This window comes from Columba livia, chromosome 1, assembly GCF_036013475.1.
Source record: "Columba livia isolate bColLiv1 breed racing homer chromosome 1, bColLiv1.pat.W.v2, whole genome shotgun sequence".
Taxonomy (NCBI): domain Eukaryota; kingdom Metazoa; phylum Chordata; class Aves; order Columbiformes; family Columbidae; genus Columba; species Columba livia.
The window spans coordinates 55,301,822-55,878,119 of record NC_088602.1 but is presented as its reverse complement, the minus strand read 5'-3'; the positions used below and the strand labels follow the sequence as shown (position 1 = coordinate 55,878,119).

General features: G+C 40.0%; 5 protein-coding genes across 6 annotated transcripts; 3 read left to right on the top strand and 2 right to left on the bottom strand.

Annotated features, from left to right (window-relative positions):
- The first annotated feature begins 67,505 nt into the window (after nucleotides 1–67,505).
- On the top strand, nucleotides 67,506–77,805 carry LOC102090353 (2-oxoglutarate receptor 1). The gene is made up of 2 exons (XM_065057136.1): nucleotides 67,506–67,925; nucleotides 70,966–77,805. Exon 2 carries the CDS (start codon nucleotides 70,981–70,983, stop codon nucleotides 71,932–71,934), a length of 954 nt encoding a protein of 317 aa, XP_064913208.1. The 5' UTR covers nucleotides 67,506–67,925; nucleotides 70,966–70,980; the 3' UTR covers nucleotides 71,935–77,805.
- Nucleotides 77,806–90,911: 13,106 nt separating this feature from the next.
- LOC102090720 (2-oxoglutarate receptor 1) lies at nucleotides 90,912–93,460 on the top strand. The gene has a single exon (XM_005505857.2). It carries the CDS (start codon nucleotides 92,414–92,416, stop codon nucleotides 93,386–93,388), a length of 975 nt encoding a protein of 324 aa, XP_005505914.1. The 5' UTR covers nucleotides 90,912–92,413; the 3' UTR covers nucleotides 93,389–93,460.
- Nucleotides 93,461–137,570: 44,110 nt separating this feature from the next.
- HS6ST3 (heparan sulfate 6-O-sulfotransferase 3) lies at nucleotides 137,571–433,787 on the bottom strand. Its single transcript, XM_065057130.1, has 2 exons — nucleotides 433,037–433,787; nucleotides 137,571–138,549 (listed from the first exon to the last, which is right to left on the bottom strand). The coding sequence occupies exons 1-2, from the start codon at nucleotides 433,570–433,572 to the stop codon at nucleotides 137,844–137,846; spliced, it is 1,242 nt and encodes a 413-aa protein (XP_064913202.1). The 5' UTR covers nucleotides 433,573–433,787; the 3' UTR covers nucleotides 137,571–137,843.
- Nucleotides 433,788–448,932: 15,145 nt separating this feature from the next.
- Nucleotides 448,933–532,716, top strand: UGGT2 (UDP-glucose glycoprotein glucosyltransferase 2). 2 transcript variants are annotated; one of them, XM_065057097.1, is made up of 39 exons: nucleotides 448,934–449,186; nucleotides 450,554–450,636; nucleotides 457,151–457,281; nucleotides 458,417–458,529; nucleotides 459,866–460,040; nucleotides 462,263–462,359; nucleotides 463,409–463,493; nucleotides 466,044–466,144; nucleotides 469,246–469,345; nucleotides 473,686–473,746; nucleotides 478,984–479,075; nucleotides 480,510–480,660; nucleotides 481,695–481,814; nucleotides 483,607–483,692; nucleotides 485,000–485,135; nucleotides 486,342–486,473; nucleotides 487,880–488,044; nucleotides 488,486–488,609; nucleotides 488,700–488,798; nucleotides 490,679–490,773; nucleotides 493,895–494,101; nucleotides 495,421–495,552; nucleotides 497,302–497,429; nucleotides 499,014–499,109; nucleotides 500,562–500,664; nucleotides 505,621–505,700; nucleotides 507,367–507,556; nucleotides 508,409–508,567; nucleotides 509,729–509,814; nucleotides 514,852–514,936; nucleotides 516,607–516,692; nucleotides 519,627–519,725; nucleotides 520,810–520,894; nucleotides 521,317–521,499; nucleotides 522,708–522,868; nucleotides 523,175–523,289; nucleotides 527,124–527,240; nucleotides 529,303–529,447; nucleotides 530,328–532,716. In XM_065057097.1, exons 1-39 carry the CDS (start codon nucleotides 449,041–449,043, stop codon nucleotides 530,348–530,350), a joined length of 4,572 nt encoding a protein of 1,523 aa, XP_064913169.1. In that variant the 5' UTR covers nucleotides 448,934–449,040; the 3' UTR covers nucleotides 530,351–532,716. The 2 variants fall into 2 exon arrangements, with proteins under 2 accessions (XP_064913180.1, XP_064913169.1); XM_065057108.1 differs by lacking the exons at nucleotides 522,708–522,868; nucleotides 523,175–523,289; nucleotides 527,124–527,240; nucleotides 529,303–529,447; nucleotides 530,328–532,716 and having other exon boundaries at nucleotides 448,933–449,186; nucleotides 520,794–520,894.
- A 1,588-nt stretch (nucleotides 532,717–534,304) lies between these two features.
- On the bottom strand, nucleotides 534,305–572,225 carry DNAJC3 (DnaJ heat shock protein family (Hsp40) member C3). Its single transcript, XM_065057119.1, has 12 exons — nucleotides 571,961–572,225; nucleotides 565,146–565,256; nucleotides 561,889–562,013; nucleotides 560,723–560,797; nucleotides 551,342–551,494; nucleotides 549,758–549,939; nucleotides 547,633–547,752; nucleotides 545,778–545,883; nucleotides 545,557–545,677; nucleotides 539,700–539,832; nucleotides 538,735–538,883; nucleotides 534,305–537,987 (listed from the first exon to the last, which is right to left on the bottom strand). The coding sequence occupies exons 1-12, from the start codon at nucleotides 572,040–572,042 to the stop codon at nucleotides 537,830–537,832; spliced, it is 1,515 nt and encodes a 504-aa protein (XP_064913191.1). The 5' UTR covers nucleotides 572,043–572,225; the 3' UTR covers nucleotides 534,305–537,829.
- Between the last annotated feature and the right edge of the window lie 4,073 nt (nucleotides 572,226–576,298).

Genomic DNA, 576,298 nt, shown 5'->3' with positions numbered 1-576,298 from the left:
GGCCAGGAGTGGATCTGAACTGCTTCAGCATCACATTGGGGTAGGGGGGGGAGCATCAGGAAGCATCTGCACTTCAGTTTCGACTAAATTCTGTCCCTGAGGTCTTTTGCAAGAATCAGTAACTGAACTTTCAGATTTCTGCTACTGCAAAATATGTTAGTTTTGAGAAAGAAAGTGAACCTTTCAACTTAGCCACCTCCTTTGGCAACTAGAGGCTGAAAAAGAAACACAAAGAAAACACGTTTTTCTCCTTTTCTTTTCTTTCCTTCTTTTCTTTTCTTTTCTTTTCTTTTCTTTTCTTTTCTTTTCTTTTCTTTTCTTTTCTTTTCTTTTCTTTTCTTTTCTTTTCTTTTCTTTTCTTTTCTCTTCTCTTCTCTTCTCTTCTCTTCTCTTCTCTTCTCTTCTCTTCTCTTCTCTTCTCTTCTCTTCTCTTCTCTTCTCTTCTCTTCTCTTCTCTTCTCTTCTCTTCTCTTCTCTTCTCTTCTCTTCTCTTCTCTTCTCTTCTCTTCTCTTCTCTTCTCTCCTCTCCTCTCCTCTCCTCTCCTCTCCTCTCCTCTCCTCTCCTCTCCTCTCCTCTCCTCTCCTCTCCTCTCCTCTCCTCTCCTCTCCTCTCCTCTCCTCTCCTCTCCTCTCCTCTCCTTTCTCTCTTCTTTTTCTTCTTTTTCCTTTCTTTTCCTTCCTTTTCCTTTCTTTTTTCTTTCTTTTTTCTTTCTTTTTTTTTTCTTTCTTTCTTTCTTTTTCTTTCTTTTCATTTTCTTTTCTTTTCTATTTTAAAGAAATGAGCAGAGTGATGAATTAATATTTCAAGGCTAATTGGAAACCGGTTCTAACCAGTCTGTTCAAGGCAACCCCATGGATAAAGGTGTTTGAATATAACAAGTGAGAAAAGGTATGTTAATATTGCTTTACTTTGAAAGGGAAATATAATAAATGGAATAAATACAAAGCCCAGCCAGAGCCCAGCTGAGTCTGCCACCAGGTACAATGAACACCCTCCCTCAGTTGGTAGGAGAACGGCTTTGAAAAGTCCAGCTTGACCTACTGCTGAAGACAGTGCTCCCCAGGTGACCACATGCAGCAAGAGCGACATCTCTGTCCATTCTTTCCCTCCATGTATAAGAGTTTGGTCTTGGTGAATGGCAGTTCTATGAAGGAAAACAAGCAAGATCATAAGAAATTTTCCTGACACATTGTTTTTTAATCTTCATTAAATGAGAGAAGGTAGAACTGAACAAGGTGTTGTTAAATATGCAAAAAACCTCAACTTCCACCAATAAGACTTTAGTACACAGCTGATACTGTAAAATGCAGGATCTCCTGAGGCCTTCTATTAGGCATCTTCCCATAGTGAAGCAGGATTAAATATATTTCAGGCCAAATCCAACACGTTTCTTTTACCCTGCTTCTAAAAACATCGAGTGAAGTGCCTATTTTCTTCAGGCAATTTGTTGTGTCCATTAACTGTTTTTGCATAAGCCCCTTTTTCTGCAAATTAACCCAATTAAATGTTGGTTTCCTCTTGTGATTTTGGAGGACAACTGTATTATTCTATTATGACAATCTTTTACATATATGTCTAAAGCTATAATGAGGTATATTTTCCTTTCAGACTTCTCTTTTTGATTCAAATTGTCCCATTTTCCCAAACTTGTATCATTCGTTTTGCTCTCCTCTAGATACTTGAATGTGATGTCCACAACAGGACACTGTGGAACAGCAGAGCCTCGACTGTAATGAAGAAAGTAGAATAATTAATGGTGACTTACATATAGTGTATTTGCCAATAAATTGCTTAATGAGATTTGTTCTTGTTGCAATTGCAACTTCGCATTGACTCGAGTAGGGGGTCAGTGCGAACAGTACCCTTTCTTCACCACATATTCCCTGCATGAATTTCATGCCTTCCTAAGTGTCTACCCATCACTTGTCCTCATTTCACTCATTTTGGATACTCTCCACCAATTGAGAGTATCGTTTAATAGCAATAGTTCATTAATTAACTGTCTGAAGTAGCTTATTGGTATTAAAAAATGGATCATTAATTTTGCATTTTTCTTTTAAACATAATTTCTAAATCAGCTTAATGAGGCTTGGTCAATATTATCCTGCTTTGAAAGGTGTAGCCTAGAAAACTCATGACAAAGAAAGTTAAATACCATTAACTCTTTCATATTTGTGAGATTTTTTGTCTTATTTGTATTATTAGTTTTTACCAAGAACATACCACAAAGGCTGAAAATATCTTACTATTCAAACAAGATGTACCAATAAGGCCATTCATATTTTACAAGATGATGACATGATATTCAGAAATTTTGCATGCGCTTAAAGATGACCTGTCGATTCTTTTCAGAGAGCATAAGGCCCATTCTCCTGGCCTCCCCTGCTGCACCACCTGCTTGCCCTAAGGCCACCAGCCACCTCCCCTGCCTGGACTCTAGGAGCATCATCCCAGCCAGCCTGCAGAAAGTGCTGATAGACATCAATTTTTGCATTAGCAAACCAACACCCACCCAGTGGTGCCCTCATGTGTCTCCACATGTGAATTTCAAATACTGGGATGCCATGAATGTATTAGACTTTTACGTGACACAAGAAATGTGGCATATGCAATCCGTACACCGCACAGCCCCTTTCTCTGAAGCCTCAAATCAATTTGGGAATTTCATACAAGGGAAGGTGCACAGAATGAAATAACTTGAGCTGTGCTTTTAGCTGAATTATAGTATGTACCAAGAAAATCCAACAACCTGTTTTGGATCATGGCAAAATCCTAAGTTTAGACATAAATTTTATTTGCCTCTTAATTTTCAAGTCTACCAATAAAAAGAAACTTTACAAAAGACCCTTTTTATTATCTATATATTCACCTGCTGCAGCTAGGGAATGTTGGCGTGCTTTCACTGAAGTTTGCTTGTCTACACAAGTGGAGATTAAATTGTAGTTTCAAAACAGTCAAGTCAGTTCAACTCATTTTTTTAATTAATCTCATTTTTTGTAAAGAACGGGTTAATCCAGCTGAATATGATGTTTTCCTATATGTGGGCACCTATATGTACATACAGAGGCCATTAAGATCATAGCCAGTGCTATAACTAATTCTTTTTGTTCCTTTTCTTTTTTTTTATGGTGAGGAGAGAACACATGAAACTTAACCTATGAACTCATGCAAATTAACAGCACTTATTGCTTATTACTTAACACTGGAGCATCCGATTTCCGAAAACAATTCACCCAGAGTTTGTGCAATGCAATCATCCAAGGAAACCAAGTCTGCAATCTGCTTCTTCTGTACAAGTTTTGCAATGTCTTTTTTTCATGTATGCAGCATTGAATTTGTCACACGATGATTGGGGCATCTGCCCCATCTGTTCAGGATGATTTCTTAAAATATTGCTTCACAATACATCTGTTAGGAAGTTTGAGAGACCTTCATTGTTTCAGCACTTAAGGCCATGGTGGATCAATAGATTCAGACACTGTATGCCATGTACTATTAAGTTTTCCCGAGACACAGCCACAGAGAACCATCCCCATGACTTTGTTGCTCATCTTCAGAAGTCACAGCAGAAGCCATCTCATTCTACAGCAGACTGAGCTGTGCGTGCCATGCTCAAAGAAAAGGAGAAACTAAGGTTCACCAAGGGCTTGGTAGGGGCTGGTTTATTCTTTAATCTGGAGTGGTGCTGTATACCCAGATGATCCCAAGAGAAACCACATGCTCCAGAGGAAGGTATGATCCCCCTGACTTGGAAGCAAATTCTTTCCTATTTATACATATATTGAATGCTTTGGTAGTTTGTTTGCTATGTGAAAAAGCAGTAACAGACAAGCATCTGAGAAGGAAGGTTCTCCGTACGATCTCAGAAAACAAGTGCTTTCCCACCGATGTTCCAGCTCTAGGAGAGACTCATTTCCAGCCTGCCAGAGGGAGATAACCCTCTACCCACAAAATACAATCGGGCTATTGTGCATCATAGAGGATCCTTTCCTTACTGTGACAGCCAACCAGCTGAAGTCCAGACATACAGGATTTTAATACATTCATTGTCTTAATGAAGAGCTGCAAATGTAATGAACGTGCTCAGGGCAGCACAGCACTCATCTCCTCCAGCAGGACTGCAGAAGAGTTATTTCCTGCACTCAGGGGATGGTGGTGTCTGTTTGCAAGTTCAGTATTGTCTGAAAGCATGTTGGTTGTTGTGTAACTATACTGTGTGTTAGGCAGTCATTTAACATTATGGACTGATGCAAATGGCCAACGCTGAGCCCGTATCCTTGCCCTGTGCATTTTTCTTGTATACATGTAACCTCACAGAGTCCTCAACCAAAAGAAACACACAGCACTGTGACTACCCATCCTGAAACAGGCTACATTGTACATGTGAAGAAGAATTCTGATTAGGTTTTCACTCACTTAGTGTGAGTCCTCCACCCTCCCCACTAACCTATTCCCACCGTTATGTTTGCTGCTAGCCTGCCATCTCTCATTTCAGCTTTGTTTTTAGCCAGCTTCAAATTTCCAGCCACCAAATAACGTTGTACCTTTGACGTCCAGGTTGCAGAGCCAGCTATGAGCCCTCTCCTTTGCATGTTGCTATACTTAGTGGTCAGTTTAATTCTCTTCAGTCTTTGATAAACCACACACACCGCATTTCTCAAGCCTCACACTCTGTAGATACAGCCAGCATTGTCATGTCCCGTGTGTAATACATTGTATTTGGCCCTTTTAATTTGTCTTTGTGTTGGATTGTGATGCTTGACAGGATGATTCAGCCCCACTGGCAAAAATAGTACATGCTTTCCAGTATCTACTATCATCTGCAAACTTTACCATAAAAGCAATCACTGAGAAAAAAACAGTCTCTGGGAAAAAACTCCTCATCACAATGATTTTCTTTGTTTATGTCTCTTCATTAACAATGACATCTAAAGATCAACCAGTGAGTCAGTTTTTAATCCATGTAATGTTAATTTCATATAATGGAAGCTCTTTTAAATCAAAGTGTTATTATGGTATTGACTAAAAAGCTTTGAAGAAATCAATGGCTGTTATGTGAACACAGTCGTCTTCGGCACTCAGAATTACACCCTTTTCAAAGCAAGTGAAAAAGCACAGGCACATCCTCCAGCAGAAGAACAGTAGTAAGATCTGCCTTCTGGGATGCCATGTTGACTGATCTTAATTATATTTTAAACTCTATTTTTTCTTAGTAAGACCCCAAATTAGCAATCTCTTTGCTAGGGTTTAGGAACAACATCATTAATTATTCAATAGGTCCTTTCAAGCTTACCAAAACTGTTGCAATTTTGACAATACACTCCTGGAATTACCCATGACCTAGGGAAACATCTTATTAGCAGCTGAAGACAGGTACTCGTCTAACTCTGTTAGGACTGAGTTTAATTTGAACGGATCATGTCCTGCTTGCTTTCTGACAGGTGATAGTTTTTTCTTGTTCTTCTTCGTCACGTGGCTACGTAAACCCTGTGCTTCAAATACCAAAAAGAAATCTCTTGTACTGTTTACCTACCTTACTTCACATATACTTGATGTAGGATTCTTCTTTTCTTTTCCTCCTCATGCTTATTTAAAGTGCTCTTTAATTGCATTTAATCCAGTTGCCCACTGGTACTCTAACAAGTAACTTTTAAAAATTTTGTTACTTTTAAACCCTGACATTAATTTCTTTGTTTCCCACCTGAGTCTTTACAAATTGATTTTCTCTTTTCATATTTCCTCATTTAATTTTTTAACCATGGTGGCTTTCTGCCCAGTAAAAGCTTTACATGCTAATGAAATCATGGCTATCTACATATTCAGCTGGTTACCTTTGAACAAATGGCAGCTTCTCTTAACACTTCCTACTTCAAAGCCGTGTTCTCTGTCCATTATGCTGACAATTAGTCTAAGCTTTGGGTAATTAGCTCTTTTAGAGATTCATAGATGAATATTAGTGCTACTGTTACATGTTTACGCAAATGGAGTGTAATCAGATTCTAATCAGAAATACATAAACAGAAGAGTAATTTTTAGAGTGACAATTAACTATTCTTTGTCAAGAGGAGGTCTGATAATGAGTCATTCCCTTTGGGAGCAGTGCATACTGCATTAAGAAGCTTTAAAAAGAAAATAACACTTCCTCTTGAAGTTTGTAATTTTTTTTTTTTCCATACAAACTATCCAGCAAATATTCCCTAGGTCGAATTAACCAGTGGCATGTATTTTTCATCTTGATGTTTTATATGTAGTTTATTAACTTTAGCATAAAACAATGTCATTAAGTAAGATCTAAATGTCTTCACAACTCATGTATAGAACATATTTCACATGTTTTACCCTATAGCTTTTTAAGGCTAGTAGAGACCACAGCAATAATCCAATCAGACCCGCATTAAAACAGGACCTACATCCAGGCCGTAGCCCCCTAAACTCATCGCATCAAGAGGTCAGATGTTGCACTAGTTATTCCTACTGCCATGGCATTGTCTACATCAGGAGAGAATTTAGTGCTGCAGGCGTTCATCTGCCAGGGAACTTGTATTTTTTACATAATATTATTTTTGTTTTTATAGAAAACTCCATCATGTATCTGTTTCTGCATATGCTTTTTAAAATATCATTTTTATTATCTAAATGTAACTAGGCTGTGTAACACTGTTAAATGATAGCACACATGTTTTTAAGTATTGTTAGTTCCCTTCCAGAGAAGTTTTCTCAGACTTACTAGTAACTAGAACTTCATACTTTACAGTTTCACCTACATCTATTTAATAATTTGTGAGGTGGGAATTGCATCACCGAACTCTGTTTCAACAAAGCACTTAACTTTAAGCACTTTTTTAAAGTTTCTCACTATTTATTGGGCCACGTAAGTAAGTCTTGAAGTTCCAGTGGAGCCTCGGTATGTTTAAATGGTTTGCTGAATAGAGATGAATTTAAGTACATGTTTGGTTTGGGTTTTTTTTTTGGTTGTTGTTTATTTGTTTGTTTCTTTGTTTTCTGAAATAGAGACTTATTCTGCAATTCGATACACAGTTTCAGTGTTTCTCCTGCCAAATGTCTAAGAATTATAGCTATTTAAGAACTTTGATTTTAAAATTATGTAGGAAAAATATGCAAATATTTTTTTCTAATTTATCCTTTGAAATACAGAACAAAGCATTGAAATATCCAGTGGCTTATAAACTATAGTAATTTTTTTAAATGTGCAAATCACCCTTATAGGGATGTACTCAATGAATACTTAAAAGAGCCCTAAAGCTACTGGCACAACTTCACAGAAGTTATGTCACAGTTTTATACCTATGCAGCACTGATGCAAATGGGTGAAGTTTAAATAATTAATTCTGTTCTACATGCAATGCACTGACAAGCCTAGGTGCTCTCTGAGCTACCTGAGCCTCAGTTATGGTGTGAAAAAAACAGCTGAGAGTTTCTGGAAGCACAAAGGTGCAAAAGTGACATGTGACAGGTGCGGTCATTTGAATTCTGACATGAAATATGAGTGTTGAATGCAAGAGGGGCATAATCCATGTAAATTTTTAAAAATCTCTTTACAGTAAAAAAAAATAAAGTAATATAATATAATATAATATAATATAATATAATATAATGTAATGTAACGTAACGTAACGTAACGTAACGTAACGTAACGTAACGTAACGTAACGTAACGTAACGTAACGTAACATAATATAATATAATATAATATAATATAATATAACTACTACTAAACAACTGTACAGTATAATTGTCCCAGCTGCAACAAAGCAGGTTCACAGTATCACAGTATGTTTGGGATTCAAAGGGATCTCAAAAGATCATCTAGTCCAATCCCCCTGCTGGAGCAGGAACGCCTAAGTGAGGTCGCACAGGAACATGTCCAGGCGGGTTTTGAATGTCTCCAGAGAAGGAGACTCCACAACCTCCCTGGGCAGCCTGTTCCAGTGCTCTGGCACCCTCACTGAGAAAAAGTTTTTTCTCAAATTTAAGTGGAACCTCTTGTGTTCCAGCTTGATCCCATTACCCCTTGTCCTGTCATTGTTTGCCACCGAGAAGAGCCTGGCTCCATCCTCATGGCACTCACCCTTTATATATTTATAAACATTAATAAGGTCACCCCTCAGTCTCCTCTTCTCCAAACTAAAGAGCCCCAGCTCCCTCAGCCTTTCTTCATAAGGGAGATGCTCCACTCCCTTAATCATCTTCGTTGCCCTACGCTGGACCCTCTCCAGCAGTTCCCTGTCCTTCTTGAACTGAGGGGCCCAGAACTGGACACAATATTCCAGATGTGGTCTCACCAGGGCGAAGTAGAGGGGAAGGAGAACCTCTCTCAACCTACTAACAACCCCCCTTTTAATACACCCCAGGATGCCATTGGCCTTCCTGGCCATAAGGGCACGGTGCTGGCTCGTGGTCATCCTGTTGTCCACCAGGACCCCCAGGTCCCCTTCCCCTACACTGCTCTCTAATATGTAATTTCCCAACCTATACTGGAACCTGGGGTTGTTCCTGCCCAGATGCGGGACTCTACACTTTCCCTTGTTAAATTTCATCAGGCTATTCCCCTCTCAACTCTCCAGCCTGTCCAGGTCTCGCTGGATGACAGCACAGCCTTCTATTCCCTCATCTAACCCTCGTCTAACCCTCACAACCAAGTAACACTGAGTGCTCCAGCTCCATCTGAGGTGGGTATTGCCACACACTCAGTGCAATCAGGGAGCAAAGGCTGGGACAGGCCAGCCAGGAGCTGCCGATGAGACAGCAAAGTTGGCCGACCCTGGCAGAACGTGGAACTGGAACTGAGCAAACTGATCGGAGCAAAACCTGAAGGGTTTTTATTTCCAGGTCAGTAGAGAGAGCAATGCAAAGCGAAGGTGCAGACGGGAAAATGACACATACTTTCACACCTACATCGTCCACCACTAACGTATGATTCATATAAAAGCTTTCTTGTGGATAAATCCAACGCTACACTGTGAAGAAGCGACATACCTGTAGGTCAACTAATAGGGTATTTGGCACTGAACCTGGAAATCTTGTACTTGATTTTACATCTTGTACTGATGTTATGTATGGAATAAAACTCTGATTTGACCAATTTAGAGCATGTAAGGTATGAATTATGTCTTAAGTATGTTGAATGTATGCTTTTTACACTTAGATGGCTGTCTATACTGTGTTTTACAAACCTGAAGAGGCACATATGTTGGGTATAATCCCCATTATTTTGTCTTGGGCTTTTCTCTCCTATGATTTATTGAGTGCCTTATTTTATTTTATTTTATTTTTTTAACTAACATAACTTCAAAGAACTGGACAGTGAAAGTCCTCTGCCTACCCAGGTTAGAGTCTTCTTTATTTTAAAAAGTTAAATAGAGCTTCCTTTGGGAAAAAGAAAAACCACAAAACTTTAAAAAAAAATGAAACTATGAAACCTGTTTCACCTGGAAGCATTAGGAAACATTGGACTTCACCTGTGAAAATTCAGTTGTGGTTTGTGATGCTAGAAGATGTTAGATGGTATATAAATATACACTATTAATTCATTTTATGCAATCTTCTGGATAAAACACCCATCTTTAAAAGTAAGGTTATTTTGCAGCAACACATCTTAAGGAAGCTTCGTAGACTTGACATTGCATGAGGCTGTTTCCATTCCTTTTTGATGGATTTTAAACTGGATTGTGAGACCAGCTGCAGGTAAAAATTGCAGCCATATGAATTCCTAGATAATTACAAATGTTAGCAGGATATAGCCCTTCTTATTCTGTTATTTTACCTACATTTAAAAGTACTATTGCTGGGACACTTAAGTTCTCCACAAAGAAAATTCAATTCAGTGGAACTACAGTACAAAGTAAGAGTGGCACTACAGGAAAAGTAAGTCAGACAAAATGGGTATGAAATCTCTGGATAATAAAAAAGTGTGCTATGGATAAACTGGGGGGGGGGGGGTGTTGTTGCAGAAGTATTTCTGTTACCAATCTTTCTGATAAATTTGGAAACAAGGAGATTACACAGAATAATTAACTCAGTGGACATCTCAGTTTTGGGCTTCAATTTCCCCAGGCCAAGAACAAGAGCTGGGAGTCTGATACAATCTTTTCTGTCCCCGAGTAAAACTACCACAGTCTTTTTAAATACTCAATAACATCTTTTTCTGCATGATCAATACTTCATAGCACTTTACCTCTTCAAAGTACAACGTAAGTGCTACAAATTCAATATAATGTTAGACTAAATAGGCTAAGGATAATATTCACTTAAGGGAATGCTATCAAGTCAGAAATTACATTAAAGTAAGTCCTCTTATTTGTGATATCGATTAGAAGTATCTATGTTTTCTTCTAAGACTCAGTCCTATGCCCACCTATATGCATCTTGTCTATTTTAACACAAGACTAACACCAATCCTAAACCACCTGATTTGTTTTATTCTTTCACTGTCTGGGCTGTCATTCATATGCCTCATACCAGTACCACAATATAAACAAATTCCCTGTACATTTAAAGAGGCAAAGACTCGCACCTTAAACATCTGCATGGACCTTAATACTTTTTATGGAATATACATTAACAGACTGTCTGTCACAGCATCCTTTCATCCTTTTTTTTTTTTTTCCTTATTATCTTTTAATTATGGGTATATCTCTCTATATTAGAGGATTTTCCTACCTGCTCCTGTTGTGCCTGCAATAAGTACAGTAGAGGTTAGTGGTAAATTTTACTGGTTTCAATCTATGTCTTCTGTATAGGTTTCCTGAGATGATGCCTCATATGTCAGGGAGAAAAGGCAGCAATGGCACATTTCCCTTTAGGACAAGACATAAAGGCTGCCTGGATGGTGGCCAAACAGCCTTGGTGCACACACCACAGGTACATCTTCCCAGTGCATCAGGCTGCCTGGGCTCCAAAGCACCTAAGCAAAAGGAAGACTTTCTTTCTAGGCCCTGCAACAGAACTAACAAGCAGTGTACTAATCCAGAGCCAGAGAGCCAGGAGAAAATGATGGTTTTGAGAAAACATGGCTTCTTCAGGGGGAAAATGAATGTGTGCAACAGAGGCTCTGGAAAGAAAACAGACATCCAGATCCCAAAACACTCCGGGCTGTCTTAAGGATGGAAACTGGATCTGTTCTTTTCCTGTATCTGAAAAGGGCCACTCCAGTAATTAGATAAGATGAAAATGTGTGTAGGCTGTTTGCAGAAATTAAAAAAAAATATCTAAGCAGCACATAGCTCAATTTGCTAATAATTTTCAACTTGCTTTCAGAAGGTTTTTTTTTCTCATCCCTATCATGACTGCCATGACAGTGGGAGGTTGTCCCAGGAGACAGAGAACCATCTGATTGCAGCCAAATGGGAGGAATGCTATGGAATTCCACACCTACCCATGAAAGGGACTTAGACCTAGTGTTTAAAAGTGCACACTCATTTACTCTTCCAAATCACACACCACTGCTTTACTCATTTTATAAAATCATTGCATGCCACGTGGAATTAAAATAGCATCTGGGAATTGGCTCAGAATTCCAAGTTTCCATATAATCCTCAGCCATATCTCTCCTATTCAGAGATATACCTTTGATATCTCCTGAATTATTTATAATGTCTACTTTCTAGATGATGAAAAAGGATATCTGTGTGGTTCTCAGGAATTTTGTGGCCTGCTGTATTTTTTATTCTAACACAACTTTGGAAGGTTATGTCCCTTTTTACATCTAGCAGTCTGTAGAAGACCATCATTACCACTTCATCTTTGTATTTAAATCCCCAGCTAAAAGATTTTCTGTGATAATCTTATTACTAGTACAGAAAACAGCACCCGTATGTCTGTGTTTCCACTCTTGCAGATAAGGCTGAAGACCCTCGCATGCGTTCTGCAGCTGGGTACCAGCACTGCAGTGCTTCCAGCAGATCCTTCAATGCTCAGCACACACACACGTAGAGACAGTCTTATTAATATTCTCGATCCTTTATAATGATGTTTTTTGGACAAACAGAAAAGTGGATATTTACAACCGTTTCAGCTTTCCAAAGAGACATGTAAATCAAGCCTGAATGGACAGAGTCTATCTGGATCAGACAGATCCAGAGAGAAACAACAGAGAAAGGGATAGATTTGGACATATTGTTTTATTATGCAGGAATTCCTAACAAGAGGAACTGTGATACCACAGTCTTCTTCAAATTGTCTTCTGCAGCATGTGAAATGGCAATAAGCAGTGACTGATATTACACTTGCATTATTTACAACTCTTTAAAAGGCAGATTTAAAATATTCTTTTAGTTACTATGGTAATCTAGAAGACCTTTGCAGCCTCCAGCTTTTCTGAGTGAGGAATGAACTGTTGCTTCAAAGCACTTTCAGTATTGCTGCAGAAGATTATTTATGATTTTTTTTTAATCTTTTCCTTTTATATTCATTTGCCTGGTAACACATTAGATTGCTCTCATCTGGAGTGGTGACTTCAATATAGTAATTTTGGCACTAGGTCTGTAGACAGCATGGGTTAAAGATGCTCAGACTTTTATCCTCATGTGTAATGATGTAAACCTCGATTTCCTCCATATCAGATCATAAAGGTACTCCTGATTAAGAAAATATGAGGTAAAACATTTGGATTTTTTTTTAATAATGTTACATAGAATTTTTCATTATTTTTTTAATATCTTCAATGGAGGATTTACATTGGAGGTAAGATTTAAGTTACAGATGCTCTTTCTCTGTTGAGACTTATGAGAAGCGTTTGTAACTACTATCTCTGAACTTCACCAAAAAGTACCAAACATTGGTAAAATGCTTTAAAATATTACTCTATTACTCAAGTTTAGTGCAACCTGGATGCAAATAAATAGATGTTTTAAAAGAATTACGTGTCTGCAAAAGGTGACAGACTGGGAAAGCCCCAAGATCTTAACTCACAGACAAGGTGCAACAATGAAGTGTGGTGGAATATTTTGTGATATACCCACCAGTTTTCGTGAAAATCAGCCTGACATCACCTCAACTGTTTGAGGGAATGGTCATCCTGATGATAACAACTTTCAGTCATTACTGAACTGGATTTGATTTGAATTAGAAATCAAAGAATTAGCTTTAAACTTGATTTATAGTTGTTTTTTTCTTGTTTGAATGCCAGTGAATGCAATTTGTATTCTTTTCATTCTGATTAGAAATTATAATATGCATTTTTAAATTATCTTCTGCTGCATTTTTCCCAAGTTTGCAAAAGTGTAGGCTCTTAAGCATTCGAGGCATTTAGTTAGGCTTTGTATTCAAAACACTTTATTTGTGCCATTTCCTGTATACACTGCATGAAAAATTTCACAAAGATGTAACATAACTTGTAAGTTTGTGTAAACAATCGTGTTGTGTTGGTAGCTACCATCTCAGAACTTGTGATAGCTTACCTTGTTTCTCTGGCGTTTAAATCCATTATCTGAGCAGCATCACAATGTAAGTAAAATTCATATTGTTAAAATTCATGCTGTTTTCCAGAGGAAGCCATTGAAATAAAACAATTTGATTTTTCCACGTCAATATAGCCCATTCTTCAATTTCAAGCTACTTTTACCTGCTCTTTCAAAAGAATGCATATGGAATGACACTGTGTTTAAGTTACATGAATTGTATGCATCTTGCTGATCTCAAGGAAACACTGAATCAAGTGGCCAAATATGATTAGAAAATTAATTCAGCTGTGTCTGTGTTGACACTGTGTCTTGGACCCTTAAAACAGTTCTGAATCAAATTCCCTGGTGGTTCACTTACTGCACATTGTTGCTTAAAAGGAATGGGATTTGTATATACAAACTAGATTTCTTTCAAATAAACTAAATCTCAAGCCCCACATCAGGTGTTCCCCAAATGTGCTCCACCCCCATGAGGGGGTCCAAACCACAATGTCCAAACCAAACTTTGGACAGTTTCTAACTGCATGTGTGCCAGAGACATTCAGCCCAGAACACCAGAGACCTACTCTGACTCAAAACCTCAGAGTGCATTAATTGAAGATGTAGAAGGCTCAGCATCTGACAGAAGATCTATTGATCTACTCCTAATGGATCACGTTACATGCACATAGCCTCCATTTCCTCTGCACCTGTAGGCCTGGTGCAGCTAGAATCATACAATAATTTGGTTGGAAGACACCCTCAAGATCTTTGAGTTCAACCATTAACCTAACACTGTCAGTAAACCACATCCCTAAGAACCTCATCTACCATCTTTTTTTAACAAGCTAGAAGGAGGGATGTGCCTGCATGCTTTTTTTTATGAACCAACATGCAACCCATCGCTGTGGTCAACTGAATCACATCTACTAAACCTTGCTATGAGATGCGCCAACCATCGCTTCAACATTGCAACTTGGCTTATGTGCGGCCCATCATGCAGGTCAGCTCATGCCTGCCCACTGAAGGCTGTGTGCCCACCCTCAGGGCACTGCTGCATGTCTGGTGGATGTGATTCTGCACGGAGCTTCCTTAAGAGCAGGAAGATCACCCAAAAGACATTGCTCCCAGGCTTGGGGCTTGTTCCGGTACCCCTTGAAGGAATGTTCTAATGATGGCATGTGAAATTATACAATGCTATCAGATTTCAGCCAGATTGGGACCATAGGTCACGTACAACACAGGGATGTCTGGAAAACAGATGCTCCTCATAGCTCTGGTCATCTAAATGTATGTTGTTGATTGTCTTTCTCACGGTAATTAATAAAAATCACGGGAAGCCTTCAGATAAGAGATTAAAATAATCGTGACTGCAGTGGGTCCAAGAGGTCCAAAGATGTGTTGCAAACACACTTAAAAATGCAACAGCTCTGAAACTACAATGAATACTTCACACAAAGAGTCATCTCTGTCAATATGCATAATGTCCCCCTTATTGTTGTTGAGGAGATATTCAGAATAAATTTCTGAGGCTTATTTTTAAGCCTATTTGTGGATTAATTCCAGCAAGTTGGTTTTACAGAACCGTCCTAACAAAAAGCACACGGTGTGGCTCATTATAGCAATTTATTTCCTATTCCTCTTTTTTTTATAGATACTTTGTAGTCCACCCATCTTATAACGTAAAAGGAAAAACACTTTCATTACTGACAACTGGCTTTCATATGAAATAGCATAACTCAATACTTTTCTGCTAGGAGAAAAATGAATCCTCCCTTGTTTAAAAAAAAATAAATCTGTTTTCATTTCACTCTTTTCTCTTTATCAGCCAAAGTAAAGATGAACAAACTTCAAACATATGTTCAGTATTTCTGCTAAAAATCCACCAATGTATTTGAAAAAGCCAAACTTCAAACAGGGCAGAAGACTGTTTCTCTCTTGTGACACAACTTTGAAGGTCACTTACCAGAAGACCCACTTACTTGGCCAGAAAATCTTTTAGTAACCAGAAATGACAGTTCGAGCATACATTTAAGTCCTAAATTCTAATGCCCAGCATTAAATGCTCATCCATGTCTATAGCCACCGCTCAAAAGAGCTTCGCTTTCTCTTTTTTCTGTCCTTCAGTTAGTTCAGCTCTTTGCCTGTACTCATCTCTTCCTTTCTTATCAGACATAGAGACATTGTAAGATTAATATTTGTAACAGCCTTATTACTGCAGGGTACAGAGGACTGGATGGCCAAGCAGCAAATTTTGCTGCTGTGAGATTTATTTATATGAATGAGGGACAAGTCAAGAAATTATTTATTGCCCTTAAAAGACAAATTCTGAATGCAACCTTGAAATGCTTTCTAGCGTTTCACAGACACAGAATTTCATTTTCATTAAATTGATCTTACTGCTTAAAACATGAAGCAAAAGAAAGAGAAAATGATAGAAAAGCTCAGCTTAGTAATTCCTAACTGCCCTAGACCAAGACAAGTCATCCTTATTGTTCTAGAGGTACTCACCAAACAGTTGTCACTTAGCCAGAGATTCAAAGTCATCATATGGCTCAAGGCATTTTAAGGAGATGTACAGAAGCACGAGGTAGTTGCTCTAGTGCAACTCAACAGTGAGAAAAGGGTGAGCTGTGTGTAAAAAAAAGGGCCTCTTGCCCTCAGCAATTCTTCAAACACCCTTGCTGCACAAATGTAAGCACTTTTTTTGCTGCTTTTGAGATTGAGTCTTAAATCAGCCAACATAGTCCTGTTGGATTCAAGTAAAATTTAATACCACCTAGTCCTAATGTGACCTCAGCTGGCCTCCTGTGGGCTGCTCTGCCCACCCATGGTTAAGAAAGAGGAGCTGAAATTCCAGTGATATTCAGATAATCCAGGGAGGGTAGAGCTTGTTTGACAAGAGGAAACTAAAAGGCTTTGGATTGCTTAGTCTAGCAAAACGGGTGACTGGGGGTGGAATATGACTCCTGTCATGTGCTTGGGCTTGTTCCAAGCCCTGCAGATCCCAACCAGCAGGTCAGTACACACGTGCTAGATGGCTAACAGGCAAACTGAACTGATCAATGTTGTCCTGGAGCCTTTCCAAACGCAGCCTGCCAATGTGGCTGCCTACCTAGCAAAACTTCTAGCTCCTTAAAGCTCATGAAAACTTAATACTGGAACTTTTAAGCCCCCTGACAAATGCAGCTGAACCTGAGCTGTGGCTTCAAAAGATACTGAGGCTAGAGCAGACTGAAACGGACTGACTGACAGGCAAAGAGACAGAATCGATAGTTTCTTAGGAAAGCAGCTGTGGATAACTTATTAAAAATGTATAGAGACAGTAAACATGTCTTAAACAAGGAAACAATGGTGAGACAGAGAGGTGTGGGAAGAGCAAGAGATACTTGCACACGTTGAACAAACCAAGAGAGAAGAGAGCTTTTCTGTGACTTTGATCAGCAGGAGCATTTTGAGCTTCCCCATTAAACAAATATAGACTGCAAGTAGGAACAACTGCATAAAAGATACAATAAACAGTGCACTAAGTTATTGTTTCAGATTACAACAATCATAGTTTAAGAAAATTCACTGAGGGGAAAAAATCAGCAATGTGGTTAGTAAGTATGGTTGCAACAGTCTAACTACTATAGGTGCTACATTTTAGCATTTAAACACTTATTTTAAGAGGACTGGTTCACCAAGATACCAATACAAAGAAAGAGATTGGTGTCTCTGAAGAACTCTACACCTGCAATTCTTAAAGAACTTAGGCCCCTACTTCGGGAACGGTGATTCAACAGGCATCTAAAATTGAGATACAAGTCAAATATCCAAGATACATGGACTGAACATGATCCTGACAGTGAAGTGTGGTCTCAAATCCTATTTTTTTTTTTAATCAATACCTTACCTATGGCAAAAAAACACTTACTTTCATTATTTTTTACCTGTACACTGTGAACAACACTCTTTCTTGGTTCCCAGCATTATAAAGTGTAGATCCCTCCCACATGCATTTAGCATTTCAACATCCCACTGAAGCATTTCAATCTACTTAAGGAGTTGACTTGGAAGGCTGATAGAATGATCAAACATTTAATTTTCAGCTGCTGTCATTCATGAGTTTCCATAAGAGAATGTTGTTTTTTCCTCCCTTTCATGTTTTGAGGGAATTCAATTATTTTTCAGTCACATTTATTTACAGGAAGCAAGTCAAAAGTTAAGGACCCCATAGACCTCTGAACTGGAAGGAACTGTTGTCAAGAATTAAATTATTTTTGAAATACTCAAACATTGTTGTCTTGTACTTAGAGCTTATAATCAACAAGACCCATTGGTGGAATTTTCTGCTAGTGGCCAGGGCTTAATTAGCACTGGGTGTTGATTGTAAGAGGTTGTCAGTGATGTGCAGAAAGATTTTCTCAGGGCAACAAGAAATGGTGAAAGAAGATTTTATGAGTAGTGGGGGAGGTCCACATACCACCTGCAATGGGAGGACTCCCAGGAGGGGTGGCTTCTGCGTCATTTGTGTGGAGTGGTATGGCTTCTGAGACACACGCAGCAGAGAACTGGGGAAAAAAAAAGGGAAAGAAAAAAAAAAAGAAAGAAAAAGAAAAAAGAAGAAAAAAAAGATGCGTGCAGGGGTTTCCTTGTCACTCGTGGTCAACTACAAGGAGGAGTGCCACATCACGTCAGTCAGAAGGGTGATACACACAGCATTCCCGGCAGCTAGGAGATTGGACTGAAATCCAGATGTTGGGAGCTCTCTAGTGGCCCTTGTCTTCTGGATTTCTACCAGATAACACAAGACAATAACAGTGAACATGCTATGTTTGTCTAGCAAACATATCCCCATGAAAACAAAAAAAAAAAAAACAACAAAACAAACTCAGAATTGCAGCTTGACAGAGTTTTTACAGAGTTGGGGACTTCTTTTCCACAAAATCTTAACTCCTTTAAAAAAAAAAAAAAAAGAGAGAGAGAAAGACAAAAAGAAACAAACAAGCTGGCCTCCTCTCCTCTCCTCTCCTCTCCTCTCCTCTCCTCTCCTCTCCTCTCCTCTCCTCTCCTCTCCTCTCCTCTCCTCTCCTCTCCTCTCCTCTCCTCTCCTCTCCTCTCCTCTCCTCTCCTCTCCTCTCCTCTCCTCTCCTCTCCTCTCCTCTCCTCTCCTCTCCCCTCCTCTTTCTTTCTTTCTTCTCTCTGTATTCACCCACTGGTATAGATATGAGCCTGCCTTTTTATACTGTGCTGGTCTGCAGTCCAGTTCTCCACCACTGCCTCAGGGCAACCCCAGGCCCGTGACTGACTGGAGCTGAGCAGGAAGACCAGAGTGTTGCTATAAAGCCCCACCAAATGAGACCACCTTTCAAGGTCAGGTCTACCTAGCACCATAATTATGAAACAGTGTTTCAAGTGAACATGATGTATTTCAAGGAATGTACTGTATTTAAGACTTATGGTATCCTAGCACTTGCATGAGACATTAGAGAGTGTAAAGCACAGTCTTGCCAGATGGACTAGATGGTCCAACATAATGAAAACCTTTCATTTCTAACATCTGTAACAATGCCTCAATTTCAGGCATTTGTGACAATGATCTTTACTTGCTGTATTTTGGATTAGTTGTCCAAGTGATATCCTTTCCAAGTATCAGCAGACAGAATAATAATAGCTCATCGTTGCAGATGGCAGCAGACATATACAGTAGGAGACATTAATTATCACCCTTTCGGTTTACAGCAGCAGAAACCACCATTAAAAGAAAAAGAAAAAACCCTAAGTACAAGATAACTCTTAATTACCAAAGCTTCGTTTCCTACCAAAAGGTGACCTAAAAAGGAAAATAAAGTTGAGGTTATGCCATATTTGTCTTTTTCTAATGAAGTACAGAGGTAATCTGGAAAAATATTTTTGATCTTCTCATTTGGTATATTTGAAACTCTGACGTGTAATATGCAGAACATAAGAGTGGTGGTGATCTAAGACATACCAGTGGAAAGTGAGCAGAAGAAGGAAATTACTTACTCAGATAAAGTGTTTGCCTATCTGTTAGTAGTGACAAGTCCAGAGTAAACTGGGACAAAAGGGTAGATGGCGCAAAGCATGAAATATGGCTTCCACCTCTGTTGAAACACTCCAAAAAAGTAGCTACATTCTCTTTCTCTTGGTATGTCAGCAGGCTGGTATCAAATCTTCTTTGCCTTAATTGCATCTTCTCATTTTCATTATTATATTAGTAAATGTGCTTTTTATGCTACAAATATTTTGGGCATGATTGCAGCAAAGACTTTCATAAGTGCAGTGATTTTTTAGTATCAAGTCAATTCATAGCAGTTGAAGTATCGTTCCAATCATTAAAAGTGTAAGGTTCTCTATCTGCATCACACTTCCCAACTTTATTACTATTTCTGTGAGGAGACAATTTTCATCAAGGTTTTAGAAAAGGTAATAAGAAGATCATGTTAGCTCTGAAGTCTCCCTCAGAAAGATATGGATTAGGGAATCTTCTCTCAGAAGGAAATGTGATTAAAGCTGAGATTATAAGAATATACTAGCAACATTTAAAAATGATTGCGATAGAATTGATCTTAAATCATGTAATGCGACTTTACTCTGGAGGTCTTTCAATGCCAAATCTCCATCTTGAAATAATCCTGCAATAATTCTGTTTTAGCAGTTTCATATATTTTAGATTTTCTACTTGTAATCCTGGAGTTGACCAGGTGTTTGATATAAAGGCTGCATAGAAGCTGTTCAGGAAAGAGCATGCATTAAAAGCAAAATCTTTATCCCACACAAGATCTGTCACTGATCCAATTGACTCGTCACAGTATAAACAAATGGCTGCTATACCACTTCAGCTTTTCCAAAACTGACCTGTGTGATTTATTGGATTGTATGTTTGTGATCTCTTCCTCTAGGTTTTCAAGGCTAGTGATTCTTCATATGCCTGTTGTTGGAAATTTCTAATAGCCTCTGCTATGTATCTGACATTTGATATATATCAACCGATTCAATTTGATTTTTAATGCAGCACCCACACTCCACTTTTCAACAATATCTAATATCAACATTTGGATGAAAGTTCTTTACATCACCCTTCTGATGGCACTGTAGGAGAATTCTGGGGCATGGAGAGGCACACATAGCAACCCCCCCTGTGGTGCTGGGCTTCAGGTGAAGTGCTGAGCTCAGTAGTCATCAGCCTGTTCATTGACAACAGATACTTCTGCACAAAGTTTATTCCAACAAAACCATAATTTGCCCTTCTTAAAAAACACTGTAAGTCCAAGAGTGTCTAGCAGTTTAAAACAGAACTGCTGCTGAAAGAAGGGGACCCCAGTCTCTTCCACTCTCTGCAGCTCATTCCCACCTCCGCATTCCTGCCACCCTTTTGTGGACACAGCTGCTCCCACAGTGACATGCTCCATCGGATGGGAGAGCGGGTCAGCCCTGTGTCAGCTTTCAGCTTGTGGCATAACCACGCAAACATGTGTGACTCCATAAAGCAGGGAGCGAGCAGCTGGGGACTAGTGAAAGCTTATTCTGGCTTTAAGAGTTCCTCAAATTACAGACTTGGCTATGAATCATATGCAGTGATGGCTACTCAGGCTGGTGAAGTCCTGAAAAGACCCGCAGAACACCAGAGGAACTTACCCTGGTGAGGTAAACAAACAACACACTATCAGACTAAGCTCAATGTTGCTAGAGAATCCACATGTGAAGGGAAACTTGGAATTATTTGTGATTCTTATTCAGGAAGGACATCTGCTTACACCAGAGACAGCTCAAGTGAAAGCCTTTCTTCAGCCCGCAACTATATTCAGAAAAAAAAAAAAAAAAGGCATTAGATTGCCTGAGAACAGCACTGAGAAAAACACCAATAAATACTACACACCCATTATATGAAAAGAAAACAGGTTGCAGAAGTGATTGCACCATCTGCCAACAGAACACGGTACAAAGCAGAGGTTGTGGGTATTGAGAGGAAGGTAACAGGAATGATTGGGAGGACAGAAAATCCATGCACAAATTGAAATGATTGGGATTGTTCATTTCACAAAGCAGACATTTAAAAGAGAACACAATAATAGTACTTAAAGTAAGGAATGGTACAAGCAGGGTAGAAAAAAACCTTTGTTGAGACAATTTTGTTCCCTGGCTCAACACAAGACTAGGAAGACATTTAGTGAAATTGTAAGGTAGCAAAGAAAAAACTGATAAAAAGTAACACGTTTTAGTACAACATGTAATTGGAGGACCTGCTGCTGACACCGGCAGTGGGGTGTATGGGGTAATTTGAGGTTTCTTACCCCTCAGTGGAAGAGTAAGCTGTTTAGCATGCAGGGTAAGGTAAAAAAGCGTGAAGATATGCAGTCACTATAGAGCAACACTGATTGCCATTAGCTACTGACCTACACCGGGCTTGCTCTCTGTCCCGAATTGTAACCATCCACCTCTTGTCTTGCTGGGGGGATTGTAAATCAACAAACAGCAAGACTCCTGTCTTCTGAGTAATGTGAGAGGTGGGTATCCAAAGAAAGCAAAAAACATTGACTTTATGGCATTGAATGTATGCAAACACAGAATCATGTAGAAGGGGATTTCCTGAAAAAGAATGGCCTACAAAGGGACCTGCACTGCATACAAAGGGATACATCACCACAGAACATGTCTGGTCCGTTTCAGAAGAGAGAAACTGTGGTGTCTAAAGATTTAGGTGAATTTGATGCACCTGGACACTCAGTACAGAGCTGAGGTGACAACTCCTGTTTTCCCACTGTTGGGCAAGCAGCAAAAACTAACATATGCAATCATCAAAATAAATCACTTTGGAAACAAGATCTAAAGCTGTATTTGTCAGAATTAAATAAAAATGTGTGCATAAAACACTTTATGGAGAAGAAAAACCCAACAAACACAACATTTCAAAGCAGACTGCTGACAAGTGACATTATCCTGTCACCTGCTGATGACAAATGACTCGCTGCACACAGCCATGCTGGATGCAGCTATATTTCACCTGTGGTTTTTTTTTTCTGGCTCCTGTGGTCTCTCGCTATCAAAATGTGGGCCCGTGGGACTGTGACTTAGCCTCACAACACCAGGCTTTCCAGAAGGCAGGGTTTGCTGCTTGCCAGTCCCCAGCCCATGTCACAGGGGGGAAGATGATGGCCACCAAACCCCGCACCGTGGTGGCTGCAGAGCTGGGTGCTGGGAGGAGGCCCTATCCTTTATGGACGCTGCTCCTGGGCTTCTTCCCTCACTAGGGGAGTCCATCTGCCGGCCGCATATTCTGCCAGCCCTGCTCCTTCTGCTCCCTTTCCCCTTCTGCGGTGCCTCTCCCATGGCGCGGGGTGTCTGGCGACTCTGGCCCCGCTGTGCTCAGGCCACAGGTGGTGGGGCTCCTTGCTCCAGGGTTTTATAGGCAACAGGGATGGTGTCATCTTGGCTGCCCTCGGGGCTGCACCATGAGGGCAGGAAGGTGCTGGCATCCTCACCAAGGAGTGTGACCTCCACTCCATGGAAGCGCAGTCATTCAGGACTGGTGTCGAGGAATCCTGCAGAAGGTGTCAGGAAGATCAAAGAATCATGCAATGTCCTGAGTTGGAAGGAACCCACAAGGATTATTGAGTCCAACTCCTGTCCCCACACAGGGCAACCCCACAGTTCACACCATGTGTCTGAGGGCTTGTCCAGTCTCTTCTTGAACACTGTCAGGCTTGGGGCCGTGACACCTCCCTGGGGAGCCTGTTCCAGTGCTGCACCACCCTCTGGGGGAAGAACCTTTTCCTCATGTCCAACCTAAACCTCCCCTGGCACATCTTCCCGCTATTCCCTCTGCTTCTGTCGTTGGTCACCAGAGAGGAGAGATCAGCGCCTGCCCCTCCTCCTCCCCTGTGAGGAAGCTGTAGCCGCCATGAGGTCTCCCCTCAGTCTCCTCCAGTATGAACAAACCAAGTGACTTCACCCGCTTCTCATATGGTTTCCCTTCCAAATCCTTCACCAGCCTCGTGGCTCTTCTATGTCAGTGACAATGCTGTGTGTGGTTTTCAAATATAAGATGTATTGGGCCCATCAACCCTAAATAAAATTGTGATGCTGCACTTACAGTACAGGTGCAGAAAAGAAAGCTGCATGACCAGGTGGGTTCCAACATAAAAATAAGGGATCGTTTTATTTCAGTTTCTTGGAGCTAGCAGCGCCTTTGAAATAAATGCTATAATTTAAGTCACAAATTTACTTTTTTAGTGAGAAACACTAACAACTGTATAGATTTCTCCCATGTTAAGGTTTTTTTCTGTCTTGTCAACTCCACCTGCTTGTTCTCTAAAACTGTTTTCCTCTTTGATGAGCTGGCTCTACTAGACCAGCCATTCTGCCCCTCCTCAGTCACCTCCACTGATCCATCCTGCAGCCATGGAGGTCGATCTTCCCCCTACCTTATCCAAAATCAAGTTGTGATAGCAGCTCCTTTGCTTCATTTTGGAATTGCTGGCTGCTGTCTCTTTATGCAGCACAGCCTTGTGTACTCTCTTATTTTCTCTCTTCCTTAGCCCAATTTTTCATCCTTAATAACGTTTAGGTTTTATTCTGTCGTGTTGTTCTGTGTTTGGTGATTTTTCTTAGGAAGGAGCAGAGTTTCTCAGTCTAGTTATGGTCAGATTTTTGTCTTACTGTGATACAATTTTGAATATATATTTTCTGTCTTCTCTCCCCCCTGTTCATGAAAGATACAGCAGCTCTGTAGTAACATATGTATATGATATGCAAGGTGGACCTTCACTTTTGTAAGTATCTAAGCACCTTTGTTTTTAACAGGGCTTCAATAGGGCTGAAAACACTTGAGGATCTCGACTTGATTATCAGCATAGTCACAGCCAGATTATTTTACTTTAGTTTGGTAGCAGTTAGTTGACACTCTGTGAGAACACAAGCAGAAGACAAGACAATAATTTAGCCAAAGTCCTTGCAATTTGATAAAGAGCACAGCAACTGTCCGCAGAAGGTTGGGACCTATTTGTTGAAGAGCTCACCAAATCGTTTTTTACTAGCAAGGTCAAAAACTCTAGGAAATGGACCAGAAAACAATCTAAACTGACAAGGACATTTTTCAATGGAGATCTGGGGAGCTGTTTGTACAGAACAAACATCTGCCTGGAAGGCTGGAGAAGACTGGAAGAGTATGTTCTGGGGGTTTTATGATGGCAAAGCTTTGCCAAACTAGGTACCTGCATAGCCCTTATAGTGCTTGGGGAATGGCAAATCCTTCTAAATTATTCTTTGCCTTGACTGTTAAAATTTGCTTTAATCTCTGAACGATATTTTGATGAAACGATCTTGTGTTCACAGACTACTAAGGGGAAGAGCTACATCCAGACTGCCAGTATGTTTGCAACACAAGGTGATAGAAGAATTGCAGAATTGGTGCCCCGAACTTGTCAGACATCACACTTGTGACATACCCAGACAGGAGAGGAGACGGCTCACTTGGTACTAATGACTCCTGTGCCAAGAACTATTAAGTTGTCTCAAGTTTGTGGAAATGTTGGCAGTAGCACGGAACAGTACCTCTATATTTGCTGATTGAAGACACAAGAGGGAGAGCAAGACAGTAGTAAATCCAAATGACCTATTTGTAAATGTAGAGGTCATCACATTCATTCTGTAATAGCTTTTGTTAAGTAATATTAGCTATATAAAAGTGCTCAAAATTGATGTTATTCTGGGCATGTTTTTCTCTGAGGAAAGCTGAAGAGCATTTTGGCTCCTAACCTCAATGGATGTCATGTCACTGTTTTGAAAGAGAGCTACAATAAGCTAGTGAAGTCAATCAGAAAATACTGAGCATAAATGAGAAAGGTAAAAGGAAATCCAGTGTCTCTCCACGTAGCTAAAGCAGACCAATGCTCTTTGCTAGTTAAAAAAAAAAGCTGCATGTTATGTCAGCAGAAGCACAAGGTTCAGAGTTTACAAAGAGAACTAAAGCAGAGGTAAATGTTAAACTGCCTAACTTTTTAATGTCAACACAACTTACATTCAATAATTAAGTATGAGACTGACCTAATGAGACAGGCGATAAACATACTTCAGGTTCAGTGGTTCTCAGTAACAGCACTGGAAGAATACAACTGAGACTGGAGACAACAAGGTTGTTTTTAGAAGCACTAATATTAGGGCAGTGACTAGAAATAAGGATGTTTTTCTCAGGTAATGAGTATCTTAACCAACAGTATAATTCACAACATTTTGAGACAGGACTATGTGCAAGAAGTTAGGACCAAAAACTTATATCGGAGCATACCTCTACTAAGCAAGAAGCAAAGACTAACTGCTTTCCTGCTTGAGGAAAGATAAAAAGGCATGTCTACTATGAGGTTTTCTGTAGGGTAATTAAGAAGCAGCTCTCTTCTCCTTTAGACAGGGACGAAAAGAAAGAGGGGAGCCCAAGAAGCAGACTAGAAAACTCAGGACATAAAAAGGACCAGCACTGGCAATTAAATGGGGGATGAGGAGAGAGATCACTAGGGCCATGGCCAGCCAGTGTCTAGAGAATGTAGAAAGTTCTTGACACAGCTCTTTACTCCCAATCAGGTCTGCAAGACCAGGGAAACAAGTCCATGGCATCAGCAATCCAGTAGCCCATTGTGCAAGCCTCACCTTACAATTAAGCCAAAGGATGCAGCTGTGGCTGGTGGCATAACATGGTGAAGCTCCACATGTGATTGAGATTCCAACCTTGAGACCACTTTTTGTGCAAAGAAAACACTGCTTATGGGTTTTATTTGAAGGAAAATGAACGCAGAAAAATACAGCCACCCTAAACCTCAAAAAGAAAACCTATGGAATGAAAGTTTACTTCTTTGTGGCATTTTCCTCTGAACTCTAAGTGGTTGTACAGAGGTTTTGATCTCACTGGAGACTTTGTAAAAACCAACAAAGCAATGATCAATATTTTTTAAGATACATTAAAATTGTCTTGATGTGTCTGGTATCCTTGGTTTATTGAACTTAAGATGAGGTTTAAACTAATCCATCGATATTTTGTGCCGTTCACAGCTATTAAACCTTTATGTACATTAATGGTGACTAGTACTGCTAAAAACTGGGTATTGTAATGGGGTTACATGTAACAAATAAATTCTCTTCACTCCAATAAATATAAAATATTGCTGGGTTTTCAGTAATACCCAGTGGGATCCAGAAAAGCAGTCCTGCTGTTATGCTAAACTGTTCTGAGATCAATAAAAACTGTATGAGAACATGTGACCGGATAAATAAAACTGTCCATATAGTTAATGTATTCTCCTCTCCCTGAGTATTGTATTGCTTTTCTGTACCTCTGAACTTCTGTGTTATCACTACATGGCTGTAGCCGTTTCACATTTTTATTGTCTGCTCTTTTGTTATTCACATTTTTATTTGTCTGCTCTTCTCCCATGTCATTGTTTTGTAGTGTGTCAGGGACAGAGAAGGAGGGAAATAATGTTGTGGTTTTGTCAAAAGGACACAACTGGGGGTGGGGGTAAAAGCCCAAACCCACTAACCAAAACAAATATACTAGCTCTTATCAATGACCCGTTGTCAGAGCAATAGAATGGGAAGGACACCTTGAGCTACCAACAGACTGGTATTCTCTGCAGTTAATGCTTGCTCCAGCTGTGCAGCTCATTAAAATCCAAAGCACTTCTGATACAAAATCCTAGGTCTGCCAAAAACCCATACGATGCAAAATGACACTTGTCAACCAAAATGTTCAAGCATCTTCCCTTTTGCTTTGCTTTTCCACTGACACTCCTTTACCAGTCATGTTCTCATGTATGGGCTAATGAGTGAGTGAATGAGAGTCACACGACCACTTGGCATGTCTACTCCAAAAAACAATGCCCTTTAATGACATTTTACTTTGGGGCTTTTAAATAATTGAATTTGGTGAAAAATCACAGAGTATCAGACTTGTGTCATCTCCAAAACTGCTGATTTCTAGTGGCCAGGTAGAAATGGCCATGCTTTAACAGAGGTGAAATGGCCAAGTCCAATTACATCATTGGTGCTCATGGATGTAATAGCCCCTCCATCTTATCTGAACACATTCAGTAAATCTCATTGCCTATAAATTAACATAATTATTAGTGTAAGTTGTACTGTGGCACAGATTGGCATCATTTTGGCCCACTGGGGAGCAACGATAGCTGGTGACTCTGCAAATAGCATGCAGTAGCTTTGTGGGAAAGAATGTGTTGAAGAAAATCCTCTACAAATAGTGCAGATAAAGTTGGTTTTGTTTCTACATGCCAAAGACTACCAGGGTGTTTTTTCAGCATCTGCCATGCAGAGATAAGGCCTCTCTCCAGAAAGGGAGGACTGGAAAGGTGCAGCAGGGGCCAGCTGCTCTCTAGGATCAGGGTCATCAAGTGGGGAGGGCTCTCTGGGCTGGGGGACACTGGGGCAGGACCCATCAGCCAGAGCCCATCTCACCACCTCAAGGAGGAGCAAGACAGCTGGGTAAACTGGGGGCAGCCCTCGCCCCAGGTATTAGGCACTTCCCTGGGGACAGGCCAAGGCTGTGATAGGACCTCAGCACTGGCTCAAGGTGGAGATGGCTGAGGAAAAATCCAAACATTAGGGTGTTCAACCAAAGCTAGAGTACACAGGCTGCCAGCCCTGGAGGCAGTACTAGGTTTTTCAGACTTTGGTACTGAGAATTCTTATGATTTCAGAAACATCCTACAATAAACACATTACTTAAAGTCCATTTAAAGCAGCTATTTTGAAAACTGTCTCAGGCTAGACGTGACGAAGGATTTTTTTCAATGAGGGTGGTGAAGCACTGTCCCAGGTTGCCCAGAGAGGTGGTAGATGCCCCATCCCTAGAGACATTCCAGGCCAGGCTGGACGGGGCTCTGAGCAACCTGATCTAGTTGAAGATGTCCCTGCTCACTGCAGGGGCTTGGACTAGATGACCTTTGAAGGTCCCTTCCATCCCAAAATATTCTGTGATTCTGTATCTCTAAATGAGTCTGTATCCTGCATTTAATGTGAAAGTATTTGCTAGCCTCTGAAACAAAGTCCACTAAAGAGCTGAAAATACAGTTAATTTGCTGCCGAAAGTAGTTTGTCTGCTCCTAGTACAAGAACTTCAAAGGTTAAACAGCTATATTTAAAGTAATTTGAACAGATTCATGATTGCTGTGAGTGTTCTGGAAACCCTGGGCATGGTGAGAGCTGAAATGTTGCCTTCTTAGTCTTAGAGAGTGAGAGACATCTGAATTCAGTCATTACTTATCTACGTATTTATTTTTATAATTATGGTATCACAGAAATAGATTCTGGGATGGGAGAGCTGCTCTTTTGAAAAGATCTGTGTCTTTGGCCAATGGGGAGCCAGGGTGTGGACAAGGGAAGTTCCTGTTAGGTGGGTTCAAACTATTAGGGTCAACTGAATGCATGACACAAAACTATAACTACCCAAGTATTGTAAATTAGACAGTATATTATACAGTTCCTTTATCCAGTGTCCCCTGAAATGAAAAAAAGCAAACACTGTTCAGGTGTTGCTTCTGAACCACTATGCTCACTGAGCAGAAATGTTGATCCACTTTTCCTGTAGGAACAAGAGACAGTGGTGGTATATGCACCTGTGTGTGCAGTGTGTACACAACTATGCAAACAATTTCCACCTCCTTCTCCATGGGCACGTTCTCTCCAGGTTTTTCTCTTCTGCTGAATGTGCAGCGTGGTAGTTTTTGCATGAGATCTGAAGAGCAAAAGATTTTGAACTAGACAGTTCCACATCAGATATTAATTTGCTCCAATGTAGAGCAAAAATACATTTCTCTATCACTTATGATAGGCAATTGGTGAAGGAAGCTTCATCCTTTCCTCTGTTTGAAGACTCAACTTTGTTTTACTGGAAGAGAGCAGAAGTTTGTCCTAGATCTTCTCCAAATTCTAGTTCAACATCTAAGTCACTTCTTTCACATACCAAACTTAGAAGTTCACACCATCTAGTTGAAAGCATCTAAGTGAGTCACCTCGATTGAAAGCTTAGTCACCCTGTGGGGAAAGTGGATGGAGACAGCCCTCTAGAGGTGTCTATTTTGCCCTGCTGAGATGGGAATTCCTTTCTGGAGATATCACTATAGGAAACATTAAGAATCTGCATTCTCATTTCAGTATTTCACTTAAGTAGCTAAAATGAGAGAACATGAATTTTTCCCAAAACTGTCAAACAGAAATTCCCTCCCTAGGGTTTCTGGTATCCGGGTCTTTGAATTATTGCTGCAAGATGTATTTAGTAATTGCCCAGGCTCCTTATAGAATTTATTGCAGATGGAGGACTTACACACACCTTTCTCAGCATTCATCATCATCTGCAACTTCAGGACTTCCTGAAGTGACCGCAATGAGGAAGCCTTTGTGCCCAGGAGAGGGTAATGTGTGAACAAAGGTGCTGTTAAGCAACCAACAAGGCTCCTTATGGGATTTTCCAGGGCAAAGAGAGGGAAAGAGTGGTATTAAAATGTATATTGTTCTGGAATGCTTTTGTGTATTCCATGTTCTCTATGACCAGATCCTCGAAGGCTCACAGATGATACTGAAGTGCCTTAACTTCTGTAAAAACCTAACTTAGAGTCAGGAGCCTGGTTGCCTCTGTATGTTGCGGCCCATGGACGCTACATTCAGGGACATGAACAGCAGATGATCTATTTACAAAAGGCCTTGTTTACAGGCATGTAAATGATGCAGATAAATTTTGTCAATCCTGAAAATAAATTTTAGTTCTGTTTCCTATATTAACAGTAAATGGTAGCTGTTTGATATTCCTTGTGTAAACAGTGGATTCCACAGAGTAAGACAGATAATTGAAAGGCCAGATTTAGTTGAGGTTCATCTTCCACTGATGGAGTGGTACAAAATGGTTAGACTGTGACTTATGTACACAAAAAGACTGAAAAGAAAAACAGGAATCATAATACTTGTAAATCATACCTCAACAGCACAGTGAGTTTTTTCATTCTGCATCAGCCTGATTTGAAAGTCCAAATGACTATTAATGAAAGTTAGGCTGCAAGGTGCATTTGGAGCCTCGAAAAATGTAACCTATGATAAAGTAAAAAAAGCCTTTACAGAAATGTACAAGTGCAAAACATTGCCAGACGGCTGCTTAGTCTAGCAAGGAAATCGTGATTCAGGGTAACCCTGGGGCCTGACTACTGGTAGGTGCTTGTTTTAGTGCAGAACACTGTAGAAGGGTGCTGGGGACTGATGCAGCCCTAACTCAAGACAAACATTCCACTGTCTCCAGTGAAAGCCAGACTGAGGCCTTGATTCTGAGATAAGAGGATGGTCTTTCTCACCCATGGTAAAAAGGCAGGCTGAGTTGTAGTCAACTTGACTTTAGTTTTTCTTTTTGTGTTTTTTCACTTCGTAGATGCCCTTGCAGGCTCTTATCTATTCTAGGAGTCCCATGAGACAAGAACATTCATGCTTTTTTCATGGAATGGACTGAGAAGTTTCAAGAGGCTCTTTGAGAAGCACTTTAAGCTGCTGGCTAAAATCTAAAACACAAATCTACGAGAGAATAAGGAATTAGGCTAAGAAAAGGAAAAAAAAAGGATTAAACAAGAGACAAAAAGCATGGCAACAGCAACAAAAATACATTTCTCCCTGAAGACATGGACTATTTTATTCTCTGTAGAGAGAGGAAAGAATTAGAATTCTACTTAAGTATCTTCAATAGAAAGGGATGCAAGTAGGGGATTGGAAACAGATATTGATGGCTCTAAATAATCACTTTTCTAGAAAGGGAATAGAAAGTTTATCATGTAATGCACTCAGAAAACTGCTTACCCAAAGTCAACATCATTTTAAGAGGAACCTCATTACGTGTTTGTTACTTGAGAAAGAAGTCCCACATATACAAAGCTGAAACAAAAAGAAAGGGCAAATACAGATACTGTTTTCTATCCATCCAGTCATTTCTGAAGGTGTCCATCACAGCAACATCTGCACACCCACGGATCCCAGCCAGAACTTCAGAACATCCACAGAACATGGGAGACTTTCTCTTATTTACTCTTAATAGATGTTATTATTTCCTATCACAAGTCATTTCAGTCTGGAATTTAACTTCTTCTCCATATTTTTTTTTTTACTTTCCACTGGTTTATATGAACTGTATTTGTATTTGGAGAGTACAATGGAAGGAAAAGTAGTAGGATACAAATGAATGGTGTTTATTTTTCTTTGATTAGATCAAACAGCAAACAGTGTGAATTTGGGTAGACAAAGGAGCCTGTTATTCCATTTTTGGGTGAGGTTAACTGCTAAGTAACACTAAAGCTTGCACAGTGGTCTAGAAAACTGCTTTCAGACTAAAAGGATAACAAAATGTTTTGGACAGAAATCCAAACAATAGTGAATAATGAATATCTAGCGATCTGTAATTCCGACAAAGTCTTTTCTTTGAGGCTATGTGTTAGAATTACATGCACATACACATGCTCTAAATACTGCAGTACTCAGCATGATTTGTGTACTTGATAAAATGCCTCATAGTAGCACAAAAATAGAATTACACCAGGTGCACAAGAAACAGACATACTACTTTTAAAAAACTCTTCTTCAACCTTCTTCAGTCACAACTACCTAAACTAAGTCATGGTAGTCCCAGACTGAGTAATCTCGGTCATGGCTCTGTTATCAGGTGAAAGTAAGTGTAATTTTTTTACTTGGACCAACTTTCTAATTTCTCACGACTACCATAATTTTCTTTCTCCGTCCATGGTCAGATAAACCTGGGGCTTCCTAAAGCCATGACCTAAGTTCATATTACTTGATGTCTAAATTAAAACACAAAGAAGTCCACATATCCTGGCTTAGTAGCCCCAAGTTTTAGGGACACAAGAAAACGAGCCAGTGACCCAAAGAAGAGAGTTGATACAAAGTCCAAGGGAAGGGGACACACCAATTGCTTTGGTGGAGCTGAAGAACAAATACGACTGCTCCTGCCAGTATAGTGGCATCTTTGAAAGACGTAGACTGTAACTCTGAATTAAAACTGGGCATTCATTCTCAATAATTGTTGCTAAGCAAAGAAAAGTACCTTGGAATATTGGGATTCAAATTCCAGATTTTGATGTGAATATTCAAGAAATTGATGCCAAGATTGAGGAATTTCAAATTATCAGAGGGAAGGAATTTTACAGATTTTTTTTTTTTTTTTTTTTTTAAACAGTCTGGGTGGCAAGAAAAGTCATCAGTATAATATCAAAATGTGGTACAAAATAGGGGAACAGGGTAAGCATATTTCTGGTGAGAAATAACGATTTCCCAGAATCTAATTCTAGCATCAGAATAACTAAGAGTCAGGAAAGAGGAACTTCTGCTAATGTCAAGTTATCACTACCAAAAAGTTTTAAGGGACATAAGTGTGCTGCCTGTCAGCTGTAAGGACAACATACTGCTTGGTCAATTTGATATCTTGATATCCATAAATTCAGAATTTATGGACGGTGAAAGTATTTGCTGATAAACAACTTAGGTGACTGTGGAGGCACTTTGGAGTGAACACAAATAACTGCATAGGACAGGATTGGAGAGGGAAGTCAGACAAGGAGAGAAAATACAAAACCAAACAAGCAGATCTGGAAGTGACACAGAAAAAGCAGTATTCAAAGGGTTTGTGCAAGCAGAGAAAAAAGTTTGGGGACTGCGATAGGTAGGTGAACTCCTGGAACTGGACAGCAGCAGAGGCGGCTCTCATAGAAGTACCTTAACCATGGTACAGTGATTTCACCTCGAAAACAAGTTGAGGGTGTTGGGAGAGAAGTTTAGGAAACCAGAGGGAAATCCAGAGGACTTGAACAAAATGGGCAGAGACCTATAGGTACAGTGAGACTGGCCATTCACAAAGTGCATGTCGTTCATAGACTTTGCAAGAAAGCTGTTGATGGGGATGTCAGTCAATGTGTTGGTTATGGGAGAGGTATCAAAATGGAGACCCATTTAATTATATAGATCTCTCCTGGCACTGTGATAGCATGCTTTTGTCGATTAGCATTTTAATGAGTCATAATAAAATATAATATGTGGATGTAATCTGTGCACAAATGCTAGAGGAAATGAAAGACTGACTAACAACCATTGCATAATTTCAGCATGTAGAAGTTATTGCCCAATTCAGATGTCAAAACCATGCAAATAGAGATGCCTTGGTCCTACTAGGTTAATGTTCAATTTGTTCTATTATCTTTTCAAACATCAAAAAACACGGGCAATAATATTTGTGATTTGGATATTTAACCTTTATTTCAGTAATTTCTCTTCTGGATGAAATGAAGCCTAGAGCTAAAGCACTCTAATTGAGAATAAGGATCTTCACCAATTTCTGTGATTAGGCAAGGGCCTTCATATAAAAAAAACGGCAATATTTTCCCTTAAATCAATATTTCCAGGACTAAAAGGTCTGTTCTGTAGATCTTCATTTCCTAACTTGTTGAACATAGCCATTCTCAAATCCTGAATTCCTTTAGAACAACAGGTATAAAGTTGAGAATAATGTTTTGCCTTTTAAAATACTATTTTTTATCACGATATTTGGTTTGTATGCTTTATCAGAGTAGAAATGGATTTTGAAATCAGTTTACCATACAGATGGCAAAGGTTTTTTTCCTAAATGACTTTTCTTGCGCAATGACATTTAACATTCCCAATAATAGCGTGAAGAAAAAAGAATACAAAGTATCAAATCAGGAAACAGCTAGTTGGGTAAACAGGGAATTTAAGACAAGGAGCTGTTAAGTACACTCCTCTTACTTCAGGAGTAAGTCCTTTTCAAGGACAAGGGAAAAACAAAATGTACAATTCAGCTCCATGGCAGTAGGTGTAACATTTTAATAGCTGGCACGCTGCCTGTATCTGATGCACTCGTTCAAAAAGGCAGATGCTGGTTTGGATAAATGGAAGGGCATGTAAGGACACAGAGTCTAGCTCCTTGCTGCATTTATTATCACAATATCTCTCTGGCTGCAGAATGTGGGAAGAACGTTCCCTGGATGTTAAAAGAGGCTTTATACAGACAACCTGAGGTGGAGGCTTTTGTTGTGATTAAGGGAAACTGAAGTCATAGAACAACCAAAGCTATTCTATGTCCAACTCGACTACCACTTTTAACATTTACCAGTGGAAAAGCCTCTCTCCCCCAAATATCAACTCAAACTTAACTCACATGATTTATATTCTCACATGGGTAATCTTAGACTACCAAACTTTTAAGTGTGCATATTTTTGGTTTTATACAAAAATCAAATCTTTTGGACTGGGTGTGATGGATGGCAAGTCTGATTAGAGACCCCAGGTCTGTCTTTCCATGCTCCATGTTACCCTGTAGGACACAGCTGGTAAAGTGATGACAAGAAAGTTCACCATTTTAGACCGGAAAGGTGTCAGGTTTTCCTTTTTGTTTGTTATGTTTTAGGGTTGACAATGACTTTCCTCTCACCCAAGCCGCTAGAGATGTGTTCACCCTTAAAAAAACAAAAAAAGGCCCTTTATGTCTCTGGATATTATTTCTCGGACAAATTTGTGTGCATTTGAAAAGGAAAGCTGATTTTTCACACGTGTATTCTTCTGGTCTTTGATGGTGGCACACCACACAATTTATGTACGTAGGATGTTATTGTTACTAAAAAATGCCTCAGGAGAAAAGTTCTAGCCATATCACCAGGTTTCTAAGAAAAGATGCTCAGAGTTGCAGAGCACCTACTTGCGCTGGGTGCATTACAGTCGCAGAGGGTGCGATCCCAGTCACCTAGGTATGAAAATCAGCTTCTTAGAAAGTATATCCTCAAATATCTGTTGCTGCCATGAGCAACGTCACAGGTGTCCATGAGTCAGCACTGCAGTCCATCCTATTTTAATGCAGAGACCGAACCAAAAACTTCCGCAAGAAAATAATGCAGCGCTCTACCACGGCTGTAATGTGTACAGGGATCCTCCTGCCAGCTCGCAGAATGAATTTAAAAAGAAAGATAATGTTTATTTGCCTGTGCAGCCCTGGTTTTTGAGTTGTTTTCGGTTGGGTAATGACTGCTACTTGATAGCCGAGGCTGGCAGCGCTATGGCAACCGGGCTGCGGGGAGGGCGGAGAGGAAAAGTCGCTTAGCAACTGGAAGCTTTAGCCAGGCAAGGCTCGCTTAAAGCACAGCGGTTAAAAAAATAAAAAATAATTAAAAAAAAAAAAAAGCAACAAAAATCCCTCCCTCAAACAAACCCACAGTTGCTACCATCAGAAAAGATGAGATGATTGAAATATAGGACATAAGAATTGAATATTTATAAGAAAATAAGAAAAAGGCGTGACAAAGCCAATTAAGAAAAAAATAAAAATGAGAGAACAGCTTAGGGGAAAAAAAAACACAGATATTTTATACTGATCGTCCTAGATGCAAGCTTCACCAACACAAATAATAGCCCTACACCAGCCCAGACTATTCCCTGTCAGATCCAAATACTGTTCCACAAAGCAGAACTCCGTAGGCATTATCTCCTTGGCCACAAGCCCAAAGGGGATGGGTTGGTGCAGCCCTGAGCCTCCCCAGACCCTGGACAAGGCTCCCATGGGCTGCTGGCACCCAGAGCCCACCAGCACTGGGACCACCACTCTGTGGGGAGGTGTAAGGAGCAGCGCCTGCGTAGTCCTGCTCCTGTTCATTATTATTTATAGCCTTCCTCCAGCATGATAAGGGCTCTACAGGCAAGTAAAAAAAAAATAAAAATAAATAAAATATGAAAGGTTGTCCAATACACCAATTCAGATTTTTAGTAATAATTTTCCAGAGATGTTTTTCCAGTGCTCCAGGCACCCTAACAGTTCATTAATAATGCGGTAAAATCCCAGCAACATTACATTAATCACTCCGGTGGGAACCCAGCCAGTCAGGCACCTCTTTTTCAGTCCTCCATCCTCAGCCTGCTCTAAGCACTGTCTCAAACAGGCGTCTTTCACTGCATGCTTGGAAAGTTGCCCAATTTGAGCTATTTTGGACTAACAAAGGGACAATTTCATCCAGAGACACAGAACCCCCACAGAGCTGCTGCCCTCCCCCTCCCTGGTGCCATGGGGGTTGGGTGTTTCTGCTGACCATAGCCCAGGCAGGAAAACGGGAAAGGAGAGACCAAGTTGGTCTAAACTCCCTTTTTAAAGTCTGCCTAGAGACTGATGGGGAGGTAACTTGCATCTGCAGGTACGAGGAGCCACAGACTCCTTGGAGCGTGGGATGCAGTGACTGAGCTGCTGCATTCTGTACATACCACAGGGTTTGGTTTGGGTAGTGTTTTGCTTTGTTTTGCTTTTTGATGCAGAGAAATCAGTTTACTATTGGAAAAGCCTGATCAAGCAAAAAGGAAAAAAAAAAAAAAAGAAAAGAAAATAGATGCTGGGAATGTGTCAGTCTGGTCAAATATCAGCATAGTCAAGTCGCGGGCAGATTGGCAGGCAGATCTGGATGGCATGGTTGTTTTTCCAGCCAAGTAACCCAACCGGCAGCCAGAACGAAGATGCTGCCCAAACTCCCGGCTGTCCTTGCGCCCTGGCCAGCCCTGGCAGCCAGTCTGTCCTGCCTGCTGGCCTGCTCACTCCCTTCAACACCATGGCACCCAGCCTGTCCCGCCTGGTGGCCTGCCCGCTCCCTCCAACGCCATGGCAGCCAGCCTGTCCTGCCTGCCTGCTGCCTCCAACCAGGCAGGCCCCAGGCACTGATGGGCTGCCACCTCCCAAACGTCCAGGCCTCCTAGCCAAACCATTGTTTTTAGGACTTCTAATGCTCCCGGATTTTGTGTGTGTGTTCACGTTTACCAGCAGCATTGTCTGCCCAGTAGATAGTGCTGACTAAATTGATACTTTACAAAGGCACAAAGGAGTCAGCTTGTGACTGATACACAATGCTGGTGAGCAAGGCGCAGACAATAGTGGTATTAGTGGGAGGAAAGAAAAGCTCAACTTTCTGTCAGTCATAGGTTCATTAGAAAGTAAAAAGTTGTTAGCAGGCAGAAAAGCTTTTTACATGCATGAAAATGGTACAAATTCTGAAAAAAAAAAGGAAAAAAAAAAAAAAAAGGAAAAATTAATCTTGCCTTAATGCTGGTGGAACTAACTCAAACTGTGTTCCCGTAAGTAGTCTTTTCTAATAGAATTCTGAAACGTGTACATTGAAAGAACAAGATCTATGAAAGCCCCATTTTCATTCATTAAAAATGACCTCAACGCATCTTACATATGCATTCGCCAGAGATAGATACTGTCAACCTGAAGCTTCTTGAGGAATGTTGTAGATTATTGTAACACTAATAACCAACAAAAGTTTCTTGAATTGTAAGAAATAAATAACATGAAAGGTATGTTACCTTTTCCTTTTGTCTCTTCTGATGTTTTTCTAGAGTTCAGGGAGGTCTTACAGTCAGAGGAGATGAGAAGGAGGTATATAAAACACATTAAATCCTCCAGTCACATGCAGAGAAATTGTCAGGAGAGGCTAATCATTCCAGACAGTCTGCAAATTTTTCTTCCGAAAGAGTTCAGTGATTATTGGATTTAAAAGTCCGAGAAACATACTAGCATGCCCTAATATCTAGGTGTTTATTTCATCTCTCTTTTCTTTCAGACAGCTTTGTGCTCATCGGATGAGCTGTCAGAGCCTCCAGCACAGCCTGGGAGTCCTGCTTCTTTATTGCTGTACAGCATTTTTGGCTGACAAGTTGTACAAACCTATTGCAATTCTGTTTATCTTGAGGAGAAATGGCAAAATGTAACCTGCCTCACTCACATGGTCTTACAACTCAAATAGCTGTAGATTTTAATTGCCCACAAAATAAGGTACCATACTCAGTCTAGGATACAGGAATCCAAATTCAATTGTGAATATGTAAGTTCACTCATGTCTCTACTTTCTCACTCCCCCCTCCACTTGCAAGAAGTCCCAAAAGTAGAAAAGTTCAGGTATTAAAAACATTAATGAATATATCATGAATATGAACATGAATATGGCAAAGTCCATGGTCACTACAATTTACTGGGCTGCTGGCTGCTGGTAACACAAATAAGCTATTGAATTAAGCTATATGAGCTATAAGGGTTAGTTTTGCCCTTCTTTGGATGCCATATATAGCAGCAAATAATCTATGCCTTTGTAAGGACAGTCAAATTAATTAATATTTTGTTAAATAGTAACTTTGGGGAATAGATAGTGGTAGGATCTAATTTTCGCATAATTCTTACTGTTTGTTTCCTTTCTCAGTATTTGACTTTATGTATACCCTTAGAGCACAAATAAAAATTAAAATATGGAAAAGTGAGTGGATATAGGCAACTGAAAATTGTTGTAACAGATGCAGAAGCAAACTATACTTGCTCAGGACACCTGTTTTCTTTGCTAAATTTTGAGTACTTCACCTTGAAAGTTTAACTGTCTTCACTAGAAGCTTCTTGCACCCCAAAAAGCCTGACCATCTCTTGCTTCTATATGCAGAGTCACTTTGTTATTATTATCGTTGCTGGGAAAGTCTGTGAAGACCAATGTGTTGCCCTAGTACCATCTAGTGGAGGGAACTCTGGAGAGAGATTTAAATGAACGTGCCCGACCCACCACCTCTCCTGAGGCTTTCATGGCCTCCATCCCTCCCCTGCTTTGCTGGTGCCCTCTCTGCTGCTGCAGTCATACCTACTGTCAAGTACTCACTCCAGAAGCAACTATAGAATTTGCAGAAAGGAGAATACATTATTTGAGGTGGGATTCAAGCCCATTAGGGCAGTGTTGGGTCTTTGAGGAAAGAAGATGCAAACCTGATAAATAGTTGTTTTGAAGCTGCGCAGAGACTTCTTCAAAGCTCTCTCCCCCTGAGCTCCATAGACATTAGTAAACTACCTAGACTGAAATGCCTTTTAATAATACAGACCACCAAGCTGAAGAACATTTTGAAATTTTACTCCTTTTTCTGAAGAAATTTATAGGAAAACCTTGTGTCAGTGATGCCACCTGTTTCTTAATTGACAGCAACCATCTGGACAGCAAACACGCTAAAGCCAAGAAAGTCATTGCAGACTTCAAGGCAAGATAGAGAGCTACAATTTAAATGCCCTAATGTCAACCACAATATGAAGAATTATATGTGGCCCAAGGGAGGGATGCATAAAATGGGAAGCATGCTTGTAACATTGAGACTTGCATTAGAGGAACCAATAACTAAGCATGTAATGTATGGACTTGAATGGCCTCGTACTCATGCTCTTTCCAATGACCACTAGACAACACAGAAAACTTTTCCAAAGACTAAACTGACTTGGAAGTGGAGCAAGCAAAGCAAAAGTGTTGAAAAGTCGAGTGGACACATCTCATGACCTCATTCTTTCACACCCCCCAGACAGCAGTGAAGTAAACAACCTGTGCATGCAGCTCAAATTCAGCTGACTTCTGGCCTCTGGCTGCTAATCGGCCTCTCTCCTTACCCTGATCATCCTCAGTGTCCTGTCAGTCTTGTGTTTACCTTCTCTTCCTTATTTCCTTCTGTCCATCTATTTGGTTCCTAAAGATTAAACTAAAATTAAAACTAAACAAACCACAATGGCAAAACTAAACCAGACAAACAAAAGCAGGAAAACAAACAAGAAAACAGAAAGCATACTAGGAGGGTTAAGTCCTATATCTCACTGTAGCAGGGCAGTGCTCTGCACAGGTAACAATAAAAATCAATTGAGAATATGGGGCAAGACTAGGGAAAGCACTGGAGATTGAAGTGTATAATTTGCTTTTAGAAGGTGGAGTACTGAGCCAGGCAGAGTAAAAAAGGGAAGATTTTTAACGCTGCTTGACTCACTGGCAATCCTCCCATTTTCAGACTGAGTGCTAATTTTTAAACCATGCAAAGTGCCTCCTGGGACCACAGAGCGTATCTGGAAATCGGACCCAGGGGACAGAGAGCAGACTTCAGTGATGGAGCAGTGCCCCAAGGTAGCAGTGAGGCAACCAACCAACCCTTTGTTTGCATTCTCTATGTTCTTTATAATAGTAGCAGCCACATGGCAGTGATCAAGAAAAGCATTAGCAGTGACAAAAAGAGGAGGGAATTACTATGAGATAGGGTAACAGTGTTCACTATAGTCTTAAGCCATAGCTGAGCATATGTTAGTTATGATTAGCATGATAGACCCAAGATATTTTGGAATCAAACTTGAGTATCTGATACTTCCATCAGGATATGGAGTAGGTGGTCTTTCCCATGTAATTTTCTAGACATAGGTATCGTTAGTATGAGACGCCTGTCTCCATCCTGCTGAGACAGGCAGTCTGTCATACCTGACACCTGCAGCAGTTCCTCAGAAGACTAACTAGTCCTCCACCTCCTTTAGCACCAAGGGGGAGTATGCTTTTGGTGGCTACCTCCACACTGGGGGACAAGCCCAAGCCATTATCTCCAGTACTTGGTAGTGTGTGGAGATGACTAAAAACCTAGTACAGTTATCTAGACCAAAATTCTTGCTGCACATACACCTCACACCTAAAGTATGTGACTTTGTAAGAGAACGTTCAGCTAGACTGGTGTTTCTGCAAACCATACCCCAAGAGTTGCTGAGAGAAAAGGTCTAGAGCAGGTGATATGGCAACTCCTGAGGCCATGGGCCTAGAGGAAACAGCATGGTCATGGGTATCAATGCTACTGACTGGACCCAGGCAATATCCCTAAGGCTCAGTCTTCAAGACAATGGGAGGAGGCTGTTTGAGTAAACACAGGGAAAGAGAATGGAGGTAAAGATCAGGAAGAGCCCATCTGTCTCTGCCATGTGATGAGTTCCATGGTACTTTCCTGCTGTGTCTGTAGGCTGCACTGCCAAGCGAGTGGAGAGCCTTATGCTATTTCCAGTGGCTTGCTGGGAAAAGGAGGCGACATTGGAGATCAATAATAGAGTTTTGGCTAGGTTTACTGAGCGGCTGCTGGCATGTGCTGTGCTGCTCATCGGCAAGATCTGGGAATGCTACCAAAAGCCCTCTGCTCCCTGGGAATTGCCTTTGTTGGTCTGGAAATGGCTGCAGAGTGCCCTGCATGAGAAGTTTGCTTCCCTCTCCTAACACGAGTGCCTGTGTGTGGTGGGGGGAAAACATAATATTCCTGCAGGAGCCTGAAATTTTGGTGGGCTCTGCCCAGAGTTGGTATAAAAGGTTTCTCCAGTCTTGGTGTTTTCCCTGCCTCTGTTCCTCTGTCCTGAGATGGGAGCAGTGCCTCTTTTGTCCCAGACTACATGCAAGAGTCTCCTGAGTTTCTTCAGTATCCTGTCCTGCAGTTTCCTGAGGATCCTGTCCTGCAGGTGCCAGCTTGAAAGTGAAATATTGCATATTACTCAATGTCTTCTTCCTGCCTGACACAGATTATGGTGTATTTAACGTAGTCCAAACAGTGCTCTCAGCTCATCAGAATTTGAAATACTGGGCTTCAGGTTTGGAAAAAGGCAGTGGTAGGAATGTGGACAATGTTTTGCAGCTTGTTAAGCTACTTGGACAGGAAAACAGACACTAAGTCTCAGGCTGAACTGTGGAGAGTTGTACAGCACAGTAAGTTGTATTGTATCCCCAGTTCAGGTCAATGGGGGATGGTCAATGGCTCCTGGCTCTCACCAGTGCCCAGGCTCACTTGTGTGAGCTAATTCACTCCAGAACAGCAGGGACAAGATTGCACCAAGTGCAACTCCTTTCATTCCACAATATTTTCTAATGCAATCCTGATATGTTTTATACCCTCAGATGTGCCGTACACATATGCAGCTTCATGTTACAAAGCCACCACTCTGGAGCTGCAGCACAGGTTATACATTACTTCAGACACCTTGAACTGGGAAAAAATACATGAAAAGAAGCATTTTGCCTTGGATCACCTGGGCACCACGTGGGATAAGGCAAGTTGCAGGGACAAGACCTGTGCAGCATGGATCTGCCTGTGCTTACCACTTAGCCTGAGTGATGAGGATTAGCTCCTGGCTCTCTTCTATTTAGCAGCGTAACCACAGAGTCCAAGTAACCTCCTCCAGCCCTATCACAGCTAGAAGTGTAATAGCATAATCCTATTATTCTTCATAAAGCTCAAACTTGGAAAATAGTTGCCAAATACAGCAATATTCCATAGGCACACCATCAGACTCCTTGAAGAATAAGGTTCAGCATTTCTGAAGAATTATTTAGTGTTGGTTTAGATCCATATCCTGCATCAATAAATACATTCTAGGCCAAAGAACACATGTATAGAGGTGTGGTTCTTATTTCTTCCAGTTTCTTTTATATTTGAGGAGACTGCAGGTTGTTTTTTTTCTTTTTCTGTCAAGAAAAAGTATAATGTGGCAGGCATATGGCTATGATATAGATGCTGTATTTGGAATTACCAGAAAGATCAAATTTACTAGGCATTTCAAGAGCTCTTCAACTGAAATAATAAATCAAATATCATGGGCCCCACAGTCTTCTCTTTGTATTGCAGCAGCCAGAGTGAAATTTATTCATAAAAGCAGAGCCAGAAGGATTTAGCCAAACACCTATTTACCTTAAGGAAGAGTTAAAAAAAAAAATTAATAGTGCTTCAGGAAGATGTCAGATTGATGGCATGAAATACCCATAACCAATAGTAAAAATCTTCTCAGTTAAATGGATGCCATCTGTGTATTCTGGCATTTGGTAACATAAACAGCCTTTTATATATTTGGACTCAAAAGCAGAACTAGAACCAGTAAAGCTCACAGAAATCACAAAAGCAAATAAAGGAGTATGAATTCACACGTTTCAGCAACTCGTATTTCACGTTGGTAACTCAAACTTTGTTCCATGACTTTATGACAGAAACAAGAAGAGGCACTACAGTTACAGCAGCCAGAAAATATCTTTGTCATTGACAAGGATGAAGGAAAGAAACAGGAGGAAATGGCTGTAAGAGGCCCAGTGCCAGAACATATCTGACAGACAGGGAAGATATGGACACAGCCTGTTATGGGGCTTGCCTGTGTCTGGGTCATCTCTATGATGAGAGGACAGTAGCATTGTAACATAAACACCATTTCTTTCATCGTAGTTGTTTGCATTTGAAATGTGATGTTCTAGTGACTTGATTCACCCATGAGCCAAATGTAAGTTGGTCATGTGTATCTTATGGGACCACTAGTCTAACTTATGTGTTAAATCTCTGTGCTTACCTTACCTGAGGTTGGATAAATTGGCTTTCATTACGTCTTCTATAATTCCTTCTGCTAAATGGAAACACAGAAAAACTCCATTTTGAGGCAGATCCATTTGGAAAAAGATAATGAACCATTGGTGTGAAGTATCGTTTCTGGAAGGAAGCTCACACTGGAAGATGATGCTATTTACAGCATTAGCTAATTCCAAATGCTGTCCTGAAGGTTACCAAAGTGCAATTGACTGGTTTTCAAAGGAAGACTGGTCAGTATTTATACAAATCTAGCAAAAATATGTAGTAGTTTTTACACTCAGCAGAGAGCCAAGGAAATGCCACTGGTATTCGAAACTGCAGCAGTAATATGCCTATTGCCTTTCTCAACTGAATTTGATACAGGACACTGAAGTTAAAACAGCTACTCTGTCAGGAAAATTAAAAAAAAAAAAAAAAAAAAAAAAAAAAAAAAAAAAAGCAGCAGCTTTGAACTAAAGAGAAGTCAGAAATTTGAATTTCCTTGTTCTCCAGCTGACTGGTTCCCAAGAGCACCGTACCTTTTCCCAAATGCACACGAGGGACCTGAAAACTGGCAGTGCCTGTAACCCGCCTGCATCGCGGTGCTGCATGAATCATAAGGCACTTCTTTGCTTTGGGTTGGTAGGGGCTGTCGTGGTGATGGATGGTGGTGGACCCAGCTATAATCAAGTGTGAGCCACAGAGCAATGGAGGTTGGATTGCAGAAAGTGATGAAAGTAGAAGTAGGTCTATCTCAAACAGGTACCTAGATATAGTACGGGGTATATTTCATTCACAGGTGTTTTTTTAAACCACAAACTAATTGATTTTATTCAAAGCACTGTAGAAAACATTTTATAAAAACAATACAATGCTGATTTCCAGTGTTTTCTGAGGAAGAGAGAAATTACTAGATCTGCAGAGAAAATTAGGCACTAGAGTGCTCTGTTTTCCACTGAATACCTAACATAAAACACTTTAACGTTCATTGCAGATGAACAGGGATCCAGGCTGCTATTACACCATGTAATTGCCAAGGAAGCAACCGCCTTTAGTTTCCAAGCACTGAGTGCAAGTTGTATCATGATAAATGACGCACCAAAAGAGCCAGCAATGAAAGCCTGATTTATGGCAAGTCGGTGTCAATGGCAAAAATGATCTTTCTACTTGGAATTGAACTAGGTTGGAAAGTCCTAAGCAAGATGGACAATACATCCAAAAGTCTGCAAGTATCAGATGTTTTAGGAAGCAAATTATAAAAAGGATTTTACAAGGTATTTGGGGAAAATATTGGCAGTCCTAAATCTCTTCAAATACCCAATGCTGTGTACCTGTGCTGAATAAACCACATAGTCATTTATGAACTTTGCACTTAAGTTGTAAATGTAAGTATTGACATAGTAGCTGTGCTGTACTTCATACATGATAATGAAACATTAATCTTGGGAAAAACAGTCCTTCAAAGCTGCAAGCCTTGGTCCCAGGTGCTTTTCATTTTTTCCTGTTGAATTTGCTAAAACGTCGGTTAGACACTGAAGGCAGAGGAACGGACATTGTAATATCCCTTCTGGCAGCTGAAAGGATTTTATGGGGACACTGGAAATATGAAGCTCTTTGTTGAATAGTTGGCACTAATGTCTGTTTTAGGAGCATAGAGGCAGTTACTTTTCATGCTGTCTGGAGAACTTTTGTCAAAGAAGAATTTCATAAACAACTGCCATGCGCACGATTTAGTATGTTGAATGCTTTTTAAGAAGTTAATTTAAATGTGAGGTAGTTCCCTACACACTCAAAAGGGTTGTTTTCTTTCTTACCCTCTGGTTTCCGAAACAGATCTTTGTCAAAATGTAGTTTATAATGTATCATGGAACATATTTTAATAGAATAGCTGAGATTTGTTATTCCTCATCTAAAAATTAAAGGGCCCCACCAACATCATCATAAATGTTGCACTGCCTTCGAGGTTGGGCAGGCTTTTAAGGTCACCTCTCTTTAAATTTGAAAATGCTTGCTCACATTCAAGTCTTCCTGCCAGGAGGACTCAATTCATTAACTTGCACTTATATGGATGGCTATTCTACTGTTTCTTTAACTGAACTTTTATGCTGGCTGCCTGCTGTGTCCTGAGTGCTCCGAGCATTTCAGAAAGTAGGTGCATGCTGTGAAGGCAGCCCTCTCTGTAAATAATGTTCCAATTAATAAGACAATTATACAGCACTGTAGTACTTTATTGGTGTTCTCTGTTACTGCAGTGCTGGTCAGAGCACAATAGTTAAGAGAGCATCAACATTTTCTTATAAGCCCTTTTCTCCAGAAGCTTAGACTTAAAAATTCCTACCACTCTGAAAATTCAATACCGAAGAAGCAGAAAGGTATGCATTTTACAAGCGTTTCTATATAAAACTGTTTATAGATTATTTGAGTAAAATGAAAATGAGAAGAGGGGATTTGGTTTAGTGTCTTTTTATATGAAATGTTTTCTACTTTATGGGTTGCAAGAGTAAAAACAGCATGGAAGTGTATCTTCTGTGACATTTTAAAATGTTTACTATAACCCTCCAAAGGCATTTAAACTGAAATTTTACAGGTCATTAGTCTGTTATATGAACGGGTCCTGGAATGACTGGAGATTGAAATTTCTAAGGTCCAGACACAACCTGTAAAGACCTGGGTAGAATTTAGCTGCCCAGCACAAAAGATCCTGCATCCCCCTGCTGAGCTGCTGTGTAACCCTGGGGACACCCGTGGTCTACAGCTGCTTTACCCATTTAGTTTAAGTTGCCCAAATGCCCAGGTTTGTACTTTGGATACAGAAATAATTTCTGTCTAAACTGTTTGGTACCTATGCCATGTCTCAAAAGAGATGAAAGAAATATTTTTTATTTTTTCCTCCAGGCCTCAAAATTGTAGGGGGCCTCAGACTATCCCCTTCCAGGTAAGGTCACCCTTACGGGCTACCCAAGTCCCACTACCGCTTTCTTTTAAAATACATGAGAAGATTTTCTCTTTTTTGCCATATGACAGCTTTCTCACCAAATAGTCAGAGAACTCATGGAAGGAGGGTGTTCAGGGTGAGGCCAAGAAATAATTGAAAAAAAAAAGATAGCAGAAAAGCAGAAAGATTAGACCTTACAGCCCAATGGTGAGAACAAGTGCATGGGAGGTGACAGACCTGTGTCTCTGCATAAAATACAGATACAGTCTTCCATCATATTCACCTGTGAGTACATTTCTATATATGCATATGTAAATGCATATACATAAATACACATTCATTTTTAATCAGTTGAAACATTATGAGAATCCTATAAAGTATATTTCAGATGTAATCAACATTAAAATTATTACTTTAAATAATATCAGCATCATTCTTCCATGCCTCCGTTGCAGTTTATCCAGCCATCATGAACATTTAAATTCAATAAGATGTATAATGTCTCTGTTGTGTATTTGTGCAAATTGCAGAGCAATGCAGGTCCGATACTTAGTTGGGATCCATCAGGTCTGTGATAATATTTAATAAGTATTGAATTCGCTTGCCTTGTGCACACATGTGGTTATACATTTTTCAGATTATCAGTTTGGACATCCTACTCCTTCTCTGCCCTTATCAGCTCTCGTGGCACTATTTCATGTTATTTACCATGCCTTAGATTTTACAGTATAAAATGCAGAATAAAATTTCAAAGGCTTTTCTAATGCACTTGATGTAAAATCCACTGGAGAAACACCTGCCTTCAGCACCATCCACCTGACAGGGTGAAGCTGTTCTTTTAGCTGACCATCAGCCAAACCACATGAATTTGCATGATTGTTGTCAAAGGATGGGGAAAAAAAATAGCTGTTCATGTGCCTGCATTCACTTTTCAGGAGCACTCCAAGGTCAGCTACTGAAATCAAGCTTAAACTTCCCTCCAAGTTCATTTGGCCTCAGTTTAGGTGCCTGTGGTGATGGGATCCACAGCTGAGCTGGGTATCTCATCTCCCATTATACCCAAAACTGTCCTTGCCAGTAAATCACTGGTGTTTTAAGAACAGTGCTCACTATAGGGTGAAGTGTCTGCACCCTATACACCGCTGACTGTATTGTCCAGCTTTCCATCCCCTATGAAGACAACACAGATAGTTTGTTTAGCTGTTTTGAGATGAAGTCACTCCTGACTTCAGCATTCCTGCTGACTGCAGAGCATCAGTTTATAGTTATGCAGTTTCGTTTGGGTTTTTTTGAGTGGAAAAAAGAGAGCTCTGTATTCCTGCAGGTACAAGAAACCAGGCAAGAAGAAATAAAATTAGCAAATTCAAAAAATCCAGCTACTGACAACAGCTCTTACAGGGCTAATATAGCAAGCCAGGTCCAGAAAAGTGAAAACCACAAAGCTGGTCATTCCTCATGTAGCACAGAAGATTTTTCCAATCAGCCACACTGAATGCTGCTGAAGCTCATAATGTTCAGCACCTGGATGCCCAGCTCAGGATATCTGTGCTACAATGCATACAGGCTGCAGTTTGCTTACCTGCAACTTCATACCAATAGTTCAGTCTGAAAAGTGAATTTATATCACTCGTGTGTTTTAGAGATGCTACCACATGATCCTGGCACAGCATGGAGAAGAATATAAGCAAAAATAGAAGCCACTTTCATCGTCTGGGCAGAAGGGGAATGCTACGCACGACACAGCTCATCTGCTCACAGGGTACTTCACCTGCTCCCTTTTGTCCCCGTCCTCTGGCAGGGCTGTTGTCACAGTGCAGCGCAGAGACCTCTGATAGCATTTACATCCTAGCTCATTGTAATCAGGCTGACTCAAGTGCTGAATACTGTCACATTTGAGAACACAAATTATATTACATGAAAAATTACTTTGTGAGGCTACACATGAAGGTGTTTCAACAGACCATGGGATCCACTAGCGTGAGACTAAGATAAAATATGGGCCACTTACAGATTGTTGTAGATGAGTTTAGTCTACCCATGCCTGCAAAATATAAATAAAGGTTTTATTAGGCTTTCTGGGGGTGCAGATGTTCCCCTTGTTGGGTGCCCAACTGTACAAAGGAGATCCACTGGTTTCAGTAGGGCCTGAACCAGAGGGAAGGCAATTGCGGAGAGGAGAAATTAAGGAAGCATGGTGCTGCAGGAGATACAAACAGACCTCAGTACTGTGATCTTTCTCCACTGGAAACATTTATCCTCTTAATACATCACCTCTTCTCATTGCTGTTGGTGCAAAGGTAGGAAATGAAAGCTGCTGGAGGAAGGCAGGTTTTCCCTTCATGGGGGCTATGGGAAGGCATGGAGGCACCTGGAGCAGGAGTATTTCTGCATGTATATGGCCATGGGGAAGAGGGCAATGCGGGGGGACATGTGGCCAGAAACCAGGCTGTCCTGCAGGCCGTCAGGAGAGATGAATGTCCTTACTCCAGGATTTAGGTGAAAAGATGTTATGATAGTTAGAGAAGGCTGGCAAAGGATGGATGAGTGTGGCAGCTTCCACCCCTGACCTCCTCTCCACCAGGAAACAGTGGGGAGCAACGATGACTCTGTCCTTGTCACACCAAAACCCCGCTGTCCTGCAGACAGAGTACTAATGACTAGTGAGGTTAATCCCTGACAGCCAGGGCTCACACACTATTTTGGGTGCCAACCATCGCATCATGCAGTAATTTTATGGAGGGGTGTCACATACAGATCCCAATGCCTGTTATGGAGATTGATGTGGCTGGAAGTGCTGAGCAGAATGGCTATTTTTGTGCTGTTCCTGTTACACAGCTGAACAGCTGGCTCTGCGCTCTGACAGCCACCGAGGAAAGTCCAGAATGGCTTAAGAGCGAGACAGCAGTGAACAAGAGAAATGCTGCATGGGTTATTGTGATGCCCCCATCAGGCTGTGAATATGCATGGATTTCTGTTGGTAGTGTATAAGAGAAGCAACAAAAGCAGAAAAAAGAGTAAAAGAATCATGTCTACTTTATAAGCATACACATATGCATTTTAAATACCTTATTGTTACGTTTCTTCAGACACCTTGCTTTGGGTTTGTTGGTGACATTACTTTTTCATTTCAGTATTATATATTATTCTTGAAGCACTGACTGTGAAATCTATAAATTCATACAAGCTTTTTTAAAGAAATACCGGTCTTCTGATGACCTTTGTGGAGAAAGACTGTTATATTAGGTCACTTGTGTTATTACTCTCCAGTGCTTTATTTTGCAGGACCTTTACTGTAAGCTGGGGACTTTGCCAAGAAAGCAGGCTGAAATGAAGACTGATTATAACAAAATTATTTATAATGGCCATAAAATTAAGTCTTATCAAGTGACAGCATTATTCTGTGGTAATAGACAAATAACTCTTTGTTCAGAAATTCTAATTTGTATATAAAAAAATCCAGGCTGAGAACTGAAGCATGATGGTTGATATGTGCAAACTGAGCATTTATTGCAGCTCTGAAAGCTCAGATGAACTGTTTGCAAGCTCAACCAGTGGCCCAAGATGTAAAATGTTTGCAAACCTCATAATGTTTTCAGCAGCTCCATTTCAGACTGTTGAAAACATTAGTAATGCACCACAATAACTGGTTAAAAGAAAAACATACTGTTCAAACAAATCTCCATTAAACTGTCATCTTTATTTTTATATTTCTTTTATTGTTATTATGGGGATTTGTCCGTTTTTTTCTCTGTTTTCTCTGTCTCTCCATTAGCAAGAGTTAAAAAGAGACTGCCTAAATGGACTTTTTTCGTGGTTCAAAGTGTACACAAGTTGAGCACTGTGCACAGAGCACGGAAATAACACATAGCCGTGCTGCTTTTGTTCGCAATTAAGCGGTGCAGAGTTCAGCTACAGCTCCTGCAAATATCACAATGATATCTTCTGTCTGCTTCTTGCTCACGGGCAAATAACCTTCACCTGGGCCAAATAAACCAGTGACTCTGGCCTCTGCATTAACAGCAAATAAATGTCAAGGTGGAAGAGTAGGAAGTTTATTGGATTGAGATGCAAATAATGAATGGCATCACAATGAAGCTTGTAGTATTTAAAACCTAAATGAAAACAAAATGACAGGAAAATGCTGTAAAGGAGCCCTTCCCTGCCTTCCCTGTGGTGATAGCCTCCCTGGGGTGCCCTCTATCTCCTCCCTATAGGACAAGGAGTGAGATGTTAGGGCTTCCCCACCGTAAAAAACATCAAGACCCCACAGAAAGGATATAGGGGTGGTAGGGGGCAGTTGGGCTGTGCCCCAAGGAGGGGAGGCAGAGTTTGGCAGGCAACAAAGGGACGAAATCCAACCCTTTTCCCTGGTGCCCAGCAAAGGACAAGGGGTGACACAGTGACTGGTGGCAGGAAGGAAAATGCCAGTTGGACAAAAGGAACAAAAAATTCCCCATGGAGGAGGTTAAGCATTGAAGTAGTTTACCCAGAGAGGTGGTGGATCCTTGAAGAAGCCCAAAATTAGACGGGTGTTCATTATTCAGGTTTTCTGTACAAAGTGAGGGACAGTGGCAGCACTGCAGTCTTTTGCTCTGCACTTGCATTTAACCGCATTATTATAGAGATGTTGTTTAAAAATACTGTGCCCTGCAGCAGCATGACACTGGCAAATATTTCTGGGGTCGAGCTGGCCTTAGCCATGCGTGCCTCTGCAGTGCCTACGGACGAGTCAGGGTATGAAGGTCAGAATATCCTATAAACTGCATAGGATCTGTGATGCCTTTTAGCTCCTGCCAAGTCGCTTGCTCGTGACTGCAGGGGGAAACAAATGCATGCCCTTGGCAGCTGAGCACCTTTTGCTATGCTACAGTATTTAATCACATGCTAGGCGTAGCATCAGATACAGCAAGCTTTTCTTGCCCCACTCCGTTTTCTTAGTAGCTCTTTCGCAGTTCTTTTCCCAGCCTTAACACTCATTTCAGTGCTTATCTCAGTTCAGGAAATCTTTAGTGTACCACTAACTCTACCTTTTCATTTTCCTCTGTGAAACTTCAGACTCAATAGACAAATTATTGGTGTAATAATAGCAGCTCCAAATTACTTTTTTAGTACTTCATTATTAACAGAAGAAAAAGATCTAGGCTGCACCAGGACAGTTTTCTAGCATAACCCCCTGGTGAAAATCTTTCTGTGCTTTCTGTGTAGGCTAGAGTTTGGTGGACAAGATTAGTGACTAAAACCAGCTGAGAATATCTTCCTGGAAAACACTCTACCTTGAAAATATTACAGTATAAACAGCACACTGAGAAGTATTTTAAACCATGATACATAAAGTTCACACAGTGTAAGGAAGGCATGAAACTATAATATTGAGAATGTCAGTTGCCATTGAAGGATATGGAGCCAGTCAAAAATTCAATCAGTGATGTGAAAATGCTGATTTAAAATATCCCATTTTCAGCATTAAAAGATCATATACTTCTTAAAAGACAGCAAATGACCAAAGAGCATTTCAGCTACAGTTAATTACATTCTAGCTGCATGTGTGCAACATTTTATTGACTTCTGTAACATTTTCTTGACTTTCATTGAAAATTCCAGTCTTGATCGGTGCTGAAAGGCAAGCTGTTTCTGAAGTGGAAACAGAAATGTTAGATGAGCTTTGAGCAGGGAGAATACTGGAAAAACACCTTGTCTGTCACAAACAGACACAAACAGACACATATATATGGATGTACATGCCTTATTGATTTTTCTAAGCAACTATTTAGGCAAAGTGATTGGTAAAAGATACTGAAATTTGGTCAGAATGTAGCCAAAGAAAGGGGACTCCTGGCATTCCAGTGGATATTGTCTTACTTAACAGTGATGATCCTCGAAAACAAAACAATACAAACCCCAACATAACATACATGTTTTTCTTTTTTTCAATACAATACAAATTTTGCTCTGTGTAGTCCAGCCATGCATTGACCCTAAGGCACAACACATATGTGCCTGTGGCTGACTGTTTAGCTGACTTTTTCAGCTGTCACACAGTCAGCAAGGTTTGGAGCAGATGTTTGTAGGTGACAGCAAGTAAGACAAAGCTACTTGCAAACATAAGAGTTAGTTCTTGCTTTCCTATCTGTAGGAGAACAAACATTTGCAAAGAAAGAGAAATAAAAAGCCCTTTCCAGTAATGATTTTAACGTCCATGTTTACTTTTTCAGAAATTTTCCCTTTGAGCTCTTAGCAATGAATGATGATATTGTGGGAATTGTTTTTATTAGATTTAGGTAACATTTTTTGAGAAAACAGTTAACATGGCAGGTGGGTTTGTTTTTCCCCATAGCGATGCCATTTTTGCCCTGTTGTTTGGTCTGGAGTCTGGGCTGGCGTGGAATGGGGAGCTATGGTCACAAGTGTCGCAGCTAAGTTTCTGACACTCCCTGACTGGGTGGCCGACAAGCTGCAGCACTGCCTTGGGAAGTGAGGAAACTGGGTTTAGCTTCTGGTACTGTCACCAGGGTTTGAAACCCAAGTATCTTACTTCACAGGAGCATGCTGTACTCTCCTTGTCATAAGACACAGAAGATGGAGTGGGGAAAGCACTCCCAAACCCATTTGTTGATGACACAAAACCTTGAGTAACTGGGCATCCAGCAGAGCAAAGAGGAAAGGTGATCACCCCATCTCCAAGTGAGCAGCCAGCCCTCCCAAGCAAACAACTACACTTCTCCTTCCTTCCTTTCCCAAAGTGTTCCTGGGTCCTGCGCTCCGGTCACAACAACCCCATGCAATGCTGCAAGCTTGGGGAAGAGTGACTGAAAAGCTGCACGGTGGTAAAGGACCTGGGGGTGTTGGTCGACAGACGGCTGAATATGAGCCAGCAGTGTGCCCAGGTGGCCAGGAAGCTTGTATTAGGAATAGTGTGGCCAGCAGGACTGGGGAAGTGATCATCCCCTTGCACTCAGTATGGGTGAGGTCACACCTTGAATCCTGTGTTCAGTTTTGGGCCCCTCACTACAAGAAAGACATTGAGGTGCTGGAGAGAGTTCAGAGAAGGGCAACAGAGCTGGTGAGGGGTCTGGAACACAAGTCTGATGAGGAGCAGCTGAGGGAACTGGGGCTGTTCAGCCTGGAGAAAAGGAGGCGGAGGGGAGACCTCATCAGTGTCTGCAACTACCTGAACGGAGGTTGTAGCATGGAGGGGGTTGGTCTCTTCTCCCATGTAACAAGTGATAGGACAAGAGGAAATGGCCTCAAGTTGTGCCAGGGGAGGTTCAGATTGGATATTAGGAAACATTTCTTCACAGAAAGGGTTGTCAGGCATTGGAACAGGCTGCCCAGGGAAGTGGTTAAGTCACCATCCCTGGAGGTGTTTAAAATATGTGTAGACGTGGCACTTAGGGACACAGTGTAATGATGGACTTGGCAGTGTTAATGGTTGGTCTTGATGATCTTGAAAGTTTTTTCCAACCTAAATGATTCTATGATTCTATGACTTTTTAACAACATGCAGCTGTACTGCAGGAGAGACTGGCAACCAGTCAGCCTCAGAAATATGGTTCAAGTAGCTGGGGCAGGTGAAAATAACTCTTCCTTAGGACAGGCAATTGTGGTCTCCTTGAGCCGTTGGGTAAAAGCTAGGAGAGGCAGGTCAGCTTTTGGGAGGCTTTTGGTAATATAGTAGAGCATTTTATTTCTTTTGCTTGTGTTGATGATAAAAAAATTAGTTTAATGTTTTATATTACATCGTGTTTCACTTTTTTTCATTTACTTGTTGAGTGTAAACCGTGAAAAGGGTAAGAGGATTAATATATGTTTCAGAATCTTTTTGTTTCTCTTTATTTTGAAACAAAAACACAGTTTGACACTGGAAGGAAAGCCCTCACAATTATTGCCAGAAGTATAGTCCATTAAGTATTCATATAGCACAATAGACACCACTGTGCTGCCTGAACACTGCCCGAAAGGCTGTAAGTGGCCTGGAGACCATTTGCTACATACCAATTTCTTTAATTTTTCTGTCCAAGGTAATTACCTTGTTATGAAGTTTCTAAAATGCATTTTATTAGTGTTTTGTTGTTGTTTTTTGGCTTTGTGTTTGTCTGTGATGCTTAATCAGTTTTATGTACTCACAGCTGAAGTCAAAGTGAAGAGCAAAGTGCCTTACTGGGATGGAGCTGGTGACACTGGCATTGATGATAGCCAGGGCAACGAGGGTCTTCAGCAAGTCAATCCTAGGGCCTTTTTGGAGCCTGCAGGAACCCTCCTCCAGGGGTGAGGTTGATCTTCGTCATGGAGTGCTCACAGTGTCCCGTCTCCTCTCAGGACAGGTCATGATCCTTACCTTAGCACTTCAGCTGCCCAGCACCTGAGGATGAGCTTCACTGAAGCATCATGAAGGTAAGGACAGACACTCTCATCATGAGCTGCTGCTGAGTGGAAAATCATTGTAACTGAGAGATGGCACAGCCAAGCTGTTTGCAATGGTCTTTGCTTCTGAGAAGGTGTTTTATGCTCTGTATTAATATCCTAAAATTGAGCACACAGAACTCAAAACTATTGACCTTCAGCATGGTAAATGTGTGTATAGCTAATGTATGGCGTTTATAAAGGCATTATGGCCTGGTATAATAGTTCTGTTTCAAGAAATAATAAAAAACCACACTCCTTTGTGTGATGTTTTATAATCACATATTAGATCCAAAATATGTCTAAAAAGCCCGATTTCCTGTCCTACCCAACTTCTGCTTGCAGTAAAGAAAAGTGCGAGGCCAGCATAAGTCTCCCACATCTTTTGTTTGTCTGACAGGCATGTGGCTGTGCAGTGAGCTGATAATCAAAGGCTTTACTTCAGAGCAGCCATAATTTTTCTGATTCCTCCATAAAAACACATAAACCTTTCAGAAATAATTCATGCTTGAGTCTATACCTCCAAAAGAGGGTTGTGTGAGTTCTGGGTTTTTTTAAGGATGAAGACATTACCACCTAGTGACAATGCTTCAGACTGACCATAGCAAACCTGGTGTCGAATCTTGGATTGAAAATTAGGTATCCTCAGTTTCTGTGCTTTAGATGTCAGGCATAATTAAAAAGGAGAGGAGAGGAGAGGAGAGGAGAGGAGAGGAGAGGAGAGGAGAGGAGAGGAGAGGAGAGGAGAGGAGAGGAGAGGAGAGGAGAGGAGAGGAGAGGAGAGGAGAGGAGAGGAGAGGAGAGGAGAGGAGAGGAGAGGAGAGGAGAGGAGAGGGAAAGGAGAGGGAAAGGAAAGAAAGGAAAGGAAAGGAAAGGAAAGGAAAGGAAAGGAAAGGAAAGGAAAGGAAAGGAAAGGAAAGGAAAGGAAAGGAAAGGAAAGGAAAGGAAAGGAAAGGAAAGGAAAGGAAAGGAAAGGAAAGGAAAGGAAAGGAAAGGAAAGGAAAGGAAAGGAAAGGAAAGGAAAGGAAAGGAAAGGAAAGGAAAGGAAAGGAAAGGAAAGGAAAGGAAAGGAAAAAAAAAAACCCACAAACAACCAAGAACAAACAAACAAAAAAATATTGTGAATGTAAAGAAGCAGCAGAAAACTGGATGTAAATGTCAGGGTGGGTGTCTTTCTGAAACTGAACTTCTGAATTCTCAAGCCGAAGCCTGCTGCTTTCCAGCTGCAACCAGTATGTTGTAAATTTTCATCCCGCCTGAACTGAACAAACATTGTACATCCTAAATCTTCCAGTTAATAAATAGACATGAGACAAACCCTGCAGTTAGGAGGCTGGTCACATGTTTTCTTCTCCACACAGACTTTTAGACTGGGAAAATTAGGCTTAGGGTGCAGGAAAGAAGAGCTGGTGCCAAAGAGAGGGCTTCCCAAAATGAACTGGTTGACTCAGAAAGAAGTGGGGAGCCTGAAAAAAAGAAAGCAAAGATCTTGCCTGAGGAAATAACCCAGCAGTGGGGGAAGATGCAGGAGACCAGACAGCTCATGGTTTGTAATGCCTGAGACTGTTAATGAAGATCGGCAAAGCACAAATCAACCTGACCTTCTGCTTGACTATCTTGGGCCAGCAGCAAAGTCCTTGCTGAGATGGATAGTGAGACCTTGTGACTGTGGTGCTGGGAACAGCAAGGAAGTACTCTCAAAAAATAGGGTAGAACTCTTATATTACTGTTTCTTAAATAAACCCCAGTTGTCTAGAGTCACCGCAGGCTGTTGTTCAGTTTCTTGCCCATGACAGCATCCTATTTCCAAATAATCCTATTGAGCCAAATACAATTCACAAATCATGCATATGGCTGGATCTATGAGGTTTCCCTTGATGTTACCTAAATCCCTTAGTTTAATTAGACTGGTACAGTTGCCAACAATTTATTTTCTCCTGACACACTACCATTCTCTTGTACAATCTCCTGGGTGGATGTGACTTGCTGCTATGAAAGAAGATGTACATTGACTTCCTCTGGAGAAATTAAAGAACTGCCAGACTGACATACATCCCTGTCACTGTCTTCACTAGGGTTATTAATAAGACTGCTAATTTGATAAATCTTAGATTTTTTTCCAATATTATTCTAAAAACAAACATTTAATGCTTGAGTGATATCTCTGTTGGGGTGGGTATAGGGTGGAATTCAGAAAGAGAGGAGTCTGTGGCAGATGTGTATTACTCAAATGTCTCGCCTTCAGCATCTCTCGCAAGTGATGTCCCAGTTGTGTAATTCCTTCATTCTGCCTCACTCTTGAAATTGCATATCCTCAGCAGACATTAATAATAAAGACAATTGGTGTCTCTTCTTGTAAACACCTTCTGGTCCTGTAGAGTAAAATCCAGCTTCTAGGGATCTAGAGATAACTAGAAGCATTTATGTAGTTGATATATCGAAATGGTGGAATTTTTTCTTGAAGGAAAATTATCATATGTGAAGTCTTTAAAATGATCACTATTTGGGAGAGCACCTGATTTTGATAGGAGACCAGTACTCAGAATCCCAGCAGAAATCAGAAATGGCTGTGATTTCGATGCATCTCTAAACCATGAAGTTTATCACGATGTATGTCAGGAATTGTCTCTCCTGTGAGAGTATCTAATACTTCTGTTCAGGGATCTTGGTTCAAACAAATGGCACAGATGCTCATACAGGTTGCAGCTTTGTAGGTCTGGGCAGTGGTGTGGTCTCCCAACATACTCAAGGAGACACTGAACAATCTATTAATAATAACTGAGGCACAGTGACACACACAATTGTGGTATGAATTTCTCTGCAACCTTTTGAAAGCTGCAGTCCTCAGTGCTAGGGGGATAACAGCAAGGAGGTGGTTGCACAGCTGCCAGAGAGATGTAGAGCCGCGAGGAATGTAACAATGTGCTTGCGTCACCCAGGCTGGCATCTTTTGTTGCCAGACATTACACTGTCACAGATACTGGAGTGGATTTGGTTCGTTCTTCACACATAACACGGTTGGCCAATAAATTCTCCTTCAGTCCCTCAGTGTCCAAATTTACTGTTAAGTTTCCACTGGTTTATGTATCAAAACAGCAAGGTTTTTATGAGATGGGCACTTCGGCATAGTTCAGGAGGCTCCAACACACATTTCAAAGACTGAGCTAAAAAAAGCCCAAAACTGTATCAAGAAAAAGCCTGGAAATATACCTTTTATTAAAGATTCAATATACCTTCCATTAAGGATTCAATATACCTTGAGGGATTCAGAACCAGGTGTGGGTACAACATCTTGCATAGTAAAGACAAGGCTCTGAGGATATGTTTTTGTGGCCTTTTGATACTTAAAGAGGGCTTATAAGAAAGATTATGAGACACTTTTTACCAGAGCCTACTGTGGTAGGACAAGAGGTAAGAGTTTTAAACTGAAAGTGGGTAGATTCAGATTGGACATAAAAAAGAAATTCTTTGTGATGAGGGTGGTGAGGCACTGGAACAGGCTGCCCAGAGAAGTCGTGGATGCCCCATCCCTTGGGAGTGTTCCAGGTCAGGTTGGATGAGGCTTCGAGCAACCTGGTCTAGTGAAAGTTGTTCCTGCTGTGGCAGGGGTGGTGGTCCCTTCCAACCCAAACCATTCCGTGTTTCTATAAAACTATGGATTTGTATATAGACGTCTTTTCATCTGGAAATGAAGTTTTCCCTCAGTAGCAATCATGACCAGCAGTCACTCCCCCACCCCCCATACACACTTATAGAGGCTCCATCCCTTCAGTAACGAAACCAAGCTCTATCGTTAGGCAAGAGTGACATCTACTGTCTGTCACAGCCAGCTGTCGCACCGCTGTCCCGCTGGCCACCCCACAGCCTCCGCGGGTTAGAAAGACACTGCGCATTTCTGCCCCCAGGTCTTCAGTCTGCATTGTCAATTAAAGTTCATGAGAGTCACTATGTTAATAAACATTAGTAAATCGCCAAAACTTCTGGTTGATTAAAATAAATGAAATTTGGAGTTGTGAGTACCAAAGCATGAACAAAGTGGTACTACCAGCAACTCAAAACCAAGGAATCAAGAAGGTGGGAGCTCTCAAGAATTAGGGGTACACAACCAGAGAGCCAGATCCTTTTTCAGTTTGAAGAGGAGTCTACAGGGGATGACAATCCAGGCTGTGAAATCGAACTTGAATCAAACACGTAATTCCTGGGAGTGTTCCAGGTCAGGCTGGATGGGGCTTTGAGCAACCTGGTCTAGTGGAAGCTGTCCCTGCCCATGGCAGGGGAGTTGGACTAGATGATCTTTAAGGTCCCTTCCAACCCAAACCATCCTATGATTCTATGATTTGAACGCTGAAGCATTTTGATACTAAAACCAGCTTCCAACCTAATCTGTGAACACATACCTCAAAGCTTTCCTGCCAGGACTTTGGTGCACTCCTAGCCTTGTTCTACAATTAAATACCACAGCGCAGGCCTGCAAGATAGGATTCTTGCTAAACAGCTTGACAATTTGTTTATCAGAAATTAGCTTGAACAATAGAAATATTTTTCAGACCACAATTCCAGTCAAATGACTACATTCAAGATACAAATTTCTGTTTAAATCCAGGCTGCTTTTTTGCATGTGAATGCTGGGGGTAACCAAGCATGCACATATGCACACAGACATATGCACACAGAAAATTAAGCTATTTCAGATAACGACTTCAGTTTTGCAGCCTTCAAGACTGCTGAGAAACAGGGATCAGACAGACAAGCCAGGCTCATGAAAAGGACTCTCCAGTTGTAGAAAGAATTGGATGAGCTCTAGGGTAGTTTTGCTATATCACGATTTGTCTTTCCTTAAGCAGGAAACATACTTCTTTCTCTTGAAATGGTAGCTCTTTGATCTTACCCTTGACCTTTACAGCTTGCAGACTTCAGAGAAACATAGGATCCTGGAATCAAACAGGTTGGAAGGGACATCAGGAGGCCTCCAGTGCAATTCCCTGCTCAGAGCAGGGTTGGCACTCATGTCAGACTGGGTTTCTCAGAGCTGTGTCCAGCTGGGACTTGAAACTCTCCAGGCATGGCACCTGCACAGCCTCTCTGGGTGACCCGTTCTACTGCCCAGCTGTCTTGATGGAGAAAAGGTTTCTCTTACCGTGCTCTCCAAATTCTTCTTCCCACAAAATCTGACTGGATGGCATTTTCAATTTTTAACCACAAAAAGGCAGCAACAGAGGGAAATAAGGGAAAACACAGTCTTTTATGAACACCAGCTGGCCCATGCAATGAGAAGAATATACAAATATCAGCAGACTGGCTCAGGCACTGCTTAGGACAAATAAACGTTTGACAAGAGGTGACCATGACACCTAGACCTTAACTGTCATCTGCTCTTCCACAGCACATGCTCAGTGTTTGGTAATTGGTGTCTGTGCAGGACAAGGATGTCATATGCAAAAGTTTATTCTTGCCTTCCAGTGAAAGGACGTAAGAACAAAGGTGATCCATGGCAATGCTTGCCTTTTGCCTGAGCTAGTTTCCAGGGGCTTCCTGAGCTTCATCTTCCTCCCTTCCCAGCCAGCTTCATGTTTCACTTCCCTGACTCTCTGTTGGGCACCACTCTCTCCTTCTTGCCTTTCTGCATTCATGCTGCTCTTGTTTTGCCTAAACAAGACTTCTGCAGGTAAAGAAAAGCAGCAGGGTTTGTCCTTAACTGTTAAGAACTGGGCTTCTAACTCATGCTGCAAACCCAGTAAAAGGAAGGGGAATGAGGAAATGACTTTGGAGAACTTAGCTGAGCTGCAAAAAGATCAATCGGTAACACCCACCCTTGGCAGAACATGTACCCTGAAAGATAAGAGAAATCCTCAGCAGGGTGTAGCACAAACAAGGAAGGAGAAGGAGTTTCTCAATGCCATACAGCTAGAAAAAAATGTCAAACTCTTGAAAGCTGAAGTGAAAGCAGAAAATAAAATTAAGAAGCATGAACTTCTAGATAAGACACAGAGAGTGAGCCCCCAAGTGTGATATATGATAACCCATCCCTGAAATATGTGCTCTGTAGTGGTTACCTAATGTGCCATATCACCACAATCCCATTGAATTTAAAGAAAAAGTGCCACAAATAAAACATAGCAAAGACTAATGTAGCAGTTACATATGTTGGGTACTTTCAGGTTTTTGGTTTGGTATTGTTTTGAGTTTTGGTGGTTTTGTTTGTTCGATTATTTGTTTGGTTTTGTTTGTTGGTTGGCTTGGTTTTGGTTTTGGTTTTCACTACAACAAACAATTACAAAACGTGTGGAAAAATAAATTAGGAACAAATATACATACTTGGGATATATACTTCTGACTTGCAGAGCTGCCATGCACAGGAAGGGTGTGCATCCACCTGGCATGCGTCCATCTACCCTGCTAGGTCCTGCAGGCACACCAATACACCCCTGGGGGCAAAGATGTTGTATCAAGAGCAAAACCAGAGGTATTAGCATCATGTTTTAGCAGTCCGAGTTTCCCACTGAATGCAGGAAGGAAGCACTGAGTGCAGGAAGGGGCAAAGAATGGCCAGAAGAACCTGTGGTGTAGGCATTTCAGTGGCAAAAATCACCAAGCAGCCACCTCTCATGCGGCAGCTACACCCTAGGAATCTTATGCTGAATCAAAGGAAAAAGAATATTTTTCCCAAATGAAAAATTGTGGGTGTAAATAAAAATATATGCACGTGTTGTGCAAGTTTTAAATCACCTTGATTACGATCAGTGAACACATTTCAACGGCAGGCCCTTAAAATGTCTTAATTGCAAGTATAAAAACTCTCTGTTGGGAAAAGAGTGGAGCAACATGGGAGGAGGGAAGCAAGTGGCCAATGAAGTCAGAGGAAGATATTTATTAGAGGAATCAAGGGCAATTAGTATCCAACCCCTACTGATGCCCATAATGCCTTTGAAAATCTACTGCCAGTCAGCATGAAATCTGTTAAAGATAACATCTTTGAAGTCTTCAGTTATAAAGGAACTGAAAAAATCATGGCAAATCCAGAGCAATTTTAAAGAAAAATATTCTTCGCACAAGATGAAAATGGTTCAAAACTGTGCATAGGGAGATTACACAATCGATCACACGGAATTTGTTTAAGAACACATGCTAAAGAACATCCTAATTTGAGCAAAAAATCCAAGCTAACTAAATTATTTAAGAAAAACTATTTCCAAGGAGAAAAAGCCCCAAAACTATTAGGTTTTACTGGAGAGACAGCAGTGAAAGCACATTTATTTTCTGACAGAAGGAGGCAGTCTCGGACAACTGGATCACCTCAAGGTATTACACCAGGATGCATATTTTGGAATCAAGCTGAAGACAATATAGCACAGCATAGTCAGGCCTGAAAAGCAAGAGAGAGACACTGACAAAACCTATGTCACTGAGGCTTATGTTGCTGATGTTGCATGACAGAGCTTGCATTGGTAGAACTGGGCAGAATAATTCATTCCTTGCTGTTGCTGGTGCAGCAGCAGAATGATTTTTTTGTGATCCTTTGACTCTGCCTTTCTCACCCTGGGTGATGGTTTCCTAGCACAGAGTATCTCTTTACATTCCTGTCTTTCCACCATGGTGGTGGAGAAGATTTTCTCTATTTCTAGATTTTTCAAGAGGGCAAGGATATAATGATCTTCACAGAATCACAGAATCACAGAACGTTAGGGATTGGAAGTGACCTCAAAAGATCACCTAGTGCAATCCCCCTGCCGGAGCAGGAACACCTAGATGAGGTTACACAGGAAGGCGTCCAGGTGGGTTTTGAATGTTTCAGAGTAGGAGACTCCACAACCCCTCTGGGCAGCCTGTTCCAGTGTTCTGATACTCTTACTGAGAGGAAGTTTCTTCTCAAATTTAAGTGGAACCTCTTGTGTTCCAGCTTGAACCCATTACCCCTTGTCCTACTGTTGGTTGTCACCAGGAAGAGCCTGGCTCCATCCTCGTGATACTCACCCTTTATATATTTGTAAACATTAATAAGGTCACCCCTTAGTTTCCTCTTCTCAAGCTAAAGAGACCCAGCTCCCTCAGCCTTTCCTCATAAGGGAGATGTTCCACTCCCTTAATCATCTTTGTTGCCCTGTGCTGGACTCTCTCCAGCAGTTCTCTGTCCTTCTTGAACTGAGGGGCCCAGAACTGGACACAATATTCCAGATGTGATCTCACCAGGGCAGAGTAGAGAGGAAGGAGAACCTCTCTCAACCTACTAACCATTCACTTTCTAATACACCCCAGGATGCCTTTGGCCTTCTCTGCTTTCCTCCTCCCCTGCCAGGAGAGAATGCCCGCAATCATCACGTGATACTCCAGCCAGGGTAAGAGGGAATACCTATGCCACCAGTGGATGGAGGGACAGAGAGCCCCCAGAGCAGGAAGGAATCCTCAATTGTTTCAGGAGAATATTAGGCCTCAGGAGGGTCAAGCATGCACAACAGGCCACCTTTGACGCCCCTCAGCAGTATCCTACAGGGGAGCTTGGGCAGAGCTGACCAGTGTATGCGCAATGTGGATGCCTGGGATAATATTCTGATGTATGTTTTTAGGAGAAAGAGTGTATTTTCTGGAAAGACTAGTTGATATAATTGTTAAATTATCTTCTTTTTTGCATGTTATATAAGACTTTCATTTTCTGTAGGCACAAACCTTATATCTCTATTCACTGTTCTCAGTTCACTGAAATCAGTGGTGCCCAACGACAGGATAAGGGGCAATGGACACAGAATGAAGCACAGGAGGTTCCATCTCAACATGAGGAGAAACTTCTTCTCAGTGAGGGTGCCAGAGCACTGGAACAGGCTGCACAGAGATGTTGTGGAGTCTCCTTCTCTGGAGACATTCAAAACCCACCTGGACACATTCCTGTGTGATCTGCTCTGGGTGAACCTGCTTTAGCAGGTGGGTTGGACTAGATGATGTCCAGACGTCCCTTCTGACCCCAACCATTCTGTGATCTGCAAGTCTGGTAGCACAGGCGGAGACATGGCTCCAGCCATGTTGCCCAAAATGCAGAAACCCAGGATGGAGGTGGAAGAACCTTGTTTTCTGCCTAAAAAAGCCAATGGGAGGAAAAAGGATAGGCTGGAGAAGCCCAGATACTATTGTAGGATGCCCTATGCTACCAACCTAATCAGGAAGAAGTATGAAAGGTGATTTGATGATAATGTTTAAATACTTCCACAAAACCAGAAAAGCCATTGCTTAAATGTGTTTCTCTCTCCTTATAGCAGAGACACATATGAAGAAGTTGAAAGGCTGGAAGCACAAACTAGAGAATTGTGTTAAAGTTAAGGACATGATTTCAACTGTGGGCATGATTCACCTTTAGAACAAGCTGTCAAAGGAATAAGAGGATTCTTCCTCTCTCTTCAAATCAAGATTGTCCTCCTATTAAAAAAAAAAAAAAAAAAATGGCAAAAATACAAGTTATTGTGAATTCTGAGCTAAATCCTATGGCCTTGGGTATATATAGCCTTGGGCACACAATACTTTAGACTGGGTTTTCTAGAGGTCCTTCTAGTCTTTAAAACCTATATCTCTCCTGTGAAGTTGCACAACAATATAATCTCATGGTGCTCTGCAACCAACATTTATGCAAAAGATAGGCAATGTTGGTTTAAAAATTCCGAAGTCTAAGAATCTACCATATTACTAACACAATTGGTTTTAGTAGCTATCCAGCATCACCAAGAAATATTTGTGCTTCACTGCCAGCCTGGACTGGCATAGCTTCAGCTATGCTGACACCAGGAGTCTCTTCCCATGGATATGACCATGGCTATCACGCCTTCCCATTTAAATCTGTTCTTGAGTAAACTAGCCAGAGAGAATTCCTAGAGCCTCAAAAGTCTCTCAAGGCAGGACACAACATCTCCCAGTACTCCGTCCATTCCCAAACCTCTTTTCCAGCTCCTCACAATTTTTTAAATTCTTTTCCTGAACTACAAACACTAAGTCTGAGATGAAATATCCCGTATTTGTGTATAAATAATGTAATTTGAATCATAATGCCAGAACAACATCCATTCTTACTCAAAATTATCATACCAAAGCAGACAAATATAAACCAATTAATTTTAAAAAACCCAAACAAACAACCACAAAACTGTGGAGGGGTTTTTATAGATAAAGATTTGTTGCTGAATTAGTCAGGCTCAAAGGAATCTCAAGGCCGCTTCGAGAAGCTGAGAACAGAATCTACTGTGAGAAAGAGGGGCGTTCCTCAATCAGCGGGGTCCTGGCGTGGCGTGAATCATCGGACGCATCATCAGTGAGACTCCAGCGCATGGACAGCCCATGATACTCATTTAGCGAATCCATGCTTGGAGCGTGGACGCGTGATTAGAATATAGTTGCATATATAAGGAGGCTTGTTTCTGTAATAAATGGCTTTGCGTGATTCACATTGAATCAGAATGCTGAGTCCTTTATCGTTCCAACACAAATCAACAACAACACCACAAAACAAGAACAACAAAAAACACACCGAAAAAACCCATGGAGCAATGAACTTGATATCCTTTATACAGGAACTTATAAATAAAATGCAGAAAATTCTTAATCTATGTGTGTAGAGATAAACTGGGACTACTGAGAAGACACAGCATCATGCCCTTGGTATCTCCATGGCTCCTCATATGCCCTTTGCAAAGGGTCTTTTTGCATTTTGCAGAATATGCAGTTTCCTGACGTAGAGTACTGAAATTGCTATTAACTGGTAGCTAGTCACACAGTCAAAAGTGGTTTCAACTCTTTCTATAAACAAAGGTGGCTCATATCAGTGGTTGCTCAGGGATATGTTGACAACTGTCAGTCTATTTCTGAATATTTGTATTTAGGAGTCCAAAATTAACGTTCACGTTTAAGGTTGATGTGCCCAAAGTATACACCAGGAAGAGTTAAGGAGAACAGATTACATACGACCAATAAACTGAAAGTCATTCATATGAAGATGACAAATACTGAAAGCATCGGGTAAAGAAACACGACAGTTGTGCAATCATTTTAAAAGTCATATTTACTAAATAATTCAAGCCTGATTCACCATTACATTATGCAGTACATAATTGCTCATGTTTCCAGGTTCACACCTCTTATCATCATGAGAAAGTAAATAACAGCTTCAAACAAGATATGAAATTATGTTCAGTGTTGGAAAACATTCAAGTTCTTTTCAGCCTCATCTAAACATTTCCCTCTCAAGATGATAACTTTCCTACCTGTTCACAGAAGTTTGCAAATATTTAATTCAAAATCAAATCTGGAATGCTTATGCATTTGAAAGTATTTTCTTCTTTGTGAGGGAAAAAAAAAAGCCTGAAACTGGTGTAAGGAACACTGCTTTGAAACAAGATGACAGTCAATGGAGCACAGTTATCCCAAGAATCAAAACCTGTTGAAAAGAAAGGTGGAGATCACGCAAAATATGCAAATATTGGTTCTATAGGAAATCTCCACAATGTCTTAGTCTCAGCTGGTACCACAGACCGAAAAGCTAAGTCATCCCATAAAATCGTTAACATCCACACCTTAATTACCCTGGCACCTCCAGGTAGGCTTGTGCTCCTTGCAGTTCACATGCAAAGGAAGTAAAACCTCTGTTGTAGGCACCAGAAGGTGCCTGTGCCCTTCTTCCCTCTCCAAAGGGAGAAGAGATTTCTGCTAGCCCCCTCTTGAGGGTTGTCCAACACATTCAAGGAAGTGCTAATCTTGATTCTGCTTTATTGCCTGGATATTTGAGGACTGTAAAACACTCCAGATCACACAACAAGCTGAGTATTTTTTCAAATCATGTGCAGAGGGAGTACATAGTTTGACTTCCTTTCTAGGCTTCTTTATTTCTCTGACCTCTAGACAAGTCATGCCAGCAGAAAAGCTGCTTACACATATAATATGGTCAGGATAGTTGTCTGGCAGTCACGCAATGCCTTTCTCTAGCAAAGCCCTCCTGCAGCCAGGTTACCTTCACAAGCACATGGCCTTGGATATCTCTGCCAGTCACAAGACCCTGCTTGTTTCCTGGTGGTGCAATCCCAGCTCATCTCGGACCCAGGTCCTTCCCTGCAGGAAGGGTAGCTTGTCCCACCAAGCTCCCAGTTTGGACAGCATGGGTATCTTCATTCTCCTTCAGAGCATCCACCAAACTCCCTGTGAAGCAACTAACTCCTGCCAGTTCATAGACTCATAGAATGGTTTGGGTTGGAAGAGACCTTCAAAGGTCATCTAGTCCAACCCCCTGCAATGAGTAGGGACATCTTCAACTAGATCAGGTTGCTCAGAGCCCCGTCCAGCCTGGCCTTGAATGTCTCCCGGAATGGGGCATCTACCACAACTCCGGGCAACCTGGGCCAGTGTTTCCTCACCCTTATTATAAAGTTTGAAACCCTGCTTTTCCCACAGCTCTCCCCCTGTCTCCCACCTCTCCTATTCTATGCACCGGGACCCAGGGAGCAGATATTCCTTCAGGTAGGCACTGTGGTGATGCTGCTTCTCCCTGCTTGAATGCTGCTTGCCTGACTCCTTCTCCAAGGGCTGGAAGTGCCCATAACAAACCGCTCCAGGCCAACCAGGCAGGTTACAGGCAGTCTCAACCAATTTTGTGAGCAATACAGGGCAGGTCTCCACATCTCACGCAGGCAGCAGAGGACAGACAGGAGGACACCTGACACCAGGACAGCCCCACCACCACTATCAGCATGACAGCCAGCCTGCAGGAAGGTGAGAGGAGTCAGAGCAGCTACTGCTCAGCACCGGGAAGCCCACAGTGCCTTTGCCCTTCAGAGAGCTGGGAATAGAGGCAGAGCATTCCTGCAACCTGCCCAATAGCCTGAAGGGGTTGCCACAGCTTTCCCAGAAAGCTTTCTCACTGCACAGGCCCAGGGGATTTAAAAGAAAACTGTGCCAGCTGGAGTAGGGTATTCGAGGAAGGAGCTATGAAGAGGAGAGAAGACAGCACTGAGGATTTACAGGTAAAATGCATATTTTGATTTACAGGTGTGAATATAGAGGCAGGGTGAAGTGGAACAAGATGAGCAAAGGGTTAAAGGATGATAGAAGTGTGGAACAAATTTAATTTATCTAGGATGCATCCAGTGCTCACATTAAACCCACACACTCTTTCTGCATGGAGATAGCTCCCTGAATTAAAAAGGGCGAGGGAAGGAGGGCTCATGTCTTTGTCCTTAAATATGTCACTTGCATCTCTCGACTCTGAGCCAGTAAAAGAGTCAAACACTGCAAGTCAAATCCTATTTAATTTATTCAGCAACATATCTGTGTGAAATATAGTCCAATTAAAGGCATTAGGTTACTTTACCATGGCTGCAGCCATTTGGCTTTTATTTCCAGTAGGCTCTAATTAAATTATCACAATGCAGGAGCAGACAAGTTTCCCTTATACGTGACTGCAATTAAAGACATGCAATCACAACATTTTTTAAAGTGACTCAAATCAATTGGTTACAGTAAAGAATACATTGTAATGCAGCAGTGACTCCACTGTTAAGACTGAAAGAGGGCTTCTATTTCAATAATTTAGTTCCCTTTTATTACGAGTTCTGTTCTTGGATAATTTATTTAAAGTTCATTATGTGTCTACAGCATATATCATTTGCCCTCAGCTTGGGCTGTAGAAGTCCCATTATGGCCAATTACTTAGTGTGATAAAATCTCCCATGGTACAAACTGTTCCTTAATTAGATTTAAGTTTTGTCTAAATTCTATTTGTAATTCAGACAGCAAAATAACAAGGCCGACAGCAAAGACTTGCTGTCTCCTTTCTTTGGTCCCTGTGGTAACCTGTTAGGTTGGATATAATCTGAGGGCAGTTCAGAACCAAGACCCTCCACACCCCTGTGCTTTTCTTGTAATACTTGCCCCACCTCAGATTCCTGTAACCAGCACTGGGCTTGGGGATGGCCTGGCCTGTGAGGGAGACCCATGTTCCCCAACCCAAATCCAGCCCTATCAAATACCTCACCAATAGCAAAGGAGATGGCTCTGAAAGCACCTGAGAGAATGCAGCTGTCAGATTGCAGAGACTGAGTGCCGCTGGCACGCTCTTCGTCAATCATAGGTTATTTGCTCTCGGTCCCGTATATGTTTGCAGCGCGCTGGTTGGTGGAAAAGAAGCTGCTGACAAAACGATAGTCCTACAAAACCACAAAGAAAGTGGTGTGGGGACCAGCACCCAGCCATGTCCTTCGGCTCATTTAATAATTGTGCACTGTAAACACCACAGTGTGCACAGCCCACATGGTTCCAGCAGCAGACAGCATGCTGCAACCTGCTGCAGGGTGTAGCCTTTACTGTTAACCTGGTTAACCATTAGCCGCAGAATGGTAGAATCTGTGAATCTAAACTCATAGAATGGTTTGGGATGGAAGGGACCTTCAAAGGTCATCTAGTCCAACCCCCGTGCCATGAGCAGGGACATCTTCAACTAGATCAGGTTGCTCAGAGCCCTGTCCAGCCTGGCCTGGAATGTCTCCAGGGATGGAGCATCTACCACCTCTCTGGGCAACCTGGGACGGTGTTTTACCCTCATTGTAAAAAAAATTTTTCATCATGTCTAGCCTGAATCTCCCATCCTTTAGTTTAAAATCATTACTTCTTGTCCTATTGTAACAGGCCCTGCTAAAAAATCTGTCTCCATACCAGTGCCTTCCAGTTCGTTTGAGGATGATGGTATTGCTGCATTACTTCTTAACTGAATTTGAGCCACTGATTTTTCCAAACCATCCCCTGCACCATCCTCAGCCATGAGAAGAGGTTTGAAGCTGTTTTGCTCTTTAGAAACAAATGCAAGTGTTTGGCATGTGTCTCCTCAAGTCCCAGCTTCAGTTTGAAAAGTGTTTTAAATATGTTTGAACCAAATGTTCTACACAAACTTGAATTCAAATACTGCAACCTGTCTCTGTGAAATCTCATGACTGAGGGTAGAAACTACACAAAGAAAATTCAAGGGTGGAACCAGAAATGGAAGTGGTGTTTCAGTAGGATCCATTTTAACAGATCCAGGCCACAGTAATTCGAGGACAGGAATCATCCTGTAAGATGTTGAATTCTTCCAGAAAAATTGTGGTAGAGGTTTATTCATTTTTTCCATCAAAACATCTACTCCACTTTGAAAGGAAGAAGGCATTCACACAAACACACTTACTGGATGCAAGGTTAGCAGTTATAATATTTGCCATGTGCTTCAGTGGCTCTGTATTTTCTGTTGCAGAGAGCAGTGGGCTATCTTCCTTTGAATCCTGCTGAAGTCTCATATTGCTGCTTTTCAGAGTTGAATGAATTTATTCTGGTGTTTCAGAAAACTTCTATCTAAGATTAATGTCTGCAAAAACACCATTTACAGGAAGCAAATTTACATAGCAACTAATGACAAGCCTAAAAATAACATATTTCTTTGCAACATCAATCTTGTTAGTGAACTAAAAAAATGAAATATTCCTTTATCAGTTGTTTCCAAGGAGTGGGGAAAAAATGTTAACCAACTCCAGTATCAAAAAGAATATGAAAACATTTCAACATCTGCCCTGTTTTCCACTTAATTTACAAGGATGCAAACAGCATTTATGGAGCAGTTACATTTTGGACATTCGTCTCTATACTTTTGATCAGTAGCACAACGTGACTAGTCTGTCCTGCTCCACTTGAGCCTCAATTGACATCAGAAAGTGAACTTCATATACCAGGGGACACACATCACACTGTGGTGTCAGGAATCCCTTACTTAACAGTTTCATTGTGCCTGTCCAGACCCTTCCATGAAAATACGTATTTTAAAATATAATAATATATTTCTCTATATAGATATGAGAAAAGGCCTCTAGATCAGCATGAATTCTTATCAAAACACCAAAGTCTTTCCTTATTTGATAAAGGCATCTTGATAGAGGCACTGATGTGAAGCCGAAAAGAAATACGTAATTATTAGTTGTTTTTAACAGGCTATGGGAAGGTCTTATCTGTCAGTAAACACTAAGCATTTCTCTCCTCCTTAAGCGCTAAGAAACAAACATGAATAGAACTGACGACTTAGCCAACCCCACCACCTGGCAAGACACTGAAGGTGATTTTCCCAATTGCACTGATGTGGAAGTCAGCCTGAAGACTTTGTACCTCCCTGTTATGTACAGCATCGTCTTCCTGGTAGGCTTCCCAGGAAACGTCATTGCAATTTGTGTTTACAGCTTCAAGATGAGGCCTTGGAAGAGCAGCACTATCATCATGATGAACCTGGCACTCACAGACCTGCTCTACCTCACCAGCCTTCCCTTCCTGATACACTACTACGCCAGTGGGGAGCACTGGATCTTTGGTGAATTCATGTGCAAGTTCATCCGCTTTGGCTTCCATTTCAACTTGTACAGCAGCATCCTCTTCCTCACCTGCTTCAGTGCCTTGCGCTACGTGGTGATTGTCCATCCTATGAGGTTCTTCCACACCCAGAGGAAGCTGTGGACAGTGGTAGCTTGTGCAGCAGTTTGGGTGATCTCACTGGCAGCTGTCAGCCCCATCAACTTCTTGATCTCCTCAAAAGAGGAGGAAAACAGATCCTTATGCCTAGACCTTACCAGCTCTGAAAACCTGAGCACAATCAGGTGGTATAACTGGCTACTCACCACGTTTGCCTTCTTCTTGCCTTTGCTGATGGTGACTCTGTGCTATGCGCTCATTATTTACACCTTGGCTACTGGGCCCCAGACGCAGGCTTGCTACAAACAAAAAGCTCGCAGACTCGCCATCGTCCTCTTGGTGGTCTTCTACGTGTGTTTCCTCCCCTTCCATGTTTTTCGGGTGGCTCGGGTTGAACTACGTCTGTGTCCTGTCAGCTGTCATGTGGAGAAGCAAATCCACTCCATCTATATAATCTCTCGGCCACTGGCTGCACTCAACACATGTGGCAACCTGCTGCTTTATGTCGTGATTGGAGGTAACTTCCAGCAGGCCATCCTCTCTCTTTCAAGGTGAAAGTGGAGCAAATACGTCCAGCAGCCTGGGAGCAACAATTATGTGACCAAGTCACAAATCACATTAAAGTTATGAAGGAATACCAGCAATCCCAAGGTGGCTTTGGTGCTACAAGCTCCTGCAAAGGCAGCTGTGTTGATATGTTAGCAAGAATTGCAACTGGTTTCTCCCTCTCCCTGCAGTAGAGCACTTGTCAAAAAGCTGTCTTGGGAGCAAACAAAGAACGGGGAGACAAAAGAAAATATTGTGAGCCACCATGAAGGTGGAAAATAAAACTACTGGACTGGGCTGTTTCCAAAAACATTTGGGGAGCGCAGTGTTCTCTTGCTCTGGGCTTGGCCACTGATTACAGAAACATGGAGAGCTTAGTTTGAACATGAGAACAATCTCCATTGGTTTCAGGGTTGCTACTGAGGTAGTGTTCTGTTTGTTATAACCCAAGCAAACAACAGCAGATATTGTCATGGTTGTTGAAATCTCTGAATGACGTACTTAGAAAGCACCTAGATAAATCAGATGTTTTTAAATGAAATGGAGCGGATGAAATTCAGCACAGGGCATTGAGGAACTGAATGGTGAAATCTTGGAGCTGGCCAAGTGAAGGATGGGATGAGTACCAGAGGAGGCCACATATGGTGAATACAAGGAGATATATATATCTATATGTAGATATATACAAGGAGATAGAGATATATATAAGGATATACATATATGGAAAAAATGAAGAAACAAGGAATTAACAGTCATGTTAATGTCCATCTCAGAAAAATACTGACACAAACTATCAGATTATAAGTCTACAGAAGATGAATCCAGGTGAGTACTAGCCAGTATGGATCTATCAGCTATGTACAGTCCTAGACCATTCTCATTTCCCACTACAACAAATCAACAGGCTCATACGTGAAGAAAAAGATGTCATGTATCTTGACACCAGAAGGAATTTTGACACTGTCTGAGATGACACTCTTGTGTATAAGCTAAGGAAACGATCTGGAGGAAATTTTTTGCTAGTTACAGAGTTTCACTCAGAGTGGAGAAGCTAGTGATTTACTATCAGTAGGGGAAGCCACTGAGTGGGGATTTGACCAGTCTGTCCAGGGTTTAGGGATATTTAGTGTTTTCATTAACAAATTGGGTGATTAAATGAAGTCTGGTTATTATATTTGCAGATGACATGAAGCCGAGAGGACAAAATTCTGTTGACAAATTGCAAGTATGGTTAGAAAATGCACAGGATGCTATTAGACAGTGACAGGTGCAAAGTACCATGTTTAAGCAGAAATAATGAAGTGTGCAAAGACAAAAGGAGAAAAAAAATAAGTAACAGTTTGGGAGAGAACGATCTGTGGTCACTGTGAATCACAGGCCGGGCAGAAGCTGACAGCTTCAGTGGGCTGACAGTGTCTGCTGTAGGGAAAAAAAAGGCAGGTGCCATGATGCTGGGATGTATAAATAAGAATATAATGTACAAGATGTGCAAAGCAGCCCTTCTATCCTTAGCAGTGTTGTTACCCACCTGGCTGGAGCACCGTGTCCAGCCTTGGAGGCTTCCTTTCAGGTAAGGCACAGGTAAGAGAGTAGTGAGAGCTCACACGTAGTGAGAGTGAGAGCACTCAGAGAAACTACTAGAGGGAAAGTAATCGGACAGAAAACCAAATGGTCTCAAAACTCCTCAAGGGCAGTCAGCAGGAAGGACCTTCTGTCAGGATGGGTGATGAAGGGCAGGAAAGAACAGGAGAAGTCTCCACCCATGGGTGTGCTTAGGAGTGGGCTAGCCAGGTGCTTAGCAAGAGGGACACAAGCCTGCCTGGCCTCTGGATGTCCCTTTTGGCCATGAGGCTTTGCAATCAGGCATATGTTACTGGCAACAATGGCACTAGTGAAGCAAGCAATGCCCAGGAGCATCCCCAGTGCCGGAGCACATCCCACCACACTACCATGGCTTGGGTACGACACCTACGATGGCAACATAGTGTTTTAATTTGTGGAATTTGACAGAATTAATTTGGCACAGGCGCAGCCATTAGGTACACATTTTTGAAGCAATGTCACAGGCCTTTTGATGTTTTTTATTTTAGTTTGTCCTCTTCTGTCAAAGCGTGAATTTTACAGGTTGCCACTAGATGGTGATCACCCATGGACAAGCTACCTGTTTTCACATATGCCTGTTGGATTCAAATCCGCAAGTTACACAAATACACAAGAAAATTCACATGAAATAAACATTTTCTGATCTAGGTTCATAACATCCCAGCTCCCCAACATGAGCAAAAAGTACAAACACACTGCATAAATTTTCTTACTCTTCCATATAAGTGAAAGCACAAGATGTGTCTGCCACTTACACATTCACAACTGAAAGAGTGGATTAAAAAATATCTTTTTTCCTCTCTCAGAGCATTTTTAATTCTTGTTCTCAGAAGCTCTTCCTCCTCAAGCCCAAGCCCAGCTTATCACACACCAACAGAAGCTCTTAAAATACAGCTACACATACAATATAAAACGGAGCGGCTAAAGGTAAAAAGTGTGAAATGGAAGTATTGAACGCTTTCCATCACTGACAGCAGGAGTGGCAGTCCCACAGTTTCAGTGACCTGGAGAGGGGCTAGCTTTTTGCCTCCTACTCCTTTCTTTCCTTAACATAGCTGTTGTTTGGTTGCCTTCTTCCTGTCTCTCACCTGCTCATCCACCATTTCTCTTCTGTTAGTTTGGGCTAAACTAGCTGACTGTACAGTGCCCAAGTAGGTAAGGGAATGCTCCATAGTTTGCTGGTGGGGCAAGAACCTCCAGGAGAAGGGACATCACGTCTTCCAGTAGCACGGCTGGATCTGGAAAAGGACAAAAGCTCAGCAGCAAATTTTTAAAGCTTTCAAGGACTGCTCAGGTGTTCTGCAGGACTGAGAGATCTTTACCTCATCTGACTCATTCTTTTTGTTTACTGTGGAGGGTGACATCTCGACAGCTTCTATTTTTAGCAGCTGTTTAGTGCTGAAACAAGGATAAGTGTTTCAATTGCGGCAAAAAGGAGGCACTTTCCAAGCTCTGTACACAATGTGACAACACAGCTACATAAATTACTACACTACTGCAGGCTAATTCACAGCATAGGAATGTTCCAGTAACCAGGATCCTGTCAAAAGCCTTTGTTATGTTTGTCTGCAAAGACTGTCATGTCAACTCAAGTACCTACCAGTGAGCTGCTCTCTGCCTGGGACTACAGAGGGATAAAGAGAATAACTTTGTCAGGGAAATGGGATTCACACCACTCCTGGGTGATGTCAGCTCTGATGATACTGAAGACGAAATTTTGGAATTATCAACTGCTTCTGTAGACATGTCGAACCGTATTTCTAATCTGGCTGCATCTATCTGCCTTTCAAGCAATTCTACGTCATACTGAACACCTGAGAAGACTGCGTGTAGGGTCAAAATTAATAGAATGGTGAACAGTTAGTAGAGAGAAAGGCTAAAATAGCTTGAGAACAGTCTACTTCAACCAGGTCTGTGTTGGATAATGATGTGAGACAAGGCTGCAGTTTTAACTCAATGTAATGGTACATGCCGTTGGGATGCTGCTGCCTTTGCTGTATGATATAACTGTGGGGTAGGGATCTACCATGTAAAGTGAAGATTAGTGCCAGGCTCACCACTGAGTCACTTAGGCCTCAGATAGATGTTGTCATTTTGCTGATAAGGCTAAGCTAGTGGAGTAAACGTTGAGTGACTGTTTCCATCTGTCAATATTTTGCACTCTGAAAATCTAGGTTGAGCAAACCTAAACTTTAAAGTAGCAAACAACAAGTGAACACATTGCTACTCAACTCCCACAAGCCCCAAACTGTACTTGCCTTTCCCTGCCAGCAGAAAAGGAGAAGAGATGTAAAGAAAAATACTTTGTGTGTGCTCTTAAAGCTCCCTTATGTTTTGTGACAGTAGAGGCATCCAATGGTGCCAGCTGACACCACTTCAATGTAAAGGCCACATAACCAAGTCTCGGAGGGGGAGAAAAGTTTGTCCTAAAGAAAGTGTATTTCAAGGCCTGTTTTCTGAATAACTACTGAAAAAGAGCAGTATTTTTTACCAAGGTGTCTTGCTGGCTTGGTGCCTGAGCTTACTGAGTGCAGCAGTGCAGAGCAGAGCAAGTTGGACATCTTCAAAAGCAGAAGAAAAAAAGAAGTTCCTGCTTTTAGTCAGAGGTGGACTCTGGGGCCAGAATGACAATAAGTAAAGCTGGTAAAAAAGTTGTCTTTCTAAAACAAAATTTAAAGCTGAAATGCTGATTTTTTTAAAACACACAGAGGCAACATGATTTTTCAAGGCTGCTGCAGGCAACTATAATGCAGAGTTTGTTTGATTCACGATTGCTAGAACCTTAGAAGGTATTTTATCTTCTAAGATCTCTCCTCAGTTTCTTTGCTCCCAAAATTGTTGATATAACTGATTTCTAAACCAAAAGAGAAGTGGTTGCCTGGAAGCTGTAGTACTAGTGATGCTCTCCACTATTACAAGGAGAACAAAATTCTGAGCTTCCTTTTTTTTTTTAACTGAGGAAGTACGTTTTCCAAATTACTTTATGGATTTCCTTTTACTTTGTGAAACAGTTAAAGAAGATAAGACAAAGAAGAAAGACATACAACTTTGTGAACAGACGATGCCACACTGAATCCTATCCAAGTGATGTAGACCGTATACTTCCTGGAGACATCTTCCTTCATCTGTTTTCATTAAATATGGTTGTATAACCAGCACACTTCCTGCTACCAAAGCTAACAAACATGATACTAGGTTACTCAGTCCTTCTCTCTCCCTTCAACACATCCAGTCTGTTGCTCAAGACCCATTAGCTTTCTGGAAAAAATGTTTAGGAAATAAATTTTGTCCTTTCTAATGGTTCTGCTAAAATCTCTGTGGTTTCCGTTTGCCTCTGATTGGTATGGGCTAGTTGCCTGCATCTCAGGGTGCTTTCAAGAATTGTCATGCATCTGGCAGAATCTGTATTTTGTGGGTGGATCTGTAAAAAGGTATTTTGGTATTATCGCAAGAGCACCCTGTGAAATTCTTATCACTGACCTCCAATTTTCAAGGACTTTCATGGTGCCAGCCACCTTGCAAAGTGACACCCTGGACCTGCAACTAGAAAATGCCTTCTCTGAGGGTGCCTGAAAGGGCATCTGAGGCAAAGCCTCCTGTCCCGTTCTTGTTACAGATCTGTTAAGTTGGGCAAAAAGGAGGTGACTTGGCACAAAGCAGGGAAGAGTTACGGGGGGATTTATTTCCAGCCCCAAATGATCCCAAAGGGGCAATTTTCCACTGAGTGAGCCAGGCTGGCCCAATCACTTATGGCTTCAGCAGTGACAAAGAAGACCTATCAGACAGTGACATACAAATGCACTGTGCAATAATTTCAAGCAACACATCCTTTTGAAAATTGCCTTTTCCCTTGATGTTTTTTATTAACAGGAAGTTATCTTCTTAGCAGGCAAGGCAGCAGCACCTGCCCACAGGACTTTCTTCATATTTACCTTTCTGCTAGAAAGTTGCTCTGAGATATTTATATATTGCCCCTATTTTACAGGTGCTGAAACTAAGGCACAGTGGAGTTAAGTGACTTGCCTCCGGTCAGAAAGCAATTTAGCAGCCAAGCAGGGAAGAGATCCGTTGCCAGCCCAGAGCTTTTACAAAGTACATTTTAGGCTTAGGGTGAGATTTTCAAGGGAGTCTTGATTGCTCGGTTGTGTTATTTCAGTAATAAAAGTTGAGTTAGAGCAGTTTCTGTGCTATTCGAGCCCTGGTTCCCCCTCAATGTCATATTCTGCATTTGTGGAAGGAGCACTTCTGTTTTCCTTCAGAGAAGGTGTGGGACCAAGTTGTTTCACAGAATCACAGAACAGCTGGGGTTGGAAGGGACCTCTGGAGATCATCCAGTCCAGCCCACCTGCTAAAGCAGGTTCACCCAGAGATCTCACAGGAATGTGTCCAGGTGGGTTTTGAATGCCTCCAGAGAAGGAGACTCCACAACCTCTCTGGGCAGCCTGTTCCAGTGCTCTGGCACTCTCACAGTAACAAAGTTTCTCCTCATATTCAGATAGAACCTCCTGTGCTTCAGCATGTGCCCATTGCCCTTCATCCTGTCACTGGGCACCACTGAAAAGAGTCTGGTCCCATCCTTTTGACACCCACCCTTGAGATATTTATAAACATTGATGTGATCCTCTCTCAGCCTTCTCTTCTCCAGGCTGTTTGGTTACCACTGCATTTGATCTCAAACAAGAGCCAGCAATTTGCTGTATTCATCCCATTTACAGGTTTTTGTCAAATATTTCTTAATTTGCAGGTTAACACAAAATACTAGCAGCATATAGGGAAAAGTTCCAGGCTGAAATGTGTACATCTTACTGCAGGTCAAGAAGTTATTCTCCGTGGGATTCAAAGATCAGAAATATGTTCAATAAGTAGTAAGCTGCCTTCACCTAAGGGGCAGAGTACCATCTCTCAACACGTGCGTATGTCAATGCTGGGAGAGCATACGAGTTCAGCTAACTCGCCTCAGTGCTGGGGACAGCCTCTTCCCAGCACATCCTAGTTCAGGTCCAGCAGCCCATGTTCTGCCTTCAAATATGAATGTCAGCACTTTTCTTCTACTGGCAGAAGGGTAAATGAGGTTAAGATACAGACTGATCATACATCTTCTAGATTTCCAACCTCGTTTCGACTCAACATGATTAATACAGCTAAACTTACTTATCAGAACTATATATCTGGCCAGCTAACACCAGTGAAAATCTAAATCTATCCCTCTACCAGGAAAAAGTCCTAGCAAACATAGCACCCATCCTTTTTTTCCCCAAATGCAAACCTGAATCTTGGGGGTTGGGAGGTGTGAGAAGGACAGCAATGGGGCATCGTGTTTGCTGGACACACCATGAAGATTGGTCCGGCAGTAATTCCAGGCTGTGCCCAAGGGGCTCCAGGCTGACCGAGCTCCCGCAGCGCAGCTCTGCAGGTGCTATAATTGAAATTCCCACTAGAGGGTAGACAAACCTCTTCCATTAACAGGATCACTCTGGAAAAGCGTCACTATGAGGGGGAACTGATTCGGAAAAGGAGTTCTGCGCTGGAGAAGCAGCAGAGAGTAGTAAAAGGAAGAACAAAATGGTGTTCATACCACCTGCGAGAGCAAGGTGGGAGCATTAGTCCAACTTTAAACAAACACAATCTCTGGCTTATACTTCTAAATCAAATACAGCTAGAGTGGCTATGTGGTTATAAACATGTAAAGCATAAATCAAATACAGCTGATCTTGCCCCTACTGATGTTATCTTACAGTGATAGAAGCCAGTTAAGTACATAAAACAGTTTGAAAGGATAAATATAAGGAATTAGTTTATCCAGTTTGGGGCAACAGGGAATTCAGCCCCTCCTGACTGCCTAACCAAAAATAGTGGATTTATCTCTCTCTTTTATTACAACCACTCTGCTGTTGCAGGAAATAATGTCTCACTTTTTCTCCTTGCACATTTCTCCACTGCAGAAGTGCAGACAGATTTATCTGAATCTTGCTGCAGGAGTGGAAAGTATAGCTGCAGGCATCAACACATCTTCCTCTTCTTGCTCTCCCTGAAAGGGCAGCTCATCTCCAGGTGAGCCTGACTGTCTCAGGGGGCTTCCTGCATTGCAGACAAGGGCACTGGGAACAGGTTTTCTCACCACACACCTTACTTCTCCAAAGCAGGCTTTCAAACTGATTCAACAAGCCCAATGTTAGCGAAGGCAAAACAATTCAGAGTTTATTTTCTAGTTTAGTCCCAGATCTACAAAGACGGCCTAAGTCCCAGAAGCATCACTTATATGAGCTAAATGCCATTTTTGAATGCTAACTAAGGATTTGATTCAATCTTCTTAAATGTCACTTGTTTATGCTGACAGAAGTAAGAACCAAAGAAGGTCCATCAAAGGAGGTCTCAGAGGCATTTCTGCAGCCCAGACACCTCACACAACTAGCGTAATTAAAGGCTGAATTAACTGTACATTGAAGAGAGGCATGGCAATGTTTGCTACCACAGGTGCTGCATTATCTTCCCCCTAAATAGATGTGGGTTTTTGAAAAAGCACATTGCCCCTCTGTTCTAGATGAGTCCCACCTGCTGGTCCCACATAGACTTGTGGGTGGCAATGACTCTTCAGTCAAGTGAGCTGATGAAACTGAGACGTGGCACTACAGACACAGTGTCCCATCAAAGGCTAAATAGGAGGTGCACCTGGAAAAGGGTGACATTTGTGACCCTGACGACCAAAAGAGAGGAGCCCTTCAGGCAGCAGCGTGTATTTTCACTGCCTTAGGGCACATGAATCCATTACAAAGAGATTTTTACAGCACAATATTGGAGTGAAGGAAGAAACATTAATCCTGAAATACAGCCATGCCAAATTACCTTAACTTATATATTCCCTATCTGATTTGTACTGTAAGGTGTGAATGATAGCTCTGCTGGATGCCAATATGGGCTGAGGAAAGGTATCTGGAATTTAACACAAGGCTACATTTGATGTCTACTAGACTGTTTCAAGAGATCACATTTCTCTACTCTGTGATTATCGATACCTCTACCACCTGTCTTTGCCACGATAATTGGGAGAACTACTTTCAGCAATATAGATGGCATGCAAAAATCTTCTATCTTCATCACTCTGAAAAAGTAATATTTTCTTGAAGAAAGAGTTGTTGTTATACATAAATCTGTGACAGCAGGTGAAATGTAGGAAACCTCTCTTGCAGGGAGTCAAAAAGCTGGATTTGGTAGGGAACAGATGGATCTTGGCAGCTGTGCTCTTTTACCAAGTAGTTGCCTCAGGGGAGCAGTTGATGTTAAATCTTGTGCAAAAATTCCTTTTCTTGCATGAAATAAAAATATTGAAATACAAAGAGATGACCTTTGTTCTGGAACCCTCTTGCATATTCACTTTTGAGGCCATTAGACAAATTCAAGGCTGTTCCATTGGTTTAACAAAGCTTAAACCACACACCTAGCTTCAGCTGTAGATTAAGTCCTCCTTGTTGCTGTCTTTCTGAGGTCCACAAAATTTGTCATCTAATCAATACAAGTTTCCACCCTCAACTTTTCTTCTCCAAGGTGGATAATAGAGGCTTTCATATTAGCACCCCTACATTGTGAGATGGAGATACTGGAGGGTGACATATCAGCTTCCCAATCAGATCTTCAAATAACAAACTATATCACTGCTGAACCCCTCTTTCTGTTGCTTTCGCATTCCTCTCTAGTAGACGATTTATTGTCCTCCACCCTGGCATGCCAAGGCAACATGGATACTTTACTGTCACTTAACAAAGAGATCAGCAATTCACCCTTGCTGTCCAGGCAACTTCAGCTCAATCCAGCTGCTGTCATGTTAGTGCTGAGCATTATCTGTGTACACCCAACACTGAGGGAGGCAATTAGGAAAAATTCCCCTGCCTGAGAGAAAAGAGATTCGGTCACTAGCTAAATTAGGGCTGACTTTTCTGTACTTGCTTTATTTGGGAAGAAGTTGGATATGCTGATTAAAGCTATTAAAAAAAAAAAAAAAAATCGGACAGAATGATTTTCCCTTGCAAACTGCTGAATTGACGGAATTGAAATTCTTCATGTGAATAGCTTGAATCTATTAATAATCTTGATATAAGCCAGGTAGGGAGCATCCAGGGTAGCTACCCAGCTAGTCAAGCAGTCCCAGACGGAAAAAGGAGGAGTTGGTGATGATGAGATGGAGAGGGCTGCTGTATCATCCATCAGAGTGGTCCAACATCATTCAGCTCTTTTCTTCAGATGGAGCAGGTTTATCTCTGAGGTGGTCTGGAAGGGGGACACAGGAGATACAAAACTTGATATTTTCCTTTTTCTCTCAGACTTTGCACGAAAGCCAGTGCTGCTGGGAGTTGTGGCTGAGCTGCTACTCCAGGTACAGATAATACTGATGGGAATATCTAGGAGAGAAATGGAAGGCCCAGCTCTAGGATGTTTACGTTGACAAAATTTCCCATCCAAGTCTAGACTACACAGTGAGCTCACCTTTATTATATTCATTAGTGATATGGACAATGGAGTAGAAGGTATACCCTTTAAGCATGGAGATGACCAGTGAGAGGACTGTGAGAATGCTGGCAGACAGCATTAGATTCAAAGCAATTTACAGAAATTGCAAGATCCTGCACCTGAGTCAGGACAACCTCTGGTATCCCTACAGGCTGGGGGATGAAGGGATTGGGAGCAGCTCTGCAGAGAAGGAGTTCAGGGTACTGGTGGATGAAAAGCTGGACATGAGCTGACAACGTGTGCTGGGCTGCATCAAAAGGAACGTAGCCAGCAGGTCAAGGGAGGTGATTCTGCCCCTCTGCTCCGCTCTGGTGAGACCACATCTGGAGTCCTGTGTCCAGCTCTGGAGCCCTCAGCACAGGAAAGACATGGACCTGTTGGAGAGGGGCCAGAGGAGGCCACAGAAATGATCAGAGGACTGGAACACCTCTCCTGTGGGGAAAGTCTGGGAGATTCAGGGTTGTTCAGCCTGCAGAAGGCTCTGAGGAGACCTTATTGTGGCCTCTCAAACTATAAAGGGGAAGATGGGGACAGACTTGTTAGCAGGGCCTGTTGAGATAGGACAAGAGGTAACGGTTTTAAACTAAAGGAGGGTAGTTTTATACGAGATATATGGAAGCAATTTTCTACAGTGAGGGTGGTGAAACACTGTCCCAGGTTGCCCAGAGAGGTGGTAGATGCCCCATCCCTGGAGACATTCCAGGCCAGGCTGGACGGGGCTCTGACCAACCTGATCTAGTTGAAGATGTCCCTGCTCATTGCAGGAGGGGTGGGCTGAACGATCTTTAAAGATCCCTTCCAACCCAAACTATTCTATGATTCTGTGAAAAAAATGGATGCAATTCAATGAGGAAAAATGCAAAAATTTATGTTTGTAGGAAATAACTAAAACTGCACAATTCTGGACTATCTGTGTAGGCAGCATTACTGCAGTAAAGAATCAAAGGCCTACACAAGTCACAAGCTCAACATCAGTCAACTATGTTGTGCTGTTCTGAAAATGACAAACAGCAGGATGGGACATAGAAATAAGAGCACAGACTGCCAAGCTGGACAAGTAAACCTTTGTTTTGGTGACATGTCTCCTGAGGTGGCATGCCTAGTCTGACACCATGCTTCAAGAAGGATGGCATACCACTGCACAGGGAGCAGAACAGATGTTCAAAAAGATCTAATTCAAAAATCTGTCCAATCTAGTAGAAGCAGCACTGAAGGAAAGATGATGGTGACCTTCACATGTGTGACCTGTACCTAGAAAGCAGAATGGCCCTGATTTGTACTAGCTTGGGAAGATGTCAGAGATGAGATTACATGTCCTGTGGGTGCAGAGAATCAGGGGAGTAGTTTGGTAGAGAATTTTTAGAAGAGGTTGGAAAAGCATCTGCTAGAACAGCCAAGGATGTGGCACTGTCTGGGGCAGCAGATGGACAGCATGTCCTGAGGAATTTCCTTCTACCCCACCTCTTGCAATGTTGTGGGCAAAACCCCTCTGAATCAGGACAGAAGATTTCAGGATGAGACAAACACCTCCGCTACACACACCAGGATAATCCCTCAGAGATGGGAGGTGTCTGCACTGGCTTGTCGTAGTGACTGTGCCACAAAAAAAATGTGATTAGATACTCTGCTGGGGTGGATTGACTTGGTTCCAAGGCCAGTGGCAATGCGCTAGTTTATACCTCCTTAGAATATGATGTGGAAAATCTGATGCAGAAGCCTGGTTAGCAATTTCCTTCTCAGGTTCCAGTAGGCCATCAATCACATCAATATGCAGCAGGAGATTTGCATGTTGGCAGAATGCAGAGTAGTGGCTAAAATACCTTGCCTGACCCCACACAGCCTGAACGTGCAGGGCATTGTATTTTTTTATATCCTTTATAACATCATATAATTTACTTTTATCACCAACTGTTAAACAGTTCTCTTTTAAAAAACAAAAAGTCAAGATCAAGCACACAGAGCTTCTTCTAATTGTCTTTTCTTGAGAAGTGTAATTTAGTCTCCTGTGGTAATGTGATTTCTTCCCTGTTTCCCTACTATTGCAAACTTTGATAGATACTCTCACAGTATTTAGAGTAGGCAGCACCAGCTTGGAGGGCAATGACAAAAATACACTGCATAATTACTCTGTACCGCTGGGTTTACAGAGCACTTGCTTGTGAAGGCAGCCAGGTCAACTGCTTTCTGCTTACTCTGCTTGGGTAGACGTAGTGAAATGCACACTCTCACCTCTTGCTTTACTAAGTATTTAGTTTTGAAGAAATTGCTCCAGCAGAAGCCAGTTCCACTGCAGAGAGTGGAAAAATATTACTTTCTGCATTATGTGACTCTGATTTTCCAGTGCTCCACGATTTTTGCATTTGGACTATATAAAGCAATGCAGTCAGTCCATTGAAGTCTTCAAACTGACAGAACAGCACTCGTGTTTAACAAACTGCTGGTGTTTTAGCTAAAACTTGTGCCCTGATGAACACAAATAGGATATATCAGCTTATCACAGAGATCCCCAGCTGATCCAAGCATGGCGGGTAAGCCTGATGCTGTGTTGGTTCAAGTCCTGCAAAGCTCAGAAAGAGGAGATCTGACCAAAGCCCAGGAATGGCCCTGAAGTTCTCAGTGAGGGATAGCATAGAAAGGCAAAGCAAGAGAAAGCATTTGCAGAGAAGAGCACCTTCCTTTCATGTATTTGATTTAGATGAGCACAAAATAGCCAGAGAAAAAAGGTTAGATTAAAACCAAACAAACAAAAGTACTAATTTCACAGGGTCAGCTTGCATGAATTATCTCTTTGAAGGCTGTTTCAGTAGCCCACAGCTCCACCCTGTTTGAATAGTTGGAGAGCCATTTAATTGTCTGAGGATAATATTACTTAGCATTCAAGCATCATTTAAAGAGCACTGGATGCTTGCAAATGCAGGCAACCTGCATGACTCCTGGGGCAAGGCCAGGCAAATGGCAGAACAGAGGGAGCTGCCTTCAGCTCCCATGCTGGTAGAGGGGTTTATTTGCCAGAAGGGATGGAATGGGAAAAGTTTGGAATGAGGAGCCTGAATACCTTCCCTGTTTGCACAGCTCTGTCCCTAAAAGCAAGGGAGATTGCTCCTAAAAATACAAGACCTTTGACTCTGCAGCCAAGTGATGATTTTTGGGGCATTTCCTTGTAGGATTCTAGTTGTCTGTTTTGTCACTGTGGTCAAGCAACCTAATAATTTCACTTTGACTGAGAATTATTTCTGCTTGTTGCTTTATGATAGTAAAATTCTACCTGATAATTACCTTACCTTATCAGAAACATGCTCTAATAATGCAAACAAGTAATTTACCAGTTTTTAACTTCAGTGGTTGTGTGAAGAAAATAATTAAAAGAGATAAGCTCGGAAGGGATATGATGCTTTTAAAATACCAAGAGTATCCTACATGGCTGGTCTCCCTTCTCTGTCCTCCTTGTGCTCGTCTTGGCACCAGTCCTGCTGGGAAAGGCTCATTTCCGAGGTGTGGGAGGAATTTTGGTGAGTGGGAGCTGGGCCCGGAGGGATCTGGGTGCGAGTGGGAGCAAGCCGGGGGATGGTGGTAGCAGGATTGCAGAGACCAGCACCAATAACGAAGCAACACAGGGTCCTTCTGCCAAGAGGCAAGGGCTTGTGTTAGCTGAGGGAATGGAAAGGCTCATCTTTGGCTGTGTATATTAAATTCCTGCGCAGAGGGCTGTGACAGTACAAATCACTTTCTGAAGACAAAGCTTTGAGTGGCCTAAGGCAAAGGGCAGACTTTCTTTCACGTGGCACAGCACCCTGTAAACAAATTACAAGACCTTAGCAGAATATATCTTCAATGACTGAAAACTTGTCTGTACACTGGATGCCACATTAACAGAACCCTTTGCTGAATCCTGTACTGACACAGTGCAGGAAACCAAAGACGTACATCTCAACTCATAAGAGTTTAGAGGCTGCTTTCTCTTGGAATTTATAGATACAATAATAATAATTTTAAAAACAAAAAAGCAATAAACAAAAAAACAAGGCAGCAAATTGGTCCTCTCTGTTTTCAGACCAGCTAAACTGGGTCATTTTCAGAAAATGCCTCATTACCTAAAACAATTACGACTGTTGTCACATCTCCGATGAGTTTAGTTTGGTGTTTGGTTTTTAGTGTCTGCTGGGAAAACTTTAACGGGCGCAGCTGCTGTGTTTAAGGCCACTTCATAGCTCAGTGCTCCTGAGGCGTTTTTTATTCACTGGTTTATTGTCTTGCCGGTGCTGTACCAAGGTACCTGAGCACACACTGGCTTTGAGCAGGCAAATTGTCCCATTGTCTTCCTCTCCCCACTCCCCTTGGGGCAAATCACCTTTTGGAAGTTCAGCGCTCATCTGCAGGCTGCAGTAGATTTCATCTTCTATGTCCTGTAGTTCATGAGCATTAATTCACTTCAAGGACTAATATTAGCCATAAAATAGAGCCTCAGATACACACAGGCTATTTTTGGAACTGTATTGAACAACTACTCCTCAACTGATGTGGCAGCAGTGCTGCTTATATTCCAGATTATATATGCAGTTTTCCTAAGGTAAAATATTACTTTTCAGAAGTTTTCATTAACAGTCTCTATTACCTACATAATTGGATGGCAGCATTTAACCGTGATTAATTTAGAATTACCATGCATTTAAGGATTAAAAAAATACTGCCCTTACCAGTCTGTCTCAGGGGAGAAATACAAAGGGAGAGCAGGAGCGAATTTTCCCACGTGAGGAAGACGCACCGTATCATTCTCAACAGAACTGAGCATCTCCCAACTGTGGTCTGATAACAACTGTAATTAGGTATTTAATCACACAGAGGGTAAGATCAGCCAAACAAACGTATGTCTGCTAAGGAAAATAGCCCATGGAAAGATTGTGTGTTTGCTGAACCAAAAGTAAAATGCATAATGAAAGCTCTTAACACTCTGGAGCCTAGCCCTTGCCCAACAAACTGCCTATTTTCCTACATAGTTATTATTCAGAGCTATCCTTGCCATTTCTACTGTGCTGCACCGGATGCTGTCATGTCCAGAAGTCTGACTCTGAAAGGAGTCTTCCTTTCCTGCCCATGGATTTTAGATCTGGTTTGATGAGATGAGAATGGCCCCTGCACTGGATGACACTCATGCCTATGAGTCCTAACTATAGTCAAGATCAGAGGTGATGCTGAGACACCACAAAAAGCCCTGCTGTGACCTCTTCCACCCTAATGCCCAGAAATGCTAACTGCCAGGCCCTTCAGAGGAAAGAGACATTGTTTGCAACCAGCCACAAAGCAAAATATAAGCATTAGACTTTCTTATCCACTTCCGTATTTTAGACTGGAAGATTTTTGTGTTCCAGGTATGCAAACTCATCTGTCATCCTGTGCACTCTGTTCATCCTGCTGCCACAGAAGGAAAAATACGATATGAAAAGATGATCATATTTGCATCATGCACTCTGTGATAACTGACTCAGCCTATAGCATGAAGCTTTAAGAGGAAATATTGAATTAATAATGTGCCACCCAGTAATTCCAGCTTCCTTTCTACACAGTGATTAAAGGTGACATTTATATACACACACTAACTCTGTAGGATTTTATTGTGGTTGTTTCAGGAAAGGTGCAAATAGCTAGCTTTTTTGCTGTTGGATTACCAATCTTTGCAATTCTTACCAATACTCATCAAATTAGGGAAAATGACAGCTCAGCTGACAAATCAATGCAGACTGTTGAAACAAGAGATGAGTGCTGTCTGTGAGGGGGGCATTGCTGGAGAGCAGCTTCAGATGAGGATGGCTGGTTGGCAGTCATGGTGAGAGAAACACCATCCCACAGCAGGAAGCCACTGTGCAGCTTTGCTGCTAGTGCAAGCTGGTCTGCCTCTGCTGTCCTTGCCCCTGGTCAGTCCCCAAAAGCCCTGAAGCCCATTGTGAGGATCTACAGCCCCTCCTCCAAGTGCCAGAAAGCTAACCTGAGAGTAATAAAACTGACTTGTTTTCCATCAGGTCGCTTATCCAACACATCCCATGACTGCACCAGCACCAGGGCTGCTGAAAACATGTGGTTTAGGATGAGGGGAGGGAGGTGGTGCTGCCAACTCTTTTGACAGCATTCTGCAATTAGAGTCACTTAAACTGACTGTGAAACTGCAGGGAATTTTGATTTCCCTCCAATGCTTGTAGAGGGCAGCCCGGGTGAGGACAGCTTTATAGCAAAAAAAAAAAGGGGGCGGGCCATATTTTTGGTAAGGATGGTATAAATCTACCTATGGGCAGACTTAAAAGGTCCATGGACATGAGGTGGAACAACTACTGGTAAAAAGGCCTACAGACTAAAGAGTTGAAAGTCATGCTGCAGGATCAGCCTTTATTCATAGAGATGCTACACAATGCCAGGCAAGCCATTTCAATCAGATATTTGCAATTGGCCCTTGCTAGTTCATCCATAATTTCCCAAATGCCTGACATGAGCCTCTGGGCCAGTCACATGGCTGCAATCAAAGCCAACGTTTTTGAAGGTCCATGTGCAAAGAGGAGCTGCTGGAACCCTGGTGAAGGGTGCAGGGTGAACAGGGGGAGGCAGGAGCCACACAGTCTCTACAGCTGATGATGAGACAAGGTTTCAGGTAAGCTAAGGAGCATAGCCTGGTGTCCATGCAGAGCAACTCTGCATGAATTACCTTCTGTTAGTCACTCTCTCTTGAAACTGTCTGAAAATGTGTGTTTTACTTTCTTTTCCTGCCCAGAGTCAGATGCGCAAAGGTGACCCGAGTGCCTGCTCGAGACACCGGTACCCCAAATACCTGGCAGTTCTGGACCATAATGCCAGGAAAGCCCCTTTTGCTTCACATTAGGTGCTGCCACTGCCAAGGATAAATATCACCCACTGCTGCACAGGTTTTCTATTGCTCAGGGGTATAATGGATTAAGTAATGGATGCATTAAATGATCCCTAACTATAATTAGCTCCCTCTGTGCTTATAAAACTACAGCCTCATACAAATGGTTTCTAATGGCACATGCAGTGTCTAGGAACAGGGTAATAGCTATTTAAACAGTTGCTGATCCCTGAGCTGTACACAACGGTGTATTTCACAATTATTGAGAATTTTTGGACGTTTTTTTAAAGTGTTCTGGCCATTGACCTAGAAAAAAACTTGGTCAGATGAGAACAGAGATTATGCTCTTCCCCTAATGCTAACAAATAGGTAATGTGCTACCTGTCAGACATTACTGCTGACCCAGTCTTGATTGACCATGTTACCACTCTTTACCTGAAGATAAGCAAAACAGATAGTCTTGTCCCACCTTATACCTACAGTACAGGCCCTCTAGGAGAGTCCAGACAAGCCTTCTAAGAGTGTTCTTGTGTGTGTGGTTTTCAGTAACTACACTAATGTACATAATGTTCAGAAACGAAAGCTTGCTCATGTAGTACTGGATCATAAGACTCATAGGTGAGTAGAACTTACAAAATGCACTGAGGCCAAAAGGCTGTCGGCCACACTGGGCAGCTGGAACCTCTATGCAAGGACCAGGCTGTCACCTCAGGGATTGAAGCTTGCAGTTTCAAAATTCAAGATACTATGCTCTTTTTCTTTTTAAGTAATAATCTGTTTTGGTCTTGTTCCTCGAGCTAAGGATGATAATAGAGATTTTTATTCAAGAACAGTCTTTTGATTCAAGAAGCACAGAAAATAGCAGCTTTTGTGAATCATGAAGCCCAGAAAAATAAAGTCTCAGAAGAAAACAAGCTTGCAAATTCAGCTACCCCAGCAATAACCAACCAGTGTTAATTGTAGATATTTTATTCCCCAAAAATAAACAGAGTTTGCTACAGTTCCTGAAAAGCACATGAAGCCAAAAGAAACCTTCATTTCTTACATGAGATGAAAATTGTACTTTGTTAGAAAGTTGTTTTTAATGAAGACAGTATGTCATAACATTTTTCACCTGACCTTGAAATGGCAACACGCCGTATTCTCTTCAGCGATCAGTTTTCACTTCACAGGAAATGGAGAATAAATTTAATTTTCTCTTTTATAAACACAAACACGCACACATACACACTAATTTAAATGTGACCTGCTGCTATTTGAATACTACAGGTCTGCCTCAGCACACAGAATTGCTGCCAGCAGAGCATGATTTGCCCACTGAAGGCAAGACAGCATGAATGACAGAGGGCAAAAGAGACTTCACAGAGCCACCCAGATCTAAGAGCTGATACCCGAGCTGGCAACTGAGGTTTTCTACCAGCCTCTTAATTTGCAGCCACATGGAGTCCCAGTCTGCCAGGGAGTGATTGCATATGGTTGCAAAGCTGTACTAAAACCTGCTTCCCTGTAAGGAAGACATAAATACACTTCGTTTGTAGTGCTCTCTACTCAAAGCAATACCAAAGGGAGAAGTAGAATTGCAAGTTTTCAGGTAAGCAAAATTTTTCCATTTTCAATTTGAAGGGTTCACGATTGCAGTGAAGAACAAATCAGCAGTGCAGGAAATTTAAACTGGGAGTGAATCTAATATTCTAGAAAATTTCATCCAACTGTACTTGAAATACATCAGTGAGAGACACAAATGTGGGTGACAGTGATAGCACTGAGCAGCAGAAAAGAGAGAAAACGTCCACCCCTGACTTTTCTCTGAATATAAATCTGGATTTGTTTAAAACAAGCTTCACGGCCTTTACCTAATGCATCTCTGATGGCAAAGTTGCTATACCAGAGCTAACATTCATGTTGAAAAGCATTAACATTTTAACTAAATTATGGGAAGACTGTTCAAATTTTTCTCAGAAGTGCTCCTGAGTAATGAAGTGATACCCATATTTCTGACTGGTTATGATCAAATAATTCCTATTGTGTCCTAGCTTTAATGACTGGCTTTGTCAGAGAAAATTTGTCATGTTCTGCCAGTTTTTGGGATAATTCAGAAACATCTATCCAGGCAACATGCTAAATGCTATCAACTGAGTCACATCAAAAACTAATTCTACACACAGGATTTCCACACACTTCCATCTTATTTTTTTTTAATCTTTTTAATGCGATGACTTCATTCTGGATGTTCAATGTAACATTGATTTACTTTAAAGACTGTGTTTATGGGAAAAGAGAGGAATTTGGGTTTGGTAGTACCCTGTCTAGCACTTTATGAAGTCCCTTGACAATATTTTCTCAGATGGACTAAGTTAGGATCTGGAGGAGTGGTGCTCACCTGAGATGCTGAAGACCCACATTGGCATGCCTCTTGCCTCACTTGAGACACCTAAAGGTTAGACATCCAGGTCCGAACTAGTCACCTTGGGCTGCCTTTGTCATTAATGGAAAGAAATAGGTATGCCAGAAGAGTAAGCCATTTATCTTAGAAACCTCTCTTCTAGGAAGACACATTATGTTCTGGAGGAACCTACATCTCTCCCTTGGTGATAAAGAGGGGCTTAAGATAACGGACTCCAGTTTAAACAACTAACTTTTTTGATATCTGAAGTTAGACAAAATTATTTTCATTCTTGGTTACCATTCTTTCAGGTTAAAATGCTACCAAGAAAGGTTGTCTTGGATTCACTGTGGAGAGATACAAATTGGCCATGGCACACAAGAAACCTTTTCAGAGACAAGTTTGTTTAGTTCAAATTCACACAAAAGGGGAAGTAAGATCAGTGCCTTCACTCAGTATCTGTGCTTTCCACCTTTCTTTCGAGAAACAGTCTTTAATCATTTAATTCAGTTTTAAGCCACTATGAAGGTTGATTAAAATAATAAGCTTTCATACAAGTTTTATACTTGGATGACTCAAAGGGAATAAGATCATACTCAGGGAACAAGCTATGATTGTCAGGTTATTGGAGGTTCAGATCCTGAGGTCTTTATCTAAGTCTAACATCTTTTGGTTTTCATGAAGCCAGAACAGCATCTCTGGTTTCATGAGCACAAACCACTTATTAGCTCAGATTAATAAAGAGAAAATATGGGTACAGTTCTAGTTTATAAAGAGCTAAGACTAATTCACAGAAATCTAAGCTCAAACTCTCTCTAGCTCTCTAAGTGTGTGCTTCCGACTTCTGATGGGTTGCAGATAAGCAGTAATTGTCTTCTTCAGTGTGGGAGGTTAAACAAAGCAAGAGTAAAATTAATCATTATCAAAATTAAACATAAAGGAGGGAGAAGGCTCAAATGTGAGCATTTGAGTGGGGTTGTCTAGTTTAGAGCTGGGTACGTTTGCAAATCCCTGTTCCCTCCCTCTACTATGCCTTGTCAAATATATAACATTTGCTCCAGCAACAAAATATTTAAGTGAATGCGTTTGTCCCAACAAATCAATTAAAACTAAACATCTGATTTTTGTAAAGCTTTAGGAAGATTTCTGCAAACATGGCATCTGAACGCACCAACAATTTTACTGCTCTGCCAGGCCATGCAGACCCTTTGACAAGCTGCAAGGATGAAGATTTCTTACAAGTAAAATTCTACCTTTGTGTCATTTATGGCCTGATCTTCCTGGTGTGCTTCCCAGGGAACATTGCGACAATTTCTGTTTACTTTTTCAAGATGAGGCCCTGGAAAAGCAGCACCATCTTTATGTTAAATGTGGCTATTACTGACTTATTATATATAGCCACACTTCCTTTCTTTATACACTACTCTGTTAATGGAAATAACTGGGTATTTGGAGACTTAATGTGCAAGTTTATTCACTTTTGTTTCTACTTCAACATGTACAGTGGTATTATCTTCCTCAGCTCCTTCAGCCTCTTCCGCTTTTTTGTAGTTGTCTATCCAATTAAATGCCTTTGTGTTCAAAACCGGAGATGGGCAGTGGTGACTTGCATAGTAATTTGGATTATTTCCCTGGTGGCCATCAGCCCCTTGTGCATCTTGGTTGCCACGAGGGATACACAGAATAGGACGATATGCCCAGACCTGGCTACTGCTGAGGACCTTGACACTAGTCAGTTGTATAACTGGCTGCTGACCACATTTGCCTTCTTCTTGCCCATGCTGATGGTCACTTTTTGCTACGTGTTTATTATTTACACCTTGTCAACTGGGCCCCAGACACAGGCTTCCTACAAACAAAAGGCCCGCAGACTCGCCATCGTCCTCTTGGTGGTCTTCTATGTGTGCTTCCTCCCCTTGCACATCTTTCGAGAGCTTCAGCTGGATCTGCGAGTACGACCAGTCAGCTGCCACTTGAAGAACAAGATCCTTCTTATGTTTACTATAGCTAAACCTTTAGCAGCATTAAATACTTTTGGAAATTTACTGCTCTATGTAGTGACGGGAGACAACTTCCAGCAGGCAATCCTCTCACTCCTCAAGTTTCGGACAAACAAGAGCCTGAAGTAGAAGAGATTGATGCTATCAAAGAGTTATGGAAGAAGGGTCCAAACTCACCTTCAAACAGCCAGGCACAACCTCCCTGCCATCAGAGTACTCAGGTTAACCCTGTTAATGCCAAAGGACAGTTAATCTGTTCTGTGTTTTGGAGCTATAAATTGATCATCAGATGAGAAAACCTATAGTTTAAAACAAAAAGCTTTAAATAAAATGCTAAAAAAGTAAACATGGAACTTCTCAGAAATTTCTCTGTGTTTGCTTCCAGGATCCTTGATACCTCTTTTGGAGAATGGCCAATAGTTCCAGAAAAAAAAAATAGTTGCTTGTTAGTGAGAGATACAGATTCAGGGTGGGAATAATTTAATTTAATTTTAGTAACTTAGAAGTTAAGTGCCTAGTCTAAGCTAGGTGCCTGCCTTTGACTTGTTTCCGAAACAATGGAGGGGGATAAGAGCCTCCATAGGGCAATTTATCACACCTGTCTTAGGCCTGGAGGAGGTTCATCTCACCTCCCTGGAGACACTGACAGAGCAGGTGTACGCATATCAGCTAATCACCTTGTCCTTCCTTTATAATTTCCCATCCTAGTGGAGAGAAATAAGCAGGATTAGAGTGTGATTCACCTAATTATTCTTGATGCCTACATTTGGACAAGATGAATCATGACCTAGAAGTGCCTGTTTCTCTCCATTGGTTGTAAAGGTAAGTAGATCAGACACAGACCCAAATGTTCATTCCTACATCTACACAGCTGAGGCCCAGCTCTAGCACAGAGTGGGATGGATTGCCCTCCAGAGGTGGCCAAAAGGGGAGCTTACACAATAAAACCCTGTTCAGTGCTTTCAGTGATCACCTGAATATTAATGATGCAATAATACAAGACTGCTCCTATAAAGGTTTTCCACACTACTAACTGGGATTTCTGGACTAAATTTAGTCCAGAGGTGAGAAGTGAATGGATGCATTAAAGTGCCAAATCAATAGATTCATAGAATGGTTTGGATCGGAAGGGACCTTTAAAGGTCATTTAGTCCAAACCGTCTGTAATGAGCAGGGACATCTTCAACTAGATCAGGTTGCTCAAAGCCAGGTCCAGCCTGGCCTCGAATGTCTCCAGGGATGGGGCATCTACAACATTTCCAGGCAACCTTATCCAGTGTTTCACCATGCTCACTGTAAAAAGTTTCTTCCATATATCTAGTCTCAATCTGCCCTCTTTTAGTTTAAAGCCATTAACCCTTGTCCTGTTGCAACAGGCCCTGCTAAAAAGTCTGTCTGCATCTTTCTTACAGTCCCCTTGTAAGTACTGAAAGGCCACAACAATGTCTCCCTGGAGCCTTCTCTTCTCCAGGCTGAACAACCCCAACTCTCTCAGCCTGTCCTCACAGCAGAGCTGTTCCAGCCCTCTGATCATTTCTGTGGCCTCCTCTGGCCCCTCTCCAACAGGTCCATGTCTTTCCTGTGCTGAGGGCTCCAGACCTGGATGCAGGACTCCAGGTGGGGTCTCACCAGAGTGGAGCAGAGGGGCAGAATCACCTCCCTCAACCTGCTGGCCATGCTCATTTTGATGCGTCCCAGGATACAATTGGCCTTCTGGGCTGCAAGAGCACATTGCTGGCTCATGTACAATCTTTCATCCACCCATACCCCCAAGTTCTTCTCCATAACCCAAAGACAATACAAAGTCATTTTTGTCCATTTCTTTACTCAGTGAAGCAGGTCACACACATACAACTAAGTGTGACCTGCACATACCTTACCTTATTTAATCCTTAACTGCTTGGTCACACCAGGTAGGGAACAGCCTTGGGCACATCTGATAGGCAATAAGGGTTGTCTCACAGGAAAAAAAAATAGACTTACAGTAAAATGTGAACCAAATACTTGCAGATACCATCTCCAGAGGTCCCAGGACCAGCTGAGGTACCCCAGCCAACAGCAATACAAAACTATTAGCAACATACTCTTCAGAGCCCAAAAGTATGACCACAGAGTGAATCCTCCAATACGTTTTTATAACAGCCTTATTTCATGTTTCATTACTTTTGCTCTCCGCTCCAAAACGTCCATTAATCAATGGTGACACATGCTGCCACAAGGCTATCATGTGATCCTTCTCCTTACACAATCCGTCTATGTCTTCAAGTGACCACCAGACCAAGACCATCAGACCACCATTCCCATTAAGCACACGCGTGAGTCACTGGCAGGTAATCTGTGACTCCTCTGTGGCATGGGGAGCCCATTCACTGCCTCTCTTGGGGCTGGCCTGGGGAGAACAAGAGGAAAGAGCAAGAAACAGACATGTCAAGGGAGTGAGAGGAGATAAGAAACCATCACTGGCACAGGAAGAAGTGAGATGGTCAAAGCAAGAACAGCGTTTGTTTGGGATAGGGTTGAAGATGGGCTGTGAAGGAAAAATTCTGGCAGAAAGCAAAGGAAGAAGCCATTTTCTTGCAGAAAGAGCCCTTTTGATTTTAATCCGCCCCTAGGTATTCATCAAGGTAACTTTTAAAACTTCTGCACAGTGCAGCATGATCTCCCTTGCGACCACTATCCATCCTCAAATTGTGGGTGACCTCTTTAGGTGGAGAGGGAAGCTCACCTAATGCAGGCCTGGAGAACTGTTACATAAGATGAACATTCAAAAGATGTATAGAAAATAACCTCCCACCCCACATTGGTTTTGCCAGTCTCCTTCTCTACCACACTTACAGTGCTGCTCAGAACCTCTTGCTCCTGAGACACCAGAGGCAGCTGACCCACTGTGAGAAGGCAGTGCGGTACATGGCATCTTAGCTGGTTTTGTTTGTGGGGTGTTGTGGGTTTTGTTTGTTTGCTTGTTTTTGTGTTTTTTTTTTTTGTTTGTTTTTCAGTTTAGGGTATCCTATCAACAAATCACCAAATTGGTGGGGCTTTTTGTTTTGTCTTGGGTTTTTTTTGAGCAAACCCAGGCTGATATATTATCTTTTAAGCCCCTACTGCATATAGACACAAGAGTTCTGGTAACTTCAGTTGAGTCCTACCCTAACATCTACATTGTAGAGTCTAGTTTTTCTGGTGTTTGATACAGAAAAGGAACTGCCTCTGTTTTTGCAACAATATAGGACCAGTTTTTGCTTTCAACTATAAAAGAAATTCTGCATTAGTTCACTTTCAGCTCTACTAGATATTTTCTGGATAAATTACTCAGCACACTCATCTGTTCTTACATTCAGTCTACGTATTCTTTTTAAAATATAAGATGCCTGGAACATCTTCAGTATAGCATCACTGCCTGGAATGATCTATGAAGATATCATCCTGAGTTGGCAAGAGGGTGAACCAGATCTTGGTCTCTCAGATTTTTGTACAAACTGTGACGAACAAACATATAAGCTACTTTATTAGGAATGGTGCATTTACAATTACAATAGAAGTCATTAAAAAGAGAGAAAAAGAGATCTATACAAGAGTCCTGCCTGCTCCCCATCCCCCTGATCAGTTCTGGCTTCCAGCTCTCATACTGTTCCATGGAGCAATAACCTGCTCTCTTTGCGTGTCCTCTGTGCATATGTACTCGCATTTTTCTCCTGCCTTCAACTCCTACTGCTCTTCTGCATTTCTACCAAGTTGATCGCTGTGAGGCCATAACTGTTGGCAGGTTCATCCCTAACTTGGCATCCTGTGGGGTGACATTAGCCAACCAAAGGCAGTAATCAAGGTTGTTGGGGAGTTGTCAGCATTCAGTCAGCTCTCCCTTCATCCCACTACAATTCTTCGTCAGCTGAACTAGGGGAAAAAGGGTGAAGAATATAAAAAGGTTATCAAGAAGGTACTGCCAGCTGACATGACAGTCAGGTCTAACAGCAGAACATGATCCTTGTATTTTAAGATTTACATCACCACAGATAGGGAGGACAGTTCACTCATATTCATATTTCAGTAACTTTTTATTTGGCCTTTCTAAGAGATTCTTTTTAGCTTTAATTTTAAATGTTCTAGTAATTTTTTCAGAACTGCTGCAATGCAAAGGCTTGATATTCCTTCCAACAACCTCTAATAGGTTTGCCTTAAGGAGAAAGAAACTAATCATGTTCAAGGTGTAAAAGACAGGCTTTTACACTCAATCCACTATGGGGCAGGGCACGAATCCTTAAATAAGTATCATACTATGACCATTCACTGCTTATGTCTGTAATCTTCTCACAAGACTAGAGCATTATGGGATCCACATAGAAGCCACAGAGACATAAAGTCAAAATGTCACACAGAAATACTGTTCCCAGAGAAGGCCCAGATCTACACATCTAACCTCAGCACCTGCTGAGGAGCAGGAGATATGTGTCCACATGCGTGGCACAGCTGTGGAGAAGGAAGGCACTGCAACACAAAGACTTTGTACGGCAACCCACAAAACCAAGTCAGCTGGTTACATTTGGTTTAGAAGTGTAACCACACGACAATGGACATACAAAATGCTTGTTGGCCTTGCAGCAGTGGTGGAGGAGAAGCAGCTTCTTCTCTCTCATAGTTTATCAACTATGTCCATTTCCAAGGAATAAACCCAAGACTCAGTTAAACATGTTATTTAAGTACTGCATTTAAAAGCCATGACTGTCAATAGCCCATCTTTCTGTATATGTACAAATACAATGCAAATAGCCACCTAGAATATCCCCACATATCCATCAGCAGATTTCCACTTTATAAAACCACCTACCGAAACATTAGCCTCAGTGGCTGCTCGTGGGTTTGCATATGCAAAACTCGAGGAACGGAGACAAGGGTGACTTAACTTGCAAGAAAGCACACACACCAGGCTGAGAGCATGAAACAGGGGTCAGGCATCAGCCACAAATTATGTGGAAATTGTGAATCTGTTACATAAAGCCTTTCCAGACTACTGTGACCTCTTGAGCCAGCATCACAGAGATGGTGGAAACATTGAAGTAAATCATGGTTTCGTACAGCAGAAGGAAGTGAGAGTGTTAGGGGTGTCTGCATTTTACCCAAATCCACCAATGGAGGGACAGTGGACAATCACATCAGTTTGCAGCTTTTATTCTCATTACTGTGTGACACAACCATGACAGAAAGTATTGTTCCTACTGCTATTCAAAAGTAACTTGAGCAGGCATAAGAAAACAGTCCATTTAACTCTCTGTCCTGATCACTTGGGCAATTCCTCACCAGCGATACAGAAACATGGGAGCAGCAGAAAAAGCCAAACAGCTGCATTTGTACCACCATGTTTCTCCTCTGTTACTCACAGGGGGGCTGAACTGAGTAGATCAGCAGCAGTGGTCTGGCTAATCCCCAAACCATCAGAGCTGACTGTATATACAAATGCAGAGGTAGAAAACTTCTGCAAGAGTCACCAGTGCAAACCAAACCTCCTACTTCTGAGCAAACACAGCTGCCTGATTTTCAGGCTGGTTCTGGCATCTTGGCTCCAGAGAGAGCTGGGGGCTCGGGGTTGTTCTGGTGCCTCACTTTTCCTGTCACCTCATTCAAAGCAACCTCCCTCCACCCCTGCCCAGCTACGTTGAAGATGAGGGCCTGGACTTTAGACATGGAGATACTGATGTCTTGGGAGAGCGTTTTGGAGGCTGACACACAGAGGTGTGTCATGTGGGGGATGTGCCAGAACTCACCACCCCTTGGGGGTTCACAGCTGAGAGTGATGTCCCCTTGAGCACAGACATAGGGCTTCAAGATCTTCCCTTACTTTTATGTGTGATGGAGAAACAAGCCTGTAGAAGGGAAAGACTTTATTTCACCCTCATGCCTCAAAAGGAAGGGCAACAACAGCAAAAATTTTTCATTACCTGAGTCTCAGGTGTGATTCCTAGAAAGCGTGCATGCGGAATGCCAGGGCTGAATTATGCTATGGGAGGGCTTCTCTGGGAGGGGACAATATCACCATGCAGCTCTCCTGAGGTCACAGAGGTCCTAGCACCCACCAGCACAAGGGGTAGGGGCAACCTGGCCATGAGTTCAGTATAAAGCTGCGTTGAAGCTGCTGATTTACCAATAAATCAGTGCTGGGAAAGTACAAATGTTTGTTCTGGTCCTGGAACTGATTGACCCTCTCATCGAACCAGAGAGAGTCACTTTATCTCCCCCTAATTATTTCACCTGACACATTTTATCCTCTTAGAATTACAAGCTGTTTGGGGCAGATGTCTTAGTAAGTATTTGCTTATCAGGACCTGAATCCAAAATGGGCCCTCCTGGCATTATGAAAATTCTACCAAGAGCTTCAGCTGTAAAAAATGTAAACGACATAGCTACTTGCCATTTGTGCATATAGAGACACATAAACACACACATGCAGATGCACATGCACAGGGAAGCAGCAACTAATGCAAAAATATAACTCTTTAAAAACAACAGCACTATGTTGTGTTTAAGCCCTTTCCTTTGGATGTCAGTATACATTTCACTTGTGCCTTTTCTCTCCTGTAGAATAAAAATAATGTGACAGTGGGGACAGAATTTGGCTGAAGAGAAATCATTTTTCAGTACAAAAAAGCAACTGCCATGAAAGCAGTTGCAGCAATGAGCAAAATCTTCTGAAGCAGTTTTCAAAAGTTTGTGGTGACACAGCGGCTTAAATAAACATATTTTTTCAGATATAATTTTCTGCTATATATAAATTAATAAAGTTTGACTACTGCTTCAAAGACTGGTGTCTCAGTATTCTGTTTTATCTATATTTAATATCTGTAGCACCTGGCTATTTAGGTTTTTGTTTGGTTGGTTGTTTGGTTTTTTTGTGCCATGAAAACAAGCTGTATTTGCCTGTGTGATAAATGATAATGTTCTGTACTAAAACGGATTTGGATGTGTATTCAGGGGTAGGCTATTCACCTCTGGGGTATTTGCTTGTGTAAATTTGTATGTAAATTTTGCTGTTAAGATGTTGATATTTCAAGACAATCGCATGGCTCGTTTCTGAACTGCAAAATTGAGGGTCTCACCATCCGAAGGTTTCGAGCTTATTTATGTTCTTAAAATAAAAGGACCATTCTCATCTGACCTGTTTTAAATATACATCCTACATTGCCTTGAGCTGTATCACCCTCTTAAGATGACTATTTTTGCCCCACTTACTATAAAGGAACTGATTTTTTCTCCTCTGAAAAAAATAAAATTGTCTCTTTGTCACCCCTTTTTGTTTATTTTTTTTCTAAGCAGTCATTCTGGGTAGATTTTCCTCAGCTAACTTCAGCTAACATATAGGCCTACCTCTGAGATAGCTGTCTAGGGTGTTTTTATAGTCGGCAAGGAGGAATGAGAGCTTGCAGAGTCCAGTTAATTCCCTCTAAGGTGGTTCAGGTGAATTGTGCACTAAAAGGGCCTGCATAGGCAGTGAGCAGTGTCCACACTTCTGGCTTCAGCACCCAGGCTTTGGTGTGATGGACCTGATCCACTGTGTCTCATCTGTAGGTTGATTGTTATTTCTATATGAAAAGTTTGGCAAGAAAGAAGTGTAGGTTTTGATTTTATGACAGATCTTTTCAAGTGTATCTCCAGGGCATTTTAGTGAATTTTTACGGCGTCCACTGAATCATCATTATCTTCATGTAGCTTAAGAAATGTGGATTATATTAATGTGCCTTGCTAAATGAGAGGCTACCATTATGCAGAGAAGTAGAATACAAAATGTACTGTATGTCTGCTCTATATGTAGTCTCTATATATTGAGAGAAAATTGGAACTGTGAAGAAATAAAAATAAGTCAAAAAACCTTTAAGCACAAGACCCAGCTCAAATACGTGGTACATGAGAGTTGGGGTCCCCCAGGCTCTGTCTCTGTCCCCCATCCCCAGTCCTCAGGGAGCATCCCACCCTCCCTGCATGCACCCTTTGGGGAAAACACCCCATCTGAGGGGCTGACTCACTTGTGCGAGCCAGCTACTGATGGGACCCCACTGCGTGGGGGAGTGCAGGTGAGGCCAAGGGAGGGGGCTGGCTACCGTGCAAATTTGTGCCAGGACTTGGCTTTGTGCAAAGAGTATAGAACCATAGAATCACAGAATAGTTTGGGTTGGAAGGGGCCTTCAAAGGCCATTTAGTCCGACACCCCTGCAATGAGCAGGGACATCTTCAACTAGATCGGGTTGCTCAGAGCCCTGTCCAGCCTGGACTGGAATGTCTCCAGGGATGGGGCATCTACCACCTCTCTGGGCAACCTGGGACAGTGTTTCACCACCCTCAAATTTCTTCCTCATGTCTAGCCTGAATCTCCCCTCTTTTATTTTAAAGCCATTATCCCTTGTCCTATTACAACAAGCCCTGCTAAAAAGTCTGTCCCCATCTTTCTTACAGGCCCCTTTTAAGTACTGAAAGGCTGCAATAAGGTCTCTCTGAAGCTTTCTCTTGTCCAGGCTGAACAACCCCAACTCCCTCAGCCTGTCCTCACAGCAGAGCTGTTCCATCCTCTGATCATTTCTGTGGCCTCCTCTGGCCCCTCTCCAACAGGTCCATGTCTTTCTTGTGCTGAGGGCTCCAGAGCTGGACACAGGACTCCAAGGTGGGTCTCACCAGAGTGGAGCAGAGGGGCAGAATCACCTCCCTTGACCTGCTGGCCACGCTCACTTTGATGCAGCCCAGGATAAGATTGGCCTCTTGTGCTGCAAGTGCACATTGCCGATTCATGTCCAAAGTAGCAAGAAGGGAACTGGGAAGGATGACAACAACCCTTTCTAGAACTAAAAAGAAAGAGCCTGTTGAATTACAAGAAAACAAAAATGAAATTAAAAACAACTGAGCTTACAGGATTCAAAAAAGGTATGAAAAGTTATAAGCAAAAAATAAATAAAAGAAACGGGGGCATCACAGAGGAAGAAGAGAAATACTCCAGTGTGTCAACATAGGTGAAAGTACACACGGAGTTAAGAGCTGGAGAAGCTGTTGAGAGGGGTTGCTTATGCCCAAGTCCTGTTAGTGCACATTTGAAGGGTCACTGCTCTGTATCTCTCCAAACTTTCTGAGTTTGCTGGAGAACTTTTCCGAATAGCTTTTAGAGGAGCTTGTTAAAAAAGGATTTTTCATTAGACCTCTTTAATTTGCCATAGCTCTGAGATGGAACATGCTGTGACTGATGTTCTAAATGCAGTATTAAAAAAATATTATGGAAATTCAGAAGTACAATTTACAGGACATTCCTTCCTGTAATGTAACCAAACTATTAAATTTTTTCATGAAACTTCTGAAGAACATAATTTACAGCAGGGAAATTGAGGGAATGCCAAGTGCCTGAGAAATATAGGTGACGGGGAGATTAAAATGAGTGGCAGTCCGCAGGATGACAGCTGCTGGAGAGATATCTTCACCACCTGTGGAACCTGCTCCTGAACTGACAAGCATTAATGCTCATTCCTAATATTTAGTAATCTCTAAACTACATGTGTAGCTAAAAAGTGACACAGCTTGGAACACCTCCAGGGATGGGGCATCCACAGCTTCTCTGGGTAGCCTGTTCCAGTGTATTATACATACAGGGAAGCTGAGCTGAAGGTGACTACATCACCCTCAAAACATACTGAAAAGCCCAGACCTTGGCTCCCTCTGGTGAGACCAAGGGCACTTCAGCCTGAGTATCTCTTGCAAACAGGCATAGCTCACAGTCCATGCAGGGGGACAGGGTCTGCAGTGTCACCCTGCCATTCCCACCTGCTTTGACACCCACCAGCCAGCTACCTATCAGCCTCTTCAGCTCTCCTTCCAAAAGTCATGCACCAGGAACCTCTTCTTTTTCCCTGGAGCCCTTTGTTTTCAGGTTTACCTTCACTGTTCTCTTGCATACCCATGTGATCGCCTTAACTTCTATTTCAAGATGAAGATTTACTTCTTATTCAGCTTTCATTCCTGAAGCAGTGGCAATTTGTCATGAAGTACGTATATTTATATATATTACCACGTGGTTCTCACCCCCACTTTTCCGGTAGAGGGTTTTCTGACACAGATTGATCATGCTGGGGCTCACTGGGTCCACCACTGCCAGCTCTTGCTCTACCACTGAGACAGCGTATTTAAGTATAACTACTGACTGGGTGGCAAGATCAATGGAAAAATGACCAAAGCAGTGACAAATATGATCCAGGACAGGACCCAGCTAGTGCCAACCTCTTCTTTCACCCTTTTAAAAAGCTTGACTGGGACTTGTTCCTCGTGCATGCTTTGCAAGCACCAGTGGCACAGGTTATCAGAACATGTGCTTCTTAGGCATGTGCAAAATACCACGCCAGAAGTACCCCTTGAAGCAGGAGAGTTTATTTACCTTATTCCAGGCAGATAAATGTTTTGTTAAATCTGGCTGCAGCTGCCACAGGATAATTAATGTACATATCTTCTATCCATGACTATTATTTGAATAAGCACCTGCATCTGCCCCCAAAATTGCACATCAGTCACATAGATTTGTCATCAAGAGATAAACGACTGCTATCTTCAAACTCATGATTCATGTGCTACCCTAGAAAACCAAATACTGAGTTTAATTAGCTCCTGGGCTAATTGCTTGATTTTATTAAAAAGGTACTAATGAGCCACCAGCAGAAGACAAAGTCAACAGCAGACCCATCGCCTGGGCATGCAGCCTCTATCCAGCACAACAACAGAGAACCACAGTCAGGTTTAGTTACACTTACTTACTGCAACAAGGAGATCAGATGGTTTTTTCTTTGGTAAGAAATTGCGTTTGGGGGCTGACCAAAAAGGTCACAATAAACACATTAGAACAAATTGCTATTGGGTTCATTGGCATAGACTCAAACAGTCAGGTAAATATGAGTGAACAGAACAATACTGACCAAACAAGAAAATCTGTAGTCTAAACAGAGGCTGAAACTACACTGATGTAAGTATGGAAGAGAGCTCATATTTAAACCTGGTTTTAGTTCCACCGTCAGTGAGATTTATTTAATTGCTTTACAGAATTGGGATTTAGGTAATTACCACCATGTATATTACATAGATAAGAATTTAAACATGGATCTTTTTCAGCCAGTAATGTTTTTCAGATTGATAATTCTGATAAACAATACTAAATAATGACTAAACAATAAAGACAGTACATTTATTGAATGCTTTTACATATCAACTCAAACAGGACCTAAGAGTTGTCAGGGCTTAGGGAGCCTGAACATTTAAGTAGTCCAAAGAAAAAAGGAGGCCAGAATCAAATCTGCATAAGATCTTAGTATACTGGAAGAACTAACATTTACCATATTTATCTGGTTTTGTTGTTATTATTGATGGTGGTTTGGGCTTGTTTGTTTGTTTTTTGTTTGGCTGGGGTGTTTGTTTGTGTTTTTGTTTTTTTTTTTTAATTAGTTGTAATTTTAGTCGGTATTTCAGTGCTCTGCAAACTCACAAAATCGGGTTGTGTTCACTGTAGCTTTTTTTGAGGTTTTTGGGCACCTCTGGTGACAGCTAAGGATTTTCTCCCACCTGACCTGAATCTTTGGGCTGAAACATGAGCTGTGGCTTTCTCTGCAGTGACTAGAAGGCAACCCTCTACAACCCATCAAAATTCACCTGATTCCAGGAGCTGGGACTGAGAAGCAACCAACTAACCTCCAGTTCCAGGGATCCCCTCCCAAGTCTAGAGAGTGTGTCAGTGCAGAGGTGATGGATGATGTCTATGTTTGACAATACCAGAGCAAGACACCACACCAATGGGCTGCAGAAAAGCAGAAAACATCCTCCAGTAGTGCTGTGAAATAACCTGGCCCTAAGATAAAATCACCACCTATGCAATGCTTGAAGTAAGCTGCCATTTATAGACCTAATTATCAACCAACTCCTATAGGGCTTGCAGAGACATTGCCCGCAGAGATGTGCAAAGCCTCAGAGCAAGACAGGGAGCATAATAGTTCTCAGTGGTGTATTTCTTGCAGTCTGTAACACATCAACAGATAAGGAGAGTCAAGGAATTCATGTATCCACTGCAGAAGCCTGGTCTCACTCTTAGCTTGTTTTACTGGGAGCACTTCTTGTCAAGTAATAAACATCTCTCTAATTAAAGACTATGGCCCCAGTCCTGAGTCCCTGTGCACCCCAACAGTAATGAGGGCTGCAAAGTTGCACATGCAGTCACCAGGTAGGTGTTTATTTGCCACATAATGCATAGTCGGACAACCTGTGCATCTGTCTGAAAACCCTAATATTGAAAACAGAAAAGTCAGTTCAAGATCCCTTTCAAAAGCAAGCAGGACAACAAAGAAAAGCAGAGAAAAAAAGCAAAGCCACCGTGTGCCACATTGTGTCCAAGGAGCCCCGAACCTGCACAGTGCAAGAGCTGGAGCATTTTTATCCCATGGGATGTTCAGCTACGGACTGGTCTCTGTCAATTGTGAACAGTCGTTACCTCTCAGCAGTTCAGGCCTGGGGAAATTATTTTTCTGGCACATAATCCAGAGTCAGGAGACTTTAGCAGAAGGTGCAGTCCTTGTCTGAAAGATAGGGAATATCCTCGAGAAATTACTGAAATAATTAAGAAACAAACAATAAAATATCTTCTGCTCCTTCTGCCAGTCTCTTCCTCACTATCATTCCCATCCTCTCCTCATGCTCTTCCTTCTCATGTCACAAATACTTCGAGCATTTATTTAGCCCCAAAACTGGAGAATTGGAGCATAACAACATGAACAGGAACACCACTATTTTTCTGGTCAGTAATTCAGTTCCTTGGATTGTCAGGATAATTATGTGGCCTTGGAGAGTATTCATCCACTTGGGAATTGTATTACAACCTCATAAAACAGCACGGTGATCCTATTGTCACCTAAATAAAGCTGCCACCATTCTGGAACAAATAGGTGGAAGTAGTCAGTCACGCAGTATCCCCAGCTGAAGTGAAGAATAATAAACCGACATCCAGTTCTTAAGAAATTCTTCACAAGGAGGCAGATTTAATGCCCTGAAAGCTAGGCTTTTACACACACAAAAACACATACTCATCTTTTTTATCACTGTCTTATCTAAAGCACTGAGGGCTCAGTAAAGATAGGATCCAGGTGCAACACTTTCTGAATAGCTGATGATGACAATGACAATGCATCCACAGTATTATTCTCTCTCGCAAGAGGATGCCTGAGAAGTTTCTCAGCATTTATAAGCTAGAAAAGGAGATGGTTTTGTTGCAGCTGCCCAAGATTGTACCTGGCTCAATACAAAATCCTGGCTGATTAAAAAAATCTCGCTGCAGGTTTCTGTAGCTTGTGGTGAAAAAACAAGCTGTTGAAAGGTAAGTTCCTTCACAATGTCAGCTTGACCCTGTTCTGACTCCACTGTTGAGCCACCGTGAGCATTGAGCAACTCAGTTTAATTTTACATATGTAAAAGGGACAGGCTTATCTTTGCAAAAATTTTTGGGCAAGTTTCTATAGATGGTGATTTTTAAGTGTGATGTACTGTCACTATTTTTTCTCACCTGGGTATGGAGAGAGAACTGTTCACCCCACAGTTGCCACGGAGGATCAGGCATTTGCAAAATAAGGATACACAACCTATTTAAAAGGGCTTTTAGCTAAAAGACATGATCCTTTTCTTTTCTAGAAACAGAGCTGTTTCACAAGGATCATTAGGCAAGACTTATCTTCAGGGCCGCATCACCGTAGAAAACTAGTATCACTTAAGGCCAAGCATGACTGCTCCCAAGCTCATATCTCCAGCATCTCTGGGCTTGGGAAGAGGCAGGCTTCCTTCATAAGGACCAGCTTGGTCCCTGCACAGGCACCAAGAGGGGACATATCTGCTTCTGCCTCCACCAGCCCTTTGTGCCTGCTGCTTGCCTTGTGCTAGGGAGCGACAGACCCTCTGTGAGCCACTTTCCCTCACATAATTGCAGAAAACTACCTCAGAAAAAAATGTAGTTTTCTGCTATTGGAGAAAATTGAAGTAGATCACCCACAAGTCTGAATAAGAGCCAAGTCTGCACGAGCTGGTAGGGAGTATAGGGAAAGGAGTGGAGACAAGCAGTGGAGAAGGAAAAGGGTTAAAGCCTCCATCCATCAGGATCATAAAGCAATGAGGAGCCATGACATCAGCTCCTCTGCCTGCAGGGAAGGATGTGAGCAAGCTTAGACAGTCCCTGGGTAAAGGACAGGGCTTTCTGCTGCACAGAAGAAGGTGGTGTCACTCCTGCAAGCACCGTTGTTGGGACCAGTACCCATTAGCAGTGTCCATGCTACAAATGGATGTTAAATGCAGATTTCAAAATGCAATTACAGGAGAAAACATACAGAGAACCCCCTGATGTTCAACCTATTTGGCTTAACAAAGAAGGGGCTACATTGGGTTAGCCCATCCTAGGTGTAGCTTCATGAAGAAAATACTGTCAACAGAAAATTATTTAATCCAGCAAACAAATGTTTAACAAGCACAGCCTGGACAGGAAACAGACTGGATGTCTTTTTAAAGGCAATGTCACAGCTCGACAAGAAGTTACAGGCTTGAGGGAGCAATCTCTTGAGGCAGTTTTATGGATTGTAATACACAGCCCCTTCTTACCTTTAAAATTGCTGCAGGACCAAAATCCACAACAAAAGGTGATTCCTGTTGTCACACTGGTACATCCCCACAGTGCGCTGGGCTCCTACAAGCCAGCTGTGCTTGCACCAGTGTGTGCCCAGCTCTGCTCCTCAGCACGGTGTGGGAATTATGTACTCTAAAATGGTAAATCTAAGGAGCTGCCTGGACAGCTGTACATGCTGGTGCTGCTGCTGTGATGGGAAACATAAGTTCAGCCAGGGCCAGACCTGGCTGCCCTAGTCTTGTCAGGCATCATATACCCCTGTAGCAGTGTCCTGCTTCTCTCTTTTTCAACATTCTTACCTCTTGTTGGCTTTGCTGTCCCGGCTTAGGGCCTTCTTGGTTTTCAGCTATGGAAGAAATCACTGCTCAGAGTCTGAACTTCTGAGGTTTGCCCCATGAGGCACACACTGCCGGCCTGTATGCAATGTGCAGCTGGGACTCTGTGTGTTTGTGACACATGGGGGCAGAAAAGAACCGGTGGGAGAAAGGCCAGTGCTGCCAAAGCATGAGGGGTAGGAGACGGAAAGCATGCTGGCCAGCCTTCTCCAAAGGTGCACACAATGAGCATCACCAGCAGGAACAACAAGCCTCTCTCTGTTTCCCTGCATATACAAACACTCATACGCAAACTTAGCAAGTGATAGGACAAGAGGAAATGGCCTCAACTTGTGCCAGGCAAGGTTTAGATTGGATATTAGGAACAATTTCTTCACAGAAAGTGTTGTGAAGCATTTGAACAGACTGCCCAAGGAAATGGTTGAGTCACCATCCCTGAAGGTGTTTAAAAGATGCGTAGATGCGGTTCTTCGGGACATGGTTTAGTGCCAGAGTTAGGTTATAGAATCATAGAATCATTTTGTTTAGAAGAGACCCTCAAGATCATCAAGTCCAACAGTAAGTGTTAGGTTATACTAGAGTTATGATTTCCATACCTCAGCCAGGATGGTCACTGTTCTTCAGTGCTTTGCAGTCCTTTCAGGTCTCTCCTGTTGACACATGTGAGGTTTGAATCTACTCCTCTCAACGTTAAATACTACTTCATATTTGAGGTGTTTGAGCAAGCAGATGTGGTTGGCAGGACTGCTACATGCTATAAAGTACAAATTACTGGCCAGCAGTCCCCAGCTGCTGAAGGGGATAAGAGAAAGATGGAGCAGCCTTGAAGTGCAGGTATGAGACCCTGATAAGGAGCCCCATTCTACACACACTTCCTTCTCCCTGCAGCAAAGTGGGGGGCAATAGCAGGCACCTTCCAGCCTGCAGGCCACCCTACCCTCCTCATCCTCACTGTCCATCTCAACAAAGCCCAAATTGATAGTGTGTGTTTGTTTGTTTGTTTTCCCCCAGACCTCTAGTCACACTTCTCTGTACTTATCCCCATCCTACTTTAAGACAAATCCCTGCAAAGAGCTCAGCTTACCCCTCCAGCTTTAAAACAGCCATAAGAAGCTCTGGCAGCATGATGTCCTTTTAAAATCACACTTGCTCCTGCTGCCTGACAGATGAGGCTGTGGCAGCACCGTGGGATATTATGACATCCAGTGGTCACTCGGGTAAATCACCACATTTTCCAAAATCCCTCTCCCCAGTTTAAGGCCCCAAAATTCACAGGGGTGACCACGTCCTCCTTTGTGCTGGAGCAGGGTGAGTGCATGGCTGCCTCCCAGCAATAACACTGTACTCCAAGACAGCAGACTTCAGCTCATTCCCAAAATGACTTGTTTGTAAACATGTCTACAGTTTCCTCACCAGGGAAGAGGAGGGACAGGCGCCGATCTCTTCTCTCTGGTGACCAATGGCAAAACCTGAGGGAATGGCAGGAAGATATGCCAGGGGAGGTTTAGGTTGGACATGAGGAAAAGGTTCTTCCCCCAACGGGTGGCGAAGCACTGGAACAGGCTCCCCAGGGAGGTGTCACGGCCTCAAGCCTGACAGTGTTCAAGAAGAGACTGGACAACACCCTCAGACACATGGTGTGAACTGTGGGGTTGTCCTGTGCAGGGACAGGACTTGGACCCGATGATCCTTATTGGGTCCCTTCCAACTCAGGACATTCTATTTCATGATTCTATGCTTAGCCAGTGAGGCAATAACTTGTTAAAGTAAACAGCTATCTGCTAATCATGCCATGGGAGACAGAGGTGCTATCTGAGAGCACCAACAGAAGTAGACTGATGAGCCCTGTGAATGCACAGACTTTGCAAGGTTTCTCTCTTTTCTCTCTCTGTCCAGCTCCAGCGGAAGCACAGAGACAGAGGAAACAGGGTGCTAACAGGGCTTAGCAGCACCAGTGAGTAGGACACAGTGCAGTTCCTTGCTGGAGCAACTGGAGTGACCAGCCTCCTTGATTTCCACAGTTAATTCTGGGGAAGGCACCAGTACATTACTGAGCATAAATGCAGAAAGTGCAGTTAAAGAGCAAACTTAGGAGCAATGATATCAGGATCTGGATATATTTAGTTTTCTCCAAGGACAGGCAGTGATATAACCAGAATTATTACTTACTGTTTCACAGATGAACTGTTCTTTCAGAGCCTGCGAGGTGGCGGTTGCTTTCTTGAGTGTTGAATTCACTCCACTCCCACTCATGTCAGCAGCTTGGCTCGCAGCTGATTTGTAGTCTTTTAGCCAAAATTGCCTTTTTCTCCCCTTGCGAGTGCTCTCACTGGGGAGCCTCCCTGAAAAGCACAGCAACAACTAGATTGCTCAGGTTTAAAACAAATTGGGAGAAAATGGAGTAGGAGAAACAAGGCAGCTGCTCCCCATCGAACATTGCAGTAAGGACCTGCCTGCCAAGGAGACTTGAGTTTCTCAGCTCCTTGAGGATGATAAGCACTTCAAAAGCCTCTTCCTGGAACTGAATAATAATTCTGCAGCCATCAGCCTTAGCATACAGTCTTTGGATTTTACGTGTGTTTCATTAAAAGACGGATACTGAAGAACAATGTAATTTAAAAAAAAAAAAAAAGGAAAAAAAAAATAAAGCTTTAATTTAAACGGAAGTCCTAAACTCTAGTAGAAAGCTACTATTCCTCTATACTCCAAGGACAGTGCTATAAAGTTCTCTGTGTTCATATATCACTTGTCTATATGGCACTCACTGATCTCAAACTATTGCTTTTCTTTCATCTGACCACTGTCTGTGTGATTACTGCTTCATGTTCAGGCTGTGCCAACTCTTAGCACATGGCTTGAAATCCTCATGGAACCTGAGAGAGAAACTGGAGAGAAAAAACTTAAGTGGAGAGCTTGGGAATGCAAGCTATTATTGGGAAAGCGACCCAACGTTGGAGCTAGCACACCTTGCACACAGGCCTGAAGGGAAAGATGTGGTGCCCTAAGCATCTCCATTGCCAGCAGAGGAAGAATTGGGCTGCTGTAAACACATCCAGAGGTAGATCCAGTCCAAGTAAGAGGAAATATTAGGAACACCTATTCTCTTATGATCTCTTTTGCCTATGCATTTTTAAGCAGAGGTAGCTAATGCAGCAGGGTCACCTTCTTTAGATGACAGATATCAGGGACAGTTAGGTAACTATAACTTTTCCAAAAGGGTGGGAGGGGAAGCTGGACTCTCTTAGCTTAAAAAATGCCGGCAGCTAGGACATGTCCTGTCTCCTTGGCCCTGGGGTGTTTTGAAGAGACGGACACCCTCCACATGTCCCACAGAAGCTGGATGCTGCTCATCCTGAGAGCAGCCTGTGCATCCAGGAGGGGTGGCTGCTGGGGTATTTGGCACCAGATCCCCATTCAGTCAGAGATGGATCCAGCAGGAGGGCCCAGCACCTGGGATGAGTGAGCACTGGCTCGCTTCTGCTTCTGTTCTTTTTGGTCGGTTTCCCTTCAGCCTGGCGCACCAGGTTGCAGGTGACCGTGCTGCTTCCTGCCTCAGCAGCAGCCACCTTTGATAAGCCAGAGAACAAGGTGAAAGGCTGGAGGGGTGGGAAGAAGCTTCTTCTGTCCAATTTTAATCTGCAATTGCAAGGCTGTCATCTTCCAATCCCAATTTAGGCAGACTGGCTCCCACCTTTAATAAGAGGAGGTGAGGAACAGCCTCATAAACTGCCTCTTATCTATGTCTGGCTGTGAGCATTTTTAGCCCATTGCACTGCAAAGTCAGATGTTAATGGTGATTTATGCTAACATCTTGGATATTGCATGGAGAAAGCCTGGGATCAACATCTGGATACCTACCACAGAAAGCCAAGGGGCTTAAGGAGCTGTCCCTGTTCAGGTGTGAAGTTCCTCCTTCTTCCTGTCAGGGTAAATGCTCGCCTTCTGTTTCAGCACAACAACAACAAAACATGTTCATTTAAACTCCATGAGTGCAGCCAGGAGAGGAGCCTTTGCACAATTAGGCACAGCTCAGGAAAGGTTTAAGTGCTTTAGTGCCTCTTTGTCATTAGTGGCTGCCTCCCAGCTGAGACGAAGGGTCTGGCTGTCTGTTAATTTGGATACAGCAATTAGAAGCTGAGAGCTCTGCTGGGCCAGATCTCAGCCCCAATGTGCAATGTAGATATAGATATAGCTGTGTTTCTGTCATCTATGGTGAAAAAAACAGACATTTTCCATTGAAACCACCACATTGTATTTCATCCACTTTATTTTTTCCATCGAGATTCTCTTGGTAATGGATAACATTTGCCCGGATCAGAGTCCTTGGCACTTCTCCAAATGTGAGGAGACCTGCATTTGAGCTGAAATTAAAAGCTGGTGACTTCAATGGCTGTGTCACTTTTGAAAGAATAATTAAAACCAAAACAAAATGAACAGTGTTAGAAGAACTGCTGGAACTTGGGACAAAATGTCATGATATGAAAAGTACATTAAGATACTGAAAAGGTCACCCTGGTCACCTTAAACAAGAGAATGGTTTGGGGACTTGTCCCCTCAGCATCAAGCTGGCCGCACATCAGTGAGGTGTGGGCACAAGCCTGACTTCCAGGAGGGGGAATGCAAAGGAGGAAGGCCCACTGTGCCATTTTGCTGGGCAAAAATCTGTGGGCGAAGCCCCATGTGTGGGCGCAGCCCCATGTGTGGCCGGGCTCAGCAGCAGCACGCTGCTGGGATAGGCAGGGGATGGGGAAGCAGTGACCTCCAGGTTCCCTCAGCACAGGCAACTGCATCCCCTCTACAGGCAGCCCACGGGTGTCCTTAGAAGATACCTCCTAGGCTAATTTTCTACTGACATATTATCTTCCTCTGTGATGTTGTGTCTGTTTATCAAAAGCACAGACTGTTTTCTAAATCCTTCCTAGCTCACTGCAAACAGCTTCCCCTGATGTCTCACCCTTTCTCCCACCAGCTGCATGTGATTTTTCCCTTTCCAGCTTCTAGCTAGCCCCTGAGGATATAAGGGCTTGTTGTTGGGCTTTTTCTTTTTCACTTAAGCAAGCTTTTGCTAAGAAGAGGTATCTATCTGAGGCATGCATAGACTGTTCTTAAATCCTTTAACTCCCACACTTCCCTCTTTTCTTAAACCAAGCTGTTAATAAGAATGCAGATTACTGTAGTCAGAATTTACAGCAATAATTTGCAGTAGCCAAATGTAAATTTTAAAAAGTGGCAGCAGCATGATCAAATCACAGCACCGTTCATCAACATTTCTATAGTGTATGTTTACCACAGTTTACCTATCACAACTTATAGCCATAGATACAGCTTTAAATGAGTAGGCCTGTTTTTAAGGATTTTCTGAGTTATAACTGACAGCATTTCATATCTCAGTGTATTTAAATTTACACTAACTGTGAGGTCCCAACGTGATTATTACATGTAAATGGAAAAAAAAAAAAAAGGGAAAAAAAATAAAGAAGTGAATTACCCCTCAAGTCCTACTGAAAATGGAGAATGCAAGTTCATATCTGTATAGCTGCAGTTTGGGAAGGAATTGAGCAACTGGGTGTCCCCCAGAAATGGAAAGTATATGGAAAGGAAGATAAAAGTGTTTTCTTCCTCTTTGTCAAGAAGAAATGTTTGATCTAGGTTTGAAAGACATGCTCTTGTTGCCCTTGCCTGCTTTGGGGTGTCACAGCCCTCCAGCTTCTCCCTCGTGGCATGGGGTGGGACACCAGGGAGCAGCGAGCTGCCTGAGGAGCAGACAGTGGGTGCAGAAATGGGGACAGCCCTGTGCGTGCACACAGGCATAGGCACTGAGTGCTGTGCAACATGAACCCACACCAGGTTTAGGACATAGAGTTAGTATCAGAGCAACCCAGGCTGGAGTTAGATTGTTTTGCAAACCCCCAGTCACCTATTTGCGCCTTCATTTGCTCACATGTCTTTTACGCCTGTTCTGGTAGAATTATGGAATAGTTTTGTTTGGAAGGGACCTTCAAAGGCCATCTAGTCCAACACCCCTGCAATGAGCAGGGACATCTTCAACTAGATCAGGTTGCTCAGACCCCTGTCCAGCCTGGCCTGGAATGTCTCCAGGGATGCGGCATCTACCATGTCTCTGGGCAACCTGGGACAGTGTTTCACCACCCTCATTGTAAAAAATTTCTTCCTCATGTCTAGCCTGAATCACCCCTCCATTAGTTTAAAACCATTACATCTTGTCCTACTGCAACAGGCCCTGCTAAAAAGTCTGTCACTATCTTTTTTTATAGGCAACTTTTAAGTACTGAAAGGCCACAGTAAGGTCTCCTCAGAGCCTTCTCTTCTCCAGGCTGAACAACCCCAGCTCCCTCAGCCTGTACTCACAGCAGAGCTGTTCCAGCGCTCTGATCATTACTGTGGCCTCCTCTCCACCCTCTGCAGCACGTCCATGTCTTTCTTGTACTGAGAGCTCCAGAGTTTTCATCACCCTTTTCCTGCTCAGACTCATGGTGGCACAAGCCCTACTGATGGTGAGGGTCAGACCAGTGCCCAGGATGCTCCCAGGGCTCTGCGGACCCCGAATTGCCCTGCTGGGAGTGATATCTGGAGACAGCTGCAGAGACTCAGAGCTCGGTTGAGGGAAAGCTCCACCATGGCCACCATGTCTCTGTCAGAGGATCCCATTACATCCCTCACACCCCTCTTGGTGCATGAGGTGCAGCACAGTGGGAAACCTGCCACTTCAGCTGGCACTGACCCCCCAGGGTAGGAGTTTCTGCACAGATCCACTGTGCATGCACAACAATCCTCTTGTACAGAAGCCTCATCCAGGATTGCTTCATCTCAGCTTTCCCTCCTTAACTCCACCATGAGTGGGAGCCAAGAACACATTCACACCTTCCCCAAGAGCAACTGCACAGCTTGGCCAGATGGGACCATCCTGTAGTTTGGTTTTATTTTAATGTAAAATAGCACAGAAAGCATATTTCAGTGGTAATTTACCAGAGTTACATTTCCAAAGGTATCTTCCTGAGTCAGCAGCTTACACATGTGTGACTTAAGTCCTGACCTACCTCTTCTCCCTTTGACCTACCCCCCTGCCAGCTGCTGGCTGCTGGTTTTGAGCAGCTGCTGTTGGATCCCTGCACTGCTCAGCCCCAGGGGCACATCCCTGCCTTTGCTTGTATGAAGATGTACTGAAGGTTTGTAGGCATTTTTCTTTGTAATTTTTCTGCCATTTGAACCCAGCATAAAGACTTACAATTAGACACATTTTAAAGGAGTAGCTTAGCCTAAGTACATTAGCCTCAGCTGAGTGCAGTGCAACTTATTGAAAAAGCAGTAACCCATGACCAAATAAGGCTTCTCCATTAGTAGCACTTATGCTACTTGTGCATATTTAATACAAAATTGCCAGTGAGTAAAATGGCCCTTGCACCTTGCAATTAAACTGACATACACAGGTTATGCAGATCTCATATCACCTTCATACCCTCTCTCATATCACCTTCATACCCTCATTCACAGCTTACTAGAAACCTTCACAACACAAAGCTTTTCCTGGTGGCTTTCCCTGCAAGGGACAACAGGGAAGGACACTCCAACACCCCATGACTCCTACATCATTAGGCACGTGTGCCCCTGTTTAGACTGGGAAAGCCACAGCCGAGGCAAGTGATATCAAATAAAAGTAAAAACTTACTAGCCATGTTTCTGAGAGTTGGTGAGTTTGGTATTGTTGCAGTCTTCACAATTCATAGCTAAAAAAGCACAAGATGTGACACTGCATTTATTATTTAAAGATCTGTTTCAGTCAGAGGATGAAAATGCTTGTAAAGGCAAGGAAGATAAAGCACATTACATTTTTTGAGTTCACTGCTAGGAGCACAGACCACAATGACACTAAAAATCGACAGCCCGCCTATGGCTTTCTGCCGTACCTCCCTGTCTCTCTGGATGGGTGATGAGTCTCAGCAGGGAGGTTCTGGGTCTCAGACAGGGTGCAGACAGCAGAGTGAGCTTCTGGGGAGCAGAGGAGCAAATGGAGAGTGTGCCCAATGAGAAGAGAACAGCTATGCTGAGGGACTTGCAACCACAGACACTTCTCAGCTTTGCTGCTTTGTCACCTGCTCTAAGGAAATCTGAACTCCTGAAAGACAGCAAGCCTGCTATGCTTCAGTCAAACTCATTTTGCTGCCAGTCAGACAGATGCCTGGCAGCTGTAGGACACTGGCTTTGCCCTCTCCTTATCAAACTTTTAAAATCAGGTTCTGACCCAGACTCAACCATAGCCGTTCTTTGTACCTGTTGCTAAGCTGTAACTGCAGAAGCTCCAGGAAGGAGTGGAAATCTTTGCCCTCAAACACTGTCCTCTTCAGAACAAGCACCTGTTTGGCGGGCTGAACAGACGTAACTTTTGGGTTTCTTTTGCCCAAGTTACTTACTCTTCCACCAGCTTTTCAAGGTCTCGGGCAAACACATCTGGTGTCTCTCAGCCTGCTGTTTGTCAGACCACACTGGCTCACACTGTGGGAGTATATGAGTCATTTTCTGCAGGGAAATCCTAGAATACCAGGTTGGAAGGGATCATGAGTGCTCCGAAGTGGGCCAGGGCCAAACCAAGGTGCTGTTGCCTTGTTAACATGCTCCCCAGGACAGATCTGACCTGGTTTTCTCCCAGACATTGCTTGGGGGTAGTTTAGGGTCTGGCACAGTCCAGGGCTGGCTCCTCAGGAGTTGCACAGGAAAGTCAGCCTGGTTTGGGAGGAAGGAACAGCATCTGACTGTGTGGACATGATCTGGGCAACCCAGTCTCCCACTGGGCAAAAGTGCAAGCCAGGGCACAGGTGTTATTTGTGCAACCCCTGCACACTTGTCCTTCTCTCGTGCCATGGTCTCACATCCTGCTGCAATGGTGCTTCAACCCTGTGACCTGGTACCTTCCCTTACAAAACTACACTTGCCATAACCTGTGTTTGGTGGTTGTGGCAATTCCTGTTCACAGGATAAATTAAGATGCCTGCCAGGACTTTGCAGGACCATTTCAAGGCACTCCCACAAAGTGGCTGCTGCAGACCCAGGAACTGAATCATCCCCAAAATGACATTTTATTGTAGCATTCTGGACAGCTTGTAATGCCATGCATGTGAGGCACATTCAAGATCTGGATCCAGAGAAAGATCTATGAGTAACAACGAGTAGATAACTGCTGTGCAAATGAAAACAGTAATAGCCCATTTCTATACCTCGGACATGCTAAACTACCTCTTAGTCAAAGTGCTTTCATCAGATCAACTGTACATCAAGCCCTGAGCCCTGAGTTTGAAGCGTGGGTAAGTAGAGAAAGGAGAGCAAATTCCCTCTCACCTTGTCAGAAACAATCAGCAGAAAATGCCACAATGATCATTTACTATCACTTGAGCAGTGGGCTAAAAAACTGAACAGCTAGGCCAGGCATCACCACAGGGCTCTGGCAATAGGAAAGGCCTTTTTAGCTCCTGGATGATGTATATTCAAAAACAGTACAGCCTGTGTGTGTTTGTGTTGACCAATGTGTTGACCACCTAAGGACATCGTATATTCTAACTTGTAGTTCTGTTGCTGTCTCCAGCAACAAAGGGCTTTTCTGTCTCCAGACTTCTGCTCCCTAAAAGCATGATGTTTATTAGTTCTTAAGACAGGCCATATCAATTACAGTAGCTAAAGAATTTAAACTTGCCATAGTTTTCCTGGAAATCTCCTTGACAGTCATTACCTGCTTGGCAGATTGCATGAATTTGGATACTGATTTACAGAACAGAACTTAAAACCAGTGTGATATACCTAGTCAGTTGGAGAACAGGACACAGGATTCCATTTCTAGTTTTATTGAAAGGAAACATTAAATTCTCTGTTTTATTACAGCAGTTCTGATAATGGCCATGCTGTGCTAAATAACAGCTTCTGTATTAGCCCAAGCAGAGGTTTGGGAGGTCCTAAACCTAATGTTGCTTCCACTTCTAACGAAACAGAAACTATGTAGATTGAAAAAGAGAAAAACTACATCTTTACCATCCTGTACTCACCCCCACAATCTGACAGTCAGACTCCAAATCCCATTATTTTCTCTCCACATGGTCCTCCACTCAAGCATTCTGTCAGCAGATTCATTAGATGCTAGGCGTCTCCAAGCTCTTTACCCTTCTCAGTGCCAATGATGGATTCATGTTCTCCTTCAAAACCATTATTATTAACATTATTAACTCTGCCCTCAGCTGAAGGGGTGGCCAAGCCGGGATCTTGGGAAGGGAGACCAGGAGGTTCAAACTTGCTTGGGCTAGAAGGACTTACAACCAAAATTTCTACATTTTAATGTCACTTCCTCTACCCATCACGGTTGCAAAGAAGAGAGAAGCAGGGCATCCAACCCTACATGCACAAGGCTGGCACCAGAGCACAGGGAATGACGTGCCCTGGTTTTGCAGAGATGCCCCACTGCACCTAGGTAGGTGCTAGATGCTGAGGTGGTGGGAAGGCAGAGGCTCTGGGCACTGCCCTTTCTTTGGTATTTCAGACCAGCTGTTTTGGGGCTCAATGTGGTGGGTCCCACTGGAGCCCCCTGTGCTCCCCACCAGCCCCTCAGCACTGTAAGTGGCACTCCAGGAGCTGAGTGACAATTTTTAGGTATTTCACTGTGAATATAAAAAAACCCTGCTGTGTCAGTGGCTTGCAGTTACAGAAATATTCAGCATTTGACCTAGATTACTGCTTGGGCATTGGCCTTTCTACCAGAGGTCTACTTCTCTATACTTAGGGTACAGAAGTCTACAGAGACAATAGTGACACATTCCAGTCACACAACCATGGCCATTAAAAATCCTACAATTGAAATACTGATTTTTTATCTCCCTTACAGATGAGATTTCATTTAAAAACAAGGTAAAAGAAATTCTGCCACAACACCTGCCTAAAGAAAGCCTGCAAAGCTTATGTGACTGAAGGCATCTTGCAAATGCTTTAGCTTGTTTCATTTGTCTCAAATAATCCATCAGGCACAGGACCCCTTGGAGGAACATATCCACCTCTCAGAGGCAGGAGAAGGAATAACCAGGATTAAGGGAGTGAAGCATCTCCCTTATGAGGAAAGGCTGAGGGAGCTGGGTCTCTTTAGCTTGGAGAAGAGGAGACTGAGGGGTGACCTCATTAGTGTTTACAGATATATAAAGGGTGAGTGTCACAAGAATGGAGCCAGGCTCTTCTCGGTGACAACCAATGATAGGACAAGGGGTAATGGGTACAAACTGGAACACAAGAGGTTCCACTTAAATTTGAGAAGAAACTTCTTCTCAGTGAGGGTGCCAGAGCACTGGAACAGGCTGCCCAGGGAGGTTGTGGAGTGTCCTGCTCTGGAGACATTCAAAACCTGCCTGGACACATTCCTGTGTAACCTCATCTAGGTGTTCCTGCTCCAGCAGGGGGATTTGACTAGATGAACTCTCAAGGTCCCTTCCAATCCCTAATATTCTGTGATTCTGTGATTCTGTGAACCTTGTGTCAGTAAGAAGTCTGGAAAGCTTAGGCAAACAGAGCAGTGAGCTTCTTCCCTCACCTCCAGCTGCTCACAGCTGGTGCTGCTGTCACCTACACAGTTGGTGCTGCTGCCACCTGCACAGCTGGCACCCGGTCAGCAGCAGCTGCAGAAGGAGTGATCTACCCAGGTTTGCAGCAGCTCTCCTGGCCTGCCCTCTGCTCTTCCCCCTGCAAATGCAAGATGTCCTTCCCCAGATGGCCCCAGAATGGGTCAGCAACCACAACCAACCTCTCCTCCTGCTTGCAACAGGAGAAAAGCACAACATGAGCAAATAAAAAGAAAGCAGCCTTGTCCGAGTTGCTTTTGTGGGTAGCCCCTGGCCTGTGCCTGGGCACTGCGCGGGAGAGTGCTGAGTGGTATGGGCATGGCATGCAGGAGGCCAACAAGGACATGCCCATGGGCTGAACCACAGCTCTGGTCTGTAGCTCAGCAGCAGATATAGAATCATAGACTCATAGATTCATAGAATAGTTTGGGTTGGAAGGCACCTTCAAAGGTCATCCAGTCCGACCTCCCTGCAAAGATCAGGGACGTCTTCAACTAGATCAGGTTGCTCAGAGCCCTGTCCAGCCTGGCCTTGAATGTCTCCAGTGATGTGCCATCTATCACCTCTTTGGGTAAACCTGTGCCAGTGTTCTACCACTCTCATTATAAAAAACTTCTTCCTCATGTCTAGGAGGCCCACACTGCTCAATTATACAGGCTCTACCAGATCATCAAGAAAAAAAATCCAACAACCTCAACCCCCCAAACCTTAGGCTTTGTCTACAAGGGACCATATGTCTGGTATGAGTTTTCCCATGACCTTGTGTTGGTGTGGTCACAATGACACCCAGACATCTTTCTCTGTGCCACGTTAATTTGTCTTTTGCATGAGATATTGTGGCCATTAGCCACCCAAAGTGCTGTAACTGTTCCTGAGGGGGTGACGTCCCACATGCAATGTCCCACCAGCCCACTGCAGGGCTGAGAGTCTCCTCTGTCTACACAACTGCAAAACATTAGCACTACCCAAAAAGGAAAGATAAGCTTTGGGAGTTTGCCAAAGACTTAAACAATTAATAAGCTAAATTTATTTTCCTCCTCGCTGAGATCCAAGTGTTGTCAGAAGGGCATCAAGGATTTCTTTTTGTTTATTGCAATTAATTTACTTCTTCCCCCAAACGACAACTGTAACTTGGCTAAAGCAGTCAGTCTCACACTAATTTATTTGTTCAGTGAGCACCATTCAGCTCCCCACAGAAGTTACTGAATTAAAAATTGTCAGCTTCTGTAATGGCCTGACCTTTTCAAGCTGAAAAAGTTCAATGTCTGGCCCACCGGGTCTGAAAGGAAAGCTGCCAAGAGCAGCTGCCAACTCTGGAGCATCAATGCAAATGTTCCAACAGGTAAATAGTCACCTGGAGAGCTTGGGAAAATATCTTGCAGGCTGAGCAAGAATATGAGGCGTCACGTGTAGAGTGAATTAAAAACGAAATACTATTTTAGTGATATAACCTAGGGAAAAGACAGAGCTCAGGTACCCATCTAATCAAACCCAGGCACTGGAAGTTAATATATTTCCATACTCTGAATTTTAAAAAGCGGAATAACCAAGAATCCAAGTTTTCCTTAAGAGAAGTTATTAACCCTCTCTTGCCTGCTTTTACTTTTTAATCAGTGTCCTTATTCACCAGCTATCTTTAGAAAACTTAGGCTTTGGTTGCACTCAGAGACGTCATGCTAGGGTCAATACAAATGCCACTTTGGAGACCAGCAGGGTTAGTGCTTGCTGTGGTCTCACTGCAAGATGCTGCTGGAAGAGACACCCCCAGTCTTCCCCTTCCCCCTGTTCCCTGGTGCCAGGTACTTGAGCACCCACAGAGGAAGTTAGGGGGAGTGTCATCTTGAGCCCCTTTTTCACATTTTCCAGTGTTTGCCATCTACTTGGTGGCCATACGATCACTGGTTTGGGTGTGGTGGGGGTGGCTGTGGGTCAGGGCACACAGGCAAGGGAGAGCAAACCTCACCTCCCCCCTGTTAGAGGAGATGAAGCATAATATGAAAATACACCCCGATGCTCCGATTCTATTTCACCTGATGTGTGAACAATCATACACAGTGCAAGGGCCAGGTCACGCAGCCGCTTACACAGGGGCAGGATTAGGGCTGGGCTTTAGCCAGGCACAGAGGCAGTAAATTAATGCAGGGAAGGATGGGGACCAGCTAAAGCAGCATGTTAGGATGCAGACTTTGGGCTGTTTGCTGCCACTTGGTCTAAGGCGGATTTGCTGGAAGGGTCCGGGATTTCGTTTCACTGTTTGTTCACAATCCATGGAAGTGCCGTGTGGGACTTCTGCAACTCCCACAAACAGATGACTTCTGATGTAAACTTACTGACACATTGCAGCGTATAATTTGTTAATGATCTTCCCACTAATGATGCAGATTAAAAGCAACAGCTGACAAATCCTTATCCAGAGGAAAGGTTACAGCTCTCTCAAGCCGGTAGGGCACAGAAAGCAAATCTGAGGGATGAATTTGTGCAACCATTCCTGTTTTCCATAGAGCTGCAGTAACGATAATGCTATTTCATATGGCTCCTTGGGATTTATTTCACAACTTTGATGAGCAGAGAGAAAGAGATGGTGTCTCTCTTGCCTTCTTAAGTGTCTGATAAGTTTCTCAGGGACTAAAGATTTTCTTCTGGCCTCCTGGCATGACAGTTACCACAGAGTTTAAATAGTAATTGCTCCACAGGATGCTCTCTGCATCCACAGAGAACAGCTTTGGTCCCTTGGATTTTATTTTTTTAATCGGAGATTCAGCCATTTTACTACTAACTTAGCAGCAAAGTTGAAAGCTTCATGATCGTGATCTCTAATTACACTATTTCTGATAACAGTGGGGATCTTCACAGGTTTAAGTATTTGAACAAAGATTTTAAGGGTTTTAACATTTTTTGCTAGAAAAGAGAGGGCACTGAGAAGAGAGAATCAGCAGAGAGCTTACTGACTAATTACAGCCTAGAAAATACCAATCCTGGTCCCTAAGATTGCTCTGTTTTGATTACTGCACTTCAAGACCACATCACTGGCTCTACACAACTCTCAGAAAACATTTTTCCAGTGGAATTAGGAAGTCAATAATTGATGTCACCAGCCCCCCAACAATTCCTGCTGTCTGCCTGTTTTTTTTTTCTCCACAAGTTTGAAAGTACTGAGTACAGTTAGCTTTTACTCACTGCGAATGCTTCCTTGGTGCAGAATCTGATTTTTGTCTGCCTCCTGCATGTTGGACCTGGTGTCCCACAAGCCCCTCTTGGCTTCCCTCCTCCCTGCCTTGTGTCCTGGGACTATCTCCACAAAAGCGGGTCCACAGCCCTTCTGTTCCCTCCTCTGGGCCTGTTTGGCTGTGATGAACTATAAAGTCATACTTGCAGGGAAGGGCCATAATAATTTCATGCATGTGAATGACACATGGGCTAAACAAGTTTTTAGTGTGCAAGGAAGAGCATGGAAAAACATCTCTTCCCATCAGTGAAGCCGCATATAGGCAGGCATTGTCTTGGGAAGTTTTCTTTTAGTTCTGAGTTTTGGGTGATATATTGGGGTTTACTTCAAAACCTCTAAGGGACTCCCTTGATGGGTGCTGTATCCCTCACTTGCTGTACCAAGTCCTCCCCGGTGAGGGGTGAGAAGATACTCGGGGTTTCAGGCAGGTTGTCTTGCTCACTGCTAATTAACAGTCTTGAATTAATTCTCCACTGAGAAGCCAAGTCAGATATGTTGTTGCAGATCTTACATCTATCAGCTTGAGGTTCCTTACCTGTGATTTTGGTACAAACCGAAGCAGTGCACTAGATGCATGAAGTGACTAGAACCCAAAATTCCCACTGGGCAGAAGAATCCCCCCTTGACCTGCCAACCCCGCTACAGAGTCACCCCATGCTTGTGGGCACACAGGTTTTCCTGCCTGCTTTAAGACAGAGTGTATCAATATTCACTACATATTTACAGCCTTAGCATGGAAATGCATCTCCGTTTAGTACTGCATTATTTATAGGCTGGGCCAAACACCGGGATATTGAAGTGAGGCTATGAGACATTTTCAGTTTCAGAAGCAGCTCATAAATAAGAAGTTAAGTCTTATATTTTAAGAAGAAACGTTGAAGTTCTCGTCCTTGAGCCTTACAGGGAAAAGCTGAAGAAAATACACTCCACAATACTGCCAAAATCTATTAACTTGATTCTGGGGTTGTCCTACCAGCAGAGGGGAACCAGGCGGCTGCTGCCTCTGCAGCAAAAAGGGCAAAATGAGAGGGAAGGTTTCTCCCCAAAAGTCATCTAACTCCTTATTATTTACCTTAAAATGGCTTTGGTATCCTTGAGCACCAACCCTGGGTTTTTTGCATGCTCCTGGAGAAAAAGCACCACAGACAGAGACTGGACAAGTAGCAAAGTATCTCAGCTGATCCCGCTTTTTATGGCTTCTAGAGTGGGTGTCTCCTCACTCATATCTCCCTACTGCAGACATCCAGAGAGGCAAATGAGCCTGAATCCTTGCATGGTATAGAAATATAAGCATTAAATCATTTTAATTATACCTTTCTGGCAGTTGCTAGGGTGGCAAGTTTGATTTTTGATTTTCCAAACCAAAACACAATTAATGAGATTTTTGCAGAACTAAAAGTACGCCCCCTTCTTCTTGATGATCTCTGAGTGCAGCCCAGCCTTGCTTCTTACTGCGTGTAAACAATAATGTGGCTAACAACGCATTTTTGCTATAATTTCTAAACGCAGCTGTAGCAAATTAAATCAGAAAAGGAAGTTTGTAGCACTTCACATTCTTCCATGTATGGTTTCATGCTGTGTTATACAGTGTTCATCACATTCACTGTACCTTATTTGCTGTGAGACATCTGAAATTCTTTGTCTTATCTGATCTGTGATTTAAGATTCTGACCTTTTCAGCTTTCTGTAATTTCACTGCCAGCTCACTCAATATGCCTTTGTTTATAGCCTTACAGCAGAGAGACCAAGGGAAGACAGGAGCTGCTTATGCGCTGGAAAGACAGAAATTTCTATTTGTCAAAATTTGTGTGTGAAAGAGAGAGGCAGTGATAAAATTTCAAAAGTTTTTAAAGAACCTGAGAATACAGATGAGAAAGGGGATTAAACACCCTTTCAGTATGACTTTCTGCTAAAAGAATGAGCCAAAAAGCAATACCTCTCTGTTTATGGCCACCTGTGTGAAAAGCAATTTCAACACTAATAAAAACTGATTTTTCAGCTTCACGTGGAGAGCAGCAGAATGGCAGCATACATCTCAGCACTTTCATCAAAATGGTTGGGAAGGCAAATGAAGCCTTTATATCTGCTACTGGGATATGATGTCAGCTCGCCTCAAGTTCTGCTCACCCACTGCCTAGGCAGGTTGCAGAATGAGCTCTGGGGACACGAATCTGTGCTGGAGAATAGCTGCTAAATTATTCAGAGTACTAAAGACGACGGCTGAGTGTGAATTGCAGAAGACCCTGATGACATGGAGTGACGGCAATAAAATGACAGTTGAAATTCAACTTAGATAAATTTGAAGTGAGGCACATGGCGGGGTGGGGGGAAGCCAATCTAAACTTTTTGTATGCTGTGTTGAGTTTTGAATTGACTGTTGCTACTTGGAAATGAGATCTTGCCATTATATTAATAATAGAGAATTTAATGGAAATGTTGGATACGTGCTCAGAACTGGTCAGAAAAATCCCAAACTGAATTCTGCCAAATATTATGAAAGGAATAGTAAACAGCGTGGAAAATACCACTCGTATTCACTATACAAATCCCTGGTGCGCTTGTGTATTGAGTACTGTGGGACACCTCAGTCCTCCCATCTCCAAAGAAAGATGTAGCAGAATGAGAAACGCTGCAGGCAAGCTCAGCCAGGATAATTGAAGCCATGGACACTTACTAAACAGTCTTCCACTCTTTCACCTCCTGTAGACACATATAAGCCTATAGAGGGCTTATGATAGAGGAGCATGAAATCAGGAGTTGCATGAAGATGAGCGGGGACCTGTTCAGTATCTCTTCCAGTGTAAGAACTAAGCATGCTTACAGCAAACTACAAGGTGTCAAGACTCGAAAAAATCAAAAGCGGTGGTTTTCTGTTGTGCTGATGAAACTTCCATCATAGTTAAGCTAAAAGACTCTTTGCTAAAGGTACTAGAAGTTTACTTAAGTTCAAGAAGCAACTGGGTAAATTAAAGGATAAAAAGGCCCATGAAAAGCTCTGTTGAATTCAGGGATGCTAAATTTGGTCAAGAAGTCCTTGACTTGAAAATGGCTGGCAGCTAGGAGACAACTGATCATATGTACATATATATATGCTTTCCTGCTCCTACAAGCCACTTGAGCTGCTATCAGAGAGAGGATGCAGGTCTAGCTGTCCCTAGTTCAGCTCTTCCAAAAGGTGTATTTAATGTAAATTTTTATAGTGTTGTTCATAGGATGCTGTTGGCAGAGGGAGATGAACCAGATTTCTCAGTTACATTAAAGAGGCAAGCTTGAAATACATGGGGTTCATCCAGTGGGAATGACATCAAAGCAGATAAATTAGAGTCTACAAGTACTATTCATCTGCTTTAGATTTCTTCAGTTTACCTCCCTTTGTACTGCACAGAAATAAAAAGGCAGATTACTATTACCTGGGTTAGGTAAGTGTTTCAGGAGATGACTCACCCTCTTCTAGTGCCTACATTTCCCAAGCCTGGGACCATTATGACTCAAAAAAATAGTGTATTTTGCCCAGGAGTAGCAAAACCCCATATTTCCTGCATATTCATTCCTTTGGATATTTATTCCATTTTGTGATTTATTTAAATAGGTTTAAATGTGGCATAAACACTGTTGACTGATAAATTCTGCTTGGAGTTTATAAATAAAGATGCTTCTTTAAAGAAAAATCTGGCAAAGACAAGCCTGGCTCAGACCCAGCAGAAAAAGTTTAAATTCAGCCCCTAATCTGCTGAGCTGGCTGCCCAACTGATCCAAATAGAAGACAAAACATCCTATGATTTTTTATTTAAACCTTTCATAAACTGCAACTCTTTTAGTTGCCATTTAATTCTCACAAACATACGGCTGAGTAAATCTATATTTGTGCAAATTATACAGCCAGTGCCGAGGTCACATCCTGAAGTCTTGGTCACCACACTACTTACTACAACTGGAGTGGCTGTAGCTCCCATTTAACCCATTTGTTCTTGTTTCCTTTGCATGGAAAGCAGGATGCTTGGAGGGGGCAAGGGTATCCCTGTGCCTCTGCAGAACCGAGCTGAGAAGCTGAGATCTCCCAGTCTGTGGATAGCCAGTGCTTGTGAGCATATCAGAAGTCAAAGTGACTCACAAAGAGAGGGAGAGAGCAAGGAAGATCCAAAGAAGCTAGCTGGAAATAGGGACTTGCTCCATGGTTCATAAAAGAATCTGGATGCAGAGGAAGGGATTTGTTTTAAGAAGCATTAGTTCCCAAGCAGGTATTGACGCAAACCCTACAACATGCTCAAGAATGATAGGGGACTGGGGAAGGGGTTTATCCAGTATTGCGTATTCTACCTTCACCTCTGAGATGAGTATTGTTTTAGAAAAGTTCTGGAAACCCATTTGCTGCAACCAAGAAGCATTTTAAAGGAGTAGAAAGATCAGAAATCTCATGAGGCTACATCTCGTGGATGACATACTCAAGCTAGCAAGCGATTGCTGAGCTTTTGGTGATACTCCTGAAAGTGAGAAAAACTTCTGCTCTCAGCAGTTTGTGCTGGATGGAAGACCATTTCTCCATATCTAGTCCTGACATAAAAACATCTCCCAAAACAAAGCTAGATGTATGGCTGGGCTCTCTCTGACTGGCAATCCAAAGCATATGTGTTTAGTGTGTAGGAATCAATCCAAACTGTATGCAAGTGGTTGGCAGCACCATTTTGACAGACACATTATGCACGTGCACAGCTGGGCATGCAAGACATGCACATCCACACACACATATTAACCTTCAGTCACTCATGAGGAGAAACACCACTGCTCCCCTGGACCATACCTGGAGCTGTGCAGCACTAAAGTCTTCCATTGTTCATGTTTCCTTGACAGTGTTCATTTCCATAGAATCACAGAATCACAGAATGATTGGGGTTGGAAGGGACCTCTGGAGATCATCCAGTCCAACCCACCTGCTAAAGCAGGTTCACCCAGAGCAGATCACACAGGAATGTGTCCAGGTGGGTTTTGAATGTCTGCAGAGGAGGAGACTCCACACCCTCTCTGGGCAGCCTGTTCCAGTGCTCTGGCTCCCTCACTAAGAAGAAGTTTCTCCTCGTGTTTACATGGAACCTCCTGTGCTTCAGTCTGTGCCCATTGCCCCTTATCTTGTCATTGGGCACCACTGAAAGGAGTCTGGTCCCATCCTCTTGACATCCGCCCTTGAGATATTTATAAGCATTGGTAAGATCCCCTCTCCACCTTATCTTCTCCAGGCTGAACAGACCCAGCTCTCTCAGTCTTTCCTCATACGAAAGATGCTCCAGCTCCCTAATCATCTTTGTAGCCCACTGCTAATATGATATCTCTGTTGAAATCCTGACCTGACCAGAACATCAGGCATCTATAGGCCAGTCAGGCTGCAATGTTAATTATAGTAATGATAAAGTTTTATTAAGGTTTGTTGCTAATAGATTTCACCTAAGGTTGTTTTGTTTTTCCTGTTTAACATCCAACGATTTATTAGCATGCACATTCCTGCATTCTGTTAGTCAGAAACATTTTCAGTTCTGTAGCTGTGACACTGTCATCACTGCTTATCATAAGGCATCACCAGCCCCAGATTCCAAATCTCAGAGCTGAAGCAGCAAACTTAACTCTAAACTTGTCAGGGACAAAGGGACACATCACTTGGTCTGTGTGTATCTGTGCAGCAACAGAGGGCTGCTTGTTCCTCACTTGGATGTCACACCATGGAAGTGAAATCCCAGAGAGACTGCTGGGCGACTTTACCTGCTTTTGGCAGAGCACAAGTGGTTTCATTTCATCCCTCAGACCCTGCCTCAAGACGCTGGGCCTGAGAATACATTAAATACTTAATATAAAGATTTTTGAATAAGACAGAAATCCACCAAAATCAACTGCCAATTATTTTCCTTGAAATTTGCATAGCTAAGCAGATTTTTTTCAGGAGATCTTCACAGCCACACTTGCCTTTTGCAGTGGGTGTCTCTTCGTCTTTCTGATGCTTGCATGCCTCCTCACTATTTTTTTGCTACCTCACTCATTACAGTGGTTTCAATCATCATCTCTGCACAGAGGGTCCCCAGATTAGCTCTCTTGGTCGTTAATTCTCCCCCTCTGGTCTTTGTTGCATCTTCAGATGTCTCTTGACCTAGGCACTTGGAAGCTTCACTTCCATTTCAGGTGCAGTCTTTCCAAAAGTGAAGTGCTGCCCCCATGTCCTCTTTCACGTCTGAGGCTTTACCTCCTCTAAAGTACATTTGGGATTTTTTCCCCCTGTTTACAAACAGAGCAAGCAAGGAGACATTTCTGGGATGAGCTGCTTCTTACACCATTGTAAATGTCTGAAGCAGGCCAGATGCTCATGCCCTGCAAGTGCATTTGCCTCCACCGCCTGTAAGGAGGTCCACAGGGTCTGGATGAGGAGGTTGTTTGCAGCTGATCTCTACTTATGTGAGAGGCATCTCACTCAATATATTTCACGGAGAAGTGGTGAGTGGACAAACTCCGGCAGTAGCCCTCTCGTCTGTGCATGGCAGGCCTTATTTATTCTCACCGTTAAATGTTTTTAGCACCCTGTGCTTTTACGGGACAGTAGAATTTATAAGTCATTGATTTACCTCCATATCATCTAATCTTACTTGTTCATGTTTGGAATTTTAGGGGCATACTCATAAATTCCTTAGCAAATGCTGAAAGGTGTCACACCTTGTACAGCCTCTGCAGCTCAAATAGAAATGAATGTGAATGAAATCTTAAAAATCAAAGCCTTTCTCCAACAGTATGTAATACAGTCCAGCAATGCTGACTCTCACTCTTGCTTTTAACTGTGCCATAACCTGCACATTACAGTACAATTCTCTAATGTGCTTCTTAAAATGTAACCATGTATGTACGTGGAAAAAAAAAGTTATCTGTCTTCTGATGGCAAAATCCATTTCTCCTTTTGCCATATAGTAATATTTATCTGAAATACTGACACTCATTTCATTTACAGTCTTGCTGCCACTGGTTCATAACTGCTTTCACCAGAGTGCTGGATCCAGAAATGTAACAACTTTCGTTTTGCTCCTCCATCACTCACACTGCCCTGCAGTACACCTAATTTTGTGCTCACCAGTGATGATGATGGACTCTCAGCTCAGAGATTATCTCAAGTGATGCCCCTAAATGTTACAAACACTGTGGGAGATATTTGGGTTCCTAAGTCTCTCCGAGAGTGTTGTTTGGAGATCTACAGGTATCTGAGACATCTGCACAGGGTTTATGGATATGACAAAGCATCTATTCTGAGACCTGCATCCTTCTGGAGCAGGAGCTGGAGGTCAGGTGCGCAATTTCAGGGCACCATAAACAGCACTGGATGCTTCTGTTTCACAGCCTGAATTGCCTCCCAGTAGGATGAACTTCCCATGCCATCTGGCCTTCACTGGCAGGTTCCAGCCTTCATGTCCACTCAGCCATGAGCTTCTAGGTATTTGGTTTCAAACGACAGCATGAGTTTCCAGAGGCTGACATCTGTCTTCTGGGGATTAAGTTTGTTTCACAGCAGCAACCGAGGAAGCAATGAGATACTACCACCACAGTCTGCAGAAATCTGGAGATTACAAAGTCCTCCAACCTTTTTGCTTCCCCACAATGTTATATCCTAACATAGGTACAGGTGGTATGCAAATATAAACTTGCAGTGGGGATTTCATTAATAGCACCAATGAGGGCTACAAAAGGTTATTCAACACAGTGCTCTTGCAAGGTATACATATAATTGTACCTAGTTCTTCATGATTATTAACCTGGTCATAAGGTTCCCCGATATGTTAATAATCCAGATGCATATACATACATAAACACAAAGACTTCAAGAGCAGACCAGCAGTACAGACAAATTCAGTGTTGAAGTGAATGGAGCTAGAGAAATAAAAAAAAAGGGAGACCAATAGGAAAATAAATTCTAGAGAGGAACTGATTACTATAGGCTCAAATAGCCCCTCCTTACAATGGTGTTTCTTAAACAGTAGCTGTTTGGGGTCTAAGGCACTGTGAAGAACTATCAAGAAAACAAAAGTAAGCAGAACCTTTGAGAGCTTCCTTTCTTCTGCTGCCTTCATCAAATGTTGTCTTTGTTGTGTCCCAAGAGTAATTTATCATGCAAACTATATACATTTATAGATATATACATATATATATATATATATTTACCATTAATACAACTTTCCATAGCACTTAGAGGTCAGCAGCCTGTGATCAAAAAGGTGAGTCATGGTCACTCCATCCTAATTTGCCACAGCATAGCCTTCTCTTTTAACCAGACTCACCTCCAGGGATGTGGTGTGTCAGTAAGTCTTATTGTGGAAAAACTGAGAAATATGAAGTTTTGGTCTGATAAAACAGAACAGGGTTGTGCACTACTCTTGGAAGTGGCAGACCTAACAGAGGACCTCAAATACTCTGTACAAGAGAGGTCAGTGCTTCGTACTTACTCAAGTCTGTCCATGCTCCTCTGTGTTCCCATCCCTGTCCTAGCTCCCTGTATTCATGCACTTACACAAACTAGTATGGCTGAATAAGCAATCAGCTTCTCCCAAGGTTTACAAGCCCTCAGAAGATGTAAGGACATGCAGACGAGGCCAACAGTGTGGCAAGAGACTGCAGCTTCTCATCCTGCCCCACAGCAGCTCAGGAAATCATCCTGACAGTTTGGACTGGTCCTCCGTGCCACTGGAGTAGAAATGAAGTCCAATGAATTCAGACTGAAGCACAGGAGATTCCATCTAAACATGAGGAGAAACTACTTTTCAGTGAGGGTGCCAGAGCACTGGAACAGGCTGCCCAGAGAGGCTGTGGAGTCTCCTTCTCTGGAGACATTCAAAACCCACCTGGACACATTCCTGTGTGATCTGCTCTGGGTGAACCTGCTATAGCAGGGGGGTTGGACTGGATGATCTCCAGAGGTCTCTTCCAATCCCAACCATTCCGTAATTCTGTGAATTCACTACCTCTACTTGCACACTTAAGTTTTAATTCAATCCAAGTATGGAAATTCTGACACTGTGCTGCTGACTGTTCAAGTCTCAAGCCTTCTGTCTTAATTCAATCTGAGATAAAGCCCAACAAAATCAAATGGAATAAAAATATTTGGTTTGGGGCCTAAAAATAATTAAATAGTAAGTTATATCAACATGCTTTTCCTCCGTGTACATTTTGTAAAAAAAAAAAACATAAATATGGTCACGGTGGATCTTTAGTAATGCTTGAAACCAGCATGACAAAAGCATTTTTAGTCATTTTTATGGCTCTGTAGATAAGATGGAACCTTTAGTGTTTCAAAAATGCAAACAATGTTTATTTGTTGCTCATAAGTAATTCATGGACCCAATAATATTCAACAAAACTTCTTCATTTTTAACAGATTTCTTAATCAGCATCATTTTACAGAAAACCACCAACAAATAAATATATGAAAACAATTGCTTTTGACATCACAATGGTTAAACACATTAAATAATTCATTAAATTGTGCTTTACATCAATGAAAATCCCTAGGTCTACAAACTATCTTGTAAATAGGAATAAAAGTAGATATGGTTACTCACAATACAATCTCTTAGTAGCAGAGTTCACACACATTATTGCACAGAAACAGAAGGAAAACTCCTAAAGAATAATTTACAGCCTATTATTTTACCCTTTCATCTTAAAAATGGCAACTGATGGGAACTCTTGATTTTTTTCTTTTTCACTTCCAACATTTATTTGAAATCACAGAGCTAGTGATACAGCCAAGAAGAATGCCAAGGACATCGTTGGCTATGGAACCCATTTCCCTCCACAAAATATCAACAAAGACAGTATTACAAGAACCAAACAGAAAGAAGTGTTTCAGTGCAAACTGGCTACCTTTGCCGAGTATGCTTTTGCCACATGTAGAGAGGATACAGCAATCTGCTCCAGCAGAACGGCTTTATTGTGACTGTTCATCTCACACAGAGTAGTCTGCACCAGCCCAGAAACACAATATTCCCCATCCCAGACCAAAAAAGAATAATTCCACATCTATCAGATAACAAGTTCTATAACATCAGTGCTCACCAGTGATACGAGACTTTTGGTGGGAAACGAGAAGCCCCTGGTGCAGAAGGAAGCATGTGTTAATGAGATGGCCAGCTTGAGAAACTTCCTGCAATCTGAAAGGTCTCCAGATGCAAAGGTGATGTGACCTGCCATTTGGTTTGGTTGAACGAATGTGCTGCAATTAGGAAGTTTGGCTCTGAGTCTGAATTCCATCACTTTTTTGCTCTGTACTTCTGTTTTTAGTGAACTGCAAATAACTACCACATACTGGGTCGAAGCCCTGGCAAGGCTATTGCAGCCTCACTGATTAACACAACAGCGGTGAAGAACACACAATATCAGAAACTGTGGTTATTTTTCTGTCCCTATGGTGATAAAGCTTTGTGTTTTTAGCACTGACAAGTGGGGAAGAAAGGACAAACTTTAATTCCTTAATCAAGTATGGCCCATAGGCAACAGGCTGAGTTCTTGGACAAGACATCAAATTGCCAGCAACAAGTTTTAACAACACAGCACGTTTCTCTGTCTGCTCCAAGCCTACAGTGAATTATAACTGGAAAAGGCAACCAGTGCTGAGGACCTGATGGGAGATTAGCAAGTACATCTCCATTACAAAAGAATGAGATTTGTTTCAGCACCACAGTAGCAGAAGCCAAATTGCCTTGTTTAAGCAACAAAATAATGCCAGGAAGATGGACAGAAATCCTATAGTGCTGCTACTCACAAAGGTTTTGAAACGAACACAACTGCACTCCGATCCTATACGAGCCAGTGTAATTAAAGTGAAGTCCGTGCTGTCAGAGCAACGAAAACCTGGAATAACAGAGATATGAGCCAGGGCCTTTTTTCACTTTTGCGTCACATTATTTTAGGCGCAGGGCCCAAGAAGAAAAAAAGCTGCAAGCCTGTGTCTTAGAAGTCAGCTGGAAAGTATTTCCAAACTGCTTTGTTTTTCATGCACCAGAAAATTCTGTGAAGAAAAACAGTATTGTTGGCACAGCGAGTTTGCTGGAGCTGGGGAAGGGGCTGCTGTGTCCTTCAATTCCAGGAGTTCTGGGCAAGATCTCAGCTGCTGGCTGCCCCCCCGGTCAACTGCTCCTGCACAACCAAGGCTACCTGCTGCACAGGCTCCAGGAAACAAACAAACAAACCCAACAAAACAACAAACCAACTTCAATTTTAACTAAATCCCAAGTGTTAAGGCAAATCCCATTAACATGGATGCTACAGCACATTACCAGCTCTTCAGGACCCTAATCTTGTCTCCTGGGAAATGACTGATAGAAAAGGTTAGGCATCCATTAAGGTACTGCAAACTATTAAAGCTAATGTAAACTGCCCAAAGACTGCTTCCATTTTCCTCATTAGGCTTTGTTTTGTGTCAGGCAGAAGGAATAGTCTGGAGAATGGCTGGTGTGGTTAGACAGCTGAAAATGATACTTACAGTCGCTGGTGAGGCTGCAGGGAATGATTTCTGAGCTCTCTCCTCTGAAAAGATAACACTACATTTTCTAAATGAAAAATGAGGCCTCCATTTCTCTGAGTGGCAGGGAGAGGTGGCCTGCTGGGGAAACAGGGAGGGACGTGAGGAAGGGGACCCTCTTTTTGTGCTTGGGAGGAAAAAGAAGGGATGTTTTACAACCAAAGACGGGCTGGGAATGATTCCACTTCCTCGCTTATCTCCCTCCTTAATGTGAATTTGGTCCTTGCATCTTTCCTCCCACGTGGCTGACTTCTCTCCCACGCGCCCTGGTGGGATGAATCCTGTGACTGGCGTGCCATGATGGATGGTTACAGGCTCTTCAGAAGGGATGGGCAGGGTAGGAGAGGTTGGGATGGGTGGGTGGCACTGTATGTAGCGGAGGAGCTGGGGTGCATGCAGCTGGCAGTTGGGGATGGCAAAGTTGAGAGCCTCTGGGTAAGGACTAAGGATCAGACAAACAAACTGGATGTTGTCGTGGGTGTCTACTACAGGCCACCCAGCCAGGATGACGACACTGATGAGTTATTCTTTAAGGAACTAAGTGAAGCCTCCAAGTCATCTACCCTTGACCTTATGGGGGACTTCAACTTGCCAGATGTCAACTGGGAATACCAGACAGCTGGCACCAACAGGTCCAGAAGATTCCTAAAACATCTGGATGATGGTACAGGTACTAAGGGAATCCACCAGGAAAGGTGCCTTCCTAGATTTGCTGATCCCTGCATCACTGCCCACCCCACTGCTGCCTCTGAAAGGGGCCGTTTGGGGTCCCTCCAGTACCCACAGCCCCCTGCACTTATAGGAACAGACCACACCTGCAAACCCTGGATGTGGTGTATCAGGTGCCAAAGGCACCTTTCCCCGCTCTCGTTTTGGGTCCTGCAGCAAGATGTAGCAACAGGCTCAGGCATGGGGAGATGCAGCAGCTCCCCATCGTCCTTGCGCCACCAGCCAGAAACCTCCTTCCCTCCACAGGGCCAGCCCAGCCTGAAGCCCCGGTGCCAGCGGGTAAAGACAGCAGCTCAAGGTGGATTACCTGCACTGCACTAAAGGTGCCATAATACCAGTCAATAAAGGTGCAATAATACCAGTCAGGCTTAGCTCTTCATGGCCTCGCCATCCTGCAGCCAGGACAACACAGAGCGAGCTTCAGTCCTAGACTGTAAACATTTCAATTTAAATTTCTGAAGGTAGGTGTCCATCTGTGACCGAGGTGTCTGAGCATCTCTAACAGGTGATGGGGATCCAAGCAGTACCAGCTGGGAAGTTCAGAGAGCTTCCTGCTCTTCTCCAAGGCAGATGTCCCATGCTTTGCCAGGAGAATAACGATCTGCAGTCCTACGTTCTCCCTTCTGAATGTGGAGGTGGGAGGAGATGCACATGATCCATCAGTGGAACAGGTACCAGAGACCAAAAAACACAGCTACTCACCCCAAATGTAGCATACTGACAATCAGGTGTAAAGCAGCATATTGCTCACAAACTACATCAATAACGAGGCATCATTCTGGTAGCCCTCTTCACTTCTTAATAGCAGTTATGATATTCCATGCTTAATGTACTATTGTATGCATTAACTCCCAACAAGATCATTAGATCATATTTTTGATATTGTGCATAGATAAGAAGCAATAGTACAGTCAGAAGAAAAGAAGATACAGCATGCATGAAAAAGAAAAGACTTGGAAATGAAGGGACAAATTTTCGAATTCAGTTTCTTTTTTCTGTAAGACATTATTTTTTTACTGACCAGATAAAACCCTTGAATTTTTAAAATAAATGAGAAATGTGCATCCACATCAGGTACTCCAGTACCTCTGATTAGCAAATCTCTAAGGTAAAAGCCATTCATGCATGCAATAATATACTTTCAGCATCTCGATTTAGCAGCCATGTTGAGGCACTTAAGAGAAATTTCCTCCTAATGCTTTACATTTATGCTAGAAGAAGAAGAAGGAAAAAAACTCTCTCAAAAGGTCTATGGTGCACAGGACCCTCTTTAAAAAATTTCACTATTATGAATGGAACAACATAAAGTCTTGGAATAAATAGATGCAGTTTAGCCACAAGAAAGTAACACGTGGAGGAAAAACCCATTGAATCTTTTTCTAGACAAGAAAGAAAAACAAACACAGATCTCTCATAATGAAAATAATAAATTTACAAAGAATCTTCATACAGAGTAATAAATATCAAGACTTTCCACTTATACATTATGTATCCTATAAAACCAAGAGCTGATTTTTTTCCTAGCCGCTACCATAGTTAGAGAGAAAACCAATTTAAATTGTATTCACTTGGCTTCAATGAATTTTAACAGACAATATCATAAACCTGCCTACCTTCACAGACAATATATCTCCCAGGCTTTTCCAGTAAATTTGGAAAATGTCATACTAATATTTATACTTTTCCTGCTCTCTCTTTCCTCTCCCGTGTAGTTTGCTTGGCCCCTCTTCACCTTTCATGAATGTGAAGGCTGATTTCATTGCCTCTAGTCAGACAATCTCTGCGACATGTGCCTGGCTGCCACCTGGACCTCATTTCTCAAGGCCTTCCCTTTGCCACACACACTCAGAATGTCAGCTGCTACCTGGCTGGGTTTGGTACCCACAACATCTGCAGAGAAATAAGCCAATTCCTCCATCACTTCACTTACACATCATCTCTGATTACTGACTAACAGAACGAGAGATGCCCCAGTCCCACATTTCCTAGGTCTTTTTTAATCACCATAGCAAATTCTTCCCTTAATCAAAACACAGCACGTAGACGTTTGAAGGGCAATACGTTTCTCTCCGTTTCTTTTACAACTACAGTTGCAAAGGACAGTATGAAATGAACCAGATCTCATGCCACAGAGGAACCAAACCAGATTTTTTTTTTCAATTTTTCATCCATGTCTGCACAAGTTTCGGTAACTCAGATTGTATAGGGTACATCTCTTAATGCAAAGGATATAGCTCTCTCTTCAACCCATCCTCATAGCTTAGGGCTTTGAAGGAAGTCTTTTTGGACACGAGCCTATTCTACTGCCATTTAATAACACTAATCAGTGCCTATTGAGAAAAAAATACATTCTCCTCACTGGCAGAAACCAAGAAAAACTGAGACAAGGAGGGGTGGTTGCCAGATGCAGTCTCATTTACCAAAGTGGTAGGCCTTCCTTGGCCAGCTCCCAAGTAGCCAAGTTGCACAAGCTCTCTGTTCCTCTCACGGGTTAGTCAAGATGGAGGAATGTCACCACCTTGCTACCTGACTATTATAATCTTCAGTAACAGCTGCTTCTGCTGCCTCTTCCCTTGGCCACTGGTGACCTCTTTGCTCCCGCAGCAGCCGCCGCTCCTCTCGCCTCTTTAGCCGGTTCTTCTGATGCTCCTCTTGCTTGGAATACTGGAAGCGCTGCAGGAACAGGTCCTTGGCGTATTCGTAAAGCTGCACGTCCAAGAAATTCAGCTCCTCTATCCGCTGCCGCACATCCTCACCAATGTCCACATTGGAGGCCCGCGTAACGTTGAACTGGGTGAACGGAGAAATGAATTTCAGGTTGAATGTCCTCTCAAAGAGATACTGCGTTTTCCTCTGAAATTCTGTGAGCCCAAAGAAGGCCATGTTTTTCAGATTGTTCTTGGCGCTTAGGAGAAGAATCATATTTCTTTCGCTCTCATTCATGAAAGTCAAGTTGTAGCACCCCACCAGGCTGAGGTCTGCCAGCATGCGCACCTGGCGGTTGTTGGCCAGGTTGTAGCTACAATCCATGAATTCCTGTAAACTGACTCCAGACCAGTCATCTCCTTCGTAACAGGTAGGCAGCTCATCTGGTGTTGGGCTTCTTCCATCGCACATATGAAGAGAAGTTTTCCACGTCGCACCCCTCTGGACATGCTTCCATTCACTCAAGTACCGTGACACCGGATCCCTCAGCATGGTGATGTAATAGAAGTTCCTGAAAAATATCATTAAACATAGTTTTATGATTCAGTGGATTTCACCTTTTTTAATTCTCCAATAAAATGATCACCAGCCACTGTCACCACCCCCTTCACTTTTTCCAGTGCAATGCAGGCACTTTGAGTGACTACTTCTGATACAGTAAACAGCTTAAAGCGTTATAAATACTGCGAATAAAATCAAGGTAAATTTGGAGAAAGAGAGACAGATGAAAGGAAATAAGCAGCTATCAGAGAAATGGAATTACTTTGACTTATCAACCGCTCCGTGGTAGTTACTTTATGTAGAAGCCAATTAACTGAAATGTACTCCCCTCTACTGTGAAATACTAACTCTCAGTAATATCAGAAACAGTGGGAAAAGCGATTTATATAATCTTGTCACTTCTCTTCTGGACTGAAACATGCATGTGCAAGACGGTAATCCATACAACGCTTGGTCAGAATACAAAAGACGCATGAGCAATTTCATGTGGATGCTGCAAGTGCTAAAAATAACACCATATAGAATACTGGCATGAGCCGCCCACTTAAGAAGAACCATATTATTAAATGGGTTGAAGACAATGAGGGGCCCAAAATCCATTAATATGACTTAATTTTAGACAAGTGCTTGACTGAAATAAGTTATAATTGTGTAGTACAAAAGCGTTTGTTGATATAAAGATTATCATTATCCAGCCTCACCTGACAAGAATATGAAAGAGACACCAAGAAATATTGATTTGAAATAGAGCAAATAACTGCAGAACTCACATTGTCAGTGCATCTTTTAGCTATTGAATTCAGTTTGTACATCTATTTATGGCAATCTGAAATGGACTGCAATTGAGTATGCTTCAGGCAGGCTTTCACAGATTGAGTTTTTTACTGAGAAATGTTTTATTCAGTAACAACTCACCTGAGTAACAGGATGATATCATAAAAACAAAGCAAAACCAAAATACTTATGATCTCTGCCAGCTAGAATAACCAGCAGAAGATTAATGACTAAAATTAACACACAGTCTGGTACAAAAATAGGCTTGTGAGTTTGTGACTCATGTGACTGCAAATAATACATTAATAAATCATGAGCCCTAAAATTTCCTAAGAAAAGCCTGATCTCAGTCCTCTATCTTGAGCCTAGAGAAGGATGAAGCAATTAAGCATGAGGCAAATTTGCTGCAGACAAGTTACCCTGTAAACAAACCAACACTTTGTGAGGGCCATCTCATACAGGACCTAACTCCAGTTAGACGAAAAGTCTCAAAACTGCTAACAATCTCCAAGACGATTACCTTTCTTTTTCAGGTATCACCCATTTTCTGCCACTAAAGATTCCCCATAGCTTCTCCACAAACCTCAGGTTTGTCATATAAACAGATATTTCCCCATGTATTCCTAAAAAGGCAGATATTTTCCTCGGTGCAAATAAAGCACAAGTAAACAGGGCTGAATACTTCGTCCTTATTCATTCTGAGTTCTCTGCCTACAGGATATACAGTATATTTTCTGGAATAAGGCTATGAGACCAAACTACAGACTTTGTTCTGCTGGAGGGTTATTTCTTGATACATTATCTGATGGAAACAGCTCCATAAAGAATTACCTCAAAGCAGAAAGGTTACAGGTAGAAGGATATAAACAAGGGAGTGCCATGGATGTATTTACATTATCAGTTGCATTGGAAGCCATGATTTGTGTCAGCATCAGGTAATACTCTGAAGGACGGTATTTCCAAAATCATTTGAAGCTTGGGTTTTCTGGCTGCTGCTCACACATGACCAAACTGCACTTCAGCTGTTTTGACTCACTTCAGTTACTCACACAGCCCACATCGACAGCGAACCCGAGGATCACACAACCATCCATGGACAGGAATTTCTAAAATCCTTCTTCACTACTCCTGCGGAGTAGGAAGGACCAGAAATCCTCTTGTGCTCTGCAGTGTAGCTCCACTGTGAAAACCTCTGTCTTTAAGCACTTCAAGTACAGCTTTCGCTTCTCAATTTGGATGCTCACCTTCCCAAATTGGATGCTCACCTCATCTTGGCTCTACCTTGCATGTATGAGTGCACATTACAAATTGTTTTCCAACTAACAGGACAAAAAGTGGACACATTTCCCTGGTTTTGTGCAGACAAAGCAGCCCAACTCTCAAACACCCATCAGCTCTAAGCATAAGACACAATTGTTGCAACATCCAGCAGGCACTGATAGAGTTGTGACAGAAAATGATTGAAGCTCCAAGGAAGCAGAAATTTAAAAAACTGGACAAAGATTGCGAGGCAGTTGTCAGCATCTACATCAACAGAGATGTGACACTGGCTTAGTCCTTGTATTGCTGCCCCTCCCCTCTTTGGATAATTTTGGATGTTGATATGTGGTAACAGATGGGTTTAAAAGTTGTTCTTGACAATTATTTGTACCTCTAATAATAGTTCCGTCTTTCCTCACCCATCTCCATCAGTCCCAGTCAGGCATGACTCAGAGCAACAACAATTAACAAAAATACCTCCTTTGCATCAATCATTTCCATTTCATTCCTGGATATGTAAATGTGTTCCATGTGCAATAAACAGGAATACGAAGCAAATGCAGGGAAATGAGAACAGTGTGTCTTTGTACAACATCCGCAGCTCCCCTTATGCAAGAAACTTTTGCCCGTCTGTTGCTGCTCCTCCTTATGACTACTGAACTTCTGCCTCTGTTTCCACTATCCTGATTTATTTGCTTCTGGTTTGTGCATCTTTCAGAGTGTTGCCCTCTTGTGTTACCAGCTGAATGGCTTCTTCATCTGGTAGTTAACCTTTAACAGCAGCCTGATACACATTTAGTTTCCGAGACACTAATAACCAAGGGTGCAGCCATTCCTGACACATTCACAGTTTACAACCTTCTGTTTAACCTTCTCTTCACGACTCTCTGTCACCCTTTTAACCAATCTGAGGTTGGAAGACCTTAAGATTTCCTCCACCTGATCCTGGATACTGTCCAGATGACACTGTTACAACACTACACAGACTGGGGGATGCTGCACAGCAATCATGGCACAGATTTTTCTTTCAGGGAGAAGGATGCCATGTCTCTAGAATAATGACATAAGTAAAAATACATAGGGCCTGCACATTTGTTTCAGTTGGAAAATTATAAAAATTATTTCAGGAAATTGTTTTCAAATGTTGACATTTATGGATTAAATATAGCAGCGTTTCAGAGCTGTCAGTGCCTAATCCACAGTGATCAAGGAGTCAGCTCATAATACAGACAAGAAGCAGTTCATAAAAATATGAAGCTGGGGATGGCCTTCAGTTTCCCCTTTCCTCACTGTTCAGTAAAACAGCATCAAGTCAGCTCTATACTGAACACGCCTGAGCCACTCTGAACACAGACATGCACTTGTTCTTGTCGGTGTAAATGACCCCCTTGTGTCACCTGTGCTCCTGCTTATGAGGTTGTGTTAAACTCCGCAGATACTCATTGTGGGAAATACTCATCAAAGAATAAAGTAATAACTTATATTACCCTGTCTGACAAAGCAAACTCAGCACAGACTTACTGGCTTCATTTCAATGGACTTCCATCACTGATTACTCAAACTGCTGTCACAGACAGCTTCGGTGCTTAAAGGCTAGCCAAGCAGAATACACTGGCATGTCAGTGACAAGATGTTTTACACAAAGCATTACAAATGAATTAAAACCCGTACAAACTTTACCTATCACTATCTGTACCTACCAGTGTGTGCGTGCATATGTGTGTGTAAAAATTTACATGGGAATCTGGCCATAAGCTGCAGTCGTCAATGAAAGAAAAATCACAGTAAATGCATAGCGTGTATGTGCCAATGTACCGTGTGACTGTCTATATAAACACGTAGACATGTACAAACACTTCAGATCACATTTCAAACACCAGCCCACTAGCCGTGACATTAGCTCCTTCTGAAAGGAAACATCATACAATTTCCCCATGCAAGGGCCCCAGCAAGCAGCGGTGTGAAGCGTGGGCTGCACACCACTGTTTACAGCAGAATTAAGGAGCACTTGGGAATTCAGAAGGCTCTAGTCCCACTCCCATGAAATCAAGTCTGTTCATTAGCATTAGGCAAAGAAAACCTTTAATTGATAGAACAGCTAAAACGAGCTTCTAGTTATAACCTAAGAACATGTATTTCTTTCACATTTTAAGGTATTTCAATATAAATACTCTAATCTTACATTAATCCTTCAATAGTATTGCTCTGGTTTAGAAATTAATTTCAGAGGAGCAGACTCTGCTGCTAGGGGAGGTGATCCCAAACCAGCGCATTTTGCCTCTTCTATCGCCATGGAACAGACGTCCCAGCTGAGGGAGATTTACTAAACACTTGAAGGATCACCATAAATCGAGAACAAAAACATCCTGTAGAGCCTCCTGGGGAAGAAGGATAAATGGCATCTTCTCTGTCACTCCTGCTCTCATAAGGAGCAGCCGGCACAGGGAGAACTCACACAGCATTCTTGGGGGCTCAGAGAAGGGAAAAAACACAATATTCCCTCTTTTTTCAAATCAAAGGCAGGACTTTAGGTGCAGAAAGTTATGAGCTTCATAAAAGGAGAAGAGTGTACTCAGAGCCGCTGACGCAGAGAGGGAAGAATACTTGAGGCAGAGAAAAAAAGTCACTGGAGAATATTTTGGAAGACACTAACAGACAGAAGAAAGAAGAACCAAAACGACCGAAAAACCCAGGTGCATCATAAAACCATCCACATCCTGGTTCTTCCTGGTAGCAGGGAAAATAAATGCCCTGGTCAAGTTTATGACCCAAGTTAAGACAAGAAGTTAGTAGCTTTAATCATGGAAGTGAGCGTGCTCCCAAGGAAAGGTCTGAAAACACCCCACACAACCAACCTGGCAGTGTGCTTCTGATAACAACAGAGGTCGTGGCAGGATGAGGCATTACGAAAGATCTGCTCTGTGTGAACAAAAGCCTTATGCTTCCCAGTTTTATCCAGCAGCCCACATTCTCAGAGGTGATAACAGAGTTAACCAGTGATCAGCAACCTCTCTTCAGGCAAAGTATCGTCAGTTTGGGTAACGGTGAAGAGAAGAAGGTAAACAGGTGAAATAACAATACGGATAATTTCAGTACTTAAAAGGGGCCTATAAGAAAGATGGGGACAGACTTTTTAGCAGGGCCCATTATGACAGAACAAGAGGTAATGGTTTTAAACTAAAGGAGGGGAGATTCAGACTAGACATGAGGAATAGATTTTTTACAATGAGGGTGGTAAAACACTGTCCCAGGTTGCCCAGAGAGGTGGTAGATGCCCCATCCCTGGAGACATTCCAGACCAGGCTGGATGGGGCTCTGAGCAACCTGATCTAGTTGAAGATGCTCATTGCAGGGGGGTTGGATTAGATGGCCTTTGAAGGTCCCTTCCAACCTAAACTTGTCCATGATCACTCTCCACACCAGACACACACTGCTGCTTGTGTTAAGCAGCTCCCTGATGGCTTCAGAGGTTGCTTAGACATGTAGCTGGTATGTAGACCATTTAGATATCTTACCATGGAAGTCAGACAGTTATGTTTCTGATTATATTTCTGATTCTGGAAAGTGAAAGTGCTCAGGAAGTTACATGTGATGACACAGTGTGTTACAGTGAAAAGAAATGTGGTGTTTGGGCCCTGGCAAGCGCTCAGGAAATGGGAAACCTCACATTTCATTGCACATTAGCAAGGATACTCCCTGTCACCAACTTCAGTTTCTTTTACATTAATCTGTTGCTTTAGGATTTATTATAATGTCACGATTTTTCTGTTTAGAAATTGCAAGACTTTTAAAAACGTAAATATCCTCTGAAATATCAAATTAAATTCTGTACCCATGCTATCAGAAAAGCCTCAGGAAAGCTTTACAGCACTATTTTATTTTTTTGCATGGCTGTTGACCAGAAGATTAGTGTCCCACACTTGATTAAAGAATGACAGATGAGAAAGGCTGTCTTTAGAGATCACTCACTTGATGACATCAAACAACTTTTAACAGCAGTGATTTAGGGTAATCCAGAAGGGCAGAAGAAAGAGTGAACCTGTGGCAACACAAATGCTTCATGTACAACATTAGGAATTCTTCCACCTAAAGTCTAATTTTCCTTGAAGTGAAGCTAAGACAAATTCAATAATGGCATAGAGCTATGTGAGACTATGAGAAGAGTGAGATACTAGGTAAGCTATAGCTTAGCACTGTTTCAGATTTATATTATACAGAAAAAAGATGACACAGCATTACATCTGCGCTGGAAACAATGGTAAACAACATATTTGTGGAGACTCTATTTTTTTTTCTTAAATACTTTAGGAATAAAGACAACTGGCTTGGGACTATGCAAACTGACAACTTTCTTTTAAAACACTGTAGGCTTTTGGAGTTAGGACTTGTGATTTTGCACTTTTTAAAAGTAATGATTAACCATTAAAATAATAATCGCATATTCTACCTATCTCATTGTCATACGCCTTTCAAAACCATTAGTGAAAATGCATCTCAGGACCTACTGCTGCAAAAGGCAACTGGGAGTGCTGAGACTTTTTTCCTTGACATAGGAGAATATAAATTTGTGAGGATGCTGATTTTCATGAAGTATTTCAAAGACGTGTATAAGACGTTAGGTGGGGACCAAAAAGCAGCCTTCCACTACCTAAGAGGTCAGTGAGAAGACGAAACCAGGCTCCTCACTGATGTGCATGGTGGAATAATGAGAGACAACAGTCACAAATTGAAAAAGGAGAGGATATATGCAAAATAATTTTCACTATAGGAATAACTAAGCATTGGGAAAGCTTTGCCCGAAGAAGCTGTGCGCCCTCCACCCTTGGGGGTTTTGAAGACCCAACTGGACAGAGGCCCAAGCAACCCCATCCTGTGCTCAGTGCTGACCCTGCTCTGAGCAGAGGGTTGGACTAGAGATCTCCTGAGGTCCCTTCCCACCCCAGGGTTCTGCAGTTCTGTGTGATAGCGTGCAGTCTTCTGTCACCAAATGTACAGTCCTGTCAAAGGACAAAGCAAACCAGAAACAACTGACCAACTAGATCCTACCTGTTCTCCCTTGTTCTTTTCTGGCTAATCGAGGCAGAGTACAGGGAATATGCTTTGTTTTTTATCAGATTGTGGGGGGGGTTGTATATGATTTTAACTAGGGCTATAACACTCTCAGTCAGCATACTCTGAATTATTAAGCAAGTTCATGAATATTTATTTCAACGATGAGTTGTTCAATATAGAGTCTCCAGAAATTGGAGAGGACAGTCCAGCAACTACATGTCCCTGAAGAAATTAATTCTGTTCACAGGTATCAAGTGTGGATTTTGAACAGCTCCTAGACTAATGAAATTATGTATCTACTCATGGTTTTAATCCCAGTATTTTAGAAAATGAACGTGAATAGCATATGAATATGTGTGAACTTTCTGAACTAATATATGCTTTTCCTGTGTGTTGTCTTTAGGATTTAGGCGTACGTTTTCAAATACAGAGCATAAAGTTAGGCACCTAAATCTATATTGAAAATATAGATAAACTCAGCCTCAACGCCAGTGAAGAAAATATACGCTAGTAGGAGCTAAGGATGCTCAGTTACCCAGAAAACATGGTTTGATGATTTATTTAGTAAAAGGAGGCTCCCAGAGCCATGAGAATGCCTTTCACTGCCAGCACAGATAACAGCAATCCATTATCCCCTTCATAAAACACCCCAGTTCCTACTGAAATATCCTTTTCATGCCACTGCTCCTGTTGGAAAGATCTTGTGAAGGTTGCTCCTCATGCTTAGGTGCACTAGCCTCCTTCTCAGAATAGACCTGTTCCCGGTCTAGGGTGGGTGTCAAGAGGATGGGACCAGACTCCTTTCAGTGATGCTAATGATAGGATGAGGAACAACGGGCACAGACTGAAGCAAAGGAGGTTCCATCTAAACATGAGGAGAAACTTCTTTACTGTGAGGGTCCCAGATCACTGGAACAGGCTGCCCAGAGAGCTTGTGGAGTCTCCTTCTCTGGAGACATTCAAAACCCATCTGGACACATTCCTGTGTGATCTGCTCTGGGTGAACCTGCTTTAGCAGGTGGGTTGGACTGGATGATCTCCAGAGGTCCCTTCCAACCCCAACCATTCTGTGACTGGTCTACTTACATTTAGCTGTTCTTGGGTTAACACAGCAAATACATCAAGAGGATTTATAAAGGTAGCATCAGAGAAGAAGAAATGGCATTTAAGTTGGAGATCAGAGAGCAATTACATTTGTTTTCATTTTACAAAGCTGAACTCGTTGTTATTGTGTTTTTTGACAAGACAAGCAAGAAGTGACCACACTGCCCTCCCCCAAACCTCTTTTGGTCACGCTTAGATCGCTTCACCCAGAGATGCCCACTGAGTTTTCCAATATCTCAGCCTTCCATGCTTGCTTATGATAGGAGGCTCATAAAAGTAAGACGTACTGGAAGCTCCTGAAATAGTTTCTGTTTTTTTTAACATCCAAGCAGTCTTTCCTAGCATTTGACCTTGCATGACTTCACACTTCACTATACATGGTTGGAATTGGCAAATTTCACATGAAGCCTCACAGGTGTCCTGTACAACAAATAATTCCTTATCTCCACTGGCAATGTAAGCTCTGATACATCCTCACATTGCATTCAATTTTTGTGTGGCTGTGTAACTCTGGCAACTCATACTCACTATGTCACTGGTGAATATATAGAAATGTTTCTGCTCAGCCCACTTCAGCTAAGCACTCAGCTGAAAGAGGAAATCCATTTCTACTGGCCTCAAATGCATGATCTCACACTTTGTGCTACCAAACTTCATTCCACTTCTTCTACTGAAATCCTGAAGGTCATTAAGCAAATTCTATTAACATACTTCAGCTTTTTGTGCCAACTTCATTAATGAAAACATGAAATACGATCAGGGCTAAGACGAGCCCTGAGGAAATTCATTAATAACTTCCTTTTCACCAGAAAGTTCCTCTTTCAGCACATCCTGTTTTGTTACCAGCTTCTTGTCTACAAGAAAGTTCTTATGCCCAGCCTCATGTTTTCTGCCTTGTATAATAACATTGCAGATGCTGCTTTATCAAATACTTTACTGAAGATAAATTCCCCTTCCCCTATCAGAGACAGATGTTGGGTATTTACATGTCTCAGCCCAAAGGCCGAGAATGGCAGCCCCAGCTTTACCGTGCATAAGAACACAGAGAATAGTTAAGATGGGGAAATTACAATTTATTTGAGAGCAAAGTGGTCTGGAATAGAAATGTACAGATTAGGCAATTTGATGGAAAAACAAATTTGCCACTTTCCGTCAAATAACCTTGATCCAAATTGTAAATCATTTCTTGATGAGACACAAATCTGACTAAGTTCCCTCCAGAGATTTTTGTTCTTTGCCTAAATTATATCAGGCTCAGTTGTTCTTAGTGTTCTTTAAATTGCTGAAATGAGTGAAGTAGCAAGAGCCTCACTGAAAGAAATATAAAATGCAATAATAAATCACGTAATAAGAATATGGTTGTTCTATCAAGCACACACAGAATAAAAACCTTGTACCTTGTAAGAAACAGTGTGTGAGCACACGTAGGAGGAAATACTGTTCAAAAGCAATAGATATACATAGTGTCTCATAAGATTCTTTAAAGATACTTTATGCAAGATCATGCATACCTTTGTGTCAGAGAAGATAATAAATCCTTTGTGTCCAGGGCTGGCAAAGGAGGAATCCATTGCTCACATCGCCCCCATTCTATCTCATCCCTATTGTGCACGGATCATTGTTGGATCTCAAAAGAACCGTGAAAATTTGGGGCACGTGTGACACCTTTTACTCAAAAATGTTGTTTCTCCTACTTCTGCTGTTTCTATGACAATGCACAGAAGGAAACATGAAATAAGGATGTATTTGCACTACTGTACTACCTGCCTTCTCCCCGAGCTGCCTCCAGCCCCAGCTTGGGGAGGAGCCTGGACCTGCCTTTCTCAGAGAGATGTTGTGAATGCAGGTGAGACAAGCTCAGGGGATGACCTGCAGCATCAGGCAGCAGCAGAAAACAAGAGCTGGCCAGAGAAAAGAAAGGTGATGACAGGTGAGGGACAAGAGAAGAGCAAACCTGGAGACAGTGCAGCATGAGGGACCTGCAGTTTGAGCTTGTTTTGCCAACTTGGCCTCCAAGGTTTACAGAAACCAGGCTGCAAAGGGACCTTCCTGATCGAGTCTGATGCCTATAATCACGGCTAACAGTTTAGCACAATAGGATTTATAAAATATCCCTTACGCACACAGGACAAGCCACAAAACCTTCCTCACCATCAGGTCACAGCCTCTGAGCAGCTGCCAGCAAGCTTAGAGCATGTCCCTGTTTCAGGAGGAGTCTCCCCAAAGCAGGTCACTGCCTGGGTGACTGAGCACTCCTTCAGGTCCAACACACAGATATGGGGATGCACAACTCCTGCCTATTCAGTAACTTAAACAACATAAGGCCTTTTGTAATGGTTATAAAGAAAAAAAACCCTACATACTTTCATGCAGAATTATGAGAGATCTATTATAACACAACTCCTGGCTGCCTGCAAGAATACATCCAATTGGTAAAATTCATCTTCAAAGAGCCCCTGAAGAGACAAACAAAATGTAGCCAGGCCCTTAAATCTTCTGACATTTATATTTCTTCAGTCAGATTTTGTTAGGTCTGAAACAGAGCAAAAATATTCATGTTAAATTCACCGATAATGTTTACTTTCATACTCTTCCTAGCATTTGAAGGAGCTGTTGCTATCCCATTTTATCCTCTGGCTAGGTAAGACAAGCAGCCCAGGCATCACCAGTGCTCCTCTATAGCTGGCTGCATTGAAAACCAGTTTGTGCTGCAAGTGGCACATACCAAGGCTCCCTCTCTAACTGAGCTGTCTCTGATTTCCAATTAATAGCTCAGTTGCAGATGCTCTCTTCCAAATCTGGGATGCTCAGATGAAAGTTCTGTGAGATTTTTTCACTGCAATGCATTTTGAATCAGAGCAGTAATTCTGCCCAATTAATAAAGTAATTAACAATAAAACAGCCCAGTAATTGAAATCCCTTTGAAAGTACATCAATTTATTCTCTCTAAGCTTTGCCTCAAGTTTTTATTAACTCTGACATCAAGCATAATGACCATAAATTATAAATGATCATCACAAAATCCAGGCATCACAATGATTTTCTTGTCCTACATGCTGAGTTTCTAAAACACCAAGGTTTGGTCATAACTTTCGAGATTTGCCTCCCATAAGGTAAACAATATGACAACATTAATATTAAAGAATTTCAGGTGATTCTACTAATGAAAAGAATTGTAAGAGTAGTCTTTCCTATTAATTCACTGAAACAATTCACAAAAACTAAGGGAATTCCTCTTCTGTAAGACAAAAATGCTAACTTTGTTTCTTCTAACACTTCTCTTCTTGCAATATAACTGTACAGTTTTTCCTGTAAGACATTAAGCAAGCAGACGACGGGTATTTCAATTTAATACTTATAAGACAGACCAGCAACTTCCCATACTACAGCACACTTTATATTTTCACTAAAATACCAATCAAACCCAGAAATATTTGCTATGAATAATACAACTCAAAGCTATAAGCAAAGTTGACATCTTCCCCCTCCACTGACCTCCAAACAACTTTCTTTCCATGTAAGTTTAGAATATATGGGCTGTGTGTATGTATATTACACATACATAATTTCATATATACTTTATATATAATCTCCACAAGAGGGCCCTCTTATCTTCCCCAAATCTTAGCAAAAGCTTAACTTGCTTTCCAAAATTTTATGTCATAAAGCTTTTGTCTTCAGATACTATGGCATCTTAGAAAAAAGTTTTTACCAACTAGAATTGAGTTTATGACAGAATTTTATACAACAAAAACTGTGATTTGAAAGGGAATCGGCTTTTATGTACAATTTCCACTATACACCTGGTATGCAAAGAACTTTGATCCTTTTCAAGTTCACTACTTGCAATAACCAGCCAAAATTAGACCTTTTTTACATACAAACACACACACAGGGTATCAGCTCACACTGCCATGGCAAGGCAGCCTCCAAGATGCAGGCTGATTCTGTGTTATACTGTAATTTGTAGGGTAAGCCCAAAACAAAGGCTATTAGTGATTTCATCTCTGTGTGAGTGCATCCCCTAGGCACAACAGTTCAAGAACAAAAGGTATTAAAGTTATTTGCACTGTCCTCTCAACTCCCAGCAGATACCGAAAACAAATCTTGTTTGGGATACCTTGTTATTTGCTTTAATATTCTGAATGCTTTACGGACACAATGTTATATGTCCTCATTTTCTTAACTCAATTGTAGCTCTGTGAGGTTTTTGTTATGTACCATCCCTCTGACCTTGGAATATCTAACAGAAATCGGAGCATCTCCTTTTTCTGACCTCAAATCTTAACAAACCGAGGTGCACTGATGTACCACTACTGGCTGTGGCTGGTATGCTCTGAGAAAGAAGGTAAAGATGAAATAAAGAAGCCTAGGCTTCTAACCTCCAACTTTTATAAGAGATTACCTACTTTTCAAGAACACTAGCAAGCGATGATGTGAGTTCAGCCTTGCTGTTACAGCACAAACCAATCTGCCAACTCATTTGAGTAAATCTCTGCACCTTGATCTGCAGTGCAAACTTTCAGCCAAGTTTTCACGATCGCTCAGGATTATGGCCATATGATACAGTCATGTTTAACCAATGTCGATGACAGAGTTCATGTTGCTGCAATAATTGTGCATTCAGGTAAAGTAAAATACCCAAGGTGCTGATGGGACTCCATGTGAGTTATTGTCAAGTCATTGGGGATGCCTTTAGCTCTGCAATCCTCCTTCGGAATGAACAAATCCTAATCAATGAAGCACATCTGTACAGTGGAGGAAAAGCACTTCCCAATCCCTTCAGGCCATGAACTGACTACTTGAAGCATGACATTTGATTAGCCTTATTATCTCAACTCATTTATATATAAATGTTGTTAGGGGTCATGAAGTCTCTGCCCTGATGTTCCCACTCTTCTTCCTTTTTGTCTGTAAAAACAAGGAAGAATTTTTTTTTTTTTTTGAACTGTGGGTAACCACTGCAATTTTTTAATTGTAAAATAACATTCTCCTCTTACATTAGTGCAGCAGATTGTTGCTGTACCCCCTCACACATGCAAATAGGTCAGGCTTTCCAGTTTTTCCCCACAGAGATATATGACATTGAGACTCAACATGATCTGGCATCTCTCTGAACTAAAGGCCAGGGGAATAGTGTGAAGGACTTTATTTTCAAATGTATCGCTCACAGAAATTAATGAACATCTGTGCAGATGCTGAACGTGAATTCAGGCAGCAAAACTATAACCCATCTGAAACTGAGCTTAAAGTCTAGGAATATCTAACGGTAAGGATCTTCATCTTGGAAAGCTGAGGATTTCTCCCCTTCCCTTTGAAAAGCCAGCATGCTTTTCAGGTCAAAAGCTTCTCTTGCTCTAAAGGAAACAGGGTAAGTTTGAAAGGTATTTCTGCATCAACAAGGACCAAAGTTGCTGACGTGTATCCTAAGTAACAGAAAGATTTTAATATGAAGCATTCAATAGATTCCTTTACGGACTCCACAAATCGCTTTCTGTTTCATACAGATTATTACTGTCAATACAATACAGCAGTGATGTAAACGGGAAAGCAAAATTCAGGTTAAAATACCATAATATCACAAACATTTTTCTACAGTTGCAATGATTTCAATGGTCATATCTTTTATCTAACAGAGTAGATTACTTATTTTTGATAGACATACTGAATATTACATAATTTTACATAAATTAATACCTGTGAATTTAGAAAAGAAATCTCATCATAGTTTCCTGAGCAACTGGAGATAAGCTACCTACCTAGTAAAAAATAGCCAAAACCCCAAAAGGTTTCAAACTAATCTCATGTTGCTTTTTTGCTTTTAATATGTTATTTTTCAATGGTCTTTTTCTAAGGCAAATTTTTTGTTTATAATTGTATCATTTTTCCTGTATGATGAAACTATACATCCCAATAGTCTCACCAAGTACTGTTTAGCACTTTTATCTTCACTCTCCATCTTGAAATGGCAGCTGCTGTATGTTCAGACCAAACTATGGCTCTGCCTAGATGGAAAGGAAGTTTGTATACACACAGACCTTTGTTCATGACACTTTAATTTGCTCCACGGCCTTAAAAAATATAGCAGCATTATGCACACTCTTGCAGATCAGGGCCTTAAAAATAACTCACTCATATTTTTCCACGTTGCTTCCAGTAACACCACTCTTACTGCTAGGAACAATCATTAGCACGGGCAGGGATTTAGCAGCAAAAAATCACACTTTGCTCTAAACTAATTGCTTTTTTCATTTCGTCCCAGTATTCCCAACAGAACAGGAAGAAATACCTACAACAAACGCTGTGCAGATGGTAACAGACCAGGCAATGAGAGAAGAATATGCATGTTTCTTGCAAGTTCTTCAGTATTAAATGAAATTTTCTTATCTGGTGCCAAGACACACCTGAATTTATTGTAAAAAAGGCCAGTCAACTGAATATGTAGAACAAACCAGTGGCCTGCATGCACACATAACTCAGAAACTGAACCCTGAATTAAAAAAAAATAAACCCAACACCTGATTTTAATGAAAACTCCGTGCTAAATGCCTTGGAGTAAAGTATCTGGGGACAAAAATTCTTAGATTGGTGAGCCCTGAGCACAACCTCAACACTCAAACTGGCAAGGCAACGTTTTGATCCCTCAGAGCTACAAAACCTGCTGTGTTTCTCACTTAACTACATGGGGGTTTTTCTGCTTTTTCTCCCAGTTTATCTCTCATTCTTTGGCATAGCTTCCCACCCCCACCCCCCCGCCCCCCTTCTCTATTTCTTTTCACAGTATCACAGTATGTTTGGGATTGGAAGGGACCTCAAAAGATCATCTAGTCCAATCCCCCTGCTGGAACAGGAATGCCTAAGTGTGGTCGCACAGGAATATGTCCAGGCGGGTTTTGAATGTCTTTTCCCCTCTTTATTTGTGTTCTCTCACAGCATCAACATAACTTTATGCCTGGAGGAGCTGCAGAGGAAACAGAGCCCTTTCCATGCGGGATACAGAAGAAAACCGACTTGTTCCTAGCTAGGGTTAAGCCCTTTTGCTCCAAGTTTCTCTGCTCGCTGAGCTGGCTGCAGAGAAAACCTGCGTGGGAGCGGGAAGGTGTCACTCAGACGCCTCGCCAGCCGCAGGGCTCTGCCTGCAGCTCTCCGGGGTGCAGGGAGCGGGGGCCATGCAGCCAAATCCCGAACCTGGCTGAGGGCAGGCGCGTGGGGACCAGGCCCCACCAAGAGACGTGTTGGTTTGGACACGTGGCTGCTGCCCCACAGGCCAGTTTCACAGCTCTGCCCTCGTTCGTGCTTCTCCCTCTACAAGCTACTGGGATAGGGATTTTAGTTTAATTGGGATTTTTTGAATTTTGGCTCATTGAAACTGGATCCACCCAATTTTTGCATCCCAGATACGCAGACTCTCCAAGGGCTCAGTTTAGATCTCTTTGCATTAGGTACATGACTGTCAGTTCAGGTTTTCATAAGAAATCTGAGAGCCAGAAATTATTTTGAAAACCTCAGTGTAACTCGCAATGCTGGGCATCCTATAACAGTTATATTATAGTATTGAAACAGGACTTTGTTCTTTCTAAAATAGCCTGAACTTGGCTTTGGCTTTCCAAAAAACTAGTTCACATGGAACATAAACCCATCAAGAGCTACTAAACATAGCGATATCTCCACTCCACAAGAAATTCTCAATCCCTGAATGTTTAGGCTATGGGAGTATATTCAGGGGTATCATCTATTACATGCTTGCCCTGTTCTTGTCCTCCTTGGACATCAGTTGTTGGCCACTATTGGAGATAAGATATTAGGCTAGATGGACCTTCGATCTGACTCGGCTTAGACATTTCTCTGCTACTTCAAGGCACCCACACAGTCATACTTTTTTTTATTAACATACTTTTTTTTATTAACATGCTTTTGTTATTAACAAGGAAGAGAGAAGTATCTCACATGTTGATGAGTTCATTTAAAAAAAAAAAAAGAAAGACAAAAGATCTGTACAGTTTTAGTCATAAGTGTAAAGAAGAATTTGGATGCCATGCTTCCCATAGAAAATGTTCTCTCACCTTCAATAAGAAATCTGTTTTCTGCTTTCTTAAAAATGGATCTCGCAATGTGGGTGTTACAAACAGCAGTTCTTTCCCTACTGCTTGTAAAAAATGAACACTTTCCATTCATTTACAAAAAGACTATCAGAAAATATATTATTACCAAGGGTTGGTAGGAGGCAACATCAAACAGCATGTCAGCTCTGAAAGAGAAATGAACCATGGAAACAGGCTGAGTGCAGGAACCGACCACCGAGGTTCCTCATGCAGAGGAGGAGCATCCCATGGAGGCCACAGTGCAGAAAGGGCAGCTGAGGAGATCTTCATGGGGGCTGGGAGATGGCTCACCCCCCTCCTGACAACTCCACTGCTACCCAGTGCCAGGTCTGTGTGTAGGTAGGTGGCCTAGAAATGCAAATATGACCCACAGCAGACATGGGCAACACGAATTAGCCAGAATACCCAATACGGTGCCTACACTGGTTGTGCATGTCCATGTATGCCAGAAGTGAGAGGACAGATGATATCCAAATGTTGAGCCAAACCACCGATTCTGGCACAAAATCAATTTATCTACTTCTCCTGAACACCCTGAAGTTACACAGTGCAAGAGTTGTGCTGGAGTTGTGCTTTGCATAATTTGTTCACCCTGCTTTTGAGCAAGTACTAAGAGGTCTAAAGCCAGTTGGACTGTATTGCCAAACTATGTCTTCTGTACCTAACCTGTTACAATTGCGCAGGAGTTAATTTGGATCTATGAACGTGCAACCACATCAGGGTGATCTGCTTACTTTTGCTGCCTGGCCCACTTCTTTCATATGTGTCCTAGCTTACTGAGCCTCCGCTGTTCTTTCCACATAATATACATTTCCTCACTCCAGTGTATTAAAACTACATAAACGAGAAGGAAGTAAATGACACAACTGAAATATTAAATTCCTTAAATGTTGAATATCAAACATAAAATTTAAAGGAGTACAACATATTTAATAACAATACCATGTCAATTCCATGAGAAAATAAATGTATAAAAACCCCTATTACAAGATGAAATATTGTCCTCAGAGTTAAAAAATGTCAGAAATAATACTATTTGTGCAGCTTTATTTTGCTATTATGATACCATATTTATTTGCAATAAAAATTATTATTTTTCCACAGGATGCCTACTTTGTTCAGTGCACAGAACAGGCAGTCCTCAGCAAGTGAGATGCCTGTTAGATATTTCTTTTTCTCATCATCTGAAAGCACATAGTTCAATGTTTTATTTACAGCATGTCACACAGACTCTGCTCAGGGTATAGAATGTCACATCTCCTCATCACTTTTACTATCACAATCATCCTTATAGCCATATCCTTGCACTTTTGCCCACTGAATCTTGATTTCTTTTGAGTCAAAATGAAACAGCACCAAAGACTGGGGACGAATTCCTTCCTTGAGGCAGGAGGCAGAGACCTGCGATGGTCTCGTGGGCAAAGGGAGAGGCAAGTCTGAATCCTCAGGCAGTGGAAGAAAATGAAGAAACATCTCTCATTTGCTACAAAAGGAGCCCTCGCTACTATTTGGTGTGGCACTTGCTCACATCCACAGGTGCTATGTGTGCCACACAGCTCCTGAAGTGAGGTGTTTCCCCCTAGTGCTCCCTGAGAGGGACTGGCAGGGCTTCTCAGACCCCCCAAAGTAGGCAGCTATACTGCACATAGAATCACAGAACCATGGACAAGTTTGGGTTGGAAGGGACCTTCAAAGGCCATCTAGACCAACCCCCCTGCAATGAGCAGGGACACCTTCAACTAGATCAGGTTGCTCAGAGCCCTGTCCAGCTTGGCATGGAATGTCTCCAGGGATGGGGCATCTGCCACCTCTCTGGGCAACTAGATAGAGAAGAGGTTTCCACAGAAACAAAACTGGAGACTCCTAAGAAACTTTACTAATCACAACTAAAGCTTCCCATGACGGCGGAATTGGGCAAGGTTTTGAGTATGAGACTCCCAGCCTTGGTATTCACTCTTCATGGCTTGGAGTCTCAGACCACTTCATTAAATACTGACATCTTCGAAAATCCGGCCACCCCTTTTCAATTCCAGCTGGAATCCTGAACTTGAGCAACAATATTTTAGAGTATCAGTGTCTTGAAGATCTAGTAATTTATCCACTTTACAGTCTTGCTGTGTGCACTGACTGCATGGGCCAAAAGAAATATTTGATACACCCACAAATAATACAAACCTTTTTTTTTTTTTTTTTAATCTAGGACACGTATGGATGCAATATATTGTCAGCCAAACAAGCAACATTAACATTCTTTAAAAAGAAGTAGTTCTAGGCTACATAGAAAACTTCATTTTAAAATCAGCCTACCACTTCATACTCGTTAATAAGCACAACTTCACAAGCAAAGGTACTTGGAAGAGAAAAATAACAGTTCAATTAGACGGTACGAGGGACCAGTTGGCAAACTTGTTGCCACTACTGCCTTGTCCAAAGTTAAAGATGGGCCTGTGCACTTTGCTGAATAAAGACAGGCTTTAACTGCCCTGCTGAACCAGGACTTCAATTATTTTTGGACTTTTAAAAAAGTTATTATCTAATTCATTATGCAGAGAGACAGTTGTGAGCACAGTAAATTAGCTGGATGATAGGTGGACTGTACATGCTCTGAATTAAACATGCTTTTATTTTCTCCAACAGGGATTTATTCAGTCAAAGCACAAATAAATGATGTAAATATGGGTGAGCAAATAACTATCGCGGTATTGCTTCAGTTCTGGAGAGGTTTTGCATCTGTAGTGTGTTTGAAACCTGACTGCTTCAGACTTCAAGAGCCTGTGGGAAGGAGACAGCACAGCTGATAGAACACAGAAGCAAAGGCTCCTGAAGATCCATGTCTGCCCAAACGCCAGTGAGAGCCCAGGCTGGAGCGCAGAGGTGCAAGGCTGGGTAAACCCAGCGAGACCCCGTCTCCCTGGCTCACCCAGCAGCACCACCCGCAAGGGGAAACCAGGAGAGGGCAAACCAGAATGCTCTAAAGGAGACAAGAGTCCTTGCTTTTATTTTTCAGATAAAATGGATGTTTCCTATCTTTGAAATATACCCAGAAACAAATCATATGACTCTGTGGCATACAGTATCAATGATTATGAACAAGATTATATCTGATATTTGATTTCCTCTTTTTTTTAATCGGTGACTGGAGATATCTTTTCTGAGAGAGCGAAAACTTCAGAGATTTATTTGGAGCAAATAATTCCACAAAATCTGTAGGACACTACCGAATCTCTCTTTTTTTCTTGAACCTTTAGTAAAATGAAATACTGATTTTTTATTTTTTTTTGTGAGATCTCTTCTAAATAACCATTGTCCTGATCTATAGAGACTCAGTTGGCCATATTTCACTCTTCCCAGTCATGACCTGAGAATTGCCATTCATGTGTTTTTTTTGCTGAGAAGCACCAAAATAACTGGTCTCTGTAAACAGTTTTTGGCTTAAATGTCGTCCCTCTGGAAGCCTTGGGAGTGCACTTTGCCAATGCCCTATGGTGTAGCAAAGGTCTCCATGGTTTGAGAACAGCTGTGTCTGGTCTCCCTTACCCTTTTGACATTTTATTTTAATTTAATTATGTTGATAAAACCCTTACTCTGGGAAATTTGGCTCTGGGAATGGAAACATTTATCTAAAAGAGAGAAAACATGTAACTTACAGGTGTTCAAACACAGATTTTCTTCTGGGCTATCTCATAATTATTAGTCTTCCCCTTTCTAATCTGTCTTTTAGGATGAAAATGGTTAGTGTAAACACATTCAAGTTATCTTCAGCTTAACATACTGCCTTTTGACCTGCTGATACCTACCTCCTCTCACAGGACTTCTAGGGTAAGACCTGTTTAGCAGGTCTTTTACTGACTGTCAGTCAGTGCTAAATATCTAGTCTCAATCAGGCATCTCAGTTACCTCTGCAGTCAACCAAGAAAGGTGGGTATCTCCAGAGATGGTTTATCTCCTCCTAAGACAGCTGTTTGCAAGATATAGAACCATAGAATAGTTTAGGTTGGAAAGAACTTTCAAAGGTCATCTAGTCCAACCCCACTGCAATGAGCAGGGTCATCTGCAACTAGATCAGGTTGCTCAGAGCCCTGTCCAGCCTGGCCTGGAATGTCTCCAGGGATGGGGCATCTACCACCTCTCTGGGAAACCTGGGACAGTGTTTCTCCACCCTCATTGTAAAAAATTTCTTCCTCATGTCTAGCCTGAATCTCCCCTCCTTTAGTTTAAAACCATTACACCTTGTCCTACTGCAACAGGCCCTGCTAAAAAGTCTGTGACTATCTTTTTTTACAGGCAATTTTTAAGTACTGAAAGGCCACAATAAGGTCTCCCTGGAACCTGCTCCAGGCTGAACAACCCCAGCTCCCTCAGCCTGTCCTCACAGCAGAGCTGTTCCAGCGCTCTGATCATTACTGTGGCCTCCTCTCCACCCTCTGCAGCAGGTCCATGTCTCTTCTACACTGAGGACCTCGGTACATGGAAGGAGTTCATGTCTGAAGGTGTGCTCCAGCTGAGCTCTATGCAGTTATATTCACTTTTGCTTGCAACCCCCTGCCACAGCCACCATCACTATCACCCCATTCTTGATGTCAATGAGGTTATATCACATGCAACTCAATGACTGACAGTCATCACACTACTTAACTGCCTGCACTTAGTAGATGCTCTTTTCTTTTCAGCAAATGGTAAGCAACATGACAAATCAGTCATAGTCTTTGATGACCAGCTGGCAAAGACATTTTCCCAGCTGATGTGCACTACATTACTAAAAAAATTACCTGGTTGCATACTTCCTTTTACAAAATGATGACTTTTAAAAGATGGTAACCTGTTTGGCATCTAAAAGTTGAGTGCTACTTGTCCTGTTTCACTGCTGTGCTGAGTTCTCCAGCTTTGTGAGTGGCTGCTCAGTGATCCATTCAGTCATTGGCTTATTGCCACATCATTCAAAATAGATGATGGTTCAATCCATTTTTCAAACTTATTTTGCGTCGGAGCTTTTGCCAAGACCTGTTCATTGCTGTCCCTTGGCAGAGGACATTACGATGCTGTTTCGTGTGTGCATGGTAAGTGTGGGGTTGTTTTGTCCCTTCTGATAAGAACCAATAACATAGATTTCACTGAGAAATGCAGTCATGGGTTGCCTGAGCCGAGAACTTGATAAGTGACAGCAATTTTACCCATAAATTGTAAGCTCAGACACCGAGAGTTTTAGAAACAGGGGATGGAAATCAGGCTTTTAGGTGTGTATCCTCATACCAGCAGAAGGTGGCTGACTTCTTGCGTAGCATGAACTTGCAGGGATTTCAATCACCACAGTGCAGGTGTTAGAGGTGCGCAATCAATGTATACGACCTGCTGTAAAATCTAATATGGTCCCATAAATCCATGACAAAAATGCTAACATTTCTCAGCGGTTGACATGGTCATACAGACTGGTTATTAAATGATGGAGAAAATATAGAAATTAACATCAAGTCTGGAAATACTGCAAGGCAGAATTTATAAGGGGTGCTACTTTGGTCAGTGTTATTGGATGCAAAGTTATCTAGTGTAGTATATGATGTTTAAATGCTTTAAGAGAAAAGATACCAAGTGCACTAATTAATTGTGACAATGACACTAAGTTGGAAGATGCCAATTAATTGCATGAAAACAATACAAAGATAGGTAGAGAATTTAGTAAAAAAAAAAAAATAGAAAATTGTATGGAAACACATGAAGAAAAATATAATCTGAAATAAGCATTTTATGAGATGGAAACAACTTAGGACTCAGAAATATGGAATAATACAGGAAGTGCTTCTCTGTTTCCCCAAAAGTAAAATTTACCCCAAAAATAACCCTAGCATGATTTTTCAGGATTTTTGCGGATGCTTGAAATATAAGGCCTACTCCAAAAATAAACCCTAGTTACAGTTCATTAAAAAGTCAATTCAAATAGTAAGTAGTAAGTTCTGGAGCCAAAATGAATACAAGATCCTGCCTTATTTTGGGGGAAACAAGGTTTTTACACATATGTATTGGGGAAAAAAAGAAGGAATTTTGTCAGTTCACATTCAGAAGTATCCCATAGTTTGGTATGACTTTGCTGACTTAAGCGTATAAATGTCTGAATTACTGATAATGTTTTGGGATAAGAAAAACTACTAACAAGCTGGAAGGAATGGCAGCAAAGTGTTGACAGGACAGGATTAAATCTATGAAGCTGGGCTATACTAACTCTTGCTTCTTGAGCCCTGAAGACAGTGGAAGTCAACTCCAGCAGCTTGCTCAGGACCATATCCAGATGGCTTTTGAAGATCTTCAAGGATGGAGACTCCATAACCTCACTGGGCAACCTGTGCCAGTGCTCAGTCACCCTCACAGTGAAAAAGTGTTTTCTAATGTTCAGAGGGAACCTCCTGTGTTTCAGTTTGTGTCCATTGCCTCTGGTCCTGTCCCTGGGCACCACTGAGCAGAGCCTGGCTCCGTCTTCTTTGCACCCTCCATTCAGGTATTTATATATGTTGATGAGAACCCCTTGAGCCTTCTCTGCTCCAGGCTGAACTGTCCCAGATCTCTCAACCTGTCCTTATGTATGTCCAGTGCCCCAGACCTTTAACCATGTTAGTGACTCTTCACTGAACTTGCTCCACTATGCCCAAGTCTTATATTGAGGACCCCAGAACTGGACACAACACTCCAGGTGGTGGTCTTGCCAGATGTGGTCCCACCAGCACTGAGCAGAGGAGAAGAATCACCTCCCTTAATGTCAATGATTGTAGGACGGGGTCCCTTAAGAATGACGTAAGTTAAAACTTTATAATGTAAAGCGTGCAAACAAAGCAGGGAAACAAATAGATTAGGGAAAAGCAAATGGCTAAACAGTAAGGAAAGATAGGACAACAATTTAAAAGCCCTGTAAATTAAAAAGAAGAAAAGATCCCTGGATGGTGAAGGTGCTATTTTCTCTGAGAAATGATGGCAACTGTACTAACTTAAGTTACTTGGAGTTGTGCTAAGCAGAGCCAGACCTAAGGTGTGGGAATAAACACTGGCACTAGCAGAGGGAAAAACAATGTTAGAAAACGCAAGATGTCTCTTCCATTTTTAACTTCTAGGAACATGTGTTGCTTCTTTCTTGAATGCTAGCAGATGTCGGTGCCCTGCAGACTGGTTTCTCAGTGGAGGAGAAACCAGAGTGGATATTCTCTAAAGGCAAATTGAGTAATTTACATTTAGACACTCATCCTGGAGCAAAGATTGTCATAAACAACACACAGGCGATCCCTTCTTTCAAGACATTCAGCCAAACCCCAATGCTCTGTTCGCAGGGAGCAACTTCAATCAAAGATACCAGCTGAAAGTAAAGTCTCATGCCTCTCATGCAGCGATGCCCTCATCAGAAAGGTGTATTAAAATGTCAGCGGGAAAGAGATGCCAATCTCTGCACTTCCTAGCGCACAATGACATTTTGAAAGCAGTGCCACCTGGTGACACCTGCCAAACAACACTCCACTGCTCAGCAGAGCGTATACTACCTAAGAAATACCTCCAAGGAGGATACAGAATTGAATGAAACCAAAGAAAAGAAAAAAAAGGTTAAAAAGTGGAATTTTTTTGTTCTGTATTTCCTTTTATAATTCTTTGTGAAGTTTTCACATGCAAAATCTTGGGGGTTTGTTTGTGGTTTTGTTGTTGTTTTGTTTGGTTGTTTTTTTTTTTCTGAATAGTGGTGAGAGCAGGCGATGGGCTTAATCACTGGCATCAGTTCATGCCTGCTGGCACCGTAATTTATCTCAGCAGAGCGCAGCCCTACCCTGTGATAAGCTGCTGTGCTACCGTGAGTTATGAATCCGCTTGCTAACAGCGAGACTGACCCATAACCAACAGTGTCCATGTTTGGTGCAAAGCAAGTTTTGAAGCACAGTCAAGCTGACACAGGAGTGATCACACAGCCTCTCAGTGCTGCAAACACCCAAAGACTGTCTGGAGCAGCATCTCCTCCTCACGGGGCCAACACAACAGTTTTGTGACACTGGCCACCACGAGAGTGAGCCTTCTGCCATCAGGAATGGACCCTTGTCAAACCCCTGCATCGGGGTTTTGTTTTGAGGAGGTCAGTCAGCTCTTCTGTTTCAGATCCTACTCTGACAGAGAAAATACCATCCTTATTCACTGGTATTCATCCCTCTCTCTAAAACAGCTTTTTTTTTTCCCCCTTTTTTTTTTTTTTTTTTTTTAGATTCAGTTCCACATCAGACTATAAACTGTAAGGATAAGGGAGCCAAGAACCTGCAGGCTGAGAGGCAAGCCAAAGCAATACCTTCTCCATAAGCATCTCCAGTATGGCAGGGCTGTTACACAAAGCAAAAAGCTACTGCTTTAAGCTGCCATATCCTTCAGCTGCTGTAAAAGTAGTCTTTTATCTGTCCTCTGGATCTATTTTTACCTGCCTATTCCCAAGTATCAACATTCAGCCAGCAGAGAGAAATCTGTTGCTGCTGAAGGTCTGTGCAACTGAAATTCCCCTTAGGTCCTGTGTATGCCACCCGCTCTGTCCACTGAATGATTGACATTAATTACTTTAATCACAGCATGGACACCAGCTTTAGTGAAAGGGGAAGTGATTAAAGCAGGATCAAATGGAGGAAATGTTCTGTGGGAGGATGCAACACCTCCAGACTCAACAGCAGCTTCTGCTGGTGCACTGCATGCTGCTAAAATTGACCTCCATGCTTAGACCTATCTGGCTATTTGTACGCACCCAGCCATCACTGTGTTTTAAGCCCAAGGAACAGATGTGTCATCTCATCCAAGTAGGAACATATTATCCCCCTTGCCTTTAGCAAGAGGGATTAAGTAATCTCGGAGTCACACAAGGAGCCCACAAGAGAGTGAAAACCTGTGTCCAGCTTCCTTATGTCAATGGTCACTCCTGATCCATCAACACATCTTTCCAAAATCAAACCATCAACGACTTACGGATAAATAAGCCGCTTTCACTTCACGATTTCCTGACTAAAGAAGAGATGGTAGGTGAGTGAATACTGAATGTTCATACCCACCGTATTTTCCTTGCAGCGTTCATAGGCTGGCATGAAGTCAAAGTGGGCGGCATCCCCCCACCTCTTCATGTTCATACCTATCACATCTGATACACCGACGTGTCAAGTTGGAAACACAGAAGAAAATATAACTCACCTAACCTACTTCTCACTGCCCTTTAAAGACAAAACTGTAGAAAAGAAGCTTGCTAGATGTTTCAGGACCACTGGTTATTTTCCTCTATCTTTGCAAATCAAAAGACTTGATCAGATTAAGATCAGTCTCTGAAAAACAGAACACCCAGTACACACACAAATAATAGAAACATCAGAAAAGTCACTTGTGAAATTTCCCTTTAGACATCTGGGTGGAATTTTCTGAGAAACAAATGTTCATTGAATTGGAACTTGGAGGTGTTTTTGATATATGTCACTATCTAGCTCCTCATGATGAGGGTAAACCAAGAGAAGACAGAGTACCACCATCAGAAGTTCCAAGCTCTTTACCCATCTTCTTCTTTCTCCTTAAAATGGAGATTTTTCTTCCTATTTAAAGAGCTATTAAAATCAAGAGACAGCTAGTGTCAATCCATGCTCTGGATCTAAGTATTTTAAAATGCAAGCAATAACACTGAAAATATCTAAATGCATATATTCCACCATGAGTCATTATATTTTAATATTACGGTGTCTGGCAAATCACTGAGTGCATCACTATCTACCCTGTGAGATAATTAAGTTTAGAAGTCATAAAAAATGTAAAATAACACATAATGAAACAATCCAAAAGCTATGCATTCACATTTTCCTTGGAATATTTTCTGATTACCCTCTTGCAAATTGCCAGCTACCCAGTGACAGTAAAATTGTCTGAATAATTTTAAGAGAAAAATCAAACACATTAACTTTTAATAATATTTTATGAGACTCATAATTCTTTAGGATATAATAACCTCTTATCCTACTGCGATTAGTCACTTGGATCCATCACGTTGGTCCCCTGGTATTCAAGACAATCTGAATTTTGAGTAATACTATAAAAGGTAATAAAGATCCAAAATTAACACAGTCCTTTTTGCTTGTAATGTTATCCCTAGTGGAAGCTTTAAAAAAAAAAAAAATTAAAACCGAACAAGGGAACAAATTGTGAAGAGCCAAAAAATTACATAATTTACAGGATACAATGCTGTGATGGGACCCTGGTACAAGGATTTAATTATTATCTTGAATAATCACTGTTCTAATGATAGTAATGATAGTTGTCTGAAACGACACTAGACACTGAAACTCCCTACTGCCAAGGCCAGCAGAAAGAGGCAGTAAATCCCTTTTCAACTTGATGGAGCGTGGGGAAATCCCACATGAAAATCAGCAGCCCACATGTCCCCAGGGCCACCATCCCAGGCTGGAGGAGGCATTCTATATCTCACAGAAGACCACCATACGTCTCATGCATTCTTGTCATCAGCACTCTTCGCAGTCACATTTATCAATTTAATACCTTGGCTAATTTCACCCCAGAATAACATTTGTTTACACAAATCCTTTCTCCCTGGTAAAATAGCTGTTGCTTGCGTATTTCAAACGTAACCCTATTAATGGCAGACAGGATGGTGAGAGCAGACGTCCTATAGAAAATTACCGCACACTCCGATTGCCTGTGTTAGGCCTGCCTGTCGGTAAGCGGTGATTAACACCCCGCTGGCTGCAGCTGTACTTCTCAATATAGCTTCTCTGAGTAGGAGGATGCACAGAGAGTACCTCATTACTATGTCTTTAAAGCTGTAAAGCAAGGAATAAGGCAAAATAAATCCTTTAAACTAAAGGTCATAGACCAGAATATGTTGGCATGAACACCTGCTCGCACTTTCTTTCCTGATAAAATCACAAAGGTAAGTGATTTATCTGCTTTTATTTCGTTCCCTTTCATTGCAGGTATGCAGAGGCCACCCAACTGGATGTCAATAATTCCCAGTCATTGCAGTATGTTTTTTATGTAATGCCAGAAGAAAAGCCTAAGGAGCTTAGCTAACAGGCTGCTTTGCTGGCTGAGACAGCAGAGCTGGCATTAGCGCTATTTCCCCTCCTTGCCCCGAGCTTTTTAATCACCGCAGACTGAGGGAGAACAGATCAGCCATCTTGTTCCCTCCGCATTTCCAACACTGAAAAGTTTGCTCCAGTTCAAGCCCTTTTTTGTGTGTACATTTAATGTGTAAACTGACAGGAGAAAATCTGGCTGTATTGCTAAGCTATAAAACCCAAGAAACCTAGACTTATATGAGAAATAATTATTGCCTGACAAGGCAAAGAAGTCCACATGGTCACCACCTCAACAGATTTTGGTCTCCTTGTGGATAATGCTTCTGACCAGGGAGGGCGTTGGTGGCTACTCTCAATCTCTATCTCTTGCTGTCTCTCACATAAGCTCAGAAGACTTGCAGTGTTACACAGACAAGGGCAGCCACCAACACAGGTAAAAACTAGCAGTGTCGTGATGTGGTCCCATCAACTCCCTTTCTAGCTGGAGATGACTAACCTTCAGCCTTTGGTCAGACATGGCCCTACCCTGAGCCCCCGGACACCGCTGGGTGCTTCAGGAGACCAGCCCCAGCATGTGGGGCTCAGCCATGTCTGGCTAAGAGCAGGCATGTGGTTCTTTTCCAAAGGATGTAGCACCTCTTGGAAAATCTAGTCTCAAATGTGAGCAGTGAATACACCTAAAATACATCCATAAATGATCAAGGTACAGTCTTGTTGCCCTACTGCCTGCCTGGAATAGCTGGAACTTCCACCACTTCATCTGCCACAGAGATGAAAGTCAGTCTTGGGCAGACATTGGCCATGAAAAATAAAAATAAAAAGAGAAAGAAAACCAAACTGTTGAAACTGGTGAAAGAAGTACAGGCTGATTCAGAAGTACTTGGACATTAAAGATCTTTACTCAACTGAGTCACTGCAAAGCAAAGCAAAGCGATCACATCTCCCGCTGCTGCAGGAACTGAGCACAGCACCCCTCCCGATCTCAAACACCTTGTAAGACAGACATGCAGACTGAGTTGTGCCCAGAAGACACCACCTCTCACTGCGCAGAATTATCCTCCCAGAAACAGGGTTCACCCACATCCAGTCTGGTTGAGCAGCCTGTCGAGAACCCTGCCAGGAGGAAAATCAGGAAAACATCCACCTCATATTTTGGTGACTAAAAGAAACAGTACAGTGGAGACTGAGCAACAGCTCTGAGAGCTCTGCAGAGCTGCAAGGTGTTTTTTTAAGTCCTGGCTGGAGTGTCACAATATTTAGGAGCTAAGGGCAGATTTCCTGCAGTTCCCTGGTTCTCTCACTGCCCAACCAAAAAGATGCCAATGATACTAGCTCTGACAGGCTCTGTGATCAACCAACATCTACCTTCTACCTTGAAACACTTTGTAGTGTGATTGTAACTTCAGAAATTACTGTGTTTCTATAACATTCACAAAACACTGCTGAACATATAACCTGTGCCTTCTGTTTGTTTCTGAAGTGGCTTGTTCAGAAAGTGGGTACAGGGTGTCCTGTTGGGACTAGGCATTATTCTCTGTCAGCTCTTGGGCTGAAGACTTCCACTGAGATGAAAGACCTTTTCATAGTGAAGGAAAATACATGCTGCTGGGCCTCTGAAAGACTGGCTCTTCTGCCATCTCCCAAAGTGCCATTGGTGCTGCATGAAGGGAAGCCAGCAAAAGCCAAGTTCTATACCGAGATATGGGCTGAAAGAAAACAAATAGACAGCGCTCTCAAGAATTCAGAACTCTGTGAAGTTGTGAAGCCACCTGGAGGACACCACTCCTTAATTCACTAGGTTTAGTGGCAGATCCTGGGACTCTTGAGGAGCCACAGAAACCAAGGGCACCAATTATCCCCTGGAGACTGGCAGACAACTCTCCACTGCCCACCCAGCCTCTTGGACCTCCCCATGTGTGCTGCCTCTACACAAGGTCAATACACGTCTTCTGTAGATAAGAAGCTCTGCTTTCCCCTTATGTGAAACCAGGCAGCCTGGAGAATCATCACAGAATGGTTGGGGTTGGAATGGACCTCTGGAGATCATCTAGTCCAATCCACCTGCTAAAGCAGGTTCACCTAGAGCAGGTTGCACAGGATTGTGTCTGGATAGCTTTATAATATCTCCTAAGAAGGAGACTCCACACCTTCCCTGGGCAGTAGGATATGATGGAACCAACACTTAGGCATGTATTCTGGCCTGGCAAGCCATTCGTGATTCAGCTTTCTGAACGGACATTTAATATTTGCATTTTCCCCTAAAGCACACGGGATTATGCCTGGATACCTGACAAGCCACCCTGCACTCTATAATCACAACTGCCCGTTAGGATAATTAAACTGTCACTTAACAGGGGGAAGCTTACGAGTGCAGGGGGCAAACCTGATGTAAGAGCCAAACCCAGACTACTGAACATTTTATTTATCTACTTACTTATTTTGTCAGAGATAAGAATAGTCATGAAACATGTGCCAAGCTGCAAAAATTCAGCACAGCTTTTCCCCAACCTGTCATTTACAGACAGAAGCACAGAAAAATTAATAATTGCAAGAACTCATCACATCTACAGAATTAAAAGAAATATAATATTTTTGCTTTTAAATACTCGGGAGACACTCAGATAGTCTGCTTATGTCTGAAGACTTCAGATTAGATTGATAATGCAAATATGTCAAACTTGCCCACCTAGAGGGATGCAGTACAACTAAGATTAATAAACATGTCACCAGAAAGAGCTTCTGTACCAGAGGCTGCTGATTTGCAGCTTGAATTGTTGATGCATTCTTGGGAAAAAAAGTTCTTACAGAAATAAAACGTGAGATAAGTTCAGAAGAGAGAGTCCTGACTGCAGCAGTCCTTATTTACACTCAGAAAGCATTTTGGGAAGTTTCCCAGCATTGTTTTAAATCCAGAGATACCAAGTAGGCCTCTGGGCTGTTCCCAGGCAACTTGAGTTTACCTTCACCAAAAATCTCTGTCCACTGAAATGCAGAAATCCAAAGGAAAATCTGAAATACATACATGTTTTGCATGTGTTTTGGCTGAAATGCTGAATAGAGAAAATGCTCGGGCAGTAGAAAACTCCTTCCTCCCATAAAAGCTGCACAGCATGAAGGCAGAACAGGCCCATGCTACCACCAAAGTCCAAGGCCATTAGAGGGTCCCAAAGAGAACTTCTCGCCATGCAAGACAATGGGAAGAGCATCACAGCAACCTGTCACTGATCAAGGCAATCCCCTCCAAAGCCTCCCTGGCTGTATCACTGTATTATGGGCCTGTCTTGCCTTTGCCGCGTCAGAAACTGGCTCATCTCTAAGCCAAGGTTCATGGTGAGGAGGGATGCCAGTCCTGCCTGTGCCCAGATGAAGTTGTGATGACCAACAGCAGACAAGGTAGCCACATTCGTCAATGTCAAATGCCCTTGTTGAGGCAGCATCAGATCAGGCTGGCAAGCTTCGGGACAGACAAATGAAAAGAGAAGGATGCCACCACGCTCATCCCTTTGAATTTTTTAAATCTGGTTGGAAGTACGTGTCAAGAGCCCCCACCAGCCAACTTCAGGTCCCTTCTTCCATGGCTCTTCTCACCGGGTTCAACAGTCAGATAAAACCCCTTTTGTGTTGCCATCACTGAATTCGAGACTCAACCACTCACCATTAGGTTAATCCTGTAGGGTAAGCAGAGCTGGTGAGGAACCTGCACTGAGGAGGTGCCACTCCATCCCCAGCCATGCTGGCACAGACTGTGTAGAGATTCTGTTACATGTGCTCAATCTATAAGTGTAACGTCTTCGATCACACAGAGAATGATTATGCCTTATTGCATTAAAGGCACAGTTTGCCATGAGCCACCAAAAGTCTTTAGGGAGATTACTCCTCACCTGAAGATGAACCAAAACACTTAAATCACACCTGGACCATGGCATAATTGCTGCTTTTCTCAACGATGAGAAAAATGCTTAATCTTATGTTTTTTTAATTTTTAAATCAATTAACCAAGTGAATTTAACGTTTTTTTTAAAAAAATAAGGCTTATGGGTTTTTTCTTAAGTTCTACGATCACATTTTTTAATTAAAAAAAGGGAAAAGTGTACAACTTTTTGAGCACTTCCATAATTTCACTTAAATCCCAAAATAACTAACCAATGACAATGCAGTAAGTTATTCTGGAGTATGAATATAGACTGCCCAAAACAGTTTAACACTTTTCAAGTCTTCTTGCTACTTTCATAGTCATTAACCATAAGTCAATAGAACACTCCTGGGAGCTCCACACCTAACTACCTTTCATAGGTAAGAGAACTTTTATTTAAGTATTCATACTACGTGCATTCTCTCATGAAAAAGTATGTCTCAAAGCTACAGTAATGCAAAATATGTTCAAACAAATGCATCTGTGTAATTCACGGTGGTTTATTGATGTATGAGAATGAAAAATACAAAAATTAAAAAAACAATCTGGCATTTTTCTTAAAAAGAGGTAACTCCACAATACATGAATAGTTCATATTGTCCATATGCACAGCACTCAGCTAAAAGATTTTCAGAAACAGTCTCACTCTATGTTACAGCAATAAACAATATAAAACATATTGGTTATCGAACTGCTGGCATGAATTTTTACTGTGTATAAAGAAGCATTAAATTGTAGTGTGTGAGTTACCCAGCTGCTTTAACAAGACAAAGCACATATGATCACATTGTTTTAATTCTGCAATATGGATTCTTCATGAAGCCATTCTGCACAATGTTTATTTATTCATGCCATATGAAACAAAAAACTTTCCCTGATAGAAGGAAAGGTCTGTTCAGAAATAACTATGATTCACAAAGTTTGAAGTATCCTTTAATCGGATTTTATTTAAACATACTAAATTTTAAAACAGATGGCTACAATCTGACATATTTTGTATAGTACCTAGAACTGTATGCTGTTCTTGCTTGGGATTGCCTGAGTAACAGCCTCACCACCTTCTCACCACAAGAGGAATGATTAGCATGATGTAGGGGAGCAGGCCTGATCAATCCAGGTGACTGATACAGCTGTAATCCTAATGGTTATTTTGCAACATGTCCTGCCTATGTGAGAACAAATACAAACTGGAAACAAAACTTCCAAGCAATTAATTGTATAGAATGGGCAAGCCACTACTACTTTCTAACTAAATTTCATAGAATCATAGAATTATTTTAGTTGGAAGAGACCCTTACTATCATCAAGTGCAGCCATTAACCTCACTCTGGCACTAAACCGTGTCCTAAGAACCTCATCTATGTGTCTTTCAAATGCCCCCAGGGATGGTGGCTTAACCACTTCCCTGGGCAGCCTGTTCCAATGCCTGACAACCCTTTCTGTGAAGAAATGTTCCCTAATATCCCATCTGAACCTCCCCTGGCACAACTTGAGGCCATTTCCTCTCATCCCATCACTTGTTATTTGAGAGAAGAGACCAACCCCCTCCATGCTACAACCTCCTTTCATGTAGTTGTAGACAGTTTTAAGGTCTCCCCTCAGCCTCCTTTTCTCCAGGCTAAACAGCCCCAGTTCCCTCAGCTGCTCCTCATCAGACTTGTGTTCTAGACCCCTCACCAGCTTCATCGCCCTTCTCTACACTCTCTCCAGCACCTCAATGTCTTTCTTGTAATGAGGGACCCAAAACTGAACACAGTATTTGAGGTGCGGCCTCACCAGTGTTGAGTACAGGGGTACATCAGTTCCCTAGTCCTGCTGGCCACACTATTCTTGATACAATCCAGGATGCTGTTGGCCTCTTTAGCCACACTGCTGGCTTTTTCAGAGGGTTTACTCAGTCACCACACCACAAACCAACCAGTCCTACCAGAGGTAGAAGAAAACAAAGAGAAGCTGTGTGCAAGTGAAGTTCAGCAGGAATCTGCTGCCAGGCCAGTGCAGCAAGCACGCTTTTGGTGAGGAGCTTGAAGGGAAAGGGATGTGCTCTGTAGCAGCTTGGTGCTGTCTAATTTATCACCGCACAGCCACAAGCTACGACGTGTGGTGCTCTCAGTGAAGCATCTGAAGGCGGCTTGGTAGGGCACTATGAAGATCAATGATACACCAAAGAATACCATTAAAAGACACATTCATCTTTCCCTAATCAATAACAGCTTTAAAATGATCCCTGTGACACATTGTTCTTAGAGGTGTTACTGCTGGGCTTCTTCAGCTCACTTGTTGACCTCTGGCTCAAGTCTTATTACTGGCAACTACCTCACATGTTCCCTTTAGTGGAGGAATTTGGCTTCCCCTGAAATTTAACAGACAGAACAAGCAAATGTAGAAGTGGCATCAAGTTCAATGAAGATACTGAAGCGTGTTCAGCCTCTTCAATAAACTCTGATACCATGCTCTGTGTGGCAAGTGATTTTTTTTGTCTTTTATCAGGCAAAAACAATCTAGTCTTACACACCAATCATAGATTTTTAGCAAGCCATTCCCAAAGCTATTCAGAATTAATGAAAAGCATAATCAGACCAAAATTAAAAAGCAATTAAAGAGAAAGAAGCAGCAGATGAAAAATGCAAAGCTTGATTTATCTTTATGGACAGGGAAAGTATTACATGACTTTGTTTTCCCTCCATTGACAGGGATTCTTCCCTTCTGGGATGAGCTTTATCCTCTGCATGGAAAGTCGAGGGCTGGCCCCAGATACAGGGATGTACTAAATCAGCATCTCAAGGGTGCCAGAGTTCCATATGTTTCTTGATCAGCCTGGCAGTGTCCAAGCTCCTGCATGAATGAGAACTGTTGGTGGCCTGTCTCCTTGCAGCTCAGCTGCCCTCAGGATTCTTGCTGGTGAGCACTCTACAACCTCCTGAACCACAACACAAAAGGTTTCTCTGTGGTCAGAGGAGCAGAGAACGGCAACACTTGCTCTCAGACCCTCCTGACTTTTTGGAAATGTAGACAGGCAATTCCTTCTTCCACACATGGATACCGCTGAGGCAGAGAGGAAGCCTGTGAGTCCTCAACCCTCCCACCAGAAAATGACTTTTTTTAGTAAATGCAGTATTCATTCACTGAAAATAACAAATACTATGGTTTTGCTTTGGCTGACACAAAACAGATGCTCCTGTTAGCAGGGGCAAGGGGGCTAACACGTGCGTTAACATATCCTAGAAAAATCTCTTATATTTTTGTTGATCCTTCTATGTTGGCTTGACCAAGCTGCTAAGCCAAGATATCTTGAGAACTAATTTCAGATTGACATTACTCCTCTGCCTTCTAATGTGCTTGGTTAGCATTGTTGAGCAGAGCTTACCATCACAGTCTTGAGGGCAGTACTCAAAAGCCACAATCCTAGTCCACTGATAACTCTTAGAAATGTCCGCCACATATGACACGCAATTGTCCATAAGTTCACCACATCTGATTTACTGTTCTTCAGTGCTGCATTGAGCATGGATATAAAGTCTTCTGCTTTACTACCTAGCTTGAGTTTAGTTCTGCTTCATTAAAAACATCGCTCTAGCTAAACGAATGAGATTTCATTAGGATCTCAGAATCATAGAATCATTGAATCCTTTCAGTTGGAAGAGGCCCTCAGGATCATCGAGTCCAACCATAACCTAACTCTGGCACTAAACCATGTCCCTAAGAACCTCGTCTAAATGTCTTTTAAACATCTCCAGGGATGGTGACTCAACCACTTCCCTGGGCAGCCTGTTCCAATGCCTGACAACCCTTTCCGTGAAGAATTTTTTCCTAATATCCGATCTAAATCTCCCCTGGTGCAACTTGAGGCCACATCTTGATAGATATTCATTTGGTAGAGGTCACAACCATGATACCACATAACTATTTTTCCTGTACCTAAAGCATAGTTCCACCCAAGCTACAAAGTTCAGATCTGAACACATTGTGCTGGGAAATCCAAATCCCATGCATAATTCAAAATTATGCTTCAGAAAAGTACTGTTACAGACCGAGCTGAGAGGCTACACCCCACAGCATCCAGAATTGGCAACAAGCATCCAGCTTTGCAAGTGAGCCTTTGCTCAAGACGATTCTCCCATCTGACACTGAAACGTGGAACTGTGGAAAGGTTTATCTATACTTACAAAACAATTACAGCTAGTGATGCAGAAATAATTCCCATGCCAAAAATACTTCTGAAATTAGGAGAAAATATAACTCAATTTTGATTATGATTAGGTTTCCTGTGGTTAGTTAAATGTTTTCTCATTTACCCTTTCGTTCTACCAGTGTAATCAGTCACCTGGTTCTTTATGAACTATGCATCACTGTGTACACACAAAACTGGCTGGAGATAGTCTCAGGACTGGCTTCTGCAAATGTGATGCCCCAGTGGCATGGGGCACATACATATTAAGAAAAATAATAATAATAATAGTAATTAAAGAACAAAGCTTAGCTCCACTTTATTGCTTAAAACTAATGTAGTTATTATACCAAGCAACAGGACTTTAATTTCTAATTACTACATTTATTTTTCGAAACAGATTTCAAAGTTGTTGCAAAAACCTGGATAATTGTTTCACATGAGCAATTAAATATTAAGACTAAATAAACAATATTCATTGGATAATTATGCTGAACTACATAATTATTTAGGGAAACAAAAATGAATCAACAGTTTAAATTTTCTAGTCTTTGGGGAAGAAACCATTTTTTGAGTTTCTTATTGAAAGTGGAAGGATTTTTCATATCTTGTAGAATTCAGACTCGAGCTAGTTCAGAGAGCTGCTTGCAAAGGGGCTCTGTATTTGCAACAAACATAAAACACTCTGAAGAACAATTTTCACTGCTTAAAACAAACTGTTTGAGTATAGACTCCTCAGTGAGATTTTCGTTTTCTTTAAAGGGAAAGGAAAGGTTGGCAGGGAAGCTGAAACAGAGTATAACAATAAAAAGAACTTCTCTAAATCTTTCTGCATTTGGTTCCATTCCTTTCCAGCTTCTCTGCTTTCCAGGATGAGTCAATAAAACATATTCATACCTTCAAAGGAACATAGAAACAGAGCAGTTCCAGCAAGTATCCCATTTACTACTGGTAGGTAAATTAAGATGGGTCTTCATGATTAGGTTCTCACTGAAGCTCACCAGCAATTCATTAGCCCTGCTCTAATTCCAAGATCACTCTCAGCATCCCCCCTTAAAGAGTGTATTTCACCTGTACTGAAAATAAAGTGCAATATGTGCTTTGGGTTTTGCTGTGGATTTTTTTCTGCTGGCAGCTGCACTGAGCAGGTAGGATAGTCCCATTGCTGCTATGGTTAACATTTTAAAGTATTCTCTCGTGCTGTTCTTAACTTCAAGCATCGCAATAGCATTTTAACCTGTAGTGTTCCTAGATCACAACATTGATCCTTCATTGTGTTTTATCACTTTGAGACTGGAAACAAATGAAACCATTTCTTTAACCTTTAATTGTTAGCTGGCATGAGAGTAGCATCATAAAATCATGCCAACAGTTCCCTAGATAATTGTATGTATTTCTGCATCCACATGTGTTCATTTCAATATATTATCAGTATTAACCAGCTGTTCTCTTTACTAAGTACAGGAAATACAAGCAATACTCTAACTGTTGCTGTTGTCACATCTAATTGACCAAAATAAACCTGACAATGTTGTAGAGAAATGCACTGCAGCTATCACTGCATATGCTCCCTGAGGGATGTCTAGTGAACAGAGCTTGGAATGGCAGAAAACACCAATGTTCCCACCTAGGTTTTAAATACCACGGACTTGAGCAAAACTAGGGATTGCAAAATTTTGAGCTTATAGATTTTCCTCCTTCTTGGCTGCATGTGGAGTTGTGGCTCCATATGAGCACAGCTGAGCAACTGGCCTGGTATTTGCCCTTATTTTTCATGAGTTAAAAAAATGTCAAGCAATGCCATAACTTATAGAAAGGGAAAATTTTATTTGGGAGGTGGACGTGACAAAGCCACTCATCCCCTAGAAATCCAGACGTGTTTTACAACCAACAGTTTTGTAAAAAGGAGGCAAATTTCAGAGACAGAAACCCATGAGCACAAACAGTCCCAGCCAATTTATAATTCTGTATCATAAAGAGCTTGTCCATAATTCATTGACGAAGAGTTAATGAGAATATTTGTAACTAATACCCACAAGAAAGATAAGGGTTGGTATAATGTGGATTATACTTTCCTACAACACTTTTCAAGGACAGCAGGGAAAGCTTCCTGACAGCAAAAAGCAACAAGAAATATTGCAATGACCAACCCATTTCCTACATTCCCATCAAAGTAATCCATGTGTAGAGACATTAAAGAACAATTTGTCCCAACTGACAGTTTCCAAATAACTAGATGCCTTTAATTGCTGGCATCATTAACCTTAATAGTATAATTGTGTAGCTCCAAATAATAATAATAATAGTAATATGATTTCCTCTCACTTTCAAATTGTTCAGCAAAACTGGAAAAAAGATGATGCACAAAATAAATTCTAAGAAGGAGAAGAAAGGAGGAAAAGTTCCTAACGGAGAAAAACAGAAACTTTATCAGTTTTATCTGCCACCACTCACAACCTTTAAGGAGTAAGTATCTGCATGTAAACTTCTTTAGACAAGCCATAAATATGAATAATTGCCAACTGCCTACAGGTTTTAAGTGACCTTTTCAAACAACATGTCAGGTCTCCCCATTCCGAGGATGCACTGTGGAGCATCGTATAAAAGCAGCATTGTCTTGAATGATTCATTCCTGTGCACACCCAGACTCCAGCAGCGCTACCTGCCTGAGTCTCCTCCAATTAAGACATGTTGATGTACTCTTTTATCGATAAGTTTAATCATGCATACAAAAAAAAAGGAGATGTTTTTTGCTTCTTCAGGCTAAAAGGAATATAAAAGATCATATGTTCTCTCTCCCTAAATAGCCAAAAATGCCTTTCCCATTTAGTCTGGAGTTCCTGAGACACACAAGGTTGGTTACTGGTCACTGCATGTTGCTTCTCCATTCAAGAGGGAGGGAAAGACTTCTCTAAAAGGCAATTTAGAGTCAATGATCTCAACTGCCCTCTGGGAGAAGCAGTTGATTTAGTCTGTATCTAGTTGGTGATGAGATGCATTTGGATTAGAAACATCTATTGTGTTTTAAACAGAATACCACGTGTGAAGGGAAAGGAAAATTCATTTTTGTCAGGCAAGTATGACTCAATAACCGTCATTGGTATAAAAAACCAAACTATTCTATTGTTTTTGCCGTAGTCATCTCCATGGAAAGGGAAGAACCCAATGGATCATTTTGCTCTGCATTAGGGAGTGCAATGTAGCAAAAGTCTGATTCAGCACTTAAACATCTGAGTAAAGAACACCGGCCTTCAAGGGGAGATAGTTGCTTGGCGTTTAAATACATCATAAATGCTGTATTAAATATAAACCCCATGCTATGCAGTTCTCTATGACAGTGAAAACAACAGAAGTAAATTATATAACCTGAATACTAATCTTTGGGAGAAAACCTCATTAGAATGAAAGGACTGAGGAAGAATAGCCTCCTGGATAATAGATGAGGCTGTTCCTTGGCTCTTTTCCTATTTGGGCCATGATTATACTCTTCCAGTTGCCCTTTACCAGTCTCTTCATCTCTTGACTCTTTCCTCACTCACAGAACAGCAATAACAATTCTTAGCTCCTTTAGGTAGTGCTTTGAGACCCGTTGATATAAAGCTCATCACTGCAATGAGGTTTTCTACAGTAATTATAATTGCCCTGAAAGACAAAAAGGTACACAAAGAAGATAGTCCTTAAGTTTTGAACTGTAATGTATGCTTCGCAAAAATAATTATTTAATGAAAGTGTCATTTCCTAAATGTTAAAAATTCAACAAAGCAGGAAGTTTACAAAATTTTTGATTCTCATACCTTTGATTCTGCATTAGGTACACTGATTTTTCAGTGAGGAGCTGCATTCAACGGCAATGAAGACCTTCTTTTGAATCTTTATTCTCTAATGAGCAATACTATACTGTTTCCTGCAAATGTATTTCCAGGGAAGAGTCCAAGTTTATTTTGCTTGAATCGATTCCTATAATATCCTTATACTGCTGGTTTCAAGTTTGGTCTGACCCATGCTGGGGCTCTGTGTCTAACCCGTTCCGCTGCACCACGGCAGGCAGTAGCTGCTCTCCACCTTTCTGCCCTGAAGTAGGGTATAATGCGACCGGTAAAAACTAGATAGGCACTGGTGTACCTTCAAATACACTATTTTAATTCTTGGGACAAAGGCACTAAGCTTTGAAGTTAGACACAGACACAATTAATGCCCCAACTAGAAAAGTTACAGAGGTCTGAGAACAATTGTATGCACTATCTCAAGTGTTTTGGAATTTAGCACTTTTGCTGAATACTGCATTTTCCGCCCCACTCTGTGCTCAGAATTGATGCTTACAGAGGAATATTGTATTGTGGGACAGATCTATCCAAAATCAAGAGGATTTTGTTCTTTGCCATGGTTTATACACATATATACTTTGATTCTAAACAAAACAAAACCATAATTTGAGTAACAGATGTTTCCATAAAGGCTCATCTCTAGCAAAGCTATCTCCAGCGTACTATGAATATTCTTGTTAAAAGGGACATTTTAACACTGTGGTTCTCTAGAGCTGCCTTGTTGAGATCTATGTAGCAGAACTATTAGGCATGAAACTCCCAGCAGAAAAGTTGAAAGCTTGAGACATCCCATAGACAACCAGCAGCAATCATTTCATCAATCATCTCCAGATTTTATCCAATCCACTCTCATAAACTGTTATTTAATAGAACTTTGTCTGGAGAGAGCTCCTAGGAGAGTTCCTGCTTCCAAACAGGGAAAGAAAAAAAAAGATCTGTTGTTAATCTTTCATGCTAAGAAAACAAGATTGAACTAATAAAATACAATTAGCAAATCTGTTCAGTGCACTGAAAGCCAGCCAAGCCTGCTGCTTTAAAACTTTCTGCGTTTTTGTTAATGCCATTTTTCGTCTTTCTTTTGCATTTCTGCAAATTCCAAATTATTCTCTTAAGTGGCATTGTTTAGGTATTCTATTAGAATAACTGGGCATGGGCATTGAGGCATAAATGTTACTCTGTGAAAAACTCTGGAAAGGTGGAGCAGATTGCGTTTTTGTTTTGCCATTAAAACACTCTTTTGTTGTAATCTTCTCTATAGACACCCTTAGTGCTATAAGAAGAATATCATAGAAAAGAAACACGCAGCTTGTTTCTTATAAAATGCTGCTATCAGCAGTGCACAGACTTTTTTCAGGGTGCTAGGTCATCTTGTCTAGACCCTGCTTCTTCTAAGAATGGTTGGACCAGATGATCCTTGAGGTCCCTTCCAAGCTGGTATTCTGTGATGCTACAATTTTTGTACATGGAGGTGGTATTTTCATCCATTAATACCTCAATCAAGTACTATTGCATTTTGTCACCTATAAAAATTCTGTCTTCATTTTAGGTTGTGGACTAGCAGTTGCATATTGGGAGATTGCTGTATAAACTGTATTTGCTACATGCTGCAGAGTGGAAGAGTTGACATTTCTTGGGACCAGGTCACCACAAACAGCAATTCGTTACATTTGATACCCAGAGATGTTGTTCATGAGGTTGTGACAGCTGTTGTCAAGTTTTGCTTTAGAATGCACTGTAAGAGTAAAAGCATACCAAGATCAAAGGTAAACTTCATAAAGAATTACTGCTATAGAAGAGTTAGAAGAAAAAAAGTTGGCTACTGAAGTCACATAAGACTCCAAGACCAGATAACTGAATCTCACCTTAAACAAGCTCATCTCCCCTGACATGAATTAGAAAATGGACTTTTTGGGACCTCTAAACTGAAAAAGATTCTTAATTCTGTGAGTGATGATACAAATAGAACTCTGCAGGTTATCATCATAATAAAAAATACCTGCTCTGTGTAAATGAAGGTGATACCATGACTAGCATTACTTAAAAATTCTTTCTGACAGTACAGTGACCAATGAGCAATTCTGCTATCGGTGTGCTTTAAGAAGCTAGTAAGACTAAGACTCTAAAAGAGAGGTTACAAACAGGATTAAACATTATACACTTCCAGGAGCTCTTGCTTGATTTGATAAAAGCTCAGGAACATTTTTTTCTTCAGGTTGCAGCAACAGATTATTTGATTGGGGCAAGAGTAATCCTGAGAGTCATGTCTCCTGCCTTTGGATCTTCTGTTTGCTCATTAAAGCTTGGAAGGGTTATTCCAGATAATACTTCAGATAGGCCTAAATAATTGTGCCTTTCTGTAAAGCTCTTACAAGGAAACAACTGCGATTTATGAGACAAAGTCAGAGAGTTTAATCGGTGTGATTCTGACTGATACTTTTCTTGACTTTTGCAAGTATAACTAGATTTTTCCAACTTCTTTTCTCCTTTGGCACATGGCTGTTATATATTGGTTTACATATACATACGTATTTAAACGCCTGTGGACAAGTACAGTTTACATTTTGATGCTTAACAGACCAAAGCCTGCTTCAAGCACAAGGCAGATGTGTTGCAGGTTTCTCTACTTAAGCTGACCAGATGGCCACCTTATCCATCTTGCTGAATTGTGACACAGAAAGAGAAGATGGCTAAAATTGCCATATAGTAAATGATAATGGAAGAGGAGTTAAAGACAAGAAAAAAAGGGGTTACTGCTTCAAGTTGTGGCCAAGAGAAGGAATTAAGTCGAGTTACTGCAGTGACTTAGAGTGCTAAACTGCAGAGCTGTGAGGTGGCTTGCTAGTCTTATTCTCAGCCAACATCCCTGTGTTGACTGGAACTTCATCAGGGAAGTTCCCCATCCAAGCTAGTGGGCCAGTAAACAGCAAACAGCTCACATTCCCAAAAGGAAGGCCCTCAGTTTTGAAAGCAGCATCTCTATTCCTATGGAAATACCAGAAAATGATTCCCCCAATGACACATTAACCAATTATGTTCAGCCTACTGTATGCAGCTAAGACCTTATTATATTCAGCTCACAGGTCCTTCTCCCCCTTTCAACAAAATCTGCTTACTTCCCCTAAGGTGTTTCAAAAATAACAAGCTGTTTGCAACAAAAAACAATGTCCCTTCAAACTAATCCCCATCAAAAGAGCAGTCAGATCTCAAAATCACTCAAGGTCAATCAAATGCAAGTTAGCACTGAGGAATCTCAGTGGTCTTCAATGACGTTATGAGAGGTTTCTTTCTTCTACGAAGCAGACGGCACTAACATGATAAACTCTACAGCTGAACAAGGATGAATTGCACTGGAAATTGTGGCTCAAATAGCAGTCTTAAGAAAAACTCAGGAGCCCTAACAGCACACATGAAATGCTGTTTATCCAACCTACAAAGGATTTCTCTAAAAACACCTGTCAACCCTTGGAGCTTGGATCATGTAGAGAAATAATGTATGGATAATTAAGTGGACTTCCTCTTTTAAAATTCAGTTTACATATTCACTCCAATCTTTTGCTCCTGCTTCCTATGTTGTTTTTTTTTTTCCCATGCTAGGAAATATAACTAAGTTAAAAGGGAAAATTCACTTTTATGGGCCAGTGTGACTCGGTTTGGTTTAAAAGCTTCTGATCTGTAAAAAGCATAGTAACAAAATACACAATGTGGTTCCTGTTTACTTAATGCATTATTTCCCCAGGAATTCTGGTACTGTCATAAATACAATTTCTTGCTTTTATTGCTTTGGAAATATTTCCCTTTTTCAATAATTCTAACAGAACTAAATTGTTTACATAAATTTTGCCTTCTTTCCACTAGCGTTAACAATCAAGCCTATATGAGAGTAAGCAGTGTCAACATTTTTATGAACATTGCTCCTCCAATAACTCAGCCTAGGCAGCACTTTGGTCCTCTGAAATATGCCAAAAATTACACTCTTCTGGGAAGAAATATCTGGCACTTATATGTATCAGGCATAAACACTCCTCCTGTTTTTTATGGCTGCTGTCAGCCTGATGGATGGAGCAGAGCTCCAGCCAGCTCCTGTGCAACTCTTCCCACTGTGGGGGTCCACAGGTTACTGAGCTGCAGTGGTAGGGATGGGACTTGCTGGGGGTGCACAGATGAGACACTGCACCTTTCGGAGCAGTTGGGCCAAATCCATTTTTGAGATCTACTGCTCCTTGTGAAGCTGGCTCAGGGAGGGACGCGTCTCCACCTGGCCTCCTGTTAGATGTGAATCTTAATCAGGAAGCCTCTATAGCTCCTGGATTACCCTGTCTACTGCCCTTCTGGAGGTAACCTTGTCTCAGGTGGCCCAAGGCCTGACCATAAGTGCCAGCCTACACCTAAACTCTCCAATAGCACCTTGAACTTGATTTTTCTGACCACTCAGTGGAAAAGGACTAAGCACTACCGTTTCCCCAGGGGTGGAGCATGTCAAAAGGATCATGTCTGCAGAAGAGAAGGCTGAGAGGGGATCTTCTTTATGCTTATAAATATCTAAAGGGTGGTGTCAAGAGGATGGGACCAGACTCCTTTCAGTGGAGTCCAATGATAGGATGAGGGGCAACGGGCACAGACTGAAGCACAGGTGGTTCCATCTAAACATGAAGAGAAACTTCTTTACTGTGAGGGTCCCAGAGCACTGGAACAGGCTGCCCAGAGAGGTTGTGGAGTCTCCTTCTCTGCAGACATTCAAAACCTGCCCGGACACATTCCTGTGTGATTTGCTCTGGGTGAACCCGCTTTAGTAGGGGCTTGGACTAGATCATCTCCAGAGGTCACTCCCAACCCCAACCATTTTGTGAAGTCCAACTAGAAGGGGAAGCGGCTACAGTTCAAGAGTGCACTACCAGGATGTTGGCACCATCTGAGTTAGGGCTGGCTTGGCAACAGCTCTTAGGTGGATGCCGGACTCTCACCACCACAAAGGAGCAAAAGAAGGTTGAATGAAAGCAGCATGGCAATGACAGAGCTTAGCACCACTGATGAGCCACCATTAAAACTCTTGGGAGGCAATCTAGGTAGACCCAACTGAAATTTAGTAAGTAGCATCATCACAACACCACTTTGATTTTTCATTCGGAGAGCGAAGAAGAGAGGAAGAAATAACAGCAATGAGCAACAACAGTGTATCTTTTTCAGTCCTTCCAGAGGTCACACTGCTGCTACATTTGCTGTTCCTAACTTTTAAACAAAGTATTGTATCAAATCTGAGACCTGCATGAGAATTCCTGTTTACTTGGATGAAAATCTCAAAATGAAGTTCTTACTGTATGGCACTTGCAATTTTTTATTCACCTTTTTCCAGAGAGGAAAATATTTGTTTATATTTCTCCAAGATATTTATATAGCTTTCCACCTTTCTCTCATAGGCAAAATGCCTAAACTCTTGTGTCAGTGTGCACAAACCTAGGCACGCTTAAGGTTTACCCAATGCTATATATACAGTGTCTTATCTAAGCAGTTTGCTTCTTAGTAGTAGATACACTCCTTACAATAGGTCTTTTCTAAGACTTAATCCTAACCAATATTTTTGGTAGCAGTTCAGACACTTGGCATTGATCATGAAGCCACAGATTCATGCTTCTTTCTGTGACTTCTTAAGTTCCAAAAAAAACCGTGTAAATGAAGATCCTACTGTGGATGGGGCAGAGGGGAACTGGAGACAAAGGATGTTCCAAAAGAGTTTAATGGCCCCAAACAGAACATGTGGAGAAATGTCTTCTCCTTCAGCTCACAAGTTGAAATATTACCACCACTGTGGTGTGAACACAGAGCTTGAAATTCTCATTTAGCTCCCTACATGAAGTCTCCTTTATCCTTAACTTGAGAAGAGCAAGATGAATTTTACTGATGGAGAATTTCAGGACAGTGCTTGATACATACTGGCTTTATAATTAAAAATACACAACTGAAGAAAAGATGGTCATAAAACGTTGCCCGGGGCTATATCTAATACATGATGTTGTTTTAGTTTCCTCCTTACATTACATTTTTACAATCAAGCCACAGAGTTCATTAAATCTGTAAAGCTGTTGGAAGTTATCTGACAGCGGATTGTATCACTGGAGAGAACTATTGATCCAGGCTACTCGATCCCATTACAACACAGCTCCACAAAGCCTGCAAGAGGCAGCAATCTGTTGCTTCTGCACTGACTATGGTTATTTTTCATGGATGGAATAATGAAATGTTTTCTGATGTATAATCATGAGAGATTTTAAGTGGCATGAGTGAAACAAGTGAAAGTCAGTCATAAAATATAGCATTGCAGGAATCAAAGGAAACAAACTCCTCTGCTCTTCCATCAGGCTGACAAATAACTAATACATTGTGCAGCTCATTGTATATAACATTAAACCTCAATCAGTTGTTTTCCTACTGTGAGATTAAAATTGAATTATTTGTCTGGAATATCAAAAAGGGCACTGTATCATAAACTCTAAACTTCTTATTGTGATGCCGCATCTTTCCCAATAAAGACTAAACAATGTCAAATGGACTGCCTCATCACTGCAGATGTGATATATGAAACCTTCACCAGGGTAGAGAACTTGAATCTTAAAACCAATTATTAAACAGGGCTCACGTCATGCGTAATTCTTATAACTGGAATTCACTGGACTGATACTCAGGAGGAGAAACTCAAGTTAAGCAAATGTGTAATATGAAGGACTCAGAGGAACTCCTTCAGCAGGTTTTACATAACGTAACACCAAATTATATGTACCAGTTTATGTTACTATATTGACAACTGGCAGAATTATATTCCACTAAATCAGTGCCATTTGATAATTTCAGTACTCACAATTTAATCAAATTTGAATATTTGGAGCTGAGACTTTCAAAGATTTGTACATGCACAAAATCGTATTTTTCTCCTAAAGAGTTAGTGAAAAAAAATCTCTGCTCTCTCTTCTATCCAGTTCACATGTAAGACTTGAGAATTCACTTTACCAAAAGGCCTCAGCACGACCACGCTTTGGAGCAACAAAATGCAGCCTAGCTGCTCCCCTCATGTCAGGAGCGCAAGCACGTTGGGGCGTTATCCAAATTTGGTGACGTTACAACACTTCTTTAAAACAGTTCATACATGCTGATACATGCAGGACCAACTGCCCTGGGGAGGGAAGGGCAACTGCAGGAAAAGGAGGTCAAGGAAAGACTGGGTGCACACTTCCACACAGAATTTAAAATTTAGGGACCTCTCAGCAATGCTCTGGTGACTGGAGAGAGACGTGGGTCAGTGAGAACCTCACCATCCAGTATCCACTGGGCCACTCACCAGCAAAGAGACACCTGCTGCCTCCCAAACTGAAAAGATCTGGTCCCTGCTGTGGATGCAAAGGAGTCTCCTGCACACGATTTGTATGAGACAGTTTGTATCGAGCGCTGTATTTTGGCATCTAGAACCACTTTCTCACTGCCCCCTACCCAGTACACTTCTTAATATTTAAAAATGCTGAGACAGCACAGTACAACCGGTGAATGAAGAATTCTGTATGAAACAGCTCATCCACCCCGTGACACAGATATAGTCTTTGTGTACTATCTCACTATAATCACAAAATAAGCCAGTGCGTAATAGCACCTGTCAGTCTTACATCTGGATTGTAAGTCATACACATGAAAGAACTAAATTAAAACAGCATGAAACAGCCTTACCTCTGGCATTTCTTGACTTCCATGTGCTTTGTTTGACACTGTAACACTCTTCGGAAAGCCGTTCTTTTTTTTCTGTGTGCATGCATATTTGTCTCTTATACTAACACAAAATACATGGTACTTTCATTGCATTCTATCAATGTCTGTTCAGTATTGGAGTACTCCTTAGAAAGCAGTATGACAAAATGCAATTTAATTTGGAAAAGGATGCCCTATAGATGCACTGTATGAAAGGAATGAAAATGCAGCAGAAGATGCCCCATGTGAGCTTGTGGCCTCAACAAGCAAGAAGGAACAGAAGTTGTGCATTTGGGCTAAGGCTTCAGCTCTGGCCGCATCTATTTCTCACGGTTAGAACAAACAAAACCTTTCCCCTGCTCTTTGCTGGGGGAAACCACATTACAGACCTTCCAAGCAGAGCTTTGCCACCCAGATACTTCACTTTATGAAAGGCATAGGGATAATAATCTGACACCTTTCCACCCCTACCAATTTTTTCCAGCAGGTTCATGGAGGAAAAGCAGGCAAACATGGTACAATCACATAACCTGGAAATGACTTTGATATAGTATTGTTCAGAGCCCAACAGAGGCAGCAATCAATAACCCAAATGCTACAATTTGACAGGCAAATTTGACATGAAATACAGTTGGCTGCAGAGACTTGACACATATGTTGTACAGCTTGTCACTTCCATAACTAGAGAAGTGTAGAAACCTCCTTTATAAAGGTGTCCTTAGACGTCACCAAATAATTTCACAAATGGCTTCTTGATACTTTTGCACGGGGTAGTTTCAGAGTTTAAATCACCTTGTCAGAGCTTTATTTAGAATCATAGAATGGCTTGGGTTGGAAGGAACCTTAAAGATCATCTCATTCCAAGTCCCTTGCCATGGGCAGGGACAGCTTCCACTAGACCAGGTTGCTCAGAGCTCCATCCAACCTGGCCTGGGACACTCCCAGGGGTGGAGCATCCACATCTGCTCTGTGCAGCCTGTTCCAGTGTCTCACCACCCTCACGGGGAAGAAAACTTGATCTCAAACTCAATGGCTGCTCCCCACTGGGTTTAAGAATTAGTTGAAGTTGAAGCACAAATAATTCTAGCAGGTCTCCTTCTGGCAATAAAGCAAAAGCACATAACACAGTAAATCTTTTCTTGCCATTGAAAGCGCCCATTCCTTCCATAATCTCTGAACTGCCACATTTAATTTTTATTTTCTTCTTTGAAATGTCATTTCTTTTTTAATTAGAGACCATATAAAAGATAGGAAAATAAAGAGGAACCCTTCCCCTCTCCAAAAATTAATGATATAGTGTCACCTATCTCTCAAAAATGGAAAAAAAGTTGGACTGAGTGAAGATGCGACAGAGACAATTCAGCAAAGATATCGAATGTAACCCTGGGTTGGATAAATGGAGCAACAAGTAGAAGAAAGATGATAACTTTATCTCTCAGTATCACATCGATGGGAGCAATACTAGAACATCACATAGCATTCTGTCATTTTCCTTTTACAAGGATAAAATAAAACTGGGGAACCTACATAACGCTTAACTCAGAGTTGGGAAAAGGTGTTATAGTGAGGGATTTAAGAAGTTAAAACTGGCTTTCCAAAATTTGAGCAAGAAGAGATTTGATTTCAGCAGAGCTGTACCTTTTCAGGGAGAAAATGCCAATATTAAAGGCCTATTTAATCTAATCAAGAATGACATAACAAGAACCAATGACTGGAAGCTGAAGCTAGATAAATTTAAATGAGAATTAATGCCTTTATTTCTAGCAGAGAGGGTGATTAACCTTTGAAATAAACTACCGTGAGAAGTGCTAGATACTCCATTTATTGAAATTTTGCATTAAGACTGCATGACTTTCTGGAAAATATCCTTTAGCCAAACAGGTCTGTGGGCTCCAGACTTAAGAGCAGAATTTACTTCAGCACTTGAATGACAGCACAACAGCTTTACACGTGAATACCTTCGCTTTTATAAAACCGTAGCTCCCGCCAAAGTAAGAAAAGCTTCAGTGCATTTTATAAAGAAATTAAAGAACCCAAGACTAAACTGCTCCTCTCCCCTTCTCTCTCCACATGAAATGTGAGGCAGGATAAGCTCCCATTTAGCATTTTCACTTGGAGGGCACATTACTGGACTCCCAACAAAAAGACCACATGTTCTTGGTGGATCCCACACTGCTCTTCGATCCCAGCCCCATTCAGCCACACACCTTACTCAAGGATAACTAAGCTCTCCTTACAACAGATGCAAAGCTACTCAGTGGTGTCAGTCACACAAACTGCCCTGTTGCCTAAACTCCTGGTCATGCCTCTAAACACGCCCTCTGCTCCATGAGGAAGGGTCTGCGGGTGGTTTTGGAACAATGACGACGTTCATTTAACAAGGTACAGAGAGTTTCACTCTTGAATTACCACTGTATCACGCAGCATGAAATTGCAATAAATTTATGCATGTTTCTTAACAGGATGATGAGCTGATTTTCTCTATCAGAAAAAGGTGGCATCTTAATTTAGGTGCAAATTACATTACACTGCCACCATGACATTAGTGAGAATAAAGTCTCTACATTTTGTCAGGTAATACATATGCAAACCAGGTAGAAAAACTGACAGTTGTCACACTCAAGTCATAGCCACCTTTCCATCTGACCCATCCTTTTGTCTTCTCATGCCCCAGAGCCCAGAAAAACTTTCTTCTCTTCTTTATACTGCTGTTTTCTGCCCCAAAGCCATCCTGTCCTTGCCTGCGGAGGCTTGCCCTACTCATGTGAGAGAAAGAAAACCATCGGGTGACATAGTGCTGTCTGTCCTTGCTATCTGCTGCTTACTGGGGTGACTTTTACAGTAAATGGGTGCAAGACCAGCAATGGAGATTTCACAACCAGGCACATCTCTCCTCTCCTACAACTGTGGTGAGCCAGCTCAAGTGTATTTATTCCAGAGATGTTCACTGATTGCCTGACTTTCTACTGCTGGCTGTGTTTCATTTTAAAAGTCCATCCCATTCATGAGCTATTATATTTCTGACTGCAATGATATTCTCTATACTTAAAAAGAGGTGGAATTGTCATTCCACAAACCATACAAAATATTTTTGTATTCCTCACTGCAAAATGGCAAGTCCAGAGGTTTCTATGATCCCTATAAAATATGCTTAAGTTTCTCTTTGTTTTATGCCCATTTTAGTGCAGTGTGCTTCCCTCTACCAGGGCTCAGGCTTTTCAAGTTAACCGTGGCTTGCAGTTCTACCAGGGTTAAAAAAACACCTACCCGATCTGTCACAGGCAGTCTTAAAGATAGACGGGATAATTTTGTGTAAGTAGTACCTCCCCACAAATATTTAAATAGCAAGTAATGAATATGAGATAATAAAAAACTGCCTGATTCTGGCAGCTCCAAAGTCTGCCATGTAAAGAGTATAACTGATAGAAAGAAAATGCTGATAATCAGGCCAAAATGTTCTGCAGTTCCAGCATCAAACGAGTGCACATACATGACTCCCATAACCCACAAACAGAAATATAAACAAGGGAACCTGTGTTACAAAGGAAGTTAGACCCTTGTAACACAGGTGACGCATTGTCTCTCTAAAAATCAAATCACAATGTAAGTCCTACCAGGTTTGACTGAGTTTTCGAGGTGTTGCATTTAGAAAGCCTTTACATATCCTTTGAGGTATTTTTGACCGCAGTGATATTTCCTGCACATATAAAAGCAGGTATTGCTGGGAGGAAAACTTAAATGGAATATTTAAGTGTATTCATTTACAAAGTCTCCTTCAGCTCAGCTGAAAAAAAATCAAAATGCTGCTTGCCTTGTCAAAACTAGTTTCTTTCAAACTTCTTGAGTATAATAAAAGAATAGGTGAAAAGTACACCTCTCTTAAAACACCAGGAACTCTGACTGGTGAGTAAGGGACAGTTCACCAAACCAGCTCCTTTCTGAGCCATGCACCCAACTTGAAGCACACCCAAAAACACATTTCTTTGTGATCTCACCACCTCCTTCAAAACCATGGCTTGAGCAGGCAGTTCACTGAACACTCTCCAAAGGAAGAATTACACTCAAAGATTCCAGCATCAAAATTTCAAATGGTTTTGTGAAGCTGACAATTTTAATGAGGCTCCTGAAGGAAACGTGAGACTCCCTATTCTGCTGAATTCTTTTATCGAGCTGCCCCATGGTCCCAGATGACTACTCCTACATATGCATGGTTCTTCACTATACATTATCTTAAATTACCTACAAAACATCACCTAAGTATCTCACCTGCATTCAGAAGATGTCCTGAATGACCATTTCTGCATCTGGAGGAATAGTTCCCACTGATTACGGACAAGTGTCTTGTCTAGGCACGATCTGGTCAATTGGGCAAAAGGAACTACTTGGGAGAGTCTTCTATGACCAGGTTTTCCATCCAGGATGTTAATCAAAGGTGGAGGCACAAAAAGAGTGCCTACCAATGGGTGCAGACATGGCAGGAGCTGCCTGGGTGAATTTATAGTTCTGAAATTCCCACCTGGAGAGCTCCTGCACAGATTAGTCAAACACTCTGCTGTGAAGGTGGCTCAGAATTGAGTCAATTGCCTTGTCTCAAGTTAGTCCGTTGTCTCAAGCCAATCCATTGTCTCAAATATATATGTGACCAACTGGGGAGCTCCTGCACCACACAGGAAATTATTAATTTGGGTGCACGCACAGATACAGTCCTGATACCCAGCTACACCATGATTATAACTATAGGACATGCTTGAATTTCATCCTTATAGCTCTTTTGTAACTTATACTTCATATCTCTGGCCACAGTGGTAATCTCCCCAAAACACAACACTTTTCATCTAATGGAATTGGAATAGTAAATTATATATTTAGCTTTTACAGAGCATGTTTCACCAACAGAAATCAAAAGATTAATGTTATTATTAGCATTTTAGAAAGCGAGTTCACAGGTAACTGTAAAAGGGCAAAGAGACTTCCCCAAAAAATTCTTCAGCCCAGCACTGACAGAGAGGGTAGGGTAGCAGGCTTAATTGCTGTCCTCTCAAACCTTTCATCAAAATGATGCAAAAATGCCTACCTGCAAGGTTGGTACCATCACCACAACAAGGGGACAAGCCCAGGAGATGTCCAGGAATCTAACAAGGAAACTTGTAGCTGAGTCACATTGACCCACATTTCTACTGACTCCGCATTACATTCTTTTATTCATTAAGCATTTTTCCTATATATACTATCAGAAAATAGATTAAGGATATAAAAAAATACATTCTGTCTGTGTGAGTATGGGACAGACCAGAAACAAGCTTCTCAGATTTATAATCTTGCCATCACTGAAACAAAGGAACCTGAAGACAGAATACACACAGAAAGAATCACAGTTTTCCTTAAAGCAAAAAACACCTCCTCAGCTTCAAAACACACCCTTTAGGATGCTCCTCTCCTTTTTAATCACAAAAGCCCAGGAACAAAACCCATCATGATCTAGAGAAACCACTGATAAATAAATTATAATTTGGCACTACAATTTTTAGGATGCATGGTTCTTTTATTAAAATCAGCCTTTGAGCACTAAGATGAGAAATCACAGGAAATTAGACCTGTGTTCCTGCTGCACGGCAATGGCTCTGAAAATACAGAGCACTTGCTGATTTACAACCCCAACATTGCCGAATCCACCGAGTGATGAGTACCTACAGGCTTTGCTGTGGGTTTGAAACAGTGCTGAACTTTAGCCAGTGCAGGAGTTTGATTAAGGAGGCAATCTCTTCTTGTCCTGTTCATTATGCTGATAGAATAGCAGCTAGTGCTTCACATTAGGCACAACTTCTACTTTAATTACAGGATTTTTACTAAACCTTGTCTTTTGGTGACAATTCAGGAAATGTGGAGCCTGCATGTGTAATGCAAAAACAGCTAATTGATTCTGTATCACTGTGCCTGCACTAGTACTTGCAATAGATTATGGTTCCTGGTATTTAAAGTGTGGTGAAGTAATACAGTGATATCCACTTGCTACCTAAGTAAATATTCTGTACGAAGAAAGCCTTTTTCCTGGATGGTAATGCAAGCATATAACTACGTTCTTTCACTGTATCAGATACAATTTTATATTAAATACACAAAAGTTTGATTTGAAGAATATTTAGAAAAATGGTTATCATACATGGTGGCAGATTCCTCAAGTCTCAAAATGTTGAATTTAGTCAATAAGTGAGCGCGATGGCAAAGTCAGATTAATGAACACTATTCAGAGCAAACCTGCTAGAAATAAGAGACAATTCCTATCTGGGAACAAGCAGTACCTCACATGAATGCTGATCTTCCCAGCTTTATCAGTGATCAGAAAGAAATTCAGGTAGTAGTAGCAAAGCACTGCAGTAACTCCTCTCATGGACCACTGCGTTCCTGAAAGTCTTAAAGTCACAGGCTATGGGATGTTACGAATATATCCAAATTATGTGATTTTTGTTTTCTTTTCAGGAGACTTTTTCAGGAATGAGTTTTAGTTTCCCACATCTGGCCCTCAAGGGGTCACCTGGCCTACTTAGCACATCTGCAGGTGCATCCACCAATAGCCAAAGAAGTTGCTGTTACAGAAACCGGCACTTTAGGGTCATCTGACCATTTTAGATACCTAAAGTCGTACTTTTAGGATGCAATGAATCATGCCCTAAAAGTGAATATTTCTCTCCATAGACTACAAGAAGAGCCCAAACAAGTAACTCTGATGCAGGTATCTACAATTAGTCAGGCAAACCCAAACCTTAATATCACTGCAGAGACCCAAGCCCAGCAACTTGGATGCACACCTCTCATACAAAGAGGGTCAATATTTTCAGGTATAACCACAGAACTTCTTTCCCAATCCCACTGTTTCCAGTGTAACACAGGTAATAAGCGACTCGCCACAGCAAAATATGCTTCACAGCCAGGAGCTGCCTTCAGGTAACAGAGATATCATCTTTCGCTTCTGGTGAGAGGGTGTAAATGATCTACAGTGAACAGCAACTTGAGCTCCTTTACCCCTGGGTTGTACAGTATCATCTTCTTACTGCCTTGCTGGCAGTGCGACATAGAAAACCTGGGATATCCCTATTTGCACTATCCTAATTCCAAACTTGTTGATGGATTTAATTCAGCCACCAATCCCCACTCCAAGAGGGATCGTGATCGCCTCACCCAACATTTCCAGTAGGAAAACCCAGTCTATTCCAGAAAATTACTGATCTAAGCATACTTTCCATAAATTAACAGTTCTGTTTTCAAAGTGACCTGCAAGCCAGAACTTAAATACAGGTACCAAACGCCACGACATTGATAGCAACACTCAGCACCAGATTATAAATAAGTGAGGTGTGATTCAGTCCTCCCTCGTGTAAGTGTGGCCCAGGTCTGCCCGGTTGCCACCATGAGTAAAGCTCCAATTGCCCAAGAAACCTTATGCAGAATGGGTTGTTTGCTGAGAGAGGCTATTAAATGGCCATTGAAAGAAAAAGAAATGGAGGGGGTGGGACACAAACAAAACCACAAACAAACAACCTCCCACCCCCCCCCAAAAAAAACATAAAACAAACAATTGATAATGCCTATTTTTGCAAATTTTTCTGAAAAAAAATGCATTAAATGGTGAAAGACAATATACAGACTTAAGAGCAGCACTTCCCTTGCCTTCCCCCTGCCTCCCCAGCTTGTCCCACGCTTCAGTGGGCTCAGTGGTGGCTGCTGCACCACCAGCACGCTGGATCATCACTCGAATGGGAGCCAGCCAGCCATGGCAAGGATAGACTCACGGGCATTAAACAGAAAAGAAGTCAATTTTGAGGTAATTATGTGTTGAATGCCCTTCTTAACCTGCAGCTGTTGGGGGCATTCAGCACATATGGTTAAGGTTGATGAAATTTTTAAAGTCACTGAAATTTATAAGGTTACCTTGGCAGGTCACACAGCTTGAATTTGTTTTTTTTCTTGCTAGATTAGAGAAACAGCTGAGAGTGAGACTACACTGTTTACTGACTGCCAAAAGGGAATGCAGTCACGCTGCAGCAGGAACTGCTCAAGGACCAAAACTGAACCAAAACTCCTCAGTGCTCCAGGGCAAATGATTGAGGGAGAAGGAGAAGAAAGACAGGAACAATTATGCATTGCCTCCTTTAACGTGGCGCATCCCTGTCCTGGCTCTACCCATCCCTTTCCCCCAGCCTCAAAAGAGAGGAAAGCATATGAAGAGATGCTGCTTCCCTTTCTGGTTGCTACGTGCCTTTGGATGTGGGTAGCTCCTGCAGTGAGCACGGGAACTCCTTGTGGCCCTCAGGCTAATTTTTAGCTCTGTGAGGAAGTTTGACAATATTTTTCTAGATGGAAAATTCCTTGAGAAAGATCACCTTTCTTTATTTTTTCAAAGAAACACACGGACTGGTTCACAGAGTCTTGATCACTTGCCATTCACTTTAGATTTCTGTCACACATCTCAAGACACCAACTGCACAGCTGCAACTACATCTGAAGTGAGTAGACTTAGAAAGTCATTATTATCTGAAACAGACTGAAGTCGGTTGGGGTTCCTATTTCTAGGCAGCTCTCTGCGCCATTCCCCACCTGAACTCTTGGCTTTAGGAGAAGTCAAGCACTGAAGAGCTGTCAAGACCCAATAAACCTTTGTAGCCTTGGCAGTGCCAAGACAATTCCCTTCCCTCACTTACCAAGCTCTCTTCTGCTCTCCTCTGACAACTGAGGGGCCTAAACCACAACATGCAATTAAAGTAGTCATGACCCTGCTCTAAAAGGTTCACTCACAAAAGAGAAAATACATTCTACAAATTTTCCTGCTCTTTATTTTCCAATTCAGTCTTTAAAACTGTATCTGTTGCGTGCCTACAAACAGGTCTTGCAAACCGACTTGTGTAACATTATTATGAAGCAATAAGACACCAGCTGAACTGCGAGTAAAGCACAAAGTGAGAAGTCATCTAACTTTAAGGATCTGAAAAGATCTTCCCCAACAAAAGAATGTGGCTCCTTTGCATTCATCACTCCATAGGAGAGCTCCAGTCTTCAGGCCTGTACAACACAAGCCAAGCATTATAACATTACAGAGTACCTACATGCAAATCAATGTAGAACTGTGTTGGCATTTTCAGAGAACTCATGATGATAAATGTGTTACAAACTTCTTTACAGCTTTTTAATGAGTAAAAATGTAGAGCTGGGTGATTCATAGAAGATGCAAGCTATGGATGTTCAATGTCTTTGTTACAAGAAATCATAATAGTAGCACAACTTTCCTGAGTTCCTGCCACTTATATTCCTTCATGACCTGATACAATAAGAAGTAAATAGACCTGCTCTTTGGAAATCTTAATCTTTTTGTATTGAAATTAGTTGTGAATCCTTGATTAAGTACAGTCATGAAGTACAACGATGTAAACAGTGAATAACAGCAGTCTACACTTAGAAGATCTGGTTAAAGTACATAAAAATCTTCAGTAGAAGCCAGGATTATTGAGGGAGTTCAAGGCAAAAAGAGGCAATGCATATGCATGGCACTAATATTGAGGAGTACTTACAGAAGACTCAAATGCATTCATCTTTACATGCAGCTGATCCCATTGAATAGTCTTAGGGCATTGCAGACACTTAAACAGCTACATACTGGTCTGATTAGGTAGTAAAGTAAAAGTAAACTGATATGTATGCATACTGTAATCTTAGCAATCTGTGTATTTTGACATAACATCGAACTTGCAAGAATTAAGCGAAGCTTTAAACATAGCAGGTGAAAAATTACCTATGTAATTGTCACTTTTGGAAAACCAGTCTAATTTATGGTGCTGATCAATCTTGCCACAGAGGAAGAACAACAGCCAGCCATAATGGGCAAAGGCAGTCAAGTCTCTCAGCCATCTGAAAACAGTTAAAAAGATCTTCAGCATTAGGGACAGAGATTCAGTTAGGAATTCTGCACAAGGAAAACTTTAAACTATGATAAGTGTAGGCCATCTGCATGGGCTAACAAGCTGAGTCACGAAGTTTTAACCAGAAAGTGAGCTGGCGTCACCTTACGTTAATACTTTCAATGTAGACATTGTTAGAAGTCCCTCAGCCCATATCCTCACTGTCAAGAAAGGAGGCTAAAATAAGCAATATTGAAAAGAAAGCCAGGCTCCAGATGCATAAACTGACCGATGGAGGTTAACTGTTCTGGTTATTCTGCCATAGACAGCTTTATTGCAGGTCTATACACTTAAGAAAGAAAGGAATGACAAGCCACTGCTGAGACAAAAAGTCACACAGTGGTTTCAAGAGACTTTCCCAAGTGTTAAAGCACTTTCTTCCACAACAGCTTGAAGTATAGTAGAGGACTTTACATTACTATCCAAGAGTAATGATGTGTTCACCAGCCATGTGCCTTAACACCACATCTTGATACACTCTGAGGTATAAATCGGTCTGCACTATAAGAATAGTCTAGCGGGGCTACTGGAAATAATTAGAGAGTACAGTACTACCAACTGAGGTGTTATTACTGCATATGAATAAGAGCATCTAAAAATTCAACCAACTGTATATTCAAGCTTAATTCAGGTAAAACAAAAGGATTTCCTTACTCAAATGCTACAAATAGCTATGAGGGACCTGCACCAGCCTCTGAAGCCAGTGCAGGTATCCTTACTGGAAGAGCTAGGAGACATGCTTGTTATTCCAATCCCTATGAATGAATTTGGGATTTATGTTGCCATGACTTGCTGACCCAAAAGATAGGAAGGAAATGAGCCTTTCCTATTCTGCAACCTTCAGGAGAGCACTTTCTTCTTTTGTGCAATGCCTTTTGGTATCTCTGACTTTGGAGGTGGAAGGAAGAAAGGAGCTGGCAGAGAGGAATGACTTGTCCATGCAAGGAAAAAAATAACCTAAATAACTTAGCAAAGTGTGGTCTCTTCCTGGAAAATGAACAATCCCATGAAATGGGAGAAGATGAGAGAACTTTTCCCAAGTCAGTCTTGAAACTTGAGGGAGCTGAGTGTTCACCAGAGAAAGAGTCACTGCTGAAGATGGAGGAAGACTGCAGAATCAGCGAGTGGGCAGCAGGATTGGAAGAAGTCAGCCAAGAATTTGTCTGAGAGGGTCCAACTTGGGAAGATCAGAGACAGAATTGCTAGAAACTGGAAAGAATTTCAACCAGACAAACTGCAGCCTAGAGAGGAATGGAGGGAGTAAGCTTCGTGGTTCAAATCTATGTGACTTCTGTAATGCCATCACTGAGTGCCAAGGTATTGTGCACACTTGGCCTAAGTGCCGTGTCCACCATTCAGCGTTCTCCTTACACACAGAAAAGTCAGCCTGCAGTGATCACTGATTTCTGCAAAGGAAACAGTTAACACTGAAGCAAACCTAGTTCTAGTTAAAGTTCTCTTCCTGCCTACATGAGCTAATTGCAATCACAGGCTTCTTCCTTTCCCAAAGCACTAGCAATAGGTAATGGAAACATTAGTCATAATTATCCCTTCTGAAGAAGCGCAAATCAAATAAAATCACCACAACACTAGCTGTCTTGAAAAGGTATCAAGATGATCTATTTATAAATGTTGATATATAGCTAGAGACTAAAATGAAACTTTGCCTGCTCCCACAATATAGTCCTATTCACTAACCACACTGGGACACCATCGGCACCTTCTCCTTTGAAAAACTGAGCAGGAGGAAACCAGAGAAAAAAGGAAGGCTGAAAACCCTTCCCTGCAATGATCTTATGTAGGGGCACTGTAATTGAGTCCTGTTTGAGGCACTTCAGCAGACCCATATGTTGTTACTTGTCCTCTACAAACACCCTTTGAGTGTTCAAACTTCACCGCTGGTATAGGAAGTGTTTGACAGATGCACAATTATTATTTCCAATAATGATACAAATGAATGACATTCTATTCAAACAGTTTAGACAACGGTGACAAAAATTAAAAAGCACACTACAAAAGAAAGGGGAATGTGTGTGTCAAAAATCTACCTGTAGCTTGAATGATGCAGGAATAATTTAAAGGGTGCTACTAGAGCAGCAGAATTTAAATGAATGTCAGGCAAGTATGAGGCTAACATGCTCATAATTCCTTTGATCACAATGTTTTGCAGTATTTAGCATGTGATGGAGAGCTTTCACTTATTTATGTAAGAAAAGTAGGGTACAAATTATTAATAGCTCAGCTCATTCACCAAGTGTTAAGAAATAGCAGGAGGTAGGGAACAGCGAGTAGTGTGATGGCTGTTGAGAAACTTTCCTTAGAAAGTTTCAAAGGAAGATCATATACAGGCCAAGCTGCCAAAATATTTTTACAGGTAATACAGGTTAGTGATGTCACTTGAGGGCAATCTCCTAGAAATCCTCAACTGATGCAGAAAGAATGAAGTCGGCATCCCAGCCAGCACTTTGCCATGTCAGTGGTTGTCAGTAGCATCCCAGGTTTCCAACTGTCGAGGGTTTTGATTGTGGGGTGACAATAAAACCCTGGCAGATGTATTGTTAACCTCCTCTCCCCGCCCCGCTTCCCCCTTTTGCCCATCCCTCTCCCCCTTCTCACTAAGGACAGGCGATCGGGAGGAAAAGGACAGAAAGAAGAGAGTTGGGAAAATTAACCATGTTTTACTAATGCTACTAATAAGAATAGAGAAAATAATACAAAATATACAAAACCAATCTTGAAAGTCTCAGCAACTGCGGAGCTGGCACCCAAAGTCCTGGATTAGACTCTGCAGCCAAGCGGAGCTGGATTCAGTCTGTCACTAGGCCTCAGTTCACAGGGACAACTGGCAAGATCCTCTCCTAATGTCGGCCATAAGCAAAAGGGAAAAAAGAGATGAGATTCTGGTGATCTCCCACTTTTATATGAAGTAGTCACGTGAATGGGATGTTACACACAGTTCATCGGTCTCTTGGTCACTTGTTTCTCATTGCCCCTCTCGTGAGATGTCCATCCATGCTTATCAATAACTTTGCATTCCATTGCTATGTTTACCAAAACATGTATCTGGTTCTCCAGCAAAATGCAGCTAATACGAAGGCTTTAGCTGACAGGCAAATTCACTAAAAGAGAAACTTGTTTTTTAACAAAACCAGGACACCAACCCAACAAAAACGAGTTCTCAAATTTGACTCCCACTGTAAACCAACAGGAGGAATTATCTGCTTTTGCTGGACCAGAGTAGGAATCTTCAAACAGCCTGAAAACTATCAAAGATGTGACACTGGCAGAAAAGATGAACCAACTGGGAAATGAAAAACACAAACCAACCCAACCAAAGAAAACAAAAATTAAAGCAAGGCAAAACTTGCTGTCTCTGTAACATCCATATCCTACGTGTTCCCTGGGAAGCGAAACACAGGAGTGGAAAAAACACATGTATTTCCTCTGTGGCTGCCCAGACCCGGGGTCTCAAATTCCATGATTGTAAGTCTCAAGAATGAGGCCAACACCGACCATCCGTCTGCCACAGGAGCTGCTGATTGGAAAACCTGTCAGGTTAGGAATTGGATGTGAGTGCTGCTGGAGATACCTTGGGCAGTCATTCACTGCACCCTCCCATAATTACAATGTTCCAGACAGATGTTTGTCCAACCTACTCCCAAAGAGCTGCACGAGCTCCATCTATTTCTTCATTATCCCTACAGTTGCAAAATTTGCCTAATATCACCTGCAGCTGGCACAAAATACCAATTCCTTCCATGGAAAAGAGACTAGGCTTGTTGAAAACCTCCACAGGTACACTTAGATGTCTGTGTTTACTTGTATTTTTAGAAGCACACCTACTGCTAAGCGTGTATAAACTAAAATGAGCAATACGTTAACCATGACTTACATTTTAAGAGTCTCTAAATAACAACTTGGACTGCCAAAGAACCTCAAGTTGCACTTTAACTAACTACCTAGGAAAATCACTTCATCCACAAGCAATAAGTAGACACCACTGGGATGAAACGCACCATCTGCTTAACAGAACTCCATGACACTACACAACAGTTTAAGATAAAAGTGAGACGCCAGGAGGAAAGCAAACTGATTTAAAAATTTTCTAAATCTATTACTCAACAGTTCTTCTCCCTGTGTGTAATTCCAGTAACACCTGCTTTCCTCAGTGTCTAGCATCTCCTTCTCCTCCTTCTAGTTCTGCCTAACTAAGAGAGTTATGACAGAAAAAGCTCCAGGTCTGGTCAGGACATCATCAATGTAATTGTCAATTAAAATTGCAAGGTCAGATTGAACCCTCATAGTTCCAACATAATGAAGTACATAATGTTTGGAACCTGAGAAAACTGGAAAAATAAAAAACTTTATTTCTCCTTTTTTTTTTTTTTTTTAATCTTTTCTTTTTCAGTAGATGAAGCTGATCTTGTGAAATCTGTGTGAGTTTTAGCATCAGTTTCAAAAGAATCTGGAATTTGGGTCACAAAGGCTGCAATTTCGAGCAGAATCTGCAAGGGTGTGCAGACTAACATGGAATTTGTATCAGGGGGTGCTGTTAACAGTTTCAGAAAGTTGAACTGAACCAGCTTTGGTCTGACCATACATAAAGTTATAGCAATAAAATTAGGGCAATAAATTCACATTGCATGGATGCTATTCTATTTACATCTAGCAACTTCTCTAAGAAGGATGAGAAACAAACTGTGTAAGACACTTCCATAGAAATTAACAGTCATACTGAAAAGACATTCTGGTTCACACATACCCACAAATGAAATAGCTGCACTGGTACAAAAATCTGTCCTTGGATTACAAAGTGTAAGAAGATGCTTGTTCGGTTCTCCACAGCACTGACACTTCATAATTCTCACAACTCAGCACAGCTCTAGCAGGAAAGACTAAGACAGAACCATGCATTGATTCCACACCACAGTGGTTAAAGTCACCCTTGCAAAATCAAGGCCTTTCCCTAATTCACAGTAAGGACATAACCTGGGCCTTCCATTCTGTTCCATGTTACTACAATATCATTCCAGGGTAGATCCCCAAGTCCTTCCTGCTAGAGCTGTCCTATTTTATAAGAGCTTGTATAAGAGCTTGTATTTGCAGAAAGGAGACTGACCTTCAGGCAAATGGATCATTCACCTGGAGCTTGTGAGGGTCAAACTTTTACACCAAAGAATTTAATATGCAGTGAAAGAGTTCAAGCTTGGAAGAGGCACCTTGAGACAGTCAGTGGGCTGTGTGCTTGGACAGTCCGTCACGGTGCGGAAGAACAGAGGCAGGAAGACCTGACTAATGAATTCATGTACTTACCCAGCAAGGATATTAGGTACCATGTTGTTACACACACCACAGATTGCCTCTTCTGTTTTGATCTAAACTGTTTGTTTTACTAAGGTTTTACTGGAACTCGTATTTTCACTTGAAAGTACTCGGTTTTGACGAGCGAACATTTTCTAATCAATCACTTCCCAGCATATTCTTAGTCTCATTTTAGATGGATACATGTCACATTCTGAACAGCCATTATGCTTCCTGAACACCCTCAGATATTTTCCCATCTAAATGCTAACTAGAGGTGATACTGCCTACTTAGAAAAGTCAAATTAAGTCACAGCCCACATTACTATAGCAGCAATAAAAGGGCAAGAAAATGAGGAGCTGTGCTATTAAACATGATGAAAATAAGAAATGCTGTAGAGTTTGCAAATGGGCTGGGATATATTTTGAAGTGCAAGCATTTTTCTTCCCAGTCTAGAACAGAGCTTTGTGATGAGGAGCAAGGTGCCAGTCACAGACACGTTACACCGAGACATGCTGGAACTGACGGATCTTTCCTGCCTGCTCACTGCAGACTAGGCAGAGAGTGTAATGCACTCTCTGCAGTGTACTCAGGCTGAAAAAACTACTGCTGACTAGAGGACAAGGCAGATTTCAAGGAGACACTGGCACATTATAGGGAAGAGACTAACATTTTGCTACACTGACCACTGAAAGTGGGGCTCAAGTTATAGTCAGGTAATAAAAGTACAGAACTTTGTGAGAAAGTCTTCCACTGTAGCTGCAAAATGTATCTGAAGCTGGGGAAAACCAAACCAAACCAACCAATCAAACAAACTAAAAACCCACAAGCCTAACTTTAAAAAATGGAAAGAAAAGTTACTTTTTCTTTTTTTCTCTTTTCTTTATTTAAAAGAGGAGAAAGAAGCCCCCTCAATTTTAATACTGTCCTTGCTTAGGTACATCCTGGCGGATTAGATTTACCCTCCCAGGACAGGCTGCTCGCTGGTACCCAGTGCCAGGCTGATCAAGTATCGTTTCCATCCCGGCCTTGCTGCGAGTTATACTGAGCTAATCCATTTAGCGCACAGCCATCCATCTGCCGGCCTCAATCTGCCCCTTCATCTCGTCCTCAAAGGAGGAGATGAAACCTCGTTACACTTATTCAGGCTAATCCCACATTAATCACAGGAGCTCTGGTAGGCTGGGTGTTACTTCCCTCCTTACACCTTAAAAATGTGCAGTGATACAGGTGAGAAATAATGAGTCCCTGAAGGTGAGTAGATATAACTCTTCTCTGGTAACATGTTCTCAGATTTTCACGGTGAGGACCACACCTTGAGCCAAGGAAATACATCTTGCAGAGGCAGTTTGATCCCTGGCTGGAGGAAAAGAATATGCAAGATGCAAAATAAAGGCCAGTCCATATGCCACATTTTTATCAATCTAAGCAACATGGGAAAAAACCCAAAACATTTAGCTACAACTGTGCAAGTTTCTGTGCACACAAACCTTAACACTCATATAGTCAGCTAAGGAGCAGACAAGCAGCCACTTGCACTGAAAATAACTATCAGCTACTCTCTCCACTGTTTTCCAGTTACGCAATGCAATCATCTATAGCCACATCAGGCTTTCATTTTTCCTCCAAGAAAAGGCACGTGGACAGACTGAGATACGATACAGGCAGCTTAGTGTAATCTGGGAAGTATTAGGGTGCTGTAATTAAGATGCCACACCTTTGTAATACTGGAACTTCATCAGAGGAAAAAGACAACTCAATTTGTACAGCACTTTATTTTTAATTTGCTGTCACATAATGGATAGTTTATTCTAGAATTGTGCTTTTATGATTATAGCTTCAAATCTGGCTTCCCAGTTGTCCTGGTTTTGTTAAAAACAAGTTTCTCTTTCAGTGAATTTTGCCTGTCAGCTAAAGCCTTCATATTAGCTGCATTTTCCTGGAGAACCAGATACATGTTTTGGTAAACCTAGCAATGGAAAGCAAACTTATTGATAAGCACGGATGGACATCTCGTGAGAGGGGCGACAAGAAACAAGTGACCAAGAAACTGACCAACTGTGTATAACATTCCATTCACGTGAATACTTCATATAAAGTGGGAGATCACGAAGATCTCGTCCCTTTTCCCTTTTTCCCTTTTTCCTTATGGCTGACATTAGGAGAGGACCTTGCTAGTCGTCCCTGCAAACTGAGGCCTAGTGAGAGACTGAATCCAGCTCCGATTGGCTGCAGAGTCCAATCCAGGACTTCAGGTGCCGGCTCTGCAGTTGCTGAGACTTTCAAGATTGGTTTTGTATATTTTGTATTATTTTCTCTATTCTTATTAGTAGCATTAGTAAAACATTGTTAATTTTTCCAACTCTCTTCTCTCTGTCCTTCTTTCCCTCCCAATCACCTGTCCTGAGTGGGAAGGGGGGGAGAGGGAGGCACAAGAAAGGGGGAAGTGGGGGGGAGAGGGGGTTAACAATACATCTGCCAGGGTTTTATTGTCACCCCGCAATCTTAACCCTCGACACCAGCCTTTACTCCCTGTTAACACACATACAACCATTGTTTTCCTGTTCTCTGCATCAGCTTTCCATAAAAATACATTGTTATTCCATATGTTTTGAGGTTTCCTACAAACATGACTAGTTTCTTTGTTTTTCTTCTCCAATGGGTTTGATGAATGGTGGCTTTACAAAACCCCTCCCTATAGCTGTTGACATTAATAGAGTCTGTCTTTACTCCCCACTGCTCTTCACATTGTTCCTACATCCTGAACCATGTCCTCTTTTCAGTTCTCACAACTCTGGCTTCATGTTGCAAACTTGAATATTCGGTGCAAAGCCAAAACATATTCTTTTGCAGTTTAAGCCTGACAGAGGAAGCTTTTTTTTGGCTTTCTAAAGGGGTAGGGCTGTGCAGATAGAAGATCTCAGGCAGTGTGTTTCAGAACTACAGAGCTTTGCATGTGTCACTCTGAAATTTAACAGCCATCTTGCCTCATGGCATCTTTGGACCCCTCCACCTCAATCCCTCCACTTATTTTAGCTGAAAGAAGCTTCACTTCCTATTAGCTTTGATCCACTTCATAACAAATCAGAATTAACGCAGGCTAAGGAAGCCAGAAAAAATCAGAAATCAGCATCCCAACATATAGCCTCTAGGGAAATTATTTGGCTTGGTCTCCAAGACTGCTACAAGCTGCTAAGATTTTAGTGGACAAAATGTTGTGACCGTAACTAAAAGGAAACAACTGAAAGAACACAAATACCCTACTATGATTTAGGTTTAAATGAGGACATAGCCATTAGGAAAGGATTTGATTTGTGGTAAACATGGGAAGAAATGAAACTAAGCATGTGTGTTGCTATTTCACAACCCACTGTGCAAACTTTGCTGTAGGCACTGTGGGTTTTATTGCTCATTAGTAAATAACCAAGTTAAAAATAAGATGGCTGGGAAACTGCTGATTGATGAGGAATAAAATAACACGACATAAACATCTGTCTCCCAGTCTAATACGCATTTGTGGAGGAAGACATTGCTAAGGCACTTGGATGCTCAATGCACTGATGTGATAGTGATTACACTGGGAACAGTGTAAAGCAACTGCAGCTGCCATTCCCTTTCTCACAAGGGGAACATGACAGAAATGCGGGTCCTGATTGTTTACTTCCAAAGTGTCTTTAATCCCCAAAGACTTCCACATGCCGCAAACCTTTCCATATAAAAACCCACTCCCAAGCTTCATGGCTCCCAGGTTCTTGCTCGTAATGCGAATCTCTCCTCTGCTGCAAAACCCTTTCCCAGCTACAGACAGTGACAGTGACAGGTGACGTGTCCTCTCACCTCAGGCATGCCCAAATCTACTTGGTCAAGCACAGAGATGGACCTGCACAACAAGGAGCTTGCAAAACTTAAGCATTTAAGAAAGATATCCCATGCAGGTATCCCTACATCATGAAGAAACTTCTCTGGCAGAGATGGAGCAACTCACAGACTCTTCCACGATGGCATCTCCTTCAGCGGTTTCCTCTGCCAGACCTACAGAATTCAAATCACCACGGATTCTACTACTGAACAGAATAATCACTCAATTTCTAACCTTCACCTACCAAACTCAATTTCTGCCCTTCAAAGAGGACAGAAATAGAATTCCTTTCAGATGCCACCCGCACCCTGCTCCTTTGGTTTATCTTCACACAGAGAAGAAAGGCTGCATTTGCAGTGACCGTCTCTCTGTATTATTAAAACCATAATGGTGACACACAAACACAAAATAGCCTCACCCTTTCTGCCAATTAAAGATCAAAATACTGAGCCAGTATCTAGCACTGTGAAACAGCCTGGCCCCAGAGCTCAAACAGTGCTTTGTGTTTTCCATAATTCAAGAAATAAATACGAATCAAACTACGAAGCTGAACATATACATCCTGTAACATATGCAAATAATTTTCAAGATATTAGTGTTTACCTCAGATTATAACACACTTGTTCAGACTATTAACAGGCTGATTTTAGCCAGAGTTATGAGTAAGAAGATACCAATTCTATATTTAAAGGATCCATCTACTTTCCCTGGCCACGCCACTAAAAATGAAACTACTTATGCAAGAGTTAGAGAAAAAAAAGGTCAGTATCTACCAAAAAATATTAAACCTTGGTCAAAAAGAAGAGCCTTGATTTTTATTCTATTTTTTAGTACAACTATGCTGTAAAAAGTTAAACTAGAAGATCCTACTAATTATAAAAGATAAAATCCTCAGGCAGCTAAAATGTACAGTGTATTCAAATAAAACAGAGGCCAACTATGCCTCCTCTGTACAAGCTGCTGACTCAACACAGAATCTGTTCAACACCACCTTGGGAAGCTGAACCTCTTGTCACTTGAGAGAAAACCACAAAGGGTCTTCAAGAGTCACACAGGAAAATTAGTCCTGCTCCTACTGATACCATGGAAGTTCTTCCCTCAGCTTTGCTGCTGGCAGATTTCTACACCTTTTAACTTTCCTTATACATATGAAGAAGCTTTGCCTGCATTTGCCAAAAGTGTAGTATTTTGTGGAGCCAAAAGACTTCAAGCTTCTTGGTGCCACCAGGTAGGGTCTTGCAGTGGTCACATTGACATTTTAATCACTCTCTCCTTTCATGATTCACTGTTTCCAAATATGATACTGCTGTGTATCATTATGATAGTTGATGTTCTTCTACTTTCTGATGTAGTGTGAACTACGCAGTGTTTTTTTTTTCCCTGTTCCACACCTTACCATACAGACAAAGGAAATATATTTGTGTCTACTTTCTTCTCAAGGTCAGTTTCTCAACTTCTCCTGTTGTCAGTCAGCTTAGAATGTGCCTATGTGCAATGCTTAACTTTAAGCATGATAATCATCCCACTGTATAGTAATTTCCATAATGAACTCAGAGTAAAAACTCTCTCACCAGCTGCCTCAAAATTAAGAGATGCGGAAGGTCTCAAATCAACTGCCCAAGTGCATAAATTCATTACCACTCTCTTTAAAAGTCTGTATGTACTGAAGCAAAAGTACCGCAGTCCTAGGAACCCTATTGTCAGCATCCTTTCCTTCTGAGATTGCCATTTTCCTCCAGTGAATAAAGTCAAACCAGCAGAAACTGAGCAGAGTTCTGCTATTAATGGTGGTTATGCATATGCTTCGTATTAATAGAATCAGTTGCCCTGAGGAATTAGCCATCTATATTCATGAACTAAATGAAATAGCATTCATTGAGCACTTGATGACAGCACAGCTGCAGAACAGGTCAGTTCTTGTATTTAGGAAGAAATCTTTGCTTTCCTTTGCAGCTGAAGGATATTTATTCTCCATGGGCTCAATAGAGTTCCATCCAGACCCTTTTCTCCTTTCACCAGTGCTTCAGTCTCCTTCTCAGTGTAACTGTGATTTTAACTAGTGTCACTTGATAGAAGTATGTTTCATAGCGACATAAGAGACTAAAAAGAGAATTGATTTAGGAAACATCCATTAGTCACTACTAAGGCAAAATGGAAACAGCAGGTAGCTTTTGAAGATATATTAGATGCCTTTCCTGTCTTAAACGCTGCCTTCAAGCCAGGCTACTGAATGATGATTATATTATCAACAAGGGGTTCAGCAGTTGTCCTCCTCTCAGCTAAGTGGTTCAATGAAGTCCACTTGTAGATCCATTTGAATACAGTGCGCAAAGGAGCAAAATAACAATGAATGTGTACAGAACTGATCTGAGATAATAAAAGAAGGAAGAAGCTCTGTATGGTCAGGTGCTAAGTACAATCATTCATTAATTCTCTTTTTAAGGCATTCACTTCCATTTTTATCTTTGCATTACATCTTTTTTCTCTTTTTAGTGACTCTACTATGACACGTGAAACAGCTTCTACTGAGAAAAGGGTTCAGAAGTTACCTTCCCTTTATTCTTAATGTTGACTTCAGCAAAAAACCTCACAACAGACTGGAGAGACCAAACAAATGCAGAATAAGAACAGATCTTTCATTCCTAGCACACAAAGATACAGTTATTGAATGTCGCAGTCATGTATGCAGCATTGACAGAGGCACTTCACCTGAATGTGTTCTCGTAGCCGTTCACTGCGCCAACGGGATCAAGAGATTTCCTTGGTCTGGATAAGCGCTAAGATTTGGTCTTATCATGGCTCCTCCAGTGTATCTCTTGGGAGCAGGCTCCCATTCTATTACTACTTTGCAAAAAATGAACCCCTACCTTATCCGATCTGCAACTTCAGGACTTGTTCTGCCTTCCTTTGCCCTCTACCCAACAATTCTGATAAGCACACTTCTCTCCTTTAGAATCTTTGTCTCTCTTGACTGATGGTGGAACACCTATAGTGCCCTACAAAGTCCACTGCATGCACAGGCCTGGTGCAGGATGCCAAAAAATATGTCACTCTCTCACACTTCCCAGCATTTTTCCAACAGATGCGAGCTCCTCCTGCGTCTCCAAGTCATGGTGGAGATTGCTCCCATTTCCGGCCAGGAAAGCACTCTCCTTCTTACCCCTTCCCCTCAACTCTGCCCAGGGAAAATGCACTCGTTTCATTCTCTCTTGCTCAGATCTTCTGAGCATTTTTCTGCAAGTCTCCAGGTCTCATATTGCCAGACACCAGTTCTCTTGTTTTGCAACTAGATACACTGCTCCCAGCCCCACTTCTTTGCATATCCTCCTAATATGCCTCCCACTCAGTCATCGTTAACATCATTAAGCTTAACATCTCACCAGTATTCCTCATCTGCTAGTACATGCGGAAGAACTGGAAGGCAGTTCATACAGACCAAGGCACTCTGTGAAAATGCAGATTCCAGAGTTTGAGAATCCTGCACAGCCAGTATCTCAATCATCATGGTCGTAAATGCACAGAGGGTGCAAGATGATAAAAGATAATATCTGTGATGTAACTTCAAGAAACACCAAAGCTTTCTGTGTCTCCTCAGCCCATGGAAACACTTTGTTCTATTTCCACACCACAATTCTTTCTGCTTCTCTGGAGACAACGTATACCCTTTTTTTTCCCCCTTCCTTACAGGGTCTCAGCCTGGCACCATACACATACTAATACAGAAATTAAACATTTGCTGAGTAGTTTTATGCAAGCTTAGAAAACAAGAAAATGAAGTAATTAGACTTACCACAAGAAAATCACACATTCCTGTGTAGCCTGGACACATTCCTGTGTAGCCTCATCTAGGTGTTCCTGCTCCAGCAGGGGGATTGGACTAAATTATCTTTTGAGGTCCCTTCCAATCTCTAACATTCTGTGACTAGGATCTTTTCAACCTTGGCACTAAAATTTTAAATGAAATAGTGTAAAAGAAAATCCTCTGGCAATGACTGAGCCTGACAGGTAGTTAGGGAATATACCTTTTCACTCCAGATCCAACCAATTTCACTGTCATTTACAGTTTCTCGTTGATATTTAGATAATTTTACAACATTATTTATTATTAAGGTTGGATTCAAATCAGTAACCTTCAGACGGGAAGCTACATATCCCATTTGTTACTCAGTTCACCAGATAAGCACTTCTGCCTCAAAATCATGCATCAGTTTTGAACATGGAAGTCACAGCTGATGATGACAGGGAGAAAGAGCATTAATTGAAGTGTTGCTGATGCACTCCTGAGTCTGACTAATTACACACAATCAACTGATTCTCAAGCACCAGGATACCAAAAGTTGCCTTAAATCACTCCTACTTGATGGGAAAATTTCCATTGCCTGAAGAGGTGAAAACAGTTGAGTTAGTAATGAAAATCAGATCAAACATTTTGAGAGCAATCTCTTGAAGGCAGCTACACAGAAAGGAAGACCTTTAACACTGTTCCCCTCCCATCACACAGAAAATAACCTCAGCTAGTGTTTTTTCTTTCATACAAAATTGAATAAATATAAGACATAAACAATTAAACACAAAATATTTAAATGTCTGCCGTAAGGGTATTATTAAAACTCTTACCCAACTAAATTTGTATGGCAATACACTGCCTGGAAAACAGGAGTTCTGGCTCTTTATCCAAGAAACATGATCCCACACAAAATTCCACACGCTGTAGAACAGAATCAGCCTTTTGCAGATAATCCACTAGAACCACAATCTAAAATCAGCTGTTACCTTCATTCTGGATCCACCTAGATTCGCTTATTTAGAGTTCCCCATTTGATATTTGAAATAGCTAAAAATATTGCTAGTCAAGACACCTTGAAATGCCAGCCATAACTAACATAGAGGAATCTGGTAGTGGGAGACTCTTTCTGTGTTCGTAAATCCCTGTAGATGTGCAATAGCTACAGAACTAGCAAAACAACAAGGTTAAGGAATACAGTAGCTGATAAAAATAGACTAAGATGGAACTATTGATACCATGCTTCTTAAAACAGACTGTACCATCAACTCAGCTTCATTTCCCAGGCTAAAAGTAAAAATTATTTAGGTGTTACACATCTACACAACTAGTAACTTGACCTGTATCTGTCAATATGGTCTCCAAACATTTAAAACCCCGAAGCCTTCTCTTCTCCAGGCTGAACAACCCCAACTGTCTGAGCCTGCCTTCATAGGAGAGGTGTTACAGACCTCCAATCAACTTTTTGGCCTCCTCTGGACCCTTTCCAACAGGTCCATGTCCCTCCTATGTTGGGGACGCCCCCAACTGCATGCAGTACTCCAGGTGGGGTCTCACCAGAGTGGAGTAGAGGGGCAGAATCACCTCCCTTGACCTGCTGGTCATGTCTCTTTTGATGCAACCCAGCGTACAGTTGGCTTTCTGGGCTGCAAGCACGCATTGCAGGGTCACGACCAGGTTTGCATCCACCAGTAGCCTCAAGTCCTTCTCCTCAGGGCTGCTCTCAATCCCTTCATCCCTCATCCTGTATTTGTACTTGGGATTGATCCAACCCATGTGCAGGACCTTATAGTTGGCGTTGTTGATCTTCACGAGGTTCACACAGGTCCACCTCTCAGGCCTGGCTGAAAGTTGGCAATTAAGCCTGGAAAATGGTCAGAACTCAAGACACAGCCTGAATTGCAGCACTTATGTTTCTTAATTTAAGGCACTGCTTTGCACTGTGGATCTCTGTGTATCTCACCTAATATCGTGTCAACAGAAGTCAAGCACCAGAGTCACAGGGCTAGATGCTGTTCTGGGGGCCTGGAAATGCTGAGTACCACCAAGAACAAATGCTCCCCAGGTACAAGACAAATGCACATGGCATCATTCAGGCAGGATTTTGATGTTTTTTTGCTTGCCTCTCCTGAAACCAATCAAAAATACAGTGCTGACTGCCATTGCTACAAGAAGCAGAGACATCCTCTTGGAAAACAGGCACCTGCTGACATCTCAGTTGAAGTGAGGAGTAAGTGCACCTAACCCAGCCCTGGAAGATAAAACTTTTTATTGTAGCTTTGCATCGCTGTAACTTGAAATGGAACTGCAGCTTTGTATTTTAAAGGCCAAATCTTTTTATTTCTTTGTTCTCTGTTCTTCTTTTTCCCCCTCTCTTTCCTTCCCTTTTCTCCAAATTAACATTTGAAACACTTGAGAATGCTAATTGAATTTCACTTCATTCAGACTGGAAATAATGACCTCAAGCTAATACGACAAGTTAATAGTCCCCTGCAGGTAAATTAACACAAGATCAAATGCTTGAAGACCTTGAGGATCACAACTGTTAAACTTAAGTATGCATTCAAAGCAACTCTGAGCATCTAACAAAGCAGGCCACAGATGATGAATCAGAGCTATTGAAAAAAAGAACGTCTCCAAAAAACGCAGGGAGCTGCAGAACACACCAAGTTAACTTCATTTCAATGTCTACTATAAAACAACCAACTGAAAGAAGATTTTAAGTAAAAAAATAAAAACCCACAACCTGAATGCTCAATGTGTATGGAAAGGAATGCTCAGCGAAGACACTAATTCATCCCAAAAATCACACAAATGTTTCAGTAAGCCATCTATCAGAGACAGCTGCAATAACATAGTGTTTTCCTCTTGTAATCACTTTATGGGCTTCAAAATACAAATTTGATTACATTATATCCATGAAGACAAAATGCTTACAGAAATCATAATGCTGTTTAAAGTCACAAAACAAACATTGCACAGCTTATAAACTGAAAAGTGCTATAAAGTGCCCAAAGCATAATAGTCACTCCGCAAATCATCTTCATGTCAGGACGGACAAAAATGTATGACATAAAAAACTCATAGAAGAATATCCTCTATCTTTAAAATGCAGTTGTTGACAAATAAATGCGCAATTTTGACAAACTACTCGAGCTTAAACTCACAGCCCTCTATTAAAATAATACAAATGTATTTTAAAAGTTAACATAGTTGCTGAATCATGTACAAATTAAGAAATCATATAATGCTAATTTTAAAAATAGACAATTATAAGAAATCCAAAATTCAGGAGTTCAATGTAGTTGCATAGGTAGCTCTGTAACTTATAATCCTTTAAGATGCTAAATTAACATAGTGTTAGAATGGAGAAAAGCTGTTATTTACAATTTTCTAGTTTTTATTTGGAGCCTTTTCCTTAATTACTTTTGGTTTCAGCACAACTAGCAGGTGTCAAAAGCATATTTTCTTTGATCACACAAGTTCATCTAAAGTTAAGACACCAACTCCAAATTGAAAAAGCTGAAAAGGTCGTTCTCCTCTCCCAACACATGAATACAAATTACATGGTAAGAAGGGAGACCTAGTAATTACAAAAACTGAAGGACACGCACAGGTGTTCCTGGGTGTACAGTGGTACAGGTAGGCAGCTGGTAAACCTTTTAGATGCATCTCAAAAGGCTCTGAGCTGTTAAGCAATTGCAGTTCTTGATTTATTTGGTGCTCTCTGTCAGGGCTTGCCCAAGAGAAGAGAGAAAAAATGAAGGATGCAAAGGCTCTCGCAGGCTACAGCGTGAAGAGGCTGAGCTTTGCCTGCTCGCCAGTTCTATTAGCTCTCCTGATAACTAAAACACCAACAAGGCTACTGAAGACATAAGATTTGCAGAACATTGTCTCCTTTGAAGCGCTGCAAGCATAACCATGAAACTCTACCTGCTGGGACACACTGTTGAAATCTCGACATTGATATAACAGCTGTGTAGACATCCAGGAAAACTCTGACTGGAAACTGTACTGAAACTGAGTAAATCTGGTGCTTCCAAGTGAAAAACAGACACTGACAGAACTACAGTAATAAAGATGAAATAAATGCAATCGCTAAAAATCTGATTTAAAATTCTAGGTTTTTATTTTTTTAATCATTTCCACCACAAATCATGAGTGAACTAATAAGCAAATACTAAATATATCAAACAATGTTTTCTGCATAATAAAAATTCAACGGAATAATTTGATTCGAGCTTGCTAACAATTAAACTGCCTGAATTAATGTTCTGCGTAAACAGCATTCTGGGTTTGCAAAGAGAGGACTCAAAATTGAGTGTGAAACATTTAGAAATCAATTAGAAAAAAACTAGGTATGAGTGGTTACAGTTTTTCCCTTTCTTTGGTCTTTCTTCTGGAAACAAATACAAAAGATGATTAAAACAAACCACTTAAAACTTACTTGCTTATTTTATCACTACTGTCACTACATTAAGCTATCGTTAGAGACTTTAAACCTTTTCTATTCAAGCCAGCTCACCCTTCTCATTTCTGTGCTATTTCCTACACAGCTCAGTTCTGTTTTGCAGTTATTTTGGTTTTGATCCTTTCTGAACATCATGAAAAGCACCTTCTGAAGAAGCTTCTGTACAGTTCTGTCTGTATTGGTTACACACATCATAGCGGTACTTTCCCAAACCACGCTGATATTATCTCGGGGTTTCTGAACAAAGCTTTGCAATCAAAAGGCTGCATCATCCAGGTTTGGGGTAGACCCTGAGGAACTCAAAATGGTTTTGAGAGTCTTCACGCAAGTACACACGTGCCATAGCTACAGGGACTGGCCCAAAGCAACGAGAAAAAGACACTCCAGAAAAAAGCCGGTATTTACCCCAACATTTTGTTTCCAGTGCCCCAAGTGAACATGAAAAACACTCAAAATGCATCCTGCACCATCAGAGCAGCACTGGTACTAATCCACCATCATTTCAAGTCTAAATAGTTCAGTTGCCTTCTCCTCCACCATTTAATTCTCATTTTCAATAAAAATGGTTCCCCAAAGTCCTGTGCAACAACCCACTGAATCCACTGCTTTGACACTTAAGATGAGGTCAGAGCTTTTACCAGAATTATTGTGGTTAACACTAGGTTTTAGTACCAGCAGAGGTGAAAGTCTATCCTAGTCAAACTAAGATTAGGTAACTGAACGACAGGAGGAACAATACAGACTGACCTAATTAGGTTTCTTTTCTGCTAAACCAAATGGATATTTGATTACCCTTCTATTGGTTTAATTGTTATCTTAATACTTAGAGCAGTTCTCACCTAACAGAGGAGGCCAGCATCACCCATAAATTTGGAGAAACCTAAATCTTCCTGTTTTCCAGACTTCATGGCACTGCCCTGCATGCTACTGAATTCCACCTTGCTCCCTAAAAACAAATGTCAAAAAGATCTGTGTAATATTTACAGTGTGTTATACTGCCATGTACAGCACACTTTCTAGAAGCACCTCGATACTTAAACAGAGCATACTAAGAAAACCCAGTTTCATTACTATAAGCTGTTCACACTTCAATTCCAGATGTGGCATTCAAAAGAGTTTTAATTTTTAACCCTGAAGTATGATAGCCAGAGTTGCTCTGATTTACTGATTTATGCCAAAGAACTACAGGTGCTGCAGCGCCTTGTTTAGGGAGAGAGAAGAGAAAAGGGTACGGCATTTCCATATGAAGTTCTGAGGAATTATGTATGACTCAACCCAAATTTAATACAGGCTCATATTGTCCTTGTTTAGATGCACATATGTAATAGCCAAATTTAATAATATCAGAGATCTGCTTACACAATTTCAGTGCTCAATAGGCTCAGTCCACTTGAGAAAGTCATAAAGCTGTGTGAAAATATTAGACCTCGTTCAACTAAAATCTTACATGACGATGACTGAAACAAGGTAGTGAAAAAGATAGTTAATTTTACTATTTCTTTATGTAAGTTTGTCTGTTCATCTTCTGCTGTTATAAATATTCACAGAAGAGCAGAAATAAATGTAAGAGTGGTAAAAGGATTTTTTGTCTGCTAAGAAAAAAATCTAATTTGTGCTCTCACTGTGAACACTCACCTTCTTCCTACCATCAGCAGCTTTCACCAACCCTTTTTAAAGTTATTTTTTGTTGTTTAAGCCTTCTCCTTAGTTTCATACATTCTTCTTAGGCTTGGGGAGAACTACACATGGACATTTCCAGCTCCTGTTCTCTTTCAGCTCCTTGAGGAGCAAGTCTTCTGCTGTGATGCACATGCATTACTAAATATGACTACTTTGACGCTGAATTTAGGAAAACTGATTTCTGTTTTTTGTGTCTGTGCCTCTCTCTACATTCTGTCCTCTTACTCATCTGTTGCCTAGTCAAAATTGTCTGAACTTGAGCCAGTTTGTACATTGCTTTATAGTACATGCCTGACTGAGGCCTTTAACTGATATTCAAAGCTCCTATTCTTTAATAGGAGCTGTATTGGTTAAAAATTTGTCCTACTGCCCCACAGCTGATAAGTCTAGGGACCAGACAGACATTGTGCTTTTTTTCCTATGTGTCTGCACACACATCTCCCCAGGTAGCAGTGAGGGCCCCAATTACAAGTGGTCAGGAGACTTCAAGAGGTTCTCTGTAACATTTCAGGTTATAAGGCTCACTGGGGCAGGGACTGCAAATGGAAACCAGGTGGCACTGATTGATATTTGGGAACAGAAGGTACGTAAGATTTCCAGATCCCCGAGGTGTCATTCTCCACCAGCACCCAACCACTTCCCATTTGAGTGGCTGCTGTCTCTCTGGTGTCCACCTCCAGCCTGAAAGGACATGGCCTACAGAAGGCACATATTCTTCACTTATCTTGCTTTCAAGCTGGCCAGCTGAAGACCAAATAGACAAGACTCCTTCATTTTTTTTATACATACAGTTGGTATGTAACAGTGTGACTTTTGTCTCTCACTTAGCGTGAGGCTGGCACTCCTAGTGCTCATCAGCACTTGCTTGAAGACCAGAGTATTCTGCACATACTGGAAATATATAAATATTTTCACATCAGTACATCCACTGCCTTCCAGCTCTAGAAAAACTAATATCAATATTATTTTAAGAAAAAGAAGGGCTGAATCCAACTCACAATATTTATGTGCCAAACTTAAGTGGACCAGAGCAGGGCAGCAAGGAGCATCCTGCCTACCCACCACAACTACTTACATTTCTTCTCTGAGGCAAGTACATTCTGCTGAAAGTCCACGTAACAGGAGCGTCTTCTTGCTTCTATGAACTTACAAGGAACTCGTGCACTTCCAGAGGGAGTCTACGCCTGCTCAAATTGAGCATCTAAATTTCCTTCAGTGAGAGAATAGGATGCTAACTGGAAATGTGAGGCACCTTCAGTCACTCAGATTCAAGACTTGATTTAGTTTTTATCAGCAATGGTGTAATTTATAGCCATATTCTGGAGAACCCTGAGCTGGGAAAATCAGTTTGGCATCCTCCTCACCCATTAAACCAGCATTCTTCCTAACTGTGTTCTTCGTGGGCCCAGCTTCCACCACACTGGAGGTGAAAATTCTTGCTGGGGACAGCTCAAGACCTAATAGTCAGGACAATTCCCTTATCAGGAGGTTAGGTCATCCTTCTCCAGGATGATCAGCAACCAGAACCTGTGTGCACCATCCCCTGGCTGACAGCTCAAACCACAAACAATAATGTAAAAGTGTCTACCATCAAAATCCTTCTCAGACCTGCCCATATCTTGTTTCCTGGGCATCTCTTGAAGATTTATGCACCACTTTCCTAAATTCATCTGATAACACCTACAGGGCCTTAGCGAATAAGTAATGAGTTCAAGAATGCAATTAGGAAGCCCTTGAAAGTCATGAGACTGGATGTCTGTCTGGGTTTAAACTCTAGGTATTGAAGTCTTAACACAGCAGGCTTTAGGAGTCTAATCTCATACTCATTCATGGTCATATAAAAACCACAGGAGCTGCATCATAAACAGCTCACGTTCCAGGTCTTGGCTGAATTTCCACAAAAGCAGAAATGATCTGAAATATATGGCTTCAAACTGCCTATGTAGCCCTGAACTACCTGTATAAATAAAGTGTGGCAAATAAAATCAATAAGTAACTCAAAAGGTCACCTACCCGTGAGTACGCACAAATGCCTTCCTGACAGATATTCTTAAAAACCTTTGGCATTGCCTACAGAAATTGTGGTGTCATCTCCTGCATTCTAGTGTTTAATTGTCCGCACCATTAAAAGATATTCCTAATATCTGACCTGAATATTTTTTTCTTTTTTGGTAATGAAGTTTCTAATTTTTCTACCCTGTCCCTTCCTCTATGCAGCAACATTTATGTATAAAGATTACGCTTTTATACAAAAATTTCCCTAATTTATTGAATGTATCTTCTTAAGTTTCCCAAGTATCACTGACACCAAAATTATAAATCTCTGCTTCATGAAGTGTAATAGCTGCTTCATTAACTCAGACAGAGTAATTACAGTCATTTGAACAAGCCTGAATTACACCCATCCAACTAAGCGTACCAGCACGATCCAGAAAGTTCCCAATTGCAATTAGCTGTTGTTTTCTGAACCTGAAAGTATTGTGGCCATAGTGACATATTTGAGGATCACTGTTCAGTCCCCTGGACCAGCAACCACATTATAAAACGTACCTCAGAATACTGTCTCCTCTTGGAAGAGACCAAAGGACCGATGGTGGTTGGAGTTCCCACCCACAGGACACTTTGTCCCCTGTGCTGGTTTGTCTGAATTAAAACTGGAGGTGGGGAATGACAACCTGCTCTCTTTCCTAAGTCTAAATTACTATTAAACAGTTATGCAAAAGACGATACTTTCAGGAGATAAACATTCTCTACTGCAACCTGGGGGAAAGCACACAAGATGTAAAAATCCTGTTTCCTCTTATTGGCATGAATACTCAACTAATCAGGGCTTCTGATCACATTGTTTCATTTACTTTAACTTAATACAATGTACCTTATGTAAAAAGAAATATAACTTTATATCTTGCATCTTGAGTGCATCTGCCTTAAATTGAAAATAAAGACCAAAACAAAACATGCAGTACAGAAAGACTGACTATAAATTAAATCAACTCTGACCCTTTGCTCACCCACTTGCCAATAGCTAGGGAAAAAGGAATTGAACTGTAAAATTGGTTCTGGGCAGGAACTTGGCATCTGCTATCAGGTCAGAGTCCAGAGCAAATTAGCACCCCAGATTTCAAATATATTGACTTAACTCATGTAACTCAAAACCCAAAGCTTTGACTTAAATCATAAAGGAATAAATCCTGGCAGGCAGCGCACTCATGCATGGGGCAGGAGGGATTCAGGCAAAGAGAGAACAGGGGGCAGAAAATTCCCAAATGATTTTGCCCTGGTACTGTGATGAACTGTTTGATACCTGTATTCCAGTGCTAGTAATAGATGTAAATACCAATTAATCCATTCCTGTGTCTCTCTCATGAAATACTATTTAATCAAAAGCCTTTGAGTATTGCAGTCTTTGATCCCATCCTTTTTGACTAGGCAGTGTCTCAGATGTCACGCTTTTTGACAGTTCTCTGGAAATGTTATTTTGATTTTTAATTATGACTTGGGAGTAAATAGCAATGCTGTTCTATCTCAAGCAGCTCCCAGGTTTGGCAGATATAACTGAAGCCAAAACAGGGTGAACTGCCTACTCTCTAATAAACTAAAAACCTAAGCAATGTGAGCAATGAGAACCAGGACTGCAGAAGAAATATCTCATAGTCGAGAGAACACCAAGGATGATCACACTCTTGGAAAAGCAGGATTGGAAAGGGTAGATTCCTCATCTTTGGTAGATCAATCTCTTCATGAACAAGCAGCAAAATGGGGAGAAATACTGAGATTCCTCATTAAAAAATTATCCAAAACTACAGACAATTTTACTTTTGCTTAAAAAGAAAATATCTACTAAGGTAACAAAGTGTGTTTCATAACATTGTATAATAAGATGGAAGCATTCACAGAATTTACAGTAACAAGAAGTTGAAATACCATCTCATCAGTATTCTTCAGTGCTTTGTTATCTGAAACGCTCTTTTCAAAACACTTCTATCAGTCACCACAGATTACACTCTTTCGGGAAGAAGGGAATTAATGTGGCATTTGCCTTACCTCTCTTCAAACTAATTCATGCTAGCACATATCTGATGTCTTCTGTGTTAACTTGTGCACCTGCTGTTGGCTCAGTATAAGAAGAAAGCACTACTAGCTTCTACACAATGAAAAATATTTAACTCTCTGTATTTTCAAGCAGCAGTCGGAAGTATTTCATGAAACCTGTAAAAGGGATGGGATTTCTAGAATGGATCAGGTTTCTACATGAAACAAGCAAGATCTAAAAGACGGCTCAGCACTCAGCCACTCAGAAAAGGATCCACCAGCAGATCAAGTACTTAGCCTGTGGTTTTACTCCTAATATCACATATCATTTTGGTAGAAGAACTTGTAGACTGCTGACTTCACCTATTTCCAGACTTGTCACCTTCCCCAGAGGGTATGTATAACTTAAATTCTTTTGGCAGAATAATTCATAGATGAGATTTCCAGGCATCTCGTTTCCCCTGTACAGCACCATTTCAGGATACACAGAAACATGAGGACAGTATGGAGACAGTCGCATTACCTACAGTATCCTTCTACTGCCTGTCTCATCCTGGGGAAGAGGTCACCCTGTCTTTGGGAAGAACAGTTTGTAAGATGAATCAAGGATGGAGGCAGAACTTGGAGAAGGCAATTTTATCCAGGGGAAAGATGTAATGTTTTACTTATAATTGGATAACCACTTCAAACACATTTGTAAGTCCCAAACAGTTCCTTCCATTCATGTATGTTTTAGGCACAGTGATTTCAAAGATATTTCACTCTATGGTGCATATTTTGCAAAGTAAACATCAAAACACAATTATCTCTCAGAATTATTTAAAATAGTTCTCAAACAATTATTTTTTATAAATTCATTACTGTGCAACTGGAACCATTACAAATTATTATATTGTTTAATTAGCCACTTTCTCCTAGTTTCTCCTACAATTCAGATTTTTAATTAATATTTCATTGCTCTTAAACAGAGTGTAATTACTAACAGTTCATGTGAAATACAAACTAAAATTGAATCTTTTAATAAACTGCTATTCTAAAAACTGTAAGGAAATACCATGTTTAATAATTAAGTATTTAATTGGCTTAAAATCCTTACCTATTCCAAATGAAAAACTACTTCAACAGCCCAAACACACAACCCTTCTATGTATAAAAAGCAAACATAAAAGTGAAGTAAAAAGCTCAAGCATACAGCTATCTCTGTTTCAGAAACTAAAGTAACTGCATAGAAAAAGGGATGTTGCATCTTATGGAAAAACAAAGCAAAACAAATGTTCTCACTTTCAGCTTCTGGAAGAGGTGGAAGGCAGATAAAGGTCACAAAGGATATGGCAAAAGTCGTGGTGGGGAACTACCATTTCAGGAGAAGGCAAGGGATTGATTTCTACAATCACTGTAAAGGCTTAGGGGACAACCCAAGCTTCGGGAGGTACAGCATGAGACTGTTCCTCAAGATGAAGGAATCTACTAGGGAAGGAAATATTTTGGATTTGATAGACATTAATGGGAAATAATTGGGAAAACTAAATGGAAGTAAGCTCAGTGAAGCTGATAATAAAGCAAAGAAACCTGCTATTTTAAGGAAAGGAATCGGTGAGAACATTGGGGCAACTGTCTTGAAAAGTGGAATTCAGCCTTCCCAGGGAATAGGTTGAAAGGGTCTCCTGGGATAGAAGCATAAAGGATGGAAGTGTTCTGGAGAGCTAAAAAAGTCTTATTAGATACAGCAGCAACAAACCATGGTATTGCAGAGGGAGGGTACAGAGAATAGCGATAAAACAATACGACTGCATTTAGAGCTCTTCAGTGACCTCGGAATTCAAACAAATAAAAAACCCTAAACAGAAAGCTTAAATAAGGACAGCTATATAAGGGCAAGAATGGAGGAACAGCACCAGCATGTGGGAGCAACACTAGAAAGGTGAACACGCGACAAGTTCTAGTTTGTAAGGGACACGAGGCAACAAAAAAGCTTAATAGTTAGAAAAAAGAGACATGGAAACAGGGAGATCAAGTTTATTTCTGTAATGGAAAAAGAGAGCACATAATGGGTGATGCAGGGAAGTCTTTAAGTCCTCAATGCCTACCTTCTTTCACTCATTTGTTCTCCTGCACCCCAAGTGAATCGACCCAGCTTTAACAGCTGAACGGGATCATGAAGGAACCAGCCAGGAATTACTGAGTGAGTCAGAGGTATTTGAGTCAGGACAGCCTCAAGTGCCCCTTACACTCTTCTGGGAAGTAGCTGAAGATGTCTCTGAACCTTATCCGTGCCAAAATATTGTCAATAACGTGAATTTGTTTAAAGGCAAAAGAACTGGACAGAAATTCCTTCTCCAGCTAGTTCAGAGCAGGAATTTTTGCCAAAGTCTCCTTCTTTAGTAACTCTCCGGGAGCAGAATATCATATGAGAGCCTAAAATAGTGTCCTTAATATTTTGTTGGAGCTGCTCACTTTTGTACAAGATGCTTTACCAGCAAATGAAACAGACAGCAAGAAGAAAAATACTAATTTAGGTGATTGGCCTGCAGGCATCTGGATCCTAGTCCGTGTCCCAGTGACTGTTCTCTTATCCAAAGCAAATGCATGCCAGTAGGAAAGACAGAGGATGAGATCTGGTGCTTAGGTGTGTTTCAGATTTGGAAAGTCTGGGTTTGTGCCCCTGAGGTAGAGAGAGGAACTGAATAAAGTTCTCCTACATCAAGGGTGAACGCCCTAATCACCAAATTAGTTATGGGATTAACAAAGAGAAAACTTCCAATTAAGCCTTGGATTTTTTCCAACCACAATTATTTGATGCATTCAAATGCTTCTGAGACTTTAAATCCCACTGTTCAGCAAATTTGCTGTTTCTCAGTAAATATAAACACACTCATACAGCCCTAATGATCACTGCCTGAAGGTGAACAGAGAAGGGAAGTTCTAATTAGTTGAACCAGGATACAACTTTCACACTAAGCGTTCAGCTGGCAGTTACAGCCTTCGTCCATGCCATCCCCTTCACCCCGGCTTCTCCTGGTGGACACTCCCTGCCTGTGCTTCCCGCATGGCATGGCCGAGCTGCAGCAGCTACTTCATCATAATAACATTTACATGGCATAAATATGGAGAATTAAAGCACATTTTTCATAAGACATGCTTTTAAGCTCCATATGTTGCTACCACTTGGAGCTCTCGCTCACTTGTCCCCCTTCTCATCTTCACATTTGCAGAAATAACACCGAGTTATTATTCCGTCTCCCTTACATAAGGCATATGTAGGCCACTAATTGGCAACAAAGGGTGAGAAGAGCGTATTAGCTAATTCTTGAAAATATTTCTTCTTCATGTATCTACTATCTCCTTTCATCAGGTTCACATCTGAGTCAGCAATTTTGCCCAGGTTGTTGTTTCAGGAGCAATGCAATATCCAGGTGACAACGGTAACATCCACATCATCTTCGTATTCAAAGCTCATTAAGAAGGAGGGGAATTAAGCCAGATTTAACCCTGAGAAAAGGTCTGGGAAAAGCTGAGTGGCTGCTCCTCAGATTAGGACTTTATCATCACCCCTCCTGAATGCAAACCGTCAACATATTGCAAGGGAATGAAGCCAACCATTCAGGAACTGCCAGTTTTTCTGTCCTTTTTCTGTGGCTATAAAATCTGTTTGCAAAGCCATTTCCATGAGCTTTCCTTAAGAAGGCTGGGAACTGATAGATTTTGATGGAGTTAGTAGGAGACGTTATGACAGAGCCATGTTTGTGGTAAGAGAAGCAAGATTCCTTGAGCAGCAGTCTAAAGTTTTAAATCTTTGGGATAAGTACAAGACTGAGCTTCGCTGAAGAGCAGCCTCAGTATCCCTGAGGCCCCGCATGGCCTTTTCCCAAAAAGAAAGTATTGGTTTAACAAAACGAACGCTATACTATTTGCTTCCAGCCCAAGCATTACAGGATGCATCAATCTAGAAAGTCATCTATCACACTCCGCAAAGCCACATGATGTATCTCTTCCAAACACAAAAGCATTTGTGTTAGTTACACAGGAACTAGCAATACTATAGGAATCTATACGACGAGGAATCAAGCAAAACCTGAGAGGCATCAGTAACAACTCACAAAATAACTCAAATCCATGCCAAACACGTGCTATGGTGCATGACTTGTACGTCAACGTCACACAGCTTATGCTAGAAAAAGGGATTCAAACAGGAATAGTGAACATCTGCTCCTAAGTGGAAAAAATTGTTAATATTCACATAGGAATAAATGTATTTAAATAATTCCTTATGGAATTTTAATATAGCTTAATTGTGTTTGTTCAGGATAAGTAGCAGCATATTACAGGCACCCTGTGATTAATATCACCTACAGAAAATGAAAAATTTGCAGCCAGCTGTAATAGCGACTAATACAATAGAGACAACAATTAGTTTTAATGAAAGTTGCCCTCAGCTTTCAACTAGTTTGAGAAGCCAAAAAAACCTTGCAGGATCCACACTGCCAACCTTGCAAACTTCATTTCAGGTGCCTAGAAAAGCGCTGCTCAAAGCAGTGGGAATGAGGCAGGTGTCCCTGAAGGCTTCCAGAAGGAAAACCCCTCTGCCCAACTTTAAGCCTTTTCGTTACCAGACATGTTTGCCTAACGTATTTAAAAAGAATCAGCTCTAATCCCAGTAGCTAATGCTATATTATTAAATAATTTGCTTTAATTATGAAATAAATACTTGTCAATCTTCCCTGCTTTCACTCTGTATGTAAACTCCCTTCCAGGCCTCTGTCACTAGAAGGTGGTAGATGTTCGATTACTGGAGAGCTTCTGCACAGGAAAGGACCTACTACCAATAATAGAAGAAAAATATTGAAATCATACACAGAAAAGTCATAAGGAAAACTAAGGAAAACTTGATAAGTTGGGGAAAAAAATGTAAATTCAGTATGTATGATTTTTCTCTCATTTTATGTACATATCTGCAGAATACGTCTATCAAGGAACACAGACTAAATCTGTGAGGAACAAAGTAAGCATTCCTCACTGGCTTCTGTTATTATAACAAAAAATAAACCATGTTACAGAATTTTTAATTTAATCTTGACACACAAAGAAAATGAGGTTCATCTGTATTGTTCCTAAAGTTCTTCCAAACCAAAAAGCTGTGTAAGAGTTATTATTAGTTATATAAATCTTGGAAGCTTTTTGCAATCCAGACTGTGATCACTAATGCCTACAGAGCAGAAATCACAGTAAAAATTTAGCAACGAGACAGTTTAGCCAGCTGAAGCATTAATGAGCTGCCCCTCACTCTTCCTAATGATTTGAAACCCCACCTGCGTGACCTGCTTTAGCTCCTCCTTCCCACCACCATGAGATCTTCATTTGACCTGCAGCTGTGGTTTATCTCCCCTGTTCACAAAAGCCCATTCATCTCCACCACATTCTCTGCCTCTCTCAGAAGCATCTGGTGCTACACTCTCTCCTTCCAGGCAGCACCAGCGCTCCTCCTCACCCTTCCCTACTTATGTCCTGGCACCCAGCTCGTATGCGATTTATAGTGCATTAAGGTCTGAGGACTTTTTGGCAGAATTAAGGTCTTCTTCATGCATCTCCAGTGACAATGTTGCTGAAACTGTTAATCTTTCAATCATCTCTCTCTTGCTCTCCATATGTAGCCTACGCTGCCAGTCCCTGTGCCTGGATCGTTCCAATATTGCTTCCCCTGCACCTACTTTTATTCTACAAGACACCTTTAGTGTCTTGTCACCTTTAGGGACACTGGAAAGTGTCCCTAGTGACATTCATCATCACTATCTTTAGCTCAGCCATCCTCTACTTCCTTTTAATATCTCCATTTCAACTTCAAGAAATCCTACATTGACAGTCCCAGAAAGCTTTTTGATGTCCACGATCTGTTCCTCAAAATCTCAAGGCATTTCCTTCTGTCTCTACTTCTCTCTCCACACAGAATCTTCCTGATTTCTTTGAAAAATACCCAAAGAAAAATTATTTTGGCCTTTCTCTTCTTTACAGTTGCACTTTCCATGGAGAAAAATGAGTCAGCCTGGCTCTGCCATGAGCCCAATGTCTTTTTCTCCTATAAAACCTGTGCTTCCCACCTGTATCATCAGCTGCAATTGATTTCACCTTACTCCAGACATCTGCACTGTAGATGTCTACAACGCAGCCAGTTGGACTCAGTTGGTAATTTTTTGCCTTTTCATCAACAGAGAAGTATGTCCTCTTAGGCCACAATTCACCTCCCCTCAAACCAGCTTTTAAAAGAGGACAGATGAGTTGTGCCATTGAAGTCCCTGCCTCTCTGCATCACCTATAAGAGGAATCTCAACAGCTAACTCAGTCAGATGTCACTGGCTGACGTTAGCCCACAAAACAACCCCTCGACACACAGAATCATTGAATCCTTTTGGTTGGAAGAGACCCTCAAGTTCGGAGTCCAACTTTCAGCATTGGCACTAAACCATGTCCCTCAGAACCTCATCTATGCGTCTTTTAAACACCTCCAGGGATGGTGACTCAACCATTTCCCTAGGCAGCCTGTTCCAATGCTTGACAACCCTTTCACGAATAAATTTTTCTTACTATCCAATCTAAACCTCCCCTGGCACAACTGGAGGCCCTACCTACCCTACAGCTGCCAATGCATGTTCAACATGACTAAGCAAATATGTCTCTGCCTCCTTCCTTGTTTCTTCTGATCACCATGATACGTCTCTCGGACCTGAAACTTGTACAGTACACTTAACAATAACTTTTGTTAAAGATATGATTATTCAGGAGATCGCTAAGCTCTGCATATGCTTTCAGTTTAATACAAAACTGCTCTTAAGATGTCCTCCCATGGTTCTCCACTGACACCAGCCTCAGACAGTACCCTGCTCTTGTGAAAGGTCATTGTTTATCATACTTACCAATTGCAGTATTGACTGGCATACTGTATTGCAATAGTAACTGTAGCAATACTGTATTGTTCTGTTCCTTGTTCTCCTGAAATTGTTTTTTAAATTTAGATCACGAATTCTTAAGGGCAGAGATCACATTTCTGTTCTGCATTTATCCCCTCTTGCTATGGGCTACTGTATCATAACTATGCCTTTGAGGTATTATAAACAAATAAAAAATAAACACACTAACACAATTACATTTTGGTTTTCCTTACAGCTATGCAATTTTGCTTGGGCATTAAGCAAAAGAAAAATTAGACCTAGCATATGTAAATGCTTCTGTGAGACCCCTTCCCCCCAATTATATTATTTCCTTATATTAGAAATGCCATAAAACAATAAGAGTAATAGAAAAACATTAGCAGACTTACAAAAGGACCAAAGATTACAGATATAATTATATCTACTTTACTGCAAATTTGTTGGGCTCGGAACACTTCTGTACATTTACTTTCCTCTCTTTTCCTGACTGCTTTAGTTTCTTCCTTGGGCAGTAGGTGAGACACTTGATGGACTTGACAGCACTAGAAAAATAAAGCAATCCTCCAGTCAAAGTATTTTTCACAAATTCATCCAGCTCTAGGAAAAATATTACAAGAATGCCCTACTTATTTTGATATTCTGCAACTGCAAACCTTTCCAAGTTTTCAAAGGTAAGGCTTTAGGAGCAGTTCTTTCCATTTGTAAGAGGTTATTTAGTTATTCCCATCTGTCAGTCAAAAATCAGAAACTGCCTTCTTAGATGACAGGCAAAAGACTAAGCAAAGTCACCGCTGCAACCTGAAGTCTTTTAAGATCTCTTAAGGTATTTTACAGTTCTGCTTATAATCAATCCTACAGTAATAAGAATATTTTCCCCTAAAAACAAAATCATTATTTTAATATTGAAGCAGCATGAAGATATGACCGGAGAACACAACTTTCCCCTACTCAGATTACGCATTACCATATTTATTTATATAGCTGCTAGGTTTTTTATAAATACACACACAAGCAGGGACAGGGCTCATTTTCAGAGCTTTAATTTGATGATTTATTTTCTTTAACTGTTGATTGAAATCGGTGTCTTCATGACGTATAGCTTTGTCTTTTGATTACTACATGTGATTAAGGCAACCAGTGCCAGAAGTTTTTCACAGGAGTATAAACCAACACAAAATAACACTTTCTAGTTCTTAATTTATTAATGTAAGATAAAATATAGCTGGAAGTTCACTTGGATTCCAGTAATGCCAGCCACAGTCAAGGGACTAAAGCTTTAACACACCCAGCCCACAACAAGAGAGAATCCTATGTTGGTTATAAAACATAAGGTTAGTTATTTTTAAGTTGTCCATCCTTTTGCTTTTGTGTAAGAATGTTTCAAAAGATGGATTTTATGAACCACAGAAGTTGAGTAGAATTCCCATCTAGTTACTTGTTCAACCTATTAATAAAGAAGTATCCATAGCCCATGTCAGGCAGGTCTGATAGAAAAAGCTGCCAGGGCAAGCAAGAATCTCTCTGTTTTGCTGTTGATGATATGTATAAATATTGCTACTCCTACAGATACATCTTCTGAAGCCTGATAGGAAAATAAGTATTTATGCTTTGGAAATTCTGTAACAGTAAAAATAACTACCGTTATGCACACATTACAAATGTTAGTGAGTTATGTGCAGCTTGCGAATAATAGGAGAGTGCAGGTAGGAATTTTGTAGAATAATACACTTTTAAAAACTAGCTGCTGTGGGGAAACAAACTCTTCTTGGTATAACAAAAAGCCAACAGAACTTTTACAGAGGTGCCCTGTGCAGGCTTGAGCCATGGTTTTCAGAGATGAGCATTTCAAATGAGATAAAAACAGATCTATTCTCTTGTGATTACTGATCACCGAGCTTTACTTTGGGGTGGGCTTTTTGTTTCTGTGGCCAACAGGCACATGTGCTTGAGCAGCCACCGCTCTGCGCTCAGTATTCTCATCCACTCTGCTCTGTGCACCAACAGGGAAAGATAAACTCCCTATCTCAGCCCCTTGGTGGCCAAATGCAATGTGTCTTTTAAGCACCTGAGCAGGTATACTCTGAAATTAGAAGGCAAGGCTACATGCAAAAGACACAACATACCATAACATAAAAAAAACCTGAGAAAACTATATCAAACCAAAGCACCAAAGGCAAATACAGCTTCAACTGTTACATTTGATACTCCATCTTCTAGTATTCAATCAAAACATTCCTTGATACATAAAGAAATACCTGACCCTGAACATTCTGCAGTGGCCCTTCCATCTCAACCTTCAGCCTCCCTGAAGCTCATTGCTGAGGTGTCTTCACTATGAATTGGCACCTGCCCTGTGAGCTGAGGTGAAGCTGCTGACAACCACTGGCACAACTCATTGTGCACTGCAGCCTCTTGATTAAACTTCTTGGATTGTCATTAGAAAAAAAAATGTAAACCAACCAAACAAAAAACAAAACAAAACAAAAAAACACCACAAAACCAAAACAAAACAAAAAACCCAAACCCAAAACCCAAAACAAAACAAAATCCACAAAACAAAACCAAATGCAACCAAAACAGCAACAAACCCCCACAAACTTAAGCACTCAGAAGTCAACATGATTTTTAAACATGTTTTTGTGCTATTCTCTATGTCACATTCAACAACGGGAGTTTTAGTTTCCTGAGATATATATATATTTTCCTTGCATTCCCTCTCCCAAGTAGTTACTGCACTCCTTTTAATGACTTCCAACACTGAGAAAACTGAGGAAATATGGTGCAATTCATTCTGACCTGCATTTCACAAACTTCAAAAGGAATACAAATGTTGTTAAAGCTGCATAAATGACAACTTAATCCCACATCAGATAGAGGTAAACATAGCAAGAAGCCAAATTAAATGCCATCTCTTTTTCTGTTTTTCTCCTTGGACTGCCACGCAGCAAACATTTCATATGATCTATGAGGTTTCCAGAATAATAAAGCAGAAAGATACATTTGTATAATTCTTTTTGTATTTACAGCGAGACAAATTGTCTTGTTTTGAAACACCAGGGCTGACTGGAGCTGTACAACAGGGTATGAAATTCTCATTGAAGCAGTGTGTGTTTGTGTATAGTCAAATATCATGTTGACAGTATAACAGGAGTTGATTGCACTTTGAAATAATTGTATCTACACATTGTTATCCAAACTAAACCCCTCAAGCCTTGCTCTATACTTCTAATATTCTAATTTTACTTTGTTTCTAATGTGTACAGATTGATTCAAAACGCAAATCCAAATCTGGAAGAATACCAGAAAGTTATTTTTACCTATGTTGTGCTGGCTCTACTAAGGTTTTTTGGTATTTACATAAAACATGTTTTCTGCTTGCAATTTTTCTTCTGTTTATTCTGTGAAAAACTGAAGTTATAGCAGCCGGTGTTTTCAGTGGTGGTGCCTGAAATTACAGAATCATAGAATTGTTTAGGTTGGAAAAAACCTTTAAGTCCAACCATTACCCAGCACTGCCAAGATCCAGATTTAAGCTTATGGGCCCCATAAAAGCAGAGATATTTTAAAATACTTTGGGAATCATCCTATTTTCAATAAATTGATCATGACCTGAAAATCTTGCACCTTATTGACCTAATAAGACCGACGCTTACACATGGTACGGTTAATACCTACCACTTACACTCCAACTGAATCCCATACAGGGCCCAGCACCCACATGGAGAAATCTCTAGTGGGTTCACAACTTGTCCCCCAGACCCTGAGGCCCTGGGCCCTGCATCCATGCTCAAGACCAAGCAGCAGCACCTTCCACCATGTTGTGCAGCAGCCAGGACTCAGTTTTTGAGTGAGACCAGTTCTCTTCACAGAACAAGGACAAGGACAGAGGTACGGATCAGATCAAACGGCCCATAGAGCTCAGGAACAGGTGGCCACAAATAAAGAAGTTTAAGTGTAAGCATGGACACACTCTTAACATGCACCAACTTTTGATTCATGCATTTTCTAATCCAGAGGGACAACTTTTGACTTCAGTGGATTTTACTCTCCTTAATTTGTGCGATGTCTTTTCAAACCTCTAAAAAATTACACCATCCATTCATTGTCCCCCAAGGAGAAAAAAATTCTACAGCTCAAATAAACGTTGTGTGCAGAAACACTTGAGAGTTCTGCTCATTTTTGTCTTCTGTCTTCAGATTTACAACTATTGACAAGATTTTCTCAACCTGTCCAATACAGACTCTGAAATACGAAGACTATCCAGTTCTAAAACTCTTCTCCTCCCTGAGGTCAGCCATGAAAGCTCTGACACAGAACAGCAGCTTATCATTCCTTCCCATTGCACAGCAATGTAAATCTAACAGGCATGACTAGGAAAACTTCCCAGTCTGCTTGTTGAAAACACACAATGCTCTTCAACATCTGTAGTCCATAAGGGATTTGAGTACACAAGATTTTAAACAAGGGAAGAAGAGAGACAGAGAGAGGGAGACGCCACTTCAAGTCACAGGGAGCCAGCAGAGAAGACGTGCTTCACTTGAGGTCAAAAGCCTCAGGAGTTAAGTGGTTAGGAACACCAACAGACACATGATTTTTTCTCACCTCTTTGTGGTGAAAATATTGATTGGCTTTGTGTAAAGCACTTGAACTGCAAAAGATGAAATTAGGTAAGCTGTACTGCATGGCTACAAGTTTAGCATGCTTGAGTATGAAAACTGAGCTCAAGAGGGGCATGATATATTGGTCACAATAGAGCAATTAAGCATGAGACAGAAAATCCTCACCTACCTGTTAATCCAAAGTCATCCTGCAAAACACAGTGAAATCCAGTTCATGATAAAACTTTGCATTTCCTTTAGCTGAACTTCATGTGGTTTTTGTCCGTCCAATTCTCCAATCCATCAAGGCTGCAGTGGTGACCCTACCCTCCAGTGTATCAACCACTCCTCCCAATTCATACCGTCTGTAAACCTGCTAAGGGTGTACTATGTCCCATCCTCCAGGTCATTAATGAAGATGCTTAACAGTATTTGCCCCAGCATCAGTCCCTGGGGCACACCACTGGTTACTGGCCCCTAGCTGGACTTTGTGCCACCGATCATAACAACCCTTCGAGCTTAGCAGTTCAGCTTCCAGTCCACCCCTCCATCCACTTACCTAGTCCATAAAGTCCCCAACAGACAACAACATAACCGTTCTCTACTAAACCAAATTAGAGAGAAAATCCCAGAACCTTTTGGATTCACAGTAGAGCAATGCACATTGCTAAATCAGATACTTCAGGCCAGCTTTGTTCACCTTCAGCTGCAAGGTGACTGCTGTGAAGAGAACAGTGGGACTTCCAGTGCCTTAGGGTATTGCCAGTGGTTGTAGGTTACTGAAGGTACAGACTTTCACTGTAGATGACACCACGTCACTGACACTACTCTTTCCTTAGCTGTTCTTGCATAAGATTAAAGAAGTTAAGGTACTAAAGTGGGAAGTACATGCCCCAATGTACTGCTGAGGCCTTTATCAGTAGCACAGAACAAATTGATTGCCTTGAGGAGTGGATTATCCTATGGCCATATGGGTTTTCTGGGACATGTTAGTCACCATGGTGCCTGTCAAACATAATGTTCTTTGCAATTCCACTTGGAGTAAAAGAGTTATGGCAGGTCCAGAAAGAAAGTCTTTGTTGTTCAGCTGCTTTGCAGGAAGAATGATCATGGTTTCTCTCTGTCTCACTGTTTGCTCTGTCCAAAATCCACAAATCCACAGAGTTTTTTTTAAAACTTCAGTGAACAACTGTCCACTCCCATCTAAAACCTGAAGGCTACTTCATAGGCCTGGTTTGAGCTTGACATCTGCTGCTTAGAGCTCTTTTGAACTTCTGGGATTCATATGGTGGGACACGATCCACAAACTGGCACATGACACCATCACCCATTTTGTGGTGGAAAGACTACCACACTAGCATTTTACAAGTAGCCAGATAAACTCAGAGGCCACATGCAAGTGAGATCTAGAAGCTTTTAATTTGTTTAGTATGTCTGTGCTTTAATTATTTTCAGTTTAAAGGGGATTTTGTTTTGGAAATAAAAATCAATAGCAGCTCTGCCTTCAAGCCTTATTTCTGAGGGTGACCCTGTATCCTGTTAATTCATAAATGGCCCCGTTCCCCATTCTTTTCTGTTTCTAATTTCATACCTTTGATCTACTCAAAAATCTGTTTTCCGCAGGCACTTACGTCTCTGATTAATTTGGGTATTTCACACTTTGCTGTGTGTGGAAGTCAAGTTTACTTACAATCACAAATGAACCAGGCTATAAATAAAGTCATCACTGTACAGTCTGATTCACAGAGCTCCTTTCCTTTTCAGGTTATTTTTTTATATAAATCCAAAGCATCCGTATTACAACCTTTCAGTCCCAATTAAAAGAGGATGAAGATGCATAGGGCTAATTTCACCTTCTGTAGTTACTCGTGACCAGACAAAATGAATATAAAAATGCAGCTATTCTGTCACAATACCATTTCAAATGTTTTGCACCCACAAATCTAGAGCAGCACACTTTCCAGCTACAGTTTCATTACTGATTTTAAAAATGAAGTGATCATTGTATTCCTCTTTAAATAAAGTCACATAAAATAATGCAAGTTCCTGAAAATCAAAGCTCAAAAATACGCAGAAAAAATATTCAGATACGAAATGAAGGCCTGCGGAAAAATGAACTAGGAGGAAGAAACAAGGAGAAAAATGAAGTTCTGCTTAAAAAATGAGACAAAACAAACAAACAAACAAACAAACAAAACCAACCAAACCAAACAAAACCAAACCAACAACAACAAACCCCAAACCAACAAAAAAAACAACCTGTATGCCACCATCACATACTGAATTAATTTTCTGTATTTGATTAAGAAATGGGTAGGTTTGTGTGGAATCAGAAATTCATCATTTAACTGATAATCTCTACATTCTTGTCAGGTGAGGGGCTTCTTCATGTACTTTCTTTGTGCCAATGGCCATAAAACATGATGTAGGCAGCAGTGGAGAGGAGAATGGGGGAGCGTGTCAACGTCACTACTTCTTCACAGGAAAGAAGGAACAGTTGGTGTCACATCTCGAGTTTCCCTCACCAAAATCAACAGGGCATTCTGCATTTGCTCAATGCCAGTAATGTAAGTGTTACTACCTTCAGTAAGTGCCTTGATGTGTCTCCAAAATGAAGAGCTGAAGGAACTTCTTGTGCAGGAAGGAGAACGCAAACTATGCTTGTTGCAGAAATACCGTTTCATTTTTCCAAGTATCACATTTAGAAAAGACCGATTCAATGTCCTCATTAAGCCGACTGAGCCACTAATTCTACTTGGAGGTCAATTAGGAAGTAGAGCATTTGCCTACAGACAGGAAGTAAAGCTATGCCCTCATTTGGGAAGGCAGATGGGAAATGAGGAAAATGCAGGGAAAGACAAGAAAATCAGGAAAACACGAAACAAATAATGAAATCCAAAAGATCTTTTACATCAACTTCCTTCTGTTAATAAATATTCAGAGGAACTTCAGGAAAATAAGTAAGAAAAGTCCTCCACCCCCTTTGGAAACCAGTTGCAGGCAGTTGCAGTTGTAGGCTTAAAAATTTAAGAAAAGATGAATATAGGTTAGTGTAGACTTGGCTCCATTCTGCCAAGCTGGACAGAAATTACCATAATTAATTATGACATATGCCAAGAGTACTCTAGGAAAAATTACCTAAAAATTAATTTTAATGTACCTTTAGATACAAAATATTAATATTGTAAAGACAAATTGACATCCCAGGTTAATAATTTTCCTCTAATGTAAAACCCAAATGCATATTCCTTTATGTCCTGTTAAACATTCAGCATTACTTTTGAGGTGGGGCAGGGGTGGTTTACTTGTTGCTTTTTTGTTGTTGTTTTTTCTAAGTACAGTCTTCTAATCCTAAATTTTAATCTAAAATGTTCATGGATGTCTATAATTGTGCTGGAAATTAACCCAACATTCAATATTATTCAAGGGCCAAAGAAACTGGAAAGTAATTCAAATACTCTTGTGCCAACTTACCAACGTCCAGCCATGGAACTGAACAGCTTCCACTGCCGGTGGAAGTCCGGCACTCTTAAAATCTACCCCCAAAAATTACTTGGGATCGATTAGCAAACCATACGATGAGTTCTTTCCAAGTTTTTAATTATTATTTGTAAAGTATTTCTCTGCAAAGTGCAATAGTTCACGACACTGCTCATAGAATTGGCCATCAATCTGATCAGCATGAGCCAGCAGTGGCAAAAGAGAACTAAATCTTGACACATTTAATTTTTACGCACTGAACTGTCTAATCACATCCTATCTACTAAAAAACCCCAAAGTAATATACTCACTGATAAACACTCCTTCATACTCTTCTACTTTTTGGCTTTAGATACCACGGTTACAGAAACAGGAGCTGGAGCAAGTGCCACTTTTCTTTAGTTCCACTCAGAATTTTGTATTGGTGTATATTAAAAATACAACTGTCTCCTAACACGATTTGGAAACAGAAGGTGAGTAGTTACCTATAAATGTGTGCTCATGCTGCTTCAGTCAAGGTGACCACACAACACGAGAGAAGAATGCTTTGGAGACCTTCTTCATCCAGCAAGGTTCTTCCAAGGTTCTTCTAGCTCCTCAGCATAGAGATACTATGCATTAAACTGAAAATGTAGGCCTCAAGAGAATGTAACTTTTGGACCTTTGAGCTAAAGTGCACTACTCATGAATATGTGACCAGTAAAAGAGAAAAAGTAACTTAAAGGAAAGCAAGTGGATTTCTATGTTTTAAGACACAGACAATTCATGATACAACTGTACTTTCATTATGTACTCTGTAAATTAAGTCCTGTAACAGAATGAAAACACAGGAAAGTAACAGAAGTAATCAGTTAATATTTTAAAATTATGTAAGAAAATTAATATTATTATTCTTCATATTGTTCCAAAAAGACATTTATTTTTCTCATTACAAGAGTGAATTAGGTTACATGTTTTGATAACTGCTAAAGAGTTAATATATTTTCATAAGTTCATGCAAAATTTCGACATGATCAACTACCATTTATTCAAAACTAATGGTTTGGGAAACCTTGTTATAGCTCTGTTGCTAACGCTGCTTCTTTCAACAAATCTGCTTTGAGTACATTGATGGCAATTAAAATACTACCCTATTCTATTAATCTATGTAGCATCATTCCCAGAAATTTGTATGTGAACAATGTTTCTGCACTGATATGACCTAAAGAGTACTTAAAACACTGAAATGATGCACTGAGGCCAGTAAGCTGGTGCTTGGTACAAAACTCTCACTGTCCTCAATTTCAGGGCTTTGAGAGCCCATCAGGTTCACCAGCACTTTCATTATCTTAAAGCACAAATAGCTTTTTTCACAGGAGACTCGCAACAAGGCAAAGCAAATCCACTAAACCAACCAGGCAAGCAGTCCCCTCATGTAACAGCTTATCTATTGGGCTGGGAGATAATTTGCACTCAAATTTGTTTTCTTCACGTTTAGGAGTGAGAAAGCAGGGGCCAGGTGTGAGGAAGCAAGTGGGAAAATCACTGCATATCCCTAAACCCACAGACCTTATAGAAATATCACAGGAAACTCTCCTATTTTTTGTCACAAAACACACCACATGGGAAAGTTTCTTTAAATTCCAGTTTTCTACAGGCAAATAGAGAATCTCAGTCCTCATTTCTATACATGCACACATATATACCCCAATCTATATTTGCTTCTAGCTTTCATTAAGAACAAAGTTGTGTGACTACCACAAAACAGGAAATGTATATTTATCATTACTGATCAGGCAGAGGTAATTTTTGCTGGAGGGTGACAGCAACACCATCCTGCAACAACAAGCGGGTCTGCATTGATCCCAGCTGGATCCCGGGGCGGGAAGGCAGATGCCTTGTCTGCTGCTATCACTCCTATAAATCAGACCCCATACAGTCCCTAATTTTTTCCTTCAGTTTCTTCTTATACCAAAAACTGTTTGAGGTGGTCCTTCTTACTGCACACCAAGAAAAAGATGGCATAGAGCTGTAACACTGTAGGTGTTAAACCCCACACTTTTCTTCAAACACAGTGAACCTGTTTCTTGGGCCTTCTCTTTGCTCCTTTCCAGGCAAGCAGTGACAGTATAATGAACCGCAAGTTTTGCAAAGCGGTGAAAAGAAGCACATGCAGTCTTAAAAAAAAAATCACTGAGCAATATACTTACCAGCCAAGAAGGCCACATGAAAAATCAACTCTTGCATTTTCGTGGCAAACAGACTCAGCCCATACTTCAGGGCCTCGCTTCTAAGTCTATTTATGAAAAGTAAAAAGTAAAACCCAAAAAAAAAACACAAGAAAGAAACCCAGAGATACATCTTGAGAAGTTCTCGAAAGTGAGGTAATTAGTCATGGACAAGCTGAAAAAAATGTTTGCTGGTAAGCTTTTAATCAGCACACTTACAAAATCTTCAAGGGTCTTTTTGGAAATATTCATATTACGACTCTCATGGAGTAAAACATGCTGTAGATTAGCCATCTCAGAAACCACATTTGAATTAATCCTTTATTTCACTATTTCATTTTAATAGTGCAGGTAGGCAGACTCAGCCTATCTAATATCCTGACTTTTGGGCAAAAGCGATCAGCCGTGCTTCACTTTACTGACCACCTGCTGAAAAGCCAGGCTGCCAAAATTATGCAGTTTTTCAACACCAAGCCTGGTGTTTCTTATTTAAATAATTTACCACTAATGTCCTCAAGTATCTGTCCCCCTTGTTCTCCTCTTGTTTTCTCTGACACTGCTGAGGCAGATGGTACAAATGCCTTGACATACACTTGCTGCTTCCACGCAGGGAAGGAAAGTGACACCATTGCTGAAACCCTGGACACTGCCCTCCATAGCCCAGACTCACGGGCTGAGAAGAGCAATATCTGAATGTTAACTTTTGAGGGTTTTGATGACTTTATGATCTTCAGGGTATCTTTTCTCTCTTATTTCTCAGACCCTCTCCATTTCTGCTTACACACTGAACCCCATGTATTGTTAAATGTTTCCACCAGACTGGAATGATAGAATCACAGGATCATAGAGTAGTTTGGGTTGGAAGGGACCTCCAAAGGTCATCTAGTCCAACCCCTCTGCAATGAGCAGGGACATCAACTAGATCAGGTTGCTCAGAGCCCCGTCCAGCCTGGACCTGAATGTCTCCAGGGATGGGGCATCTACCACCTCTCTGGGCAACCTGGGACAGTGTTTCACCACCCTCATTGTAAAAAATCTGTTGCTCACGTCTAGCCTGAATCTCCCCTCCTTTAGTTAAAACCCATTATCCTTGTCCTGTCACAACAGGCCCTGCTAAAAAGTCTGTCCCCATCTTTCTTACAGGCCCCTTTAAGTACTGAAAGGCTGCACTAAGGTACCCCTGGAGCCTTCTCTTCTCCAGGCTGAACAACCCCAACTCTCTCAGCCTGTCCTCACAGCAGAGCTGTTCCACCCTCTGATCATTTCTGTGGCCTCCTCTGGCCCCTCTCCAACAGGTCCATGTCTTTCCTGCTCTGAGTGCTCCAGAGCTGGACACAGGACTCCAGGGGATTCTCACCAGAGAAAAGCCACCTTGCAAAGCAGAGTGGTTATTTCCAGCACCTTATTCCAGATCCTTACAGGAATATAGGTAAACAGCTCTCCAGTAATTTACAAACCAACTGCCTGCTGAAAGTAAGCAGCTTTTGAAAGATTCCTTGAACAAATGGAATCTATAAAAGTGTTGTGCTTAATGCACAGATGCTCCTAGTAAAAACATAGTAGTTTACGTATCTGATAGTAAGTTGCCCCTCCTCTTACCTGGAGTAAAGGGCAGTACAGCATCAATGTCTCTGGCTGGCTCTGCCTAACAAACTAAGTGGGAAATTCTCTTCTAACCTGCAGCTTCAGTGTGGTCTCAAGAAGAAGAAATTGAAAATGCCTGAATTTAATATGCCATGCTACTATGAAAGCTGACTGCTAACAACAAAACTGTGAGTAAATTAGACTATATTTTGGCTACATTTGTGTGCATTCTCCACAAACAACCTAAATTAGCTTTCCCTTTCTCAGAGCACAGTGTCTGGTGATCCAGATTTCTTTGAGACCTTAAGATTTCCAAAACAATTCACAGAAAACAAACACAAAAAAAAGAACTTTGGTCAGGCTTATATGGTAGCTTCTGTCTTAACTTGCCACCTAGCATTGCTGAAGAGCAAAACATCGAAAATTCTATTAAGCCTGTCTACACAAGCACTGGCATAATTTCAAACGCGGAAGAGGCAGAAGCGTACACAAATAGCTATCCTCAGGATATCTACTTTGTCCACCTTTGTGAGTTTATACCTGCATTAACACTGCTTTAACAAAATCTTTGCAGCTACATTGACCTGCAATGTAAAAGATTTTAGGGAACCGGATATAATTCTGCTCCTCCAAGCATTTACATTAATTTTGCGTTACTCACGCAACTCCACACTTTCCCATTTACTAGATACACAGTAAACTCTAATTGAAGCCAATAATATACATTAATAGCCTCCAACTGTATGTTTACTAAGGTATACTCAAGTACTCGATGCATAGCATGAATATTCCACAAGCCATTTCATCCCAATGCGAAGATGTGTATATTTTCCTGCTAGCATAAAGGCAAGTCTACACACCAATATCTAACATACACATTGAAAGGATATCCTTTGTTTTCTAAACCTTGTCAGCATTCATACGCTGGAAGGCATTGTGGGACTAACTGGATAGTAGCCTTCTAAATTTTTACTACCAAATGTCAGGAAAGGTGATCTTACCTTTTTGTTTTAACCTATTTTTTTTCCTCTGATGGAAAGACAAGGCTCCCCTCTTAAGTAACCTTTGCCAGAGACTAATTCTCTGGAAAACTGCTTCTTTGGTGCTAGTTCTTTTTCCCCTTGAATTGCATCTGCTTGTCTCCAGTGGCCGATTAACACACAACCATGGCAAACACAGCCAAGAATTACTTTACATTTTCTGATTGCAAATTACATATATTAAGCATTGTTCTGTATTAATCTTTTCAATATTTGAACTATATCTTTGTAATGCTGTAACTATCCCAAATCATCATTAGGAATATAATTTTTGTCAATGCATATTTTCTCCCATCTTACTTATGATTCTCAAAGGTTTATGCGTAGTCAATGACTGAGGTAAGAAAGAGCTCCACATAAAGAACACAAAAGCTGAGGAGAAGAAGAAGTCCTTTCAATTACTCTAGGAACAAATGGGCAATTTCTTTGGATGGACAGAGGTGGGTGGATATCAGGTAACAGAAAAGTCTCTTCCAAATAATAACCAAATTAGCAGCTTTCTCCAACATCTCAGGATCTTTTCTACTTATCTGTGTATCAGGATGTCAGAGATCTTGCTACAAATGAGGCAATACAGTTTTGTGGGAGTCCTTGATTAAGCTACAGACAACACATCACTGAAAGCATCAGTGTTACTGCTGGACAGCATCTCACAACCAAATTGCCATGGAAACCGATGACCTTTGCCTAACAAGATGCTAGACATTTGCATCCCACATCGGATTTGCATGCATTTATGTGTCACATAAGTGACATAAATGAAAGAAGAAACTTTGTTACAGTGGTAAAGTCTATTATTTTCTCACACAACTTACAACAGAAGTGACTACAAGCCTGTGTGTAAAAACGCATTTTGAACAAAGTAACCAGCGTGTATTGCTTATCTCTTAAATAACAAGGATACATCTAAATAACAGCAGCTTAACAGAAGTCACTTAAAGAAATTCATTTCAGGAAGAGCACTTGAATTATCATTGCAAAAAATTAAGAAGAAAAAAAGTTCTTTTAGTGCAACTGATGTTGTGCTGTCTCTTTCAATGAAATTTTCATTTGCCAGTCATTATCATTTTGGTAGAAGTCTAAATTATTTGCTGCTTGTCAGTGTGGGGCAGAGTGTTGACAAAATGTACGAAGTTGACAAGTTAGATGATAGAAAATAATAAAATTTATGTTCTTGTGAACCTAATGGCAAGTAATTATCTCTGAACTGGCAGTACAAATGTGCTTTTTCATCATGAATACCTGACATGTATTAGAAATTTCCAGAAGACATATTATTTATACAGTAAAGCAATGGAGTGGAAAACTTGTTAAATATATGGCTTCTGCATCCAGCATTTAATAGAAAAGTTTAATTGAGTGGTGAACCTTTTAGAAAATTTTTAGGCCATGTTAAAAGGCAGATCCTAAAAAAAAACAACAACAAAATACTCCCCTAAGTCAACATGCTAACTTTTTTTTTTCTCTTTAACGTTTACCTGAAGCCATGATTCAGTTGCATTGTATGTTTTGGTCACAGACTCTAGCATTAACAAAGCTGGTTGTAAGAGGATGCATATATGTGTGGCTATATAACACAAGACACAGTATCAGTATAGCACCTCATAAAAACAGTATTAAAGCTGTAAGTCAGCAGCCACAAGGTTGCAGATATCAGAATTATGGCAGACTGTCCTACCTTTGTTCTTTTTCATGTACACTTAGATACTTGGCACAGAAGTCTTGATTCACACTCCTTTTTTTTCCAAGATCGGAGCTCTGCCTCATTTGGATGCACAGCTCTCTATTCAGCATTTTGTGTATGACCCTGTACCTCATTTAGTAAACAATATTCAGATCTTGCGAGAAAGACAGAATGTTTAATTTCCTTGTAGGCTTTACAACATTACTCATCCCTTAAGTACTTAAGTGGTTCACTAATAATTTATCCTCACAATATCCCTGAAAGATGAACAGCTGGTATTATCCAAACTTACAAATGAGAAAACAAAGCCCAGAAAAATCAAGGTCAAACATACCTGTTAAGTGCAGGTGTCTATTTTGAATATCTAGATTGTGCTACTGCAGAAGACACAGTGCAGCAGACCTACAGCAAATGTGAAAGGAGCCACCAGAGGAAAGCTCAGCGAGCTCCTTGTGCTCTGAGCTGCACCATGGCCGGTCACCCTCTGTGACAACCCAAGCCCAGCTTCTCCAAGATGCCGTCACAGAGCAGCAGGCACAACGCAGCAGCTATGGGATACCCATGTCCTTCTGCAGCAGCAGCTGGAGGTCAGCTGGGGTGGACCACAGGGACACAGTGACGCTATGTCAGCATGTGGGCAATTGCATTGTGCCCATAGGTGGTTTGGAGTCCAGTTTTCCTTATAAAAAGGAAAAAAAAAATACTGAGAGAATATTTTTGCCATTAAAAAAAGCTTCATTTGGTGGTTCTGTAAAAAATAAAATAGCTTTCGTATTGAGAAATGTCAGGAATTCTTAACATGCCTTGTGCATTAGTCTACTGAGAAATTACATGCAGGCGTCTTGGAATTTTTAAGAAGCAAATCGGGCCTACTCACTATATTAGGTTTCAAAGTACTTTTGGAAGAGCAAAGTATTTTTAAGTTATGTAGGAGTACTACAAGCTCAACCTGTATGAAAATTATCTCAAAGAACATCTTATATACAAGTGGGCAGGAACTGCTAACTCATTTTTAGAGCTGATGCATCCAAAAGTGACTAAGCAAGTATGACTGATACTTTGCTAGTGTTATTTTTGTGTAATACTACTTCATAAAAATCCCTGAGCACTGCCTTGTAGCAGAGCAATGCAGAACAGGACAAACAGTCCTCCACAGAACTGACAACTCCAAGTGGATATAAAAAGCCATGCTGGCCAGATTGCCTTGGGCTCTCCAGCTAAATATTAATAGTACCAAGTCCTTCCTCCCCCAGCGGAAGGAAGTAGGTGGGACTGAAGAAAACGATGCTCTCAAAGGACGACAGCTACTCCCACAAGCACCATACCATCATTTCTCTCTTCCCTAGAGGAATTGCCCATGCTCACTCAGTAGCTAGCAGGACACTGCTTCACGAAGGAGGATCCAGGACTTCTAAGGAAATAGGAATTAAAGAATGAATCATCCAAAGTAAACAACCAACTGAGATGCTAAACTGAAACAGCAGCAGTCTGAAGAAAATGAGGGCTCTTTTCTGGCCCACATTAGAATCAGCTGTGAATAGCAAAGGAGGGAACTGTTCCTTAGTACCACTGTACTCCCTGAAAAGAGAGGTTCTGGAGAACCTCTGAGAAACAGAAAAAAAAACATTTGTATTCAGTCAAAGAGTACTTTGGTATAACTTAAGCATCAGAGGTGAATCTCGCTACTCTTTCCGTTTCTTACAAGGTTGTATACAAAAGACAGACAGAAAGACTTTCTTTATAGCAACCCTGGGATCACAGTATCACAGTATGTTTGGGATTGGAAGGGACCTCAAAAGATCATCTAGTCCAATCCCCCTGCTGGAGCAGGAACGCCTAGGTGAGGTTACACAGGAATGTGTCCAGGCGGGTTTTGAATGTCTCCAGAGAAGGAGACTCCACAACCCCCCTGGGCAGCCTGTTCCAGTGCTCTGGGATGATGCACATTGTTTATTCACAGTCCTTGCTCAATTATTTGAAAGACTGTCTGCCCAAAGTCATTAGTCTCTAGGTTCTTCCATCCTGGGGGCTAAGAAGAGGGTATTGCCCACTTGGATTTTCCCACATTTCAACAAAGCCCCCTGTCACAGGTAACAGTAGTCTCGGGACACAGCAGTGTTCCATTATTAATCTGGCATTTCAGAGGGTACAAAGAACAGAAGGAGCTTAGTCAAGTGAAAATAAACTTGGCTAAAGTTAAAAAATTTCAGAAGAAAAGTCGTTTTGTCATAGTATTTGTCTTTATTACCTGTCCCATTATTAGAATTTGCTGAATGTTGCTGGAGAATAACAAACCATATTAGTACAGCAGTCTCAACAACTTCAGCATTGAAGGAAAATCCCTGGAAAACCAGAACTGCCTCACAGTTTACCACCCAAGGCTGGCACCCCAGAATTAATTTTCCATTTTACTGTATGAGAAACACATTTCTTTCAGCAAGTTTGTTTTCACTGCATTATTTCATGATATACAGAAAATGCATTTTGACAACAAAATGACAATATTTACTTATTTAACAGATACAAGGCTGCATGCTATTGTCCTTCGCATCCATCAAAGATTACAAGGTATCAAGAATCATAATTTCTCTTATGTGACTTGTGTGTGACAGCGGGACAATATCAGTGAAGAGCCATTGGACAACAGCATTAGTGCACATACACATCCTTCTGCTAATAGAAAAGTTAAATACAATGCATTTTCTAACCAGAAATATCTCAGAAATCAGCCTGTACCTACCACACAACCAAAACTGTACATTCTTGGCTGGGTTTAGTGTATGGGGGATTTTCCCACCAGCAGAAGGAGCTCTTTATCAAAGGAAAATTGTAATCATTCTATTTGTTGGAGGTTTACAGCCTTCTTGGCTCCTCCTGGCCAGAGAGCAATTGGCAAAGAATTTAAGATGCCTGGTTGATCTGGGGGAAAACCAAAAACAAACATACCCCCCAAAAGCAACCAAAAAACCCAAACCAACCAACCAACCAACCAACTCCTCCAAACAAACAAAACAAAACAAAACAAAATCCCCAAACCAACCAATCAACAAAAAAAACACCCCACAAACAAAAAACCCCACAACAAACAAAGAAACCCCCCCAAAAAAACAAAAAACACCAAAACAAGCAAAGAGAAGGAAAAATAAATCTAAGAAAAAGAACAGCAAAGGCAGTATGTTTACTCCATGGAAAATTTAAGTTGCTAATCAAAATATAAGTCACAAACCCTACATTTGTGAGCTTATCAGGAGGACTGCCTATACTTGAAGAATGTACAAACGCTGAACTAACTACCTGAAGTCACAGCACCTGCTTTTTTCCCCACACACACAGTAAAAAAAAGCCAAAGAAAGTTAAATTTTGGAAGTTATAACACTTGTCTGATTAAAATAATCACTTCAGTCTGTCTGAGAATAAAATTTTCTGTTAAAAATCAGAGATGTGGTGCCTGCAATAGAGTGCGGGAATATGGGTAGAAGGAATGCTTGAACTGGGCACTAAAAGGAATCCTCCATCTCTAAGAAGTGAAAGGTTCCCTCAAGAATTCTATTACCGTTTCTCAGCAAGGCTACACATGCAGGAGCAATTTGGTGCTCCCAAGCAAAATAACTAAAGGTTTAGGGTCAGTTTCTATTGTCCTAGTAGGACAGAGAAGATAAAGCACTAAACAGCAGTTGTCTTCATTTACCTGGAGGATTCTTTTTTATTTCAAACACATGCTGGGCAAATCGGGTTTCTTCTTGAATCAGAGGACTCTGCTGCATTTGCTTTCTGCAGATACATCATTACAGCTGTCACTACAATAGTTCTCTTCATTTTCTACAGGAACCATAGGCAACCATACAATTTTAGAAAGTTCCTCTATTACATATGGATAGCTGTTTCTCTTCCCTCTATCTGATCTGAAGGACAATAGATGAAATCTCTAATTCAGGAGATTATGTGATGCTTTCACCTTCTCCTTTATCTTCAGGTTTCTATTTTTTCCCCTTATCCCCATTTTTTTTTTTTAATGTGTAATATGGCCACACATTTCCCTTCAAATATTTCAAAATACACCATTCTGCTGAGATCATAGTGTTTAAATCACAAAAGCAAGGTCTCAGCCTGCATAACTCTGCATAAATTCACTACTTTTACTCCATGTTTTGAGCAGAATACTTTTAATCTAACTACATCTGTCCATTTGGTACCTAACTTTAGGTCACCCTGTGGAGATGGACAGAGACGCACCACAAGGCAATTTATCACAATCACATGTAGCATCCATGTGAGGATGGACAAGAAATGCCCTCTGGAAAGGCCTTCTCACTTTCTCGCTTGGTAGTGACCACAAGAAGGTGCCTAGATGAAGAGCTCAGACCATCTCCTTGCACTTTATATCCCAAATACCCACCGTGGGCAGGGTCGGTCCCATCCATCACTGTCACACCAGAGTGCATCCTACAGTCCCACCAGAATACAGATACGGAGGGATTGTTGAAGAGCTTTTTTGACTTATACTCCCAACTTCTAAGTAATTTCTCGACTCTCAGTGAGTAGACTGCCCCGTGCCCATCAATCTCATCTTATTTGCCTTCACCTACCAAACCTACCACCTGACAACAGCATGAGCCACGTTTTCATTCTGCCTTATGACCCACAGTGCCATTTCTCTCTCAAGCACCTTCTCCCTGATTGATTTCTACACAGGGAAGGAAAGTGCAATCAAGGCCTTTAAACAGCATCACCATCGGTGGGGCACTATGACGGGTCCGTGGATTCCCTGACAGAGGGTATGGGAACAGAGATCAGCCTTGAAGATATTAAGGCCTACCTGTGAGAAAGATGGGAGTAAAGGAGTATCCAGAGATGTTAAGGATGTACCCGTGAGAGAGAAGGAAGTAAAAGAGTAACACTGATGATAGCAAAAACAGCCAATGAGATGTTACTGCTGTAACTTGTAACCAATAGTGAAGAGACACATGAAGTGGTAAAGCTGTATAAAAATGCACTTGTGGCAGTAAATGGCACCTACTACTTTCATCCTGAAAGAACTTGGTCTATGTCGTTTGTCTGTCTCAACCATGACAGCCATCTTCATCCAAATTGTTCAGAAAAAATGTATGTTCTGTGGTCTTCTGCAAAACACAACACCCTTGCTCTTAGGAGGCCACTGGTAACCCATAGCTACTGATTTATACACGCAGTCCTTCCCCTGTCACCTCCCAAACAAGAAACACCCTTTTCATCAGGCTTCCCAAAGCTACTAAGAAAAGGCATTTTATCTACCTGTTGAATCCTTCCATAATTCTAAACTTGAAGCTCTCTGGTTGTTTTAAACTAAGTACATGATTGTAAGAGCCTCTATCCAATAGCACGTTATTACAAACACCTGTTGCAGCCTACTGCGCATGGGCTATAAAACAAATATGGTTTTTTAAAGAGAAGATTATAGTATCTCTCAGTCCTCCCTATAAACTCAAGAGGATTTAGCAGGGACTGAGAACATTTTGTTAAAAGCGCTAACAAACCATGCCTAGTGCAGCCACCTCCTTTGAGGATTTTCCTGCAACTTCAGTAATTCTTTTAAAAACTCCTTTTGGAGTTAAAATCCTTTGCAGTGATCTTTGCTTTCACATGAAACAAAGAGCTAAGCACCGATTTAGCTCACTAAAGCTTAATCATTAAGTTAAGGTGACTAATTTAGCACTATAACTACCTCCAAATTGTCTTTCAGATCTCAGTTACTTAATTCTGCAGGGGCCTATCTTCCTCCCTTCACTAGAAGGAAAGTATAAGCAATTGCAGCGCTAATGTAGCTACTTTGGCAAAGTGTGTGAAAGTAGGTAAGCTGAATATGTACCTCATGACTGTGGCATAAAGCTTGGAAACGCAAAGTCTGTGTGTTTGATAAATAAGAGACCATTAAAATCTCAGCAATAACTGATTTTTTTAAATCCTGTCCCTTTAAAGACAGCATGATAGTTTCAGATCCTACTCCACAGTTACCAATCTGCCATGTTGTGGACAAAAATAATAAGGCACGGTGCTTTTGCAAAGTGTGTGATGTGACAATTCATATCAAAGAAGACATGATGAATGTGCGTTCTTTTTGTGTCAATGCAATTTAGCAAGTTAAGGCAGATGAAGAATCGAGGTTGCGAGAGTGTCTTGTTTTGCCTGTTGAAGCTGAGCTCATTAAGACATGCCTGACAAGTCCCAGTTTCTAAGCAGAATTCCAGCCTGGGCTTGTTATTTGTTTATATTGCACAAGATTGTGAGTGTTACCACCCATTGAGCCCTTTGGCCTTTTCTTTCTCTGTATTTTATTTTATCACGCACACGGAGCAGCCGCTGACCTCATTTGGATTACACTTTCCTCTCAGTTGACTTTAAAGAAAAACTCCATCAACAGGCAAATTTACCAGTATTCACCCAAGCATTACAAAGGCAAAAGCTTGTGTTTCCCCGCCCTGGCATTCACCAAAGCCTGAGACACAAGCACAAATAAAGGGCATGCTCCGGTGACACACATCCAGCCATGGGAAACCTGCCACAGCATCAGTGCGGTGCTTCTCAGGCACAGGACACGGCATTTACACAGGCTGCTTAGCCTGACCCCTGGAAATCTGTGCCCTGGCTGTAATCCCTACGTAGCATCCACAGGCACTTCCAGAACCAAATTTCGCCCCGTTTGATAGTTTGGTTATGCCCACCTTTTCTCCTCAACTGGTACATAATTAATTTGATAATGATATGAAAATACATGTTTGATTTCTGATGGGAAGGAAAAAACCAGAAATATTTTAGAATATTTCCGAATATTATTACAGAATATTTCTGGTTTTCATAAAAAAATAGAATAGAAAGGAGAAAATAGAGTAGAAAGAAGAAAGAATAGAACAGAAAGGAGAAAGTGCTGAGTCTGTTGGTTTGACACCAGTGTTTCTATTTTGGGGATTCTGCTTATCTGATTGAGGATTCAGAGAAGCTCCTTTTTTCATCTTTTCTTGTGCACTGTCAGTGGTGATAAAGGAATGGAGAAAAAGAAAAAAAACCAAAAGGTTACCCTGCACTATGGCGCACACCATTGACTTAACAGGAGAAAGAACTGACAACTAAAATTGGGCATCCTGCTCAGCAGCAGAGCCTCTGATGTGTGTCACCCTGCAGAACCAGGGAACAGTCCCACTCAAACAGCTCTGCAGAGTGCTGCTCGCTCAAAGGAACCATCTCAAAACAGATGGAGAAAGAACAGGCAGAAAGAACAGGCAAAAACAAAAACGCCACTTCTGTGACTTGCAGATACTTTTTCTCCCCCCTCTCCTCAAAATTCATTATTTTAAAGGAGAAAAAAAAAAAGCCAACTGGATAAAGCAGAGAACAGAACAGTGAGCTAGTGAAGGAGAGGTAATAAAAAAATCAAAACAGGCAAGGTATAAACTGAAGGACTGTGCTGGATCAGGAATTCATGTGTCTGGGTGAGCTGCTTTAGGATTTGAACCTGCTGAAAAGCTCTGGGGTTTTTTGGAGGGGCTGTGATGTTGAGCTGGGCTACTTTTCAGCCAGCCCATGTCCCTAACCAAAATAACTGTGTGGCCACAAAAGAGTTCATGTCAGTATAGCACAGGTGTGTGAAAGAGCAGAAACTGTTTTCTTTTCTTGGTAGAGCTGGCTGAAACAGTACATACTCTGTATGTACTATGAAAATGTTCTATTTCTGCAGCTGGCAATGGCAAATTCAGGCCAGAAACAGACAGGATGTAGGAGCTAATGGCAGAATATTGGTCCTGCAGTCTTCAAGTTAAGCTGCTTCTTAGCATGGCAGTTTTAACTTCAGCTAGTTAACATCGTTGCTAACACTTTGAAAAATCACAAGCTACCAAACCCGCTTTTATTTTTTTTCCTGCCACACTTTCAAATCACAATGCATGGAGTGCTCTGTAACGCTTCAGCACTGACCCCCCCATCAAGCTCATCTGTGCGTCCCTCTGCTGCACACCAGAAATCACACACACCGGCTGTGTCACCGCCCCACTTGTGTTCCTAAATAACAGCATATGTTCCTCGCACATTAATCACCCACTACTGCGTCCTTTCCTTTTGCTTCACAATTCCACATGCTTGACACAGCTAGCAGGCTGTAATGATGCATGGGGATGCCAGGGCAGGGAAGGGGCTGTGGGATTGCTCAGCGCTGCCAACAGGGTGCTTCTCAGCCGCCACCATCCCCAAGGGAGCCCTTCCTGCTCTGCACTGGTGCGGCCTCACCTGGAGCACTGTGTGCAGCTCTGGGCACCACAGGATTAAAAGGATATAAAGATACTGGAGAGTGTCCAGAAGAGGGCTATGAAGTTGGTGAAGGGTTTGGAGGGGAAGCCATATAAGGAACAGCTAAAATCACTTGGTTTGTTCAGCCTGGAGGAGACTGAGGGGAGATCTCATAGCAGCTGCAGCTTCCTCACCAGGGGAGGAGGAGGGACAGCCGCTGATATCTTCTCTCTGGTGACCAATGACAGAACCCAAGGGAATGGCAGCAAGATGTGCCAGGGGAGGTTTATGTTGGACATGAGGAAAAGGTTCTTTCCCCAGAGGGTGGTGCAGCACTGGAACAGGCTCCCCAGGGAGGTGTCACAGCCCCAAGCCTGACAGTGTTCAAGAAGAGACTGGACAAGCCCTCAGATACATGGTGTGAACTGTGGGGGGAGTTGACAGGGACAGGAGTTGAACTTGATGATCCTTGTGAGCCCCTTCCAAATCAGGACATTCTAGGACTCTAGGAAGCACAAGCTCATGCCACAGCCTTGCACTCACAGCTTTCTGCCATCTGGCTGTCACTGTATCTCAAGACATGGGTTGACACAGTGGGACTTCATGAATCACAGAACTTTGACATGATATTGTATTTCTGGAAAACCATTGGCTCTGCCACTTGGTTCGTATTCACCTCCTTGTCCACTGTAATTTTTAATCATAGTTTGTGACCAAGCACCAAGGAGCAAACACCGGGAAAGATCATACTGTTACACGCCACAATGCTGTGTATCTGACAGAAATGCCCAGAAAAGCAACCAGCCCAGCTCTGAGAGCACAGCTGGAACACCACAGTGCTGCATCCCTCTTAGTCCACCTCAGATGGGGCCTCCTGAGGTCACTCAGTTTCCTCTGGTTTAGCTTTGTCTGCCTGTCCATCTGTTCTCTTAAACTGGCAAATCATTGATTTCATTATGACTGCCAGTATGAGAATGCATATCAGCTTTCAGATGGAAGGGAAATAAAATGGTAAAAACTATGGTGAAACTACAACAGTTTTTCCTGAGGACAGACTCAGTCATTTTGTGTCACTTATATCGCTCTCTTTTCAGTTTCATAGCCACGAGAAGCAAAAGGAAAGGACGGGTCTTTGTTCCTACTCTATGGACAGATCTAAAATGAAAAGCCTTAAACAAGGCTGTAGCACCCAGCAGAGCTGACCAGAAATAGGATGGGGGATGATGTGCCCATCCCAAGTGACGGCTATACCCAGACTCGGTTCTCAGCCTAGAGACCATAGGAGTCACAAATGGCTGCTGTTGTGTTTAAACCCACTCACAGGCCTAATTCAGCACATTCTCCAGCATACTGCTTTGTCTTTTGATAGACAGCAAACCGCTGGGACTGTGCTCCCCGGATGTGGGACACTCGGGTCCCCTGCCTGACCCACAGCTCCCACCTCCCAGCACAGCGCTCAGTCAGGGTGATGAGCAACCGGGAAGGGGTTCACCCCACTCAGGAAGATGGGCACTGCACAGCTCCAAACTGTGTTTCACTGCACCAAAGGCAGAATAAAAGTGTGCACACCTAAGAGCAGATGCCACATGTGCACATGTATCCCATAAATTACAATTTTTCTAGATTGTCAAAACCATATTGCTTGATCCTGTCCTTTGGTGAAGCAGATGATCACAAAGGGATTTTTTTTTAATTTTTTTTTTTTTTAGTTCTACGCTTCAGGTATCTTAATCTGTCTGTCGCTGACTGTTTTTGAAGTGTTTCTATAACACCATATAGTTGATGTGTAGGACTATGTGCTTATCACACAAGCCTCGATAGCACTGTTTTATTCACTCATTGAGGAAGCTGTACCTGAAGTGAATAAGGTGCTCTGTTCCAGATACTAACATCTAAGTTCTCTCCTTCAGGAGAAGAAAGCAATCCACCATCCTATGCTTCTCTTCAATATGCAGGAAGCTGGTTGCCTATCTTACCCTAGGTGCTTGTGAAGTCCTTCATTTGCCCATCTGACCTCCAAGCAAGCTCTTATCCTCAGAGCATCCTCACCCACCTCCCTCCCCACTGCCACACAACACACTCGCTGCTTTGCACATCAGCAGCACCCAAAGACCCTGGGCCATTTCCTCTGTCATTCTTTCATCAGACAAATAGATCTCCTTCTCTGGAGACATTCAAAACCCGCCTGGACATGTTCCTGTGTGACCTCACCTAGGCGTTCCTGCTCCAGCAGGGGGATTGGACTAGATGATCTTTTGAGGTCCCTTCCAATCCCAAACATACTGTGATACTGTGACCTAGTGTCTCTTTTGGATTTACTAATCACACTGTGTACTAGGTTGGACCCAAACCAGTAGCGGCAACAAGACCATCTAAATTTACGCCTGGCACAGCATTACTCGAACCAAGGGCACAATTCTGAGCGATGCTCGTCATGGCACAGTACAGTGCTGGTCAGCAGCTGGCTTGCAAACTGACCACAGGTCTGTAGATCAAATCGAACAATTTAATTATCTTGTAGTTTGTATGAAATCATTACGTCTCCTATAATCACAACCTGTAAAATTACTGTGGGGATGGGGAAGTTTATAACCATCTCTGAGGCAGTTGGGCATTTTATTCTGGCTCCTCGGTATCACTCATGTCTCACAGCGTGATTAAGCAGCCAGGTCTGACACCTCTTTAACCCACTCCCACAGACAACCACACACATCTGCATGTAAACGATTAACACTCCCCGCTTGTGAGGCCACACAACTCTGCGCTCCAGTGAGAATAACTGCTTATATTATTGCAAATAACAAAAGGTGTCATTCAATCCTTGTAATAAAAGCTTAAAATCCAATGTGAAGTGATGAGGGTATAAGTCAACATGAGCAAGTTGGACTCAAAGGCCATTTAACGCTATTCTTGGGATCAAAGATGAGTAAATCAGCTCTCCTGGGTCCTATACTCTACTATCATCCTAGTGTTCAGACTTCTAGCCAGAATAACCTGTTACACACTACTCAAATCCCCACGCTGATCATTCCTCTTTGTCTACTCTGCCCTCTTAATTCTGGCATATAAATTACACCAGCTCTGGTTGACAAGGGAAAATTCAATGCTGATGTGCAGAACAGTGTAAGTAAGCCCTATTTAATACCTACCAAAAGCTTATTTCTCCAGTCTTCTTTACTGACGGGCATATGTAACCTCATGAAGCAGCACAATATTCCAGGAGATATTTAGCAGTGTACCCTTATCCTACTGCAATGTATTTGTACTTCCATCTTCTAACACAGTGCAGGTTTCTATCACATATGAAGACAAGTATTGTGCCCTCCACCACAGTTTTCCAGCCCTAAATAAATGAGTTTCAGGGACGCATGTTTCTCCTAAGTGTATCCTTGCATGAGATACTAATACGAGCATGGGAGAAATGCAGAGGAAGCACAGCTAATGCTTTCAATTGATCTGAAATTATTTAGTTAGAAAACAGGTTTTCTTCCTATTTCTACACTCTCCCAGGACAGTATGACTTGTTTCTGGTTTTAAAAATCTTTGCACAGAATCATGATCCCTTCCCTTCCCTTCCCTTCCCTTCCCTTCCCTTCCCTTCCCTTCCCTTCCCTTCCCTTCCCTTCCCTTCCCTTCCCTTCCCTTCCCTTCCCTTCCCTTCCCTTCCCTTCCCTTCCCTTCCCTTCCCTTCCCTTCCCTTCCCTTCCCTTCCAATAGTATGTTCTCAAACAGAGCACACTCTGTATTTTATTCTTCACAACTGCTGCTAGAAGTGTTCTTGCTCTTTTCCCAGGACCAAGCAAGCCTTCGCTAGAGGGAATGCTTAAACGCACAAAGAAATCAGCTCTCCTGCCCTCAAATCGTTCCTAATTCTGGATGCAACAGTAGTGATGTCCAGTTCATGTAACCTATTGATGCCATTTTTTGAAAGCCTGAGCTACAGGAATCAAATTGTCTTGGTAAATTTACTAAGACAACAAAGCAAAGGACATTTAGAAAGATAGGCAAGTATCTCCTTACAGGGAGGAAGTGCTGTACCAAAGATTTTCTAGTCTTACACAGCTACTATTTACACAGACCTTTTTGTGAATACATTCTCATCACCTGTAATTTATCAGCTTTGCCCAACCTACCCAAAAGGTGATCTAAGGGCTCATATGCCATTTCCATGGGAGATGGGACATTAAAATAAAATATATTCCAGCTCTTTGATTCCCATTGATTTTGTGGGTAATACAATAACCAGAATGAGATAGCTGAAACCAATAAAAACTGATTTATAGCATTAAAGGCATTCTTTATAGCACTTATTTATGGTACATTACATCTGAAATCCAATTTCACAGGCTGCTGTTTGAAACTTTCTGTTCAATCATAAATACACTACATACAGCATAGCTCAGTGCCAGGGAGTCAGATTATACAAATGCCTGTGTTCCCAGAAGGAACTGCACTTCTGCTGCAATTGTGGTAAATGAGTTTGACAGTAATTTTTCCCAACCGACTTCCAACCAAAAAGTTCCAGTCAGCACTCCATAAATTTAGAATATACGGTTACTCCTTTAATCATAATAAACATCTATTTATTCATATACTTAAGTTACTGAAAAGGCATTAACAGAAATCACGGAAAACAAACTTGGCATATGTTATGTGATAAACTACTAAGTATATTTAAGCACGCTAGCAGGGGTTCTAGTTGAAAAGCACACACAAGCAGGCATGTGTACCACTCCTATTTATGGGGATGGGAATATTACCATCCTGCTAGTTTAATTTTCAAAGGGTGAAAAGAAGGAGCCTCCTCTGCGTGTCTCAGAGCTGCTCACTTCAAAGGAACAGACCACATTCAGGTCACTTACTATAATCATTGTCAAGAAAAGGGCAAAAAATCAGATCTGACTTTTACAGAGGCACTGTCATCAGAATCTGGAGCAAGTTCTTATTTATTTGAAAAGGCTTTTCCCTGAAAGTAAAATCACTACAAACTATGTTTGTCAGGTTTTATACAAATTCAAGTTGAAAGATGTTTTCTCCCTGTCTCCAATACGAGGGCAGACTTTGTGTGATGTTTCCCTTCTCGGTTATAAGAGATTATTTTTAAAGATGCAACTACACTGACGTGTTGCAAAACAGGGTACCTGTAGTGTTAAGACTTAAAGAAATAATTTTTAAAAATTCCTATTGTGGCATATCACGTTTTTCTGCTCTAAAGACACTACTCCACAGAGAAGTAGAGCGAGACAGAATTATATCTCTAAACATACAGGAATACTCTTGGTCTCAGGTTCCTCAGCTATAAAGCCACAGACTTCTGTGGGGAATAGAAAATATATCAATATTGTACAAGCAGACAGAGGCTGGAGACCTAGTGAGAATAACAATAAGCACGTTGAATTGGTACCCATTTGGGGTGGGGGTGTGGAATAGGAAAAGGGAACCTAAATCCCAGGTTGTCAGTTGAGAACAGATCTGACACATGTATTTTATACAAACCCTTGCAGGAAGCAGAAGGGATGGAAGGACACGATCGGTGAAGAAACTTGAGACCGCAAAACATTAATAATTGAACATCCAGTCGTTCACCTGCAGAACACCAATTCAAATCCGATTCACGTCAGCGGTGACCCAAACTTATTAACTGGCCTGCGTGTTGAAATGGTATGGTAGATTTAATTGGTTTCCAGTGTACATGAGATAAAGCTGGCCAATACCTTTGACATTCACAGCAAACTACACAATGGGCTGAAGACTGTAGATGGAAAACACTCCCACAGAATAGACTCCCCCCTCCAGTGCAAGTCAGGAGAGCTTCCAGAAGAAATACTCCCTTTGTACTATAACCAAAAGGAAACTACCTAATGTTAAAGCAATATAAAAAATAAATTAAAGAGGATTTGTTAGCTTGTGGCATGTATTTTTCTAAAGAGTAATTACTGTATAACAAGGGACATGTATTTTATTAGTTTTCTGCCACTGAAAGGAAGGTTTGGCCATTAAAGGCAAGTGCTGAGCAAGACCACACAGCTGGCTGACATGGACGTGATGAACCATTAGACAGCTTGATTCTACAGGTGGAGCACAGTGAACCCAAGGATGAGAAGAGGCAGAATGGAAAAGAAGTGCAAATCGCATTATCCAGGTCCTGGTCACAGGCAGAGAAACGCTTTTCCATTTTCCTTGACGTCATTTAAAATGACTTGTACTTGAGAAAACACATAACTGTGTACCATCTTAAAAGTCTTCTGGACATTAAAAACAGACTCAGAAGCCTCATAGAAAAAACATTTATATACATTTCACTGAAATGAAAGGGTACCGTAGCACCTTTTTTGAGTTTTAATGAAAAGAATTCACTAGGCTTGATCGTAAACTGTCCACATCAAGATTTCACTTCAAGACAAGGCATATCTAAGTAGATAAACACACAGTATTTCCAAAAGATATTTTAATGACATTTTCAGACCAGAGCCCCTTGCACAGTCTTCTTACATAAAATGAGTAGTACTGCTACAGAAACATTTTTTCCATTTTTATGAATCCAGTGTTTTGCTTACACTGCAGCTGAATCTGTACAAGAATTTATGAAGAGTCTGCTCAGAATATTAAATCCAACATGCTAGCAACTTCACTTTGATGACCTTTCCCATGGAAAAACGTCCCAAACCAATCCATGAAACAACCAGTCTGAAAACCTAGAAATTCTGTCACCTCTCTCAAGGAAAGATTAATAGGGGCAGCAAAATTTGCAAATCAAAGATAAAAAATTCAGTTAGTCAATCAAGATTTATAAAGGCCTGAGGTCATTAGAAATACTTCATTCAGATCAATGTACAATATTAAACACATTATTATTATTATTATTATTATTATTATTATTATTATGAAATGAACTGAACCCCTCGTACTTCTTAATTCTTCATTAAACCACTCCAAAGTGAAAAAAAGTGGAATTTATAGTGGATAGTTCACTGTCAACCTCTGCTTCATGTAAAGGTCGAGTTAAGAATCTGGAATAGATCTGAAAAATAAATTAAAATATTAGATTTTTATTTTATGTTATAGGTTACAAATGTGTTGAATCACTTTGTTCAGTTCAAGTAAAGTATGGTCTTTGAAAAAGAATGTACAAGTGTCAGAGGGATCTAAAAATACTGTGAGAACGGAAAAAGGTATGAGAACATCTTTAAGCAGATAAATTACTAGAATGACAAAACAAGTTTGTATTTGCATTTTCTTCCTAGAAGACATGATCAAATTTAAAGGTATTACTTTTAAATCTGATTAAAGGAACCTTTTTAAAAAAAAATTAAATACATGTCTACGATATAAACTGGAAGCTATGTTGCTAAATACACAAAAATACAATTCAATGATGTTATGGATTATGAAAATGTCACAAAATTACCCTAATGTGTTTTTTTCTCTTTTTTTTTTATTTTCTTTTTTTCCTTTTAAATGAAATGCATAACTCCTTAGACCTGCAGAAAGTGACAAATGCAATGCTGATGTGGGTGTAATGCTTCACATTGACACACAGCTTTTGTCTGAACACCTGAGTAGGAAATTAATAGCATAACAGACACCAAAGTAAACATTTCATGAAGTCTAGATCAATATGGCTACCAAAGAAAAGCAACGAAGTATCACGCAACAGATTCAGCTGCAGCAGGAATTCAAACTTCACTGCCTATGTGGTTGACTGGCAGATGGGCGACAGGACACACTGAACCTCTTCAGCAAATGCTCAGCCTCCAGCATCAGACTAATTAAAAAGTACAAATGTTTTCCCCATTTATGCTTAGTGTTCACTGTTCCTCATTTCAGAAAACTCACTAAGTAAAAAAAAAACACAAACAAACTAGAAACGGAAACATGTCTGGATTGGATCTCTTGGCTTCTCAAATTGAATTCCCTCTAATAACAGTCACCTCTGACACGAAGCCTCTCATGAATGGATTAAGCCCTACTTCTAAAACAGCTAGGTGGGTAATTAGACATACCATAGCTGTGCAACAGGATAGATGTTAATGACAAGTCGTATGCAAAGTCTGCATCTCTCACAAGAGCAGTCAGGTCCCAGGACAAAGGAAGTAAGCGTGTTGCATGATTTACACCAAATGATGGCACATAAATCAAAAAGTACATTACCCAGAATCCCACCTAACCTCACAGACGGTTGGAGTCTCATCTACACTGCAAAATGAGAGCCAGGGTCTGATGAAGGGTCTGGAGCACAAGTCTGATGAGGAGCAGCTGAGGGAACTGGGGCTGTTCAGCCTGGAGAAAAGGAGGCTGAGGGGAGACCTTATCACTCTCTGCAACCACCTGAAAGGAGGTTGTAGCATGGAAGGGGTTGGTCTCTTCTCCCAAGTAACAAGTGATAGGACAAGAGGAAATGGCCTCAAGTTGTGCCAGGGGAGGTTCAGATAGGGTATTAGGAACAATTTCTTCACTGAAAGGGTTGTCAGGCATTGGAACAGGTTGCGCTGGGAAGTAGTTGAGTCACCATCCCTGGAGGGGTTTAGAAAACGCATAGATGAGGTTCTCAGGGAAATGGTTTAGTGGTGGACTTGACAGTGATTGGTTAACAGTTTTTCTCAATTATCTTAAAGGTCTGTTCCAACCAAAGCTATGCTATGATTTTATGTTTGACGTCTCATCTACATTGCAAAAGGAGAGCCAGGGTCTGATTCTCTGCATCACTAGTAGCTTTTTTTGCTTTTGGGCTAGTCCCACCTAGCCCAGACTGGACTGAGCAACATTATCTTTGTGTGTTCTCGAGGCACTTGGAATGGCTGTGTTGCAACAAGGAACACGGCTTTACAGAGAGAACCTCGGTAGGCACTTGCATGCCATGGCAGGCAATGGGCAGGCATGGGGCAATCCTAGAGGGTGCCAAGTCTGCTCTGATAGTCTCAGAGAACTGCATGGAAGAGAGGAAGACAAAACTTGCTCCTTTTTGTCCATAACATTGTCTGAGAGCGGCCCCTAGAGTGAACTGCCCCCAGGCAAGGTGAACCATCTGTCTTTAGGAACATGATGCACAACCCAGGAAAGATAAAGGGTGACTGCTAGGATCACCTCACCATCAAAACTAGATGCCTTAGAAATGGGACAAAAAGTGGAGAGATGGTCCAGGGCCAGCACGAGAAGGGCATCAAAACCATTCAGGGAAACACTTTTATCACATGTATCAGCCCTGAGTCACACACTCTCACCCTCTGGGGCCGTGAGGAGAAAAGGTGCTCAGACTCCAAAATGGTCCCACAGTGCTCTCCCGCTTTCTGCTCTGAAACAGCTAGAGTCTGATAAACCATCAGATGGTAAAATAATAATATATCTTCTTTGTTATTCGGTTATGACTTTCAGGGCAATTGAAAACATACTGTTTTCCCCGAGTTCTAAAAGACAAACAAAAGACCTCTGCCGATGTTTTCCCACTGGTACATGAAGAAAAGTCTGAAAATCACAGTACTAAAGGTACACAGCACTCAAAATCTGAATTCACAATACTTCCACCTACCTAAATAAAAGACAGGTGAGATGAGACCGTGCACTAAAAAGGAAATTTTAAGTGGTATCCAAAACGCTGCAGAGCAAACCTTTTATGACGCATATTAGGCATTTCCCTAATTTTTCCTTTTAAACAAAATCTCAGAAACCAGCATTTTATTACTATGCAGTCTACCATAAGTCAGGCACCAAAAAAATGTCAGTCTCAGCAATTCAGAGCTAAGATTTAATCGGATAATTTTGAAGCACATGATGAAGAATTATAATTATTAAAGCAAACTAGACTTTGTATTTCATTTTCATTTATTTCACAATGAAAGACTTTATTATGTTTTATTTACTAATTCATAAGATCTAAAAATTTGCAAAGCACTTTCAATTATTGATGTTAAGCTTTCAGACGTCATCAACATATTCCTGGCCTCATAATCTGAAGCCTCGAACCTCTTAATTTGCTCATGTAACTCCCATCCAGATGTGCACACACAGCAAAAAGAGGGGAAACTCCCCAACCCAGCCACCACCACACTGTATGAGACACGTGGAAGTTTAACCTGGATTTTACAGTCTGATATTACAGATCTCGATAACAACTGGCAGGGTGAGGCATTTCCCACACCCTGAGGATGGGACATGGCCTATTTGGTTTCATTTCCGGAGTACGGCTAACCACAGAGGACACACGATCATCAGGGATCTTGCCCATTTGAAGGGCTTTGCCCACTCTTTCTGTAAAATGTTAAGAACTTTAAATGAAAGAGTTTTTACTGGAGAGTGTTTTTTTCTTAGGATCTGTGACAGGTGAACAAAATACACTTGCTGTGCTAGCTCTAAATCTTTCAGAGAGCACGTGTCACATTAAAATTAGAAATTCTCCCTTTTAACTGACTTTTCCCTACTTAATAAGCAAAGTGCTTGGTATGACCATTGCCAATGAAGTCCATGAACTCACTGCAACTGGGAGAGTTATGGCGTGCCAGAAGTGCTTAATCATTATTCTAAGTTGATGAATGATTTTTATGACCAGGTACATCAAAGCCAACTCACTCCATATTCAGTTAGAAGTATTTTTAAATGGTACTGTCTGCAGCAGTTGTACCAGATGGCAACCATGACACCTTGCTCTTTTTTGAAAGTTCATAACATCCCTTTCATCATTTGTCTTCTTTACTATAACCCAGTAAAATATATTTCCGAGAGTTCCTTTGACTGAAAAAACAAGTCATTCCTGCACAAAGAAAATATTGCCTAATACGCGCAGCCTTGCAAACATCTTTAAACCACATCAACATTTTTTCACCTTTTAAAAATTAATTTTTAATGTTTTTGTAGTGATTAAACTCACAGGGGTCTGAGTTGATTTAAAAAAAAATAGTACTAAACAGTACTTGACTTCCAGTGGTGACCTACAGAAATAGCTCAGAGGGATATAATCCTTGCAACTGAGGCCTGAGAAATAAATCATAGTAATCTGTCAAAGCCTTCTACTGAACCATGCAGCTCAATGAAGCTGTCTTCGAGTCAGGAAAGTGAGATCCGGTTCCCACTACCTCCATACTACTCAGTCTGATTTATTTGAGTGGTACTGCTTCAACTTTGTAGGAGCAGCAAGGTACAAGCGGTCAGGTATAAGCTCACTTGACTATGCCTTCCTGACGTGACAGGGGTCTACAGCAGCTTCTGAAATATTCAAGGATGTTTGTACTGAAAAATCTCATCAGGCAAACAACCTCTTTGGATATCAGTGCTGTACTGCCAAGAAGCTTCATGCGTTTCCACTCTAAGCTTTGCAATTTCTTGACTGTAGAACTGAAGATGCAACCAGGAGACCAACCTTTTCTTGATTCGTGTAAGCTGGTGAGAGATTTCCCCATAGCCATGGGCTACAAAATGTTTCTGCTGAAGTCCTCAGAGTCAAGGAAGGATTCATCTTTGACTTTTTGTTCTTCCCAACACAGGCCCAGCAGAATAACCTGGTCAAGGAAGATAAAAGGCTGACAAAGTAAATAACAAGGCATGAGTATGCCAAACCTTGATTGCTTAAATTGGACAAAATACATTTTCAGGTAGGTCATCTTCCTAAAATAAAATGAACACTAAACCTGCCCATTATGAAAGCAAAATGCTCTTACACAGAGCAGGGAACTTGGGAAGAAGGATTTCAAATTTTTAAATATCCTTTTCTCCAAAACATGGAGAGAGAAAAGGGAAGAGCTTGAGTACCTGCAAAACTAACTAAACTCAGAAGAAGGTTCTAAAGGATAAGGTTCTACTTTAGAAATTCACGTGCAACTCAGATGGTGAGATACCTTAAACTGAGTACAGACACCAAACAGCCTGGCTCGAGGCAGGAGCACTGTGGAGCCTGAGATTTATGTTGTCAGGGAAGAGGACTGCAAAAAAAACCTCATGAAACCGAACGATTAGTCAATAAAACGGCAAGTGAAATTCAGTGTAAACAAATGTGGTGCACATGGAGAAAACTATAATGTGAACCATGCGTTCAGCCTAGCAATGAGATCTTAATGGGCTGTTTCCGCTCCAGAATGAGACTGTGAGATAATAGGAATTTTTATGAAAACATAAGCTCTGGGCTGATCATCTTTGAATACTCCAGGGCTGGTGGGTCATTCAAACCAGATGTCTTTCTTTTTTAAACAATGTATTCAAATGTCTTTCTGCAACATATTTCTCTGTTGCAAACATCAGATTCTGAGTCTCGGGCTGTAATTGGCTTTGTGTTTCTGCACCATTATCATAATCAGACTGGAACAGTTAAAAATATTAGGTGTATTTGGGTAAATCCTACCATGCAGTTTATTATCTTAGAATAATATTATGGTAAACAGTTCTTCAGCTGTCTTCCCATCTTAAAAATAACATCACAACACTCATCATCACTTCCCCTTTTTATAAAAACATGCACCCTTATCCAGGACTTATCCTTAATGGAAAGGGCTTTCCCCAGCCCCCGGGAATGTTAATTCCTAGAAAACAATGCTCCCTGGAACACCTCACAAAACAAAGTTACACTGTTTATTCGAATAGGCAGAGCAGTAATGCATATTTACAGAACTAAGAGACTCAAATGAACTACAAAATTGAGGTCCAGTCTCAGAGTACACAGGTAACCACACAGTAGCTCCTTCTCCATGGCCCCTGTTTGGTACAAAGGAGGCAAAACACAAAGAAATGAAAAATGTTTTGCACGAGCTTCATGCTACTCAGCCTGTCAACTCTGTTAATCTCAGCAGAGAGAAGGGTCAGAGCAGCCCAGGAGCTATTCAAAATGTTCAAATTCAGGTTGGATGGGGCCTTGAGCAACCTGATCTAGTTGAAGATGTCCCTGACCATGGCAGGAGGGTTGGACTGGATGATCTCTGAAGGTCAAACCCAAACCATTCCACGTTTCCATGATTCTATTCAAAGTAATACTTCAGCAGCAATGACATAGGACAACTCACTCGCCTACTCGCAGCAGAGAGGATCACCCAGAAGAACACAGGGAAAGACACTGACAGGACCCCACTATTTATTCCTCTTTGTAACCCCACAGCAACATAAGGATCATTGTGTTGAAAACAAGACTAAGTACAGGAAAAACTGGAATCACAGCAGAGGTTAACAGGGAAGGTGTATTTCATGCCATTTGCCATATTATATTTTGGGTTTCCTCTCCCCCAACAACTGTCCCCTCCCCACACAGAAATCAACCCTTTTTCACGATAAGGTAGTTTCATGGTATGAAAAATTTAATGAGCAGATGGAACAGCAATCCATTATCCATTAAAATATTGCAGTGGGTTAATCCACCAAATAAAAACGGAGAACGAAGCAGATGGCCATTTATAGTTCTCTTGATTTCTTAAATATTCTTTCCCAGTGCACAGCCATTTTTGTATTTAACATGAAATGCACAGTTCTCACCATGTGCGCATTATGCAACCATTCATATGACCTCATAAACATTACATCTTATAAAGCAATTATTTTTATGCCCTTTTTTAAAGGAAAACCTGTATCACTTCATGGCGAATTATTCCCGGATCTCAGATATCTTGAAATAATTTGAAGTAGCTGCCAACAGCAAATGATAAATCCACCAAATGCAAATATTTGCTCAAGATACGTTTTGGATGTGTCTTAATTTTCTGGGTTCAATAAATAATATAGGAAAATCACTTTGGCATGGGATTTGGGTTCAATATTTCAAGTATTTAGTATTTTGTCAAATACACGTGCCAGAATAATAGGTATCTGAGCTCCTCTCTCAGTATGATAAACTGGAAATAGCTCCTTCATTAAAGTGATTACAATTCATAGTGAAATAGCGACTGAGTATAGGTGACTGCTACTTTGGATTTCATAAAAACATGCTCTCTGTCACTAAAAAAGTGGATGTAAAAATAAGTGACTTCCTCTTAGTTGTCTAAATACATGACAACCAAATCCAAAGCTTGTCCATGTTCTTTGACTGTGCAAATAGCTTAAAAAATACACTTCCTATCTTCTGAGACCCACATAAAGCTAACAATTGCTAAATATAATTTTTCCCATGAAGATGCACTAAGACATTGACACACCAAGTGCAATTAATATACCAAAAATTATATCTGCTGCGTGCAGAAAGCCAATTTGAGTCTTATACACCAACTAATCTCATTTATACTGACAGGTAAAGTGGCACTTAGATACATGTATTGTAACGGGGCATTGCCCACTAGGTAAAAAAACCAGAATGTAACCATCGTCAAGTCTTATACTTCTACTCGTTTGGTTTTTTTTGATTACTACTTTGGTGATCTACCACAGTGTAATCTGCTGTGCAACCAGGACAGCAGCCAGGAGAGGACAGGAGTGCCTAGACAGAGCATGGAGAAGAGGCTGGAAGAGGAAAGGGTTTGAAAACTGGGCAGCAATAAGAGAAGGGACCCACGAGGATCATCGAGTCCAACTCCTGTCCCTGTGTCTGAGGGCTTGTCCAGTCTCTTCTTGAACACTGTCAGGCTTGGGGCCGTGACACCTCCCTGGGGAGCCTGTTCCAGTGCTGCACCACCCTCTGGGGGAAGAACCTTTTCCTGATGTCCAACCTAAACCTTCCCTGGCACATCTTGCTGCCATTCCCTTGGGTTCTGCCATTGGCCACTAAGTCAAGCACTCCAGAGATATAACAGATACAAGAGAAGAAATTGGTTTCTATCTGCAGTTTTAACTTACTCCCTCCCATGCACACACACTATTATTCAATGTTTAATTGTCCCTTCACAGTAGTTCACGGAGGTTGGATTCATACGATGGGATCTATTTGCAGACTGATGCCCAACAAAATCCTGAAGCGGCCATGTGGCTCTGAGTGACGACGTGTTAAGAGCACAGGAGGAGGTATCTGGCTTTTTAGGAGAACGCTATTCGGTGGTTAAAAACCATAAAGGTGAACCGTAAAGCATCCTTAGGACAGGTAAAGCCATTTGACAGACATGGCAATGGGACCATGCTGACACTTGCCCAAATACACCTTTTCTTATTTACTACACAGAGCAGTCTACAAGCAAATCTGATGCACAGGAAGGAAAGATGTTGCAGAAGCTTACTAATGACACAAATAATAATAGTAAGGAGTGAAAACGAACCACTGTGGGTTTTGGGGAGTACAAAGAGATCTTATGTTCCTGACACACCTATCACAATTGTATGTTTAAATTCAGATTGCACGATGATTTTCTCCTCAGTTCCTCAGTGGCTCACTCTCTGAGCTCCACACCAGGCAAAACATTTCTCTGAGGCAACAACAGAAACCACACATTTGAGAGGCAAACAGATCTTATCGTGATGAGGAAAAGAAATTCATGCTTACATAGCCAGGTTTAAAAAATATCCTGTAAATAAAATATGGAGAAAAACCTGAAGAAGAATATTATACTATAACATATTTAAGGGAAAGGCACATGATCATCTGAAAGAGGAAGTAAGAGATTTTATATGAAGAAATAATAAGAGATTACTTAATTGAAGACTATGTCCCAGGCACAAAAATTAAGTTTGTATGCTGCTTTTGCTAGCTTATTATGGTACTTCAGCAATTTCTATATTTGCAACAAATTTATATTAATATTTAATGCTATACTGAAATAAGATAGATGCACTTTAACTGGAAATAATTGGTCTTCTGTGTATTTATTTATATTCAGCAGTTTATATTTGTGTTTCTATTTCATGTATTTGATTTGCATTTGTTCTGGATAGCACAGAATATTTAAAATGGGTATTACAAAGTCAAAGATATTCTTATAGCATGAAAGAGATTTTGAGAGGAAAAATTTGTTGGTTTAAAATTGGAGCAAGCATAATTGAATAATGAGAAGCAGTATGAACCATCTAAAAGAATTATAATTAGAGCCCAAGTCAAAGATGACAAATTTCACCATTTAGAGCTATCATGATGAAAATGGTAAATATGAGTTGTCATGCTTTAATTAAAAAGGAGTGGAAACGGCATGAAAGCATTCATTGTTAAAATGTTCTTAGCACTGTAATTATTTTTATTGATTAAAGTAATTATTAATTCATGAACAGGCTCTAAAATGTTGATACTGTAATTCATGCAATGAAGAAAGGAATACGCCATCTCATTTATTCATGAAACTCTTGGATTTCCATAAATAGATCTTTATAAACGCACAATAGCTGGAAAAAAGCATACCCCAACCTGAGACAAACTTCTGAAAACATCCTAACTTACACAGCACAGTGACTCACGGGGGAATTTGCTGTTTGCCATGACGTTCAGCCCACCTTTAAGTTACACCATTGCTCAGCTGCTCCCTGCATTTCAATAGATTTGCAGTGGAACTGCTTTCAACTTATTAGCCTGGTGACAAGAATAGTATTCAAAGAATCACAGAATGGTTGGGCTTGGAAGGGACCTCTGGAGGTCATCCAGTTCAACCCACCTGCTCAAGCAGGTTCACCCAGAATAGAATTCAAGGTGGGGCCTCACCAGTGCCAAGTGAAAGTATCGTATCGTTGCTGAATAGCTCAAGTTTGTATTTCTGTACTAGTGAGGATGCGTAACAGCTAAAACAGCTAGAGGTGACATGCCCAGAAATGACCTTGAAACAACTGCTGCATCTTTGCTCAATTGTTAATGCACTTACAATGTATATTACATGAGTAAAAAATCAACACACTTCTACCTAAGAAACAAGAGGACAAGAGCAAGTTGGTCTAAATTAAACACTTTTCAACAGAAAAAAAACAACAAACCTGTGCAGCCTACCAATCATCACACTTGGTGGGGTCTAAAATAGTATAACCATGGTGACATTAAGGTTTCCAAGTGGTGTCTGATAGGAGGAGAGTGGGTTAATGTAAAGCTTCATCAGCTATGAGCCAAATGGATACCAATCCTGTGACAGGTTGACTCTATGACTGTAAGCAGGATGTCAAAGAGATTTTAATTATGCAGCAACTTAAATCTAAATCAGAAAATAAAAAGGGGGAGGATGGGAAGCTCATTTTGGGGATGTCAAGAATACTTTTTGTGACAGATTGCTACATTCTTTGGTTTAGGAGGCTAGACAAGGGTCATAAGTGAGAAAGAGAGGGAGCACAGCTACTATTCATTTGTTTTTAATACTCATAATTTTTCTTGCAGATTAGCTTTTCATCATGCCAGAGTCCTCGAGGAAAAAGCCAGAGGGGTGTTTTGCATGGCAAACTGTGCTCACATCACTTGTGATTATCTAACTTCTTCCATAACACAAGCACCCCTAACACAAACTGGAAAAAGAGAGTGAAAGGTTGGTGATTTTTGAGTTTGTCACTGTATTTTAAGAACTGTTCTGCCAATGCTCTTCTCTGACATTAGGCTATAACTCAAAGCCATGAAATGCTATGAATGTACAAGAAATACAAGCACTGTTCCCTGTTCAGGGGCGCTCAATAACTTTGCAAACAACCACTTCAGGGCAGTGGAAACATAAATGGAAAACACTGTATTAAATGGCAAACAGAATGCATTATCACTGAAAGAAGATACATATTGTACACAGTGTACATATTCGAAATGTTTTTATGTACTATACCTACACCTCTGACCTTCAGTACACAGCAAATCAGCCATTTACTGTCAAGGTCCATACTACACAACATGGTACCCACTCTACAACTACTAATACTGATGAAATAAGGAGAGCAAAGACCACCCAATGAATTACAAGAAAAAGACAGTCTCTAACAGAATTTGTTTGCAAAGACTATGCTTGGACTACTGCAAAGCTTGTCAGAGATTGCCAACAAGCCACTTGATGCCCAGTGTGATGTGATGCTGTCATTTGAACAAATGGAAGACACGGTGGACAAAGACACAGCAATCCCAACATCCAACCTTGATCATCTCCTAAGCCTAATAATCCTGCAACCATCCAACTCCAACCTTCTCTGTAAGGTGTAGAGAAGCGTTTGCCTTCAAAAAAGAGCTGTAGAACAAGAACCAATCCCATGATCTTTTAAGTTCCAGCAACACCACAGGAACAATCTGTGTCATGTAAAACAGACACTATGAAATCCTGCAGACCCTTGCTTCATTGAGGACCATTAATACCGTTGAGAACCACTTCGTCTAGCAAGCTCTGTGGAATCTTTCCTGTTCTGGATCAAGCATCCTCCAGAACGATGGATACCAGAGGCCTCTGGAGCTACAACTGCTAGCCCTGGGGAATAAATTCCACACTGGAAGTTGTTTCATGACAAACTGGACAAATTAATTAATTTCCAAAATCTGCTTTAGCCCCCCTAAGTTTCCATAGACCTAATAATGCAGAAAAGAGACAGACATCTCTTCCCATCTGTTTTTACAGGAAATGAAGACATAGACTTATTAAATGGGGATGATTAATCATTTATGGAAACATTCTTTTTTCTGACAGTAGAGGAAAAGAAAACGGCATTAGCAAAGTTAGATTCTCTTATCTTTTCTGCACCATGAAAATGCCTATCTTGATAAAGACTCACAGAGAAGCCGGTTCCTCCTGCAAAGAAAGATGAGAGATTCATTCTGTTAGAACTGAAGAAAGTAAGAAAAACTAGAAATAGTCAGTATTGGGGCTGCAGCCAGTTTTAAGAGGCCTTACTGGAAAGGACAAAACTCTGCACACAGACAAGAGAATAGCTAGAAAAATTCTACAACACCCATGGCTCTGGCTGCCAGATGAGCAAAAACTCTCAATGTACTGCCTGGCCTGTATTACCAGTATCTATAAACACTTTCCTTTGCACCGGAATTTTTTAACACTACTTCTGACTACTGGTACTATAATACCTGTAGCCATATTTATTTATGCTGGCCTAAATTTTATCTGGGTAAGTCACTCAAACAGATGCAAACTTTGAGGGAGGAAAAAGAACTCTTAAGATGAAATGCTTATGTACTCCTGACTTCTCTAAAAGTGCTGACAGCTATTTGAGTTTACATTTAGGATAAACACTTGATTGCCTACAGTTTCTGAAAAGAGAAGAAAAATATTATGAAAGTGTAGTTTTTATATTTTGAATTCTATCACGCCACAACACAGAAGACATTATTCTATTTGTTCTCTGTTCAACATGTCATTTTTGCAGACTTTTGGTTTAGTTGGAAAAAATAATCTCCTGCAATATTTATGGTATAGATTTTAAAGTCAGTTACCTGCCAGGCTCTGAATCCCTTCAGTAAAAACAGGAGGTAAATAGTTTCAGAGAGTCTTTAAAACTGCATTTACTAACTTCTCATGGTCATAATAGAAAACACCTGTGAATAAAGAATTCTTCAAAGAAACTGCTAGGCTATTACATTTAAAACATGCCAAACCATTTCCTGAATCATACATTACAGTGTGTATCACTGGAGTTCAGTGATGGACACAGAAAACAGAGATGATTAATCCTTTGTAGAAACATTCTCACTTCTGACAGTACAGGAAAAGGAAGGGTCATCAGCAAAAGGTCGATTCTCCTACCTTTTGAAAAGCACCGTTGGAAATGCAGGTGATCCCATGAGCCCAAGCGTACCCTGGAGCTTGGTAAGTCACTGACACACACTCGAGCTGCTCCATAGCCTGCTGGGAACACACCAAGGTATCCCTGCATGGACTTGGTACAGACAGGAGACAGCTGAACACAAACATGCTCTTGCTGTTTGTGGTTAGGAGCGGTGTGGACACAGCCACCGGGTCCCACCATAACACTTCTTTAATTGTTACTTTGGCGTTGTGTTGGAAACAGTATTAAGTGAGGATGATTTTATGAAGGTGAACGTCCTGCTGCTCTTCCGCCCAAGCTCAGCATCGCTCAAGCTGTCACACACATGAGAGCTTACACTTGAATAGTCCTAACTTGGTGAACTCTTCAGCATATTTAAAAAGTAAATGAAGGGCACATAATTTGCAGACTTTTAATCACATCTCACAAGAAGAAGGTGCTACTAGGGCTCCAAAGCCTTTGCAAGTTAGAAGCCTGACTGCTGCATGAACCCTCTTATCAGAACAGAAATAGGAGATACGGACAGATACGGTGATCCTACAGAATTAAATGCTGCTATGAAATTCTGCTGAAAGTAAAGTGACTACATGCTGTAACTGCAGACCTGCAAGCTTGAGGTAGCACTCAGTCTTTATACGTTATTGTAAAAATTGTACAAAGCCCAAAACAAATCCTTCTAAACTGCAAAAGTAGATTGCCCTAATAATAGGGATGCTAACAAAACAACTTCTACCACAACAGAAGCAAATTTTAAATGCACCAAATTATAAATGCAACTTCATTTAATTTGATGTTGCAATATGATTAAGATCCCTGATTGAAATTAAACAGAAAAAAGAATTGCAGTCTTGCATGTCTTCACTGATAAAAATAAAGAAACCTCACATCACCTTCTCCCCATGAGGATATTTCCTTCCCGCCCCCTCCCTCACTTAATTACTGAATTATTGAGCTAAAAACCATACAACAGACACCATGCAAAATAAAACTGCTCCACCATATATTATCAGAACAAGAAACTTCATCTCTTGCTAAAAGTATGAGCTATTTTTTGCAGTTACTAATTAGCACTCAGAAGCCCATTATTAGGTCGGATAAGGAAGAATTCAGGAAACTGAAGAAAATAAAAACCCAGAGCAGCTTAGCACTAAAGCAGCAAATGAAAAAAAGATCTCTCATTAACTTTTTCTCCCAGTTTTACCAGCAAAGAAACCCATACCAATTAGTTTAAAGCATAATGACTGTCAAGTTGTGCATTAATTCAAGTTCTATAGCATTACAGGCATCAAAAAGTGTGGCAAAATATATGTTTGCAAGTCTTGGCAGGCAATCATGTGGTTGAAGGGAATGGCAAGTATACTCCTGCTTGCAAGCTGCTGGTGTTTTGATGAAAACAGAGGCCAGGATCAAGTAAAACAAGGGAAAGTTTTAAAAACATTTTTAAAAATCTCAGAGTCTTTCAAAAGTTTGGTATTGATTTTTTTGAAGGCAAAACCCCAAACCAGCAAGAAGCAACAGATATATTCTTGTTTCCTCACTTCCTGCTAACAAGAAGGTTGATGTAGTCTTTATGGCCAGAACGTTAAGTGCTTCTGAATGTATTTTTATACAGAGGAAGATTCTATTTATTCATTTAAATGTATTTAAATGTATGTGTTTCCTTTTTATAGATTCCTCTTAGAAGCTTCAAAGACTAAAACAGGAGAAACACATGTAAACTCACCATAACTTAACGGTTTAGGAAACCCTGCATCTGTTGTGAAACCCTCAAGAGTGCAAACACAAATACTATCTCAATAAATAGTCACTGAAAAGATTTGGTTTCTTGATTACCAGATTGTTCACAGACTTACTAGCTAGCCTACTATATAGCACAGACGTAACGAAAAAGAAATAAAAGAGTCACTGTTTTGTTTCAGATACTGTTGTTTTATGTATAGTCTACCTTGCAGTCAAATTTCTATAGAACACAACTGTAGCTTTTGTACTACAATTTAAAAACCCAAGAAAAACAAACAAACAAACAAACAAACAAAAAAAACAACAAACCCAAACAAGCAAAATTTATGCTTACAAACATCTAAAGGGTGGATTTAAAGAGCATGGGACCAGACTCCTTTCAGTGGTGCCCAACAACAGGATGAGGGGCAATGGTCACAGACCAAAGCACAGGAGGTTCCATCTAAACATGAGGAGAAACTTCTTCATAGGGAGGATGCCAGAGCACTGGAACAGGCTGCCCAGAGAGGGTGTGGAGTCTCCTCCTCTGGAGACATTCAAAACCCACCTGGACACATTCCTGTGTGATCTGCTCTGGGTGAACCTGCTTTAGCAGATGGGTTGGACTAGATGATCTCCAGAGATCCCTTCCAACCTCAACCATTCTGTGATTCTGTGAAAATCTTCACCCTCCTAGAGACCTTGCTAAATTTGCAACTGAAACTACCTTTGAGGCAGAAATCACAAAGTTCAGGCTGTGTCCCTTGGAACACATTCAAGTACAAGGCCACAGATCCTGTCCTACAGAGCCCTTGTACTACCTGAGATATTTATGCACATGCTTTTGATGGCTTCCCTTTACTATACTACCTAAGCAAAGACCAAACACAGCTACAAATTACAGGTTTTTTTCGAAACAAGGACACAAATTATAAGGCGAAATGCTTAGGAAAACAGACATTCTCATCGACTGAGGTGTAGTTCCACTGCACATTCCCTGCTAAACCAACCAGTGCCTGCCTTCAGCAAGGAGGCACTGGTATTTTCCTCCTAGATGGTGTTTCCTACTTCAAGGAAATGCCGGAGTAGATAAGATCTTTTCAAACAATGTTCTCTCCGCTACTCAGAAATACTTGTCCTTCCTATCATCCAACAAGACCTGGACAGGCTGGAGAGTTGGGCAGGGAAAAATTTAATGAAATATAACAAGGGCAAGTGTAGAGTCTTGCATCTGGGTGACAACCAATGATAGGACAAGGGGTAATGGGTACAAACTGGAACACAAAAGGTTCCACTTCAATTTGAGAAGAAACTTCTTCTCAGTGAGGGTGCCAGAGCACTGGAACAGGCTGCCCAGGGGGGTTGTGGAGTCTCCTACTCTGAGACATTCAAAACCTGCCTGGACACATTCCTGTGTAACCTCATCTAGGCGTTCCTGCTCCAGTAGGGGGATTGGACTAGATGATCCTTCCAGGTCCCTTCCAATCCCTGACATTCTGTGATTCTGTGATATTGTTGCCAAAAAAAAGGAAAGAAATTACATTTATCGCAATACAAGTTGAGTGTGTATTACAAAGCGAAAAATAAGCCAGCGCGTTCTGGACCCTGAAACTGCTCAAGTCTGCATGTGCCCTCATTTACCTTCCAGCACATGCACTAAATGCAAAATGCATCTCACTGGAAACATGTTCTTAAGGACAGCAATGTATGGGCACGCAAATAGCGGCAGCAGGAAAGTGAAGCAGAGAAGTCTCTCTCTGCATGTACAGCTTTTAAAGCTTTTCATCATGATACTTACTCTATGTTTGCTGAAAAGTTTTCTATGTATTGCAAACAGGAAAATTAAGAAGTTAAGAAAAATAAATCCCAATGCATTCCACAATTTATCAGACAGTGGCAACACTTTCACTACAAATGCATTCCATCACTGAAGGAAAATTCTGTATTTTGTATCCATTTTTCTGTCTAGAGACTAATATATGGAACAAAGTAGGAAAATACCCTTCCAGCTTGCCATGCCAGAAACAATTCATTTAGAAGAATGGACAAAACTTTCCCCATGAACTGGTTTGTTCGAATGCACATGATTTTGGAAAAGTGCTTAAAAATAAAATAAAATTGGTATGCAGGTTTAAGGGGCTAATTTTAATTTCCATCTAATTTTGAATGCGAATTTAACTTAATTGAAAGGCCTAATATAAAAGCTGACCACATGATTTCTGAACCACCCTGATGTGTTTCTGAAGCCACTTTCATCCCACTCTCTGGGAAGCACAACACAGCTGATTGCTACCTTAGGTAACTCACAAGCTTACAGTTAACTGACATGAATCTTCCACTTTCTCCAGCTTTTAAACAATCTCCTACAGAAATGACAACGATATTTTTTAAAAATTGTTATGAAAACCGTATTTGCTATTCATAAAGGATCTCTTTTTGAAGAAATTAAATTTACAAACCAATGAAGAGTTGCTGAAAAATGAAAGAACCCATGAAAAATAAACCAAGAAATGTTTATTTTCCTATGCCATTAAAAAATAGTGCTGTGGAAATATTCCAAATTCATACTCAGGCAGCTAATGGAGCTGTCAAATTGTTCCCAAAATACACTTAACTTGAGAAACCGTAGGTTAATGAAGATGGACCTTGAGGTTGTAAGGATGTTTACTTCACCTCACCTGTACCTTGCACTGAAGCCTTCACTGAAGTCAGTGGAATTTGATGAGGTCTGAGCTAAATACACAGCATCACTTACACAATTCTATTGCCATAGCTGACTCTACGCTAGTTTGACGTTTTTTGAAAATAATTATTACAATATTTTGGGCAGACATACCAAGTGGAGGTTGAAGCCACTTGTAGGAAAATTCTTGAGTAAGTGTAGATAATAAAGTGAGTAAAATCGTACAGTGAAATTCCACCTTCATTGAACCCGTTATTCTCAATGTTACAGAGGTTATGAACACGGTGGATAACTTATTCCTTACACCCACAGTAACCACAAAAAAGCAATTTAATTACTTCCATCCTCCATAATGAAGTTTCAGCTTTACCTTTGCGCTTAGTTGAGATACTTCCTTCACTTTCCCTTCATGTATTATAATGTGCTGCAAAATTTTCTATTTTGGTGGACTTACTTCATCTATAATAGAAGTCTCTTTTGACTTCGTAAGAAGTATCAACTAAGAGCTCTCTCCATAAAGAGTTTTTTGATTGATGAACAGATGCTTAGTTCTTAATGATATTTCTGAGGTTAGTCTACTCTAAATGAAACATACTTAGATTAGCTGATTTTTAGTCTCTAAAGAATCATCTTAAATAAAGGTCACTGAACATTTCACCGTGCAATTAATAAAGATTCAGCTAGTAATTCCTTGATCAAATATTAGTATTTTTGATTGGTCCCAGAAGAAATATCATTTTTTATGCAAACCTGGCACATGAATCAGAGCCACAGCTGCTGCCTGATATAATCAGTGTACAATGTTCTAATCCCATGAACTCTGACTCAGCAAGCATCTGCTTTCCAAATAAACCTTATCAAACATCATGTTTTTGGAACTAATTTTGTCAGCCAAGGTTTAAAAGGAGACAAACTTCAAAACCTTTCACAGAAACACTTTGAAGCCAATCACTACACTTCAACTTCTTTCCAGAAGACCTTCTCTAGGAATTCAAATGGTTATGATACCGAGTTAGACTGTTTAATTAGTAAAGAGAGTACTGTTAAGTTTCTTTCCTGACATTTTATGTGGGGGACATTTTAAGTCAGAGCAGTTGTTGGATCCGGAAGCTCTGAAATGCAAGTTTTAAATACTAATATTTTAATATACCAACAGTCCCCTGACTGATAGGAACTAAAGTAAATTTATAACACCTGCACTTAAGACAGCACATTGATTACCTGTCGCTTCTAAATACACAGAGAAATACATAAATGGTGGAGGTCAAGGGCCTGAGATATCAGCCACCATTTTCTCCTACTACCTTACAATTAATGTCACAATTTTGTGACTGCAAATTTCTGATGCAGTTTGCAATTTCCAACACAGTTTGTACACCAAGACCCTTCTTACTACCAACAGAAGAAAATTCGGTTGCAGATTCTTTTAGAAATGAACAATGTTCATACCAAAACACATGGACCTTCCATAATGCCATTTTTACATCATCTTTTTGCATTAATGCTTTTTAATGTGCAATCACTCAGGTTGCAAACAAGCAGCAAGATTGTCCTCCACAGCTGAGGGTAAGCCACAAACAAGAAACACAGAACTATAGAAATGGTGTCATGGAACCGTGTAAGTCTGAGGTTCAACCAGCTTCCCACTCAAAGGAGGACTGTTACCAACACCATATAATCAGGTCATCTGTAGCTGTATCTAGCCAAGTCACAAAAAACTTCAAGAATGGAGACTCCACCACCTCTTTGGGTGACATGTTCCAGTCACGACCCACTTACTGAAGTTCTTTTTCTCATGCCAACGTAAATCTCCCTATCTAACACTTTTGGGCATTGCCACTTGTGTTCTCCAGCACTACTAAGAAGACTTGTCGTATCTGTAAACACATTGCAAGGCTGTTATTTCTGTGTTCCTAGTTTTCTTATGACTAGAAAAGCCCAGTTCCCTCAAGATCCCTCACACAGGGGATGGGGACTCGAGCCACTGCTCATAACATAAAAGTTCCTCTCCACCTTTAAGCCATGCCCCTTACTTTGACTGTATACACCAGAGAAGAACATTCGAGGAAAGGGTTAGGCTGGTGTGAAGAAGAAATACAAAGGAGCCTTAGGATACCACACAGCATTGACATAACAGTGACAGGTGCACAGGTAAAACAAAATGATGGCAATGAAGGGCAACGAAGCTGGTGAGAGGTCTGGAACACAAGTCTGATGAGGAGCAGCTGAGGGAACTGGGGCTGTTTAGCCTGGAGAAAAGGAGGCTGAGGGGAGATGCTTAAAAGACGGATAGATGAGGTTCTTAGGGACATGGTTTGGTGCCAGAGTTAGGTTATGGTTGGACTTGATGATCTTGAGGGTCTCTCTTCCAATCTAAATGATTCTATGATTCTGTTCTATGAAACACAGAACATAAGGGCTCCATTGCTGCTTCTTCCCAATTTGAGGCAGGCTGAGTTTCCAAGGAATTCTGCCCCATCGTGAGGAGAATATACTTTCTCTTCACTTATTTTGTCTGTTGGCTTTTATTCCTAAGGGCTTGCTGTGCTATCTTTGCTAATTACAACAGGACTCAGTAGGTATGGCTCAGGTGGCTGGCTATTTCAGGGTGGATTAATTACCCCCGAAAGCATCTCACTTACGCAAGTGAAATTGGAGAGACTCTGAAGCTGAGATGCACTATGTGTCTCTCAGAGCTCTACAGTATAGATCTCTACAAATGAACTAGTTATTCGGGGTGGGCACATAAAGCAAAACACTTTCACAATCTTCTTCTTTTTTAAAATCAGTACAAGCATCTCTTCCAAAAAAAAAAGAAAATTATATTATATCCCTTTAGATGTTGACAGGCTTGGAGACACACTAATGTAAAAAAAAAAACAGCTTACAGACGAATTATTGCTATAATTGGTTAAAATATTGTTCTGTACCCAAAACATTTTATTTTAGGAACATTCTATAAGTATTCTATCAATATGCATTCCTTAAAAATAACCATCACATTGAGATTATATAAACTCTGTTCTATTTTCTAAAATAAAGAGCTGTCTAATGATCTAGAAAAGCTTCATTATAAGACTCCATCTTTCTCCAAGTGTTACCCAGTTAAAATAATGACCTTTCTCTCTATTTAAAACTAAATTTAAGAATTAGCATAAGAAACTATAATTAAAGTAACAGCATAAGAAACATTATTCCCTGTTATTTCTCCTAACTGCGAATAAGTTTGGAGTAAAAAGTATTTTTATTAGTTGAATACCAAAATACAATTACCTAGCAAAAAAATAAAACAGTAGAGAAAGGCTTTATAGAATTCTGTTGTGATGCCGTGTGATGAGAAACTTCACAATGCAGATATTGTTTTAGCTTACTTAAGTAATATATTCGGTTTTCAAAAATCTACTCGTACAGGCAAGATTTGATATTTTTATTAAAACTTTTGTTCAGCTCATACCCTGTTGCCCTGAAAATAAGACAGGGTCTTATATTTATTTTTGCTCCAAAATGTATTACTTTTTTACATGTATAGCTGCCTGGACACTATTTAAATTGACTTTTTTAATGAACCGTAACTAGGGCTTATTTTTTGAGTAGGCCTTATATTTTGAGCATCTGCAAAAATCCTGAAAAATCATGCTAGGGCTTATTCTTGGGGTAGGTCTTATTTCTGAGGAAACAGGGTAGCTATATGTCATATCAGTTCTACTGATTCTGGTCTGCATTATTATTTTTAATCTAGTATACACTCAAAAGCTTCAGCAGTTCTATAATGGTTAATAACAAGTTAACAGCTGTAGTTTCACCTGAGCTAGACCCAGCCAGCAGGTCATACCCTAGATCAGGCATGTCAAACTACTTTTTACCAGGGGCCATATCAGCCTGGTGGTTGCCTTCAAGGGGCCGAATGTACTTTTAGGACTGTATAATGTAGGAGTAGTTAGATTATACAGTCCTAAATCTATAAATCTTACACAGGTCCAAGAGGTGGAGATGCGAATACTGCAGAAATCCATATGACACAGTGCTCTTGTAATGGCAAAGGGAAAGGGAACACCATCCTGAGGTTCCAAAAATGCTGGAGCAGTCAGAGAGCCTCTGAAAAAATCTCTAGTCTTCATTCAGCCTAAATGGTCTGAAATAACAATTGGTGTGGGACCCAACGTGACTAGAATATCTGCCCTCCAGATGTTTGCTCCAGCAAGTAACAGAATAATGGAGAAGATACAGACACAGTGGAGAAAAGAGTGTCCACTGAGATGGAGTACGCAGGCCACAAAAGGTGGGGGAAGTAAGATTCCTCTGGCTATCAAAAGGTGACTGAGTAGAAGAGAACAAACCAGAGGCAGAAGAGATAGAGAAGAAAAATATAAATATGGGACACCCACGAAGAACATAAAAATGATAAAGAATAACCATATGCTGACAGGGAAGAAAAGTAAACAGAGAATCACAAGGGATGGGGAGAGTGAGAGACTGAAGAAATAACAGAAATCCTGAAAACAGAAAATAACATTGAAGTCACAACGTTTTATTTATTTCAGATTTATGCATTTCTGTATTCATTTGTTGCAGGTGAGATTCCTTTTGAACTATCAATCATTTTTGCAAGATGTGACAAGCGGTTTTTCATCTAGGTTCTTTCCCGTTTTCCTTGCCTTTGCAAAGACCGACAGATCACTTCACTAAGCTATCTGTCACTAGCACTGTACAGTAAGGCAGAGATTTTGGGTGCACAGGCAAACACGCACACCCCTCCCCAGTGACTCAGTTGGTCTGCTGAATCCAACAATATCTGCAGCTCTGAACAAGTAGCATTTTGTACATGGTTTTTCGAGGCTGTTAAACATGGCTCAGTTCTTTTGTGCGCATCTGACGCACGCACTTAACTTTTGAGTCCATGGGTGTCTAAAAGGCAGAGAGCATAGGGAGATGGGTCACAAGAGCTTTACTCAAGTCCTCATCACACACAGCAATGGAGCAGTGGTTTCTGGAAGTTACCAGCAAACTACCAGGTAGGATCTCTGGAGAACCCCAACACTGAGAAGTTTCTTCACCAACTGCAGGAGTAGCCTGGAGCTCTAATAAAGGAAGGAAGGTATCTGCTAGAGTGAGGGGTATGATCAGAAGAATAAAGTGATTTGTTTGGAAATTGTTGAGTTAAAACTGGTCTAGTTTCTACCCATTCAGCCTATGAAATGATTAAATGGAGAGCCTGAAAGGCTTTGTCTTGCCAGGGTAAAACACCAGGGTTTCAGTGACAATAAGGATCTTGAGCCAGCCTGTAGCTATAGTGAATAACGTGTTCAGGAAAAATGAAGAATATTCTAATTAAACTGGAAGTCTATAGAGTTAAATCTGTCAGCAATTTAGATGCTATCTCTATATAATATTGCCTCAGAAGGCTCAGATAGAAGGACTTCTACACTATCTATATCCTAGAAGATACGATGCATGTGACAGAGATACATTTTTGCAAGAAGGTTGTTATCAGTTTATATAATGTCCCCTGCAATCTATTAGGACAAACTTTGGCCCCTAAAAATACACAGTTTCTAGTAAGATACAATAGTCTTCTCATGACAGAACCTTATGTTGTGATCTTGAAAGATTCACATAGTAGATGAAGTATGTCTCTGACTTTCTAAGATGGAAGTAGTCATTCAGGACACTTTGGGTTCTCACAAGGAGGTACCTGTGGCTATTGCTGCAGTGCAAAAGATAACTCCATTAAATAAAGCACATGATCCTGGTGGGTCCTTTTCTGTAATCCAGTTCTGGCAGAACTACAATAAAGAACCTAACCCTAATACAGAGATACAAGATCCTTCATGCCTAGAGGTAAGTTCATAATCTTTTTACAGACAGCACGACTAGGCTGATGAGCTCAAGTGTTTAACCTGAGGCTATGGAAAAATTTCAGCGTGCCCTTCCTTTAGTATAAACTTTAAGGGCAAGTGTAGAGTCTTACATCTGGGCAGGAACAACCCCAGGTTCCAGTATAAGTTGGGGAACGACCTGTTAGTGAGCAGTGTAGGGGAAAGGGACCTGGGGGTCCTGGTGGACAACAGGATGACCATGAGCCAGCACTGTGCCCTTGTGGCCGGGAAGGCCAATGGCATCCTGGGGTGTATTAGAAGGGGGGTGGTTAGTAGGTCGAGAGAGGTCCTCCTTCCCCTCTACTCTGCCGTGGTGAGACCACACCTGGAATATTGTGTCCAGTTCCGGACACAGTTCAAGAAGTTCAGGGAAGGACAAGTTCAAGAAGGACAGGGAACTGCTGGAGAGAGTCCAGCGCAGGGCAATGAAGATGATTAAGGGAGTGGAGCATCTCTCTTATGAGGAAAGGATGAGGGAGCTGGGTCTCTTTAGCTTGGAGGAGACTGAGGGGTGACCTCATTAATGTTTATAAATACGTAAAGGGTGAGTGTCACGAGGATGGAGCCAGGCTCTTCTCGGTGACAACCAATGATAGCACAAGAGGCAACGGGTGCAAACTGGAACACAGGAGGTTCCACTTAAATCTGAGAAGAAACTTCTTCTCAGTGAGGGTGACAGACACTGGAACAGGTTGCCCAGGGGGGTTGTGGAGTCTCCTTCTCTGGAGACATTCAAAACCCACCTGGACACATTCCTCTGTAACGTCATCTAAGTGTTCCTGCTCCAACAGGTGAATTGGACTAGATGATCTTCTGAGGTCCCTTCTAATCCCTGACGTTCTGTGATTCTGTGATTTACTTCGGTATAAGAGGGAGTGCAGGTAAAGCATTTGTTTGACCTTAACAGGAGAACTCAAATGCACATGTATGCTTGCTTGCTTATATTTTTGCACAAGTGTGTGATGTTCCTTCAAAAGAAGCAGTAAGGCAGAGAGAAAGAGGGGAGACTGCTTTTCTTCTGGGGAGCTACTAAGCATAGAGAGGTCCTTCCTTCCAGAGACTGCGGTGCCTACCAAGAGAAAAAGGAGTCATAGCTCAGACTGGGGATGCTGCAGCTCATGCAGAGACTGCCCAGAGCCAGAAGCAAACAACCAGACCTCAGAGAGATGGCTGGAAGGCAAACTCCTCAGTATCAGAGGAGTCAATGCAGCATTTGCTGCTATTTAGAGCTGCTAAACTGCCCAGAAGCAAAAACCTTTTGAACAGACACAGTGGGTAGCAGAATTTTTAAATCAACAAAAATGCTATATACTTTCTTTTCATTCTATCTTATCTAGCTGCTCCGTGGTTTCTGGATCTAGGAAGATTCTTAGTCTAGCTTTGACTCAGAAAAAATCTGGCTTGAACTTAAAATTTTTTTGTCTCCTTCAGGGAGCTTATTATAGGAGAAATATCTATGCGCATCTGCCTCAAAGGTCTGACTCCAGGCTTTATTCATAGTGTAAATGAAGTCACCAGGAACAGGCCTTCATCTGGAGAAGACCTTACTTGTCCATGAACAGATTCACATTTAGGATCTCCCAAAAATTAACTCTGCCACTTTGTGACCTTGCCAGTGCATGTTACTGCGTAAGCATGTGTAAGGACTCAGACGTGTTCTTGGAGAACAAGAAAGCTAGAAATTAACCTCACTTTAATGCAGAAATTCCTGGGATGCTTGCTGACCTAAGGCAGAGTGCAGCATACAGTGCAAGTGTCTGGTGCAATTCCATCCCATAGCTTCCCAAGAAATAGTTTTCAAAAGCTGTATAGGGAAAGGGGACTCAAGCACAACTACTTGGCTGCCCTTTAGAAGACCAGATAATAGCTTTAAGAGACAAGAAATGACATCAGCTGGAGCAGGAAGACATCTTCTCTGTGATATGGATCATTTCAGCCAGTCCACAGTGTTCTAGGCCTGACTAGGTTAATGGTTACAGATGAGATGTTGCCTCATGGAGCTTACTCAGGTGACCTAATGTATAGGGACCCAGTACAGAGGATTTCAAGGAAACCTCTGGGACGTCCCCTGTTTAGCAAAAGAAAAAAAAAAAAAAAAAAGGAAGTCTAGACAGTGTCTGAATGATACGCTGTAACTACGGAGAAACTGTAGGTATGAACTTCTGTGGGCAGAGGTAGAACACCATGTGCAGTACCTGAGTCACACAAGTTTCTTGCCAACAGAGTGAAGTCCAGTACTTTGCCTTCAAATTAAATTACTCAGGAGGAAAGGATGAATTGGAAGCTGCTTTTGATTGAATTCACCTGCCAGCTCATAGCACATGTCATGTACCTTGGTGATGAAGACTTTTTTTCCTTTCCTCTGGCATTGCCTGAAGAGAGTCCAATACGAATGAGGATGACTCTGAAATGAAGACCATACACTCAGGGATCACTTGCATGAGAGGAAGCAATCACAGCCCAGACTTCCAAAGTGCAAGGGTCTGTAATTACCAAAACAAAAAACTGAAGAGAGATTTCTCTTCCTTTAGAGACAGATGATAGCGCAGGTCATGCTACACTTAGGTCACTAGTTATATGAAAAGTCTTGGTGCTCTCCTCTACAACAGATGTGTGTTTTCATTAAAGTTTTCCACCTTCATCCCCTGTGTTATAAAAAAAGACAAGATAAACAGCTTAAACTGACAGAGAAAGCAACATCTTGCTTTCTTAAAAATGCAGACTTCCATGAGCAATCAAGCAGGTATTTCCAGTCGCAGATCTCCATCCCACTAGGTCTCCCTGGCATCTTTTCTTCTGGAATTGTATGCTCTAAATTGTATTTGCTGCAATTATGAGATTGTCACTGGAGTAAATGAGGATGCCCAGGTCTTTAAAATGTATTTACCCAAGTGATACTTGATGACTATTGGCTCATAAATGTTTACTGCTGCTTCATGCGTTACTCCTCCCTTGTTAAACTGCTGTAAAAAGACTGCATATAATTTTAAACTTGATGGATGTATACATACAAGAGCAAGCGGCATAAGAAATTGTTATATTACGGCTAAAATGATTGAGACCATATGATTACAAAAAGCTCCATAAAATGCTGAAAAAGCCTTTGATTCTATAGAGTAGAGTAATATCCTAATGTGGTCCCAACATCATGTTGTTCAACTGGACCCAAGTTCCTCTTTTCTGCACTGCATATAAAGCAGTTATCAGCTCTAAAATAGCAACTTCTATTTTCCTTACTCAGTTATATTAGTAAAACTGTCATGAATTTAATGTTTTTTGGATACTACAGTATCAAACAATGTCTGGAAATTTTGCAATAAAAATTTAAGAAAATGTTATTTGTTTTAAAATAAGCCAGAATAAAGTTATTTATCAATACAATTCAGCTACCTTACCTTTTTTTTTTACTCCATTATTCAGAAATTTGAAGCAGAGTTATTACTTTGCTGGACTGGATGGCTACAGTACAAATGAATTTTCTGCCTCAGCTCATCTTTTTATTCCAGACATTTCTAATTAGACTGTTCTCAGGAATGGAAATGAGGGAAGAACGCAAACTAAAAGGTATTTTCTCTCATATCAAAGAAAAAAAAAATCCCATAGCTGCATGGTCTCAATAAACCCCCAACATGCTGGGCAAGGCAGCAGTCCCAAGCATGCTGATCTATTCCCACTCCAGATAGTTCAGAGTTACTATGGCTCAGATGGAGGTTTGCAGACTTTGCATTAACACGTTGCTTCAGCCTCCAAGAGCAGCTTTGTTCTGAAAATCCAGTGAAACTACTCAGCTGGTGTGAAGTTAAGATAATAAATAAAATGAGCCATTTCTCCTCACTATTCGTTCTCAAAGCAGCTCGATTCAGGCACATGTAGATAGACAAACCAATGAATTTTCATGCTGGGTGAGATCAGGAGGCACAGAAACTAGGTCAGCTGTATAAAGGAGCTATTGCAAGGGGATGGAAAGTTACTCTGTGCTTGGCTGTCCCATCTCTTCATCTGTTATTTATGATCAGACACCACAGCTAATCCCCATCACAATCATATCATAGAATCATAGAATGGTTGGATGGTACCACAAGGATTGTCTGGTCCAACCTTTCTTGGCAAAAGCACAGTCTAGACAAGATGGTCAGGCACCCTGTCCAGCTAATTTAGGTGTCTAAAATTCAGGTCTCTAAATCTGGAGTTATTATTATCATCACCCCGAGTGTACCTTTAAGTTATAAGACCTACACAGAAGAAAGTGGATTAACATGCAAGACCTGTTGCCTGGGGGATGCTTATCAATCCATTCAGATAACAGTCAGGTGCAGTGACAAGTAATTACAAATTGCACTGACTATTAACACAAGAGACTCTGGTTTGAAAAGGACGATCTGATAGCTAGCGTAAGAATAGGCTCATCATAAATCATGCAGACCAGCAAATCAGACAGCATAAAAAGTCATATATCTTGAATATCTCTCAGCCTTTAGGAAAAAACACCTTTTGGTGTTGAAAGGTAAGCTATACTTCATCAGCTGCATATTTTTCTAAGAAAAACAGAAATAAGCCAGTTTTGACAGAGACAAAACTGTTGCACCCTTAGGGATTGATTAGTTCCTGTATGTATTCAACTGTCACTCTACACAAATGTCCCTGATACAGAAGTCCAAGTGCAGATAACAGAAAATTCAGAGAGTACATCTGGCAGGCAACTGCCTGGGAGAGTAAGGGACGGTGCATAAGCCTTTGAAAACATTTTTCACTTGTGCAGCATCAGTACAAATCACAGAATGAGCATCGCCCACAACTTCTTACAGCTTTCCCAGCAGGCAGATGTGTGGCACATCTGTACCGTGCAAGCAGTCCTGGCAAAACATCTGTATCATGGCGTATATCAAAGAGGTGGCGCTTCTTTGGCAGGTTTCCTCTCAAATTCTGCTTATCGCTTAACATTCCCAGGTAACACTACTCATCTCAGGTACCTGCTACAGCCAAGAGAGAATAATACCTCCAGAAGGTGACTTCCCTGCCCTCTTTTAGGTGCCTGTCTTAGAATGGTGAATTATCCCTTAGAGTACTTATTTCTTCCCCTTGATTATAAATAAGTGAATCTCTTCAAATGAATTAGCTAGCTAGGTCAAACTAACATATCAAGTCCAGACTTCTAAGTTACATGAAATAAACATGGCCATATGTTTTAATGAAGATGTTGCTTTAGGTCAATGGAAAAAAAGTGTATATGTTTATCAGCATCCACAGGTTATCACTGTGTACCTATATACATTTTTCATTGGTGGAAACATAAAGGAAACAGCTTGTCTCAAGGAAAGGGGCAAAAAAAGCATATTCAGATATTTCATTCCAAATATTGATACCACTAATAGCCACACTATGAAGGAGAGCAATTTAGAAATTGTATTGTAAGTATAAAAATATTTATAAGCAGCTGGACATTAATGCTTGATAAAACGTAGAAACACAGGAAGCATTATTATTTGAACTTGTGTGGTCTATAGGCAAGATATTTTTGAGCAGTACCATAATTCAAAACACTAAATGTAAAACAATTTTCAGAAAATCTATTAGTGACTATGAGCTCCTCAATTAATGACATCATCTTTGAGGACATTACAAGACACAATACAAGACATGAGACAACCTTAAAGAATCATAGCTCAATTAGTAGAAATTAGAAAAAAAGTTCTGCTATCTTCATGTGTGGAAGAAAAAGGTTTCAGACTCCGTTATGGAGGCATTAACACAGCAGATTAAAATCTAACAAGAACAACAGCAATAGACCAGTGGTGTTACAAAACACAGGCTTGGCCATTCTAAATGGAAATGGAAGGAGGGAAAAAAATCACCCCCACAAAAGTATGAATTAGCTTTTAAACTGAAGTAGTTTCAGTGTCTTGTGAGAAATTAAAGGAGATGAAAACTTAAATAAAACATGTAGAACTAATACTTACAATGTTTTCCAACATTTTGTGTAAATCTGAACACTTATAATGCTCTCTGCCATACCTGAGGCATGAACAAAGCAATTGGTTGCATCTTTAGATGTTCTCTGTATTGTTTTACTTCTTAAGTTACCTTGAGATTCCTCATAATATAATTTGCTACCCTGATCTCAATGAGGGTAGAAAGAGATGCATTAATGGGAAATTCCAGAGAAAAACACAGAATAAGTTACACTATGTAGCTGAGCTGGTCACTGAAACAGGCAAAAATACGCAGCCAGGCAGATCTGAGATTTTGAAGAAAAATGAACAGAAAGCAGTTTCTAATCTGCAAAGGCAATATCCAAAAACCGATCCCATGCCACAGGAGTGACTCAAAGCCAAATGGAGTAAGACCTTGCTGCTAGATATGAAGCTACTGGGGATTACCTTAATAGAGAACACTTAAGTAATCGTGGTTGATGGGTGAAACTGCATCATCTATCAAAAATCTATGGTAAAATTTAATTTTCCATGTGAGTCAAAGACACCAGTGGCAGCACTGCTTGTTGTTGCTGATCTGTGCCTGTTGATGCCTTCTGAAGTGGAAATGATGGATGCCACATGTTCTAGCTGTGATTAAATTTGCTTTGACAAAGCAGCATGGAAATCTGATTTTCAATAGACTCTTGCATTTCACCCAGTGCTGAGTAAACAGATACACAACATAATGCTATACGGTTGTCAAGCTGGTGGCTAATTCATTCTGCCAGTCCAATCAATCTAGCCATTAAAACATTACCTGTCAATACCAAGTAGGTTCAGCTTGGAAATTGCATGGGAACAGGAAGCTGTTTAGAAGTAAACACTGCCAAAGCGGAATGTGTTGAAAGTTATTCCTCCAGGTTCTCCCAACAGCTTCAGTCAGCCCCAGGAACAAGGTCAGCAGAAGATTTTTTGCTTCAACGTGCTCAACGCTTCTCAAACCTGTCACCATCCAGTCATGCCACAGAATGACAGCACAACATATCAAAACTCTCTCTTCCTGTGTTACTGCTTGAAGAGAAGGAAGCAGAAAATCACATTAAGAATACAGCTTATCTAAATGCTATTATACCAATGCTTGAAAATATGGTACCTACGCCGCCTTCAAAAAGAGACATCCTTCATTTCTTGACTGACAGGGAACAGGAGCTGGCGAAACACAGTGACAAGAGATCGCTGACTGCACTAGGCTCAGGCACCCTTACGTAATCTTTTAGTTTTACCCTTCATTTGGAGGAAATTAGGATATTACCCACTAATCTTTGTTGGCAGCAGCTCTGTGGACATTCCTGCTCCCAGTGTTATCTCTACTTTCAGCATTCAGCTCCTCACTATGCAGAACGCCCCCACACTAAGTGGGGTATAAGTGTATACTGAGTATATCCTGAAGAAAAAACAGGGTCTAAAACATCAGCGTAATGATATTTTCTTTCCTTTTTTTAAAAAAAAAAAAAAAACAAACAGAACAAAACCCAAAAGGATGTCTAGACTCATAGTACAGTTGCTAAACTGTAAAACAACCCTCAGCCCTTTGACAGTGTCAAACGGAGCAGTAGAGGGGGGTTATGTTAAGCTTAATTGAATCATGATGAAAAGAAAAAAAAAACAAACTAATAAGCATTAATGACCACTTCCTATTCTCTCTATTCCTCTATTATTCAGACCTTCAGAACTTGAAAAAATAATCTGATTTAATACAATTTCCTTCATAAGAGAAAGGAGAAGATTTAATTCAAATTACAGCAAAAGCAAGCTGAAAGCCCTTAGCTCATTGCCATATAATCTAACAGGAGTTGCACCCAGTGCTTGGCTTTGTCAGAAAACCACAATGGAATAATGCTTTTTACTTACAGAAAATGAAAAAGATACCCCAGGTTCTTTTAACTTTATGCAGGGACTTACGCTGTCAACATAGACAGAATGAGACTGTTGTACTTCTCACTAACACTGCCATCCAGTCCAAAACAGAACTATATTGGGACAGTTTCTCTGTTCATAATCTTGAAGCTGAGTATTGTCTTGGGCCTTTGACAAAACTATTTCAAGCTTGGAAAGTGGCATGAGAGGCATCGTTAAAATAGTGCATAATTCTGTTTCACTATAAAAATATTAGACTGACTCAGTCTTGTTTTATATTACAAAAAATCTCAGCCCCATAAATTAGTACTGAAATCTGAGACATCTTCTCCAGCACTTACACAACGATATACTGCACAATTAAAAATTCTAATGAAAAGCTTCTCTCTAAAATGCTTCACAAATGGTTGTTGAACTTCCGTCATTAATTTTAGAAGTTTCAAGAACACTTTCAGAATTAACCACCCCATCTGTCTATGTTACTGTGAAAATTTTCATGTTGAAATTATTGAAAATAATTTTTGAAGAACCAAAACCACTGGTATAGAAAAATATCAAATTTAAGCTCTCGGTAAACATACAGCAAATAGGAAACATTAATTCAAGTGTCAATATAGGCTCTTTACAAAAAAAAATGAGACACACAGAATACTGTTAATTACGTCTTAACCAGATTAGTATTAAAACTAGGAGATAAATTAACCAGAAGACATGATACAATACACCAATACAAACACTAACAGCAAATTTGTCTTTGACAAAATAGAAACACCTCCCACAATTAAAGGAAAAATAGGGTAATATTTAACGAAAGAAGAACAAAACACTGTCACCAGTAGCAGATGCAAGGAAATACAGAGGAAAGGTACAGAAAGAAGGAAACCACTCTGTGAAAAACCTATAGATAAAATAAAAACTTACGATAACAAAGAAAAAATCCAAATATGTCAGCCCCAAATATTTCCCTTAAGGAAACTCTATAGGTATAAACTCAATAGAAGTCACCCCCTTAATACAAGACTTACAAAACAAGATTATCCACTCACTTGGAAAAAAATAAAAAAAAAAAAAAAAAAGAAGGCATTTTTAAAAAGAAATTTGGAGTAAGTGTGAGAGTCGGTCCGAAGATGGAGCAGTATTTGCCTGAACGTTGCCATCAAGAACTTAGAGAACTGAGGCCCTGACAGAAAGAACCCATGGACAATAACTTGGAGAGAGGCCCAAGGAGAAGCATTGTGTTGCACTGGTTTCTCCGATACGAGAGGGCTGCTCCTTACAATAGCTGCTGTGTGGACTTTGCCTGCTACTTCAGCCAAACCAGCCCCTGCCTCCTGAAAGTGATTATTATGAGGGTCTCTTCGACCCAGGGACAATAGCTGCCTTAGAGAAGATGTGCTCTCACATGTAGCCTCAGTTACACGTCTCTCACCTGCTCCCCCAAACAATGGCCAACAAAAAGGAGCATGCCCAGAAGCTCAACAAGGGTCCTGAGGTCATCCAATGGACCAGAGAAAGACCCCTGAATGCTGGACATGTAAGTGTTGGCAAGAGAAAGCGTGAATCTTTCGAGCCTGTGCAGTACAAGCCTGGGTTGCGAAGTCTAGGCGAAGACTGGCCTAAAACAATGGGAGCAAAGGGGGGTGAAGAAGCATAAAAGATGACTCCAGAATGGACACTGTTGAAGATCTTCCTGCCAAAGGATCCTGAACCACGACAGAGGACCGGCAGGACTCCACAGGACCCGAGACCAGAGGGACGCTTCTGGAACTGGACTGGTGATAAAGGCAACCTCATTTTCTCATCTTTACTCTTACCTTTTCCCCGTTTCTTTTCCCTTTTATTTTTCTTACTTTCTCTCTCTCTATCGCGTGCTGCTTTACGGGAAAATTAATAAAGTAACACTGCCTGATTTAATTATAATCCCTTGGCATTTTGGTCACCTTAATTTTGCGCTCTGAGATCAAGGTAAAAGAACCATCACGAGTCCATCACCGAATGGACTGTGACAGTAAGGATGAAATCTCATTTTGTTAATGAGAAAAACTATATACTGATCATGCCAGCAGTACCTGCAATAATAGGTGATACCTGTTTGCACAAGTAATTTAAAATTATTCCTTCCCAATTAATTCTTGTTTGTGGCAGCACGGTCAAATTGTTGCAGAAATCAAGATGGCTACTGGTGATCTGTACTTTGCAAGGGGTAGATGTGTAGCTTCCCAAAGAAAACATAATTATCCTTCCCTGAAAGACTTGAAAATTCTGACACCCATTCTGAATTTAGAACTTTTTACAGTTTTTGAATTGCCCACAAAATCACAATTTTGAGTTTCACTTACCAAAAAGAGTATTTAGGACACACTTTTGAAGGCTGCCACTGACAATCCGTCTAATCAGATGTTACAAGCAAACTGGTCTTGACTCAGGGAATTTTACTTTAGTTTTTCTCCGCTGCTTCTTTCTGTTTCTCTGTTCATTTGCAGGTTCCTGTGCTCTCTTCCAGAGGCCACAGTCCTTTCAGGGGGTAGTCATGCACCGGCGTGGGTTCTCCACATGCTGCAGTCCCTTCTGAGATGTTCTCCTCTGTTGTGGGTCCTCCATGGGCAGCAATCCCTCTGGGGATGTATTTGCTGCAGCACAGGTCCTACTTGGGCTGCAGTTCCTCCAGGGCTGTACTTGCATCTGCACGGGTCCTTCAAGAAGATGCAGTCTCCTTTTGAACGTTTCCTAGCTCTAGTGCTGGTTGCCTATAGGCCACAGTCCTATTGGGAGGGACCCTCTTCTGCCATGGAGTTAAATCCAGTTGCTGGCCGGTCACAAGTGGTGTTCCCCAGAGCTTAGTATTTGAGTTGGTTCTCCTTAATAGCCTTATCAATGATCTGGACGAGGGGATTGAGTGCACCCTCAGTAAGTTTGCAGAGGACAACAAGTTGGGCGGGAATGTTGATCTGCTGGAGGGTAGGAAGGCCATACAGAGGGATCTGGACCAGCTGGATCATTGGGCTGAGGCCAATTGTATGAAGTTTAACAAGGACAAGTGCCGGATCCTGCATTTGGGTCACAACAACCCCAGGCAGTGCTACAGGCTCGGGGAAGAGTGGCTGGAAAGCTGCCTGGTGGAAAAGAATCTGGGGTTGTTGATTGACAGCCGCTGAACATGAGCCAGCAGTGTGCCCAGGTGGCCTAAAAGGCCAAGAGCATCTTGGCTTGGATCAGGAATAGTGTGGCCAGCAGGACTAGAAAAGTGATTACGTCACTGTACTCAGCACTGGTGAGGCCCCACCTTGAATCCTGTGTTCAGTTTTGGGCCCCTCACTACAAGAAAGACATTGAGGTGCTGGACAGAGTGCAGAGAAGGGCAACAAAGCTGGTGAGGGATCTGGAGCACAAGTCTGATGAGGAGCAGCTGAGGGAACTGGGGCTGTTTAGCCTGGAGAAAAGGAGGCTGAGGGGAGACCTTATCGCTGTCTGCAACTACCTGAAAGGAGGTTGTAGCATGGAGGGTGTTGGTCTCTTCTCCCAAGTAACAAGTGATAGGACAAGAGGAAATGGCCTCAAGTTACACCAGGAGAGGTTCAGATTGGATACTGGGAAAAATGTCTTCACGGAAAGGTTTGTCAGGCATTGGAACAGGCTGCCCGGGCAGGTGGAGTCACCATCCCTGGAGGTGTTTAGAAGATGCATAGATGAGGTTCTAAGGGACATGATTTAGAGGCAGACTTGGCAGTGCTAGGTTTATGGTTTGTCTCAATGATCTTGAAGGTCTTTTCCAACCAAAACAATTCTATGATTCTGCATGTTCCCCTGGTTGGCTGAAGTTTCAGCACACTATGGGGTGTGTTTCAGAGCTGGCTTGAACTGCTTACGTCTGGCACAGGGCAGTTCTTGGCCTCCCCCTACAAGGGGTACACCCCTGGCAGCACCCTGCTGATGAAGTCCTGCCGTTTATAGCCCACACACCCAAATTCCAGTAAGACACAAAACTTTTCACATTTTCACTATAATGGGCACATGGAAAAGTTGCACACAGTGGCTGTAAAGGCATCAAACACCAAAGACAAAGAAGGGCATTTATCTAACACAACATACACTACATGAACAATACTCAAGGGAGACCACAGTCTACTAGAAGAGCAATATAAAGAAGAATCCTGAAAGACTCAAGAGTGAATTCACAAGATGTTCACTGGTTTTCATATGCACTCAGCTAGGGTTTTAATATATATATTTTTTTAATTTTAAGGCACTGATTTTCATGTTAATAATTTCACAGCTAAGGATGCTCTAAAACAAATAAGCCTTAGCATGTAGACTAAACCTCAAAACACTTGGTATGCTCATTTTTCATTGCAAATTATGTATGATTCGTCACCAATTCATATCCTACTGCTTCAAATTGATTAGCCAACACTTTAGAAAGTCAGCAACACCAGAGTAGCTTGTGAGTAGAATTTCAGAAGGGAAAGGAAGTGGGAAACAAGCCATCCAAGGTTTTTATATTGAAAAAATACAGTATAATTTCCAAACAAGTATCTTTAGAGTTTTCTATTCTTTTCGAGACAGATCTACTGCCACGGGTAGCTGATGTTATTCTTGCAGCATTGCATACCATTAAAGCATTGAACAGTGCAACAAGTTTGTTGTTATCTGGGTTCTAAAGAGTATGATGTGTTTCTCTGGGATAACCACAGTCTTATTGCATTGTGTACAATGCTTGTTTTGTTTTCGTTTTTTGGACTCTACAAGAAACTTATCTGCTCAGATGAGAAAACTATATACAATTTATCAGTACTATTGGCTTCGGATGTCAAAAATAATCTGTAAATTTAAATCACTTTTGTCATTATGCAGTGGTAAAATAATCTTCTGAAATGATCTATAAATTCAGAAAGTGGTTTTCCAGCCAAACAAAACCAGACATTTGAAAAAAAAAATGAACAACTGAATCCAGAAAACATGCCTTTTCACTCTTCCACAAAGATTAATTTGATTCTAGATTAGACACTCAAGGAAAGAAAAGGAAAGGAGAAGGAGAAGGAGAAGGAGAAGGAGAAGGAGAAGGAGAAGGAGAAGGAGAAGGAGAAGGAGAAGGAGAAGGAAAAGGAAAAGGAAAAGGAAAAGGAAAAGGAGAAGGAGAAGGAGAAGGAGAAGGAGAAGGAGAAGGAGAAGGAGAAGGAGAAGGAGAAGGAGAAGGAAAAGGAAAAGGAAAAGGAAAAGGAAAAGGAAAAGGAAAAGGAAAAGGAAAAGGAAAAGGAAAAGGAAAAGGAAAAGGAAAAGGAAAAGGAAAAGGAAAAGGAAAAGGAAAAGGAAAAGGAAAAGGAAAAGGATGTGAGTGCTGAGCAAATTATTTGTTCCATTTTTTTAATTGTAAAACATAAATAACGTCTGATGGAATAAACACACTCTTGCTGGGAAAGGGAAAGGGAAAGAAACACAAATCAAAATAATTTATTGATTACAAACAGACTGTGAAGAAGGATGAGCCAATGCTAATGCATTACCAGAAATGAAGAAACCTAGGAAATACTTTACGCCATTCACTAAGACAACAAAATAAAATAACATTTATAGCAATTTTTGCTTTGGCCCGTAGCATTTTGATGGGTGGCATTGATTAATACATCGGTTGTAGCTCGAAGTTTTCATCTGACCACCCGAAATCAACAGGAATTTTATTGTTATTCAACTACCGTCAGGCAAAAACAGGGATAAATATAAATCATAACGTTATCAAAAGCCCACAGCAGTGAGAGGCTGAATATTAAAAAAAAAAAAAAATAAAAAGTTTTGTGCAAGAACAGTTTATCAGTGATAAATAAGCAATATGCCACCAGGCCTTGCTACGTAAATCCGGAAAGAACCGGCTGGGACAACGTTAGTCTGACTAATACCTTAGTTAACAGTCCACATCAGAGACCTCACTTCACTCCCAGTGTTCATAACTAAATATTTAGTCCTTCTGCCTCTGTGAGCCCCTGCCAAGGTCAGGCCAGATCCCCCAGCCACGGAGAGTGCCCGAGGCACGGGGCACATGGAAGGAGGGAATTGTCACACACTTATTGTTACCAGCCCCTGTGTAATCTTCTCCTGACACACATCATTATCTTCTACACTAAAAGTGTAGGAAGGTTAAACAAAATCCTTACATACCACACTGATACACACAGTAGCACATTCAGACGTAAGATACAGCCAGGTAACTCTTGGCTGTTAGTGTCAGGCAAGCTCCGACATCTCTGTCACCACGTATTTCGCATACACAGTTTCAAATTACAGTGAATTAATACTGTGATATTTATCAGCAGATAAAATTAAGTCTTTTGTTGTCAAATATTAGCTCTCTCCTTCATCCTCAAATTCATGCATGAAATACATGCTGAGGACAGAAACAAGGCTTTCAGCCATAGCAAGAGTGTGTTTATTCCATCAGACATTATTTATGTTTTACAATTAAAAAAATGGAACAAATAATTTGCTCAGCACTCACTTTTCCAGATACCTGCTCACTCAGGACACTCAACCTTGAATTGCAATTAACTGAACATTTGGCTTTAAAGTTCTTTAGGTAAATTAGATCAAAGTCTCTGATTTGGAATATCAGCGAGCACACTTAGGTTTGTCTAAATTTTTAAGTGAATTAAAATAAATCGAATTAAGACCATCATAATTCTGAACCAGAAAGGTTAAACAAGGACTTGATCTAATTTAACTAACATAAATTTGGCCATTTAGTGAATTCAAAGAGATGGAACCTAATTTAATTAATCTACTTTAAAAATCAATTTGGATTAGTTTTCCTGAACGACTCTGTGCAGACAACCCCCTGTTCTCCTAATACAGATAAAAGTATATTTGTGCTAGCCTGCACATATCGATAAGAGATTCTTAGCTCTTGGGTAATAAAGTGCTGAATCAGCAAAGAAATATCCCAGGTGGCAAAAAAATATTTACCTGTGCTAGACTGACCAAATTGCTATGAATTTTTGTAAGTGGAAGCATGCAGAGAAGCAAAAAGTTCCTATGGAATTTCCAAGCTCACTGTCCAGGAATGATTTAGGTTTTGTACTGTAGACTGGGACCAGACTCCTTTCAGTGGTGCCCAATGACAGGATGAGGGGCACAGACTGAAGCACAGGAGGTTCCATCTAATCATGAGGAGAAACTTCTTTACTGTGAGGGTGCCAGAGCACTGGAACAGGCTGCCCAGGGAGGGTGTGGAGTCTCCTCCTCTGGAGACATTCAAAACCTGCCTGGACACATTCCTGTGTGATCTGCTCTGGGTGAACCTGCTTTAGCAGGTGGGTGGGACTGGATGATCTCCAGACGTCTCTTCTAACCCCAACCATTCTGTGATTCTGTGACTGCAACTGAAATAGCAATGGAGTAACACCAAGCAGTTGATAACAGCCAAGCCTGCTTCTTGTTCACAGAATCGCAGTATGTCAGGGATTGGAAGGGACCTTGAAAGATCATCTAGTCCAATCCCCCTGTCAGAGCAGGAACACCTAGATGAGGTTACACAGGAATGTGTCCAGGCGGGTTTTGAATGTCTCCAGAGAAGGAGACTCCAAAAACTTAAGTGCAGGTGACAGCTTTCAAGAGAGTTGCATAAAGAGCTCAAGTGCAGTAATGTCAAGAGTGACTGTGTCCTGTCATCCTCAGGTGCCAGACGGATATTCCCAGATCTGCATCACCTCCAACATGATCTACACACAAGACAGGTAAGCCAGCCAGCAGGAAATATCAGGGAGAGTGACACAGAGAAGTGTACCCTGCTGTACCTTGGCATCTGCCTGGTGGTGTAGGCTCAGTTTTCAGTGAAGGCCAGACTCAGTTTGCAGTCACACTTGCACAGCTCTTTCTACTGGAACAGTTCTCTAGTTCATCGCATGCTGTAACCCACTTAGGAGAATGGTGATCACCAAATCATGAGTTAGGGTACCTATTTTAACTGTGATGTTGTGCAGGGTAAAAAAGAAAAGCCTCATTGTGAGTTCAGAGGCAGTAAGCACACAGGACCAGGACAGTGCAACCAGTGCTGAGAACAGGGGTATAGCCAGGAGTACCTGCACAAGAGGTCCTGAGAGCAGGCTAGACAGCTTGGCTCCACTTTCTCCCTGGTGCGTGTCCCCATCTAGAATATTGTGTCCAGTTTTGGGCCCCTCGGTTCAAGAAGGACAGGGAACTGCTGGAGAGGGTCCAGCGCAGGGCAATGAAGATGATTAAGGGAGTGGAGCACCTCCCTTATGAAGAAAGGCTGAGGGAGCTGGGTCTCTTTAGCTTGGAGAAGAGGAGACTGAGGGGTGACCTTATTAATGTTTATAAATATATAAAGGGTGAGTGCCACGAAGATGGAGCCAGGCTCTTCTCGGTGGCAAACAATGATAGGACAAGGGGTAATGGGATCAAGCTGGAACACAAGAGGTTCCACTTAAATTTGAGAAAAAACTTCTTCTCAGTGAGGGTGCCAGAGCACTGGAACAGGCTGCCCAGGGGAGTTGTGGAGTCTCCTTCGCTGGAGACATTCAAAACCCGCCTGGACATGTTCCTGTGTGACCTCATCTAGGTGTTCCTGCTCTGGCAGGGGGATTAGACTAGATGATCTTTTGAGGTCCCTTCCAATCCCAAACATACTGTGATACTGTGTCCAACACTGGGATCCAGAGCCCTGCCCCACTCTTGCTGTGCAGTGATGACCATCTCTTCCCGCTCTCATCTGCATCAGAAGTGTCCTAGTTGCAGAGATGCGCTTCTCTTTGGCTTTGGTTACTATCGCTATGCTGCCTGTCATGAAAATCCCCGCAAAGCACCTGGGTCCTGTTCACAACATACAGGAGGAAGGCACATGACTCCAGATTGGGAGTTCTGTCCAGAGAGTCAACGTGTAAAGCCTAAGTGCTGCAATTCTGAAACCCCTAAGTCTACATCCTGCAGACAGAATATCAAGTGTATAGATTAGATAAACTATCCTAAGGCTGAAATTATCCAGTTTGATGCTGAGAAAATCATATGAACCAGTTCACGCTTACTGATGGCCCTAGCAGAACTGCACAAACAAAGACAAAATGTACCTGATAACCAGGTATGGCACAAAATCAGATCTAGAAAAATTACAGGAAAAAAGTTTTGAGCTAAGGAGACAACTGACCTCATGTTTCAGCATCTCTGCTTCTCCTATGGGGCCAGTACACACTTGACTATTTGCTCTAGATTGCTATTGCCTCCTGCTATCTAGGGTTTATATCCAGGCATTTGAGGAGTAACAAAAATCTATATAAAAATAGATTGCTATTTCTACTGGTGAAGAAGGCTTTTGTAGTTGCCAAAACTGCCACTGATTCAGTTGCATCCAGTTACCTAAAGCTACAAAAACAGCTGTTTCCATTTTGACAGAAGAAACTGCCAGACTAACAGGTATTTACTGCGCCAGGCCTTCTCAGCTCTGCTCGTGAGTCACCACATGCTGAGCCGCAGGGAGCACAAGACTGAACGGGGCCTCCCATATTTAGCTACAAATAAATCTAACCACTGTTGTTTCGTTCACCGTACTGAAAAGGAGCAAGTGCTGTGCCTTCCACACAAGCACATTCAAAATGAAATGTGTTACAGAAGAATGGTGGGGAGGTTTGTGTGGGCTGCACTGGCCTGTTTGAGAAGACGAGCACATACTGAGATATTTCAATTGGGAGCCTGAGGTTTCTTGCATTTTAACTGAGACATCTGCAAATATACCTCAGCTATTTACTGCCTTTCTAAAGTAGGTGGATATTACCATGTTGTTTAATTATTTACATCCTAATTTCATCTTTTTGGCAGTTTCCTAAACAACCGTCAAGAATTTAATCCCAGAACGTGGCTGTACTGTCTTAATTTCAGTGTTTTCTTGGTATTCTCCTCTCAAACTACTAGCAGCTATTGAATTCCAATTGCCTTTCTCTCCTTGTCATTTGCTTTAATGTTTCAGAAGCTAACCCGAGAAATGTTTACACCAGCCCTTGGGTGCTAAACCAAGACTGCCTAATACTGTAATACACATAAACTCACATGCTTGCATCCAAAACACTGATAGTCCTCTTTAAGTACATTAGCCATTTCTTTAAATCATCAGACTTTAATCACCCTCAACAACATGTTTGTGCCGATTTCCTAATAATTTCTCCCAAATGTTTTCAGATGCAAATATAACCAGTTAACCAGAGGCAAGCATTAAGTAGTTTGATGCCCATACACCAGTTTGCCCCAATACTGTCACATTCAGAGTTCCCATTTTTCCTGCTGTTGTTTGGGGACCCTCATCTTTAGCACATTTTAGAAAACACAGACGAATACAAACTTCACTCAAATTTTCTTCCACCTCTTTAAATTCAATAGATACAAATATACGACAAATAAGTAAATATTTCACAACTAACAAGCATTCAGCAGCTAGGATGAGTCCCTGTTTATTTTTGCCTTACAGGCTTCATGCCTTGCGGCGTCTTTACTCTGTCCTATGCCTTGCCTGTTGCGTACAGAGAGAGGAATGACTTTTTCTACACTGCTACTATTAATTCAAACACATATCATAGACCTAATGCCAAAAGCAATGGCAGGGACAACTACAAAGCCACATGGAAGCACCTACACCAAGTGCTGCTGAAAGAGAGTTTAGAAGCTTGTGAAGGGAAAGGCTGTAGTTTCCTTCACACCTGTTCCCATTAGGTACAGCCTGGAAAAAAGGCTGCATTTGAGTTAGATGCAGCTCTTCTGTGACATCCTAACAGTAAAACGCAGAAGAAAAATAATTGTTATATACATTCTCTTATATACTAACACTCCTAGTCAAATACATACTTCATAATGCTTTGACTTCCTGACTCTCAGTTATTAGCATTTCCCCAAACATTTTGGGATCATTATTCAAACAACAAAACCAACAGGAAAACACACTTCCTCATAAGGAAGTAAATATGTTATTTAGTGACGCAGATGACGTTTGTCTTTCTGAAATTTACTTTCAGACACTTTTATACAAGTAGTTTGGATTAAAAAAGATGATGCCAAAACAAACGTGTTTAACACATCTTCAAAAGATGCAGAGTTTAATTTATGGCCCATACTGCACTTGTACAAATACCAATAGGCTGAGCAATGTCCTATTTTACAACGTTCACGTGACTAGAAACAAAACATAGTTTTAAAGCATGTGAGTTGAAGTGTGACATGAACACGAGTGTTTTTTCCTTGAGTTTGAAACCTGTACCATTTTAGAAGCTCATACCATCTCATGATGCTCTAATGTTTGTAAAATACAGGCAGCATTTTCAAATCTGCGAAGATATACTTGTGAACAAACTATATTCAGGAAACAAGCTGAGGCAAGAAAATACCTGGCTAACAAAGAGTTAGTCCCCATGCTACCAGTTTAAGCTACCGTTTAAGCTTTAACAGTCAGCAGTTCTTTACTACCTTCTCATACATCAGAAAATCACCATCTTCTGTGATTATCACCTTCTTGAAACAATTAAATAACTTTTTTTTCAGATTAGGTATCTGAATGTAGCTGCTACTGAAACAAAAATGTAAGTGGAAGCGCTAAGGACGCCCAAATGGCTATTTCATTAACTGGATTCTTCCACACTTCTTCAGAGTATTGTAATGACAATCATCAACTCTGGCATTCAAGGACAGCGAATGATTCATAGTCGACTACACTAAACTAATTAAAAGCATCTTGCATAGTGCAAGATGAAAATACTGTCATCTTCTTAAATAGGGTACGGGTGAAAATTATGCTGCAGAAATATTTACAAGCAAGTTTCTTACCTATTAGAAGTAAATATATGCCAAGCAAAAGTCCATGTTCCCAGCCTTCACATAGATGATAGATTTGCCTTTCAGAATAATCAGATCAAAAAAGAAAACAAGATGAAATCAAATTAGGAGTTTTATATTCAATAACACTATCTATGCTCCCACATAGCACTTTTCCTCAGTAAATATAAAAGCACTTGATTATAAATACAAAAAGCTAAATATTAACCTATTTCAGGGTACAATTTACCAGCTGTTTTTACAATTTTCTACGCTAAAAAGATCTGCTGACTTTTAATGAGATTAGTGAAAATAAATTTGGACTTATTTGGATTTCTGTTTTACAGAAAACTGAGGGGAGAAGCATCACTATCAGAGTCACACCAGTATCGTTACCCCTGGGCCCTGCCTGCTCCCAGCACAACTAGAAGGCAGAGCAGAGGTTAAGGATGCAGAAGACAAGAAGAGGCCATTGTGCCAGGAAGGGACCAAGTCAGAGTCTTTGAAAGTCCCCCCTGAATTTTGAATTCTGAATCCCTGGCACACGAGGCAGCTACAGAGAGGCCATAAGATGAGGAGAAGAAAACACAATGGGAGCAAATCAGGATTTTGGTTTCATTATTTCACCCCCCCAGCATTCACTGAAAAGGAAATGCAGCTGGTGCTTCCACCGTAATCCCCCACAGATCAGTGAAGATGTATGTCATTCCCCTGCAGCCCTGGCCGCCTCCGCTGTTCAGTCAGGAGAACACCAGCCAGCACACACTGGGAGCCCACAGTTCACCTGGAGGAGCCTGGGGACTCAAGTTATAGGAACACCATGGCTGCATGAAATGGCAACCTTTAACAGCAGTTTTTCTTCCAGCTCAGAATGATGGCCCTGGGAGAAGAGACACCTTCCGGCCATCTGCACGTGTCTGTGAGCACTAAAATGTAGTATGGCGAACACTTTGGCTTCCACGCAGCTGTAGAGCGCTCCATCCCCTTCTCTGCAAATTCATGCAGCAGCTGCATATCCACCAGAAGTGGCCAATATGTCATTCAAGAGATGAGAGGCACAGCTTCTAGGCCAGGCCAGTACACGCAAATCTAATTCTATGTACTGGGTTTGCCTGGCAAGGCTTTGGTAGCGAGGGGGGCTACAGGGCTGACTTTTGTGAGAAGATGCCAGAAGCTTCCCATGTGTTGGGTAGAGCCAATGCCAACTGGCTTCAAGACAGACCCACCACTGGTCAAGGGTGAGCCCATCAGTGACAGCAGAAGTGCCTTTGGAATAACATAGTTAAGATTGGGGAAAAAAACTGTTGGGGAACAGCAGCTGTAGAGAGGAGTGAGAAGATGTGAGAGAAACAGTCCTGCAGCCTCTCAGGTCAGTGAAGGATGGGCAGGAGGTGCTGCATGCACCAGAGCAGAGATTCCCCTGCAGCCCGTGGTGCAGCCCATGGTGAGGCCACCTGTCCCTCTGCAGCCCATGGAGCTTCATGGTGGAGCAGAGAGCCACCTGCAGCCTGTGGAGAACCCCACATCAGAGCAGGTGGATGCCCAGAGGAGGCTGTGACCCTGTGGGAAGCCCACGCTGGAGCAGGATCCTGGCAGGACCTGTGGCCCCATGGAGAGAGGAGCCCAGGCTGGAGCAGGTTTGCCGGCAGCACTTGTGACCCTACAGGGGACTCAAGCTGGAGCAGTCTGTTCCTGAAGGACTGCACCTCATGGAAGGGACCCACACTGGAGCGGTTCATGAAGAACTGGAGCCTGTGGTAAGGACTCACATTGGAGAAGTTCATGGAGAACTGTCTCCTGTGGGAGGGACCCCAGGCTGGAGGAGGGGAGGAGTGGGAGGAGTCCTCCCCTGAGGAGGAAGGAGCAACAGAAACAACATGGGATGAACTGACCACAACCCCCATTCCCCGTCCCCATGTGCTGATGGTGGGGAGAAGGTGGAGAAATCTTGGGAGCGAAGTTGAGCCTGGGAAGAAAGGAGGGGCAGGGCGAAGGTGGTTTAAGATTTGTTTTTTATTTATTACCTCATTCTAATTTGATGGGTAAGAAATTAATTTTCCTCATGTCATCTCTGTTTTGCTTGTGACAGTAATTGCTGATCTCTCTCTGTCCTTATCTCAACCCACGAGCCTTTTGTTATATTTTCTTTCTCCTGTCCAGCTGAGTAAGGGAGCAATAGTTTGGCTTTGGTGGGCACTTGGCATCCAGCCAGGGTCAACCAACCACAGTCTTATTCAGGAACCAAACATACTACTCTCTCATGCTGAATTACAGTTTCAGCATCCAAAATCTACAGCATGAACAACAAATTATCCCCACCTCACTACTGCCCCTGTAAGACTCTGTACAAGCCCCTGCTTCATTTTCAGCTGTAGTCAAATTGTCTTCTTGCAGCTTTGTCACACCCCTGTCACAGCTTTCCAGCTCTGCAACCCTTAGACAAAGATGAGGGCCACCACACTACCAGTCCCTCACATCTACATTTGTTCCTCCTTTGTTTTAATGCACAATTCAAAATTGCTTTCTCCTTGGTTTTGAACTCCTTTACTGATGCGTGGCAACCAGCCTCCAATTGTGCTGCCCTTTAAATCAACCCTTCACTTTGCATTGGCCATCGAAGATACAGCAGGATGAAAGGTCATATCATCAGAACTCTGTATCTTTAATCAGATTTCCCTCTGCCCCTCTGCCTTGATCACTTTCCATCTCATTTCATATCTCAGCAGGCTTTTTTCCCCTCCCTCATTCTTGCTGAAGTTTTCCTTCCTTCTCTTCACTCATGTGATAAAAACTCCTCTGCACACGCACACCTTATATTACTACTTATTTCCGTAGCTATGTTATTTAGTACTGAACAAGGTTTTCAGAGCATAAAATCCATGAACGATTAAAAAAAAAATATATATATACATATATATATATATATATCTACAAATCTAATATACTCTATAACCTCTTACCCTGCAATCTTGAGGACAAAAAAGGAAGTTTAGACTCCATTTCTTGTAAAGAACAGCAGGAGATGACAAAGCTCTGGCTGAGAATCCTTTATGGGCTGGTGCATTGTGAAGATCTGTTCAGATGTCTGTTAGAACAGACTGAACCTACTGTACAGCTCTTTGGAACTCCAGACTCCCACACACAGCAAAAGAAACGGGAGAGCAGTACTACTAAGTCAGATGGAAGGGTCTTTTAGCTCAGGATCTTCAGCAAAAGGACAAAATGAACAAACAGAAACACATTCTATGGATATGCTCCCAGCCGTATGCAGACCAGCATCGTCATGAGTCGCAGGCATGGTACCTGTGTGCTCTGACAGATTTTTCTATGTCTTGTGACACATTTTTATTCCATTTCACTTTGTTTTCTGAACCCATGTAAATATCTGGAATATGCAGTGACCTCAATGACCCAACACATGAAGCATCCCCCTTTGTTCTGAACCTGCCACCTGCCAGGTTCATTGGTTGTCTCTGAGATCTGATGGGAGACAAACATCCTGAATGAGAAACACTCACTGCTCACCTTTTCCATTTGTGCTTATTATTTCCACTGCTCAACCCTTTCATTCCAAGGACTAGAAGTCCCAGTTTATTTAATAATTACTCATGCAGAAGCTCTTCCATACCTTTTTTCTTTACTGCTCTGCATTGTACCTTTTGCAGTTCTATTAATTCCTTTCCAAGATTTAGGGTCAGAACCATTCTAGTCATAGGTTTCCACAGGGCTGCCTGCTTTGTTCTTTATTCTCCACATAATCATCCCCAATATTCTGTTTCTTTGACTTCTGTTAAGCACAGCGATAATGCTTTTACGGAATTACTTGTTATAATTCCAAGATTTTTTTCTTGAATGGAAATGAATGTTCAGAGCTCACTGCAACACATATGAAGTTAGGATAATTCCTCCTCTCCCACTTCAACACATACCTTAATATCTCATACAAGAACTGAATTATACCTGCCATCTATCACCCAGTCACTCAACACTTACAATCATATATTTAAAATCAGTATTAAATTGAATAAACTTCTTCTTGTACATATTAGCGTCCACTTAGTGAGCTTACACAGCTTAGATCACATTAAGCAGAAAACAAAGTTTCAAAGCAAATAATAAATACTTGTTAGCTCAAGTAGTGTTACCCTCCGCTCCAGTATAAGTTTACTCAGCTGATTTATTACTCACACACTGCTGTTACACATTGCCCTAATACCTTGGCACATTCCATTCAGCCAGGGTGCAATCCAGGTTTCCTTTCCTTTCCTTTCCTTTCCTTTCCTTTCCTTTCCTTTCCTTTCCTTTCCTTTCCTTTCCTTTCCTTTCCTTTCCTTTCCTTTCCTTTCCTTTCCTTTCCTTCCCTTCCCTTCCCTTCCCTTCCCTTCCCTTCCCTTCCCTTCCCTTCCCTTCCCTTCCCTTCCCTTCCCTTCCCTTCCCTTCCCTTCCCTTCCCTTCCCTTCCCTTCCCTTCCTTCCTTCTTCCTTCCCTTCTTCCTTCCCTTCAGGTAAATTTGTTCAGACAGGCTCAAAACAACACTAACAGCTTACTATTTTTACATTACCCAGCAAAGCTAAGACACATATACAGGAATGATTTCAGGTATTCATAGATGCTTCATTTTCCTTGTAATCAGTTTAAGCTGACTCTTGACCTGCAATACACATCAGCAGCTGACACACCAGAAGATAAAGCAAAGAAGGAAGTCAATGGGTATAGGCAACAAAATTCATTAGTGAGAAGATGGATAAGGTGAGGTAAGATGTAGTTTTCCCTTCTGTGACCCTCTAAAAATAAATAAAATATCTACCCTTCTAAATAAATAAAGAATCTGTGACTGAGCAGAATCCTTACAGTTTTATTTGTGGAATTTAAACCTTGTTTAAATTTTTTCCTGCTTTCTACTGCCCCAAAGGCTGGGGGAGTGTGGGGCTTATTTACTTGTTTGTTTGTTTAATTATTTCATTCTTCACACCTGGGAACTTCTTGGAACAATGCAGGTTTTAAAATACCCACACTGGGCTCAGGACCATGCCTGAGATGTTAGCATCACAAGACCAGGCTGGCAGGCAACTCCTACCACTGCCCAAAGAAGCATCTCAAATGCTGCCACGCTTCCCAGCTTACACCTTGAACAATGGTAGGCCCAGACTAAGAACCTGGAAGAGTGGGAACACACACATCCCTCAGCCACTGCTCCTCACAGAGGTCCAGTCCACTTCAGCTGGATAGGATTGAATGCTGGAGCCCATTCACTCCTGGGCTGTGACACAACCCACGGCCCCTTTGCCAGGAGCTAAGAAGGGGGAGAAAAGCAAGGGCCACCACTCCAAAAAACACTGAGTTTCTTTTTCAGTTCTAAAAATGCTATTCATGGAAAACCTGGCCCTTGGATGTCCAGTGACTACACTCGCACAGGCAACGTTAGGCATATGCAAGAATAAAACAGAGATTAGTCTCCTAGATGTGTAGATCAGATTCTGCTGTGGACTATCTTCAAGAAGTTATGCGTATTCTCATGTTTCCAGTTCCTTGTTCTCATGAAACCTAGATTAGGGCTGCCTTACACTTGCACACTCCTACTTCAGAAAGTCAGTCACTTGTGGTGTTTCAGAGGAAGGTAAGTTAGAAAAACCACAATATGGTGCTCAACCCTCTGAAATCCAGCTACCACATCTTCTACTGATTTGTGCTACCTCTTGCTTGTCATAGGCATGAAACTACTGTTTAAAAAGAAAAAAAAAAAGGCATTCCATCCGAAAGTATCACAGAATATCCACAGATAAAATGGCAAGCAAATACCATGAAGACTTAGGAAAAATAATTTTCCTGAACATCAGGTTCAACTACTCCAATGTAACCTTAATTTCCTCATTAAAGTAATAAAGTGCACCATGATTTGAGTATAGTGTAAATCAAAAACAATAAACAATTTTTCCCCACAGCTATTATCAGGGAACACTTCAAAAACAAAATAATAACACAGGGAAGAAAATTATCTACCTGCAAGTGAAAAAGCAAAAAAGCCATTAATGGGGCAGGGATATTGAAATATTAGTAAGCTAAAATTGTCTACCCAAGACCAATTTATTTCTTCTAAGTTCTTCATTTAGCCCTCCTTCTCCTCCTCAAAACCAACAAACCACAACAGCAACAGAAAAAAAATGCTCTGTCTCCATTCTCTAGCATATAAGGGAAAAAGGCAGGCAATCCCAGAATCACAGAATGGTTGGGGTTGGAAGGGACCTCTGGAGATCATCCAGTCCAACCCACCTGCTAAAGCAGGTTCACCCAGAGCAGATCACACAGGAATGTGTCCAGGTGGGTTTTGAATGCCTCCAGAGAAGGAGACTCCACAATGCCCCTGGCAGCCTGTTCAGTGCTCTGGCACCCTCACTGTAAAGAAGTTTCTCCTCATGTTTAGATGGAACCTCCTGTGCTTCAGTCTGTGCCCATTGCCCCTCATCCTGTCGTTGGGCACCACTGAAAGGAGTCTGGTCCCATCCTCTTGACACCCACCCTTGAGATATTTATAAGCATTGGTAAGATCCCCTCCCAGCCTTCTCTTCTCCAGCATGAGGAAACTGAGGAATGGAGTTTAAATTGGGCTGAGCAATGACTAGCAGGTCAAGAGGACAGCCTCTTGCTGAGCCTTCTGCTGCTCTGCACTTCTTCTCGAGATTGAAAGTCCCTTCTCTGTTCTTCCTCTGGTTACTATGTAAATCCAGCCTGGTGGAAGAAGTATGGAGTGTGCGAATTAAGTAAGAATCATGGTGAGAGTCGGAGAAGCCGGTGACACAGCAGTCAGGCTACACTAATGACCTGTGCTCTCAGCGGGTATGGTCTGCTGCAGAACACATTTTGATAGAAACCTACTAAAATAGGATGTGCAGCCACAGCTTCACTTCTAATGTCCCAGTGTAGATCAAAAAGAAGGATTCAACTAAGCCAATGATGGAGAAAAACTAATTTCATGGTAAAATAATTCTAAAATATGTTTAAGGTACATTGGCAAGGCTGCTTTAAAGGGAGTCTGCATTACAAAACATGTAAGGGAACTGAAGACTATATTCTGATGTTCTCCAACTGCTAAAAAAATAGTTACTCTTTATCACTTTCTGACTATGGTATTTTATGCAAACAATTTTCTGAGAAGAATACTTCTTCCTTTCTTCACTGGTTTGGGGCTTAGTTTTAAGATAGAACAGAAAGAGCTGCTGCTTCTCTATCATCCAGAATTTCTTTATTCCTCTTCGAGGACACAGAAAAATAGGATGGAGAGAAAAAACTGAAAATAACATTTTAACCAAAAAGGCAACTGTCTCAATGTGAATCCTAGCACTTGCTTACCAGAAGTTACTTAGAACAAATGTAAAACACTGGGTTGGTTTTTACATATGACAGTACCAGAGACCACTGCAGAAAACGTGTCAAAGCAGCTGTAACTAAAGTTTGTACATTTACAGAGCCACAAATGTGGGCTGTTCTGCACTCCCTGCTGCAGAAAAATGGTTGTAGGAACCACAGCTTAACGTTAGAAAAATAGGGAATAGCTACTTTTGCAAATCTGTGCTTCTTCAGGAGCAAACTATCAGATGTTTGAACAATACCTGGGACCCTGAAGTGAGGATGTTAATTTTTGACTAGAACGCAGACTACCTGAAAATATCATTAGGGATCGTAGATTGATGCTGTATTCACTAGCTGGCTAAAAACCCCCTCCAATCTATTAAACATAAAATTGTTAGTACATTAGTATTTTAAAGAGAAGCGTAGTATAATTTTTTCAAAAAGCAGAATTATAAGGAAAAAAAAGAGTTAAGACCAACAGAAATGTAAATGCATTTAACAAAAAGCTTAATTAAAGCACGCAGTGACATTCAAAATCCAAATTTCTGATTAATGCTCATTTATGTTTGAGATGCCAAACTTCAATACAAAAATCATACATAACTAACATTTTAAATATAGCATTTTTCTCATATCTATATATCTTGTAATGCGAGAAGCACGTCCTTTGGCCAGAGAAAGCTAATTTAAAATCACATTATTTAAATTATATCACTTTTCTGTAATTGCAGGGTTTTGTTTTTATTAAATGTGATGCTACTGGGTGTAGCATTACTTGGATGCAACAGCGAATGTGCAGACCAGAGCTGAAAAGGAGTATTAATTTCCACAGTATATTAAAAAAAAGCTGAAATGGATCACACATGCAAATAAATGGGTTCATTTTCATTTCATGCATAATGTGAAATTAAATGGTCAAAGAATGAAAGATGGGCACAATATGACACCACTCCATTATAATTTCTTTAATGGCTCTTAGTGGAATGCAAGATTTATTTTGTTGTATGAACTCCAAAATTATTTACAAACCACATGGCCAGTTGTTCTACAAAGGCTCTATTTGGAAGAAGACCACAACGGGAGTATTTTTCTTTCCTTTAAAACAAAACAGAACAAAACAAAAAGAAACAAATGAACAAAAACAAAACAAAAACCCAAAAACAAACAAACAAAACCCCCCAAAACAACAAACAAAACCCACATTTTCTTTTATGGGCACAAGCCTGTAACAGCAACTTATCCCATTGCTTTCTGTTTATTCTCCCTCCTCACATCAGATGCTGGAAATGCTTCTGAAGTCTCATAGATGCCAACCAGTATTGCATCTTGACACATGTGATGGGATCTACACTGTGGCCACATCAGCCTTCATTTGATTCTTGACGCTACTCCACGTCACCTGTCTCAAGGAGCTCCACTGGCTGCTACAGCATTACTGCTGGGAACATGTTTTACTTTGACCCCAAAGCAATAAAACACAATCACCTCTGCTTGCAATATCACCCATCCAGCCACAGACCTTTTTCTTCCATGTTCTTCTTGTTTCTCATGAGAAAATTTTAAGATTATAGAATCATAGAATTCTTTTGGTTGGAAGAGGCCCTCAGGATCATCCAGTCCAATCATAACCTAACCCTGGCACTAAACCTTGTCCCAAAGAACCTCGTCTACAGGCCTTTTAAACACCTCCAGGGATGGCGACTCCACCACTTTCCTGGGTAGCCTGTTCCAATACCTGACAACCCTTTCTGTGAAGAAATGTTTCCTAATATCCAATCTGAACCTCCCCTGGTGCAACTTGAGGCCATTTCCTCTTGTCCCATTGCTTGTTACTCAGGAGAAGAGCCCAACATCCTCCTTTCAGGTAGTTGCAGACAGCGATCAGGTCTCCCCTCAGCCTCCTTTTCTCCAGGCTGAACAGCCCCAGTTCCCTCAGCCGCTCCTCAGTCTTGTGCTCCAGGCCCCTCACCAGCTTTGTCGCCCTTGTATTAAGATTAATATTAGCTTGCTGGTTTTCTCACCTCTAAGGGATTTCTCAGGTGTGAACAGACCCTTGCTCAAGGACTGTTCTAATCCACAGATTACGCTGCACTCTCATTTGCTTCTGCCAATATTCTGCATTCATTCCGTCAGCTCCCACTCTTGTCCGTGTTTGTTTTGATAATGGACTCGCTGCCACAGCATACATAAAAGTAATAGTAATATGATCAGGGAATTTCAAGTCCCCAGAATGCAATCTCAAAACATTTCGCTTTCTATACTGTTACTATAGCAAGTAAAGAAGTTCACAGCTGAGAAAATGCCAAGAGCAAACAAAGAAACCCAAGAGCTAAAATTGGATGTTGCAGCTTGAAAATCAGATATATCTGTATATTAATCTTTATCCATTTGTACTTGGCATGTTGAAAAACAACAAAACAAAACCAATAAAAAAACCCACAAACAAACAAGAAAAAAAACACTGTATTATTGCTTATTCTGAATTTTAATTATCCACTTCAGATTATGAGAACACGTATCACATGGATGACCTTTTATAATTAGACTGCCAGACTACCTACACAAAGAACTTCAGTCCTATCCACTGTGGAGCTCCACTTCTGGACCACACGACTGAGTTGAACAGCGGCCCTGGGCAAAGCAATTAATCTCACTTTATCTCAATTTTTCTCTAAGAAGTTATACTATTACTCTTTTATCTCACAAAAACCATGAGGAACATTGGTAAATATTCTGAAGGGGGAATTTTTCATCCAAGGCCTTGCAAACCCAGGCCCAGCATTAGCCCACAATAGCTCTGTTTCCAGTTCTCCCTGGGATATAGGAGGGATGACACACAGCTCTTAGCTAAAAACAAATGTGTTTCAAACCAGTTGTTTACAAAGAGAGAATTATTATATGCAGCTAAGGAAACGTGGATGAAACTTGCCAAAATTAATACTATGAAAAAACTATACTCTCTAAAAAAATGTCTGGGGAAAATTCCAAAGACTTGGACAGACTTCTCTATATTTAACCAAAACTTGTTTTCTATTTTACCTCAGAGGCACATGATGCTGATATTTCCAGGGTTAAATTAACATGGCCAACATTCTGCAATGTAAATAGGCTCCTATTGATTAAATTAAGCATGGGATGAACTTAAGCTGTTTTATCTGGCCAGCACTGAATGTCTTCCTGGCTGGCGATGTCCCCAAAGAGGAGCAGAAGTGCTTGGAATCGATACTGTCCAAACCAATTTATTCTCAGTGTTATGAAGGACAACCCTGTAATTAGGAAGGAATTCCCTTACACTGTCCACCACAGCACACAAAATCGAGAGTTCAAGACAGCTTCTCTGAGATACAGTTTGCACCTTGCCTGGTGGGTTTGAATAATGTATCACCCAAGCAGACTCTTAAATGTATATAAAAGGCTTCATTGTGACTAAATTTTATCTGCCAGTTCAAAGAAATATGCCTTTCGTATTTACCTTGGTTTAAACAGAAGTTATCCTGAAGAACACAAGGCACATTAGATAAAGCACATAAAGTCAAATTAGCCTCAGTTTTTAGTTTTGTAATAACCTTGGTATCTAGCATTATCCTAGCTACGTTGCAAAACTAGAAGAGATTTACTCTAATCGACAGAAATAACCCTGCTTATATATCAGTATAATAACTACTGTGATGTTTGACTCAAGAGATCCTGTCTCAACACACTCCAAAAGCATATTCAGTAATTTCATTAGAGCAGAAGCTGTGATACAGCCTCACAATGCACCTGTTGCATCCGCGGTCCCATCACAGACCTCTCTCATAAGATCTGAACTTCACAGAACATTTTGTGTGCTGGCCTTATTTTTGTATGTACTCGTTCTCTCTGTATTTGTATCGAGGTGGGAAACAGTTTCCCCTGCCCAGAACTCATGAGGTTTCCAAAAAAAAAAAAAACCCAACAACAACCCTGAAATTCAAATTACAATAAGATATAGAAATGGTTGCTGCCCAAAATAAGAATCAAAAACTTTGTCTTGAATTTCTAAAATAGAATTTATTGAGTTGAACAGCCTTACCACAGGCTCTTTACTTTTTTCATTTCATTTCTTTTCAGATCTAATTTATCCATATGAAACCCAAACTGTTTTATGAATCAACTTTAAATTTGGCAGAATTTGCAGGTACAAGTAATTCTGTTAGAAATAAACATTCAGGTAGAACAGAAGTAGAAAGAAATTAAAATTGTGTTCCGCTTTCTGTACAATACTCAAAAACAATTGTGCTACAAATGTTTGAATCAAATTATTTTGTCCACATGAGCTATTTATTAGAACTACCACCTGTCTTGGCAAAGACTACTGATTATTTAATAACACTCACCACTGAAATGTTCAGTTTTTAACACAGTAACTTGCAAATTATTTTTGGCATCCGTGTTCCTTGTTGAGAAGCTGGTTTTGTTTTATTAGATAAATTAAAAAATATCTATATTTTAGGATAAATGTACCTATTTAACTGATGCATTTCTGTTGTGTATCTCAGAACCTGGAAGTGTAGGCAGACAGGACTTCTCAGAATTGGTAAGAAAGCACAGCAGCTTGGAAGAGATTAAACACTCTCATTTTGCCTTTGTATTCATTAATACTTCAAGGCCCAGCAGACCTGCTTCTTCTCACAAGGCATTTGAATAACGTGTGGGTCATGAAGCCTTGCAGCTCCTTCAAGAAACATCATCAACTTTAGGAAAAGGAAAAGGGTTTTGGGTAAAAAGCAATTCCTCAAGTTATATGATGCTTTGACAGTTATTTCAGCTATAAGACAGAAGGGGTAAACTATGGAAACGTTCTTAAAGAAAGGAGGCTGAACATCATGAAATCACATAAGACCTATGTGATAGAGATGTTTTCGATTCATCAGACAAGACAGACAAGGCACAGGAAATGTTAGCTAGAGATCAGAACAGAAAACAAAATTTCTCCAAGTTCAAAGGGCATCTTAGGTGACTATTGTTCTGCATAAAAATTCAATCAGCTGCAGGGCAGGTCTCTGCAAAGTAAGAGTAAAAACAGCAATGAGAAACAAATAAACATAAAGCCCTATTTATGCTTAATACCAGGCCTTATGATAATGTAATAGAATATAACTAAAGTAATCATTAAATCATTTTGGTTGGAAAAGACCTTTAAGATCATCAAGTCCAACTGTTAAACAGCACTTCAATATCCACCTCTAAACCATGTCCCAAAGTGTCTTTTAAACACCCCCAGAGATGGTGACTCCAGCACTTCCCTGGGCAGCCTGTTCCAATGCCTGACAACCCTTTCTGTGAAGAATTTTTTCCTAATATCCAATCTGAATCTCCCCTGGTGCAAATTGAGGCCATTTCCTCTCGTCCTATCACTTGTTACTTGTGAGCAGAGCTGGACACCCACCTTGCTACAACCTTACTTCCATGTAGTTGTACAGGATCACAGCAACATTTATTGAGTTTTTCAGGTTAACAATGTATACTGCTATAATTTCACAATGATATCAAAGTCATAGCTCTTAAGAAAAATTATTTTGGAAGTTTGGTTCTCTTCTTGTTTTAATATTTGCTTTAGAGGTAAATACAGGATTAGAAACTTCAGAAGCAATTAGATAGAGGTCATTTGGAGCTGATGACATTCATGTTAATATAAATGCAGAGAGATGCGACTTCCTCTATCATGCACTACAAAGACAGTTTAACAGAGGACCAATGCTGTCCTATCTCTAAAACAAACACACTGGATCGGGTTTACACGGCAAGGTTTTGGTAGCATGGGGGCTGCAGGGTTGACTTCTGGGAGAAGATGCCAGAAGCTTCCTCCATGCCTGATAGAGCAAATCCCAGCCAGTTCCAAGGCAGACCCAGCACTGGCCAAGGCCAAGTCCATCAGTGACGGTGGTAGCACCTCTGGGATAAAGTACTTAAGAAGGGAAAAACTGTTGGGGAACAGCAGCTGGAGAGAGGAGTGAGAACATGTGAGGGAAACAGCCCTGCAGGCACCCAGGTCAGTGAAGAAGGACGAGCAGGAGGTGCTCCAGGCACCAGAGCAGAAATTCCCCTGCAGACCATGGTGAGGCCACCTGTCCCCCTGCAGCCCATGGAGCTCCATGGTGGAGCAGAGATCCACCTGCAGCCTGTGGAGAACCCCACACCAGAGCAGGTGGATGCCCAGAGGAGGCTGTGACCCTGTGGGAAGCCCACGCTGGAGCAGGATCCTGGCAGGACCTGTGGCCCCATGGAGAGAGGAGCCCAGGCTGGAGCAGGTTTGCTGGCAGCACTTGTGACCCTACAGGGGACTCAGGCTGGAGCAGTCTGTTCCTGAAGGACTGCACCCCATGGAAGGGACCCATCTGAGTGATACTACTGTGTTGAGACACTTGGGGAAGTGCCTTAGCTTCTCAGGACGTCACAGTCAATATATTATACATATCGTTCATTCTGTCGCATGTATACAGGGTGACCTGTACACACTTCAAGCATTCTTCAGATAGGAGGATACTCAAAAATATTCAAAATCTTATGCTGACACTGGTAGATACGTGTACAAGCAGGCTTTCAGGTACCGAGGGAATTTAACTGGAGCTACTTGAACTAAAAGTGCTGATAGATTTGGGGTATGATGGAAATTTGGCAAAGTTTAGCATGATACAATTAGACTCTGATGCTTAAGTTCCTCCCAGGTCCCACTTCACATCTATCAGCTTTGCTTGGATTGAGCTCTTGGCTGTTGAAAGAGAACAGAATCAACTTAAAATTAGGTTATGATTAAAAACCAATGTCTGTATGGAGGAAAAGATAATTCTTATTGCAAGTTTAACAGGATACCTAGGAATGAAAGAGAAATCCTTTTCTTGATATAAAAATATGCTACTAAACTCTGTTGAGGAGAGTTCGTGAACTACTCGCACTCAAGAAAGGGGAATATTTTTAGAGTAACGCAGAAGACCTGAACATCATAGAAAAATGGATAATGGTAGCAAAGAAATAACCTTAGAACATGGGGAAATTTTGCTGTTCCCACTTTAAGCTTTGTATCTGAAATAAATAAAAGGAAACTGAAATAGCAGTGATGAAACTTTTGAAGCAGGTGTGTGAGGCAGAAACAAGGACTCTATGCTGGGAATGTTCCATGTGCAGCTTTCTGATATGAAAAATAAATCACTAAAATTAGGCCAAAAATCCAATAAATAATTAGCAACCATAATGCTGGCTAACCCCTTCCCTTCTGAAATCTAATGCAGCTGTTAAGCAAAGGAAGATGCTGTGTAAGATCAAATGCTTTTAATCTGCTTTTTCTGACAGTGTCCAGTAACAGAGACTTTTGAAGATGTGATAAAAATAATGTAACATTTTTTCCTTAGCACATCCTTCCAATTGCAGTGCAGATTTCAGCTCAGGGATTTCCTGAGCGAGAGAGAGTATCTTTGTGTTTAATAACCCTCAGCAGATTTTTCTTCCATCTACTTGTCTTTTTCAACAGATGAAGACCTTTACCATGCAGAAGCATCCTCAGGTAAAAAGTTTCACCATTTCCTTAAGCTCTGTGAAAAACTATTTTGTTATGTTTACACTGAGCCTGCCACCTGCTGACATTTAAAAACTCTTAGTTCTTATATTACAAAAGGTAAAGATAGTCATGTCTCATTTAAAACGTTATTCAGCTAGAACATGGTTTTACACATGCTCAGAAGATCCCTTTTTCTTGAGGGAAGGAATCAAGATAAAAAGAACTGGTGCAAGACAAGTAACAGTACAAGTATTTTTAAATACATTGAGTTCTTCTGCCTTATTCTGTTGATTGCCTGGCATACAAACCTAAGTGCTTATTGTCACATACTAAGTTTGGAGTTGTCATGCTAAGACTTACAAATCTATTTGCTGTATCTTGATTCTGTACTAGTGGTTTATCAGTCTGCAAGCAGTAATCAAAAGGACAAGACATCCACAGCACAACCAGCCTCAAAACTCCCATCAGAGAGATACTGACCCAGCCTCCTCAACAAGAGGAGCTTGCAGGGAAGGAGAAAGAGTATGCAATGGATGCCACCAATTAAATTTTAATTTTTCCCAAACAAGCAAAAAGTTAATTATATTTCTTTGCTTGAACAACATATATTTACAGTAAATTGTGAGACTTTTTTTTAAGACAGACAATTCAGACCTAATGGAAGTCACAGAATTTATTGAAGATACGAGGTGAGTCCTGTAATATCTTTACTTTTCATTTGCAAATTTTGAGAGCTTACAAAAAATAACATTAGTCAGGTGAACCTACCCTATAGGCAAATGTAAAACCACAGCCAAGTGTTAAATAGTTACTATGACCGAGTTGTTTTCTTGTTTACAATTTCATATTGCGGTTTGCCATATAGTTATCACTGAATAAGCAACACTAAAAGCTGATCATAAAAAGGTAATGTAAAAATAACATACACATTGTCTCTCCAGTAGACTACTTTAGACTCCCAGTTTCTGGTGGTTTCCAAGTTCTCAAATGTGAATCACAGCTCTTTTTTCCTTTTTCCCAGAAATATTAAGTTTAATCACTTGACTGATGAAAAAACATCCATGAGCCTTCCTCAACAATAAAAAGTATTATAAAAATTACAGACTTCTGCAACATTTTGAAATGTCAAAAATTCTTTTAGATACTTTAAGAACTAAAAACAATTACAAATATGCAATTCATTTCTGAAATACACTTAGTCTAAATGTTCTTCTTTGTGCAATACCTTTTCTATTTGAAGGTGGCAAAGCATTAATTAATCCAGCACAATGAATCATCCACTGCAGCATCACAAAAGTAACTTAAACAATCACACTGTACATAGGCACATGCTTATGCTTTTTTTTTACAGCAGGACAAACAGCACTATCTAGAATTCTCAAATTCCTACTTTGGAAAAGAAAAGCTATTAGAACCCAGTTCAGCCTTGCACTTGAAAATTGTGCTTTTGTTTTCCAGTCTCACAAAAGGTAGTGTATGTTTGTAATAGTTCAGAATTGAGAGGGGAAAAACAAACAAACGAAAAAAAACAAACCCCAAACCATTCTACTGGTTGTAAACATGTAGGAAATTTTGTATGATAAAATAAAATAAAGGATTTTTGCATATTCTGTAGATTATCACTGAGCATACAGATGATCCTGAAATGACAGATTTAGAATCTCAAGTGAAATTCAGCTTGTTTAAGTGTTTCAGACAGGACTTAAACTCAAACAGCAATGCACAAGCATCCATTCTCCTAAAGCCTAAACCATGGACAACCAATGCACCAAGCAAAAAACAACCAACAAAACCCACAACACAAAAGGTGACTATTCTGAAATGATATTTGACTCTTACACAGATATGGTCAGATGTACTTCGACAACCACCTTGACCTCTGCAATAATCCAAGCCCTCAAAACACAATACAAACTCCAGCCATTGAGCACTGGTTCAGCCACACCTGCAGCATTGGGCCCAATTCTGGGCTCCCCAGTAAAAGAGAAATGTGAACATACTGGAAAGAGTCCAGCAAAGGGCCACTAGGAAGATCAAAGGACTGGAGCATCTCTCCTATGAGGAAAGGCTGAGAGATCTGGGACTGTTCAGCCTGAAGAAGAGAAGGTTCATCCCTGTATTAATATATAAATAGCTGAAGTGAAGGTCCACAAGGGAGGGAGCCATCAACCCTTCCCTTCTATTACTTCCATCTCTAGTAGTGGCTCACATTGGATGCTTATGAAAATAATATGCCATCCTATTTCATAGAGCAATGGTTCCTTTCCTCTGCCCAACCCTCCCGCAACCTTTCATCTTCCGGTAAATTGTGGTCTAGGGATTCCCAATTCCCATCATTGTGCTTAACGGCCCTCGATGGAAGTATCAGTCACGAATTTGTCTAATTGCTTTTGAACCCATTCAGACTTTAAGCCTCCACACCACTCTACAGCAATGAATCCTGCAATTTAATTATGCACATCATGAAGTACTTCCTTTCATTTGTCTTACAGCTACTGCTTGATTGTTACTGAATATACGTTTGCTCTTATGCTATGAGAAATAATAGCAAATAATTATTCGTTATTCACCTTCTCCATTACATTCTTGATTTTATATACTTGACTGTTTCTCCACAGTCATTCCTCTTCTAAACTGAAGAAGTCTTTTTCACTTAAACTCTCTTCACACAGTTGATCGTTCCCCAGGACGCAAAATCACTATGGACTTATACAAAGGCATGATGATTTTATGCTTCCTTCTCCTCTCCTCTTCATTCCTAACTCTATCAAAACCATCCTACAACTCCTCGTCTTCAAGCAGGGAGAATTTTGTTTTAAACTTTCTGTGTGCAGAATCTGTTCCATCGTGTACTTAATGCTACTACATCATTTCTGAGGCTGGGAGACCAGAACTCCATTCACAGGATGAAAGGAAATGGCCTCAAGCTGCACCAGGGGAGGTTTACATTAGATATAAGGAAAAAGTTCTTCATGGAAAGGGTTGTCAGGCACTGGAACAGGCTGCCCAGGGAAGTGGTGGAATCACCATCCCTGGAGGTGTTTAAAAGACACGTAGCTGTGGTGCTTAGGGACATGGTTCAGTGGACTCAGCAGCATTAGGTTAACAATAGGACTTAATGACCTTAAAGTTTTCTTCCAACCAAAATGATTGTACGATTCTATGTAGGCACAATGCACAGCAGTACAAAGGTGTTGCATTTTGTTCTCAGGAAGATGCTGTACAGAAATATTCTATTTTTATCCCAGATGTTAAAATCTAAGCTTTTTCTTCATGGAAGTAGGAAGACATTGAAATAACTCATGTCAAGAGAGAGAGAATACATTTGAGTTTCGCTCCAATCAATAGACACCTTTGTAAACAAATCTCAAAACAGACTGGAGATGCTTCTACAACAAATAACAGCCAAAAATTCATACAAGTTAATAAAATGTCAGTACCACCTTGGAAAAACATCTGTGTCTGTCTTGGATCATTTATTATCACTTAATGATGCAATGGCAGACAGTATGTTTTAAGGTATTGTTTATGCCAAGTATGAAAGCCAGTTCTTAGTTGAACCACGCACAAGCTTAGGTCGCCTCATTCTGTTGCCAAAGTGCAGCACACAACAAAAACTTATCTGAATGACCAAATTAGCATTGGAACAACATACACTAGAACTAAAAGATGGTCATAGTGTTTCATCAGTACTCATCTATGGAGTACTCATCTATTGCTCTGTGGGCAAATTCAGATCACGAGTTTTAGATTTTTGATTTTTTTTTTTCTTTTTAAGCTCTAGCCTTTCTCTGCTGTACCAAATTCCAGGACCTTCATGTTTTGGAATGGAGTTATCTAGCAAGCAGTTACATTCTACTACCATGGACAATTCTTTAGCCATTTTCTCCAGATGGCTTGTGTACAGGTCTTTGAAAAATTCCTTCTCACCTAGATCAAGCCTGGTCCAGAGATGAAGATCTGAGCAGCTCCACCCTCTGAAGATCCCATGTGCTCTGCCCCTCAAAACTCCTGTGAGCAATGCAATATGTGAGGACACAATAGCTAATTACAAGACCATGAACTCTTTCCTCTGTCAAATTACATAAAGGACAGACTAATCTTGGACTGTCAGTGATACTTTGTCTACAGAATCAGCCATCTGGCTCCCCTCAGTTCAGCTGTCACAGAAGTTAGAAAGTGTGTAATAAGCAGACAAGATACTTCAGAAGACAAGTAGATCCTATGGCTCAGGGTGGTTTCTGTTCTCCAGATCTGGAGAACTGTATGCCATCTCACACAATGCTGTGTAACCCGTGTACAAAGTTGATCAACACTCCTGTTTAAAGACAATCCTTAAGATCCAGATCCTTCTCCACTAGCTGGAGATATGTAATTTGGGCATCTCCATCAGATGGTCAGAGGTAGCCAGATGGACTGACTGGTCTCTTGTAGAGCTTTTCTCTTCTATAGACTTGAAAGAGACTGGGCACCCAGCACCCCCATCTAGATGCCTTTCTGCATATTTACTACATCCAGTATGACAGCTTGAGGTCTGATTCATTATTTAATAAATCCAAATAGCTTAACTGCTGTTGATATAAAAACATTATAAGATTGCAGTGAATAAGAATGTCCAGGCCCAGACAATCTCAAACCCTTCAGTAAAAAATTATAATAATCTCTGTGCCTTATTTCATCATGTGCAAGCAGTGATTATAGCACCATCTCACTTCACAGGGATGCTCTAAAGATTGTTTGCAAAGATCTAAGAAGTTGTTGTTATCAGGGAGGGGAGGGTGTTTTTTTTCTAATGTGCCTTTGATAATATCCAACAATGAGGGCTGCAAAGAAGAGCTCAGGGAAATGAAAAGATTCTATCTGCTGTAGCATGCTGCTGTCATACCTTAATGACGCATAAGAACACACAATGAACACGAGCAAAGAGCAAATGCGTGTTCAGTCAACATGACTAACCCTCAGGGATGAATGAGATGGGGATTTTGCTAATGACAAGATGCTCGGAGAGTCTTCATATTTTCAAGAATGTTTTCCTAAAATGTTTTCAAATTTTTTTTTGTATTAAAAAGAATGATACAGAAGCATTTGTCTTTCTTCTTACCCAGTAAAAACAAAGTAGATAGCCAAAAATTTCACTAGAATTTAATTTTTGATCACACTATAAATACATTTTCTGTCCAACTTGCAGAAGGGAGAAAAAGCAGATTTACAAACATTAGCAAACCAGGTTAATTTCACATCTCTATAGCCCACAAAGTCATCCCTCAGTGAAACAAAGGTGTGTTATAAAACCAAATGCCCTAAGTATAACCCATTCAATAGAACATTGCATGGCTGAAGCACCAGTATTTGATGAAAATAAATAATTCGTTCAGCAATTGGAGACTTCTTTACTACTTTCTGAAAAATGCATATACAAAACTCAACACAAGTGAATATACCACACAATGTATCATCTCAACAACAAACGAGTTTAATTGAATTCTTCAAGATTACTTCATAAATTAAGTCTGATGAGATGCCCAAATAAATCATGCCAGAAACATCTGAGATATGCACCCTTTTTATAAATTTTCATTATTTTGAGTTCCTGTGAATGTATGTTGAGTTTTGTGGTTTGTAAAAGCTGTTCCCCAAGTGTTCACAAGCCTATAATCACAGAAGTGTGTATACTGTATTTTAAAATATGTTCATATTTTCAGTGTTTTGTCTAGGATATAAAGGTAGTCATGTAAATCTATTTTACAATGTCTGTTAGGGTGGCCAAAGTGTAGCCGGTTACTGATCCTGGACCAGAGGCCTCAAATACCAGGTGTGTATGAACACTGCATAACATTACAAGTAGCAAGCACTTTTTGAAAACACCAAGCCTCACCTTCTAATTTTGAGAAGTGTCATGATCTTTTTCATATCCTAAGTTATACAGTTTTAGCACAGCAAAAAGGGGAGAATACACTACCTGACTTTCAAATCACTCTTCTCATTTGGAAGCAGGTATTGCCTCCACTACTTCATAAGGAAATAAAAGAAATGACTCAAAGCACTCGTGCCACATGTAGCTCCATCAGACAGCTGGTTATGATTAAATTCTGCCTCAGCTTACTGACTTCAATAAATTCTAAGGCATGCGGAACAGGATGGTAAGTTCTCACCCAAGAACACCAACCATTTTCTGTAATAGCTGGATGATGTAGAGTGATTCAGTATTACTCATGGGACATTTTAAAAGACAATCTTAGTCATGGCTTGTATGCAGATTTGGACAGAGTCATTCACAAATTTACCAAGGGGATAGTGGAAGGTACCTAGAAACATTTGTGATACATTCTTTTTCCTTCACAGTAATCTAAGAAAACCTTGGAGTATTCTCTCCTATTCACAACTACCTTGTCAATTTTACTTCAAAGCATTTTAATCAATGTTGTGTGATAGCCTGTTTTACGTCAAACAGAATGTGTGAATCACCCTGATTTGTTCCTCTGTAAATATCAGGTGATCCTGGTTCAGCACTTCACGGCACAGAATTATCATGAAGGCCGGAAACACAGCCTTCCCAGACCTTTTTTCCCTTAATCTATTTATTTACAGTTTCCATAATGCACTATACAAGGTGGCATCACTAAGGCACAGTAACTTGCTTTTGAATACCTGAACAAATTTAAGCCCATCACATACCCAGACAATTATTCATTTCTCAATTTATTCTTATTGGGTGGATATGTTTTTAGATCTTCCCACTGAAGGTTTTCTGATTTCATACAGCAGTTCTGCTTAAGCATATTATTGAAGGGCTCTCTTTAAGGAGAATAAGGTGCAATTTACTAGAATCTAGCCTATTTTCCTTTAATCTGCTAACATATACTACATGAAAAATCAGTCTCATCATTATCTTTTTATCCATTATATAGAAATATAATTGACATGACGTAAAATCCCAGCCGTATAGGTAAAGATGAAATTTCAATACAACCCCTGAAAGATTTCAACACATGATTTAAGTTTGTATGTAGTATGTCCACTCTCACTGAACCTATTCAATTACTTCCATAAGGTAGTTATGAACACACGCTACTAAAATAAGTTGAAGATTGTACATTCTATTATACACTTCTATCTAGATAAATTAGCACTAAATATCACTGACTAATACTGCTGGGAAAAACTTCACAATCAGAAGAATAAAAGATTGAAAAATTAGAGCATTAACCTTTCCTGTATTCTGATATTCATGCAATTATTAATATACTCCTGCTTTTACATGCAAGTCTGATTCTTTGAGAATAACATTAAACTTAATATATGCAGAATAGGAAAATCAGAAATTCTATAGCTGATAGATCCAAAGGAGCGTTTAGTGGATTTTTGGTGCACAAATCAAGAGTGCGATGCAACCTCTACTTTTCATCTTCTCCCCACAATGCAGTTCCTAAATTAATTGGTCTTTCAACATAACTGTTTCCTAAGTATCTTTAGGGCACATTGTGCACATATTTGGTTGTCTCCAGAATTGAGAAACTGGCTACCCATCTGATTACCTCAGGTTTGGTACCATGAAACTACAGAGAGCATTGCAAGAGCTCCCCAAAGAACAAGTCACTAGGTAAGTCCACAGCATCCTACTAAGTACCAACTTCACATGGCCATCCCCAAAAAAGAACGAATTCTTTTCTTTATAAAACTGAGCTGCTGGAAGACAAGTTTTGCCACTTATCAGCCTCCCATGGTCATCTCTCTCTGCAGACTGCAGAATTAAAATTCATTAATCTTACCAGCTCTGTAGCCCCAGGTTAGACTGGAAAGGCCACCCTGTCCCAGTCTGGTTGAAACTCAGCTACCAAAGCCACAAAGAATACAAGAGGCATGGGAGTGTATTGGCCATCATTGACAGGGGTGGGGAGGAAGCTGCTGGGGTGACCTGTGGAGGAGGTGGCCAGGGACTACCCCATGCCAGAGTCACAGCCACTTCAGCAATGGACAAAACAGACCCACTACCTACCAAAACCAGACAAATCAGAGGAGTATCTGGCACCTCTGCAAAAACATATTTAAGAAAGGGCAGTAACCTCTAGGAGCAAGGAAAGACAACTGGAGAGAAAGGAGAAACAAGAGCAGATGCCTGAGCAGGAGCAGACACACATAGGACAAAAGCAGCAGGAACACCTCTGAGGAGATTACAGTTTGTGGAGAAACCCACACCGGAGCAGGTACAACCTCCAAGAAGGACTGGAGCCCACAGAAGAACACATGCCAGAGGAGGTACAACCTCTGAAAGAGACTGCAGCCCGTAGAGGAACCCACATCGGAGCAGGCAGAGCTCCTGAAAGGGACTGCGGCCACTGGAGAATCACCATTTAAGATCCATAAAGGATCTACAGGGACCCATAATCTTCCACCTAACGTGTCATACACAAAATTTTCCACTCAGCTACAGTTGTCCACAGGTGGTCTTCCAATTTTACCCTTTCAAGACAAACTGAAAAATAAGAATTCAGCATAATGAAAGTCCAAAGCTCTTCACCTCCTTGTTTGACATTTCTATCAAGTAACAAGCACTCCATTCCTTTCCACAGTTTGGTTTTTTTTTTTTCCATAGTCTTCCTTCTGTGCCATTTCTGAAGCTTTATTTTCCACACAACTTTCTTTTTCAATGTATTTGGGTAAACAGACTGGAGATCCAGCTCCATAAGCCTTAGGTCTCCCCTCAGACTCAGGAAAATCTGCCTCTTCAATCCTGGCAAATTTCTCAGAGGTCCTTCAATATCTAACCCCCAATCTTCAATTCCCATTAGACTACAGCCCTCTAAATGCTTTTCTTCGAATCTGATAGCTGGAGTAGTCTGAATGACACAATCTTCAAAAACGCAAAACTACAGAAACTTCAAGGAACTTGTCAACAGTCAAGCACATTTAACAGTCAGGCTACAAGCATAAGAGCTGCTCAAAATGTGCTCCAAAAGTCACTGATTTTTAACTGTTTCTAATAATCATGAGTACTACTCAGCACTGTATTAGTGTCCATCTCTTGTCACTGCCTCAGCTCTTGCCCTTCATCTCTGCCATGCCTACAACACTACTGATCACACCGACTTACTGGTCTGGCCAGAGGACCAGCAGAGACAGACACAATTTCTGCTTGTTCCACCTATTCTGCATAAGTGCTGCTAGGAGACTATTTAGGCAGACATTTCTACACATATACTTCTTGTGGTTAAATGTTAACCTATGTGTAAGACCAGCTGTACCAGGTAAAACCAAATGTAAGCCTAAGCAACCCCCTCCCTCTAATAGCAGCTGTAGCAGATGCTGAAGAAAACAGCATTAAAAATGTGGGGGAAGCATGCAGCTAAAACTTCCAGTTTTCAGTGATCTGTATTTTAGAGACTTCTGAAGATGAATCATCTGTACACCTCATTGTGTTTATCAGTCTTTGATTTACCCTCCCTGTCAGTGGATGTTTAGGCGTTTGTCCTTTGCAAAGAGATCATCAGAATAATCAGGTACAGTATGAACATTATTTCCATTCATTTATTTTAGAGATGCTTCCTGTTAATTTTACTGAATTAGTTTTAGTTTAGTGTTTAGTGTTCTCCAAGATGATGACTTTTCTATTTTTTTAAATATATATATATATAATCAGTTTTTTCACAACCACCTCTTTTGTAAACTGGAGAGCCCCAGTCTACTAATCTCTCCTTGTACGGTAGCCATTTCCTACTCGAGGTGCAAGTACGTAATACATTTATAAAACATTTTCTATTTTGTTCTCTCCTCCTCTCTTAATCATTTTTAACATTGTTCTGAATGGTACTAAGCACAGCACTAGCATTTTCAGCCTCCTATCACGATTTCCAGATCTCTTCTCCGAGTGCTAATGGATAATTTACAGCCCATCACTGTGTTAGCAGCAGTAGTTTTATCCCCTATGCACTACTTTGAATTTATTGCTACAATTTCATTTGTTGCGTTATTGCTCAGGCACTGAGTGTCATGAGATTCTTCTGTAATTCTTTGGTTTTAATTTAATGCTCTAATTATTTGATGCTACAGAATTATATCTTTTCACTACTTGTCCTTTTTCCAGATTCAGGAATATGCTGAACAGTACATATTCCAAGAAATGCTATTAGATCCCAACCATAATTTCTTGCCATAACAAATTTGTGGTAACTCCCCACAAAGAGATACAGTTTTAACTCCATATGATTCCCAAGTTGAGTTTGCTAACAAAACTCAGCTCTACATAGTTCTGCCCAACAAAATAATGATGCTATCTCCGAGATCCTAAAACCTCAAAGAAATTAATGACTGGAAAAATTGAAGTCATGATCGCCGAAAGAAAATGAGGGAAAATGGGGGATGAGTGTATTTCAGTGACTGCTGTGATTCCCCAGAGCTCTTCAGTGGTTCCTCCTGCTTTCTCAAACACTTCAGACATCACCAGTGTGAACAACCGAATATTGCTTTCAGAAAGCGTCGATTTCACACAGAAATGTTTTGGTTAACCTGGCCCAGACTAAGGCAGCAATTCCACGACTAGCAGCTCACCTAGCAGCTCGCTATTGCTGCAAGAGCAACAATTCTCCTCTTCCTCTACTCACACAAACCTTCGGCATCAGCTCCAGCATGTTTTACATGTTCTCACGAGCTGACTCAACTCACTTGCAAGAAGGAAATTTAATCTATTTCACTAGCCTGGTTTTTCCCCAGGCTAGTGAGTTTAAGTGTTCAGCAAAGCGGTTGGGTGAGCATCCGAGACATTGGGTGGGAGCACAACCAGCCCCTTGGAGACAAGTTCCTCCTGTTTCACGCAGCCCCACACCATCCAGCACAGGGGGAAGCAAACTGCAACAGCCAGGCTGCCTCTCTGCATCACGAGACATTCAAACATTAACGTCCAGCTTAAGAGAGAAATATACTCGCTCAAAAAGAGAAGTTGCCTTTTCAAACTAAGCCTTAACTACATTACCAGAAAATAAATGAGAAGCATCTTTGAAATCGTATTAATAAATTCCAAAATCATATTTAGAATTGCTACATCAAATCAGTCATCCCCAAATTATCATTTATTCCTCTGGGAAATATGATGATTAATTGCCTGTAAATTCCCAAAGACACTGAATACTAATAATATCGCTATTTATCTGCATTTACTTTAATTAAACTGTAAACAAGCCTCTGGTCTTGGGTCTTAAATGTCTATTCAGTGTTCCAGGAAAACTGTTATTAGGTCTTGTGGTCAGAATATTATTTTCCCATCAATATTATAATAATTCTCTGCAATTACTTAGTGCCTATGACCTGTGCACGCCAAAGTGCATTTACACTCATCATATAATCTGGTCATGGCAATATTCACAGGGATACAAGCTTTGGAGTGATTCGGGCTGCTATGAGAATCATCATGTATATTAAAAAAATACAAAAATAATAAAAAAAGTCACTTGAGTGAATGCATTCAACATCTAATGCCTCTCCAGAACCATGGCCTGATGCCTGTCAGCTAAAACCATGACACTGGGTACCCCAATCCCAACTTAATCACATCTTTATTAGGTGGGACACAGATAAATCTGCTCAGAGCCACAGTGACCGCACTCCTAAAGCAGCTGTCCAAGCATTAGTTGCCTTTGGCTACTCCATGACATTACATTAGTCACATTCGATGGCTGATGCTGCTCCGAGTTACGCCAGCTGAGTAGTAACTAATTCATCCTGCTCTCAGCAATCAGGCTCTAATGCCGCTAAATCTCCCAGAAACGTGTAGTCAATTGTTATTAGATTATTACTAGAGCCTCCCTGACCTTTGGTGTCTTGAAGTTAAGCTGCTCAGGGACTGAAATAAGCATCTAATTTAGGTGCACAGTAGTAATCTCATCTTAAAGTATAATGACTGGAAGCCATTTTTAAGTATTTCCTAAGGTATTTGAAACTGTTGCTTAGTAGTTGACATTTCCAAATTACGTACCTCCCGAACTACTCCATATGGCGGAAAATGGCATTTAATTCAGCTTATCATGCTCTCGGCTACGTGGAACTTCACTTCCTTTTGTTACAAAACTTTGTGCCAACATTAATCGATCCAACTTCTGGGGGTTATAGGTGTTTTCCTTAAATGCCTGCAACAACTGTCCCATACATAACACACAACAGTGTTCAAAATAAAAATTATTTAACTGCTGAAGCACATTAAGTCGTCTCTCACCTGCACATATGCAGCTTTGCTCTAGGTAGGAAGCTGTTCACTCTTTTTCTACACCCTTTAAATTTGCACTCCGTAGCTTTTAGCACCCCATTGCAACTGATCATCAGGGCTTTAAGACCTGTTAATCTGGAGATAGGCACTTAGTTCCTTATATTATGTCCAGGTATATAAGAAGGTAAGTATCAAAGAACTGTGTTTCTCCATCTTTTCTAATTTCCACTGAATTTCCATAGAAATAGCATAACAAACTTCCCAAACCCCTGCAACTGGAATCAGAGAAGTGTGAAGGGGAAAGAATTGCCTGCTTGACCTAAAACAAAATGTTATTCACCACATTTATAAAACTTCACGATCTACAGAAAGGAGTATGGAAGACTGTGAGTGGTTTACTTGGGAGGACAACTTTCTGGCCTGAACCCTTTTCTAGCAAAGATACAAAGATGTAACATTCTGAAAATCTGAGAGAGCTGAACTCTAAGACAGGGGATGAAGTGAGGAGATCATAGCTAAGTTTACACCTTACAGAATTAAGCCCAGTTCCCATCAGTTGTGGTCTTTTGGACCTATTATTTTCATTGATGATACATCAATGTTATTTAACTTAACAGATTGATACATTTTCTTAATGTTTCTGAATATATTCAATTACTTGCTTAGGGTAACAAAGCAAGGCCAAGTTGACTTGCATACCTTACAACCAAGACTAAGGAAAATTTATGACTGCCTGCTGAGAACTTTTTCTACCTAGTTTCTTCAAACAAATCTGTTTATTAAGCAGTTTAGGACATAATACAATAGAGCTTTGTAATATAAAACTGACAGGACTTTAAACAGAAGTTTTATCGATTTGGCAGTCACTCTGAGCATCAAATACTTTTGCAGAGATGCTGTAGACATACACAGGTGTCGTAAAAGTATCTACAGGTGAGAAGTCCCCCGACTCTGCTGCTATTTCTTCTGAATATTTTATTGCCTTCCCACCTTAACTTTCAGTTTCACGTACCGAAACATTCATTAGTCAAATACAATAATAATAATAGTTATTATTATTACTATAAATTGTGAACAGAAAGCACCAGTCTCTCAAAGAAAGGAAGGATCTGAAAAGCTGGAATAGCAATGAATTTAAAAACACCCGTTCTTTATCTGGCAGAGTTAGACAAGCCAGTGCAGAGGCGAAAAACCTACTGATGTCAAATACTGAAAGGACACACTTGCTCACCATCTCTACCTGCAGGATGATCCTTCAGAATCAAAATTCAGAAAGGTACTCTGTGTACCGCAGCATGCCAAATACACCATTTGGCTTAAGACCCCTTTGAATTATACTGTCATTTTGTATTTTCAAAACAGTCAATACTCTTCTACTACAATCTTCAAAATAGAGGCATAGTTTAAGGAATGATGCATGATCTTGGGAAGGTCATCATCCCTCTAGTTGTGAAATTTCATTTAGGCCTGGTTTTAATCTGTGAGGAAATACAACAGATGATGCTTTGGGACTGGGGACAGAAATAGATGACCATCCCAGAAACTTGTTTTGTGACTTTAACATCTGCTGCTGACCTCTATGTGTAGTAAGATAGCAAATTAACCCTCATTACACTTGCAAACCTTGCAGAACGAGTGCAAGCTACTATTAATGCCATAACCATCCAGAGCAAGATGTCACAACACCATCTTACAGAAGGGCAGTAAGTGGTAAGACACTGTTAACTGAACTCCACCAGAAACAGACTTTCTCCCACATTTCTCTTGCAGAGGGGAAGGAAGACAGAGACTATTTTCTTGATATACTGAAGCTTTGTAATTAACTGGTTCAGTCTTTAGCAGGTGTGGTCACAACAAGTGAGGTTTGCTGTTATTGAAGAGACCATAACAATTTTCTTTACCTTTCATCACAACCTGCAGTGCTGGTAAATCATAACATGTTAAGGGACTGCAGTAATAACATGACCAAGCTCACTGTTTGACAAACACATAGCTCTTGAGGTCCTTCAACAGAAACAGTATGATAGCAGCGTAAAAGAGTAAATAAAAATATAAAGTTTTTTATAAGAGATCAAATCTGAAACCTACTCAGATGCTATTTGAAGGAACATAAAGAAGATAAAGAAGTCTAAGAAGTGAGAACAAATGATATCTGTAGGTGTTGCGTAACTGGCTTCCTTCTCCTAGGGACAACCACAACAATAAAAATTAGTCTCAACTGCCTTGTGCCCTCCTCCTACAGATCCCAGGTAGCGATTTGATGGGGTAGTTTGGACAGCAGAATAATTTTAAAGCCCAGACTTACAGGAACCAAGGTCATCCCATTCAGACCAAAACTGGAAGAAAAATTCCACCCAGCCATCTGTACTGTCTGCTCAGTTGCAATAGTCTATAATGCACAAATGCAGTATCTTGTTGTTCATATTAGCAAGGTGAGAAAGTAATTTTCCCTGTTGTCCAGACTAGAAGAGATCAAGCTGCTTGCTTTGTTTTTATAACTTAAAGACTCAACTGTAACAACTGGTGGGGGCAGAAGGCCAAAGGTTTCAACAGACAGAAGACTTGGCAGAAAGTCAACAGACATGTGGTACCATCAAAGGGCAGACCCCAGGAAGGAAAAATAAAAATCAAGAGGATTAGTGGACTTGAATAACAGTAGAAGAGTAGAATCAGATCATCTTTTCCTGACATGGTCCCTAAATGAGATTTAGATCATCCTCAAAGCATGCACAAAAGGTGAGTGGTTAAATATACATGAAATAATACAGATCCTGCCTGCCTGCCCTTTGAAGTGGCACTAGAGCATCTGTCCCACCCCCTGCCTGAGGCTCCAGACTGACCTCGAACCAAAGCACACGCAAGGCTGTGAAGAGGAATACGCATCTCTACAGTTTGCTTGGCAGACATTGCCAAGCGTATCTCTTCTTGACAAATCAGTAAAACGTACGTGATGTAAATAATTAAATATTTCTCCCTGATGTCTACGAAGTGTAACTAACGCAAAGAGGCCAGCAAACAGATATTTCAGAAACCAAATGGTAACAAGTGGTGGAGAATAGATAAGTGTGCATTAGTATTATCATACTCAACTACAGTAAAATATAAAACAAAGCCATTAACTGCTCTTGTCCAATAGGACAACACATCTAAAGGAATTGCCATAACCAAGACAGACAGTTCATGAAGCCTGCAAAGACAGCAATGCCAATTAAGTTGGAAACCATTTCCCTGTAACCTAGACATCATGTCTTTATTATCACTAACCAACAGTGCTGAACTAAATCCAGCTTACTGCTCTAGCGTGAAAAAAAATCTGAAACCAAAATTGAAATTTTACATGCTCTACAGAAAACGTATCCACAACCATTTTGAAAGGTTCTCAAACCAAGACAAAACTGCAATTCTTTTGGATTCCAACTTTTTGCCACTCTTACTTGTTCCTATTGAAAGCAAATATAGGACCTGCAGGCACTGAATAACGAAGGGCTTATTCTGAATCTGTCACAGTTCAAGGAAATAATTTATAGAACAGTGGTTTATATTAGCTTTTGAGATTAGAAATTCTACAAGCCAGTGTCTGGTCAATATTTCCAGATTCTATTTAAAAAAAAAAAAGTAAGATGTGTGCCAAAAAGCAATCAGGTAAGCCTATGTGTTATTTTTAGCTGCCATGATTTTTATTAATTAACCAATATCATGATTTAAGATTAAGTTTTTTCTGCAGAGAACCCAAACCAAAAATATGAACTTCTACCACCTGTTGCAGAACTAAGCCTTTCTGTTCACAAATATCATAGTTACTTTTGCAAATATGCTGCACCCAAACTGGATGAGAACCAAGTCATCACTATGTCCACGTGATCCTTCTCAGACAACCTTTAAAAATGTTGTGTGAGCCAGTACAGGCAGGACACAGGAACAATGACAAAATCACGGATGAAATGCTAAGAGCATATTTATTTTGTTACCTTGTAAACCAAGGGATCCCCAAATCAGCACCTGTGCAGAGACACACGGGTGGAGATACAGGCACTGAGGACCTCAGTCCATGCTAGAGGATCACTCCATCTGCCTTTTTCACCTGTATTTGAAGGATTCAACCAGGAAAAGTTCTTTCCACTGTGCTTTGATCTTCCTCATAGCAGAGAAGGAATCACAAGCATGTTTGATAAGGTGCCTCTCAGTCTATCACAGGCCTGTGTTATCTATACATAGAGGTTCTATTTGTCAAGCACACAAGACTAAATAATAATTAGCATGATAAATGTGTTTTTCTACACTCCAGGTGCAAGTCACTTGAGCATGTTTACAATCCTCCTCACCAATCTTCCCTTATATTCCCACAAATGTTGTCCATCAAAAAAAGTACTTTAAATAAGCTTCAAACCTTAGAAAATCTACACAGATAAAAATAAAAGGCATACAGGAGAGATTTTCTTCCCTGTTGCAGAAGGAAAGGGGAAAGGAGGCTTTTTCCCAACTTGGGCCAGAGAAACTTTTCATTAATATTTATCTTGTTGATAAGTCTACCATAATATCACTTGTACCACTGTTGTATTGCACTATCATCACGTCATCTAGTATGAACAAGCTGGTCATGAGAACATAACAGGGTTTAAAATGCACTGATACTATTGCAAGATTTAAATCAGTATGAGGTCAATCAAGCACTGTGTCCATTTACTGAACCACTGGAAACAATGACCAGTGACACAGATGTCTTACAGCTTTTTTAGATTTGAGCAAGTTTGATAAAACTTTACATAAAGAATATATTCATTCTTCTCATGCATTAATTTTGAAGGTTGGAAAGGATAAGAAAAACTAGCATGGGTAATTACATACAAACAGATCTGATATTATGTTATTTGAACAAAAAAATCGATCATTCAAAATAGCACGAACAGCAGGTGCTGAGATGGATTAGTGGTAAGTAATTCTCCCAATGCTTCCTCGTAACAGCCAATCAAATAGTTTGCAAAACTGCAGGAAAGTTGTCCTGCATTCCTCTAGGAAACTCACATTGCCATTTAGTTTGTAACCATTCCACCACACTGGGCATCCTCTATTTCATTACCCTCATTAGAGCTGTCACTAACATGTTATAAGCAGATCCCTAACACCTTGTATTTCTTTTGGTGAAGAGACCACCACCTTGAGCTACTGAGATTTTAAGGATGGGTCTGCATTACCCAGCCAAAACAAAGATCCCACACATTGCAGAATAGGACATAAAATACCTGTATGAGAATAGGACTTGCTCTGCCTCAGACTCCAGCCTACCTACAGAACCCAGTTGCTGATGGTGTAACACATTTATGCTTCCAAAACGCATTTATGGCTGGAAGATACCTGCAGAGCTATAGTGCAGTTACTCTGAGTTGCTTTCTTGGTGAATTTAGTCCTCTCAGGATTTAGGCTGATGGAGTGAAAACGCAACAGTCTGCATTTGTTCATAGCTGGCCAAGCTGTGTTGATTCAACAAAATATTAGCAGTGATTTCTTTTTATGCTAGTATCAGTTTTCTAATCCATAGCATAGGTATAAACCTTCAAGATGGGCATCTTTTGAGTCTCACAAAAGCCTTTAGCAAACAGTGTTGCCTTTGCAATTCTTTTCCCCCAAAGCAGTGAAGTTTTTAAGGACAGGTAAGATACTAAGATATAAGCTTTTTAGTGATTAAATGCCTCTTCACCAGTCCAATAACCAACTGCAACAATTTCCTGTAGGTTTGCTCCATCTCTTGTTCCAGCAATAGTGTAGGTGTAACAGCAGTTTTTGTTCTGCAAGTCGATGTTCTTTATCACCACTGTCCTTTGTTACTAAAAGATCTGAAAAGATGAGGGATTTCTGCAATCTCATTGCTACATCCCATGATACACACTTCAAAACACAGAAAGGAAATAAATTATCATTCTTGCCTTTTTTCCCCGTAATTCAACAGTAAGATTTTTCTACCCCTTTCTAACCATGTGCCTGTAACATTGTATTAATTTCTCTTGATCTGAATGTATTTTACAACAAAAACCTCACTTTTCTCCTCCATTTCCTAGATCTAGATATTTTCCTTGGTGCCCTTTTCTCTTTTTTCAAAGGAACTCCCAATTTTCTGTCTATATTTTCCTCTCAGACCATAGTTTTCCTCAGTTCTGGGAAATCAGCCCTTTCAATATAAGCTTGTGATTGGACTTGTCCTCTGTTTGCCTATACTAAATATAATCAGGTCAGGATTGCTGGTCCCTAGGCAACCATCAGCTTCCAGTCCAGTGGTTAGTTCATCTTTATCCATCAAAATGAAACCCAGAATTGACTTATATATGCAATGCAATACCTTTTCGCCTTAGCAAATTATCCTCTATTTTCTAGCAACAATAGCTTGTTTTATGTCCAGCTGCACAGATCTTCCACCACATGTCTCTTAAATTGAAATCCCCCCATAACAGCACCATTTTAACTGTGAATTACAGAGGTACTTAAAGTAACTCTTCTTTTCTGTGGTATCATTTGATGGTTGGTAACAGATCCCTCCAGCAGTATATCGATCCACATACATTCAAAACCCGTGGTTACATTCTCAGGAACTCCAAGGAAGGTAATGAAGTCTTGAAAAAACAAGAGTGCTACCCGACTTGTTATTCTCTCCGTCCTTCTTAAAGTGACTCTAATTCAGCTCAAATAATTCTACCAGTTATATCCAACTTCTCATCATACCTTTGCTTGTTATCTAGACATTTACCATTATTGAAAAAGGAAGTGAAAAAAATATTCTTCATATTATATGGAGCTTCACTGCAATTTTTCTAGGTGTACCAAGTCACAGTCTGTATATATTTGCCTTCCCTATCAAATTCTTATTAAAACAGTAATTTAAAACCCTCCTGGCTTTTTGCATTATGTTCTCAATCAAGATAATTTTCTTCCTGCAAGATGCAGAACACCTTTTTTTCTGTGACTCCCCTGACTACAGATGCAATATAGGGTTCCACATAAAAAGGACTTACAGCATTATCGCCATCATAGTACCTCCTGCTTAACCTTCAGCACTTTCTGGAGTCACAAAAAAGGGAATACATAAATATCTCCAAACAGATCAAAACCATCCTACAAGTCTGGGATACCTTTTTCTTTTCTTTACACAAAGCATGTATTTGTCTTCCTCTTTGGGAACTATTAAGAACCTGTATGGTGCATACCTTTGGCTTCGCCAAGCATTGATGACAAAAGATCGGTAATGCTGTTTTTTCCTAACTCAAGCAGATCATGCTCATTTTAAAAGTTTGAAATCAAGTGATAACACAGAAATTCATTAAAAGGCATGGGTTTTCTGATACATTAGTCTTTCCCTTATTTATAGGATTTCAACAGAATATTACAATGCAAACAAATAAATCCCATTTCCTATACAGAGCTATGTTACATTGTTTTATTTAAAATTCATACTTAAGTACTGCTTAACACCAATCATTTTTTAATCTTAACTAGTGTTACAGATTTTTTTTAAAGTCCAAAATACAAAAGTATAGGCCTCCATTTTGATAAGAAAATATCTAGCTTAATTTTCAGCTCTTATCTCCTTGACTTTGCTGTTCTCTGAAAGGAAGCTGGCTATTGTCCAGCTTAACTCATGTAACATTTTGTTGCTTATGTTTAATGTAATTGCAAACATGACGTGCATTCATAATTAAGCCCAAAGTGTACGCCTAGAGCCTGAAGACATGCTGGAAAATGCTAAAACAAGAGTGGCTAATCTCTTCAAGAGCAAAAATTGGAAAATACATTACTAATGAAAGTGAAACAATAAAAATATCTATTGTAGTTCAAACATGCTGCAACACGATTGCACATGACATTGAAAAGTATGTAGCCACTTTACTAATGAAATTAAATTATACTAATTATAACAGACATGAGTCTGCACAGCCTACCTAATGAGTCTGTAAATCTAATCAGAAGAACTTAGGATAGCCTGGTCCTGTTTGGACAGATCTGAAAAGCTGGAAAGCTTTCACCACTACACAGCAATACATCTTAAAAACCTTGCAACACCACTTCTGATACTTGCTCTTTCCTCTTCCTTCACTCAATCTGCTGGATATGTAGTATCCTACATTACCCCATGAAGCCTTTCCAAAAAATCCCCAGTGTCTTGAATAACTGTGGATGTGTCTACACAGACCTCTTCTGACACTGTGATCTTGCCAGAGACAAATTATATATAGCAGTCTCTATAGCTCTCGACTGTAAAAAAGGGGGAACTGAGATAGACTTTGAGTGTGACTGATGGAGGAGGAGTAAATGTTTGCCTGGATATTACTGACAGCAGAATTCCAAAAGTAACGTGAAGAAATAACCCTAGTGACCAGTGACCAGTAACCAAAAGTAAAATGAGGGAGTAACCACCAAGAACAGAAAATAGGACATGAGATGAAATAATTCAAAGCAGTATTAGATTCAGGGACTCATGTAATGCTCAGGCCAAGAGACCAGTGACATCATTTGGCATGGTAGAGTAATTTTGGCAGTGGAGAGGTGGAAGATCCTCCAAAGATCTGGAAGAACATCAGCCAACAGGACTGACAACTCTGCAGAAGCACTGGAGACTTTTCCTTGTTGTTGGAACTGGGACAAAAATCTACATTGGTCCCTGACCCAAACTGTGGTCAGCACAACCACATCCTGACCAGTGACTGAAGCCAAAATGGGCATCCTCCCTCTGCCACCTGTCAGGATGAATAAGCAGCAGCAAGACACCCTCTGGGCAGCTATGGCATGGGCAGCAGAGAGTAGGCAACTGCAATAGGTCATAGGGAATGTTATCACAGAATCATAGAATAGTTTGGGTTGGAAGGGACCTTCAAGGCTCATCTAGTTCAAGCCCCCTGCAATGAGCAGGGACATGTGCAACTAGATCAGGTTGCTCAGAGCCCCATCCAGCCTGGCCTGGAATGTCTCCAGGGATGGGGCATCTACCACCTCTCTGGACAACCTGGGACAGTGTTTCACCACCCTCAAGTTTCTTCCTCATGTCTAGCCTGAATCTCCCATACTTTAGTTTAAAACCATTACCCCTTGTCCTATTGTAACAGACCCTGCTAAAAAGTCTGTTTCCATCTTTCTCACAGGCCCCTTTTAAGTACTGAAAGGACACAATAAGGTGTCCCTGTAGCCTTCTCTTCTCCAGGCTGAACAACCCCAACTCTCTCAGCCTGTCCTCACAGCAGAGCTGTTCCAGCCCTCTGGTAATTGTTGTGGCATCCTCTGGCCCCTCTCCAACAGGTCCATGTCTTTCCTGTGCTGAGGCCTCCAGAGCTGGACACAGGACTCCAGGTGGGGCCTCACCAGAGTGAAGTTGGTTTATGTACATTTTTTTCAGCTTCACTGCTTCAATAACTTCCAGTACTTTAATCAGTTAATGAAATAAGTATTTCAATTATGCAAGGGTCGCCGTGACCAAGTTCAGCACAGAGTTGTGGGCAGGAGGCTCTGGAGGTATCAAAAGCTGCAAATCAACTCCTGCCCTCCAGAGCCACATCTGCCCTCAGACAAACTGGGGGAGCACACAGGCAGCAATGGATAAATACCCCCGTTACTAACTCAGTAGAACGCAACTTAAATGCTTCTTGGTACCTCACCTCCACTGCACAAAAGATCTGTCTATTTATTTTACAAAGACAATGTGATGTTTGCATAGATGCCCACGTCCAGTTTTAGAATACATCATGTCTCATTTTCTTCTCAGAAGACATAAATAACCAAGAGAAGTTGTAATAATAGGGACCAACAATTACAAATCATAAGAAAGAACAAAAAAAAAGAGGGGAACAAACCAGAACTCTAAACCACATCTTCATATCTGGCTGACTGAAGGCAAAAAAAAAAAGTATGTATTACCTATAGCTCCAGAGAAGAAAACCTTTGATTTCTTATAGAGCAATGGCACACTAATTACCAGGAAGATGTTAGTGCATGCTTATGTACCACAGCTTAATAGGCAGAACAAAGCCAGCTTATTCCTCAGACTTACAAAGCTGGGGGTTACTAAGATGGCAGCAACTACAGGGAAAAAAATACCAAAGAAAAAAGAAAAAAAAAGAGAAAAAAAATAAAAGAAAGAAGAATAATCTTGTACATTCAGTGCCTTAGAGAACACAGAAGAAACTTGAATAGCTTATGGTATTACGAACTTAGAAATCCACTGTGTAAAAAGATCAAAAGAAAAGCCTGCCCTTATGAAGTACGAACAAATCATACTAGTGCAATGTTATGAGTGTAATCAGCATTATACTGGATTTTACTGATCATTTCCATCCATAGCCAAAACCTGAAGCAGATTAATTTTGATGTGGGGCAGATTCTGAGGAAGAATCTAATAAAACCACAATACACAGAGGGAAGACTTGACAGCAACTCGTATCAGTCTATCCAGACAATAACAGAAGAGACTGTAATACGTGCACAAAGTCCCTTTTCCCATAAAGTGTTTCATTTTTTCCCCACTTCTATAGCTCCAGGTCTACAAAATCTACAATCTTACAGCAAGTACGAAGACCTTAAGAGCTGTTCTGAGACTAAAATATAGAGGCTGAAAAATAAGACAAACCCAATCTTACAACTCTCACACAGGAGCACGATCTTTCACACTGTGAAAATGATGAACTTCAATAAACACTGGAGCTGAATAAGACAGTTTTAACTTATTTTTCAAAAAATCATAAAATTTTTGCAATTTAAGTATAGAATTAAACCACATTTTGAAAAACAATGCTAAATAGCTCAGCAGGTCAAGTAAATGAATAAAAAAAAAAAAAGAAATTAAATTAGAAACAAATGTTGAAACACTGCCAAAAATGGTCAAAAGAAAATAAAACTAAAACTACCAGGCACAGCAGAGCAAGAGAGCAGCAACAGGGCTGATTACACAGGGACTGTATTAACTTAAAACACTAGGCTGCCTTAAGACCAACATGAAACATGACAAAAGCCATAGCTCACTTGAAGCTTCTAACCGTCCCAGGGCAAACAATTTTTAAGAAAAACCTCTTATATAAAGCTTTAAGAAGAATCTTCCAATGTCATTGTTGTAGATCAGTCGACAGCATACTTAGGGAAAACGATGTTCTTGCTAAACCTTGCATGTGTGAACATAAAGCTCAAAATAATCTACTAGTGAGGAGGAGAACTCACCTTCTTGTTTTGCAAATATAGTCAAAAGTCTCATCCTACCCATTTGTTCACTGAATATCTTTACATTACCCATTTTAGAAGATTTGTGTTCATTATGCAATAACAGACCTCCACAAAACCTCTTCTAAAAAAAACCAAACAAAAAAAACCCCACACACAAAACGCACAAAAAACACAACAGGAAAAAAACTTTGACATTATATCTTACAATATCTATCTCAGCAAGACTAAAGAAAAGTATGGAAGGTACTATGAGACCTCCAGTTCACCGTCCAGTCTGCAGTCTCCACTCTGTACCTGCTTACCATAGCAAAAATCAACAGACCTCTCATTTTAAGAGTTTTATAACATAAATAAATGTAAGAGGACAGAACGAATGTAAGTGTGAAAGGGCAATCGGAAAGGCAAGCATGACATCTCCGTGCATATTCCTCCCCAGCAACAACACCAGGCAAGAGCTGCAGGCGTTCACACAAGAAACACGACAGCTAGCAAAAATGGAAATAATACCATTTCACATAGGTACATTTTGCCTCTTCACCTTCTTATTAGGCAGTTGAAAGTTGTGTGAGAAACAGCAAAACTGTAAGCGTCTGTTTCTATGATTTCTTTCCAAAGCATAGAGAACAAGTACACCAAACAATTTTCAGTACCAAAGTATTAAATAAATCAATTAAAAGATGTTATACCTTATGTAAATACAAATACCAAAGCATTTCTGATTCATATTTCAAACTAAAGATTAAGAGAGCAACCCAATTATTCACTCAATCTGCTCATTTAAGAATCCATCAACCAAAGAGACAAACATGCTTTATGGTTCTGGAACATGAGACAGCTTTGTCCCTGTATCTGCATTAGTCCCACAAATAAACACATTCTTAGCATGTATTAACATTTCTTTGCTGCCACCTGTGAAATGACCCTAAACTTGAGGAAATGAAAGCATTCAACTTTCACTTCTCCGTTGTGCCGTACAGTAACTGCAGTAAGGAATGGCAACCCACATAATTTAGTTTTAGCAAACCAATCACCGCAAAAAGGTTGTTCATTTTTCTTTAGGAGACCAAATAAAATAAGTGAGAGAATATTAAAGTCGCTCTATTTAAAGTGTAACTGCATCATGATGAGCCTGTGACCAAAGTTACTCTATGGCACAATTACAAGTGACTAAAAGAGTAAAAGGATGGTAATAGTAGCTTTACTTAAAACACCCACACCCTCACGTAGCAAGCAAAAATGCTTTTTCATTCACTGAAAACATTAAAGAAGAATTAGTCAATTGAAAGACAGCTTGCTATCCCGTAGTACAATATATCCCGCAAGGATTTGGGGAAGAAAAAGCAACCCTGGGATTGCCATCTCTCCCTTCATCCACAAGTCCTGCCCCATCTCCTACTGCTCCCAAACTGAGGGTGGGCAGGGAGGGGCATTACCAGTGCTTGCTCTTTGCTGACAGGAGAACACATGCATCTCAAACCCATCACTGAGAGCCTATCATTGGAAGAGTGATGCTGTCTCCTTTGCTTTAGCATCGCTCTCAACCTCACGGGAACCACAGCACTGGTCTGAAGGAGCACTACTATTATAGAAGAGTGTCTGGAAAGCCGTCTGGTGGAAAAAGACCTGGAGATGTTGAATATGAGCCAGCAGTGTGCCCAGGTGGCCAAAAAGGCCAACAGCATCTTGGCTTGGATCAGGAACGGTGTGGTCAACAGGACTAGGGAAGTGATGGTGCCACTCTACTCAGCACTGATGAGGCCTCACCTTGAACCCTGTGTTCAGTTTTGGGCCCCTCACTACAAGAAAGGCATTGAGGTGCTGGAGAGAGTGCAGAGAAGGGTGATGAAGCTGGTGGGGGGGTCTGGAGCACAAGTCTGATGAGGAGCATTTGAGGGAACTCAGGCTGTTCAGCCTGGAGAAAAGGAGGCTGAGGGGAGATCTTATTGCTGTCTACAACTACCTGAAAGGAGGCTGTAGCATGGAGGGAGTTGGTCTCTTCTCCCAAGTAACAAGTGATAGGACAAGAGGAAATGGCCTCAAGTTGCACCAGGGGAGGTGTAGAAAATTTTATTCACATACAGGGTTGTCAGGCACTGGAACAGGCTGCCCAGGGAAGTGGTGGAGTCACCATCCCTAGAGGTGTTTAAAAGGCACATAGATGATGTTCTTAGGGACATGGTTTAGTGCTAGAGTTAGGTTATGGTCGGACTCAGTGATTCTCAGGGTCTCTTCCAACGTAAATGATTCTATGATTCTTCCATGCTTGGCCAGAACCACAACCTTCCAGGTACCTAAAGCTGAAGCAAGAGGGGTTTCAGAATGCGAAATTAAAGCAACATGTAACAAGTATCAATCCAAATCACTTATCTTTGGTCACATCACCTTATTTATACATTATGCTCATAAATACATGCCCTGTTTAGCCAGGTCTGCATAAACAGTGTTCTACATAATTCACAATAACTGCTGGGTTGCTTCACTGCAAATGGCAAATATGCGTATCAAATTCTGCACAACTTCTTACTGCTTACAATAAACGAGGAGGCTCGATCTAGACAAGGGTTATAATAGAAACCTAATGTGAATCCCATATTTTCTTCCCACATGGTGTAAAGAAAGATAGCTATTAGGGTGACACTACAAGAGAGGGCAGAAAAACAGTTGAGCACTTTGACTGTAATAGCCTGCAGTATTGCTATGGAAAAGTGATCAAAACACAACAAGGTCTCACCTTCAAAACCAACTTCAAAGAACAGGCATGTTAAAAAAAGGAGCTGGAAATAGCTGTAGCAATTTCTGTATCAAGGAGATCTGAAAAAAGGCATTGTTGCAAAGTGCATATGCATGAAAACACACTTTTTAAAAATGTCTAGGAAACAACGTAGTATCTGTTTCACGTGTACAATGAATTAGCTAAATTATTAGCTAAAGCTCTACTCATACCCACATTCATTTTCTGTACAAGTAGAATATCTCAGTAGGACAACTCTCTTTCAGTAAGATGCACATCTGATCTGCAGACTGAAGTGAAGGTTGTCTCAGTTCTGAGTAAGCACACCGAGTTATGTTAACTATAAAGCTCAGTGATGGCAGTTTGTAAGCCTTTACACAGTCAGCTAAACCCAGGGAACAACGAAGGAAGGCACTCACCAGAATGCGCGGCTTAGGATGCATTCTCCACGTACCTGGCCATACAGTGGATCCAGATACTGCAGACACTTATGGAAGAAGCTTGTCTTTACAGTATCTATAAAGTGTGAAGGTATCTATCAGGCTCTTCCTTTTGCTCTACAAATACACCAAAAACAAAGTGTTATTTTTCCCCTTGGTCCCCTCTCATCAGGAGGCTATCAGGACCATCACCCACAGAGGATAAGCTTTGAATGCAAACTCAACCAACTGAAACTAATTTCCATTGTTTGCTGTCCCTCTCCGCCCTGCTTGTGTGCACCTTTTCTCTACAGGTGACTTTAAGCATGACACATTCAAACTCTCAGGCTGGGCTATAAATCTCAAAACCTTTTGGAGAAACAGTAACTAAGACAATTTATTCAAGGGGAACAACACTCCTCTGTGTATTAGCACGGTGCTTATGGAGTGGCTGGATGTAGTTTCAATTATAAATGGGTTGGATTATATGAAAGGGCTGATCCATACGCATCAAGAATGACAGTCATTTTTTAATAAAGTCACTGATACACCCTGACCTCATGTGAAGCATGCCCTCATTACCAGAAGTAACTCTAGCTTAGATGGTTCTACACAGTCTTGGACAAGGTTGCTATCTCATTGAATAGCCACTGAAAGGAAGCTGATGAACTTTTTGGTTTCTTAGTTACTCAGAAATTTACAGGAAGGCCATCTGAAAGGCATGATCCTGTGTTTTCCACACATGGCCTATGTGACAAGCATGGCCAAGCCCATGGTTCCACAGAACGAGACTTGGAGAAAAGCAGATGCAGCTGAATTTTGTGACTTGGAAAAAAAAAAACACGAGTCAAGCCCATCAGGAAGGGACTGAAGATGGGAACAGAAAGAGCTTACTTACTGTGGTATGGGGACAGGGGACAAGGGAAGAGAGACATAAATATCTCAGTCTCCCAGTAAAGATGATAACTACCACCAACACCCCTTTTCTAACTTTGATCCAGGAGAAAAGTTCCCAAGACAATCTGTCAAAACGTTTGATAAGTCCATGAGACATACCAAAATCAAGTATATTGACTGTGCATTATTACACTTCCAGAATTCAAACCCTCTGAGAGAAGAGATCTTGCACAACTCTGTAAGCTATGTAAAACTGAATCCATAGAAAACTGCAATCATGTGCTCCAGAGTGCCATGAGCTTTAATGCAGCTGGGTGTTCCTGAACAACCAACTCCTCCTCAGAAAAGCTGTCACAGTCAGTCTGGAAAGGTGAGAACAGCCTGTGTCCACAAACACTGAATAGCCCTTACAGTGTCTGCAACGAGGATCAGGTTGATCTTGGAAATAGGAGAGGTCCACTCTGAAAGCTGTCCTCTCCTTCCTGAGGACAGGATAAGATGATGTGAAGGCGAAGCCAAGAACTGGGTGCCATACAGATGTGTGGTTGTCTCTCTTCCAGACCTGGAAGGCAGGTCCTAAGAAGGATAAAATGAGCCCTTACCATTAAACAAAGGGTCTTCTGACACAGATTTTGGAGTGAGAGAAGCCACGGTTGTCACGACAAACTTCAGAATCTACAAAAAGAGTAATTATCTTTGTACATTCATCAAAAAAGAGAAGAAATATCTATAACATCATCTGTAAAGGCTTTTGAAACCTCATTAGATAAACCTACCCTTTGCCACCAAAACAGAGATACAGGACTAATCCCCTCAGCTAAGCTATTAAGTCTCAGACTGATGGTGAACCCACACAGAGCTCACAACTCAAAGCTCCAAGTGTTTTGTGCAATCTGCATATAGGCTGGTTTCCTCTCTCCCATTCTCCCTTTTAAACAGCAGTATTCATATATAGATATATATATATAAAATACAGGGAGTTTCTATGTCTTCTCCTTTAGTTCAGACTCTATTGTTTCATTTTGTCCACCAGTGAGTCCCCTTCAGCCCATACTTCTATTCATTAAACCATCTACACATACTGCTAAACTTATGAGGGGCGTAATTTGTTTCCAGGACCTGCTCGGGTAAGTGCACATCACACGGGGCAAGACCTGTGCACCCTGCAATCTCTGTCATGGGCTGGTTTCCACTTCCCCACCAGCACCCATAATTCCCATAAGAACAGTGATGCTCTCCAAATAAATGTTCAGTCCTGTCACTGGGGCAGCTGGATCCCAATGTGCACAGACTTAAGCGAAAATGTGCAGAGGCCACATACATCAGACCCATCCTCTGCACAATCTCTCCCTAATATCTCTGGCAAATTTACAAACCAAATCCAGGCAAGCCCTCAGTAGGTCTATGTTGTCCTACTTCCATCAACATCAATGAAGCTATGAAAATTTAAGGCAGCAGAGATCTCGTATCAGAAAGCTACATGTCATCCTTCTCAAAATCATACACTGTGATCCACACGGAATAAATCATCTTTGCATACCTCAAATGCTAAATACCCTTTTTCCCTTGCTCTTCATTGTAATCTAGATGACAATGGAAATCACACATCGCAGATGTTTCGGCAGGAAGACAGACCCTCAAGGGTTTGGTTTTGATGCTCACTCCAAGCTTTAAATGCTTAACCAAACCTGCTGAAGCGCCTTGTTGCCTCGTAATCTCAGCACAGAACACCTGGACACATGCAAATTTCCACAATTATTTGTGCCACTGATCAAAGAATAAGATGATTAAAGAAAACATTCAAAGGTTTTAGTTCTATTTGGATAAACCAGACATCAACAGTTTGGATTATTGGCCAAAGCTTCTTTAAACATTGAGGCGTATACCTGGCAAGGAAGAGTTAACTTCACACTAAAGCCTAAGAGCCTGTGCTTTATGCATAGCACATAAGACAATAAAACTACTTTTCCTATTAAAAAATAAAAGCTGATTTATTCTTAAGCAAAGAAAGCACAGACATATGGGGCTGGATTATCAATCATTTTTACAAGATACTGGTTAAAAATTCCACACAAAATCAAAATGGAGGACTCAATGTGGACAGTATTCCTCTGAAAAGACAATAGACATGCATAGGGCCACAGGGAAGACCAAAAGCACCAAAATTATTGATGAAAATGAACCCCAAGTGTTAGGGAAGAAGCCTTCCTTCTTCATGCTTCAAAAGACATTTTAGCACAGAAAGTTATAAACACACGGTGTTTGGAACACATTGATCTAGTGAGCCCATCAGCTTCGCAATTCTTTGTTTTCATTTGCAACACAGACACTGGTTTTCTCTTTGCTTGTAAAAACACAGACAGCCACAGTCAGCTGGACACCTTGGTTGTGACTGTGACCTTCTTGGCTGACTGTCTGCATTCTTACTTTTGCTTGGGATTTTTTTTCTTTCCTTCTAAAGTTTTAGCAAAAGCCTTTTCTTCCCCACCATCCCATTTCCCTTAGACTGCTCAGTAAAAGGCAAGCTGTTAAAAAGCAGGAGTGGGTGAGGAAAACAAATACTGACTTCATTTAAAATGAATACTTTAGAAGTTGGAGCAGAGTAAAAATATTCTTCCACTATAAATAATCTATTCCCCATACCAGACTGTAGGTATGATTCACATTTAGGTGTATCTACCTGGAGCTAAGTGTCTGCATTGCTCTTCTACTCAGCAGAGATCCAGTTGCTACAGTCAGTGAATCCTACAGAGCAACTCAGCTCTCCTGCAACAGACACCTATGGCTAGTCAGCTAAATCACTATTTTAGGCTCTACCACTGCAGTGATTTTATCTCCTTTGACCAGAATGGCATGCTCATGGAGAGATAACTAAACTACAGGTGTTTCCACTTGGTGTGGACAGTGAGTAAGACTTAAACCAAAACTGTGCGTCTGATCCTTTGGTGCCACAACACGCCAGAAGAAAACAAGCATGTTCATGTCAGTGGAAATGCCAAAATGAGGTACCAGACCAAACAGGATCTCCTGGTACTAGCTCACTTGTGCACTGGACTCATGGACCAGCTTGAGCGGATCAAGTCAGACACGCCATTTGCTGACATAATGTGTGTGTAGTGCTGGTGACGTTACCCAACCTGCACAATCTAGAGGTAGACAAGATTCCTGTTCCTCCGAGTTTTTAGTCTTACTACAATACAAAAAAAAAAATCCATCTACGCAAAATTCTTAATCCAGAATATTTTCAAAAAAACAAAATAGGCTTTTGAAAAAATGGGAGTTCTCCCAGGCAATATTCTATGCTGATTATTATTATTCCAGTTGTTGGTTGCTTCCAAGAAAAGCTTCTTATAGGGCCTTCCACTCAGAATAGGAAAAATCATGTTTCTCAATTTATTTTACTGAAAACTGAACTAACTGAAAGCCAATTGTACAGGCTTGCCATACCAAAGGCAGCAAGCTGTTACACAAACAGGTTTAAAAATTACAGATTAATAACATGGCTTTAGTACCATTCTTGCCAAAGCAACATCCTAAAATGAAACCAAAGCAAATTCGAACCCCTTTCTCTCCGTACTGGCCCCACGTGAAGATGCTACTTTTCTCTGCAGAGCCAGGGTGAGCAACTCTCTGGGGAACAACCACATTTCCTTGCAGAAACAAAAGTCTGTCCCCCAGCCCAACGTTGCTATCAACAGCAGGAACAGCAAACCGACTGACAGAGGCTTTCTCCTAAGCAACACAGGCAGCAAAACCATGGCCATTCTGCCACCATGTCCATTTTGGACAACAACCATGCCTACCCCCAGAGCCAATTCTGCCTTTGGACCTCCTTGTAGATAACCATAATTTGTATCCAGCCCTGTCATTCTGATGCCAGGTAACACCCCTGTCACACACTGTCTTCGCATTGTTCCCCATAATGGTGTTAAAGTACCAATAATCTTTAACAGCCTCCAGCATTTAATCCAGAAAGACAAACTTATAAAGGGCAGCAGTCATAGGAATTGTGCCAATTTCCCACAGTCTGACAGGTCTTTTATTGCTGCTGTAATACCTCCAAAATGTGGAAGGGCCATGAGTTTTGATAGCACAACTACAGATCACTAACGTCAAAGAATAATACATGTACAGGTTGTGGAAGTCGCCAAACACCACATTAAGGCCTAATGAAGCAACTTACCAAAGGCCCCTCCCTCCACTTCAGTATATTCTCCTACCTTACATATTGATGTTTCCCATTGATAGTCAAAAGTGAAATGATGATTTTTGTCTCTATAAATAAGCAATTAGGTAACCCACAAGTAGACTGAGAAAATCATAGAACCGAAAGATCAGCCAAGCCCTATATTGAAACTGTGAACTTTCTGTTTGAGAGTAGTACACTCAAGGCAGTAAGCTTGTAATTTAAACAGGTTGTATAAATACACACTAAAGCAAGTTAATTAACTTAAATACCCTAATGTAAACTACTTCGAGGCACAGAAGAAATACAGGAAACACTCAGAACATAATAAAACAAAGATGCTAGCAGCTTTGGCTGAGTGTCCCATATGGGTTACGTGTGGTTGGGGGTTAAAGTGTTTGTGGCAGTAGAAATGGCAATGATCAGCTGCTCTTTCTCCTCTGCTTCTCAAGGCAGTCCAGGGACTGCAGGACCCAACTAAAAATCCCTCTGCTCCAACATACTCAGCTCCCCACAGTATCCTATAAATAAAACACAACGTAAGCAGACACAGGCACATACAAGAAAACACTTTTATTGTATCTTCACCCAGCTGCATAAAACAACAGGCCCCTGCCCAGCACCTACTTCTTCTCATTGACAGTCCTCTGCCAGTACCTGCCGCTGCTTCCTCCTGTGAGGACAGGAGAGTTAAGACCTTCATGGTTGTCTCAGGAGGGGCTTCAGAACACCTGATATTGAGTAATATTTCTGTTAAGTAAAGTTATTCAATGCAAGAGATTAAACTAACAGCACAAGATAGTAAAATTTAATTTCCAATTTTCTAAACAAATGCATTATTATTATTGTCATATTATCGTGAACCAACTGAGATGCACCATTGAAGCATATGTAAAAACAAATAATGTCATTTAGACCCTTCTTTAATTTCTACATAAAGTCTTTCCTATTTGTTTAATCTCCATCTGCTCTAACAACAGCAGTCACACCTCCCACTCCCTAGGAATCGAATCTCACTCAGGTTACAATCAGTCTGATTACCATATGCTTTCATAGCTACTGTTTTCACACTGCAAGTGGAATACAGGAAAGAAACACTGAAAAGAAGAAAAAAAGCAAATAACACAAAGCAGTACATAGTTATCAGAGAAAAGGTGCAGTACAAGCTGCTTCCGCTTACTAGATAATAAATAACACAGTTTTCACATCTTGATTATGTTACAATTACCTGTGTAAAGTGAACTGAATTTTTTATACTTTCCTTCATTTGGTTGTGGAATTTGAAAGTATTTAGAGTTAGTGTAAAGGAGTCCTCCAGTTCATTAGCACTCCTACGCATAACATTTGTGAATACAAGCCGACCACAATGACCATTTTTAAAAGCAATAACCTGTTAATGCATATTTGTGTTTGATTAATTTTGTTTTACAACTTTTTGTCTTGCAATAAGTACTTCAGAGATGTGAAAACAAGAAAAGAAGCCAAAACCATAAGAATAAGGAATAAATGGAGGAGAAGAATTATTTTTGAAACCACCACGGTGCCAGGCTAATTACACACCATTCAAGTTTTACATCTACACAGCAACCAGGTGGAGTGAGCCTGCTGAGCTAATTGAGCCAGCATTAATCTGTCTCAGGAGGACACTCACAGGCCTGAAGACTGAGCAGCCAACCCAGACATGACCCCAGGCTGACATTCAGCACCTGAATCTGCTGCCACCACTGTGGCTTCTTCATTGCTTCTTGTAACTCAAAAGCTGCTTAATTACACATATCCACATAGCAGTCAATCCTGGCTTCTGGCTGGACACCACCACTACCAGACAGCAACTTGCCTTACCTGTGGAGCAGTGTACAGGCACTTGAGATGGGGCTGTGATGGCCAGCCTGAACTTCTGTAGCAACGAACAGCTAAACGCTGGTACCTTCCTGAGCTCATCTGGACCCTCACAGATCTGGAAGACAGCCACTGGCTTCAGCCTCTCCTTGAGATCCTACAAGTCTCTGATGCTGCTGCTGGCCACTCCAATCGCCAGATCCACCAGCCCCAGCAAGGCCTCCCAGAACCTCTGTTCAACTCTACCTGCCTTTTGGACTGACCAAAAACTCAGGCACCCATCCCATACTTTAGCTCCCATCTTTAACGTCATTAGCTTACAAAGTAAACCTCATGGGACAAAGACTGCATGAGCTGAGAATGTACACTTTGCTGCAGCAAATTCTGTACAGAAGGGACCTGTGGACAGCCAAACCTGCCCACAAATTCCCAAGCTATGACACCTTTTACTTGACTTTTGAAATTTGGTCAGTGCCTGTTCAGGACCAGAATTGCACTCAACACTCTCATGCATCCCCTTTTCACCAATTTTTTTTGGTGAAGAGAACCACTGTTCAGATGAAGTGTCGTTGCCATAAAAGTTTGAGTTCTCGATGTGAGGTTACTTCAATAACCCTTATACCTTGACTAAAGTCCTTGGTAAATAATCTACCAACTAAGGTGAATTTGCCTGGGCGAACTTCATCCAAAGATCTTTTTACATGAACAGAATCTTAAAACAATAACAATAACAACGAAATCACCAACAACACAAACCACACTATTAACCCTTTCAATCGTTTTTCTCCTGCCGTGAACTTCATTCTTCCAAAAGAACACACAAAACTGGTAAAATCTGTTGAAGTACATGCTGCAGCAGATTCACAAACTTTCTCAAACTTTGTCTTCACACCAAAGAAACAGCCATCTGATACCTTTTACTGAACTCTGGCTTAAACATTTATTTAAGTCTAGAGAAACCATGTTGATCCTCCTGTTGTTGCACACTCTTATGAAGCAGGTGTGAGCCTCTGGCACCGGTGTGAGAACCAGAAACTTTGCCAACCTGATGTGTCCCCTGGGATCAGATTGTGACACTGGCAATTCCTATTTGCATTGGTAATTTGAAGCACACATGTGGCCAGTGTCTCTGCGAACTTCATAGAAAATTCCAGGGAGACTGTGAAATTAAACATGTTTTCATTATTTCTTTCTAGATAATTTGTGAGAGAGTCAGCCAAGGATGGGTTTACCATAAGCCCAGTTCCTGGCTCTATTAACAGAGCAGATCTCAAAAAAGGACACTGTTAACATGGTGCAAGTCTCACTACTTCAACAAGAGCTGGTTCTTTTAAAAACTGCAACATATAGGACACTCCAAGAAGACACAATGCAACACCCACCTCTGCACATCTAACAAGGTTTTGGCTCTGTTGCTTACAGCTGATCATGCCTCACTGCTTACTACAACTCAGACTCTAGTATACAGAGCACGTAGGGTGATGGTAAGTCATAGAATCATTTCAGTTAGAAAAAACCCTGAGGATCATCAAGTCCAACCATAACCTAACCTAACCTAACTCTAGCACTAAACCATGTCCCTAAGAACCTCATCTATGTATCTTTTAAGCAGCTACAGGGATAGTGACTCCACCACTACCCTGGGCAGCCTGTTCCAATGCCTGACAACCCTTTCCGTGAAGAATTTTTTCCCTAATACCCAATCCAAACCACCCCTGGTGCAATTTGAGGCCATTTCCTCTTGTCCTGTCACTTGCTATTTGGGAGAAGAGACCAACCCCCTCCATGCTACAACCTCCTTTCAGGTAGTTGCAGACAGCGATAAGGTCTCCCCTCAGCCTCCTTTTCTCCAGGCTAAACAGCCCCAGTTCCCTCAGATGCTCCTCATCACACTTGTGCTCCAGAGCCCTCACCAGCTTTGTTGCCCTTCTCTGCACTCTCCCCAGCACCTCAATGTCTTTCTTGTAGTGAGGGGCCCAAAACTGAATGCAGGATTCAAGGTGAAGCCTCATCAGCGCCCAGTACAGAGGGATAATCACTTCTCTAGTCCTGCTGGCCACACTATTCCTGACAAAAGCCAGGATGCTGTTGGTCTTTTTGACCACCTGGGCACATATTCAGCCAGCTGTCAATCAACACGCCCAGATCCCTTTCTGCCAAGCAGCTTTCCAGTCGCTCTTCCCTGAGCCTGTAGCACTGCCTGGGGTTGTTGTGACCCAAGTGCAGGAGCCGGCACTTGTCCTTGTTGAACATCATATAATTGGCCTCAGCTCAACAATCCAGCTGGTCCAGATCCCTCTGCATGGCCTTCCTACCCTCCAGCAGATCAACATTCCCACCTAATTTGGTGTCATTTGCAAACTTCCTAAGGGTGCACTCAATCCCCCCATCCAGATCAATAATAAAGAGATTAAATAGAACTGGCCTCAATACTGAGCCCTGGGGAACACCACTCGTGACCGGCCACCGAATGGATTTGGCTCCATTCACCACAACTCTTCGGGCCTGGCCCTCCAGCCAGTTCTTTGTCCATCGCAGAGTACACCCATCCAGGCCATGAGCTGCAGCTTCTCCAGCAGAATGCTCTAGGATGTGGTGTCAAAGGCCTTACTGAAGTCTAAATACACAACATCCACAGCCTTGCCTACATCTACTAGGTGGGTCACCTTGTCGTAGAAGGAGATCAGGTTGGTCAAACAGGACCTGGCTTTCATAAACCCATGTTGACTGGGCCTGAGCATATGGTTCTCTTGCAGGTGCCATGTGATGTTACTCAAGATCATCTGCTCCATCACCTTCCCCAGCTCCAAGGTTAGACTGACAGGTCTGTAGTTCCCTGGACCATCTTTCTGGCCCTTCCTGTAGATGGGCATCACGTTTGCCAACTTCCAGTCAACTGGGACCTCCCCAATTAGCCAGGACTGCTGAGAGATAATGGAAAGTGGCTTAGTGATCACCTCCGCCAGCTCCCTCAGCACCCTTGGGTGTATCCCATCTGGCCCCATAGACTTGTGGGTGTCCAAGTAAAACTATGTTTTATGAGAAAGACACAAGGAACAGAATTCACCAATATCCCTTACAGGTATATTGAAATTGTTCACGATGTGTTATGAAGACCAGTTCCCTGCTAGCTACCAACACACATTTACACAGCATGTAGCAGTGGCACACAAACAGAGTTAAAGCCAGATGGAGTTCCAGAAGCAGAAGAGTTGCAATACCACTGAGGAGTGACATGCAGCTCAAGTGAGGAAACAACAGCATGGTTACAGTTTTCACGTCAGCTTCACCCCATTGCAAAGTAGCGCACAGCACTGATGTTCCCCAAGCACCCGTTTTCAGAGACTAAATGACTACCAGCTTCCAGCATAAAGAACTGCATCTTCACTAATAAAAACACAGGTATGAGAGTATTATAGAGGTACTTTTCAAAAAGGAAAACAAAAAAAATTACGTATGCACACATGGATATACACAGATCAATTTAATTTTAGGTAAAGCAGATGTAAAGCCATCAGTTGAAAAGCTGCCTGATGTTGGGACAGTATCTATAATTTTCAATACTAAGTCAGAGAAATTAGGTTTAGCAACTCATGGGAACTTAGCCTACAATATTCTCCATATTATACCACCCAAATACTCCAGGTGAAGACATCTGAGACTTTAGACTTCTAATTTGCACACAATCATAAAATAAGACTTTTAAAGGCATTGAGCATCTATTTCTTATTCTTTACAACAAAAAAAAATCTGGTTTGCATAAACGATTATTATAACTGAAAGAGCCTGTAGTGTAGAACAGCATTCTCGCCAGCACACTTGGACACAGACATGTACAACACAGCAACTTAAAAATACTAATAGTTGCAAGGTAATTTTGACTGCCCTGCACACCAGTACCAGCTGGAAGCAAAATAACATTTCTGAGGCTGAAGGCAGCGCCGTGGTCCCAGCTCCCAAGGGAAGGAACCACTTCAGCTTTCCCAGCTCTCAGCCCCTGCATCCTTCTGCAAGTAAATACCCCTCATCCCTCTCCTCCTGCCAGAAGGCTGGCAATAGTGTTTCAGTTTTATACTACAGATTTCTTATTTTTAGAGGAAGACATTCAAAGGCTGACTTGCTACTAAGATTTTGGTTTATTTTATAACAGACATCTCATGTTTTACACTCTGTCAAATACTAGTGTATTCATAGACCTAACGATAGGACAGTTCTCAAAAGTTTGCTCTCTTTTTTCAGTTGTATCACCTTGTTTAACAGATAGTATTCCCTCCCTTAAGGCTCCTTTTTTCTCCAGGTTATCAATAGTTCTTAGTAAATTCAAAACCAAACAGCCAACTTGTTACCAAACAGCTAACTCCAGCTGATGGACTCATAATTACAAGATGGTGCTGTTTCAAAATCAAAATTATCCTTGCTGACTACTCTGCTATCATGAGACATTCACAGCCATATCAACATACTTGGTATGATGTTTGCACATCCTGGAATTCAACCTGCTTTGTCCACAGCATAAACTAATTTTAAATTTAAAAACAAATACCGATTATTTCTTTTGAAAAACAGACCAAATTTCCACTCAGTAAGATTACATGTATTATTTTTAGTCCTAAATAATAATCAACGTTAAGAAAACTTTTAGAATTTGTTTTCAAGCACAGCTTTCAGACTCTGAAAAGCTAGTCTTACATTTTCCACTTCAGAAGGGACTCTCGGATCCTCTTGTCCTCCCCCCATTTCATTCTCATGCAAGTGTAATGAAGCAATATGAAATCACTTTGCAAAATGTCAAAACCTTCCCATTCTTCTAGTTTTTCGCACTACTGCTGCAGAAAGGACAGAGGCCACAGTAAGGAGCTAACGAACAGGCAGCTATGACTAGAAAGGCCATGGACTAGAAAATAAAACCGTCAGTAGTTTTTTCTTTGTCATTCCCAGAAAAAAAACACTTCAACCCTAAAGGCTGGAATATATTTGGGTCTTAGGAAATACTCTGGAGACCAACTCCATGCCTGGTAATAATGGAACTGACTGCAGCAGTACAACAGCGGAGATAAACGTGCCTTGCAGCAGCAATAAGGCAGCTGTTAAGAATACTTCAAGAATTTGGGTGTTTTAATAATTATACTTTCTGCTCAGCTACGCAGAGGATGGGAGAAAAAGGTAACCTATTAACTTGTATCCTGGTTTCATTCCCAAAAGCTCAATAATCTTAATGTTTACCTATTAGACCATCATCAAATTCAAAGGGAGAAGAGACAGTCGTTGTGGTACATTTTAAGGTCCAGCACTGCTGCTTTCTGTATCCATCATTTATTCTCATTTTCGCAAAGGAAAAAAAAAAATTGCTCAGCTGCAGAGGTTTACCACAGCTGAAACAATAACTGTCCATAATATCAGCATTTCATCATGAGAAAACTGGAGGAGATGCTCTTTCCTAATGTAATACAAAAGAAACTAACCAACACTTTGTCTTTGAAACACTATGATCTGTGGGTACAACCTGTTGCATTAGTTGTGTGAGATGGAAAAGTCTAGAACACATACATAATGGAGTGCAGCAGTATTTAAAGCTTGAGGCAGTTTTGGAGATGAAGATCCAGAATGCTCAATTAAAGGGTCTGCTGACCACCTCTGATTCTTTACATCCATATATTCCCATACAGATGTATTGCAATAACTGTTCTGCTCAATATCTGAGTAAAATAGTTAGTTCTAACTGAATAGAACTCAATATCAATAGATATTGAGGATATTCTGCTCAATATCTAACTGAATAGAGAAACTACAAACTAAAAGTCAACTTTTAGACTGGAAGTGGAAGAGAAGGGTCGTTTGAATTTTTTGTTTTCACTAGTGAGAGCAATGGTTTTATCTCTAGTATCAGTGTGTATCTGTTTCCCAAAGTTCTTGCATTATATGGATTTTTCATTCCTGTACTTGAGCACTACAGTTTCTTAAAATGGAATCCAGCTGGTGATGCTGAGCTTTATCACAGTAAAAGGTCAGTTCTTGGCTGCACACACTTCCCACAACACTATGAATTCTGAATTCACATTGTGCTTCTCTGTGCCACTTCAGAAGCAGAGTAAAGATGGACAACTTTTACTCAAAGCTTCCCAGAGCCCAGGGTCTGGGACAGTCTTCTGAGATGTGGAGAAGGTCGGCTGAAGCAACAGCCAGCAGCTTTGTTTGCCTGACAGGCAAAACAAAGGTATTTGCACAATGAGAATGGTGGTATTAAAAACAAACAAACAAAACACCGAACAAACACACAAAAACAAAAAACAAACCAACCCACAAACAAACAAACAACAACAAAAAAACCCCAACAACAACAAAACAAAGGCAGAGCAATAAATAAAAAGAACAAATTATCCAAAAGTTCTTGCTTCAGTTTCCCCTCTCACATCTGGGATTACCTCTTCATAAGACAAAAGCATTGGATATTAGGAAGATTTCTTCACATACAGAGTTGTCAGGCATTGGAACAGGCTGCTCAGGGAAGTGGTGGAGTCACCATCCCTGGAAGTGTTTAAAAGACATGTAGACGAGGTTCTTAGGCACATGGTTTAGTGCTAGAGTTGGGTTATGGTTGGACTCGATGACCTTAAGGGTCTCTTCCAACCAAAATGATTCTGTGATTCTAAGATGATCATATAAATACTAGTAGTACAGTTACCCACTGAAACAAGCTTCAGCAGGTCACAGCTCACCAGGCTGACAAGAGCTGACATTCTGTTCAACTCTGTGCGATCCAGTGGTCTGCAGCACAGCACGTGTCCTATGGACGGAGGGAGAAGATGCCTGGTCCTGGCCAGCAGCCCTCTGGGATCTACCAGCTCGTGGACCAACTTCCCAGCAGTCAGTTCAGCAAATGCTGGGACACACCAAAGCAAGCAGCCACAGGAAAACTCTGCCCCGAAATTTAAATATTTAAAAGAATTCTCTCTAGAGACAACATAAACTTAATTTCCCAATTTTTCTCAGAGCAGCACTTTAGTGATGAAAATGGCTTATCAGACTCCAATCTATATACACTGTACTATGAGTCTTTAAAAAAGTAACCTCAGTGCTTAAAATAGCTATAGAAATGGATGCCACATTTAAGTCAAAAAGAAAATCCTGCAATGAAAAAGTATACTTCATGCAAGTATTTCACAACTGCAACATTAAACATTTTATTATACACTTAAATTATTGATATGTTTATCCATTGTTATAAAAGTAAAACCACTTGTATTTTTATGACTTTTCTGATTGTTTGAGAACAAAACAGTTGAAGATTTAAGATTATTTTAGGGTCTAAAAGTTTATTGTTACAGATTATTATTATTTCACCATCATAACTGAACATGCACATTTAGGCAGAAAAAAAAAGAAATACATACCAAAAGCTGTATCAGGAGAAAAATTAAGCAAGCATGATGTGAGATTTAGATATTAATAATGAAATCACAGAGATAAAAATAAATTCTTACACAGTCCAAAATTCTTGAGCATCGTACCAGTAAACAAGGTACAGAAACAACACTTGAAGGAAAGAGAAGGAAAATAGCATATTCATATCAGAAATAATTGTAATTATTTGGGCTTAGCCTTTGAACTCAGGTGTTAGCATTTTGGGTTGTGTTTGCAGCTCTGCTAACAATGCTTAGAAGTCCTACTTGCTAAAAAGAATATGGGGAGTCATATAGTAGCTGTCAGATCATAGAATCATAGAATGCTAGGGATTGGAAGGGACCTCGAAAGATCATCCAGTTCAATCCCCCTGCTGGAGCAGGAACACCCAGATGAGGTTACACAGGAATGTGTCCAGGCGGGTTTTGAATGTCTCCAGAGTAGGAGACTCCACAACCTCCCTGGGCAGCCTGTTCCAGTGCTCTGGCACCCTCACTGAGAAGAAGTTTCTTCTCAAGTTTAAGTGGAACCTCTTATGTTCCAGTTTAAACCCATTACCCATTGTCCTACCATTGTTTGTCACCGAGAAGAGCCTGGCTCCATCCTCATGACACTCACCCTTTGTATATTTATAAACATTAATAAGGTCACCCCTCAGTCTTCTCCAAACTAAAGAGACTCAGCTCCCTCAGTCTTTCCTCATAAGGGAGATGCTCCACTCCCTTCATCATCTTTGTTGCCCTGCACTGGACCCTCTCCAGCAGTTCCCTGTCCTTCTGGAACTGAGGGGCCCAGAACTGGACACAATATTCCAGGTGTGGTCTCACCAGGGCAGAGTAGAGAGGAAGGAGAACCTTTCTCGACCTACAAACCACCTCCCTTTTAATACACCCCAGGATGCCATTGGCCTTCCTGGCCACAAGGGCGCAATGCTGGCTCATGGTCATCCTGCTGTTCACCAGGACCCCCAGGTCCCTCTCCCCTACACTGCTCTCTAATGGATTATTCCCCAATTTATACTGGAACCTGGGGTTGTTCCTGCCCAGATGCAAGACTCCACACTTGCCCTTGTTATATTTCATTAAATTTTTCCCTGCCCAGCTCTCCAGCCTGTCCAGGTCTCTGGATGGCAGCACAGCCTTCTGGTGTGTCAGCCACTCCTCTCAGCTTGGTGTCATCAGCAAACTTGCTGATAGTACACTCTAGTCCCTCATCCAAGTAATTGATGAATATATTGAACAGTACTGGCCCCAGCACTGACCCTCGAGGCACTCCACTAGCTACAGGCCTCCAACAGGACTCTGCCCCATTGACCATGACTCTCTGGCTTCTTTCCTTCAGACAGTTCTCAGTCCACCTCACTACCCGATCGCCCAGACCCACACTTCCTCAGTTTAGGTATAAGAATGCTGTGGGAGACTGTGTCAAATGCTTTACTGAAGTCAAGGTAGACCACATCCACTTCCCTGCCACCATCTATCCACCTTGTTATATCTTCATAAAAGGCTATGAGATTGGTCAAGCACGACTTCCACTTGGTGAAGCCATATTGACTGCATGATGTGTAAAGGAATCTGTTACCTCATACTACTGAAACAGAGGAATTGAAAAAGGCAGCCAAACCTTACCACTGAATTGGAGTGTATAAAATTAATGGTGTATCTTTACTGTATCTCCACAAAGCAAAGCAACCATACTCACACCCTACATGGCAGTTGTTCTAACACATATCAGAACTACATATTGGTAAATTCAAATGAGAGAAAACAGGTCTTGCCAAAGTTAAAAGAAAAAATTCATACATCACATTAAAGGTGTGGATGTGTCATAGATTCAAATAAGATTTCAAACAGATTCAGTGTGTGACAGTGCTTGTAAAAAATAAAGACACTTCATAGGTTGGTTTGTTTAGAGACCAAAATTAGTGATATTCTTCAGTTACCAGAATAGGAAAAAGGGAATATAGTGTTCAAAGGGAAAAGGGAAACTTTCTCACGACCTACCCCTGATCTGGGTGCTAAAAAGATTCTCTCTTCAGGGCTGAGCAGCCAACATGAAGTCACCCAATATAGGTCGTGAAATATTTCAACAGATACACTAACAGAGAAGCAACCTTGCAATCTTTTTAAATTTTTAATTCAGAAAAGCAAGTATGTAAAACTGCACTGCATACCTCTTCAATAGCAGAGGGGTTGTTCCACATCTATGAGCAGTAGGGTCTATGGAAAAGGGTGTTTTTACCTATGGAATTTAGGTTTTTAGTAGGGAACTGACGTATTTTTCAAGACAGTGTCAACAGCCAGTCTTAAAGTCAGATGTCCACACAGTCACACTTGCAATATGTAGGAAAGGGAGAGTTAAGGAGACAGCAATCTGTATAAGTCCGATCTGGTCATTCCATAGGAGTACTATGGGAAAGACAGCCGCACATTGTACAGCGTAAGGTCCTAGAATGGTAATCACAAAAAAAAAAAAATAGGAACAAGTTGTTTGTCTTTTAAAAAATGGTTATGTCGAAAGATCACCTGAGATCTCTGATTTTTCTTTGGATATTCTCCTCCCTTCAGACAGAAAAGACATACAGAGTAAGTATCTAAACTGATCAAAATTGGGAGTTGATAAGAACTCAGAACTCTTCAGCAGACAAAAATATTTAAAGCATCTTCAGCTGTTCACCGTGCCAAGAATCTTACCAAAGAAGTATTTTCGGGGACAAAATATTAGTCTGGACACTGAGGCAACTCTTAATGTTGACTCAGCTTTGAATGGTGAAGCAAGAGGGTTTGGGAGGGGTGGACAGGGAGGGATAAAGACATTGAAATGCCTCTTATTCAGGTATTGTGATCACTGGCTTTGCCTACTGATTTTCAGAAGTGTATATACCAACAATATCAAGTAGAATTAAATGAATTGAAGAAACTTGTATGCAGTTTGAAATACTATTCCTCCCATATTCTAATCTAGTTATTGGAGGGGGAAAATAGGCAAATTAAGGGGTTTTTTTTACATAAAATTAAACAAGAAATACACCAATGACTGTTGTTTACATCAGAAAACTCATTAGATCCTGAAGTTATGGATCAAGTATCTTAACACAGCATGTAAAAAGAACAAAAAGTAAACACTGCCTACTGGCCCTGCTAGGTCTGGAAATCTAAGTTGGAAAAGGTAACTATTTTGCATTGAAAACTCTGAGAATATGTGACTTAATTACAAGGGTCATCTTGAGAAAATATATACAGATACATTTATTAATCTTATAGGTAGGAATTGGCAGCATACTGGGTTAAAAAAAAATACTGAAGAGGTAGGTTTTGCTTTGATTTCTTTTCCAGACAAAGGAGTTTTTAACAATGTTTTCAGAGGAAGGAGATGAGGAAAAGGAGGCACCAACAGCAAGGAGATACTGGAAACTGTGCAGAGGATTACTGCCCTGGGAGGTACAAAGTTATTGATAAGAACTCGCAGCAAAGTTATTGATAAGAACACTCAGCTGGATGTGCCAAACTGTAACGTAGCTGCTCCTAGTGTGATAATTGTGATGGCTAAAGCCCTCAGCCAGATCGCAAGACTGAAGCACCTTACTGAGTTGCCTCTTAAACCCCACCATGAAAGCAAATGAGACCTGGATTCACTCCACTGCCACCCAGGAATAAGTCTCACTAATGAGATGTGCTACCCTCACGTTGCAGGAGTGTGTTGCGGGACAGGTCTGTCGCTTTTCGATTTATAGTCCTGTCACAGTGAAACCTGAAGGTAATTTCAGTGGAAAATTCAAGCCTATCTCCTTGTGTTTGCATTCAAATCTCTTCACTCAACATACTTACACCCAGAGGCGCAGTGTTTCCAGCTGAGAACCACCAAATGAACTGATACAAGTTTCCTAGATACAAGTATAAGTTGTTTTGAGGTTTGCTGTGGAGATGGTATTTCAGTTGTACCACATGCATCACTCCAGTACACTGGATGACCTGAGAAAGCGTAGAAGATGAGGGAAGAGAAAACAGATGTGTTGGCTTAGGATGGAATCAAGGTATTAATAGAGTCACTTCTGCATAAAATGTGATTGTATAAATGTTATAACCAATTAATTATGCTCCCCACCCCTGTAAGTCTTAATGCAACTCATAACAACTTAGTCTTACGCTCGTACACACTAGACGTTTTAAAAGAAAATAAAATTGTGGAAGTCTAATGGGTATTGTTCCCATATATGCCAGAAAGCATTTACCTAAGGATGAGCCATTTGCTTCCCTTCACCCCGACAACAGCTATTTGAACCCACCGAGTAGCCTGTAACTTCAGAACAAGTCCCTTGGAAAACGGATTAATGTGAACACCGAAGGTGAGGCTGTTCAAGCGGTGTGGCAAATGGGATTTCAGAGCAACTGTGTAATTCTACATGTGTATCATTCTCCATGTTAAGACATTACGCGTACTTTTAACATGCAAACAGGGCGAACCTACCAGGTTCTGCGCTGTATCTGCTCTATAAACAGATAAGGCCTCCATCAACACGGTTGCCTAAAACCCTTTAAACTCATTTAGAACTGGATTATTTTTTTTTCCCCATAAAGCAAAATGCAAATATTCCCCTAAATAAATAGGAGAAGAAAAAATTATTGAAAAACCCTGCAAGTTTCATCTGAACACATAACCTCCCCTGAACCCCTTCTCCAACACTGGTTCAGCATCTCCTCCAGCCTCCCAGGAGGCCAATAAAGGACACCAGCTTGAGGCCTTCACCAACAGTGATTGTACCTCTCTACATCACAGGCAATAAAATGTATCATAACATCAAAAGCCTTTCTAGATGAAACCTTTACTGTCTCCTAAGCAGTAAAATCAACAGGTTTTCCCTCCTACTGTTGCTTATATCCTATATAGTGGGAAGACAAGAAATGTACCCAGATGAATGGGTTTTGCACTTGACGTCAATATGAGTGTTCTCAAAGTATATTAAATCCCTTTAATGATAATAAAGCACCAAATGAAGTGTTTAAAAACGCACTGCTGCCATTAGAACAAATTAAATTAAACCAAGATTAACATACTACGTTTGCTCAACCCAAAAGCAGGTTGTTTCACAGAGTTGCTGTTTAGCTACGTGTAAACTGTTTTTCAAAACATCTGGCCATAAAGACAGTCCAACAACTAAATGCAAATAAGCAAGTGAGATAACCAGGTAACTTATATTTAAACTATAATGGTGAAATAGCTCTTTCCCCTCTGCCCCCTACAGTGCTGGGTAGTGAAGATGCTCCATCTCCTGATTTCTGCTGATAAAAATTAACAGTTTTCACATTCTAACATATTCTGTTACCCAATTTACAAAGCTGTGTTCCTTTTGATTAATACCTGTACTATACCTGCCAACTCTTGTGAGGGAGAAGTGCATAAGGAGGGAATTTCCACAAGATTCCTTAAGTACCTAGAAAGTCTATTTTACTGAAACACTTCTGTTTACTAATGCATTGCAATTTGTGTCATACCCACGACCTTTATGCCAACGAGAAAAGCAGCATCTGGGTAGCTGAAAAAATTCCGTACGGTAGATTACCTTCTGTATTATATTCAAACCAGGAACTACCGAACACGGGGATCATTGTACAGGGCTGTAAGTTAAATTTAGATGTTTGAGTTATTCACGGAAATACTCCAAATTTGAATAAGTGAAAAAAAAATTTAGGCACACATGCATGTCCAACTGCTTACATGGAAACTCTTACAGAATTGATATGTTACCAATTAGCAATCGTGGATATAATACACAGGTAGTGTTTGCTTGCAGGAATATTTACAGGTTCAACAGTTTTTACTCCTAACACTAGTATTTTTTTCATTTTTACTATGCAAGCGAGCACATAATTCCTACAGCAAGCTAAACAGGGCTATCCTTCTATATCACCTAGCAACTAGTTAGGGACTAATAAGCTCACATTTTTATATAACAATAAATATATAAAGATGATACATTTCTCTTTAACTAGTTTAGAGATAAGTTCAAAATTATAAAAGATTACATCGATGCTTGGAAAAAAATCCCAGGGTTTCCTGTGTTACAGATGTTCTAAAATATTTACGTTTGTTCTTCATTTCACCAAAATATAAAACTGAAGTATCTTAGGATAAGATTCCTAAGAAACCAGGTTCTCATGAGATGATTATTCAGGAATATAGTTAAGGTTATAAAGTTTTTAAATTAAGAAGACGTTTGACAACAGACCAATTTTCAGTGCAAGTACTGTTTACCCTACTCAATAACCAACTACAGTCTCTTGCATTTAGAGAATAGCTAATTGTTCCTTATGCTGCAAACTTCCAGCACAAACCGACTAACATGACATTGCAAACAACATTTAAATTCCAAAGGCACTGCAAGATAATATTTTCAAGGAAGCTGGACGTGGCATTTCAATTGCAGACCGACACAGCCTTCACATTTAACATTACTTGTGCTTCTATGTATTCTACTTCGAAACCTAATTATCAAACCCAGTCATTTGAACCAAGGTTGAAAGCTACCCAAAATGGAATTCAGCTGGTATCTCAAAACTTCACTTCATTTTTTATGCAGTGATTAAACCACAATTATATTATACATCTCTTTAAATTTTATCTGGAAAATAAAGACAAATATCAATAGAATGAAGGATATTGCATGGACTCTTCAAAGTTTCTATTTAATTCTTCAGTATTTACTAAACAGTAGGGAAAATAATACCAATAGATGTCAATGTTTACAAAAGAACATTAACAATCGCTTTAAGAACACCTGAGGTTTCTGGTGAGGGTTGTTCCACTTCATTGTGATTGTGCCATCATAGCCACAAACTCCTCAGGCATGAACCTAAAAGTTGCAATACTTTGTAGTTTGATAAAACATTTTTGTTTGTGCTATATGCTGTTGCAAATTCACAATTAATAGCTCTTCTTTATAGTGTGTTTTGGTTTGTTTGTTTGTTTTTATAAAAACACTGAAAGGCCAGGAGCAAGCATAACACCTATTCTCACTGGCTCATATGATGTCTGTAATCAACAGTAATAAATTAGAATCTCCTAATCAACACCTCTGGTCTGCCACCAGCAGTAGACTTCATGCAACGGTTCTGCCAACTGTCTACACACTCTTCAGAAGAGCTATGAGAAGTAGTCATAAAGGCTACAAAACTGTACAGGATCCTTTGTTTACTTGTGTATTGCCGGTCATGTTTTATATCCCTTCACCAACAATTGTACAGTCAGAGGAGTGGGATCAAGTGTGACCTTGTATGGCTGGAAACCAAATTCAGCACATTAAGATTCCTTTTCTTTTTTGCCTGCCCCACTCTAAGCTCTACCTATGTCCTGCTCCCACAACTCTCTTCCAGTTCTTTTGTTTCCAGAATTTTCTCCAGCTACTGCTATTTTTTTCATTAAACGATGGCAGCCATAGGTGACAACCATTTTAGAACCACTTTCACTGAGAGCAGAATTAGGCTAATCAACTTTGTAATTACTGTTTCTGCTTTTGTTTTTTTTTTTTTTTTTTTCTTTTTTTGGGGGGTTTTTGTTTGGAGGGGATTTTTTTTAATAACATACACATAGCTCACAACTATTACCAACTATTTCATCAAACTGGACTTCAAGGACTTTCCTCCAGTACTCAGGAGACCCATCTCCTCCCACCATCTTAAGAGATGCTCACACACAGATTTGTTGGGAAGGTAAGGTAAACTATTACAAATATTCAGAAATGACATTCATTCACAATGTGCTCCATATATCACTGTCTTTGCTGACAGCTATAATGCATTATGAAGCTCCTGATTTTTACCATGAATCGAAATACTGTTAAACTCCACCACTTGTCAGGTCATAGCCAAAAATACTGGTTCAGAAGACCTGAAAGACATACAGCATGCCTAAACTACCCAATCATGAATAATTTAAACCTTCTGCAGAGACAGGACATAAATCAATCATTTTTTCATTGAAGTAGTTGACAATACATCCACTGGATGGCAAAATTTCCTCCTTAGAAGCAATTAGACTTCCACATGCCTCTGCAAGGTCAAGCACATTAAGAAAGATCTATTGGACCATAGGTACTCATGATGGTAAATTGGTAAAATTGAAACAAGCATCCTGTGGCCTATTTCTCTTTCTCCCTTCATGAGAAAGAGTTTCTATTGCCAGAGATTCTTTTTTTAATCTTGTCCCCACTCTCAGGTTCACTACATCTTTGTCAAGGCTACAAATGCTGGAGCAGAAGTGTAAAATTAAGAGCAGCTCCTTGACTTTTAGCTGAGGGTTTTGAGGTTATTGAAACAGCAGCCCTATGTGCAAGAGTATATAAAATGTGAATACACTGTATAGGTGCTGCTTACAGCAAAACCTGCCTTGCTTTGGTACAGGTGACACCAATACCCACGTAGGCAACGGGGACCACCACTGTTGGATCTGCTCCAGTTTTTGGTGAGCATCTACCACTGTTATGCCACAGAGGCCAACATATGCAGTCAGGCATGATAGCACCTATACCTAAGACACAAAAAGAGCATTCCTGACATTCTCACATACTTAGTCAGCCAAAGGTGACAACCTAAGAGAGGCCATGGGTGGAGGAGCAGGGCCCGCACACTGTGGGCAAGGCTGTGATGTTTCCTTTGCTGGGCAGCAGAATTTGAATATTTGGAAACAAAGGGTGAACTCAAGGAGAAGAACAAGAAAGAAAATAAACCCACCCATCCAGGATTCAATCCCTTCCCTACAAAGTAGCATAGTCTGGGGTTGAACAGCAACAGGAATTTCACCCACAAAGTAATAGAAATTGAGCTGAAGACCCAGAGCATCAGGCCACAGACACACTGGCCTGGAACGCAGCTCCTGGGCTGTTTTTATAACCCACTCAGCAACTACCAGCTGACTGTGCGGCTGTTCCAAAAGTTATTACAAGGAATGACTCTGGCACTAATATTGCCTCCACTTGAAAATTACTGTTGGAACAAGAAGAGTTGAAAAACAGAGAAAGGATAGCAGGTGTTGTTCACAACATAAAGGAGACCTACAAAAATACAATACAGCTGAGAAAATTCATATTAAGGCTCAAAGTATAATAAAAGTTATCACCTCTCACTTTTAAAATTGAAGGCAGTTAGATATAGAGAACAGTGTAAGGAACTAGAATTGCATCAGAACAGAATTAACACAGTTGAGTTATTACTATGAAGGAAGCCTAAGCAGTAAGATTGCTCACAAGAACTTGGAGAGTGGATTTTGGGTGTGTAGGAAGCCAGAAATCTGTAAAATTGGTTTCTTTTTACTGAGAGGTCACGATCAAAGGGTTCATTTTGAAGCTGCCTACCTGCAGGGCACACCTGCAAGACCAGTGCCCCTCAGTCATGGAAATACATACAACAACGAGGAAGAACGTGCGTTTAAACAGCAAAACAAGCTGAAATGTAAGTATAAGAAGGCTCCTTCCTTTCTATAAGCAAGGAACCAGAGGAGCCTCCAAAATTAAAGCTCTGGATTGCAATTGTTTTATTAATTCTGAAATGCAATGTTGTTTTCTTTTAAAGCCGGAATGAAACTAGAAGACACTATTTCAACACAGCACTGCTACTTGGGTAATACCAGAAAAGGGCTCTTTCACCTTCTGAGCAAAAGGTTAACTATACAACTGTGAGCATCAAGGAACTTATTCAAGCACCAAGGGAAGAAAAGAAGAAAGACAAGAAGTTGAGGAGACAGATGTTGTGAGGCAGCTCTAAATGGAAAAGAGACTTCAAACTGGGACTCTGCCCCACAAATGCCATAGCTGGACAACTCCGATTTTATTAAGAAACCACTGCAATGAAAGAAATTGTTAGAGACCAATAAAAATCAGCTGTTCTAAAATGTTAAAGCAAAAAATTGCATTTCACTTCCTTCCAGCATAATTTCCTTTATTTATACTATGTGCAGGGCAAATAATAGCAACAAGCTTATTACAAGACTATAGAAGTAACTGCGGGGTTAAGATTTTCAGAAAGTATGCACTACAGTAGTGGACTTGTAAAGTGAGTTTTGTTTTTCTCCTCTTTTCACTGATCTTCATATAAAGCTGTATTTAAATGCTATCAGCTTCAGCATCGGTTAATCATTTTTGCAATTCTTTTACGTTAAATCAGTCCCCCTTGTCTCAACAACTGGTAGAAGGTGATGCCAATCCAAATGAAGCAATTATGTCAGAAATCAAGTCAAGCCACTTTCCTCTTTATTCACTATAACAGTCTTTAAGTGTGATTAATCAAATCAAACTTCCCTTTCCAGGCAGAGCTGTAATTGCTAAGTACAAATTAAAGCATATTATATATGACAGATGATACTTAATCTGAAGACTAATTTTTATTAAGGTTTAAGTCAAACTTTGTTAAGTGAGTTAAAGATACCCACAGAATATATCTGAACATTATATACATTCCCTACAGGAAATGAAAAAATAAATTACAAAAATACTTAAAACCCCACAGATAATCCAATTGCTTGACTAAAAAAATGGAGTAACAGTAATAACACATTTGTAAGAATAAACATAATACATTCACAGATGCTATTATGCAGGTTAAACAGGGTATTGGTTAACTGCTATTATTAAAAAAAACCCCAAACAAAACACACTCTCAAACCTAGGATCTCAAACCTAACTTTTTTCAGCATATTGCACAGCAACCCTTTACAAAGATAAAACAGATCTACATTCACCACTAGAGTAAGCTGATACAATTTCTATGATTTTAAATAGTTGTTGACAACTTGTGAAATCCATTGCTACCACTGTCCCCCTAAGCAAACAGGGGCAAGGAAATTACCCCAGTAAGGAATTTAAAGGGTGATGGTTGATATTCAGTACCCCAAGGTTTGGTTTACCTTCTTAATTTTGCATCTATTAATAACCATACCAATGCTTTCTGATGCAATTAAATACAATGCCTTGTCTTATTATGTGTGTAAGTAACTATGAAGCTGTTTTATTAACAAAAGCTGGAACAGAACAATATTTTCTCAAATGCAAACGGGAATAAGCAGCCTGCAGAACCTCTTAAAAACCTTCACAAGGTAATGCGGAAAAAAAAATTCCAAAAATAGACCTACAAAACATGTCATGGGATATTGCTTTTGCAGGTTTTGTTACCTATAACCACACAACGTGGGATATCGCTTTAGTTCAAAAAGGAAGAAAAGAAAAGGCATTTGGGGACATAGCAACAGAATCCATCTTTGATGCTAAAAAGTTAAAATGCAACATAAAGGATGTACAATTATGAAGAGCTAATCAATTACTTTTAGGACAGTGTTTTGTCCTATGAATAATCATCCACATATAGGGTTTGCCACACCCAACAGACTTTATTGTTTAGGTCACAGAACAGCTAATAACACCTGTATTAATAATGAAACCTTATTTGATATGTAAAAATCATTAAAAGACATCTATTCAGTGTCCTGTGCTTTTTTTTAAGTACACCATCAGTTGTCTTAAAAAACAAATCTTACCTGAAATAAATACACTGTTGTGTATCACAGGGAAAAAAAGAAGTGTGTTGTATCAGAAAACACAACGTTTTCTACTCAAGTCACATTATAAGCCATCCCTTTAGAATGCAGGCACTAAAGTAAAATAATTAGGTGTGAGATTCTCACACACCAAGATGATTTCAAGGCTGCAAATCCTCTCAGTTTAATGTGCACTAAGGTAGAACGGAAGGAGTTGTCAATACCTTTAATCAATTCCGGAAAGACTCTCATTTAAGTACAACTATGCCATAACACAAGCAGGGGGACGAGAGAATTCGGTGTATCTTTTTTTATGCCACGAATGCCTTAGGTCAGCTTCCCCCTCACACAATGCATGGCATCCCCACTGGACAGTAGACACTGACACCGCACATCCTATAAAGGATCTATAATAGCAGGCGTATGACGACCAGCCAGCTATATGGAACTGGGTACAGACTCAGCTCCCCGCTCAACAGGGAAAAAGTGCTCTTTTATTTCCTACTTTCAACAGTCACAGAACAGGAAATCTAGCACCTTTGGGAACCCTATTTTTCTTTCCAATCTGACCATTTGCCAATAGCTTCAGAAATTATTTTAGGGAAAAGAAGATGCATTTGACAAGTCAGCTGACAGACAGCGAGCCAGCCTCTGACCTCTAGCTCACCATGTCAGAAATCCTAGATGAAATGTCATTGTGGGTAAAACTCATGCAACCCAAGTGTGAATTTGTTCTATTCAATTCTCGTTTTTCATTCAGTAAGAGCAGCGTTTCCTGTAGAATGGATATATCCAAACTACCAACACAAAGAAGAATGAAGTAGAGACGCTAAAGGTAGATTTCAAGAAGCCCTTTGCTGCTAGGAGCCTTCTGGGCATGAAAGCTTAAGACAGACTTATTTATTTCACTGGGCAATGCCTAGACTCTGTCTGGTACTTGAAATTCTTTTTAAACTTAAGGGGCACCTAAACCATAATGCAATTACCACACTTCTTTATTTCTCATTAATTGTTGAATAGCTTTTCTAATTGGCTATCACTAGTTTAAAATATTGTTACAAAGCAGAACCAACTATTATCACATAATTCCACCCATGCTGCACTTGTGTCTTTACAGGCTTTCCAAATTACCAATGTAATACCTCACCTCACTTGCATTCACCTGGCATGGGCAACAGGGTATGAGGAAGGGGAAGAAAGACAAAAAAGGGAGAGAGGAAAAATAAAATGGTGCAATTGCCCCAGTAGTATATGAGATATCTGTCCCGTCCCAACAGATGGGATGAGGGATGAGTTAACTCTGAACACGACACGTGCTCTGACTCAACAGATGAGACCAGGTGTGAGTCAACTCTGGGTTAATTCTGTGCGGTTATGCGAAGTGAATGACAGACAATCACTCCAGGGGTCCAATTCAGTTATGAGTTTTACTAAAAGTACGGGTTGGAATACTAGTTACAGCGAATAGTGACTCGGCAAAAGTATTTTATGATATCACAGAACTTGTCAACACAAACAGCAAAAGTCCTCCTATGAGCGATGTATTGGAAACCATCAGTAGCTATAATATAAGACTTAACAAGAATCCAACAACAGAGCTTAAGATGATGTTACTCTTATATGTTCAAACAGAAAAGAGAGAAAGAGAGGGGTAGAGGGGAAGGGAAACTAAGGTATAAGAGAGAGAGAAAGAGAGCAATATATCATGGAAGGAGAGACAAAGAAATAGGGATATAGAAAAAAAGGAGAGGAGGAAAGAGCAGAGAGAAAGGAAGAAAGAAAAGGGTGAGGGATCCAGACACTTATGGCTCCACAGTGTGGATGACAGGACTTATATGATGATGTATGGCCTCCAGTGTCCTGCAGCAAGGATGCTGGGGTTTGTAGTTCAGGAGCGCAGCATCCTCTGATGTCTGATCTAGTTCCCGCAGCGAGGCTGGTGGGCTGAGGGTCCTCAGGGTGGTGGATTCCCTAATAGTGCTGATTTTGGTGAGCTTTTTTATAGCTCTCCGAGTAAAAAAAAGTCTGGGGGGAAAGGGGTGATTGAGAAAGATGGACATATCTGGACAAGTCTTGGGCCACATTGAAGGGTCTCAGCTTTTCCTCTTGGTGTGCCAAGCTGGGCATATCAGGAGATGGGGCTATGTGCCCTCCTGCACATCCTCCACCTCCTGGTGTGAGCCAGCCAGCCTGGGCTGTGGCTTGTTAGCTTGTCGTTGATATGTAAATCTGAATGTGTCATCTCCTGTGGCTGGATGAACTAGTTTTGCCACAATGTTTTCAGCCACGATACTTATCAATACACAACAACATCTAACTCTACATTCCATGTCAAGACAGCATTTCATAGTCTGTTTTTTAGTCCAACAGTAAATACGCTTTTACTTCTGAACTAAGGCATTTTTAAATGCAGTTTGCCTTGTGCTGTACACTTCTAGCAGACGCATATCTAACTGCCTTTACCACCTGTTATTTTTTCCCCCATAAACAGCCATCTCTCAAAACTAACCATGTTATTTGAAAAATATTTCAAAATTAATAAGTGCTATGAAATTACTATGATGTTCAACCCCAGCAGGCAATGCACGGTCTCCTTACCTGAAGTTGTAGCCTCAACACATGTCCAGCAATATAATCTGCTGCAGAGCTGCTCCTCCAGTTTCACTGCTTAGGTGAAGGAAACAATATTCCTCCCGACCCAGACAGTGCTGAAGATTAAACCACGTCTTCCGTGTGTGAAGAAGTATCAGATTCTAAGATGTCAGTCATCAGAATGACACCTTATATGCATACTATGCCTTTAGTTGCTATACATGTAAAAGTATTTTTCATCCCCAGAAAAGTTTTCCTTTCATGACAGTCTACCAAAAATGTTATTTGTTTCAAAATTCTATGTAGAGTTTCACTTTTTGCCTAAACATATCCACACGTTTCATGAAGACTCTGGATTTACAAAGTTTTCTTAGTAGCTGCCTTAATTACAGGAGGGTTTGGGGATTTTTTTTCATTAAGAGTTAAGAAAAGCCAAGGACAAGATGATTTGCAGTCACAACATTAATCTTTTTGCTGTAACTAACAACTTAATTTAGCTTTTAAGACACAAACCCTTGCGCAGTTGCTGTTCCATTGAGCTGAAATTGATGTACTTGCTGGGAAGTTACTTCTGCCCCTTCTGTTCTCCTCCGAGATGTAACAGATGTGCTCTCAGGAAACTGAATCTGATAGGAAACTCTGACTTCAGTGAACTCTTACAAGGTTAAAACAAATATAAGGTTCACAAGTGACAAAGTAACCCAACACATTTCATTTGAATATGAAGACTTCTCTGACAGCGGGAAAGAATTCCTGCATCAGCAACCAGATTTAGAAAGTACGCTGTCTGTTAGTATTATCATTAACACTTAAGAAATGTATATTTTAACAATTTCCAGCACACAGTGTACATGAACTGCTTTCATCACTTCAAAGGAATAACACCATTCACACAATACGCATTAAAGAGCACACTCCAGACCTTAACTTACCAGCACAGTTGAGCAGCTTCACGCTACATTAGTCTGGTAATGCAAAGAGAACCCAAAAATAGTGACATTTTTAACCTGGACTGTTTAAGCCTCTCAAGGAAATGAGGCTTAGGCAGTCCCACATCTGTTCACTTGTCACATTTAACTTCCAAACTTGCTGGCCAATTTCAACTAGATTTGATCAAGAGTTTGGAGACTCAAAAAATTGTTAAAGTTCCTGCAAATTCTAAAAAAAAATTAGAAGCTGAGTACAAGAGACACCTACATAACACACTTACTGAAAGAAGTAAAGAAGTTTTCACCAATCTATTATCTATCACCTAACCAATGAAATAAACACGCTGTGTGTATTTGAGTATATTGCGTGTGTCTATATATTTGAGTGTATATAGTATATATTCAAAACTTAACTGGACATGGTCCTGGACAACCTGCTCTAGACAAACCTGCTTGGTCTATATATTTGAGTGTATATAGTATATATTCAAAACTTAACTGGACATGGTCCTGGACAACCTGCTCTAGACAAACCTGCTTGAAGAAAAGGGTTGAACTAAAGGATCTTTAAAGGTCCCTTTCAACCGACACCGTTATATGATTCTATGATCTCAAGTTGTCCTGTCCAATCTAAACAATTTGGGGGGTCAGGGGCTAACGGTGGTGTGGTGTGTGTGTGGCTTCAGAGAAACAACACAAAATGATACCAAACAGGGATGCTAGAACAGAAACTCAGGGGGAAAATGAGGAAGAATTCTGTGGAAGGTAAAGGACGTAAATCCAAAGGGAAATGAGCTTTAGCTGTTATGCTATTAATGATCCTTTTTCTTCAGCAACCTTCAGAATTTCACTGAAGACTTGTCACTCCACTGCTTGTGTGCTATTAGCAGAATCATTTGAGAAATCACCTCTAGAGACACAAGCTACACAACTAATTACACTACTGTAAAACATACTTTTCATAGCAAAGATCATTCCTCCGACCTTTTACACTGATATCAATGTACCCATATTGACAGTTGCATAGCTTTCTAAAACATATAATCATTATTAAATGAATACAAAACTGTAGAGATGAGGCTTAAAAGCGAAATTTATTTTGACCTGCCATTTTGGTGGAGGAGAGTACTGGATCACAAATTTGGAAACAAAGTGCTAGGGAAGAAAAGAGAACCAGCAAACTACAGGAAACAGGGAATTTAGGGAGATGATCCAACGCTACCGGCCTAACTGAATGCTACAGAAGAGTTTTGTACAAGCAGAATAGCATGAGTGGGCCCTGGGGGACCCATGGCTGAGTCCTCCCCACCAGCAGACCACCATATGGATACCTCTTGGACAAAGCATACACTCCTTTATGGACAGGAACAAAAGGAAACTGAGCAGAAGCAAAGGTGTTGTGTAGACAACTGCAGAGTGATAGCACTGCAACTGCTGCTGGAAGCCTGGTAGGCAGAAAGGTAACTGTGTTCAGTTTTGGGCCCCTCACTACAAGAAAGACACTGAGGGGCTGGAGAGAGTTCAGAGAAGGGTGATGAAGCTGGTGAGGTGTCTGGAGCACAAGTCTGATGAGGAGCAGCTGAGGGAACTGGGGCTGTTCAGCCTGGAGAAAAGGAGGCTGAGGGGAGACATTATTGCTGTCTGCAACTACCTGAAAGGAGGTTGTAGCTTGGAGGGTGTTGGGCTCTTCTCCCAAGTAACAAGTGATAGGACAAGAGGAAATGGCCTCAAGTTGTGCCAGGGGAGTTTAGACTGTGTATTCGGAAAAAATTCTTCACAGAAAGGGTTGTCAGGCATTGGAACAGGCTGCCCAGGGAAGTGCTGGAGTCACCATCCCTGGAGGTGTTTAAATGAGGTTCTTAGGGACATGATTTAGTGCTAGATTTAGGTTATGGCTGGACTCTATGATCTTGACAGTCTCTTGCAGCAACACTGATTCTGTGGTTCTATGACAGGATGACCCTCAAATATGGATACGCAAAAACAGGTATCTGCAAGTGAGCTTATGATCTGAACTATTGCTAACAACGGGTCATCAAATCCATTAATTCATGCAGACTGAAACAACACCATAGAGTCAAGTCAAATGAGGAACTTAACCACACTTACAAATGACAGAAGAGGGCTTCAAAAGTGTAAGAAATTCTAGGTTGAAATTCTGGGCCTAGAACAGAACTAGACCACAGCTCACAATATTGTCTGAATGCTGACAACAGCAGTAACATGCTGAAGTAATCAAAAGCTCCAAGGCTAAGAAACAACATCAATGGCAAATGTCAATACCACAGAGAGTAGATGAGTACTTGGTTGGGGTAGAGTGCCCGAACAAAGAATTGTGATAGAGTTCAAATTTGGAGAAGAAAATCTTGATATGACTTGGATCAGCACACCAACCAAGTTCATAAGCCTGTTGAAGGGCTACTCTGGCACAATGTACTTAGATTCAGCACTCCTGCAGGAGAAACACAAGTCAAAGCACATTCTGCTTCATTTTAAAAATGGTAACAGCGTGAAAAGCCATGAAACTTTTACAAAATATTATTAAAATGAAAAGCTTTGTAGGTAAACTCTACACTATTTAACAGCACTGTTTTAAAGGGTAAAATGACACACCATCTATCAAGGTATTTGAGAAAACACAAGTGAAAACCATATGGCTGAGCAAAACAATATGGTAGGCTATCAGAAGCAAAAAATATTTTTTAAAATGGGCCTATTTGAATGATAAAACCATAAATCTGACAAGCTAGAAAATAAAAGACAATAAAACATGCCTGAAAAGATTTAAGGAACCATCTGGAAAAAGACACAAAAACTAATAATGCCACTTCTCAGCTAAAACTTTCATCATACCAAAAGACTAACGTGACTAATGGCACACTTAACCTTTGAAAAGATCTGGGTAAGTACAAAGCAATAACCCTTGTAAACCACACCAGACAAAGTGGGAGAAACTATTGTGAAAAACAGTATTAATAACTACACAGACAAACAGGACATTTTGCAGAAGACTTGGCAAAGCTTTTGTACAGCAGTATCATGATTGACAAACCTTTAAAAAGTCCTGCATACAAGGAAAGCAAATTAAAAATCCCATCAGGCATTATTAACAAAAAAAAACATTTTTCAGTGTCCTTCACAAAAAGCTCTTAGAGGTAGGAAGTTGCCACAGCATAAAAGGAATGTCCTTGCTTGGATAAATTTATTAAAGACAGAAAATCAAGGAAAAAGAAATGGGCAGTACTCACCCTGGAAAGACATTGCCCAGCAGTAGTTCATGGGAATCAGAGAATGGTTTGGGTTGGAAGGAACCTTAAAGATCATCTCATTCTGACCTCCCTGCCATGGGCAGGGACACCTTCCACTAGACCAGGTTGCTCAAAGCCCAACCTGGCCTTGAACACTCCCAGGGATGGGGCATCCACAGCCTCTCTGGGCAGCCTGTTCCAGTGCCTCACCACCCTCATGGGGAAGAATTTCTTCCTTATATCCAATCTAAATCTCCCCTCCTTCAGTTTGAAGCCATTACCCCTTGCCCTGTCACTACATGCCCTTGTAAAAAGTCCCTCCCCAGCTTGCTTTAGGTACTGGAAGGGTGCTCCAAGGTCTCCCCGGATCCTTCTCTTCTCCAGACTAAACAACAAAACCTCTCAGTCCGTCCTCATAGGAGAGAGAATCTTTTCAGATCCACTGTACTCTGCTATCTATAGACAACTGAACTATTCGGCAGCAGGAGCAGAGAACATTATGCCCTGGTATAAATTCACAGAGCAACCACATCTGCAATACTCTCTACTTCTGATTCCTTCTATCACAAGAAGGATGTAAATGGGAAAGTTACTGAGAAGGGCAAGAAGCACCTTCAAATACATGGAACAGATTAATCTGGGGACTGTTAAGACACTTTGACTCCTCAGTCCAGAACATGAGATAGCTGAGATATTACAGTAATTCATAAGACAATTAATAGCATGAAAACTGAAACAGAACTGTTCAGTGTATCTTCCCATTTAAGAACCAAGGAACATTAAACGAAGCTAATACGTGGCAAATTCACAGATGGAACTCCTCACTATTTGTTATCCTATGAACTTCCTTGCTCAAGTACTTGAAACAGACCTAAGAAGTTCCATTTGTTTCAGAAGCAACTGGACATTTTTTGTACAAAAACTCCTCCAGTCAACAGAAAACAAAAAACACCAGAGGCTTGGAGAATATGCCAGAGACTTTGTCCAGCTACAGTGGAAGTTGCTATCCTATTGCTAACAGGAGACTTTGGTTTAAGTCAGTGCACTCATGTGTATATTTTACTGGCACATTTCAAATAAAAAGCATTGGGATAATGACCATCTTCAGACACTTCAACACAAGATCTTTTAATTTTACTCTAACCTTCAACACTATATTCACCATATTCAGAATAAGACAAAAAAAATTTGTGTGCAACAAAGAGACCAAGAAAACTTGGCTTTCATACACGAATAATTCAGAAGACAGACCTACTGCTGATTATTTATATCATCCCAGATTTCCATGAAAATCTGTACATTATACATAAATCTTTATTATAAGCACCTATTACATAACCAAGCTGTGAGATCAACTTCAGAAGGCATCAGAAGAACTCATCTCAGCTCTTTATATGCAAAGCAATGTTTTAATTGTATTTCTTGGCCTTAACTTCCAGGATAGGTATGGAAGAGTCAAAGTAGTAACGTCTGTGCAGCATCCCAAGTTTGCCCCTTTTCCCGTAACATATGCAGCGTAAGCATAATACTACAGAAAGAAAAACTTCAAAATCTTTGTATATTCTACATTAACAAAGTAAGGCAGTTAAATGAAAGGCCAATACAGTAAAGGTAGCTGGAGGCACAAAGGAGAGAAGGGACCAGGGGAAGCAAGATATTATAGCATTATATATCTCCAACGATGTGAACAAATTATTTTGTTTGCACTTAATCTTATACTCTCCTTCCGAACTCTGAATTCCATTTGTTAGTAAGCTATCTGATGCACAGGCAACATGCTCATATATTTCTCGCCAAGAACAATGAAAATTGAGCAAAAAGAAAAAAAACACAACAGTAATGTATATTATTTTTATTTTCCATCAAATAGAAAGGGTATTTGTTCCACAGAAAGAGAATATTCAAAGTTTACCTTGGGACAGGAGGAAGAATGTTACTAAAATGGAGACAAAGTGGTTGGTTTGCAGCCTGTCACAATAGGTTCACCAACGTTTGAACACTGAAAAGTTGATACAACACATGTTTTACAAGATGAGAGAAAAATTGAAAAGAGACCAGAAATATCTTCTGGGTAGATATATATACTGCAATTTTAAATAAAGCTTTTTTTCAGGAACCAGTTCTTTCAAGAACACAATTCAAAATCTGCCTACAGAGGTGGACAATATCCGTAACAGAACTCACATTTATTTCAGTTTTTTAAAGAGGTTAATAGTTCCTCTCCAGTACAAAACATCAAGAGGAATACTATTTGAAGAGTAACTCTGACTCTTTGTGTGGCACTTAAAAGTAGAAGAAAGCACAAAATCCTTGAAGAGTTCTCATTCCTACAAAGAAACATCTATTGGAAGGATGCTGAAAAATTAAGCCATGCAATGAATCTGTTAGAGAGCAGAGACTGTTCACTACCTCAAGATTTTAGAATAACTGTTGAGTTCCATAGGAATAGATAGTTATTTTTACATAGATACATCTTCATTAAAAAAATACATAGAAAGTAATTATATTTAATATTGCAACAATGCCAACAGAGAGTATTTCCTTTAATCTGTTTAGGGAGGTTAGAATTCAAACAGATTCCTATGACAGATAAGAGTATTTTATCTTTAAGCAGTACTTGGTCTTACAGTGAGGTATTAGAACCAGTCTCATGGTTATGAAACAAAGTTCTATACGCATCCTTAACATATTCAAGGTCAGTGACATGTATGAGCACATCTACATAATAATTTAGTTGTTCACAGACTGTGCACATTCAAATATTTGGCTGGCAGGTAGAAGCTGTGTACCCAACTTTACTATAAATGCAGACATACAAATATATGCAATTAACTGAAAGATAGCTTTCCAGCATGCTACTGGATTTGCATATTACGTTACACACAGAGAATGTTTGAAAAACCTCGATTTTTAGCTGCTAAATCTTTTTCCAGGTTTCTTTATCTCACAAGCACTACTCAGACAAGGTCTCAAAACATCTTAGAATGGATTTCAATCACCCATAAGCATTTCTGGCTAGATAGTAACATACATACCCAGTCCTAGAGACTATATTTTTCTGTTTGGAAAAATCATTCCAAGAAATGCTGTCACAACACAGCTTGAACAGATTTAGAGCCTTCCCATATTCTGAAGGCAGCCTAAAGAATGAGAAATTTTGTGAAGTACTGGAGTCCCAAGAGGGAACCGGGTACATCACACCCAACTGTTCTTTCAGTTTCTGCCAGGGATTCAGCAGGCACTGGGCAGACAGATGTAGCTGCATCCAGCATTCTCGTTAGCAAAGGCATCAGCTCACCCTTTGAATTGACTTCAAATAGAAGCAGCTTAGTTTCTCCTCTGCAGTGGCAGCTTTCTAATTTCTAAACAAGAATCGTGACACTCAACAGCTTCAGGGAATGATGGAACTTATCAAAATGTTGTAACTTACGCTACTAGCTCATAAGGCCACAATACTTTTTAACAGGACAGCTATGATGTCAAGATATGCCCTTGGTCTTCACAGTTACTGCTCACATCCATGCAGCAAGGTATGAATTCTCTCTCTTGAGGCTGGCACCAGCACTGGTACTAATGTTAAGCTGCAGAAAACACTGATGGTACAATGGAAAGGGCTGTAAGAACTGGTTGGAGCAGTTTCAGCTGTCCTGTAAGAGTCACAGATCCCCCAAGAGTAATTGCCAGAGAACTTGTAACACCTGCAGCACTGAGAGCAGCAAAATGAAGCACATCAGGGCGTAACACAAGGGCACACCTGCTGCAGTCCAGGCCTGTTCAAAGTCTCTGAGGGACTCAGTAGAGTGCCAGACAACAGGCAGGCACCAGGTGTACCAGCTACTCATGTTCAGCCTGGAGAAGAGAAGGTTCCAGGGAGACTTTATTGTGGCCTTTTAGTACTTGAAAGTGCCCTAAAAGAAAGATGGGGACAGACTCTTTGGCAGGGTCTGTTGCAATAGGACAAGGGGTAATGGTTTTAAACTAAAGGAGGGGAGATTCAGGCTAGACATGAGGAAGAAATTTTTTACAATGAGGGTGGTGAAACACTGTCCCAGGTTGCCCAGAGAGGTGGTAGACGCCCCATCCCTGGAGCCATTCTAGGCCAGGCTGGACAGGGCTCTGAGACACCTGATCTAGTTGCAGATGTCCCTGCTCATTACATGGGGTTGGACTAGACGACCTTTGAAGGTCCCTTCCAACCCAAACTATTGTATGATTCTGTGTTCCACACACAGCCCGAGAGCTGTCTCCATTCAGGAAGAGACAAGCGTGTGTGTGGGTATACACACACAGTAAGTATGTACACATATAGGTCGATGCAAGTGGTAGTAGTCAAGCACAAAAAAGTACTTCACATATGCAGTAATATAATTCATAGGGAAATTCAGTTGACACATAGCATTTAGTGGTGTTACTCTGTGTCAGTGTATACTCAGTGTTAAATATACTCCATGTTAGTCACAAAATAACACCCAAACAACTTTGAGGGAAAGGTGGTTTCTTTATCAGAAAAATAAACTCTTGATGCCAAACATTTTCATGTAGTACAGAGCAAGCAACAGAAAGGTTGTTGTGTCCTTCTCATCTTTTACAGCTTCAGCTTCAAAAATTAGTTTCCAGTATACAAAAATTACCTTGAGAAAATTCTTAAATTGTTTCCTTTAACTCATTACACTTCATGAGTTAGGGCATAATATTCATCATGCAGAACAGTCCACATCATTATGATGTTAAACTAGCTATTCAAAGAATACTCAAGTAGATGCTTTAATGTAATATTGATCCCTGTCAATAAAACCTGTGCGTATAGACAGCAACTAGTCAATAGAGCCCACAGTACTAATGCAGTTGTCACAAAATTAGTTAGATACAACAGTTACTAATTTTAAGCAAATTCTCAAAGATTTCTGTATTTAGCTTCAGTCCATGTACACTACACATATATTGTTTGTATTCTGTAATCATTTGGTTATAACATGCTTTAATTTAGAGTGTATGATATACAACATGATAAAGACCTATACATGGAATTTACTTAGATGGTCTAAAAAGCAGGATCATGGAAAACAAGCACAAGCTTTGGCCTAAGTAATCTCTATCACCAGCCAGATTAACTTAACTCATCTGAAAAAATGTACAAGGCTTCCAGTACCCTTGGAACATTGATTAATATATTGAATTTGGAGCCATTTTTGCATGTGAAAATTTTGCTGAGGTACTAAAAGCAATTTAATTCTGACTTGTGCTTGGAGATGAACTGTTGCTTACATCACCACCTCCTGTAAAAAGAAGTTTAATTCTTTCCATGGGCCTGTCAGCTTTAACCAGTCTCTAAGAATAGCTAAGGCAGCACAGTAATTCTGTGACAAGTCAGGAATGAGAGTGAAAGGAAAGGAAAAGGAGTATCATTTTACAAAGAACATCTATGCAGAAACTGTTTTAGGAAAGAAAAAAACAAAATCAGGTTTTCCTGACATCAGTTTTTACTGACCTGATTCTCTTTGGAATATACTATCTTAAAAGGTAACTTATGTGCTCAGTTCTCCTCTCTTTTTATCTAATAATACACACAAGCAACTGTCTTTTGAAACTTTTACAGAAACACTGTCAGGTACTTAGTTCCTACTGAAGACAAAGTATTGAACTACACAAAAGAAAACCAGCTTGAAAAAAGTTATGTGCCTCTGAACTTCTGGGGATAACAAAAAGGCAGGAATAAATAGCCACAGTCAAGACCAAGTAACACAAAAGGATGGTGGTAAGCAAAGAGCTTTTACCCAGTACAAAAGGATACAAGGCATACTTGGTAACCATTCAAATCAAGCATTAAAACAGTTAAGTTCATTCTAAATTGGGGGTGAGGGGAGCATAACAGATAATTTGTAATCTACCACCTAATTTCCTGAATACTTGACACATGATAAAAAGCTTGCTACTGAAAAACATGTAAAAGCTCCCAGCAGAGGTAACCTTACATTAAAATATATCATTAATGGTATTAAATATTCTAAAACTGAATGATCACTGACCTATATTTCTGATTTAATGAAATTCCTTTAAATGAAGATTTTTGACAATGTCACCTTGACACACAAGGTCAAAAGATCTTTTGCTCCTGACTTCAGTCAACACATGAATTAGTTAAATCTTGGGTACAAAGAAATCCTTGTGTTAAATTTAATATGTCAATAAACAAAATGAACAGCTAACTGTTATTGTTCTAGCCAACTTAGCTTCACATTCAGGCCTGAAGTTCCACCAAGAGGTGAAACACCCAAGAGGACTGGAGGAGACCATGTGGGAGGACTCAGTCAACAGACTAATGGTTATTTATTAACTGTACCATTTTTTTATCCTTTTTTCCTGAGCCCCCACAGATTTTGTACTCATCCCACTTTGGAGACTGTTGGTCCGTAGCACCAAAACACTACTTCCCTATTAGTCCTGCAGTGGGACAAGAAAAAGGGGGCTGCATATTCAGCAATTCACGACGTTAAAGTGCACAATAAAAACAGCTTTCTTGCTCTGCAGAAACAACCTTGAGCAGTACACAACCACAACTCAATAACAGTACAATTTGACAGCAGAGATTTCTCTTTGCAGCTCTTCTATGGCATCTTATATAAGCAAATTATCTGGATTTTTCCAGTCTCTTTTGTTGTGTTCCAGACTTTGTCCCAGATAATGAAAAGCTGACTGGAGCTGCCTTGCTATTTCAGTCCCACTCCAGAACAGTCAATGGGTGTGGAAATACAGACTTTGGCTGCTATTACTCAGCTAGGGTGAAATTACATCTTATAATTCAAGTCACCATCTTAAAAAAAAAAATATAGGCTATCTATTGCCATTTCACTGTCAAACTAACTAATCACTGTATAAAACCCAGAAACCTAATTACTTCCCACTATTAAAATAATTTTACTAAGAGCAGAAACCAGGATTTCTCCATCTGCCACATGCTGGTTGAAAAGTGTAGCTACAGTAATAGAAAGTGGAAGCCACACAAGCAGCGTGACTCCTAAGAAAACATGCTAAACACTTCCTAGAGCTCCTGAACAAGAAGAGGTATCATTTGTCCTCAGATTTATATGCACAAACACAAAAGGTTTTTTAAACTAAACTAAAAATGAATAAATAAACAAACAAAAAACAAATCACCACTCTCTGGTCCCAATTCATTGCAAAAATAATAGAATAAAACAATTTTGAAGTGTCGCAATCTGTTACATGAAGTCAAAAACAGCCATCAAAACTGACTTTTGCATTAAGCACTTAAACTATGACAAGGAAAACCTTCACTGCAACAACTACCACGGTGTAACGTTAATGTAGGAGGAGCGATGAAATTAAACTTGTCTTCACAGCTGGTTCACCACCTCAAACTACACAGTCTCTCTCAACCTTTTGAGCCATTGACATATAAACTGACCAGTGAAGTACAGTCTCTTGCACGAAGACTGAAATCCAGAACCAAATGCAAACAGCACATCCTAGGCCCAAGAGCTAAACAGTAATAAAATCCAGAGGCCTCTACAATACATCCATCATCTCTAAAGTTCATATCAAGTGACTGTAACACTTAGTTCCTGATACCTCTCAGCTCTACGTGACTCTGTCTTTAGCTGCTTCCTATAGTGACTCAAGCAGCTCAATTTGGGAAGTAGAAAGCCCAACAGTGGTCACTAGAAAGACCATCTATTTGGGTTTCATAAATTCTTCCCCCTTCCAAACTCAGTACCTAGTTAATTTAATTTCAGATTCTTTCCATTTAATGTTTAATAGATATTTTCCCAAGACAAACTCAGAAAGTGAACGTTAGGCAACTGGTATCTATTGCCAGTAATGCTTCTTCCCAACTCGTGTGTGTATAAATAAACATATAAAGTCAGCCAAAGAGAAACAGCAGCCCCAAAACATCCACTACTTCAGCAGAGCATCACCTCTGGTTGCACCTGACTGCACTGGAGAAGTCATCACAATTCTATAAAGAGAGTCACCATGTAACACAAGCTCATGGTCTATTTACTGCTATACTGGCACAGCCAAGCCAAATCTCCTCAAATATGGGTGCTGGTGTGATATCAGTAACAGAAGAGCAGGAGAACCTCCTCTTTCACTGCTATGAAAGACACCATGACCCAGTTCATTGTCTCCATTCTTATTTGTCAGAAACAACCTCCAAGTTTGGGGCAGTCCAAATACAAGGTCCAGAACAATCGTAATCACACCAGCTGCTCCTTCCCTCCACTCCCCCAAAATAATACAAAAGTCACGAGCATGCAGCAGTAGCTCATCTCTGAGGCACACAGGTGGTCCTTGACACCATGAGGTAAACAAAACAATTCTCAGATCCAAAACCACGGACATTACCTTGATAGGAAGAAAAACCTTGTCTTCTTCTGTATTACGCCAGGTGACCTAACATTCGAAGAATGCAGATAAACCCCACGTCAATCAGGCTAGTAACCTCAATATTGCTGGACTTATGAGAGAGAAACTAATTCAGCTTATCCAACACCAAAAGCACATACAAATACACACAAGCTCATCACTGTAGGAATTGCATATGTGATCTTTGCCTCTACAGTATCTTTATTTTTCTCCTTTGTATAACACAATATTTTAATTACACATACAGAATCACAGAATGAAGGGACCTCAAAAGATCACCTAGTCCAACTCCCTCACCGGAGCAGGAACACTTAGATGAGGCTACACAGGGATGTGTCCAGGTGGGTTTTGAATGTCTCCAGAGAAGGAGACTCCACAACCTCCCTGGGCAGCCTGTTCCAGCGCTCTGGCACCCTCACTGAGAAGAAGTTTCTTCTCATATTTAAGCGGAACCTCCTGTGTTCCAGTTTGCACCCATTGCCCCTTGTCCTATCATGGGTTGTCACTGAGAAGAGCCTGGTTCTATCCTTGCGACACAGATGCCAGAAACCCTAAAAACCAATAAAGAAATATTTTATTCTGACAACTAATTTTGTACATACACCAAGAAGTCCTTTTGAATGCAAAAGTTGGTACATAATCTATTAAATTATTACTAGATTCATTACAAAAAAGTATTAGCACAGAATATAAAGATTAGAAATGTGTGGAACATGGTAAACACCAAACGTCAACATTTTAGTTGTCAAATCTTGCTTTGCAGACATCTACTTAGAACTCTTGCTTACCTGACTAAACCAGAATTTCCTATATAAGCATTTTTCCTTTCTTTATTGAGCTGTTCTTCCTCTATTTAAAGTGAAAGAGATAGCTGAAATTGTTTAGGACCTATGTGCTTTATACATTATCCAAAATTAAGTAGTTGTATTCTACTATAAGGAAGGAATATGACAATCATGTGCAAGCATACTTAAAATCTGCTATTTTGAGTTTTTTTTGTTGGTTGCTGCAGGGTCCAAAATCCCCAAATAATTACTGGAAAGGCCCACTGCCATCTAGTTGTATAAACACAAATAAGCCTAAGATAACACCCCCAAGCATCAAGAGTAATGACAGAGGTGGAAGAGATAGTCTAGTCAGGCATGAAATTGATTTTATAATAGCAAATAACTGTTGCCTTCCATGTGCTAAGTAAATAATTTTAAAGAAGAAAGTAAGGATAATAAAAACAAAATCATTAACTACTCCTACTAAATCAAATGAAAGAGAACCCTGTTCTCATACTGACCCTGAAACCTGTTTAATAGCTAATTAAAACAATTACTCCAAGCATGACAAAGTCCTTAATCATCAACACCTTCAGATACAGAGGATTTTTTTTTTTACTTTCTTCAAAGATATTAGTATTTTATTTAAAAGAGAAGTTTAGGTTTAGGCCAGCAGAATTTTGCCAGTTAGTCACTACACTGTTAATCACCAACACAGTCCCCAAACTTTGACTAGTCTGGTTAACAACAGATATTCTGCACAGAGTTGACTACTCAGCAAAAGGAAGATTACAGTATTCAATTATTTCAGTGTTCTTATAAAAATATTTCTCTAAAATAGTTGAAGGCACTTTTCACCTCTTCCCCAAAGCCATCTGACACAGTCTTAACTTGTACTTGTTAACTGGTAAATTTCAGAGACAACACTTTTTCAACAGGAAGCTACAACTGAATCAATTCCCCACTGCCTGTGATAATCCTCACGTACCAGGGTTAGATCTGCTGAGGAAGAACTTGAAAATCTGTTTATCTGCCACTAAAATAAATATGTTTTCATAGCGAACGAAAACAGCACCATTTAATCAACTTACGTGAAAAGCGCCTTGCAACAGATATTTACATTCTGTTCCTGAAAATTATACCTAACACAGTGATAAAGCAAAACAATATTCAACTTTCATAGTAGAAAACAGCCAAGAAAGAGCAAAGAAATGCTAAGGATGAGACAGATATAAAAGAACAGGTCCTTTTATAAGAATATCTTGATCTTTAAAAAAGCATGCCTTACAGCCACTACAGAACTGAACTGAATTTGATTCAAACAAGTAATTTTGGAAGATGATACTGCCTTTAACAGCCGTCAATTCTTCAGTGTAAGTTGTCCTCAATTATTGCTAAGCAATTACCCTATTTCTTCATACACTTCTAAGGGTCCTCTTCCTTCTGGAATATACCAGGTTACACAAAAAGACAATCATACATTTTTGTGCATATTAACATCGACATCTTTAGCATTTATTTTAAAAATCCTATAATCTAGCTCCCTATAAGAAAAAAAAATACTGACCAATAACTACTTTCACTAACTTTTGAGCTCACTGACAAACCCCAAAGAAGTTTGACAAAAAAACAGAGTCCTCAAATGCATCAATTTCATATATATTTTATTTTAAGCAGTATTTTTCAGTACCTAGAAGTAGAAAGGTCCAAGGCACTGATGCCTCTAAAAGAAAGGCGAAAATGGACAATCATTATTTTAACTTTGGGAATTACTACACTGTACAATAAAATAAGAGAATTCGAACATACTTTTTAGAGTTTTATCATTATTTTTTGGTTGATTCAAATTACACCAGCAAAGGCAAGCTCAAAATATCTGTATATCTTTCCCCTTAAAAGGGGAAGTAAAAAAAATAGCTGCTGATTAAAAATAAAAATTGCCGCAATGTCATTTGAGAATAGTGATCATATATTTGAATCCTGCATTTATCATAATGCAGGTATGTTGCATCACTGTTAAAAAGAAGCTACGGCTCTAAAGTTCTCCTGAAAAGTAAGAAAAAAGGACTTTATGGATCTCCTTTCTGACCTGTATCTGTACAACAGCAGGATAAACAATAAAACAATTTTTTTCTGTAATTATTCAAAATGCCTACAGTGTGCCCTGAGGCTGCTGAACACAACCTGAGATACCTGTTGCTATGCTCATCACAGAGGGACAGAGGACATGTACTTAAACACACCCTCACCCAAACAAATAGGGAAGAAAGGAACCATTTCAAAAGAAAAGCAGCATGAAAGACCAGTTGTTAATAGTGAGCTGCACGTCATTATTGCTCATGTACTACATTCAGAAGACTTTCCCAGTCACCAAACCTATTTTAAGATGTGGATAAGCTTTCACACCTGTAAGAAATAAGCAGCAGCATGTGATACACTTTGTACACACACAGACATCTCCTTTCCTAAGGTAAACACAAAACACTGCTGAAACCAAGCTAAGGGAACTTCACTACTTTGCAATCTGTTTGCTGTTTTCATTTGTTCACTACATGTGTCTGTTTCAACTCCGTGCTCCTTGCAAACAGCATCCTTTTTTTCCCCTCAGAACTGCCCCAATATACATAATATATATTTCAACACAAAACCTGAATATGGTAGACTGTGAAGACTGAGCACACTGCAAGGAAGAGCTGGTTGGAGGGAAGAGAGAAGAAGGAAAGGTGCTACACTCACAATGTTTCCACCATCAATCTAAAATTAAAGACAAGGTAGGAAATCAAATTTGTTACTGAAATAAATTCTGTAGTTCTGTATTTATGTTTTTATTTATCTTCCCCAGAAAAAGGTCTGCCCTCAGCAAACTGTCTTCTTTTCTAGCTGGTACGCAAACTACAATACTGGCATTTCTCTGACGGTCCAGACTGAAAAGAAAAACAAACACTCCAACAGAAGCAAAGCATTCCCTATGGAGATGCGCAACAACCTCTTATCTCTATCCAGAATCATTCTGTCTTCTGAATCTGGCTGGCAGTAACTGTGCAAACCACCCAGCTATCTGAAACTTTTTATGTCTGGCAAGACAGGCAAGATACAGAAAGTTCGTATCTCACCTGCTTCTGGGTTTGGGAAGCAGGAACCATGACAAAACCCAACACTTTGCTCCTTCATCTCTCAGAGTTAAAAATTCACTTGTACCTAAAAAGCTAGAGTAACAACACACACATTTGTGACTAATCATTTGGATTTCTATATTGCTGCTCATTTTACAAAGGAAATAGAATAAATGCTAGATTAAATTATCATCAAATTTAAATTTAGTAAAATCATTTTGAAACAGTGACTGATTAAGTAGCTGGAACTCCTTACCAACCGCACTGGCTTTCCAAAAGCTATCACATTACTCCGGTATCCAGATGTTAAGGGAGCAATGACACCCAGGCACCCTTTTCGCAATCAAAACTAATGGAATATATTCCATTTGCTGCCCCATTTAATAACTACATTTCTGCCTCATTCTCCATTTCTCTTAGGAAGAAATGTTCTAAGAGACTATCACATTTTAACAGAAAGACAACAGTCTCTGCTTGGTGCTCTGATTTTACACATCTCGCATGCATTTATGTACAAAACCGCTCCTCTTACAAATTTAAAAATACTAAATAAATATCCAGGCAGGAAGCTAAATCTCACAACTGTACACAAAAATTTATAACTCATAAAGTAGTGTTTGTTGGTGATGCCTGAGCTTTGGGAAGAGTGAAGTTGTGTTTCCTTTAAAGTAAACCCCAACTATGATACATCCTTATGCTGTTCATTGGCATCAAGTGGAAGTTCAGCACTTGAAACAAGAGGCAAGAACCAAGACATCAAACAACAGATGACAGGATTTTTGGTTTTAGTCAGAGTTATCTCCCCCAAAATCTAACAACGACTGAAATGCAAATGAAGCTGATTTGGATAACAAAACAAAACAAGAGGTACAAATTGCACTGCCACACTAACAAGAGAGAAGATTAATGATGCAATACAAACCCTCCTTTGTCTTTAGACTCATACCTCATTCCTGTCAAGAATTCCTATCACTCCTGCCTTGACTTGCAAGGAAAATGAGAACATATGGGGTTTTTTTCAAAGCATGCATACTATGTGTAATAAAACCAGTGTCAAGTACATCTATAAAGAGCTGAAGTTTCCTTCAGGCTGACAAAAGGAAATCAGGGGAGCATAAGCACCAGTCCCAAGGCTGGACTTCTTCAAAGCTGTCTACCAACAGAAAGAGACAGAGACTCCTTGGATCAACTAGACTGCACAGAAGCTCAGCCTGCAAGTTCACTGATGGAGGAAATTTAGAGCAGCTCCATGAAATGGTAACCAACCCTCTAGTGAATGATGTCATGAGCTAATATTAGTTTGCTATTGCTGTATAGGATTACAGATTTTTCTGCGCTCCCTCTTGGCCTCTTCTTCCTCTTCACATAGAGTCATTTAGGTTTGAAAAGACCTTCAAGTCCAACCATTAACCTAACACTAACAAGTCTACCACTCAACCATGTCGCTAAGTGTCATCTATGCATCTTTTAAACACCCCCAGGGATGGTGACTCAACCGCTTCCCTGGGCAGCCTGTTCCAATGCCTGACAACCCTTTCCATGAAGAATTTGTTCCTAACATCCAATCTAAATCTCTCCTGGTGCTACTTGAGGCCATTTCCTCTTGTCCTATCACTTGTTACTTGGGAGAAGAGACCAACCCCCTCCATGCTACAACCTCCTTTCAGGTAGTTGTAGACAGTGATAATGTCTCCCCTCAGCCTCCTTTTCTCCAGGCTAAACAGCCCCAGTTCCCTCAGCTGCTCCTCATCAGACTTGTGCTCCAGACCCCTCATCAGCTTCATGGCCCTTCTTTGGACACACTCCAGCAACTGATACAGGGGACACTTCAGCCACTGGATGTTTGAAAAACAACAGAACAAAGGGCTAAGTCCCTCTGCAATAAGGCAAAAAGAGTAGGTAAACAAGACATTGGTGCAGAAAATTTATCGACATGGCAATTCATTAAGTGATGTGAGAGCAATAGAAAAGTCTCTTCTGAGAGTTTTGATGCAGATTCATGCATTGATGGAATAGGCCAAACAAGCAGCATGGATATTACTTCTTTCAATGGTTTGCTAGGGTGAAGTGGTATTTTGCTAGAGGCAAAAATAACTGAAGAGAAAGAATTAAAAATAAATAGGCCAGAACAAAGCATCTTTTCAATTTCAGTTGCAAAACTAATGTAGCAACAGTTCTCTCTCTTTTAGTATGAAAAATAATGCTGGCAAATTGCAATGTCACTAACGTAAAACAAAGATTGAAGACCGAAGAGGTTTTGGTGCTTGCTTTTTTTCCATTATTTCAAAAGAAAGCTGTTTGCTATATTAAGAAGTTTCTTTACATGTAGCAAAGGGAAAGTACAAAAACAATATGTAAATCTAATGTGCTCCATCTCTATCTTTGAGTTTCCACCAAAATAAAACAAATGAATCTTCAGAACTATTTGAATACTTAACCAAAAATGTCTCAAAAATTAAAGTCACACTTGCTTCATTTGATTTCAGTCACTAGAATTTTATTTGCGCATGGTTTAGCATTTGTTCCAAAGTGAATGTATGTAGGCCCCAAAAAGCAGTACTTCAGGCATGAAGGTCAAACAAAATTCAAAGATCAGACAAATAGATTTGGGAGGGACCTTAAGTTATTGACCGTAAAAATTAGTTTTCTATTTTGTTCCTGAAGACCTCAGACACTGAAAACTAATTTCTGGGCAAGAGATCCCAGTGGTTCACTTGTACTGCTGTTAAGGGTCTGCCAATCCTTAAAAGAAAAAAGTTTTATTGCAATTTACTGTTGTTACTCCTTGCCAGGTCTATTAGAGACAAATGGAGTTATTTCCTCTCTACACCGCAATATTATTACCACATCACTTCTCAGTTGTATTTTTATAGGTTAGGATAAACTATCTCTACTCTTCTCCTTTGGAAGTCACATACCTTAAACTTTTTTCTGAATAAGGTAATGTTTTCTCTTTAAAGCTGAGGAGTTCAGTGACGGGAAGGAATCCATTTCAGAGGTGAGACTTGAGTCTCCTTGACTTTTCCTCACCAAGTTTTGGTGAAAGTATGAAAAGAAACATTATATGTCATCCAGTGTCATCCACACCAGCTCTGTTAGCTCTTGAAATGAGATATTCACCAGGTAAGAACAGAAAAAATGACCTAGAGGAAAAAGTGTAAAAATAGGTGTAAATATCAATATTTATATAAATATACACATTTTTATAGGTTAGGAGAAATTATATCTTCATTTCTCCTTTGGAAGTTACATACTCCAGACCCTGTGCATTCTTATTCCTCTCTTCTGCATCACATTTACCTGGCACTTACCTCTCCTAAAATATGGTGCCCAAAACAGGGTAGAACAATGCAGAGTAAAGCAGAAACTTTACTTCATGTGCAGCATGCCTGCAGATGATGCTCCTCTTTATACAGCCCAGTATAACCTGCCTTTCATCAAAAGAGCTTGACACCACTGAATTACATTCAACATAGAATTAGCTACTGCCTCATACCTTTTTCTGCAGATCTGAAAATGAGTTATTCCCATGTTTTTTGTTTGCGAGGTTCATGTGAGCAGCTCAGGCAGGGAGCGGTGCAGAACCGATCCTGAACTCAGCCAGCTCAGACCACTTCTTCAAACTACCAAGCCCTCTTGAAGTTCTGAAACTGCCCCTTCACCATCCCATCAGATGCTCTCCACTCTGTCACAAACATCCATTTCATTAACACACTAACTACTGCTGTCTTCAGGCAGATGAGCCTAATTCCCTGTGAAAGTGGGATGCTGAAAACTGTGCTGGGTACAGTCTGCAAAACAGTTTTGGACCTGGCTTGCATTCCTCTCCTCTAAGCCATTCTTCCCACATTTACTCTGTGAATATCCTACTTCAAGAGCTTACTACAGGTCACATGGATGTCTTTTAATGTTTCTTTTCACACCTTCACCAGAATTTGGTAAGCAAAAGCCAGGAGACTCAATCTCACCTCTGAAAGTCTCCTTTCCACCACTGAGCTCCTTGTCTTTAAACAGGAAAGACTACCTTATTCAGAATGACCATGCTGCTCTGCTTTCTCTTTTAGCTGGGTTTTTATTAGATTACTTAACCACGAAGATTCTTCCAGTGGATTGTACCCCCTTTTTAAAGTTTGAATTATGACTTACCAAGGGAACTGGAGGGCTGTGATAGGGTCACTGCAACTTCATAACCTTAAACATAGAAGCCTAAAGACATGTACGCCAGGTCACAGATGGTGTTCTGATAATACCGTTCAAAAGGTTTTGAGCATGTAGCGCGTGACATTAGCACATCTAGAACAGAGTCCAAACAGATGTCATTTTAAAGAAACATGGCTATTAAGTATAACCTTCATTTATACACAAGAAAAATAGTCTGTTGAAAAACAAATTAGTATTTTAGCTGTCTGAATTTTAAAATGGTTTTGTTGTTTGAGTAGTATTTTTCCAAGATGTGAAATATTTAGTTTGAGTTCAGTTAAATCCAGAACCTTGATACTTCACCCCCAGTCTCATCAAAAGCCATTAAGGTGACTAAACACATCTTAAGTCTGAGCTTGGGTCTCTCTGATTCTTAAGTCCTTATCTGCAAAATGGTGACAATGTTTCCCTGCTATGTCCCATCGCATGTCAGATAAGATGATCACAGAGCCTAAGAAACTGCATTGGTTTCATTTCTGTATTTTCTTTTATAGATTTAAACACTTTTGAAATGTTCGGGCTTCCTCTAGCAGCACATTTTCATGCAAAGCCAAGATATATATTTCTACACCATTGTTTCTGAAAGTATTGCTCTTAATGCTGGCACAAGTGCAGCAGAAACAACAGTAATCAATTTGATTTGGCCTTATGAAACAAGTGTCATTTTGATAAATGATCCTAATTAAGTTGATATTTCAGGTAGAAAGTGTATTGAGTTAATGTGTTGGCACCTCTCTAGTTATAGTCAGACAAGTACAGATGTTGCAATAAAGTAGCACTAGTACATTATTAACTTTGCAAGTCACTCAGCTGCATTCACAGAGTTTGATCAAAGCTGCACAACTCAGCGACTGAAAGAAAATGCTGGTTTTAATTATTCAGCAACACACACACAAGTAGTAGCTCCGGGAAGTTTCAAAGCTATGGGTCATTCCTTGATGATCCCTCTCCAGCATTGAAATGATTAATTAGTCTAGTGGCAGCACAGTACTTAGGGCAGAGAGTCACGTTTGTTTAGAAAACCTTTCTCAAACAGCAAAAAAGAACCCAAAACTTATGTTTCTTCTCTTTTACATAAATCTAATTACACAATGTCCTGTTAAGACGAGAAGACATCATACATTTACATAAATCTAATTACAAGATGTCTTGTTAAGGCTAAAAGATATTATATGTTTATGCAGTGCTTTATTATGCTGTGGAAGTCTTTGATACATGGCTCATGGTTGGCAAATGGATGCTTGTTTTCCATTTAGCAATGGTAGCAGACAAAATAACATGCTGTTTGGCTGCTCTGAAGTCAAAGAAGTCTTACGTTTCCCCCTTTTTCTACCAAGTCCCCTGTAGCCCTAAACCAATTCATTGCACTTATCAATTTATACAGAGTTGCAGCTACACTTACTATTAAAACACAATTCTCTTGCAGTGCGTGAGCTGCTTTCTTACCTGGCTGTCCCAACAACAGGTGTGACTGCAGAGTATCAGCTCACAGGTCAAGCACCACAAAGAACACCTGTGACACGGTCAGGCAGGTAACCACAAGCACTGCCAAGACCCCGTGCAGGTCTGTCACTGCGAGTTCGTGGCAGCCCAGTGCAGGCTGGACCTGACTCCTGAGATCACAAGAGCTTCCTCTCTCCTACACCACAGGGCTACAGGTTGCTTCTGGAATCCACAACGAGCTCCCAGCCTGCTGCACAGCAAGCAGCAACCTAACTCGAAAGGCTCCTTCCCACTCTCAAAACACATCTTGGAAACACTTCCAGAAGCACAGAGACTGCAAGAAACAAAGCACTTGTACTTGCAGCAAGTTTCAAAGGAGTTTCAAGAACCATGGCACAGCTACTCAAACCCTGAACCTCTGGAAACTCTCTTCCCTTCTTTTATCAAGTTTGGCCAGCTAAAAACAAGAGTACACTCAAAATAATTTCTGATGTTTCTTGTATCCAATTACCCATCTCCTCAGGGGTTTCCTCTTGTAAGACAGCTGAGAGAAACAGTTTATCGTATTTTCTTCAGATCCACAGAAGGGTTCCCTCTGGAATATAGAAAGAGATCCTGTTCTTGATATCTACCTGTCAAAAATCAGGATTTTCTCCTCTAGGCATTTACCCCACAGAAACAATCTTGACATTTTAGCAGGGTGTGTTACGATAAGACAGGGGGTAATGGTTTCAAATTAAAGGAGGGGAGATTGAGGCTCGACATGAGGAAGAAATTTTTTACAATGAGGGTGGTGAAACACTGTCCCAGGTTGCCCAGAGAGGTGGTAGATGCCCCATCCCTGGGGCAGGGATGGCTGGATGGGGCTCTGAGCAACCTGATCTAGTTGCAGATGTCCCTGCTCATTGCAGGGGGGTTGGACTAGATGACCTTTGAAGGCCCCTTCCAACCTAAACAATTCTATGATTCTATTATTAGATCAGTCTACTTTCATGTTGTAGACCATGGGGCAGGGATCAGTCACCATGGTTTTATCATCCTCCAGGCTGACACATCAATTAAGCCAGTCCAGAAATGGATGGACCATGGGCGTGACAAAAGAAGAAAATTACTTCAGGGAGCCATGCTTCTGTCAGATTCAGATAACTCAAGAAAAAAAAACAACCTCTGCACACCATAGAAAAATACATACTTCTATACTGTAATGAGAACAGCTACATAAAGACCATAGACGGGAGGGGAAAAAAATAAGTGCAGTTGAATGTGACAGTAAAATACTCTTCTTCAGTCACAACATAATAGAATATTCAGGCATCATTGTAGAAAAACAGGGTAACTTCTATACCTATTTTCTTGATGAAACTATATAATTAGTAGCATTGCCAGTCTTAAATTAAAATTATTTATATCCACAAAATAACAATGAGAATAACAAGAAAATGTCACTTTTAACCAGCCTGGACACGTTCCTGTGTAACCTCATCTAGGTGTTCCTGCTCTGACAGGGGGATTGGACCAGGTAATCTTTCGAGGTCCCTTCCAGTCCCTGACATTCTGTGATTCTATGAAGCAGACATGTAAGGATATAGTTAATTCGCTCAATTTTCCCCATAACTGTGTGTTCCAAGAAAAAAAAAACATCTAGAGTAATCAGGATGTGGGGTATGAAAAAAAAAGTACATGTATTTTTACATTTCTTGTGGAGCATGAGAAAATACAGGTGCTGACAGCTATCTCCAAACTTCCCTGTGTTCCCTGAAAAGGACCAAGGCAGATACAGAGTCAAACAGAAGAAACATATTAAGGCAGAACACACAACTTCCTGTGGCTGTCAAGGAGTGTCTAACAGACACGAAGCATTGAGGAGCCTGATGCTTTGCTTTGGCAACACATTTTTAGACAGAACAAGGGAGAACACATCTTCTGCTTTTAAAGAACAAAAAAAGTTAAAATAATACAAAAGAGAAAGGAAAAAAAGAGGGATACATTTTAACATTATTCTAGCAGTAAAGCTACTGCAGACTAAAGGAGGAGACACCACTGGGATCACGCACTACCGCGCTGGCAAGAGACAGCTGACCTCAGGTGCTACTTCAAGAGGGGCACCCCTGGTTAGTCTAGTCAAAATCCACTGTTTTCCAATCCAGTCTTGCATACGTCCATTTATATCAAATGCAAAAGGTAAGGGAAATACACAGTATTGGGGTTTTTTTTCATTACAAAAATAAAAAATACCAAAGCCAGGAAGAAAGTCATAGATATGGAATCCAGAAGAAAAAAGAAGTTTCTGTATCACAACCATTTCTACCTTAATCATAGATAAATCTGTTTTAAATATTCCTTTACACACACTGCATCTACGAAAAGGACAGAGCTCAATACCAATAACATTCGATGCTTAAACAACAATTCGTTATTTAGTTTGGTAATTTTGCTATTCTATTGAATCACTTTTTGATGGAGAAAGCATCTCTGCACTAAGTACCACTCAGAAGAATTTCTAAAAATGGGATATTACTACCTCTAGACTTCATCTTCACAAGCTTTCTTTTGAATTTTCTTCACCACCAACAGCTAAATGTCCCTGCATTCGTGACTTGGAAGCAAGAGCACACAGAAGTCACAATTCATTTTACTGCACCACCTTGTGGTTAACAGCAGCAGCCACACCAAGAACGATCCACAACACATTGTCAGGTGTTGACAAGGCCTCTGCGCTACCCCACGCTTTTGGGATTAAAACCACTTCTTTCAAAGCGTGCCACAGAAAGCTATCAGCCTCACTCCCTCAGTAAGATTCCAACAGCAGAAAATGATGACATTTCTCAGTTACTGGGTGTTTATTTGGCTAGGCAGCAAGTTTTAAGTGTCCACAATCATCCGGCCCTGTCATTTTGCTTAACTCTGCATTTTCACCATCCCTGTGACCACTTCAAACCGTGTGCGTTATAAATGCCACAAAACCCGCACTTGATCAAGTTCAGGTGTACAAGATAACATTCTTGTGGCACAGAGCATTGCAAAGGGGTAGATGTACCACCTTACACAGAAACTCAGGTCTGAGACATCAAAGTAGAGGTACTAGTTCAAGAAATTTAATGCACAATGTCTCCTTGAATATTCACTTCATAGAGAGAACCACAAGATGTTTGCAAATAGCCACCAACCCTGGCTGGGATTATATTCCCTCCTAGAAACTCTTGTGCATGTAGAGGAGGCAAGGACCATTTCCATGCAGGTACCATCAGCAAGAACACATTTTTAGGAACAGTTTGGCATTTTTTACTGTTTTCCAGTATTCTTAGGCTAGACGGAAGAAAAAAAACAAGCAACCATTACTCTTACTGCCATATCAATAAATGTCTTCATGCTTCTTTTACATGGATTTGTTGAAGTGAATACAGCTATTTTACTACATAGGGCAGTCACACGGATGAAAACTAGTGAACACTTCACTAGATCAGTCGATACATTCTTACAAAGATGAATATTCATTAATAGTCATCAAAAACTCGAGTCATTAATATTTGGAAAGTATTTAGGCTTTGTAACTAAATGACAAAAAGCTACACAGAGTTTAATATTTTTCAGTAAAATCACTTTTTAGAACTTAAAAAAAATAGCAATAAAGTAGTAACTTTCCAAGAGTAGAGAGCTATTAGCTCATTCCTATCAGTGAATTTAAAACACTCTCATCTCCCCAAAAACCATTAGCCACCACAATATTTATGCACAAGCTGTTATAAAAGCCACTTTACTAAAACTAGATCATTTCACTATTCAACAGTGACAAATGAAGCAGATACTGGTATAAATGAAGAAAAGTACTTAAAAGATCACTAAAGAAAAAAGGAGGGAGCGCCCTCACTATTGATGATATAAATGAAGAACCCTTAATAGGCTAAGTCTTAAATGACATAGTTATTCATGGAAAAGTTACTAACACAGTAAATCTGTATAAATAACTTTAAGTGTTCTAGTGCTGATTCAGTAACACTTAGAGCCATCAATGCAATTACTAGCTGTTAAACCTGAATAATGAGCTCTCATTTAGGCAACAAGTACAAAGAAAAGAAAAATGCTCCATCTTAAAACTAGGCAGATCTTTCCTCCTCAAACATACCAGCCAATTAACAAATAACTGTTTCAACACAGCAGTGTTGCTCCACAAAATTTGCAATACTTCTCTGTTAGTCTACATACCTCCCAATCAGCTTTTACCCCAGAGGTTTGCTGCCTGTAGTTATTTTACCTACAATATTCAAACCAGTAAACTGCAGCCTTTCATTACTGTATCATGTTCCTGCTCTGCACAAGATGAAGACCATGGAGCTTGTTTAGCAACACTCATATTTCCTTTTCAGTGGTAAACACCAAAAGCAACAGCTCAAAGTACCACCCAGACCCATAGCAAAGACATTTGGCACCTTCCTGTGATAGGTCAGATACACTCTAACAAACAGTTGTTAAGCAATAAGTTAATATTACTACTCCACGACAGGCTAATCGGCTTCATAAAACAAGCCTCTCTCTTAGGTATTCATTCCTAGAGTTTACATTAGCATCCCTGATGTTGTATTAAAATGCCTGTACTGTCCAATCAGCAAAAAGTCAAGGGGAATAAATTAGTATCTAAAATTTATTTAAAACATTCTTTTCAACTAACCAGTCTAAATTTACATTTAGAATTATTAAAACCTATGCTACAAGCTAGCGTAACTAAAATCTGTTCTAAAAAGCTTAACCACTGTATTAAAAAGCAGTACATGTCTTCTAACAAAATTGTGAACTTGCACCGGTGTCTGACACACACAGAACTATAAATTCCCAAAGTGGTAACGCAGTTTTGCCAGTAGCATCCTCTTCTGTGGGACAAGAGAGGAATTTTTTGGCATTTTACTTTGTTCAACTGGTTCCACTCATTGCCCAGGTCCTTTATAATTAAGGATCTGATCCTGCTTCAGCAGGAAAATTCTATGCACTTTCACATGAAGAGTTATTATCTTGAGGTGGACATGACAACCCGTACACACACACTCCTCCCATACAGGAGTATGAAAACGTATCTGATGAGAAACAATGGAATTACTATAGTGTAATTTTAAGGAGACTTTTGAAAGACAAGGTAAAGGCAATTTCACAAAGAAAGAGAGAAAAAGACCTGCAGAGTTTTTAGTGTAGTATTAGCAGGCCTGTCAGAGATATACAAGGCAACAGATTTTCTAAAGTAGGATTACCAAGTACAAAAACATAAGAAAGAATTGTTTTGTTAAGTTTCTAGCATCGTTTTCAAAAACATATGCAGTTTAATGAGACAAAAAAGAGAAGACAGGTTTAAATGGGAGGAATGATACGTGACAGACCCTATAATAAGATGGATAGAAATTCACTCCATTTGTTAACTTTTTCTACAAAGGTAAATAAATGAGTGCTTGGTTTCATTCACTAATGAAAAGTGTAATTACAGTTTTACATCTTATCATATTTATATGTTCACACCACCATTTCGCTTTGATGAGCACTGCATACATTTCACATCCAAGTGAACAGCATAGTTAATAAGACAAAATAATTTTACAGCATCTTCTCCACTTAATCAATCCACATTAGGTTCCAATATGGATGTAAAGACAAGATTTGTTACTTTGACTATCTCTGAAACACAATTAAAGCCTCATTTGCTGAAAAGCACTTTCAAGTACACATACAACCCAGGATCTGATCACCATGCAATTCAATACAATAGACTTTCAGAGGAGTAGAGTAACTCAAAATTTTAAGAAATGCATTTAACATAAAAACAGCCTTCTAGAAAAATCAAACCATGCATTTTCAAACATCTGAATGTCATTTTACTTGCAACGACCAAAAGCCCTTTTGATTTAGTAAGGGGCAATATCATGTCCCCTCTTGGCTCATTCTTGTCAGTTTTTTGTATATAATCCTTAAACAATCTCTGACAAATACTTCGCCTTACTCTTCCACAATCTGGACTAGGATGAAGAATATTTCCAAACATCTTTGGAAAGGTAAGGGGAAAAGTGGAACCACTCATGTAAAATAAGGCATTAGAATTATCTCATGGCTCTTCCCATCATGGCCCTTATTGGGTTGGATTTATTATTTTTACACTTTTTAAAAATAAATACTGTATTCTAGTTTGGGTACTCAAAGTCCTACTTAAGACAAGCAAAATCCCTAGACAAAACTCAAGAGATGACTGTTCAAAACTCTGAATTTACTTTGTATTCAGCAGTCACTTTGATAAAATAAGTCTGTGGTTTCTCATTACCACATATAGATGCACAAACTTATGTTACTGTCACTTTTGAGCCTCCCTACCACCCCCTACAGTGATTAGCATATCTGGAAAGGAACGAGGCATACATGTGGGAGGGAAGGAGAGTCAAGCTTCCAAGTGGTAACTGTACCGAATTAAAACTCAAAACTACTCCAGGACTTCTATGCTTTATGACATAAAATTTTCATTATTGAAGAATCAGATGTGGATCTCTTCCATTACAAATTTCAGGCTTCCTCTTTCTTGAATTTGGATTACTTATCCTGTATACAAAGAATCTCAACAATAAACACACGGCAATGTCTTGAGGAGAGTCACCGTGGATAAATGAATTATGAAAATACAAGTATATGTGCACTACATCAGAATTAATTTTAATCTTAACTATCTCCAGAAAGCAACTATCAAGACAAATGACATCCAAACGGGCAAGACATTCCTACGCCTTAATTCTTTCTGACAATACTGAAGGCTCCTTGGAGTGAAAATTTAAGCTTTTTATAGCCCATTAAAGATTATAAATTCACAGTCAAACGAGGAGCAAGACTTCAGTTCCCATATGAAAGGCTCAATGAAACTGAAAGTGCAGTTGCTGTTTAAAACAAACATGATCTAAACAAATAAAAATAAAGGTCTGGAGAATAACAGGGGATGCACATACACCACTACGAAACTCATTGGTGTGGGCTCCCTACATACTGTGAATCTCTAAAAACCCTGACATCAGAGTAAGTGCAAATGCCACACAACAGATCTAATAGACAGAGTGAAAACAATTAGAATAGTTTCCATAAAAGAGGGATAACAGCAAACAAGAACAAGCTATTTTCCTATTAAAAAGTTGTAAGCTTCTATGCTATGTGTATGGATTGTTAACAGATACCCATCTGTTCTTCATGCAGAGGGCAGTCAGTAAAAACAGCCAATAAAAAGCCAACTAAATAAGTGGCAAACAGTAAAAAAAACATTACATGCTGTGTAAGACTTGGACAGCGATTGCCAAAGTTAGTCAATGTCAAAACTCAGAAGGGACTGACATTAATTGATTTATGACAGTTAATGAAATATAGGTGGCCAACTGCTGCTGGCAAAACAGAATTGAGGAGGAGAGCATAATCATATCTCACACTGACCCTACAGAGCCCTTTGGCTTTTTTTTTCGGTTTGGTTTTGGTTTTTTGTTGTTGCTATCTTTTAAAGGTCTGGTAATGAACACGGCTAGCTAGCTGTCATCTAGACAGACCAAAAGATTTCACCCAGCATGGTGTTTCTTATTTTTCTGTATGCTTTTGTCTGTGCCAGTGTGTGCCTTGCCAATAAGGACATAACTTGCAAACATCTATAAACCAAGTTGCGTATGCAACGTTTGAAAGCCCTCAAATTAGAATAAGGCCACTAAAAATATGAGGTATCCAGCAAGTCTGCTTTGTACATCACTGAATCACAAAATAATTTTGATTGGACAGGACATCTGGAGGTCACCTAGATCCAAACACCTGCCCAAAATCAGTCTGATCAGATAGCACTGTGTGGTGCCCACCTCTGGACATCTCCGAGTAGAAAGACTCCCATGCTGTGCATGACATCCCAACCCAGTATTTTGACCACCCATGTGGTTAAAAAAAATCCCTGAGTTTCCTAGTCCCTGGACACAACATCTCACACACCTCACTAGTGTATGAGGGCCAGCCAGGGCCAAAGCTGTCCCAGCACCACATCGCTGCTCCAGAGGCCTCTCAACTCCTGCACCCAGCTCACATCACCCTCTAAGACTTCCCTGACCACCCAAAAGCTACAACCACTCACAGACCCCCCCCACACCAAACCTCTCCAGCTGCCTTTGAAACCCTCCTCTGGACCACCAGCAGCTCCAGGGCACAGGCCTCCCAAACACCTTCCAACCTGAGCCACCTTCCCTTTTGAACAACCTACAAGCTCACCCAAAAGATTCCCCTCTCACTTTACCTGCACTCATGGGGTCAAGGTGCCCCCACAGTCCCCTGAGCCTGACCCAGCACCCCATGCCCACCACTCAGCACACCAAACCACTTCACAAGCATCCTGGGAATCTTTTCTTTTTCACTGAGGTAGCAAACTTGAAATATAATTAATGTGCATAGTAATGTTATAGTTGAACTAGTTTTTTGTAAGCTGTATTCGGTTTTGTAAACTGTATCCAAGATTCTTACCTTATCTTGAAGTTTTGCAGGTTGTATTCAAGTTCTTATCTTAGTTTGAGAATAGACAGCTGTAAGTTAGTCCTTATCTTATCTTGAAAGTGTAGGATGTGCATCCAAGAATCTCACATGATTCTATAATGAACATATGCACAGTGCGCATGTGCTGTGACAAGAGGTGAAAAGGACACGAGTGAAGACTACTTACTTCATCCTGAAGACCACCTAAACGACCACCAGAGGCCACTGTGCATGCTTAGAGTAGTTCCAAGATGTTGTAATTGATATTGTGAAATAGTTGTGCAATCTAATGAATATGCAACACATACGTTGTAAACCTAACGGATATGTACGTGACCAAATTGTATAAATGTAGTGGAGTTCGAGTCAGTTGTTGGAACCAGCTCTGGGTGCGAATCCCTGGTTTCCCAGCACTGAAATAAAAGCACCGCATATAACTACGTCCGAGTTATGTGTTTCGTTTGCTAACAGTAACAACAGCAACATCTGTGCAAAACAATGGAGAAGCAGCTTCCATCGTCAGGGCTCTGCAGGCAGTAACAAAACCCACAGAAAATCCCAAGTTGTCTAGAAGAGCTGACGAGAAGGGGAAGCCACAAAATGTATTTGCTAACAATGGCCCAAACAGCAACAAAAAGGGGGTGAGCAGCAGACGAATATGAGCTCAATGCTGTATGGAGAGACTGAAAGAAAAAAAAGGCATTGCATGCTTATGAGCAGAAAAGAGGATTTATGGCTTTGAGTTGCACCAGGGGAGGTTCAGATTAGGTATCAGGAAAATTTTATTCACAGAAATGGTTGTTGGGCATTGGAACAGGCTGCCCAGGGAAGTGGTGGAGTCACCATCCCTGGAGGTATTTAAAGGGTGTTTAGACGAGGTTCTTAGGGACATGGTTTAGTGCTAGAGTTAGATTATGATTGGACTCTATGATCCTGAGGGTCTCTTCCAACCAAAACAATTCTATAATTCTGTATTTTTTCAGACACTTATTAGCCAGAAACCAGGAGAGTCTGAAGGTGCACAGGATCGTCCCTTTTCTGATAGCTATGAGAAGGTGGTTAGTGTTCATTTTGGTATTTCACTCAATCTTTGCCTCCACATGGCATGGCTTTCTATTTCAAATACCAATTGCATCCAGCCTTCTGTCTGGGAGGCTTTTCAAACCCCACGACTGAGTGGTGGGATTGATGCTTGGGTGGGTGGGAGACGCATGGAGACAGAAGGAGCAAGGAAGTAACAGGACATAAGGGTGAGGTAGGAACATGACAAAGAAAAACAGAATCAAGACAGTAAGAATAGCAAGACAGTGGCATAGAAAACCAGGGAAGAGATTCTGCAAATTGCAGCTAGAACTAAAAAATAGGAGGCAGAGAGAGGGAGGGGAAGGAAAAACAAAAACTTTATATTCCCTCGGGTAAAGGAGAGTAGACTTTTTTTGTTCCTTGGTATTTTGTGTCTATTTCTTCCTGGTGAAGGAAGAAATTAGTCAGAAATGGGAGATTTCTCTAATGCTTTTTGACTCCTTAGGACTGTACGCCTGATGTTTCCATACGCACACTTCTCCTCTGCTTGAAAATGTCACCTGTGAAAAACGGTGAATCCTAACTGTGGATTGTCACTGCAAATGCTAAAAGCTGACAGAGGCACAATTTTGCATCAGATTTGATCTGAGTGTGATGTAAAGCTGCATTTGTACAGGAAATTTCTACAGCTACTAAGCTCAACTGTTTGACTGTAACCTATGGCACTAACCAAGCTGACAGAAGCAGCAATGGTCTCAGCCCTCCTAGCCCCAAATTTTAACCCCACGACACCTTCCTTTCCTTATATGCAGCTGCATGAACATAAATATAGCTAGTATTAACTTAGGTAGATCTCCAAACCAAGTCAATTCACAGTCACACATGCTTTGGGAAATTGGGGGAGGCAAGGGTAGAGAAAACAGCTTTGCCACAGTAGTTGAGATGAGGGAGAAGAGTGCAGGACTTTTTTTGAGAGAATGCCAGTTTATCCCGGCTTCAGGTCTTCTGCTGGTGTTTCATATCCATTTTAAAGCAGCTCACAGGACTATGTAAACACCTACAAGATCCTTCTGAGACATTAAAGATACAACAATGTGCTTTAATCACAGCACAACCACTTTTTAAAGATAAAATAGTAAGGAAGACATCTTGTACTATGTACCTTGTCCCATAACCACCTCTCATCAGCTTCCTAATTTTAAAAATAAAGGACCTTTTCTTTGCAAGCCATTTCCAGAAGCAGCTGTAAATAACTAAAAGTGTACTGAAGTGAAGGCATTGAGTTGTTTAGAAGTCACAGGCACAGACAGCCAGCTTCCCAGATGGGGAGAGAAAACCTGGATAAACCAAATCCACGTATAACATGAAACCCATATAAATTAGGCATAGTGGATTTTGCATATCAGGAATGTAAAAGCATAGTGGAGGAAAAAAAAAAGTCAGTGATGCTGCTGAGGAACACTGATATTCCCAAGCTAGGGTTAATACAGATTTCTCACCAGGATTCAGATGCACTGTTTTCAGCCAAGTAAGCCCTACCAGGCCTGGTTTGCACAGAAGCTGCAAGACCAACACTGCTTATTTCCTTTTGAATCATTTGCCATACTGAGGTTTGCACACATGCAAGGAAAACAACCTATTTTTCCCATATTGACAGTATATTTCATTCACATGAAGAAAACCCAGAGACAAGGGAGTGTATGGCTGAATTAGTTCAGACTGAGAGGGGAAAACCAAACCAAACAGGCCCCAAACTAAAACAAACAAACAAAAAGCCCCCACAAAACACCACACAAACAAAAACCCAAAAAAACCAAAAAAAAAATCCCCCCCACAAACCTACAGTTTAAATTTTAGGGAAGCATACAGCTTACCATACCCAGGTATCTGGAAAGTCAAAAACGTATTGAGCTGAGAATCACAGAATCACAGAATGGTTGGAGTTGGAAAGGACCTCTGGAGATCATCCAGTCCAACCCACCTGCTATAGCAGGTTCACCCAGAGCAGATCACACAGGAATGTGTCCAGGTGGGTTTTGAATGTCTCCAGAGAAGGAGACTCCACAACCCCCCTGAGCAGCCTGTTCCAGTGCTCTGGCACCCTCACAGTAAAGAAGCTTCTCCTCATGATTAGATGGAACCTCCTGTGCTTCAGCCTGTGCCCATTGCCCCTCATCCTGTTGTTGGGCACCACTGAAAGGAGTCTGGTCCCATCCTCTTGACACCCACCCTTGAGGCATTTATAAGCATTGATAAGATCCCCTCTCCACCTTCTCTTCTCCAGGCTGAACAGACCCAGCTCTCTGTCTTTCCTTGTAAGAAAGATGCTCCAGCCCCCTGATCATCTTTGTATCCTGATGCTGGACTCTCTCCAGTAATTCCTTGCCCTTCTTAAACTGGGGAGCCCAGAACTGAATGCAGTTCTCCAGATGTGGCCCCACCAGGGCAGAGCAGAGGGGGAGGTCAAACTTGATTTCCCTTTGGAACAACACAATAAACAAACAGAACATTTAAAAGCGCTAGTAAGTTTTTACAAGGTTTTGCCTCAGTGTTGTCTTGTCCTTTCCACGTTACCAGTGCCTTGAACTTATGCCAAGGATACACTGAATGTTCCTCCTGCGCTCTGTCATCAGCACGAGCTACCACAAACAGTAGGGGAGTTAACAGGTACCGTTACACTGACATTCACTGCACCAGGGAAACAGTCCACCAAGATTTCTTACAACGGGAAGGAAATACAATAGAACTAGAGCCTTCCAACAGTTTTATTTGTTCTTGCGTCCCGATATACAAAACATTGCAGGATGAAACTAGAGAAGCTTCTTCTGTGATGGGTATTTTACTACAGAACATGTCAAACAATGAGATCTTCTCCAAGACTCCTATAACAGCATCCTTAACATTTCAAGCATCTGAATTAACACCTTGTAGAACTAAAGTATTAATCAGGCAACACTTTGAGAGATGGCAACTACTATAATAAACTGCTGTGAGCATGAAGGGCTTTGATTAATCTTACTCTCTGCATGCTTATATGTAAAATTAATTTATTATATCCTTCAAATAAAAGCCTGCTACATTTCAATCATCTTCCAACTGAATGTTTTTAAATAGCACATAATTTTTTCAGAAGTTATCCATGGCAGATTCAGAGCATATATTAACACATTTTATCACAAAAAACAAAAGCTTTACTGTTCTGCTTCTCAGGGTAGTAACTTTCTTACATAAGGAATCCTTATTGTATGATTCAAACAAATCTTTGATTTTCTAAAATGTACTACTTTCACTACTTATTCTAGCTTAAAAAAGTCAAGTTGAAATTCACATGCAAAAATACTCTTAGTCTTGGGGGCTTAGGTGTTTTTTTAGTTCTTATCAAGTAGGCAAAGAGGAGGTTTAGGTTCATTTGGTTCATAGGGCTGTGATTAAAAGTTATGATGTAATTTTTACCACATTTGGTAAACTACTTCAAGATACAACACTAAATCAGACACAGAAGCACACAGGCCAGTACATTCACACAAATAAGCATATGTACCACAGATTAGATATAAAATATCCTCAAAGAATGAATCCTTGTGAACAAGTGAAAGTTATAAAAATGATTACTTACACACCAAAAAGCTTCAGAAGGAAATACACAGGCACCAGAAGAACAGCTCAAAGCATCCTATATAAACTCGTTACTCTCGAGAAATACAATACGAATTCTGAACTAGTAACAAGAAGCTTCTTGTCTGGGACCTTGGGCCGATGACCTCCAGCCGACCCTCCCAACCTACATCACACAATCACAGAATGCAACACTGAGAAACACCTATATGATAAGGTCTTAAAAAGCACATCATGGAATGAACGAATGTAAGGAAGCTATATTGTGTAGAGCAGATTCAGAGTATGCTTAAACATTCATATATCCAAAATGAAAATCAAAATTTTTAAATAACACAGACAGTAGGCAGTTCATATCTAGTCACAGCTTCGTGGTTTCTTCATTATTTACAGTGTACACAGATTACTTCAAAGTTTGGCAAGCATTTTAAAAATAGATTCACAGAAGGACAAACATGACATAATTTCTATGGCTTCTATCTTCTTTAAGGGGTCGGAAAAGGCACTGACCATCCATTCACAAAACTGGCAACCAGAATCTGCTTTCTGTACCCGTAACAGCTGAAGAGTAGCCAAAGCATTTTGATTAATAATATACTGAATCAAAAACCTTCAAAAAAAAACACTAGCTCAAATTTTACTTCAGCCTTCAGCAGGATACTCAAGTGACAGAAATACAACAGCTAAACAAAACAGATGAAGCAGACAGAATAGCTCGAATACCTTCTTAGCCTTAATTCCAAACACTTTTTTTAAGTACTAAACTGTTCCAAATATATTGCTCACTGAATCCATTCACTTCCCACTGAGATTTTTTTTTTTTTTAAATAATTCCATTCAGTAATGTCAGTTCCACCAGGAATAGACTTCAATATTGATTGGATTAGCAGCCATCCTTGTAACATCTCCCATTATTTTCATTTTAATTTATAAGATAGTAGTGTCTAAAATGTAGTAAAGGCAAAAGCCTTAAGAGTTTTTCTTTTCTTCGAGTACACTATGAATACTTACCTTATAAATCCAGAAGATTATTTGGTCAAATTGCCTCTCCATGCATTTTATGCAAAGCAAGTCCCTCTCAAATCTTGTTTTATATATTTAAATTTAATGTAAATTATTGTTAAAAAATAACAATGATAATATAAGAATTGTTTGTCTTATTCAACAACCGGAGATACAGCTTGGGCTACACAGGTGTGTAAGAAAACAATGCAAAATGTGGATTGTGGGTAATAGTGCTTGCTCTGAAAACTCTCTGAGCATCCCAGTGATTCTGCCACAGAAGTGACTCAAGCACTTCCAGCAGCTTTGTACAGCTCTCAATGAGTCTTCCTTCCATGACTTTGTCTAGTCACTTTTTCGAGGCTGGTTTCAAAATGAGTGAAGCCTAAGGTACACAACTAAGTTACTCCTTTGCTTTTTCCTCACAACAATAAGAAAAAGTCATTTTTAAAGCCACAGAAAGTGTACTAAGAATACTGAAATAGGTGTGGTTTTTTAAGCACCACTGAAGTCTTCATGCAAACTCCAGAGATATTTACAGGTAGAGCATTTGTTTTAAAGAAGCTAAGGGTTACTTCCCTGTCAGATTTACTTGCAGAGATAGAAAGCGTGCTTCTTTCTTGAAGTGTTGTGATGGCATTAAAAATATTGTCTACAATACACATTTGAAAACGTTTTTATCTAATGATAAACATTTCCATAATAATTTCATGATGATACTCTCATAGGAATAATAAAATGTTATAAATATAAGACGACTTGATGTTGTAAGTGATTGCTAACAACATTTCTATCAAATAAGAAATAAACTGCATGCTGTTACTCATGCAACTCCTAATCAAACAAAGACAAGAATCTCTTAACAACTGCCAAGAAGAAAACACTCTTGCTGGTGAAGTGTAAAACTAAGGAATGTAACAGAAGTCTTTAAAATGCAAAAGAGGTGGGAGATGAAGATTTTCTATGAATTAAATATGACAAGCACAACCAAGCCCTCAAAGGAGGCACAGCTTCCACCTTTGAAAGAGGCTGTGGATAGCGTACCATTTTTCGCACTTTTCTTCACTCTTACAAACAGCTTAGTCTTCGTGTGTGTGTGTTTGCATCACATGAGGCAAGAAGGGGATGATACACAAGGAGTAGCATGAGAACTAACTGCTATGTGCCACACTCTGGGAGAGAGGAAGGTAACAGAATAACTTACTGAAAGGATAAAGAAGATTGTCCAGCACTGATTTGAACAGGACGATGACTCAAATACATTGAATTCAGTTTGTCTGACCTGGAGAAAATAGCTCAACCTAGTATCTGGAAGCAAGGAAGAACCACAAAATTGAACTTTCATTTTAAATTGCTAAGTTGGCCTATTTAAAAACCTACAGATTTAACAGCCTCACATCCGTAAGAAATATTTTTCTTGACTTTTCATAACACCTGAGGCTACTAACCTCTTTTGTGTATTTTCTAGTTAGGCATGAAGATTCACAGACACTTTGATTAAACTTTATGCAACTTCAGCTGCTGATAACACACAAACACAGAACTTCCTACCAATTTGTGGAAGAATATCTATTTTGGTCCAAAGTTTCCTCGAGAACATCATCCCACGTAGAGGAAAAGCCATCATCAAGGATGTAATACACACACACATATGTATATGTAATGGTCTTTCACACAAGAAACAGATCAGATATTAAGTAACTATTTGTAATTGTTACTAATTTATTCCAACATGGATTTTTTCACTCCTGTAAGTAGTTAGTATAACAGCAGCATTTTTAACACTGTACAATAAAACCTGGCAAGGAGGGTCCAAGAAATTAGGTCTAGAACAACAGGTTCACATTTCTGATTTGGCAATGTAGGAATAGTAGGAATCTCTTTTAACTCCAGGCTATATGTGTCTATTAATTTGGGCCCAAACTTATTAAACACAAGTTTCCTCAAGCCTCTGAATTTCTCTCATTATTTTACTATTAGATGGAAAATGGGCTATACAGTATGGCTAAATGGCTGCTATCATACTTTGTTACCATTTGCCAATAAGTTTTGTCAAGCTTTCACCAATAATGCTAAAATTTATCTTGTTTACTGTCTGTATGAGGCTTATGGGACATATTGAGGAAAAATAACAGCAGAACAACAAAATGGGAGACAGATGTACAGGAAGTTGTGTCAGGAAAAAAAATACGTGAAACCAGTTTTGCTTTTTTTTTTTTTTCCAAGGGAGATATTAATAAAAGGAAGAAAAATCTCACTGTACTTAAGAAAAATCTTGAAATCCTTAAGCTATGAAATTGGAACTTTAATAAAACATTACTTGGATGTCAGGAATTTGTCGTCTTCTATTCTCAATGAAAACTTGTGCAAACGTAAGAAAGCTAGGAAAAAAAAAAAAATCAGAGCTGACAGATGCTAACGGTCCTCTAAGGCATCTAGAATTCTAAAGCATCTTGAGATATTCCCAATTAAAACAAAATTTGACTGAAACAACAAATCTCTAATTAAACTCTGGCTTGTCATGTCTTATTTTCCCAGTGGCTAGCACATCAGCTCCCCCTGTTGAGTACACTGTCTATATATTGCAATAAACTTTGACAATTATACCATCACCCCACTATACCAGAGACATGGGAAGGTGCACTACTTACAGCTCTGGACTTAAGACCAACTATTCTCAACCTATACATCAACCATAAAGTCACTGAACTTGACCTATCATGGTTTCTCTTCCTACTGAAATGAGGGGGGAATGTCAACAAATTCTTCTTCAGATCTTTTCTACTGTAATTGTTGCTCGCAGCCCTACAGAGGCCAAAACCAGTCCACATACTGCATTCACAATAACCTTTTACCAGCTGCATGCTGGAAAAAGTAATCTGACCAGTGATAAAAATCTGGATAAAGGAAGTTTGCTTAAATTAATGTAAACTTGACGAGAAGCTCTATTAACTTTTCTTATATCCAAGTTCTGCCAATAACTTTCCTTGTATATGCCTAGATCTGGCTCCATGTGCACCAACACTTTAGGAATATCCTCTATGATCTTCAGAGAACCCTTATCTTTGTCATTGATTAGAAGAGATCCACCCTCAGGATAAATCAGAGTTGAACTGGGCCAGAGGTCTTGAATGTGGAATGTGATGCTTTTTATTTCTCTTGCCTCCCTGTTCATAACCTCTTTTCCTTAACCACCTTTTCTTCTTTTATCTCTTTCTGACTGTGGTTTGATTGGAGACTTCTTCAGGCAAGACTAAATATTTTCCTGTGAGTCTGCAACAGAGGCAATCAAAAACAGCATCTTAAAAAGCAAGATGCTGTGACAAGTTTGGCGGGTCTCCAAGTGGCTAATAAAACTGTATTCTGTGCCAACCGAGGCCAGAAGCTGCAAAATAAAGGGCCTGACATTAAAACACAGTATTTTCATTTTATTCTTTCATATTGGCTTGAGAGCAGCCCTGCAGAGAATGACTTGGGGATATCAATACACGAAAAACTGGACATGAGCCGGCAATGCGTGTGCACAGCCCAGTAAGGCAATCATCTCCTGTGCTACATAGAAACAAGTGTGGCCAGCAGCCTGAGGGAGGTGATTCTGCCCCTCCGCTCTTGTGAGGCTCTGATGAGACCCCACCTGGAGTCCTGTGTCCAGCTCTGGAGCCCTCAGCACAGGAAAGACATGGACCTGTTGGAGAGGGGCCAGAGGAGGCCACAGAAATGATCAGAGGGTGGAACAGCTCTGCTGTGAGGACAGGCTGAGAGAGTTGGGGTTGTTCAGCCTGGAGAAGGCTCTGGAGAGACCTTATTGTGGCCTTTCAGTATTTAAAAGCGGCCTGTAAGAAAGATGGAGAGAGGCTTTTTACCAGTACTAGTGACACAGTAGTGACACTGTAATAACAGAACTAGCAGTAACCGTTTTAAACTAAAAGAGGGTAATTTAGATTGGTTATGAAGAAATGAGGGTGGTGAGACAACACAGGTGCCACAGGGTAACACGCTGCCCAGAGCAGCTCTGGATGCCCCATCCCTGGTAGTGTTCCAGGCCAGGCTGGATGGGGCTTTGAGCAACTTGGTCTAATGGAAGGTTTTCCTGCCCATAGCAGGGCGGTTGGATTAGATGGTCTTTTATGTTCCTTCCAACCCAAACCATTCTATGATTCTGTGATTCTATATCCTTGTTCTTTCCAGGTCATCCCTTGACCTCAAATGGATGCTGAATTTTTTTTTTGAGGTACTCAAACATTACAGCAATGAGCACTACAGAAAAGTCCACATAAAAAAAATAATATTGTAATAGGGACTTAATATCCTACAGTAATCAGAGCCTGAGGCTCTCAATGAACAACCAGGCTAAGATAAAATATTGATTAGTGGCTTAGGAAGTGAATACCATCTGTCCTCTTCCCTGAATGAGGCAATGCCAAGGGCGGAAATAAATGCGCGAGTGATTTTTCAACTGGAGGTTGTATCGTGCTGCCCATGCACTATGGGACAAAGGCGTAAATTAAAAACACATCCACCATCTTAGTTACGGGATTTCTTAAGTGTTCAATGCCTATTTAATGTAGCCTGTGCTTATAATTAGCCCTGTTGCATTTCTGCCATCAAAACATATTAACAATGAATTCAGAAACTTCTCTAACCATGTCATTCATTATGTCAGTATGCAGGCAGGTGGTAGACATCAAAATACCGAATACCGTATTATTTCACTCTATTTTATCAACATTCTATCCTTCAGTTTTAAAAATCCTCAAATATAACTTTATTTTTTAAAAATTCTAATAGAGTTCTTGTTTTAATGCATTAAACTTCAAGTCATTTATATGTGCAAACATTCACACTACAGTAATGATCCAGCATTAAAGGAAAACAAGCATTTTGCCTGAGGGACATTTATGTACTTACAGATGTGTACAAAACTAAACTAAATGTGCCTGTGTTTCTGCACAGAGACAGATGCAGCCTCTACTGGTAATACACTTAGGGTGTAAACAGAAAAACAGATTTCAAAATGTTGATACACACTGTACTGCCTCTTAGGCAGTTTCTTTCCTTCTGGCCATATTTCAACTTCTCCAAAACACATAAAAGATATTTAAGTTATCAACATCTTAAAAAAATTAAATTAACTATATATTCTACAAAGACATGGTATTCTGAATTCTGTTCTCGGGTATATTTCTATCTGTTGTTAAATCACAATAGCATCTTGGATGTGTAATGTGACCTTGAAATCACGAAGCATCAACAATGTACACCTGGTAGAAACAGAAATTAATACAGTACTAGGAAATCCATTAAGTCAGACTTCTGGGGATGGAATAGAAGTACAATTATTTATCTCTCTGCCTACACACATACTACTGTAATATTTGAGATCACTTTAAAAGCCGGCTTGGACTGTGCATTTAATAAGTAAGCAAAATCACTTTTACTCAATCCAGTGATTCCTAGAAGACATTCAGTGCAAAATAAACTTCAGCAGTTTAAATGCAGACCACCAGTTCTATTTCAGGCTTTCTAACGTAAACTCCCCTGCCCCAGCCCCCACGTTTTCTTTAAAGTACTGCAGGTCTTCTAGAAAACTCTGCATCTTTATTTCATCTACCAGCCAGCTGTAAGCGCCTAGTGTACCCTACGGGAACTAGAACCATCAGCTAGTGGACCAGGTAGAATACCTTAAAGACACCTAAAAAGCCTCTCAACCACTATGCTTATTTAACTGATTCCTGCCTTTCGCTCTGAAAACAGAGCTCCTGTTTGAAGTTGGGTATCCACAATCCCTAGTCACTATGAATAAATGTTACCTGAAAAAAAGTTGATAATTCCAGTCTTATCCTCACCTGTTCTTCAAGCTATTATAAGTTTGGTTTAGATTCCATACAGCAGGTTTTCTTCCTTGCTCGGTGTTTCTATAATTTAGTTTTTTCTCTTTTGTTAAGTGACTGGCTCTGTTTCCCCTGAAGTATATTCTGCTGTCTTCTCTCAATACCTCAACTGCCTTTACACTTACAACAGGTTAACAGTCCATCATCACTGGGCAAGTACACCAGATTAATTCCACATATAAACAAAAGACATTTAATGGCTTTTAAGCCTACAAATCCAAAGCATAATTGCCACTTACAGTCATCAAAGCACATGTATATTCTAAAGCCGGCTTCCTTCATAGCACCAAACAAGGATAAGTAAGTAATAAAAAACAAAAAGGGCTGAACACTTCAGAAGCTGTGAAAAAATGAGTACTGATTTTTAACAGCCATAACTATTCACTCTCACTTCCAATCTTCAATACCTTTATTCAAAGATTATCTAATATGCTGATATCACCCACGAGTCAGTGAAGTCTGAGCCACTACCCATTTTATGCAAGTTCTGGCAGCAGGTCAATACTGCCAGTTGCCACCTAGTGCCTCACCAAAACATTTAGCTTAAAACATGGATTTGCACAAATGTGCAACTTCAACACCACACAGAAAACTGTCAATATCAAATTACCTGTTCAACAAAGTGCAGGTTTAAAGAAGCTGATCCTCAGTTATTTCAGGTCCTACTTGAGAGGATAAAGTTGTAGAAGACTTACCAAATAATCTGAAGCCCATGGTCCTGTGATATTTCTCAAGTAGCTAGCTGAGGGCTTTAAGAAAAGAGGGATAAATGGATCTTCTCTTGAAAGTAAGAGGCAAGTTATTTTGACTAACTGGCATTTTTTTTTGGACTACTGTATAAAGATTTCTAATAGAAGGTGAGTATAGCTCACATGGTATCAAGGAAACCAAGCAACAGCAAACCTCTGAGCTTCTTTATCTGAGAAGAGTTTCCTCCCACTGATATCACTGCTGGAGACCTCAGCATGGCCTTCGAATCTTCGTAGCATAGGCTGTAAGTTTAGTTAGTGTGATTTGTTCTAAACAAAGCCTTTGAGTCAAGTAGTCTGAAACAATGAGAGAGGTTGAAGCAAGCAATAAAGTCATTAAGATTGCTCAGTAACCTGACCTCCCCATTTATTACTACTTCTCAATAGCAAGATATATGGGAAGATAAAGATAAGCATTTGTTCCACCTTCTGAAACAAGCAGATGCAGCTGACAGCATGATTTTAAATTCCATGCACCTGTGGAAATTTGCATTCTCTGCTACATGCAAGAAGTATTTAAAAGATAAACAAACCACAAAACAAAAAAAACCACCATCTCTCTTTTGAGGAAACCATTGCCCTTTCCCTTACACCAAATAGCCAGATGATAGGATATGTTATTTGATAGGACTGCACAACTATGTGACTGAATGGCAAAGGCACACAGCAGGGACACTTACACAATTGTAAATAAAACACTGTGTGTTGGGGGAATAGTTTGCTTACAGCCTAGGTAATTACAAATAGCCATATTTAGCATTTCCTAAACTAGAACAAACGAACTTCAGAGAGTTTCATTTACCCATGCCTATAAACATGAATGGCCCTTAATTCCTTATAAATCAGAATTCATGTTTTCTTGACTTGTCAGCATCAAACACCATTCTTTTGAGAAGTTCTGCCTCCTTAAAAATATATCAGCAGCGCACCAGAAAACTCCTTAATATACCGTCTCTGTGCCAGTAGGGATTTCTGTTGTTGTTGTTCTTGAGAATGACCCATAACTTAATCACATACTTACATATAACCTAAATATTTTCCTGGACTATTCTCTGATTAAGAAGGGGTGGGGGCAAATAGGGGTTCTGCCACTGTTGGACTGCTACTATGAGGCACTGTGAGAGATATAGAAGACCTATTTCACTATGCATGCAACAACTGTCAACTGATTCACCTTTTCACAATAGGTAACATGGTGAAAAACATTCTTTTCTGAAAGTCCTTTAATAGGACTGAACTGAAACTTTCCAAATCCTTCCCAGATGAGCAACACAAGTAACTATGCTAAGATAGTTAAGGTAAAATACCTTGGGCAACTGGTAGTCATCCTTCCACCAAGATGATGCCTAGGTGTGTCTTCTTCAAAACTGAACATCAAATAACCTAGAGCAAGACTAATCTGTGAGAATATAATAATTCTCAAGTTTAAACAAAATGAAGTCTCAAGTCCCACAATAAATATATGTGTAATTTTTGCTTATCACAGTAGCCAGTAACCCTTAAGCAAGAACATAATAATCTACTCTTATTTTAACAGGGCCAAAAATCAGTCTCAACATACTTTAAACAGGAAAAAAAACAAAGTGAGGCATCATCAGCTTAAAATTTCTTCCTATATACTTTCAAAATATTAAGAACTTCTTTTGCAACAAGTTTTTCCTCCACAATACACTTCTTACCTTTTCTTTCCAAAATACATCCAGATACAAGAAGAACAGAAGAGGTGCAAAGAATATGAGCAGAAATAATCTGAATAAAAGAAGACCTGATTGTTTTGATCTAAGTTACCAAATTTAAAAAAAAAAAAAAAAAGTCATTTATTACCTGTAAAAAATGTGAAGCCACTTGGGGAATAATGAGAGTAAATGAATGCTATTTTCCTTCATGTAACCAGTGTAAGTGGTCAAGTATAGGCATCTGTGGGCAAGCACACAGGAGAACATGAGTGTGGTAAACCCTCATTTCAATGTCCCGCTACAAAGACACAAGCTCATGTTCATGCTTTACAGAATTTTGTCTTCATTACTTCACGAGGTTACATTTTACAGAACACCACAAAACAGTTAGCAATTCATAAAATGCCATGTGATGAAGGGGGACTAAAACAGCAGGTTTAGAAATGATTTGGCAGAGAACAAAAGAAACCAGGGAAGAAAAGACACTGAGCACTCTTAGCCATTAAAAATAAAGAAAAGAAGCACACAAGCGACAGAGAGGGACAGCCCGCAAATAGGGGAGCTACAGGGCAGCTCAGACTGACAGTGCTCTTGATGGCTTTAGAAGGCAGAACCACGATCAAGCCTCAAAAGGTGGTTAAGCAAGGAGATTTTTCCCAGAGACTCTGAGGAAAAATCTCAAGGTGGAAAATGCAGATTGTCTCAAGCTGAGCAACCACTGGGAGAAGGAAGATTGAGCGGGGTTGGAAAGAAAGACTAAGGAAAAGCCAACATGCCCGAACGACACATAAAACAAGCAGTAATTTATCTTGCAGCCATATAACTAACTCTCTCTCACCCTGAGGTTTTCATATTTTTATCCTGGTCAGATTTGTTGTATTCTAACAAAGGCTTTAGCTTCAGGGACTGAAAAGTTTAGTCTCTGTCAGCATGTTTGATATAAAAACAGGGATGGGGATGTATAGAGGAAGTAATTCCACCTAAATGTGCTATCTGATGCTATCTGCATTACTGAGGAAAAAAAAAGAAGCCTTGTAGCTGAAGATTTAAAATTACAGTCTCAAGAGCCAGCGCAGTTTATCTTAAAAGTGCCAAATGAAGGTAAAGGATTTCTTTGCTTTATACATATTTAAGAACTCACAGGTAGTATTTCTAGCATCGCTACCGTATGTACCTGTGCTAACGGACGTAGCACTGAATAAAAAGCTGTCAAAATTTGCAGATTCAGAACTTCAGCTGAATAGGATTTACCATAGCAGATGTATCTAGGCACATCTTTTTATGTGCAAGTACTTTTCATACAGATATCTCATCAGGCCAAAAATGCTTTTTCATTATGGAAAAGATTAAAAGGTGCATATACATGCAGCTCAGAGAAATTTCACACAAAGTTTACTGTATTCCATTATTATTATTTTGATTCAGTAAATTTATAATCCATATATTGCAGTGCAAGTGTCTGCATAAGTCTGAGTGCTCTATGTGCAACTACGGCCAAGAAACTTCAAACTGATGTGACAAACCAAGTACCTGTGAAGCATGAAAGAATTAGGGCATGCAGAAACTTCTTGTCTCCTTCCCTCAAGAGCTTGCTTTTATTCTGAAAAGTTATGAGGATTTCACTGCTGTTATTTCTAAACTGTTTCTCTATCAATGATTCTCAAAATAAGCACTGTCCTAAAAGGACTCTCTTAATGCACAAGTTTCAGATAGGTAACTGCTAAAAGTTCGAGGACTTGAGTTATCTTTGAAGACAGGAAAAAATACATTAGGCTCACCTATTGTGAGTTTTAAAACCTGGAAAGAGCAATAGGCTTCTACCCTACCTCTGTGTTCTGTGGATGGCGGTTCAATTTGGACTGAATTGCCTGTTAAAATAAATATTAAAAAATTGTAGCCAGTTTCCAAAACTCCCCCTAAAACCTCTGTTCCACTTCACTGCCAAGCCACACGTAGCCTTCTGCTCCTCCTCCCCAACCCCTTGCAGACCTGAAAGGCCCCAGCCTCTCAGTAACACCCACAGCCTTACCCTATCTGCTCCGATTCCACCCCTGCGATCCATTCATGTTTACAATACAGTGCATCCCATGTCCTTCTACTGTCTCTACCAGTCCTCCCTCACACACCCCTGAAACAACGGTCCTCTAGACATCCTCCATTTAAGCAAAGCCAAGAGTTTGTCAACTTTAAGAACTCCCTCCGTCTGTTTACTTCTTGCTCCGGCCACACAAAACATCAAGAATGTACTTGCAATGAGGTAGTGAGTAACAAATCACTGTATCACACAACAAGTGATGTCATGTCATCCTAGAGAAGTATTTGAAAGATCTTGCAGAGAAGGAGCATAGAAATTCCTTCAGTGCAGGTCATCAAGGTTGGATCCAGTCCCTATGAGAAAATGAAATTATATTATGCCAGTTAAATTCTACATTTGTATTCCTTCCTTCACATCAAGCACAAACTGCCACAGGGTAAGGAACTTGCTTTTGACATGGCACAATTGCTAGGGCCAAGGAGTCAGCTTCCTCACTTGTGGTGCCTAGAAAACCTCTGTTTACTTTCATTCCAAATAAGAAAAAAAAATACCCTCCAGTATATATTAAAATCTATTATTCATTCACCTATTTAACTAGTCACAGATCTTTGTCGGGCATTCCCTAAACTTCATCTCAAGTGTGTTCATAAAGTGAACTTCAGAGATACTGGCCACACCCTATCATCTCTATGCCTTTGAATTCCTTTAACTCCTGTATCAAATTCAGATTTTTCCATAATTCTATCTATGCCATTATCCTTAACCGTTTTTTTTCTCCCAACTTCTTCTAACCCAGGTATTTCTGATGATCATCGCCTCATAACTGAATTTGTCACCCTTTTCCCATACCTCTCTCATTCTTCCAGATCACAAGGAATAAATAAGAAAATAAACAAATCGACCACTGGTCAAAATCATCTCTTTTATATGAGTGGATGAGGGATTTTTTTAAAGGAGCCACTGTGTGAATTGCTAATTTGTCATCCTAGGGGGTTCAGTTTCGTACGCCTGAATTTCACTCAGGTTTTGGACTATCAAGTCTAACATCCTCATTTCAGTGTATAATAGAGACATTTAAACTATAGCCACACCACCAGCAATACAAAAACACACCCAACAACAACAAAATAAGAAAAAGAGTTAAAGGTAGAGTGGCAGGACAAACAACGCTCTGCTCTAAGAAACTTTAATTTACAGTCAGCATAAGCACCACACTGCAAAGCCCCATTGAGACCCTTGGCTTGGCACCATGGCTGCACTAGCGGTAGATAAAGCCAGTTAGTTTACAGCATGAGCTTCTACACAACTTGCAGTTACATCTTTGCAATGCAGTCACATATGCAGCGACAGTAACTGAGAGCATTATATTGCTGGAAAAGCACGTAGGCCATTAAACTGGTTTGGATCAAACAGAAGAAAAAGACTAAGCCCACTCTAATAGTTTTTCAATAAAAAGATACTGCTGCTGAACTTTTCATCTAAGAGATTCTCCTCACATTAGTGTTTCAGCTCTAGAAGACTTAAGTGAGCTACTGAAGCAAAAGAGATACATCATAAGATCTAAGAATAAACTTTTAGTTCTTCACTTGGGATAATTTCCCAAGATTGTTACCAGAAAAAAGCCTGAGATCAGAAAAAAAAAAAAAAGACAGACATTATGGCTGCCAGTTTTATCATGTGCAGCCTTTGAAGAGACAGCTGAAAAGCAACACTGTACTTAACAGCATTTTCACACGCGCTACTAACCAACCTGTATCTCAGATAAGGGAAGAATCAATCTTCATTCAGGAACTGGAGCAACACCACAAGTCACAGGGCTCACCTTGCCTGTGGTGCCAGCAATAGAGTGAGCAAGGACACGTACGTCAGGGTGCGATCACTAGTATCAAGACAAACTAGCCCATGAGTACGGTAAGTGACTGGTGAGCCAGGTATCAAAACAGCCATAAGGCCAGGGTGTTTCTCTATGAGGAACACAACTGAAGGCTACTGGAAGGACCAGGAGACCCAGCTAGATCCACTGCTATAGAGACCACAGGGTCTGGTGGTCTCTGGGGCGACTGGGGACCCAGGGACCAGCTCCTGGAGAGGCAGCGTCTAAGGCCAGGTACCAGAGTGGTCCATCTTGTGTATATCTATTCCGCACTAATGGACCACAGAGGGGAACAGGGTAAGGTCATTGGTACTGTTTATGTTTGTGTGAGTGCTGAGTCGTGTGCCTACACTGCTCTCTGTGACTGGCAATGCACATATTATGTACATGTACTTGTGCACGTGCCTCCTGGGAACGTGTGCTCAGTCTTGCTCTTGTTGGACCTGAGGACATGGAGCTGGACAAGCCTTGCCGCCACTGAGTGACTGAAATTGGCAAAGTCCTACCAGATATACTGGCCCAGACCAAAGCAAGTCCTGACAAATAGGTGTCATGGTTTAACCCAAGCTCGCAATAAAACTACGAGAGCCGCTCACTCACCCCCAAATAGAGGAGAGAACCAAAAGGGAAGAGAGAAACATGGATTGAGGCAAACACAGTTTAATAAAATAACAATATATTGATACACTACTAGTAAATATATATATAAAATACAATATAAAATAAAAGATACTCAATGCAATTCCTCACAAACACTGAGCAGCCAGTCCCAGGCAGCAGCATGTGGTCTCAAAGCCAATCCCAGAGAGAGAAAAGAGGAAGAAGACAGAAATGCCCAGAGGCCTCTGAAAAAAGGTAGGATGGTGAAAGGCCCAACTAAATGACCCAAACAGAACTCCCCTGAACAGGTCTCCAGAAGTGAAGAGCCAGAGAGAGAGAGATCAGAAGATCCAGAATTCTCCTCAAATATGAATCATGATGCTAATGGGATGGAATACTCTTATTGATCAGTCTGGATGTCAGTCAAGCTCTGCCCCATCTCTGCCGCTCTTCCCAGCTGCCTCACACCTGTGGGCAGAGCACTCAGAACATCCCTGGCTCTCAGTCCAGAGCAATTGAAAACATTAACTCTGTCCTGGGGTGATATCTCTTGTTCTCAAACTAAGTCCAAATAATGACCATACTAGCTACGAAAAATAAACGTTTCTAACCGCATAAAAACATTAACTCATTTTCAGTCAAACCAGCACAATAATAAGATTAACCAACAAGGAGAAATTCTAGTGTACCCTAAGTACTCATCCACCTTTCAAAAATTAGTAGCTTGGGGACTTCCCAAAACAGTGTATTTAAACACTGTTAGTAGACTTCTTTATAGATGTACTATGTTATTTGAACAAAGATTAACTTTTAGCATCCACAGTGGGAAGGCTCACCTCCTCTTATTTTGAACCTGATACTTCCCCACTTATCTGACACTTCTTGGTTATCTGCTCTACGGTTTACAACTCTAATTCCCTCAGCACCCAGCAATCTTTATCCTACCCAGTCAAACCCATCCCTTTAACAAAATGTTGGCACAGAAGCCATTTCTGCCTTTCCCTGAACATTATGCATCACATTAATAAAGGTTAGAAGAGATCTCTGGCAGTCATTTAGCTCAAACCCCTGCTCAGAAGTCAGTCTAACTAGAGCCAGTTGCTCTAGGCTTTGTCCAGAAGTTTTGAGTAACCCCGAGGATGGAGATGCCACATGTGTCTGAGCAACCTCTTCCAGTGCTTGACCACCCTCATGGAAAAAGAGCTTTTCTTCTCACCTACTGAAAATTCCCATTTTCCAAATGGTGTTCATTTCCTCCTGTCCTATCACAGTGTGCATCCAAAAAGAGTCTAATTCTGATTGTCTACACATTCCCACTTGGAAATCGACTCGCAGCCCCAGTTTGGGGTCACCCATGAACCTGGTGAGATCAGACTCCATCCCATTATCTGGACCATTAATACAAACATTTAAACAGTGTTGGCATTGCTACCAGTTCTTGAGTGACACCTCAAGTAATCAGCCTCCAGCTGGATTTGTACAGCTGCTCACCCGCATTTGCAGCCCAATAGGCAGCTCATATTACCCTGTCACTTCATCCATTTCTCACCAGTGTGTCTGCAAATATCACTGTGCGAGAGCCTGGCAAAGTCCTTGCTAAGGTCAACACGAACAACACTCACTGCTCACACTTTGTCTGCGCAGCCAGTCTTCTCATCATGGAAGGCAAGAGTGTTGGTCAGGCACGGTTTGCCCCTCGTAGCTTTGTGCTGGCTGTTCCCAGTCCCCTTCTGGCTCTTCATGCGGCTGGAAAGGGCTTCCCGGGAAATGTTCTCAATCGCCTTCTGAGAGACAAAGGTCAAACCAACCAGCCTGTAGCTCCCTGAATCCTCCTTGCTGTGCTTCTTGAAGAGGAAGGATAATGTCATCTCAGAGCCCACACTGTATAAGTAAAACAAGGATGGTTTGTACACATCACTACTCATCTATCAACAAAGAAAGCCAACTGCTATTTTAGCGCTTACCTAAAAGTCTTCCTGCAAGTCCCCACAGTCAGCTTTTTCTTTACAATGCATAGTATCATTATTTCAGTATTCATCTTCTTTCCAGATGATATCCTTTTACCTTTATTTATTAGCACTTTAAAAAATAAATAAATGAACATATTAAAAATAAACCAGTGAAAGAATATTCCTCCACCCATGGTATGACCTTTCTTCTCATTTGATAGCAGCTTAGGTTCCCACAGAGCTTCTGATGGACAGCCTTGCTGAATGCCCTTGGCAACCCCAGCAGCCTACAGCTACCAAATCTCCCTTTGTGAACATGGTATTTATCTTCTTTCCAGAATCCTGTAAGTTTATTCAGGCATGATTTTCTATTGCAAAAGCCACATGCACCTCCCACTTCATTGTTCTAGATAACTATCCACTAATTCTATTTCTAGTAATAACTTCTAGTTTTCCCATTGCAGATGTTATGTTTACAGGTAAGTAGTAGAGGTCTTTTTTAAAATTACTTTCAAATTTCCCAAATATAAAGTTTTAAGTAGGAGGTCACATCCACATTTAGTAGCTTCGTTGTTTAATTCTTGAGCTCCTTTAAATACCATCTGGTTCTGGCAACTGGCACCTTTAAATACTATGTGGTTTATGCCTCTTTTTTTCTTCCTCTTCTTTTTTTTTTTTTTTTTTTTTTTTTTTTTTTTTAATTTGTTCCGCAATTGCCTCTACCAACAGTTCAATTTGAAGAGAGATCCTTTGATACATCCCCCATAATGAAAGGTTCCAGATCAAGAACCTCCTCAAAGCTCAAAGATGAACACAGATGCAAGAGGTAAAACAACAGCTTGCCTTTTTTCTTTCTTCTTGTTTTTTTTTTTTTTTAAACACAGCCTTATTTCAAATCAGGGGACAGAAGGAGAGATCATCTATTAGCCCTACACATTCTCTAACGGGCTTCTCATTCCCAGCATGTTTCAAAAAGATTAAATTTATACTTTCTGCAAATTCTTCCTCAAACATCTTTCTCAGCTGTAACACATTTTTACCAGAATTTATTAACTTCTGTACTTTGCTTCTGCAGACAAAACCTGACCTTTTCAAAAATGGTGCAAACTGCTTTGTATAACTACCTCTCTTCCCCTGCTGCTTAGCTATGCTATGCCAGGTTCTTTTGGAACTTATTTCAACAGGCACATGCATTTTCTCCCAGACTCCCATGTGGCATCTTCAAGTAGATCACATGCCACTTGCAAGAATTTTGCTTTTACAAACTGTTTTCAATATGTTTTTTTCATTATAAGTAGTTTTCTCTAAAAAAAAAACCAAAACAAAACCCCAAAGTAAGATCTTTTCAGAGGTAGAAGTGTTTGATTCTGGAAGACATTTGAAGACATTTTACAGAACAACTGTTTGGCAGTAACACTTTGAAGCAGATCCTGCACACAACAGTCAGAACCACATAAACTGCTTCTACATCTTCAGGTTTGTGGACTAAGTGCTCCATGAAATACTCACTAGCTGTGTCTAGCAATTTAGTCTCCACATCAATCACTGCTGCAGCCACTGCCACTACCATGCAGGCACCAGGCTGACCAGAGACCAATACAACTAAGAGACCAGAAGAGAATGAAAGGGCTCCAAAGAGAAAGAACTGGAGGAGAAAAACCACAATTAAGTCTGTTTCTGTGCATTTATACACCACATTGCTCAGGAGGCTCCAGGTTCTGGAATCAGGCATTTATCATTTTCCACAAGCTGCTGTTTCTCTTAATTTCTAACCCATGATTGCAGAGGAAAAAAAAAAAAAAGAAAAGAAAAAAATTCAGACCCTATTATGTGAATTCGAGAAGCAGAAAGCAAACAAATCTCTGTTAAAAGATAACTAAAAAGCATAAGATAACTGCTTAAAATTAGCTCTCAAAAATTTAAGAGAAATTTAAATTTTACTACTGTGACTGAACAAGCCACTGCAGACCCAAAAACACCTGCTGAAAATTGACTTGACAGAGCCATGTGCTTTCCTGTGTTCTGATGCAAACAGATGTTCTGTTTGAATCTCATTGCTTATTGCTTCTATCATAAAAGCACTTTTCCTTCTGTGTACCCCAGGGTTATCACCCCCTCTACTTGTACCTAAATCCTCCTCTTTACTTCAAACCATCACCTTTTTTCCCCAGGTTACACAAGCATTAGCAACCTTCTTACTTTCCCTCTGTAGCAGGGGGACAAAGCCAGCACCTACCCTGTTTCCCCAAAAATAAGACCTACTCCCAATATGAGCCCTCGTATGATTTTTCAGGATGCTCAAAATATAATATAAGCCCTACTCCAAAAATAAGCCCTAGTTATGGTTCATTTAAAAAGTCCATTTAAATAGTGTCCAGGCAGCTATACATGTAAAAAAGTAATAAGTTTTGCAGCAAAAATTAATATAAGACACTGTCTTATTTTCGGGGAAACAGGGTATCTACCTTCCTTCACCTGCTGGGAAGGACTCCCCTCCTCAGGATAAAACCAATGGCTCAGACCCTGCAGAGCTGGGTTTCAGTGTTGCCGACTGAGAGCTGATGGTAAGGCATGAATATTTTCCTGCCAGCTCTGTCAACACTAATCTTAAATAGCTTCTTCTCCAAGACATTATAAAAGCAAAAGACTGAGGCATATGCTATAGAGGCACCTTAAAATTGTTTAATACTTTATCCTAGGAGAAGCTGAATACAAATCGAAGGGAAACAATCGTAAAAGCCCCCTGAGCAGCAGCTTAAGGGAACAGACAGAAACAAAGGGGAGTTACACAGAAATGAATCTTTTCTGTTGCCCGTCTTTTCAGGTATGGGGAAGGAACAGTTATTTCTCCTCATCAGTTTTTGTGTACTACTAGGAATAGAGGGAACAGTAAATAAATAAAAAAAATATTAGGACAGATTAAAGCAGTCAATTCTGTTAGCCTTTGCAAGGAGGCCAAACCGCTAAAAATCCAAGAGCCCCTTTGAACCTCAGCAGGGCAGACGAGCTCAGAGACAAGCAATTCAAGCCTGCAGGTTGCCAACAAGCCGAGCAGAGATGAGCACTACTCCAGCCAGCTCATTCCTTACACAACACAAACAGGTACAATGCAAAGTGGATGCGAGTCACACAAGAAAAGCATACAAAACAAAAGCAAAAGAGCTGGCAAGATAGGAAGGACAGCTATGGGGGAGAAGGGGCAACATCGGCTGCCAAGTGTAGGATGTAACCTGGATAACACAAGAGGTAGGAGTCATCTTTACAGGGAAGAAAAAACCAAACCAACAAACAAAAAACTCCCACACCCCCCATATCATGTGTTTGTGGAAGAAAAACTTTCCTTTTCCATATGTCCTTTTAAGCTCTTCTGCCATCTATACATATGGCACAGACTGAAAATCCTCTAGTCATACAGTACCAAATTTAGCTCCTGAATTGATACCCAACTTGTAATTGTGTTTAAAATATCAATGCAACTACAATGACCTTCCTGCTATGCATACTTCCTAATTCATGTGATTATGTTTTGTTTGGGTTTATTTTTAATATTTTCTTTGGAACTACCCGATAACAGACTGAAATACAAGTAGCAGAGCATGAAACAAGAATGATAAACATCCACCATTCCCACTGCTCTCCCAATCAAAGCTGCAGTTCTGTGCGGTCTCACTTAAGCTTCCCAAGTCAATCTGTTTGTCAGATACAGTCCATCAGTTTTACTATTACTCTGCAGCAATGCCCAGCAGCTGTTTAGATGCCCGCTGCTGACCCATATCACAATGGGATTCTTTGTCCTGTTGTCAGATACCTGGCAATTTAATCAAAACAAAAAGAGATATACACTAATACAAAATAATCTGCAGAAGTCAGAGGTACTGCTGGAAAGCCCAACATACGTTTACATGCTTGATGAGCTGCCAACTTCAGACAAAGGATGCAGCAAAGTGGAGATCAAAATGAAGACGTTGCTGAAGAAGGCAATGTGCTGTTACAGGGGACCTGGGCTTTTTAGGAAAAGCTTTTTTCAGTTACTCCTTTTATTTAGGCAGCTAAATTCTCTACTTGGTGGAAACTTCAACAGGCATTTTCAGGTTTTAAAAGCTTGTCAAAAAAGCTTTTTTTACTTGAACAGAGTTGAGCTGAAGTTTGTGACACAAGTCTTCAAAGAGGGACTTTAAACCTTTACTTCACAAAAAGAATGTTTAGTGTCAAAAAATACATACACACAAGATAATTATGAGGTTTCTCACCAGTAACTTAATAACTAGACTGATTTAAAACTTTTAAAGATCACGCCTTCTTGATTTTCCTACTTAGTGTTTTTTAAGCATTTACAGTCCATTGAAAAGAAGGTAGAGGTATAAACACCAGTTCTTTGCCTGTATATTTGTTTCTTTTTTGTGGATTCTGTATTTGCCTACAGATTATATTATACAGAAGTTATGAACCTTGCAGAGAAGAATCTTAACTATCTTGAAAGTTCATTCTAATAATTTTGGAATAGGAAAGGAAAGGCAAAACATCTATGGTCTTTCATTGTAATCCCTGGGAAGTTATTTCACGTTAACATACGACAATTAAGGTTTTACACTATAATTTAACTGTGAACAGTTTAATAATGAAAGTTATCACTTCAGACAGAAGTTAAAGAGCTCTGAAGAATGCTGTCTGCAATGTGAATATGAAAAACCACTGAAGTGTTTGCTTTCTGGACAAAAATAATTTGAAAAGAAATGCTTGACTCAACATACCCTGAAACTGGATAAATATTTATATAAAATAATGAATATTAGAGAACACTATGAGTCCAAGTATTAACAACAACAAAAGAGAGAAATCTGTGACCATTTCTTATTTACTTAATTGCTATTCAAGTTCTGGTTTATGTACTAAGCTCAGCTTAATAAGAAAAAGTGGACCTGCCCTAGCATCAAAGCAGTACACCATCCCAGTCTTAAAATAAGTGTACAACAAAACGGCAAGACAAGGATTATGAGACAGGGCAATATAGCAAGATGTCCAATTGGGCTGCAAGTGGGAGTGGGTTGGTACAAAATCCAGCTGGTGGCTGATTACTTGTGTCACTTGAGAAGTGACAGTGATGCCAATGCTGTTTAAAGGTCAGTATTATTGACCTGGGTGATATGACAGAGTCTGGTCTCAGCAGGCTCCTAGATAACCCCAAACTGGAGAGAGAGATCAATACTCCAGAGAACAATGCTTCTATTCAGAGCAACTTCAAGTGGGAAGAGAACTGTTTTGATGGAAACCTCGTGAAGATCAACCACAGCCAGTGGTTTACTGTGAGGGTGGTGAGACACCGAACAGGTGAGGCACTGGAACAGGCTGCCCAGAGAAGCTGTGGATGCCCCATCCCTGGAAACATTCCAGGCCAGGCTGGATGGGGCTCTGCGCAACCTGACCTAGTTGAAGATGTCCCTGCTCATTGCAGGAGGGTTGGACTAGATCACCTTTAAGGTCCCTTCCAACCCAAATCATTTGATGATTCTAAGCAAAAGAAAAACTCGCACCTGAGGTAAAGTAGGAACACACAAGACAACATGCTGGGCACTGAGGGGCTAGGACACAGCTCTGCAGAAAAGGATCTGGGGCTCCTAGTGGCCAACAATGTGCCCTTTGTCAGGCTAACCAAGTATCAGGCTATGCTAGCAGGGGCTAGCCAGCAGGCTGGGGGAAGTGACCTCCCCTCACCCCTCTATTTAGCACTGGTAAGACAGCATCTGGAGTGATGCACCCAATTTTGGGCCCGACAGTAAAAGACAAACCTTGGTAAAATGGGCACTGTTAGTAGATGGCTGTCAAGATGATCAAGGCGCTGGGACATATGACACAGAAGATGCGGCTGAGTGAGCTAGGTTTAGACCTTATTACTCTGTTGAATTTTCCTCTGGGAGTATATAAAGAAGTAATAACCGGACTCTTTTTGGATGCAAACAGCAATAAGACAGGAAGAAATGAACACCAGTTGGAAAATGGGAAATTTCAGCTAGGTGAGAAGAAAAGCTCTTTTCCCATGAGGGTGATTAAATGCTGGAAGAGGTTGCTCAGAGACGTGTGATATCTCCATCCTTGGAGTTACTCAAAATTTCTGGACAAAACTCAGAGCAATCTGCTCTAGTGAGACTGACTTTTGAACAGAGGTTTGAGCTAAACTACTTCCTACCTAAATGATTCTATAATAAATCCAAATGACTAGTAGTAGAGAAGAAAAAAAAGTATTTAATACTCTTCTCCTCTAAACCTTGTTAAGTCAACAGTAGAAAAGTTACAGCGTTAGCCTGACAGAGGCTTTTCTGGCATGTTAACAAAGTTTTTGCGGTTACAGAAGTTATCGATCACTCACATTTGAAGCTTCTTGGGAAATAATGGTCTGACTCTCACTACTAAAAATTAAGGCTCAGTTAAAGGATGAAAATATTACATGACAGCTGTGCTACTGGGGTTTTAAAATGTAGGAGGTGAAGATGCTTACATTAACATTTGGGTCTCTTATAACACCTGACTTGGGAAACCTTTGCCAAAAAAAGACAAGACCTATGCAGGACAGGAGCTGAAACTAGCTGGTTTCTCATTATTTTCACATCCTTCTCTTCCAGCAACTATAAAGGAACCCTAAACGAAGTTTTATTTGGAGAAAGTGAACTTTCAAATTGCATAATTTTTATCCTTCCTTCACCTCACAAGTGTAGCTTTATTTCTGCTTCCTTGCCTCTTCTGCTGTCTTCCAGACTCCAATCTAACTTTGGGCTTGTTCCTACACTGCTTCTCTTCTTTCCCCTTTTACTCGGAGGATTTCCTCAAGTAAACACCATCAGCTGCTATTCTGCCCACCCCCACATTCTCAGCCATAGCCTGTGTGCAAAGACACACGGAAATAAAGTAAAAAATGTAAAGTAGCTAGTTTGCAATGTGAAAATACACAAACACCGAGATACAAATGTAGTTGCTACTTAAACCAAAGCCAGCTCAAAAAAAAAGTTCGAAATAGGCCAGCTGTTTAAAGAGAAAAAAAAAAAAAAAGAAGCTTTTTTTCCCTACATTACTATCTCTATAATTTCATTTAACATGTATTTTAAAGTAGAACATGCCCAAGTCCTACAAATGGAAATCTGTAAATCAGCAAGCCCTTTCAATTGACATTATTAGACTTCAGATGAGAATATGAAAAAATTGGACGTTTTTGATTAGTCTTTTGTGAAGTATCCTCATTCTTTTACTCACCTCACTTCAAAGTTTGTTTGCAGAAAGTAACCAGTCTCAGAGGGGTCAACTCCTCCACATACTCTCAACATCCTGAAGGGGACATTCCCCACCAGTACCAAATAAAACCAGGAACCACATGGCCAGCCTTCTCATCAGCATCAAGTTGCTTCACAGAACTAGCAAGTCTGGTCTCAAGTCAATGATGAGTAGCATGGTTTGTTTCATCAGTCCTTCATTATTTTGTCTTTTGGAAACTGGAGCTGCATGAGGTCATTGACTTCCCCCTCCCTGCACTATTCGTCATAAGGCTCTCAAGGTTTCCCCACTACTAAGCCACTAGTCAGCATTGTCCTGTGCAGGGACAGGAGTTGGACTCAACGACCCTTGAGGGTCCCTTCCAACTCAGGACATTCTATGTTGGGCACCTCTACCAGTTTGTAGACACTCAGAGCCACGCTTCAACCTGCATTAATACACATTCACAACTGACATATAAGTGTACAAACGCAACATTTCTAATATATCTGAAATCCACTTAGTATCAACCATTTCCTAACAGATTACTAATTTCTAAAGAAAGCAATGGGGTTAAGACATTACATTTAAATCATTAATTACAAGCCAATCGCCCCTCCACCCCCTGCTTTTTCTAAGATGATTTTAAGCTGTGGGCCAAACTCCAGATCTTTGTAGAAGTATATTTGAGGTCATCTAACAAGCAAGCTTCACAGCAGAAGCAAAGTCCTCTGAGCTTGAATACAAAAGGCCCTATCGCTATGAGAACACATTTTATACTTTTGTAGTCCATACATATCAAGATCTCAAGCAGGGTATTTTAAAAAGAAGGACCCAGTTTGAAACCACTGTATCTCTGCAACCACAAACTATCAACTATTGTCTTGATGCTGACAGCAACCTGTACTTCAAGAGTTATTGATTTTGCCACTCTAGAATGTGTTCTGAAAGATCCATGCCATCTTGAACAAAATCACAGAGTATTTGTTATTATATTTTTACCCCCTCAATTAGTAGTTGTTTCAAGGCTGAATCATTTTATCACAACAGCTGTCCAAGTTAGACCCTTAATTCATACAATCAGCCTCCTACACAGTGTTTGGAAACCTTGTTCACCAATAAAAGAACTTTGAAGGGACTGAAGTTACCTTCTAAGGCAACCGGGAACACTAGGACACCCAGTGTCATCTAGCACTAGAAGTTTGGGTTACAAGTACTTCCAGAGAACAGGCTACAAGTTGAATGCAATGCTAAATACACTAAAGAATACAGATTCCCTTCCTTCCTTCCTTTCATCACATCTCATTCTGCACAGAGACCAGCAGAGTTTTTATTAGCTCCATTCACTACCATGGTTGCACCAAACTCTGTGAGGAACCATTTCACCCTTGCTGATTTAGAAAGGAACATATGAGAACTGCAAACACACCTGAAGGGAGAAATTACTGACTTCAACCACCTCTCTACACTTTCTGTTGAGCTTCTGTGTGATCACTAGAGCTGAGCTGGCAGAGATTTCTTTCTTCCTCCACAAAGTGTTCTAAAAAACAAGAGTAAGGTCACAATTTTATCCCTATTTTTGCCACTGGCTGGGTCTACAGATTTAATCTCTATCAGCATAATGGCATTACGCAACAACCTTTTCCACTCACACAGTAACTCTTCCCATTCCACCTCAAAACAACACATACTCCAAAGCTATGTAAGAATTTATTTTAATCAATACCCTATTCAAGAGGATTGGAAACTACTCTAAATTAGGCAGCTAGATAATAAAAATCAAAAAGCATTTTAATAACACAAGAGAGTTACAGCATCTGCTATGACTTACAACACTGTAGAGCCCTAGGGGATGCTACTCACATTTTTACTCTTTCCTCCCCCAGGGTTTCTCTGCCTGGCTTCTGCACAAAGAAGAGAATAGCTTCTTCATTTTAGAGAAAAAAATCTTATTAGACGGCCTATTTTCCAGAATGCAATGCCAGAAGAAGCCAAAAGCCACCCCAACATGATATAAGCAGCTAGATTAAAAAGGAAGCAGCAAGGCCTGCATGAAAGGAGCAAATTTGCTTGGGTAAATCACTAAATTCTCTTCCAGGCAACCAGAACTGCCGCTCAGGTGATTATTTTCATTATATGCACCTCCCTACCTCAAAACTTACTAAGTTTCACAGGTATCTGTAAATCACAATGATGGGTGAATAAGAACAATCAATTCCCAACTGAATTAGTGCTGACCACTCTTTTACCAATACTAGCAATTAACAGTAAACATGAGTTCTAGTCATTTTTGTGGACTTCAGCAAGACAACCTGTTGAGGTTTATTGCAGCAGCTTCAAATGTCTGAAGACAAGACTTCAAGTCAGAAGTTTTCCAGAGCTGTGACAACCCCAATGCTGACAATTTCCATCCGCATTGATAATTCATCTGTTACTCTGGACAGGGCAAATCTCACGGGAGACAAGCACAGTGCAAAAAGTAATTGAAGAGAGTTACTAGTTGTTGCCACAGTTGTAAGACAAGTCATCTTTAAATGCATAGATTAACAGAGAGCATTAGTGTTTCAACGAAGTTGGATCAAATCAGTCCAATTTCCCTCTAAAATACAGAAATTGACTTAAAAAATGAACAGTGGGTTTTTTTTTAATGTTAAGAAGTATTACATTAGACAACATTTCTGATTAGTGTCATAAGTCAGAAAAAGCAGAGTCTAGAAAAAACATGGCATGTCAGGAGCAGAACTCCTTGGAAAGCAATTTGAAAAATTAGATCAAACAAAATGTTTATTACAATGGGATTTAGTTCTATCCAGTGTTCACACTGACAACATGGATGCTGAATACAGAACACACTTATTAAAGATGCCAATGATGAAGAGCTAGGAAAGCCAAAATTAAGATCTAAATTAATTTTTACAAATTAAAGCAACTGACAGAAGAGGAATGAAATCCAGTGGGGATGAACACAAAGCTCATATAAAAAGACAATGGGAAATATAAGTAGTAGTTTTCAGAAAATGAATAGTGTCTAAATCCCCAAATGAACAGTCAACATCAGGCAAGTGCAAAATAGGCAAGCATCACTGAAGTGTACAATCACAGGTACAACTTTCAGCATAAGCACAGCAATTTTTGTTGCTCCACTTCATACTACACTTACAAACTAAACACTGTACCCCCACTGAAACATCACATTTCAAGAAAATAACTGACACAAATACTAAGAGGCATGTTAAGAATGGCCTACAATGAATACAGAATCCCTCTTGTTCCTTAGATTTATGGAAAAAACTCGCGTAGAGCTTAATGGCTCTAGCATTCATTTCAGTAGAAGATATGCAGGTATGCTAGACAATTCATGGGGTTTTTTCAGATGAAACCTTTGTGGTTTTTGTGCTCCCCACTAACTTCAGCATAATCTTAATTTTCAATTAATGCTCCTCTTAAATTTTTGTGATTATCATAGTTACCTTGGCTGCAAAGAACAGAGTCCATCTTACTCTCTGTTATTGCTAGAGCTTCAAAAGCATTCAATAGTCAAATACAGGACAGCATAACAAAAAGGAATCCTACTAATAATTTCTATTCAAGTCTCCCAATCCCATGACTTACAGGTTTACTGCCGATTTATACTTCCATTGAATAAGAGAGCACACAGTAAATTAAACGGACATGAGGAAATGGAGAGTATAATGGAAGTAAATGAAAGAAAACCAATAGTTTTGAAGACTAAACTGCGCTGGGGTTTACAAAATTAGACTGATTTTACTGTTTCATACAAGAAAATAGGACAACACTTTCAATGCAGTATTCTTTTGAGTGTGCAGTTTAAAATATTACCTTCCCAGTTTAATCAAACCTGTAATAATTAATAATTATTAATGATATTGCAGGCACACCAGCAAGGGAGAAAACGTGCCTTGATCAGGACTTCTAAGGTCCCCTCTCAATCCCTCATCCATAGAATAGAGAGGCAAAGCAAGCTGCACCTCACACACCAAGTTTTACCTGGTAACCTAACGGACAATCAGTTTGGACAAAGTCTCTGCAACGTTAGATGTGGAATTCTTTTAATCTAGTTTTGGACATCAAGTCCCAATTAGCTATTCCAGGCTTCCCTTGTAATCAGTGAAAGGAAGAACTGCCCCTCCAGAAGACAGATGAGAAGGTATCAGACATGTCTTAGACCCTCTAAACAACTGCCTGTATTATTCCATTTCTCCCCACTGTCTAAAGAGGTGGCTTAATGTCACTCAGACCTGAGATCGACTCTTCCCTGGCAGCTCAGGTTAGACACCTAACAACATTTCTCTTCCCTTTCTTTCCTCAAGCAGTGTTGGCTAAGATTCCACAGTCCCAGCTCCTTGGCACCTCTGAAGGAAAAGCCAAGTTCCAGAGGTGGAGCCAAACACAAGCATCGTCAATGACTTCCAGAGAAGGCAGAGCAAATGTACAAGGAAATGAAAGAATTCTCATTTAAAACAAGTATTTCACATCATTCTCTGTTATCTTTCTGTTGTAACAGCCATTTTTTGTAAAGCAGAGTAAATAACCCAAGTTGTAGACACAATGCATAGCTGAAAACTACACTAAGAAGAATTTAAAACTGCTTCAGCTGCTTACCCTTCACAATATCCTCACTGGCCAGACAACAACTTTGTAAAAGTGAAAAACTATACATTAGTTTGAAAAACTAATAGCCTGGGTCTGTAAACACCTAAGCAGATATTTCAGCAGAACATCTCACATCCTGAAAATTAAAACATATGCAAATGTTTGAAGAAATAAAGTCTAAAGTTGCTGGTTTGTTTTATTGTGTGGTGTTTTGTTGTTGTTGTTGGTTTTGTTTTATTTTCAAGCACTGGCATTCGAAACAATTCTTCACAAAAAAAAAGTAAGTTCTACAACTTCACAATAGCATCCAACACATTGACAACAAGCAACTTTTCATACTAAAGTACCTAAGCCGGGACAAGGGCACATGACACTTCATACCATTAAAATACATTAAGAGGTAAAGGTTCAGTTACATCAAAATCAGAGGGTTACACAATGCATTTTACAGCCCGTTGAAAAACTAAAGTCAACCTACGTGATTATAAGGAGAACACAAAGGGAAAAACGAAAAGGCGAAAGAGAACAATACAACATATAATTACTCACAGCACCTTCCTCACTTACGTAAAGATGAATCAAGGAGTGTAATGTCACACTAACAAAATCATTCACTAACTAAACAAAAAAAATTGAAGAAAACACTATTCAGCTATAATGGTGAAATGACATTACATGTTTTTCTTCAATCAAAATAATTACTAGTTATCTAGCAAATAACCACTATGACCTGCTTTATAATTCAATTCAAAATTCTAAATTTACTTAATATAACCATTTTTTTAATTTAAAAGTACCAAAGCCACTACTCCAATTTTACGGCCCGTTCATAATCTTTACAATTCAATTTAACTCTCAGTTATTTACCTACTAATATTCTTCACGACACAGGAAAAAAAGGACTCCGTGGCAGACTATGTATTCTCAGACATTTCTACAAGTATTTCTCTTCCTCATCCCCTCCCTGGTTTACGAGTTTACTGAACATTCCTTAAAGCCATACAGTTAACACGAAGTTATTTTGTCCCTGAAAACATTCACACCTTTTTTTCCACTATCACACAAATCTTTAGCTAAAGATTTTTCACAAAGTTGTATTAATAACCTTAAGAGTACCCTGTAAATCCAGTCCAAGTTCCCAACCATTAACAATAAATTCAAATTACTCTCACTGGAGTCATGCCAAACGTGACTAGCTTTGCCGCATGGGAGGGCCTTTAATGTTCGCATCAAATAATCTTCAAATTGTTCAACAACAACAATAACCAACTCTGTTCTCTTGATGAATAGGCACTGTGAAAATCAGTCCACATATGTTATGGACTGTACCCGTTTCTAAATTACAAGACACAAAACCATGTGTGAGTGGTCCTACTGAAAATCTGAAGTCTGCAGACTCATAAAATTAAGATGAATAGTAAAATGAAAGAACAGAAGTTATTTGGAAACTATATAACTAGAAAAAGAGGTATCTTTCCTAAACATTATACAGATGTTGCAATTACAATCATTACCGTGCAAAGATCTAAGAGAGAATCCAGCTGCTAAGTTCTTACTATACATGTTTAAAATTTATCACACAAATAAATATAGGATCTCATATCAGCCTGAAAATCTGATTTAACGGTAAATAAATCAGAACACAGCCGAAAACTTACTGAATCACCTAAATCTATCCCATATCGAGAGATTAGACATCTAATAATTTTTCCATTTAAAATACAGAAAGGACGTTTTGTAACACCCAAAAAAAAGCGTGATACAAGACGACACGCAGTGAGGCAGCATGCACACAAAATTCAGAAGTTTTCCATCGTCATCGTATCATCGAAAGAACACCAGCAGCGTGATTTTTCCCTAGCACTGCGTTCCCTGCAGAACGCCTGGCACACACCGTCTCCTGACTTGCAACTCACACACGCAGCGAGCGATCAGTGCCCAACGGGAAGCACAGAACCAGCCTTTCCTCCAGCAAGAAACACGGGGCGGGGGGGCGAAAAAAAGGCGATTTTAAGGGCTTCTGGACACGTCAAACTCCACCAGTTAACACCACTCAGTAGCTGCAGCGATCCATTAGATTCTGCACTCTTCTTATGCAGAAGAGCGCCGTGTTTTGTTAAATGCAAGTTTCGAAAGGGCAAATAGGTTAAGTGGAACTTGCATTAAAAAAAAAAAAAAGGCCGAATAATTTCTCGTCGCAGTAACGTGTACAACAGGCAGCTACGCAGAATCCGCTAAATTTGAAGCGAAACGAATGCATTACAGGTAACAGTGAGGGGAAGAGCCCAAACTAGAACCTCCTCTGGGAAATAAACCTTGTTTTAAAGAAAAAGAAAACAACTTTGCTTCTTAATGACGGCGGCGGCGGACAACTCCGGCCAAACTGCCGGAGAGCGGTACCCACCGCGCCGAGGAACGCGGGATCTGATTCCGAGTGGGTGGAAGTCGAGCCCCCGCACACGATGCCACCGGGCACGCGTGGGCCGGCAGCCCCACCCCGGGCGGGCTTCCCCGCCACCTCCGCGTCCCCCGGGGTGTGGGGAGAGCGGCCGGCACTGACCTGAGGGTGCGGTTGCCGGCGCAGCCGCGGCGCTCCATGGCGGCGGGCACGCAGCTGGTGAGCTCGGTCCAGTCGGCGTGCAGCCCGCAGCTCCAGCCGGTGGAGAAGCGGGAGAAGAGCCAGGTGTCCTTGTCGCCGCCCGGGCGGTGGCAGGCGCACTTCTTCTGCCCGGCCCGGCAGTAGCAGGGCTGCTCCAGGCGGATGTTGCGCACCAGGTGCCTCCCGAAGGTGGTGCCGCCCGTCTTCTGGATGTGGAGGAACACGATCACGTCGCGGCCCCGCATGTCGAACCGCACCCGCCGGCACAGCTCCCCCCGCGCGAACGGGAACTTGGCCACCAGCCGCGGCAGCGCCGCCGCCGCCTCCTCCTCCTCGTCCCGCTCCGCCGGGTCCCCCCCGCGGCGGGCGGCGGAGGCCGGCGGGCGGCGAAGGCAGACGGCGCCGGGGCAGGCGGGCGACACGTACTGGTAGACGATGAGCAAGAAGAGCAGCGCCAGCAGCGGCGGCAGCAGCCACCTGTTGAAGCGCTCGTCCATGGCGATGCGCTGGAGCAGCGCGGCGCGGGCTCAGGCGCTGCCGGGCGTTGACAAGGCGGCCGCCCCGCTCGGATCCCGCAGCCGAGAGGCGCCCGGCTCCCTTCCCGACGGCATGTTCGTCGCCGGCGGCCGCGGCTCGGCTCGGCTCGGCTCGGCTCAGCTCCGCTCCGCTCCCCTCAGCCCAGCGCGCCGCGCCCCGGCCCGCCCGCGGCGGCCATCCCTTGCCCGCTCCCCGCGGCTGAGGCGAACGGGAGCCGCCGCGGCGGGAGCAGCAGCTCCCGAATCCGCTCCGCCGGCAACTCTCCAGCACAAACACACCGCTCGGCCCCCCGCGGGGCGGGGCGGGCCCCGCTCCCAGCCAATCGGGGCAAAGCCGCCTGCCCGAGCAGCCAATGTGCGAGTATAGCACGCCGGCTGTATGACCAATGGGAGCGGACGGAGAGTAAACGGGGGTGGTGGAAGTCCTTCCTCGCTCCCCTCCAGGTATCGGACGGAGAGCGATAGCGCGCCGGTGGTGGGGAAGGAAGCAGGAGCAGCCAATGAGGTAGCGGGGGCGGAGCGGAAGGCAGCCAATGAGATTGACAAGGGGGCTCCTCCAGGTGAGCCACCGCCACCGCGCCGAGTCAATGAAACGGAAAAAAAAAACCGCGATTATTCTTTTTCCTTTTAAACTCGTTAATATCCCCGTTTTGTTTCGTTTTGTTGTTTTTTGTTTGTTTGTTTTTGTTTGTTTTCTGCGGGCGGGTCTCCTACCGTTTGCGGTTTCAGACCCGCGTTTATAACTCCGGCACTGAAGTATTTCACACCACTGGCTCCGGCCATGCTGACTACTGCACAGATTGACTGCTTAACTGTAGCTTAAATGATCTGCAGCACTGCTGGTTCGTGGGGTCATTTGGAGTCTTCAGAGCACGAAGTCCCAAATGCCAAACCAACTTTGAGGAAAACTTTTATCTCCTCAAGGCAACAATATCTACCCCCAGCAGCTACTTTATCCAAGTTTCGCAAGTTAATTCTTTGAGTTCTTCACATATTTACAAAAACTCTCAAACTGAAACTGTTGGTTTTCCCTATTGAAAAAAAAAAATATGAAATGTCTAGCTCACAGGTCACACCAAGCTGATAAATGTTTTGTCACTGTTTTGTCTGCCATGAGTCCATAGTTTAGCAAGCCTGTTAGAAACACTTCAAATACAAGCCTCGTACAGCTTCTGGATTATAATACATTAACATGCAAAGCATTTCATGTTAGAGCTGATTGCACATCTTCCTTATTTAATTATAGAATGTCTTTATTTACTGAGGGATTAATTAGATCACTGATAGTGCTAAAGCAACTTTCTCAAACCTGGAGACAACCTCACCTCTGGAAGGCTGGTAACAGAAGACTAGTGGCTTGCCATGGGACCATTTAACTTTAGAACTTTAAAAAAATACTTAGACCAATGTATTTTAAGATTAAGGTTTTTTATATAGAGAGTAAAAGTATTTGGACTCTTGGAGGACAGTAACAGCTCCCATTAAAGCTTGCCAGAAACAACAGAAATTACCAGAAAGTGATCTAAACAAAAGGAGTTAACACTCTACACACTGTGAGATGTTCCAGAAGTTGCTGCCACAAGACCAGCAGCATCAACCACCTGAGTTCAAACACACGAACACGCCACCCACACACAAACATTTCCAGGGTCACACAGCACTGTCAAGGTATTACACTGGTAAAAGTTTGAGAGGAGCCAATTCTCAGGTCTTTCCAAGACATAAAAAGAGATGTACTTTTATCTTCAGTGAAAATTCATACGGGAAGCATCACGGGTTACATGAAATTCACCCCTGTGTTGTACAACCACACACCACAGTGCTGAAAGCCCAATCCCTCCATTCTCTGGCAGAAGGAAATGTGGGTCTGGTGTCAAACAAACCTGTTCAGTCTTCTTCCCATAATGACAAGAGGTGTTCACCCACTCGCTCTTACCAAAGTGGAAACCAGCCCTTCTCTGTCTTGGAAAATCACCATGTTCTTTGCCAGCAAGAGAAGCAGAGCATCCATATTCTCTCCAGGGAGACCTGACTGTGCTCTTCTCTGCTCACCTGCTTTCAGAGTCCTTGTGCCTCCCAAGCCTGGACTTAATGAGATTTTTCTTTTAACCTCTCTCTTTTACTAGGTGTCAGGAAACCTAGCCCAGAGAAATGTAAATAGTTATAGATGTAAGATATAGAAGCATTTTGTTCTCATCTCCACCTATTCACTAGTTAACAAGTAACCATCAACAAAAGAAAAAGCAACATTAAACGTAGCCTTGTTTCAGTTACAGAAAAGCATTAGTAACAATTGTGTGGGTATATTCGTATTTGGAATAAAAGCATTGCTAAAGGATTTAGACTGAAGTATCCCATATGCTTTTGGTAAGATACAGAAATACTATTATAATTTGAGGCTCTCTCATAAATACAAGATTGTTGGCACCCTACCTTCATCTCCATGAAAGGGAGATCAAAGCTAAATTTGCTAAACAGAGAAATTGTGCATTACAGTTAAATTTAAAATTCTTATTTATTTAAAGTTGCTTAAGACAGTTACTGATTTGTGAAGACTGACAAAAAGTATTTTTTCTTGGATGGAAAGGATGTACAAGAGAAGTAAAAATATTTATAATGAGGTTTAGATTAAAAAGTTGACTTTATAAAGCTCTCATTTTTCTGAAACTAGCAAAAAGTACTTGCAGGTCCACATGAAATAAGGTGCTTACGCAGCTTTCAAAGACAGGCTTTTACTTAGCAATTCTGATATTTTTAACGATGGTTTGCCGACCATGCTTTATGTAGAGTCACAACCCACAACACATCCAACCACTACCCAGTTCTTCCCAGTTGCACACAGGGTGTGCAGTTACACCCCAAGTTATACTTACTGTGGCCCTAGTTGGAAGAAGAGTTGAGGTCTCCAGACTGAACCCAAGTCCCACGATAGTCAGTGGAGGCTAAGTGTCCCTGCGCAGAGACATAGCACTTTCATTTGGTAGCATTTAATGTTCTCTTTGTAAAGGTCCACATTACTGTGCAAGGCCCTGTGAGATTAAGCTTTAATAAAAATCAGTTAAATTCCTTAGAAGTCAATGGTTGTAACTCACTAGCAACAACGAAGTGATTATAAAGATCATTTTGAACATGGTTGTCTTTCAATTGATTTAATGGGAACACAACTGGGTTCGAAGTGAAGCCCTAAAAATTGCAAACACTGTTCAATTACAACATTTCCCCTTCCAAATATAGCTTACCTTTAAATCTCCAATGAGAGTTTAACTACAAAGAAAATCCAAAGTCAGTTGACAAGCTCGTTTTGAGATGCTCTTACAAAATGAATGTAGTTTCTGTAGATTTCTGATTTTTAAAAATTACAAGATTCAGGATTCTCTTATTTCTAACACAATGATTCTACAAGATCCTGTGTTGTGAGCATATAGCCCAGAGTTCAAGTACTCACATAAAATAATCCTGAAATAACCTGTTCCTTGTAATAATCTCAGGCAGCACACCTTCACCTTGTAAGATACATGTGCCAGGTCTACTGTCATGTCTACCAGAGATGTGCTGACACAAAAATGTGCACACATTTTTATTTTTTTTTAATTCTGACACATAATGTCCCTTCTCCAAGTCATTCTGAGGTAACATACAACACATTTTCCAAGCTTCTAGAAATAAAAACTGTCACACTTACAATTTATTTTAAAGGTCAATACAATATTTGCTAGTCTGAAGCAACGGGCATGTGAAACAGTCTCAGTGCCAACATCAAGGTTTGTAGAAAAAGCACGAGTAAGCAAATGATATTATGAAGCAAAGGTGCAAAAGTATAATTTCATTTAGCAATTACCTGTCTGACAAGGTTAAAATCTAATAGATCTGTTAATGTAAAATTAAAGTGACACCTACCTCACACTGGTTTCTTTAAATTATTTATCACTGCTTGTAGCCAGTTGAGATTTCCAATAAACCAATTTTTCGGTGTGCACCAAGTCCCAGGTGTCTCTCTTGTCGTAAGGATAAAAATTGTTAAATTAATAAACTCATGCTAACTTCAGTCATCTCTCTGGGATTAATTTGTTCCAAAGCTTATAGTGTAAGTGTACCTCATTTTTTGTCATATTAAATTTTAATATGTGCATTTACTGAACCTATTGTTTCAATGGCACACTGATCACTGTATTCTTCCTTTTAAAACAATTTATGCATTATACTGTCACTAGTCCATCTTCTTGTAAAGTTGCAATTCATTAGGACACTTGTAAATTTTCACTTCTCTTGCTTGCCATTCTTTTTCTGGAGGTAATAACTTTCTTAAACTTAAGACCATTTTTATTTCCCTTAATCAGAATACAGACAATATAGAAGTAATGTTTTTAGTCAATGTTTCATATGTGTCAGTCCACATGCAGTGGCTTCTGCAACTCATTCCTTACACATTGCTGCATGTTTTCCTGAAAGGATCAGCTATATTCTGCTTTGACTATTCATAACTCCACCTGTGTAAGACACTGATCTAGGACACTGGAACATCTTAAATCGCTTTCAGCATTCTATCAATTTCTTTGTTGTTTAAAACCATATAACCACTCATAGAGATACTACAATTTCATATTTTGTCTCACTGTTGTTGGGAAGAGAGTTTCCTGAAAAAAAGAACATTCCTGAAAACTTTGAGCTAGATTTTTTAGATCAATGCCAAAACTAGATACTTATAGGTAGATCTCCTTTCTACCACATAACTTGGTCATCTTTCATTCTTGCACCATTGCAGCCAGTCCCTGGATTCCCTGTGTGTATCTGTGCCAGCAAATGAACCACCACCTGGATCATTCCTGGGCTTTGCAGTGTAGACATCTAGAAGAATAAATAATGAGAAAATGCTGTAACCAGGTTTGGGCATGTGCTGACCAGCACTCTACAAAACAACTCCTGGACATAGTCTGGGAACCAAATCATTCCAGAAATCACTTCCAACCAGCAGTCAGTCACAGAGATTACAGCTTCAATGTAAGTCAGACCATGTCATGCCATTTGGCCTCAATATCCGAGAAAGTTCCTGAACATGTTTAATTTACTAACGTAGACGTCACTGAACATTTGCAGTTTAACTTACGGAGGAAAAATTTGTGTTCTTTATTACCTTTTGTACTGTGGCACAGCCAAGTTACATTACAAAACTCAGGCTGAACTTACAGTATGTTAGCTAGCAAAGAAAATCTCTGGCATGTAGGGCCACATACACAGCTCACCAGAGTCCACTGCCTAGACAACAAGGTGGCACTAGTGACAAGCAATGGCAATCCTTGCTCGTATCCAGCTATAAACAGAATTCCAAGGAGGACACAAGGCGTGACCAGTGGCTGCAAATTAGTCAAAGAGCTTCTGGCTTCCGTTGCCATTCAAAAAACATGTGCAGCTTCACAATATGGACAGGCAGAGCTGGTGAGCGGGAAGATACTTCAAATGGAGTTACAAATTGTCCAGTTATTGCAGGCTGCAATATCAAATTACTAGTGACAAACGCTGGTCCTGCACCAAAGGGAGAAGGTTTTTGGTAATCTCAAAGAAACTAGACATAGGGCCGTTTGTGCATGCTCTCTACAACTGGAATCTGCAACATGACGACACCCCGAGGAAAGCATTTAGCAGGACAGACACGCTTGGTCTCCCATTTCTGTTCTGTGCACGGAAGAGTTTAGACATACTTACACACAGTCCTTCCAGCCTTCTGAATACTGCAATATTTATGATGCAAACTCTGGAGTGTAGAGCAGCTTTTGTGGGCTTATTACAGTTAAAATGCATGTCATCTGTATGGCCTCCACATTTATTTTTCCAGATTCAGGTACAAGCAAGAATGGTACAGACTCAGTCACTGTTGAAGACATGAAGGATGCTACTGCATTTGCATAAGGTCTTCTGTTTTCCCCGTAAAGAACAGTCAAACAGCACACAAGAAACTCTGTTGCTTAAAAATCAAGATGTCGAAGTCAATGCCCAGGTTCCCAGATTGCAACTTCTTCCCACGAACTGACTCTGCTCAGGGAGATCAACACAGAGAGAGATCTGTCTCTTCTGAAATTGGGACATGCTTCCTTCTGTCTAGCAAAAACTAACAGATATCCCTATCAGTTTTCTTCCCAAGACCCCAAAACTTATCACAGAATGTTAGGGATTGGAAGGGACCTCGAAAGATCATCTAGTCCAATCCCCCTGCCACAGCAGGAACACCTAGATGAGGTTACATAGGAAGGTGTCCAGGTGGGTTTTGAATGTCTCCAGAGAAGGAGACTCCACAGCTTCCCTGGGCAGCCTGTTCCAGTGCTCTGGCACCCTCACTGAGAAGAAGTTTCTTCTCATATTTAAGTGGAATCTCTTGTGTTGCAGATTGCACTCATTACCCCTTGTCTTATCATTGGTTGTCACCAAGAAGAGCCTGGCTCCATCCTTGTGACACTCACCCTTTACATATTTATAAACATCAATAAGGTCACCCCTCAGTCTCCTCTTCTCCAAACTAAAGAGACCCAGCTCCCTCAGCCTTTCCTCATAAGGGAGATGCTCCACTCCCTTCATCATCTTTGTTGCACTGCGCTGGACTCTCTCCAGCAGTTCCCTGTCCTTCTTGAGCTGAGGGACCCAGAACTGGACACAATATTCCAGGTGTGGTCTCACCAGGGCAGAGTAGAGGGGAAGGAGGACCTCTCTCTACCTACTAACCACTCCCCTTCTAATACACCCCAGGATGCCATTGGCCTTCCTGGCCACAAGGGCACAGTGCTGACTCATGGTCACCCTCCTGTCCTCCAGGACCCCCAGGTCCCTTTCCCCTACACTGCTCTCTAACAGGTTGTTCCCCAACTTATACTGGAACCTGGGGTTGTTCTTGCCCAGATGCAAGACTCTACACTTGCCCTTCTCATACGGTAAGGTATAGCAGTTGCAAGACTATGTAACAGTGCCACCTGGTGATATACATCACAGCAATATTTTTTTCCTTCTACCATTGCACAAAAATCTTCTGCCTCCTTTCAGGTGATCTTAACCTGCAAGTCCCCATCAAACATCACTTATCCCGCCAGCAGTTTATCTTGAGCACCTCTGCTTGTATCTAGAAGCTAAATTACTAAGGTTTTCAAAGTTGTTCAGGCCATATCTTGTCTTTTCCTTCAGGACGGACTTTTAGATGTGCTATGGATAGACACAGTTTAACTCAATCCAAATCCCCATCACAAATTCATATGAAGTCAAGGAACTTCAGTGTCTTCCGAGAAATAAATCTGAAGAAATATAATAAATGATCCACTAGCCCCCCCTCCTTTTTCTGTTCAGATTTTCAGCCTTTCAGGGGTGATGTGGAAGGAAAAAAAAAAAAAAAAAAATCAAAAAGCAAAACCAAAAAGCCCCAATGGCAATGGCAACAACAACAAAAAAATCTTCCAAGAAGTTTCTCTCTCCAAAATGGAAAAAATTATTTGTGCAGTACTTGATCTCAGGCTGTTTCATCTCTTTCACCTGATCTCTGTGGGATACAGATGGAAAATAAAGTGTTGCAAATGGTAGATCAGGCTCAACTTCTAGCACCCCTTTCTGGCTTTCACAGCCGTCTGCAAATCTGAACCTTTCCTTTATAACTGACCTCCAACTCTTTACTGAAAAATCACAGCAAGCTCAGAACGATTATCACTTTCTGGGTTGCCACTATTACTTACCAGACATTTCTTGGATTCATTTCAGCAATACAACCTGGAAACTTTGAATTCAAGAACAACACTTTTTTAATGTGCAGCTACAGGCAGTTTTAGAACAATCCAGCTCCTTCTGAGAAGGATTCCAAGTCTAGTTTGGGGAGTTTTCTTAACTCTTTCTTATTCACCTGTTCTATAAGGACCTATAAGCATGTAATCAGTGAGTCTTCCGTAACATATAGCCATATAAAGATTTGATGTTGTCTTTCTGTGTATTTGTAAAATATATTAATGGTAATTTTTGTTCTCTAAATAATCCCACCAAGATGAGTGAAATACCGGTCCTGTCAACAGTTAGAAGTTCAGCTGGACTTGTGGAAAAAGCTGAGAGGAATTCAGGTTTAATTATGAAGGGATGTAAGGTATTTCACAGCTGGGCCTGAAGTGGAGATACCCCTATTAGCCTCAAATCTGTGCTGACCTACAAAAGTTACAGCGCAGAGAAGTTACTAGTACTGTGGATGCCAGGTTAGATACGCAGTTTGAAGTCTTGGTTTGAGACATCTGCCTACAGCTCTAACTTATCTTATGATCTCAGATTAAAGTATGCTAGGAACTGTAATTACCATATGAAATGGGAATTTCAACCCTATAATGGAAAATTGTGGTGGCAAATGTCAAGATACAAACAGCTCCCCTAACCCTCAGCAGTAGGAAAGATCTGTTGGCCTTGCAGTCAGTCTTTGACAGACCAATGACTAGGTAAAAAATACGAGGGAAGAAAAATTGTTCAACACTGTGACAGGTTTGAGATGAATAAACTGTAAATTCAGAGGGAGAATTGAGGTGAAGATTGCTTGAGTGTTTGTTCGGATTAAGAATCAGCAAAAAATGACAGGATAATTCTCCTGCTGGCAAAAAAAGGAGGTCAAAATACAGGTTGGTCAAAGCAGCTTGTTTGGACAAAGGGTCTAAGGGCACCTGAAGTTGAAGTGGTTTAGTGAAGAAAAGCATGTACTTACAAACTACCAACAGTGTACATTATTTTGTGGTGAAAGGAAAGCTGAAACAGAGTAAGAATTGTATCAGTAAGAGGAGACAGAAATGGCCCACAGCTGTGTTGTCCCATTGTGGCTTGTAGACCATTGATAGTAAGTGAAATATCAGAGTTTAATCTGTAAAACAATTACCAGCCCTGCATGCTCATCTGTTGCTATACGTGCAAGCATAACTGGGAATTTAACAGCCATTTAAATATTTTTAATTTATGTTTATGATCACATAACAATTCATATCCTGTAAAGCCTTTTACTTCAATACAGATGTTTTTAATATAATTATCATCCTCCCTCCCAAATGGTAAGAAATAGTAGGATACAAGTTGCTCAGAAATTGTATAAATGCATTACTTTAATACAGTGTTTTGAGAACCCCAGGTTTATAGGAAAAATGCAGAGAAGATGGGAGCTTATGTTTTCTTTTGGAAGGACTTTTAGAAAGTCTTTTTTTGAAAAGTTTGCTGAGGCCTCTAGCAGGCAGGATCATCTCATTTTTCATTATTAGGAACCACAGAGTAGACCTATCATTTAATCTTAATCCTTTCAGGAGGCCTAAGTGTACCACCCTAATAAAATACAGTAAATTGTTTTATGATAACTGTCAAGAGATAGCAACCAAATTATAGTATGAAAGCAGTTTAACAAGTGTGAATAACTGGTACAACCACCATATGTCTGATTTAACTTCAGTTATTCTAGGAAGTCATGATGAAGGAATAATGGAAAACAGAAATAAGGCCACGTTTTCCAGTCAGAAACCTAGCTTTATTGCAAACTAACAAATAAACAATTTTCCCTTAGTTTAAGATATCGGTTATATGTGATTACCATATATATATATGTCTGTGTATAACCCGAGAAGTTAGCCAAATAGCTATCTAAATGCACAACCATTTTATTTTATTGACAAAGACATGCAAAGGAGTGTATATCAAGATAACATACATCTAGCATGAATCCTGCTACCTTGTTTTCCATCCTGCATCTTCAGTGTCCCATATCCCAGAACCGCACATCGCTGCAGCACTAGGGAGGGGTGAAAAAGCCTGCACAGCACATCCCACCAGCTCTTCTTCCCTCACCAGTGCCATAAGCCTGCACGGCTGGGAATCCTTCTACCAGAAGATACCACTAGCAGAAGCTAGCGCATTAGGGGTTAAACAATTTGCATTTCCTTAATAACACTTCATTTTTGCCCTCAAAGTTTATCTACATTAAAATATTCTAAATGTAGTGTGTTTCTGTAAGTCTAATTATACACGGTATGTGAAAACATATTTGATAATCACGCCGCTAATTATGTGCAATCACTTCAATACACAGGTGCAAAGCTCCAGAAATATGCATATTTGAATCTCTTCATATACAGATACAGAACACAACTTCGCATTTACTAAGTGTTCAGTGACCTGTTATTTCTCCGGGACTGTACCTGCTTGGATTTCAGAGTGGCTACTGCCATCAGAACCAGAGAAACATGCTACACTACTACAAACTTAGGAATTAATTTATAAGTGTATCTTCAAGCGCTAAAAAAAAAGTAATTCCTGGCTTTTCCACAGTTTATGAACATTTTTAAGTACACATTTTATAATTTATTGGCAGATAAACCATACTGACTTCAGGGACATGGGAATCAATTTTTAATTTTCTTCTGGAAGCTTTAATTCTCACAATGTTCCTTTAGCATATATTTGCCTGGAATAACATATATATGCACATATGAATATGTCTCTTCCAGTTTGGATTAAACTTAAGGGACCTTCTTAATGATTTAATAATAGAAGGTAATAAAAGACTTAAGCAATAAATCCATTTTCATTATATGTGTAATAGCTTGTGGCTGCACTTTTTGCTTCTTTTTCATTTATGTGTAACTTATTTTTTACATTGATTTTTAAAGCTGTCTGCACAATGGATTGTAATTAGGTTTTTGTATAAATCATAAAAATTGAAATTTTTATATACTTAGATTAACTGAAAAGGACATAAAATATTAATGTGCATCATTCAAAAGTAATACTTCTATGTTCCCTCTGAAGATATTCAGCATAAATTATTATAAGGAATAGCTTTAGATGACTTGTCCATAAGTAGTATTTTTCACATCTGGGGAGTGAGCTGAAATGTGCCCTGGCAGGCAAGAAACTTATCTGCTCATTAGCTACTAACATTACCAAAATGACGGACGAATGAGAAGGGACATAGCAAAATCTAAAAAGCAGCACTGGAATTTTTTCCACTGCAAACAAACCCATTTTTTTTTTCACACACTAAAGCAGCATGGTTTTATCTGTTTTGCATTAGCTACACAAAGCTTTAATTAAAATAAACTACACTTAAGAATCACAAAATAGCTGTTACAGAAATTACATATGCCAGCCACCATAACAGGGCTCAATTCTAGGTTTCCACTGAATCAATAAGCCAAAAAGAGACACTGCCCTGTTGGCACAGCAGAGCAGTGGCACTGCTTATGAACTTGAGCTGCTGTATCCAAATGGAGTTGCAGTCCCCATTATGGCCACATTTCACTGTTCTCTACTACACAGCACAAGCATGCCCAGAGACTTGTAAGAAGTGTGTTGGCATGGCTCAGGAAGTATATTCTTGACATTTCTGAGCTGGGTCATTTTAAGTAAGAAGCTGCAACTTCTATGCTTAGTTTGCAAAGCAAAATGTTGCTTCAGTTTCTTTTCTTTTTAAAAAAAGTTGAAAAGATATGCACACTGGAAGAGAGCCACTTGCTGTCACTGCAGCCACGTGTAGGCAATAGCGAAGTAGCATAAATTCTGATTGCCACTGAGCAGCTTACATGAGCTGTTGAAACCAAGCTTACGTTATTTCTGCATCAATTTTTCTTTCACTTGCTCATCCCCCTAAATTAAAATGAAGAGCTAACAGACTATAAAATATATTTTTGCATTGTTTATTACATTATACCACTACATTGAGACATGCTAATCAAATAACTCACATTGGTCTTTATTTTCAATGTAATAGACAAAAAGCAATGCAGTATGGCATTCTTAATCTGTTCAGGGAAACACCTCAAATGCCTGACATAGGAGTGACACCAACAGTTTCTGAAGAAATCAGCGTCCAATCTCACAGCAAGATAAAAAGATGCTAGCAGGAGACTGTCAATTAATAACAGATAACAGGTAAATCTTTTGACTGGTTTTTGACATTTACATTACCTCCAAGTTAGGGAGAAAGAGGGCCTTCCAGCTTGAAAATTGTCTTCAATCTGTTAAAAAATAAAGTTTTATTTTCAGCTAACTGAATACACTGATGAAGCTCAACTTATTTGCACTTACTGCTACTGTTTCTATTAAATAGACGTAGCTCACTGTGACTTACACTGTAAAACATATTCATCTAACTGAGAAGCCTTCATTAATCATTTCTTCCATTCACCCTGAAACAGCTATGATAATCAATTCTTATTTGTACAGCTGTGGTATGAATAATTTTAAAATTTTGCTACAATTGTTTTTCTGTTCTGCTGAAAAATGGTTTCAGAGAACTAAGGGGTTTTCTCACTAATCTATGGCATGCGCATACAAGAATAGCCAAGTGTTATTTAGAATACTTAATTACATCAATTCTGTTGTAGGAATGAAGATTAAGTCTGCTCTCTATCTTCTTGGTTTGCACACTTCTTAAAAGATTAAAATATGCTTTTGTCCAAATATAAAGAAATAGATTTTGTAAAAGTGTGTATTGGCTCTTTGCAGCTATAATGTCGCTAAGGTACCAAAGCAAAGGAAAGATGGAAAGACATAGATGTTTTATAAGGAAGACAACGTTCTGTTACAGCACTGTATTTCTTTTTCAAGAGCAACCAGAAGTCCATCTTAAGCAACAAATCAGGTTGCTCAGAAGGCTTGTGCATGTGCCAGTCTTGGATTTTTCAAGACCTGACTGGACCTCAGAACTGACCCTGCTCTGATCAGGAGGTTGGGCTACAGATGTCCTGAGGTCCCTTTCCAACTTCATTTAGCCTGTCTATGATCCTAAAATTTAGGCATCTAATAAAACAGTAATCCTAAATGGAAGAGAAACATCTCAGCAGAGACATTCTTTTTGTCTAATGGAGATCTCTGAATTTAAACAGAAAGGATCTTCCCTCAGAAGAAAAACCGGACCAAGTATTTTCTGTAGTTAACCACAGACTAATTATCTCACCATTGATTCAGACCTACCACTTTATCTTGCCACTGAATTCAAAGCTAGCTGTATTTGCATAGCCAGTGCCAACAAATTTTATTTATCTTTTGGATGGTAAATCATACATTGTCACAGCTCAAGATGAAACAAGTACAAGCTATTCACATTTAAGCAACAATAGTAGCTTCCTCAATATCAATATAAAACAAAATGTACCAGCAACTTTATATAGAGAAGCAATTGATAGATTAGGATAACGTAGATGCATCAATCATCACAAATACATAGCATTGTACAGAGTTATGAAAAATGCTTGGTAAATCTATATACACAGGGAACACGCTTACTAAATTTCAGTTTGGTTGAAGAAACAGCAAAAAACAACTTGTTAGTAACTCCTTTAACCATAGAAGGATTGTTGGGTTTGGGGCTTTTTTTGATAGATGGTGAACATAAAACTGCTATAGCCTATTCTGTGCAGAACAAGCGTAGACTGAGTTCTGCTAAGTCTATCAAATGCATTTTGAAATTCGCTAGGGAGTGGTGGAAGTGTCTTATCAGTTCATCACATGTGTTTTTACCTTGTATGGATGCAAGAGTTTGGCTACATACATGGGTTATTAGGACAGAAACACAAGGGGCTCAATCTTAGTCAACCATACAGCAGTCTGCCCATGCCATCCCTATTAGCAGCAGCAGCTTCTGAACCATCAATATGAAAAGAAGCTGCTTATACAGTATCTCCCAGCCTTTCTCCACATAAAAGATGCTGAATTTTGTTCTTTCTGATGGCCTTACACACGAACCAAGAAAAATACTCCTGTGATTTTCATCATCTCTACAGAGGTATATGAAGGCTGCACTACCAGTCTCAGGTAGGGTTAACTTAAATCAACTGATGTACACTAAATTTGGCATCACTGATGTATCACATGAAAATTATCTGAGGTCTTATAACACCACAAGTTTGTGAGAATAAGTCCAAAAAATGTCAAACACAAAGGCCTCAGACCAAAATTACATACAAACAACTCTCAGGGACATCTTTATTATACTTTCAGATGATAAATGCAAAGCAGCATATTAAGTATAGACATTTTCTTTCAGCAGAGTTTCTGCACCACAGTCCGAGAACACCTGGCAAATAGATTCCTTTTGCTTGTACATATGGTGTTATATTGACCAGCCCCGAGCACTGACAAATCAAGCTACACAATCCACAGCCTTGTCTCTAGACTAGTGCCCTAACTGTCTCCTACCATCCACACAGCAACTTTTAACAGTCAAGAGATGATTGTGAGCAAAATAAATTAAGATGTGTGCAGGCTGAAACATTCCAGGTTTCAGCTTCAAGTTCCATGAGTCACGTTATAGAAAAAGAAATATCCATTGTTTTTAATACAGCTATAGAATTCTTCCTCCAATAAACAACTCCTCAGAGCTGCCCTGTATTCACATCCCACAGTACTGCTCCAGAAGCACCCACACCACCCTCTTTTAGCTCTGCTATACAACTGGAAAAAAAAAAAAAAAAAAAAAAAAGAAAAATAAAGCATAGCAGTTGTGTTGAGGAAGTGGGATTAACTGCCAAGATTTCAAAAACACATAAAAAATTAATTAGGGACCATAAGCCTTAAAATTTTAAAGTAAGTTAGGAGGAAGATATAGGCATGGTTCCAGTGAAGCTTATATTGAGGAAAAAAAATATCAACAGGAAACAGAACACATCTCAAAATAGAAATTGACTTAGAAAACTTCCAGTTTGAGAGGGAAGGAGGAATTGAGTACCTTCCAGTAGCCACTATACATTAATATATGTACTTGGTACAATGCTCCTCACACTTAACAAGATCCTAGCTGTTTTGAGCCTGGTGAAGGCCGAGGGAGAACCACCATTTAGGAGCAAGCACGGGCAGATACACTGGTGGGCTTGGAGTGGCCTGGGAAGGCAGCTGCTGTCCCGGCTGCGGGACAGCACCGCCCGGTCTCCCCGCAGCTGCCGACGGACGCGGGAACCGGCGCGGCGCACCGAGCGGAGCACACCGCCCTGAGGTAACGGCACAGCCCCGCAACTGGCACCTAAACACACCCGACGCGTAACCCGCGTTTACGAAACAACCAGAAAATCAAAAAATCAAAATAAAAAACAAACAGCAACAAAAACCAAAACCGAAATGCCGCCAAACCAACTGTTCTCCTCTAGCAGGGTGGCGGCAGGACCCACCTCAGGGAGGCGGCGCTAACGCCGCTCCTGCGCTTGCGCGGGGGCGCGTGCCGCTCCGCCCCCAGCGCCGCGTGTCAACGCGCGAGCCGAGAGAGCCCCGCTATTTATTCGGCGTCAGGTCCTGATTGGTCTCTGGGCTGACCAATAGCATAAGAGCGGAGGCACAGCACAGCCAATAGGAGCAAGGCAGAGGCTAATCTGGGCGGGGTTGGGGAGTGCATGCCGTGACTGACGGAGCCGTGTGGGGCGGCCGCTGCTGCTGTTTCTGGCGCCCCTTACCGCCCCTCGCCTCCTCATGGCGGGCTGGCCGCTGCTGCCGGCCCTCCTCGCTCTCCTGTGTGCCCCGCCGTGCTCCGGCGGCGGGGCTCCTGCCTCCTCTCAGGCCGTGACGGCCCGGCTGGCGGCGAAGTGGCCGGCGACCCCGCTGCTGCTGGAGGCGAGGTGCGTGCAGCCGCCTCCTCCTTCCCCGGCTGCCGGGCGGGGCGAGGGGGGCAGCGGCGGTGCCTCCCCGGGCTGTCTTCTGGGGGGCAGGGGCGCCTCGCTAGGGGTGTAGGAGGAGGGAGGGGCCCCGTTCTTCTCTCCGCTGAGGGAGCAGGGGGGCTGACTAAGGGGCGGCAGCGTCTCTTACCTCCTTTTCCTCCTTCAGAGGGTGCGTCAAAGTGCTCCTGCGGTACAAGGCTTAGTTGTTGCCTCACTTTGTAAAACGCTATGCACAGTGCTGATAGGCTTTTTTTCACGTTTTAACCATGTTATTTAAATTGCTTTGTGTTTAACCTACTCAGGCGTTTTGGAGGTTAGGTTGAGGAGATGCAATGGGTCAGTCTACACAGTTCTCCCCTTCCACTGACAAACAGTCTCTTCTCCCATTAGCTTACTTTTCACTCATGAATTAAATTATGGGTAAAGGTATTAATGAAGATGTGAAGCTGTAGGAGTAAAATGCCTTCCCCCCCCCGAATTTACGATTAACTTTTGATCATAATTTCAAAATACGAAGTAACACTGTTTTCAGGTATTACATGTTTGTGGCTCCTCTGCCAGTTTGTTTGGTTTAAAAATACTTGATTTGTTTTTAAACTTTATTTGCTGCCGTTTGGAGAACTCCCATGAAAGGGAGAATTGCAAACTTCTGTAATCAAAGGAGTGGCAGACTTCCAAAGTAAAGATTAGGAAACAATACACTCATGCTAGCAAGTAGATTTTTTGGCAGACATAAGGCGGTGGGTGGAAAGCAATTGATGTTCCCTTAAAAAAAAACTCACTAGTGTTAGCAGTAAATAGAAGAATGGTATCTGGAATAAAGCAAACCTTACTTTTATGCTTTGTAAAGATTAACCCATCTTTGAAAGTATTCCAGAGATTGGGGACCTTCCTTGCGTAGCAAAGTAGACATTGTTATTGATGGAAGTCTGTAATTTAATTAAAAACTATAACCTGTCAGAGTGTATGTTCTTATTTGTATATTTAGCAACTACTAAATAAAATTCATGTGTCGAATTGGTTTTACTTATAACTGTATATGTAGAAAAATAAAGCAAGAAAAACCTGTTTATTTCTGTATTAGAGAACAGTCTTGCTTTACAGCTCTGATTGTCCAGTTCAGATTGGTAGTATTTTGTTCAAAATTTCTTTTAACCAAAATATACCACTGTTCAATGTTTTATGCTACATACATGTCAGACGGTCATTGCATGCTTAACCCTTCATTGTTGCTGGGTATTTTTTATTTTAAACGACTGATGATTTTTACTATTGTACATCTTTGGACAAAGATAACCCATGGACAATTCATTTTTATTTTTAAACAGTGAATTTATTGCAGAAGATGGTAATGAGAAGTTTTGGCAGTTCTTGGAAACTGTACGAGAATTAACAGTTTATAAGCAAGGAGGTAAGTTTAAAAAGCATGCTAGCTTTTAATATATTATCTTGCACTGCATTTGACTTTTAAACATCAAGCTAATACATTAACTAGCTTCAGTCAGGTAAAGCCTAACCCTTCCACTATTGCTTATGAGGTGGTTTTATTTCAGACATTTGTAGCATATTTTCCCCTGGGAGCTCTACCTGTAGAGGAGTTCTTAAAGCAAGGAAGGTGAGATGGACTGAACTGTTGTTACAGTATGGAGCAGAACTGTAAAGATTAAAGATACCTACCTTCTTACATGACTCAGCAAATGCTTATAGAATATTCAGACTTCATTTTCTGTGCAAGATGGATGTTTCTAGGGGAGAGAATCCCACAAATAACTGAAATGTGAATACTAACTAGAGGAAAAAATGAAAATAATTACCAAAAAAGGTTTAATACTTGTAGATGGCATAGGGTGTTTTATAGCAGCAATATTGGTGTTTTAGAAAAGGTAGTGATCACTGTCAAAATAGGATTAAAAAAAACCCTGCGTGATTGAACAGAAGAATATTAAGTTGTTAGAAGTTCGGAGAGAATAACAAAGCATAAAATCTATGCTCACAAGATACTTAGAGTAGTTTACTAGAGATGACCATGGTAATTAAAAATTTGGAAACCTATCAGGCTTTACAAGAGGTTGGTCAGTATTAGACCTACTTGGTAGGTCAGTAGATTAACAAGGTAAAGAAAAGCTTCAAGGTATGGCAATTTCATTTTGCTCTTCAGAATACTACAGCTCTGTAGGCGTGAGTATGAGGACCTAACACTGCCACTGGAAGAGACTTTGGGTAAATTGAATGTTACATTAATACTCAAAAGTTGAGTTGTAGAAAGTTTATGCAGGAAATGGCAGTGACATGACAGAAACGAATCCTTGTTACTTGAAAAATGCTGTATATGGGAGGAAGAACTTAAGGTACATGTTTCAACAATTGTAACAGACTGAATACAAGTAAAGAAGAGATGGTGATGTCCATGTGGATGGGTCAGTGAGAATGTAATTTGGATGCTCAGCAATGCCCAAAGCAGCTGATAGACTAAAAAAATCACTAGGAAATTAACAGAGACCTGCATGTTAAACAACATTTGCGGCTTACAGTTACATGATGCGTTTTTGTGTTGTGTAAAGCGTGACATTCTACTTTACTGTCTCCCTGTATTTTCCTCTAAATTTATTTAGAAACAATATAGTATAAGCAGAAGATGTACACAGAACTATTACTATAGTTGTGGGTTATCAGCTGGAGAGGTTAAAAAAAAATTGCTGGGAGATGATGAAAACTGGAGATGGTCTGACATCAGACGTTGTGCTGGTTTGACTGAAAATAAGTTAATTTTCTTCATGTGGTTAGAAACCTTTCTTTTTCATAGCTAGCACAGTCATTTTTTGGACTTAGTTTAAGATCAAGAACGTAACACGCTGGGACAGAGTTAATGTTTTCAATTGCTCTGGACTGAGAGCCAGGGATGTTCTGAGTGCTCTGCCCACAGGTGTGAGGCAGCTGGGAAGAGCGGCATGGCTGGGGCAGAGCTTGACTGACATCCAGACTGATCAATAAGAGTATTCCACCCCATTAGTGTCATGTTTCATATTTCAGGAGGGTCAGGATCTTCTCATGCTCTCTCTCATCTCTTTGCTCTCAGACACCTTTTTGGGGGAGATCTGTTTGAGACTTTCCTTAGTTGGGCCTTTCACCATCCTGCTGGTTTGCAGAGGCCTCTGGTCCTGTCTGCCTTTTTCTCTCTTATCTCCCTGGGATCGGCTTTGGGACCAGGTACCTTCTGGCTGGAAGGAGTTTGTGAGGAATTGCATGGAGTATCTTTTATATTTATATATATATATATATATTTACTAGTAGTGTATTAGTATTTTGTTATTTTATTAAACCATGTTTATATCAATCCAAGTTTCTCCCTTTCAGTTCTCTTCCCTTTTTTTTGGGGGGGTGGGGACATGAGGTGGAGGAGGGAGTGAGCGAGTGGCTACCATGGTTCTATTGCTAGCTGGTGTTGAACCATTACAAAAGTATAAACAGAATCTCTGAGAACAGTATGCCCAGGTGGTGAATGCTGCTCAGAGTCGCTCTGTCCATGAGGATATGGAAAATGGAAGTAGGTGCAGGATTTGACCTGTGATCAGCTGCTTTTTGCATTTGTTGAGGCAGATACTGTTGACCAATGCTGTTTAAGGTCTTTGTCAATGCACAGGACAGTTGTGTGGGTTACACCCTCCACAAGGTTGTGGGTGACACAGAACTGGGAGGAGAAGTTGAGAAGCTGGAGGTTAGGGCTGCCATTAGAGGGCCATTGGCAGGCTGGATTGATAGGCCAACAGAAATGTTGGGAAGTTCATCAAAGGTATTTTAGGAACTCCCACAAATGGGCTGGGATAATCTCAGCAACAGTGCAGCCTGGGTACTGGCTGGCAAGGAAGTGTTTTTTCAGAAATGAACCTGAGGATTCTCATCAACAGTGAGTTACACTTAATTCCTGTGCCTGTGAAGGCCGAGTACATGATACGCTGCATTAGCAAGAGTGTAGCCAACAGGTCACATATTGTTAAATATTCAGCCATAGTAAATAAGGTCTACTCATGGTCTGTTTAGCTGTATGTAGCAATTTAAGGGATTTGGTAGGAACAATGTATGTGGAATTTGCTAAAACATTTAGTCTGGTGATGTATTTGGTTGTGTTAACATTTTCTTTAATGACCTCTGCTAGCTATACAGGCAGTGGTCTAGATATGAGTAGCTGTGCCCCAAAATTTCGTGTCAGAAACAGCACAGTTACAAAATGCAGAAGACTGCTTTTTAAACAGGCTGCTGCTTTTATATCTCAAAAGGTTAATTTAGGAAAACAGAGTAAAGGTAAGTAGCCAGTTCCCTGACGACTAATTATAATTTGAGTGTTTACCGTCTTCACAAGTGGTTCAGTTTATATATTGAATTTTTGGCAGCCTCTTGAATAGGTATTTAAAAAGCCACACACAAACATATTAATAGGGAAACTATTTTATCTGAAAAAAGTGTAACAGTATATTGCATATAAACAGCAATCATGCAGATTATTTGCTGTAGTTTAGAAGACTACATCTTATCACAACTAAATAAGGTAAGTATTTTTTACATACATATCAACCTTAACGATTCCAGAGGAACTAGTTTCACAAGCACAGCACTTCTATAATAATCGTGCAAAAAAAATTGAGCATTACCTCTCTACTGGCATCTTGTTTCAATGTCATAAGGATTTGACTGGGCAGTGATTGCTCGAACCACTGTTACCTGGGATCTTGAATTCCCTAGCTGATCTATAGATATAGATAGATGCATCTATGCACTTGGAACAATCCCCATACACCAGTCCCTCAAAATAATCATCCCAGCACCCTGTGCTCTTCTGACTAATTATGTCCCTCACATTTATTCTCCCTACCTCCTGTGCCTCAGTATTTCTAATTCTCCTGTGGGCCACTGACGTATGTTCAGATGAATTTTGTGCTGCATGTGCATGGGATCTGAGGACCTGCAGTGTAGACCTTTACTTACCATTTGTGACTATCCTGGTAATTTCCCTTTAATTATTTTTAATCTTTCTGTGGTGTGAGGTACTGCTGTCGATTGTGAATAGTAAATGCTGATGCTTAAATAAGAGTCTGCTGAGCTCTCTGTTCAGTTCTTACTATAGTCAATCTCATCAGTTTGGCTACAGGAACTGTGAAAGCTAGTCAGGTGACAAATTTAGGTATCTTTAGAGTGAACTAAATAGCTTTTCAGGTTTTGTTGGCTGAGAGGCTGTCACTCTCTTGGCTAGAAAGGAAGTTTACAGATATGTACCTTATACACATGCTTTCAGATGTCTGAAATCTGGAACTGGATCCTCATAATATTTCACTTTTGAAATCTTTTAAATCAACTTTGTTAGTGAATTTAATGGTAATATCACACAGCATTTTGTGTGTAATGGCTATCACACAGCATTTTATGATCAGAAACATCTGTTTCTCTGTGATTACCTGTAACATCCTAAAAAATTTATTATGACTTCTACTTTGTGGCACAGAGTGCAGTGTTAAAATGTGTCTGGAGAGTAGGTATCAAGCTTCAAGGAGAAAATACTATGTGAAAATAATTTCAAAACTAGAACCATAGTTCTGTATGTAATAAACTTTTAAATGTTTTTGAATTTGGTGGATCATATAACATTTGATGTGAATTAATTCGCCTTGCTGCAGCTTAAAGTACAGTTGTAGTCTGAATGAAGCCAACAGTGTTAATATAAGTTGAAGTAGTAGGAGTGGATGCATGATTTCATAAGTGTAACTTTGTGAATACGTTGCACAATATTTTTTGAAGACATATGACAGTTATCTCTTTTTTCTTTCACTTTACTCATTATCATTGTCTCAATCATCTTCCACAGCAAAAATGTCAGCTGTTTTATATACAGCAGTGAAAGCACAGCTGGAATTTGTAAGTCAAAGAATTGAAAGACTTGTGGTAAAAATATTTTGGTGAGGTGGTATCTTTAGAATTGTATATTTAATGACTCTTCATTGTGTTCAATAGGATGTTACTTGGGGCTGAGTGGGGGGCAGAAATTTCAGATGGGATTTTTATTTTTGTGGAGATAATTTGAAGAACATGTGAAGCTAAGTTTATCTCATTTGAGTTCTGCCAGGGCTTATCTGTAGGTTTAGAGAACATAGAAGAGATAGGGTTTTCATCCATTGAATTTAATGTTAGACAGTAATGATCATAAAAAAATTATGGGAAGGCCGCTTTCTGGAAATGCAGATAATACCTTTTTTTGATCTTAGATTTTCTTTTTCTAGTGAATTACAGCAAACTCAGCCTTTCTAAATAATTAGTTTTAAGAAGGAGGACAAGGCAGAAAGGAGATCCTGGAGGCTTTAAGAACAAAAAAAAAGTTTGGGGTTGTAAAGAGGAAAGTGAAAGGATAGGAAATGCTTAGTTATGGAAACTCTGTACAGACCTGCTGGGAGCAATTAATGGATATTTCCAAAACTATGGCCTGCAGGGCTATTGTATGTGGTCTGATGGTTTGCTGGAGCCTAGAGCCCATGGTAAGGGAATGGCATTTTGATTATGCATGCATCATTCGGTAGGAGCACTTCTGAGATCTGCTGCAGCTGAGGCAGGTAAAATCTGGTGGGTCAAATCATGTGAAATGATGTTCATACTCTGTAAAAATTTGCTGCCACTTTGGACCCCTGAAGAGGTTTCCTACTGGGACAATCATTCTACTTTCACACAAGAGCACTTTTAAAATAAGGTGTTGACCTAAGAATGCAGATAAACTCAAGCAGGACAGCTAGAATGGTTCCTCCCTGCAACTCACTTTCCCTTTGCTGCAAACTTTCACCATTAGAGGAGAGTATTTGAATTATGTGTGAAAAAGATCTTGAATCACTGTAGTTTTCAGTTAGTATCTGTCAATATAAGTAAAATACATGCTCACTACATAGATTTGTGGGTTGGGAGGGGGCATATATTGGCAATGCTGGGCCGCTTCATGCATGTTGCAGCTGTTCCTCTTGTGGAAGAGCAACCTCTGGAACAGGGAAGGTGCACCACACTTGCTATGGTCACAGCTTCTGTTCTCTGACTATAATTTGTTTGTGTTCAAGAATATTGTCTATTACAATGTATAAAGCCTGATTTAAAATTTTGTTGGGCATTATTCTTTAAACAGATACAGGTCTTTTTCACAACTTGATAGAACAGTATTCCAGCCTCTTTCTAATTAGTCATCTTTGCCACATAGTCCAAGGACAGCATGAGAATATTCACTTCAATATGCCTCTAGAAGAAGGAGTGAGTGCTAATTATTTCCCGCCAATTTTCTTTATGATCACTTCTGCCATTCTTAGACACCATTCACTTTCCTTCTTAATTGGAGTCCTAATTTTGGCCCTGAGATGGTAAGATATGCAGGGAAGGGGGAAGCCACTTGAAATGTTGTGTCTATTCTCACGCTCTTGTATATCACGTATCTTTAAGGCAGAAATAGGCTATGTGAGAGTAGCACAAAGAATGTCACATTTAGAAAATTTTTATTTATATAAGTTGCATGGTCGAAGTGTTCCAATACTGAATGTGAGGAAATTGTAAAATGGAACTGATTGAAAGTAAGTAACCTTCAAAATTTGCATTACAAGACTAGTGTAAGCTTTACAAATAGAAATAAATTAGTGAACTCTGTTCAAGACAGCCCTATGGGTCTACAGAGAGACATTATTGTCTTGAGTGGATTTTTATGTTGCGAAAATGATTTAGATATTAGCTAGTGCTATTATGCTCACTTGTGTTTATGTTGCGGATTAGGCCTTTAGAACTGATAGTAAACAGTTGACAGTGGACAACATTCAAGACTTTTGAACTGCTGTTACGTAGTACAGGTAGGTATGCCACATCATTTTTGGCTAAATACTAAAAGTTTGTTGTTTTGTTTTGGTTTTTTTCTTCAACAGATTCAGAGCATTCCTATTACAATTTAATCTTGAAGAAAGCAGGACAATTTTTATCCAATTTGCAAATCAATCTATTGAAGTTTGCACTTTCTATACGAGCATATTCTCCAACTGTTCAGACGTTTCAGCAGGTGACTATATTATCTGACACATTTGGTACATTATTTTATGTGGTATTTTGACTGCAGAGTCAAGAATGTTCATTATTACAGTTCAGTAAGTATATGCTGGCATTATTTGCCATCAAACATAACCCATTTATATAGATGGTGCTTTCTAAGCTGGTTATGCTGACAGGAACAAATATTCATGCTTAATTGTGTGGATAGCATTATTTTCAGGGTAGAATTTTTGGAATTGTTTATTTTTAAAACCTAGGTTGTGGGTTATTTTTTGCATTGCTTTAAATAATCCTATGGGAATTCAGACATTGCCACAGTAGGAAATTTCCTGTAGCTTCAAGCCATATCTATTTCTTATTTAGTGGACTTCTTATGTCTCTCTTTATTTTAGTATTTGAAAAGTTGAAAACATAGAATAGTCAAATAACTGCTTTGTTAATTTCAAAGTGGGAGGACACAAATTCACTGTGCCTCTAGCCTAAAACTGCTCCTCCTCCTTTCAGCAATGCCACCTTCAAGATAAAGTGAGAAATATGTGTTTCTGAAAGGTAATAAGCTGTAATAAAGTTAGGAGTTTTGCAAGTGTTCTCTGGAGGAATATCACTATCTCAGACTCGTATTTTCATTTTTATCGTTCAGCTTGTGAATCCAGAGACATTGACAGGCAGTCATGAGTTTGCTGTTGTACATGGGAATAGCTGAATAGAGTTTAAAAACAAATAAGGTGGGGGGTGGGAAGGAGAGAGAATGAAAATTTGATGTTAATTGTTTGGGATTTATTGGTTAGCAGTCTAATCTTTGTACATTAACATGATTGCTGACAGCAACTAAAACTTCTTAAAAACGTCAGAGTACAGGCTGCGATTTCAGCTTCTGGAGGAGATTTCTGATCCCTGTCTTTCTAGAACACTAATGGACTTGCATTTTCTGGAGTGCATTTCATAGTCTACATCTCACAGAGGTTATAAGGTCTTAATCTTCAAATATTTTCCATTACCTTTTTTCACATGTACCCGATTTTGAATGGGCTTAATTAGAAACACAACTCAGTGGCAGCTGTTGAGTTATTTTAATCAAAGGGATGTGAGTTTCAGTTGAAGTGCAATCAAAGAATTCTGGTTGAGTATAATTGTTGAAATATTAGATTGCAGCTGATGAACCTCCACCAGAAGGCTGCAGTGCATTTGTGGTTATCCATGAGAAGCACACCTGTAAGACTAATGAAATAAAAAAGCTGCTGAAGAAGGCTACTAAGAGGTAAATGTAATGATCTACTTTACGAGGAAAAAACAGGTTACTAAAGAGAAAAATGTATTATTGTATGTAGACTCGTAGTACTTTGAAATTTTATGTTCTACTTACTTGATAACGCCAAGCCCATAAATCCCTGTTTACTGGATACTTAAAGACATACCCGTTTAAAGTATATGTTGTTTTAGAAGAGTTACTTTTGGGTTTGAAATATTTTAAACACTTTATGAGAATTCATCAATTATGAATCAAAGTAGCATTTTAAAATAAAATCATAGAGCTTTTCTCCTCTAACCACATGGATAATTTTCTATTTCTTCTCCTTTTTTTGTAACCTAAATATGACCACCCCATACAATGTACTTTCTGTACACACTTACCACTTAATGCATCCGAGACAATACTTATGCTGACAGACGTTTCCATGTAGTCAGTGCTGCTGCATTTGAGGTTTTCTGGATTGTAAGGGCTTGGCACGGGAGTGGAAGAGGAGTCTTCCTTTGCTGGCATAACCTTTCCTCACCTTGTGCGAGACTTTGCACCTGCCAAGCCTTCCTGCGGGCTTTGTCCTGTGGAAACTAGCGTCAGTCCAGAGTGAATTCGGACTGTGAAGTAAAATATGTAAAACCTATCAAAATAACAAATAACAGCAAAATAATGGAAGTGAAATATTTAGTCTCTATTAAAAATATATATTTTGTATTTTTTCAAGACTTGTATGTAACTTGTTTGTTTTCTGCAATGGTCAAAGTCACTGTAATAGTCATTAGTGTCTATACCCTCAGCCACTTCATGGAGATATGTAGAATTGAAAGGTGATTTAGTAGGGCATATTTCTTGGATTTTTTTTTCTATCAAATAAAAACTGGAAAATCACAAGACCTGAAAAGCTATACGTATAACCCCAGTTACTTTCCATGTGTGTTAGCAGCTTTCTCAAACTTCACTGAATATCCCTCTGTCACTCACTGATTGCACCGCACATCTCTTGTAGATGTAATGCATCATTTAAATTAAAAGCCTCCAGCTGTAACTGGTTGTTGCACAAAATCTAGAAGTGCTATCCTTTTCATTTGCTCTCTATGTTGTGATTTGACAAAGTATGTTAAATGTATTTATAGTTGATGCTGCTTTTTCAGTTTCTTAGACTTTATTTGCAGTTTTGGTGTTCTGATTTCATTTGTGAGCAATCATTATTATTTCATCATGATTTTAACATGGCTTTTATACTTTTAGCATATAAGCCCTTACTAATTTTTTGAATTTTGAAGTAGAAAAGCTGCCACTGTTTTAATTTCTTTTCTGCATATGTAATATCACAATTCTTTCTTTTTAAAACCAGACCCAGGCCATATCTTTTTAAGGGAGATCATAAATTCCCAACTCTCAAAGAGGATGGCCCCGTGGTTATTCTTTATGCAGAAATGGGTACAAAAGACTTTGTCAAATTCCACAAGATTTTATCTGAGAAGGCGCAAAAGGAGGAAATTGTTTATGTTCTCCGGCATTATGTTCAGGTATGCAATTCAAATTAACACTGATTCAGTAAACTGCTACTATTCTGTCTTTATTTTGCTTACTTTTTGAGAAAACATGTTTTCTACATTTATTTTTGCATTTGCCTAAATCATGTGTGATATATATTCTAATTTTAAAACTCTCTGGGTTAAGTGATTCTCAGTGAAGCTGGGAAAGCATGATAATATTATCTAATCCTGCATGCAAGCACTGTTTGCATCACTGATTAATCTTGAAATATCGCTTTTTTGGTTATACATCTGGGTTTTGTACATTGTACAAAGACCTTGGGTGAATCTTGCGGCAGCAGACTGAACATAATAATAACAAGAATTAGAAAAATGAGAAATAACATAGAAAATCAAGTTGAAAAAGAATTAATTATAATTTTATATGTTCTCAGTATAATCTTACATGTTCATTGTAATACAGCAGCTTGGGCTATCACAGTCAACATCACTGACCAGGTTTTCAATGCTTGCATTCCACAGTGTCAGTATTTTAACCATGTTTCTGAATGCTTTTTTTAACTTACTCTTCTCCCTGAAACAAAACAAGACAAGTGCCAGTACATGGAACTATATTGTTGCCACGTTTGGTTGTTGGAAGGTTTTGGTAATAATATTCAAAGTATAGCTCTTAAATAGTGTGGCTAATACAAGAATAATCTCATGGGGTGAGAGGTTGCTATGTTTTGTGTAGACCAGGCATTTCAGGGAGATGAGTCTCTAGTTTGCAGATGACTTTGAGTTGTTTGCTCACAGTAATGAAATAGAGAATTTGAGGAAACCAGTCTTAAATTCTAAGCTCTGTGGGGTATAGTTTTTACTGAACTTTATGTTCTTTTGAGCACTTTTATTTCTATTAAATACCTACAGTCTCCTTGCTCTGACTGGCTTATGCACCATGGTTCCCCAAAATGCCTGTTGTCTTCCTTAGAATCACAGAATGTCCTGAGTGGGAAGGGACCCACAAGGATCATCGAGTCCAACTCCTGTCCCTGCACAGGACAACCCCACAGTTCACACCATGTGTCTGAGGGCTTGTCCAGTCTCTTCTTGAACACTGTCAGGCTTGGGGCTGTGACACCTCCCTGGGGAGCCTGTTCCAGTGCTGCACCACCCTCTGCGGGAAGAACCTTTTCCTCATGTCCAACCTAAACCTCCCCTGGCACATCTTCCTGCCATTCCCTTTGGTCCTTCCTGCACTTTCTCTCTTCAGACTGCTCTTCCCTTTTCTTTCTTCCTCGCAACCTCCGTTTTTATTCTTTGGTTCCCACTGAGACAGATTCTCCCTCGTTTTTTATGTTAAATGCCAGAAGAGGGAGCCTTGAGAGCATAAGAGGTACCATCTTTCTGCTGTCATTTTTTGTGCCAGTATCACCAAGACTGCTTAGAGGGTGCAGCTCTCTCTCCAATTGAGATTTGCTTAGCGGACCAACAGAGAAAACTCCCAGCTCTGCTGGGATTTTAGTTGTGGGATGGAGGATTCTCGATGCAGAATGGTTCTTAGACATTGCAAGCTAAGGCTTTCAAGAAATTGCTGCTATGCATATGCCGATTGCATTTTGGTAAGGGGATTGTTGTACATTTTTGGCAAATTAGGGAACTTTTTCAAAAATAAGTATGCTCTGAATAATTACGATGTTGAATGTGAAACTTCCACTCCAAAGTTAGAAATAGTTGTTTGCTTTTAATAAGTGGCAATGTGTTTTCTGCAGTGATATGCTAATACATTTTCTTAACCCTTCTTGCAGAAGGTGATTAACTCTTTTGTCAAAGCTTCTTTCAGTCTGATGAGAGAGTTTCCTCCTAACATGCTGAAAGTCTGGCAAAATTACAAAGAAATTAATAACAGTTTAAAAGGTGAATTGTACGGCACCAGTAATCATATAGGGTGCTACCAGTTCTGCCTGTTCTAATCCTCCTTCTAATGTTATGTGAACAGACCATGATTTTGACACAGCCTTTCTGTGGTTTGCAGGAGATGGAGTCCTTACTTTTTGTTACACACCTTCTCAATAGACTGTCAATATGCCTTGCATGGCTCTTGTAATTTGTTTGGTGTAGTATTTTGTACTTGGAATAATAAACTGAAAGGTGCATTGAAGTTATGGCTGTCATAACATTTTAAAGTTACAATATTAGATATTGTTATTCTCCTATAACTACAGTTTTTTAAAGTTCTTTTTTTGTTCTGTTAAAATAATATCGTCAAACAGAAACCAAGTTCCAGAAAAATGTATTTATCTGGATATGGTGTAGAACTTGCAATAAAGAGCACAGAATATAAAGCAGTAGATGACACGCAGGTTAAAGGTATGTGGGTTTATTTATTTATTTATTTATTTATTTATTATATCTTGTCAGAGATACTATTGAAATATGTTATAATCTTCAGTTATAAAGTCAGTAAAGTTTTGTAGGTTGTTTCTTTTTAGAGAAGGAAGTCTCGGGCTTTAGGAACTAAGACATGAAAATCTATGCAAGCTTTTGTAAACAGCTGTGCTTAGGATATAGTTCATTACCTAACCTCTGATTGTTGTTTTCTGTGGCTCTTCAAAATGTAACCCATTCTTCTTCCTTTCAGTAAGTGAGATTGTTTAACTTTTGTTCTTCAATTACATTATGTCTGTTGGCATCTCTAATACGCTAATTACTATACTATCTGCATATTAGAGTTTCAGGTGTGAAGCTTTTTTCTGAATTTACATAGAAATACTTTCACAGTCTTCTGTAGGAAAGATGTGCTGTATCATAGAATTTTATACCAGTGTTATGTTACTGTGTGTTGAAATAAGACATTTACCACAGAAAGTGGTAGCTCTAGCGTTCTGACATGGAAAAATTAGTTTGCGTGCACATTTACACGATATAAAGAAAGTTAACTCTCTTTAGTAAGACTAAGGTAATTTGACTAAGGCCTTTGAGTCATGTCAAAAACAGTTCATTTTTTTTTTTAAGGGAAAGAAACTGTTAGCTGAAAATTCAAGTGCTTTAAAGTTATCATGCTTTTCAAGCATGAATTTGGGAGTAGTTTGCTAATAAGAGTTATACCTTACCACTTAATCAGACTGAGAAATAGCTATTTTGGAAGGTGAACTATTTAACCCTAACAATTTAATTTATATAAAAAACGTAACTGTTCAATTAATTATATTTAAAAAATAATTTGGATGTATCTGAGTTCTCTAAAGTGATTCATTCTGATGCCAAAATATGAAGGCATATGTAGTATAAATCTAAATTACATCAGGGAACTACAACTTTCCGATTGTATGTTTCTGTTAACTGTTTTATCATTCATAAGAACATAATACATCATTAACTTTCTTCGTTCATATTGTCTACATATGCTGTATGTTCAGGAGCAAATGAGACAAAAGAAGAGGCAGATGAGGAGGAGGAGGAGGAGGAAGGTGATGTCCAAGGATTTCTCTTTGGCAAATTAAAGTGAGTTGATATAATTAAACTTCTGCATTTGTTCCTTGAACTAGAACAAAAAAAAATAGAAGTGAGATTTATGTTGGAAATTACTTTCTTTGCCACTGGCTAAAATTCTGGTTAATTTTTTTGTATATGTCTTGTGAAGGTAGGGACAAGACACTTGTTTATTCTGTTCATTTCAATTTATTGCTTTTAGTTTTCTAATTCTCTTAGAATGTATACAGTAAACTGTTTTTAAAGCAAAAAAATTCCGTCTGGACAAGTCCCAAAAACTTAGAACCCCACGTTTTCATGTTTGCATCTGCAGTAAATTGTTGCTGCTACTCCAGTAGAATCAAAATGTTGTTTTTCCGCATACAAGTAGTAGCACAACAAAACCAAACCCATATGTTACAGCTACATAAGATGTTTTTAAGATGGAGTCATTCATTTCTTAGAGTTAAGGAGCGTTATTTATTGGAAGATAAGCTTACTATATGTCTTCTTATTTTGGAGTTCACCAATTTGTGTTATCTTCTAGAGGGAACTCTTTTCTCTCCAAATTGCAGTCTGTTAGGTGAAACTGGATGCTACCTTGTGGAGGCTTCCTTCCAGTCCACTGTTAATTTTGTGGATGCAGTCACCAAAAGTGCTTCCTTTTTCCTATAAAAGGTCCATGCAGTGAATCATAAATCCTATTTTTTCTTCAACAAGAAACTCAGGAATGTGGGCCTTCGCTAGTATCATTCTCTCTCTTATTATGTAAAGCAAAAAGTAAACTGGTTTGTAGATATTCTCACCAACTTGTAAGTCTTCTCAGAGTTCAGAGCTAGTAATGCTGTCTAAATTCTTGAGAGCCCATCTGCTTTCTGCCTTTAAAAATTAAGCACATAAAGACAGAAATGCACCTACACCTACAGGCTTCCTTGTTTCTCTTATATATTAGAGACCTTCCACAGCAAGTAATATCAAATGTTTATGTAATATCTTTATCTGAGATTTTTTTTCTTCTTCAGTTGTGCTAGGTTTAGCTGTGCTGAGGTTCTTGATGTTGTACTGTGACTAATTTGCAAAGCTGTCAGATAATTACTCAGACTTTTTGACATTGTTTATAGAGTCATATTTTTTATTCTCCGTTTCATGCTGGGGGTGAAAGAGATGTTTCAGTAATCTGTAAATTGTCCCTCAGTTATAGCTATGTCAAAGGTCATACTTTTCTCAGCTGTGAAATAGTTATGAATCTAAGCAGAAGATATAAAATCTTAGAAATGCAACTGTTTGCATGTGCAAATTAATGTAATTAAATTCCACATCATGCTACATATCCAGAGAATAGTAGCTTTTTTCAGTTGGCTTTACGTGTGTTTGCTTTTGTGCATACATTGACCATAGTGTGAGCAAGAGAAATGAGGGACCAAACATTAATAATAGATCTTGGTTGTGGCTTGTGGCGAGGTCTTATTTGTCAGTTGTTTTTCATTCACAGAAGAACCGAAGGTCTCAACAACAACAAAAAAATACATATCATCAAGGTAAATTTGCAAAGAAGGCAGTAAGCCCAGTAATTAAAGAGCTCAAAACTAGTTAAGAGTTTGCTGCTTCATAGAGGGATTTCTAAGAGCACGAGCTGTTTGTTGTTTCAAGGTCTATATTACAAGTAAGAAAAAAGGAATTTTCTGTCTTTGTTTCCCTTTTCAGCTAAGTACACTTTCTTTGAGGAACCTGGACTATATTTTAATTCCAGATCAACAAGTCTTTATCAGTGATATTTTTCTTTTTCTATAAAGCACAACGGTTAATATCATACAACAGCTAAAAGATGAGGAGTGAGGGATTCCTTGCAAAACTTCTAAAATAAAACATGAAATATTACAGAACCTGAAGTCTTAATGCATTATATGTCTGGGTTTTAGCTACCTTTTGCTTGTTGTTCAGTACTTCTAGTAGAAGAAGCTTTAGAAATCTGATGGAGATTGAGTTCAAGGGTATCTTGTAGGAGGCTGAAGTCTCTGCCCTCAGAACTTCCTTGCCCAATTTGAAAAAAAAGCCAAGTATTTTGGCACCATGCTTTTTATTGGGTCTGACTAGTGAGTTGTGTGCTTGAAAGCTTGATTTTGTCAGTGATGTTTATTTATAAAATATGTTCTCACCAATGCCTTGCCTATATCTTTTGCAGGTAATATAACAAAGTCTGTGTACAGTTACAGTTAATCTGTTGTACGGTTAAGATACAGTTAGGTATACATTACACTATAGTAAACTAACTATAGTTACCCATATTGTGTGTAAATACTGTTTAATCTTTGAGTTCATATATTCGTTCAAACTTTGTGACAGGGTTTGAGACAGATCACTGCAAACTAATTTAACTCCTCCTTGTAATTAACTGGATTTAGTCCTCAGCAATCACCTCTTCTCACCACAAATCCTCCTTTTTGTGTCGAGAATGAATAAAATTTTAATTCTTTTTTGTCACCTTAAAGATACAACGTTAGCTGTGGGCAATACTGTGAATGAAAGCAGACGTTGATGGATGTAATTGATTTTGCCTTTTTTTGAGAAAATGTTTTATCATAGACAGATGCATCCTGATCTGAAAAATAATCTGAAAGAGTTTAAAAAACATCTAATTGAAACTACTAACAACATGGAACCACTGAAGGTTTGGGAGCTACAGGGTATGTATTGCATTTTTCTGCATTAACACAGTAGTCTCCTTAATTTTCCTTTGCTATGTTGATGTATCAAAATTATGGTAAAATTTTGTTTTAAAAAGAGACATACGGTTTCATAAAAAGGCAGTATTATGTCAAATATTTTAAAATAACGTGTTGGTATCTTGTCCTAGTGTTATATGCTAGAAATTAAAGGAACATTGAAGTAATTTTATAAGGTGGAGGATCGTAACTAAATTTACTGATTTTAAAGAGAAAAGTTGTATTGCCTGGTTTTCTGCCTGGTGTGTTATCCTGAATGTTAAGTTTAGTTTCAGATATTTTTTTTGAGAGATCAGGCAAAAAGTACCATTTTAATATGACTATTGAATCAGGACAAAAAACAGGTTAAGACAGTTTGTTTTCTTTAATTTAAAATGTTTAACTTTTATCAGTACTGCAGTTCATATGAACACTTTTTTTCATATAACATCAAATGGAAGAACGTGCTTTTAAAAGCTGTGGGAAAGGAGAACAAATATATGGAAGCTGTTTTTTTGAACAGCTTCTGTGCTGATGACCTGCAGGACATTCTATAGCTTGAATGGAATTATAAGTCACTCTAAAATAGGTCCCTAAAATGTCATGACACTTAAATTTAGGCAACTGAATTTTACCTGTTAAATTCTTCAGTTTTAGAGGACAACCAGCTCAAAACTGATCTGCCTTTATACCAGTGCAATGAGAGTCCAAGCAATCATCTGAACTTCAGTTTCTTTTTGAGACGCTGACTGTTACGGAGCTTGTTGTCAGAATCCAGTCTGAAACTGGCTGAGATAATTGTTATTCACTTGCAACCTTTTATCAGTGAACTCCCCTTCAGCTGCAGGATTTATCTTCGTCCAAAATTTTAAACCAAAACCCATCACATTTCAGCTCTCCCAATAAATCTACCATGCAAATAAATAGAAAATTCTCACCTAGTTAGTTTTTTTTTTAATGTGATTTCAATACCGTTCTGTAGATGTTCAAGCAGAAGCAACTGTGAAGCTTTTGATCCTTTTAGTGTCTACCTTCAAAAGCCGGTGTAAAATCTCTGTTTAGTGGTGGTCTTTTCTGTAGTGTCATGGCTATATAGATAAAAATGACGTGTGTGCTGCTCCCCAACAACCAGCTCATACAACGCTGAGGACAGTTAAATGCTGGGATGCTGTATGTTCAGTGCCAGGAAAACAGGGACTGGCGTGTGATAGGTATGTTCAGGGCCTTTTTGGACAGCAGGTTGTCAGAGCATACAAAGTGGTGCAGTGGTTTTGATACTCCTGACATGAGTGGGTGTTTTCTCTGGTACATTTTCAATGAATTATTGGCTCAGCTACTCTCTTATTTCCTTTCATTAGCTTCCAAGTAAAAATTTAACTAAATTTAACCAAAACTCCTTCAGCTATATGGCATACTTCTATTTATAAATGACCCTAAGCACCATTCAAGGGTTGTTTTTCTATAGCCTTTATGTTTTAGGTAAGCAATTAGGTTTACTGTTCGTAGTGAAAAATGAAGCATAGAGCATCAACATATTGGTATTCCCTTTAATAACTCATTCTTTTATCTATGTGAACAGTCTCTTGATCTCTAGTGCTTTATTAGCTTTCAAAGCATACTTTGAGATCTGCTCTAAGCTCAGGATCATCTTTTCCCCAAAGTCCCCTACTCTGCTCTCTCAGCTGTGTTAGGGGACTGCAAGGGGAGGTCTGTAAGTGACAGTCACTGATCAGAGATAACCAAGAAGGTAAAAAAGATATGCCAGTTTTGCTTGGTGGGATTTGAATATTTGTACTCTAATATAAAATGGGAATTATTTACAATTTATGAAGGATTTTAAATGTATGTCCTAAGTGCACAGCAGGTGAGCCATCACTACCTGTAGTAATGGTGGCAATTAGGTATTGCTTCACCTGATCACAGCTTGTGTGGCTGCTGAAACGGATCTGAAACATGCTTTTTGAGGACAGTGATCTCTTTATACATTTTTTTTAAAAGTATTAATAAATACTAAGTTAACACGCTACCTCTCTGACTCATCTATTGTCTAGCCAAAGTGTATCGTATCAGGCTAAGCTAGGAATGTGTGCTATTTGCTTTTCTTCGGCTCTTTTTTAATAAAAAATCCTGATTGCTTCGAAGTTCTGCTTGGCAGCATCCTCTATCACTTTCTGCCCAGCGCTTTTTACTACATGTGGCATCAACTTTCCTCCAAGTGAATAACCCAAGGCCCTCAGTTTCTGTTCATATATCTTAACTAGCAGATTATGAGGAAAAAGCATCATTGCCCTGCGGTAGTTAGGCAGACTGTATCCAAAGTACATGGAAGCCCCTGGTATATTATTGCCTTACCCTATTGGTACCAAAATTGGATTTTCTCCAGTCTCACATGCCAAGATATGTCACAGCAAAGTTAAGCACCAGAGGAGACTGACTGAATTTTTCCATGAATTACGAACTTTTCCAATATACAAAAATTGACTTCATTCTGAGAAAAAGTATAGAGAGGATAATTAGATCCCTTTAAAAATTGTGCTGGACACTTAGGAGAACTGAAATTTGACAGTAGATTGGCTTTTCTTTCATGAGTCATCATTTATATCCCTGTGAAATTGCTGCTCCTCTTGAAAATGATGCACCTCACAATGCTCAGTACAGCCTTCTACATTGAACGTATCTGTTCTCTGAAAATCTTATTAAGTCCTGGGGCTGGAAAAGTCTTATTCTTTACTGCAGTTACAGGTGTCTGTAGGTTGGTGCGTATCTAGGTTTGAGCCTGATACTGTCATAGTATCACCTGATGAATTGCCTGGTGTTTTTCAGTGTATTTTTGTAAACTCAGAAATCACATGTACAGTGTGCACACTCAGGATGGATGAGCAGAATTCTGTAGGAAAGCCTGAATTGGGTATTTCCAACTTTTAAGTGCCTGTCTTTTCAACCTTAATGATCTCATTTCATAATCTTTTATAATGTATACTTGAAACACAAAAGAAATGTTAATGGTGAGAGGATGTATGTGGAACAGTGTTGATTGAGAATAATATTTTTGGTGATTTTGTTTTGTTTTGTTTTTTCCCTAGATCTTAGTTTTCAAGCAGCTTCTCGAATTCTATCTGCCCCTGTTTATGATGCCTTAAAGGTAATGAAAGACATAGCTCAGAACTTCCCAATAAGAGCCAGGTATGATACTCTAAGCTTGCTTTTCAAATACTGTTTTTAATGTTCGTGTTTGAATGTAATGACAGTAATATAGCTTTATATCCAAATCCTTCAGTCAGGTGTTTATTTTGCAGCTTTCTGGGTGGATCCCGAGTAATTTCACTGAGTAGAAAATAACTCCTGGGAGAGCTCACGATCAGACTTAGTTAAATGTTTCCTCTCTGATGCAGGAGATATCATGAAGGCATCCTGCTCCTTCAGGCACTTACTCCCAGTCCTCTGGGCTGCTTCTAGAATTGTATTTTCAAGGGTGCAAAATTCTGTTGAAGTTATATCAGATCTGCTTGCAGTAGGAAGAGGCAAAATTTTACTAGTTTTGTATGGCGTCCACCCACATTAGTTTAAAGCACAACATTGCTGGAAAGATGGGGCCCTAGCTACTGTATGTTGGTGTTCTTACTGGGGAAGGTCTATCTCCCATGACAGATAACTTAACAAAAGATCAAGATAAATATTAAATAAATGAATAACATTTTCCTCTGTACTGATATTAAATATTTTTTCTTCTTGCAAGCCAGTTTTATTGTAGTTGAGAAATGCTTTTCTTTATATTTAACAAGTTATTTGTGTAATCCTATCAGCAGTATTTGCTTGAATTACTGAATTAAATATGATGCTAAATAGAGTTATTAACTCAGTGTGTTTTTACATTTTACAGCTCTTGTTTAATTACCACATGATGTTTCATTGTCGTCTCTGGTATTCTGTTAGAGAAAATCTACACTGTAATGGAAAAAGTATCTTTGTAAGACCTTGTTTCAAGGATGAAAAATAACCTTCAAAATGCCTGAAACATAATTATTATGAAATAGTAAGGTACAAGTTTACATTTAGATTAGCAATCAGAAAATGCAGCTTTTCATTAGAAGGTAGTGGAAATGTACATAACATTGAACTGCAAGGCCAGTTCTGTTCTTTAAAGGACAGGGGAAAACGTCAGTTTGAAGTACTCTAGGTGACATTTAAATAATTGATTTAAAAAGTCATTAACATTGTTACATTCCACTCCCACTCCTGCCGTGTGTTTGAGGCATTAGAGCACAATTTACCTACTTCTCAAACATTGTATTTTTATGGATAAAAGTATAAGAAGACTGTAGAATTATTCAAAGGGCACTGCAGTTCCTGTCCTGTATAATTTATACTAATATGCTAATCTAGCATGTTGTTTTTAATATGAGATTACAAATATTTAAATTATTTAAAGTTGTAGGTCTGCATTGACAACAAACTTAAATCAAGGGGCATTGTGTAAAAACAGTGCATAAAACATGTTTTCTTAATAATCTAATCACAGCCTGCTGAGTAAAAAATACTAGTTTGGAAAAAACCCACACAACAAACTAGAATAAATAGGAAATGAAAACATATTGCTTAAGCACTTTAGATGGGTAACTGATCATGATAACAGTAGTGGTTTAAAGTAGTTTAAATTTCACATAGTTTAGATATGGAAAACATTTTTTAGTTATGCAGATTTGGGTTTGAAAAGGCTGTATAAATATTTTAGAACTGTTGTTATGAAAATAAAAAATAAATATTATATGTTCCTTAAAAATGGAAGGGTTCTTTAGACCGTAAAAAAAAAATATAGCATTCCTCTGGAAGTTTCGTTCACTTTCCAGCTTATAACCTGCATTTTTGTGTCTCTAGTTCCAGCTGAAAAGGTTAGTCTGAGGTAGATTGTATCAAATGTCAGCAGATGTAGACAGTGTAAGAACTGATATATGTCATAGCGACATTTTGATAATTCATTTCCTGGACTATTTTTCACCTTTTATATGGTGTATGTGTGTCATATAAATCTGTTATTTAAGAATATAATAACAGGAATTCTAATACTTTGTTTGTTGCTATCCATTCATCATTCATGAATGGTAACATTATGAACATGTTAAGGTTTCCTTTTCCCCCCCAGTTTGCAGTAATATATAGCTACATGTTCTTCCAGATAAGAGGAAAGATGCATTAAATTATGTGTTAGAATATATTCCATCCTTAAGGTCATACAAGAACATTCCTGCACCATGTAGAATGGTAATTAGTATCTGTTTGCTTTCATTTAATCCATTAAGGTGTTTCTGTTTGGCGAGTCCCTAGCACGGAATATGTATTATATGAAAACAATGCATAAAACTTTGAAGTTTTGAACAAATTGAATTAATGACTGAACTCTAAATGAACCAATGTCTTTCACAGGTACTTTTACACTTGTTACCTGAAATTCTTAGCGTCCCTCTCAACAATTGGCCGTCACACTTTCTCCTTAAAATCTTTCTAGAATCCTGCATGGTCAACTGCCATGCATAGATAAAGTGCTCATTAATGATTCTTTAATGTGTTACTTTCATATTACCAAAAAAAGCTGTCAGTAAGACTTACCTTTTGCTCATAAGTATTTTACTTACTTGCTAACATCGGGCCAGCTTTGTCTTCTCCGTTCCACCTTTTTATTATTTTCCCATTATTCTTTTATCTTTCTGCCCTACTACTCTAAGCTATTTGGGAAGTTTCAGGTTGTTTCTTTTATCTGTGCAGTTTTTATCGTCTGTGTATAGAGAATGACACATTGACTCTGAGAGTTGCAGGCCGTACTACTATTTATGTTGTGTTTAGCAAGATAAAAAGCAGAGGGTTTTTGCCCTAACATTTTTATTTCACGACTCTGTAAAACTATTGATATGAAGTCAAAATAATAGTTGTGTTAGTATTGCCATGCATTGAATTTCCACCTTTCTATGGAGTCCTTCTGTTAGGTAGGTGTTTTGCTTGTTGGCTAAGTAAATTCTCAGTAGTAATTCCCATCAGTTATAGATGTTCTTTTAATAGAAAAAGTTCTGTACGTTTCCTGAATGAAATCTGGTGCTGGTGGAAAGTCCCGTCAAGCAGCGTCCTACAGAGATTCCTGACCTGATAGTGTTTTTTCCTAATCCTTCTCTATTTTTCCAAATTTGGCTTCAGATATTCTTCTCTTTCTACTTACAGTTTTTGTGTTGGGCTTTTTGGTGGTTTGTTTGTTTGTTTTTAATCCTACTCGCAGTGTTTCTTTTTCAATAGAAATGTTTATAGTTTCTTGCTCTCTGTTCTACAGTTTTTATTTCAGAACTTGTGAACGCAGAAATTAGTAGAGTATAAGATACGTTTACTCAGTATCGAACACACTTAATACATTCGTCATGTACCTAGAGAGTACCTAGCAATAAGATTATAAAAGCTTTTTGAGAAAGAGTTTAGTTTAGTTGAATAATAAGCAAGTTATTATGCTCATCCTCCAGTGACTACTGATAATAGTATATTTGAGCTATACTGACTGTTTTTAGTGTTGTCTTTGACATCACAGTTTGAGTTACACCTTTCTCATTTTGAGCCAAGGAAAGCCTAGCGAGTATGGGTTGATATAAATACAGCTCCTTCTTGGTCCTCTGTTGCCCTTTCATCATGTGGTCCGGAAGGGATTCATAGTGACAAACATAATCTGCCAGAGTATTTAGAGGGGGTGAAAGCAAAAAGGGTATTTAGCCATGATTAATTGTATAATATTTATAAACAAAGCTTGAAAATAATTTTGTTTGCATTTAACAAGTGGTCTCCTTGATTGCCTGGAAAGCTTGGATATTTGATTAAACTGATTTTACATCTTATTTCAAACATACTGTGAAAAACATAGAATTTACTAGTAAGATCTATTCTAAATCAGTTGGGGTCGGGGGGGGGAGGTGTAGATTTGTATTATTAAATAGCTGCTTTATTTTCCACAAGTATTGAAGTTGGCTCAGTAAGGTCACTCTCCATTTTGTTTAGGTAACTTTCTGGTTTGAGATTACTCCAGGTTTTCTTAAAGCCCTATACAGATTGTCTTAAACATGTACAATCAAGTCAAATCCTTGGCTGCCTGTGCTGTAATGTTGAGTAGCATGGACTTAGTAACATTAACTTAAAATATACAAATATAGCATTTATTTAGGTAATAATTTAGATGATTAAACAACTTTTTAATAATATACATGCTATTTAGCAGAAACAAAAAAGAAAAACAACAGGAAAGGTTGAGAGTGGTAAAAAGTATGCTGATAATATTGCTTCAGCAAAACCTAGCATAACTTTGAAATCTGGGTGTACTAGATTTAAAACAAAGTATTTGTTTTGAAAATAAAATACTTACGACACTGCATTACTCTTCTTTTTAAGTCTTAATTACAGCATTCTTCTAGTACAGTGCATTTTATATGGTATTAAAATAACATTATTTAATGCATTTTAAAAAATACAGTGGTTGAGTGATACCAGTTTTATTTTTACAGATCATTGACCAGAGTGCCTGTAGACAAGAAAATGCGAAGTGAAATAGAAGAAAATCAGAAGGTTTGTTTTTGCTCTTTCAAGTGGACATTTGAGTTACTATCATATTACTGCTTTTGGAGATTCTTACTAGTGTAGCAACCTCCACATGGTTTTTATCACAGAAAAAGAGCTCATTACTCTAAACATCTTTTACTAAATAAATACCATTGAAATAAGCAATTCAAATTTTTCACTTTCTGCTGGTTTTGGTACTTTTTCCTTCCCCTCTTCTCATTTTACAGAATTAGGCAAGGACAAACAATTTTTACAGAGTGTTATGCTCAGTCATAAAGTGTGTGCTGTGAAAGCAAAATGGGTATTAGTTGATTTTTCTAGCGCTTTGGTGTTGAATCTGCATCTGCTGCTTATATTATGGTCGGCACAGGTGAGCTTTGAGCTTTCCACATTCTCAGAATGGCACGTGCAACTATTCTGCAAAGTATTTCAAACATCACCTGCGGTAGATGGTAGATATATTTTCATCCTTGATGCACTGAATCTTTTGGGTATTACGCGAGTAGTCATTGTTCAGGTGATTTTTGACTGATCTGAGATGTTTATAAGATGCCACTTAGCGTTTGCGGAGTTTGTGACATCAGTCTCAATTTTTTCTTTCTCGGTTCAGCATTTAAATATTTTCTTTCAAGTTGAGTGTTAAAAGCATGGTGGCTAACAATTGATTTTAGGACTGCTAACATGAAGTGACATCCATAGCACTGTCCTTAATCTCAATCTTCAGAATATATTTTCATATGGTGTTAAGACTGACCAACCACCATAGTAAAAGGGATTTATTTCTTTCTTACTTTTGCAACATTTCCATCTATCATTTTGCTTTTTATGCATTCAGGCCTTTTCCTCCTGCCTTGCCAAGACTAGGATCTCCAGGGAAATGCCTTTCCAGTTGCTTCCACCTTCCAAAACAGCAAAAGCAAACCACGACCCTGTTGTGTTGATACAGTCTTCTTATCAAGACCTTGTCATCTCCCTTGTAGCAAAAATTTCACATAAATGTGTTAGAGCTCTCCACCACACAAAACTAACATAAAGCTGAGTATTTCATGCCCAAACAGTAGCAGACTCAAGTTTCACATCCTTGTAAACAGTTATGCAAACAATTGTGTAGGGCTTTCTTTTTGTCCGTAGGTGATTACATGTAGGACTGGTATATTGAGAATACATTTTGTATATCCAGCAGTTCACCTTCTTGAGCCCTTTGGCTTTCTTGTGTGCAGGGTGCATGTTTGATTCTTGAGTTTTCACAAAGATCTTAGAGGGAACTCAACATTATGCAGACCTCTTGCTTCTTGCACTAGTGAGAAGTGCCATAACTTTTGCTCAATGGAGCAAATCAGCATTTGCACCCCCATTCATTGCTTTCTGTATACATCTGAGACACACATTTTCCTATATCTCTTTGTTGTTTGGGTTATAGTCAGGGTAAAGCAAAACAAAGCCCCGATGATTGTAGTTTCCGTGGAGTATGAGTGGTGGTATCAGGACTTCCCATGTTTCTTGATGAAGTCTTTGCAATGTCTTTCTCAAATCTCAGCTCTGTTAACACAAAAAGCAAAAGCAACTGCTAAATCAGTAACAACTCCTCCATCCCAAAATGAAACAAGAAAAAAAAGTAAAGGTATACAAGGAATTAAAATGGCTATTGTGACTAAGTATCAGGATTAGTAACTAACCTTTGGTTTGAAATGAAGATGTCTGCATTTACACACCTTTATATGGTATCTAAACTCCTGTGATGACAATGAAGATGCAGTCAGTGGGCATCAAAAACAGTTTAGCTCACTCAGTGGTTGTTTTGTGGGGCATGGCTGAGTTGCCTAAACCTGGACTTCTGATGTCATTTGAGATGCCACAGGCTATCCAAGATGACCAGACAGCTCTGGCAGATGTGTCCACTGAGGCATCTGTTCCCTTCTGTCTGACTCATACTTTTCAATCTAAGATGCCTTATCCTGAATCAAATTACATTGGATATCGATGTGGTGGGTTGGATGAATCACTCCTGTGATTCCATGACTGTATTATATACATTAACTATAACAGGATCTTAGGCACCTATCGGACTAAGCTTAAATTTCATACTGCATCTCCTGCCTGAGGCTACAGCCTTTAAACAGCTAAAAGCTAGAATCTGTTGAATGAAGGTAGAGAAGCTTCCTGAACACTGCTGCTGGAGCACGATAAATTGGCATGTGCGTTCTTGAACCGCAGCGCATCCATCTAGCAGCAGGAGCGGTGTGACCTCATGCTGTGTGTAACTGGATGATTCCCTCTCCGGATAATGAAAGTCAAATAGGAAATGCAATGGGAGGAAATAAAGGTATTAAAAGTTGAAAGACGTCTCATGGTTTAGATGTAATGAATTGATACCTAACTAAGAAATAGACGACTGCTATAGATAAAAGAAAAAGTAAAATCTCATTAAACACAACTCGCAACTTCCAGTGCAATAATTCGCTGACAGTTGAGCAAGAAAATACTCTGAGTATTATCAGTGTTAAATTCTAGTCTTAGATGCGTAACCACTCCTTCCATCAAAGTCGTCAAGGCAAATGGATGCTCTTCAGAGCAATGAAATGCTTGGCATCAGCACTGTATCATCAGGCTCAGCTCTGATTCAGCTTTTTAGACTCTCATTTCAATATCCAGTGGCTGATAATTTTGTCATTGTCCTTGCATCCATGTTAGTTAGTATGAGGATTTTTATGACTAGGGCTTATAGGAATGACCAGTAGTGGTGAGAGATCTCTCATCCTAAGTGTTGATTTCAGTGCTTTTGGGAGAGGGCCTGGTCCAGCTGATCTCACAAGATCTGCACAAGAGTCCCTGAAGGATGCTGGTAAGATTTCTTGTGACTGTAATCCTCTTGCATTTAGTGTTCGCTCCCAGAGTCCAGTGGCATTTGGGGTGATTTTTCTGCAGTCACAGTACTTTGTGGTACAACACTGGAATTAAAACTGTCATCAGAAGTGGATTTGCTAACTACAGAAAACTTCAGTGCTTCTCTGGCTGGGGGTAGAGGAGTCTCATCCCTGTGCACCTGGCTGTTTTCTTGTGTCCCTTCTGCCTATTTTGCTTGTGTCTCAGGATCAAACTGTGTAGGTAAAATGATCAGAAATTCCACCTGCTGCAAGGGCACTTGGCGTTGTCAGATGTCTGTGAAGTTTGGCTGCTTAGAAGGGGTATGTAGAGTGAGACCTGTGTGAAGCTGTGGTAGGAAAAATGTAAATGTCAAACACCAACCACTACTGCTGGTTTTTGTTTTAATGGTTGCATGTGGTTTAACAAAGATAAAGATGAAGTCCTGCACTTGGCCCAGAGTAATCCAAAGCAGCAGTTAATTATAAAGAGGTGTTCTTCCTCTTCAGTACTGAGTTTTGGGACATACCAAAAAAAACATTTCTGTAATTTAGATTAGTATAAGATTAGGAACAAAGTGAGTTTTATAAATTAGAAAAGTAAATAAATTACCTCTTTTTTTTTTTTTTTTGTTCTTTTTCCTTATCCAACCATAGGAAACTTACTGCTATGCATTTCTGCTCCTTCTTTTTGACAGGCCCACTGACATCCATTTTTGCGATGCCTACTAAAGTTTTTGTAACTAACAATTTTTTTAAAAGGCTTTCTGGTTATTTCCTAGCATTAGTGGGATGCAGTTTCCCCTAGATCCACCACAGTCTTCGCATTGTATCCGAGTTTGCATATATATATATATGTGTTTAGATACATTATATAATAACAAGCATAAGTAATTGTTACTCTTTTGTAAATCTACATACAAAAAAAAATCAGAGCACCGCACAGTTCAGTTTACACCATTAGAATAAAGTAGATTCACCAATTTCAAAAGCTGTTTTTCAAAGGCAAGGACAGGTTTTATAAAAATTCTCTTAGGCTCAGGCTTATCACAGCTGTATTTTTCCTTCATGGAGTGCCCTCCCTTTCAAACACCGATATTAGGTGCCATTATGTATATCCATTGTGCTTTGGCTTGTGAAAATGTTTATATATACTGAGGAATATGGTACCTTTTCAATGAATTATGAGTAATATGCCGATCTCGCGGATTACAAGGAACTTCAAGTGCACTGTTGTCTCATTTACGTGGGGCTGCGCTTATAATGACACAAACCAGTTAGCTTTAAGTTTCCTTGTGTTTAACTGTGAAAGTAACCACACTACATAAAAGGAATAATAGAACTTTAAATGTCCCATGTTTTTTCTCGTTTGTTCAGTGACAGGCTCATAAGTGGAGTAATGTACACAGCCCAAGTTGCTTGCTCCAAGTGTGCTTTTGTTCACACTTATTTTGTTCAGCAAGTGGGAGCTATATGGAAAAAAAATATATCTTTCTCAGCTTGCTTTTTTTCTGCCTGTTTTTGGTGCTTTCCATTCCTCTCTTGGGAATTAAGACAGATCTGGAAATCTGACTGCTCCTCATGGGGTGAGTTGGAATTAAACCGCTGCTGTTGCTCCTGTTACTTGTCTTGCTGCAGACACTGTAGATTGAACAGTGTGGTGCCTCACAGCTCTCTGGAATAAAATGATAAGGCATAACTTACTCCCTAAGTACCCTTCCTCCTGTATTTGTTTATTGTGGATTATTTTTTTCTGCTTTGCAAAGCTATGGATTTGCTGTCCTTTTCTGGTGTGTGTTTGGGGTTTTTTTTCCCAAGGCCTCTTTGGTAGATGAGATTGCGTGTTTCTAGTCTGTCTTTCCTATCTCCCCCTAACAATTGCGACCACGCATTTTAGGAATTGTAAAGATTTTAAGCTATTGAGAAGCCAGTTTGAAGTGGAGGTCTGAAGGACACATGTAGGGTCTTCCTCTGATCTCAGTTTGAAAGTGAATAGATACGTACAAGGAAGGTGCTGGGGGTAATTTTTCAAAACCTTACGAGCTTTATTTCTGTGTTTGTGCGTATTTTCATTTTCTGTTGGCAGACAGTGCGAATGTGTTCTTGTCTATGCCTTGTATGGGTAGGGACCTTGTAGGTTGTTTTGGGGGGAATTATCAGCTGTTTTATTTGCATTTTGTTTAAGTATTGAAAATGTGTTAAATAGCACTCATGTAAGTATGCTGTCAATATTTTTACCAACTCAGCTGAAAGAAGAAATTATGTGGAAGAGCTATGTTTCTGTTGTGTAGAATTACTTAAAGTTTCATCTATTTATTTATGGGTATACGTGTGAGTGTTGACATATACCTAAGTAAGTTAGCAGTACTTCTTGTTTTTAAGCATTTTCATGAAATACTTGGAATCCAACCTGGAGAAGCACGTTTATTTATCAATGGCCTTCATATTGACCTGGATTTTCATGATCCATTTAGGTAAGGTGGTATATTTTATTGGAAAATTATAGAATTATGAACTGTACTGCAAGAGTTGTGCTCATGCTGATAAATAATCTCACCTGTTGTGTTTTGGGGGCCAGGAAGTGCTCTAATAAAGGGAATACTGTTTTACAGTGGGTTTATTTTTAATATGGACATTGCATAAGTAGTTGACAACGGTATTTTCTCTTCTAATACATTTTATAACTTGCTTATAATTTAATAACTCACCACATTAAAATAATTTTGAAACAGAAGGAATCCAACATGTATATATAAAAAGGTGGGGAAAGCACTTAAAAATGTAAGTTAAATGCTTTCACATCCCTATTTCTTAATTGAAAAAAAAAATTGCAGGCATTGAATTTAGATACACAACACCTTGGGTTATTTTCAGCATGCTCGTGAGTCTGTGTCTGGCCACCTTTTATGAGAAGTTCTGTTAATACAGAACTGATCTGCTTTTTGGTATAAGAAATGTTTTTCCAATTTGTGTAATTATAGTATCATTATTTGGGGTGTGACTTGCCTCTTCTATGTAAGCACTCATAATCTGTAGACAGTTTCTCTTGCATTCTTCTGTATGTTGTCAACAGCAGGACAGGCATGACGCCTGATAAATCATCCTTGGTGACCTAAAAACTGTCAGTAAATCTACTGATGCTAAGGCTGAGGGGTTTTTTTCATTTGTCAAAGTCTACAATTTCTTATTTTCTATTTTTTTAACTCAAAATGTCTTCTTTTTTCCTTCATGGAGATTCTTAACCTGTCTTTGTTTTAGCATTTATACTTGCAATTTTTACTTAATTTTTTTCTTAGCCAGAGTTTTGAGATGGAGTCACTTAGAACTTTTTTGATACTGGTGCAAAAATAGCGCTTTTTAGTGCTAGTGCTAGGTTTAATTTAAATAGAATTTAAAATAAACTTTTCAGAATAGAGAACTCAGAATGAAGCAAGACAGAAGTAAAGGTGTTCAGAAAATCTTACCTGTTGTGTTTTACCAGGCTTTTCAGTTTTCATTTTGAATTTTCAGGTTGCAACAAATATTAGAGAGTCCTGCTGGGTCTCCAGGGAAAATGTTTTCTGTTAGAAGAACAGCATTGTGTTTCCTCCATGCTGTTCTCGGGCTTCTGCTGTGATGCAGATTTAGGGTTTATCTGTGCTACCGTCACTTGCTGCTCGCTTCTCTACATACTTGCAAACCTTCATATTAGTTGTTTAATATCTTATGATTCTGTTTTGAAATAATTCGGAGATGTGTAAGTGTGGTACTATTAACTGATTTTGTTTTAAACATTTGACTGCAGAATAACGTAGAAACTATTTTTAATACTAAAAGCCATCCTTGTGTTAAGACTTTGAAATTTCTTTTTTTTAATATCATGACAAGAGTTCTATGTAGACATTATGCATTTTTCTTCCTGAAAAAAGTATCTTAGAGACTCTTAAAGTGGAAGGAAAAGCAATGCATGGCCTTCATGAACTTGGAATCAAAGAGGAGATCCTGAGTAAATTTATGAGGTTGCATATACATCCTAAAGATGACAGTTATGCGCTAGATATTCGTCACTCTTCGATAAAAGTGAGTAATTAAACATTTATTTAAACGTTGCATATTTTATACTATGTATGAGACACCCTATCTTTTTTGTAGTATAATTAAAATACTAGACTTATAACCTTATTTCAATAAGCAGTGTAAAATATTTTGAAGAGTGGTAGGTGTTCAATATATTTAAGGAGTGATTTTCTCTAGCCTATACCTTATTAAAATTTAAAGATGTAGGATATTTAAAAGAAAAGAGGAATGTATCCAGGAGTGGTTACACACTCATAGGTATAGAATTTGACTTTACAGCAATCAGTCTAGCTATGTAATATCCTTGTATTGTGCAAGACTGCTGAATGTACTTTAAAGATATGATAATGCAATTGTGGAGAACTTAAATATTTTGCTTTGAATTGTCCAATTACTTTACCTTTTTTCTTCTATTTCAAAGTGTATGAAGTTTTCGAAGATTCTAGGCCATTGAAAAAGGCAGCTAAAATACTAATTTGCTTCACCTGAAAGACCCATATTTCACTTTTCCGTTTTCCAAGTATAGACAGGCTCACACAGAAAACATGACAAGAACGAACTGGCCATATATGAATTACTTGGTTATTTTGATATATATGAAGTGCTGCTGTGGGTTATAGCAAAATGGTGTATTTAGTTTACAAGGTGGTTATGCTGTGTTACGTACTTATCTGTGTGATGTGTTGTTTTGACCTTTGTATTGTGAAAGTAGTTTGCACACTTGAAAGCTTTTATTCGCATCCTGATACAGAGTGCAAAGGGTCTTTTTTCCTTTTCTATTAGTTTTATTATGTACTGCAAATAGAAAACCTGCACAGTTTGATCAAAACAGAAAAAAAATACTCATTTTAGAAGCTATTTTCTGTCACTATTTCAAAAAGAAGACAAACAGTTCATTTCAGGCTTTCCATGTGTTTTAAAATAGCTTTATATCTATCTATCTATCTATACATAGATAGATATATATATATATATATATATATATATTACCCAATGGTTAATACATGGTTTTTAAATGGCTGACTTTTTCATTTTAGTGGGTTAATAATATAGAACAAGATCACAGCTACAGCACATGGCCTGCGAGCTATCAGGAGCTGCTAAAGCCCACATTTCCTGGAGTTATACAGCAGATTAGACGCAATTTATATAATTTGGTAAGTTTGAAGAACTTAGTGTTCTGCATAGCTTATGTATTAATATGTGGACAGACAATTTATTGAAAAACACACATGCTGTATTCATTGTTTACATAGGTTAAAATGTCATGTTTTCGATGTGGATCGGCAATAGTACTGAAAATCTTTTTGTTTAGTGACTCATATGTGATGATTAGTCTGATTTCCAGAAGTGGTGTTTCTGTCTTTTATCTGTTGACTGTGACAGATCTATTCTCGATGAAGTGGTTTATTTCTATGAAATGTTCCCAGAAGTATAAATAATGTTAAATTTTACATTCTACAAAAAAGACCTTATTGGTAACCTGGACTTACTTTCTAATCAGGCTGTAAATACATATATATGATGACTTTTTTTTCTGTATGTTTGGCCATGTAACGAAAGGCAAAGACAGTGGACATATCCAGGACTATGTCATCAAACTAAATTCTTTGAAGTCTGTAGGAGTGAGAGGTGAAGGAGTGAGGTGAAGGAGTGAGGTGAGGTGTAGGAGTGAGGTGAAGACTATACAGCCGATTGATTTCTCAGGACTGTTAACTTGTGAATGTCAAGCTTAATTAATTGAGATAGTCTTTAGATGCTGCCATAAAAAGCAGTATTTTAATTCCCATGTACTACTTGGTTTTCAGGCTTTGTAAGCAAGCTGTTTATCTTCTCTTTATACTGGGCAACTGTGTCAAAAGCCTTACAGAACTCCAGATAGGTGACATTAGTAACTCTTTGCTTGTCCACTGATATTGTCACTCCAACTGACGTGAAGTTCAGTGTATATAAAAAGACAAGCAAAATACAAACAATATGAAATAAAAAAATGTATGTTTATAATGAAGCACAAGATGTGTGTAATGTGAAGTAGTCTGCAATATGTAGTCAAAGTTAAATCACAGGATCACAGAATGTCAGGGATTGGAAGGGACCTTGAAAGATCATCTAGTCCAATCCCCCTGCTGCAGCAGGAACACCCAGATGAGGTTACACAGGAAGGTCTTCAGGTGGGTTTTGAAATATTGGCACAGATATATATATAACAGTTATGTTATAGCAATCTGCAACATACCATTTAGCTAAAATCTAAGGGGGAGGGAGTGTTCAAAATTTTAAGAATTATTCTGCTGCATTTCAGCTACTCTAGCAAAATTATTATAAATTCTAAGGGGGGCTGCAGTGCAAAGCTGAATAAATAAGGTACCAAAGTCATAATTAAATCTGCATAAGCATAATCTACCTATGCAGACAGATCTCACTTTTAGATTCTGTGCATGCCTGAAAGGTCTGATTTTACACTTCAGTCTACAATAAATGAAAGAGTGAATACGGAGATATGTGAGACTGGAAGGACGAATTCTTTCCCAATGCTCCATTTTTTAATTAAAGTTTTAAGTCAATATATTCTGTTTATCTATTTTAGTTTGGTTTTCACAACAGAAGGGAGTTAGTTGAAAGAATAAAAATAAACGTTAGATCCTTTTTAATTAAATATCAAGTTCATTAGTAAAAACAGAGTAATTCAAAGGAGAGTAGTGATATCACTTGTTTTGAAGTTCAATAAACAGTTAAATCCTGTTTTCAGTATTTGGTCCAAACTCATTATTTCTGAAGTTACTTTCATTTATACTCTTAATGTTTTCTTATAATGAATGCTCTAGGAAATTGAAAACAGTTGAGACACACATCTCCTTTGGAATTGTCTGTTCTTATCTGAAATTTAATGTCTGAAAAAAATAAAAACAGACATCAAGAATAAATATTGGCTGTATAATATTTTCTTAGGTGCTTTTTGTTGATCCCATCCAAGAAGATACAGGTGATTATATGAAACTGGCAGAATTATTCTATCATCATAACGTACCACTCAGGTAAGGAAAACTGAAAGGCTTAAAAGAAGGTTTCTTTTTTCTTCTTCATCTTGTTTTTCTATGCAAAGATGGGAATTCAAATGAAGACCAGTGCAACAGCATTCTAATAAGACATATTGGTTACCCACTTGTGCTAAGCTTACTCAGATATTAAATGTTCTTAGGCAAATAGGTTGCAAGGGATAGCATGCCTGAGTTCGTGGAAAATGAACTGCAAAAGTCTGGTAAAAAATCATCTTGTCAAATAGTCCCACTGGACACCCATGTGAAGTTTTATTCTAAGCAAAATATTCTGTAAGTAAAACATTATTTGATGGCATTTTTTAATTAGTTCTTTTGAGGTTGCTTTACCTAATTTTGTTTTTTATGGAAATACTTAAAGACTGAAGCAAGATTATCCTCACCAGGTTTTTAATTTCTAAAACCTAGTTGTCTGAGTCTGAACTAGTCATCATCTGAGAGCAAAAGACACTTCTGAGGAAGAATCTGGTTGATTTGAGATGCCTACTTTAAGAAAAAAAAGTTGTTTGCTCTCAGAATTGCCTGTTTATTTCCCCACTTATAAAAGAAAAGGGTGTCTGAACTAGATCCAGCCCAACTTTTCAATGAAGTGTTCATGAGTTACGTGTGCAAATGATAACGCTCAATTTAATCAAAATGTTTTGTATGTTCAGACATTTAGGTTTGAATTTCCCCTGCTATTGTAGAACGTCAAATCCCAGTTACATTTCATGCTCTATGGCCTGATCAGTCTAGGGTTTTTTTCATGAGAATTGTATCAAAATACCGCCTCCACTAGGAGTTTGTTGTTGTTGTTTCTTTTATTTTCCTTCTCAAGCCTCGTATTTCTGGGGCTTTTTTCATTTAATGGAAATGTAGGGAATTGTAGTACATGTGTTAAAATTGCTGTAAATGGAGAATGAATTGCAATGGAAGGGTGGAGAAGACTCAGAATGTAAAACAGGCAAGAAAAAGGCTAGTAAGAATGGCACATATTAATGACAGGGCATCAAGACCCCAGCGTGACTATATGCAGCTACTTAAGACACCTGTTTCAGGAAAAATAAAGACAGATTATGCTCAGACTGAAACAATGAAACAATGTCATAACCTTTGATCAGATAAGAAGAAACAGCTGTGGGTAAATCCTAATGACTCCCAGAAATCTTAATTACTCTCAGCTTTTTGTGCCTACATGCTGGACTGATGACTTGAACGCAAACATCTTGTTCTTCACTGTTGGTATTAGAATGTGTGTGAAACAGCTATCATTGTAAAATGTATGACCTCTTTTTGTTTGCTTACAGAATCGGATTTGTTTTCATTTTAAGTACAAAAGAAGAAATTGATGGAAATGAAGATGCTGGAATAGCTCTTTGGAGAACTTTTAATTACATTGCAGAGGAATCTGACACCTTTCAAGCCTTTACCTCAATAATTAATGTTAGTTCTTTCACAAGAAAACACTTCCTTTTTCTTTTTTTTTTTTCCTTTATTATTTTTCTATATAGTTAGGATTTTGCTACCTTGTGCCTACAGGATACATTTGCATTTAGTTTACATGGAAAGAAAGTATTAAAAACATGTATAGCATTGATATGCTATACAATGATTTGCAGAAATATTTTCCTCCTCTGTGAACCAACTTGCTCTTGTCGTTTTACCTATCTACAGGCTTTCTTCAACAATGTAAAAAGGTAGATGCATCCCTTACAGCTTTCAGTATATTCTTGTGCAATATGATTCTGTATTATTTGTGTTAACATAATGTGCCTGCCCTGGTGTTCTCTTATCTCCTGGAGTACAGGCATATTATAATATTAATGCATAACATTTTTTCTTACTTCTGTTTTCTATTATTCTGTTTGGTGCCTGGAAACTAATGTCATTGACAAACTTGGAGAGCTTAAGATGAAGGGAACTGTAGTAACTAGGAGTACCTTGGAAGAGAAACAGAAATCCAGAAGTGTTAGGAGCTGACTGTTATCCATGACTAGATCACAAAATATCAATTTTTAGTGTGCTTTTAGAAATGTTGTGTTCCTCTGTTTACTTTGTTTCATAATATAAAAAGGTAGGGATGCAAAATATAATTAAAAGATAACAAAAACAGAATCAATAAAATACGGGTTTGAGATATTCAGTGCTATAGAAAGAAATGTACTCTTCCTCATAGGAAAATAAATTGATTGAATAATTTCAAATTTCTTTTGTATGTTTGATGAAAGGAATAAAATCTTATGCTATGAAATAAAATAACATTGATAAAGAAAAATTAATACTGTATGAAAAAGTATCACTGACTAATTCAGGCTTGGATTCATCCCATATAGATTCAGGTAGTTTACAGACAGAACTTAGATTCCTTCACATATGTGTACTTTGCCACTTCAGATTTAGACCAAAGGTGTATATATATTAGTCAGAACATGAAAACAGTGCTCTTATGAAAAGTTGTGCATATGTGTGATGTTGCTAATTACTAAAGCAATATAAAACCTGCAATAGAGCAATAAAAGCAATAAAAATATACAGATATAAAAATTACTACAGCACTATAAAAATATATTTATTGTTAATTTACTTTTAGTAATTTTATTAAATTATGATTGAAAACTTATTACCTTTTACTTACTCTAATTTTTACAGATGTACCATGAAGTGAGAGAAGGAAATGTTCTAACAGTAAATCATGTGAAAGATGTTCTTAGGAGTGAATACCCCCACGCTGACATTCAGAGTATACTGGGTGTTCATTCTGAATATGATGAAGGGAGGAAGGTATGTTGAGAGCAAAGTGGTAAGAAATATTGCAGTACACAATTCATTGCTAAGCTGAAAGATTGCAAAATGTTAAATCAAGTAAATATAGTATCTTTGAGTGAAATTTTTCTTCAGCCACCATTCAGGCATCAGTTCGAATGTTGAAAGGGTTTCTGCATTACTACTCTCAAATTTTTTTATATAAAAAAATAATTATATATATCAGATATCAAACTGTTTATCTAATAAGCATGTCAAGGGGTCTCTCTCATACTACAGAAATTGTTTACCTGTGTCTTCTGGCTGGGGAGCTGAAGTCTCTCTTTTGGGCAAAACATTGTTGCCTTTAATTGTGCTTTTTGGTTTTATTCCCTCTGGGAAAGATGGCTGTGTATTTTGATTTAAAGGCTATAGAGAAGGCATTGATTATGCAGATAACTTTCTGCTAAAATCTATATAAAAGTACCATTTTCCTTCATGTAACTTCAGCCATGCCGTCTATATAATCCTGTATTTCTGACATATGCCGTCCATTTTATTTATTTCCTTTAAAAATTTGTTATATATGTTTATTATGCACCTTCAAGAAGGTGCACCTGGTGCTGTTTGCCTTGTGCTGCTTGTTCATCACTGGGTTGCATGAAGGCTTCGTATAGAAGGATAGTTTGAATCTACCCTGGGAAAAGCTGGATACACTTAGGGGAGGCAAGTTTCCTGTTGAGAATGAATATTAAAGGAAGAAAAACAGAGACCCACCAGGAGGAAGCCCCCAGTACAAGCAGGGACTGTGAGACTGTGGTGAAGGTCAGGGAGAAGATAGTGGGATGACAGAAAGATGGACACAGAGATACTGCAGTAGAGTTTGTAGCCGTCCTGAAAGTGACACTGAAAGAAAACATAAAAGGATATAGAATAGGAAGGGGGAACCACCTACAATACATTTCTGTTTGCCTCACTGCATTTTCTCTGTTTGGGGAAAATTTAGCCTGTTCTGCTTTCTTGTTAAATAAGGCTTGGCTTCTGAACATAAAAGCATTTTGAGGTTTTAGGGGTGCTGCCTTTGGGGTGAAGGCCTAGGTGAAGCCACCTCAAACTATGACTGTCTCAAGGTCCTTCTCCAGTGTTATTTGCTTAATTTTTTTTTCTCAGAATATTAAGCAAACCAAAATATTTCTCAGCAAAATGATAAAGCAAAAGTTTAAAACACCGGATATAGATCCATAATGTCTTCTGTCATTCTACTTGAGTCCCATGTGCCCTGTTTGGTTTCCAGACGTTTCCTGCTTTGTCCCTGCTACCCGTGAGAAGATGTGACAGTGAATAGCGCTTGGAGATTAGAGTTCATTGTCTCTTGGTATTCATTTCGTGTTTTGCTACGGTCAGCCAGAGTCTTTTTAATCCCGTGATATTTCTGATATGATCAGGCAGGAGCGACCTTTTATAAAAAGACTGGCCTGGGCCCGTTGCCTCAAGCCCTGTTTAATGGCGTGCCCTTTAACAGAGAAGAGATGGATGCTGCAGAGTTGGAGACAGTTATTCTTCAGAGGATTATTGATGCCACCGGGTTCTTCCAGAGGGCAGCATTCATGGTATGTTTAACATTTCCAGATGAAGGCAAGATGAAATATTTGGCAGCAGATAGTTTGAGTCATGTTTATATATTAATTTTTTTATAATGAGATGGCTTGAAATTAATAATATGACAAGCGAAATTACATTGTCGCATTTGTTCGCAGTCTCATTTTGAAACAGTATATTTAGATTATACAAGACTGAAGGATCAGCTAAGCATATAGTAATCATATGGAATTTTTCAACCAGAAACTGAGAATGTACTGCAGTTGTTCATTGAAAAATGTGTATCTGGTATTCTGAAATATTATCTGTGTGATATTTATACATTTTTGACTTGACATTGTCTATAATGTGGTATATATAGAAGCTTTAGGATCAGTTAAAAGTTTCACAAATAATTGGTGTTTGTCTTGAAACTATAAAAGTACAGATGTAATTTTTTTCTCTTACTACAGGGTTTGTTAAATGATCATATAAATGCAATGGATTTTCTTATGGAGCAGCACAATGTAGTTTCCCGTATAAACCCCACTGTTCTTGGAGCAGAAAGAAGATACATACATTTCAGATCCACATCTGGTAACTAATTTTCTCAGATGGGCTGTTGTTACGATTTTTGTTTGTTTGTTTGTTTTTAAAGTCTAACATGTTGTATTTTACATTTTGCAGTTCCATTTGATGTGGAAGACTTCTCTACTTTCTCCTTTTTGGACTCACAAGATAAAAGTGCTGTAATTTCAGACAACATGAAGTATTTAACAAAAAAGGGTATATTGATTTTGTGTATGGGTTATATATATATACACACACATATATATATATGTGTATTACATACAGTTGAAATGGGTTTATATATACACACGCATATATATATGTATTACGAACAGTTGAAATTTCTTAGTAAAATATCCCAAGTAAGTAAGTAACCCAAGGATCCCATGTAAATAGGTAAATTTTCCAATATGTCAATATCTTTTTTCAGAAGCCAGATCATATCTTAATGTTACTGTAAATAATAACTATCCTGTCACTTTAATTATTTTTTAATTTATCTTAAATTTCGTAGTTTTGAAATGTTTTACAGACATGAAGTTAAAAAGTTTTGTAAGACTTCTGCAGCTTCGAAAACAGTTTTCATACTGACATAGTTTTACTTCAGAATATTAAAGAGAGAGCATATTCAGTTTTCAAGTGATTCTTAGCCAAGACTTTATAGTCTTTGTAATATCTATATCAAAATTAGGCATTTACACAGTTGAAGAGAATTTATTTCTTATTTGTTAGGATTCAGTATCTCTTTATTTTTTCCTCTAGTTGATTGTTTAACTTTGGTATCTGAAGTTTTGTCTTTCTTTAGAAAAGAAAAAAACAACTTACATTCTGATGAACTGTCACTCATACATTTTATCTTAACTAAAACTCATGCTTTGTTGTGCACTTAAAATATTTTTTGATATAAAAATATTCTTACTGCATATGCAAGTACTTTCCTTCTGAGTTAGAAGAAATTATAGATACAACGGGGGGGCATAATACTGCATGGGATTTTACATTAGTCTATACCTTGTTAACATCTAGGAGTAGATAGTTAAAAACTGCTCGTTTACATCAGTCCATCAAGGGACAGAATTACCCTGTTAGCAAAGTGCTATTGTTTCAGTAATTATTATGTGATGTTAACATAGCTTTTACTTATGCTGTTATCAGAAAGAAATGCCATATACTTCCATTTCTTTAGAATAAAATGATGTGACTCTATTTGATTCTCTGTCTACAGCTGCAGGGGCATCCCAGCTAGTTGTCAGATGATGACTGGCTTTTCATCTGTAGGCTCATTTCTAAGATTCAGGTCTCTTGTGTGAAACCTATAACCTTTGAGCTGGAGTCTATATTTCAAATCTCTGGCCCCACTGGGTTTCTCTAGGCCCCAACAACGCTTAATCATAAATTCTTCTTAGAATATCACCAGAACCTTGTGAAATTCCCATCTATATGTATTACCTTTTACAGGATATATGATAGACAGGAGTAGACTGATATTATTCTATGGTTATTTTTTGCAGAATTTTTCATATACCATTGCCCATTTATGAAGAATAAGGAACAGGAGAGTATAGATCAAGAAAAGGGAAATTTTCTGTGTATACACCTATACTGTAGTTTACTTTATTTGGGCTGTATTTGGTATATTCCTGTTTGTGTCCAGAACTGATAAGTTTTGTCCCACTATTGATTGAAGGATTTTGCCTTTGCTGCCAGGGAAAGTGAATGGCCTAACTCATGCTTTCTTGTAACTACTTAATTCTGTTGATTTCTGGCTATATGACCAGCCTCCATCAAATGTTCACAAGAAACCTCTGGTAAAGCAGGCCTTGCTAGTCGGAGCTAGCTTATTATTTAGGGCCATCTTGTTTCAGTGGTACAAGCACAGATTGACTATTTTAGTGATTCTCTCATGTGAACATGAAAAAGTACCTCCTAAGAATTTTATTTGAATTCAGACGGCAAAAGATTCTTATGTGGAAAAGATTAAAGTCTGCAGTCAAACATATACATAGACTGCGAAATCTCAGACAGAATTAATTCATTATTCATTACTCGTGAGAAGATTCTCCGCAATGTAAAGCAAGACGATATTTAATTTTCAGATGAAGATGCATTATATGCTGTTACTATCTGGATTATTGCCGATTTTGATAAGCCAGCTGGGAGACGACTGCTTTCTAATGCCTTGAAACACCTGGTGAGTTTCTAGCAATTTTTGTTAAAATAATTATTATGAATATGTTCTTAACAACACTGTGCACATTCAGAAAATATCCTCTTAAATAAAGGTTTAACAATATTTTCTGTGGGTCAGCTGCAGACTTACGAGACTGTACTTTTATTTTGCTGTACAATCCCACAGCAATGGCATCTTACAGACCTGTAAATGGTCGTTTGGTTCACAGATTCCTGACACAGGAGACAAACTATGATGCTGTTTGTTAAAAGGGTGAATTCCTTCCCAATTACAGACCTTCTCCCATGAAGTAACCTAGCACGTTATCTGGGTCAGGGAAGTTAGGATAATGCCTGTTGATGTGAACCATTATGCAGGGTTCTTCAGTATCATATGGCATAACCGTGGCCATGAAGTGATGACAGATATATATTTTTTTTTTTGTATTTTAGTAGGCTAGGAGGATCATCAACATTTCTGAGTTTGCTCATTTTTTAGTTCTTTGGTATTAATAACAGAATTGAATGTGTACAAGTACATGTCATGTGAATATTAATGAAAAAAAAAGTCAGTTCTGTGGAATTTAGAAGAGCAATTAGGCTGAAATTGGGAAAACATCTAGATTTAATAATCATAAATGAAGTAGGAACCATTCTAAGGCAATTATAAAATGGATATGTTGCAGAGAGCATGTGATATCAAATATGTCCTAACAAGAGGCTTAAAAAGTGCAAGGAATGATATGCAGTAGAAGTCCTTGTTACAGGAAAAATGTGTAGTTTATCTGACTGCTAGATCTGTGCCTGAGACTTGACAGGTATATTCTTGCTGCAGTTTCACTATTTTCCCCTTTCTGTGAAGAAAAACGTGTCATAGTTCTTAACTCTAGGAGGTGAGAACAGTCTAGGCATGTTCGTTCTAATTCATAGATTTGATGTAGGTAAACCTCATTTCCAGTTGTACTACTTGGTTTAATGATTTCCGTGTTTTGTGACAGGGACAAAAACATATGAATCAATGCACTTTTAAACAATACTGTAGTGTTTCTCTACTCCTTTCTAGTCATAGAATCACACAGAATCACAGAATCATTTGAGTTGGAAGGGAGGTCGTGAGATCATCTATTCCAACTCACCTGCTAAAGCAGGTTCACCCAGAGCAGATCACACAGGAATGTGTCCAGGTGGGTTTTGAATGTCTCCAAAGAAGGAGACTCCGCAGCCTCTCTGAGCAGCCTGTTCAGTGCTCTGGCACCCTCACAGTAAAGAAGTTTCTCCTCGTGTTTGGATGGAACCTCCTGTGCTTCAGTCTGTGCCCGTTGCCCCTCATCCTGTCGTTGGGCACCACTGAAAGGAGTCTGGTCCCACCCTTGAGATATTTTTAAGCACTGATAAGATCCCCTCTCTGCCTTCTCTTCTCCAGGCTGAACAGACCCAGCTCTCTGTCTTTCCTTGTAAGAAAGATGCTCCAGCCCCCTGATCATCTTTGTACCCTGATGCTGGACTCTCTCCAGTAATTCCTTGTTCTTCTTAAACTGGGGAGCCCAGAACTCGACGCAGTTCTCCAGATGTGGCCCCACCAGGGCAGAGTAGAGGGGGAGGAGGACCTCCCTCCACCTGCTGGCCATGCCCTTCCTAATGTACCCCGGGATACTGTTGGCCTTCTAGCCCCTTTTATCTACTAGGTTAAGGTCTGGTAGAATTTCTAACAGGTGCAGAACTTGCACAGACACCTCTTGCCATCAGCATTTGAAGAAAAGTGTGCAAGAATGTGGTAGGGGAAGTGGCCAACTGTAACAGTTATAATACAAAAATAATAATATATAATAATATTATCTTGAAAACTACTGGTTTATCTTAACTTCATTTAAAAAAAAACTAATTATAGAGATGTCTTGGCCAGAAGAGACCTCTGGAGGTGTACTTCAGCCTCCCACTCAGAGTGGGACTATGGCCATCATTATATCAGGTCAGCTGTAGCTTTGCCTGGAGTCCTGAAAAATCTCCAAGGAGGCATCTCCATCCCCTCCCTTGGTAATTTGCTCTGATGTTGCAGTGCCTTCCTAGGGTAGTTTTTCCTAACATCTGCCAAGCCAGTATCTGTGGCTATTACCCCTCTTTCATACTCTTTGCCACTGCCAAGAAGAGTTTGGCTCTGTTTTGTTTTTTACTCCCCCTTCAGTAGTTGTTGGTTGCTGTAAAGGTTCTCTGTAGCCTCCTCTTTGCTACAGAAAGCAAGCCCAGCTTCTTCAGTCCCTCCTTATAGGCTTCTGACCATCTTGGTAGCCCTTTGCTGAAGCCCATCCAGCATCTCAACATCTTTCCTGCACTGAGGGAACCAGGCACAGTACTCCAAGTGCAGCCTCACAAGTACTGAGTAGAGGAGAACAACTTCCCATGATCAGCTCACAATGTGTCTCTAATGCAGCCTAGTATACCACTTGTCTTCCTCCCAGCAAGAGCACACTTCTCAGGAACAGTTTAAATTACACATTTTCAAGCTTTCAAATAAGTTATTTAATATTTTTTTTTTTTCTCAAGGGCTGCAATTTAAAGTTTGCTGTTTAAATATGTTGAATGCTAATGATTTCATCCATTGTTTTTGAATTCTTTACTGCAATAGAGTCCATTAACCTTTTCATCAGTTAGTGACACTATTTGATCCTACCTTAGAATCATTACTCTCTCTAGTAAAATTTCAGTGTCATCACCTGTTTTAGCAAGTGAAAGATTTTCCTGCTGAATAAGATTTAAATAAGTGGATAAATTTTCTTGTATTTATTTTGTGCTTAGTTTGATAGTTTTGAAAAACATCTACAAAACCAGTTTCCGAAGTCTGTAAATGAACACTTGTGTATTTCCTTTGTTAAAATTACGCTTCTGCAGAATGCTCAAAGGCATTTTTTTATTTTAAAAAAATATTTAAAATATGTATTACAGAATAGGTAAATCCTCACTGATAGCATTGTTCAGCTCCTACTTGAAGTTCTGAATTAGGCATTGATACATGCTTTCTGAAGACAATTAGTTGCAAAAAATTAAATACTTAAGGACCTTTCACAGAGCTATAATAGATATGAATACATGAGGTAACAGCAGATGGAACTGTAAAATTGTGTATTATTCTGTATTTTTCTTCGCAGAAAACAAGCAGTCATACACGAGTTGGGGTTTTGAACAATCCTTCATCAAAAATAAAGGAAGATAACACAGCCGTTGCAAGAGGAATTTTGGCTGCTTTTCTAACCCAAAACAACAGCAATATAAAAAGTTTCCTAAGTAAACTCACTAAGGAGGAGACAGCAAAATCCCTTGCTGCTGGAACTAAAATTACTAAATTCCTCACCCCAGTGAGTACAAATGAAATTAGAATTACTTTATTTTACATTTTACGTATATATTTTATTGTAAGGAGATGTTGTTGAGAGTCGCAGTGTTTGGGCAAATGCTATGAAGTTTCTGACAGTTTCTTATACAGTTTCTGCTCAAGCAGATTTGGATTTTTGACAACTTTTATGTGATGAATAGAGAATTTCTCTAAAGAAAGAAGATACAAGAGTACTGAAAAATATAGAGTACGGATAGTGGATTGTTGAGATACAAATAGTTTGTTTTTAATTTTGGGTTGTTTTTTGTAAAAAATATCTCTCTTAATTTACGGTACTAATATTTGTCAAGAATTAAGACCTCAGAAGTAACTGTTTGTATAATACCTTGTTGTTGTGAGCAGTAATAGGCACAGGCTGAAGTGGTTGAGGTCGACAAGCGTTGTACACCTCTGGTCGTTCTTTTCTGTTGTGTTTCTGTGAAAATTCGTTGGTTTAAAATAAAAATAGAAAGGTTCACTTCCAGAGTAGAGCTGAATTACCAAATAACAGCTGCAAACTATACTTTTTGTTGCAAAAAGACCTGTAGTATTTTTGAACAGTAAGATTTGGAAGACTAAGGGAACTCTCTGGCACCATATTGGAAAATAAATGAGCAGGTTTGGCTCATTCTCTTATTTCATTGTCTAATAAATTTTGAAAGACATAGAGGTAGCTAATTAAGCAATGTATGCATGTTACTAATTTATCTTTTTTATTTTAATTGTATTGAATGAATCTATTTATTTGGTCTGTGTATTTCTAATGAAAAAATACATATAATTAGAGCTTAATATAGCAGGATAATTGTGACAAGCGAGGCACAGTGCTGTTGTGTGCACGACGAAATTTGTCCAGCTTTGAACACTGGTTTGTTATGTGTCCTACTGGATGATGTTGCCTTCCCCAAAACATGTTTAAGGCCATAATCCAATGGCCATGTTAAAATTAGTATTTGATTTTTAGAGTAGTACAGATTTTTTTTATACCCTTTTCATAACAGTGAGAATACAGTTCAGTTGTTAATGGAGAATTTTATTTTTCATGTATCTGTGTGCTGTGTTTTAGAAAAAGTGTTTTACCTTAGACTTGGCTTTCCTCTCATGGTTATTCAGAGTTGCCCAAGGGTGAAAACTGCACATGAGACTGTGGCTCCACACCAGTGGTACTGACACTGAAGCTGAGGTTGTTACTTTATTCTGATTTATGGTCACCACACAACTTGAAGAAAATCTTTGCTTACCTGAGGTGTTATTCAATTTTGCTGAATAATTCCATCATCTCACACTTCACCCTTGCTTTAGGGAATGGATGATGATACTTTTGAGAAGAAGTACAACACTTTAGGACTGGATATAATTAAAACCCACCAGATGTTCTGCCAGGAGGTTCTTAAGCTGCTTCCTGGGCAAATGGCTGTTGTGAGCAATGGCAGGGTAAGAAAGAAATTAACTTATCTCTCAGTCTCTTTGTAGGTACTTTTTTTTCCTGGAACTTCAGTTTCAAGCTAAAGAAAATGCATTGTATAGATTTCCTACTTTTTCAGCCTGTTGGTAGAGAGTGGTATGATTGTTTGCCTCTCTTTTTTTTTACTTTATTTCATACTAATTTGTTAACTAGCTCTGTTCCATTGAAGCTACTATGTACTTATGTCGTTCCTACAGCTATTTAAGAGACAATCCAATTAAACAACAGACAGAATTTTCTAAATAGGTTCATATTTGCTGTATGATGGATGATATTTAAGAATACTGATCCTGAAGCTACTTACATTTTACACATTTGGTATAGGATGAGCTACTGCACATATAATAAAAAGTAAGTTACATTGATTAGAGTAGTATTTCAAGCTCTTCTGTTTTAGGAAGAAACCTCAGATTGTTCATAAATATTTAGTTGTTCTATAGTCTTAACTCTTAATATTCAAATAAAAGTATAATAGTGTTGCTGCTTGAATTTCTTGTATATATATTATGAAACCAATTGTTTTTATTACAGTGTGGCTATAGATGAATTGTGAACATTCTGTGATTAAAAAATATGGAGTTGGGTTCAATATTTAGTGCCTGTTAATGACAGTCAATACCTTTCATTACAAGTACAATTTATACAAACTACTCTAAGTCTTTTCTATTTATTGCTCCACCATTAGAAACGAATAGTGATACTATGTTGGTATCTAATTACTGGAAACTCTCTTTAAATTGTGTTCTTAGTTACCCTTGTGCATCTCAGATGGTTTATGAGCTATAACTGAAATACCACTGACAAACCCATAGAAAGTGGTTTTGTTGTTGAAGCACAAAAGAATTGTCTTGACTTTTTTGTGTTAACATAAAAGCCCCATAATTAAATATTCAATTTTCTTTTATAACTGGTTATTACTGTTTTCCATGCCTAAAAAAAACCTCAAGTAATATCATACATTAAGTTTTGAGGAAATACTTTCCTCAAATACTTGGATCAATTTGATAGTATTCATCCATCTGAAAGTGTGCATTCAGCACCAAACTTACATCATCACATTCTGCATCTGGGAGCCCTGGAGGCTCTTGAAGTTGATTTGGTTCAGTTTAGCTTGGTAGACTATGGAGTAGGAAATCCAAATAACACCCTCAAAGCTATTTTCTGGGATGTCAAGACACCTTATTTTCCTTCAGACACACAGAAATTAGTAGTTCTGTTTCTTGTCTCTGGATATCCTGCATTTCTTATCCTTTACCCTTTTCTTCCTTTCCATCCATTCTGCTTCATCTGAGAAGCCTTGAGAAGATAAGATTGTGTTCGTGGAATTAAACAACTAAAGTGTGTGATAGGCAGACAACTATTTGAATTTCGGTTTAAAATAATGTAACCAACAGAGCTTTTTCTTCAATTTAGATTTATTATTTCTAGGTAGTGTATTCCTTTACGTAGGTCGGTATAATGAAAAATATCATGGATATTTCCACTGCAGCTGTTCTTTATGATTGATAATTAACTGTAATTACATAATTGTAAAAGCCCAATCCTGCATAGTTACCGTACAGGGTAGTACTATATAGTTAATAATATTGATCTATATAGGACTGGGGTTTGCATGTTGAATATTATGCATTAATTCAAAATATTAGTATATTTTTTCTTACAGAAGAAACATTATTGGGACATTCTACACTTAGTAACATTTTTTTCCTCGATCTAAGGTTCTGGGTCCTTTAGATGAAAATGAATTCTATGCAGAAGACTTTAATTTGTTGGAAAAAATAACGTACAGTACCTCAGCGGAAAAGATTACAGCTATTGTCAAAGAGATGGGAAACAGTAGTAAAAGGTAACATTCTTTTGTGGTTTGAGGCTTTATGATATAGGGACTTGTTTATTGCCTGTGATAAATTAATAATCCTTTTGCATGGGAAATATGAACAAAGGTTCAAATATATAGACGTAGTACTCTTCGTGCTATTTACTCATATATATACACACTGTACATGCACTTAGTGTTTGTTGTTTGTGTGCTATGTGTTTGCTGCCCTCTTATTTAGCATCTGAGTACTTGTTCGTAGAGAGGTTTAACTGTCCTGTGTTTCCTTTTTAGTATTTCCCTGCAAGACTTTGTATCATCTTCACGCTTGGCTAATTATGCTATTTAACATGGCCTTTTTCACTGTATATATAAACCTCCTATGCTGGTTTTCAACTGCATGTGTCATTTACCCTTCTGCTGGCAGCCTATTTGGTACCGTGTCGCTACAGCACAGAGCAGTAAAAAGGCAGCCTCTGTTATTCCAGAGATACGCACCTTTTTATCATTGGTTGCATGTGTGATGAGGCTGAAGCACATGAGATTACTTCTTATCCAAAGAGTCTTATCCTCTCCAATGCGCCCCATAACTTGTGTGCAGCTCTACCGGGTTACTCCACATACTTTATCTGCTTTCATTGTACTTACAGCCAAGAGACAAGTACAGCTAATGAAACAATTTCTACTACATTTTGTTTAGTTAAGAGTAATTATAACAAATAGTAATAAGCATTATAAAATCCAGTGCAACTTAAAACCAAAGTAAAATCTGAGTAATGATATTTGAAGTAAGAAAGTGCATTAGTTGTCTTTGGGAATCGTTAGAAAAGGAGCCTGCAGAGGCACAGATAGATGAGGTGCCCTGACACCCTGCTAGAAAGCATTCACACATCTGTTAATCGAAGAAGTGTAAAGATGAGTTCTAACCAGCTTTTAATCTAAGGATCCAGTTTGTGTACGAAGAAGATAGTAAAATCGTATTATTTTTACAGTATCTGTTGACCTTCTGTGTGTCAAGTATCATTTCTGTTATCTGGAAAGACTGGCAAAACGGAATAACCACCAGAAAAACAAAATCAAAAAGAGGTAGAACTATCAAGGAGATATGTAGTGAGAGGCAAAACATGTTTAATCAAATAATAAGACTGTGTGACACCACAAGACACCTGCTAAGGTTTCTAAGGAATTTCTAATAAGAAATACAAAAAAGTTAAAAGGTGTGGCCAAGTAAACTTGAAAATTCCTTAATTTGTGTCTGTTCCTAGATGTTGTCAGAGAGGAAGAAAATTGGGGGGGGGAAAAAAAATTAATAAAGAGATATAAATATCAGCAGATCACACCGTCCAAACTGTGAGGCTGAATGATAATTCTAATTCCGCATTGCCTAATTTTAAGAGGTGTGCAGTGCACAAGCTCTAAGGCAGTAGCGGTTCTTGGGCATTGTCATGCTAAAAGTTTTACTCAAAGCTACAAATCTTGAGGTGATAATATTTTTAAAAGTTCAGGATGTAGACTTTTAAAATACCCCTTATGTAGACAGACACACATTAAAATGTGAATGTTTTACTCCTTTTCTGTTGAAAAAACAAGTCACATGTACCTTATTTAATACAGCGGCAGTGATTTGATTATGAAAATAGATGCCCTACTGTCGTCTTTGCCTAAGACAGAGATGAGACAAGATGCTGAAATACTGAAAGAACAGCACAGGTAAGTTCTGTCTGTCATGATAATGCACTTATAGTACTTTCATATTAAAATCAGAATGCACTGATTTTGCTGCATAAGGTCTTTGGAAACTTGGGTAGGCGTTCCAGTTTTAAAAGAAGTTGTTGATTCTATGGTTTTATGATCAACCTGTTCATCTGCCCTATGCATCTCTACATCTGTTTTAATCAATTGATTGGTAATACCTAATGATTTTCCAGTCTTATCCTTTGCTGAAAAAAGTGTGATTACAGTTGGTGTGAATAGCAGTGATGATCTGCAGTTAGAAAACTTGGAGGACCTACATTTACTAAAATGTTAGAAATAATTTCACAGATTAGAGTTAAAACAAGCCCTCTGAATTTTCATTAATGTGGAAACCTCTAGCACAACTTTTTCTGTTTGTGGATCCTGAGTACTATGTTAATATATGTATGTTTATATTGTATAACAGTTTGTGGCGTAGCCATCTCACTATTGACCGTAGCTCCTGTGCTCAACTTGACCCTAAATACAATTAGATTAGACCATAACCTACAATTAGATTACAATCAAATGCAAGTTGACGAGGCTCATTGGCACTTAATTCCTTAAGACAGAGTGTTGTCAGTTAATAGATTTACACTTGGCAAGGTCATGTTAGTGTAATTTGTGTATTTACTTGTATGTTGGCTCCTTGCGTTTCTGATTCTGGATTTAGAAAATCAACATGCCACAAGCTCTGTCTTTTGTTGTCATTTTAATGAATGAAACATAAAATACCAAGATGTCCATCTGTGAATCCCATCTTCTTAGTGATAGGGTACTAATGGTAGCTGGTTTTAATTTAAGCTTTGCTGGGGCAAACTTTCTGGAGCAAAGACAGGTACATTCTTTAAAAGGACATATGATAGTGCAAGAATCCTTCCTGTTTCCTTCCTGTAGACCTGGATTACTTTAACTAGTATGTCCTTGAGTTAGTCTAATCAAGTTTAACAAACTAAATTATTTTCTGGAATGCATAAATCTAATTCATCCTATGAAGTTTCACACTTCTCAGTTGCCATTTTTCCCACTGTTATTTTAAAATTGTTACCCACCAGCACTTGTAAAATCTGATAATTCTACATATTGGTAAAGGAAATTGTAGACCAGTGACAAAAAGGCCATTTTAAGATTTTTGCAGTGTGTTTTCCTTTTATTGATTGTTTTTTTTTGTAATGGGGCATGTATGCTATCAGTTACCAGTATGGAACTACGTAGATTACTGCTAAATTTTAATTGCTGTTCATGTTAAGATTTTCTAGTGATATCACAGGAAGCAATGATGATTACTGCTTGAAATGAGGGAGACATCTTCATGAGTGGTAAAATATAAAGTGGCTCCAGTATTACATATTCATACCTAAAAATGTTTGGTTTTTTCTCACAAATTCAGTTTAGGATTTTCACATCACTTTTTTTTTTTTTTAACAGCGTAGTGAAAGTCAATCCCCAGCAGAATGAACCATTCTATGATGTTATTGCTATTGTGGATCCATTGACAAGAGAAGCACAGAAGATGGCTCATTTATTGATTGTAAGCTTGTGGTCATTTATTTTCATTTGCAAATTTGTAGTTTAATTTTTACTAAACTTTTTCTTATTTCCATGTACAGCGTAGTAAAGGGGTAAAAATTTGAGGTATTTTTAAAAGTATATATTGGGCTATTTAAATTCACATGTAAAAGCTGGGGATGATCTAGTTCATAACTGTAAGTACTTTAGTTGAAATTAAAGTTTAGATTGCCCATGAAGCAGTCCTCTTAAAAGTGAGTCCATAAATGTTCTTTATAGTCAATAGAAGGAAAGGAGGAGATGGTGTATCTAGTGTGGAGGGAAAGGATCTCCCATCTCAAAATCTTAAGGAGCAAATGTTTCTTTCCATTAAACCAAATTACCTTAGTTTTCCAAGATATGGGTCAGATTTACACGACTTCATTTAGGTAATATGATCATAGGAAGATTGGACTATAAACCTTTTGGTTCTTTGAAAGGGATTTTGCAGTTGATTAATGCTTTTGGGTTTATCTAGAAGTCTGTTGTGTGTAGCTATTGATCATCTAAAGAGAAACTGTCCCAAAAACATAGCTCCTGAAATGACTTTCTTTTTTCACTAGCTGCAGAATATCACTCTACCTCAGGTTTATAGTTACCCATAAAAATGCAAATTTTGTCTTCTCTTTATGGTCCGTTACAATTCTGAAGCCTGTAACTGGATTTTTGCAGCATCCTGGTTTATCTTTTTCTCTGCAGTAATTATGGAAGTTTCATAATTTTTTTACATTGCTTTTCCCCCTCCCATTTTCATACCTTTATGCCTTTTGTATTAAACACTGAGGCATCCGCTCACTCTTCATACGTAATATTCACTAAGTATTCACTAAGTAGCAAAGTAAAACATTTTAAAATACCATGAAAATTCTGTTATTTCAAGACTCGCAAGTACAAGCTTTCTCTAGAAGCAGATGTTTCGTTTCACTGTTCTCAGTTAAAATGAAATCCTGATATTGCCAAATGAAATATATTCATTTCAAAATTGGTTGGAAACTCTTTCCATTCAGCCAGAAGTTCATATTATGGTAAATTGTGTGAAGGAACTTGAATTACAGCTCAGATCAGGAGCCTGTGTTCCTCCTAGAGCAACAGGCTCCCTTACGAGCAGTATCTTCCCTGACACCTGCCTGGGCAAAGGACTCCCATGGTGAACCAAGCTGTTGAGCCATCCCAGATCCTACTTGATTCATAGGAGCTATAGTCTTCATGCAAGAAGTCAACCCTTAGGAGAGAATAATGAAATGCTGTTGAAACTAAAGAAATCAGAAATATATTTATGTAGATGAAACTTATTTACAATTTTAAAATTCTTTTTTAAAATGAAAAATAATATAATCTGATTTTTTTTTAATATATCTAATTATGTGGAAAGTCAGCTCCTGCTGGTGTAGATACAAAACATCCAAACATATACAGCAAGGCCTAAACTTGAAGTTCCTAAATGTATGATTTTCTGATTATCCTGTTGTCTGCAGGTGAATACTGTAAGCACTGGGTTATATTTTTATTTAAAGGATTTTTTTTTTTAATAACATAACTGAATTAGTGCCCAGTATATTGGGGTGGTAGCTATTCATGGTGCAAAATTCATTTAATTACTACCACAGCAAAGCACACAGTTTTTGCCTCGATCTGTGTTGAATGTGTCCATGTTATAGTTTTGGGGTTTTTTATGTTTTTTGTTGATTGGTTTTGGTTTTTCTTGGGTTTTGGGGTTTGTTTGTTTGTTTTTGTATTTTGTTTAGGTTTTGGTTTTTTGGGGGGGCGTGAAAGTATGCTATTATAGTATAATACTTTTTGTCACTTAATAGTCACTTCAAATACTTATTTTGTTGTGTTTGGGTTTTTTAAAATACAAATAAGTTACTCATATTAAATGGCATTGAAGTTGAGAAAGTCCAAACAACTATAGGTAACAGTAATCTAACTTTACTACTCAATCTTAGAAAGTGGCAAATTAAGGATGGGGTACTGTGTGAGAGCAAAGCCAAGGCTTTTATCTGTTTTTAAAATATATTCTGAATTGTATCATAAGAATTGCTCTGTATCCTCTCTAGAGTGAGGAATGTATAACCCATGTTTTCCCTTTTTCAAAAGGTTTTGTCACAGGCTTGACCATCAAATATTTCCAGACAAGGCAACGGTCACTGTCTATAGTATGTCTTCAGATATTGGCCCTGACATGACCAGTATAGGACCACGTCTGTTCTCAGAAGAATACATGGAACACCTAACTAGTCCTAAAGTTATAAAGGTGGTCCCCAAGATGACATGAAAAAGAAGTAGAAATTCCTTCTTCTAAAAATGAGGACAAAATTGAAGAGTTATTTAGTTTGCTTTGGTTTGTTTTTTCTTCATGGTTCACCAAAACCAAAATATATATATACATATATATATATATATATACATATATGGTGCTGCTGAACAAACGACATGTCCCCTAGCCTAACTGCTTTACTCCAGCAGTATGTAACTCAGGATCATCTACTTTTTTTTTTCCCTTGTTCCAGTAACAATCAAAGAATTAAAAAATGTGGAGCAAAAAATCAAACCTTTTCTTTTTTTCTGTCAATTTTTTGTTGCCTTTTTTCCCTAAAGTGATGAGAAATATCTGGAAAAGCCTCTTTTGATAATCTAGTCTGATTAGCATTTGAAGTAGAAGTAATTTTTTAATCTAATTCTAATTTAAATACCATCAAGTACAGATCACAGTTCCAACTGAGCTTTTCCAGTGGCTGAGTTAAACTCAGACTTGGAATTGCAGAATTTGATTGAGGTCCGTGCTGTAAGCATTCATCTTTTCCTCATTTTGCCAGTTTTGTTGAAGAGTCTATTGTAAGAGTTTGTTTTCAGTGTAGCTGCTTCATGTTGTGATGCCATTCACACAGAATTCCAAGTGAGTGGTTGAATAATCGTGGTTTAGTAAATTATTGCTTTTCAAGTGAGTTATGGTAACTTACACTAAAGGCTCTGCAAAGTGACTGGGGAGTGCAAAGTAAAACTTTTCTCTTAAATAATCTTCAGGCCTAGTGAACTGAAACAATTTGGCCATTTTTTACAGTATGAAACACTCCCTGGATTAAATTTCCCTGCTCTTCTTTGAATTTTTCTTAATTAAAGCAAGCAGATCGAACTCTTCATATACCCTGCTATAAAAGAGGCTTTCCAATCTTGTAACCATTTTCACGTGTTGAATTGAATGCCCTGGCATTTGGTGTCCACATAAGCACTAAGTAGAATAACTGAATTCAGTATTCCAGAAGTTGCATTGTTAGAAAACACAGAGATGAAGCATTCATGTCTTATTTGTCATTTCCTCTTTAAGTTGCTGCGAAAAGTTAACTAAGAATGGCATTATTTCGGCTACAATACTATACAGAATTTCATGGTCAGCTGTTCAATTGGGATGATCCTCAGGCTTTTCTCAAAATAATTTCATTCTGCACACAACAACCTATCAATGCAGATTGCTGACATATCCTTCTTACTAATGGGATGAGGTTTTTGCCTTCTTTGAAGAGAAGGTCTAATACCTGTTTACATCATTTTGAATGTAACACCTTTACTTGAGAATTTTTTTTCTTTAATGTTGAGAATTCTGGGCATGTTTTAGTAGCTGAGACCAGCTAGCACTGGGTACAAAGGCTTTTTATTCAGAATTATAGATTAGATAGGTAGATGGATATTTGAGTCACTTTGACTTCTGTTTTGATTTTGGTGGTCTTTAGCCCATGTCAGGTATTATTTTCCCTTCTTATGCTGTTTCAGTTCTTGTTTCATGCATCTTCACTTGTTTTCACCCTTATGCCATTCCCTAGTCTTTATTTTTTTTTTGCTCAGTAGTTTGTTTGTTTGTTTGTTTGTTTTTCAGTGATGGTATTCAGGTGACACAGAGAGGAGAATGAGAATCTAGGAGCAGAACAGGTTCCTAGGGCTAGAGGAAGTTTTAGCACTATAGTAAAGAATATGTGTAGCCATGGGTTGAACTGAGGAAAGAAAAATACTGTTTATAATAAAAGAGAGATGTAAGGATTACCATTGTCTTGCTTTGTCCCCAATTTACTTAACATTATAATAATTTTAGGGTTTTACCTTAGTGGTATAAGTACTTTAACTTAGCTTTAGTATCTTTCTTACTCTTCTGATAATATCCATAAAGGTAGACAGCTGTTTTATGCTTTCAAATAAGCACTTTGGATCAGAAGCCACAAAGACAAAGATAACTTGGTGAAGTTTTAAGAGCAGTTTAAATAAATCAATAACTTTTTAAAACTTTAAATAAAATACAGTGCTCACGAAAATAGGAAAATATACTATCCTGATATTATAATTCCTATATAGCAGCATCCAGAAAATCAGTGTTTGAGAAATGAACTGATGAAGAAACTGAGAAAAAAAAGTAGAAATATTTTAACTTACTGGAATGTTTTGAAGTTGAATGAATAGTTCAACACATGATTAATCTATTGCTGACATTTTAGTAATTAAGTATTCAAATAATTATCTGAACTTTACTATATTCAACAATTTATTGTGTGCAACAGTTTTAATAAGAATGAAAGTTTGGGGTTTTTTTAAGATCGGTTATTGACTAAAAGGCACATGCTGTACTTATAAACTTTGCAGTGCTTTAAAATCTACAAAATACATGAGCGAGGTGCTAATCTAATTAACTCAAGCATTGGAAAATGAGGGTAGCTGCTCTTTAAAAAACTGCATCACTACAGAAAAATATTAATGTGCATTAATCATGCAGTTTTAGAAAAGGTAAAATCTTTTTTGGACATCCCTTAATATACAGATATATTTAGAAATTTAAAACATTTGGGATTTCTACTGAAGCTTGAGAAATGACAGGATGTTGCAAGGATAACCTTAGCTTATTTTCAAAGTTTGAGTACCAAGAATCATTTTTTTACACAGATTTTTTTTTCTGTAGGTACTGAAAGACATTATAAATGTGAAACTCAGGTTGTTTTTGAACTGCAGATCCAAGCTGTCAGAAGTGCCACTGAAGAGGTGAGTAGGTTATAGCTTTTCTTACAAGTATATGATCTTGTTCAGTCTGGTAAAAGCAGCTTGAACGGTGGGTATTCCCTTAAAAAATCAACAATGGTTTGCATTTCTGGATTGTTCTGTGTTGTTAGTTATTTTCTTTGAATGTTACTGAAGCAGCTTGCACTTGTCTAGATAAAAATTCTAATTCTAAGGTGTCAAACATAGATCACCAGGAACTGATCCAGTCCATCCAATGCACCTTTCATAAGCAATCCTTAGAGAAATCAAGGGAGAGTCTTTCATGCCTGGGAGAACCTGCAGAGGGAGGTCGTCTCCTTAACTTGCTCACTTCTTACCGTCTGCTTACTGGGTAATGAATTTGGCAGATTCAGCATGCTTAAAGCTGAAATTCATCTGAGTAAATGTGCAGTCTGCATTTCAGATCTCGCTATAATTCTTTAAGGGTATTAAACCCTGAAAGTTCCTCCCTTAAGCTGAAGTTTCTTTTAACTGACTGTAAAGACATGGGCTCAGTAGTTCAGTTTACTCTGAAATGAACTCCCCAGAGAGGATTCCTTTCTCTAAGAGGGATGTTGAAGCACAGCCATCCCTTTGGCAGATGTTTTGCCTCACATCTAATGAGGGAGGCTGGCAGTTGTCCCTGCCCTTGAGCCAGTAGACTAGAGAATTAATCACTTGCCAACGAAACAGAAGTCTTTAGTTTCTACTTGGTTTGATGGGAGTTGAACTCACACCTCTTACACAGCGATAGATTGTCTTAATCATCAGTCTTTTGAGTATTTTGTGTGACTGTTGACGTGACTGCTTTTAAAGCTAGGCATTTTGCAGGTGTTAATGCCACCTTCTTTCCTTGTGCTTGAGAGAGGTGAGAGGAGTAAATATTCTGGCATCTGCCCTTCAGGCAGGTTGTATTTTTCTTGCAGCAATGGCTTCATATAAAGTGCATCCAAATACTAGCCCAGATACTTTGTAGAAAAATTGTATTCTTCCTGATGGGTACAGATTTTTCTTACCTTTTTATTTGTCACAGTAATTAATTGTCCTTTGTTGTTGTTGTTTCCATATCAAGCACTCATGGCTTGCTGCCTTCACTCTCCATCTTCATTCCTCTTCTTTCTCTGTTCTGATTCTTATTTTCTTGAATAACAATAGAGGAAGGAAAAAAAAAATGATTATTTTGTTGTTGCAAGAAACTTTTACCTGCAGAATAAGTCGGATAAGACTTGGAGAGGAATAGAGACCTCTCCTTTCCTCTGCTCTGTCTTTGCTGCTGCTTCCCAAAGACTCTTTTATTCCAGCAGGGATTAGTCCTACTGCTTAGTTTAGTGATACAGATTCTGAGGATTCAAGGCAGTTTACAGTCAAGATGTTTAAATGCGTCTCTTGGGTTATTCAACTTCCCAGCCATCAATAATGTTAATAGGAATTGGGCATTTTTACAGAAAAAAAGTTATCAAAAGTGAATAGATCTTTGTTCATCTACCAGCCCATCTGAGACTCTGTAGGTATTGTCTGATGGTATTCCACAAGAATAGGCTACTACTGTGCCTCCAAACATCATTAATTTGGTAAACATTCACTATATTTTAATGTATTTTGGAAGAACGACTGTTTGGAGCTTTATGCTTAAGTAAATGTATTTTTTTGAACACTTCTTTTTCAACAGCTTCTATCGTTTTGTTCTGGAACCAGAATTAACTTATGGGATCAACAAGCACCTTCCTTCTGAACCTATGGCAAAATTCCTCGAATTGCCAGAATCACCCCTTTTAACTCTAAATATGATAACTCCTGAAAGCTGGCTGGTTGAAGCAGTAAACAGTTCCTGTGATCTCGATAACATTCATTTACAGGATGTAAGTAATGGTTTGTAAACTTTATCCAACTTCTGTTGGACCTTCTGCTTCAAGAGGAAAATAGAAACCTTGCGGGATTTTTGTCTTTTGTTTTCCAGAAACACTTTCTGTGGTAATTTGTTATTTAGTCAGTAATTTACTATTTTTATTTGCATCACATTTTTGTCACATTTTCTCTTACTTAAAAAAAAAAAAAGAAAGTCTTAAAAGAAAGTAATGAAACAGAAAAAAATCACAATGCAGAATACAAGTAAAAGCATTTTTTCTCTTGTGTTGACCTTTATAATGTTTAGGGAAATATTATTTTTTTAGAAAAAATAAAGCAATTAAGGAATTATGTGTGCTAGCTTCTATTTCTCTTTTTTTGTAAATTTTTTTAGTAATAATAGGTGGATCTTCAAATAAACCTGAAAAATTGCTATTTATTAATATAGATTAAAATATATTTGGCCCTTTTTTAGTTCACAAAATTTTAAATTATATTTTTAATCCTTGAGCTGCAAAATTACTAGATTCATTTCTGCTACTAAATCTATGCAAAATCCAACAAAATTGTGTATTTGGAAGGCGTATTATGGAAGTACAGGTTAGGATTTACCTTACCAATGGTGAGATGTCTCAGCTTCCCCAACTGTCAATGGAGAGAAGGTCCATCCAGAGAGTGATTTACCCTCTTTGCCTTGGATACCTATTTTAAAACTGAGTGAAGTTCCTTTGGGAAGGGCCTTTCTCCTTGTTTTTTTTTGACAGTCAGGTTTAGGTGAGGAAAATCCCACATGTTTGCATTGTACTGTGTTGTTTTTCCCACGTAGTTAAATGACATAATTTATTGATTAAATGTTCGTTCCACAGATACAAGGGACAGTTCTAGCAGAATATGAACTAGAATATATATTGCTTGAAGGACATTGCTTTGATGTGACAACTGGACAACCTCCTCGAGGGTTACAGTTCACTCTGGGCACAAAGAATAATCCTGTCATGGTTGATACTATTGTGATGGCCAACCTGGTAAGTATTAAGTACAGAAACAGTAATTACAATTGCACCTTGTTGATGAGAATTCCTCATGAGCTTCTTGTTCTTCAAGTCAACTTCTTTGTGTTGCAAGCTTAGTAATGCTAAAAGTGGCAGGAGCATCCTGGAGTTGAGACCATCTCCAAGAGACATGCATCTTTAATTTGCTGAGCTTTCTCCCGCTCCTTTTCTGATCCAATATAGGTTTGGAGATAGCCTAATTTTAAACTCTTGTCTGAAGTGCCTAAATGGGGAGTCTAATTGCCTTAAGTAGATGGTTGGAGATAGTTATATTCAGATGGAGATTCCACTGTGAGGTATGATGTGAGGTATAAATCACATTCTGTTTAAAGTAACCAGTTTTGTTACACAATGATCCAGGCACAAGAAGGCTCCTATTTTAGATGCTTCAGTTGAGTGCTTAAAGCGTCTGTGAGTCAAGTGCACACCCAAGAATTCTTCTGGTTATCCAAAGTAATTATTTTCCATTTTAGCAGTCTGTAGAGCAGAAGATCTTTGTGATTTCTGAAGTGAAAGATTTGTTTTCTATTGGTTAAGGTAATTTGATAGGGAAGGATTTTGGGAAATGAGATCTGTTACCTATCTGCTATTCTCTGTTCTCTGTAAATACTGTATCACAAGGAATAAAAAGCTTAATAAACTGTCAATCTTTGATTTTTACACAAGTACTGAATATAGTCTCAACAGAAGATATTCAACATGAAACTTTCAATGATTCTTCACATTCCAAAGCTTGCTTTGTCTGGCTTTCATGTAGCATTCCTATTATAAATAGAGACGGAGCTGTGTTGACTTGGAAAGTCATTCCAGACAAAAAATTCAAGTTTCAAAGAGGCTTTTCAGTTTAGTAATTTATTTCTTCACTGCTTACGTACTAGGCGGAGATTTTGAATATAAGTCAAATGCAGCTAGAGGCAAATAGAGCACTAAAAGACATTAACATGGGCATACAGGAGAGGTGATGTTGGTTGCATCACTGCCAGATTTCTTTCAGAGCTAGTCTGAGGTGATGGTTACTAATCTTGGCCGCAATACCAAATGCTGGATAATTGATTATTGTATGGGTACATGGTTGATTCTGGAATGCTGATGAAACAAGTGCCTGTCCTTTCCTTTTTTTCTTTCTTTCCACAGGGCTATTTTCAGCTGAAAGCAAATCCAGGTGCTTGGACACTGAGATTGCGTAAAGGAAGATCCGAAGAGATTTATCAGGTTTTTTCGTAAGTATGAATCCGTCTTTCGGGAACATACTTATAAATGAATCTGAAACTGCAATGTATTTTGAATAGATCCGACATCAATTAGGGAAAATGAGCAAAAATAGCATGAAAAAATAGAACAAGAAGCAAATGATGATTTAAAATTCATAAAAGATACCTTATTTCCTGATAGTTTAAGTTGTTCTTCAATTGCTTCATGTGTTCTTGAAGGCATTTGGGTATGTTAACGCATAATAAGCTGCTTAGCTAGACGTGGTGCTATACAAGTCTTTGACTAAACATCTATACAGCTACCAGACACTTATCCTGTCAGTTCCACACGTGGTTTGTATTATCATGCAACTGCTTGCACCAAATTCTGTAGAAATGCCGCTCATAGTTTTGTTGATTAATATTTTGGCATTCCCAACATACTTAACACATCAATCCAAGAGGATGTCCACTGGAGTATTGCTGGCTCTCCAACAGCGGGAGGAAATGCCCTGAGTTCCCCTCTCAATCATTTTAGCCCTCATGGTGCCTCAAATGTGGTGGTATTGATGGGTGGCATCTTTTTATAACAGGAGCATTATATTAATTTCAGTTTTAGACTTTTTTTTTTTCAATTAATTCTGAGTGTTTCTTAGTCATCTAACTCATCTAAGAATTGCTGTGGTTATACGTTCAGCTTAGGCTATCGAAGCACCTTCAGTTCTGCACCCTGGCTGCATATTGACTGCACCATGCGAGGGTGAAAAATCATGGACTCCACACAATCCAATGTGAATTCAAGCGAAGCCATTTATTACAGAAACAAGCCTCCTTATATATGCAGTTATTTCCTGATCACACGTCCATGCTCCAAGCATGCATTAGCTGATTGGACGTTGTCTATGTTCACGAGCTGTCCACGCACCTGAGTCTCACTGCTATTAGGTCTGTTGATTTACGTCGTGTTTTCAGCTTTCCAAGGTGGCCTTGAAATTCTTTTGGGCCTGGCTAATTTAATAACAAATCTCCATCTAATAGAAACCCATCCACACATTATCTTCAAGAAAATCCCTCAAATCTCCCACAGCACGACATTTCCCTCTGTTGGGAGAAACCCTGTACATGGGAAAAAGTCACGTTATACTCCAGTAACATTTAGTTGCCACGTGTATGGCTTTGCAGATCTGTAATTTCCATGGTTGATTTTCATATGAAGAACATATGCTAGCCATCGTTCTGACTATTCCATAGAAGAATCACCTTTTTCTCATGTTTTGTGTAACAGCATAGATCTGTAGCATGTGAGGGCTTCCTCTTGAAGCTTTGGATCCAGTCCCATCAAGAGGAAAGTGTAGTTTTATTTCAGCCTCAGTTCTTTCTTCCTGCCCTCCTCTAGTTCTTTGAGCTGAGCCAGGTCTGTTTCTTCTAAAATATATATTATTGCTTGGAGTTCAGGAGCATGTAGTTCGTATGACGTTTAGTCATCACTTTCTATTGAAAAATGAAAAGATTTATTAACATCTTTGCTGTCGTGAATATTTAGTTAATGCATCAGTTCTGGTGTCACACGAAGAAATGTTAACGAGATATTAGGTTCTTCATTCTATTTGTTTGCAATTCTCAATTTCTTTTAGCCAGAAACCACTTGCAACCTGTTGAATAGGCAGAAAAACGTAGTCTTTAGTCTAAGAAGTTCCCTTGATCTCCACCAACTGTGTATATATATATCTTTTGTCTAACGTTCAATTCTTAAGATATATAAAGATATATAAAGTGATTTATGAAAGATATCATGGTTAAAAAAAAATTCAGTGTAGTTGAATTAAAAATGAAACAAAACTGCTCTACATCTTAGGCTGGATCAAAGGAAACTTAAATCATCTGCTGTTTTTTAAGATTACTGATTTTCCCTAAGGGGTAATACAAATGAACTTAGTTGAGCTCAGCTTAGTTATGTAAAGTTAATACTTGATGAGGAATCTAAACAATACTGCTTATTTTATTGAAATATTACAAGCTGTAGGCTTAGAATACAATGGCTAAAATACGTTTGGGAGGCTGTACTAGGGTCTTTGAAATTACTTTTACTGATACCAGTATTAGTTACATCAAATTGCTATCGGAACTCAAGCAAGTATTTGACAGGATGGAATTTTGCCAAGAGGTATCGCAGTAGATTGTCCATCTTTGTTCACTGGTCACATCCCTTTCTGTTGAACTGTGAGATGACCTGTTGCCTTTGAGTCGCAGGCCTGGACATTATAATAGGAGTTTCAGGAGAGATACAAGATTTTGAAGTTACAGCATGTTCTGCAGTTCAATGCTTATTTGCTTATAGTAGTATCGAATACACACATGCAAGTAATTTATTTCTACTCTATGTAAATACACAGCTTTTGAAAGAAGCTGCTTTTTTTCCCAAAATGTTGTTTCTGACAAGGATCATTATTTTGAAGCAGTCACACTTGTAAATCAATTTGTTGTCAATAAATACTATGAATATCAGGAAGATGAAAATTGGTGTACCCAGCAACAGTCTGTGCACTGCTTATTATTGGAACTTTGATTCTGTTATGTTGATAGGAAAACACACAGATATTGCAAGATAAGGCTGCAGAAAATAGTTTATATCTAAAGATACATATATAAATTTCTGCTGCATATTTCATTTTTTAAAAAGACAGGTAGATATAATTCATTATATTTTGGTGGTATGCAAACTGCTTAACTGGAAGTTGTACCTTTTATAATACAGGCCAAGAATTGTTTGTTTCTTTGTTTTCAGATTTTGAAGGCTCTCAATTTGTTGAACTTGAATGCTTTTGTTCCCCATATGGAAAATTATCTTTTACACTATATTGAGATTTCTTTGTATTTATACTAAAAGTATGTAGGTGTTTTGAAACGTTTTAAAGCTGTGACATAAATAGTTTGCTGGACATGTTCAGTTTTGTACAAGTATATAACAATATAATAACAACGACAGCATGTAAGACATTTTGCTTGGATTTAAAAAGGAAGTTGTGCTTGCTTTCAGTGACTTTACAAACCGTTACACTGACAGCATTCAGTACTTCTTGGACAAAACACAAAATCCTTATTTTGTTTTTTGAGGGAGTTTATAAATCATGATCCCAGTTCTTCCAAACCCCAGGTCGCATTCAAAACCTTATTCACACGATCACTCATTTGAAATGTGCGTCTGTTACGTCAATAAGATTACAACATGCTGAATATCATATGCACAGAGACAGAGAAAGCACGAGAGGTCCTGTATGAGATTCGGCAAACTGATTTAAAATTAGAGAACGGAACGATGTACTCAGTTTTCTTTCAGAGAGATACCTACCTAAAAACAAGTGAATATCCTAATCTGTAAGTAGCCATTTAGCATATTGTTGGGTGACCAGGAATTGAAATGAATTCCTCTGTCAGGAAAATAAGTTGCCATAATGTAATAGTAGGAACTACACAAATATGTGGATGGAGAAACAGATAAATTGGATCTTGAGACCAGCATTAAGTGTCCAAGGTAACTAATGGTGACTATCACTATTTCCAGTACATGGTTCGTACTGGGGCAGAAATTCATCGCACCGAGTGCTGTGCAGTGGAAAAACAATTGGCACTTGGTAAAGATGGAGCCAACAGTGCGGGATCCATGGAAGACATTTAGGGAGACAAAGCAACATTATTAAATTTACAGCCAAACCAAATGCTTTTGAGAACATTGTAAAGACTTTGGTAGATCATCTTTAGCAGCAGAGCAAGGTACAGAATTCGTAACATAGAGGTTTTGAGGTAACCGAATGAATAACAGAACATTTTGATTGTATAAACAAAAAGCCCAAAAACCTGAGGGCAAAAATAGGAACACTGTGCCAGCTGCTGCCATTTGTGCCATCAGCGGTTTGTGTTGGCTCTAGGTTTACTATTCCAGAGCTTTGTAATGACAGACTTAACTTAAAATGGAAATTTGTGCCCTTTTATGTTGAGTACTGTACATCCCGGTGATAAAAAGTCAGTTTTTGGCCAAGTGTTCTTATATGCAATATTTTGCTAGTGTGAAAAGGAAACTAAATCAGAGAAAAGATAATCCTGAACATTGTTTTGTGCGAGAATCAGCCATCTCTATGAAACTTAGTATCATAGGTGCTTTTTACAGAAGTGTATTAAGTAGAAAATTCAGATAAATAAAATGCTGTCCTTTTTAGCTAATTAGTATGAAACAGATTGAAACATGGTTTAAATATTCCTGTTTTCTAGGCAAAATAAAAAAAATCAAGCCTAAAGAGTAACAGAATAGTTTCTTAAACCAATTTTTTGTATGTGAAGCCTTAGCAAGAGGAAACCACATAATGCTGGTAAAAGACAGAAAAGACTGAAGGAAAAATATATGTGCTATTGAGGTATAAAAGCTATAAAATTTGAGAATGATGTCATTACACTGTATCACAGAGAGACAGCAACGTTTTTCATACTTGTTACTTAGCGGACTGCAAGACAGTTTTGAGATGCCTGGATGGCTTTAATCTAATGTTCAATAGGGTATGTGTTTGTGTGGTGCCTTGAACAGCCGGGTCTTTAGGGCTATAGGTACCAAAGCCAACCAGTTGAAAGTCAGTCTTTGCTATCTCAGCACTATGATGAAACTTTCCCTAGACTTTTAAAGGCAGATTTATTTTAAAGATACGTTTAATGGTGTCACACAGCAATTTCTACAATGTTTTCCATATTTGAAAAATAAAATGTAGTTTCATATTTTAATGTTATATACACCTGTATAATACATGATAATGTATTCAGCTTTAGGTTGTTGCATTTTTTCATTGGTTGATAAAATTTCCTGTGAAAATTTAAATTAAAAAGTGAAGGCTACCACTGTCGACAGTGTCTAGTAATGAATAAAACTCCAGAAGTTCTGAAGTTAAGATATAATTATGTTCAAGTGAAGAAATTTTGTTTCTATAAATATCAGCAATCTTAAACCTTATACTCTAATTAAACACAAATAATAATGCATGTTCTAAAGAGCCTGTACATGTGTATGTTTTTCTCTCCTCACAGCCATGAAGGAACAGATTCTGTAGCTGACCTGACAGATGTTATCGTGGTATTAAACAACTTCAGAAGCAAAATTATCAAAGTCCAAGTATGTAAAGAGACCTTTTTTTCTGTCTGCAGTATTTCCTTATATGAAATATGACTAATGCTTACATGCCTTAGGCTATATTTAATTGGAAGATGTATACTGAAATATATAATTTAGATTTTGTATAATTAAATAGAGAAGGGTGTGCAAATTAATGCAGTTGATTTGATCCAATCAGATCATACTAATTTCATTAGAGATTGTTAAATAGCTGTTAAAATTATACACCTGTGTGCGTAACATGGATAGGATTTCTTTCATCTAGCATAAGGTGTCTACGAGTGTAGTTCAGGAACCTTCAACACCCTCTCTGCTTAGCAGAATGACAGAGACAGTCCAAAGGACCACTCATCCCAGCTCGTGTGTGTATTTAAACCGAGGGCTGACAGGCTCTTGAGACACCCAGTTCTCTCCTGTGACTGGGGAGGGAGTTTACGTGACATCCAGATACCAGAGAGGAACTTAAAATTAGGTGTGTTGAATTCTACCCTAAGCTATCAAGTTTGCATGAATGAAATTGTTACTTTCATTCTTAAAGATTTATCAAAAAGAGATGATGAAACACGAGTTGTGTAAAGCAGAAAAGGCCTCATAGTATTATGTTTTCCTGGTAAGTAACATCTTGTGTCGGTGTCTGTGGCACATTGTATCCTAATTTTAGACATGGAGAAGGAGAGAGAACTATATCAGCATAAGCACAAAAGGAATTTTTAAAACCCCATATATGAGTCTTTTCCCCAGTCCTGTAACCAGAAGTTTCCAGAACCTGGAGAAAAGTGTAATTTTCTGGAGCGTGATGACCCTGCCTTTAAACCACAGACTGCCACTTGGGTCAAAACAGGAAAATTATTCCATGTGCAACATATTAAGCCTGTAGCTATGTGGTGCATATTAAGCTTATGACTAGAATAAACTCTTATCATTCAGTGGAACTGTAGAATCACTTCAGTGATACATAGGATGTGGCTTCAGTAGTATTAGCTAAAAAGATCTAGTGTGAACAGAAATCTGTAAGCATTAGCTTAGTATAAACATGTGAAATTAATATGGTTAAATATGTTGAAACATTTAAGCTTTTAGAAGCTATTTGGGTTTCAGAAACAATGAAGTTTCTTTTAATCAAGCAAATTAAGGTCAGCAAACAAAATTAATTTGCACGTTTTATTAAGCATCTGGTTAAGACAGTAGAAATTGCTTGAGTTGGACAGGAGAGCTTATATTTTGGCAGCATATGTGTCACCTTTTCGTTTTGAAGAGTTTTTGAGAATCCAAGGTTCCATTCAGGTGAGTTCCCTGCATGGTGTGACAGCCAACAGCTGGGTCAAGACCTCGGGAGGGAAGAAAATGGGATACAGTTCCGCACACTTATAGTTACTGTTTGCATTTAAAAGCACACAGGGCTTGAACATGCTGTTTGATATATTGTTCACCATTTAGTTTTTCATAATTGGTTACTTCTTATTACAGTAAGTTCTGTACATAGTTTAAAAGTATGAAATGACATCTTTATTGTTTAGTTTAATGCAGTTCAGTATTTTACTGAAATAGAAATGGGTAGGATGTTGGTCCAGCTTTGGCCAGTAAGTATGCCATAGTTAGATATTGCAACTGTAGTAATTATTATCAACTAAATTCCCAAATTACACAAAGGCATTTATTTTAATGACTAGGTACAGAAAAAGCCTGATAAAGTGAATGAAGATCTTCTTACTGATGGAACAACGGGAAAAAAAGGAAATCGGGAATCAGTTACAAGGTAATGCATGATTTGCATATACTTTAACTGTGCCAGGACATGTTTATTATTAATCATTTCAAGTTAGTGTTTCTTACTTGGTAGTAATACAAATATGTAAAAAGGCTCCCCAAGGTGTTTATAATATAAATAAAAAGCGGGGGGGGGGGATAAGCTATAATATCTTGTACATCTCATTATTTATTTCATTTTTAATCCCTCCTTTGCATGTCTAGTTCCCATTCATTTTCTCAGTTTGCATTATTTTTATGTTGTCAGTCTCAATGTGGAAATCTCAGCCAGTAATGTGGTACTCAGAGGTATCAAACTGAACATCAAAAAGCAGGCTATGATGCTGCTTGTCTGCTGCTAGATGTAATTTATGAAAGGTCAAGAAGTGATTTTGTACTCGTCAATAAAATACCTTTTATTTGGAAGTCTTGAGTTCTATAAATAATTGTAATAAATGTCTCAAGCTTTACATTTGGGGCTAACAACTTTGCAGCATTTCTAATTTGCCATATGTGATTGTAAAATTTTGGTTTCAGTTGCTCATAGTGTTGCTCATAATTATGTTGTCTGTGGGTGGTGTGTGTTTCAAATTGTTTTGTTTTTTACATTTGAATGTATTTTTTAATAACAACATACAAATTCCTATTAAATTCTGATATAATTTTTGAGAATAAGGGCAAAAAAGGATGTTTCATCTTTGCCTACAAAAATAATGTTAGGGTTTATTTAATAGATTAGTATATATGGATCAGAATATGGGATATTGTGTAGGTTTCCAAGACACGTTAATTTTCCTTTCAAGAGCATTTCAATCAGATGACCTGTGACCAAGGTACTTTAGAAACAGTGGCCTTGGTGCTCTCTGAGCGTTCTTTGCTTGGAACACTTTAGAGACCTTTTTCACAAGAATCATCTCAAAAAGAAAATGTTCTTAGGCTTGAAAATTTGGTTGCTGGCAAATGTACTTAGTAAATTCAGAATTATTTGATTTCGTTATGTCAAAGGAGACGGAGCTATGGTCTTTAATCTGAAATGCTGGTAACACAATAAATTCATCTGCTCTTTCAAGGTGATGATAATTGTTCTGGATCATCAAGGCTGCGGGGAGGCAGGGGACACTAGTGCTAGTTGGGGGGTTGCCTTCTTTGGAGATACCACACCATGCAGTCAGTGCCGCTCCACGGATGTCCCTTTCATTTGTGTTTGCTATAGATCTGATCAGCTAGGATCCTCTCACCGTTTGCTGAGTGAAAAGAATGTGGGTTTCTCAGAAGATCATTCACACCACTTACATTGCAGCCTTCTGCAGCTTTGTGTTAGTGGAGTGATGCAAATTCTTTTAAATACATTGGAGGTCTGAGACTTGTCTCATTTGTTCTTCAAGATTATGAGGGATACCTATTTTTATACTTTTTAAAGTGTACTTTTAAATGGGATCTAACCGGAAGAAAAATTAATAGGAGTGACTCACATGATCTCAAGTGTCAGAGGAATGACTCACCTCAAAAAAAGATTATTGAGGTGGGTCTCTGACAGTATCAAGCCGTGCTGTAACCAGTTTGGGCAAGGCAGCAGTGCTCTGAGGGGGACTGTGGCCACCATGGCCCAGCTGTGTGTACTGGTAGGCACACATGTTAAAAAACAATCCTGGAAGATTCTGGTATTCAAAGCAAGCAAAGAATGCTGTGTAGCAGAAGCAGAAGACCTCTGGACAACATACCTCAAAGATACAGGGTAGCTTATAGGGAGAGTTATTGGATGAATTTAAGAACTCAGTGAGTATTATGAAAAATCCTCGAGAAATCCCATCACCACAGATGGCTGAATGTTATGAGAGTTTTCTGGAAAAGGCTGCTGCTCCTCAGCCTTGTCATTCCCTCTGTACTCAGCACTGGTGAGGCCGCACCTCAAATCCTGTGTTCAGTTTTGGGCCCCTCACTACAAGAAAGACATTGAGGTGCTGGACAGAGTGCAGAGAAGGGCAACAAAGCTGGTGAGGGGTCTGGAACACGAGTCTGAGGAGCAGCTGAGGGAACTGGGGCTGTTCAGCCTGGAGAAAAGGAGGCTGAGGGGAGACCTTATCGCTGTCTGCAACTACCTGAAAGGAGGTTGTAGCATGGAAGGGGTTGGTCTCTTCTCCCAAGTAACAAGTGATAGGATGAGAGGAAATGGCCTCAAATACACCAGGGGAGGTTCAGGTTAGATATTACGAAAAAATTCTTCACGGAAAGGGTTGTCAGGCACTGGAACAGGCTGCCCAGGGAAGTGGTGAGTGAAGTCACCATCCCTGGAGGTGTTTAACAGACACATAGATGAGGTTCTTAGGGACATGGCTTAGTGTCAGAGTTAGGTTAATGGCTGGATTCGATGATCTTAAAGATCTCTTACAACCAAAATTATTTTATGATTTGCTTTTGGTAAGCTATTGGGCTAAAAATGTTCTTTGGCCTGGTGAGCCCCTCTTTATATTATGCTCAGTCTGTATTTTAGAGCATGTATTGAACTCAGCCACCTATGGGGCTACACAGACATCCCTCACCTCAGGAATATTCATTGGTTCTTCTGATGTAGAATGCATGTGGATGAAGCTTGAAAAGTAACTGTTGCTGATTTTTAGAATAACCAGTTCCCAAGATATTGTGGCTGTGTGTATTTCTGATTTTTTGCTTTGCTAAAACATGGAGTTCTTGCCAAATCTGGGTTCTGTTTGATTGAAAATATTGGAGACTGCAGTTCTGCCATCATGTATCCTGAGGTATTGCTCCCAAAAGATTTTGGTATCATGGGCATGTGCAGTGGGAGTAGAATTTAAGTGTATTCAGTTACTGTAGGATTAGTACTTCTTTTGTGTGTCTTATTACTGTTGATTCTTTATGAGCTTAAGGGTGATGTAGTATTTTCTTTCTGCTGAATGTTTATGTTATATAATATTTCTTTTCTTAGATTCTCAGAAGAAATTTCAACAGAAGACAATGAAAACAAAAGTGATATTCTTAACATTTTTTCAGTTGCTTCAGGCCATTTATATGAACGTTTTTTAAGGTAAGGAAAGGTAATAGGGAAACAGTTTCATAGTGATACTGTAAACTAAGCTTAAAGAAACTTTTTTTAAAAGGTGGAAAGAATAAATTGTTGAAACATAGGAAAGTTGTTTACAGGGAGCATTATATTAATATTTTAGAACAAAGTGATTCAATGTATAGATGTTAAAAAATACCATTTAGGAGCAATGATTGCTTTTAAAGAATCCTTACAGTATTGCCTAATCTGTTCATAGCCATCTCTGTTACTTTTTATGGTGTGAGTACTTGTCTTCAGGTGTCAGATTTAGTGATGTTTCCTATCCTAAAATGGAATTTTGCAATCCTTTCACACCCATTTATTCGGAAAATAGTATTTTGTATGTATTGATTTTTATTTTCTAGTAGTTTGATGCAGTTTGAACATCTGCATTTACTTCCTTTAACCTACAATAACGTTCATAAAGGGAAATACTTTTTAAAAAGGAGAAAACAATTGCTTTTAAAACATCCTGCATGCTGCTTTACCTTATTTTAAAGTTTATTTTTTCTTGTTTTTTAAGACAGACTTGACCTCTTGTAGTGTTGCAAGGGGTTCTTCATCTGTCTGGTTGCACCGAACAAATGTCACAAGAGTGAAAAAAGTTGAACCCAAAATAATGATTCTTACAGTTATCAAGGGTTTTCTGAAAAGGATCTTAACTTGAACTATGCTTTCTCTTTCCTATCATTTCTCTTTTTAGCAACCTATTAAACTCAGCCAATATATTTCTAAAATAAGTTATCTCAGTAGCAAATTTAATATAAGGTATTAATCATTATTCTCATTTTGTCAGGCGCCTCTCTTAGAATAAAACTTGTTAACAGATCCACTTTTGAAATTACTCCTTCTAATACTGCTTAGTCAATTGAGATTGAATAAGTCCATCTCAAAGTGGTCTTGAACACATGCTCTTTAAAACTTTTAATTAGAAATATACAGACATTTCTGCTTAAACTGGGTTAAGGGAAATTATACTTAGAAAGTTCGAGCACCTTTTAGGTGCAGTTGAAATTTAGTGACCAGTATGTATTTGTTTGTTTATTATAGACTTATATTTCCACAGAATTATGATGCTTTCTGTCCTGCGTCACACAAAAACACCAGTTAAATTTTGGTTTCTGAAAAACTATCTCTCCCCAACATTTAAGGTAGGAGAAACGTCTTACTTTTAATAATTTTTCTTAAAAATTTTTAGGTAGGTTTTTTTTTTAATTACAATAGAGTGATTATATAATTGAAATTGAATTTTCACAGTTGGAAATGATCTCTGAATGGATTAAACCCAAGAATTTTAAGTCTTCATGTAAGGTTCTTCTTTTCTGGAACCCAAGGCCCAGTGTTGTGTGATAATTTATTCTCTTTTGATAGTCTCCAACGGCTTGAAGGAAATGCTTTTTATGTTTGTGTAGCTGCAGATGCTGCTAGAACTAAACAAACATCTTAAAATCATACATTAGGTAGTCGGGAAGGCAAACACAACTGCAGCTGTGTTGCAACATTCCCTCTTTTTCCTTTTGAATCCTTGTGTGTCGCATACATGTGCAACTAAGTGTTTTGGTTCTTCTTCTAGGATGTTATTCCTCACATGGCTAAAAAATATGGTTTCAAGTATGAGTTAGTCCAGTATAAGTGGCCTCGCTGGCTTTATCAACAGACAGAAAAACAAAGAATTATCTGGGGCTACAAGATTCTTTTTTTGGATGTTCTTTTCCCTTTGGCTGTGGATAAAATAATATTTGTCGATGCTGACCAGGTAAGAAAAAAAGTAATGGTGTATAAATATGTGAGGAATTCATTTTGGCTTAAATCGATCCAGTTTCATTCTTTGTGGTCATTTTATTCAAATGTTGGTCTCCTAAGGCTGTTGCAGTTGTATGAGCAGAACCAGTGATGTTGCAGAACATGAAATGCAGTGTTTTCACTTGTCTTCAGTCACGTAGAAATAAAGAGTCTCACCACACTGAGTTGCCCTAAATTGCCTGTGGAGAGAGAAAGGTGCCTGGACCTGGTATGTGTGACCTTAGAGCAATTCGGTCTCTGAACTGATTGCGAGAGAACTTCTCCACTATGGAAGGAGTCTGAGGTGGTTGGTTTAGACCATTTAAACAACTTCTAGATGGCTGAAAATTTTCAAGATTAATCCTGTCTCTGTTTTTCTTAAATTTGTGTGCAGTCTTTCACTCAGAAATTAGTATTGTATAATCTACTGAAAGGTAACACACTGTCTCAGAAAGACAAGACATTGAAGAGTCTCATGGTTATTAAAAATCTCAGAACAAATATTGCATATTTTGGTCCTTTTCCAAAGCTTGTGAATAGATTAGATGTATCAATGCAAACCACAACTTCCTGCAATTTCATCTGCATACAGCAGCAATATTGGTTGTCTGTCCTCGCTACTGTACAGATTTCTCTGTACTCCAAAAGAGCCAAAACTTTTCTTTACCACTGATAAATTAGAATAGTGGGGTTTGGTGTAAGAATGATCAACTCAGTAAATAAAGGACATTTGTAAAATGTTCTTATAACCTGTTTTTAAAAGTACTTCACTGCAAGACACAAAGATTTTTTTCAAATGATGCAATAATTTTGGAATGCCCAAGTTATGTAGCAAATAGGAAGGATTTTTTTAGATGAGTGATGCTCAGTAGATTTTGAAAGTTACATTCCTGCATGAAGGAATATTGGGCAACCAGAAACACTGGTTCATGAATTAAAAATACCTTGCTTGTAATTAAATGTGTTACAGAGATGGCCACAGGACAAGCATTTATATTTTCTTGAACAATAATTTGGTAAGTATCGTTCCAATGGAATACTTTATCTATACTCCACTGTTGTAGTGTTTCATGGTTTTTTTCAAACAAAATAAACTTTGGAAAGCTTACCACAGTAACTACCCTCATACGCAGACTTTAAAAACGCCATTAAATTATAAAAATAAATATGTATTTTATTTAGATTGTGAGAAGTGACCTGAAAGAACTCAGGGATCTAGATCTGAAGGGAGCTCCCTATGGATACACACCGTTCTGTGACAGCCGTAAAGAAATGGACGGGTACCGCTTCTGGAAATCGGGATACTGGGCATCGCACCTTGGGAAAAGGAAATACCACATTAGGTGAGATTACACCTTACATATTTTTGTGCAGTTTGTGAATTTGATTAAAATCTGGGTCTTGGTATTAATCACTGAAGCACTCAAAAGCAATTGCCCTATAGTCATTCTCAGTGAGAGATGAATAAGGTGTGAATTCTAATGACACGGCGATTTCACTTTTTTATTGTAGCTTCCGCCATTTAATTTTAAAAAAAGATTCCTTTAGAATGGGAACAGTCTTTGGTTTCTTGCTACTTTTATTAGTGTTACCAAAAAGAAGACAATACTCCACAAATCTTAATTTTATTTTAATTTTTATTTTTATAGCGCCTTATACGTTGTGGATCTTAAGAAGTTCCGAAAGATTGCAGCAGGAGACAGGCTTCGAGGCCAGTACCAGGCTCTGAGTCAAGATCCAAACAGTCTGTCCAATCTAGATCAGGTATATATATATGGTTTTACGCAATTTGGGGTTTATTTTCTTGTTTTTGCTCAATATGCATGGAATTATTTTGCATCTCAAGGTATATGTTATATAATTCTGAAAGTATTAATATTTGCCCTTTACTGTTGTTTTAGCACATTTTCAGGTGTGCACATGAGGATGGTTCAGAAAACTGAACACTAAATGATGATTACTTTAAATACTTGTTTATTACAAAAAAAAAAATATGAGGAAAAAACCAGCATAGAGGACTGCTGTCGTTTATTTGTAGCTGGTCCATGTGCATTTGTGCTTTTCTAATGATAATGCTATACTCTGATAACGGTAATGATGTTCTTATTTAGCGAGAGCTTTTTCCTCTTCTTTTTTTTTTCCAGTAATGTAAATTTTGTTGTTGAAAGCTCACTGCTAATGCACTCTAGTGCTTGCTGGACATGGTCATCCTGGGGTGACTGTAGTTTTCACTTATGTAACTCCACTAGTTTTTAAAGCCAGGAAGGGTAAGTCAGGGTAGAAGTCACAAGCATGTAAATAGATTGGAGGTGTACAGAATGTGCTTAAATTTATTATTTTCTTCTGTAGTAGGCGTTCTTTAACTCGGCAGAAGATTGATACTACAGCTCATCTGATTTCTGCTGGAGTGAATAATACTTTTTATATACATCTCTCTTTGGGTGCGCCTCAGAAGGCTTTGTTAGAGAGATTGTCCCTGCTTTTGTAATTTTCCTTGCGGAATTAGTGAAGCACAAGAGGGTTTTACCCATCTACAGCAGTCAGGAGGTCCCACAGCATCAAAGCCCAGGTCTCTCAGTGCCTGCGTTCCACCTCCTTACTCTGCAAGGGAGTTTCTCTCGCTTACATGGGCACATTATTGCCGCTTGCATTTTTTTTCCAGAAATAAAACTAAAAATTGAAAATCACGGTTCTTATACTGGATACTGCGAATGAAACTGGAGTGGACACAGGGAGTTAGATGAGCAGCTTTAAGGGGTAACTGTTAAGAGCAAAAAATATAGCTGTACTTTTCAAACACAGTCTTCCTGAATGTACAAGGTGTCTTTCAGAAAGACCTTTAAGATTCAGAAGCTGGTTACCAGGCTTCCACCAAAATGCTGCTTTTCACAAACAGTAACTTTATCTAATGTTCTCAAAATATTAATAATGTGCATCTTTCCATTTTAATTCTTTCATTTTTGCTTACAGCATTAATATGTGATAGCCTTTATCTCTTCATAAATCTGTTGCATCAAATTGAAAGCCACTTAAAAGTCAGCTGCCCTTCCCTTAGCGCATCAATGCTGAGAGGATACATTAAGGTTGATAAATCTTGGCAGAATGGAGCTGGAATTACTTTGGAAGGGGAAATATTTCGAAGTAATGTTTGCAAAGTAATCTGCTTTCTGTCTGTATTTATGCGAATCGCTTTCTGTTTTCATTGCTGCCACTTACGCCAAATACAGCAACGTTCCTAGAAATACAAACCGCAGTGCAATATATTTGACAAGAGTCCTGGAGAGCTTTTATCTACTGATAAGGATGCATTATGGCAACATTTTTTCCTTTTTATTTTAAATATCTGACTGGAGCGCCCACTGCCCTTCTCAAAGAGGCGGCAATCTCAGCTGTTTGCTAATCTGCCAGCACTGCTGCCTTCATGGGTGGTAGTGAAGGTTATGGTAGTATAAACAGCAAAATAGAAGTAGGTGGAGTGGAAAAAAGTAATTTTAAATGCCAAGGAGAGCAAGTAAAGAACTCCTAGGGAGAAAAACACACATGGTAAAAAACTAGACTTTCAATACAGCATATTTAATTGTACTTTTTATGAAAAACCTGGAAATACCTATGTGTAGATGACAAAACAATAGGAATTCATTAAAAAAAATTACCCATCTTAAAGAATAAAAATTGGCAGAAAGGAATGGAAAACTAATTATTTTATTTAGAGGCAATTTTAAAATATTTTTTCATTTAAGTTTTATTTTCTAGCAGCAATGCTACTGTAGAGGAGTCCCCTTGTAAAATTGTGTAGATATCTCACTAAAGGTGAAGACAGTTGTAAAGAAGAACAGCTTTTAAATGTTGTTTGCCTAGAAGATTTTAATTTCAGCAGTTTACATATTTTGAATAAACAAGACTTTTGACACTGACAGTAAAAACAATCTGGTCTCCACCTTTTTCATTTATTTTTCTAATTCATAAATATTTCCTCTTTGATCTTCTAGGTATATTGTAGTGGTTTTGAGGATAAATCACTTTCTTCTGAAAGGATAAGCAACTTTTTGTTTAGAATTTAAAAAAATAAAATATATATATATATGTATGTATATATATGTATGTATGTATATATGTATGTATGTATATATGTATGTATGTATATATATATATGTATATATGTATATATATGTGTATATATATACACGTATATATGTATATGTATATATATACACGTATATGTATATGTATATATACACACGTATATATATATACACACATATATATATATGTGTGTGTGTGTGTGTATATATATATATGTATATATTCTTCTATTTACTTTAAATCCTGGACCCATCAGCTGTCTTTCTACTTTCTATTCCATATAACAATTTGTAAATTCACAAAATAAGAGTTACTGTAGTAACTCAGGAATTGTGATTTCATTTAGAAAGTCAGAGAGGCACAACAGAAAACCCGTCTCTTTTGTCTTGAAGTTGAAATGGTGATTAAACCAGTTATATTATCTTCCAAAAATTCATAGAATTGAAATAAATAAAACATTTACATTAATGTTTAATATCTTGACTCTCAGTACACTTAGATTTGTTGTAGTTTTTCTGTACTAATGTCTGTATTTGAATTAGCTTGTATGCCTTTGCTAATGCGACTGTATGTGCTCTTTTATCCTGTCACACGGAGCAATGTGAGTTGGCAAAACAAGATGTGATTAATACTTGAGTACTGACGTTTATTTTTTAGATATAATGTGGGGGTTGTACATGTGAAGGAGCTCACAAACAGATCTCCCAATTACACCTGGTATTTTTAACTGTGGGCAGAGCACACGCAGCGTACGACCCCCTGAGGTTTTTCTCATTTGTAAATGCTGTTCCCTGCTTTCAGCAAGATACTGGGTCAGAGTTTTAATGATTAGAGTACTTGACTATATAATATAGGTTTAAAAAAAATATAATAAGATAGCCAGAGTAGCAATTTAATAGCTTTCCATGTTCATGTTTCTGGAATCCATTTTCTCAGAAGTCTATATTTAAAGTAGTGGTGAAATCTTGGATTATATGCTTTTGAGTTTTTTTTCCCTAAATTTGAGGAATCAAAAGGGTTAAGTTTTCCTTTACTAATTTCACACAGTCTAATTCTGCTTAGGAGTATTTACACTATGAGACATGCAGTATCTGAACCACAAGTATCAGACAATAGTATTGTTTGCAGCAGGGGTGTCAAACTCATTTTTCTCCTACATTTACACAGTCCTAAAATTACATTTGGCCCCTTGAAGGCAACCGCCAGGCTGATGTGGCCCTTGGTGAAAATGAGTTTGACACCCCTGGTTTATGTCATACTAAGGAAGGACAGAACAAGAAAAAATTGCTTGAGAAATGAGAGGTGGAACTGGCCATCAAAATGAGCATGACCCAGTGGGGAATCTACTTGAAAAAGAGCAGGGTGAGCACTTAGAAGGAACCCTAAGAAGAAGGAAACATAAGAGCTATTTGTAGAAGTAGTAATAGGCAAAGATATTCTACTTTTAAGGAGCTGCTGGATAACCAGATACATTGAATTCAATGCTAATTTCTGATTTTCACACAATTTGTACAGGATCTTCCCAATAATATGATTCATCAAGTCGCTATTAAGTCTCTCCCTCAGGAATGGCTCTGGTGTGAAACCTGGTGCGACGATGAATCCAAAAAAAAGGCTAAAACGATAGACTTGGTGAGTTGAATCTGAGTTTAAATTACTTTTATAGATGATAAACTTTGCTGTAATTCCTGTGGCTTTTGAGAGACGCGTATGTGATGCAACTTTTCCCCTTCCCCCTGACACCTCTCCGACCTGCTCCATACCCAATTTACTGATGTTAAAGCTGAAAACCATACCCCAAAATTAAATATTGCTGTCTGTAACAGGACAGGGTTGGGGTTTTTCACACCTGTACATGTATTTTCCGTATCTTTTTTCAAAATTCAGCCAGGTTAGTGGGACTCTTACAAAGTGGTGTTAATGTCTGGGCATTGTTCACTGCTGTTGTGCTTCCTGCAAAGGAGGTTCCTCCAGAAACTGCTGCATAGAGGACTTAATTTTATCATGATTTTTTTCTGTCCATTTCACCACTATAAGGGGGGAGATAAAGCAGAGCTGAGAAAGTTTAATGCTGAGGAGACAACCCATATTTAGAAATAATAAAGTGTCTTCCTTTGGACATTGCAGAGAGAAAATGTTCTCTGTTATTATCACCCCCATCCCATTTTTCCCCTCCGTTCTCCCTTTTTGACAACCCACACACGCCGTGATACTTCAGACACATAATTCAAGAGGAAAAACAGTTGGAATCTGGTGCACATATTCAGTATGCAAATAGTTTTGTTTTCTGTGTGTCTTCACGGTTGTTAAAATAGGCCTTTTTGTGCACCAAAGGTGGGTTCTCTCTGTTCAAGAAAAACTGAAATTAAGTTATTAGACCTTCTTTCGACTCCCATTATCATGTATCACTTTTTGTTATGATTTCCACCTGTGTTATTTTGTGGAAGTAATCAACACATTTTCTAGACAACACTGGAGGAAGCATCACAAACTTAATGGAACCTGATGTGGTTTATATTTCGATATGCTGATGTATATCTTGTATCTCCCAATGTAACTTTATCTAAATTTTAGTAGTCCTGTGCTAAGCATGTCTATGCTACCCATAAAATCAGGAGAAATAAAAATTAAAAAAACAATGTTTACAATAAAATATTTTGAGTTATATAAACAGGGTTTATTCACAATTAATTCTGTATGAATTTTTTTCTTGTGAGTAATATCAAGGTAACTGACCTTGTGTGTGAAACTGTAAATGCTGACAAAATTATTTTAGGTAAGTTCCACAGAACTGCAGAACCACACAGAATGTCAGGGATTGGAAGGGACCTCGAAAGATCATCTAGTCCAGTCCCCCTGCTGGAGCAGGAACACCCAGATGAGGTTACACAGGAATGTGTCCAGGCGGGTTTTGAATGTCTCCAGAGAAGGAGACTCCACAACCCCCCTGGGCAGCCTGTTCCAGTGCTCTGGCACCCTCACTGTAAAGAAGTTTCTTCTCAAGTTCAAGTGGAACCTCTTGTGTTCCAGTTTGTACCCATTGCCCCTTGTCCTATCACTGGTTGTCACCAAGAGGAGCCTGGCTCCATCCTCGTGACACTCACCCTTTATATATCTGTAAACATTAATAAGGTCACCCCTCAGTCTCCTCTTCTCCAAGCTAAAGAGACCCAGCTCCCTCAGCCTTTCCTCATAAGGGAGATGCTCCACTCCCTTCATCATCTTTGTTGCCCTGCGCTGGACCCTCTCCAGCAGTTCCCTGTCCTTCTTGAACTGAGGGGCCCAGAACTGGACACAATATTCCAGATGTGGTCTCACCAGGGCGGAGTAGAGGGGAAGGAGGACCTCTCTCGACCTACTAACCACCCCCCTTCTAATACACCCCAGGATGCCATTGGCCTTCCTGGCCACAAGGGCACAGTGCTGGCTCATGGTCATCCTGCTGTCCACCAGGACCCCCAGGTCCCTTTCCCCTACACTGCTCTCTAATAGGTCATTCCCCGACTTATACTGGAACCTGGGGTTGTTCCTGCCCAGATGCAAGACTCTACACTTGCCCTTGTTATATTTCATTAGATTTTTCCCTGCCCAACTCTCCAGCCTGTCCAGGTCTCGCTGGATGGCAGCGATTTCCTTGGAACAGAAATATTTTCACATTTGCTTTGTTTACATGTAGTATGTTTTGAACTTTCAGTGCAACAATCCTCAAACCAAAGAACCAAAATTAAAGGCTGCTGCCCGGATAGTTCCCGAATGGGTGGACTATGACACTGAGATACGAAAGTTAATACAGCAAATTGAAAAAGAGAAGAAAAATCTCACATCTTCCTTTCAAAAAGGTAATTTACATGCATATTCATCTGTTAGCTTTTAAAAAATGGATATTAATGTAGTTGAAATTAAGATCTGGGTCAGCAGGCACAAATGTTGTATTTGTGTTGTTTTCCCTGTTGTTAGAGAAACTGTGTGGTTTTAAGAGACGTGTGATGCCTCTTTATGTCGGAGTTACACTAAGAGGATAAAATCCTTTGTTTCCTGCTAGAATCTAAGAGAAAATCTAGTGGTGTCTTATTCTCAGACCTCAAACACAACCAACTGCTCTGCATCGTTTGAGCCACAAATATTAAATAAAGCATATTATCCTAGACCTCACTTAAGGAATCTAAAGCTAATGTCTATTAAGCAGTAGGTAGCTGAGTCTCTGTTTATTTGTCTCTGTATCTCTCACTCTGGGCTTATCTACGTGGAGCCTTTTTGCACCAAACTAAATGGTGTTTTAGTTTATGAATAGATTTTGGTTGATTTGTTTGCTTTTACTGGAATTATTTTGAACTGAATTAGTTAAATAGCAGGAGAAATAAAAAACACACTCATATAGGACTTACAGTACGACCTGACTTCTTGGAGTGATGTGAAACACACACAGAAAAAGGTGATCTCAGCTCTCAAGGTTGAAGAAAAAACTTAGCAGATAATATTTAAAGGTTTTCAGTCAGGGAACAAATTCACTTTTCACTATCAAGAGTTCTTAGTACTTCTTATTCTTTGTGAAAGCTTATGGTCAACTTTTAGCAAGGCTCGAAACATGAGGCTCATGTTGCTGAACTGACTAGTGAGCAATAAATAGAAAACAAGGGGCTTTCTCCACGTTTTACAAAACTGGTCAGTAAGTCTTTATATAACTGTGTTTTATGAGTCTTTTTTGTCCTTTGGTTACAGGTCTCAAGCACGATGAACTTTAGCGCAGCCTCTGAACAGCAGCGGGTGCAGCTCCATAGTCTGCCGTGGAGTGGACGGAAGTTGTGAATGCTACATTGGCACATTTGTAACATTCTTCAATGTGAAGTCAAATCTTTTATAACTGACGGTGTTATTTAAAATCTTTTAAATAAGATACAAAACCAGAAGACAAATCCAAAGGTACTTGATTATTTTTTTTTAATCAGTGTAGAGTAGCTTTCCTAATTTATTTAGTTTTCTTTTCCTTCGCTAAAAGTTTGCCCAGAGGATTTTAGAATGTGAAGAATGATGAGTCAAACTCTTCAAAGATGTATTGGGTCAATCTGGGGGAGAACAACACACACGTTAAATATGTACAAGAAAAATGGTTTGTGCGTATTACCTGCATTAAGCTAACGTATTTGAATAGAAATAATTTTGGTTATGTGTCCATAACCAAACCAAACCAGTTTTGTCCCTAGAGAAATACCGTGGTCACAAGAAAAAAATCTCAGCGTAGCAAAGTTAAGACATGAAAAAGTAGCTTTTCTAATTGGGGCCACGCAAATCTAAATCAACTCAGAACCTTAATAAAGCCAGGAGTGTTACTTTTCACTTCTTACGCAGAATTACTGCACTCTTGCGATTTTTAAAAGAGAATTTTTGATTCTTAGTCTCCTTTTGGTCACTTAAATAGTATGACATAAAATTCCATCATGTTTTTTTGGTTAAGATGACATTCCAAAGAGCAATTGCATCAGAAGGTCAGTACCTGCAAGCTGTTCCCTCTCAGTTTTGATCATCATCATCATCATCATCATCCTGTTTAGAACTGAAAATAAAATAACAAAAATATGTGAGTAATCAGTGGTATCTCCTATAACTTTCAAAATATGTGCTCACAAACCTGTTGCTTTAAAAATGGCCTATTGACATTGTGATCCCCCAAAAAAACAGCAGTGAAAAGCTCTTGCAATACACGGATTTGAAAACAGAGCATTTATTTCTTAAACTGAAATCTAGTGCCTTAAATACAACACGCAGGCTGTTGTTTAGGCTGTGCTGGTTTCAAAATAGGTTGGATCTGACCACAAATTCCTGTAAGAACAGCTTAATGCAGTTTTTCAGGGTAAATGCTTGGAACTGTAAAAGAGAAGGTAATTTGCAGCGAGTGGGTGAATCCACGAGGAGTTGAACAATATTTCCATGCCAGCAAATAATCGAATAAATCATCAGAAAAATGAAGCATATTTTGTACGTACTCTCATTGTCCCCAGGTGTTGGTTATTTTAAAAAAAAGTATATAAAATCATGCTTTGCCGATATTTTTCAAGTCTTAGTAATATGAGACATGCCCATTTTTTTACAGCTTTTTCTGTTTTTCGTTGCATCGCCTTGGTGCATTTTGAACAGCGTTAACATGTCGCAGATGGATTTTAAAGGGTCTGTTGTGGGTATTTGCTTTGTGTGAAATACCCAAGGAGGTATTTCCCATGTAACAAAACAGCAACAATCAGTAAATCTTGATGTCGGTTCTCTTGAGCGATCCCATTTCACTGCAGTAACTTGTTACGCTTCTTCTCCAAGGATGCCAGGATATCCTTATCTAAGGATATAGTAACGATATCAGGCAGCAACTCAAACATATTTGAACATAGAATTTAAATTTTAAGTTGGTATTTTTATACCATATAGATGGACTTAGAGTTGACTTTGTATATGCACCTTTCCTATGAAGTCAATGTATGGCAAGGAAACAACTGATATTCCTTATCAGAGAAAAACAAAAACTAAACCAAAACCATTATTCAGCTGCTCACCACCAGAAGTTAAATGTTCTTCAACTTTAAGAAACCTTAGTTCTCTTTAATTATGATTATATGGGTGGGAAATTTGTTACGCAGTGTAAGAAGTGGATAATCGATGCACTGATTTCTTGTCCGTTTTATCTATAGCATCGTGTTCTTGAAAAACTGGATTACTTCTATGGGCTTTAAAAAAGAAATAGCTCTTTAAATACTATTATTTCCTTGAGGTTACTGAAATGATTGATTAGAATATAATGTTTAGAGGTGTAATTTTCTGGAGATATTTTGAAGATTTAAAAGGTTTCATGCAGTTTTCTACAGTGTTGTAGATATTTGTAAAAAATGTTCTAAAGAATTTGTTTTTCCTGCATAATAATATTTTCAAGGAAAGCTTTTTTTTTTTTGAGATATATCTTGGTTTATAAAACAAAGAGGGTCCAGCAAATATATTCACTACTTTTCAAAGGTCTCTTTAAAGCAGCACTTTGAATCTTTAGTGTACCATTATATTTTTAATACCGAACCAATGGATTGTATATGTTGTACAAAATATTAAAAAGGTGCCACTGGAGGAAAAAAAACCCTTATTTTCTATTCTCCTATTTTGTGTTATGCAGTCAACATTAAATACTTGCTTAATAGATCCAGGGCAAAAAAACTGAAGTGTCTTTGACCTGAATAATATGTGCGGGTTACAGGGGCTTTGCCCAAATCTGGCTCAAACTGATAAATAAGCGGAGTAATATTTGAACTGGTCACATGAAGAGTTTCTATGATTTATATTCATGTTATTATCACAGCGTCTTTTCTGTGTCCCACTCTTTGTAAGATCAAGATGTAAGTTTAACACAAAATGAAAAAACCAGGTATTGTTGGTGATGTTTAGTATTGAAAATATTTCTCGGTAAGGTTCCTTTTAACCTTTTTCCTGAATCAAGCACTTGCCTTCATGCTGAGACTTTACCTTTCTAAGTTAAATAGGTGTGTTTTTTCTTTCCTGCTTATATTTTGTTGTTAAGATTTATTCTTTTGTTTAAAGTCTGGGTTTAAACATACATGAGAAAATTAGAGTGGGAGTACTCAAATATTTGTTGATGGGTAGCAGTGTCCTTTATGACATTAGATCAAATGTTTAATTGGTTTAATCCAATTGATTTAATCTGTAGTACATTGCGTAGCACCAGATGTGGGATAACACGCTTCCCTGTGTGATGGGCTGCCCTCCAGCACACGGTGGTTTTGCTGGGCTCTAATTTTTAGCAGCTACTTTTGGAGTGACACATTGACACTCTAGTTGCCATGAGGGGATGCTCCTTGTACACCACAATGAACTCTTGGTGCCTGGTGCGCTTCAAGCCTTGGCTCCAGTGCCTGTGTAATGCAGAGTGAGGAAAGGGGCCACAGCATGGGGGGAAGAAGACATTTTTCACAATGAGGGTGGTGAAACACTGTCGCAGGTTGCCCAGACAGGTGGTAGATGCCCCATCCCTGGAGACATTTCAGCCTGGATGGGGCTCTGAGCAACCTGATCTAGTTCGAAATGTCCCTGCTCATTGCAGGGGGTTGGACTAGATGACCTTTGAAATGTCCCTTCCAAGCCAAACTGTTCTATGATTCTGCACACTCATCTTACACATCCTCCACGCTCTCAGCCACCCCTCCCTGCTTCTCTCCCCCGCACTGCTGGCTGTGAGTTCCCACCTCCAGAGGGAGAGCAGAGGTGGTTCTTCCTCTCCCCTCTTGTGTCACCAGCAACTGAGGGGCCAGGGGCTTTCCTGGCTTGGGCTGCCATCCGGAATGACCAGCTGGGATTTGGTTCTGCTGCCCAGAACAGAGCCAGGTACAGGTGTGGGAGACCTTGTCAAACACTGTCCCCTACATTCAGCACCTGGCTGTACCCCTGCCCCTCTTCCAGGACCGGGGGCTGTACCCCCAGGTAGGGACTAGCTGCATCTGGCCTAAAGGGAAAAACACTTAAGTTCTGAAACCCAAGTGTGAATTACCCAAATGCTTCTTCACTCTGTACCCAAGTTGCTGCAGTTCAACCACTTCTGCAGTAGCTACTTTAATAAATGTGAATTTTGTACCTTTTTGCTGCATTTCTGCAGAGCTCTAACTCCAAACTCAGAGAGCAAGACAAGGAAAGAAGGGCAGACAAACACACTGCTGTGCTTTCTTGTCATCATAAATATCTTTATTGTGAAAAATACCATAAAATAATTCCCACAGTTCTAGAAAAAACAGTTCTTGCTTTTTTAGATTTACAATTTCATATAAAGACACTTTATAATTGGAAACATTTGATAAATCTCTGGTGAGCTTTACTTATCCTTCTTAAAACATAAAATTGCTACTTTGAGATTTGTAGAGGGGAAAAAAAAATTATTCTCCTATTTATTTTATGGATAAAAGTGTGTATTACAGAGCAAACAAACAATACCTTACAATAAGGCACTTTTATATGCAACTAACCTGCTATGCTATGCTATACTGGCTAGTTTCCAGCAAAGCTCCTACAAATCACATCCCTAAACAGAAGAATAATTCTTATTCCAAACACTGGTCTGAAAACTGAAACAAGATTAATAAAAAACAGTAAGCTGACACATTTTCTTCATACGTCACAAGTTCGAGTTCTTTATAATTCACTTTTAATCTGGTTTAATACTGACTTATTAATACATCAGTATTAAGCATGTATCAAGTAAAACACACCCCCCCTTCATTTCAAAGCAAGTTGGAAATGAGTTTATTAAAACTGAAAGAGATAATTCAACAGAGAAAGTCTGCATCTATGTGTAGGCCAATTATGGTAGCGATGCTTCATGCATATCTCAGGGTTTACAAACTACCAACACATTTATTTCAATGTTCAGTTATTGAACATTATTGCACTACAAACACCCACTAATAAATAAAAAGGCAAAATCAGCTTCCTTGTGCATCCCTCGTAACATTAACATTCAGTGCATTACCAGCACTTCATTTTCTGAAGTCACATCAGGAAATACTTCACCGTATCTGGAGGTCCTTGAAATGGAAACGTTTTCTTTTAACACTTCGCCCCAGCAGCAGCTGCTCGCTCTCGGAAAGCCTTGCTCTCCATTGTCAGGTTTGGTTTTGTTTTCAAGACTCTTGTTCTTCCGCAGAAGGAATCTACAAACAGCATTCGCGCACTAATCGCTTTGCTGCTTCTACTGACTACACTCAAGCCTTTTAATACCTGATTTTCCCTTTCCCATTCATTCGTAAAATAAGCATAGATCTTTTAGTTCCTGACTGCTTCCAGTGTGCAGCACACCAGCCTATTGCCTTGGAGCTGCTCTAACATCAGTGCCCTGGGTGAGTAATTTACTTATGAGGCGCCACTTTATTCCTTCCCTTAAAAAAATACAAAGAAATTACAAACCAAGAACCAACTTCCTCAGCTACAGCTTTTGAAAGAGAGCAGGGAGAGGGATGAGAGCAACAACTACTGAACAGGGTGGTCGTTTCAAAGCTGATGTGAAATTTCTAGCCCTCTCCAGTACACAAACATGTGGGGCTGCAGCGCCAACTGTGACTCCCCGACTCTGAACAACTCCCCCATCTCTACAAATGACAGATTGCTTGCACCGGTCCTTCACTATTAATTTAGAAACAGCCCCTTCTGTGGTGAACAAGGCAATATAAGAGTCTTTATACAGAGCAGTGACTCGCACACAACCACGTACAACTGGAAACCACCCCCCATGGCAGCAGCTGCCCACAGCTGGTCTGCTCACCCCTCGGGGACAGAGGGTGACAAGAGCCAGGAGCAGCTGTTAGATGTGAAGGCCACCTACCCGTCTTCTCCTTGGGGTGGGCAAAAAGGACACAGGTAGAGCTGTCGGTGTGGGTGGTACCACCAGCTTGTGGGGATGGACCTATGAGAACCACCCCAGCCCAGAGCAGCGTGAACAGCCCCCTGAGCATCTTCTACAGAGGTTCAACAAAAAGCTTCCAGACAGGTCAAAAGCAGAACCTGAATTTCTAGTAAGTCATTCAATTTGGAAAATACCCGACGCTAGAGTTTAACAGGCTGCTGGGGTGGTTTTGCACCATAAACCATGAGAAATCACCGTGTGCACTCTGCAGCTGGAAGACAAATTCCTGCTGAACAAACACTGACCTTTAACTTGCTGTCAAAAACATTTTACCAAGCCACACGGCCACAAGAGTTACATTTGTAAAGAGCTGAGGGAGGACACAAAGACCGTGCTTCAATAGCAACTCCAATGACAGTAATAGAAGCCCCAACTTTCAGACCAAAGGCCTAATTTGCCAATTTCACTTGTTTTACTGAGGCTGCTTACGCCTCCAAATGCCGCGAGTCCAAGTGAGAGAAGATTCCTGTCAACTGATTCTTGTTTTCCAGTTAAAATCCAATCAAGAAAACACTGATGAACTGTAATTCTTGCATTATAAGAAAATGGCTGCTGCTGAAACTCATCAGTAATGATAATACACTCTTATAGAATGAGACTATTCCCTCACAGCAGCTACAGCCCTGGTAATACCTCACACTGCATTCACACACTTCGATCAATACACTAAACCCAATACATATAGAAAAAAAAATAAACCAGACTTTTGGCTAATGGAAAGTTAGTTGTTCCTTTTGCACACAGGCAGCTCTTTTTTTGCAGTACTGTGGCTGTTACACAAAATGTAAAATTACTGCAAACAATTTCACCTGGTATTAACTCACTGTTGCATCACCCATCAGCAACTGAGTTGTTTTACGGGAGAAGGTTGGAGTCAATATCATATTCCTACAGCCCACAGTACACTCACCTCACAGCCTGTATTGGTTCTGGGTGCGGACAAAAGGAGTAACAAATTGCTGCACAGCTGGGGAAACGTCACATCAAATTGTTTGCTCAAATCTCAAGCAGATACTTTGTTAAAGTGCAGACTACACAAAAATGACACCTAAACAGCCCAAATCACATTCAGAAAAAAAGTCTTTCAACAAACATCAGGTACGTTTTGTTTTTCCTTTCCTAGCGGACAGTTACCGCCAAGGAAGTCACCCCATTTCACTTCAGGTTAGGGAATAAAGTGAGCAGAGATTTTCAAATACAATTAGTTTTCAGATACAATTGGCTTCTTCCGGAGCGATTGTTCAGCCTCGTTCAGCACGCAGCCCCTTGACCCCCCACGGCACAGCCGGCAGGAACACCCCAGGTGGGCACTCGCCTTCCCTTGCACCAATACTGAGAGACAGATCATTCCGCCCAGCACAATGACTAATGATTTGTTAACGTAGAAACTATTGTGTAACTACCCTTTCCATGTTTATTAGGCCCCGATTCCAAAAAATATTTACATGCATTTTTGCCTTTAAGCATATACTTAAGTCCTAAATTTAAGTGTTGTCCTAAGGAACCTCTTGCTGTATTTTTCCATCCATAAGAATAAACGTGTCCTGCATTTCCACCACAAATACACAGGTAGTAACAAAACCCCCCACCGGTACGAGCTTCTCAGGTTCACCACAAAGCAAACCCTTGGAACACCACAAGAAAGAAGGAGCTTTCTTCTAGTGCAGTAAGACTCTGGGTTAAGGACAACATTAGAAATTAAAGATTTTGGGTCTTGAACTGAGCGACTTTTTATTTTTTCAACGAATTAAGTAAAAAACAGCAGCAGCCACCAGGAACAGTCTTGGCTCTAGCTGAAGTGAAATTTGAATGTAAATGGTCCTCCTCCGGAGCCGAAGGGGTTGAATCCTTGCCACGTGTTCCAGTTCCTGTGGAAAGGGTTGCCCCCACCCTGCTGACTCTCCGCGTCCAGTGGGTCCTCTCCCGCATCAAACTTCCGCCTCATCTCTGAAGGAAACAAAACCAAGGTGGGATCACGGCACAAGTCGTTAGGGCAGCAACACCGAGCGTCTCTGATGGCCAATAATCCATTTAGAACCTCCCCTCGGGCCAGAGACTTTGCAGTTACCACCCGCGTTGGCAGCATGTCAAGAACCCAACCGGACATCAGATCTCCCAGGCACCACACCACTCTTCTTCCCCGCCTCCAGAGCTGAGCAGCAGACCTGACAGGGCTTCTTGCTCCCGGCAGTGAGGGCGCCCTGTCCCAACAGGAGCTGGGAACCCAGTTCCCTGCCCTCATGGAAAGCATCTGTTTGTACATCTGGGCTTTGATACAAACAACAAGCACCAATCTGGAATGTTTCTCTGGGGTACTTCAGATGCTGTTATAATCTACATGTGGTTTGTAATAGAATGTGATGCCCACATTCTAAACGTAAGCAACTCCAGAGTTGTTAAATCTTGGAGATCTGCAAGATGACATTCTAAAAAGAGGTCTTCAAAGTAATAATTATTTCTCACTTTAAACAAGTCACTGATATACAATAAATAGTTCCAGGTTTACATCTGGCTTCCTGCAATACACTGGACACAAGTACTAGTGCATTGCTTTCTCAAGGTGGGTAAAGGGAGAAAGGGAAAGGGGGAAGCTGTAATGCTTATGACTTACACTTGCTCCATTTTTACATGACTGTAAAAAAGTAATTAAAAAAAAGAAAACAAAGGAAGTCACTGCATAAGAACACTAATTACCTGGGTCAGTGAGGACTTCTTTAGCAGCTGCTATGTCAATGAATTTTTTCTCTGCTTTCTTCTTTTCTTCCTCACTCTGGAAGTTATCAGGGTGCCACTGGGATGCCAGCTTTCTGTAAGCTTTTATGATTTCTTGCTTTCGAGCATTTCTGGATGGATAAAATCATAGACAACTTAAAATTTTCTAATCCTTCATATGTCACACTAGTGACTCTACAGGTTTATTTTAAGCACTGAGACAGTAATAAAGGGCATTGGGAGAACTATGAGGTGGGAGTTGGGTTAACCTTCTGCAGGTGGCACTGAAGGTTCTATACACAAAAAAACCCAGAGGAAGCAGGCTGCAGCTTTAAACAAACATTACTCACTCTTCACCACCCGTTTACTTTACTCAGAAAGATGCTACTGCCGGCTCCTATGCAGAATACAGTTCCCAGTCTGAAGGATTTACAATTGGGTAACAAAAAGCACAAAGTAGAGATCAAATTAGTTCATGATGGGAAGGGTGACCAATACCGGTTCAAAATTGGACATTTACTTGGTTCTCATTAGAAAGAGAAGCCGTTAGTTTCTCAAGGCTAATGGCAGAAATACTTTAGATACCTTTCAAACTCTTCCAATCTATCACACTATCTGCCACAACTTTATTTTTTGTTGCCTTCAGTAATTCTTTCCATTTCTTCACCAATTCATTCATTGACTCTTGATCATCTATACTAAGAATTTCTTGCCGAGGGATTTATTTCCTTCCTTCCCGATGTATTTTCATTCTTTCTAAAGGAATTGTAAACAAATGCTACTTAAAAGCTGAACACTGCTAGACTAGTACAGTAGGAAAGGGCAGGGAGCAAGATACAGGAACAAAAACTAACACTGAGCAGAACAAATTCAAGTGATCAGCCTGAAATGCACTGGTTTAATAACCAACTTTCACACAATTATAATCTCAGATATTAATATCTCACCTTTTTACTCCTAAGATTTTATAGTAATCCCTCTTCTGTGATTGCTTCAGCATCCTCTGGGCACGTTCCAGCCCCTCCCGAATCTGCTGGTCATTTTCACTATTGGCTTGAGCAGTCTCATAGTCTTTAATAGCTTTTATAAAAAAAAAAAAAAAGTGAATGGAAAAAGATTATACAACTCTTTACAAACCTCAGGAACTCAACCACTCACCAAAACTGAAGTATATAAACAGCAAAACTTTTGTTTCAACTTGCCATGTTTTGTTTTTCCTAATCGAAATCCCTTGGAGTAGAGATTAGTGAGCAGTGTAGGGGAAAGGGACCTGGGGGTCCTGGTGGACAGCAGGATGACCATGAGCCAGCACTGTGCCCTTGTGGCCAGGAAGGCCAATGGCATCCTGGGGTGTATTAGAAGGGGGGTGGTTAGTAGATCGAGAGAGGTTCTCCTTCCCCTCTACTCTGCCCTGGTGAGACCACATCTGGAATATTGTGTCCAGTTCTGGGCCCTTCAGTTCCAGCAGGACAGGGAACTGCTGGAGAGAGTCCAGCGCAGGGCAACAAAGATGATGAAGGGAGTGGAGCATCTCCCTTATGAGGAAAGGCTGAGGGAGCTGGGGCTCTTTAGCTTGGAGAAGAGGAGACTGAGGGGTGACCTCATTAATGTTTATAAATATATGAAGGGTGAGTGTCATGAGGATGGAGCCAGGCTCTTCTCAGTGACAACCACTGGTAGGACAAGGGGTAATGGGTTCAAATTGGAATACAAGAGGTTCCACTTATATTTGAGAAGAAACTTCTTCTCAGTGAGGGTGCCAGAGCACTGGAACAGGCTGCCCAGGGAGGTTGTGGAGTCTCCTTCTCTGGAGACATTCAAAACCCGCCTGGACACATTCCTGCGTAACCTCATCTAGGTGTTCCTGCTCCAGCAGGGGGATTGGACTGGATGATCTTTCGAGGTCCCTTCCAGCCCCTGACATTCTGTGATTCTGTGAAATTAACATTCACATATAAATTAGGTAACTTTCTTTCTTTAGGTTCATCACACTTTTTGGAAAGGAAGGGGAAGGCAGGTTACTATGACAGCAATGGGTCAGAACACTCTAGTGTCTAGATGGACAAACACAACGAGCACCCAGGATGGGGATGAAACAAGTCAGGAGCAAGTTTCAGCGACAGGTATTTGAAGAGCCCACTGCACAACGTTAGTCCCGCGTTGCTGTTCAACTGAAGGATGCGCTTTACAGAGTCGTTTAATATTCTTTCCTCTCCCACAGTCTAAACTCTATCAACATGACAGAAAGCCTCTTCCTCTTTAATGACAATAAAGATGGATTTCAGATCACCAGAAAGTTCATACTCTTAGTGAAAGAAATATTTGCTTTATACATCTCTGCATAATATGCAGACAGTTACATTTTAAGGGCTTTTTTCCAAAGGCATGCTCTCACTTTTATTTCAAGAACAGCATTTCTCGGGAAGGAAAGCAAAAGAGGTTCTGTAATACCGTTATATACTCGTGAATTTTTAAGCAACTCCAGGTCTACACTTTTTCCTTTTTTAAGTAAACTATATTATTATTTTAAGTGGTAACTGAATGCTTAAGACACCAAGTTTAAATATTCTTTGATTTATCAAGGGAAGCAACTGTGGAAGTCTTTAATGAGACTGCTCTTATTTCACTGTTATTATCCTCCAAGTTTCATTTGCAGATCCAAGTCTCCCAGGTTTCTCAAGTTACACAAAGTACTTGCATCAGATTATTTCCAAGCAGATGCTATTTCTCAGCAGGTGTTACATTTGTTTTTCACTGTTTCTGAGCAAGACAGCAGGAAGTGCTAATGAATTCATATTACCCAGACATCTGATAGCACTGCAATCTTGGTTACTGAAAAAAACCAAAAACTCCAAAAAGTATTTCCACTGCCCCAACCATTTTATATGCTATTACAAACAAAACAAAATTTGAATTCATTTTCACATCACTGGACACATCATTTGCTGCTTGAACAAATACATTTGGCTTCTGCTGATATTTTTAATAGTTTGTCCAGTCATTAAAAGAACCCCAAACGGGAGCGTACACTAATGCATGTGCCAAATATAAGCTCTTGATACTGATAAAAATAATGAAAATATAGAGATTTCATTATGCTGCTTTACCACTCCAGTAATTTTAGCACCAGCGCACTTAATCAGCTTCCTGTAGTAATGGGAGGTCCCATCACAACATCGCACCAAACGCAGATCAGATTGTCTGACTTCCCCGAGCACCACGTCATGTCCAGCACAGGCCGCTGCTGGAAACCGAGCTGCTCCAGGCTCAGCTATTTGCAGCGACAGTGCTAGATTTCTCTTTCTTTTTAATTGAGTCCCTTATTTAAAGGCTGCAGGTATTAAGCATAAGGGAAGGTACGTTCTTTAGTGCTGCACACCACAGAGGGAACACAACCAGTACACTTTGCACTTTCTTTCAGTTGGAAGAGACTTCTATTTGCTGGTACTCTCCAGTGCAGGATTTCCCCCTGTCAGCGAGCTAATGGCTCTGCACACCGGAGAGGTGAGGGGTGGAAGCAGGATGACAGCTTCCTGACCACCAGAGGCTTGCTATGAAACCAGGAGACTTATTTCTAACTCACAGGATGTCGAGCGAGGTATTTAATCAATTCCTCTCAGTCACTGTTTCCAAAAGCACTAGTACCTCACAAACCAATGCAAGAATCCCTGCTGCTTTTTACCGGCCTGATATTTCACAGAACTTCCTTTATTTCTTTAACCCTGTCCCACAACACAAAAGGAACAACCAGTTTCCAGTATCATTCTCAATTTAAATACTTTGGTCAAGTCTAACCCTCCTTCTTTCAATACAGGAGTCTCACAATATCTCCAATAGTAATTCCATAGTGTCTCTACCTTAGCTGGCCTTCCTATCTTACCTGCATCTTTAAAACAGAGTGACCAAGACTGGCCATTATTCCATATGCAGAATGAATTTCCTATCAAACACAACTATGGACAACCTACATCATGCCAACTCTGTTAGGGGAACTGAACCAGTTATGCTCTCATTGAAAATAGGGACCATTTCATCTACACTAGTATGGTGGGTGAGAAAAAAGCCACCAAAGGACTTTTTTTCTTCTTTGACAAAATTTGTGCTGTATACTTTAGACAGATAGACTCCTGTACTTAGGAGGTAAGCCACAAAAGGAACTCATTACACATCTATGTCTGCAGACAAGCCCTGAATCTCAAGTGATTATAAAGTAATTAAAACCATTTGATAAGAATCAGAACTCAGCTATACATAACTGAAGTGCATCTTGACCATTTAACAATAATTGCCTTCAAAGTTCTGAGTGACAAGTACTTGGAAACTTCCTGTATTTAAACAGGAAAATAGGTACCTCCAGCTTGAAATTTTCTCAGAGAAGAATGAGAATCGGTTTGCCCCTTTAAATCTGAGACTACAATTTTAATCGCTCTGCTGTTCACTACAGCCGAGAGAAACCAGCCATCATTTTATAGCAGTTAAAACTGAAGGATAAGTGAAGACACCTTCAGGCAGAGAACATTAATGGCCTATAATACTGTTTATGGAGGCTCTGCTGGAAGACAGAGTTTAACTACAACCATCTCACTACTACCAAGGGCAGCAGGAAGGCTGGGGATATGCTAAACAACACTCAGAGCCAGGCTAGGCCAAGCCCAGCAGGCTCCAGCCCAGGAAATAAACTCTCCCAGATACCAGGTGTTTCCTTATATCCCGTCATAGGGAGGGATTTGCTCCTGAACAAGATCAAATAGATTCTGTACATTTGTGCAGGACCTTGTTACAAAACTTTCTTTCCCCCCCCTCTAATTTGCAAGAGTTGCCCGATTCTCTCACCCTAGAAGAAGCAGAAATAGATGAGGATTTAACAGAAGATAATGTTAGAAAGATCCAAATTGAGATTCATCAGTTTCAGGAAAAGAAGTTTCAAGATCAGTTCTGTCCACTAGTAAGAAGCAAAAGGTACATCTAAGAGGGCTCACAGCAGGGCCTGTTTGGCCTCTCTCTCTTTGTACCCTCCTCTAAACTGAAGATTCATACACCTTGAGGGGAAAAAATAACCTTAAAATGTTTGGGTTCTCCTTCTGCTGATACTCCTTCCTCTTAAATCAAAAACCTTTGTACAAGCTGTAATCTATGTAGATTTGTAATCTGTACCTTTGAATTCTGTACTTTTGTTTAGGGAAGTGTTTATTTTGTTTTGGTTTTTAATTCACTTGTAAATCGACTCTTCCCAGTGCTGACTGAGCTTACTTCCACTGTACTGAAGTACAGAAACGTATGGGGAAATGCCCATAGCAGGGGCCTCCTCACTGTGAAATCTTCCTGAGCCTTAACTTTGAGGTTGACACTGCAGTTCTAAACAAAAGATGGGAAAACTGTACTCTAAGAAAAACAGAAAGACAATTTTTCCTCACACTTTGGGTTGTTTTTAAGCAATTCCTTTGTACAAAGGTCATCAGTTCTCTGAAATGCTGTTGTCTCCCACCCATTTTCTTAAAAGGGGGAAGAAGGTTTGCCAGCCTCAGCAAAGAGAGCCTAGGTCTAGGTCATTTCAGAGGTACAAGGTCTGCAGGGCTGATACAGAGGACTGCCTGAAACCACCCACCAGTCCTCTTTATACCCTGTTTTTATTAGAGTCAAGGAAGCCTAAAAAAGAATGAAATAGGTATGTCATTTTTGAAGTGAACTTCAGGACGTGAGCACTGTCATTTATCAGTGATTAATTTCTCAGAAAGACAAAAAAAAAAAATCTGAGTATGATATTAATGAGAACAGCTGCCTTCATGAAATTTTAAATAGCAAAGATTTTTTTTGTTCAGTTGTAAAGCAACCAGCAGCAGAGTACAGAAAAGGAAATTTGTTCTATGAGTATTAAAATTAATGGAACTAGCTTTCTGCACATTTAAAGCCTACAAGTCCTTTCCCTCATAACATGTGACTGACACAGCCCAATACTTCAAAAACAGCTTTGTGACTTAGCACAGGGGTGAAACAGATTGTCCAAATTTCCTTCTCAAGCCTGATTTCTTGTGGAAATGAGATCTGCTAAATTAAATTTTGAAGATTTTTTTTTCATCGTACATTAGCACTTCATACTCTTAAAGAAGCCAGACAACAACATAATGGTGTACTTGTAGACACATGTTACTACTTTCCAAGGCTGTATATGGGACCACATAACACTATGCATTTTATGAAAACCCCATGTGGAAAATGCAGCTTTGAGTATCATGGAATCGTAGGATGAACTGAGTTGGAAGGGACCCATAAGGATCATTGAGTCCAGCTCCTGTCCCTGCACAGGACAACCCCGCAGTCCACACCACGTGTCTGAATAGAATCAGCTTCCTGCTCTTTGCAGCACTACAGAGACACATGAAGGTGAAGCCTTGGCTGGTATCTTCTGCCCTCAGCATATGCTGGGGGATAGAACAGCATTGTTTCCTGCTGCCATCTAAAGACAGTAAAATGAGTTCCTAAAATGCATTTACATGGCTATAATCACTTTTTATCTCTAAATGCAATTGTCTGACGTTGCTGATTATATAAATGTGTTTAAGTTGAGTAAGCTGAATGTAGCCCACTGTCATAAAGACAACTCCGCTGTAGATAAAACAAGTACATTCCACGTACACTAATCAAGACAAAATTACCAGTAGATATTTTTGTAAATCTGCAACTACCAGTGCTGATTAGGGATAACAACATGGTGTAGAATCAAAGTGCATGTTAAAAAGTTTTGAAACACAGACTGCATTTTAAATGCCCATTAAAGAAGTATGTGCAAACCGCATACAACTGTACCTTCTTCATACAGGTCTTCCAGCAAATAAGCTTCTGCTCTGTCTTTCAGGGCATTTACGTTGGTTGGTTCCAGTTGCAGAACTTCTGTACAAACTTTTATGGCTTCTGTAGGTTGCTGATTCTAGAGAAGAGACAGTACAACAGAATTCATATAGTTCTGGGGTTTGTTTGTTTGTTTCTTTGTTTTAAAGAAATTAACAGTGTGAGATCAGCCAAATTACCTTTGATAAACAGTGACAGATCCTTTCTTTGGCACGAGTAGCATAAATGGCAACATCTGGCTCAGTTTTCATTACAGAATCGTACTTATTGATAGCATCTTCATACCTGTTTTAAATCATAAAGATAAGCATAATATCATGAAATGTAATAACTATTTCAGGACGTTGTGGTTTATTTATAAATTTTAACATTCACAGATTTTCACATGCTTCTAGCAATGCACCTTAACTCTAATAGGTGTGGTGCAAGACAACAGTTCAAAGAAAGCTTTCAGCCACTGCAAGAGTTACATCCCCATTCCCTTTCCCGTGCTATGGGACAGAAAAGCGGGCACTACACCTGGCAGGCTTCTGCAGATGATAATGACTACCATCCCTCAGTGCGCACAGGCAGTCTCTAGATCTGCCTTCTTTACAACACATCACTCTGCTCTTGGAAAACACCATCTCCCTCTCCAATATCTGAGCCGGACTCGGTCTGGAGTCTCGCTGTGAGCACAGTACTATTTGCATTTCTTGGTACGAAAAAGACAAAGTTTTTTAGGCCAGCTTGAATCAGGCTGTTGTTTTCTCCCTTCCTTGTTTTCTCCCTTCTTCTCCAAAAGTCACATAGTAAAATGTATTTTTGCTATGAAGGTTTCAAAGATGCAAAAATTCCGTGGTTGGAGTAAGAAATGAATTAGAACATTCACCTAAAAATGCAATGACTGAACCGAGGGTTGGTACAAGCTAAAAGAAATACAGGGTCTCAGAAGACTCCCTGCTGATATTGCATTAAAATAGAAGACTAAAGTGAAAAGCGTCCAAACAAACTGCTGACTTAAAACTGTCTGCAGTTGCACTGATTCATGCTCCTGATGTACTTTGTTTTAAAAAGCCACCTTGACAACATTTAATCACTTGTTAAGGGTCCTTATAGTTGGATGTCATGTGCTTGGAAACCCATAAAACTGAAATAAAGCAAGAAGTAGAAGAATACAGAGAAATTGTCTATCATGTAACAGGGTGCATAAAAGAAGCCCACCAGTCAGATCCACTTTTGCTATCAAGGCACTGCACATTTACTAGGTGGTTTTAGTCTGAAGATGTGCTCCTTTAATCACAGAAGAGTTGAGGTTGGAAGAGACTTCCGGAGGTCAGCTGGTCCAACAGCCCTGCTCAAGCAGGGTCACCTAGAGCTGGTTGCCCAGAACTGTGTTCAGATGGATTCTGAATATCTACAAAGTGAGGAGACTTCACAGCCTCTCTGGGCAACCTGCACCAGTGGAAAGGAGAGGGTGGTGGGAAGCATTTCCTTATGTTCAAAAGGAATTTCCTGTTTCAGGTTGTGCCCGTTGCCTCTTGTCATGTCACTGGGCACCACTGAGAAGAACCTGGCTCCACCTTCTTTGCATCCTCCCTTCAGGTATTTATATACATTTATAAACGCATTGATGAGACCCCTCCTGTAGCAGAAAAGGCTCAGGGGGAACAGTCCCAGCTCTCTCAGCCTTTCCTCACAGGAGAGAGATGCTCAGTCCCCTTCATCATCTTTGTGGCACTTCTCTGGACTTTCTCAGTAGCTTCACCTCTCTTGTCTGAGAGCCCAGCACTCCAGAGCTAACAAATATTATCCCCATCTTGTCTTGCTACCCACTCTACAAAGAAGCACTCAAAGAGAAGAGAGTAACATCAGAAGGAATCAGAATAGGGTTGTCACTAGGCGAGTCAATATTTATTTTAATTGTAATTTGAGAGCTATGCTCAGTTATCCACTTCAACTAATAGATGCAAAAAGCATCACTTAATCAGCTCCTCAATCAGTAGTGATTTTTTTTTTTACCTTTTTTTTATATATACAGCAGTGAACACTTACCTGCCTTCTCTGATTAATTCCTCTGCTGACTCAATCTGCTTATTGAGTTTCTTTACTTGCTTATAAAGAGAGAAGCATTGCTTATGGTCCTGGTCCAGCTTCAGACACTCCCGGACTTCACTTTTCACGGGGAGGAGGAAAAGGGGATGGCGGAAAAAAAGAAAAAAGTCACCACAAAACAGAAAGACATCAGCACACATGAAATTTCACCTAGAGATGCACACACAATACAGCATCTATAAACTCTCCAGAACAACAGTTGACTTCTTTACATGGTTTCTCCCTTCATCCGAAAATGAATTTAAAGTGAGAGGAAAAAACAACAACAAATCCCTTCTAGAACATAGTAATATTTGCCTGGTTTTAAGTATTTTGTATTGCCAAATACGCAAAGATTGAGAAGTGTTACATTAATAACTGACTAAGCAGAAGACAAATATACCCTGGGAAAAAATTATTTTCAGCAGTTATCAGAAAAAAATTGTTCATAGTTTTCCTGTATATTTAACTCAGTTATATTACAAAATACCTGTGTAGACATATATTTTATCCTGCCTGAAACACCCAAAGCTCAGGTAAGATCCAAACCACCTCTTGATGGAATATCAGCCACACCTGGGCCTGATTTTTCACTGTACTGTTTAATCAGACTCTGATTAGGGCAGATACCTCTTAACATAGTCAAGTCTTTAAAAAAAACACGCCAGAATGCAGTCATATGAAAGAATAAAAGTTATGTATCCTATATAGTCATCATAGTACAACCAAGGGGTTATTTTCCGAAAGAGATAGCAAAATTTTTTTTTTCTTAAAGAGAGACAAAATTAACTACTAGTTGAAAATCATTAAGCCTGTCAAGGTAAGAGGAAGCAGCTAAGGAAAGGACAAGATTAATCACCCAGCAAGTCCCTGAGCTACAGAACTCTTTCTTAGTACATCTTATGACACAAAGAAAATGAATAAATAAATAACAATAAAGAAGAGAGGCTTATCCCTGCATTCTGATACCATCCTGTTCTCCAACAGCTATCTCAACTTATAAAAATCTTAAGATTTGGTTATTAGCACAGAACTCCACGTGTGGATTTCAGAGAAAAAACAAAATACCACCTGTTCTTGAAATCACTAGGTTCAATGACGGTCAGCTACCAAAAGTCACCACAGAAGTGATCTATGAGCTCCAGAGATAAAGTATAATACATACTCCAGAAAGGGGAATGCTAATGCAAGCAAGTTAGTTATTTGATGTTTACTTTTGCCTTACTACAAAATGAAGTTTTGCAGGCATAATCGCATGTAGTTTCCATCCACCAGCCTTTGTCATATGCTGCCAAGAAAAGAAACTCGGGCTTTTTCAGTTACCTTCACCTCTCACTGACGAGATTCTGTGGCAGACATCATATTGGAAGGAGTCTGGAGATGCAGGTAGAGCACCTCAGATAATGAGCTGCACAGAAACTACTTGTGTGCAAGAAGAAGGATTATACCACCTGTCCAGCCGAGCACAGAGTATGAAGTTAAGAGCCCGGATTGGGCAAGGGCAGTTATCTACAGGATTGACTAGGGACATGTGGGAATAACACCTAAAACTTAAATGAATATGAATAAAAGGGTAGAGTGTAATCAAAAAATTGTCCAAAATATTGGATACTGTCTGCAAGAAAGAAAGACTGACAGCTCTGGATCCCCAGCTCCTCATACTTGGACGCTCCTATTTATTCTTTATCTTGTAGCCTTTTGTTTCCACTCCTGACAATAAAAATCTAGCCCTAAGAATTCATTGAATGGAGGCTCAAGGTTAAAAAAAGGCTCCACCAAAGCAAGCTGAGAGAATCACTTTAGGATAGAGAAGCACAATGAAGACAGTAAGTGCAAGCAACTTGCATTATAGCTTCTATTTAAGTAAATAAGATGCCAGGAAGCATCAATGGTTGGCCAGTCAAAAATAAACATGGTGTCTTCACTGCCAGTTCTTAGCTTCTGGAAAGGAGCTTCCTTTATCAGACCCAGATCAGAGTGGCTACTCCATCCAAAAACCAGACAACATAGATATTTCACAGTTTGTCATGACTTCTATCACATTTTCCGTCTCAATTATAATGATTAGAGCAAACAGTAAAATTACCTGAGTGATAATTCATGGTCCCCCAGCTGATAATATATTCTGCTGATTTTATAGAAGGCTTCAGTGTTATCACTCTTTAATTTGGCAGCAGCTTTCAAGTCACTAATGGCTTTGCTTGGTTCCCCTTCTTTTATATAACACTCGGCTCGAAGTTCCCGTAGCTCTGCATCCCAAACACAAACCTTGAGAAATCAAAATTAAAGCTTGTTTTTGGTCCATAACATTTCACTTCTTTTTCTCCCCAACAAAGGAAAAATCCCATTTAATTTCACTTTGCCAACTGCAATAGCATAAGGTTCAAGCTGCACGCAGAGCACACGAAATCAGCATCCCTGCTTCCTGGTGGATGCTGTGATGCACCTGCCCACACAGAAAACAAAGGCCTGAAAAATCTGTAAGTGATTCAATGAGCTCATGCAGGGAGATGAATTAAATCTACTGGCATTGCTTAAACTGGGACAGTCTGTTGAGCCTCTGGGGAAGGATATCAGAATCATAAATTATTATATCCTCCCACAAGAACAGAGGTAATGAACAGCAAGGACCAAGCTGTCAGTTGTCCTCTAGAAAGAAGCCTGTGGGTAAGAATCAACTATGCAAGATTTGACCTTCGTATCTGGATTTTAAAGATATATACAGAAGTAAGAATTTCAGAGTGTGGCACGAATAACTACTTAAAAGGAACTGCCTATCATAATTTGTTTTAGAGAATTTATCCTGCATCTTGTTTGCAAACCATCGTTTCAGAGAATGAGGCTCGTCTGCTTTTCCACATTCCCTCCCCATAGGCAAACACCCACACTTTGGCGGTTTCTTCACTAAAAGCTATAATGTTGTAAATTCCAAGTCAACAGTGTTAATTTGTATGTTAAGAGTCACTGCAGATAACTGTCTTTTAATATATATTTCTATATGACTAACAAAACACCCACATAATTGAGTCATTTACACTTACACTATCAGATTACCTACACTGATTAAGATTCAACAAATACAGGTATCTGAAGAATACGCTGAAAATCTAGATAGCTATGCACATTTTTAACTTTGTGGGTTTTTTTTTAACCTTTTGTTGCTTCATTTCCTCAAGACAAGAAAGTACCTACATCATAGTGCAGATCTACCATTTAGCAAGTTTCTTATAAAGCACACACAAATTGCCTACATATATGCAACAACAACAAAATCTAAATTTAAAAAACAAAAAGAAAAAACACACCAAACTTATGTCTCCTATATTTGGCAAAACTTCATTGGTTTAAGAACAAATTTTTTCCCAGCTTCCCCAAGAACACTGAACTGTGGAATACAGGAAAGTATAATCAATAAAGTTACCTGCAACAGAAGACTCGCTGAAGTTATATCTTTAACCCTAACTACAATCTATTATTTTGACTTTTTTTTGCAGCTAGTGCTCAGCATTCTCCACTCTCCAACTTCATTATGGACTCATGGTGTTCAGCAAAACTCGGCCAATTACACCAACTGTTTTCACATCAGTGAGAAGTTTATAAACAAAAAGACACAGATGTCAGACAGGAGCTCTTACTTTCCTTTCACAGTACCATATTACTTAACACTTACTGCCAAGATTTCATCAAGAAGAGAAATAGCAGTTTCATAATCCTCTTGCTGGTAGGCAGATAACGCTTGTGAATGCAGGCGCTGTAGCTCATCCGATTTTGTCAGTTGTGTCTGGGCTTCTTTCTCCTCATTATTGCTGGGATTAGATTTGAGCTGCAAACATTAAGAAGAGACTGAAATGCTTGTTCAAGGATCTCTTTTTGTCCCATTAATAATCATATCATGAAGAACTGACTAAAGCTGCAAATAAAGCATAATTAGTTTTAAAATTCCACTAAAAATATTTCCAACTCCCAACCTCAGAAAAAGACGTTTTTAGCTTCGATACAAGTTGCCAGAAGTCAGAGTAATCTAATTCCTCCCCCCCACCACACGTGATCATTTACCATTGAACATATCGTACACAAGAGTCATTGTCCTCCTGCCACCCCCTGGATGTGGCGGACCTGTCAACTGTAGCCTAGTTAATTCATCTCTCTACAGACAGTTATTCAACACTGGATTCTTCAGTATCAGTAGAAAGTATTTCCATATGGCATAATCACGCATCTCATTTTAAGCACAATACCTATATATAAATTCATGACAGAAACAAATGCAACATGTCACAGTATTACTGTAAAGCTGTGGTTTTTTTACATTTTCCCCAGGAAGAGTGGCTACAGCAGCAAGTGAAGGTGCTACAGATGAGGGAAAGGCATAACTGGGGATCAGCTGGAAATTTACATACTTTGCTCCATACGTAGTTTAAAACAAGTCTAAAGTTCTGTCTACAAAGACTCACATTTCTCAAACGCCCCTCTCCGAGCAAGTAGAAGTGGTTACATTGTCCCTGCCTTAATTTGTTTAGGCAGCCTTTTATTTTCAAATACATATATTTTTTTTAAAGCTCAAAAATCTCCCACAGGCAACTCTGCTACCACCCAGGAAAATAAATATGGGCCAGGAGGAATCTCAGCAACTCACCTGCAAAGCCAGGAAATCATTTGTAAAATTAGTGTAGCTTGAATACAGCACCGGCTTTTCGCTTGTTGCTGATCGGAACAACTTCCAAAGTTTTAGAAGGGGCAGATCAGAATGACTTGAAACTTTATTAAAATTTTTCTTTGTTAGTTTTTCCAAATCAAAACTCGCACTGTCTTGCATTTAATACACAGAATGTTGACTAAAGTTACTGAGTCCTCAAAGTCATCCAGTACTTTTTCTTTCTTCTTTTATTTCAAAGTGTCCCATTTTTCTCATCAGGAAGTTCTTCAAACACTCATATTTTGTGCTTAAGTCTCTGATGTAATTCAATAACATCAGCCCTCAGAACCCCTTTAACAATATTTCCTCTGGTTCTAAGTCTCAAGTATATGAAAGAAAAAAAATCCTAAAAGCAACATTAAATGTATGCACAGGCCCCACCTCTTAGTTTCTTCATTAAAGTTTTTTTGACCTCATGCAGTGGTTTCATTTTACTCTGGCAAAAATAAAGTTGTGCTTAGACTTGAAAATTCTCCTTAATCCCCTACACTGTCTTTCAGCAAGAGGAGAGAAATGAGATCTAAAACATTTCTTCTTTGGAGGCTGATTCCTAATATACATCTCAAACACCTTTTATTCTGGTTAGAACAGAAATTCTGCCTATAAACCCCTGATGCTGTGCATCCTCGTTCTCCCTTAAATCTGGAGGCAAACTTCCGCACCTGTAATTTTAAAAGTCTGAAGATTACAAAACACTATGAAGTTCTGAACCCTTTCACTCCAGCTGACTTGCTTAATTTCTCTCTCAGTTTGTCAGCATTTCCCTCTCTTAAAAATTAAGAGCTTTCGCTACGGACGAGCTTTATGCTTCTATTTAAACTCATGATAACACAGCACTCCTTAGACACACAGTGTTTCTTGTAATTTATTTGGAGCAAAACATCAATGGAATATGAAAAACAATGTTACAACCATACAAACAAGTCCAATAATAATAAACAGCATTTGAGTAAAACATTCTAGATAATTTTAGGAGGTACATACTGTCCAGTTAAAAGAGAAAGGGAAATTTTTCAAGCTCTCATTCACACTAAAGCCATTAGGTATTTGTGTGCTAGAGTATGATGAAAAGATACACTCAGAAGCTGTTAATTACTGATTAAAACATCATAGCAATATACTAATGTTAACTACAGCAAAAAGAAGCCTGTTCATTCAGCTTCCAGAAAAAAAAAAAGCTGGAAACGTGATGCAGTTTATTTGATACTATAATTTTGGTTTATTTCCCAGTTTTTTCTTCTTTTTGCCTTGTGGTCAGGGAACAGTCACATCACTATCAATAACAAATCATGCTACAATTATTTCTCCTTTTCCTGTGGATCAGCAAGCTTGGGGGTAGCAACTGCTTCCACTAAGTGTGCTAGATTTCCAAGGAAGAAGTAAGGTCTTAAAAATCCCTTCAGCTGAATTTAATACAGCTCTAGGGCATATCTCATACTCCTCTACATGCTTCATCAACAGCCTCAAAGCACAAAAGCAGAAGCAACGCTCTGCTCAGGTGTGCAAGACAAGCACGCTGTTGCTGCTGAACGTGTTCTCAGCACAGTATTCTTGTGTGTCTTTGAGGTTCCCTGCATTTGGATTAGAACACTAAGTTAGTTGCAGTTTAAGCCGCAGCAACAAGTTAATAGTAACTTTCATTCACTAACACCACCCCCCAAAACCTGCCCCTAATTTATTTACAGAAAGCAAAGGAATGCCTTTGTTACTGTAAGTAATTCTCTATCACAGATTTATAGGTGCTGCTTTATTTTATAGCTTAGTCTCAGCATAGGGGAGAGAAACACCCTAGGGTAAGCAAAACCATACCTCCCCACCAAGTCAAGTAAGCAATATTAGGGGGGAGCAAAACATCATCCCCACTCAATTTATCAAGCTGAGCTTCAAAAGCATTTGCATGCATATCTATCTTTCTCCCCTTTATTCTCAGTGAGGAAGCTGCTTCTTCCAGAACTTTACCTCAAGGACTTGACTCAGAACTTTGCAACATTACCTGGCTGCATCCAGGACAGCAGGAAAAGGTATTAGTAGTTCACTTCATGGAACCGAGCATTTTCTTGGCATCTGGAAAGTGCTTAAATAATTTCCGTTCAAAGTAGGCAGCCCTGGAATGGCTGCCCTGCATTTGCTGTCAAACCACAAGTATTTAAAAGATTCCTGATGGGAAAAGCATTTTAACAAGCTAAACAACTCGCACTGTTTTTCAAAAAACAGCGTAATACCCCCTCCAAACCTGTCATACTTCATTGTATTGCACAAGTCCATCAATAAGACCTTTCTAACTATACAAAGGAGTTACACCAGCCACACAGAAGACTACATGAAAAATACAATGTAGCATCACTTCAGAAAAATATTGTTAGTAAGAGGCCATTAATACAGCCAAACTGCTAAATTAGCAGTGACAAAATGAAGCAAGACCAATATTAAACTACAAAGCATCCATTTGCATTTTGTGGGCTGGATGCTGCTATTCTGAAGATCGCATGTGCCAGTCTGAATGAATTAATATATTTCAGCATGTTGCACTTACATGTATCTCACAATTACACTTTCTGGATCAGCAATATGCTTTTTATTTAACGAAGCTTTACAACATTGTTAGCATGCTAAAAAAAGGATCCTGAACACAGAACACTGTTACAGGACACAGAACTGGCTATTAAATTTAGTAAGGGCTTTTCACTTCAGGATTTTTTTTAGAAGCATAGGGAAGAGTTAAAAAACACAGCTAATTCAGTGCCTTACCACAACCTGTCATGCTTTCCAGCTACACAGTCCTACATCTTCCTTTGCAATGGTACAGAAACAATACAGAAAAAGGTTGGGCATTTTGTACAGAAATCCTAATGAAGAACAGTCACAGTCACATTGAGAAGAAAAATCAACAACTCAAAATCCATACTCTCAAAGAGTACAGATTAAAGGTACACAGGCAATTCAGCTGTAGCATTTGAGTGTATTATTAAAAACAGACACTAATGACTTGAAAAACTCTTACATACTATTGTTTAAAAAACAAAATATTGTTAAAAGCCCAAAATGTTATAGGACACACTATTTCTATGTCTTGCTTGTAGTGGTTCAGTGCCACTAACATAGGCATAGATCTACACATCCTAAAGCTGTTTTGCTTTCTTGTTTTGCATGCAGGTAAATACACAGGCAATGAAAATAAATCAGTTAGGCTTGTGAAAAACATTCTGATGGGAATGGAAGGAACCTCCATAATTTGTGTTATCTAAGATCAAGACATCCATGCATTCAGGAACAGTGCACAAAAGAAAGCTCTGCATTGGCAGAGCGATATATTAGGTAAGACAGCTATGTTAGATGGAGAAAAGCAAGGAAATATTTAAATACTTCTTATTCTTTACCCAGGAAGCTACAGATGATCACTGTTCCACAGAGGAACGTATCTGGAAACAACCTAATGCTACTTTGATCTGGTTAGGAGAGCTTCAAAAACCCAGCCCAAGCTTGTCCAATAACTTACTCAAATCAGGTTAACTTCCAGTGACTTAAGATGGTTTCCTCCTACCTACATCCAGAAATAGCATTAGTACATATAATGGACGATAGTCTTCCACGGTTGGTTGGTATATTTCGCAACAGCCAAGGGCTTCTCTAGATTAGAAAGCAATTTGTAGATGTACAGTGCTCAGTCACTTGGCCTTGGCTGACACCTAGTGGAGCCGGGAGCGGTGCCTTAAGCATTCACGCTTCCAAGGAAGACAGAATCGCACATTTAGGACACGGCAATTTACAGTATTTATTGCAACAAACTCCAAATGTGAACATTACAGTAACTCTTAAAAAAAAAAAAAAAAAAAAAGAAAAAGAAAAAAGAAAGAAAGAAGTACGACATCTTGGTCCTTTCCAAACTTTCCAATTGACTAGGCAAAAGTTCTGTTCTATTTTTGTGCCTTCTACAAAATTCAGCAACTCAAACGCTTGGCATTTTCTCCAGAACACAAGCAAGGTCACAGACAAAATTAAAAGGCATATACAATGAGCCGCCAGGACTTGCATTGCTTCTGTCACCTTTTCAGAATGCCTTCTATCAACCAAAGCATACCAATATTCCTTTGATTTTCACTAAAACTCACATGCTTAAAGATAAAATAAATAGTCCCAGGGCTTTCATAGATTGAGGCCTTAGACATGAGTGTTGATGTGCCCACACATCTGTCCTGCTGACTTCTATTATTCAGAAACTATTAACCATAACAGAAGGAACTTGACATTAAAGCATACCAACACGCAACCAAAGCTGGAACAGATAAAGAAGTACTAGTCATATACTGTGAGCAATGACTTTCTGAAGTCACCTGAGGACTTCTGCTTAATCCTTGTTCCATCTTGGGCACCCTGAACACGCAAATTGGACCTTCTGCTGACAGCTGTTAAAAGTTTTATTACCCTCTGTGTCCTAGATTTCCAAACTGGTAGCTGCATTGCAAAGGAAAAAGCTAAAGAGCTTCTAAAGATTAATGAGTTGTGATTCTGTGCTGCTAGACAGAAAAAAAACCTGGCACATGTAAGGAATTTCATCAGCTTGGTGCATCTGTTGGTCAAAAGGAGAAGTTTCTAGAAATGTAGTATTGCTTAACATATCCAGGCAGAAGTCTGAATAACACCCTCTATTCAAACCTTGCCATTAATTCCAGCCAACATGGAAGTACAGAGTAGAAGAAAAAAAAAAAAGGCAATCTAAAAATAACACATGAAGGCTGGGTATTCCCACCCTTTCCCAAAAGCCAGGCATTCCCATGCCAGCTCTCACACTGGTGCTGCCTCTCAAGAGCCAGAATCGACATGCCACGGGGGGTGGAAACTCTGCTTGGCCATCACATACCTTTACTGAGGTTTAAGGTGCTCATGAAACTTCTCTCATATACCACAAAACTGCATAGAAAGAATTTAAGAGTATAAAGTTTTTTTCTTTTCACGAGTATGCACTAAAGGATGGTTTTACTATTGTGCGTAAATAGTTTCTATGATTCTTTTAAGCTCTACACAAAAACGCTGCTCTTACAAGGTGAGAAAGTTTACCTGTCATCCTCCCCCCTGTTCAGATGGGTTGAATTTTTCTTTCCCTCAAATCTCCTAAACTGCTGAAATCCCTTTGAAGGAGCATGATTCCAAAAGGAGGGATGGGAAGGTAAAAAAAAAAAAAAAAAAAAAGCTTTTCGGAGTCTTCACTGGAATTCAAAAGACTTTAGAACATGCTAGGAGAAAACGGCATCTTACACACGGCTCATTACATCAGTCACCTTGGTCACCTTGCAGTTCTGGTAAGCACAGAAAGCAACGCTGGTGATGGTGACTCTTAATGCAAGTTTTATACAGTGAATTACAAACCATCTCACTCCTACATGTCTGTCCTTGAGCAGTCCAAGTAAAATTACTCCTCACTTTCCACACCCTGACCTGGTTTCTTCAGCTCAAGTGTGTGGAATATTTTAAAATCTGATCTATTCCCTTGAAGTCAACACTTGACCCAAGTAAACAATCTCTTGTGTGAAACCACACAAGAGATAACACAGCTACTATCAATTCAAGGGCACACAATCTACTTCAAAGAAGGCTGGCTTTATAAGAAGAAAGCCCATCTCATCTACACAACTATTTCCTCAGGCAAAAACTAAACACTGAAGGTAAAAACACTCTTATCTGACAGCCTACAATTCATTTTGGTAGGCATATGTCATCCTCAGGACCACCTATTCCAGTTAACATCCTAAAAACTAGCACAGTAAAGAAAGCATATTATTTTTCTTCAAAAGAAGACTTCCCTTTCAGTGAAGAGGGATGGATGGGGTGGAGGTTTGTTTTGTTTTTTAAATACAGCATTTCCACCTCATCTTTCCATGACACTCTGCTTTGGCAAACTCTAACATATGACCAGGCTTCTGCATGCCTACTGACATTAAGTCATCACTTGCAGATTTAGAGCCTATGCACTACTAATGAAGAATGGCCCATTTTTTTGCCAATTTAGGTCCAGATTTGGACAATGTTTGCTGTTGTGCTACATGCTTACCCAGATTAAGAGCATTCTAGTCAGCTGATATCCAGCCAAAGAGAGAGGCTAGAGGGCTGTTCATATCCTGACCTATACTTAATCGGCTAAAGAGCAGAATCATAGATTACATACTCTGTATACATGTAAAACACTCAATTTTAGGTATCCAAGTCCACAACTAAATTCCAGCCTAAAAGCTATTGAGATCTCACTGTCATTTTTTTGGGCCATACTTGCCCTAGTAGTAGAAGGAACTTTCATTTCAAGGAACAGCTTATTCCTTCTGGCTTCTTGACAACTGAGTACGAGTCAATGTTTCCTAGTGCCTGCTATTGACCTTTCCATATCAGCCTTCCTCCTCTAATATAAAAACAAACAAACAAACAAAAAAAAAACCCACACAAAAAGCACCAAACCAAAAAACCCAGAATGTTACTACACAGTATTGTGACTCCAACTTCCCCTTGAGATTAACTGCAATTTGGTGTCTAGATGCAAACACACTGCCAGAGTAAACCAGGTATTTTAGACAATGCAGAGACTGGTAGAATAATCTGACAGACTTAGAAGGAAACACAGGAAATCTCTCAAATATATATATGTATTCTACTTAAGAGTCATGGTACGTAGGATTACTTATTCCCCTTCCCCATAAGAATTATTAACCTATTACAAATGTTTAATCTTGTCTTATTTTGCTTGAATATACTGTACTTAATTGTGCTCTGCAAAAGAGGCTGCCGGCTACGTTCCCTAAACACATAAGTAATATTGTGCACGGAACCAAGTAAGCTGCAAGCAAGATTTAGGACCAATATGGTATCTTCATAAATCAGCTTCTAGAGAAGAAACCCTGTTCTACTTGAACTTTAAAGTTTAACTAGACACTTAAACTATTTGACTGACCAAAGGCAGCAATCTAAATTTTTGCAGTTCATCTGGAAAAAAGGCAAGCTACTTGACAGCTGACTGGAGCAGCATTTTCATATGCAGTATCAGGAAATACTCCACAAAACTGCAAAGAGATGCATATGCAAACTCAGAATCAACATTGACATCACATAATTGCTTCTGCAGCAACTATGTCCTCAGTTAATCAGAGCTGAACAACACTTTCCCACATTTGCAAACAGCAGGGTTGCACTGCAATCAGACGTGCAACTGCAGACCACACACTCCTGAAAAACTTACTGAGGAAGCAGCAGCAGCCAGAGGAGCCATTACTACGTGAATTTCAAAATAAGCTACCGCAGCTCTGCTGCAGACACAAAGATTGCCTGGTGCATTTATACCTACGAGAGCCATTCCTTCCAACTGCCCTGCAGAGCATACAGCATAACTGATCTGTTTTTGTCGTGCATACTCATTAGTGAGATTCCCACTAAACAACTGTAATCTGCAAGGCCAAACTGCTTTCTACATCACACTCTTCAAAGAAAACCAACAAGACAGCATCAGTTACACTTGCAAATTCTATTTATTTTGGCATAAAAGACATGCAAGCTGTTCAAACTAGCAACGGTTGAAGAGTAAGCAACAATGAGAATGAACCTTCTCATGCTTACAGAAATTTTGTGCAACAGAGAGGGAATCAAGCTTCACATTCTCTAAGGAATTTTGTTCTGGGATTACATCAGTTTATTTTTGCAGCGTAAGGCAGAAACGTACAAAATATCCATTGAAAGAAAAAACAGACCAGATGAGTTTTAGGTGGGTAATATCCCACTGTGTCTGTATGGAACCTCTGGGCAGCTGATCATTAACAGACCATGAATAACGGAGAACTCCTTGGCAGATGAAACAACAAGCTGATGCATGCCACTGAAATTCATTTATTTTAACAGCCCAGTGTCTAAGTTAAGAACCCAGGATCCCTCTGCAATCAGTGAAAAGAGAAAGAAACCTTCAAAGGTTGATCCATGATGCCCCCAGTGATTTCCCAGAATGATGTGAATATAGTGATGTAAAGCAGGGTTCAGTTATGTACTTTAAGTCCTAGTTACTTGTCCTTCCTTTCCAAATGAAGATTGCTCCCTAGTATATGCGTCATCAAGCAGAGATCATGAAGTACCACGCATACAAAAAAACCCAGACTTTTTAAAATGCTGTGCTACTTCATGCAACACCTGCTGATTTCATCATCACTGCACTGCAACTTTTATCAGTCATTTATCCATAGAAGGTAGCTTAGTGACAGCAGCTTTAAAGAACAGGAAAGACAACTCAAGTATACATACACATATGCTCTAGAGCATCAGAATTGAGACCATGGCTCAGAACCCAACCTTAAAAGCAGTCACGTAGTCTAACTCAGGCCTCCAACTTACCACATTTTTAAAGTCATCCTCTGCTTCATCAAATTTTCCTTGCTTGAGCAGTAAGTGTCCTCTCTGTAACCTTGCCTGAAATGAAACAATTTCTTTTGGTTTACAAATTGGAATTCAGCAAAGTATGAATATAAGCTTCTGTTTCCTTTAGCAGCAAAAAAAAAAAATAATCAAAACCAGTTTCATTTTACTACCGTTAACAAGCTGAAACAGAGGTCACAACACCCATTTTTTGTCTTCTCAATTTGACAATATGCTTATGAAACCTCTTGGATGGTAAAGGATCAATCTGCACCAGAACTCTGGGACAAAAAGCAACCACAGTTTTCATGAGCAGCTGCAATTCATGGAAAACTCATTTGAAGAGCTGCATAAAACAAAGTGAATGTCTTCCTTACTCCACTTTCCCGATTAGAACTGCTTATAGATTCTAAGAAATTAGCAGAGATAATAAATAATAAACAATCCCTACATTTAATTCTTTCACTAAACTTTTAGAATAATACAAGCCATGTGAAAAAGTTAATGATTTACAAGATTTTGATTTATGATAAGAATATTTTCATACAACAATTAATTTGACACTTGCTCCTTTGCTGTAAGCTATACAGGACATGCCACTGCCCATTGAAAAGGGTGACCAGAGAATTAGATAGAGAGGACGCCAACATCAGTCTCCAACTAGTGAGGCAGTGTCCACATATGGTAGGCAGAAGTGAATAAGAGGTAAGTATATCAGAATTTGCAACAATCCCATAGGAAGGCAGTGAGATTAGGATAGCTCCTGTAGAGAAGAGATGCCTCTGATTAATACAGAAGAAAAAGAGAGGCATCTGTGCACTCTCTTCGCCCCCCGCTCTCAGAGGGCATAGCCTTGATGACCGAGAGGAGAATAACCACAAGTGAGAGAGGGAAATTAGCACAAACCCACAAGGAACATGAACTTGATAAAACTACTATTGGTTGTTAGAATAACTGGCTAGACTGTACTCGGCATGGTTGCAAATTCAAGTACATACACCATTACTATTATTTTATCCTATTTAAAGCCTTCTGAGTGAGAATGTAATTTCTATTTCTGTTTAAGCAAAATCTGCAAAAAAACCAACCTTCTTCGAAGCAGGTTTTTTTACGCTTGAACAATTTTCAATTCCAGTAATACTTACTGATGTGAAGTCCTGCTTTAATTCAACCACTTTACTTAAATCACGAATTGCTGCTTTAGATTTGCCCATGGCTAAATACACTGTGGCTCTTCTGTAATAAGCAATGTAGTTATCAGAGTCTCCCTCTGCAAGTGAACAAACAGTAATCAGAATGCTATCTCAAAGCAACTGAAACTTTGAGTACAGTGAAACTGTAATGACTAGAAATATACTACCCAAGTTTTAAGCCACTGGAAAATTGTATTTGTCAATAGAACAAAACATTTAACATTATCCAAACAATATTTTCTATGCAGTTTGATTATTTAACAATAAAGATTATAGAAACACAGTAAATACCAAATAATTAAGAGTACTGAAGTTGAAAGAAGTATGTTTTTCAGCTTTGTACAGGAAAACAGCCACTACATACTAACCCTTTATCTCCAACTGCAGGCCTACATTTGAAAGTATGTTTATTCATCATTCTTGATCCCATGCCCTGTCCATCATATAGGATGCAACTAAATAATCCAAAAATGACCAATATGCTAGTCCAATGTTGTCACAGACGCATAAATCCTTTACACCCTCCACTGAAATAGGAGCAACTTATTTCTTTAATATTAAAGCGGGCATCAACACCCCCTCTCAACAGCAGACAAATACTTGTACATTATCAAAACTTAAAGGCTAACTTCAAGGCCCTCATACTCAGTGTTGTCTGCTGGTCAAACTTCTAAGATCCAGCAATTTTAACTCTCTCTAGGTTTGCACACATATGTACACCCTTTGTAGGAGACAAACATCAGTCTCTGAAAACAAGAATTTGCTTAAAATTCTTCTCGATACAACATTTTGAATAAACTGATGACAGCTACTATGTACTCTCAAGGAAAGCTAACTTAGACCACCCAACCAACCATATGCAGTAGAAGACAGTAAACATTTTGCTGTGCTATTAAACAAACAAACAAATCATTAATCCCGAATTTGTAGACAAGAACATCCACATTTGAAGAACAAAACAAGTACTTCTCTTCCTCATCTCATTTCAGGTTAAAGTTGAACTTGAAAATAAATGAAACAACTAGCATTGTCAAAAATCTTATGGACAGTAACCAAGCTTCATAGCTGGCCAACACCATTACCAAACACTAGTTCAGTTCTCACTGGGAAAGCTATCTGCACCCTTCCTCTACAACATCTTGGCTGTGGGAATGCTAACGTCCAGCACTGAAATTTAATAATAACTCCCACACTTATATGCCAGCATTATGGACAGCAAGTAAATTCAAACGTTACCACCTTTAAAAAAGGGAGTATTAAGTCCTGCCACATACAACTAAACGTGTGGGGGGCGAGCACAAATCAATAGTCGAAAATAAGGAACTTATTAATACACAACTGATGAAAGAGTGGAAAGAGCTAATCCAGAAAGCACGGCCCAGCACCAGATGATAATCCTTCTAACAGAATATGGTTTTGCCTCAGTTCACTAGTGACAGTAATGAACTGCAATTGACATCTACCCAGAGAGAAGGCAAAAACTATCAACTTGATAGGACTGAAGAAAGCTGAAAATTTAACTGGAGAGAAAATGGACAGCAGCTTCTATTTTAGTTGTTTGCAAAAAAGAAAAAGAAGCTGGCTAAGGCTAGACAAAAAGATCTATTTACCTCACAGTCTACAATGATGCAATACAGGCCAAAAAAGATTAGAGAAATTTCTTTTCCCCTCCTCTACAAACTCAGTAGGCAAAATACAAAGAAGTCTGATGAAAGTTCAGGCAATCGAGCTTAGATCAATATCAAATTAAGAATCCCATCAAGGTCACAACAGAGGTGCTCACACTGTTAGTTCTACCAGCTGCTTGAGCACTGCTGGTAAAGCAGAGGGTTTCATCCTGCACAGGCACCTCACATAGCCACTGCCTTTGCACCACCAGCATTTGCATAGCCATCAACTGAACTGGACTCTTGACCACATCCAAGTTAAAGATCTCCAACCAATAAAGCAGTGGTGTCAAACTCCTTTTCATTGGGGGCCACATAAGCCTGGCAGCTGCCTTAAAAAGGGCCGAATGTAATTTTAGGACTGTATCAATGTAACTTCTCCTACATTTATTCAAGGACGCAACTGCCAGGCTGATGTGGCTCCCAGTGAAAATGACTTTGACATCCCTGCAATGAAGGAATAGGCCACAGTGTAACACTAACTCTGCTCAGATCCTAGAGGAATGCTGTGTCAGCAAAAGGAGCAACAGATTGCCTCTTGGTGGAATTAGGAGCTTCAGTAGCACAGAAAAAAGAGGAAATTTACCCCTCACTCCCTTTATGTAGGAGAAGTTGTTCTTTGAGAACTCATAGAAAATACTAGTAGCTCAGAATTAGCAGATATTTCATTTACATATCACTATTAGAACAATGCATAAATAGAAAAGTCTCAATAGTATGACTCTGTTGTGTAACACTTTGCTATTATTCTTATTACAGAGAAAATGATGCACTTTTACACACTATAACAAACTCCAACAATTTAAAACAGAATTGTACTGCTAACAGAGACAGCACCAGTAAAGAGCAGTATGTCTCTATGCTTCAATTCAAGGATTTAGTAAAAAACTTGCTTTAACATTTATAGAAGCAAGAACTTAACTCCCCAGTTTGTTGAAAATGCACAACACCAAAACAAGAACTCACTCACTAGTTGAGTATAGAGGGACAGTTAATATAGTCTTCACTACCAGTTCAGTATCTCAAACTTACAGCATTATCAGTTTCACTGAGGTATCACACAGTTCAAGATTTTTTTTTTTTAAAAAAAAAAAGAAAAAAGGACTACCTTAAACATTGAGTTTTTTACAGTGCCAGAAAGCAGCAAGCATGGATAAACTCAACCATTCAAAGACATACTATGGAAAACTTCATAAAGATAAAACCTAATCTTAATCTTGATGGGATTACATAAAGGGAATACCTCATCAAACAATACCACAGTCAATTATAATTGCTTTCATACAACTACTACTACAGCAGTGACTTTGTGTTCATGTATCATGTAGTTAATTTATCAGTTTCTTTTATCAAAACTGAAGCATAAATATTCTACTACATCTCTGTTGGCTCCCATCCAAACTGCTGCATAAAGATGTCCCAACTTCTGTAAAACTCATGGAATGGAATTTGTAAGTAGCATACTTAATGAAGCAAAGAGTAGGAAAAAAATCCTCAGACAAAGATATTTCTGTGCAAGAGTCAGTTTCCTGACATACGTACCTATAGCCGCATGAAAGTGAGACAAAGCATCTGCTAGCTGTCCAGCAGCCAATAACTTCTTTCCCATTTCAAGCTGTTTTTCTACTTCTGCATTTATTCCACATTCAGCTCCTTAAAGAAAAAAAGATCATGGTGTTGAATGACCAGTTTGATTACACCAAATGCACATAGTGACAACACATATAACAAACAGCTAGTGATATAGAAACAGAAGTCAAATTTTCCTGTATTAAAACAACCTGCAGCCTACTAAACACATAGCATGTTTTCCCTGCCCCAGAAAGGAAGTCAACATAAACAAACACTGTAAAGCACCACATTGTGAGAAGGCACCAAATATACATTTCTATTCCTGTCTATACATTCAGTAAAATACTTTTGCATATCAACCTTTATACACCAACTATAAAAACAGTTCAACAAAATACATTTCTATGTGAGCTTTCAGTTTCAAAAGAATCTGGAAAAAACACTCCTAATGTGCACAGAGCAAAATTAAATTTCATGACCTACTGATAACTTAGGACTCAAGTGAGAACTGCCAGCTACTGCAGAGACTGTTTTCTCACCTACAGCACTTTTGTCTCATCTTTAATTTCCAAGGCAAACTGTTTCCAGAGCGAAAGTTTTGATATAAACAATGAAAACGCTCATTCCCTTTTCATTGAACCAGTCATACTGAAGTGGTATGCTTTCCAAGTGCCAGTTTTAGTTAAAAGCTAATAAATTGCTGCCGCTCAACCAACAGGGAAAGACTATTGTCGAGAAGAAATGAGCAGCTAAGTGCAAGCACATGCTGTACCTACATCAGTTCAGCCACAGAGGTTTTGCATTTGTACAGCTTTCAGTGTTCTTCAAATTAGGACAGAATTTCACTACACCTTACCAGTTTATGACTATTAAAACTTTCACACTATAAGCAGTTTTCTCATACTAAGAACATACATTTAAGCAAGGTAAATATATTAAGACCCTGAATAAATACATTAGAAAACAATGAACTACAATTACTAGGAATCAGCTTCTTTCACTCAGGCTAATTCAGATGGGCACCTGAATTAATCTTAAATACAAAAATGCAGCAGCACTTCAAAGTAGTTGCTTAGACGATGAATAAAAATGTTACACTAGACAGGTTGAAAGACAGTATATCAAAACTCCTCACACTGAAAGGTGATTAAACAACAAAGTACTTCTAATGAAAGAATAATAATTTCTGATTACCAAGTCATCAAGATCTTAGAACTACAGGGGCTTTCAGTACCTGGGATCTTAATTTTATTTCCCTTTTCTACTCCCTATTACAGGTCGTGATTCTTTTAATTCCACATTATAAGAAAATCATTGAGCTAACTATACTAAAATAAACATAATGCCCTCTGAATCCACTGGGAAGAGCTCTATCTGCTAAAAGATTGGTAATAATTCAGCAAACTGGATTCAAGGGCTTCAAGTCAATTATTTGCTTCAGAACAATGACAGAAAACAAATTCCTTTTTTAAATTAAAGATAGTGACTTCATAAAACAAGCCCCAGATTTCCCATCAGAATTTGTTTAAACAGATGAAATTAAAATAGTAATAACTTAGCATATAGTCAATTTGGGGATCTTATTAAAGGATGCATTTTAAAATCCATTCCAGGTATGTATAGCTCTGAATAAAATATAAAAAGCTGCACTGATAGTGGAGAAGCATTTATTGACAGTAACGTTTTCACACAGTATTCTACTTCAAGGTAGCTTTTACATGAATGTCCTATTTTCAGAAAAATTTATATTCTTTGCCATTTTGCTTCTTCTCTAGCTTAAAGCATTAGTCATTGAGTAGTCCAGTGTCCTCTAAAATAATACAGCAAGCACTGTAGAGAAAAAGAAAAACACAAACACCACAAATTTCCCTGGCTTTTGAAGTACACTAGCAACAAATCAGATATCAAACCATAAAGAGACTGAAGTATTTAACATGAGCTAAAACAAACAAGCAAAAAATTCTGATGCAGTTTAAACTGAGTTTACAATTCAAAACCACGATAGCCCCTCACTCATTCTCCCCACCCCCACTTCCCCCAACAGGAAAGAGAATCCAAAGGGGAGAAACTCATGCACTGAGATAAACACAGTTCAATTAAAAAAAAATAATACTACTAATAAACTACTACTACTACTATATATAAAATGGAAATAGAATTTAAAAGATACTCAATGCAATTCCACAGACTCAGTCCACACCAAGCAGCCAGTGCCAGACAGCAGCACCTGGTCCCAAAGCTGATGCTGGGGTAAAAAAAAAAAAGAGAGAAAAAGGCAGAAAGGCCCAGAGGCCTCTGCAAATGCCAGGATGGTGAAAGGCCCAACTAAGGGAACTCCCGAATGGAATTCCACAGAAAATGCAGCACAACCAAAACACATCTCCATCTCTCTCCCTGTCCTCCTAACCAGAAAAACCAACACTCCTTAAATATGAAGCATGACACTAATGGCACGGAATATTCCTACTGATCAGTCTGGATGTCAGTCAAGCTCTGCCCCATCCACGCCACCCTTCTCAGCTGCCTCACACCTGTGGACAGAGCACTCAAAAGATCCTTAGCTCTCAGACCAGAGCAATTAAAAACATTAACTCTGTCTCAGGGTGTTATCTTCTCATTCTCAAATTCAAACAAGGACCATATTAGCTACAAAGAAGAAAAGTTTCTAACTGCATAAAGAAAATTAACTTGCTTTCAGCCAAATCAGCACAAATTCCTAAGCTTCATCCCTCTCATCTCTCCCCATATACAAATTTCTGAAATCCTTCAAAACTTGCCAGTTTGGAGTGGTATTCTAGAAGTGGGCATTCAATTTTCACAGTCTCAAGCATCTGAAGGAGTGTCCTTGTTTCACATTTAGTCACATCAGGATACCTCCAAGAATAGATTTTCCATAACTAAGATGTACCTATACTATTCAGTGTCTTTCATACACGTTATGCTCAGTACAGTATTACAGTTATGTAATACTTTAGGCAGGAGATCCATCTTTTTCCTTGAACATACTGAAGATAATAAAAGAATAAGGTAAACACGTAAGTAAGAAAAGCAGGAGCAACACAGAGAATGCTAAATGTAAAGGACTGTATGTTCCCTGCAGAACAAGACTAATTATATGAGACATACATTAAAACTTGGCTCTGCAAATTGCTGAACATCATAAATTGAAGTGGAAATCTCCAGCAGAAGCCTCTATAGTCAGTGTAACCATGATGAAAAGTGCCATTTACCATAACCACTTAGGAATACTGTACACTGACCGGATAGTTGGGCTGTTTATTCATATAAATATACTGCTTATTCATTTTCTGACTGCAGGCAAACAATTGCTCTCAACAAACCACCCCACAGCAGACACGTGAAAACTGTTAACACAGGAACAGGAGTTTAAGGACTCAAATTCTCTGTAACCTATTTGGGTACCTCTTCACTCTTTGGTCTGTGAATGAACGTAAGGACTCAGGTTCAACCAGAAGAAAAAAAAAAAACAAACAACCCCACAGAGCTCTTTCCAACAGACAGTCAGTAGTGAACTGAATACCAAGGGTCAGCATCACAGCTGAAGAAGCCTTGTATGCTCCAGCAAAAATCTACATTTATACAAGAGATTCACAAGCATACTATTTATTTTTAAAATATCGAAGTATTTTAATTTGAATGTTATTTATAAAACCTGTCTAAGTCTTCTCTATCCACCAATGACCTCAGATGACCACACACAAGAGCCCCAGCTGTCAAATCAAGTCAGATATTCTGGATAAATTGGGAGTCTGCAGTCCTGGCACTGATGCTAGAGTGGAAGAGTCAGGAAAAAAAAAAAGTAAAAACCTTCTCCCAGACAAAGAATTGGCACCAGCCCTGACAACTCAGTCAGTCCGAACGCACAACAAATATGTACAGGTGCAGCTAACCTGTTTTTCCAGTTAAATACATTCACTTTAAATAAATTATGACTTCCTGATAGGATTTTTGTTTTATTAAGAATAACTGGTGCTAATATGCGGGTACCTAAGTATATATGAACTATATCCTCATATAATCAGTCATAACCACAGTGTAAAAAAAGCTTCAGAAAGCCGTCTAACTTGAAAACAGGCTCAAGATTTTACATTTATCTACAAACTCCTTTCTCCCCTGTTGAATTTCCACCTACTTACTTGGGATTTTTTTTACATCTTGTCCCCAAGATGAGTAATGGAATTATGAAAACAAACAGAAATTGTTCTGTGTACCAGAAGCAAAATTGTTTCAAAACCAAAGAAAAGCATATGTCACTAATCTCAATTACCTTTTCTATTAAAAAAAAAAAAAGTTCCTAATGATTGTCCTGTCACATAAGTGGAAGATTCTGCTTTTGGGGTGCTTTTTGATCAGAATGACCCTGTGTTTAGCTTAATAAATATTAAGTTTGCTGCTATTTTTAAACAGGTTTGAGCTTTACTTTAATGTGTGTTTGCAAGTGTGTTTTTCAAGGACAAGACTTAAAGTAAGTAGTGGACAAGTAACCACAGCTTTAGGAGCAAAACAGAAAGGCTCACAAGGAGCCTCAGTGCATCAAGTTGAGTCATATGTAACTTCTATCCATCAAGTTTTTACTCCCTACGTTTGCAAAGACAGTTGGTAAATATAGCTAAGACTGGCAAACCAAAAAGCCAGCCCTGCCATCCCAAGTATCCTTTGCTATTTGGGGTGAGAAAAACAACCTCCCAAACTCAGGAGAGAAACATACGGTGTGGGGGTGAGAGAGACACTTAAGGCTAGTGGTCTGACAGTAACAAACTGAACTCTCTATACTTAAACCCCCTTTCTTCTTGCCCTTATTACATTTCCTTTATTTTACTGTTAGGAAGGACAGAGGGAAGAGGAACAATATTCCTCTATCCTCCTCAATTGTCTCTTTTTGTTACGATTACGTTGGACAAATAGCGAAGCATGAATCTTACCAAGAGGTGATTTGTGTCAAACAGGTGTCAGGGTATTTGAAGAGGAGCAATTCATGAAATACAACAGTAAGGGCTGATCTGCAACCTGTCACATCACCAAGTATTCAAAAACCTTTTTACTGAACTCATTTACTAGATATAAATCAGTATTTGTATATATCGACTGTAAGTTACAAAGTTAATACAGGCCAACGGTTGCACCAATTCATGAATCACATGGCACAAGGCAATCTTCTGTTATCAAGACAGTAAGACACAAATTTAAATATGAATATGAACACCCTTAAGTTCAAAGACCAGCAATACTGGGGGAAAAAAATCTAGATATTTAAATAATGTAAACTCCCTAAATTCCCTAAATACATACTCTGGAAAACAAACTCATAAACTAAGCGGTTAGTAAGTTCACCAAATAAGATCCAGAATCATCACGTTTCATCTTATTACCATACATCTTTACCAACTGAAGCTAAGAACATATACCCCAAATTAGGAAATGTGGCTTTGGTAAATTCACACAGACATTTAAAAATACACTTGAAGTAGCTTGGCAACTCCAAATAAATAACCCTCAGCATAAGCATCACTGCCACAACCTTTGGAAAACATAAATAAAAGTATACTTTGACCACAATTATTATTTTTCCTCTAACGCTACCAGAACACACATTCAAAAAGCAATTCAACATGGCAGTCTGCAGTCTGATACTACAGAGCATCTTTGCCACAGTATGTTCCTTTTGCCACTTAGCCAGCTGAAGTATTCATTTGTTTAGTACATCAACTAAATTTCTAACGTCAAGCCCAGGTCAGTCTTAAGTCTACAGACTTATCCTGACTATTGACAGCTTCAGTTCTGCTTCAGTCTGCCACTGCCAGTTGAAGAACATTCCTCAGGCGAAACTATGCCTGTGTGTGCAATTGTATACACCAAGTTATACATTTAACAGGAGCCTGTCAATATAAGTTTGACCAGACAGGTATTGCTGAGCCTTGCAGTGTATGCTGAAAGCAAACAGGTTGCACAAAGTGCAGTAAAACTTCTCTGCTGAACTAATGGTAAGATTAAAAAAAAAAAAAAAGAAGAAAATATACACGACAACAAAACAAAAACATAAACAAATACAGCACAACTGCTAGAAGCCTTATTGAATTTGCAAGGTCTGGCACTGACAATGGCTGTGGACTTAAAAACTACCCAAAATTAGTACAGAAGTGAGAAATTTAAGGCCAGTTGGGAACTGGCCAAGGCTGTCACACAGCTGCACTCGAGGACACCCCGGCGTTCCCGAGGCCTCAGAGCAGCTGGCACTCTGTCAGCAGGCCCGGGAAAACGAGGCACACACACCAAGCCACCTCCAACACCAGATAAAGCCGGACAGGGCACGAGGAGTGGCGGTGCCCTCATTACACACTCCTCACAACAGCCGCGATGAGGTGGCAGTTCTGAACCTCCTTCCTCATACCCTTTCCAGAAATACTCCCCCCGCCAGGACGTGCCGCGGAGCCTCCCCCCGGCCCGGGCCCGCAGACTCCCCGCTGCCAGGACGCGGCCACACTGGCTCCGTTCCGCGCTCCCTCGGCACCTCGGCCCGGGCTCTACCAGCTGCACCACAACCCCGGCGGACACTCCAACAGGCCGAACCGGCACGACGAGAGCCCGGAAGGAGGGCGGGCGATGAGCCACCAGCTCTCCACCGCGGGCCCAGCGGCAGCCCCGCTTACCCCAGGCCCGGGTGGGCCGCGGCGGGAAAACGGCAGCTCTCCCTCCCCAATCCTCGGCCGGCCGCAGCTCCCCCTGCGCAGCCCCCGGAGGCGCGGACACCTCCCGCCGCCCCTCACCTTGGTACTGCAGGTCGAAGAGCACCAGCAGGAAAGGCAGCGCGGAGCCCAGGCGGCCGGCGGAGGCCGCGGGAGACACCATCTCCGCCGCCACCCCCCCCACCCCGCGGCGACAGTGGCGGCGTCCCCGGGGCCGACGGCTCCAACTTCTCCGGGGTGGGTCGTGGGCGCCTCTGATTGGCCGCGCCGCGCGCGCACCGCCCCCCGCGGTCGCCGAACGTGGAACCGGCGAGAGGCCGCCAGTCAGCACAGCGCCGGGCCCGGCCGAGCGAAGGGGCGGGAGGTGTGGGGGGGCGTGACTCCCCGCCCGCCGCGGCACGAGAGCAGGGCGCCTCCGCCAATGGGCTTGCGCGGTTCCCTTCGCGCGTGCGCAGGGAGGCAGTGTGGCGCCACTGCCCTCACTGAGCTGCCCTCACTAGATATGGCGGCTCGGGAGAGGTGACGAGTCTCAGACCTTAAGCGGAAACATAAACCCTCAGTGTTTCCATCGGCTTGTCTGTTTTATCTCGTGTCTCTTTGCCGAACCCCTCCTACCGCAGACGTGCTTATCCTGGGCTTTGCTCCAGGCCCCGGTGTAGCCCTTCTGAGGGTGCTTTGCAGAGGCCTGGAGAAGGATGCAGGCTGCTTGGCCCGGGGGTTAAACGGCTGGTATCCGGGCTAATGGAATGCGCTTAACACTGTCATGGCCGCCTTCTGGGGTCTGATGGTTGCTGTTAACCTTCATTCTTCAAAGACAGCATTTCTGAATGACCCAAATAGTAGAAAAATCGGGTAGTAAGTTTTAAGTAAATTGATCCTAGTTCTTTATTGCTGTGTCTGACTTAGCCATAGAGCAGAAAGGATGGCAAGTTCGATTTCAAACCATGCTTGACGGTCAGGACAGAGTCATGTTTAGGCAGAGCAGCAAAGCCAAGATAGCATGGGCTTAACTGTACTGACTTCGAGGCATGCCAAAAAAGCATTATTTACCAGACTGCAGAAAATTGGTTATATGACTTCAGAGAACACAGTATTTTCGTACTAAAAGTTTGTATTGGATCTGTACACTGAAAGCAAAGCCTGTTAAGATAGCCTGCAATCTAACACATACTTTTGGAGACCTCTTTTCCTTTGTGTCATAGGAAAATACAATGCATTCTTATACCACAGAAGAACTAATCTTGTATGTGCCTAGTGGTTCATAGGTTCAAATCATCTGCTTTGTGTTGTTGGATAAATATATTGGAGGCATATTATGTAAAAAAACAAGCAAAAAAAGCCTTACGGGAAATCTACTGAGAAAGTAGCAAACTTGAGGCTTGAGGTCCAATTCGGCAATGACAGAAGTTTCTTTTTTCATTCCACGGGTACTGTCACGTTACCCTTCTCACCCCAGACGATAAAATTTACAAACTTTCTTGAAAGATCAGACTGAAAAAAAGAAAAGTAAGTTATCCTTCTTCAACATTTCGTTTGGAAGATGATGCTTCAGAGGTATCACCTTGAAATTTGACCTGCAGAAGATATTCAGAAATAAGAACTTGAAATAGTCTAAGAAGTGATAGATGTGAAATGAATAATTGATGACATTCTGCAGACGTCAGCATAAGAAAGAACATGACAACTCTGGCACTATGGATAAGACAAAATACAAAAGCCTAAAACTGAACTGAGCAGAATGCAATCATTGCTACAGTTAATTAATTCCTTTGATTTCTCTCAAGGAAAAAAAAGTATTAGACCAAAGCCAGATAAAATGAATATGAAAGGGAATTTACACCTCCAGCCCTCTAAGATATCTGGAAATAATAGTAAGGATGATGATAAACTTCCTGGGCCGTCAGTAACAAGATTACGAGAAAACAATCTATAGAAGACTCAGTACCTCATACTGGAATACCAAGCATAAAGATTCAAGCATCAAATCCTTTAAGGCAAGATGGAAGTAGTATGATTAAAGTGTCAAGTATCATTTTGAGTAGATACTTGACAAGCCCTTGGTCCTTGACCTTGACTCTGAAATACTGAGCCAAGGTCAATATTTCAGGCTGACACAGTAAAGAATGGTGTGTAATGCCAGCACTACAAAATTATCTGTTCAAAGAGAAAGCATTTATCATTGTCACTCCGTGCTAGAAATACCACTAGGTACCCAGAATTACACAGTAATTCTTGAAAGAGACCATAAACTGTGAAGGACTGTTCTTGCTTATCACAGATCCCCAAACATATGTAATTTAGATATTTAGTATAAATCTAGGAGAAAAAAGTTCTTTAACATGTATTCACTTGTGCAATTTTAACAGAAGACAAAATGCAGAAAAGGAGAAAGACTTGAAAGAACAAATGCGTTTAACTCCATGATCTTAAGGGTCTTTTCTAACCTAAATGATTCTGTATGACAAGTCAACATTATATTTTGGAATTCAAAAAAGAGCAAAGCAACACAGCTGTAATGTAAAAAGTCACAATTAGACTGGTATCCAAAACTGGTTTCTTCAGCAGCCCCGAGTTTCGGAGTGAAAGAGCGGATGGCAAAGTCTACAGTAACATTCAAAGCTGTCAAAAGACAAAGTCAAGTAATTTTCTCTGTTACTGGTGCTACTATATGTATAGTAGCAGCAGATGGCAGCAATTAGCAAGGAATGACTTGAAGCTATTCATTGCTTCTAATAGGGACGGTGAACTCAATCTGGTGTCATAGTGTGGAGATAGTTAAATCTGTAGTTTCTATGTATTAAACGAGAAACCTGCTAGATATAATACATTACAATAAAGAAGATTAGACGCAACAACACAGAAGGTACTGGAAAGGCCCTGCTCATTACCTGTGAGCCAGTATGTTTGACAATACATTTTAATTAATAATCTCGTTTCCAAAAACATCCAAGAAAACCAGTTACCTGATACAGGAAAACAAGCAGTAGAGCAGACTGTTGAGTTGCATACTCAGTCTAGTATAAAATAAAGGAGGAGCTAAGAGAGGATGATAACACAAAAATCCTATTCTAAGGGCCACTTCTTGTTAGAGGTCTCTCACACCTTACACCCATTTTTTATTCTTGTCTTTCTACATCCCTATCAGGAACTTAGATGTGTTGTAGCTAAATTAAATAATAGTGTACATCTGGTTAATGTGCAATTATTGTTTGTGTAGCCACATCTTTTGGTAATTTCACATTTGGAGTGGTATTTATAAGAGAGGGCTTCAGGGAAACTCATTTTTCTGGGCCCCTTTTGCAGTAAATGGAAGCAGCAAGGTGCTTGCAAACCACAGTTCAGCACAATAACTTAATTTACATGCTCTAAACTTGCACTTGGGAAAGTTTATCTTTGTCCATGGACTTGAAAGGGAGTTGAGAGGGACCAGGCTTCTTTAGGGCAGGACTAGCCTCTGTTAAGGCTTTCTCCTCTGTATTATTCTAAGAAAATTCTGCATGTATGAAATCATCATACCTGTTATGGGAGAAGCACATTGTGTATTTATTTAACTCATTGTGCTACAACTGCATGTTTAGATGCTATATAAACGTGCTAGCTACTACCTGCTACTGATACTGCTGTAAATATGCTTTATGTGGGCCATCTGGTCTCATTTATTTAAAGATTCTTGTAATAAAGGTCCTCGAGTTTGCTTTATTCACTAAGCTGAAAACTCACTGTTGTTGGGATGAGGGAGTCTTAACAGAAAGCAACATACTACATCTATTATGAAAGCACACCCCTTTTAAAACATTTATTTTCAATTTTTAAGGCATAGAACATTTTAAAAGAAAAATGCTACTCTGGAATCAAAGTAAAAACATTTTGCTTCAACATTTAAAATATTTTGGTATTTCTGAAAGAAAGCATTCTGGTTTGAAAATACATGGAAAATGTTAACATTAATTAACTCTCTTTTTTTTTGGAACAGTTTATGAAATTCAACCTATTTTCATAACTATATTTGATTTTCCTGAAACTGGTTTTGGTTTACCTGACATTTCTTACAAATATTTTTCTCAGATCAATTCCGAGTTTCAAACATACATGATAACTGCAAGCTGTTTGTTTGTCTCTAATGTCAATTTGATTTTAAAAAACATGAAAAATATCACTAACAAAATGCTGTGCCATCACTGAAGGCGTTTGTTCCTATCTTATGTCCTGCCATGGTCAGCAAAGTTCAGACTTCCAAGTTAGAGAGTGTGTGTCTGTGTGTCTGTGTGTGTGTGTGTGCAGCCTTACCTCTGCCTGCTCTAGCAGACACCTCCATACTCTTCCTTCATAAGTGGAAGTTTCCTGCATCTCTGAAGCAATTTTTCCAGCCATTCTGCAGCAGAGATCCCCCCATGCACATTTTTACAAGCATATAAGCCA

Coding starts and splice junctions, on each gene's coding strand:
- LOC102090353 (XM_065057136.1), top strand. CDS start 70,981: ATGAATAGAACTGACGACTTAGCCAACCCCACCACCTGGCAAGACACT.
- LOC102090720 (XM_005505857.2), top strand. CDS start 92,414: ATGGCATCTGAACGCACCAACAATTTTACTGCTCTGCCAGGCCATGCA.
- HS6ST3 (XM_065057130.1), bottom strand. CDS start 433,572: ATGGACGAGCGCTTCAACAGGTGGCTGCTGCCGCCGCTGCTGGCGCTG. Junction 138,550..433,036: donor GCCGGCAACCGCACCCTCAG/GTCAGTGCCGGC, acceptor GATATTTTTCAG/GAACTTCTATTACATCACCA.
- UGGT2 (XM_065057097.1), top strand. CDS start 449,041: ATGGCGGGCTGGCCGCTGCTGCCGGCCCTCCTCGCTCTCCTGTGTGCC. Junction 500,665..505,620: donor AGATGGCTCATTTATTGATT/GTAAGCTTGTGG, acceptor TTTTTTCTGTAG/GTACTGAAAGACATTATAAA. Junction 523,290..527,123: donor GTCTGTCCAATCTAGATCAG/GTATATATATAT, acceptor CAATTTGTACAG/GATCTTCCCAATAATATGAT.
- DNAJC3 (XM_065057119.1), bottom strand. CDS start 572,042: ATGGTGTCTCCCGCGGCCTCCGCCGGCCGCCTGGGCTCCGCGCTGCCT. Junction 551,495..560,722: donor AGGATGACTTTAAAAATGTG/GTAAGTTGGAGG, acceptor TAATGTTTGCAG/CTCAAATCTAATCCCAGCAA. Junction 539,833..545,556: donor GGAAGACCTGTATGAAGAAG/GTACAGTTGTAT, acceptor TTTTTATAAAAG/CTATTAAAGACTATGAGACT.